A 576716-nucleotide genomic window follows, 5' to 3' on the forward strand; every position below is an offset into this window, starting at 1 on the left:
AAAACCTTACTTTTCGTCAACTGTGTCTTGCATCCAGGGTGCGAAATCACTGCAGATTGGTGGGGGGAAGGAGTAGAAAGACAGACAGACAGACACACAAATACGCACACAATATATATAATGTCATTAGATATATTGTATGTCAATTATTAAATAATCAAATTATATTATAAAATTTACAATATATTATATCGACTGTCTTTCATTCAAAATATAATTGCAAATTGAAGATTTTAATGTAGCCTACTACTGATGCTATGAACAATGATTTGCGTAAGGGAGGAGGGGCAAAAATTAAGAGACATTAAGAAGTCAATAGTTTCCTGTATAAAATTCATATTATATAAATGCTATTACGTGTTTTTTTAATATATTTATATACTTCGTGGTTGCTTACGAAAGGCGATGAGAAATGAAGAAGAAATAACAAGTCGGTCTAATTTCTGTGTTGTGGGGATTGCTGGTTTCAGTGTCCTAAGAAATGAGGCTCTTTGTTGTCCGTTTTTTCTTTTTCTATGTTTTCGATATTATTCGAGTCAAGTTTATTCGAATTACAAACTAATTGTGTATGTTTGTTGTTAAAACAAAAACTCTCCCCCCCGGAAGAATTTGGTGGGGGGAAATTTCAGGACAAGATTGTTGGTGGGGGAGAACTCCCCCCCCCCCGGTATTTCGCATCCTACTTGCATCCTTTTTTGTTGTTGTTATTCAATAAATATTCAATTCTTTCTCTATTTGACATTAAATACCTTGCCGGGGCATTTGTATTTATACAAATTTTGGCGAACTTCACTACACGTAAGCTAGATAATGAATACATGCTATTGTATATCTATTCTTATATTTTTATTACCTATTCATGTAATAATATAATATTAATTAATTTGCATATTCTAATTATTATTATTTTTTAAACGTATACAATTATGATATATATTTTAATTTAAACAAACATTATCATAATCATTATTATTTCTGATACACTTGATTTGGATCCCCTGAAATATATTTCTAGATACGTGCCTGCGAGAACTATATAGTCAGTGGTAAGATTTACCACAGATTATTGTACTTTCAATTTTCAGCACGGACGTCACCGCAAATTTTTATTGGGTTGCCAAGCCTTTGATAAACTTTGAAAAGATGATAATATTAAGTCCAATTCTTGGGGAGAGTTTTCCGCTCGATCCACCAGATGGGTGAATATCTTGCACAACCATTTTTTATTCTTTTTCACGTTTCATATAGTTACTGTACTGAAATAATAGTTATTATATTTTGTTATTAAATTTTACGCACATTACTCAAGAACTGAAAACCACATTTTTGTAGTTGTGTTCCTTTGGTTCTGATACCATGATTTATTACTATTAAAACTATTTTGTCGAAACAGTATAAATGTTAATCACTTTCGATTAAATCGAATAGTCAGAAGTAGCGGACGAGTTTTTTCACGAACATTGTCGGTACGCTGCCGTAACGAAATATTCACCATTTATTTCACCGTTGATTGAATGAAAATCGATTACTTTTAAATTTTAGAGCAGTTTGTGTGCTTTGCCTGTACATTACGTTTCAGAAATATACGCATGTGCCACATTGTAAGAAGGTCGGTATTGCTGCTACAACCATTTTTCGTCGTCTTCTTCTTTTAAGAGAACCAAACCCTACAAGGCTAACCTAACCACCCAGATTTTTACCATACCCCGAAAAAGCTACCAGCCAATGACAATGCTTAAAACAGTTGTAGCAACAGTCACTACCTTGTAAGAAATTGAAGAAGAGGAAAATAATTTATCCAAATTATTAAGTTGTGAGAAAGCCAACACACTTGGTTTTGAGATGCAACTCTTCGAGCCTGATAAGAAATACCATTTGAATAAATTGATTTATATATTATGGCTCTCATTTTTTCGCATGTAGAATATGACACCATAATCTGGTGTCTGTATTATACACTCGTTTCTTTCGATCTAAAGCAATTTTTTACTTGGTTGCTCTGCTCAAATAACCTAACTGATATTATTTTATACAACGGAATTCGGTTCACCATTCGAGTAGTTCAATTTTTAAAAATGTTCCTAACACTAAGTCGTATAAAACCCTTACAGGGTTGTTAGGGATCTTAATCTAGGGCTAGGCTATGCCACCCTAAAGCTACTCGCTTATGTGAGAGGTACTTTTATAGCATGAGGTAACACCCCTGAGAAATGAGGGTAACTTGTACAACATTCGCTTCAAAACACTTCCTTTGACTGGACTGGCAGGGTCGTGAGAGAAAAGGATGTTCGTTACCTCTGATTCTAGACGTGAAGATCGTCTCCGCCTCTTCTCCTGTGCAGGCACGCTCCCTGAAATTAAACTCGGATGGCTCACCACTCCTCGCTGTAACTCTTTTGCTTATCAATAGATAAACAGACTATGAGTCCGTACTTTAAGACAATCGTATTATATCTGACCTCGAAATCTTTTCACACGATCTATTTAAGCGAGATTCAAATTTCCGAACGTGCATGTTCTATCCTGCACCCAACCGTTCTCCGAGTTAATGCTGACTTTTTATTTTATTTCCTAGTATTTCCTGTTAAACTCCCGTGCTTGCTGATTCTCTCATCTTTGAAGGTCGGCGGCGTTATACGAAGTAAACAATTATTTGTTTTCACACAGATAAAATAGTTTCTATACTGTCCTACCCCCTTTCAATTTCTTTCGCCACTGGTCTCCTCGATGACGTAAGAGTAACGTTGTCCCACTTTAAACTGTAGGTTCAGTCCCGATTAGTCTATCTGTGCATAAAAGGGACCTAAAACAAAAACTCAAACTCAGTGTGACAGCAAACTATAACTTGAAAAGTTCAAAAACAAGACGCTGCAAATAGCTGTTGCGCATCTCGCACCACATTTCCCCACTCCATTCTCCGCAGCGACGTTTGTTCGCAGTGTTGAAACCTGGAGGGAGCGGAATGGTCTGAGGATTTTCAACGAAATTTGTATTCGCTTTTTCCTGGGTTGTGTTCTGCCTGTCGAGTACAGAAATTCAGCTCACCTTTCGCCAACGACTCTTTTCCTTGTTTAGAACTTGGCCTCCCCGATGGCGCAGTGGTAGCGTCGTCGCCTTGTAATGAAGGGGCTCCAGGTTCGATTCCCGGTGGAGGCACATAGTGGTTCGGATCCCACTATAACTGTAGGTCCAGTCCCGATTAGCCTTACTGTGCATAAAGTGGACTTAAAACAACAAATCAATCCAATCCTATTAAAACTTGAGAAACCATCCATTTAGATACTCCCGTGGCGGCGCTCGTGCACTCGACAACATTATACCTAAGTTTATGTAACTCCTTCTGATTTCGCAAATATGTTGCAACATTGTAAACAGTTTATCTGGCCTGTCCTCTAAGGGACTTTCCTGAGCAGATTGTGGATTTCGTTGGACCCGGCATGATTTGATTTTTGCATTTCAAAAATATGCAGCCACGAGTAAAGAGCAAGAACATTTCAATCCTTTAAAAAAGAACACAGGCAAGCGTGTTATCAGATTGCCTTCTCGTAGTGATTGTTGTACGATAAACAAAATAACCCCCACCCCATTCGGCTTTAAAAGAAACCAGGCCACTGCTCGATGTCGCATTCAGAAAATGAAGTCATTCGCCCAGAAGTTACTCTTCGTTATGAACCTTAACGCGCGTGCGCAATACTACAGTTTACGATCCGCGCACCGCACGCATTTTCAAAGACCGGATTAAATCAAATGAACCACTGATAAACTGATATGAGCCGGCACCGTCAATCCACACAGTAAAAATAGTTTGTTATATTTGTTTTAGCTTAATTTTGCTGAGTTGGCACCACTCGTTCTCTCAAGGCCATACCAGTACGTAGAAGAGTGATGGGGGAGTATGACGTAATAGGAAGTGCTCCGTATTAATGTATGGGTATATAAACCAAACATGTGCATGTGAATCATAATAATAATTTATTTTTGCTTCTTTACACTAGTTGACACTCACATAAACAATTAAAGAGTATTAATGTGTATTAGGAACAATATATTGAGCTACTTTGGCATTGATGCACCATATCAAAGATATGCATTGTGGTGTTTACGTCATCTGTAACTTGACGTGTCACTCCGATGACGTACGCAGTCTTCAAAGCAGTCGGAACTGTTTTAGAGACCACGTGAAATCATTGGAGAATGACTACAAATTGCTGATTGGGATTGGGCTCCTTATCATCTTCATCTTCATGCACTAGTTGGATACACTGTTTCAGCACGTCCTGGTAACTGTTCGATTTTGGTGATTCTTTGGCAGGGCTGGCAACACTCTGCTCCACGTTGGGAGCGTAGCTCACGTGCGGGGGAGACAAGAGCACGTTGGTGTCGCTGAAAGGAACGGCGATGACCATCATCTCGTTGTTGTGGTCGGACGGTAGGACGTCCTCGGACAGTCCCAGGCTCTCCTCCAAAGGCAACAAGATGGCGCTCGGTTCGGCGAGGGACGCTTGAAGCGTCGACCGGAAGTCGTCGGTTGCCGCCGACGAGTTGAGCATCGTGTCGGTGGGGCTGAGGAAAACCGTGCGTGGCGACTGAGGGAGGCTAACCATGGCGTTCTCGTCCGTCTGTCCTTCCGGCAGCTGGATGTAGATGACGTCGTCCTTTCTGTCCGACAGGGCGACGATGGACAGGAGCTGATGACGGCGGTCCGAAGGGTCTAAGGGACTCTTGGCCTTTGCCGTGACGTCACTTCCTGAGAAGAAAATGGCGTGGTGGGCATCTGTGGGCGTCCATGGTGTGGCTGGAGACTTCCCTTCCATCTTGGCGCCTGTTCGACCTCTCAGTTTGGTTCTGTAAGAAAATAGGGCAGTGCTGTGAATTCGCATTGGTGTGCAAGAATAATGGACATTTCCACTGTAACTTAAAATACGATTTTAACTGTATCACTGGACGTCATTCATTTTATATTAACGTTGTGCAAAATAGTTTGTGTTAATTCGACACAGTTAGTTGTGCCAAATGTATAAGTCACGAAAACAGAGGCAGTCCCTGATTGGATATTCCGGTTATGACGTTCTTATTCGGCCGTGAAATTGGTGGTCGGCTTTGCGTTCTTGAAATCCATGCAAGAAGGCGTTGCTCCTCGTGCTTGTAACGCTAAACAGTAACATTGAAGAGGGTTCTTTGTGACGTGCAAAATTAATGTTTCGATCATGACAATCGAAGGATATACATTCATGGTAGCTTCATATTTTGCAAATATGATTATATTGGAGCAGAGATGAGAGAAGTGAGGACAGCGCAAGATAAATTTGACATGGTGTTTACTTTTATTGACAGCTTATTCAAGACCGTTTAATATTATTATGTTGCGTGAATTTTCTCAGTAGCAATCATTCGTGATCTTCAAATATTATTACTAAATGCACTGAGTTTACTTAGAGAGAATATTACAGTCACGGGCGTCGCCAGACATTTTTCCAGGGGGAGTCGGGCAAATGATAAAAGTTGAATAGTAGATAAATAATAAGTATTATTACCACGGTTATAAATGTTACTATACAATAATAAATATTATACACTAACAAAAATAAATTTTATTCGAAATAATAATAATAATAATTATTATTATATAAATGGGTAGACTCGATTCACCAAACGAGTGAACACCAGCACAACTATTTTCCATTATTTCTTTTGCATTTTATGCAGTTAATATCTGAATGCATTTTGATATTAACCTTTGCACGTGTCGTTCAAGAAAAGGCTTTCAATGTTAGGGAGATTTTCTTTTTATAAAGTGTGTTGTGTGACCTCTCACCTACAACTGTAATTATTAGAATTTTGAAAACTGTGAAATGATTTGTTCTTTGGATGAAATGGTAGAATATAACCTTGATCCTGTATTTTTCACTCAATGTTTTCGTTCCAATGCATTTTTACTTTCATGATTCTGTTCGAATACTAACTAAATTAATTTTATTTCTGTTCTTAACAATAAGAATAACAAACTTTAGGCTTTCTTGTATCTTTAAATGAACGATGTCAATTCCCAGGGGGGATCCACCGACCCCACTCCCGACGACCATGATTACAGTGTATTCTTGCACGACGGTACAAACCAGTTTCTTTCTCTTCTCTTGTTTTTCTTGCATAGCCGAAAATAAATGTGTGTAATGCATATGAACGTCGGGAGGGGATATTCCATACTTGCTTTCTACCTATAATAATACAAATCAATTCAACTTCATATTAATATTGCATTCTAGTTTTACTTTTACTTTACAGACAGACATTATCCTTCGTTCTTTGTGTGTTTATCGATATATTCCTTACTAAAGTACTGGGTGTCCCAGAAGTCTTTCCCTGATTACAAACTTTATTCATATCCTCTATATGCAATGCAGAGATGTGAAAGTGGTGCCAAAATGTTGAAAAACTAACCAAGTTTATTTGTTGCACGTTTCAGTAATTTGGCTGTAGTGTAGCAGTGTCAGTGCCAAGGAATCCGGAATTAATGCTCTTGACATCGGGTGGCATCTTTCCATACAATGTTTCTTGGACTTGACAGGATTTGGGAATGAAGATAAACGCCATTTTTTAAATACCAACTTATTGATGGCAGATATTCTAGACGAAAGAATTCTGTACATTTGAAAGTTCCTCTGCACTGTTATTGGTGACCGGGTCTCGTGATACCAGAGGACATGCTGAGCGTTTTCCTGATTTGTGAACATTTCCGGTTTTCTGGGCACTGACACTGCTACACTGCAGCCCCGTTACTCAAACCTGGAACAAAAAAAAAACAAAAAAAAACTTGGTTAGTTTTGCAACATTTTGGCACCACTTTTTCACATCTCTACCTTGCAAATAGCGGATATGAATAAAGTTTGTAATCAGGGAAAGACTTATGGGACACCCGGTATATATTAAGTCACAGGTAATTGCTTATCTGTGTTGTCGTAACAAAAATTCTCCCCTCGGAAATGTTTATGGGGGGATTATTTTTAGGACACGATTCTTGGTAGGGGCATATAGCACTCTGATGGTCATGGTCCTTCACTCACCTCCACGCTGGGACCTCGATCGGGTTGTCGATGTGCCTGGGGTCGTTGTCAGCGTCGTATATCCCGGCGACATATGTGGAGGCGGCACTGGCCGACTGGAAGCTCTTGGCGTGCTCCGTCAACAGGTGGACACGGAACTCCTTCGCTAGGTTCGAGCTGAAGCGAGTCTCGTCGTCTGGGCAGAATTTGCATTCGTAGAGGAGCTTTCCCGGGTGCTTCTTGCTGCCCAGGACATGCTTCCTCAGGTTCTCCTGCAAAGAACAAAACGATGGAGGTTACTCGCTGACAAAGTACACCTCTAAAAAATATGCAACTGAAAGTGGTGGCAACAGGGCCCTTTGGTATTAAGGGGAGGAGGTACAGTTACGCACTAATTGTGCATTTATTTCAATATCGCCCGAATGGGCAATGCTACTAAAAAAAACCTGTTGCAAGTGGAAGCGTTTTTCTATGTTGATTATTAAGCTCGACACGATGTTTGAAAAAATATGATGAATAAGAATTTCCGGAATCCCATGCATTCCTTATGGGGAATCGACTTGAACATCAAGTTACGGCTAATCAAATGGAAGTTTCGACTTTTCCGCTGGCTAATGCATCTTCAAACATTCCTCTTCCCGTTGATATCATTTTCTATTCCATCTGAATTTTATATATTCCCAAGAGAACAAATCAAATAATACTCCCACAAGCCCATTGCATTTCTCCTTCCCTACTACTGCCATCCTGGCAGTGTCGCCAAACCTGATGTGCATAAAATAGCTACTTTTCACCTTAAATGGAGTTAAAACTGACTTTCAAGAAGCTAGATTTACGAAGTGCTTCCTAGAGTAATGTTACTTGTCAAAGGGGTCGGGCGCTGCTATTACCGTTAACTCTAAATTGATGACAATTAATTCTTAGTTTTCACCATCTAGATCCGGCGGCATCACCCATCTCATGGTCGTATGAAATCGAAAATAAAGGATTCCCTGATAACAATGTTATGCCAATTTCACGTCAACATGGCGCTATAAAAATGGTAGCTGAGGATATAAGAGGGGATGGGGCAACGCAGCCAATATAACAATATCATGTCAAGTGCAAAATGTATAATCATGGCATAAGTTGGTCTATGTGGGCCGGAACCAGTGATGGCATCATAGTGGCAGGCGCCCCAGTTCACAGCCAAACGTGTGCGCGAAAAAGCCAGATCTGGCTTCAAGAGAGCTAAGTTGGCAACACTGCCACGAGGGAAGAGCTTCGGAAGAGCCCCGTTGAGACTGTTCCGCATGCCCTTAAGGGGGAGAGGGACAATTTCCCTTAGGTCTTTCTCGCTGCGGCAGCTGTCGATCACTGTTGCCAACTTCGCTCTTTTCGAGTCAAATCTGGCTCTTTCGTGCACTCGTTTGGCTGTGAACTGTGGCACCCACCCCCTGCCCCACTATGATGCCACCACTGGCTCCGGTCCACAAAGACCAACTTTTGCCATGAGTGTACATTTTGCACGTGACGTGATATTGTTATATTGGCTGCGCCACTCGCCCCTCTTACTTCCCCAGCTACATTTTTTTTATAGCGTCGTGGCTAAGGTGAAGATGACAATATTGTTATCCTGCAATCCTTTACTTTAGATTTCATATGAGCATCAATGGATTATTAAGATGGGTGATATCGCCAAATCTAGGCGGTGAAAATTAAGAATATATTGTCGTCACTTTAAAAGCTAACGGTAATAGCAGCGCCCCCACCCCTCTGACACCTAAAATTACCCTAGGAGGCACTTTATGCATCCTTCTAGCTCCTTCAAAGTCACCTTTATATTAATGGTGAAATTTAGCTCTTTTATGCACATCAGGTTTGGCAACACTGCCAGGATGGCCGTATGACACAAGGAGAAATGCATTAGGCTTATGGGACCATTCTTTTATTCGTTCTCTCAGGAATATCAAACATCTAATGACGTAGAAAAGTACATGGACACGTTGAACTATGTCATAGTAGTAGGAAAAGTCGAAGCTCCAATTTGATTAGCCGTAACTTGAAGTTGAAGTTGATTCCCCATAAGGAATACATGGGATTCTGTAAATACTTATTAATCATATTTTTCAAACATCGTGTCTAGCTTACAAATCAACTTGAAAAGAAGTTTCCACTTGCAACATGGAGAGAAATTCATACTCTCTTGGATACTAATCCCGTTTTTAAATAGCAGTGCGCAATCCGATGATATTAAAATAAATGCACCACTGGTGCGTAATTGTCCCTCTTCCCCTTAATGCGGAATTGTCGTTGCTTAGCACAATTTTTGGTGTCTTGTTACACCATTTCCCACCCCAAAAAAAACTCCATTAGGTGTTGTGTTACACCAGTTTGGGTGCTACACTACTTTTGGTGGCAATTCAGTTGCACTACAAGTAGTAATAGTTTCAACTTCATAGGTGACAGTGTTTGGTAGTAACAGTTGGGGAGTTTTCAGACCAAAGCGACAAGCGACAAACATCACATGCCGCTTGTAAACTAAGTCTCAGAGTATTAAATCGGCTTGTGAGAACCAGATGGACGTAACTCCAATTTATGAAATTTACAGAAGAGAGAAAATAATGTATTCTTAGTAATATGTCTGACTCTTAAGGGCATGAGGAACAGTTTGTGTACAGTCAGACGCGAGGAACCGAAACTGTTTCTCCCCCAACGATTTTTCCCCGCGGTGTATTGGGAAAGAGAGGTCCGTGCTCTGGATGGCTGTAGGAGAAGGAGAAAACTTAGCATTACGCTTATGGGAGTATTATTTTAATTATTTTCTTGGGAATATCAAACTTCGGATGGCACAAAAAAACACATTAATGGAAAGAGAGCAGGTTAAAGATTTCATTGGCAGCGGAAAAGTCGAAACTTCCATTTCATTAACCGTAACTTGAAATTGAAGTTCTTGCGATTTTTCTCCACGAGGAATACATAAGTTTCTGAAAATTCTTATTTGTCAAATTTTTCAAACATCGAATCAAGCTTAAGGCGAAGGGGGACAATTAGAGACTCAGAGGTTTGTGGGAACACTGACCAAGGGAACGGATGAGGAGGCGTGGCTCAGCGAGAGCAGGCCTAGTCCACAGCTGCCTCCCTCGTCCACTTAGCGCCCAATACAATTTATGACTGTTGATGGGAGCGAGGGAGAACCAAACAAGTCCGCGGTCAACTTTCTTGCAATCTGAGAAGGAAGCCACCAGATGGGGCCAGAGAGAGAACTTGCCCTGAGATAACTGTTCATGAAATTTAAATTTTGAGTTTGTGCTGACATTTCTAGACTTTCGTTTTCGGTATCCAGAAAGTGCAGAAATCATTTACGGAAGTCTGAAACTGACTTTGACAATACACGCGACGGTATTTTCAATTATTATTTTTTTCTACAGATCTTTCGACGCGTAATATTATGCATCAGGGATACCATGAAGGAGAGCAGAGAAAGTGATCTCCGTATGTTTGTCTTTTATAATAAGACCTCGATTCTTTTATAATAATAATGGACTCAAATATGAACTTTTCAACAATAAAGTATTATGAATTCAATTACAATTTTATGATTTGTAAAATAATAATATTAATATACGTAATACATATTTTCTTAACGACTGAAAGTCAAGACATGGAATCTTACTCTGCCACTCCTCCCTCCGCAGAAAAATCCTTCGGGTGCCCTAGGTCGTCTGAGGAATGAAATGAATTAACTTTACTCCTATTTTTATGTGATAAATCAAATAATAATGTATTTATGGTTTTGGGTGTTGTTCAAACCCCATAGCCTACATTACAGTTTACCAAAGTCTCCAACGGGGAGACATTATCGAACAGTAAGTCTCCGTCTCGTCTCGATTTTACAAAGTTTGACTTGTCCTCGGTCCTGTCTCTATTTTCAAGAGTTTTCTCATTGGAATTTTGAATATTAAGATGTAACAAACTTGTACCAATCCCTTCGAGTTCTGAGATTTCGTGCGAATTTGGTTTAGGTTAATTTTTCAAAGGTCACACATTCTGATTAACCAACTATCCAACGAGACGAGAGTGTCGAACAGTAAGTCTCAGTGTTTTCAGTCTTTAGAGAAGCACGTCTCAACTTTGGTCTCGTCTTGGAAGTCAAGGAAAAGTTCCCCGTGCATGTAGCACCGTGCCGAGGAGGTACATTTAGTGGATGTGGGGGATAGGGCCCCACATATTCTCGATCTCGGCAGCTTTGGAGGTGATGTTATCAGCATCACGCTGCGACCGCCTTTACCTCCCACGGTTTCCTCCAGGTAACCACTGATTTGAGGCTGGGTGAAAACCGGATCCGTTTTTAAGTGAGGACAAGGCCGGAAAAATTCCGACCTTAATCGAACCCGGGTATCCCGCGTGGCAGTCAGATACCATACCGACTAGTCTTGAAAGTCAGGTATCGAATATCAAACAGCCATCTCAGTCTCGATCGACTAGTCGCCAAAACCTGCCCTTCAGTCAACCAGTAAACTATCGTTTTCTACCGAATTATAAGTTTCCTGTCCTTCTCCAACAGTGCTGATTTGAAAATCGCAATCTAAAAATGTGAGCTATAAAGAGCGTCCGAAAAGTAAAAAACAGCCAAATGCGAAGAATACACACACACACACACACACACACACACACACACACACACACACACACACACAGAGAGAGAGAGAGAGATGTGTGTGCGTGTATACAACCATTATATATATGCACGCAGGGTAGACCAAAAGTCGCAATACATAGGAAAATACCATTTTGTTTTTAAGTTTTTCTATTTATTTATTTTTTAAAGTGTTCTTTCTAATGCGTGTTCATCAAGAGTGGAAGAAACGTATTGCAAACCAATGGTAACCACGTAGAGGATATTATATGAATACATTGTTTCTTATCACAACATATTTATTTGTCCTATGTATTGCGACTTTTGGCCCACCCTGTATATATATATCAGCCACGTATCTAGAAATATGTTTCGGGGGGGTCCGAACGAAGTTTTTCAGGAATAATAATATTTAATAACAGTAATGTTTAAATTATTATATAAAATTAAATTAATACTAATTACAATATATAAATTAATATTATATTATTATTACACGATTAGGTAAAATGACTATAAGAATAGAGATATAACAGCGCATATTCATTACGTAGCTTATCTGTAGTTAAAATCGAAATAATTTACATAAAAACAAGTGACCTGGCAATGAAATTATGTCAAATAGATAAATAATTGAATATTTACCGAATAACAAAAATGATGTTACATGTAGTTGGAGAAAAGTGAGTTTCTGATATATATTTTTTGCATAAATTATTTTGAGTAGTAGTGCACATAAATCCTCTTTGTAGTGTCATTCAAAGCAGTATGATCCCAATATAATCCTGGCCTTCTAAAAAGTTCAGAGGAAATTAATAACCATCGACAAATGCTAATATTTTCATTACTTCATTTTAGTACTTGGTAAGGCTCTCAGGGCGTCCAGACCCCCCCCCCCCCTTCTAAATACGTTCTTCCTGTTCTTCCAAGCCATATGATCCCAATATAATCCTTGTCTTCCAATAAGTTCAGAGACAATTAGAAGCCCAATATTCACGAAGAAATTTTACAGTTAATTGTTGGATTGGAGATGGTGTGGCAGATTGGATTTTAACGAAGTCGAAGTTCCTGTCCACTGTGCGTTTGGTCCTGAAGTGGCAGCCGCTCACCCCCATCACCATGAAATATTTTGATGCAAACCTACAAAAATAACATGGATAATTTTTTTTAAGATTTTGCAATCATTTAGATTTTCTTCTTGTATAAATGTATAGGTTGTCTCTAAAGAGATGCAGAAGTCTGCAGTCTACTATATTTAGTAATTTTAGTTTCTTAGTAATTTTAGTTTTATAACAATTTCTGCGAAGCTAGTAAATGTTCCAATTTGGTCGGGACAGTTCACCATATTTGATCCCTCTTTTGACTTTTTTCGAACTGCAGTCTTCAGAAAATGCTCTCTTTTTGTGGTTAATTCACATTCAGACATGTTCTTCATTATTAGGATAATTCCATAGTTTTGGTGGATACATTCAAGGTACGAATACATACAAGGAAGGAATGACAAAGAATGATGTCAGCCTGTGTGTGAATGTTGCATACATCTCTTGCTCTCTCTCCCTCTTTTTTTAGGGCTGGTAACAGCTTTAGGTAAAAAAGTACTTCTACAGTCATTGATAAGACTTTAAAATTATATCAAATTGGACTAGTAAGAAATGGAGCTGTAGCTGCGAAGGTTGTTGTCATTGTCACCCTAGGCCCCTGGATCATAGAAATTAGACCGACCTGTTATTTCTCGTACATTTCTCACCTTCCTTCGTCGGGAATAAAACATAGCATTACAGGTTAATTTAATAGGAAACTAATGTCTTTAAAGTTTCTCATTTTTTGTACATCCACCTAGTTATTTTTAATTTGCAATCGATGTTGCAGATGTGAACAATAACACACACTGCTTTAATGAAGACTGTTCTTCTATTAGTCACATTTCTTGAATGCTATGTTCTCTTTTCATCGAATTCAACGGAAAAGAGTAGGTGCATAAAATTCCTACAATGTCTAAGTATGCCAGCTACGTCTAGGTAGGGGAGGGTGCAAATTTGGTGCAGGGATGCGAAAATCATTCTCGTCCTGGACACTGAAATCTCTAGCTACAACTCTGATAAGGAAATATTTCCTTTCGAGAGACCATTAATAGATTTACACCATTATAGAAGCATAACACAATAAATGTATGAAAATTTAATTATCATTTTAATAAAAAGCAATACAAAATTACTTTGGTACATTTATAAAGTAGCAAATTAATTCCTTTGACTGGTTCAAAATGTCAAGAAATTAGAAGATAGGTGAAATGTTTTTAATAAGTGAAACATTTCACCTATCTTCTAATTTCTTGACATTTTGAACCAGTCGTTAAAGGAATTAATTTGCTAGTTTATAAATGTACCAAAGTAATTTTGTTTATATATGTTTATAAATATAAATATATATAAATAAATGAATTAATTAATGATATTAATTATTTAATAATTGACATATATTTCATGACAGTCCTCCTCCGTAGTCGAGCGGGTTAAGGCGTTCCCTCGTCTTGAGATCGTTCGCTGCGGGACGGCGTAAGTTCGAATCCGGCTCTGGTCGGAATTTATTCGGCCTACGTATAGGGCCGGTGGCAACCCACCATCGTGAGGAAATTGGGAAGCTACGAGTGAGTGAGCGTAACCCGGTCGAGAAGACCTACAACAACGGCTGGGGGTTCGTCGGGCTGATCACCCGTCACCCCAATACTGGTCTGAGACCTCCACGCTATAAACAGGTGACGGAGGAACAGTGTGGGAGGGAGACCAGCAGTCGGTAGGTAAGCCAAGGCCCTTCAAGGTGCTGTAGAGCTGTGGGTTATGTTATATTTCATGACAATTTATATATATATATATATATATAACCAAGGTTTCGGACTTGGCCCGCCTCAAAAACATCCTGGTACTGGCCTGATCGCACTCCCTAAATTTCTTTACGCACCCCCTCAACACCCCTAGATGATAAATCCAGGCGCCCCCGCTGCCTTTGCCTCCTAGTTTTGGCACCCAATCGCCTCTTCTGTATATAACCATATACCCAGAACATTTTGAACGGCACATATTCTTGTTCTAGAAATCGAGATTTGTGCATATTGCATGATCTAGGGCTCACGAATATTAAACCACGAAGGTCTCCACAATAATATTTCCTTCGGAAAAAACATCAAAATGTTATATTATTTACTATTATTAACTAATATTTGTCACAACACAATTTACTGGGGCAAGGGAGGGGTCTATCGTTAGATGGTTGTAGGGAATCTGAGAAAATGCTCATGGGAGTATTGTTTTTATTATACTCTTGGGAATATCAAACTTCCAATGCCGCAGAGATGCATAATATAATAAATCAACTATCCTTTCACAATGTGAGTTGATTGAGTTTATTTCACTTCGCTGTTTTTCCACTTTTGGCTAATCGCGAAGATGTGAAGATACACTCACAAAGAACACCCATGCCCTCACCGGGATTCGAACCCGGGATGAACCCTGCACGACGTGCTAACCACTCCGCCACGGAGGCCGGCATATGAACTGATCACATTGAATATTTCCGTCATGTGATGTAAAGTGAAGTTTTTGCGTTTTTTTCTCCATAAGGAATGAAGGGGATTCTATAAACATTTATTCATCATGATTTTCAAACATAGTGTATTGCTAATGAACTAGAAATCGCTTACACTTGCAACATGGGGAGAAATTCACACTATATCATGTGGTATGGTTATATTTTATTAGCAGTACCCATTCCGACGATGTAGAAATAAATGTACACCTGGTACGAAACTGCCAAGTCTTCTAATATATCATGCAATTAATATGAACATCAAACCCAAATATGCACCAAGTGTTTTAAATCGAGTCAAATGAATTAATTCGTTGACAGCATGTGGATTTTCCTCAAGGAAAAAAATATGCAAAAATCCGCCGGCGAATCATCACCACTCATCTTCATCTTCGACATTAGTAAAAAGTGGCAAAAAAACCCAAAGGTAAATAGCAAAACTTTAAAAACCAAGCGGGACTCCAACCAAGTATAAAAAATTGAAGTACTGGCCTGGGTTTGTAAATAAAGATACAGAAGGTTCGAAACATGTAGGGGAATTCGTACCTGTAAGTCCCATGACGTTACCAACATCTTATACTAGCACGACGCCCTCTCTTTTTACTCTTGGAAACAAATGATTTTCAAATTACTGTATAAATGTTGACATTCCTACAGTAGCAACCAATGTCCCGGATGTTAGTTCCCCAACAAACTTTCACCCCGCTTACTTCTTGCCTTTGTCCTTGAAAATGTATCAGAAAGAGGTAACTTTTGTTACAGTGACAACAGTTAGAAAATAAAGTATCAGTGAATATATATATTCAGTGTTCGAAAAATCTTCTTCAGAGCTAGGCGCCAAGAAACCACCTACTAGCAATTGTGCATACTATAAGAAGCTGAGCCGGCCCCCGAGGCGGAGTGGTTAGCACATCGCGATACGAAGCAAGGGGTTACGGGTTCGAATTTCGGCCTAGGTGTGGATGTTTGTGTGTGTTCATTCATCAATTTCATCATATCACTTATCCCCATCTTCGCAAATTAGCTAAAAGTGGCACAAAAGGCGAAGTAAAATAAAGGAAGTCAATCAAAAATCGATCAATCTATAAGAAGCTGAACATCACCGTATTCAAAACATCGCTAAATCGTGTGAGAAAGCTGGAAATGGGGGGGGGACAAAGAGTAAGAAATTGTTACTGATTCTATGGAATGTTCACAACGTTGATAAAAAAATCATTTGCTAAATACGTTGATAAAAAATTGCTAACTTACGCTGTACTGCAATTTGAACTTGGAATCTTTAAAATTTCGTACATGCAAACTTAAAGAAAACGACAATACTACAGCAAAATATCACAGTCGCCAGGCTGAATTTTTTAGTCGCCATGGCGACCTGGCGACAGGGATTTTTCGAGCCCTGTATATATATATAAAATAACCCATGGCTTAACAGCCCTCGAAGGGCCTTGGCCCTCTCTCCCATACATATATACTATATACAGTATATTAATAATTACTTACAGATTAGGGGTTAATTAAGTAATAACATAAGAAAATTGGGTTTAATTTTGTAAACGCATTGGAAATTGAAACTGATTATCTTTTGTTACAGTCACAGAAGTTAGGAAACAAAAATACTGATATGTATCATCTATCAGTGTAAACGTTAGATTCTGGAGAATGCCTGGATAATTTGCCCATTCTTCGCAAATGAGGAGTTTATGAATAAGTGATGCAAGGAAACCGGATATTTTTCAGAAAAGGATTGATACACACACATACATACATACATACATAGAGAATGAACTTCGATGGAAAACATACCACTTACAAGTTTTCTGAAGTGCAATTTAGATCCACTTTATGCTCAGGTAGGCAAATCGGGACTAGACCTACAGCTTGAAATAGGATCGAAACCACTGTGTCATGTGCCTCCAGCAGGAATCGACCCTGGAGCCAGGTCACTGGCACTGTCACGCTTAGCCAGTCGATTGTTCCTCAAGGACTCATCGGTTATGACGCACAAGCGGCTACAATCAGTACTCCTTGAAAAGCATAATGTATGAAAAATACACGAAAAAATCTGACAAAATTTGTCTATTTGTGGATCACTGTATGAATCTGTTTGAAATAGTTCCCTTGTACGAAGAAAAAGTAAACATAGTATTCGATGGAATTCTGATCATTTCCAAAGCATTTCCATGATGGAAAGTAAATTCGGCAAAATACAGAGCATTCCCTGACATTCGCTATGAGACTCGGCGGAAAGCGGCCCGGCATCGGCGCTTGTCTTTCCCGGTGAATGGATCCGCGACAGTCGCTTATATTAAACCTCGTAAAAAAGTTTAGAGTAACAGGGTCAGTTCTGAATAAAAGTGGAAAGAAAAATGGGAAAATAAAGTATACAAAGACAATCCGCACACCATCCGTGAGTTAAAATATAGTATTGTACAAAAAATCGGGAGAATGACAGTAGACGAACTTGCACGTGTAAATGTCAATTTCCTTCGGAGATGCCAGGAATGTGTTCAGGCCCGTAGCCAGGAATTCTTTGCAGGGGGGGCAAAGTCAATCCTAGAGGGGGCAAATTTTTAATACCTTGCATCACATTGGCAAATATAGCAGGGTACACAAAGGCATTTGCCCCGTCCCCAAAAGAGATAAGTAACATAAAAGGGACGATATTTTGAAACTCAACGAATATAAAAAAAAACTTCGAGCAACATTAAATAGCAATATTTCGATATGACCTTTCCAGACTGCTAAAGAATATAAAGTTTAACATAAATAGGCTAATAGGGACTGTATCTACTTGATATTTACAGGTCGATAATGTTAATAGGCGATTACTATGTACCAACAGATTTGGGCCTATCTGCAGAACTGATTAAGGGAGCCATTTATAAATCATGCTTCATAATGATTCCCTCTAGTTTCCAGTATGAATGATTTTTACGCACAAGGGAATCTAACGACAATCCAACAACACTATTCTGTTGTGTTATGCAAGAAAAATCGAATTAATTAAATAATAATGGTTGCATATTATCTACACTTGATGAATTGTGTAAAAATTTGTAATATAGTTTTTTGTACTTGCTAAAACATGAAAACATGGGTCCCTTAGTCCACCACGGAATCTCTTTCCTTCAAAGGGGAGTCTCTTGCATAACTACAGAAAATGTTTGCCTACTGGTTACGTTAACAATTTGCAAAATTTTGTGTGAATTGTATTACATCATAGTTGAAATGCATGTTTTGACACATGACAAACAAATTGGAATCCCTTGATTGATCATTGAGTTCTTGGATTACAGTGTCATCATTAATATTTCATATTAAGTTTCATAGAAAGAAACTGTTTTAATAGGGCGCAAATAATTTTACAGGACGCCATGGCATAGATCGTTTGGCTCTCAGGGCCGACTCTCGCCGCCTCATAGCTATGGCTCTGAGCTTGGACTATAAGAACAAAAGGGAAGGCGAGCGAAGCAAGCAAGAAAATTTTACGAAATGTATTTCTTTTTGTATAAAATTTGAAATCGAGGGGGGGGGGGCAGTTGCCCCTCTGTCCCCCTTGCAAGTGCCCTTTGCCGTCTGGAAGAAAAATGCAAGAAACACGTATAAACTAATTCCATCATGAGTATCCAATTGTCCTGCTATTCTTATATTCTCCTAGTCTTGTTATTTTACTTCAATGTTTGCTTCCCCTAGAATGGATTTCCGTCCAAGGTAGGGGGGACATTGACCCCTGCCCCCTGTGCTTGCGGCACTGTTTATGAGTGTATCTTCATCAATTTCACGTCATCACTCATTGTTGCGATTAGCTACGTGGCAGAAAAGCAAAGGAAAGTAACAAAAATCAAATATCCACTCCCTCCTCTCTCTCCCTCCTCTCTCTACCACATGAATCACTATTATCAAAAGGTAGACTTGGAAAACAAAAAAAAATTAAGCAGTTCCAAGTTCATAGCAACACATCCAAGAAAAACTTCCGAACACATTAGGCGCTTTTAATATAAGCCTACTCAAAATGTCACAACTGTTCTAGATACTGAAAATTGCGAAATCATTTCCCGAAGTTTGAATCTGGAAGAGAATTTTCCCCCAATCCTGATACGACATTATACGGAATCCCACACACCCTAATAATGATTGATTGATTGATTGATTTGGTGTTTTAAGTCCACTTTATGCACAGTAAGGCTGGACCTACAGTTTAAAGTGGGATCCGAACCGCTATGTGCCTCCACCGGGTATCGAACCCGGGACACCTTGATTACAAGACGACAACGCTACCACTGTGCCATCGGGGAGGCCTATATACACCCTAATAAATCACAAAATCAATAAGTGTCTTTATGTTGCTAGAGTAACACATGATATAATTGTAAAGATTAGTGAGAATTCTAGGTAGGAATGTGTACGGCACTTTTCACAGGGGGGCAAGGCAGGCTCTCAGGGGGGGCAACTGCCCCCCCTGCTCCCCCTCTAGCTACGGGCCTGAATGTGTTGCAGCAGAGGGACATCATTTTCAACACCTTCTGTAGTCAAGGTTAGTACACAATATGAAAACTGTAATTTTAATAGCCGATTCTAGCGACTGTCGCTGACCCGTTCACCGGGAAAGACAAGCTCTGATGCCGGGCAGCTTTGCGCCGAGTCTCGTAGCGAATGTCAGGGAATACTCTGTAGTAGTATGCTTGCAAGTTGGAAATGTAAAGTATATATTTTTTTTCGTTTTAAACATACGTTCAGTGTGAAATTCACATTCAGTAAAAGCAAAATAAACATTCAATACACAAAAACCTGTCTATTTATCGTCCGAAGTCACAGAGCATCCCAAAATTATCCGGACAATTTGTTCATGGAAATTAAAAAAAAGCCCTGTGAACAAAATAACACAGTTTTATTTCCCACCCCAGCACTAATAAATCATCGTTCTTGAAGCAGAGATGTCCCATAGTTTAATATATATTGTGCGGAAACGAAAAATTGCAATGAGGAGAGGTACAAGTTACAGTAAAACAATAGTTAAACAATGGTAAACCAAATAAATATGGATATAATGTAAATATGTACTGTATTTGTTCGGTTACATATACATTGAGACAAATCCATGAAGAATTACATAATTATTATAATAACTCCATGCCTCTCCTGCATTCTGCCCGTAATTTTCCAGGCTTGTTCAAGTACGTTACTGCATATTACAAGAAACTGTATAATATGTTTCCTGATTTTCTACCTGAAATCTATTCCCTGTTGTCTGCTTTGTTTTTCTACCGTCTCTACTTTTCAGAGCTTCCACGGCCTTCTTGCCTGTCGCGAATCCCACCCTGCAAGCTTGTTTACTCTGGAGGACCCTTCAGAAATATTTTTCCTCTAAAACGAACATGTGTTTCTCGTTCGGTGACCAGTAGACAGACCTCTTCTCGCCCCTCCCCCTCTGCCCTCCGCGACGAGCCTCGAGGGGTGAAGCGTGTGCCGTGGGTAGCTAGCAGGCAGGCAGAAATTTAACATTACGCATATGGGAGAATTACTTTACTGGTACTCTTGGGAATATCAAACTTCCGATGGCGGAAAAAAACATATGATGGGGTAGAGGATCCATTGAAGATTATATTTTCAGAAGGAAAATACAAAACTCCCATTGGTTTAGCCGTAACTTGAATTTAAAGTTGCTCCTCCATAAGGAATACATGGGATTCTGTAAATACTAATTCCTCATTTTTTTCAAAGACCGCATAAGGCGTAATAATCAACTTAAGAAACCGCTTCCACTTGCCAAATGGGGAGAAATTCATACTCTTCATTTCTGGCGGAGATCTTTTTACTAGCATTGCTCATTCCGACGATATTGGAATAAATGCATGCCTGGTGCGTTATTGTCCCTCTTCGCCTTAATAATCAACTTTAAAGAACGCTTCCACTTGCAACATGGCCATGAGAACGAATTCATACTATCTTGTTCACGGTTTTTTCCTTTGTTCCAGTGCCAGGCACGTAGCCAGGGGGGGCTAAGGGGGCTGAAGCCACCCCCGAAATACTACAAATATCTAATTTAAATGTTATTTTTATTGTTAATAACAGAAATAAAGATATAACCACAGTAAAAACTGCATTACATAAAAAAAAGTTTAGTGTATAATAGAGGAACCAGGTTATAGTTTTATATTCTACCATTTAATCCAAAGAATTAATGTATGCTGCACAGCTTCCAAAACTTACAGTTTTCTTTGTGAGTGGTCACAGAATGAGTAAAATTTACCACTAACTGTTAATGACTTTTTTTGGCCGATTGTGTAAAAGTTAATAAGAAAATACAATAACTATGATTTTCAGGACACTAACTGTACAAAATATAAGAAAAATTATGGACAACAATTGTGTTAGATATTCACCGATACGGTAGATCGAGTATTATTGTAATAATAACAATAAATTTGGATTGAAATTGGTATATTTTTAATAACTTACAATAGTTATTATTGTAAAATAACAATAATTATTATTGTCATTATTATTTGTACTAATCGTCTTTCTTGGATTATTTCTTCCAGACGGCCAAGAGCATCTGCAGGGAGGCGCAGAGGGTCAATTGCCCCCTCGATATCAAACTTTATACAATTAAAAATACATTTCGTAAAATGTTCTTGCTCGCTTCGCTCGCAATGTCTGTTTTGTTCACAGCCTTGTCAAGTTCAGAGCCATAGCCATGGAGCGGCTGGAGTTGGTCGAACGATCTAAATTTAAAAAAACTGCAAAAGGAAATGCCATAGTGCTCCGAAAAAAAAATTGTGAAATTTTAAATCAATATTGTTTTCAGGTTGCAAAAATTTGTATCTAAAAATTTTCTTCCTCGCTTCGCTCGCATTTTTTTTTGTTTTCTCTAATGCATTGTGAATTACCAGAGTTTTGTCTTAAAAGCATCCACACAATTGTTTGGAGGAAAAGAAGCACGGCACATTTCAGAGACAATTTATTTATTCGTTATGGTCTCTATGTTGCTAAAAAAAAAGATTTAAAATTTTATGTAAAGTATTTTGTAATTCTGACATAGCAGCCGAAATGTATGAATGGAAGAATGATTATCTAGAATCTCAAAAATATTATAGATATGATATAACTAATTATGGCATTATACACATACATACATCCGGCGTTCTTGTTGGGACACCCTTTACATGTGGTGAGATAGTAAGTCGACCACTCAACGCAAGCTGCCATCGAGACGAGGAGAATGCAACTGTCAAAAATCCAATTTGTTTAAAATCAGAACCGTGCGTGCGACAGAGCATTCTGAAGAGATACGACACAGTTTACTTTCAAGATGGCTTCCTGTAACCGTAACACATTTCAGACGTTGAGAAAAAACCCTTTTCACCTTATTGTGGAAATAGATAACCTGCGTACTAAGCCGTAGGATGGAGAGGACCTGATAACATTCGACGTTCAGATATATGCGTCGTTACCTTGTATAATAAGCGCGTTAATCTTCACGATGCAGCCTCCTTTACTGCCAAAGATTGATAGAAGTCCGCGAGGAAAAAACTCCTCGCCTTTTAGCAAGCAAATGAATATTCAAGTTAAACACGGCATCGGTACGGTGTGACCGTTAAGGAGGAAAGATTATGAGAATATATATCCGCGCGGACGGATATCAAGAAAGAAAAGGGCCGCTTCTTGGAGGTTCGAAAGTTGAGCTTTATCACCTGAGAGACAGCGAGCACCTCCTCAGATTATGCGCTCCCAGCGTCGAGCACTTGGGTTTAATGCGGCAGTTGCGATGCCGCGACGCAACCGGGTTTATGCAAATTGTCCTCCAGGAGACGAAGTGTTCTGATTCCCCCCGCTGCCTTTATGCGACTTTTGAAGAATATGCCTCAAATGCTAACTGCCGTAAAGTACGTTGCGCGTAAGTGAAAGGCGAAGACGCTGTCGCCCTCTGAACGTTAGGGCTCCTGGATGGACCAAAGTAAATAAGAACTTGAACAACAGATGGCGCTGAGTCTCGTGATCGACTCATTGCTGGAAGAACCCGGAAGAAATATTCTAGGTGGGAAGAAACTATGGATAATTTGAACAATACTTTCGTTTTTTAAAAATAGAGACATAGTCACTCAAATGTGGTGAAAGACTACACACAAATACTCAGGGAACGCTACTGTATCCAATATAATGCGTTTAGAATACAATATAACAAAATGGAACAACAATAAGAATCTGGTAGTTCCTTGAACTACCCAGCGGAGCAAGTGCGTCGCTTGTCGTATTGGCCGTTTTCCCAATACCGTGTATCGTGTCGCATCACCCGCATTGTTCGTACATGCGCAGCAATGCTTGCTTATAGGCAGCTTTCAGACCGACGTGACAAGCCACACGGGGATTTCACACCGAAGCGCCAAGGACTCCAACAGTCCAAGCAAAATATTCACTGCGCGTGCGTGATCAACAGACCAAAGCGACACGTGCAGCTTTGATTCGAAAGAATGCAATGATTACTGGGAGTTCCCTTTGAAGTGAAACGTGTCGCTTCGGTCTGAAAGCTCCCTTAAACTACTCTCCTGTATATAATACAAATCTTGCAACTCAGTATTTGCATCAGCTGCCCGATTGCCATCCAGACCGTAAGGAATATGGAACGATCTTCTTTTGTTAGCTTTTGCTTACCGTGACATCACTCCGTATCCTCCTGGGCGAAGAGGTACACAAATTTCCACACTATCTTTCACGCCTCGCCCAGCCGTGACGCCATTTTACGTCCATACGTCATAAGCAGGCCGTGAGTTATGGGGGCCGCGCGCTATGGGTTTCTGACTGATGTTGACAGGCGGGATGCTGGGAGAGAAAGAGCCTCGCTGACCTTCGGCGGACGAACCCCAGAAGGTCTTCTAACAAGGCGCTCTCCTCCAGGTGGAGACACCTTCTGCACGACGTGTTGAATGCAGTGCATGGTGGAGTCCCTGTGTGATCCGCGCCGTCAAGCATGTATGCTCACGTATGAGCTGGTAGGGGGACCAATGGCAATGGCGTCTCCAGAAAGTTATTTTCTGGTGGGCTCTGCTTCAGGTATCATGGCTGCTGAACTTGTCTTTCTTTCTTTCCAGCTCTTTCTTTTCTCTGTTGCTCTATTTTCTTCATTATAGTTCTCTTGTCTCTCTTTCTTTTCCCTCTCTTACTCTACGCCATTTTTTCTATCCTCTCTCTTACTGGTTCTCTCGCTTCCCTATATCTTTCTTGCAACGTGCCACTACAACCGTAACTCCAGGGTATGGAGCCACGAATTTGGCAACACTCTGCTTCTTGCTCCGGCTAGACAGTTGGAAGCATCAGTTCTCACCCAAGGATCGGGATTAAGACGATCCCCAATCTACCAGGAAGGTAACCACCGCACAGCACAGCACATCACGTCAAATAAAATCAAATATATTATAATAACAATGTCCAAAAACTTTAATCAACGAACGCGCGCGTACTTACTTATATGTTGGGTCCTGCTTGTTCGTAGGCAGTGATAAGCAACTTATTTAACACGACAGAGTCCGCGCACCGCCTTCACCGTTAATAGCAAGACCTCAGGCGCGAGGCATAGCTTAACAGATTCTTTCTTACAATACTACAAACTCATGCCATGAAAATAATACAAGAAAAGCTGATAATGTATATGTCAAATTAATGCTAAATAGCGATAGTAAGCTTTGATTGTGGTTGGCAACAATTAAGAATGTCAACGTGCAACTTTTGACGTCGCCATATACACGTAGCGTCATTCCCCACTCCTAACATAAACAGCCAATAGGAAAACGATATTTTATTGAAAGCGAGGGAGAAATACTTTGCTATAATATTACAATATTAAACTAGGATTTATAACGAAGACTAAATACTTCAATCTTGTCTATTGTTGAGAAATATCGGTATTAGGTAGAAATGTTGTACTTAAACAACAACATTCGCGTGAAATATAGAAATAATCCTAGCCATCTTGGATTTGACATATAATGAAAATGTTGCATATATTATTTTGGATAATTATTAGCCTATAAAATATGAATTGATGTTGCAAAAATATGCGAATAGTATAAGATAAAACATAAATATATACATGAATTATGACAACAATTAAATATAAATAATTTATTCCAAGTTATTAACTTGAAAGTATACGAATAATATAAATTCAAATATATGACTGAAATTTTCCTAACATGGCGGTCGTTACATTCTTTTCTTTATTTCTTTCCTGTGCTACTCTTATTTTATTTTATACAGCTCTCTTACTTCCTCTCTTTCTCTCTTGCTTTCTTTCTTTCTTCATTTCTTCGGCATCTTCCTTCATCCTTACTCTATCTTCGTTTTCTCTCACACATTCTCTCTCCCCCTTCCTCCCCACCCTCTTTCCATCTAGGTCCTTCCCTTAATGTCCATCTCTTTCTATGTCCTTCCCTCTATGTTCATATTTTTCTAGGCCCTTCCTAGTACACCATGGACTGCATTTTGCAGAGTAAGAAGGTTTGTTTATATCACGCTGCCTGGTGACCGAACTCGCTTGTGTCTGAGGAAGCTTTAAGACCGAAGCGACACGCGACACGGGGGTCTCAAACCAAAGTAACAAGCGATACTGCGCATGCGCTACCAACACCGAGGCGACACGAAGCATGATATTGAGGCACACGGTTCCAGTCCGAGCGACAGATGCGGTAAATATAACAAAAATACAAATGCCAGAATGTGTTTCTTTAAAAATTATGTTTATGACATTAATGAACCTTTTGGTGTAATGCCCTACATGACTTTAATTCTCGTGGAAATTGCCACATTAAGGGTTACGAGGGGGATTCAAATTTCCGATCATTAAAGCCGTTGGGCGAGTTCAGTCCTGTCGTTAACCGTGCTTTTTGCATAAGGCTGACGTTACGTTATTTGGACTGATTTCCTGTCGAATCCCAAGTCAGCGGAGTTTTAAAGATCCGCTGAAGGTCGCCGGTGTAATATGCTTGTAAGAAGCTACTTCCAGCGCTTCAGCCGGACCCCTTGGCGAAGAGATTAGACTATCGAGCTGTGACGCCAGGGATCCCGGGTTCGAGTTACGCCTTTGGCGCCTTTGACGTGATATTTTCTCCCGTATTGATAAAAATCACAATAACAGGATTTAGTGGACTGTTCACCATGTTCATTAATATCCTCGAGACCACCGTACCAAAATTTGGTTTTAATATCTAGCAGTTTTTGCATTCATAGAAATGTTGCCAGGAAAAGAATAAGACATGAAGAACTCTGCATACTACTGACACCAGAGCCTCTAGCGGATTTCATCATGAAGCAGAACTCTCCCCCCTTGTTTCCGCTTTAACCAAGTAATTCAGAAGACGCATTACTTACCAAAAGGTTGCAGGTGAAAGGGCAGTAGGGGCACCGGTAGGGCTTAGCCCCCGTGTGCAGCCGTAGGTGACGCCGCAGCTGCGAAGACAAGCGGGCGGAGAACGAACAGTGGGGGCACTTATGCGACCTCTCCCCCAGGTGGATTTTGTTGTGCCTGGAAATAAGAAAAAAATATCAGTTTCGCGATTGACGCTAACACCTGATTCATTAATGATTTTCTATAAGTTTCTCAACCTCTTGAACCAAACTGGAAGAATATGGTAAAATGGTTTGGGAACGAATATCTCCATAAGTGACTGACGATACCACCTTTAAGCCCAAATCACAACTAGGAAGTGAGGTGGTTTGCAGTAGGGCTGCTTGAATTTTCATACTGAAACGTGTGTTGAGAAAAGAATATTGCTTAAGAAATTGTAAAAAAAAAATTGGGACGATGTCGCTTAAATATTGAGTGGTATACATATTTTTGGTAATTTTACATATTTTTTTTAAAACTTTGTATATTAATGTCAATAAGGGTTACTTAGATGAATGAACAAGAACAAGAACAATGTCCATGCCTTACCCGAACAGAGAACTAGGGATTTCAAAATCCAAATAACATTTTATCCGGATATCAGATAATTTTCTATCCGGAAATCCGATATTCTGATATCCGGATATATGGATTATCCGGATATTCGATATCCGAATTATCCGTTCCATACGAATTATATAGTGTTGGCCACGAGACGAGACTTTGGCCTGTCTCGTCTCGTGGAAATGCTGTCTCGTCTCGAAAATATTCGTTTGTCTGAAGACACATGGTCAATCTCGTCTCGTCTCGAATTTTTAAAAGCCTGTCCCGTCTCGTCCCGTGGGCAACACTAGAATTATACGGATTATCCGTTGCATCCGAAACGGATAATTTGAAATCCGGATGTTGTGGCCATACCTACAGACACAAATATGTTGACCATAGTCACACATTGCTGCTAATGATATGCATTTGATGCATGAATCCATCTAAGGGTATTTCTATCAGCTGTTGTTCTTGTCAGATGCACAAAAATGCATAAATTGAGAAAATCAGACATTCTCAATTGAAGGAAAGTAAAATTCCACGTTTGACTGTGTAAATTCATGATCTAAAAGTGCATCAGTATTGATTTGATTCATTTAGAGTTCTACATGCAGGAGTCGAACCTACAGCCCTTGACTTCGCAGAATAATTGAGTGCTACAGAGCAGTAAGAGGGTGTACCGTAAAATTACTGAAATTTCTTATTTGTTGTTTAAGCAAGATTTCTCTTCGGAGGGGCTGGAATTCTAAGGCCCGCTTTAGACGAAAATATTTTCCTTACCGTTTGTTTTTCTTAACATTTATGCCATGACAAAAATGCTACCGTGTAAAGTGAGAAATCTTATGGCATTTCAGATGCCATGGCATATTTCATGGCATTTCTCAAGGATTGGCTCGGTCCGAATCATTTTTCGTAGCGTAACCAATCAGAAGCGACCTCTAGGTCACGAGCGCAGTTGTAATGGCGGCCGCGTGAGATGTAAACAACGTATCACTTCACACTTTTAAACGACGATATCTATTCAACCTAGAGGAATATCGCTTCGTATTAAATGGTTTTAGGTAGAGAAGAATGGCACTGATTAAATACATACTTTACAACGTTTACTGTACACGTATGGAAGAATTTTTTAGATTTTTTCAATTGGAAACATCGTGCACTCGCCATATATGGTGTAACTCGATGTGCCTTTCGTGCTGTATGTATCATACAATGTAATCTCAACAGCTAACCGAAATGTTCCATGAGATGCTTTCGTTTAAAGTACTATCTGCTATAAGATTTTTGGAAGCATTTACGTAGCATTTATGCTAGCAAAAATGTTAAAGGAAATGCTTTCGTCTAAAGCCGGCTTAAAGGTGGATACTACATAGCTGTTCTAGACGGAGGGCGGTATACGAAATGAAGTATTTAGCAATTACCATTTTTAGTCTTCGACTTGAGAATTATTTTTTAAAAAAGATGGTAATTGGGGCCATTTTAAAGAAGTTTGAATTTACCACTTTGGTTTTTCCCAAGATCTTTACTTCTTTTCATTTCAAAATATTGATTTTCTCAAAATTTCGGGAGGAGCTATAGTCCCATCAACCCCCCTGCTGCGTACGACAGTGGTCAGAGCCATCATAAGTTATTGCCTTCATTATGAGCAAAAGTAAAATTAAAAATTGTGCTAACTTAAAGGTTACTATTTATCTTTATTCATCTCTGTAGATATAAACAAGATGCGACAGATTTCATTATACAGTTTGAAATTCCCAAACTATATATTGTAATATAAACTCATGATAAAACACTTATATTGCTGCAAAAACATTTCATTTGGTGATTATGATTTGAAAATAATGTCAGTGAGATGAGCTCCATTGTGGTACATAACAGATTCCATCGTGGAATCTTCTGAATTTCAGCTCTTATGAATTCCTTCAGCTCTTCGGTAGTGTGGGGTCGATTCACGTACACCTTTTGTTTTAAATATCCCCACAAGAAAAATCGTATGGAGATAAGTCTGGCGAGCGTCAAGGCCACGTGCAGTCACCATTACGTTGCAGTAGCTGAGTCATTGTTTTTGAAAAACAGCTCCACAGCATACGCGCGGTGCTCACTTGACCAGACCTCCATGTCTACTGAAGGCTTTGAGCTGCTTCACTAAATAACGAATGAAACAGCGCGGTATCTATCGGCAGACGTGAATGGCGCTAATTTCAAACTGTCTAATGAATTCTGCCGCACCTTGTATAATGTATACATTGGAGCACGTAAAAATTATACGACTTTTTGTAGTACTTCGATAAGTCTCAGTCATCCTACCAGGATATGACTTATATCTAGCAATTTGCTGTTTGATTTTAAAAGTTTGGTAGTTTCGTTCATACATTATATTACGTAGTTTCATATAAGTAGAGATCCTACCTAGTTTCAGTTTTCAACTTTTTTTTAAAGGAGTAAGCTTCAACTTGTAGCGTTTTTACAATATGTTGTCGTATGTTCAAATTCATTTATAATTATTAATTGTAATTTATTTAAACTAGGTGATGTCATTGATGACGAATCGGAAGTACAAGGAAGGTTTTAAGTTGATGGAGAAGAGGACATACTCCAAAAGATAGACAGGGACGCAGGGAAGTGGTAAGTTACAATGAACATTTCTTTGGTAGTCTATGCCGTGTTGTATCATACTTTGCGTGTGTCAGCATGTTTAAAGGTAGATAAATTCCTATGTTTGGGAGCGTTCTGAGAAACAGACAGTTTGTGTCCAGTTGCGGATGTTATGGAAGACAAAAAGTTTGTTTCAAAATTGTCTTGTCCTCAGTGATGTAAAAGGCTAGTGACTAGGGAGACTCCTTTGTCGAAAACTGGCGGTTTTTGTTCCTCGCATTGTCTGTGTCGTCATCTTTAGAATGTTACATAGTTGCTACAGCAATGATAGATAGATGATAGAATTCCAGTGCTTTGATCCATTGACGCACTCAGACGTGGGCTTACTGGGTCCGGCGATACCTAATTTTTTTACCAATTTACACTGTTCTACAATCGAATTTTTGCAAGAATAATAGTACTGAGTTCGAAAATCATATTAACTGTTCACGTTTAAATGTTATGTAAGGGTATATACATGTAGATGAAACCAGCAACAAATGTCTTGTGGTATACCCTATATATAGGCATATTTTTCTTCGCAATCTCGATAACACCGTAAAACGTTAATCATTTTGTTATAAGTGGATAAAATTACATGCTAATCAGATTTTTTTCATTTATACTAAGTCGCAAAGTAATACAAATGTAGCATTTTACGTAATTTTTCGTGTTCCTAATGAATTTTCACATTTTTTACATGTTCTGTGAATGACGCCATCCTAAAAAAAGTTAAATTCTATCAAAGTTCAATGTGTTTAATAACTTTCTGGCAATTTATTGTAGTATTTTACGAACACAGTAGTCACAATTTATATACGTTATTGAAGTTGGAGACCCACCGGAAAAAATTCTGGCTAAGCACCTGCTTAGGTCTGCAAATACATTTCGTTTGCAAACGAAATGCCTTTTTTCGATCATTAACTACACTTTTGTGATTACATGAACTGAACAGTTTCGTTGTTTAAAATTACCAGCGATTCCCGAATGACGCAGTGGTAATGTTGCCTTATAATCAAGAGTTCCCGGGTTCGATACCAGGTGGAGGCACATAGTGGTTCGGATCCCACTTTAGACTGTAGGTTCAGTCCCGATTAGCAAGCAAAAACTCAACCTAAAATTACCACAAGGCCTATATGGTCTTACTCCTGTTTCTTTTTAAGTTTGTAAACCTAGCTTTATTCTGGATTTTTATCAACATTTATTTCATTAATATTAATTGGTTTCTAAAATAAGCAAGAGTCAATAAAATAAATATTAATTTTCAGATTTTTAGCTCAGGTGTCTTTTATCCCAGATTACAATACAAAATGTTTGGTTAACACAATAGCATTTTAAAAATTATCAAAACCCACACGGTATTTTCCCCACCTGAGATTGGATTGAAATTTAAGCATTCCAGATACGAATCCACCACCGTGGCACCACTGTTGCTGCTCCAGTTCGAATTCCCCATCTCTAAACGAACCGAACAGAAATGTAGAAGGCCGAACCGATGGGGGGGAAAAAACAACAAGAAAACAGGTGCATGACGAAACAGCCGAGTTTATCTCGTGTGTCAAAATATGCAAAAACTGGTCGCATTAAACGGCTCTCCAGCCCGATCACACATCTTCGACTTGACGTGAAAGGAACGCCTCGCTCAAATATAACAAATTGTGCTTTCCCCGTAAGAAAAGAGGGGGCCCACACAGGGAACGTACGGGGAATTTTTATTTACGACATGGCCGCGGACTTTATATGATTCATGCCGGTTCAGGGAAACTCTTCTCAGCCCCGTAGAGTACTTGGTACTTGTAATTAACGATTAATAAGTAGATTACGAGAGGTTAATTACGGCGAGTGTTTCGCACTGACCTTTCGCTTGTTGCTACGGCAAAAATTTTCTTCCACACGATTATTTATATCATCCGAAAAGATCGTCATGGAACAATGATTATATGAACGTGTCAGATGAATTTCGCGTTCTTTTAACTTACTATAAACCGTGCTGCCATCTGGTGCTTAGTTTGAGTTAGTTCATGATCAAAATATTCAAAGCAAGGACTCCTGATCACAGACATCTAGTACCAGACTGGAAAAGTTGTGGATATGAAACCTCACATCTTCGAGCACAGCAAATATGGCGGTGACGTGAATCATAAGAAAATGGTCATATGCTCAGTATTGGCATGAGTGAAGCATATTAGTTACCTTCATATTAGCAACTACAATTAGTTACCTTCAACGAAGAACAAGTATAGTACATTATTGAATGTTTCGGCCGTACAATCATGAAATGGTTATTACTTGTCTAGTGTTGTCTTTTACTTGTCTACTTGTCTGATCGATAGGCACTAAAGCTCTCAAAATAGCCAAGCGGAAAAGGAACAGAAAATGACAAAAACTGAAGGACATCAACAGATTTTCATCATTAGGCACTCAAAACACAGTTACCTTGGAAATGGGCGCTTATGATTAAAATAGGCCACATCAGACAGTGAAAAAACTTAAACGGATTTTAAACTCAACAAACCTTTCCTGAGTGGGAAACAAAAATACATTTTAGGGTGCACTAAATACCAATACAGCACCACTGCTTCATCCTTCGTTCGCACACGACATATTTAATGAACGAAGGATTAGAGCTTTGCTATTTTCTTCGGAGGACCGATGTGATCGCGCATAACAGTAGAGAAGGGGAGAAAGCGAGAGGACGGAGCAAAGCAGTTCGCGCTGCTGCAAACAGCTATTAGCTGCAGCAGTGTTGACCCCTCTCACGCGTTCATTGATCGACCCCTCTAGAGTCACTACATGCGCAGAGCACTCGTTTTCGCTCGCTTCCTACACAGACTACTGGCACAGAGTACAGTTGGAAATTGTTCACAATTCAGAGCAACAGTTATCATTAGTGATATGGGGTGACATATATCATTGGGGAAGCAGCCCCAGAAAAATTAAGAAAATCAAGAATATTCAAGGCCATTCTACTTTCGTGACGATCTTTAATTAGTGGCTATTTGAACGCGAAAAGTAGTTTTTCTGTCTTTGCAAACTCATGTCATTTCTTGATAAAAATATCCTTTGCTTTCAATGTTTCTAAAAGATTCAAACGATCACGATCATGAATAAGTTATTCTTGTGTCAAAAATCAGGGCCTCCCCGATGGCGCAGTGGTTGCGTCGTTGCCTTGTAATCAAGTGGTCCCGGGTTCGATGCCCGGTGGAGGCACATACCGATTCGGACCCCACTTAAAACTGTAGGTCCAGTTCCGATTAGCCTTACTGTGCATAAAGTGGACTTAAAACACCAAATCAATCAATCAATTGTGTCAAAAAATCAGAGTTTTTGCGTCTCCTTTGCTCCAAAGCTCTTAACTACAATTTTAAAAAATGCCTCGTTGATCTGCCTCAACGCTAGAAATGGCATTGGTACAAAAAAAAATCCTGTATGTAGATATTTAACCGTACAGTTTGTGACACTATGGTAGCTACAGCAGCAGACCTTACTGATGGTACTGGGATTGCATTTCAGTCCCTGCTGATTGGGCTAAAGATATCGTGTATGGAAGCTAGCCTGTTATTGGATGGTTCAAGGTCACAGAGTCCCGTTTTCAATTCTTGCTTCCCCTGGGTTCGGAGTTTTAGCCGAGGGTTTTGTCAAATCGTCACAAGATGGTGCTAAGAGTTGCCATCTCAAAAACGAATCGGTTGGGAGGACTACAAGTTCAATCCTTTGAGATGGTACAAAATAATTATAGAAAAAAAAATAAGTAAAAATAAAGCAATTTGCAAACTGAAATACTGTGGGCCAGCACTGCTGGCCTTGATGTACTGGAATGCACCCGCATCGTTACCTCATATCTTCACAAAGAACCACCCACCTGATAAGCATGGCCTTCGTCTTGCCTGAGTAGGCGCACACGTCACACAAGTAGGGCCGCTCGTCGGAGTGGACTCTGCTGTGGGCCCTCAGCTCGCCCTGGGATCGGCAGGAGAAGACGCATCCAGGGAAGGGGCACTTCACCTCCTTCCCCACGTGGAGCTTCATGTGTTGACTCAGGCTGTACCTGCAAAAGACCATCACACACGTGTATCTCATTCTGGAACACCATGAGCAAAATGATACATATATGGTGTGAACAAAATGACCTACGGTGAAACAAGTTACACAGTACTGGAGGGGGTTAAAAATTGTCTGAAGAGCATACAGGGTGTCCAAAACGTCACACAACTGAGACAAAAAGCGATAGAAGCATGAAACACTGCGATATGAAATCTTACTGTGCCCTCAGTGCACGATGGAGGAATTACTAGCTGGGAGGATGATTTGCCCAGTTTGGAGCAAGATGGGCGGGGGGATGCTGTGGGTGGATTGATTTGATTGATTGATTAATTTCCTTTATTGTACTTCGCTTTTGGCTAATTTGCGAAGATGGGGATGAGTGATGATATGAAAATTGATGAATGAACATTCACAAACATCCATGCCCAGGCCGGGATTCGAACCCGGGACCCCTGGCGTCGTACGGCAATGTACTAAACACTCCGCCACGGGGTCCGGCTCTGTGGGTGGAGGATGCCTATGCAAATTATACTAGTGGGGGATGCCTTATCAGAATGTTCTTAATTGAGGGTAGCATCCCCTCATTTTGATCACTGAGGGGAAAACTCCTGCGAGAGTCCTTGAATAGAAATAAATTCCCCGATTGATTCATTTGGCTTATTAGAGTTCGCTTTCTGCCACTTTTTGGATAATCGCGAAGATAATGATGAATGGTGGCATGATGAACCCAGTACCCTTGACGTCCTAGTGCGCTGTGCTAACCACTCCACCACTGCGGTCAGCAAAGGATCCTCGAATTAGGCTCCTTTCCTCTGTATAGAGTTCGTAGATGGTGATATTGCTCGCTCACCTTTCAACAGACTAGAACTTCACTTTCAAAATGGGGGAAAAAAAAATCTGAGAGAAAATGTATTTCGCTAACGAATGTCCGAGAATAACGCATCACCGTCCCCCACAAAACCAAAGAAAAGCCCCTTCGCAAAGGTAATCAATCAAAACTTCCCAACTGACGAGTCCACTGCTACGGTGGCGCCGCTCTTTTGGCAGACGGATTGGCCTATAATTACAGGCGTAAGAGCGCCCTCTCCTCCCAGGGCTCCCTTTGAAGTTCCCCGTCAGTCCGATTGTCGATTGCGCCAGAGGAAGCGAGCGTCACGTACTCAGAGTTCATCAGGTTAAGCGAGGCTGTCCGTTTACCTAGGAAACCAACCTCAGGGGCAGAAATCGAGTTAAAGATGGGAAATGCCGCAAGATGGCGCTTGGGAACTGGAAACAGGTGTTGATGGGTGCTGGTGGGTACTGTTACCGATCTATCTCCAGAGGGACTTTATCTGGAGAGAAAAGTCGGAGGTTGGAAACACTTTTTGTACATAGAAAGTAGATCTGCGAACAGACACGCATCTAGAAATATATTTCGGTGAGGGGGGGGGGGTTCGAACCAAGAGTCTCAGAAATAATAATACAAATGTTTAATACGTTAATATAATTTATAGGTCTATTCATAATAATCAAGTGCATAGACAGGTGCTTTTGAGGAAGTCATGAAAAGTCAGAACGCCAATAGAAGAGGAAGAAAGATGAACACATTTGGATGAGCTGATGTGATTGATGAATGGAACACGACGTGTTGAGGATGAAAGCTATGAATGCAGGAAGTTGGAGACTGCAGGAACGAGCAAAATATCAAATAAGCAAACGAGAGAACCGTGGGCGATGCAATCAGCTGCTTCCCACGTAATTCTGCCCCTGCGTTGCCAAAATGTTCGGCGTTCTTCGACACATAAACGTCACCTTCATTCAGTGCAAAGTGTTTGTATCGCCAAGAAGGGGAAACCAATACACAGCGAAAGCAGATGTAACGTTGTTGATTTTTTGACAACCTAACAAGGATAGGAATGTATACACGTGAGGGCACAAGCCATGAGGAAGCGAAAGCAGAAACAAGTGACTGTATACTTTAGTTCACTATAGTTGGTAGGGGTCTTCTTGGTATGACTCTACGAAGTGAGGTTTCAACCAGGGCTCGAAATAGAAAATTTCACGAAACGGAAAACAGCATTTTTGTTCACCTAACTCTGCGGCGATAGGTGAATTTTAATAGAAAATTTTCAATGGTAACTTCTACCACCGCCGTAGTGTTAGGCAAGACACATAACGCCTTGCAAACAACCGAGCATTTCAGGATCTAGGTGTTCCATTTTTATTGCGGTGGCTGTACGTATCCTCAATACTCTGCCTTGGGCCCGTTTTAGACGCAAGCATTTTCCTTAACATTTATGCCATGACCAAAAAGCTACCATGTAAAGTGTTACGGCATTTCAGATACCATGGCATATTTCATGGCATTTCTCAATGATACAACCCGTCCTATTTTCGTAGCATAACCAATCAGAAGCAACCTCTATGTCACGAGTGCATATGTAATGGCGGCCGCGTGAGATGTAAACAACGTATCACTTCACACTTTTAAACGACGATAACTATTCAACCCAGAGGAATATCCCTTCGTATTAAATGGTTTTAGGTAGAGAAGAATGGCGCTGATTAAATACATACTTTACAACGTTTACTGTACACGTATGGAAGAATATTTTAGCTTTTTCAATTGTAAACACCGTGCACACAGCATTGAGATGGTGTAACTCGACGTGCCTTTCGTGCTATATGTATTGTACATTGTAATTGAAACAGCTAACCGAAATGTTCCATAAATATAAAAATGTATGTATGTGTGTAGGTGTGTGTGTGTGTGTGTGTATATGTTTGTTCCGGCATAACTCTCCAACGCCTGGAGCAATTTCAACCAAACTTGGTATACTTATCACTTGCAATCTGGAAATAATATTTTTGGGGTAGGACACCCCTGGCACCCCTAGGGGTGGGGTGGGAAGGGGTGACATGTAAAAATAATCCAAAACGACCGATATTAAATTCCGCACAAACAGACATCCGTGACTCTATGCAATCCCGCACAACGATAGTGTTTCTCGGGTTGTCTAACATTCAGGCTGATATGACTTTGTGTTGCGAAAATGACCGATATTAGTGTGGAATCCATATTTACGTGGTCGCAAGATGAATAGTGACACTCCCAATGCCGTTCAACTCCAAGACACCCCTGGTACCCCTAGGGGTGGGGGGTTGGAATGGGGTGACATGTAAAACGACCGATATTACTGTGGAATCCATAGTTCACGGGGTCGCTAAGATGAATAGTGACACTCCCAATACCGTTCAACTCCAAATTCATTTTGCACTATAGTTAGAATTTATTATTTTCCTGTCTAATGGAAGATTGGGATAAATAAATACCCGGGCAACGCCGGGTAATCAGCTAGTGTTCCATAAAATGCTTTCGTTTAAAGTACTATCTGTTATAAGATTTTTGGAAGCATTTACGTAGCATTTATGCTAGCAAAAATGTTAAAGAAAATGCTTTCGTCTAAAGCCTTTACGCTATCTACGAAACCTGAAACCCAGAGACTAAAATTAGAAGAAAAATCGATTAGAAATTGTGAATAAAATTCTTCATTTCAATAAGATGATGATGGTTATTCTGGAGATAGTAACTACGGAATTTGCAACCTGGCCGCCGTTGGCATGGCAACATGACCCGCTTGAAGACGCCGAGACAGAACACAATGGGTGTGTCTAACTACTTATACACTGTGTTTACGCGAGCCTAGTCTTCTCCCTTCCTCCATAGCCTAGGACCACGTGTCATAGTGAGATGGAGCAGATCTTGGACTCAATGTGCGCCACTGATACATACTTATGAAGAGGTGATGGTGTTCTGTAGCTCCCATAGCCCACTTTCAAATGGAGTTTCGTCACTGCGTTTGAAGATTCCTGTATACCCTCTAGAACACTGTCTCCCAACCACTGGGCCGCGGTCCGCTATCGGGTAGCGAGATATTCTGAGTTCGTTCAGCAATTTTCATTGACAAGTATTTTGTAGTGGAAATATTGAGACTAATTAGAATTTTATTTCGGTGTTCAAAAGACCAACGAAAATCGACAATTACCAACTAATTAATGATTGATTGATTAATTTGGTGTTTTAAGTCCACTTTATGCACAGAAAGGCTAATCGGGACTGGACCTACAGTTTAAATTGGATCCGAACCACTATGTGCCTCCACCGGGTATCGAACCCAGGAACCCTTGATTACAAGGCGACGACGCTACCACTGCGCCAGCGGGGAGGCACCAAATTAATTAATGATGTTGGCCTGAGGAAACTAGAACATTTCATTAGAGTCAGTGGTTGGCAACTAATTTGAACTTAATTATATATTTGTCAACAGGGTAGACATAATTCAACTGTGCTAAAAAAAAATAGAAAGGCATTTATAAGTATTGAAACTGTTACAGAAACAAAGGCTGTGGTCTCACAAAGGTTGGGAACCAATGTGGTTCTAGAAAATTATTTTGTGCGTGCGTCAAAAACATCCAGACCCTGACAGGACTCGAACCCGGACCAGCTGACCACAAAAGCCCAGAGCTCAACAGTTTACCTCTCTCTCCTTGCGCTTTTACAAGAGCTCACCTTCATTTGTTTTTAGGTCTGTTGATGAACGCCTCGGGGGGCTTTCCCTCTTGTGTGACTGTTTAAAGACCCTCCCCCCCCCCCCTCCACGACGGCGGAACTCTTAACTGACTGCCTCCCTTCTCTCCTTGATGGCTCCGCAATATTTATTCTAGCCCCTCATGAAATATGGCGCTCGTCATAATGAAGCTGAGTAAAAACACAAAGTAGTAATTACTATTTATCACTCGGAAAAACTATATCGAATCATGCCAATCTGGGGGAGGGCGGGAAATTTTCAACTTGGGGATTTATTGCGTGCTTTAGACTGAGATACTCGTAAATCTGTTGGTGCGAAGGCTCTGTGACGTGCTGCGAGGCGGGAGATGGGGGGGAGGGGTGGGGTGGGTGGGGAAAAAAAGGAAGAAGGGGATTAGAAAGATGAACAGTGGACGCTCAAAAGCCCTTCTGTCTCTCTCTCTCATTCTCTTTCTTCTGCGCCGACTTGCGCATGCGTCGCGTGAGGCTTGCTCGCTTTAGTTGAAGGCGCCGCAAGGAAGTGTTGCCAACCTTTTTTGCTGAAAAGTGCCCAAATTGAGCTGGTTCTTTATGCGAATGCCGATCGCTAGGTAGAATTTCCATACACTTTTTTTTTAAAAAAATATTTTAAGCCTCTTAGCGCCAAAACCTCTCCATATTTTCAAGTTTTCTCAAGTGATTTATTTTCTTTGCAATTTCCTGTTAGTGTTTTATTTCCAAGTGGTAGGTACGGTATGTAGTATATAAAGCATGAATCAATTAATTCGAAATAGCAATCTTTTTCTGCTCCACGGGTTACTATGTCAAAGGCTTAGTATAAGTCTAATTTTCAATTATTATTCGCTAATCATGAAATAATGAAGGTCATTGAAAATGGTCTTGGCCAGCAGTTATTTCAATATTTTCCCGAGCTCTACTTCTTGTATACAAACACAAGACCGAATGTGTCAGTTTGAATGTGTCAAGAGGGTCGGATCGTAATTGAGCTAAAAACATAAGAAGTTTCCAGTAAAATAATTAATAATAAAGTTTGAAGATAAAGCATATTTTGTAAATTTAATATCTGATTCATTAATTTTCGTTATTTATCGTCGCTTTTGTGCCACTTTTGGTAAATCGCGACGTTGAGGATGAGTGATGAAGAGACACTCACAAAGAACTACCATGCTCATGCCGTGATTCGAACCCGGGACCCCAGGCATCGTAGCGCGCTGTGGTAACCATTCCGACACGGAGGTCAGCTTAATATCTAATGTAAAGGAAATAAATCAGGTACAGTGAGTGATTTATTCACTCCCAACGAACACGCTCATCAAAATTCTCGCGACATGCCCTCATAAAATTATTCACAAAGCCGTAATTCACATTCCTCTAAAATTTTACCTATACCCCCCTATGTCGGACGTACCGTATAAACTCGAGAATCAGTGACCTTTTATTATCTGCACTTCAGTTTCTGAGAAACGGGAATTTGAAGGTCGAAAAGGGAATTTTTTGGCACACAAGAAGGAAATTTCCCTCTGGGTCAGGAACGAGCCATGCGATATTTCTGTAGTAAGGACCAAAATTCTATTCTGTTCTAAAAGCAGAAAACCGAACCAAATCGTAACCAGATGAGGGCAAATAGCAGGGTAATTATGTTCAGTTGGCACAACTGATATCTTGTGCGGGGGTTGAGAAAAACTTACCTAACCGCCAACCCGCACATGCGGACTCATCTCTATGATAGAGAGACGCTTGACCGCTTGATTTTCCCATGAAGGGAGAGTATCTTTATTGTGGAGACGTTTTGATTTGGGGTTTTAAGTCCACTTTATGCACAGTAAGGCTAATCGGAACTGGACCTACAGTTTACAGTGGGATCCGAACCACTATGTGCCTTCACCTGGTATCGAACCCGGGACCCCTTGATTACAAGGTGACGACGCTACCACTGTGTACACCCCGGTAGCTGCAGTCTTGCAGGTCCAACGAGGTTCCCGATTTAAACGGAAGCATTTCCTTAACATTTTTGCCAGCATAAATGCTATGTAAATGTTTCTAAAAACCTTATAGCAGATAGTATATAAACGAAAGCATTTAATGGAACATGTCGGTTAACTTTTGCTATTACAATGTATAATACATACAGCACGAAAGGCACGCCTAGTTACGCCATCTATGGTGAGTGCACGATGTCCGCAATTGAAACAACTAAAATATTCTTCCATGCGTGTACTTTATACGTTATAAATTATGTTTTTAAGCAGTGCCATTGCTTTGTAACTAAAACCTTTTTTATTGGAAAAGTTATTCCTCTCGGTTGAATAGTTATCGGCTTTTAAAAATGTGAAGTGATACATTGTTTACATCTCACTCGGCCGCCATTACAGCTGCACTCGTGACCAAAAGCTCGCTTCTGATTGGTTCTGTTGCGAGAAATGCTACGAAAATTGGACTAATTCTGTACTTTACGCGGTAACATTTTGATCATGGCATAAATGTTTAAAAAAAATGCGAAGGAAAATGATTTCGTGTAAAGCGGACCTAATCCTCTGTAGAACTGTGTTTCCCTGTGCTTTGTCCATATGCCGAGTGTCCCTTTACAGCCTCAGCTTTTAGGGCCTCCCCGGTGGCGCAGTGGTAGCGTCGTCGCCTTGTAATCAAGGGGTCCCGGGTTCGATACCCGGTGGAGGCACTTAGTGGTTGGGATCCCACTTTAAACTCTAGGTCCAGTCCCGATTAGCCTTACTGTTCATAAATTGGACTTAAAACTCCAAATCAATCGATCAACAGCCTCAGCTTTTAATCTAGGGAAGGACATTAAAGTCCTCAGAGAGACACGTTGATTTTAATTACGGCAAGGGCTGATACTCGCATAATGTGACGGGCACAAATAGCCTAAGTGCTGATGCTCCCACAATTTTCATTTTATTCATTTTTTGTGGAGATTCGCAGCGAGTTACGTCCACGACCATGAGGATGGCTGTGCAAGGGTAGACATATCTCTCCTGTATCAAAAAAGACGGAACAAACAATCTAAAAACACCGTCAATGTTGCAAGCTTCCAGAGTTGAACACCCATTTGCATGTAAAGAAAGGTTTGAGGGGAGGTCACTAACATCTCTCTTTCTTAAAAGTTCTCTCTGTTCGAAGACTCTGCCCCTATTATTATTATTATTTTTATTATCATCATCATCATTAGTAGTAGTAGCTCCCTCTGCAAGCTATGCGTGGAATTTGAACATATTACGCAACGTAGGGGCGTGATCGTGCGGATGGCAACACTGAAGCGAGAAACCTTAAAAGTTTCGAGTGTTGCCGGTAGGTGGATCCAGCGGCGCTTTCTGACGTAGAGGACGGATGCAAAGGAAGAAGGGAAGAGAAGTGACGAGTGGCGGACAAGAGTTGGCGCACAATCACCGCTGGACAGGGGTTTTGTAGACAAAAATCCTTTCCCATCATCCATTGCGCAGTGCAGAGAGGATCTCAAAAGGGGGCATATTAGTGCTCAAGGCTACGTCATCTGCCGCTGGCGTTTCAATACCGGCGAAATCCCGAATGATAAGAGTCCGTAAGCAGAGTCCAGGTCGCGATAAGGTTGTGGTGTGAGTGAGGGACTCTACGGTTGGCTGAGAGGAACCTTGTCGTAGTTCCAAGCGACAGATTCCCTTTCAATCTGTTGGTTTGCCGTCTCTCCAGCTGTTTTGAATTTGTAAGCATAGGAAAATATACAGGGTGACCAAAATGAAATTACACTATTTTAAAGGGAGAAGGTAAAGTGTCAAATGCATGCTGGGTATTCGTCCTTTCATTACATTTTTTTTAATATGTAATTTTTAAGAAACAAAGTGACAAATCTTAACCACCGTGGCGCAGTGGTTAGCACATCGCGCCACGACGCCATGAGTCCCGGGTTCCAATCCCGGCCTGTGTAAGTGTCTATTCATCAATTTCATCATATCATCACTCATCCCCATCTTCAAAAATTAGCCAAAAGTGGCACAAAAAGCGAAGTAAAATAAAGCAAATCAATCTTTACCGCAACTCAATACAATTTTAGATTTCCAATTTTATCAAATCCCGTATAGGCTATAACAATGTAAGTTCACTATACTGAAAAAAAAAAATATTCACCAAAAGCATAATTTCTTGACTTTTCTTGACCTGCCTGTTAATTTCTTGACTTGCTCTTGACATTCTTGATTTGAAGAAACCCTGTATTTTCTCTGTTTGAGGCAGATCAATAAATCAATAAAACTGTACTGTCTCCAAGGACAAAATCTCCATGCCATAGTTAAAACGCTGAGATTCAGCGCCATTCAGCGCACGTAGAGATAAACACAGGATAACATTACCCCACAATATACTGGCTGTGGGTTAAGGCGCCAGAGCGAATCTAGGACAATTGCGATGGCGGACAATTGCAACGAAGCCAAAATCACGGACAATTGCGATGATTTTGACGGTGAAGGTCATTTTATAAATTAATGGTAGGACAATTGCGACCATCAGGACCTAACCTAACCTAACCAAAGGCGCCACAGAACTAATAATGCTGTAGAAGGTTGGAACAACAATATAAATAAGTGGCTTGGAAGACCGCATCCAAAAATTCATGATGTTCTGGCCTGCCTCAAGAGCCAAGTAGAAGACACCAACACCAAGTGTATGCGGATGGAACTTAATCTAGAAGGTCAGAAAAGGAAGAAGCGTGACATTAAAATCGACGAGAGAGTTGTTAAGTGTATTCGCACATATGAGGAAAAGGGTCACTTCAAAAGGTATCTGTTGGTTCTAGCCAATGTTCAAAAACTTGATTGAACCAAATTCCCAGCCGAAAATATCCATATTTCACATAATTCTCTTGTAAGAGGTATTGTGCGGGGCGTTAAGTCACCCTTCAATTTGATACAAGGTTTAAAATGCCATCGCAATTGTCCACCCGCACTTTCTGTGTTCATCGTAATTGTCCGGCTACCGCCAGACCCTCGTTGGCCTACAGAATTGCACTGAGGTGAAGTTGACATTTGGATACCTACTCAGGTCGACCCTTACGCCCCATCAAACGAACTCGCCCGTCGTTACAAGCTTATAGCCTGTGGATATCATTTGACTACGAGAAACGAACTTGAAATAAAACTGCTTGGCACTTTCATGGTGTTTGCAAGATAAATTCTTTGGAAAGGATAAATGCCCGTTGCAATGTTCCAAAGTCTTAATGATAGCTCTAATGGCATGAATAAATAGTTCGCGATTGGTTGATGCATGGCCCCAATACGCCTTCGTCGAGGGGCGGTTCGACGGGACGGAGGGAGGATGGCAGGAAAAGAAATAGGTACATCATAAACTTGGAGGACTCCATCGACGGTCGCACCCACAACACAAATCTTTCCGATTCCGGGGGAACCTGTGAGAAGGTGGAGAGAACACACACACACACACACACACACACACACACACACACACAACTTGCAGGTTATGGCTGGGTTGGTTAGACCTTGACGTCATACCCAAAAGGGTCTTCCAACGGAAATACTATCTCTTCGGAGCTGTTGTGTGCTTTTCAAAAGTTTTGATAACAAATTCAATTGTACCAATAGTGTACAATGTTTACAAAATGCAGCTATATGATCAACAAAAGTGGTGGCAGCTTACACTGCAAAAGAATTCATTAATTTTACGGTCATGACAACGTGAAATCTATTGATGGCTCACAGTTAGTTCATACCACAGTACTTCACCACGCACAGAGAACCAAAAAGATGTCAACAGACACATGTTGACTCAAATAACACATTAACGTGCATAAACTACAAATAATGCACTTTTTGATGTGTCTAAATACACACAAAAATGCATGAAAGGGTACTTTTATCAGCCGTATGATGCACTAAAAATGCATCAGTTGGGAAGATCAGACAAGTTCATTTCAAAGATAACAAAATTTCATTTCCAATGCATCAAGTGTCACAGCTAAATGTGTAATTTTCTTATCCTTGAAATGATCTTGTCTGATCTTCCCAACTGATGCATTTAAGTACCCTTTTATGCATTTCTGTGTGTATTTAGACACATCAAAAAGTGCATTATTTGTAGTTTATGCACGTTAATGTGTTATTGGAGTCAACATATATGTGTCTATTGACATGTTTTTGATTCTCTGTGTAAAGAAGAGAATATTAAAAATACATTCCCACTTGTAAATTACAAATACTGTACATGATGACAAATAATGTAAACTATATTGTACAACTGTTGTAAAAAGTTCATTGTTATCGTGAGAGGTGCAGATTGGTACAAAAATGAAAATTATTTATGTAAAAGTACTAATGGGTTTACACTACTGTCACAGTACATGCAACAAATGAAAGGCGAAGAACGGTGAGGCGTTGCTTTCCCTGATCTTACGGTTTCGTTTCTGCAGTTAATATTGTTGAAGTACTGCAATGTTATACGGTGACATCACTGTCGGTGATTTCTCCGTAAAATCTAACAGTGTAGCCACCACAATTGGCGTAACTCAACGCTTATTCGACCTCTACTTGGTGTAACCTGACAGCCAAATGGTGTTAATAAGACAGCAGAGATGCTGAAAAACACCAGTTCCGAATTAACACCAAAAGACAACGCTTGGCGTTACTGTGCACCACTCTTTTCACAGTGGGTTGTCAGAGCTGTCGGTTTGTAACGAGGGCAAACTTTGTTTATCCAGAATTTTCTTACTCGCGGTGTATGGAATCGATTTTAGTGGGGTTTAAAGGTAAATTTAGAATCAAACTGACTATAAATTGTGCTTTTCTGAACAATTTAGGCGGTGTATCGGACAATTTGGGCTGTTTGAGAGGGTCTGGAGTGAGGATAAATCACTGAACGAAGATGTTTCCATCGAGGCATATTTCGGGTGGGTCTTCCTTATCGCACAACACTAGGGCAACCGTGCGTTCTGACGTCAGACGACGAATGCCTACTCAAAATTTATTATTTATGCTAAGAGAACTAAACCTAGCTAGCCTAATCTAACAACTTAGGTATTTAGCCTAACAATACAAACATTCTCCGATGACGTCAGAACGCAAGGTTGCTCTAGTGTTGTGCAAAATGGGAGACCCATTTCGGGTCGCGCTTTTTCTTTTTCTAGTCAACTTGTGAATGCGGGTTCATTTCTTGCTCTCTGAAGTTACGGTGCTCTGATTGTGAGAATACCTTATTTGCGCTGTACGTTACGTTAGGTTAGGTTAGGTTAGATTAGATTAGAAAGCAGCAAATTAGGAAATAAGTTATTCTCCCAATCAGAGCACCGTAACTTTCCAACAGCCAATCAGAGAGCAAGAAATGAACCCGCATTCACAAGTTGACTGGAAAAAAAATCGCTTTCGGGGCAGCGTACAAACCATTGGTTTATGCTGTGCGAAAACGCATGATAGCTTCCCTGACAATGTGGTGGTTGAACTAAATGGTCGCATATTTCATCACAAGTGAAGTCCAACCACTATTAGCCTATTTGTGCAAGAAATGCGCTTAAAACAGTCTTTGGAATGGGATGGGTTCTTAAGTGCCATATTTATATCAACGTGTTTAGTATTTTAACAATAAGAGACGTACTGATCCAATCGGAATTTGTTTGATTGCTACACTGCAGATTTCGGTAGCAGGGTTGCCAGGAGTTACAGTTCGATTTTATGTTGTGTGCCTGTTGAGAACACAAGAAGAGACTGGATAAACTGAAAACATGATTTGTTTTGCTACTTAGTGTGGCTTTTCTGCCACTTTGGCTATCGCGACGTTGAGAATGTGATGTTATGATGGAAATGATGAAGGGGCACATCCATGCCCAGGCCGGGATTTCAACCCTGGACCCCTGGAGTTGTAGAGAACATGAAATAAAGGGGACTATGAACCTAACAACGAGTAAAGATGTAGGATAAAGTAAATAAATTTAACAGTGACAGTCAATAGCGGCGACTGGATGTCAAAACTGGGGGAGGGTAAGGACCAGTCATAAATTCAGACGTTGGATCGGGGGGATCCTCCTGGAAAATAATTAAATTTTGCAACCATGTTTAATTTGACTTCCTTTCATTCACTTTAATTTAACTTAAATCGTATTGTTTGTGGTTTTTTTCGTAGTAATAAGCACTGATTTAGTCTTCTTTATAATTAAAAGTCAAAAAAATGAACGAATTTAAATTATCGCCCGTTTTGATAATTGCTAAATTAAGAAATAGGATGGATCAGGATATGCTTCAAGCTAGGACAGGGTGGCTACAAACAAGCAGAAATAAAATTCCCTGACTTTTCCAGGTTTTCCAGGACAACATTTACATTTTTCCCTGACAATTACAAACTTAACTAAATCGATGTTTTTGCAAATGAAAATAATAAACTCATACAGATCTAGGTATGGATTTGTTAAGTACCAATATTATCTTCTATGAAATTGACTTCATTTCTCTATTCTCTATGATTTGAATTCAAACTGCAAAACAGTGAATTTGGAAAATTATTACAATTCACAAGCTGGGGATGGATTACGGAATTTTGTCATACGCAGTAAGTTTAAAATAAAATACTTGATTATTTTTAAAGTTACGACTAAATGAGATAAGAGTGAGAAGTGATTGATTAAGAAATACAATTTGTAATTTATCAGTCTCCTTATACATTCTCGATATTTCCACTGAGGTTTAGAACCCTCTGCTTGCAAGAACCATGAGTGCGGACTCATTTTTCAATCCATAAAGTTACTTCTCTCTTCTCTGTAAAGCGAACAACTCAACTCTTGCATATAAGTGAAACAATTGAATCGAACAAAATAAAGTGTCATATTTCCTTACATTATCAATGAGATTTCTGCTTCAGTATAGTATATCCAAGTGAAGTACTGTGAAACTGACAACTTGCAGTTATACCATTAATGCTGACGAAAAGGGTATGTAGGTATTAGAAATTTAACGCAAGCAATTTATAGAATTGCACTGTATAGGTACCTGATTTAGCTAACCACACATTAAAACAGGAACACTCTAATAATAAAAACTTCTGAAAGTTCATATACGAGGGGCATAATGAAAAAAGGTCCAATGGTGCCTATACGCAGCACTAGTGGTCGGAGAGCGACACACACATGCAGGCAGGAAGAAGTGGCATGTAGCTGTAATCTAGTACAGTTGTAATGCAGCCGTTTTAGGACAGTTCTAGGTTAAATATTGCAGCCCTCATACAGTCTCCCACCGACTGCGATGTAGCCTACATTGCACGCTCAGAATTTGGCACACAGCCACCAGCAATCGTGTGAGGTGTGCAGACTGGACGTTGTGAGTGATAGTATGGTCAGACGATGGTGCAGACAATTCATGGAAGGCCAATCGAATGTGCACAACCCCATACAGCTGAGTACACACGGGCCCTCTTGCATCACTTCAGGTGAGAGATCTTGGACCACTCCCTGTACAGTCCTGGCCTTGAATGTACCGACTTTCATCTCTTTGTTTAACTGAAGAGGTTTCTGGCAGGGCAAGGATTTGACAGCTACACTGCGGTAGAGATAGTTCCAGTCTTTGCTGTCAGACACATATACCATGGGCATACAAAATTTAGTGCCATGCTACGAGAAATGACAGAACAACGGTGGTGATTATGTCGAAAATTAGGTTAGGACTCGCTGTTACTAATGCAATAAATTACAAATGATATTCTTCTTTTATTTATGCCTAATCGGTAGGGACCTTGATATTTTATTTTTTTTCAAATTGGTGAATTTTCTTATTTTTTATTTTTTACTATACGGTGTTATTTTTCCCAAAATTCATATTTTCATTTTAGCGCATTTTCTGGCAAATATTGGAAATTATACCTTCATGGTGTTTTTAAACTACTGTTTCAAATTGTAAGTCACATGGCTTACGCCTCTTCGTGAGAGTTTGATATCTTGAAAGTTATTTTGGGAAAGTTATTTTCCATACACCTTTTTTAATTTTAAGGTAACGTTTTTAGATAATGGAATTTCCCCGTATATACTGAAGGGTGCATAATGACCATAAGTGGCGACGCACCCAAAAAATTAAAATCATACAATCTCACGTGACAGATACAGATATAATATGGCACCAAAAATTGGCATTATCTTTTTTTGACTTGTTAGTGTTACGTTTCCCAAAATTCGCGTTTTTGTTTTAGAACATTTATCTGCCAAATATACGGAAACTTAATACTCCATTGTGCTTTTAAACTATTATTTTAAATTGTAGGTCACATGGTCTACGTATTTTCGTGACAGTTTGATATGTTGGAACAGATTTTTGAGAAAGTAAAAGTAAAGTGCTCCCCTGCACTTTTCCATGAATGTGTATAGGGGTGTGGAGTTAGGGCCCCTCACTTTCTTGATCACAGCTGAAGGTGGAGGTGATGTGATCAGCACCACACTCCTGGCTACCTTTATCCCTCAAAGTTTCCTCAAGGTACCAGCTTCGTATTGTGCTGGGTTGGTGCCGGAGCAGTTTGAATAGGTTCCCGGTTCTCCACCGCAGGGGATCGACCCAGAGTCTCTCGCATAGTAGTCAGACGCCCTAACGACTGAGCTCCATTATTACTCGCTCGACAAATGCCGATCGTGCGCACTTCGCTTGGTAATTCAAAACATATCTCGTGCGACAAATACGAAGATGTGGCTCCCGTGTGACGGTAGATACGCACTCGATCTCCTGTTAGAACCCTGCCACTTTGCTCTGTGATGCAAATGGTTTTGATAGAAGTTGAAAAAATCGTGGGAAATACATGATTTAATGTGGCTGTCGGAATTATTCCATGTACGTAAAACTCTATAGTTTACTCTTGAGTAAAATGTTGGAAAACTTGCATGTTCTATGTACACAAACATGGCCTAGAAAAGATAAGAATGTTGGATTTCATGGAATTTTTCGTTGTTTTAGGACATTTCTTTTTTAAAAAATCGCTAAAAACTCCAACAATTCGCATTTTATGCCAAATTTACATTATTTAGATATTTCGAACAGGCAAGAAATGTGTCCAGACATCACTGCACATTCCTAAACATAACTTCGCAGCAATTACCATTTTTCACGGTTTTGGCGTTTGCGAAAAATCAATGTCCCTACTAATTGGAAATTACTTTCTGGCCACCCCTCGTATAAATCAGTAGATGGAAAGTAAAAATTTAACAGGGCTGGCAGAGAAAAGTCAAATCTTGAAGAAAGTGATTTGCTTTAAGATTCGAGTAAATATGAAATTAAAATATTTACGTATTTATTATTAGTATTTTATTTCATAATATTGGACATTAACTTCACTCAGTGAGAGATTAATGACCATCTCTCACGAGTTTAAACAGACAGGACAAAGAGTGGCGTTCATTTCATTGCAATACTAGTGTTGCAGTAAATTTGAGGTTGGGAACATGCACTTGCCAATTTTTATAACGTTCACCAATGCAGATTTATGTTTCACTTTTTCGTGATAGTATTCAATATATATCCCGTTTGGTTGAATTCTTCTTGATATCTAAGAATAGTGCAATGTCATTGTAAACGTATGTTAACTTGTGCGAAACCAGTAATACGTCAGGATGATGAAAGAAAACCTTCGTAAGCACTGCTACATTAAATAAGGTGAAGTGAGCCAGAAGAGTAATAAAATTCCAGCAGCATATTTTCAGTCTAAAGCTCTTCTTGTTTATGCATGCGATTTTTGTTTGATGTTGCAGTCCATGCAATTTCTGTCGCATGTTGTAGTGAGATACTTTGTCGGGTGGCGATATTCGACAAAAATCGTATGTATCAATGGAACCTATCTGTTTCCATGTTCCTTCAGTTTGCCCAACAAAATGCCTTACTACGACGTCCGACAACTATCGGACGGCGCCATCCGCTCTTATCCCGTCCATCTGTTGACAAGTCCCCTTACTACTCCTATACGGACAAGAAAAAAATGATAATTCAATGCATTTTCCACGTAATATTTAGAGGCTTAACCTTTACTCCCCCAATAATACCATATGGTATCATCAGAGTAAGGTCGTACTGGCCCGATGACACCGTATGGTATCATGGTGCTGATTACGAAATGAATGTGCTTTTTGGACCTTCATACTCTTATGTTTGGGTGGAAACTGACACAGGTCTGGAGCAAGCCTGGGAAATTCATATTGATGACCAACCTCCCCCCTCTCCGCAACATATCCATGCCACAGAGTTTCACATTTTGGCTCATTATTAAACTTGTATGGCACCCAGGAACATGAAACATGTTTGAATCTCTTTGGAATTACATTCTTTGAAGAGAATACTAAGGTTTGCGCCTTCTCCCCAAAATAGCGGGAGAAGAGGGGACAAACTCCAGATCTTTATGTTTTTTTTTTCATTGAAATTTGGTGGTCGCGCCCCCAAACCCCCCTGCCTCGGTTCGGTGTTCTGAATTGTACACGGTTGCATGCTATGATGTTTTAGCTGCAAAACAAAACTTATCTGAAGTAGATTGCTCCCATAGTGGCTGAGTTATAACAATTTTCCTCCAAAAATGCAAATTACCTATTTTTCGTAAAAACAAACAAACACATTTTGGCTTACTATTCAACTTGTATGGCTCCCAAGAACATGAAACATCTTTCATTCTCTTGAGAAATGTCCATTCTTTGAAAAGAATACTAAAGTTTGCGCCTTCTTCCCAAATAGCGGGAGAAGAGGGGACAAACTCCACATTTATATGGTTTTTTCATTGAAATTCAGGGGTCGCGCCCCCCAACCCCCTTTCATCGGTTCGGCGTTCTGAATTGTACACGGTTTCATGCTCTGATGTTTTAGCTACAAAAAGAAACTTATGCGAAGTAGATTGCTCCCATAGTGCCAGAGTTATAACAATTTTCTGAGCAATATGCAAATTACCTATTTGTCGTAAAAAACAGAGTTTCACATTTTGGCGTATTATTCAACTTGTATGGCACCCAAGAACATGAAACATGTTTCATTCTCTTGAGAAATGTCCATTCTTTGAAAAGAACACTAAAGTTTGCGACTTCCCCCAAAATAGTGGGAGAAGAGGGGGCAAACTCCAGATTTTTATGTTTTTTTTCTTTGAAACTCGGTGGTCGCACTCCCAAACCCCCCCTTCCTCGGTTCAGCGCTCTGAGTTGTACACGGTTGCATGCTATTGTGTTTTAGCTGAAAAACAAAACTTATCCGAAGTAAATTGCTCCCATAGTACCCGAGTTATAACAATATTCCTCCAAAAAAACAAATTACCTATTTTTCGTAAAGAAAAAAAAATTCACATTTTGGCTTACTATTCAACTCGTATGGCACCCAAGAACATGAAACATGTTTCATTCTCTTGAGAAATGTACATTCTTTGAAAAGAATACTAAAATTCGCGCCTTCTCCCCAAAATAGTGGGAGAAGAGAGGGCAAACAGATTTTTATGTTTTTCCATTGAAATTCGGGGATCGTGTCCCCCAAACCCTCCTTCCTTGGTTTGGCGTTCTGAATTGTACACGGTTGCATGCGCTGATGTTTTAGCTGCAAAACAAAAGTTATCCGAAGTAGGTTGCTCTTATAGTGCTAGAGTTATAACAATTTTCCTCCAAATAGTGTTCGAATTTAAAATTCCCGCCGAGAAGCCCGGGCGAGAGAAATTTCTCTCTCTCTCTCTTTCTCTCTCTCCTCCTGCCATCACTGGTATCTGGCGCCGTGGTTGTGTTGCGAATAAAAGGGGCCTAAAAGTTGAAGCCGAAACTTACGAACGAGATTTCCTGTTCCCGTGCAGAGTTCCATAACGATATCTTTAAATAAATAAATAAAATATAAAAAAGTCAATGAAGACGAAATTCTCTGACTTTTTTTGACACCTCAAATTCCCTGACATTTCCCGGTTTTCCAGGTCTGTCGCCACCCTGTAGGAGAATTTATAAGCATCGAACTTGACCTGGTCTTGCTGACCCGTTGCAATTAGCAATGATCAGTTTCCTAATTTCTACCTCTTCTATATGACGGAAACAAATTATGGATTTTCAGATATTTAATTAATAAATAAATAATCCGAGCATACTTACACAAAAAGGATACACTTGCAAACACACATGTAATCAGAAACTTGCGCCACTTTACAAACCCTTCGCACATTAATCAAACTGGCACTTTTTACCACACACGCTTGTACAACTTCATGGTACTTCACTGTCCGGGGTTCGAACTCTACCATCACACGAGTCTTAACACTTTCTGGCGATGGACAGGGTCCAGTCGAAGGGATACAAGGCTCATGTGTCCTGGTCCCTGGCTGGGGAGGGAAGGAACGCAGCCCACACAGAAAGAAACATAGTTCCCATCTTTCCGAAGGAAGGTATATTCAACATGAAGCAATATACAGAATTGCTATAATGCTATAATATTATTTTGTTGATTTCCATATTTTTCTTCTTAAAATTATAGTTAATTATACCTAATTATACATAATTACATACCAGAAGCAAGAGGAAATTGAGAAACATTAGTATTGTTTTATTTGTAAGATAATTTGATGCCGCCCGTGACGTTTGTGCCCCCCCCCCTCCAACCCGAAAGAAGGCAACACTGGTAGGACGGTTTAGATTTTCTTAGTAGACAAGGCTTATGGTGGAACCACACGCAAAAGAACCTGCGCAGACCCCGCGACTCCTGTGCATCATACTCTCGTGTGGAAGGGAGGGGCAGAGTGAAGCATGCTTCCTTATGGCCCGAGTTGAACAAATGAAAAGGAAGGTTTGCGAAGGATTTTGACCGAAGTTCTTTTGTTTCTGGTCGCTCTATGGCATTAAGAGGACAAAGTGGTAAAATGTGGAGGCGCAACTGCCCCCACACCCCCTAATCGTCGCCACTGGTGGCACTGAACTCATGGAGACATTTTTCAAAATTGATCCGCTGCATCAGAGGTTCTCTCATCAATAAGAAATCATAAGGCGATCATGTAAGGTGGTGATCACACCAACTCCATTGTTCCTTCAAGGAACACGTTTCCTAGTACTAATTAATGGTTCCCGAGTCGTGTGCGGACAGTTCGGAATTTCGCCCGAAGATACTGTATTGGATTCGGTGTCCTCCGCAGGTTTTTCTTCGGGCATTCACACACGCACGTGCGACGGCTGTACATCAGGCGTCCTTCTCGCTGACACAACGGCTCGGTTAATTTGGCTTCTCCCCGTGTGGGACGACTGACTTACGAGATTTATTCTGTCCTCTGACGCGAGGAACGCGACGTGTCCGGCAGCCCATCTCCGTGGGTGACCGCGTCCCCAGCGAGCAATCGGGAAATATAAATTTCAAATGCGATTCTCCGGACGGGTTCTTCTGCACGCAGATTCCTGTTGGAGGAACACAGCAGCCGAAGATATTCAGCGCCGAGATTGCGTTGGGTGTTAGGAGGCCGGTTACTGTGCGCGGTGGCCTGTAGGCATGTACATTTGTTATTTCGCGTCGTGTTTTCGTACACATTTGGCTGATCGCGACGATACGCGCCCACAAACTTCAATGTTTAATATGTTATTACAAAATAAATACTTGTGTCATAGTATGACGTCATAATTTGTTTGACGCAAATTTGTAGTCTGTTCCAATGGTTATTGACTAACCTTAAGATTTTTTAGTTTTGGTTGCTAGGTGATGTGAATTAATGATTTTGATGGCTAATGTCTGTTACAACACGCACAGGTTCATTTCCGATACCCTTATCTACATTAATATCTGAACCTCGTACTACAGTTATTTGGATACTTTTTTCGCCCGAAAACACAGGTTTGCAATCTAAACAGCCATGACCCGGGGGTTCATGGTGACAAAATGCATCCTGTATCTTGCATCCTCCCGATAGAAGTCTAGCCAACCGAGGGACTGTCAATTGACACGTTAAGGGGAGTTAGAGTAGATTTAGCCAACCGAGGGACTGTCAATTGACACGGTCAAGGGAGGTAGATCTAGCCAACCGAGGTATCATTAATTCATGCGGCCAAGGGGGAGAGATCTAGCCAACACATTCGTACTGAGGGATCGTCAATTGACACGGTCAAGGGATGGAGGTAAATCTAGCCAACCGAGTGACTGTCAATTGACACGGTCAAGTGAGGTAGATATAGCCAACGTATTCGTACCGAGGGACTGTCAATTAACATGGTCAAGGGAGGGGGTAGATCTAGTCAACGTATTCGAACCAATGTACTGTCAATTGACACGGTCAAGAGGAGGTAGATCTAGCCAACCGAGGAACTGTCCATTGACACGGTCAAGGGAGGTAGATCTAGCCAACGTTTCCATACCGAGGGATCGTCAATTGACGCTGTTATGGCAGGGAGATCTAGCCAACGTATTCACACCAAGAAATCGTCAACTGAAGCTGTCAAGGAGATCCAAGTCGCACAGAAAGGCGCTGAAGCAATTACTGGAGAATCTGAAACACACACGCGATAACCTTTCTGTGCCTCATCCTTTCTTTCCACGGAAATTAGCTTTCCACCAATCACCAATCACAAGCTTCAATACATTGCCTCCATAACTCATGCGTTGCACTCCACATTTTTTTCCTCCTTCTTATTCGGCGGCACAAACTTAATTAAGTCCCCCCCTTGTCTTTCGCCATTCGTGCATTTTCGGGGAGGTGTCCCTGCGTCTCTCGGTTAATTTATGGACTTCTTGTCTCGCAGCCCACTACACCTTCTGCATGTGAGGCTTCCACGAACACACCGGCCTCCGTGCATTCGAAAGCTTCGATCTCGTATAGATTATACCCGTATGCGTTGATCTTGACGTATGCTTCTCCTCCTCCTCTTTGTCTCCGCTTGTCAAGAATCACGCCGACGTTTCCAATTCCGAAGTTACACCTGTTTCAAAACATGCTTATGTGTATTGCTTGTGTTATTTTGTGGATTTCTCTAATACAATATTATCTTGACGTCACAAAAGTATTGGGGGTTGTACGAACGATCTCGACTTCATTGTAACCAACAATGAACCTTAGATTGCATCACAAGTTGCAGCACACTTCATCGGCAAATGTAAAATTACACAACTGGAAATTACGTGGCAAAAGTTCTTAATGGCATACATTCAAGGACTCGAGTATCAACTTTATTGCATTGTTAAATTGATATATTCTTATATTACTCACTCACATTCGTAGACTCTGTTGCGATATCAAATTTGTGTGTTGCTCAATTAATATACTCATATATTATTGACTCACATTCCAAGAATGCCGGAATATCAACTTTTTGTGTGTTGCTAAATTGATATAGTCGTGTATTATTGACTCATATTCTAAGACTATTTGGTTACAAGGGGTTACCCTTTCCGAAGACACCCAAATATCAAGATCCCTTCCACGTAGTGCACCCTGGAATGCATTTTGCAGACTACCGAGGTTCGGGCGTCTGAGCTTACATCCAGTACAATCCTCTGTGAGGCTTGTGTTGTGTCGTCCATGATGCTTTTCATTGTCCCTTCATCCATCTCATCTCATCATCATTCATCCTCATCTTCGAGATTACAACAGATTTGAAGGTTTAATGGTTGGTTCCAGGATCGGCCAGGGAACTTAGGGAAATTTATAAGCCTCGGACTTGACCTAACTGCACCTGGTCTTGCTGACCCGTTGCACTTACCAATGATCAGTTTCCTAATTTCTACCTCTTCTACGTGACGGAGACAAGTTATGGATTTTTAGATATTTAATTAATAAAATATGACCTCAGTATACTTTCACAAAAAGGACACACTTGTAAATACACGTGCAATCAGAAACTTGCGCCTCTTTACAGGCCCTTCGCACCTTAATCAAACTGGCACTTTCTTGCCACCCACGCTTGTACCCATCGCGAGTCGAACTAATTTCGGGAACATGTGGCAGAAACTGGAGAACTAGGGAATGCCATGGTGATGCTGTTCCCACGGTGTTAGTCAAGACAGAGCCGGACGATTGCGCCAGGGGGACACGTGATCCACCAAAACCTACAGTTTTTGGAAATGTTTTTCAAGACAAGGACAGTATTCTTTAGGCACTTATATAGAGAGTGGCCGCCAAGATTTTTAGAGAGACAAATGTGTGAAGAAATGCTATACCGTTAGGTGGTACATAAGCATTTGCTGAACTTCGCCCAAGAATAAAGACCATTGGAATTAGAACTGAAATCGAAATACGTTACAGAAGTGCGTTAAGACTCGTGTGATAATAGAGTTGGAATCCCGGTACTATGAAGTGTACAAGTGCGGGTGGCAAGAAAGTGATTAAGGTGCGAAGGGCCTGTAAAGAAGCGCAAGTTTCTGATTACTAGGGGCCGGATTTATATGCACTAAAAATAGCCAAAAGATGCATGCAAATATGCACTAAAAAGGCGCAGGGCGCAGACAATTCCTACTATGTATATATATATTTTTTTTCTGAAACTTAGTTTCTGTATTTATCATGCAGTCTCTTTCGGCAACTTGCTCTTCTTATTGTATGCTTTTGGTGTCTCGTTTTCTTATTGTACGAACTTTGTGTTATAACATTTATGTGTATCATTGCCTATAGCACTGTATGATATGGGCTCGTATCTGGAATGAAATAAATATCGTATATCAGAAACTGAAAATGGCTGGAAATAAAGAAATGCCTTTAACTGACCCAAAACCAAAGAGACAGTCTGATCGAAACAGAGTCATAAAGCCTCGAACCACGATTCCTTGATGAAAAGGCGACAAAGCTATCCTTGAGGCATTATTATGCATGTGCTTTAAAAGCCTTTTGATTGTAAATCGAGAGCAGATGGTCAGCGCAAAGAGTGGACAGATGTGATAACATGATCAAAGCTGACAATCAATGCATTGTGTTGTTGCAAATGAAAAAAACAAACAAAGAAAATAGAAAACATTTGAAGGCGAGATTCTTCTAGGCATCGTTAATCATACATTTGGAACACGCAACTTTTTTATTATTACTGTTATTGTTATTCAGAAACTAGTTTGTTTGGAAGCAACTTTGTTTTTTTGCCCTTTAAATCAAACTTAATGTTTTCACTCAAAACGAACCGGGACAGCCTTTTTATTTGAAATTCTTGCCAATGAAGAAAAGTGAAGATCGTGCGCAAGAATGCATCCCCCTCACTTGCGAAACATCTCGGCGAGGTCCTCAAAGGTGACCATCCAGTTCGTCGGCTACTTCGCCTCCGCTAGGGTTTAAATCGTCAGATTGTGGTCATTCTTTGTCATACATATAGGCAGCACGAGGAAAAGACAAAAGGCAATCTGGCATGCTCTCCCTCTCAAACGCGGAGGCAAGAACCAGACGGGACATGCTTGAATGATAACTAATATCCCGTCGTACTAAGTTGACATACAGAGCGAGTCTTCGTCGGAAACACTATCGTCATAAGAAAAGCAAGATGGAGGAGCTTTCTGCATTTCGAACCATTCAACCACTGAACGTTGCGGTGGTTCTGCACGTGTGTACTGGATCCTTCGTGGAAGCCGAAATACTTTACTCGGCAGAAGTCTCGAGTTCTAACCCGGCAGCGTGGATTCACAGGGGTGGCCTAGGGACCATGGCCCCTCCCAACAGTTGTCTTTGACCATATTATTATGCCTAATATTATGGAAGACTCTAATGTTCTGTCTTTTATCACCAAAGACTCGAGAATATTTTTTAAAGCTAGATTTAGGTCCACTTCATGCTCATGATAGGCTAATCGGAAATGGACCTACAGTTTAAATTTGGATCCGAACCTCTTGCATATGCCTCAAAAGGAGATCACACAAGAGACCTCTTGAGAGAATAATTGTTATGATCCCTATTTTTGCAAAACATTTCTCTAATCTCTGAAAGTCAGCTTGGTTCTTCTTTACAACATGATATATTGTTTATATAAAACAGTGTAACTATAGGTTAGAATTGATTCCCGGTGTAACCTATCTGTCCAAAAATCAGACTTAAAAACATAGGTTTCAATTGATTCCCGGTGTAACCTATCTGTGCAGAAATCAGACTTAAAAACATAGGTTAGAATTGATTCCCGGTGTAACCTATCTGTGCAGAAATCAGACTTAAAAACATAGGTTAGAATTGATTCCCGGTGTAACCTATCTGTGCATAAATCAGACTTAAAAACATAGGTTTGAATTGATTCCCGGTGTAACCTATCTGTCCAAAAATCAGACTTAAAAACATAGGTTAGATTTGATTCCCGGTGTAACCTATCTGTGCAGAAATCAGACTTAAAAACATAGGTTAGAATTGATTCCCGGTGTAACCTATCTGTCCAAAAATCAGACTTAAAAACATAGGTTAGATTTGATTCCCGGTGTAACCTATCTGTGCAGAAATCAGACTTAAAAACATAGGTTAGAATTGATTCCCGGTGTAACCTATCTGTGCATAAATCAGACTTAAAAACATAGGTTTGAATTGATTCCCGGTGTAACCTATCTGTGCATAAATCAGACTTAAAAACATAGGTTTCAATTGATTCCAGGTGTAACCTGTCTGTGCATAAATCAGACTTAAAAACATAGGTTAGAATTGATTCCCGGTGTAACCTAACTGTGCAGAAATCAGACTTAAAAACATAGGTTAGAATTGATTCCTTGTGTAACCTATCTGTGCAGAAATCAGACTTAAAAACACAGGTTAGAATTGATTCCGATGTAATCTATCTGTGCATACATCAGACTCAAAAACATATGTTAGAATTGATTCTCGGTGAAACTCACCCCTCCTAAATGTAACGTCTGGTTCCTTCACTGGAACCCGGGACCTGTTCAAATCCCGGCCTGGCCAAAAGTGGCACATAAGCGATGCTAATTAAGAAAAATAAAATAAAATAAATCCAGTAAGCAGGATTTATTGAAGACGAGACTCGAGTGAGAGAGACAACTTCAGTAAGCGAAATTTACCGACAGAGACAAAAGTTGTTTTTGTCTTTTGGAATATAGTAAGATGCTGGAAATGGGTGAAAGCAGTTGGCCACCACTTTGAACAACTCTTATAACACAGGTTAGTAGGCGTTAGCCTATGCAATATAAATATAATTGTCTGTATGCTAAAGGTATGTGCGTAAAATGAAGCGGAACGTTACGGGGAGAAAATACCGGCATCTGCGCCATGCCTCGCCGTACTGCAGACATGCGCTAACTCGGCCCTGAGCCAACATGAACGCACTGTAGGAGGGAGGAATTTCTAGCGCTTAAATAACTTGTTACATCATAACTGTACTGTACAGGGTAATTCAAAACAATTTTACACAGTTATTATGACGTTACTATTTATGATAGAAAATCAGACAAAGCATCAATATAAAGATCAACTCTGGAAGTTTTACTCACATGACTCACATTATAAAGATTTAGCATGGAAACCACGTGTAACGCTGAAAAGATCCAAACGATAATCAAGTACTTGCTATGCACGAGACAGCAAGTTGTTGTCAACGGTTTCGAAGGCACTAACAATTCGCAGTTGTAACTTTGGGAAATCTTTCGGAAGGGTGAAACATATGCGTTACTACCGAAACGCATGCGGAAATGTCTTTGCACCATTGTGATGGCATCAGTTTTCGATAGCTCCAACACACAACACGCCTTCTACTGGTCACTAGCAATTTTGCGACACTGGCGATCCTGGTGGAGCATCGACTAAGCAGAATAACCCCGCTAAGTGGGAATAAAACTTCCACAGTTTTTCTTTATATTGATGCTTTGTCTGATTTTCTATCATAAATAGTAACCTCATAATAACTGTGTAAAGTTGCACCATTCATTTTGAATTACCCTGTATTTTAACCGGGGTGCAAATCTGTATGGCAAGCTGCAAAGGAAGCCGGGCGAGGTCACACAACAATGCTCGAAATTAAACAATTGTTTCTAGAAGAAACGAATAGCAACATTTAGAATGCCATCAATTGAAAGTCAAGAGACGGTTGAAATCATGAGAAGTACCATGGTAACAAAACTGTTAATAATAACGGTGATGATGATGATGATAATGTTGGCAGGCCCCAAAACAAGGATAGCCTAGGCGCCCAAATTTTATAAATCCTCCACTCTTTCAAAGTCTCGTCCCAGTGCTACAGTTGCTCTGGATAGAGTCATCGCGTTTCCTACCTGCCCCTGTGGATCAGAGTCGTCTACTTCTTATACTACCCTTCCAAAGTCTTTACCGGTAACCGAACCTGAGACTTCTTGCACCAAGGGTGGAAGCGTTAACCACCGGTCCACCTGGAAGGCTGCGAAGTCAACAATTTCACCTTTAACGGTGATGCGGTTTTCCTCGTTCCTACAGACGTCGGCAGAATACAAAGACGTCTGAAACTGCCATACGGTAAACCATTACGACTGTAGCACGCGCAAGTTGGTGGGAGGCATTCGGGCCTGGTGGTAATAGTGACTTCTGAGGGGTCCGCTACCGGGATAATCTTTCCTCCCGCCTGTTTTATATGAAGCGTCATATTTCACGGATAAAACCAAGTTTTCCCATTCTCGGCTAACCGAGCCAGTCGTTCCCATTGTCGCCTGACAGGGCCTTTGCAGGATTTAGTGGAGGCTCGCGGTCACGTGACTGATGGGACCGGGTCGGTTTATTCCCTGTGCGAGTGACCAGACGTCTGGTTGGAGCCCGCAGCACCTGTTCGCCCGGCCGCGCTGCGGCGACAACCTGCCGCTAAGAACATGATTTGTGTCAACCAGGACCCCCCCTCCCTCTTTTCGCACCCCCTCCCTGATACTTTCTGCAACCCTCCCGTAAGTAAAGATCTCTTGGGCATTGTCTCATAACTACATTTTACCCTCACCGCAGCATTTGCACAAGATTTTGTGCTGATTAATCGCGCTAGTCAAACGGAAGTGGAGAATGGAGAATTAATTTCTTGAGGGGAAGGGGTTGCGCAAAGCACATTTGAAAACATATAAGCGCATTTGTCTCAATAAAGGTGCAATATCCTTACTATATTCAAGTTTATTGGTTAGGTTCGGATGTTCACCAGAAGATGGCAGATCGGTTTGCACATCTCAAAGGTAAATAAGATAGACTGGAATCGTGCAGGGGAACTCTTTGGGAGCACCGTAGCCTATAGCGGCATGCCCAGGAATTTGGCAAGCTGCAGTGCTATACTGACTGCTCATGATCCCCCGTCTCCTCTCCCTCCGCACATTGCGACGAGCCGTGAAGGCACATGGGAAGATGTGGAGGTGATCAGCACCACGCTCCGGCCGCCTTAATCCCCCAGGTACCGATTGGAGACTAGATGCTGGAAACTTTCTAGCCTTAAATCATCCACCCCGGGAATAGAACCTGGGTTTCCCGCGTGGCAGCCAGATGACCTACAGATTAGACCACCACGATAACTTTGAAATTTCGCAGACCAGACTTGCTTCGGTACGGATGCATAGAAGGCAGACACAGAAATTCTGCCCCAGGTACCAAAGGTCTTCTTAATTTCTTAATTACTAAGCTCGTGGGAAGGTACATTAAGCGCAGGAGGAACCGTCTGTGTCCAGCCAGACTCGAGGTCCTTATACTGCTCCTTCCCACCAACCTTCAGCTGCGACGAGCAGTAGAAAGAGAGGTCTGCGCTGGATGGTTGTAGTACGAGGAGGAAACTTAGCATTACGCATATGGGAGTATTATTTTACTTGTTCTCTTGCGAAAACCACGCTTCCGATAGCGTAGAAATACACAAGAACAGAAAGAGGACACGTTGAAGATTTGATTTGTCGCGAGAAAAACTCGAATTTGCCGTATCTTGAAGTAGTTTCGTTTTTCTTCTCCATAAGGAATGCATGGGGATCTGAAAATTCTTATTTATCATATTTTTCAAACATCGTGTCCAGCTTAATAATCAACTTGAAAAATCGCTTCCACTTGCAACATGGGGAGAAATGTATACTCTCTTGTAGAATCGGGTTTCCTTTTAGTAGCAGTGCCCATTCCGACGATATTGACATAAATGAACACATTGTGCGAGACTGGCACTCTTCGCCTTAATGCTAGCGGTGCACATTTCTGATACACATTTGTCTTCTGTCTAAACATTGCCTTGGCTCATTTGCATTTAACTCGGCCCTATACGTATAATATCCTCCCCAAGTGTCAACAATTAACAACCAGAGGGGGAAATTCGGCCTCAACTACCTTTCAATTACACCCTCCTTACTGGATTTCACTACATAAAAGATGAAAAATGAATCGAAAAGGCTCGAAATCGGATCGAAATGAGTGGAATAATTGCAGAATGTTGTGCGTGACGTTCTTCCAGTCCAGAAGTAGTCTCTAACTCGGCTTCGTATTGGACACAGCTGTCTCACCCATGGCCACTTGCAGCACTTCGCCTTTCTGCCGCTTTGGGCTAATCGCGAAGGTGAGGATGAGTGATGATATGATGAAATTGATGAAGGGACATTCACAAAGAACACCCATGCCCAGGCCGGGATTCGAACCAGAACCACTCCGCCACGAGGGTCGGCAGTCTGCAATGTTATTTTAAGTGTTCGGAATATTCCTATTAAATGTAGTGATTTTACTTTCCTCAGATAAACTTCCCAATTGTTTATCATCCATGGAGAACGATGACAGTGTTTTAAAAAAACGTTATCAGCTTTTTGAAACTAGCGGGCCTCATACCCTGTGTGTGAGGAACTTTCTTGTGTTTTCTTACCGTTTTAATGTAATGTCTATGTCCTGTGCAGGCAGGGTTGTTAAAGGTCCAGGAATTTTAAATAAATTCAATTCCGGTCCAGGAGGGAAAATCAGCAAGCGTAATTGGGTTCTGGACCGTAAAGAACCTTTTTATCTGCAAAGTTTTTTTAAATTCGGTCCAGGAACCTTTTTTTTCGGATGAATTTAAATAGTGTCCAGGAACATTTTTTCCGGATGAATTTAATACGGTCCAGAAATATTTTTTCCGGCTAAATATAAATTCGGTCCAGAACCTTTTTTCAGGCTCAATTTATATACGGTCCAGGAACCTTTTTCAGGATCAATTCAAATACGGTCCAGGAACCTTTATCGATGAAACAATACGCAACTTGGACCGAATTTAAATTGTGCGAGAAAAAAGATTCCGGTCCTGCAGCGGAACCCAATAGAACCCATTAGAACTTAGATATGTTCCTGGACCCTTAACAACTTTGTGTGCAGGTCCCTTACTTTGAAGGGCACAAAATGGCCAAACATTTTAACTCATCCAAAATAGTCAACTATAGATGCTTTTCGCATGACATTGTTCTAAATGCATGACTCGGTTTATCCAATGAGAAACACTGTATCCTCCAGTCTGTCAACCTCGCATGTCACAGTTCTTGTAGGAATCGGGTCTCCATTTGTCCTGCGAATTTGAGCTCCCGCAATTGAAACTGTTTCTTCCCCTTCGGTAAAAACAACGAGAGGAGCCATAAGTCTAACAGATAACCTCCCTTTTTCTCGCGGTTGGAGGAAATCACCCAAGAAAAACCGTCTCGTCCCCAGACCCATAAAAGATAGCCGACGTTTGCTGCACCCATACATCCGAAGTGACTTATTAAAACGTCTCAGCCCGCATATATAAATTCCTAACGCTCTTGATTCACGATTTCTCTTGTTCTTCGTTATTTCCTGTCCTCGTATCTCCTTCTCTTTAACAGTTATTCTCACAAAAGGAAGAATCGCCAAACCACTCCTTGCATCACGCAAGGCCCTCATTGATTCGTCTTCTTTCGGGTCCGCGTTTTGATACGTGGCACTCTCCCATTCGTCAATTTTGGAGCCACAACTTTTTTCCGTATCCTTTGACGTATGCAACTTAATCAGCAGGCACGTATAGCGAGGGAATAATTTATAGAATTTTCGTGACCCTTCTTGTAAGATTGTCTTCAAAACAGGGCGCATTTTTGGAGATAAATTCGATCCGATGGGGGCGGTGATTTGTACCTGAGAGAGTTGACATAATTCTCTCTCTCTCTCTCTCTCGTGTATAATGCAAATCTTTGATAATCGCAGGTCATAAGAACGGTCCATAACATTATTGAAAATTGGCATGCAACGCATGGTTGACGTTTTCACAAAAGGGATTCGGCAACGTAGTGTGTTACGAAGTTATTCAAGCCTTTCATCGCTTGTAGCATGAAAACTTTTGTATGGTCACTACTTAAATACATGTCGTCTGGGTCTAAGGATAAAATTCTGGACTGCCAGTGTTGCGAACCAAGATTATATGCCACCAAGCTATAACTTTGTTCATAAAATCATCTCAGACTTGATACCTATTGGTATTGCTTCCATACTGACAGACTGAAAACAAGCAGTGCCTCCTACATTTAATTCGCAGTCACGAAGAGAAAAATTTCACTTGACAAAACTTGAAAACTAGGGGTAGGAGCTATTGCTATACGTCTACTTCGTTTCATGGAAATGTTTACTCATTTGTGGAGAAGCATTAGCAAGCAGAAATATTCAATAACAAATAGAATCTGAACATATAACAACAAATAGCATTGCCTTCCACAAAACTATTTAAAATGAGCAAAAGGATTTGAAAATTGACTAAATTTACCTCGGAAATGACGAAAAATGCGCAAACAAGTTTCATTATTTAACCAATTATTACATGGTACACATTTTTATATATTCCAGCAATCTTTCAACCTTTTATTTCGGAAAAGATACAAAATCATCAAGGGTTCCCCGATGGCGCAGTGGAAGCGTCGTCGCCTTGTAATCAAGGGGTCCCGGGTTCCATTCCCGGTGGAGGCACTTCGGATCCCACTTTAAACTTTAGGTCCAGTCCCGATTAGCCTTACTGTGCATAAAGTGGACTTAAAAGACCAAAACAATGAATCCAACAAAATCATCAAATGCCTTGATCCAATCATAACAACTGGTAATGGGCAGGTCGTCTAATATTAACTTTACCATTGCGTGCACAACACCCAATTGACACCATTGACACCATAAGGAGTGTTTAGATGCACAAACTGAGTATTGTTATTTTACACTACACTTTACAGTGGTAGTTACGCGCCCAGAAAGGCCTTTTACTGTGAAATCTATTTCCATGACCTACGGGTGTAAATTCTAACCCGCTCACCCATCAACGCGCGTCATCAGCTCATCATATTTTAGTACCAGTGCAGTAGCGCCAGTATGCGAATACCGTCCAACAGATTCCTCGGGGTGGTAGGCATTAAGCGTGTAATTTTCGCTCATTAGAGAGAGCTTCTTCTGCGTTTTTGTACCTGCGGTGATTTTGAAATTCAAATGTGGCAGGACGCCGTGAAACAAATTAAACGAAGACCGAAAAAAAAAGGTCCTCTTGTTATCAAACTGGTTCTTCGCTCGGGATGAGATGAAGGATCGGGGTCTTCAGCTGCGTTGTTCGTTTGGGGACAATCGCTGCACGTTTGGCTTAAGCTCAGCTCAACTACTCCATCTGTCTATGGTGTTCCGAGCGGTGGTGTGCGTACGGTCAAACCGGGTTTGAGTCTGGGGGATGGGGAGGGTGATGATTATACCTTGGAATTGTCAACCTTCATTTGGTCGATTGATTGAAACCAAAATTATAGGTGCGCCAGCGCATGGGCTACTTTCTCCGTCACTTCATACGGGGGCAAGCAGCTCATGGAAAACAAAATAGAGGACAGGGTGTCTTGGAAGAATTTCGTGAAGCTAGTTCCAGAGCACTTTTGCTCGTGACTGTACACCTACTGTTACATTTTAAAACAGGGTGCGAAATCGTTGAAAACTGGTGGGGGGAGAGAAAGTTCCTAATCTTCAAACCCCCCTCCTCCCAAAAACATATGGGTAAATTATGATTGTATGAAAAATGCGCTGTGAAAATTTCGCTCAAATGGAATGTTGCGAAATTTGCGCTCAGCTTCGCCCACCAACTATTTATTTCATTTCATTTCAGGTGTGACTTTTGTGTGGTGCACAATGAAGATTTTTGCAACAACTAAGGGCAAGCCTCGCGCGAGACGTGGTTCTTTGCTTGAAGAAAGAAGCGGAAAATTCAGGGTTCGTGTACATGAGATCACAGTTAAATTTTGAGCGAAAGAGAAGGAAAACTGCATACCAAAGCTGGATGCAAGAATCGAGAACACAGTAAAGAGGTACGAAGAAACAGGCAACATTAAATCTTGTCTCAGAGCGATATCATTCTTACAAAAGCTGCAGTAAATTCGATAAACCGATGATATGACAAAGCTTTTTAGCAAAGAAAATAATGACGAAGTCTTTATAAACAGATTTTAAACACGCCTAAATAGTTGGAAGATATTTCAATTATTTAGCCAGTCCACAGCCTGGAAAAAGTGTGATGGGAATCAAATATTAAATAAATATAATACATGAATATTTGATTTTTTTAGGGTGGGGGACGGTCATTAATGGTTCTTGGAAGTGTGAGCGGATATTTCGCTGAGGGGAACTTTCGATACACCGTAAATTATACTATATACATATTTGTAATGTTATTAAAAGTAAAAATAAATTACTCAATTAAAAATATATTATTATTATTATTATTAATTACAAAATGGAAATTAATTTGTTACTTTTATACATATCAGATATTGCAAAGCAGCTAACTAATTCCTTTAATAACCGGTTAAAGATGTTAAATTATGAAATAGTTGAAGTGGTTTTATTATGTGCAAGTCCTTGTTTAGTTTGTGCTTTATGTTAATATGAATCAATTAGATTTCATAGTTATAATTTTCTTGCATTCTTTTTTTACTTTTATTGTGCGTATTGATGTATATTTGTTAATGATCTCTTCAGAGAGAAAAAAGCATTGAACACTCACAACTACACTAATTTGTGTGCGTTTTCGATATAATTCTTAGTACAGTATATTGGAAATTAAAAGTAATTGGCTATCTTTTGTGTGTTCTAACAAAAACTCTCCCCCCGGAAATGTTTGGTGGGGGGGATTTTTCATGCAAAGATTGTTGGTTGGGGGAAATCCTCCCCAGGGTTTCGCACCCTGCGTCTAAAAGATATGCAAATGTGTTGCCACCAAAATTGGAGTAACCCAACACCTAATCAAGTGTTAAGGTACTCGCTATTTGGCATTTGGTGTATACATAGTGCTAACCAAACCCATATCCGCAATAACACCCGAAGGAGTGCCCTGTTGAAGTGTGGCAACTCAGTTTCTTTAGAGTGTACTGTATGTGTAAGATTTGTGTTTGTATTCTTGTAACTTACCGTCGCTTTTCTTCAGTTTTTTAGCTTATCGCGACGATGAGTTAAGTCGTGATTAGATAAACTTGATGAAGGGACAATCATAAAGAACGCCCAAGCCGGGACTCGAGCCCGGGAACTTCGGTAGAGACATGGGAAGTCAAGTAATTTCAGCGGCCAACGAGCCAGCTGGTATGTTGAAGATGAAAGACCGTATGGGGTAGACGGATGGACGAACAGGCACAGACGCTGCATAAATGTACATTTTCCAACTTTCCGAATAGATGCAGTGATGAATAATAATGAACTGATGACCAAATGACATTCCTCTGCACGCTAATACAGTATGTGACAATTGTTACAATAACCACGTGCAATAAATCTTAGAACCCCACAGAGGACTGTAATACAGTATCTCCAGACGCCAGAGCCCCGTTACGTTGCAAATAATTTAATTTCCATGATGTTCTACGCAGAAGAGAGACATTTCGAGTCCATCCATTCATACATGCGCCATGAAAGGTTGCGCGGGGTAGAGAAGGGAGCGGGAAGGGTAAAGTGAGAGGACATCCAAGAGAGGAACAGTGACCACAACATCGAACAACTTGAATTCAAGTGCCAATTCCAGAGGCTAGTTCAGGTTCAGTGTACTTGAGTTGCCAGGAATGTTTTATATACCTTCATAAGAAATATTTTGACTTTCATAGTTCGAGATTCAAATATTTTCTACCAGGAGCAATCGCCCCCCTTCTCCTCTCCCGAGATCATCACTGATGTAAGTGAAGACTTTGAAGTACCGAGCAAATGATCAGAAAAGGAACTCTCCCTACCCAAGGCAGCTCTGCAAGCAGTGGAAAAATGAGATGATATCTTCTTGTCGTGAATACACCATCTTCTTTGACTGTTGGCTAAACTCCCTGCCACAGCTGAGAGGAGCTGTTCCACCCTCCGACGTATCACAGGACTGGATCTACTGAACATTCATTTTGATATGATTCCAAGTGTTGACAATATAATACAGAGGTTTTCAAAGGACAAGAAGACGACATTAGACTTTCTTCTTTAGCCTGTGTGTGTGTGTTTTTCAATGAAGGCCCTCAAATTATATAATTAGCTTGCACATTTTCTTCTGAGAGACATAACATGTAATTGTGAATTCTTGCTTTATATTAATTAAGCACACCACTTCCATCTTGTTATTAACTGTGCTAAAAAAAATTAAAAGATATGTCCGACCTCAACCTTCCCATTCCGAAACTCGGCCCTGGATCCACCCCTGATTCCAATTGATTTATGAGGATGGTACCGAGACAAGACATGCTGCATATCCTGGTAGTCAGGATGAAGGATTTTTCGTATGGCGGATAAATAAATAAAACATCCGAACATCAGTGTTCCTGAACACTCTTTATAACCTAACTGATGATGAGATCCGTCAACATACCTGTAGCTCTGACGTGAAGCAGTGTCGAGTGAGTAACTCATGGTGGTGAGGAAAGCTCAATGGTTTTAAAGTATGTTAAGGGCCTACGAAGCGCATAGTTTCTCTTTGGTTGCCAAATCTAAATGTGGGTGTGTATGTAAATATTACTGCAAGACTCGCTATATTATTTGGAACAACTAAAGACGTTCCGGATCATAGATTAGAGGTGTATGGAATGACCTTTCTGAAGATACCAGAAAGTCAACGTCTGTTACACCCAGTAAACCCTGGACTACATTTTGTGGACCAAACAAAGAGACTCTGGCGTCTGCACTCACAACCTGTATAATCTTCTGTGAGACTTGAATTGTGTGCTATCCATGTATGTTTGTGATTGTCCTTTCATCAATTTAATATTATCACCATCCATCCTCATCTTTGCGATTAGCCGATTGTGGCAGAAAAGCCAAACGGAAATCAATCAATCTTAGATTAATGTGCATAAACATGGTTGGCAACAATGTGCCAAAAGGGAGGCAGTGCCCCCATAACATCAGGGTAAACATCGTGGTTGAAAGATAGGGGAAAGAGATTCCTATAGCTCGCACTGTGTCCAAGTGTGGTGTCATTATAGCATAGCAGTCACGGTTTTAATTTACTTATTTCGTTTTTCGACATAAGGTTACATTTTGAAATTCGGATTTACTAGGTTGGAGATACAAAAAAAAAAGAGACTTACTTGTCGTAAAAGCTCTTCCCACATGTGGCGCACAAGAAGGTCTTCTCCCGAGGTGTGTGTCGAAGCTTGTGTCGCTGCAAAGCCGCCTTTTTGCCGGTCGCGAAGCCACACTCGTTGCACCGGAACCTCCACAGTTCTAGATGGGAGCACTTTCTGTGCGTGGACAGGGAGGATAGCTTGGGGAAGCTCTTGTGGCAGATGTCGCAGACGTACGGCCGCTCTCCGGTGTGGATGCAGAGATGCGGCTTCAGGTTCGCCTTGCAGAGGTAGTTCTTGCACACGGGGCACTGGTACCTGGGTGCGAGGGTCATCACCTTCTCGACTCCGTCATCTGTGGTTGGGTCCGTGGCACGGGTCGATGACATCAGGACGGCGCCCCGGTGCAGAGCCTCGTGGAAGAGATACTCCACCTTGGAGTCAGTCTTGTAGGGACACTGCAAGCAGCAGTACTGGCCAGTGGACACGCTCGGGATGCAGGCGTTCTCTCGCACGTGCCTGGATAGCTCCTGAGGGAGTGAGAAGGCCATGCCGCAACGGGAGCACTTGTGGGAGAAGCCAGAGTGATGCTCTTGTAGATGCTGCTTCAGCTCCAACGCGTTCGCAAGTTTCTGTTCGCAGTGGAGGCAGGTCCTCTGCGTGGCCTCTCCTCGAGACATCTTGGCCGCGTACCTGTGCTCCTTGGTCCGCCTGTGCTTCATCGCATCTTTACCGGTCTCGAAACGCTTGAGGCACGTGCTGCAGTAGTACATGGTCTTCACGTCCATCCCCTTGTGGGCCATCTTCACGTGCCTCTGCAGCGACCGGCCTGAGAAGCAGAAGAAGGTGCACGCCGAGCAGGAGAACTTGATAGGATCGTCTGATTTCACGCCGTGACTCTTCTCCTTGTGTCTCCTGAGTTGGAAGTTGTACTGAAAGTCTACGGAACACACGTCGCAGCGTATCACCTTCCGCTTCCTGATGAGGACCGGTACTGATCTGTTGATCACGGAGACCACTTCCTGGTGCGCTCGGCTGCTCAGGTGCCTCTCCATGCTCCTGGTTCCGTCGCACTGGAACCTGCACAGAGAGCACCAGTAGACCCCCTGCACCAGGGAATCATTCTTGATGTGCTCCGCTGAAATCCAGTGACGCTTGAACGTGCCGGGTGTGTTGCAGTAGAACTTGCATATGCTGCACTGGAACGGCGACTGCCGCACCACCTGGTGGATGTTGGAGAGGATCAGCCTGGATGCTTCCGGATGGTACTTGGCCTTCCTGCAGTGGTAGTGCGAGACCAAATGCTTCCCGAAGAGATGCGAGTGCACCTTGGCGTTGCAGACGGCGCAACGAATGTGCATCTTTCTTCGTCGACGTTTAACTGGGCTCGGGTCGAATACATCCGAAACTTCCTGCTTCTTCTTCTTTTTCCAGAGGTCGCTTTCGAGAAACGCGGCAGTTCTCTTCACGATCCGTTTGCCACGTCTCACCGGCTCTTCCTCGTGAACCTCGGTGCACTGGTCTTGCTTCAGGGTTCTCTTGAAGTGGAATTCGGACAGGATGTGCTTCTCGTAAGATGATCTGCTAGTCAAGCGACGATTGCACTGTTTGCAGAAGTATTTAGACTCGTCAGTGAGCTTACGGAAGCTCCTGTCCTTCCCGGGGAGCCACTTTCCGCTCGTGTGCCCAGGAGGTGGCGCACCGTCGCCGCAGTCCTCGTCCCAGGAATCGCCGTGCTGGCTGGAGATATACTCGAGGTCCTCCAATCCCAAGTTGGCAATGGACGATGGCTTCCACTTTCCGCCAGTGTAACCCGGGTGGGGATGCTGACTACCACCCGCGTCGCAGTCCTCGTCGCAGTCGAGCCTCTCGGACAACCACTTGCCGCTCGTGTGGCTAGGAGGAGGAAAGTGCCCCATGTCGTCCTCAACAACAGGAGATCGCCAAGGCGGAGGCGACCGTAGTCCTGGCCTCCACTTCCCCCCGGTGTAACAACCGGGCGGTTTGTGAGGATCAGCTTCGGAATCGTCGGATTCAAACTCGCTGTCTATGGCGAGTTCCTTCTTGAAGGACATCCCCGTCGAAGCCTTGGAGAAGAGATCGCTCTGGTCGGGATGAAACTCGGACTCGGAAACCGACTTCCTCGCCAAAGCAGCGGACGCCCTGCGAGTCATTATCACGTGACTTTGCATCTTCGGCTTTGCGGAAGCGACCGTCGTCTTAGAGCTGCTCTGGAGTTCCAGCGACGAGAAGAAGTGGTCGGCTTGGAGATTTGCATCGGAGGACGTCGGGATTACGTCGCCGATCGGGAAAGAACCTTCCTCGGCGTCGATGAGCGAGCTGACGGGGAAGTAGGAGTTGGTGGCGTCGCTCTCCCTGTCCTCGTCGGTCTCCTGCTTCTCTGGCTTGGAGGGAGCCGAAACCGTCTTCTCCTTCTTGCATCCGGCTTTCTTGTGGCGGACGTAGTTGTCCAGGCCTGTGATCGTCATTCGACACTTGAGGCAGATGTGGTTGTCGTCATCGTCCGTTTCCATGGCCAACTGCAAAGAAAAAAAACAACAACATGAAACAACAGTCACACCAGTTGAACAAACACAGAATATTGTATTCTAAAGGATGTCCAAGAAGTCCCCTTACACGCATATATATATATATTGTAGAGATATGGAGACCATTAAACCGAGAAAACCTCGTCATGTTAATATTCACTCTTGTTTATTTCCTGAACTTGTCCGACCAGCGAGTGATCCCAAGAATGCGCTAACTTGTAACTTCCGTAAAACAAGGAACTAGAAAGGCAAACGCGTGGATCTAAACAGGATCTACCGCGTTTGAAAGGTTTAACAACCTTTCGACGCCGAGAATGATAAAAGCAAGCTCCTACCCGGAGCTCGCTCTCTTTTGATTTTGACACTCATCGACGCTACATGGATAACTAGTCCGATTACTTCACAACACGTTACACTGCGAACTACGACGATGGAACACGGAGTTACCGCTGCCTAGCATGCTAGAAGGCGCAAGGGATCGCTTGGCTTGGTGAACTAAGGATCGCTGGATAGAACCTTGGAACTGTCACGATTCGGTCTGCGAGAAGCATTAGGACAAGACATCACACACATCTACCAGGTATGAACAAGCGTGAATAACCTTTTACACCAACTTTCCATATCCCTACCCTCCTACGGAGCAGGTTTAGCCAACAGACATTATTAAGCTCTACCTAAATGTTTAAATGAAACTTCCCTGTGACCTCAGAGCCCAGGTAAAACGGGCTTACAACAATATATATATATATATATATATATATATATATATATATATATATATATATATATATATATATATCAGAGGCGTATATTCCAGGCTATCTAGGCTACCTGCGAAGCCCAGGCTAAGAAGAGAAGAAAAAATCGGTCGAAAAATGTGCATAAAATTGTTCATTTCAATAAGAAGATGATGTCATTTCAGTAGTTGGCACACTTATTTCTTACAAGTTGTTACAATAATTTGCGAGGGGCAGCCTTTTTCGGTCATCATTGGAAAGTGATGTTCTTGGCCCAGATGGGAATTTCTGTCATAAAAGCAACGCTTTTACCCTTTCCTCTAATAGTTTCGCTCCATTAGTGTTGCGAACTCTTTGTTACCAGCGTGGCATCTTCCCAGCAATGGGGAATTTTGGAGCGAAACTATTAGAGGAATGGGTAAAAGCGTTGCTTTTATGACAGAGAAATTCCCATCTGGGCCAAGAACATCACTTTCCAATGATGATCGAAAAAGGCTGCCCCTCGCAAATATTTGTCCATTCGAATACTATAATATGATGAGATAGCCCAAGTTTTGAACCCAGTATACGCTACTGATATATATACACACACATATATATATGACATATTTATTTATTATAACATATCTACTTATTCACATTATAACATACTTCCGAACTTTACGTTACGTTACAGTGCATCGTTTTCCCCGTGCGTTGTCGTTGGTGCATCCACACGTCATTAGCCGTCCTCCAGCACTGTAACTGTGTCAGCTCACTCCAGCCATGGAGAAACAACTGACATACGAATGCGAGCAGTTCCATGTAACCTTCAGAGCAGGGATGCCAAACACGGAAACGAAATTATTCCCAAGCATCGAATGCCAGGCAATTTTCAACACGGTCGCAACAGGATACATGCAAGCAGGGGTACGGGAACTTCTGGGACATAGTGTACAATGATAAACTATAAGAGTGCTAACACACTTAGAAACCCCCTTCTTCTGTATTTGGGAACGATATTAGCTATTTGCTTCAAATACTAGTACAATTCACACATTTAATAGCTGACTATGATACCGTTGCATCTGCAGTGTTTGATAGTACCTAGTGGAAGGTTTTATGCACAAGTGTGTCCTCCTACACAAACCTGTTATCGATATTATTTTTGGATGAAATTTAGTATTTTTGGGGTGCAAATTTATATCTACTGCCTCTATGTCGAAAATTCAAGCACTTAAGTGTTTAGCTATATGCACTAATAACGGAGTTGTCTTATAGTGCCATAATTTGCAATCACACTGCACACACTACACACACACACACGCACTATCGGTGAAAAATGTTTGAACCTGTTTGGGAGGGTTTGGACCTGTGAAATCTTCCCCTTACATACAGTAATAAGCAGTGGCCCTTCTCAAGAATTGAAAGTAAATATTTGGATTTTAAATTTCCTATAATTAATTTGTTGCGTGTTTATCTAAGAAAAATCTAACGTAGCCCGATGACTACTTTGTTGAATAACAATAAGATAATTATTACATTTGGAGACACTTGAAACGAAATTATCTTACCGCACTGCATTCGTGCATTCGACCCTAGCTCAAAGTTCGTCTTCCTGGAAGTTTATAATCTATCAGCTGAGGCAGGAACATTTACCAGCAGTGTTTGAAAGTAACTAGTTACAAGTAACAGTTACTTATTTTGAGGACATGTAACTGTAATTACTTATGAAAATAGGTAACTGTAACTGAGTTACTTATCTCCAATAGAAATAACGTTTCAACACCTACTTTTACAGTTACTTTACAACACTTAAATTTCTACGGGATTTAATTTATCGAAATTCCTGATAATTTAAAAAGGGAAGTAAAAATCTTTCCGGTTAGAATTTGCTTATTTACGATTATTCAGCATCTCTGGAAATTGTCAAAAAAGAATATATTTTGAAAGTGCTATTCGTTTCAGATGAAAATGAGAATCCAATTTCCTGAAATGACAGATGTGACAGATCTTTACTTTGGATGCAATAATAATAATAATAATAAACACCATTGATACTGACACGACAGTGATTAGTGAATTACAATACTCATGTGGCAAACCAACGAACGAGGACGACCCTAGCCATCACTTATTCATGTAATCGTCTCAGAGAGAACTGAAGGGGTAAGTTTAAAATGTTCTTTTCACCTTCATTGCTAACACACAATTATAGTCCACTACATTATTATTTTCTGGTTCAGAAACACTTGAAATTGTACAACAAATGTATTTCTCTCTGTCACATTCTTTCTGAGCAACAAATCTCCCGATTTGTGTAATTTGTTTGCAAGAAAATATCCAACAGAAAGTACATCTAACTCTGTTACTTTTTTAAGCGAGTAACTGTAACTCAGATACCTTTTCAAAAGTAACTTTCCAAACACTGGTTACCAGCAATAGCTCCTGAAATACTGGCTTCACTGCATAACATATAACTCTACAGCTATAGCAGAATTTGCTATTGAAAAATTGGTATTGAAGCTTGCTCATTGCAATGGAGTTGTGCAACACACATAACACATCGAAGAGAAACCAGCATTTCAGGATCTAAGTATACCATTTTCATTGCCGGTGACTACAATGTTATACGTTAACTTTGTGTAACTAGTTACATATGACAATGATGATGATATACATCGTGTTAACAAGTGCGACACCATATTGCGTAGATTAACGTATTACGTTAATCATGCCATTGTGATGAAGTTTGTAAAGCGCTCCGGTACTATTCATTTCACGACTAGACAACTGGAAGGTGAGTTTAGCCCCAAAATGACCAACTTGTTTTGGTTTTTTTAAACATTTTACGGCAGCGTTGGGAAAAATTTGAGAACGAGCTATGGGTATGTGGATAATCGCGACGATGAAGATGGACGGAACATGTTAAAGATGCTATCCCAGTTCCTGCATCAGAATGTCCGAGATTTGAGTTTATCCATGATTCTTTTTTTTTTTTCCACCTGATTGCACGAGTCTGTTCCCAGCTCTACTTGGAGCAGGTAGTTCCTTTCTGCGCCGCGCCGAGGCGCTGGCATTGTGGAAGGAGAGCCCCCAGGAAGGGGGGAGCACACACATTTCTCACGGTCGTAACACTGCGTAATGGCATCTCTGTAGTGGTACGCTACTGCGACCACCAGAAGGAGACACGATCGATCAAGGGCCCTTCGGAATGACAATCAAACATCACGGACGTCTACGCTCTTCTGGAGAGAAAGCGAGGCTGACCCGCAGAGTTTCAGCGAAAACGAAAACTCACTCCCGATTGTAAGCAGGGAAACACCTAGTTCCGCGACATCTAAAATGATCTCTATTGACGGAAAATCACACCTAGTCTGTCTAAATAGGTTGCCACCCATGTGTAGTCCCATCTCGCCTAATTGCTTATCAACACAATATAATTTGATTTGTAATCTGGCTGCCATTTTAGGCGAAACGGGATATTCCCTGTCGCCAAATCCCATTTCGCCTAAACTGGTTGAAAGGCAAATATTTCAAATGAGGAAAATTTAAGGGTCTCTCAACTCAACAGGAAGATACGTACTCTTGTTTTGTTGCGTTCATTCAAATAGAAAAAGGACTGGTCAGGTTAGGTTCGGTTAGAGGCTATGTTAGGGTAGGTTAGGTGTATATTTATACTTTGTGTACACATATCTATTCATTATAATCTCTTAATTGCACTGTAGAATACATTATAGAAAATACGACAAAAGAACTCTCCCGGCTTTTGGATTGTGTGACAATGCTTCTTTTTAGGAGCAACAAATGACTATTTGGCTCTTGTGACTTTTCGTAATTAACATAAGCACATGCTCCGAATTGTTTGGTATTTTCGTTGATCAACGTAAATTTGCCTCACTTGCAATATTTCCCTTCCAACTTGTTTAGCTGAAATGGGATTAGGCGAAACGGGATATCACATTTCACTTAAAATGGATTATTTATATATATATACACTCTATGTGATCAAAAGTATCCGGACACACCGCGAAACGTGGGTTTATCATAGAGGGCGACACAGTACTGCCATCTACCGCATGGAACACACAGTCAGCGAACTCAGTAGTCTGCAGACAGTGTGAGACAGCAGTATGAGATGGTTTGAGGAACTCACAGACTTTCAACGTGGTCAGTTGCTTGGGTGCCACTTGTGCAGGAAGTCTGTGTGTGAGATTTCCACCCTCCTAAACATCCCTCTGTCCACTGTTTCCAATGTTATAGTGAAGGGATGTGTACAACTCAAAAGCGTGCAGGCCAACCTCCCATGTTGACCTCCAGAGACCATCGAGTGTTGAGGAGGGTCGTACAGCATTATCGTCAATCATCCATCGCCACCATCACACAGGAATTCCGAACTGTATCAGGATCTACTCCAAGCACCATTACTGTTTGGCGCAAGGTGAGGCAACTTGGTTTCCATGGCGGAGCAGCTGCCCATAAGTCAAACATCACACAGACAAATGCCAAACGCCGCCTCGTGTGGTGCAAGGAGCATCGAAACTGGACCATAGAACAGTGGAAAACCGTTCTGTGGAGTGATGAATCACAGTACACAATGTGGCGATCCGATGGTAGGGTGTGGAAGTGGCGAATGCCTGGTGAACGACATCTACCAGCCTGTATAGCGTCGACAGTGAAATTCGTAGGTGGCGGAGTTACAGTGTGGTCATGTTTCTTCTGGAGGGGGCTTGACCCCCTTGTTGCTTTATATGGCAATGTCACGGCACAAACTTACGTTGACATTTTAACAGCTTTCATGCTGCCTACCGTCGAAGATCAGTTCGGGGATGACCATTGTGTGTTTCAACACGACCGAGCACCCGTCCATACTGCAGGGCTCGTGGGGGAGTGGTTTGACGACAACAACGTCCCACTAATGGACTGGCCTGCGCAGAGTCCTGATTTGAATCCCATAGAACATCTCTGGGATGTTTTGGAATACCGACTTCTTGCTAGACCACACCGATCCACATCAATACCTCTTCTCATTTTGGCGCTCTGCGAGGAATGGGCTGCCATTTCTCAGGAAACCTTCCGGCACCTGATTGAAAGTATGCCTGTGAGAGTGAACGCTGTCATCAAGGCTAAGGGTGGGCCAACACCGTATTGACTGCCAGTGTTCCCGATGGAGGGTTGCTCAAACTTGTACTTTATTTTCAGGTGAGTGTCCGGATACTTCTGATAACATAGAGTATATGTATGCATGTATATGTATGTATATAATTTGCTTCAACAGAGAGCAGACACGATCATTTCAAGGACTGATTGATTGATTTAGTTTATTTAACTTCGCTTTTCTGCCACTTTTGACTAATCGCCAAGATTAACTTAAATTGATGAAAGAATACCCATGCTCAGGCTGGGAATCGAACCTGGGACCCAGGTTCAAGGAAACCAAAATTACACGTTTAACTGTTTTTCCGTCAAAATACGCAATTAGTTGCCCGCAGATGTCTAAAAAAACAACTTAATAACAGCCACGATCCCATCACGAATATAGATTACTTGAAGGTGAATTAAGTGTAGAGAAGTGTTAATTCCACTGTAGAACACTTAATCAAAATAACTCCTCAGTCATTTATCGATCACTGAATGCATAAGGCATTAGGATTGTAATTTTTGTTGATAATTGCGAACTATATAATTACTATGGTCTGATATAATATACTATTCGCTTCCTTCGCGCTGGTGCTGCCATCTGGGGTCTTAAAAATACTACAGAAATGTCTGTAGTGCAACCTTCAGAGCAGAAGGAAGAAGCGACGTGATTTTCATCTACAAGGGATGATCGGAGGGGTTAACTTGACCCACTGTGGAATATGGAAAACATGCAAATTCTTTGTTTTTTTTCTTTTATTTGCATTTTTTTCTGCTCCGTGGAGCAACAGCCTTTTGAGGGCCATAGCCCGCCAAGGGCTGTGATGCTTCTTCAGCGCATTTAGCCCATCGACTATCACGATGCTGGGTCAACACAGCAATTTTGAGAGTTCCTACCGATGACAGAACCTGGGCACAAAAGGCAAGAGCGCTGACTATTCAGCTAAGTGGGAGCTATGTTTTACATCTCCAAATTTTCAATCTCGATTTCTCATTTACTTTCCCTCCCTCTTTCGCATTCTTCTATTTCTTTTGAACTTCCTTCCTTTGTTACCTTCCTTATCTCCGGAGTAGCTTTAAAACTTCTCCCTCTCTCACACTTTCTCTCTGTCTTTTCTCTCTCACTCACGCGCCAAAAGAAACCGGAATTTTGTAATAAAATATTGTGTATTTATTTTTAGATGTTACAAATTTAATCTCCTTCAAAGTAGGCCTACTATCCATTTGATGCAATGCACCGGTCTAAACGTGTTTTCCACTCTTCGAAGCAGCCCTTTAATTTTTCCTCCTCTTTCTAGATATTTCTTTACTTTTCTCTTATCCTCCTTTTTCCCTTTCTATGCTTATCTTTCTTTAAATTTCTTTTCCTTTTCCGTCTTTCTACATTTTCTTTTTCTTAACTTTTTCTCTTTCTACATTTTCCTTTCTTTCTATTACTTTTCTCTTTTTACATTTTCTTTTTCATTACTTTTTCTCTTTCTACATTTTCCTTTCTATCCATTACTTCTCTCTTTCTACATTTTCTTTTTCTTTACTTTTATCTTTCTACATTTTCCTTTCTATCCATTACTTTTCACTTTCTACATTTGATTTTTCTTTACTTTTATTTCTACATTTTCCTTTCTTTCCTGTATTTTTCTCTTTCTAAATTTTCTTTTTCTTTACTTTTTCTCTTTCTACATTTTCCTTTAATTCTGTTACTTTTCTCTTTCTCTTTCTAGATGTTTCTTTCCTTACTTTCTCTTTCTCCATTTTCCTTTCTTTACTTTTCTTTCCCTATCCATCTTTACTTTTCTCTTTCCATCTTTCTTTTTTTCCAGATATTTACATATCTACATTTTCCTTTCCTTCTTTACTGTTCTCTTTCTCTTTGTAGACGTTTCTTTCTTTACATTTGTCTTTGTCTTTTTTTTCTAGATTTTCTGTATTTCTTTACTTTTCTCTTTCTCCATTTTCGTTTCTTTACTTTTATCTTTCTCTTTTTAGACATTTCATCTCCCTTTATCTTTCTATATTTTCTCGCTTTACTTTTCCTATCTCCCTCCCGCTTTCACTATAGCTTTTTCTTCTGATTTTCATCCCTCCCCCTTGTCGTTTTTGATCTCTTCTCCGACCCAACTCATTTTAACCCTCCTTTCAACAATTTCCTAAAAGCAATGTGAAGCAAGGAAAGCAAGTAATACATAGAGTCACATACTCGTACATTCTTGAAGGTTTGCAACATAGAAGGCTTCTGCCTTCGATACGAAGGACATGCAGAGCATAATCCGTACATATAACATAAAAAATGGATCCGTTGCATGTATATGCGTGTGCGTCAGCATGTTCGTACTTGTAAAGGGGGGCGAGAGGTGTGACGTTGCGATGATATAGTGGGAGTTGTGTGTGTGTGTTGGAGAAAGAGGGGGGGGGGAAGAACGTAACGTAGCGGAGAAATAATGGTTGCCCCATTCGACTTGTTCAAGTGAGCGAAGAAGTATGGAGGGGTCCCTGCCGGACAGGCGAGCCACACTAATTCATCCACGCACGCTGTTTACGACGCCCGTCCGTCAAATTCAAACAAAACGTATGGGTTGCTTTCGCTGCCATTTGTATGGGTGAGCTGGTTTCGCTGCCTTGTGGTTTTTCGATCCTTGCTTCTCTCTCGGTGTCTTTACGTTCCTTCCCCTCCCTCTTTTTTTTTTTACTCAAGCTTCATATTTTAGCGTTTCGTCGACATAACAGTTGAACAGCAAGCGAGGCAGGCACTTGTTTTTCCCGTCTTGACGTAAATCAATCAGCGGCTCCATAGCAAGGTGTGGACGTAATGGGCTAGCTGGTGACCAAACGGCATCGCTCTCCTCCGAGGGGTCATCGCGCTGAAGGTCACCTGACCGAAGTCTCCGCTTTACAGAATTCGACGGAGAAGCCAGCTTGCAAAAAAGGACGGTTGCTAACATGCTACTTGCATTCTTTTTCAGAGGCGCTTCTTCCTTACCCAAGAGGACGTTGAACCTAATTTGTATACCAGGAAAAATATTTCTGTCTGGATTAAAAAAAAAAATGTCATTGTCTTTTCGCTTTCAACACGACATTATTGTCGTTACGCTTCGTGAGCAGTTTGGACTTGATTCACCCAGTCTTCATCATTTACTTGGCTCGGTAGTCAAACGTGTTATGTAGTCGACCTTTAATCTCGCCACCGGGTTCGAGTCCCGGATATCCACTTCAGTGTCCGCAAAGCGCGCTACGACGCCTAGGGTCCTGGGTTCGAATCCCAGATGGCCATGAGTATTCTTTGTGAGTGTCCCTTCATCAATTTCATCATATCATCACTCATTCTTATCCCCTCGATTAGTCAAAAGTGGCAGAAAAGCGACGTGAAATAACCTAATCCAATCAAACAAACAATACTTGTTCATAAATCACTTTTTAATAAGTTCCAGCCCACAATATATGTACAGTCCCAGGAAGTAAAAATTGGACACCTTTATCCTGAAATACTCACTTTCCTGCAGTGCCTAAGTCTACGGCGATGGCCGAACTTGCTATTGAAAAGTTGCTGTTCGCCTTGAAATCAAGAGATCATCCAGTTCGCTACCCAGTGGAGGCACATAGTGATTCGGTTCCCGCTTTAAACTCTACGTCTGGTCCCGATTAGCTTATCTGTGCATAAAGTGGATTTGAAAGAAGAAAACTTGCAATTCAAGTTCATTCATCGTTGTTAAACTAAACAGCACACATGATGCATTGCAGGGATATGTACCTTTTATGATCTAGGTGTCCCGATTTTTACTGTCTTTGACTGTACAACTGTAAACACATCATAAAGTGATTACTTTGATTTTAATTGTGAAACTTGTCGAGTCTAGTGAAACAGTGAAAGACACTTGCTATAATCTCGTTTCTGGGAGACAGTGTTCCCTGTCAGGCTATAAAGTGATTGATCATCCACCTTATTCTCCTGATCTCTCTCTATCAGGCTGTGATATGTTACATCATAAAGGCAAACAAAGTGTGGTGCTGATTACATCACCTTCGCTATGGTGAAGATTGAGAATGAGTCAACTTTATACACAGAAAGGTTAACTAGGACAGTTTAAAGTGGGATCGGTAGCACTATGTCTTCTCTTCAACCTGTACTTCATTTTGCATACTAACGAGGCACTGGTATCTGGAGTCACAGCCAGTATATTTGTTTGTGGAGGCTGGTGTTTGTCAAGATTTGTTTGTCATTGTCCATTCATCAAATTCATCTTATCACTTCTCTATCTTCGCGATTAGCCGAAAGTGGCATAAAAGCGGACCTCCTTGGCGGACTGGTTATCACAAGACGCTACGGTACCAGGGGTCGCGGGTTCGAATTCCGACCTCAGCATAGGTGTTCTATGTGAGTGTCCCTTCATCAATTTAATTTCATGACTCATTCTCACCTTTGCGATCAGCCAGAAGTGGTAGAATGGAAGTAAAATAAACCAAGTCAATCAATCAACCAATCAAATGAACCACTACTTGCCTCCACCGAGCATCGAAACCGGGACTCCTTCGTTACAAGACCACGACGTTAACTCTACGCCATCGATTTGGTCTATAGCTTGAGAATGAGAATGATTTTAGTCCACTTTATTCATAAAAAGGATAATTGGGAGTGGACCAGGCACGTATCTAGAAATATATTTCGGGGGGGGGGGGGTCCCAGCCAAGTGTCCCAGAAATAATAATAATAATGTTTACATTAAAACGATTAAATTATAATTAAATTAAATATTAATTAAAATACGTACATTTATTAATATTGCATTTTTATAATTATATGAATACTTAAAAGAGATGATATAAGACTATAAATACATTAACTAACTAACTAACTCTCTAGCCTTGTTAAACCCGAAGGTTCATGGCTGCAGCAACACAGGCCGTCCATCTGTCCCTATCTTGAGCAAGATCTATATACTCTTTTCCATCCCTACCAATTTCCTTTAGATCCATCTCAACGTTGTCCCTCCACTTTCGTCTTGGCCTTCCTACAGGTCTCTTACCATCAGGTTTCTCAACAAGAATCCTGTGAACTCCTCTTTCCTCTCCCATTCGTGCCACATGGCCTGCCCACCTAAGTCTTCTTGATTTAATTATTCTAATAATATCTGGACATGAATACAAATTATGTAGTTCTAAATTATGTAACCTTCTCCACTCACCTGTCTCCTCATCCCTTTTAGGTCCAAATATTTTCCTAAGGATCTTATTTTCAAATATTCTCAATTTATGTTCCTCTTTCAATGTAAGGGACCAAGTTTCACACCCATATAATAGTACAGGCGAAATTACTGTTTTGTATATTTTAACTTTAAGACTATAAATACAATAGTATATATTTCTCAACTAGTTTCGGTGTACTTAAGATCGCCAAATTTGTATAAAAAGAAGGAAATTAATATCAAATGGATAAAGAATTGAATATTTATTGAATAAAAAAAGGATGTTGCTGAATAATATTTTATGCATATTATCATATTCAGTAGCGTGCATCAATCTTCTTTGGTACTGCCCTTCAAAGCAGCATCATCCCAATATAATAATCCTTGCCTTCCAATTTCAGAGGAAGTAACTAACTATCAATTATAGTACAACAAATGCTAACAGGTACATTTTCATTATTTTATCTTAGTATTTGGTAATTCTTTCGGTAAGGGTCCGGACCCCCCTTGGACCCCCCCCCTCAATACATCCTTAGAATGGACCTATAGTTTAAAGTGGGATTCGAACCTCTAAGTGCCTCCACCGGGCATCCAACTCGGGACCTCCTGATTACAACACGACGACGTTAGCCTTGAGATTGTGTTGAGCCGAACAACCATGTCTGCCTTCATGGGCACAGTGTAATGAAAAATAGGGAAATTTTACCTTTTACCTGTAAGCAAACCACAATTAACAGAATGTAATTAGCAAACGTGTTTCTTCCTAAGACCAACTGCATTTCCTTACCAGATGAAGATGCCGAAGGAGCCTCTTATACACTCCTCGCACCTTCTCCAAAATGCGACTCGCGTGCAGCGTGTGTGGATTCGCACCGGGAAGGAGAGGACGTCAGGGGGAGGGGGGAGAGCCTTCAATGGTCTCGGTTGGTGGACCACATAACGATCACTCTTTACGTCGGCTGAGTCTTGTTTCTGGAAGTTTTATCGGGGGCCGAGGGCCGTAAATCTGCTACGTCGTTACGAAAGGTCATTGGTCCACGAGTGACACTTATTTGTCATTCGCGCTCTAGCATGAACAGGTTCTCAAAGTGGCCAAGACTATACATGGCTAAGGAGAAGGTGCATATGCGTTCGGCGGCGGACTTCTTTCTCGGCCAACACGCGGGAAAGAAAATTCAAGCGGATGGCCAGTTTTTGAAATGGACTCACCCCTGTCCTCCAATATCCGCCCTCGAGAGTTGACATTCAACCCCCCAAAACGTATCCCCGCGTATCAGTGTTCTGGGTGATTTCTGGATAGCTGCTTCAAACTTTCAAGAGCTAACGTGACACTCGCACACAGAGACTGCAGGCCTTCTAGAGCTAATCCAATTCTCGCCTTCAAGGAATTAGGTTTTCGAGAACTGATATCAAGGAGTGAGACTTTAGAGAGCTAATGCAATTCTCACATTCAAAGAGTGAGGTTTTCGAGAGCTAATATAATCCTCATCTTCAACAAACGTCGTTTTACAGAGCTAATATAATTTTCATCTTCAAGTAACGAGAATTTAAGAGTTAATGTAATTCTAATCTTTAAAGAATGAGGTTTTCAAGAGTTATTATAATTTTCATCTTCAAGGAATAAGGCATTAAAGAGCTAATGCAATTATCATCTTCAAGGAAATAAATTTTCTGAGCTATTATAATTCTCATCCTCAAGGGATGAGGTTTTTTGGAGCTAATATCATTTTCATCTTAAAGGGAAGAGATTTTCGAGAGCTAATACTAACCTAACCTGTATAATTCTTATCTTCTAGGAATGAGGTTTTCGAGAGCTATAATAATTTTCATCTTCTAGGAATGAGCATACAGAGAGCTAATGTAATTCTCATCTTTAAGAAAAGAGATTTTCTAGAGATAATATAATTCTCATCTACAAAGAATAAGGTTTTCTGGAGCTAATATAATTTTCATGTTCTAGGAATGAGGTTTTAGAGAGCTAATGTAATTCTCATTTTCAAGCAAATATATTTTAGAGAATTAGTATAATTCTCTTCAAAAAATGAGATTTTCGAAATTTTCTGGAGCTAATATAATTTTCATCTTCTAGGAAGGAGGCTTTAGAGAGCTAATGTAATTATCATCTTCAAGGAAAGAGATTTTCGAGAGCTAATATAATTACCACCTTCAAATAGAGGTTTTGGAAAGCTGCTGTAATTCTTATCTTCCGAGATTTTTTTGATTGTTGGGAATAATGTAACTCATATGTTCAACGACTAAATAGAGTATGCATACTCCTCTTTAAGGACTGAAGCTTTGAAGAGCTAATGACATTCTTATTTTGGACAACTCGAGAGCACTTCATTGCAGACTCTATGTTCCAGGCAGGACTGTTTCAAATCGTCCTATGCACTGCATGTGCAAAAGACAGTGGCGGCGTCAGACTTACTTCTGTGGGTAAACCCCACTGCGTATCCATCGAGGGGTAAGGGAGTACTTGGCCCCAGCTGGAAAACGAGTGGTAAAAAAATTAATCTCACTGATTATGCTTTCTGGAAGTGGAAAGTAAAATAAATGTTTTTCTCTCTTCAAATAATTCAAAATAAGGCATTGTCCTCCAAGGGCAGCCGCAGAGGGGACGGGGGCACTTCCCCCCCTGAGATATTTAGGAAGACTTCATATAATTCAAACGGTGAAATTGTAGCGTGAAAACACGGAAAAGGGTTAAAGACAGATTAAGTGACTATGCAAATAGTCCTAGTGGTGGAAATGCTTTATGAGAAATGTCTTATCTCGGGAAAAAAGCATTTTTCCATATTTCCTCTGCCCCCTGAGAAAATATCCTGCGAGCGGCCTTGTTGTCCTGCCTGCGAAAGTATTATTTCTCCCCCCCCCCCCTGGAAAGAAGTTTGGGTGCGCCCATGGGCGGGCCATATCTTCCAATGAAGTATATTTTGATACTGACATTGTTGTTAAGTGATTCAAACAAGCAATAGAAAGTTCAAGGAGTTACGCAAGCTTAAACGTTGCATTGATAATGTAATAAATTTTATGTTCGGTTACATTTCACATGGTGGAGGTAGTAATACTTAAAAATTACAGCCTAATTAACACTATAATGTGTTAATGAGAAATATGGAAAAACACTTTTGTCCTTCAGACCTTCATGGTCCAGGGGTTATTAAAAATAGAGATCCTGGGTTCGAATCATCAAAGATTTCCGATCATATTCGTCATTGTCCATACACACTCAATATTTATATCAGGAAATTTACCAATTATGGGCACCGCATTTGCATCTAAATACATATCTTCATATTATGATGTTCAAATCAATGTTATTTTGTACTACTATCTTCGCGAATTGTAATAAGCTTGAAAATGCAATTTTTGTTTTCCATTTATAAGCTTTTAGCTCATATTTTACCTATTTTTTGTTATTTTACGTAATTTTCATATTTTCACATATTTTCCGACATATATTCCATATTCATGCTATTATCACATTATCCCTCCTTGTGTTAAATACCAAAGGTTTTCCGTTTATCTGCATTATGCTCGTTTCGTATTCTATGTTTATTTTAAATTTTGACAGTTGACAATGCATAGATATAGATTTGACATGTGGAATGGATTTCACCGCGAAAGCTTGAGTTTGAATTCTCTATTGTTGACGCGAATGTTAGAGTAGCAGATCTGATATTCTAACATTCTTGTCAACAATAGACAATGCAAACTCAAGATTTCGCTGTGAAATCCATTGCATACAAATGTAATCCAATTACGACGTGCGATATTGAAAGCAGTTTCAGTCAACATATCTATTTAGGGACAGCAGGAGGAGATTCACGTTTCAGCACTTAAAAGAAAGTTTGTTGATCTGGTGCTTGGTTAACAGGAAATAAAGCACATTTTGAATCTAAATTTTGCGTTACAATTAATGTCATGTAAGCTTAATGCATTTTATTTGGCTATGTGAGCCTCTTACTAAAAGAAAATTGCTATTTTTGACAATCATGTGCATATTCAATTCCATTTTTGATTAAAAATACCTAAAAATGTACAAGGGAGAGGCAAACAAAAACTTTCATTTGTTTTTGTTTCTTATCCAATAGATTTCTGTTTGTAGTATGCACAAGTTTGCTTCATTTGAGTACAGACCTGTTGCTTTGAGTTAGTGCCTGAAGAATAAGTCTTTGGGGTCCACGTGCACTCATGAGTCACTGCGAAGGCCTTTCCATTCATCTGCCTGCGAACTGGGGCCATTGTCGAACTTCCTCATGCACATAGATATTGAATTTTCATTGTGTTGATGTTCAACAAACTTATCTTCCAATTACTGTATTTATCAGAGAGTTTCATATCATCCTGATTTAGTTTCCAGAAGCTAGTGCACTGAAGTCGATAGCAAAATATGGGAAGCCAGCAGGGACGGCGACAGGGGTGGGCACGGGTGGGCAAGCGCCCACCCAAAAATTCCTGTGCCCACCCGATTGCCCACCCAATCAAATTCAATAAGTACATATACTTGGGGATATATGAATGATTCAATATACATATAAGTGTATTCTGGTGTTCATAACATGTATATTTTACTTGTGAATATTATCTATGCTAGAAATGTTCACATATTACCAACCCATAAAAGGCCAATTTTGTCATTAGAAAGTGAAAGTAATTACTAGAGCTATTGAAACAAAAAAAACTGTGATCAAATGAACACTTCTATGATTAAAAGCAGCTAGTAGGCTTAGGAGGCTCAAAATGATGCAGGGTATGATCAAGATTAGAGAATTTAGGGTGAACATCAGGACTTCAGCTCCAGGCTTTCACTGGGAAAGACTGCTTTGAAAAGTACCACATAATTAAAAAATTAGGTACTTCGGATGTGGTAAAAATATAATAACAAACCACACCATGTAACTTGGCGAGAAGTTATAACTTAAACTGTGCAGAGGGGATTGGAGTGAGGTCTTGATGCTGTAAGCTCCAGGCCTCCACATACGTATTGTATATCCCGGCCTGGGTATGGTTAAAAAATCTCCAAAAAAACAAATCAAAACATCATCTTAGCGTTACTTCCTCCAGCAACACAATAAATTATTTCGATTTTTTTAATTATTATTATTAGAATAATTTAATCAAGAAGACTTAGATAGGCAGGCCATCTGACACGAATGGCACAGAAAAGAATAGTTTACAGAATTCTTGTTTGGGAAACCTGATCGTAAGAGACCAGTAGGAAGGCCAAGACGAGGATGGAGGGATAACGTTGAGATGGACCTAAAAGAAATCGGTAAGGATGAGAAAGATTGGATTAATCTTGCCCCGAATAGGAACAGATGGAAGGCTTGTGTTGCTGCATCCATAAACCTTCGGGTTTAAATATGCTACAGAGTATAATATAGTTTTAATTAGCTCTGCATTGAAATTCCAGAAGTGTCCCTTTTTATTTCATTACAATTTTTATATACCTCTCATCTTCAAATATTAATATAGTATGCGAAATATCAACTTTATATTCGTTCTACATATGCACCTATAATAAGGAATCACAATAATCACTACAATACCGAAGTGAATAAATATTAAGTATGGGAAAAGCTGTAATTATTCAATTGCTAATGAGTTGGCTTATCCTATTTAGAAATCCTCGTTCCACACATACATTTTGCCACATGAATCAGCCAAAAAAGTCAACAGAATCTGTAGATGCAGCTGAAGTAAAGAAAGTTATGTCACGAAGTATATAGAAGACGATTGTGTTAGTTTGTTTTTAAGCCCACTTTTATGCTCAGATAGGCTAATCGGGACCAAACCTACAGTTTAACGTGTAGTCCGAACAGTGTGCATTGTGCTTCCACCAGATGAGGGGGGAGTCGAACACAGGACCCCTCTCTATTATAACGAGAGCGTTATGCCATTGGGGAAAAAATATACAGAAATAACTCGCACCAAACGTGGCATTTTATCACCACAGAAGATGCGTCTATTTTAAGAGGGTGATTGCCTGAGACAAATATTTGTGAGTTTCGGAAAACAACGTCATTGTTCACGGAATTAGCTGCCTTGATCCACTAATGAAACGCTGTGCAATTAAAAGTACCACCTCAACTTTCTAAGAGGTATGAACTAATGAAACTCCATTTTTGGAAGAGTAAGTTGTGGTTGATTTGTTTTATTTTAAGTCATTTTTCTGATAATTTTGATAATGACGACGTTATAAGATTCAATGGTGATTAGATGAAAGTAACCAAGGGTCGAAAATAAACACATGCTGACACTGAAAATACAAACCCTCATAAATTATTAATTTGACAGTGGTTCCAGGCGCCAGGGACTCGTTGCCCAGAAAGAAAAAAGTTTCCAGGGTTAGCTGCACAGGATAGAGGTTGACATTCTAGTGTGTTCGAAATGGTCACACCATACAACCCAAGACATGTATGAAAAATAGATGAATTATTACTGGTACGGTGATCAACTTCGATGAATTCCTTGTGTACTAAACCATTTTGTTACCTCTAAAAATACGTTCATGTAACCATACGTGCATTGCTTCTCCCGCATTAGCAACATGACAGTTCCGAAAACAAATAGCAACTTAGCTAATCAATTCTGAACAGATTTTTCAATCTTACTTGTTTATTAATTATGAGTGATATTTTGTCAAAATAGCCTTTCATTAGCCTAGGAATACTTTCATGGACAATGAACAAAGAATTTGTTTTCCGTGTGTGTTTTAAATTATTCCTAATAAGACAGTCATTTTAATTCAAACATTCAGTGGCGGCGATTAGGAGGAGCGGGAAGTGGGGTTGCAGTACTCCCCGCCACATTTTGCACCCGCACTATGGCCTCCTTATGCCAAGCCTTTTCTACCAAGAAAACGTATATTGTCCTTGCCCCTCTAATGTTGGCACCCAATCGCCGCTACTGCAAACATTCAGATAGATTGTCAATTGTACAAACCTTGTAAGCTAAGAGAAGTGACCCCCAAGGAGTAAGAAAACTCTTTCAGTCAAAAACTCATATGATGAAAATACTATGCTCCGGAACATGCATTTAAATTACTTCACTATTGTCTACCATCGCACTTTCTCTCATTGTCGCCGAATACATAAAATCAAGTATGTGCCTTGTATTTGCAACACAAGCTTAAACCTAATTCACATTTATTTCACTGTATTAACATGCATGAAAGAATGTGATTAGAATGTATGGTTGCGCATGGGTAAACACTTCCTTAAAATGATTGTCTCCAGCAGAGACAAAGCGAAAGGAAATGGAACAAGATGCGAGAATAGATTAGAAAATAATAAAGAGGAAAACAAGAATGGGAAAGGGAAAAGACGTAAGGAAAATCGGGAGTGTAAGAGAGAGAGAGGGGGGGATACATACGTCTTACATACACATATATGGTCTTACATTTATACTGCCCACCCTAATCTATCAATAAGGAGCTTCTGCCCACCCGGTCGAAAATTTCTGGCGCCGCCCCTGGAAGCCAGGTTATTTGGAGTAAAACATAATTTCTTGCACAACTGTGTTGGGAAGACTAGCTAACTGCTGTACATTCATCTACCTTTCTGACATGAATGATATATACGTTCGTTATAGTATTCTCGATAGTTTATTTCGCTAAGGGGCCCCCAATATGTTGCTTGCAGGGGAGGGGGGGGGAACGGACAACTGCGCTGAGCCACTGGCTCTGAGGTTCACTCAGCCTCGAATAAATGGGTACCTGGGAGCAGGCACGTATATAGTAATATATTTCAGGGGCGTCCGAACCAAGTGTCTCAAATAAAATAATAATAACGTTTAAATTAAAATAATTATAATTATATTAAATTAATTCAAAAGGTATTAATTAAAATATTCGACATGAATAGGTTGAAAGACGGTATAAGAATAGAGATACAATAGCACGTATTCATTATCTAGCTTACGTATGGTTAAGGTGGGCGAAATTTAAAAAAAAACACTAGCCTGGCAAGGAAATTAATGCCAATAATAAAGAATTGAATATTTATTTAATATCACAAAAGGATGTTATACCCAGTTGTCGAAAAGTAAAGTTCCTGGTAATATTTTATGCACAGGATTATAAGTAATAATTACTGCCATTCAAAGTCGTATGATCCCAATATAACCCTTGCCTTCCAATAAGTTCAGTGGATTTAAATAGTCCTCGAATAAACGACAAGTGTGTTTTCATTATTTTATTTTATTATTTTTTAATTCATCATTTAATTTTCGTGCTTAACTAGTCTTTCGGGGACGGGGGGTTCGGACCCCTGGCTCTTGCCTGGGAGGTAAATGAGGCCAAAGCGTGGTGCTGACCACATGACCTCCACAAATGACCGAGATTGTGGATGTGTGGGATGTCATTCTCAAGAATTAGTAAAAACAAGTCACATATGGTTAAACTGCTATCAAAATATATTGATATCGACGCTACTGGTTGTTTAATTTATTTATTTATTTATTTTTTTTTTTTTGCAAAGTAACGAGTAGCACGTAGGAGTAGGTAGCTAAGCTGTAGCACATCTACTTTTAAAATTTAAGCGTTCTGATCATTGTATTTTATAGCATGTTCCTTCCCAATTACTCAAAAGTAATAAGGTTTATGATCTGTCTGCTGACACCATGAAGCAATAAAAAAAAGTGGCGTCGATTAAGGGGGCGAGGGGGGCAGTTGCCCCCCCCCCCCAGTTCTCGCCACTTTTACCCCGCACTATGCAAAATATTATCTACGAAGGGAAATGTACTGTCTTTGCCCCCCAGTTTTGGCACCTTGCCCCCCACCGCCCTTCGGTTTTGGGACCCAATCGCCGCCACTGAATAAAAATCATAAACATGTGCACAGATTCGTTGATCAATTTCAAATTTATTCACGCGACAATACTTTAACGACAGCGGGTATATTAAAATTGGAAGATTCATCGGAAAGCACAAAAACATTTCCTCCTGTCTTTTTCAGGATAGAAAAGGTGATCGTTGTGAAGGTAAGCTTTTAGTTCACGCTGTTCGCCCCGTTCTAAACAGCGTAGTTATGATATGTTTAAAAAAGTAAGCCTAAAATGCCTATCCCAACACCTACTCAAGGAACTGGTGCAGCATGTACTTTGTAACCGTTAAGCTTTCGACCGAATCTACTTGCTGATAGCTATCCAAGAACAGTTTCTTTTTACCAGATGCTCGTGAGCAGAGATGAGTCACCTACTGTCACCCGCTCGTGAAATATGTTTTGTTATTTTTGCTCAATTTTACACATCCGCACTTGCTTTTCGTTCTCTCGTTTCGTCTGCTGGCGAACACTCCGCCTCGATCGGAAGCATCTTGACAGGTGCTGCCTCCACGCGGCAAAGCTTCGGAGCACAAGTCGTAAATTCTAAATCTACTCTCGCACGGGGTGCCGGTGTAACGATTGCAACTCGCTACATTGGATGAACATTGGTTGCTAATAATAAATGAAAATTCGAAGGAATTTGGTGCGTACATGCTCATACGTTAGTGCAATGTCCTTACGTGCAAAAGTTCCTGCGAATAAACTTGTTCCATGCCTCACACGAGAATTTGTTTTTATGCTCTTCTGCTACGCACAGATACCACGTTCGAGGCTAAAACTGCTACGGTGGATGAAATGGTGAAGTCCATCTTGGCACACAAAAATGCGAAATTCTCTCGGTTATATCTGCGTACTGAGACGCTTCACAAACGTAAATTCTACGTCTGCGTGAGCTAGAATATGTAAAGTTTTGTGCAATTACTTACATTTTCTGTGAAAGGTCCTCGAACCTGAAGTTTTGCCACGGCACACTACGATCGACGTTTATCCGTCCATACACTGTATAGTTTCAAGACTCAAGATCCAAGTTCAATGGGCTGTGCTGGCACCTCCCACCTGTCATGACGTCAGATGAAAACCATGAGGTACTCGCCGTGGCGTTTTGTGCGAGTTCAGATTTTCCGAATAATCGTGACGAGAGGTTGACACGACGGAAGTAGGGGGTTTGTGATTGAAGCTTGACGAGTGTTTTTCCTGCGCTTAGCGGAGAGGATAGTCATTGATTGACAGTGTGTTGTGTTGTTGCAGGATAGTATTGTGGATTTGTTGTCCAGGATTCTCTGGGATCTGGGTTGGCAGGAGGTCGCGAGATGTGTCAGTCCGTGCTCTGTGCTGAGGGAGTAGTGTGTGGCCGGCTGCCTGCCGGTCGAGTGGGTGTGAAGGCTGTGTGACAAGATATCGTCGTTTTTGCCTTCTTTACTTGAATGAAAGCCTGGAAGCCATGCCACGCAGGAAACAGGATTGCCCGAAGCGAATGAAATGTAAGTACAGCCGTTTTCTTTCCACCTTGAGTTCTCTCCCGGTCGGGCCTGCGTTTCTCGACGATCGAGCGCCTTCAACTCGGCGTCTTGGAAGTTCAAGTCGGTTGCGCTGTGAGTGACAGCTGACACGTTGATAGACAGAGCCTTCGGGCCGGAGCTGTGTTGGTCTAGGAGCGTCCAAATGCAGAATCTAAGGGTGGGTAAGGTACGAGAGAGCAGGAAGCGGGTAAATAAAGTCATGTTTGAAACGAGCAATGAAACCGGGCCTTGCGATGCGGCGCGAAACTTCAGTTTTCGAAGTTCCCGTGTGTGACACGCTGCGTTTTCGGTGCTCAACATAGCAAAAGGTACTAAAATTACATAAAAATATGTCTTAGTCGTCCCAGATACGTTTTCGGCAAGTAAACTTGTGTTCAGACGCGGAAACAGTTATCGTCCCTTTTTTGTGAAAAGAGTGCAAGGGCAAACACTTGCCCTTGCACACGTCTTATTTACAGAAATAAGTATCCCCTTGCATGTAATTTCCAAATTCGTTTTCGTTATTTTTAACAGACACACATTCTCGAAGGCGTTGTCGCACCGTCATGCCTCTGAAAAGGCTTCTAAAAAGTGCCATCTGCAGCGTGTTTATGCATTTCTATCAATCATTCCTGCTAGAGCCTTGATGTCAATCACACGTCAACCTGTCATTGTGTTCTGTAGTGCAATCCATCTTTGGTTTTGATGCGGTCGTGCGAAAGGAGCTTTTGTTCGGGGCCTGCCGTGAAAAGGGGGTTAGGAAAGGGGGGCGATAAGAGGCAGAGGTAGGAAGCGAAGAAAAACAATAACAAGAACACACCGGTACAACTTGGCGGTAAGTTGTTCTTGTGTGCGTGCGTTATCGTTGCTGGAGGTTGTTTTTTTTGTGTAGCACGCGGTGTCTGCGTGTGGGCGAACTATTAGGCCTAAGCGTCTTTTCCGACCTCCCTGCAGTTGTCGGTCGCTCCGCAGGTTGTAGCCGAGAACAAGGCTACAGTCCCCGCTCGCGCACGTCGTCCCCGTGTTACGATCGATCAGTTCGTTCGCTTCTCGGCAGTCACAAGACGAAGACGGCGCTTTTGCCCACGTCTTCATGCGAGCAGAAAAATCTTAAGGAAACAGTGTAGCGTGATGTCGAAGGTTTAATATCTCAAGTTTCGATAAGAATTCGGACTTAAAAACATCGCCGCTCAGCAATTCGTCTGTGACAGTAGCGAGTTCACCTGTTTCACGGAAGGTAAGATTGTCGAATGTTGTTTTCAGATCGAGTTCATGATGTTTCAACCGTCTAATAGGAAAATTTGTAGCAGATCGCAAACGGGCTTAGAATACTGTGGGAAAACGTGAAGGACGTGTTTTTGTTTATATTTACACACAACAGAATGCACTGCCATTCATGTTGCTAATAGCATATTAGATGACACTGTACAAAGTTACTTTCGAAGTTTGCACACGTTGTTACCCCGAACAACTATCTTACCGCTGGCGCAAATATGACGAGTGTGACAAGTTCATAGTCTTTTACTCTTGCACACAAAACAACGTTCTTTCTCAGTGTTTAACTTGGGAGCTCAATCTCCTTACACGCACATCTCCCTCCCTCACTCACTGATTAATGACAGCTCATGTTTTGTTTACGTTTAGATTGAGATCTCACTATCAAATATGTCACTCAAACTTCGGTTGAAAGCGGGCCACTGCCGACGTCAGTTTGTGCATATTACTGTCGTGTCATGTCAATTGCGAATTACATCATCCGCCAATATGAATCTCTCCTTTCTTCACCCCCTGCGTTTTTTTCTGTAAATCTTGTCAGCATTTACATCATCGATATTATTTTTGAATCACACTTTGTAGGAGAAAGTTCTGGAAAAATATTTTTAGAAATATCATAGCCAGAGAGATCCTTAAGAATTTTGAATTCAGGCCTCGGTAACGTAGAAACTTCTAGTTGTCAGTCAAAATAAGAACACCTAATATAACGTGAATTTTGTGGAACAATCACATTGGATTGGATTTAGTAATGGATTGTCGTTGATTAATTCAAAGAAACGTACGTACGTAAGTGATCATAAGCTTGATGTATTTAATGCGACGTAAAACATTGCATTCGTATTCTAATTTCTACATCTCTGCCATTTCATATTCATAGTGTCACATGCATGATAATTGACTTCTTATTGTTCTACAATCGGCGATTAGAAGATGTGACTTCCGTTACTCGATAGTTCTTTCAATCAGAATCATGCCTCACATGCGGCTCGTCCATTGACAGACAGTGGGTGGTGCTAAGAACTAAATGATCCGGCCACTATTGGATATCATATTGTCCGGAAATACTATTATTATATACTGAACTTATATTTTCTTTTCCGGAACTACATCTGTATATGTTACAAGCACAGTGACATAATTCCTTCACACAAATTCATCTTGGAAGCGAGAAGTCATTATATTTTATCGTGGGCGTTTAATTTAAAGTGAATATTTTATCTACCAGTAAATATTACAAGTTCTTTACAGGATATATAACCAGATAATTGACTTTAAAAACCTGAAATTATCGGCAGAACAATACTGTTATCGATTTAATTGGCATCTTTTGTAGTTCACAAGGATTTCATTCACGAAGACTGAATGTACTCTATTTTAATTAACGACCCATTCTTCATTGCCAGTGAAATTATTTTGAATGGAATCTATGTGTGACGTTTTCTATATACAAGATTGATAACATGACTCTTGTATGAAGGTATAAATTCGATTTCATCACTTTTATTCATAATTTTGTTTTGATCTGTAAGTTATGTCAGGGAGTTTTTTGTTTTCTAATGGTTTCATTTATGTACCCACCTAAAATTGCAAGGCACTTATTTTTTCAAACTTCTGGTTTAAGAGCGTCATTGATATATCGAATTACAAAAATACAAGAGATTAAAATCAATATATTTTCACTGGTAATGAAGAAAGGTTCGTTACTGAAAATAGACTACATTTAGTTTTCGTAACAGAAGTTGTCACAAATTTTCCTTGAATAAACTAAATGACTTATGCCCAATTCACAAACTTCATTACCTTGCGTTTGGTACACACAGATGTTTGTTTATTTATATATGTTGCAAAAGGCACTTTGTAAAATTAAAAGTTATACATAAATGTAAGTGAAATGTTAGGATTTTCATTGATGCTAAAGCTTTGACGTTTTACATGAAACAAGCATTAGGAGTAATGTTTAAGCAAATATCATTCACTGTATGTTAAAAGAAAATAATCAATTCCACTTTACGTTTCTGCGTAGAAATAAGTGATTTACATGTTGACATAATGCAAAAATAATGAAGCAACATTTCCAAACAAAACCAGTGATGTGCATAAACATTTTTGTTAGGCTATTCGGTGTTATTGATATCCTCTAAAAATATTTGTACGTAAGCCGCGTTTCATAACCATAAAGTTGATTATGTTATGCTTATGCTGCAAAGTTACTGATAAGCATCTGGTGGTAGAACATAGTGAAATGATAGCAGAAGTATTGCACGTGAATTATTAATTCGTAAAAGGGATGTTTTGTATATTTATGAGAATCGTGGAAAAGACAAACATTATTATTATAACAATAAATCATACCAGAAGATTATACCGTGTCAAATTATATACTATAAGTTCTTGGAAGTATATTGTAGTTAGGTATCAAGCTGTCAAAGTTTCAAGTTTAGACATCTTTATATAACCGCAACTGTTAAAATTTTAAAATATTGTATGACTTTTCTTAAGAGATAACATTTTAGCCAACATGTTACCAAAGTTGTAATCGTTGCGTGAAGAAGTGCAAATGTATGATCATATGAATCGCACACATTGGCATTACACCAGAACGAAAAGCGACGTGAACATATGTCTCGCAATATGTGGGGTAGACTGTTAGTTTTTGTGTGTCATATTTCCTTTGCCACTCAAGGAAACACAGAAACCTCCTTTTATACACGAACACAGTAATATCACACTATATTCCTACTGTTTTGTTTTCTTCACTGAAATTACACCTCCGTTGCACATCCCGTGTTCTAACAGGATAACTGACGAAGGAGAAAAATTAACTCCAAAAGTAGAATTTAAAATTAAGAAAGCATTCCGCCATTTAATCCACAGAATAAATGGCTCCCTTGGAGAGTTTTCTGATATTTATTATTAGTTTATAATCATTTCTATTATTGAGACTGCTATATCACTAGTATTAGTAATGCATTTTACATCAACTACCTGACCCTCAAGAATTTTCTGACTATGTCAATGACTTATACTCATTTTAGATCGATTCGGGACAGACGAAATCAACATGTGCTTTTGTAATGTCGTTCTCTCGATGGAGAATTAATGTTTCAAACTAATACTAGCCAAATACAGAATAAATTGGCGCCCAATCCGAACTTCTACAGGACTCAAAACAGCTTGTGGAATCCTGTTTCCATCATTTCCACATTACCTCTACACTATCCCGAGAAGATAACTTTTTAAGCAATTCTTGTGAAAATTACTGCATTTTATCTTGAGCAGGAGATGCAGAGCACAACTCATTTGCCCATATGTCACTTAACCGCCATGCGTTATCTTCTATCCAGGCGCTTTGTATGTGTACACATAAGTCAGTGTGTGACTGACAGGCAGGTCGATGATTGATAATCGTTGACATAAGCATTTATGCAGTGTTTGTGAACGAATATTTTATTTCCCTGACAGTTGCTGTATCGCATTAACAGGAAAATGGATGTCAGAATTCCTGGAATATTATTTTTCAATACGTTTACGTGTAACCTAATTGCTTAGCAAATTCAGAGTAAGCTGCACAAATTGCTAGATCTTTCTTGCTCCTAGAGCAAGAAAACTTAAAAAGCTGCTGTATTTGAGTTACTTTACTGATCTCAACAAGGATGATGAAATTGATAAGTGAATACAAAGAGACGTTAAAAAAAGAAAACAGGATCCCTTGTTTAACAGCATATGTAGGACCGTTTCACCACAGACGTTAGGTTAGGCAAAAAAGAGATACTATAATTCTTCATCTATAGGGTTGAATTTACGTACTTTTATTATCAGATTTAATTTGCATGTAACGCAATGAAGTGTAACGATGCAATAATATTACATGTCACAAATTACATGTTGATTCTTCTGTTTCTGAAATCGGTGTACGTGTGTTGATGACAAGAGCAACAAACAAAACTGTTATTTCTTCTATCTTTCATGATTGTTCAGTAGCCAATGTTCATGCAAAATTTGTACTATTTACACCGAAACGCACTGCAGAATCTAGTTTCATGGTAGAACATGGGTGAAACATAATTATATGACTCCAAGAAAATAATATTTTGGATATATAGAATGTATCCCAATAAAATGTTTCTGATTTCAACCAACACAAGTTTGCTTCATGTGTGTATATTTTTCTTTCTCGCTTGACACTTTGATATTATATAGTAATTCTGTTTTCCGTGTAGGAACGATTTGTCAAGGTTATGAGAAGCGTTTAACTTTTAATGGCGATTCAATTATGATAATTTCATAAATCCGCTTGAAGGTGTTTGCTTGCCTTTATAACTTTGAATTTCACGTGAGCGACTCGTGCAGAAGTTTACGCTACATATAGCATTCATACTAATATACCGTAGCTAAATGTTCTATCAATCAATCAAGCCTTCTTGGGCTTATTATATGTGAAAACTTATATTTGTTTGGACTCTTATCTGTATTAAATAACTGCTCTTAATCTAGAAACAGGCAATTTTTAGTTTCTCATTTCTCGCAGATAATCCTCTCACAGTATGTTTGTACCCTGAAAGAAGAAAAAATGTTCATTTTTCCACAGTAGCGTGCCCAGAATTTTTGAAAGGAGGGATTACGTATATTTTTTTTAGTAGTTAGTCCTCATTTTGCCATTTGTACCTGATTTGACGTTCTTTATTTTAAGAATATACTGGACCACCAACCTCCCCCCTCCCCTTCTGATTGTACAAATATTTTACGACTTGCATGTGACTTGAAAGCAAACATTGTGAAGTCTTTATTTTTTCGAGTCTCAGTATTTACCTACGTGATAGACTTGAGCATGTTTGTCTCAAGTTATTTTGTTCTAATAGTTTCTTGTTATTTCTATTATCTTAGAGTTTGTGTCTCTAAACAGGATAAGGATCGCATCAACATTCATACATTTGTATGTTCTTGATGTATTCCAACTCCGAGTCTTATCATATTTTAATTCAACATCCTTTGGATTCCTGAAATTTCTTTCCTCCCCGAATTCCATTTGCTGTTTTTAGAATCTTTTCAGAAATATATATATATTTGTCCTTGTTTTGCCACTGCTGACACGTGAAGATATGCATTGGAGACCTTTCCAACAGTGAACGTTGACAATGTACTCTTCTTGCTTCTCTACTTAGATTCAAGATGAAACAACATTTACCTCTTCTGGTGTCTAAGGTGTATATCTACCAACATATTTTATTTCGGAGCAAGGAAACTGCTTTCATTTTGTGTCTAAATTCTGCACAGGAAATGCATACTTGTTTTGTTTCCGTTTTTTATGTTGTTAGAATGTGTGTCGCAATTTGTTTCCACTCGCTTGTTCCTGTTTTTCGTCGCCTAAGGAGTGTAATGTACTCCCCAGTTCTTGTTTCACCCACATCTCCTCTGTAGATTGTGAAGAAAATGGCAACACGGGAGATTTTATTCACACTCGTAAGCTGAAATAAGTACACATTCTCGTTTTACTTTATGGCCTACATGGAGTGGAAATAAACACTTATGCTTACTCCAATGCAACCTCTAAATTGAATTGCCAAACTGTACGAAGTGTGCCAAAATTGTTATAAACGTGTACCTAAGCTCGAATGTTTTCTGTAAGTGTACTTAATTGGCTTCCATCGGGTTATGCAAGTCTGGTACACTTTTTCAACACATTTAGTACACTTTCAGGGTAGATTTTGTACATATTATACAGTAGAAAGTGCACCAAAAGTTTGCCAAAATAGATTTTTTTTTACAGCGCACTTGTTGCCATATTTTCCTCGGCTTAAATCTGAAATACACACTTGATCGTATCTTTCTTTATCTGTGTATTGACTTTGAAAACATCCACACACCTGTTTTGATATACTTTTATTGTTATCTTTGCTCGAAATCTAACACGCACGTTCCTTCCAATTTTTATTTCAACTCTAAATTTGAAATATTTTGTCCCATTTTTTTTTTTTAGAATAAAAACCCTTGCTAGAGTTGTTCTGATTAGACTAAAGTACAGTATGGGCCTAAATAAAATGGCAATTTCTTTATTACAATTTTACTGTGCTTTTCTGCCACATTTACAGTAAATTGTGACGTCGAGGATGAATGGTTAGATGAAACTGATGAAGGATGAAGAGACACTTACAACGGAACACGCCCAGAACTCGAACTAGGCGAGGTAAAATTAAAATTTCATCGGATGAGCTCTGAAAAACATACTTTTCAAAAGCAAATTGTTTGCATTGCGAAAATTAAATGGGCTTCCTCTTTGGGAAATATACTCTTACCACCAGGGTGGATATGCAGGATGCTAGAAAAGCCGAATAACAATTAAGAGGCCATGAAAACTTTTGTCCTCGGAACGAAGTGATGATACTTTGATGTTCGGATCAACTTGTCGCAACTTCTGGTGTGCCTCTGGAGAGAAAGTTCCTTTGCGGCTTGTCCATAAAACCCAAGTTTCACCATAAAACCCTTCCAACTTATATTGAACCAGGCTGCCTTCATTATGCTCTCGATTCGAATGATGCTTTGTCGATCATCGAGGGAGGGTGAAGGGGGACGACGCTGTTAAAAAGGAAAGTAAAGACATGAGACAATTTCTAAAATAAAATAAGAAAAAAAAAAAAAGAAGAAAAGCGTGTAATAGACTCAAAAACGGTCTGCTCAAATTTCATAACTTGTGAGATACGGCGCTACATGAATTTCGCGTATCCTTTTTACGATCTAGGAATAGGCAGTAAACTTTGCTCGGACCGAAACGGGGTTTGGCGGGGTGGATGGGAGGCGGGGGGGCAGATTGAGGTTCTAGGAAGGATCAGAAAAAGGAAAATATGAACTTTCCGGACATGGTTAGTGTGGATTTTTAGTATGTTTTCATGGCCGTTGCTTCGTTTGTAGTGGTGTCTCGCTGTCATTCGTTGGTGCACTACAACCCAATCGTCGAAGGGTTTCTTTCCAGTCGAGATCTCAGCCGCGGAAATTATTGCCAGACCTTACTAGGTCCAATCCGAGAGCTCTTTCACACCTCAACTCTATTTACCTCGTCGCAACCGTTTTTCCGTGTTGCTTTACTTTTCTGCAGCTTTTGGCTATGGCGATGACGACGAACAATTATATCAGATGAAATTGATGAAGGGACACTCGCTAACAGCATAAATATATAATAATACATATATTTTATATCCACTTGTGGAACACTTTTGTGGAAACTACTTTTGAACAGTTCTTGCACACTTTCCGTGAGTTTCTGGTACACATAAGTGTACAAAAGTATTCCCAATAGCTATAAATGTATTCCAAAAATGCCCGTAACTCCAATCTGGAATCTTCAATGGCGAATATGTGAGTCGAACACTCTACGCCCTCGGACAGTCTTAGAAATACGTATCATTGCGATAACATAAAGTTTCTTGAAGATTCAACACATTTTGTTACGCTGTGGCGATTTTTGTGTAGTCCCTGGTGGTTTTTGGTGTGTGCCATAAAATGTTTCTTTTGTGATTATATTGTTTTGTCCTTATGAAAACTCGCAAGTAGAAAATTCCATATGAGATCACTACCAAAGCCCTGCAACAGGCAAGGTAAAAAATGCCCACAGCCAAACAAACACCTCTCAGTCTTACAATGGATGAAATTGTCTCTCTCTGTGATAAGTTTGTTGCAACTGTAAAGCAAAACAAAATTAAACAAGCACATAGAAATATTACGCTTTACTCAATATTACATCATCTTTATCATTATAAAATTATACAAGTATTCATATTTTATAAACTGTAAAAGATGATTTTTCCTCGTTCCAACTTAGAAAATGTCGTTGTTTTGCTACAGCGGAATTTGAAGAAAATACATTGACGTAATTGTGATTTTACATATCTAAAATTACGTTGGACGTCAGCCAATCCCCTCTCAGTATCAGTGACTAACCCCACCTGTGTATTATCACCGTTGGCTATGTGCAAGGATGGAGAGGAAGAAGCTTATTCGCTGCATAGTGTTGTACAATCAGTGGCGTAGCGCGATCATTATAAGTGAGATTCAAGTATAATATGCGAGACCCTTGGTGAAAAATCATGCCGCCAAAGAAGGTGGCCATGCCGACAAGAAAAATTGATAATTAAACAAACCTGTTTTTCAATATGCATTTACCACATGAATGTCTCTTCAAACAACTTGAAAGACCAAATTGGAATTAGACGCAAAGTCACACGGAATTTTTGTTTGTAGGTTAATAAATTCAATCTGTTTCTTAATCAAATTTGGCGTGTATGTGCACTACCCGTTGGATTTCTTAGGTTCTAAAAAGTTTCAGGAATGCATAGTCAACCTCTGGAAGAGGCTGTTACGTCACTCTATTTAATGTTCGTCTTTTGGAGTATTTTCGCCAAAATGTATAGCGAATTACTTTTCAAAAGATTTCATTTCAAATCTAGTACTATGAGAAAATATGGTGGACAAGATTAGTTTAAAGCAAGGAAATGCTTATTTATCCCGACACTGCCCTTGAAGTTAGAGCTGACAGGTTTTTGTATTGTAAACAAGCAGCTTATCAAAGTTTATCCTCGGAGTTTCAAGGTGCTAAATAGCTAAAGGGTAGCTGGGAATTGTAAGTGATCCTATTTATAGAACAGAAAGAAATATTTCAACCAGGGTGGAGATAAAGCGCTGCAGAGAGAAGATTTCGCTCGATCGCCAAGTAGTTTGCACGGACGACGCTAGATAGCGTACGGTATTGAGAGCTTCTTCGCTCGAGCGAATAACGCTCGAACAGGCAAAACGAGTGGTATACATTCGAAGCCCAGTAGGCTAGTGGACGTTTAACTGTAACTCGGACGAGGGAATGTGGTCCCATGCAATACTCTAGTGGAGATGAACAAGTACATCCCGAGAAACGAAGCCTGTGACACTTTACATATCATTTCGTTTCATACAAATATACAAAGAGAGTTTTAAAATCGAAATTAATTGAAAATTTCCTCCGAGTTTGCCCACCAGTGGCAGAAACAGTGTGCAAGAAGGTATTGGCGAAAATAAAATTGCATTGCCGTAATATATTCTTACTCGTTCATATTATTGTTTCTCATCTTTGTAGATCTAACGTAACAAAGGGGCGAAGCCTGTCAAGCTGCTTTTCACCGGGACTTGTGGTCAGCGCATCAAGTCCCGCCTCTCTCTGAACCTGAGTTGCACATTACACTTTTACATATTTTACACATGAGCCAAGGTCGTACCCAAGGTGTCGACTGAAGGGGCTGCAAGCCCTCTAAAGTGTATGAGAGATTAAAAAGGTAAATAAACATTATGTACAATCCATATGCGTCTTAAAAATGTACGAAATTCCCCTTGAACAATATTTTGCTGTGAATCAAGTCTATTTTATTAACATAACGGGTATCAGACCACCGAGAGAAATACCGGTCTTCACATACTTGTATTTACAAACCTTGCCTACAGTGGCGCCCCCCTTTGGCCTAGTATTCCATAAAAAAAAGGACCGTCAAAGGTAGGAAAAGATGGCGAAATGAGGGATGACTACCAGAAAAAGTGTACATAACCACGCCACTGTTTGCCTACATGAGTGGTGCTCAACCTTCGTAAGACCGCCGCCCGGGAAATGCGTTTTTTGTAAGTCAATGCCCCGATCTCAACAATTTAACTTGTAAATTGCTTTTTGATTTTTAAACTTTATATGTTAATTAATATGTACCCTTGAAATTTAATATTAGTAAATACATTATCGCATAATCATAGATAATATTAGTTCAATTACGTCTAGGTTTGTTGGCAACAACGACTGATTCTGCTGGCATATTTTACTTTTCTTTGGCGAATATCATTCAGTTAATTTGGTAAATGCTGAATTTCATTGCCGTGTTCCATTTCGGACACCGAAAAATTCCCATTAATTAAAACATTTCCACTTCGATATATTTGTTCATGAAAATTGCTTCGAGAATTTCTGTGCTGGGCTGCAAGTCGCTTCACTCTTCCTGCTCTACGTTAAGAAAAGCCCAACCATAAAAATTCTAATTTGGAGTCTGTACGGGCCACAGTCCCCTCTCAGAGGCTTTCATTTCTCACCAGCACTGAGGAGAAAGGATTTCCTTGTATCGCTGGTGAACCCCGAACGAAAGGCTGTATTTGCAGGTAGTTGCCAGCTTGGGCTGCAAGTTGCAAACTAATGCCCGACTGGCCAAAGAATAAACTTCAGGACGTTTCGCCTCCAGTTGTGGGAGTTTCAAGGGAGGAAAGCGGTGTTGCTACACGCCTGACTTTTGTCCACAACATCTTCTGTTGTCAACATACACCATTCGCTCGCATTCCAGGGAGAGGCAGGGAATCGGAGACGCAATCGCTTGCAACGGGGAGGCAACCATTAGGCTTCGCCATGCTTGACCTTGTTGGGGGTGCCACGACTCGAAACGAAAAATTTGGCGAGAATTTCCCCTCACCACGGCAACTGGACTAAGCCGATTGGTTCAGCGGTTCATGCGACCCTCCCTGGCTTTCGACGGAAAGGACAAAAATAGAATTTCGACATTTGTTCTTTCGCGGAACAGGCTTTAGGAAGAACCTCTGGCGGCCCGGTATAATTGACGCCAGGGCCCGGTACCGGGCCGTGTCCCGGCGGTTGAGAAACGCTGGCCTACATAGTTTGTTAACTGTACATGGAGTTGCATCACACACCCAGGAACTTCGGTCCACACTGCGCTAGTGTTGCAATCAGAGTACCTGTAAATTGCCCACAAATCTGGATACCGAAAGCCGGCTCTTCACCATTCAAATGTCCGGTCGGTCTTAATACACAGCTGGCATTCTCCAGTCACTGTCACAGGAAATCTTCGATCTCTTCCTGGCTCAATACTCTCCTGTGCTTCGTATCGCTTCGTTTCCCCTTTCGGGGGGAGGAAAAAGGTTGAAAAAAAAGAATGACTACGGCATTTGTGCTTTGGAGAACGACGGAAAGGGAAGAGGGGGGGGGGGGGTTGGGGGGAGAAAAGCCACTGGCCATCGTCCCAGCCACGTCTCTATATCCAGAAGAGATTCGGGTTCCTAATTTATGATGGCGTGATGAACAGACGTCATAAAGAACGGCGAGAGAGAGAGAGAGAAAGAGGGGACCCGTCTCTTGGCGTTTCTGAGTGGATGTGCCGTTATCGGCCTGCCTCATGATTTGTAGCCTTTGTCAGTCGTAGCCATCAGGAGCTGAGGTTGGAATTTTCTGGCGGAAAAAGGCTGAGGGGGTAGAGAGAGGGGCACACACAGGATCTGCAATATGTACACCAGGCAGAGCTTTTGCAGGAAATGGCCTGCTTATCAGTTCTTTTTGGTACGATTTATTAGAAGTCTCGTATCAGGGACTCTCACGCCTGCTGTACCAGCTGACCACTTCTCCCCCTGTCCTTCCTATTTTTTTTCCCCGCCGCTATTTTCTTTTCCCGACGCCGAAACTGCATACCTTCGCTTCCATCTTCCCACAACTGCTCTCCTTCTGCCCGGCCACTCCTCTGCATCAATCACCCTCTCTTCAAACGTCAGTTCTTCCACCTCTTCGCTTTGCTCCCGTCCATCCACCAGTCCTACTGTCTATACACATGCGAACCTCCCCCCCCCCCCCTCTCCCAGCGCTTCTAGCGCCGAAACTTTAACTGCCTCATTTGTCACGAATCTTCTCGAAAATGTTCCTTCTTCGCCGAAAAGGTTTTTGCATCCTGTTATTTTCCTCCTGCACCCATCCATCAGTGGATTGATTTACTCCTCGGCGGTCAGGTTCGAAAGTCTTGACTGCCAGTTGCACAATACCTGAAAACGTTTAGTTCGTAGTTGTATTCCTAATGTGATTTTGTTATACATTCTGGGTCTCGGCACCTTCCCAGACAGCAGTCACCACCAACCTGCTCCTCGCATTTGCAAGACATAGGTCCAAAAATGATCGGATCTGACTTTTCCTGGTTCCGAAAATATCAGGATTCGTATCCGGGAAGCTGGTAACCCGCATTGACGTGCCCAGGATTTTCGAAAATGCCGATGGGGCATGTATATTATTGTTAGTAGTCAGTCATCATTTTGCCATATTTTCCTGCCTTTCACGTTTTTTTTTTTAGGAATATTGTCCAAAGAGGGTGGTCTATTCGGTAGGGCGTCTGACTGCCACGCGGGAGCCCCAGGTTCGATACCCGGGGTGGTTGATCTAAGGTGGGAATTTTTCCGGCTCGCCCAGCCTCAAATCGGTGGGTACGTGTGGCAACCCTGAAGGGTAAAGGCGGCCGGAGCGTAGTGCTGATCACATCACCTCCAAAATGACCGAGGTCGAGAATGTGTGGGGCCTTACCCCCACATCCCCTAAATGTGCTTTCATGGCACGGTGCTGTGTGCACGGGGAACTTTACCTTTACCTTACCAACTCCCTCATTGGGCACGCCACTGCGGACCTGAATCCATTATAACCTGCGACCCAGATCTGCCATCCCTAAATTGAACTACAATCACCAATGCCAGATTGTACAGTCATGGACACTTCTGGGTTGTAATGATTCCATTGTAAGTCAGTGAGATCATTACAACTCAGAAGTGTCCGTGACTGTACTTTAGGTAGTTCTGCACCTGTGTACAGCTTGACAGTGACAGAACAGCAAAGTAAAATAAACTCAATCAATCTTTGGATTGTTGGAGAAATGAATCCTTCCTTTCTCCGCTAAAGATGCCCATGAGGTGAAGAACGTTCCATTGGACCTTTTGAGAAACTGTAAACTCCGACCTACTTAATGAAAACGACCTAAAAGTTGGTTTTATCGGAATCTTCTGACTGGCGGTACTTTGTGCTGTCGTGTCAATTATTCCTCCGAAGCTCTTTTGAGCCATAAACAAATACATGGCCTGATGCATTGTGCAAACCTGTCGGAATTGCCTCCACAAGAACATTCCGTCTACCTGCCTCGGCAAGCTTCAAGCGCGCGTTGAGTGTCATTAGGGGAAAAAAGGTTTCTCGGTGGTTTAGATCCATCGTAAAGAAAAGAAAAAAGTTGGGGGAGGTCGGTCTGTTACTAAACCTTCACAGTCATGGGAAGGAATACTTCTTGTATCACAGTCGTAACTTGGCAGGGGCAAAATTTTCAGGTTTGCTAAAATTTACAAATTAAGGATACTTTTGTTAACTCCTGAGACCTGAGGAGCAACGTAATAAGTAATAATAAATATTTGTGATTTCACAAATGTAGCGGATATTTTGCAAATATCCTGGACGCTATTTTATGGCACAAAAGTAAAGGTACCCCTGTGCGTGTTTACATATGCATCTGGAGTGAGATCCACCTATTCTTGATCTCGGCCATAATAGGGATGATATGATCAGCATCACCACGGCCGCATTAACCCCCCCCCCCCAAGGTTGCCCCCAGGTACCCATTTATACGGGGCTGAGTGGGCCTCAGAGCTCACAGAAACAGGGAAATGACTGGGAAAATTCCTGCTACACAGGTCTTCCGCATGGTAGCTATATGCTATACCAACTCAGATACCGCAGCTCAATGGTTAAACCCACATTCGATCCTGCCCTATCCCCCAAGTTAAGTCCCACGTTACGCCCATGACCGATATTAAGGCTCTATGATAGTGGCTCTCAACGTTCGCGAGCCCACGGCTCGGTAAATTATTTTTTTCAAAAAATTGATGCCCCGATTGCAACAATTTTACTCGTAAATGCCTTCCTATATTTCCACTTTATAAATGTATTAACATGTACACTTGAAATTAAATTTTAATAAATAAAGTATGGCATTATCATAAAGAGTAATAGTTTTAATAAGTCGAGGCTTGTTAACAAACATAAAATTAGATTGAAATTAGTTGTCAACCAATGGATGTAATGAAGTGTTGTGGTTTCCTCATTAAATTAATTTGGAAAGTGTTGTTTTCCATCTTGCATTTTGAACACCGAAAATTTCCGATTAATACTAATTGCGAAATCGATGGCTATATTATTGTACTTGTACATTATACATTTTATTTTAATGATATCAGTAAGAGAAAAGCGGTTTCAGGTAGGGTTGTTAAAGGTCCAGGAATTTTAAATAAATTTAATTCCGGTCCAGGAGAGAAAATCAGGAAGCGTAAATGGGTTCTGGACCGTAAAGAATATTTTTATCTGTAAAGTATTTCAATTCGGTCCCGGAATCTTTCTCCGGCTGAATATAAATACAGTCCAGGAACCTTTTGTTCCGGCTCAATTTAAATACGGTCCAGGAACCTTTTTCAGACAATTTAATTTGGTCCAGGAACATTTTTTCCTGCTCAATTTAAATTCGGTCCAGGAACCTTTTTCAATGAAACAATACGCAACTTGGACCGAATTTAAATTGTGCGAGAAAAATGTTCCGGTCCTGCAGCGGAACCCATAGTATTTATCGGTTCCTGGACCTTTATCAACCCTGGTTTCAGAAGAACCCATCGCGGCCCGGCAAAATTGAAGCCAAGTTCCGGCCCGGCGGTTCAGAAACACTCCCCTATGAGAGAAGTGTGCACACATCTGACCAGAAATAAGTGGTAGTTTTCTGTTGCTATCTTGTACAAGGTCTTTCATTACACTTGGAGATTTTCTGAGGAAACTTCAGTCATCTGAGTAACACAAAAACGTTCTCTAATTTTAGAGGTCCACGTTTTTGTTAACTTGTTTAGAATTTGCGCTGGTGCGTTAAGATAGTTTTAATTACATTTTGTATTGATTGGATATTATCAGTAATAGTTTCGAGAAAGTGCAAGCTTCTTTATTACAAAAGCACGGAAGTTTTTTTGTAACTGAGTCTTAAGGGGGAGTCCATTCCCCCGGTGGCCATTTTTGGAGTGAATATACAAAAATTTTCTGCAGCCTAAAATTTTATTCTAGTTAATTTTAGTCATTTTCTAAATTTGTGAACTTTTTCCATTACACATTTACTTGATCATCAGCACTCGATGCACTCTACTCTGTAGTGAGGCAAGTTAAGATTTGTTAAAATACTAATTATATTCCGTAATTGGAAACTTGTCCCTGTTGAGTGTGATTAAATAATAGAAAATAGAAACGAAATAACCCAAGCCCGCTATTGACTAAAGAGCATTGATTTTTATAAATTCATGCTTTTATTTGTGTTAATATGATACATTTCACATTTCCCCCCGCGATATATGAAAAGAGAACGAACAAAAGGGTTAAATAACCCACAGCAGTGTCCACAAGATGTCACTGAATTCTTTCCCTGAAATTTTTCAAATACCACTCTGCAAGACACAGGCAACAGTGATTGATGTACACCAAAAATTTCGCTGAATTCCCTAGGAGACATATGAAAGTTCAGACTGAAGAAACATTTCGAAGTATGTTTTCAAGTTGACCAATTCCTTAATTTCAGTTAGATATAAATTCATATTGGAACTTTTCGCAATGATGCATGTTATCATAAAGTGACATTGTAAGTTAGCCGTGAGTTCATGCATCTTGAGTTTTTACTTTCCAAGACACTCTAGCAACTCCAAATGCTGCACAATATTAATATTCCTTCTGTTAACCAAACGTTCTGTCAGTGATAAGTTTTATGTTTCAGTAAACAGATCTTGGAAACACTAATTTATTGATAACTTAGTAGATAACATGCAGGAGAATTTTTACTTATTTCTAACTATGAAATTTCTCTCTTATTCGTGCATTATTATTCAGAAAATTGTTAAATTTTAATAAATTAAGTTATTTTATGTTTTGCTAGTTGCGGGAAATGTAAACAATTTTAAATAGTTAACTCGGTTAATCATGAATATTACACACTACTGCCATCTAGTATTTATTTTGTGAAGTTTCCTTTTGCATTGCTTTCGAGACGATTTCATCTTATACTATTAGCAAACCAACTTACGTGATAATTCATCAGAATTAATGGACAAGAGAGAAAATTTTATTCATAATTACCAATTATTAAAAACGCTTAAATATATAAAGTTATGGATTCCATCGAGACGAGACGAGGGTACTGTCTTTGTCTCGTCTCGAATTGCAAATGCCTGCCTGCCTCGTCCTCGGTCTCGTCTCTAAATATACAGCACAGTGGGATCGATGAGTATTGCCGTTGCAAATTGTCCATCACCATGTTCGTGCACTTTATTTGACCCAATTAGAGCTTCAAGAATTAAAAGAAAACTCAAAACAAGCTGATGACAAATTCTGCAGAAGCATACATAAAAATCCATCGCTTAAAAACACACAGGATGTAAGAGAAAAATTAATGAAAATAGTCATGAACAATTTGCACGGTAATTGTCATGAATCTCACTGTACAAATAACATATGCAACGTGTTATGGCGTAAACTTTCCCATCGTATAGAGATCTTTAAAGTAAATAACTTTGTTTTTTGTTGGTTTGACGCCTCTTTTCGACGCTACGGATCCTCAAGAAGTGAGATATTATCATGAATATGCATGTAGCAAAGTAGCACAGCTTCGCAATTGCCAGAAATGCATTGGCATTGCAATAAGTTTCAGTCAAATATCTAACTTATTTGTACACAATGAGGTAGATATGTACTTGGTATGTCTGATGAGGTCAATTTTAGTTTTGCAATGCAACCAATCTAATAGTTCGACGTAAAATAACCAATCAAACTCACGTACGCAGAAGAAAGTTCGGCCTGTTAGTCTCGCTTCTCACAGCAGGCGTGATCCATTAACAGGATATGGTGGCTATATATTCCACGCCGTCGTGTTCTGTGTAAATGTTAAACTATAGCAATTATTTATTATATCATGTCATTACTCAGGACAAGGAACAAGTGCGTCGGCATGAAGGGAAAGCCAGTGACGATTGATAGATGGCGCTAGTGAAGGTGATCGCTGCATGTTTAACCCTGACATTTCAGCAAGTTTCACGCGCATATGCTATCGGAGTTATATCTAGTATTTTTCCCACTTTACGATTCAATGTCGTAGCCAGCAAGGATTCACTAGGCCTATCTGGAAATTTTGCCCAATTAAACTGATCTACAATGATTTTTTTACAGAAACTAATGTCTTCATAGATTTTGAGATGATAGTGTAGTATTTTTGACGCTTTTTATTAATGGAAATCTTATTGAAACCACACTCAACTGTGTCGTGTACCCTATACAGCGTACGGAAGAGAGGGGCTGGTGGGGTTACAGCTCCTCCCAAAATTTTGAGAAAAATCAAAATTTAAAAATGAAATCGGTGAAGAAATGCAAATCCCTGATAACCATTTTTGTGTTTGAACAACTCTTAAAATGAAAGTGAAAAATGGTAATTACGAAATGTTTAATTATGTAACCCCCCTACCTAGAACGCAGCTATGTGATATCCACTTTCATAATTCTAGCTTCCTTCAGAAAAATTCTGCGTCCCCTAGTGGCCCTAAGGACCTGACTTTTTACAATCGTAACAACAACAAATAGCCTTACTCCTTGTCCGAATTTGCTTATAAATGAATATAATGATGTCAAAACATATTCTCGGGCACATTTAGTCACAAAATGAAGCAAATGCAGTCATTTGCGTGTAATTGGATTGGATTGATTCGGTTTATTTTACTTCGCTCTTCTGGCACGTTTGGTTAATCGCGAAGATGATGATGAGTGATGAGATGATGGCCTTTATGAAGGGACACCCATAACCAGGCCAGGCTTTGAACCCGGTACCCCTGGTGTATAATATAATACTAATAGTAACAGATTGGTGGCAGGTTCTGTGCCTGAGCGCCTTAAGTGGTTGAGTTTCCCGGGTTCGAACCCCGTCCTGGATAAGGGTGTTCTTTGTGACCGTCCCTTCATCAATTTCTCATTCTCATCATCGCGATGTGCTAAGAGCCACGCTAAATATTGTTATTAGGATTTTTTTCATAGCGTCGGAACATATGGCTATTTTGCACCCTCCAAACTATGCTAGAGAAAATTATTTTATATAAAATGTACTGAAAGTTAGAGAACGGATGTAAGAAGCCCCCTGAGAAAGGTTAAAAGTTCAATAAATACATCAGCTCACTGTAAAGCATTAATATCTTCTACAGTTTCCAGTGTATGATTATATTATTCTTACGTGCCAAGTTACACGTGAGAAACATGAGGCAACTGTTTGTTGATTGTGGTAGACTATTCTATGCATTGAGTTCAAATATTTTTAAAAAGTCTAGCAGACATAGGTTTTACTTCACGTCTGTTATCAAGCGTCCTGCTCACGTCGAAGCATCTTACCAATGCACACCATTATTTGGTTGATGAGCACAAATGCAGTCTTTCCCACCCAAAAGTCAGCTGCGACGAACCACTCAATCATACCTTTCAGTACCTGACATTGATCAATCGGTTTTAATGTGATGTCGGATGTCACATCCATTATTTCATGGGTGACTTGTTACTTCCGGTAAGGTCTGAGTAAATAACAAATGTTTCTTTCCGGTTTCATTGTACACGGCGTACAACCTTTTATGCCTTGTTTACAGTCTGATGCAGAGTGGTAGTTCGAATTTCTGCCTAACGTGGCGCTAGTGAACGTTTTTCAGTAGCTGTATGATAAGAAACCCATGTAATGTGTGTACGATATGCCATTTGTCACGTGTTCCTTTTGAAATTGTGCATGGTTTCATTCTTGATAAACACTGAATAACATGAATTTTCGTTGTAGGTCTAGGTTGGTATATTTTAAAATGTTAATATCAAATTCTAAAGGTCTCTTCAAAAACTTCGTATATATGATACGAAATATGTCTGCTATCTTCATACAATCTTGCTGGTATTATATTAGAAATTACTAAAGAGAGATCAACTCGGATATTAAACTTCTTAACAAAATATAATTTTTAACTTACTAACTTACATCAGAGTGAACGAAAATATTTTTTATTCAATCGCTCATAGATTCAATCTTCTTCGAAACTTCACTATGTCTTACATCTTATTTTATTTGATATGTTTATTCGACTAATGTATTGATTTTATACTCCTTGTAAAGTTTTTCCATATTACAGCAGGTACAATAACTCAAAATTGAAAGTACATAAACCAATTTGTCATTGTTGCGGAACCTCTACCACCTCTTTTTTTCCGAGGGAGAAGCCCAATTAAATCCAATATTTTAAGAATATTGGTTTCTTGAAGCGTTTTCTTCCATTCGGCATCCCTGTGTAGTTTTCTCTAATTAATACAAGCATTCTCATTGTGTAAGCGCATTGTACACTACAGATACCACAGCCTTGTATTCCTAAAATAATATATTGCTGAAAGTGATGATACTGCTCCGAACCTATTTTCCTTCATAATTTTAATTTCAATTTTTTCATGCATCCGCGCCGATGTATTGTGGCAAATAAAAGCATAATTTTCATATGCTGACATTAAAATCTTTACTAATCACTACATTTAATCTGTGCTAGATACTAAGTCAGGTACAGGGAGGTTATTGCAGCATGCCACCGCTTCAGCATCGGCCGCTTGCCGGCCCAGTCATGCAACAGGTGCCGGCAAATTGCGTAACAGATAGCCCGTAACAGAAACCGCTTGTTTTGTAATGTTTCCACTTTTCACAATTACAGTTACAATTACAATTGAAATAAGCACGTACCTTGTCGCACGGATGCACGAAAAGGTGTCCTCCCAAATACAAATATTTCTGGCACCTTATTTCTGACGTCTAATCTTAGATTAGTCATCGCTACTTTATTCTCAGTTGTCGCGACAGCGCCTGCAGCTTATCGGGGGTTGGGTGAGTTGTCAGCCGCGAGATGGCGCTTCATACTGCGCGTGTCGGCAGTGATGCCAACCGTAGGGACATGTCCCTACGCATAGGGACTTTTCACTAAATTTCGCCCGCGTAGGAACGTAGGGACAGATTTTGCCAAATGAGGGAAAACGTAGGTACTTTTTTCAATCTTGGTAAATTACATTTTATGAATTAGTTTATCTGGATACTTTAGCGAGGAGGAGAAAAAAGAACTAACTAACAGATCTCCATCAGAATTTTGGAACATGTTATCGGTTACCAAAAACTTTCAAGGCAAGTTCCTTTTTGAAAACATTTCCACTCTCGCGAAAATAGTGCTAACATTGCCGCATTCTAACGCGGAAACGGAAAGAATATTTTCAATGTTAAGTGATACAAAAACAAAAAAGGGAAATAAAATGGGACCAAAATTGTTAAAGAATGCAGAAAATACAGCATCACCAACCAACATCTATCTCTTCACAGCAGCAGCATGTATGACTTCAAATAACATAATCAACAGTAAACGACTCAACGTTATTCATTAGGGGTGTGCTGGATTCTTTACTTTAAAAAGTCGTTAATTCTCGACGTTTTCTGCCTTGTAAGTTTCTGGAACTTATCGAAAGTTGTAAGTTTTTATTCTAGAAATGCAAAAACAATCACTTAAAGTGAAAATGACTTGTAAAATTCGAGATTTCCAGTGCTTCGGGAAATTTCGAACATTTCCCGTCCAGAAAATTTTCCGACTTGGTCGGGAAATTGCAAATTTTTCAGTCCCGAATGTCGGGATTTAAAAAAATTACCGTCCCGATCCCGTCCCGACCCAAAAAATTCTGTCCAGCACACCCCTATTATTCATTAAGGCAAGAATTTACAATACCGGACCCTTCTGTAATTTCTATGCTACGTCTTATACTCACGAAATAATTATTCGTGATTATTTATCTCAAGTTAACATGTTGGGGTGAGGGGGAAAAAATGTTCATTAACGTGTAGAAGTTGTAAAATAAGCTTTTCAATTCTCGCAATGATTCTCCGTATACAAGTAGCCATATTTGTTGATATGAACAAATTAAAATTAGTTACGCTGTCTACAGCGTTGCCACACTGTTGATTTCATACTTGGAGAGCATGGATCGTGTAAGAATGGCGGAAGAGAACAGTAAAAAAGTTGTTAATGTTGTACAGATTGTTAGGTGGAGTGTGCAGGAGGATGGCTGTGGGCTAATTAATAAACTTATGGATTTCAGTATATTGCCCAAAGAACGTGCTTACATGTGACAGCGACAATCACGATGTAGAAGAACTGATTTGATTACAGGTAAATTTGGCAACAGTACATCAATCATAAAATTGCAGGATACGAAAATGGCCTTCGATGATGAACGTTTGCCGTTAAAGTGCTACGAAAATAATATTTTTTATCGGTTCGTAATCACAATTACCGCAAAACCATTCTCGGTAAGTTTAGGTTAAGTTAGGTTAGGCAAACATAGTTAAAATTTGGGCTCGAAAAAAACATGCACGGGTAGCCCAACAAACCATTGACGGATAGCTCCACGAACCATTCAGGTACGGTTAGGTTAGGTTAGGATAGGCAAACATAGTTAAAATTTGGGGTCGTAGTAATATCAGGAATGTATATTTCGTTTTTTAAGTATTGGAAACACAAAATCTTCCGGTAAATAATAAGCAATCGTGCCGATCGCGGACCACTCAATGTCACTTATTTTGCAATTTCTACACGTGACCCCCCAAATTTTAACTTCAAATTCGTGATTAGGAGGCCTCAATTAGTGAGTATGCGAAATATTACAAAAAATCGGGGAGAGGTCCTGTATTGTAAATTCGCTCCTTCATTAATTGTGGAAGCACCGAGCAGAAAGATTTGGTAAGTAAATGTGTATATTTTATCTTCTGTTTGCATGCTCATGAGGTGTTTTTTTTTTTAGTCACTTTACTTGGCGTAGGGACATTTGGTCAGTTGTAGGGACATTTTGACTACGTCTGTAGGGACATTGCCGAAAAATGGTTAGCAACACTGTCGGCTACCAGACAGTGAGTCTACGCTCATTCATGTTCACTTCTGTTCGCGTTTATCAGTACGCGTTTTGTTTATACTGTGTTATTGAGTTGGTGTGCTAGTGCTTTATTGTGTGTTAATTGTTATTCATTCATTACTTATGTCGTTAAACAAATATAGTCTTGAACATAGAGTTTTTATGTACGATAATTACGTGAAAACGAATTCTTGCAGAAAAGTGGTCAGGGATTACGATAGACAGGATCTCTTGAACCTAAGAAACGTGTTGTATTGCTGTTGAAGGAAGTCATTTTCAACATCTCTTATAACACAGGAGGTTAGTGATCATCATTATTATTACTTTTAAATATCATTTTACGCTTTCGGTTTGCTTTATGCGCCGGGATGCTGTCTTCCCTTTCTGTCAACTGAGGATAAAGTAGCGATGTCTAATCTAAGATTAGATGTCAGAAATAAGGTGCCGGAAATATTTGTATTTGGGAGGACACCTTTTCCTGCATCCGTGCGACAAGGTACGTGCTTATTTCAATTGTAATTGTAACTGTAATTGTGAAAAGTGGAAACATTACAAAACAAGCGGTTTCTGTTACGGGCTATCTGTTACGCAATTTGCCGGCACCTGTTGCATGACTGGGCCGGCAAGCGGCCGATGCTGAAGCGGTGGCATGCTGCAATAACCTCCCTGTATTAGTTCACTAAGTATCCGTTATTTCCCTTGTACAATGCAGATTTTCGTCTGTTTGAGACCGCTTGTTAATGACAATAATTATCAGATTATATAACTAACTAAATAAAATAATTTATGGATTTTTTACATTATAAATATAATCTTTGTACCTTCTGATCTATTGTTCTGATGGTTGCTTGGGAATCATCACATAATAAATTGGACGACTCCTAATTGCAGAAACATCAGACGTCAAGTCAGTTCTATTTGCATAAAGTTCATATCTATTTTAATTTTGTTCTTCTCAAAACAGTTATTCGTAACTGTGAGTCTACCGTCATATTTAAATATCTTTGCTGTGTGGCTCCTTCCTTGGAATTTTTGAAATGGCGCTCCAACACGAAAGTATTTCACTCTTGTTGTGTTATCGATCTCATCCTACACTGCATGTAATAAAAAAATATGAATTATCTGTTTCGAAATTACGTACGAGTAAATTTTAGACATTTCATTCAGTTTTGTGTGACACGTTACGTACTTAAAACCTACCAATAAAAATCTTCAAGCAATTTCAGGTTCATGTCTTCCCCAATTTATATAACCCAAGCTTGATTTTCTATGGTTACATTATTATTAGTATTAAGTAATTAAGTATATGTTTAATTATTACTGTATTTTTGATACTGAAAAATTGATGTATGATTTTGTGAGTATGTCCGTTGTACGCTCAAAACTCACGTTTTCTTTGTGATCTTAAACCGATTTTGAACTATTCCGAAATTCTTTTCGTTCTAATGCTTCTTCAAACTGATACATTTAGTTTTTCGAGGTATATACTTTTTCTTGCATACGTTTTGAAATGAAGTTATTGTCGTTGCGAGAGAAATTTGCTACAGCGAATTAGCGCACTCCGCTTCAAAGACATTTACAGTTAGACTTCTGACCAGATGGTTGCGACAGAAATGGAAATTCAGGATGAAAGTGGAAGGTTAGGTTTCAGTAATGGGATGAAATGGGTTGCGGGTGAAGAATGGAATGCTACGCTTTACCTCAAGCAAGGCTGTATTTGTTCGAATCCATTATGCTTTAAGTAGTGTGCTACTTTCAGCAGTGTCATGTACAAAGAAAAAAACGCTTGATGACGGTCATATCCCCTCCCCTTCCTCTTTCTAGACGAACGTGTGTACAGTACGTCAGGTACAAACTAATTGGTCGGGTACATTAAAGTTGGTAATATAGAAGTTCCAACCACCTTTTAGAAATTCATGTTCGCAATAGACAGAATGATGAAACCACAAAATCCCTATTATCGACCTTTTCTCAGGAGTTCAATTACTTGCCACCAGATGACTCTACTTTTTGCTTGCGTCTTCTGTTCTTAACTTAATTAACCGGCTAAACAACCGTGTGCGAAGAGGGGGAGGAATAAAAACACATGCGGTAGAATCGCGATCGAAGATTCATCAATTTTTGTTCGAATCCGTAATCGAATTTAGTCGGCATGCGTCTCGAAAGCTCAGCGGTGCGTAAACAACCAACCGACCACCCAGCATGCTTTTCGGAAGGACCAGCACTTGTTGACGATTGCGTTTCTTGACCGGACTTGGCGGGCAGCTTCTGCACTTGCATGCCATGTAGGCGTACACCTATGCTATATCTTTATTTGTGGGTCCTGCAGAAGTTAGGTTCTGGTGTGCTATCAGTTTTTTTTTTTCTACGTTGCACTTCGCTATGATGCATTTCGACATAACGTTGTCCTTCGTTGTATCTTGCTGCCACTAACCAAAAGTAATAGTACAGTGGGATCCATAAGTATTACCGTGCAAATTGTCTACGTTCGTGCAATTTATTTGACGCAATAAGAGCTTCAAGAATTAAATGAAAACTCACAACAGGCTGTTGACAACTTCTGCACAGCATACATAAAAATCCATCGCTTAAGAAAACATAATGTAACGGGTTTGACCATTCGTCCTGGAGACCGAAGTCCCCAGTTCGAGGTGCCAAACAACTCTACCGCTAGTCCGTAGGTTCAGGGTTCCGCGGCCGCCCGATTGGACGGTCGTCGGTCCTTGGTTCGCGTCTCCGGTTAAGGAAACACGATTCCTACCACCAGCTAACGGTTTAAGTCCAGGTTCATGTCACCGGGTCGGTTATTTACACCTCCGGCGGTAAGCCACGTCGTGCATAAAGTGGTGCTGTTATTCATTTATAGCAATAATAATAATAATTGTTGTAATAATAGAAAACTATAAATCTTCTGGTCAATGGAGACAATCTTTACAGCTTCAAACTCAGGACTGAAACCAAAAATATCGACCATACGAGGATATACATCTATACATACATATAAATGAATCAAGAACACCTGTAGGATAACGAATATATATACGTGTATTCGGTAAAAATAAACACAACAATGATAATGTAACCATTACATGTCCCCTCACTCTCATTCTATCATGCACTCACACACACACACTGCAGGGGTGGACACAATATAGCATTACATGATAAAATATCTAACCGCCTCTTTGGTTTATTTCCTGTGTACCTTCGAATTTGAGATTTCTATTAGCCCCTTAGGCTTGCTTTCAATGTAAATACGCGCGGTTAGCGCTCTGTCACGTATGAGACGCGATTAGCTAGGCGTCATAGTTACCAAAAGTGAATAATAATTGACATTACACTTGTTGAGGCACTACTATGCAAAAATAATAAGCTTAGACTAAATGAGTGACAAGATGAAATAAACTTGATTACAAGTACACGAGTGCTGGTAATACAAACGACAGTAATATAAACTAGGATATATTCAAAATGATTAACTCAGCTATACTATTTAGTACCTAGTTTTTCTAATACCTATATATATCAAAGAGCACGGTAAAAGTCAAATAATTAATTATATAAATACTCGGCGCGAGAATAGGAAAACAATAACAAATAGTAGGTCTTTTACATTTATAGAATTTCGAAGGGTGAGCGAAATAGGTTCTTAATTTTTGAAGATTTATAGTACTTTCGATTTGATTGGCCAAAATAATTAATAATTGCAGGCAACATTGTTCGATTTCATCTCGCTTTGTGTTAAGACGAACCAGTGACGACGTAGGTGGACAAATGTTCACTCTCACACATAAAGAAATAACTGGAGGATACTATACCGACTCAATGGCGGCTTGGTCCTCGCTGATGTCAACGGTCCTCGTTGCGGCGTCCTGACGACACTCGTGGCTATGCCAGTCTGTCCTCCTGGCGGACGAAAACTGTCTCTTCGACTTAGACGTAACATTAATTTTTCTTCCCTTTTCCATCGCGGCGACGAAGATGGGCGGAAAAGCACCTCGCTTCCATCTGTCTGCTCGGGGCGTTGCATCCGATCATGGCTTCCATGGCCGTTCGGGGATACGCAGGGCGTCGGGTCGTCTAAGGGCGGACGTCGTTTCATCTCTCTCTTTTCTCTATCTCTTCTCCTTTTCTCGGCGGAACATCCGTCTCACTGTTGTACTGTCGTCTCCCACCTGGGTTGGCAATGCGAGTTGTCGCTGCGGCGTGGCTTTCATCTCAGACGCCGTTATGCAAGCGTCGTGGTGCGGTTCTCTTGACTTAAGGCGTCGTATAGTTAGGCAAGGGTCCTGGCTTCTTCTCTTGGCTTCATGGCAGCAGTAATCGGAAACCCGAAGGTCCCGTCCCTCTCGTAGTTTTCAACCGCCCATGGTTATTCAATGTCCCTCCTTACAAAAAGGGGAAAAAACACACATGGAGCACGTGAAACACGTAATTAACACGGTCTCAATTCCTGGCACTGTCACTGCGATCACACACTCACGACAATTAACACGACGCGGTCGAAAGGTTAAAACAAAGCAAAGTTCCGTATCTCGCGCAAAGTGACGCGGAGATGGTGTTCGGTCTGAATATGGCGCTAAACTGTTTCAGTCCTCTGGAGTCCAGGGGTATTTAAGGAAAACTTGAAACTTCAAAAATCAACCGCCTCGCAGTTCGTTAGCTTAGAAAAAATGCTGGACGGTGGTCTTTCTTCCAGGCTCGTTGTCCACTTGGGAGGTTTGGGGGTGAAGAAAAAAAAAACAGAGCAGCCCTCACACGTGTTGCGAAAGAACTCCCCCTCGGTCGGCAGCTCGGACGTTGTTCCATTCGTTGAACAAGTAAAAGTCACCCTTAGTGTCAAAAATTCCACAAGTCGCTATTGTTTTCCTACCCTCGCCGTCTAGAACCGAAAATCCAAGAAAAGCCAAAAAGCACAACTGGCTACAGAAAGTTGTTAAAGAGTATTTACGAAATTCTAAAATACACTCACATAAACTACAAAAAGGACTGGTGACAAAAGTAATTGTCACAATAAGATGTACCGGTAATAGAAAAATTAATGAAAATTGTCATGGACAATTTGCATGGTAATACTCATGGATGTCACTGTACGTTATTTATCCATTAGTATCTTAAGAGCTGTCATTATCTACGTATATCAGCATTCAAGACTTTGTGTGACAATGGTAAGCTGTCCCCTGAAATTGCATAGTTTTGGTTGCATATGTTAGATAGATTTCGTGCCTTTTGCTTTCTAAACAAATAATATTACGCTACTGTATACAGTAACATGTTCATTTCCTTAGAACCCAGAAAAATGGAATAGAGTGTAATGCACAAGTAAGTATTGCTCGACAAAGTGTCCATGACTATTTTCATTAATTTTTCTCTTGCCTAAACATAGTGATGGACAATTTGCTTGGTAATGAAGCTGTAAATAATAGTCATGAGATCTCCAACTTTCCCGTTGAAATCATTGCTTAATTTTTACAGCATGATTACAGCAATTTGAACACTATAATATAGCAGTAAATACGTCGTATCAACTTTTGATGGATTTTTTCTTTCAAATCATAATGCCAAGAAGTGAGACAGATAGGCCACACTATTAGCTAACTCCAGACAGTTCTCTGATATCTTCTTTTTTACTTCTAGTATTTGGCATTTTACAAACGATATTTATAAAATTATTTCGGAATGATAAAATTAGTCACAATATCACGATATAACAGGTTAGTTTGTCTTAGGCCTGCCTTAACGATGAAAATATCTATTTCATTGTAAAGTAGTGATGGTCAATTTTTGTTACAACTTAAATCACTTGAAAACTTATAGTAAAATATTCCCATTAGCGTCGCAGTGAATGCAATTAATATTTTTACCATTAAAGTTGTGTTCACAATTGCTGACATCTGTCCAGACTTTGTAGTACTCAGTGTTGGTGTGTTCCGGTTCATTCAACAAAACACCACAAAGCAAGAATCGAACAAGTCTGAAAACGTCTACCTTCAGTCCAACCAACAGATGGCTCTAGTTGCTGTGAATCGTTCAAAGACCCGCTCGAACGGATATTTACTGCAACTTCCAACTCGTAAAATGCGCGTCATAATGTACCTGTTATGGTCGACCTTTGCGAGTCAACTTCCAAACTTAATGTTTCAATTAGTGGGTCGTAACCATTTTGATTGTTCGGATCGTTCTCACTTGCTTGTTTTTGCCCTTGCACATCCTGGTTAACCAATGAAATACCAGTTTACAAAGCACGTGATAGCGTAACGTAGAGATTCTTTTAGGTTCTATCAAACGTTCCTATTTTCACAATCTGCGGGCAGCTATGTAAGAATTTGTGAGTTCCAAACAATAAGTAATTAAGTTGTTTATTAGTGCTGACTACTCAAATTCGTGTTCTTCGTTCAAAGTTGAATAACTGGATCTTGCTAACAATAACATTCATGTGTAACAAATGCTGAAATGGAAAGTGAATAATCCTGATTTCCACGAATTCAAAATGGCAAAGTCTTGTACAGCATTACATGAAGATACAGACCAAGTATTTCTTCAGTGCTAAAAATATGGAAGTGAATTAGAAGCATGTTAATTAAATTAAATAAATAATTAAAATGTAAGTAATGTTTACAGTTTCAATTTTCTTTAAGAAACAAAAATTCAGATTATATTTATAAGAACAAAATTAATTCAAGAAGAGATAACATTGAATGGAATTAAGAATGAACAAACACACTACATGTTCCTATCAGAAAACGGGAAAAGATATGAAGAGAAAGTTTTTAACTTACAATATGTATTCCGAAATTTTACTGAACTCGAACGTTGTTCATTAACTTTAGATTAGTTTTCGCACACATTGATTTTTATATATTTTTTTAAAATCTGAAACTGTTTTCTTCATATTTTGACACTCATTATTGTCGTTTATAGTCTCCGATTCAATATGTTGGAAAACCTAAGATGCATTTTAGTACATTTACGAAGCTGTACCTGTTAACGTGACGTACACATTGAGCTGCGTTCAACTTTTTTTTTTGGTTAAATTCCGAGTTCATTAAGTCATCAGCTACCTTTCCTTTGTAGTGCGCGGATCATGATTGATTTATACGCTACAATAATTAAAAGTAGACTAACCGTAGAATAATTCCTGCTCGTGGAACCGTTTTTCAAACGGAGATGGGAATCCGCGATTAAAAAAAAAGAGCGAAAAAATCATGAGGAGAGGAATGGGGGGGGGGGGGAGAATTAGAGCTATTGAACACGGCTTTGGGGGGAGAACCATAACCAGAGCCCAACTTCATCAATTGTGGTAAATATTCAACCGGCCAAAAATTGGCCACACGTTTGTCGGAACCCCCCACGTGATAAAGTGTCCGGCAATCGCTTTTTTTTTCCTCTCTCTCTCTACCCCCACTGTTCACAATTTTCGCTCAGTTTTAATTAACAGTGAATGAAGAGTTTCCTATCAGCGGTAAATAGGAGGAAATATCAGTATAAATACGATCAAGTCCTCATTAAAAATAGATGAAGAGTCAATTCCTGTAATTGTTGGTGCGCTGCACAAAAAGCTTAGCAATTGCCGAATCCTTGGCAGCCGTAAAACATTGCTTTTTATTTCCCGTCGAACGATGCGTTGGCATGTATTGAACTGTCGTGGTATCCCCTCCCCCCTCCCCAATTCCCTAACAGTCCTACGCGAGTGGGAAGAGTAGGGGATAAAAATTCCCGCAGGAGCGCTGTGGAAAGGGGGGAGCAAACGGTGCGTATTGTGTTTATTTAAACGTTTGAAATTACTGGACATCATTTCGCATACTCATCGACAAACCAACACCCCCCTTTTTTTTCGCTCTGCGTTCTCATAGTTTTATTGGAATGGTGCCAACTGCGCTGAAAAGTTACCATGTTTTCGGTGGATTTTTTCCCCATTCGTAAGAGAGACACGTGGGCGGTTTACATGTATTTAGCGAAATCAGAATTAGCTGATTGTACTCATTGATAGTATTTTGGGGAAGTAATGAATTCTCCTCTAAAACACGTGATCTTATCAATTTTTTAAAGAAATCATAAAGATCTGCTATTGTCATAATTTCCATTCCTTGAAAACCGAAAACGATTTTTTCCTTTGCGCCCTAATCTTCATATAAAATTCCTGTGTCGCACTTGCTGCATATTATCGAAGTGTCGCCGACCTCCGTCGTGAAGTGGTTACCGCAGCGTGCTACTACGCCAGGGGTCGAATCCCGGTCCTGGCATGTGTGTTCTTGTGAGTGTCCTTTCATATTCGTTGGCCCAACTGCCTTTCTCATAAAATGAGCAACAATGTAAAAGTTAAGAATATGAGAATAGCTGTTATTGCCCTTAAACGCTTTTTGTCTGCTTTAGACATAATAAATTTTATTTCTAAATGGCCGTTTTTTTTCTTTTTCTTTTTTCTTTCTTTCTTTCTTTTTTTTTTTTTTTTTTTTTGCGGCTACGTGAATCTACAAATTATAATAAAGGGATTGCAAGATTTTTGTGTTGGATTTTTGTGAACAGCTTTTACATCCTTAGCTTTGTATTTCGATGAGCATCTACAAATTTTTGAAAGTGGAATACGAAGCATTGCGTAGTGAACCTACACCAGGAAACGAAGCCTGGATTCTTTGGTCATAAGATGATAGCATTAGTAGCGTTTTCTGGAATAAAAGTACTTCTACGTTATTTTTATTAACAATGATTACAGGGAAAAAAAGATAAACTTGAAAATTCATTTCCTCAGGCGAAACTGTCAGAAACATGAGAAATATTTGATCTAGAATGGTGTCGCTTTGTCCATCAATTAATGTTACTGTCTTGTAACCAAGCCCCGGATTCGATTTCCGATGTCGACGTATTTAAGTGTGTAATAAATCTTGTCCCGATTAATGTTTTTTCCTCCACCTGGAAAAGGACCTGCTCACACATTTTGTTAACCGTTGCAATGTATTATTACCTGTACAATACTTAGTAATTACTATTGGGAGGAGCATATGCCCCCGTGCCCCTCCTTCTAAATCCACCAATGGGGCGGTGCACAAAGAAGTGCATTAGTACACCATTTGCAGAAACTTCTTGAATATTGTGTTCCACCACAATATCTGAAGCTCAAGCCTGGAGCCTCTGTCGCTAGTGTGCAATGTTTGTTCGAATTGAATTGAATTTTTGTTTTTAAGTCCACTTTATGCACAGTAAGGCTAATCGGGACTAGACCTACAGTTTAAACTGCGATCCGAATCACTGCGAAATGTGCCTCCACCGGGTATCGAACCCGGAACCCCTTACAAGGTGACGTTACCACCACGCCATCGGGGCGGGCCCCTAATGTGATTCAGGGGGAATCTTGTAGTTCGTATATTTTATATTGACGCTAGTATACAAGAGAAATGCAGCCACGTTATGCACAAGAACAGCAGTAAAAATGTATCGTCAGCCAACGGGAGAACCAATTTCGATAATGGCGATTTTTTATCCTACCGCGGTTGGCAACACTGCCGGCGTGCAAAGTTGAGCGGAGAGAATATGTTCGGTATTTCATAATTGTGATGATTGGTTGATCCACATTGAGCACCTCAAAGCGACGCGAGATTAGGCTTATTGGTCTGTGTCGAATGCATTCCTTTTGCAACACACAGTTGTTAATCATCTTTCGCGCTATACTGAAGTTGACGTTTTATTAATTTATGCCCGCAATTAACTATTCTGTGAGTGCGTTTTTAGCCCAATTTTCTCTCGCCCCTCTCTCTCTCTTGTGTATTTACAAATATCATTCCGTCCCATCCTCTGCGTAACAGGAAATAAAAAATCATTTCGTTTATGGCTACAATATGGTTTGGTACGTCATTTGCAACTGTTAAATGGCCTCTCTATTTTTTTTGCACCTTTTTTCGCAGCTTGAAGCAGGGGGGGGGTGGATGTAATTCGTGTTATTTGCATGAAAATTTGCCAATGTTGTATTACTTTTGTGTAATCGTTGCAATTCACGTGTATTAAAGCCAGCGGCCCTGTGTCTATATTTTATTTATTGCGTTTTTGATTGGTGGCCGCGTCTGTCTTACAGTTCATCTCTCTGCCTATCTTCATATCTGTGTTGTTCTCTCAGAGTTTAATGTTGAATTCGATTCATTTCGGTTTGGCACTGTTTTTCACGTTCATTTTCGTTGTGCATATCTTCCTCTTATATTTCCCTTTCTCTCCTTTTCTTTCATTTGCCCGTCCTCTCTCTCTCTCTCTCTCTCTCTCTCTCTCTCTCTCTCTCTCCCTATGTATCTATCTATCGTTTCTCTCTATCTCCATCTCTCGTGTATCAGGCACTTATCTAGAAGTACGTACATTTCTGAAGAGGTCCGAACCAAATATCTCACATGAAATAATAATAAAAAGTTTATAATTAATAGGCTAATAAGATTAATACATATTAAAAGTATTGTTTTAAAAATAGTTCAGTCAATGATAACTAATATGATGATATAAGAATAGAGATATATCAGAACGTATTCATTATCTAGCTTCTCTAGATCACTAAAATTTGAATAAAAACATTTGTCCTACAAAATACATTAATGCCGCAAAAACGTTTTAAACGGATTATTTATTGAGTACCAAAAAGGTTGTTGCGTTCAGCTGATGAACAGTAAAATCCTTGACAATTACTTTTATGCGTATTATTATTAGTAATGGTACCCATAACTTTTCACAGGCATGTCAATGCAAAGCTGTATATTCAATTGTCTTTGTGCAAATTCTGCGCAAATAAATCAACTTCGTATTGTTCAACAGTGAACAAGTAATTTGCGTATTTAATTTTGAACTTGGTAAGGCTTTTGGGTGGTCCGGGACCCACTGGAACCCTCTCGAAATATGTCCTTGTCTGCTTCAACCTATTTCCTTTCTCTTTGCTGTTGAACTGTTTCTTGTCCCTTTCTCTGTATACCCCCCATTTCCCTCATTGAAACCTACTCTGTCGCCTCCTCTTTTGTTTTATGTCCTTCTGTCTTTCTGTGATGTTTAAATTCACAGTATATCTCCTTTCTGATATTCAATTTTGTTGTCGACCAAGGCATGGGAGACTTTTCGTCTACTCGAAACAACTATCGGAGAATTCACTTCCTGCTGCTGTAATCAGTCGGACGTCCGTTCCTAGGGCCGAGGTGGCTGTGCTGGATTTATCTGTTCCTTCCTCCCTCGACTTCCTCAAATCTACTCCATTAGACCAGGGCAAGGCTGTTGATTGACTGCCTCAAATCGTAACAGTCCCCTTCTTCTTAAATTTCCTTTTTCAATTCTGTATTGACGCTTTGTATGTCTTAATCGTACTATACAGTATAGAGTATAGAGTACTGCGTCGGACCACTTTCGCTCGCTCAAACTCGTTCGAATCTCCCACGCTCGAACGTACCGCACTCGTAGTGGAATTATTGTCATCGTTCCGTATTTCAGAGCCTAATAAGCATCACTGTCAACCTAAAGTCCATACATGGAAGGAAACCACTCTATGCAATTACAATTCTAAAAAAATAATTTCGTATATTAGTATGTAAGACTCAAATACAGAACATATGAAAGTATGCAATATCTACAGACCGAAACGTAAAATGGATACACATGCTGAGTTTACTGACAAACCTGCCTAAGCAATTACAAATATCGTATCACAGTGCAACAAGTACGTGTACATCATTGTTCACTTACCGAAAAGGATAATCATCTGCGAAATAATAAAATGCAGTTATAGCATTCAATCGAACATCATTTCAATGTGAAAATAATCGTAGAAACATAAAATATAATCCTAAGCAGTTTCAGCCCATAATCATCTATTTCATTTCCACATATCTCGGTAAGATATACAAAAGTGCATTTTAACATGGAGATGATGATTATGTTCACTTATTTTTCAATTTCACTTCGTCTTTTACTTCAAGATCCATATTTGAGGGCCCACTACCGTAGACAAATTACGGAAATAGGTCTACTAATAGGGTTCGAGATTTCGAGTGTATTTCGCTCGTTCGGTCGTTTTTCGCTCGAGCGGAAGAACTATCAATTCTGTCTGCCATCTAGCGTTGGCCGTGCGAACTATTTGCCGCTCGAGCGAAAAACGCTCGTTGCAGCATTAGTACAATTTACAAGGTGTCTGGTCGACTAGATAGTGCACGCACTGCTAACTTGAACCACCGTTGTTCAATCATTTTGTCGCCGCGATCAACACAAGGAGAGGACATGGAAAATTTACTTTTGGACAAGACTTCCTGTAGCGGTAGTAAGGTATCCTGTAGGTGTTGATATGCCAACGTAGCTACTGGTGCGCACTAGCCAGTCATTTCGGTGAAAAAGCGCTTCATAGTTTCAATGTAGCGATGGTAGCGTAGAATTTCTGCCGCTGAAATTTTTGGTTCGATTACCTCTACTTATTTTCTTTTTCTCGAGCAATTATTTATTGTATTTTATTTAATAATTTATTGAAAAGAAAAACAGGGGAACCTCCTGAAGAAGCCCACCTCCACCCACATACTCATAGGTATGCGCTTATTGTCCTGGTGCCTATAAATAAACCAGGACGACACATCCTCAGAATTACGGTTGCCCCGTTTTTGTTTGCTGAGCGCTTTATTTGTATTTTATTTGATTATATTACTTTCCATTACATTTGCGTCTATTACATTACAAATTACATATTGTCGTCATTTTCATTCATTGTGTCCATTTTACGGGATTTTATGGTTAGGTTACAACTTGTTCCTATTAGTTTCTATTTTACAAGTAATTTGGCAGCTTTTGTTCTTGAATTTAACATTTTGTCCGTTTATCCAGAACAATGTTTTCAGATTTTTTTGTAAGTAAAGACAAACAAAATAAAATATAGAGTTTATCAAGAGAAAATGAAATATTGGAATAGTTAAATTAGAAAATGGAAAAACAATAAAGATTAGTAACTCTTCCACTAGGTTGTAAATTATAATTTCACTAATTACGAGGGCTGCTGGAAAAGTTTCTGCAATCAATATGAAAAAATACATGTGAAATTCTGGGAATGGCTTTATTGTTTTCCAGAGTATTCACCCTTAAGATCGATACACTTTTGCATAAGCTCAAACCAATTTTGAAAGCATTTTTTCCACACTGAAGCTGATACCTCAGAAACCGCTGTTCGGAATGCGTCAACAGCTGCTTCAGGCGACACAAATCGCTCACCACGCATCTTATTTTTCATCTGTGGGAACAAAAAGAAGTCATTAGGTGATCAATCAAGTGGGTACGGACAATGAGACATTAATTCGACATTTTTACTGGACAAAAAACAGTTTGGTGTGCTGAGTGGGAACTGGCGTTGTCGTGGTGAAGAATAATGCGACGATTTGGGTTTGTTTGACGCAATTCATTGATGACCTCTGGCAAACAAATTGTTGTATACCACTCAGCATTTACAGTCCTTCGATCTTCTAAAGCTATTGTTGCCACATGTCCGGTATAACCGAAGAAACAAGCAATCGTTTGCTTGGCAGCACTCCCCGAACGAACAACTTTTGTTGGTTTCGGCTCACTTTGAAACACCCAAACAGTGCATTGCTGTTTAGTTTCGGGTTCGTATGAATAGATCCAAGTTTTGTCCCCTGTAACGATGTAGTACACCAAATTTAACTTGCCTCGGTTGAATTTTTTGAGCATCTCTTTACACCAATTTATACGAGTCTGTTTTTGAGCTTCGGTCAAGTTATGTGGGATCCAGCGGCTTGAAAGTTTCCGTACGTTCAGATGACCATGCAAAATCGTATGTGTTGCTTTCATGTCAGTGTTCAAGGATGCCTCAATCTCACGGTATGTCACATGCCGATATCTCTCAATCATTTCACGCACATCATCAACATTACTGGCAACAACAGACGTGGATGGACGACCTTCACGAAATTCATCACTGAGAAATGTGCGACCACGCTGGAATTCGGAAAACCAATTGTACACAATCCTATTGGATGGTGCTTCATCTCCAAAAGCCAAATGAAGTCGCTCGATGCATTGTTTCGGTGTTAAACTACATTTGAAATCATAAAAAATCATTGCCCGAAAGTGTTCACGAGAAATTTCAATTTCTCACACGAAACTACTTCTTCAAACTGCTGTGAAAAATAAACGAATAGGCTTAAACAAACAATCAAAGATAATTTAATCATAAAAAAGGTCTATTCTTGCGATTTTTATAATAGCGGGACACTAGCGCCACTGTTGGTGGTAGTTTGCAGAAACTTTTCCAGCACTCTCGTATTTGTTTAATTTATTGAAGTGAAGATGAAATAAAATATTATTACTTTTTGTGGAAAATGCTCTTTTGGTTCTGGTTGGTACCTGTAGAGAATGTCGCGGTTAGGTAGTAAACGAACCTCGAACTTATTTCTTAGAAAATATGTACAGCATGTAATCGATGAATTGAAAAGTGACATCAACGTAATATTGTCGGAACTATATTGCTGATTAAATACGTATTCCTTAGTGCCCAACGGAGTTTATACCCGTCCGCTTGCCACCAGAGCAGAGTATACCAGCATGCCTTCCGGCCAAAGCTGATTCAGCAAGCAAATAGTCTTGCTTCGTGTTTTAATAAGTTGTATGCAGAGATCTTTACTCGATCAGCAGCTTTCCCTCCTTGTTTGCAAACAGGTGTCCGCCGGCCATCATTGTCTCTGGCTTGATGAACAGCCCATGATGTGGCCAAGGTCGAAAGATTAATAGCTATTTGCTCTCTGAGAATCCTTCGCGAGATTTAAAGGGTTTTTAACATTTGAGCAAGCAGAGGATGGCCTTGTCAGTCTCCTCCAGGATGTACGCGGGGAGAAACGAAACACATGCGCATCGCAGAAGCTCATGCAACCAATTAGTATTTTTTTTTTAATCTCTAGTACTTGGTATTACGTTGTGTCCCTTGTAGCCGCAGTACCTTGAATGGAATCGTCACTCGGCCTTCATGGATAGACATTATCGAGTTTTGTATGCATTTTTAACTTTCATTGTCTGCCGGTTGTCATTGAATCTGGTTTCTCGCAAGGGTTTTTCAAGAGAGCAAGAGCCGCCTCGGTGGCTGAAGCAGTTGGGTTATCTCACTCTCGCAACCGAAGATTCAGCCTTCCGCCGTGACGGAGTTGTTAGTGTAACGCGCCACGAGGGTACGCGGGATTTTACTTTGCTAGGGTACTGCACCTGGAGTCTATTTTGTGTGTGTGAGAGAAGGAGAAAGTCACAGTCTAGAAGGTCACATAACAGTGATATGCTATACTTCAGCAAAGCTATCTACCGGCCCCTATTCGCAGAGCAGAACGGTTATTTTGACAAACATCCTGTTTCCCTGATGTCTGCTTCGGGAAGGAGGGATTCTAATGTTGCCGCTTGGTGCACAAACAGGAGGCAGCGGTAGGACTATTGGCTATTTGACAGCAAGTTCCTTCTTAGTTAAACGCGGCAATGGCGGGTCACTGCCGTAAAGGCGGTCCCCGCTTCGGGATTTAACTTGTCGGGAGTCTAAATTGAAAAAAACAACAAAAAAACACGTTTTTCTTAAACGTTTGTGCATTAAATGCTGGGGAAGGTACACAGCGCATCGCCCCAGACGAGCTACCAAGCCAGAGATTTCTGGTTCGAAACCTGGGCAAGTCATGGACATATCTACGATAACTTCTAAGAGTCTACAAAAAAAGACATAAATAGGTGAGAAACAAATTATTGTGCAAATTGTTTCGGCGATTATGACAAAATCGGTTAGTATTACCAAATGATTTGGTCAGATTTTGTTAAGCTTGCCTGCATGGCGGATCATAGCGCGCTACGACGACAGGAGTCCCCGGGTTCGAATTCCGGCCTGAACATGAGTGTTCTTTGTGAGTGTCCATTCATCAATTTCATCCCATCATCACCTTCGCGATTAGCTAAAAGTGGCAGAAACATAAAGTAAAATAAACTAAATCAATCAGAATGTGTTAAAACTACCAAACAATAAAGAAACGTTTTTGGCTAATTCTGCGTTAATTTTCTACGCCAAATGGAGACAGAAACAAAAGTAGCTATTGCTGACGTTGCTTCAACATTATTGCGCCGTGCATCTCTCTTCTCGACAAACAATACTCATTGCTAATGAAACGAAGGACCACTCTCTCTGGAGTCTTTCTACCGGGCCTCATGGGAAAGCAGCGTATAGGGCATCCCGAACAGCACTTGATATAAATGACCCGCCAGCGGCCGGGACATAGTATAAATGGTAAGTGTGTTCTGGAAACTGGTTGCTCGACTAATTGAGACATTAGGCTCCTCTTTCTCCTCCCCCTTTCTTTTGTCAGGAGGACTGGAAGAATGTCGTGGGTCTGCTTCGATACAAGCTCATTATCTTATTATATGTGCTCTTTCTTTATGGACCAGGTGGATTCATTTTATACCGAATATGCATCGTTTAGTACCGACTTTGGAGACATCGACTGATGTGATCGGAACGGTTTTTGTTACATTGAGCTCTAAAATGTAGATACCTGTTTCAGCGGTGTGCCAGGATTTTCGAAAGGGCGGGTTACGTATACTTTTTTCTAGTACTCTGTCCTCATCTTGCCATCTTTTCCTGTCTTTGACATTATTTTTTTAGCAATATTTAGCCAAAGGGGGTTATGAGCCCCACCGATCCCCCCTTGGACACGCCACTGGCTTGTTTCAGCACTGACTTGGGGTGTCCTTTTTAGCAGGGTTGTTAAGCTCCAGGAACCCAAAAATTCTAAAGGGCTCTATTGGGTTCCGCTGCAGGACCGGAACATTTTTTCCCGCACAATTTAAATTCGGTCCAAGTTGCATATTGTTTCATTGAAAAAATTGTTCCCTGATCGAATATAAATTGATCAGGAAAAAAGGTTCCTGGACCGTATTTAAAGTCAGCTAGAAAAAAGGTTCCTGGACCGTATTAAATTGATTTGGTAAAAAGGTTCCTGTTTGGGTCACGGGGTGTCTACAGGTGTGATGATTTTTTTCTCGTTACTTTGGAACATAATATTACAATTCTATAATTATGTCTAGTTGCAATAATACCACAGCGTTGGTAGTCACATCTAAAGGCCGAATCACACGGAACTGAATTTCCAGTAGGAATGCCCTAGTGGGCGCTGGACTTGCTACCTGGCTGGAAATTATGGCTGCCAGGCTGGTTTTGACAAGACCGTGTTATAATTGCTACTGTCTTTCTCTGCTAGATTCTGTGGAACAGCCAATCAGAGCGAAAGGAAGATAATCTGTAAGTTTGGCAAAGAAAAAAGTTTTCGTCTGGTTTCCGAATGTTGATTGTTTTTCTTCGTTGCTCGATGAAAGAAAAATTGAGATGAGGTGCATTCATTTTTCGGAATTTATTCAAAGTGATGGAGATTGCAGACGGCAGATGTGATTAGTCGATAATGAAAATCCTTATTATTACCAATGTATTAAATATTTTACATATTTAGTTCAACAAAATATTTTTTTATGAATGAATCCTGCGAATCTCATGTATGAATATCGGAGTTCATTAAAAAGCTTGTGGAGTATACGTTGATTTTCTTCTCGAGCCAATTTCTATCCTATGTGTAATCAAGGGGTTCCCGGTGGAGGGACGTTGTGGTTCGGAACCCACTTTAAACTGTAGTTCCAGTCCCGTTTAGCCTTACTGTGCATAAATTGGACTTAACACACCAAATCTATCCCATGCTTTTCTTTTAAGTGGCTCGTCCATCCTTCTCGCTTGTCTGCTCTGCGCAATGCCTTGTGGGAACAAAAGTATACCGACAAGTACGATAACAAGTATCTTGTTAGGCGAAAACTATCAGATGAGCCCAAGTCCAACTGGAAAATCTATACTGAAAGCAACTACAACTTCGACTGAAATCGGGCATTTTCGAGTCACAAGGTACCGAACGTTCTTCGCGGAACGAAACAAATGAGCGTTGGGTCCACCACATGTTGCCAAACGTACCGTAAAGCGCGAGAGTCTTCTCGGGCAACGATATTGCCTGCACCAGAAATCAGCGGGGTGTTAATGGTACAACTGCACCCGTGGTCCTACACTAGGGAGTTTTACACGCAAACACTCTAGAAACACGCAAATAGACAACTGGCAAAAACAGAAGTACGCTTGGTAACGTTGCTTCGGAAGAGCGATGTGACCTCTTCAGCTTTTACTTCGCAACTGAGTTTGTCGGCACCCATCGAGCCACACACCCCGAAGACGATTGGGGGACAGAAATAGCCGTCAAGGTCAGACGCCAGTTGAAGTTGCGTTCAGTATAGCCTCGCATGATTCAGGCGTAATACTCCAGCATTTCGGATCTCCCCCCTCCCCCCTTCATGAAAAAAAAACTGGGTATGTGCCTGATAACGATGATACTCCATGCGTAGTGCCAGCATGAGGAACATTGCCCTGTCACCACACAGCAGTCTTCAAGTATCACTCGCCGAACCAACATCGGTGCTAAGGACTGTTAACAGTCAACTCCTTCGCCCTGTTTGTGTATTTAAAGCTTAGTCGCGTTTAGAAAGTTGCCCGTATTCATTAATCATCTTGAAGGGAACTGCCTTCGGGGGAAGGAGGACGTCCATTGTGTAACGGAAGACAAAAATGAAACTTTTTTTTTTTTGTGGAATTAAGCGAACCAACTCTTCAGCAACCATATTATCCTGCGGGGCATTTCACGCACAACTTCAGCTCAGTAAGCTTGCAGAAATCGAACATTTTCCCCCTCCCTATGGCTTCCAGTTCCTTGTATCTCACTCCCCCGGACCAACAGCCTTTCGTCACCTCCTTCCACTTTCCTAGCAGGTCGGATGGAAGTGACAGGACTGTGACGTCATGAGGAGCTGACAAACCAATCTCTTTTGTCGTGTTTTTAGAAAAGAGAGCTTTTCCGAGTCGATGCTTCACCCCTTTTTCCTAAACCCCCCTCCGACCCCCCCTGACGGCTACCACCCCCTCTTTCTGTTACCTCTTTTCGTATGGCCGTCAATGCGAGGACATGGTCTGCCACCTACAGTGACAAAGTCAGCCAGCGTTTCAGTGTGGCCAGGTACTTTTTGTTTGCAGTCTCCGTGGAAACAACAGAGGATAACTCTGCTGGTTTTGGGCGACGAGGTAGGGAAGGGGGGGGGGGTGACAGCGTAAGGACTCGAACCACCCACTCTCGCCCGCCCGCCTTCCAAAAAGTGTGATGGAAAGGAGTCTGCAAAAGCAAGTTAAACGTCCTGTTTGACGGGGGAAAGCTTTTGTTTCCGGCCTTCTCCAAGAGGGCTCTGGCTCTGTGAAAATTTTCCTGATTGCCTTTCACGTCAGAGAAGCATTTCTGTCATCTTCACGTACTCCCCCCCCCCCTCTCGGCGCTTTCAAATAAGTGAAGTGTTTGTATTGGCAGAATTTCTCTGGACTATATTGCAAGAGTGTTCAATTCGCCACTTCAAAAAGGTAGAAAATACTTTTAGAGGGTTGCAATGGATATGTCGTCTGTCAGGCATATGTGTGCGTGCGTTTGTATGTCAATTAATAAGCATGCAATGCAAACATTGAACTATTTACCGCCATAACTGCCACTTTGACCCGATGGACGGACGAAATACCACAAAATATGTCCAGTTTTCGTTTTTAAATAGGAAAACTTTTCACGTCAGAGCCCCGCACCGTGGCTGTGCGATAGGCGTCATGCTTTGGGCTCAGACTAATTGGGATTCGTCGTGCTGACCACACGTCACCCCGTAAGTGGTTGGATGATCTCCCACTTCGGCAGGTGGGAGTGACGCCGGCAGTTGGCAGGTAGGCCTTGGCCCTAAGGGGTCGTTGCGCTACGGTTTATTATTATTTAACATCAGACAAAATGAGTATCTACCTCATACGAGCAAAACAGTTACCTGAAGTCAAATATAAGTTGGCAATTTTTGAAGTAAGTACATTGGTATGAATCGCAGTAAAATGGTCCTTTGTATTTGTTAATTGCAACATGAATAATATTAAAACTAAATTTAATCAATGATCAAACACTGACAAGTGTCTTTTCATTGGACGACGAGTGATCAATGCATTGAGTCCCATCGCCGCTGTTCCTCTGGCTTTCTAGACCGGAGTCCTCTACTTCTCTTCAAGAAGCCCTCCCAATCGTGCTTACAATGCTGACCGACCTCAGAGGCGGTGTGGTGAGCACATCGCAACAAGACGCCAGATGTATCGGCGTCTTGTTAAATAACAAGAATCAAATCAAATATTGGTCTAGTACAGCAATGAGAAATTAAAAAGTACTTTCAAAGTTGAATATATTTTTCATGTTTAACAATAGATAATAATTATAGATTGCGGTTGTGTACACCACTCGCTAATACTTTAAAAGCTTTTCACAGTGAACCGTGAATCGCACCCGAGACTCCTTGATTATCGAAAGACATGTCATTTGTTTTTTCTGTTAGCAAATTACTCATTGGATTCAGTCCGGAAGTTGCTACGGGGTGTACCAAGCGACAACCTGGGGTAAGGGGTGTAAAGTGGTGGGGAAGATTTCGGTCAGTAGTAAAAAGGGAGGGAAAAAGAGCTATCGATACTCAGGGCGGAAGTCGAGGCAACGGCAGGCGTGACGTACTTCCGCCTGAGCAACTGAAAGTGGGGAGGAAAAAAAAAGATGGCGGACCCATTACCCAAGCGGGTATGTCGTGCTTCCATGTGAAAGAAATGGGAATTCGTCGCACATGTAAAAGACGAGCGCTGAATAGAAAAGCCCTCATTCACAAAATGGGGTAGAGCCACCCCCTCTCCCCCCGCAAGGAGCGCCGCCCCCTCCTCTCCCAGAAGTCAGCGCCGTTTAACTTTCCCCCGGCGCTGGAGCGCACCGCATCGCATCGCTTCGAGGTCGCGCCGCCATATTCATGACCGCGATTTGAATAAGTATATTCAACTTTTACGACGTTGGTAATTGCTTCTGACGGCGGTTCTGAGGATGTTTCATAGGAACTGTGATGAGCGATTCTCTCCCCCTAACCTCCCCTTCCATCCTCGCCCCCGCCATGTCGAGCATGGGACACAAGGTAAACAGTATCATTCTTCGCTGGGGCATCCATCTTGCTTTCTTTGAAATGGACTTCGAAACTAACATTCTCAGTGAAGTATTCTACCAAGAACGTATTAGAGGAAAGGTGGGTAATATGAAGTGAATTTATATTCGAGATCTTACGCGTAAACATAAAATAATTACCAAGGACTTACTTTTCATAGCAGGACCTAATATTTAGTATTCAATAAATAATTCAATTTTTTGAAAAAAATATTGACATTATTATCTTTGGTATCAGATGCTTTATACAAATTTTAGTAATCTAAAGTAGACATACAGTATGATGATGAATACGTCATGTTAAATCTCTATTCTTATATCATCGCCGATCTCCTTAGCGTAGTGCTCAGCACAGCGCGCTAGGACGTCAAAGGTCTCAAGTTGGAATACCGGCCTCGACCTGGGTGTTCCGTGTGAGTGTCCCTTCATTAATTTCATATCACCATTCATCCTCATCTTCGTGATTAGGCAAAAGTGACAGAAAAGTGACGTAAAATAAACCAAATGAATGAATCAATCTATATTGCATTCATTTAATAGCAACATTAATAATCAAATATTGGCCTATTTTATTATTATCACATGTAACAGACACACTTGATTCTAAATATTGTTACAGGTACGTGCCTGTATCCTACCGAAATTAATCATTAATCAATGTTGTGTCATAATGTTAGCAATACATGAGAATGACTCCCTTGTTTCTGCTTTCCACTATATTATTTCTACTCGTATATAAAGGGGGTTTCACAGGTCCCTAATGGCCACCATGACATATCTTTTTTTTCTCTTATTTTCTGTCCCTGTGCACGAGACTGAAAAATGTCCCTTTTTCGGACAAGTCATAACTACTGTCAATGACACGGGCATATCCCATCGTTCACTATAAAATTATATTGCGAATGAACAACGGGCTATAATCGCACCGCATCTCTTGTGCACGAGTTTTCTAACCACCTGTTTCAAATTCCAAACGCTAGATGTCTCGTTTTCTTCGTTGGTGAATTTTACTTGTTCTCGTGTCGAATTACGTTGCGCTTCTGTTTATAATCTTAAGAATAGTACTGAATAATTTCTACCGAAAGTATGGAGATTTTTACGAGGATTTCTCTTTGAATTTCACATTTAGTGACGATTTCAATCAAGAAGCTTTTTGGGTATTTTTCATTAATTATTTCTATATTATATACTGAAAATTCGTTTTCAGTAACTAATTTGTAATTTCTTACGTTAAAAAGAGGTTCCAGAAAAAATCATAAATGTGAAAAAAAATATCAAATGCAACATATAAAAGGACGTGTTATAGATTTCAGAAAAAAATGTTAAATAATAACACAATTATCAATATATTTTCTATGATTGTCTGAGAATCAGTGAAAATTCTCCGTCTCCTGGGAAAAACTCTGAATTTTCAGTCTCATTCGGAAAGGGAAAAAGGACGAAACAAGAAGATCTTTCTTAGTGAAGCGGACGTTATATTATCAGCGATCTTTGATGTACTTTTTCGCCCCATCTCTTAGCATCTTAAGATATGATTTTTCCAGTTCTCTTTCGCTAGTGATACGGTAAAAAACAAAGCAACTTTGGGCATTTGCGAATTGTTTGTTTGTATTTAATTTCGTTCTTTCAGAGAAAAGGAGCCTCCTGATTGTGCCTCTCTCGTTGTACCAATTCGCGTCCCCGCGGCTCAAGTGTTTTATTGGCAGCCTCCTTGAAATCGGCCGGGCCTTCGAGGGCATATCGACTCCGCGCTGCTCAGGGGCGAGCCGCTCGAGGGGGAAGAGGGGTGCAGGACGTTCTTTGCTTGCTTAAAAACAATTCATTATTCCCCCCTCCCACAACTCAGCGTACCCTGTTAAATGAAAAGGTCTCATACCTTATTATAAATCACAAGCAGACATTTTTTCCCCCTCTTTCTCTTTTCTCTTCAAATGCTTCCGGCTCTTGTCTGAATCATACACGTCGAGGAGGAAGCAGTGTTGCAATCTATCCGGTCTAAAAGTGCCGAAAGTGTAACATACATACCTATTTTTCTCACTTATGACAAGTATTGTTTGAATTGTTGTTTTAAATCCACTTTATGCACAGAAAGGCCAATCGGGACTGGACGTACAGTTTAAAGTGGGATCCGAAATGCCTCTACCGGGCATCAAACCCGGGACCCCTTGATTACAAGGCGACGACGCTACCACTGCGCTATCGGGGAGGCCTTAATTTATGACAGGTATTCGATAAGTTGTGTATGCTTATCCGCCTTGTACGCACTGGTAGCCGGCCCGTACGAGAATTATTTCGGGGGAAGAGGGGGGCTCATCTCTCATCAGCAGCCGTCATCTTAAAGGCGAGAAGGTGGGGGAGTAGAAGCTCTGAGGATGAATCCTGCTAATGAATTAAAATTAATTATCACTATACGCTATTTAAATGAGACATTTTTATGATTTCGGAGGGAGGCTTCAGCCCCCGGGCCCTCTCCCTGGCTACGTGTCTGACTACCGTAAAATTTACTGTTAAAACAGTCTGCTCTATTAATTTACAATAACAGGACGCAACCATTTTTTACATTTAAAATTGTATATTTTATCATTCATAGAGATATTATTATTTAGAAACGGTTATAACAGGTTTTCTACGGCGGTCTTAAACCGTAATGTCTGCAGTCAACGTATTGCCGTGTGGTTAAGATTAAGAATGTACAGTCGCCGGCAATAAAAATGGGACACCTAGATCCTTATCGCCGTAGAGTTAGGCAACACACACAACGCAATGCAGGGAAGCGGATATTTCAGGATCTAGGTGTCCTATTTTTATTTTTATTTTATTGCTATCATAAGAGGCACTTTAGAGCTTTTTCGAGTACTGTGACATTTACGATTATATATAATCATTAAAATACGCGTCGCGTTTCGTGCTTTTTTTAAAAAATAATTAAAAATGCCTTTTCTATTGTAATATTGGGGTGCCTACTAGTCAAGAAAAAGTCTAGAAATTATTCTTGTCAAGAATTTTTGCTTTTTTTTTTACAGTTGTTATATACCTGTACTGGGATTCGATAAAATTGAATATTTGAAAATCTAAAATTGTATTTAGTTGTGGTTAAGATTTATTAATTTCGTTTCTTAAGAATTACCTGCTTGTATTCATGAAGTTTTGTAAAAATATTAAAGTAATGTGGCCATTCCACATCCAGGATGAAGTCTGAAGCATTAGTAACTAAAGCAAGTCTAAATCTCTTGTTAAAATACAGCTTCAGTTTTCATCTTAACCGACCTTGTGGTAAGGGTTTTTCATTGAATAAAAATGTCTGTTTTCTTAGTTTGCAACTATACCAAAGTAAGGGCGATTAAATAAATGTTAAGAAAATGGAAACAAAGGTCAAGAAAAAGTCAAGAATTTTGGATTTGTTAGTTTGGTAGACACTGAATATGCCTCTTGCATATTAGTATACTACAATTCATGGCAATTTTTGTAGAAGTTAAATGGTTTCAACTAAGTTTCTCGAAACTTAGCGTATACCCTCTGAAAAGTTCGGGACTATAGCACTGTGGATAACCAATCTTGAATTCTGAAATTTTACACCCCCCACATGATAAAAACCAAGCGTCAGGCACTAAAGAACTAAGATGGAAACACTGCAAGTCTCTAAGGTCGTGTGATCTTTCGCTGCAGAAGGAAAGGGGGCTCCCCTCGCCCCTCCCAAATGGAAGAGATGCTATTGATCCATGTCAAGTAAATGTGGCGATGTTGTCTGTACACAAATTTATGAAGAGATTATTGACGTAACGTACTCGAGTTATTAAGTGCTCGCATTGTTTTCCCTGCCGCCGCTCTGTTGGAGACAAAAGACTATGAGCAAGGGTCGGGGGTGGGGGGAGGGGGGTGTTTATGCAAAGTGAATGTGGAAGGGATCGGGGGTGAATGGAACACGGGGTGAAGTTGTGTTTACAGTGCGCGATCATGTTCTTGAGCACCGAGATCTAGTAACGTCAATTTGGCTACATGGCGGGTGAAATAATCGTTTACAAAACGCATCTCCTTTTGAAGATTCACGCTCATAAGTTTTATCTGTTTTTTTAAGTGCCGATTCTTCATGTGCATTGTAGTAGCGTAGCATTTTCTAGTTTGGGCTCTGACAAGTTTCGCACTGGCCTGTGGACTGTGGGGAAAGTGTGGCTAAAAGTGCAGGAAAAGTGAGGGAAATTCATAAAGTTAATAAAAGAAACTTGGAAAGTTAGGACAAATAAAGTGTGATTGTACGGTCGACGGCAATAAAAATGAGACACCTTGATCCTTAAATACTAGCTTCGCTCTAAGGCGTTACGTGTGTTTCGTAACTCTACGGCGATAAGTGGATTTTGATATCAAATTTTCAATGGCAAATTCTACCACGGCTTTTTTCATTGCTTGTCGCTCCGGTATGAAAGGTCGCCTTTAATTCTGATGGTTCGTTTCCAAGTGACACTTATTACTTTATTTCGAAAGCTCCCTATAGCAACTGCCAAAGTGTATACCCTGTCCCAGCTAACTGTATAGCAGGGCTGCGCATAGTGGCAGAGGAGGAGGAGGGAAATCGAATGGTGAAAGCGCAATGTTGCCAACCGTACGGTCTTGACCGTACATATACGGAAATTTCATAGCATGTACGGTCCAGACCTTAGTCCGTACGTTAAATGTACAGCTTGTCAAAATTTGCACTTGCAGTTCTATCTCTAATATTTCCCTAAGAAATTCTTAAACCAAGCGTACGGACCAGGAGACAAAAAATACGGTCCGTTTTCCATGTGCGTACGGTATTATCGTTTTCAAAAGTTTGCAACGCTGACAATGTGAAGAAAAGAAAGCGGGTAACTCCTGTCGGCCATTACGCAATCCCGTTTCTCTCACTGTATTGGTGGAGCGGTCTCGCGTCATTACTTGCGCAGAGACTTGTTCTCGTTCGCCTGGTCTACAGTTAGCTGGTACGGGGTTTAGTTGTATTGACCGGAATTAGCATGATTTTCAGTAGCACCGTTTTTATTTTTACTTATTATTTTTTTCTTTTTTTCCCCCATCACTTGGAGGTAAATAAAGAAATAAGTGAAGCTGGTTCATTTCTCCCAGTGGAAAGCGCAAGCAGCTCATCTAATGTGGACATGCCTTGCAACTCTCGGGAACGGCCAGTGCCTCAAAGACGCACCGCCGTTCGGATGACTGGCAATGTCCAGCTCTACATAAAGAAGAAAACATTTGTCCCTGATCTGTTTGTTGCATGTCTGCGAGTGTAGACCCGGGATGTTGGAACACCTGTAGCGGTGTATATGAGCCCTGTGTTTACGTTCAGATTCCTGCACCTGCCTTAGAAGAGTGGAAGCTTATGAGTGGGTGGGGCATCGGAAGAGAGGGGAATTCTGGGTAAGAAATGACGCTCGACGTCTGCCATTTCACGTGCTATTTGCCGACAGCTGAGCAAAGAGAGAGACTCCAGTTCGTCCATTTCTGATGAAGATGGAATTCCTGAAAAAAGAAGAAAAATCTGGTCCGGCCACTCTGTCCTGTTCGTGTGTGGACACAGGATGTTCAGTGGCATTGTTTACCTTCTCAGCTTGTCCGTCAGGTGGCGACGAAACTGCTTGTTTTGGTTGTAATGTGCTTGAACTTTCAGAGCGGAAATGTTCCAGTGGATGCTCTCGCTGGAGGGTCTTCAGAGAAATGCACCTTTGATTATTCGAGTTTTGTTGATACGCTGTAGATTTAATGGCCCCTAATACATGCCTGGTTGAAAGATTAGGCCGTATTTATTCGTGTATAGGCCGCACTTCGTTAACCAAAATTGGACGAAAATTGGTGCCGTTTAGGTTGGAGAGAACCAAAAGTCATATTTATTTTTTAAGCAATTTATTCTCGATTATCACCCATACCTGAAGAACTACAGGCATAACCAATGTCTTTAATATACTGCTGGACAAAAAGAGCTGGACACTTTAATATTTGACATCTGAATTGCAATTACTTTTGAATTACGCTCTCACTTTGGTAGTTTTCTGTAAACGTTCGTTCTTGTTCTTATTTAACTTATTAATGTATGTACAACATCCTCAAAGTTTGTTTTCTGTTGAATATATTTACAATAATTTAGTTAGCCTTCGAATCAGAATTTATGCGTTATCACAAAAAATGCAAGTGTCCCGTTTTTTTGTCCAGCAGTGTAAATGTGTGTGTGTGTGTATCATATGATTGATTTGATTTACATTTTTACTTCGCTTTCCTGCCACTTTTGGCTAATCGCGAAGATTGGGACATGATGAAATTGATGTGAGGGCTGGGATTGGAACCTAGGACCCAACAAGTACAGTAACTAAAGAAATAATATTTACATACAACGTTTTCAAAACAAACAATTTGGAGTTGTTTTTTTTTAATTTTTTATAATTGTAAAGTAAAATTTCCTATAAGCTACGGAAAAGTTTTGTGAGGCTAATGCCCCGGGCTTTCCTTAACGACGTTCCTGCAGAAAAGAGACTCTAAATAAGAAAAATACATTCAAAATAATACCAATGCCGTTGGCTTGGTATTAAACAAACACCCTCTCTCCTAGTACGTACATACACGTTCATATACAATGCGCGTCTTCAGTTTTTTGTATATAGGCTTTTGTTCGATGGTTTACAATTGCTACCACCCTTTTGTCGTATAGGCTGATACGCAGGGCCAACGTGAGGGCGCCACAGTCAGCAATGAGAGAGTTCGGTCCCCAAGTGATTTTCAGCCAGGGAGATTTGAGCAGAACAAATTAATGCCTGATTTGTTTCTTTGGAAGCGGAAGAGGAAGAAGAAAAAAGGAACAGAATCTTGTCTTGGTCTTCCGTGTTGGCTTATTGATCGCTTGTTTTCAGCTGCGAAGACCGTGGAAGGAGGGAATTGGGAAGGGGGAAAGCGGTTTGTTTGAAAACGGTTCTTCCTTCGCCGGGGTCCGTGTTCCGTGGATTATATGCCATCATTAGCTGGGCCTCGGCTCACAAGAGGGCCTCGGAGACCATCGAAATGCAGATTCGGGGCTCCCTCATTGTCGAAGCCTCCGTACCTCTGGGACCGTTTTCCCGAGGTGGAGAAAGAGCGCTCGCGGGGTGGGGGAGGATAGAGGGGGCAGTTAGTTGCGAAAGTGATGCCAACCATTCGGTTCGAAAAGTTACCGTTCCACTTTGCGATCCATTACCGCGCGTGATGCTTCGGTAACAGCTAAGCGACATGCGGAAACTTTTATCCCCGGATGCAGTGGAATCTGCATCCGAAAGATGCAATCATGGAGAAACAGGTCACCCGTAATTTATTTTTGTAGTTCGGACTTAAGGTGATCCTATACCCTAAAATTTTTCCATGTCAAGCCTGTGAAAGCGTATGAGACAACCTTTGGTCACGTTTATCTCGAGATCCGGCCAACAGAACATTTTCAAATTTTACCCTACCGCTTTGAAAGGATATTTCTAAAGAACCAATTTTTGATATTTTCATTTACAGCATCATGGTCTCGAAAATTAGTTAAATAAGTTTACTTTTGAAATGCCGATCGTTTACACTTTTCGTGACAAGGCAATCCTGCAGCATGGAGTAAAGTTACGCATAAGATGCATATTTAGTCAATTTTTTTGCAAAATGCGACATAAAATTAAGCAGATCCTCCGAGGTATTTCAGAATATGCATTTCTCCTCATCTGGCAGATGGAAGGGCTTATTTATGCCAATTGTTACATCAATTTAACTTTATTAAAAAATATCAACAAAAATGTGCTTAGACTTCTATGGTTTCTCATGGAGAATTGAAGCACTCCTTATTTAAGTCAACAATTTCACTAATCAGAACATTATTTTGGATTTTTTTTAGTCCAATATATTATTCTTCATTCCATCTATGTGCGTTGTTTAATTCTGTTAAGGAACATGTTTCTTGAGAACTTAAATAAACAACAATTTTAAACACCCATTCATAGTTCCCATGTAAAATTATAGTTTTCGCCCATCACCGGACCGCGTGTATCTTTATCTAATGTCCGACCGCGGTATACGAGACTACCTCGAGAGGACGAGTCTACACTCGATAGGGGAGGTCAGTAAAAGAAATACGCGCGAAAAAACGCTGTAGGTTTCAGATCAGTATTTCGGTTGTGTGCGTTCTGTTGTTTTAATTGGCGTTTACAACTCAAAACTCCCCTCTTAATATGGCAACGTTACTGCGTGAGGAGCTTCATTTTTCGCCACCCGTTTCACTCCTATTTTACCACTGGACTCGTCCAGCCTGCGCATGCGCAGTTGCGTCAATGGTCAGCGAATAAGGCAGACAGACTATGGCCGTGTCCAGTGATTTATCAACGCACTCCCAAATTTTGAAGAACACCCCCCCAAGCAGAAAAGTGGATTTTTATATCAACAATAGAATGACAATATGTGCTGATGGTCATTTCCTGGGAACACCAACTCCTTTGACAAGGCTTCGGTCAGCTATAGGGAAGGGACACTGAGGTAGAGGGCAATATGACTTTTCGAAGGTTAGGGGGGTTTTATTTCTTAGCAATGGTCACGACTATCTATTTTCAATCTTTTTCCTGCATTTGACATATTTTTTCTTCCAAAATGTTATGTGAAGGGAAGCATTTATGAACAAATTGAATTAGGGCGAAAACTGTCCAAAGTATGCACTTGACATCCCCAAACTTACACCCCCAAAAAGTTTCCAACACCCTCCCAAGGGAAAATTCCTGGATAAACACCTCGCCGTGCCGAAAGGTGCAGTTTAGTCTGGAAGCGAATATCTTTCGAATTGCACTTCGTCTGCAGCGCCAAATACGATTAGTAGATGAAACTACTAACACATTGTCTTTCTCGCGTTATAAAACACTTGTTTTTCACCATAGAAATCATGTAGCATTTGAAAAAGTTCTTTTTCTTACATTTCCATCATTTCCACTCAATAGAGGAATTACACGTAACAACTGACCGACTTTCGACTTCCACGATTTCAAACAAGTGAATAACCATCACACGAGGGAAGCACCCAAGCCTGGTTTCTCGAGTCCTGCGCGCTAGACTCGAATGCTCGTTTCATTGGTGTTTTCGATTTACGCTAGGTGACGCCACTTCCGACAGTACTACAAGCCTGCTTTTTGGACCTTTCGGGTCCTTCAACGAAAAAGCACATAATCTCATTTTTTACAACTTTGTGAGTCATTGGATGATAACATTCTTAGGTTCGATTCTCTATGTAATTTCCAGCATTTCCCCAGAACAACTGGGAACTTTAGCTTGTGATGTGTGAAACATGTTAATATTTCTATTTGTTATTTTGTGTGAGAGAAGGCGGTGTTTTGTAATGTATTTTTCACTTTTGCAGTAAGAATAAATACAAGTAGGCCTACTAACTCGTGGTTTTTTTAACCAGAGGTTTATTCTTTTTTTTTGTGGGTGCCATTTGAAATCAAAGTATAAAGATTAGGTTACACCATTTGACAGAGGAAGTATTCTTATGAAAGAATTGATGAAGGTAGCTGGGGGAGGGGGGAGCCTCCATAGCACGTGCAGAATCCACCTGATCAAAGAGGTCGACCGTGAATGTGTCGACGCACTCTTCACAACTTGTTATGGTGCTCATTCTGCCCATTCTTTGGACTTGCTATGTGTTCCTGTCAGCCCCTTTCTACTTTGAATATTGTTAGAAAGGGGTAACAAAAAGCAGGGGGAAGCAGGAAATACGTCTGTGTCATGATAATACTGTGCATCGACCAAATATTGTTGTACTTCTTATATTTTTATTTGTTTTTGTTATGTGATTTCATCAAGTCCGTTCAACATCAATGAAACTATTATTTCTTTCTTTTCTTTTCATAAATGCTACAGAGAGAAAAAAGAGGAAGATCAAGTACACACAGGAGAAGTACTATGTAGAAATTTCAGTGAAAAATGCAGGCTCGGCCAGAACTCGACTGCCAGAGATCCAGGTTCGAGTCCTGGTCGAGTCTGCATTTTTCGCTGAAATTTCTACATAGAAAAACTTTTGTTTGAATCAACAAAAAATAGTTTCTGGTAACGAAACATTTGTTTAAATAGCCAACATACAAATGGTTGGTAAATAGAATCGAATTACTTTCGAAACCATGTACAGTCACCGGCCAAAAAAATGAGACACACACATCCTGAAATTCTTGCCTTCCTGCAATGCGTTATGCGTGTTGCCTAAATCTAGGACTACGAGACAAGTTCAATAGCAATTTTCCAATAGGAAATTCTGCTATCGCCTCATAGTTAGGCAACACACACAACGCATCGTAGGATCTAGGTGCTCCATATGCCGGTGACTGCACTTTTGTGTACGATTAGCAAATAACTTAACCAAACTTGTATTGTTATTTCACAAAATATTTATCATATACCCTTGTGTGTTGAATTAGTACAGAGACTTCGGGAGGGGTCTTGACTGAAACACTGGAGACCTGGTTTCGATTTCCGGAATGAATGGTCTCAGGTGGGAATTTTTCCGTTATGATCCAGTTACGTTTCTGCATATTCGGCTCTGTGTCTCATTCCAGTCACTCGTCACTGAAGCTGATCACATCCCCTCTGCTATGGTTGAAATTGAGCATGCCTTTTTACCACAACGTCCGTGAGGATTTTTCCCCATTCCCTTGAAAGGACCTTGTTATTACTACATCATCCTGCGTGTCTTATGGCGCTGCGCAATGCGCAGGAGAGTCCGTCCACCTTAATTTATAAATCACCAGGAGATGGCGTAACATTCAAGTATCCAGTTAAGACCACTTAAAAAGTTGTTTAAAAACAGTTTCTGTATTAAAGAAACTGAAGTCACAATCAAATAGAAAAACTCAGGAGTTAGGTGGGTAAAAAAACACGTTATTATTACTCATGGACAAAGGAACTCCTTCTGTATACATTAAGTTCTGTAGACAGTGTCAATGCATAACTGCATAAAGTGTTTTAATAGATTTTGTATTACAACTCTTACTCCTTATTGTCTCTCCAGGTACGTATCTAGAAATATTTTTCGGGGATAATAATAATAATAAAAAATAATTTAAATTAAATTAGTACTAATTAAATATATTAGTTAATCTTAAAATATAATTATTATAGAATAAGTAAAAATGAAGGTACAACAATAGAGATATCAAAGCAAGTATTCATTATCTAGCTTACGTCTAGTGAAGAGAAGATCGGCATAATTTGCATGAAAACAAGTGCCATAGCAAAAAAATTAATATCTGATAGATGAAGAATTGAATATTTATTTTATTGAATAACAAAAAAGGATGTTAGGTCCAGTTGGCAAAAAGTGAAGATCCTGATTATTATTTTATGCACATTATAAGTAATAGTGTCCATAAATCTTCTTTCTTCCTTCAAAGCTGTATGATCCCAATATATTCCTTGCCTTCCAATAAATTCTGCAAAAATAAATAACCCTCAATTGTACAAAAGAAATTGCTAAGCAAGTATATTTTGATTATATAATTTTGTACTTGGCAAGTCTTTCGGGGAGGGGCGTCCAGACACCCAGAACACCCCTCCCCCCTAAATACGACCTTGTTTGCATGCTAAGAGATCCGGGATTCGAGATTCGTACTCTGAATTTGTTCGGACATTATGGAAACACCCTCTCCCCTAAATACGTCCTTTTAAATGATATTCCAAGTTCATGAACTTCTTTTTGTGGAATGATTCTTCATGTAGATTGTGAAGCTGTGTAATTTGTTTTTATTTTATTTTAATGAAAGCCTATCTGCCATATCACTACACGACTACAGATGTCTGGGCAACAGCGAATGCGGTTCATGCGCAGAATCTGAATGTTTTAGTAAGAATTCTAAATAAGTTTAAATTTTCAGACGTTTAGATGGATGTGGTTCTATGAAGCGAGAAACGTTTCGGAAATAGTCGTTGCTAAGCGGAACCTGAGGGATATGAAAATAGGCCTTTTAAAACAATTGTTTTGCTTTGGTTGTATTAGAGGGCACAATGTATACTCCATGACAGACATGTCTCCCTAACACTGCAGGTAATAGTGACAACGGGGCCTCCCCGACGGCGCGGTAGCGTCGTTGCCTTGTAATCAAGGGGTCCCGTGTTCGATACCCGGTGGAGGCACATAGTGGTTCGGATTCCACTATAAACTGTCCAGGTTAGCCTTACTGTGCACAACGTGGACTTAAAACACCAAACCAATAGTGACAACAACGCTACCCAGAAAAAAACTAATGCTGGCTCGAAACCAGATACATGTCTCGTCGGCTTTCTTTCGAGCTATGTCAAAGATACCGAACTGGGCGTTCCAATGAGGACTTGAACCATACAAAGCCTCTTTCGCTTCAGCAAAGGAAAGTTTCAGGAGTTTCTCCGAGAAGGAAGTGTCAATCGTGAAACCTTCTTCCAAACAATAACGTTGTCGCAATGAGACACTGACGACAGTGTGGATGCAAGGCACACATCACATTGTAAGGCGCGTGTCGTGCGGGGGTATGTGGACGTGAGTGCATTTGCGAATGGTGCGTGTGCGCGTGTGGCTCGTGGTCATGCGTAGAGATCTTGGTTCAAATTGCTCTTTGAAGAATAATTTTATTATTATGGAGATTTCGACTAGTTAGTTTCGTTCTGTTCTTGTAACAAATGCGGGTAGTAATGGAAAAAGTGATGTTTCAATCGGTCTGGAAAACTCCCCCGCCCAGTTGTAAGCACGTACCTTTCAGCTAGTTCTCTTTTTCTAACCTTTATCCACCTTTTTCGATTATTTTTCTTGATTGATTGATTTGGTGTATTTTACGTCGCTTTTCTACCATTTTTGGGTAATCGCGAACATGACGATGTATGATGAAACTGATGAAGGGACACTCACAAAGAACACCCCATGCCCAGGTCGGGATTCGAACCCGGGATCCCTGGCGTCTTAGGGTGTTTTGCTAACCACTCCGTCGCCCCCTCCGAAATTTTGAGAAACTCAAAATTTTCAAATAAAAGCAGTGAAGAACTCGGGAAAAACCAGAGAGGAGATGCAAACTCTCCTTAAATAAACCCAGATTGCCATTTTTGAGAGGGGGAAGTTCTAAAAATACGACATATATTATTGTTATGCCACCCCCTAGAAGGCAGCTATGTACTAGCCACCTTTACAATTCCAGCCCCTCCCGAACCATAAATGCTGTAAATGCCAGTGGTTGCAGTTGTCGGCTATTTTCCATAAAATGATGTGACGTATAATATGATGATTAGAAGGCCAATATGAGATTTTGAATTATCAAAGTGGTCTACGATCGTCGTTGTCATCTGAACGTCTGGTGTTTATTGACAAGTCCTTTGAGCCTCGTGTACGAGGATAGCAAAGAGCCAAGTCTGCTGGAAGGTGAACGGACACTCTCGGACGAGAGTCTCTGGTGAATAGTGGAAGACAAGGCGAGGAGTCTGTGATCGATGGGTGAATAAAGGGTCGGAGACGCAGCCTTGCAACGGCCCAAATGAACTCCTTCCGCGAAGAAAATTAGGACCTTTCGGAACCGAACAAATGAATCGCTGCTGTAACGTGGGTGTTTGCTCGGCGCGATTGATGGAAAGGAAAACCACTGTCGGTCTTCTGTCATGTCGGCAGAGTTGAGGAAAAGGAAAGGTGCAGACAAAGGAGCCCTGATCACAGCTTCACCTGCAGACAAGTGCTGGACGGAATGGATGTTGGTCTTCTGGAAATTCCTAACCAACCACAGGTCATCCTGTGTCCTGTACAGCTCTGGGATTGCGGTAGCCAGTGATACCAAGAAGTGTTTATTAAAGATGAATTAACTCTAAGTCTTGTAAGTTTATTGTTGATTAACGTTCCATTGCCTGTTCCAAGAAAAGCACCAAAGTGAAAACATTCACCTGTCATCTACCAATGCCCCGTTCGTCATGAAGACGTCCTTGACCATATTTCTTCTTGGAGGCTCGAGGGAGAACACTTTCGTTGATATTAGCTCTCTAAAGATTGGAAACCTTTCCAGAACCCACTTCTACCCTGAAGATGAGAGTGACGTTAGCTCTGTAAAGCTTGTAAAAAATTCCAGAACCCACTTCTATCGTGAAGATGAGAATGACGTTTACTCCATAAAGTTTGGAAACCTTTCCAGAACCCACTTCTACCCTGAAGATGAGAATGACGTTAGCTCTGTAATGTTCGCTCCTTCCCTTATTTCATTATTTTATTACCGGGGTGTAAGTAAGAAAAGGTACTAACGAGAGGTTCAGTAACAAGGCTCAGACCATTCTATGTTCGGAGCGACGCCTCCGTCCTCCAGGTACATACCTGCGCTGTCTTCCTCGATGTTCACACACCAAAACCAAATCCAATACTGATCCCGAAATTCCCTTCCGATCTTCTCAGATCGGTTCGGTTGTTTCGCTATACAAATTCCAATACCTGTCGATTCATATCCGTCTGTCAGGCTGGTACCTTTCCACGGACGAGGCAAGTAATGGAATTTGTAAGGTCTGCATTCCAAACCGACGAGAACATCCTGTCTCCGTAATGTTTCGTTTCAAGTACACCTTCTAATATTTTACCTACAAGTCAACAGTAAAGCTTGTAAAAAATTCCAGAACTCACTTCTACCCTGAAGATGGGAGTGACGTTAGCTCTCCAAAGCTTGGAATTTTTTCCAGAACTTTCCTTACCCTGAGGACGAGAGTGACGTTATCTTTCGAATGCTTGGAAATCTTTCCAGAACTCACTTCTACCCTGATGATGAGAGTGACGTTGGCTCTGAAAAGCGTGGAAACTTTTCCAGAACTCACTTCTACCCTGATATTAAGAGTGACGTTAGCTCTGTAAAGCTTGTAAAAAATTCCAGAACTCACTTCTACCCTGAAGATGAGAGTGACGTTAGTTCTGTAAAGCTTTACCCTGAAGATGAGAGTGACGTTAGCTTTGTAAAACTTGTAAAAAAATCCAGAACTCACTTCTACCCGGAAGATGAGAGTGACGTTAGCTCTGTAAAGCTTGTAAAAAATTCCAGAACCCACTTCTACCCTGAAGATGAGAATGACGTTTACTCCATAAAGTTTGGAAACCTTTCCAGAACCCACTTCTACCCTGAAGATGAGAGTGACGTTAGCTCTGTAAAGCTTGTAAAAAATTCCAGAACTCACTTCTACCCTGAAGATGAGAGTGACGTTAGCTCTCCAAAGCTTGGAATCCTTTCCAGAACTTTCCTTACCCTTAGGATGAGAGTGACGTTATCTCTCGAATGCTTGGTAATTTTTCCAGAACTCACTTCTACCCTGATGATGAGAATGACGTTGGCTCTTGAAAGCTTGGAAACATTTCCAGAACTCACTTCTACCCTGAGGAAGAAAGGGGCGTTATCTTTCGAATACTTGGAAACTTTTCCAGAACTAACTTCTACCCTGAGGATGAGAGTGACGTTGGTATTGAAAGCTTGGAAACCTTTCCAGAACTCACTTCACTTCTACCCTGATGATGAGAGTCTCGTTATCTTTTGAATGCTTGAAATTTTTTTTAGAACTCACTTCTACCCTGAGGATGAGAAGCTTGGAAACGTTTCAAGAACTCAGTTCTACCCTGAGGATGACAGTGACGTAATCTCTCGAATGTTTGTAAATCTTTCGAGAACTCACTTCTACCCTAAAGATGAGAGTGACGTTGGCTCTCTAAATATTGGAAACCTTTCCAGAACTGACTTTTTACCAGAAGTTGACAGTGACTGTAACTCTTGAAAGCTTGGGCTTTTCCAAGATTTGCTGACAATTACCTGCAGTGTTTACTGTTCTGTTTTGTCACGCCATGACGGTATAGTCAAAGTGATCACTTCAATTTCACGTCTAAAAATTCTGCAACCTACAACTTCAGCCCTGGACTACTGAGACCGGAACCACAATAAGAGACATGCGTTTTCTTTTGGCCTAATTGGTACTTTTTAGCATGTAACAGGAAGCCACATTCGAAAGCACACGTGCGTTCGAGCACTTAAGGGTTGAACCGACCAATTAGAGTGCCTTTTCCACTTTCAGGATATTCGGGAATGCTTTATTCTTTACGGATATCGCATTGGATGGAAATTGCTTGGCGTCTGGCGCTGCTGGGCAGGGAAGCCCGAGCTGTCCCGGATGTCAACCGATCATGTCTTCGGGGCCATGAGGTGGGTGAGCGCTATGAATAGGACATCTGCAGCTGCAGCCTGGCTTCTTCCGCTAATTCACCGTCATCCTTCATTATACATTGCATCAATAATGAATCGCCGGCGACGTTGCCAAGAACGATGATCCGCCCGCCTGATGCGTGTCTGCGTGATCGTTGCCCGACGTGACGAAACAAGGTGATCGGGTGTCCCCTGGGGCTGTGGCTGTCCGGTGCCAGTAATTCTACGTCTTCTTTTTTAGTTGAAAAAAAATGTTTATAGATTTCTTCCGTTCTTTTTTTCCTTCACGGTTTCTTTTGTGTCTCGTTCTGTTTAGGCAGTCTGTTACAATGATAGGCGTAGCAACCTCCCCCCTCCTCACGGTCCCTGCGGTTTAGAGGCCCTGCAAGGTGTCTCGAAATATTATACAACCCTCCACAAGTGAACGGATAGTGTCGCATATATAGTAAATTCAACTAAAATTACATTGTACGTTTGCTTCGGTTTATTACGTACTGTTTAGCACACACAGATGTACAGTGGGATGAATAAGTATTAGCATATTGTCCATAACCTCTCTAGAGAATTAGCATATTCTCTAGAGAGAGAGAGAAGAGGAAGAGAGAGATGGAAGTTGAAAGGAGAAAAAAGAGAAAGAGAAGGAAAAAGAGAATAGAGAGAATGAAAGATAGAAGAAAATGAGAGAGATGAAAGAAAAGTGAGAGAAGGAAAACAGCGAGTGAAGGAAAGAGATAGAGAGACGAAAGAAGAGAAGAGAGAGAGATGAAAGAAAGAAGGAAGGAAAGAAAGGAGAAGAGAGAGAAGGAAGAAGAGACAGAGAGAGGGAGAGGCTTGACAACCTCTACACCTTAAAAGACGCTCAGGATGGAAGAGAAGAATTAATGAAAATGGCCTTGGACAAATACTTGCACTTCCCACTGCACTACGAGGACATTTCAGAGAAAAAAGCGGGTTCGACCAGGACTCGGTCCCGGGTAATACAAGAGCAAGATATCAGGTGAAACCAGAGATGGCTTTTTTGCTCTTTCGCTCCCAGCGGGATTCGAACCCTGGACTACTCAGACCAAAGACGAGAGTGCTATCTATTTGGCTGCGTGGGAGGCGTTTGGTTATGCATGTGTTCAGGCTAGGTCTTATTACAATATGACCAAAGGCACGGCCATGAAATTAGGCGGGTGGCAGAAGTTCGCGCTGTTGCCACGTTGGAGCACAACCCAGGTTTAAGAGAATGAAAGATCCTGTTGTAGAGTTGGTCTTTGTAATCATTTGATCAGACAGTATTTGCTGGAAAGCTCAGGGATGACACAAAAGAGCTCCGAAGAGATGGTCGGTCTGACTAGGCAACGCCACCTGGTGCCACACAGTGCGCGGGAACTAGCGACTTTTGTCCCGCTTTCGCCTTGCTTTTCCCCAGCGCAATTCTGCCCAGTCACCTATTTTCATGGCTGTGCGTTTAATAAACTGGTCTAATATTAAAATAATGGGGATTCCTGTTAGGCTACAGAAACGGAAAGTCCCCTGGCAGATTAATGAATCGAATAGTGACTGCTATCAAGAGTGAAATAGCCTAAAATGTATAGATATGTTGAACTAGTTATTTGCGTCGGATTTGTGCCACTTTTGGCTAATCGCGATACGTGAGGATAAGTGATGATATGAAATTGTTGAAGGGACACTCACAACAGGCCAGGATTCAAACCCGGCTCTCCTGGCGTCGTCGTGCACTTCACCACAGAGGTGGGCAACACCTTTACTGTTTAGCGCATCCAGTGCATCTCGTTTCCCAGCAGAAGCGACTTCCTACATGAAGCAACGCTCTTTAGCTAAAGTACACGTCTTCCAGTGGGTTATTAATCATTGTGCATAGCTGGTGCACATTACTTGGAGACGGCGGTTGACGAGCGGGCTTATTAAGAAGTTAAACGGTGCACATCCAAGAGGGGCACGCCCCCTCCCCCGCGGGCAACGGAGATTATGCAGGGTGTGCTTCGGTTCCTGTATTTACACTCGGCCCTGTCAAAAATACGATAACAACCATTAATTCAGTGTTGCTATCCTGCTTCCTCTTTTTTTCTTCTTTTCTTCTCTAAGGACGGGACAAGATGAGGATGTTCGGACTGCCGAGTCCAGGATCAGTCATTTGTTAAGCTGTCGGCTGGAGGCAGGAAGTTGCCGAGTGGAGGCGAGAGGACAGGTTGCCCTGGCTTTTGTGCTTCGTGGATTGGGTAGGTCGCTTCGTGTGTAGCAAGTAAGTCAACTCGCCAACAACTTAGGCTGTCTTGAAGTACGGTCTTATCGGAAGTGAAGTCACCTAGTGCGGTTCGAAAGCGCCAATCGAGAACGCAGTAAGCTTCGATGCACACTTGCTGGCTTGTTCATTTGTTTGAAATCAGACTCAAATGTCTGACAGGTGTTCGTTGTAATTCTTCTATTGTGTGGAAATGTAAGTTTGAAAACTTTTTAAAATGCTACATGATTTCTATGGTGAAAAATAAGTGTTTATAACGCGGGAAAACGATATGTCCTTAGTTCAGTGATTCTCAAAGTCCGCTCCGCGAAGTCATGGGGTTCCGTGAAAAATCCTTCGGTCACACCTTCATCCCGAAGCTCCGTCAACTTGGAGGGCAATAAGAACGAAAATTCAATTTCACAATATCAAAGTTTTGTGCAAGTTTCCTACAGTTTTGTAGGCCCCGTATAAAGTTTTGTAACGCCAAGGATCAAGAGAAATTCAAACTTCAAAAGTTGCAAAAAGTTCAAAAACTCTGGAGTGCAACACTGCCGTATATCTTCGAAAATGGGCTTAAAATAATGTACAGCGTCAACTTGGAGTGCAACTTTTGAAGTCTTGATCCTTGGCGTTTCAAAACTTTATACGGGGTCTACAAAACTGTAGGAAACTTGTACAAAACTTTGATATTGTGAAATTGAATTTTCGTTCTCGTTGCACTCCACGTTGACGGGGCTTCATCCCGAGTCCCTGCCGCAACTTAGCAGGCATAAGAGAGAACAACGCGACCTATTGTAACGGTGCGAAAGTCTGAGGTTGCCCCAGCATTTTTGAAATGCAATGATATCGCTTCTGAAATAATAAACTGCCCCGGCTCCCGTTCCGCGATTTTCCCTGTAGTGGGGTTACACCATTTGATTTCAATAGAAGCAGACAACAGAAGTTCTGTTGCCGAATATTTCCGTGTTTCGCTACGTCTCGTACATGCTCCAAGAAAAGATATGCATTTTTGGAGCATTACTTAGTATTCTGAACCTATGCGATCGACGCGGAGTGATTCCTTTTAAGAACTATTTGAAATAAGACTCGTCACAACTCACACGCGTCCGCTGACAGCAAAGTTCCACCTAACTTCGTATGTTTCGGATGTGAGACGGAAAAATAGCCTTGATCGGCCGTGCTCTGTTTTTTTTCCTTCCTCCTTTTCTGAAACACCGAAACACCTCGGCAACCTGCGTGAACATTTTGCCGCCATGGCAAAGGAAAGCGGGAGTGCAGTGTTTCCATCTTCGTCGCTCCAAACGTTACTGAATCTTCTTCTGCAAGTCTCGTCAAAACACATCGTACATTTTGTTTGTTTTTGAATTGGTTAATTTTACTTCGCTTTTCGGCCACTTTTGGGTAATCGCGAAGAAGAGAATGAGTGATGGTTCGATAAAGGGACACACTCACAAAGAATATCCATGCCCAGGCCGGGATTCGAACCCAGCACTATGCATCTACCATGCACACGCGGAACGGGGTGTTTATCCGGAATGTTTCATCTAGAGGGAGGGATTGTAGAGGGGGTGTGAACAAGATAATTGCACACGGAAACAATAATCGTGTTTTTTATGTTTTTTTAAGAGAAATTGCATTTTATGACCTTACATGTCCTCCATCGAAGATCGCAGGTTCGATTTGCCTCCTGGATATTACTTTGTGAGAGTCCCTTCATCAGCCTCGTCCAATCATCAGGCATCCTCGTCGCCGCGACTAGCCTAAAGAGGCAGATAAGAAAGATACGAAAGTTGAGGATGCGAGAAACTTCTCGAGCCGGATATACTGTTTCCCGCGCGAGCGAGTGTGTCTGCGGGCTGCGGCGTGAGTTGATTTCGGCGCTAGAGCGGGCATGCCGCCAGTTAGCGGTGACTGTAGGGAAAGGGGTGGGGGGGGGGGGCGCATTCCCAACTTTACGAGGTTTCACCAGGTTGCTTGACGGGTTGGGTCGGTCCATCGGAAGCGCGAAACGGAGTTCGAGAAGAACGAACTTTTGTCAAGTGTTGCAGGTTTGAGAGTCCTCGTTACTTCCCATTATTCCAAGGAGTGTAGAGATAGGAAGAAGAGCGTATTAACAACTTTGATGTATTGAGTGTGAGATGGTGATGAATACGGGTGCTGTTAGGAAGTTAGAAAAATACACCTGGCAGTGACAGTATCTGTAGGTGTAGGCGTCATTTGATGTTCGCCTGAATGGAATAAGCTACAATCACAAGTGCCTTCTGATGGTACAGTAAAACCTCGTTAATCCAGACTAATGAGGGGTTAAGTTGACCGGTTTAACGAAAGTCCAGATTAACTGAAATAACCTAAAAGAACAATAGAAAGTGCATTAAAACTCCGTTTATAGCAACAAAACACGTTTATTATAGTGTATTTAAAGGGCATAGGCCTACAGTACAGTAAAATGTAAAGCAATACGACAATGTAGTGCTCCTAGCCACATTTAAAACCTTGCATTCTTCATTTATTTTTTTTGGGCTGTCCGGATTAACGAGGTTTTACTGTATTCGCTCCAGGTGTTCATTTATTTTAGTATCTTCGAAATGGGCAGTGCTACTAAAAATAACCCCGACTATATAAGAGAGTAAGAATTTCTCGCCTTGTTTACTCAAATAGGTTATTAATCTAGACACGGTGTTTGAAAAATATGATACATGAGTATTTTCAGAACCCCATACGTTCCTTATTAACAAAAAAAATCTTCAACGTATCCTCTATCCGTTCATGTGTTTTTCTACGTCAGCTAAAGTTTGATATTCCCAATAATAATACTCCCATAAGTTTTCTCCCCCTCCTACAACCGTTCAGCTCACAGGCCTCCCGTGGGGAAAGTCGGGCGGGGGGGGGGGGGAGGGTCTTCAAAGGGAAGAGTTATGGACGTCCCATGTGTCGAACGAAGCATTGGACTATCGGATGCATGTGTGCTTGTCACGAAAGCTGCTCACATTTTTACTCCCATGTAAGCTATGCCTTTGTTCCCCACATAGAAGAGAAATTAAACGACTACGAAACCATTTTGAGACACGCTGTACTTACAAGTTCAATATGAGCCTGAAAGTACACTGAAAAGTCCTAATTTGCATTAGTTTTGCTTCCCTTGTATCCTCTTCTGGGTTTTCTTAGGACTTCCGACCGTGTGGCACATCTCACATGGCGACAATTAGAGTGACATTCCAAGCAGCCCGGCCGCCGAATATATTCGTTGGCGATTCCGCAGACATTTGGTGGTCTCCAACCGGACCAAAGCAAGTGATCGGCAAAAGACACCAAAGCGCGAGTACATCACAATATCCCTTTGTGACGTCCTGGAATCTTGTCCCCGAGATGGATGGACTTGCACGGCGATTCCAAGTCATGCGTCATCCATGATACATTCTTACAGCTTCCTGAAAGGCTGGAATGCTGCTTTTGAAAAAAAGAGTCCGCAGAGCTCTTGTCTTAGGACGTGATTTCGCCTTTCTGTTTCTTGCGGTGAAAGCCATTCTCTTTCCTCGGACGTTCCCCCCTCCCCTCCCCCTGCTTCCCCCCCCCCCCAAGCAAACGGTGCCCTGGTCTTGATTGACCTATTGCTGTAGCCGCTGTGATCTAAGACCAGCGGAAGACCTGCCTCTTGATCGATGTGGATTTCGACATAGGGGCAGCTTTCTTGGGAACGAAACCACTCTCACTTATCGCACAAGATTCCAGCAACCGTGTGTTCTGACGTCAGCGCGGAATGGTTTCATTTTAAGATAAATGCCTTCGTTGTTAGGTTAGTTCTCTTAGCATAAATAATACATTTGTAGTGTATTTATGCTAAGAGAACTAAACCTAACCTAACAACGAAGGCATTTATCTTAAAATGAAACCATTCCGCGCTGACGTCAGAACACGAAGGTTGCTAGAGTCTTGTGCGATAAGTGAGACCGTTGGGAACCGGACGAAGAAGGAAAAAGAGAGAGTGAGGACCTCTGGTGTTAAAAGAAGGAAGTTTGCTGGAGTGGTATGTTTTAACAATAGAAGTTGTTGCTAAACCTTGTGAATTAGTGCGTTGTTCGTGCTCTGAAACCGTTAAAAAAAATGGTGGGCATTAGAGAAACAAGAACAGTTGCGGAAACAACTTTAAAGGTGTGAGGCTTCACACATTTTCGATTACTCCACCCGCCTACAATGTGTTCAGGGGTCGATTTTTCTCGGGATGGGGAGTGTGTTAAGTATTCGAGGAATGTTCTCGTTCATTAAGTAGACTGATCAGCGATCCCGGGTTCGAATCCTGTGTCCTTTCATCAGTTACATCATATCATCACTCATCCTCATCTTCGTGATTAGACATTACTGGCAGAAAGACGAAGTAAAATAAACCAAATCAAATAAACAAGAGGAATTCGTGGGATTCGAACCCGTAACTCGCGTCATTCACGCTTTCTTCGCGATCCAAATCTTTGTATTAATTCTTGAGTTTCGTGTAGCAGTCTCTTAACATTGATTTTTGTTATTTAGCATCGTTTTTCTGCCACTTTTGTCTAAACGCGACGATGAGTGATGGCATGATTAAACTCATAAAGCGACGCTTACAAAGAACAGCTACCCATGTCGAGGCCGGATTCAAAGCCGGAACCCAAGCTTTGATTTCTTGTTTTAAGTCCACTTTATGCACAGATAGGCTAATCGGGACTGAACCTACAGTTTAAAGTAGGATCCGAACCTCTTGTGCCTCCACCTGGTATCGATTCATTTGGTTAAAAGGCGAAGTGAAATAAAGCAACTCCACCGGGTATCGAATCCGGGACCCGTTGATTACAAGGCTATGATGTTACCACAATGCCATCGGGGAAACCAGGAACCCCTGGTGTATTAGCATGTTGTCCTAACCACTACGCCACGGAGGTTGGCAGTTTCTTTTCGTGTCTTGCGGTCTCCTCGAATCCTCTCCTGTTGCAGGACGATGATTTAGGAACGGGACGCATATTTTTGCGTCTCCCGTGGAGCGATAGCGGTGACAGGACGACCTGACGTCCCGAGTGGGCAGATGGGAAGGAGATAACCCCTTCCCTTGGCCCGAGCAAAGGAGCCGCCTCGCTCCCCGGATCAAAGTGACCGTAAAGGAAAATGTTTATCCGCGTTTAGTACACGGTACGCGAGAAGCGGATCATGCATGCAATTTGTCATAGACAAGTGACGGGGAATCTTCAACATTATGTGGTCGAGTTGGATCTCCAGGCTGTCTTTTCAGTTTCGTTTCTCGAGCCCGTAGACGTCTGGAAACTGTCTTAGTTTGTTTTTGTTCTCCCGTGTAGAATGTCTCGTGGAGGACATGTATAGTTACCCAAGGCCCACTACTAAAAATTGTATTTTACGTTTGTGCGTTGTTTGTATTGTGTTCTTAATAAAATAACTTCCTATTTTCTTCAACTATACTGATCGCAGTCCCAACTGGCGGCTGACCTGCATAGCTCCATTGGTCCACCAATCGTCTTCGGGGGTGTGTGCCTCGATGAGTGTCAACAACCTCGGTTGCGAAGTAAAAGCTGTAGGGGTGACATCGCTCTCCCGTTACACCGTTGCCAAGCGTACGCCTGTTTTTGCCAGTTATTTTTATTGGCTTGTTTGTACAGTGAGTGTCTTGTGTACTAATTTTCCGTGTTTGTGTACTATTGTACAACTTTTATCCAGTAACGACGCTGATCAACGCTCTCTCTCCCGTTTTACAGTACGTTTGGCAACATGCTGTGTATCCGACGCTCATTTGTTTCGTCCCGCCAGCAACATTCGGGTGCCTTGTGACTCGGAAATGCCCGATGTCAGTCGAAGATAATTCAGCTGATCGCTTATTCGTTGTTTCCCAGCCGCCAGCTAGGAATGCGAGCAGTATAACGTCGAATAGTAGGATGTGCTAACCATTCTGCCACGGAGGTCGGCAAGAAATTATTGCGAATATCTCGACAACAGCAAAAGCAAACGTCACGAATATGCATGTGAATGCTGTAGAAGGAATTCTAAGCAGATGTAAGAATTGGGAATAACATAGCGGTTTTTGGAAAGGATATGAATTTTCAAAATCGGCTGGGCTCAAAGATATCGAACGTATCCCATATCCACATGCGAACACAAAGGTATGCTTTTCGAAAGATATACCATGGGAAAGTACAGACAGAACCTCCCCCGCCCCCTTTCGAAAAAATGCCCCTAGGAGGCTTGAAACGTACACATGACGTATCCGAAGACATTTCAAAAAGACGTTATGGAAAAAGGAGGGATGGGGGGGGGGGGGGCAGTTGCTCTGTCACGACACATCAAGGCAGTCCACACGCTTGTCGGATTTCGTCTCGTCGGTTACTTTCTTGTCCCCCTCCGTTCTCTCCTGTGCTATGGTCGTCGGCGATCTTGCGTGCTTCATTAAGCCGACAAGATCAATCGTGGGAAGGCCTTCCTTTTGTCTTGGCATCCTCGGTGCAGGACAAAGAGGCGAGGCAATTGCAGAGTTTGATGATCGGGGACGGAAGAAGGAACGGGGAACGAAGTGGTTGTTGGTCCTCAGACTACGTTTCGCATCCTACCCCTAGCTTTTTCCGTCGTTGCTGGTTCTTGGACCTTCGCGTTATGGCAGCCTACTGCAAATCAACAATCATAATCTTGAAACGCTTTCCAGAAAAGTTAACGGTTGTTACAAGCATGTAAACACAACTTTTGTTGTAACGTTTCGGGAGAACACACGTTCCCTTCATCAGACATTTTTTAGTTTGAATAATTTTACAGTCAGGCGCGTAGCGAGGGGTTGTCGGGCCGTTTACCCACTGAACCCCTCGAGAATTACGTCGATTTTTTTTAACCAACAGTTTTCAATGTTTTACGTAATGTAAAAGTGGTTCCAGCGTTAGGAAAGCACAAACAATGGAAATATTTGATCCCAAAGAATGGCCCACTTAAGTTGAAACCTGCAATTTCGGAATATTTTCGCAGCTTTTTGTTTTTTCTCCAGGGTGTACAGAGGGTCAAGGGTACTGGGTTGTCTAGGGGGCTGAAGCCTAGGGGAGCCATTCAAAGAAATTTACACTTGGCAGAGATAAGGGGAGAAGGAAAACATATAAGGTATTACTCGACCTTTTTTTGTTCTTTTGCTTGTAAGCTTATCTTCTGGTAACACGCTGCTGGAATTTTGCGTTTCTCGCAGTTGTAGTAATAACAGGTTTTTAAAAATGTTTTTCAGACACTAAGACATGACTGAAATACTCTTAGGTCTGTTAAACTTTTTTAACGAGTTTCTTAGTTTCCTTATTTCAAAATTTATATGATGAAAATATCACAAACCATGGCATAAGAACAAAATATCGAAAGACTCACATAAAATGGGTGTGCTTGGTAGTGCGGGCGAGGGTGGGTTAAACCACAAATGCTGTCTAGGAGCTGGTTACAGTTATAACAATAGCATGATACATTTAATAAAAGGAATCAGTTATACAGGGTTAGTCAAAATTATGTTAACACTCAATAGTCAAAATTATGTGAACACTCAAATGGCAGAAACAATGTATGAACAATGAACAATGAACTTGACAGACATCTATAAACATGGAATGTAGGCAATGATATGCTGCAAGTGCTACAGACTTGCGCACTCAACCTGTGCGCCATTACATTCAACATATAAAAACCACCGATTAACAGAAGCACGTAAAGCCCGTACACACATTTCACGGGGTATGGATAATACATATCTTCTTTGCTCCAGTGTCAATCGGTCGGCCATTATGTCACCTAAAAAGAGAAAGAGAAGAGATTGAAGACATTTCCAATGATCAGCTATGCACCACCTACAAATCTTCCAATACATTTCAATCATAACTGTATTTCTGACCTCTACGTATTTTGTCCATTGCGTGTTAACATAATTTTGACTAACCCTGTATAATGAACCTTGTTAGTAATGTTACATTGTTGGAACCCAGCAACTCTGTGAAACAAGCAATATTATTGTTATTTTAAATTAATATCTTATGAAGGTTTAGTTATGGATTCCAAATATTATAAGGCAATGCAAAATCCTTGATCTCTTCTGCGGGACTAAATTTCAAAGGTAGTGGCTTACCCCACTTGTGAAAAAGAAAACTCCACAGTCAGTATACATTTGGGTAAGGCACCGCCTTTGAAATTAAACAAAACAAAAAACAATAGAAATGTAGGTTAAAAAGTAAAAGTAAAGTGCTCCCCTGTGCTTTGCACCACGCCTTGAAGGAGTATAGGGGGTGTGGAGTTAGGGCCCCACACTTTCTTGATCTCGGCCGAAGGTGGGGGTGATGTGATCAGCACCACGCCCCTGGCAGAAATGTAGTTAGCTTATACAATATTGGTACCAATATTTAGTCTGTTTAATTACAATTCTAATATTAATACAATTATCATTAATATTCCCAACAACTCAAATTTACCTGAAATTTTAGTATATTTCATCAAATCTTTCTTTTCCCTTTTCGCTTAAAATTTGTTAGAAATTCCCATGCAAAGAGGGAAATTTCCGTTCATGAGGCAACACTGGTTACACTGAAAACAAAGTGTGTGTGCTGAAATAACTGCATAAAATGTGACATGCGTGGTGTACACACCACGTGCGCACGCGCAGAACACCTTGCGTTGTACCGCACATGCCCGTATTTGGCAACGTAGCAAGGATAGCGAACACAGCCTTGAGAAAGATCCCTCCCACGCAATCTGCAGCTACCGTATTTCCCAACATCGCGCCCGGCACAGGGGAAAACCTTACCATTGCAGTTTCCCACAGTCTCCAGACAACTAAGAGGACGTTTTCGAACGGCGGTAAGAACACATAGGCGTGCCCGCACCCATGACGGACAGCATCTCGTCCGGAGACCATCACAAAAGTCAAGTTGCGTCCGTCCTTACCTTATCTAACCGTCAGGGTAGAGCTCCTTGACTAATTGACTGGTCCAGGAGAGGTTGGTGGAGCAGCTTTCCACACTGGAAATCGTCAGTCACACCTTTATTCTCCCAAGTTTTTTTTAGTTTCTTTTCCCCCCCCTCCAACCACCAAAGTGTCCAAGCACTCACGTCATATACCTGTTCGGTATTTATCAATGTCAACGGCGTCGTTTCTTTACACCTGGAGTGGACTGGGAGTCAGGTTTCTTGTCTAATAGCTTCTTTCTGGGTGACTGGTCGGGAGAGAAGGAAAAAGAAAAAAAACTGGCCTTCCAGTTGCAAAATCTACCACTGCCTTGGACGTCTGAGTTGGTTAGTTACTTTCAGAAGAGTCGCGTATTTCTATCATCTGGTTAGACGATACGCATAGATGAGAACTTGAAGAGATAGACAAGTGTCATCAATGTCGTGACGTGATTTGAGCAAGAGTTGACTTGTATTGTGGCGGACAAAGTAGTCTGACATTTTTTTGGGCAAAGAAGGCATTCCCCCTACAAGGAAAAGATGCTCTAGTCCAATGAGAATTAAACAAAAACCATGGCGCAACAGCCTTCGTAGGGCCAGGACCTGCCAAGCGGCTTTTCATTGGGTGACGCGTGGTCAGCGCATCGAATCCCATCGCCACTGTTTTCTGTCTTTTATAACCGGAGCCCGTTACTTCTTCTTTTCAAGTAGCCTCGCAATTGTCCTCACGATGCTGGGTCAGCACCTAAATTTTGGGGGCTGTCGTCGGGAGTCGAACTCGGGACCACTCGCACCAAAGGCGGGCGCCTTTAATCATTTTGATACGCGAACTTCCCATTGAGAGATACTGATCATAAAATATTTATTGCATCTTATACTCGGTGTAAGAGATACTTATGTGCCGCGTCTAGTTCGCTGCCCTTTTTGACTGTACTCAGGCGTCTAGTTACAGTAAAACCTCGTTAATCCTGAAAGACAAAAGGAAAAAAAAGCAGAATGCAAGGTTATAAATGTGGCTAGAAGTCAACAAGAGAACTTCCCAAAGAAATGGCAGTCAACCACTGATGAAATTCTGTCTCCCGCAGACTTTGTACTGTACTGTATAGTGTATTTAGTCCTATGCCCTTTAAATACACTATAATGAACGTGTTTTGTTGCTATAAACGGAGTTTTAATGCACTTTCTACTGTTCTTTTAGGTTATTTCAGTTAATCCGGACTTTCGTTAAACTGGTCAACTTATCCCCCCATTAGTCCGGATTAACAAGGTTTTACTGTATTTACAAAGTGCAAAACTGTGTGGTCTACTTCGTTGATTTGGTGTCGTGTAGTGTATTTTGTGTCTGCACCGTTTGCAACGTTCTAGAGCGGTGTATGATCATGGGATAGGCGATAACCAATCAAAGGAACGTTGGAATCAACAGTCATATTCCTTTAAATTAGGCACACAGCGTACGTCTATTTGGTTGAACACGATTTCCTTGATCGAACCTGACACTACACGTGCAATACACCAAGTGTCAAAAAGTGTACTATGTAAGCCTCAAAAGTTCACGTAACCTATACTTCCTTCGCATATCTCCTGTAAGCTTACAAAGTGTATATACGTGTACATCACAAAATTGTATCCATACCGTAAAATCACCGACTGTGGGTGTTGTGAAAAATTTTGACGTCACTGTGCTATATAGACTGAGCTCACGTCGACACTAAAGAAAATAAAGATTGCGGGTTTGTTTTCAAAATTGTAGTAAAAAATTCAGCTGAGGTCACTTTTGATTGGTTGCAGTATCCTGCAGGTGGCAACATTGGCAACACTGCTGCGTCCTTTTCTTGCGCCTTTGGAAGTTTCAGGTGTATACCTGTGCAACTGCAGTCACTTCAACACCACCGCGCCTGCTTAATCCGGTATCACATTTCAAAGCGTCATCGTTTCCAGATATCTCTCTTTGTCAATCCGACACCATGACTGTCTCCTAGCCCCCCTCCCCCTCTCCCCCGGATGAAGGTCACCGCGAGTGGATTGCTCCGTGGTTTCCATTGTCTTAATGCGAGAACCTGGCGATGCGTAGAGGCAGGAGTAGAGGACCAGATGAAACAACACAACCCATAATTATTGAAGATTGAACTGCTGATGGAGATATGCTTCTTCCTCTGTTTTTTTGTTTTTTTAATCTTTTGCGGCTCCTGCCTTGCACTCATTCGTTGTCCTTTGTTCCGAATGGCCATGCTTTGCTGTAATTGCAGATTTTTGACGGGAGGCTGCGAGCGGTCAGCCAAGAAATGTTGTGTGTGATTGCCAGTTACATTAGCTTCATGAAGATACGCGAGCGTCGAAATCCTCTCATTAAGCACCGTGTCTTCATCGCGGGACGCTTGCTTCCGTTATTAAAACCGTGCTTCCTCCACAAACGAACATTGTCATCTGGACATCTGTTCGGCAAAATGATTGATGATTCCAACTGTAATGAAGGCTTTCTTTCTTTAAGCGTGGTCCAGCATTGAGATCCAAGAGCCTGACCATTGTCTCTGGGAATTCTTTGCATCTATTGACTTATGAATTGTGCTTGTATTTTGTTCACCAAACGAAACATTCTTGGTACTGAGAATTTATTATAAGGGATGGCGCAGTGGTAGCGTCGTTGCCTTGTAATCAAGGGGTCCTGGGTTCGATACCCAGTGGAGGCACAAGTGGTTCGGATCCCACTTTAAATTGTATGTCCAGTCCCGATTAACCTTACTGTGCGTAAAGTGGACTTAAAACACCAAATCAACCAACGAATTAAACATTTATAAACATTTCAAGGTGTATTTATCATACTTGTTTCAGTTTTGTTTATTAGTCAGTGGGTAGAGAGAGAGAGAGAGATGACGTCGTTTCTTCTCTCTCTCCAGAGAAAGAAATCTCGTTCCTTTTGTTCTTGTTTATTTGTTACTTAGCTAAGCCCCGCGACAGGTTAAGTTTGCAGCAACTTTTCACCCAAACGTGCGCGCAGAATATAGTTCCGCTGCAATACTGGCGATTTTCTCACTGTCTGTGATATGAACAGCTCGGCGTTAAGGCAAGACTGGCACAGGAGATGCTGAGCGCCGTTCTAGCGTGGATTAATACATAAAACCTGCTGCAAACTTAACCTGTCGCGGGGCTAGTGTAACATCCTGGCAAATACGTAAAAATGCATATCATAAAACTTTATGTAAAATCAAGGTGTTCAAGGTGTGTATCTAGAAAGGAATAGGACATGTAATTACATACAAATCCGGGCTCTACTCATGATCATAAAGTCGTGTATGCATTCAACACCCGAACGACCTGCTAGATGCGAAAGAACATCCTTGCCATTCAGATCACCTCATTGTCCGCCGGTGCAACTGCCCCCTTGGACTTCTCATTTATCAGTCCTTATATTTTCAGCACCGTCATCATCATCATTCACCGAAAAGTGTAACGGAAGGCGTCTATTAAGTCGTGTCTTGTACGCGCCCTTTGTGCACCCCGTACGAACCAGTGCACCACCACTTGCACCAGCCCCTTCGCCATCACTTCGGATGAATCGTCGCTTTTCTTGCCAATATGTCATCTTTTGAACTCCGCGCCGGTTGACACAAGCGCACTGTTCTTTTTTCGCTTCTCCTGGCGATGAAACCTTTCTTCTCCCCCCCACCCCGTGCCCTCTTGCTTCTTTAAGCCACTCTCAGCTACCCCAACCACTCTCCTGCACACTCCATTTCTGCATTCATCTCAACCTCTTCAAAGCGGCGCTTTTGCCCCTCAGCAGTGTTTCCAAAACATGGAAACATTTTCTTGCGAGGCAACGCCTGCGTAAGCAGTGACGTCAGGTTTTGCAATGCATTGGCTGGGCTGAACTGGGAGATTTGTTTTATAATTTTATGCAATGTCATAAGAACGGGTCTCCGTGGCGGAGTGGTTAGCACACCGCGCTACGACGCCAAGGGTCCAAAGTTCGATTGATTGATTGGATTGAATTTGAAATTGTGGGTGCGTCAACACTTAGGATATTTTGCACCCGTCATATTACCATAACTATAATAAAACACTTGTCTGGGGATTTCTTGGGTTAAACGGTGAGGCTGTAAAGGGGCACTCAGCACACATAGCCCAACAGAGGATTATACTGGCCGTAGGTTCAGACGTCAGAGCCTCGTTAGTCTGCAAAATGCAGTCCAGGGAGTACTACCTTGAAGTGAGGTTGGAAGGGTCACCCCATACACCCCCTCCCCCCAAGGTTCGAATCCCGGTCTAGGCATGGGTGTTCTTTGTGAGTGTCCTTCATCAATTTCATCATATCATAACTCATCCTCATCTTCGCGATTAGTCAAAAGTGGCAGAAAAGCGAAGTAAAATAAAACAAATAAATCAATAAGTTTAAGGATTTTATCTAAAATGCTATTTTTGCCCACTGACCGGAAAACATAGGCTTTTACGTTTAAAAAACATTTCAGGCCACTTCTCAGGGGAATAGTGGCTGTTTTTGCCTACTTTTCCCATTAGTGCCTATTTTTCAGGTAACTTATCTGTCAGTGCCTAGTCCGGAGAAATTAGAAATAACTTTTGATGTTTATCAATTTTAGTGCCTATATTGTTCCTTTTTTTACCTGCCTATCTTGAGAGTTTTAGTCACCTCTTCCTGATTATAATCTATGATTATCCTTCACCCTCCTAATAGCCATGTGACCTCGGATAGTGTAAATAATATAGCGCCCTGACAAGTATCTTATTGGAGATGCAACAAAATATTATTGATAAGGCTCAGTCGATAATTAAGTTCTAAGAATTTTCTAAGTGTATAATGGAATAACATTTTGTTTTCTTCAAGCGCGGTGATTTTAATTCTAAAATGAAATATAACATGCAAATTATTGGGTGGTCTCGTGCCCCAAAGGCTCATATAAGGTGGCGCCACTGTATGTAAGGTGATTTGCTTTATTTTACTTCGCATTTTGTGCCACTTTTGGCTCATTTGCGAAGATGGGGATGAGTGATGATATGATGAAATTGATAAATTGACACTCCCAGGCTAGCATTCGAACCCTGTGCATACTGTTGAATTAGAAATGCAACGCAGTTTTTGGGAAAGTGTAACCTGTGAATCAACATACATTGAATTTCTGTTTACGTTGCAAGTGCAAACATTTGGAATCAAGAAATATCTCCGGAACACCCTGGCTCCCAAACCTACGCAATATGGCGTCATAGTTGATTGAGTTTTTATTTTTAAGTCCACTTTATACACAGATAGGCTAATCGGGACTGGATCTACGGTTTAATGTTCCATCCCAACCACTATGTGCCTCCACCGGGTCTCGAACCCGGGACTCTTTCATTACAAGACGACGAAGTTACAACTATGCCATCGGGAAGGCCCAAAGCTTTTTTCTTTACGCAACCATCTTCTGTTGCCTATTTTCCAGAATGACTAGACTTCTTTCTAAACCTTACAAATTTTAACCCTGATTAAACCCCTCACGATGAGAGAACCGGCCAGACTTTTTGTTTGCAGATGGCGCCATAACTAGCATTGTTGCCAGATGCATGATTTTTACCCAGTTGAATGGGTTGTATTGTAATGATTTGGTTTATTTTAATTCGCTTTTCTGCCACTTTTGGCTAATTGCGAAAATGGAAATGAATGATGAAATTGATGAAGGGGCGCTCACAAAGAGCACCAATGCCTAGGTAGGGATTCGAATCCGGGACCCCTGGCTTCGTAGCGCGCTGTTCTAGCCATTCCTCCACGGAGGTCGGCTTCGTTATGTGGACATAGAACCATTTATTTCTTGACAACTGGAGACTGTTGAAAAAGTAATGTTATGCGCAAATATTCTGGTATTCTTTGGCATGGATGCGTCAACCCAGAGCGACCATTTGCTCATGTCTCGTTTAGGTATTTGGACCGACCACGGTTACCAAATAACAAGGGCTGGATCCCAGAGTCCAGATTGAAGATAACTCTAATCGAACCTCAGATGACACCCGAACTATTGAGAGGTGCAGCCACAATAAATTGAACCCGGTATCTATTGACAAGGGTATCGGAAAAGTTTTGTGTGGTGGAAAAATGTTACCAGGACCGTGTAAGGGCGTACACGCGCAGTACCCAAGGTGGCAACACTGTCCCTGCTTTCTGCTCCAAGTGATCTTGCTTGTCAGTCGTACGGCCGTCCGTCACCTCCCAGCGGCCCCCAAGTTCCACAAACGTTTTCCAGATTTATCGCTCTGATTTATGGATTGATATTGTGTTCTGTCACTTTGCAAGGGGCAACGCCGCTCACATTTGTCATGGAGCTATTTTGCCGCGCCACATTTCCTCACGGCCACGCAGAGAGCGTAAATTGCTTCTCCTATTTTTTCTCTGTCTCTCCCCTGCTAGGTTTTCGTCGACGCGACGTGCAAGTGCGTCACGACGCGTCGAGTTTTGTCACCGTCGCTCGGACCTCATAAACCTCCTCGCCTGCAAGATTTTTACAATCCTTTTGCCAAGAAGGACAAGGGGAAATTATGTTTTTGTCCTTGTTTCGGGGCCCCCATCGCATTGCAGCTGCCCACGCATGCCCCCCTCTTTCCCCCCAGAGCGCCTTTCCCACTCGGGGTTTCATCCCGTGACCCCACCGAGGCCAGATGGTCCCGCAGAAGAGGAACAGTAAATCTTAGCTTGATGGGTTTCAAACTTTTGACACAACCAGTTCATAAGCTGCAAGAAAGAGACTATAAATTGTGCCTTTATATAGACCGGGTTACCCAAGGGGTAATCCCGCATATTGTTGGAACTCTCTTGTTCGAGGAAATAGAAAAGGTTGGAGGTAGAGGAGACCGCGGCGTTGGAGAAGATGGTGTGGATTTCACCACGCTTCTTCGGTGCGCCTCACGATGCACTATACCCGGCATCAACCAAATGAGGCGTCAAGTCTGGAGTGCGCTGTTGCCACATATTGCAACGGCAAGGCGAGCGACCATGTGGCAACGCTCAGCATGTAGGGTTGCCAACTCCAAGACTCAACTCGCTTCCATGCTGGCTTGCGATGAATTTTTAGAAATAATTCCCCTGAAACGGAACCCCACGTATGACCAGGAAAGGCACGGAAAGTCAAGACATTTTTGTCAAACTATTCAAAAACATGGAAAAGTCGGCGAAAATATATTAAACATAGTTGTGTCAGATGGTTAGTCATTTTTTTACCACATTTCATATCTCATTTTTTAACTTTGTCTCTCCAAAGCAATCCCACTTTCCTGTGAAGTCCCATTTGCAGGTGGAGACTCTGGGCTGTAGCCCCCCCCCCTTCCCCAAGCGCTCCTTAATCCAGTAAACAAAATCAGTTAAAAAAGTTAAATAAGTGAAAGCACTCCCGAAGGATGTGAAAATTTATTTAAATACATGTAATAGAGTAAAGAAGTTTATTTGAAAATATCTACAAAAGTTAAGAAAATATCTAGAGATATCTAGAGAAGTTGAAAATTCAACAAATCCAACTTGAAAATATCTAGAATTGTAAAGAAATTTACTTGAAAATATGTAATAAAGCAATGAAACTTATTTGTTAAAAAAGTAATTTATTTGTAAATAATGTCTAGAGAAGTCAAGTAATTTATTTGAAAATATTTTGAAAAAGTAATGAAATTTATTTGAAAACGTACAAAATAAAGAGATTTATTTGAAACTGTATAGAAAAGTCAAGTAATTTATTTTCGCATAATTAGTAGACCCTTTTAAAGCCCAACGTACAGGATTAGAACCATGCAAGCCTTTCTTCGTTTGACGATGATGCTCCCCCAGCAGTATTTACTATGTAACAATGCAGCGAGGGGTCAGAGAACAAATACGTTGTGTCCGAACAAACCTTTCCACATGTTCGATTCCTTCCTCATGCTCGGGCCGTGTCCGTTCCTTCGTACACGCGAGATATACCCCCTCCCGCTCCTCTCTCTCTCCGTGTGTCAACCATCGGCTACACGACGTGAAGCGACGCTGCCAGGAATGGATCGACCGCCGAGCTCTTTCCAAAAGGCTTCTATGATGGACAAGGCCACGTCTCGTACTGTCGTGCATGTCACTTAGCTGCTCGTACCGGAATGGAGGCAGCTTTTTCTTTCGCCTTGCGTTTTCTGATCTGCTCGGTGGAATTTTTTCGCAATCCTCCATTATAGACTGTGCCGAGGATATTACTCTTTCAGTACTGTTAACCTAGGCGTATTTATACTGATCGTGGGCGGCTAACCCACTATTTGCTACATAGCTCTATTTGTCCACCAATCGTATTCGGGAGCCTACTGTCATTTTTCTGTATCATTTGGAAGTCCTAAGGTACCAAGTGGATTTGTGGATTATTCAGATACATGAAAAAGTAGTGAAGTAAAAAATAGCATCAACTACAAAATAAGAAGTTCTCGGGTAACAACTTTGTTATTTTATTTCTCTTTCTGCCACTTTAGGATAATGAGGCTGAGTGATGGTTAGACACAGCATTAGGTACGGGGGGAAGGCAAGGGGGTGCCACAAGCGCCCAGGCTAAGTGGGTGCTGAAGAAGAAAAAATTGGAAGGAGTGAAAATATTGACTCCTTATTAAATTTATTGTTGCCAGTTTCATAATAAATATCCTAAAAATGTTCTTGCTCGCTATACTACACACGGTGTGCTAGGGCAGACTGAAGGAAGGGGGCATCGACTGCTGGAAATGACATCTCCTGAAAACCTGTATTATTTTCACGGCTCACATTTTGGGATAATATTATATTACATTCGAAAAAGTTAGTGGAATTTTAATTGATATTGTACTACATTTCCATCCCCGTTTCTTAAGGATGCACGTTAATATCACGGCATCCTGTGAAAGTATTGATGCCAAATTAAATTAAATGAATACTATGCCTCGGTGAGAGTCAACAACCCCAGTTGCGAAGTACAGAAGCTGTAGGTGTTACATCGCTCTCCCGAAGCAACGGTGTCGAGCGTACGTCAGTTGTTTTTATTAGTTTGTTTGGATGTTTTGTGTACTAATTTTCCGTGATTAGTGTACCATTGTACCACTTTTATCTAGTACCGGCGCTGATTGACTCCCCCTCCCCCGTCTTACAGTACGTTTGGCTATATGCCGTGTATCCCACGCTTATTCGTTTCGTCCCGCCAGCAACTTTCGGTGCCTTGTGACACGAAAATGTCCAATGTAAGTCAAAGAGAATTCAACTCGTTGTTGTCCAGCCGCCAACTGGAAATGAGCGGTATAGAAGGGGCTCCCAACAGATTTTATTAATTTGCTTTATTTTACTTCACCTTTGGTGCCACTTTTTGCCAATTTACGAAGATGGGGATGAGTGATGATATGATGCAATTGATGAATGGAACCTCACGAACATCCAAGCCCACGCCGGGATTCGAACCCGAGACCCCTTGCTTCGTAGCGCGATGTGATAACCACTCGCCACAGGGGCCGGCCCCGCAAGAGATTTACCAAGACTAAAATTAAATAAACAAAATACTTGTTTTCTGTTGTATAATATGAAGTTGATTTATTTGTACAGAACTCGCAAAGATAAGGAGTAGATTGATACAACTTTACGTTGACGGTGCCTGCGAAAATTTATCCTGGTCTTGATTTGGTTTATTTTACTTCGCTTGTGCCATTTTTGGCTAATCGCGAAGATGAGGATGAGAGATGATATTGATGAGAAACACACATGCCAATGCCAGGATTCGAACCCGGAACCCCTGGCGTCGTAGCGCGTTGTGCAAACCACTACGCCATCGACAAAATGTTATGCCTTCCTCTACCACGCATAATAATAATAATGATCAGGGACTTTACTTCTCTTCAGCTGGATCTAACATCGTTTTTGGTATTCAATAAATAATTTTGAGATTAAATTATTTTGTAGGGCAGCTGTTTTCATACATTTTTTTGCGATCTTAACTATACATAACAAGCTTTTATATTTCTGTTCTTATATCATCTTTTTTTAATTTTCATTTTCAATTGTTCCGAAAGAATGGTTCCAGGACCAAATATAAATACTTTACAGATAAAAAAGATTCTTTACGGTCCGGAACCCATTTACGCTTGCTGATTTTCTCTCTTGGACCGGAATTGAATTTATTTAAAATTCCGGGACCTTTTACAACCCTGACTTAAATATTATTATTAATTGATATATTAATCTTCTTATTAACCTATTATTATAAGTAAGGTAAAGTACCCCGTGCACATTGCACCGTGCCATGGAATCACATAGGGGTTTGTAGAGAGACGGCCCCATACATTTTCGATCTCGGCATTATTATTATTATTATTATTATTATTATTTAGGTGACGTGGTCAGCACCCTGTTCCGGACACCTCTAGTACCCTGAGTAGCCATTTATTCGAGACTGGGTGAACCACAGAGCCGCTTTATGCTTGAACAAGGGCGGAAAATTTCCTCATCTTAGATCACCTACCCCTTTATCGTCGCGATTGACAAAAAGTGGCAGAATAGCGACGCTAGATAACAAAAATACAACCTCCCCCGTGTAAAAACCTTCCGTTCCTCAGAGTTTATTTACATTTATTTATAGCAACCTCGTATGTGTGTACAGTCAGGTGACCAGAACTCGCGCGGGCTGTTGCACGCTATAGGAGTGCACTCACCTAGTCCTTCGTATGCCTCTATATTATTATTTGCCGGATCTTTGAAAGATAACATATAAGTAGCGATGTTATCGTGTACTGGCCACAAGGACAGCTGATTTTTCTTTCTTTTTTTTAATGATATTCAGGAGGCACACGCCCTCCACGAACATAGCCTTCTCGCCAGGCGGAGGGTAGGTTGGATCAAGTGTCAAGCGAGTGTTATTAATGTGCCTTATCGAATGATACGGACGCGTTTTCCACATAGCTCTTGTCACGTCTTGAGTCATAAAATAAAATGTCGATTCGTCGCAGATTGCAGAAGTGGAAGAAGGGGGGGGGGGGAGCATGTAAAGCACCTGGCTGTGTGGCTGAACAGAGACGGGTTTTGAATTTATTGGCTCCGTCCTGCCTGGCAAAGGGTTAGATAAGCTGGAGCGGGCATGCGTCGTGCTAGGAAACATTTTGTGTTGTGTCGGCAGGGCTTATGGGAAATACTATTATGCAAGGATGGAGTTTGCTGAAATTTTGGGGGGAGCCCCCTCGTTCCCCTATTAATTTGAGTTTTCTGATGCTTTTCCTCGCCCGTTTTTTTTTTTCAAAATCCTTTCCGCCAAGCTCCGTGGCGTAGTGGTTGGTTACCACAGCGCGCTACGACGCCAGGGGGTCGCGGGTTCGAATCCCGATCCAGGCATGCGTATTCTTTGTGAGTGTCCCTTCATCAATTTCATCGTATTACTCATCTTCATCTTCGCGATTGGCTGAAACACAGAAAAGCGTAGTAAAAATAAGCAAATCGACAACAAAATCCGCTACCAATGCTTGCAGTGGCGGATCAAGAAAAGTTTCAATGGGGGGACCCAAGACACTGAAGTCGCTAAAAAAATATGCAAGGTGCGGCAATGAATCGGCCGATTTTGCAACACTGGATGTAGCTAGTTGTTGCGTCAGAGGTACACGTGACTGCCGCCATCTTGCAGCCCCTGCTTTACCATAGGTCTCCCTTATCGCACAACACTAGAGCAACTTTGTGTTCCGACGTCACCGGGGAATGTTTTTATGGTTAGGCTACATGCCTAAGTTGTTTGGTTAGGTTAGCTAGGTTTAGTTCTCTTAGCATAAATAATGCACTTGCAGTGTGTTTATGCTAATAGAACGAAACCTAACTGACCTAACCTAACAACAAGATTGCTCTAATGTTGTGGGATGAAGGAAACCCGCAACCATTTAGTTATAATTAGACCTCGGATTTTATGTTTTTAATCTATTTTATCCTTTACAGGTATGTAAGAAATAATAAGTTATGTCAGCGTTTCGATAAAAAAAAACACAAGTGATGAAGTTTTATAGTGCCTAAAAAACCTATTTATGGTTGTTAGAACCGATTTTAGGTTTATGTGCCTAAATGAAGCCTATTTTTAGGTTTTTATTTATTTTTAAAAGTTCTGCAGGATATGTATGTCGCACAGAGGCATTTGCTTTGTTTGGTCACGAAAACATTCAATGACGAACGTGTTTGAAACGTACTCTCTGTCGATTTCCCTTCCTCCAAGTCCATGGCGATTTTTCAAAGCTCTAAACAAAGCAAAATGTCTGGTGCCACTGTTACCTGTGCAATCCAAAGTGGTCTGATCTGTGTGGTCTTGCTCACTTTCGCATCACTTCGGTGCTTTGTGGCATTCACGCCTTGCAAACTAACATTTCAGCATTGGAGTTTGCACCACTGACTATGTTTTTGTTGAAATATTATTTTCAGCATACAGAATGATCCTCACAGACAAAATTGCGGATTTTGACTGTGGATAACACGAAAAAAGATTGTTGCCTAACTATACGGCGAAGAGTGGATTTTAATAACACATTTCCAATGGTAAGTTCTGCCATCGCCGCAGGGTTAGGCAACACACATAACACAGTATGCAACATAGTGAGTATTTCAGGATAGAGAGAGAGGCCATTTTCATATACCTAATCAGTATTTTTCAGGAATTTTGAATTATCTTAAGTGTTTTGAACCTACTTCAGGATTTTTCGAGCCTAACTTTAAATTTTTAGGACCTATTTTAGTATTTTTAGAACCTATTTTAGGATTTTTAGAACCTATTTTAGGATTTTTAGAACCTATTTTAGGAACCTAAAAACACCTTTTTTAGAACCTAAAAATCCGAGGTCTAGTTATAATGAAGTCGCGAAACTGAGCACAACTCGCATCGCTGTAAAAGCGTAGGTACAGGTATTACAAAACCAATAATAGGCAGGTGTCCGCGCAGCGTGAATTTCGGCAACATTTTAATATTCCTCATCATCTTCCCATGTTTTCTGTCCATCTGATCAAACATGGATTAAAAACTTGGAGCAAACTTGTTGTAAAGCTCGGGTGCAGGAATAGATGACTCAAATTCCTGTGGCCAGTCCAACGTGTTGTAACCTAACCAAAACACTGCGCGGAAAAGCAACTATTGTTTTTGCAATACGCTTTTACAGCGAATGCGAGCTGTGCCCCGTTTCACGACTTTAACGCGACAACAGGCTGTATCCAATGTTGCAAAATCGCCAGATTCATTGCCGCACCCTGTATATTTGAATTGCATCTTTTTTTAAAATGTAGTTTGTAGCATCTTTAACAAGTGGTAACTAGACTAAGTCCGGGGCTCGATACGCGGTCCAGGCACATAAGTTTCGGATTTCACTTTTAGCTGTATGTTCTGTCAAGTTTAGACAGTCTGACAGGCGTACAAGGTTGTTGTTTCTTTTAATAAGTATTTGTGCTTTTCTTCCACAAGCCTATTCTAAAAAGAAACAGGATTCCTAATCTCGTTTCGTCTTTCCCTTTTCCCAAAGGTGATATCTTTATCCTCAGCTCCATCAGAGGCGCTGTACTTACTTCGAAAAACTTTTGAGTCGAATGCTTTGTTGTTTTGAATATTCTTACGTTACGCGTGGATTCGGAACATAGATTGGAAGCCGTGAAGGGTCGTTCTTAGCGAGAGTTGAGGATTGAGCCCGGGTCTAGCCTCACCTCACCCGATTCAACGTACCCTCATCTTCTGCATTTCATTTTCGTTTTCCGTGCTTCAACCTCCCCTCCCCTCCTCTTCCCGTTCCTCCCCCCTCCCTTTCTCCTTTCCGCGTGGTTTCGGTTCGAACCTCTGAGAACGGAGCCTGGTCACCATCGAGTTCCGTATTCCGCCGGCAGAGATCGCTGGTGTTGCTGTCGAATGAAATGTATGTGCGAGGTTCGTTGCGTTGTGCCCCGTTACAGCGAGGCTTTGAAGTTACCCGAAACCAGTTTCTGAAACGAGGAGAAAGAAGAGAAAACTGGCATTTCCGAAGTCTTTCCGTCCGTCAGTTCGCATTTTAGTTCTCGTGTTGGCTGATTGATGTCATCTGAAGGGGAAGGGGGGGGGGGGTGAATGTAATTTTTTTTTCAACCTACTCGCCCACCGTGTTCATCGAAGGTTTATTGTTTGTTTTTAGACGGGGGTGAGGGGGGTGGGTCACATATATGCTTCCTCAGTTCACTCATGTAAGCATAGGTGTTCTTTATGAGTGTCCATTCATCAATTTCATCTTCACCACTTTTCATCTTCGCGATTAGCCAAAAGTGGCAGAAAAGCGAAGTAAAATAAAGCAAATCGCTCTAACAATCTATCGAAGTTCTATATCTGGGAAAGTATTAGAGTACAACGTTGAATTAAAATGTCACAGTGGCGGCGATTTGGGTGGACGGCGTGGGTGGTACTTTGTTATATTGTAATAATAAAATATGCTACAAAACGGTCGATATTTAAATTCGTTCATTATTATGACTTATAATTATAAAAAATACTGAATTAGTGATTATTTTTACGAAAAGGCCAGAAAAAGTTTAGAGTGAATGAAGGAAAGCCAAAGTAAACATGCTTGCCAAATTTCTTAGATATTGCCCGAATGCTCTGCCAGCTTATTGGAATTTTTAGAGAACTTTTCTATTTCCGGAGGGGATTGTCCCGGGCTACCCCCTGACTTCATCACTTCTTGTTGCTTTCCTATACCCTGTCCCGACTCTTTCCGAAGCAAGCGAACGAAAACAAGTCCAGCAATGAACACGTGAGAGGGAATGGGATAGCGTGGAGGGGGAAGCGTCTGCAGTTACCAGCCTTACCTACTGCTTCTTCTCTGCCGCTATGCGCGGCCTTGCTCCAGAGAAACCCGGGACTGAGTATAGAAATGTGCATTTGAAATGTGTTCAATCATTACGGCCCACCCTGTAGTTTCAACTCTTTAGTTACTGGATGTCGTCCTCTGCTCATAAGATGATAATCTTAAAAGAGCCATCGGGGAAAGGAAAAGAGGTTTTGGGATTCCAACCTGTTCCTCGCCTACCAACCGTCAATCCGGTCCAATAACGCTCAGGAAGAAGACCTGTCAATCCATCAAACCGAAAAACGTCACCGAATCAGGTTTCTCAGCGAGCGTCAAATTACATCGCGTCTTGGAGAAGAACGAAAAAGCACTCCCTTCCCTTAAAATTAATTCCATAGTTTTCCAAGACCGCTCGCATGCGGGGCCTTACATACGGAGCCTACCCATGTCATATTTCTTCCCCGTAACTACAGCAACGTCAGGTTCAACGTTGAGTTACGCCGACATTGGGAGGCATAAATACTCCTCAACTTTGATTGGCCGCCCAGTATGTCGCCGCGATTTACGAATCCCCTCCTCCGGAGGGAAGAAACGTAACGTATAGGTTTGGGAAGTTCGAAACAGAAATGGCGGAGCTAACAAAAAACAATATATCCTGTCAGTGATAAACATCATCGTAAATTAGGCGCGGATAGAAAGTTACCGGACATAATAGATGCTGGTTCCCTTATTAATCCAGATTTCAACCAACACTTAGGAGGGACTAAATAAATTCGTCTGTCGCTCCTTTAGAAAAAAGGCAGGTGCCTCATTGTGACTTCCAGTCACAAACGCAGCCGATTGCAAGAAAGATCCGGTCTCGCTAAAGACCCTTGTACTGCTTGTTGTGCCGAGGAGGAAAGGTGGGGAGGGGGGGTTATGGTGGGGGGACAAATTATTAACTGGGCGCAACGTAGCGTTGCGAAACAAGGATGTTATAAAGTGGTTAGGCTAATTTTATCAATGCATTGCCACCTTTAATTTATGTATGACTAATGTTTACCTATAAATCCCAATTGAATCGTTCTGTGCGGCGTTTTCCGTTTAAAGTCAGGAGCGGGTTGTCCTACGCCAGATCTCTAAGTGCTACTATTTCGGAGCAGTGTTGCAGCGCCTTATTTTTCTATATTTTATTTCACCAGCGCACCACATTTTTCACGACGAGTGGATCTTATTATAGCATTAGATGTGCACTGTGTACAATCGCATGTGGTGGTACTCCCTCAATACACAATTTCAGTAATAACTTTTGGGACAAAAGAAATAATAAGGAATATATATATATATATACATATACAGGGTGGTGCACGAAAAAGTAGCCCAGGTCAGCAGCATATGCTACTGACTAGGGCTACTTTTACGTGCGCCACCCAGTATATATACGTATACAGAGAGAGAGAGAGAGATAAAGAAGGAGGTGAAAATACGTAGAAAAGTTGAGTGGGAGAAAAAGAAAGGCAAATATAATTTTAGTAACGACTACCCTGAGCCGGTCAATATATCCCCCCGTCCACCTTTGCAGATAGAAGGCGCAGAGCTGTACCCCCTCAACCTCGAGACTGTATGCATCACATCCACAGCACAATTTAGACACAAGCTCGCGAGAAATGCATGTACAGTACACCCTTACCTTCTTGGTAACCCAATTGGAAATAGTCCAATGAGGCTTGATCCGGTGATCTGGATGGCCAGTTCATATAGCCGAATCTGGAAATGAGAGGCCTAGGAAAATGTTGTCGAAGGTTTTCTTATTGGCGCTAATCCTGTATGTCTAGAGGCATCGTCATGTCGCATACAACCAAGATAGATCGAAAGGACGAAACTTCCATTTCATTAGCCGTAACTTGCTTTTGAAGTTGTTTGTCCATAAGAAATACATGTGATTCTGTAAATACTTATTCATAATATATTTTACAGGTCGTATAGAATACAATAGAATTGAATTTATTTTGAAGTACGAGCCTTTACAGCTGTGCATACCACACAAGAATGAAAAAAATATAGTGCAATTTTCCTACACCCTTCCTCCTCTCAGTATTTCACTAAACTCTTACCTGAGTGATTCCTAAATTTTTCTCCGATTTATTTATTAATTTATTACGTTGCCCCCTTTCACACATATTCGCTATCCTCACTGAGCTTCTTTGCTCTCTTTGCCCAGACATAGTGTAGGAAAGTTCCCAGATTCCTTATTTGCGCCTCCCCCACTCTCGGTCTCTCCCTCCTAATAACGGTTGTCATTGTATTCTCGATGTTAGCTTCATTTATTTCCCTGATCTATTTTTGTCTTGCCTCCCCTGTTTATTTGCACTGGAGAAGAATGTGAAATTTCGTCTCGTCTTCACCGCCTAACGGGCATTCTACGCTCCCGTCCTAGTTTAACTTGTGCCCATCCCCGCAGTCTGAACCAGGCCAATCCTGACCTTTCTCTTGCCCCACACAAATCCACGTCGTCACTTCTTCCCCATTCTCGATCCGTATCCACTATTTTCACTGATGTTAACGATATTTTTGTCCCGCATAAACAAACAGATCGTATATAGGTTATTAATCAACTTCAAAAACTGCTTCCATTTGCAACATGGAGAGAAATTCATACTATCTTGTCTTATGCTTTATTTTCAGTAGCAGTGCCCATTCTGGCGATATTGGAACAAATGCATAACTGGTGCGATACTGTCAATCTTCGCCTTTACACTTATCGCCGTAGACTTATGCAACACACGTAACGCCTTGCAAGGAAGCGAGTATTTCAGGATCTAGCTATCCCATTTTTATTGCCGGTGACTGTACATTAAAAAAAAAAAGTCCTGGTTGACGCTGAAAACACCCACGCAGCAAGCTTACTTCTTCCATAAACAAATATTGCACAGCCGAGCACTGGGGAGGGGGTAGCGAAAGCATGTAGCAGGACGAGACGAGATCCGTTTCTTCTCTCGGTCTCGTTCTCGGCACGTCACGAGTCACTCGGCGCTTGTCATCCATGCAGAGTTAGTCTTCCGTCCCGAAACCTCCTTGACGTCGGAAGAATTTGGAAGAAAGGGACAGAAAGACAAGCAAGCACCCCTTCCCTACTTTTCGCTCTTCTCAAACTTCTCCAGCGAAAGTTTGAGGAACGAAATTTTTTCCCCCTTCCCTCTCTCTCTCTTTGGACAAGAAAGGGAGAGAGTACGACTGCGGCATCGACCCGAGAAAGTCATTGGTACGTTTTCCAAACGACTAGTCACTCAGACTCGGGAGTCCAGAAGCCAGCCCAAAAGGGGTCTAAAAGTCCCCGACACTTCTACTGCCTTGTGTGTCACGTAGACCCGGTCCCAATGCATCACTCAGTTGACACTCGGTTCCCCATATATCACCGTGTCCAGCCCCGGCGTGGGTTGTATTTGCATACAGCAACACAGCGGACTGTGTTTTTCTGCAAGATTTATTGCCGAGCTAATGTTGGGAAGAGAATTCCTTGCGCCCTCCCTTGAACGTCACCATACCTCCCCCCTTTCCCTCTCTCACACACCCCTCAGCGTTTTCCAAACAGTCTGTTTCTCTCTCTCTCTCCCTTTTTACGTCCGGTATTAATCCACCCTAGTGGCGAGAGTCCATTTAGAAGACAAACGCCCAATGAATAATAGCCATAGATACCGATAGCCTTCTTTGTGAAAGATTTCTTGCAGATGCGCGTTAAAAGTGGGACCCGATGCCGTTTTGGCGCGCAGAAGGGTCTTTAAAATGTCAGCCGTAATGGCAGATATCAATCACCCCTTTCAATCAGGGGGGAGGTGTCTGACTCATGAAGAGAGAGAGAGAGAGACGAAAGACAGAGCCAGAGAGAGAAAGAGAGAGAGGTGAGCCCGATAAAATGGAGCACAGGGTGTATTTGTCTGCGTGCATTTTTCGTTCGGTTGCCATGGAAGGAATGAGAGGGTATTTATTGTTCCGTGAGGGGCGCAAGAAGAATAGGAACGGGCGGAGGGAGATTTGAGGTAGGACGGTCGGAAAGACCGAATGCTCTTATTAAACTATTCATGGAGTAGAGCAGTACTTCGTTATTCTTACCTCTCCATGTTAGTCGCGACGATGACAAAGAAACAATGATGCCTTTAGACGAAAGCATTTTTCTTAATATTTATGCCATTGCCAAAATGCTACCGTGTAAAGTGAAAAATCTTATGGCATGTCAGATGCCATGGCATATTTCATGGCATTTCTCAAGGATAGGATCCGTCCTATTTCCGTAGCATTTTTCGTAGCATAACCAATCAGAAGCGACCTCTAGGTCACGAGTGCAGTTGTAATGGCGGCCGCGTGAGATGTAAACAACGTATCACTTCAGACTTTTAAACGACGATAACTATTCAACCCAGAGGAATATCCCTTCGTATTAAATGGTTTTAGGTAGAGAACAATGGCGCTGATTAAATACACACTTTACAACGTTTACTGTACACGTATGGAAGAATATTTTAGCTTTTTCAATTGTAAACACCGTGCACACAGCATTGATGGTGTAACTCGACGTGCCTTTCTTGCTGTATGTATTGTACATTGTAATTGAAACAGCTAACCGAAATGTTCCATAAAATGCTTTCGTGTAAAGTACTATCTGTTATATGATTTTTGGAAGCATTTACGTAGCATTTATACTAGGAAAAATGTTAAAGGAAATGCTTTCGTCTAAAGTCGGCTTTAGCCATTCGATCCCAAGAACCACTTGCTTCACAGCTCGCCCGCTACCCACTCCATTGATCAGGCAAGCGATCATTGTGATGTTGCCTCCTTTCTATTGGCTCAGTTGTTAAATGTGCAAACGATAGCATAGAATTCAGGTCCTGAGTTCGATTCCTTGTTTATCTACCACCACCACCGGGGTTGTGATCTGCGCTCGGAAGGGAGGTAAACTTATAGTCTTGCTTCCTAAAAGAAGATACTTTTTATTGGATGAACTTTGATTCGATTTTTGTTTTTAGCGTCGCTTTTCTTCCTCTTTCGTTAATCGCGACGATGAGGATGAGTGATGATATGATGAAATTGATGGATTCTTTCAAAGAACACCCATGCCCAGGCCGGGATTCGAACCCGAGGTTCCCAGCGTCGTAGCGCACGTGCTAACCACTCCGCCACTGAGGGTTGCTTATTGGCTGAACTGCCTCGATAACTAACCCCTTTAATACATGCATGCAAGTGTGTGCGAGAGAGAGAGAGAGAGAGAGAGAGAGAGAGAGAGAGAGAGAGACAGACAGAGAGACAGAGAGAGAGGCTGAGAACTCAGCTTTTAAGCATTTTTTTCTGCTACCTTTGTACCAGGTATCTTCTTAGTCATATTGGCAAGTAGAACGACCACAAACAAAAGAACCCTTCGGCCAAAAGACTTCGCGCATCTTCCCCTCCATCCGTTCAACTCGGTCCATATGCAATCATTCTTCACCCTATCCTTCTCCGCAAGCAATACAATTTCCTTGAAATTGGAAATAAGGGGAGGGTAATACGGTAAAAAATGGTCATTAGCAAACACTCTTGAAAAACAAACATTTCTAAATATCTCCGACGAGAGTTCAGCAGTGCACGCAAGTCACAAACACATAAGTTCACATTGCAGATATATCGGAGAGCTGTTGCGAAAGAGCTTCGTGGTTGAATAGCTACATGGAGGGTGTCAGGGTAGAGTGAGATAAGTTGTTTAGAAATAATCTGTTAGAATTGCTTTGCTTACGTAGAAAGCACTAGTTATCCTTTGCCAGTAACGCGTATATACAGGGTGTCCAACAACGTTTCGGTGCTGGTAGATATCATAAAAATATTATCTCGAAAGCGCTTAAAATCTAACCTAAATGTATGCAACCCAGCACAGGAAACTGTCGCTCTTTTTGAGGAAACGTTACTTGTTTTCATGATATCTTCCAGCACCCAACCGTTGTAGAGGTTGTTTTAGGACACCCCGTATATATGAATACAGGAAGTCCGCTGCTTCGCAAGTTTGGTGTTGTTTATTGATTGATTTGCTTTATTTTTCTTCGCTTTTTGTGGCACTTTTGGCTAATTTGCGAAGATGGGGATGAGTGATGATATGATGAAATTGATGAATGGACACTCGTAAACATCCATGCCCAGGCCGGGATTCGAACCCGGGATACCTGGCGTCGTATGTTGTTCATTGAGTGTATGCGCTTGATATACGCTGTTGCAATATCTGTTGTGTACTTTTCCTCGTTGCTGTGCTTGTTAATTCCTTTCTAATCTGTAATTGTCTTTCTTTACAGGTAAGTACAATCAAAGTAGCAGTTAGGTTCGTAATTATGGTAAGTACCAATTTCATCACACTGGAGTGAGGGGTTCAACATACTTGGATATTGTCAGTGCTCGACGTAAGGGGTGAATGCGGGGGAGATGGCATCCCCCCCAGCTAGCAAAATTTTCGCAAAGCATCCCCCCATCTGTCTCATTGTCACCATGTTAAACATAGGAGCATCAGCCTCCTCTCCCCTAGCTAACCCCAAAAGTCGATCACCCCACTATACCCTGTCCCAGGTAACTGTGGAGCAGGAACGCGCATAGCGGCAGAGGAGGAGGAGGGAAATCGAGTGGTGAAAGCGCAGCGTTGCCAACCAAACGGTCCTGACCGCGCATGTACGGACGTACGGTCCAGACCTTTGTCCGTACGCTAAATGCACGGCTTGTCAAAATTTGAACTTGCTGTTTTATCCCTAATATTTCCCTAAGAAATTCTTAAACCAAGCGTACGGACCTGGAGACAAAAATACGGCCCGTTTGCCATGTGCGTACGGTATTTTGGCTTTCAAAAGTTTGCAACGCTTGCAGATTGAAGCAGGAAATCGGGTAACTCCCGTCGCCCATTACGCAATCCCGTTTCTCTCACTGTTCATTGGTGGAGCCGTCTCGCGTCAGTACTTGCGCAGAGACTTGTTCACGTTCGCCTGGTCTACAGTTAGCTGGTACGGACTTTAGCTACCATTTTCTACTTCAGAAGCTGGATATTGTGTTGAAATGTTCTTTGGCCGACGCCAGCGAAACAGTTTTGGAAAATTCCTCTCATTTCGAAAAACAGGACAATTCTGAAAAATGGCATCTCCTTAAAAATTTCTTCTAGAGCATTTTTGCAAATCTTCGTGTGGTTTCCTTTCGCTGTTGTATAGATATTCCCAATATTTTCATGGCTGCGTAAGCCTACACTGTTGCGAATATCTAGACATCAGCGAAAGCAAATCACGCGAAGATGCACGTGCATGCTCTCTAGAAGAAATTCTAAGCACATAGCCTATAGATTTTCAAAAGGAGAAACTGCTTCGCTGATGTTGGACTGACACCAGTCCAGACACGTCAGTGCGTGGGAGAGACCCGTTGCCATTTTTTTTATGCTGCAGAAATTCTGAAAGAGCTTTCGAACAATCCGTAAATCACCGGACACGGAATGATTTCCGAGAAACACAAACGCTCGTTTTTTTTAAGTGTTGCCAACCTCCGCATAAATTTGTGTCCCCAATTTTAGGAAACGCCAATTAGTTAATGCCTCTCAAATCGATTCTCCCCTTACCGAGCGTTAGTAGGGAAGAGGCGAAACGGAGCTACTAGAAGAATGTCCCGAGGAGCAGGGCAAATGAATAAAAATGGTTGTAACACGTAACGCAAGGATTGTTGGCGAGATCTGGCAAACCGTCTGGCGTCTTTTTAGCTTCTTAATAATTGTTTTTGCAGCGCTTTGGGAGGTTTCCAGTGTGTTCCGACGCGGGAGGAGGCCATCTTTGCCTCTTTCTTTCGTCGTCTACAGTAATAACACGCATATTTGTCATCCTCTTCGGATGAATCTGAGTCTCTTGCAGCATCCCTTCCGCGCTACAGCTCGGTGACGTATCTGCAATTTATTGGGTTGCTGTGAATTCAACTAGAATACTGGAACGCTTACATGTACAAGTTAGGGAGTGGCGTTTACATCGCGTTACTTTACCCCGTTTGTTGCGTTGGTATCGCGTTACTGAGATTATACAGGGTGCCTATAAGGTTTGTTTCCTTGATTTCTCTTCATGTGAGACTCGGTTGGGGACGCGGTGAAGAAAGACGTCTTCATGTTTGGAGAACAGTTCAAGGTACAATGCAATTTTAGCTTTTAACAGTTCAACAGGGTGATATACTGATCGCAGTCCCAACTGGCGGCTGACCTGCATAACTCCATCGGTCCACCAATCGTCTTCGGGGGGCGTGTCTCGATGAGTGTCAACAACCCCAGTTGCGAAGTAAAAGCTGTAGGGGTAACATCGCTCTCCCGTTACAACCTTGCCAAGCGAATGTCTGCTTTTGTCAGTTGTTTTTATTGTGTTGTTTGTACAGTATTTGAGTGTTTTGTGTACTAATTTGCCGTGCTTTGTGTACTATTGTACAACTTTTACCCATTAACGGCGCTGATCAACTCTCTCTGCGTCCCCGTTTAACAGTACGTTTGGCAGCATGCTGGGTACCCGACGGTCATTTGTTTCGTCCCGCCAGCAACGTTCGGGTGCCTTGTGGCACGAAAATGCCCGATGTCAGTCGAAGAGAATTCAACTGATCGCTGATTCGTTGTTTCCTAGCCGCCAGCTGGAATTGCGACCAGTATAAGTGGAGACAATAGTTCGGGCGCCTTGGACACCAGAAGATTTGTTCAAGATTCAACATCTACAATTACGCGAAGCGAAAAGATCATTTAGTCAATACAAAACCCTGCTATGCACTAACGGAAGTGTGATATTTGAAAATTTGAAACACATGTAATGTCCTTACCGTGACGGGATCATGTATTGGAAAAGGAACAGGAATATGTAAAATATTATTTTTAACTACACAGGCACACACGCACACATCTAGTACAGTCACCGGCAATAAAAATGGGACACATAGATCCTAAAATGCCCACTTCCGTGCAAGGCGTTATGTGTGTTGCCTAACTCTACGGCGATAAGTGGATTTTAATAGCAAATTTTCAATGGCAACTTCTATACCACCACAGAAGAGTTAGGCAACACACATAACGCCTTGCACGGAAGTGGGCATTTCAGGATTCAGGTGTCCTGTTTTTTATTGCTGGTGACTGTACATACTTAATTTGCTTTTTGTACGTAACTTTCTGGACTTGTTTATGGAAATATTGTGCATGAAAATTTATTCAATTTAACATTGCACACTCAAGAAACAGAATACATCAGTATAATTTCCTTGGCCGATTTTATCAGTGGCCTCCTAATAGTCGATATATCCTTAGTGATCTGTTATCTATACTCCGTCCCAGCTAACTATAGAGCAGGCAAACGAAAAAATTGTCGCAATGCAAGTAGTGACGCGAGACGGTTCTACCAATGATCGCGTAAGAGGAACGGAATTGTAATTCAAATAAATAACTGAATAAGAAAATTGGCTTTATTTTTTTATGAGTGGGGGGAAAGCGACTGAAGGTACCAGCCTTCCCATCAGTGCCTGCTGCTTTGCTTTGGCCAATAGATTTCCCTCGCTTTTCTGACGCTATCTATGCGCGGCCTTGTTCCACAGTTAGCTGGGACAGGCTATACGTGGGAAATTTTATGCAGCGCATTAAACCGCCACTATACGAGGTGGATACCAAGCTGCCACCATCTTTAGTGGCAACTTGTTGACTTACTTCTAACATAATAACTGCTGATCAGTTTGTCCTCTTTGCAAGAAGGGTGTAATTGTTACAACAACGCAAGCATCGAAAAAAAGTATACCGGCTATAGTACTTTGTTGTTTTTCAACTGTAACGCATTGTTCATTTTTAAAAAAAACAACAGAAACCGGTGAATTATTTATGCAGTTTATTATAAATGAGTTCATCCTCCTTTCAAAAACAGATTCAGTTTTACGATTAGCAACAGATGAGCGAATCCCCTAATGAATGTTTACAAAACCAATTTTTAGCGTGAATGATCAAATAAAATACAAATACCTTTTTCCGCGTTGCATATCAGAGTTCTCGATGGGGGGGGAGAGGGGGGAGACCATTAATTATTGGATCCGGATGCCATGATTGAGTTTGGGAGTCTAAATCGCATTTTTTTTATTAAAAAGAGGAACTTTTATGCAAAAAAAATCATAATGCGCATTCCAGCAACTGCGCGTTATAGAATTAACACTAATCTGGACGATACTCTTTTTTTAAAAAAATAATTTGAACGTCTCTGATTGTTGTTAATTTTTTTTAAAGTAATAGGCGAATTTTTCCTCCTCTTTGTGGTGATATTGTTTGAAAAAAAAATAATAATAAAAAAAGGGCTGCGACTTGAGTTTGCAGTTCATTGGGCCCTGCACATCGAATGCAACCTCTGCCCTGTGGTGTTCCCAAAGGGTGCACACTCTTTCCAGATGAATAGCTCGATGCCTACAGGAGGATTCGGGTCTTTTTGTGAATTTCGCTTTTCAAATTACGTTATCATATCTGTTCGATTCCCTCTTTTTTTTTCAGTTATTGTTTTCGGCTTCCGAAAAGAGATGTGGAGGGGAGAACTAGTATTCTGACTTGATTTCCTGTCACCCACAGAAAATCGCACACAGAAATGCGCGCATCCAGGTACCTTTTCGTTAGGTTTTTATTTGTCGGCGTGGTGGGGAGGGGGTGGGGAAGCGCGTAGGAATCGCCCTGGGCTGGCTTCGACAGCAGTTCCTAGCATGGCCAATTTTTCGGTTAGATGCGGACAAAGTTCACACGTAAATAAAGGGCCAATCTTAATTGACCGTCAATAGGAAATTGCCCGAAAGATGAAGCCAGATGTTCCTAGCAGGGGATTTTATTGCTCGCCCGTGATTATTTGCTTTGTTCCAAAGTGGGATTAATTAAATGAGTGCAGGTAATACTTTGTGGTTATATTATGTAAACGATGCCCAGCAGCTTGTGGCGTTTGTCCCCGTAGCGACCTCTCTCGTGCTTTTGAGGTTTCTTTACTCTGTTAGATTGTGTAAATAAAGTAGAGAAAAATGGAAAGAGACGTGGAGATTCCTTTTAATGAAAACTTTAAATTCCGGCAAGAATCAGAGGACAGACTGTATACAGTCTGAGGTATCAATTGTTATAAAACGACCTCAGGGCTGCAACACTGGTCAAGTGGGCTTCAAATCGCCATTATGTGCTACCAGTGAAAAGAAGTGCTTTTCTGACGCCTAAAACGTACAGAAATTCTCAGACAAATGAACATTCAATATCTCTATGCAGGCTTACCACACCAGCAACTTTACGAATTCAGGATGCACGTGCATCACAATGATTCTTCTTCTTGACTTTACTTGTGAATATATGTAGATGCTAAATTGCAGCAAACTTGTCAAACCCTATATGATGAAGTCTACAATCTAGAAAACCCAACCAAATTAATATTTTCATTAGACAGTGGTTCCAGGAGGCTCATCCCACATTTTGATTTAACTTCAGTGGTTTCAAAGTAACACAAAGAAATGGTTGTAATGAACACCCATTTTAAGAACACAGAGGTTAAACTCAAAAACTATTGTGTGGACCTCCTGGGATCATTGTCTGTCGCTTTAGAACCAGTGTTTTTTATTCTGGTCCAGTCTAGATTACCCTATCTAGACATCAAGTGACCTTAAAACAAACTTAGATAAACTTTAAGAACTGAATTAAATCCGACCATTAAAGTGTTTAGAAGAGATTCTTCACTAGATGGCGTAGCTGCAGCAGAAGTTAATCTATGCCCCCACAGTACTCCCCAAATTGATCACCACCCCCTAAGACGACTCAAAAAGGTCCAATTTATGTACACTTTAGTTTTAAATTTACCATTATACTCTCTCCCTGCTGTGCAGATGGAAAATCATGGATAAACCCGTGATCTCTACATGAGGTTTATTAAGTAATACTTTCAATCTTTCAATATTCACAGAGTACTTTCTGAAAGAGACTTTTGATGATTGTGTATGCTGTCCTTCAAACGGTCGACCCATCTTGATTTCGTTCATGTGAATTCTTATTGGAGGCCGATTGGAGCCAGCAGATCGCAATCGCAAAGGTCATGTGTGAAAGGTGTTGCCAATCAAGGCAAGAACACGCACACACACACACACACATGCGTATAATCTCGCGCGCGCAACCGAGCCGAATGGTACCAGTTCCTCGCCCGTCCAGGACAGCCTCTGGGAAACGGCGACGTCGAATTTCCTGCTGAAGGATTAGCCGTTCGGCTGCTGAAAGAAAAGAGTGGGAAGAAAAAAAATGGGAGCAAGAACTCGTCCATCGCCTTCCTCGTCTTCACTCATTCTATCGCCTCCTCTTGTCACCTTTCGCAGCGAAACCGTCCGCAACAGACATGGGGAGGCCTTTCCTCTTGCCTGACTGACAAGCGTGTTTTCTTCGACGAGTTCCTAATGCCCGACACGTCTTAAGACCTCGACTTAACTGCCGTGGACGAAACTCTAAATATCACCTACTTATCTCCCCCCTGTATCCGATTTCCTCCCTTTTTTTAGACTCCTTTTTCTCTTTGGTCCACTAACGGACATCGCTTGGGTTTGGATCCATGCAAGTAGACTACAAAAAACCAAACCCTGAGGCGTAATAGGTCTTTGAGAACCAAAGCCTGCAAAGCTGTTTTGCTGGATGACTCGTAGTCATTGTGCCAAGTCCCATCGCCGCTGTTTTCTGGTTTTGTGCTGTTATCTTATTATTTTTTTCTGGCCTAAATGTTATTTGTGAGTGACCCTTCATCACTTATCACCAATCTTAGCCGATTTTTTATCATAGTGAGCTATAACGCTAGGGTACCGGGTTCGAATCGCGGCCTGGGTAATCTTTGTGAGTGTCCCTTCATCAGTTTCATCTAAGGTGACCAGATTTTGAAAAAACAATCCTGGACATTTTTCATATTTTCTTGAAGGAAAAACGGGACTGCAAAATATACACATTTTAATATAAAAACTGTTTCGTCATAAGTACATATGTTTGAAAACTAAATAAATAAATTCTGTGTAAATAACTTACATAGGTGATATGCACTGTGCTCCAACAAAGCAGCCCTTTACAATTACAACTGCATTCTTCTTTTCAAATAATATTTTGCAAAAGTTTACACAAGTTCATAGTAATAGTAGAGAAGGTACATTATTGCAATAATTTTATCCTGATAAGACCTTTTTCCGTTCATAAAAATATGGGACAGAGTAAAAAAAAAGGGGGGGGACAATTCCAGCTAATACAAGACGTCGAGTCACCTTAATTTCATCATATCATGACTCATACTTATCGTCGTGACAAGTGACATAATCGCGACGTAAAATATCCTAACTCAATCAATCATCACTCATAGTCAGAATTAGCCAAATTTGGGAGAAAAACTACGATAAATAACATATCAGTCTCTGTAATTTGCATGGATAATGTACCTAGTCTTACCATAAATACTGTCCCAAAGTTGTAAGTAAATAGACACAAAATGGTGAGAGATATTGTAATATCAGAATAACATGAGGTGCATGGATGCATTATGAACCAAAATCACAAATAATTATTCGAAATGGCCACCTTTAGCACTGACAAACTTCTGAAGTCTTCATGGCCGCGCATCAATGGAATTACGCAACACATCAAGTGGAAACTCTGCAGCTGCCTTCTGAAGAGACCGCTTTAAACTGTCAATATTGGGATGTCTCTTCTTGCAAGCCATCTCCTGAAGCTTGGACCACAATTTGTAGTCCAAAGGGTTTAAGTCTGGACTGGCAGAGGGCCAATCTGACGTGGATATGAAGTCAGGAACATTTGCCTCCAACCACTGCTGGGTGGTGCGTGCTTTGTGTGCTGGGGCTGAGTCCTGCTGGAAGCTCCAGTTCTGTCCATGGAAGATGGTGTCGGTAAGATTCTTGCATCGTTTCTCAAGCACTGTCTGCTGGTACACTTTGGCTGATGTTTTTACCCCTTTTTCACAGAAATGGAGCGTTCCCTCATAGCAAATGTTCCAGACTTCATTTCCACTTCAGATTGGCCTTCTGCAAGTCCGGACCTATACCCTTTGGACTACAAATTGTGGTCCAAGCTTCAGGAGATGGCTTGGAAGAAGATACATCCCAATATTGAAAGTTTAAAGAGGTCGATCTCTTCTGAAGGCAGTTGCTCATTTTCCAGTCGATGTGTTGCATAATTCAATTGATGCGCGGCCACGAAGACTTCAGAAGTGTGTCAGTGCTAAAGGTGGCCATTTCAAATAATTATTTGTGATTTTGGTTCATAATGCATCCATGCACCTCATGTTATTCTGATATTACAATATCTCTCACCATTTTGTGTCTATTTACTTACAACTTTGGGACAGTATTTATGGTAAGACTAGGTAATATAAAGGACTGATCATTCGAGTAAGACTGATACAATGTCGTCTCGTGAACGAGAAAGCTTCAATCTATAGTAGTGCTTGTTTCCCTTCTTCTGGAAATATAGTTCAGACGTCCACGTTTGTGCTTTTGCGTGTTTGTCTGTGCCTCACTTTTCGCACAAGTCTCTAGCAACCTTCCTGTTCTGACCTCATTGCTAGGCTAAATACCTTCGTTGCAAGGACATATTTAAGAGGGGTCCAGGGGGTCCGGACCCCCCAGAAAGATTTACGATGGTTATTTATTTCCTATGAATTTGGAAGGCGAGGATTAGTATATTGGGATGATACTGTTTTGAATGACAGTACCAAAGAAGATTTATGCACGCTACTACTTATTATAATATGCATAAAATATTAATCAGGAATATCCATTCGTAATTTTTCAATAAATATTCAATTCTTTATCTATTTGACATTAATTTCCTTCCTCTTATTACAGATTTGTCGATCTTAAGGACACGCAAACTAGATAATAAATATATGCTGTTATATTTATATTTTTATACTATCCTTTTAAGTATTCATGTAATAATAAAAATGAAATATTCTTAAATTTATATATTTTAATTAATATGTATTTTAATTATAATTTAATTGTTTTAATTTAAACATTATAATTATTATTTCTGGGACACTTGGTTCGCCCCCCCCCCCGAAATTTCTAGATACGTGCCTGCTTTGTTGTTAGGTTAGTTAGGCTTGTTAGGTTTTGTTCTCTTGTAATAAATAATATATTTGCAGTGTATTTATGCTAAGAGAACTAAACCTAAAGATTAACGCCCACTGAGACGCGGCAACAGGCGCGTTTCCTGCGTCTCAGTGGGCGATAACTTTTAATATCTTCTGGCACGGGAATTCCGCACTTCGGTTTCGCGCGTTTCCCTGCAGTGGGCGTTACACCATTTGATTTCAATACACAGACAACCAGGCACGTATCTAGAAATATGTTTCGGGGGGGTTCCGAACCAAGTGTCTCAGGAATAATAATAATAATGTTTAAATTAATACTAATTACAATACATAGATTAATAATATTATTATTATTATTACACGAATAGGTAAAAAGACTGTATAAGAATAGAGATATAACAGCGCATATTCATTACGTAGCTTACCTGTAGTTAAGATCGGAATAATTTACATAAAAACAAGTGCCCTGGCAATGAAATTAATGTCAAATAGATGAATAACTAAACTAAAAACAAAAATGATGTTAAATGTAGTTGGAGAAAAGTAAGTTTCTGATATTTTATGCACATTATTTTGAGTAATAGTGTACATAAATCATCTTTGTAATGTCATTCAAAGCCGTATGATCCCAATATAATCCTTTTCTTCCAATAAGTTCAGAGGAAATTATACAACAAAGGCTAAACGAGTATATTTGCATTATTTAATTTTAGTACTTGATAAATCATTCGGGGAAGGTGGGTCCTGACCCCCCTGGACCCCCCCCCCTAAATACGTCCTTGCAGACAACATAAGTTCTGTTGCCGCGTTTCCCCGCGTCTCGGCGAAACACACCTAACCTAATAACTACTAGGATTGGATTTGCATTGAATTGCTTTATTTTACTTCGCTTTTTTGCTACTTTTGGCTAATTTGCCAAGATGAGGATGATTGATGATATGATGAAATTGATCAATGGGGCACTCACAAATATCCATGCCAGGGCGGGATTCGAAACCCTGGACCACTGACATCGTAGCGCGATGTGCTAACCACTCCGCCACGGGGGCCGGTCCTAATAACAAGGGAACGGATTTTAAGTTGCAGCACCTTTCCAAAAATATAGCTATTTTCGTACCAATCCTTTGAGGTTTGTATTTTAGGACATGGAATCAAGTAAAATAAACACACTTTGTTGCACCTTTTCGTGAGATTAACACACTTACCCTGCCTTTGATGCTTCAGCACCATTTTCTTCCTTTTGTTCCAAGTTTTGTTAAAGGTCTTCCCCAATGGTGCAAAGGTAGCGTCGTCGCCTAACGCCTTGTAATCTATCATGTTTTGTTTAATAAATTTGACAGAAAAATAAATGATTTTCATTCTTCTTGAGCAGATACATAAAATCCTATAGTCTCATTTTGTACAGCAGAACGAGAGCTATAAAATTGTATAATATAATCATTGCAGACCCCAGTAAATGCCACGCTTACTTCCTAAGTACTGGTTCCTTCATGTTATTATTACTGATTATGTTATTTGCTACAGTATTGAATAGATAATGTTAATAACTGGTTTAGAATAAAGGCATTTAATCAGCACCTTATTTTTTGCACTTTTTTGAAAACATTTTCAGAACCTTTTTTTCCCGGTCCCAACCATAACTTTGCACCTTAAAGTCCCTTCCCTACTAACGAAGGCATTCCGCGCTGATGTCAGAAGCCGAGGTGCTAGACGCTTGTGCAATAAGTGTCCAGTCACTCCTCTCCTGCTACTCTTCTCGTTCGAGCCTTACCACCGACCTTTATGGGCTTGGGCGGTTCTGATCAAACTGGTTAAGATAGATCAAGGCGCTATGGGTGAGCGAATCATTACTTGGCTCCACAATCGCAAGAAGCCCCGAACATTCTTTTGAGGGTGTGCATCGAAGTCGTACAAACGCCAGGAACAGCAGCCAGAAGCAGTTATGTTGATGTGAAAGGCGTGATTTTTTTTTCTTTTCTACCTTGAGGTCGCAGGTTGGCCCCTTGAGGTCACGTCCGTGAATACCAGCCCAGGTGACGTCATCCCTTGACCTGGTCCCTCGGTGTGGTCTGCCGACAGGAGAAGGTTAGCCAATGGAGACCGAGAGATTGATGGGTGACCACTGTCCCACTCCGTTAGTACATCGGGTATCCGTCAGAGGGCGTGCCGCTTTGGAAGTCGCCGCGCGTACACGTTCAACTATGTAGATGCCATATGGAAAGATTTATTTGGTTTTTAGTCACCGCTTGATCCCCCCTTCCCTCCTTTTTCAACTTTTATCTTGTCACGTGAACAACTTCTTCAATTTTTTGTGACCCTCCGCACCTCAATGGTCCAATTAACATTTATGCTGGCAGAAATAATTGGACTTTTGGTTATGGGGTCATGGTTTCCTGTGCTCACCACAAGAGACATTTCAAATTCTAGGTATTATGAGGAAATTTATTGGCACCACGAATTAGACTGGGTTCTGCGTGAATTTTGCACATGCAAGTGAGAAACTGTGGAGAGAGGGTAACCAACTCTCCCGCATTTCCCGGAATCTCCCGTAGTAGAGCTATTTTTTTTTTATCCTCTCGGTTCCCGTATTGACGTTCTATTCCTCCCGTATATTTATTTCATTAACAACCAAGATCGCGGCATTTCAACTCATTCCGTGTGTTTGGGGAGCCATACAAAACTTCAAATCGACTGCAAGATCTTGCATGTTTAACCTTTGGCGGGCGAAAGTGACGTCATATCTTGAAGTATTTGATTGATGCTTTGGCAGTAGCAGTGGTCAAAACATGGATTAAGACTAAGAAACATGCACATTTGTAAATTTTTATTCTCTATTGTGATCTGTATATTATATGAAATGTTTTTATGATTGAATGAATTATTTTGCTTAATATTATAAATTCCATAAACATTTGCTGGAGAGATGCTGCGGCGCTAAAAATGCGCAAAAAATTGTCTCTAGTAAATCTCCCCTAAATTCATGGTCGAAAGTTAGTTACCCTAGCAGAGACCTGACTCTAAATAACTGAAATGAAATCATAAACATTGTAATATGCATTCATCGTTGACATTTTCTTAAGGATGCACTTTAATCTCTCCAATCGAATTTCATATTTTTTAAATTCTTTCTTGTTATTGTCGATGTTTCAAAAGAGAAACTGGCGCCACAACAGCACAATAGATAAAAGTTTGTATGGAATAACAAAAAAAAATAGTTTCTGGCAAACAAATATTAGTTTAAAAGGCGGCAAGCAAATCGTGATTCGCCAGTAACAAAATGCTTTTTAGAAATCGTGCACATTTGTTCAGAGTTACACAAGAATCTTGTCAAAATTACCAAATTTAGTTACGCTACCATTTTTTTTTGTTTACGGCTACCAAAAACTGAACGTCTTAGTCAAAGGCTAAGAATACAACGAAATATAATGCCAGTTACCACTGACAGTTGGAAACAGTGTTATACAAATTTGGAAACAGTGTTATACAAAAACTACAAAATAGATAGCTTTCTCGTCAAATATTAAATAAACAATGAATCATTGAAATAGCCACATTGTAGGACATGGTACTTTTATTGTTGTAACATTATTTCGAACTCTCTGTTGTATCGCTGTATTCTTAGCTCTTGAGAAGACTATGTGTAGAACAGGATCCATGAGTATTACCGTGCAAATTGTCCATGACTATTTTCATTAATTTTTTCTCTTACATCCTATGTGTTTTTAAGCGATGGATTTTTGTGTATGCTGCTGTAGAAGTTTTCAAGCTGGTTTTGAGTTTTCTTTCAATTGTTGAAGCTCTTATTGGGTCAAATATATTGCACGAACATGGTGATGGATAATTTGCACGGTATTACTTATGGATTCCACCGTACATTGAAGCGTCGAGTAATTAAAGAAGTTAGCTGCTGAAGAAACAGTTCCTATCAGAAATATTATTTGTGGTATGTTTCTTGCGTATAAAAATAAAATCTTCCGCAATCATCTACTTATCCTCTGCTAGTCTTCGGAGAAGTGGTTAGCGTAATGCGCTAGGGGTACAATATTTCAAATATTGAGAACTGCTTGAGTTGCTTCTCTCAACCATTGCTCAATTCATCCTCATCACCGCGATCTACATGGACATGAAGAATAACGATACACTAAGGACAAGACAAAAACAAGAACGAATTTCCAAATTTCGTGCTGGTTACTGGGTTAATTTGCGTAAACTTGAGCCTCACTAACTCCCTAACTCCATAGCCTTCTTAAACCCGAAGGTTTATGGCTGCAGCAACCCAACCCTTCCATCTATTCCTATCCTGGGCAAGATCAATCCAATCTTTACCATTCCTTACAGATTTCCTTTAAGTCCATCTCAACGTTATCCCTCCATCTTCGTCTTGGCCTTCGTACAGGTCTCTTACCAACAGGTTTCCAAACAACAATCGTGTTTCCTCTCCCATTCGCGCCACATAGCCTGCCCATCTAAGTCTTCTTGATTTAATTATTTTAATAATATCTGGACACGAATACATATTATACAGTTCTAAATTATTTAACCGTTTATACTCACCTGCCTCCTTATCCATTTTAGGCCCAAATATTGTTTCTAAGGATTGTATTTCAAATGCTCTTAATTTATGTTCCTCTTTTAATGTAATGGACCAAGTTTCACATCAATATAATATATTTTCTTAGATATTATTCATCGCAGAAGAATTAGCAACACTTCTTATTTCGGAAAGGAGGAAAAATGACAGAATGAGAGGAAGTGATGTTTCCGTGTCCGGTTTTTACTCCATCCTCACATTCCAGTTGTTTCGGCCGTTGCGTTTAGCTCCAGACCTGGAAGATTCCGGTTGTTTTTCTCCAGTCTTTCTCCGGAGCCGGACTCGTATTTGCCGGAGTAATTCACAGCGTCGTTCTCTCCCTCGCGTTGTATATGGACACTGGCGCTGACGTGATGAGCTGGACTCCAGTGTCACACTAGACGTCGGGGTGAGTGCGTATCCAGCGCAGGAAGAGAGAAATGCGAGGCAGAAACACACTCCGGGATTGGTGGCACTGCTAGTTTTCAGTTACAGCCAGTGTTGCTAATCCCAGTGCGTTTGCTACCAGATTCAGTGACGACTTCATTTTGCCTCTCTGTTCTCTGTGTATTGTATAGTACGAAAACGGAATCTTCTGTAGTTTCTCTGCAGGGCTGGTGTTATTTTCAGCTTCCAATGAGAGCAGAGCGCGGGGCTCGCCTGATTGGCTTCTCCGTCCACCTGGCGTGACGTGGAGGAAATACGCCCCTGTAAGAACGAGTGACGTCGCTTCCCGCCTTCATTTAGTGGTGACGCAGCATAACCGTGAAGGGCCAAAGATGGAAGGAAGGCCACACACCCGAAACTATAATCTATCTCGGGAATCTCTGGAGAAGGTGAACAAAAACAAGTATCTGCGCAAGTAGTGACTCGAGAGGGCTCGACCAATGATCGCATGAAAGGGAACGGGATTGCGTGGAGGGGAAATGCTTCTAGAACTATCAGCTTTTAGTACTGCTTCGCTCTGCCCACTCGCTTTCTTTTCCGTTCTCTGCCGTTATGCGCGGTCTTGCTCCACAGATTCCCGGGACAGAGTAGACACTGTCACTGGTACAGGTTCCTAATGTAACCTTATGATTGATTGTTGGTTAGTAAAATCTATTTCTATGAAGTAATTAGTGAAAGGACGTTGAAAGTATGTCTCGATAACAAGATTATAAGGTAACAAACATTTAAATAAAAATCGGAAGGTGAAAATGGGACGTAAATATTGTGCGTGTGTGAAGTGAAGCGAGGAATATTTTTTGGCGGGAAACTAGTAGCGTAGATTGCAGTTAGAGAAATCTGGCGCTATTGGTATCATGACGACTTGCTAGTTTCATTTTAAGAATCATTGTGAAAGAAGATCAAGCAATTCGACACGCGACTTGAAGGATTTTCTGTTTTCACTGTTGGGCTCAGTTCTTCTGTGTTTTGGCTTGCCTTATGACGTATAGGGTCAAGGAAGTTAATAGTAAGTTGTGTTTTATACAGCCTATATTGATACACTTGTAAGTTGAATTGCATCTTCTGCCAATATGCTGTATAAAGAAATAAATTGCCGGAGTACTAAGTGAGGTGAGGGTACAGCTCGACCAAATTGAGAGAAACCCTCTGACACTGTCTTCGAATTTTCAACCCTAAGTGAGCGGAGGAAGCGTGGGAAATGCAATCAGCTGCTTGCCTTGTGGTCCTGCCCTTGCGTTGCCAAGATGGTTTTGTTGCATCGTCGCCAATTTTATTCAGTGCGATGTATATGTATCATCGTTAAGGGGTAAAACCGTACACAGCGAAAGTACAGACGTAAAATTTAACATTAAGGAAGTTTTCTGACAACGCAGCCAGAGAGGGAAGTTAGGCAACACGGGGGCACTCGTGAGTTTGCCTAGGTCCAGGTTCGATTTCCACTGTTTCGAACCCGATTTTAAACTCACATCTATAGTACTGATTATCCTGTCTGAGCATAAAATGAATTTGAAACAAATTTCATTCACAAAGTCTAATGCAATTACCGAAAATTTACCCTTCGCGTTGGCAAAATGCACTACGTACGTAAGTGTCGTGTTGGATACACAACAGTAAGGAAGCTATTTCACATACAACAATGAACTGGTAGAAACCCACTCGCGTTCCCTCAACGCGATATTACAACTTCCTACTCGGCCTGGTGATTTTTTAGTCACTAGAGTTTGTACCACTGATTCCAATGGTACACAGTGCTGTTCTCCATAACTTGCCGGAGACTAGACCGGAATTTAGAGAAATAGCGCGAGACTTCCGGGCCTGAGGCAAGCCGCAGTAACTGTCACCCGGACGTACAAATAGCGACCCCCGTGTGTGAGGGAAATGAAATCCCAAAGCAGGAACCTTAGCTCTGGACACATGCCCCCCCTTTCCCCCCTCCTCTGACACTCGCCACTTTCCCCAAAATTTATTCCGACCAGAGTTCATCCCCCTTTCCTCTTTTAGCCATCACTGCCCCGGCGACACTTTATGAATCCAGCGCCTGACTGGACGACAACCAAGAAGTACAAACGTGAAGAGCCGGTTGCAGATATTGCAAGGAGCGTGTAACGGGCTGCTTTAGCTTGCTTTCTTCAACGTGTTATTTCGTCCCTCCCGGCAATGAATGTGTGTGTTCTGTTGTTTTTGTGGCGTGACGTTGGGGTTAAATCTACCACCATTTGACCATTCCCTTCTCGTCCCTCCTTTGTTCAGAAGGAAGCCGGTGGAAGGAGGTCGTTCCCATAAAAGAATCATCCGGTTGTTTCAGGAAGAAATATTTGTCATGTTTATAAAGTAGAGTAACATTCGTGTTAGATAATTGCATTTGTACGAGGATGTATCAAAATGCTTCCATGAACGGTTCAGAGATGGCGTTTCTGTTTTTCTAACTCGATGCGCAGTAGGACAAATACTTCTTAATTGAAGTGACATATGCGCTAAGTCCCCAAGATGTTGCCACATAACTTAAAGGTAGCAAATATTAAGGACTTATGGAATTGAGGTGAACAATTCTGGTATACTTTTCGGCAAAATAATACAGTATCGAAGATAATTCTATTATTTAAATTCTCTTGGCAATTATTTCTAATTTTACATAACGTTTTTATTTCTTGGGACAAATCGACGAAAACGATAAAGAAAGAGACGCAACCTTTCAAAATTAAGAGGGTTTTTAGGAAAATTATAATATACATCAGACTTGAATTGCATTTATTGGGAAATGGGTAGCGAAAATGCGCACACGTATTGAGAGCAAACATTTATGAACACAAAAATAACATCTCAGTATTTGTGGACTACATAATGTAACATAGATTGGGAGGGGTGGGACGCAAATGGTGCGTTGTATGTATATAATTTGGGGTACTTCAAAATAAAAAATAAAGTTTCCTTCATTGGCACGCAGTGAAGCGCTGCATTTCATTATATTTGATAAAAATCATAAGTATGTGTGTAGCGCTGTACGGCTTTTACGTATTTGAGGAATTCCCATAATTATACCTAACCGCGAGTTTTTTTTTTGTTTTTTTTTTTTTTTTTGAAGTCCACCTTTTGCACATATCGGGACTGGACCTACTGTGTAAAGTACGATCCGAAGCACTATGTGCCTTCATCAGGTATCGAACCCGAGTCTCCTTGTTTACAAGGCGAAGATATTACCACTACACCGTCGGGGAGGCCCAATTATTACTAACTTCTAAGAGTTCATGAACATCCCCGATGAAGTGAGTGGTAACGCGCTCGCTTCGCAATCAAGGATCCCAGGTTCGGTCTCCGGTGAAGGCAGATTGCACACTAGTTTATTTTTAGCTTTAGGTCCAGTCCTGATTAACCTATCTGTGCATAAAGTCTTTGACAAATAATGAGTATGCTTATAGAAGCAAGAATGTAGAAGCAGAAATTCTGCAGTTCTTAGCACTGGCTTTGGACCTTCATCTAGTAGAATAGTCAGTACTTTTAGTACGAGCGACATCACCCCTTCCCTTCCCAAACCTTTGCTGACCTGTACCCGACAAGAAAAGCTATTTGGCCGACACCAACCTAAACAGAACTATTGGACCACGAAGTTTGGTTTTCAAGCTTTTGATATTCCGTGCAATGCGTGCATGGATGTACCTATACACATGTATGTATCATGCATGCTAACGACAGCTTCAGTTGCCGATGGCAACTATGATGAGAAGGTCGGAATCGGCTACGAAAGGAGAAAAAAATTCGAAAGTGATCGATCAACAGCCGACGGTTCCTGTGACTAATTGACACATGACATATCCCAAGTTCTCTTTCCTGCGATTCTGTCACCTATCATTTCCCTCGCCAGCGATTGCTGAACGCGCTTTTTCTACCCCGTTCGTCACTTTTTTTCCAAAGTTTCTTTTTTTCTAAACTACTATTTTTTTTTCTCGCGGTTCGTGCTAAAGCAGTCATCGGCGATTTGAACCAGTGCTTTCTGGGAAGATTTTTTTTGGTTGATCATGCAACTTTTTTTTTCTGTTACGTAGGGAACGAAAAACAATGGCTATTTACATCAGCAATTCTCGAACTTTTCTCCTCTCTCTCTCTTTTGACTAATATATTAGAGACGTTCAACTGTCACACAGTAAAATGACGTCACACACTTTCAGAATCAATAGTTGATGCTGATGACAGTGAGAAGTGCCCCTCTGGAAATTTTACAAATAAAGAATATTTTGCATTAACCTCTCCAAGCTGTTACGTATCTCCACGCCTTTACTAGGAATTAATCCTTTGCTCCTAACGTCCTGAGCAAAAGGCTATTATAATTTCGTTGTCAGGTGGACATCTAAAAGTTCCTATATCCAACCTAATAATCGTATAAGAAGTAAGGTTAACATCTACAAGTTATTCTTTTCACTTGTCCTTCTGTTACTGGCTGTCTGTGACACGCTAGACAGTTGACAAAATAAAAAAAATAATAAACTCAAAATTCCAAAGATATTCAACTGTCAGGGCATTATAAAGTATATTTTTTAGAGTATCGTTACGGTCGGTTTAAAGTCCGCCGTCTTTAAATATGAGAGTTTCACCTCATAAGATCTAATTATACGGCAGCATGGTGACAAAATTACTGAATTGTCCACAGTCGTATAAACTACGCACCATATTATTAAATTTGTTATTAACAAATTGTAGCTTAGGCGTTACTCTGAAATCCCTTGAATAAACAAAAAAGAAGAAGTCGGCACAGATCAAATAATATGTCGTAATGCACAGAATCAGCACAGTGTACTTTGTTATCAGTCCTGTCAACTAAATTAACACCAGTGGAAATAGAGCCTCCTAGATGGCGTAGTGGTAACGTTATCGCTTTTCAATCAAGAGGTCTCGGCTTCGATACACATATTTATAGTGCATGCAACTGGAAAATGCAGACATTAAGCGTGAACAAACATTGAAATTTACAAAAACCGTTGTGTCCTGTCTTTTTTGTAAATAAACAGGCAAGCAGTTCTAACGATGGAACATTGCAAATTTTACAGTGTACATATGATTGCTGTGAAGTATGCAGAAGAAACAGTCCTCCCTCCCTCATCCCTCATTTTACAGTGTTCATGTCCCCAGAGGCTTGTCTCCCTCATGAATCCACCCCTCTCTCGCAGCGAAATCAAACAGATCCCGTGGAAAGGTGCGTCGAGAGAGAAACATAGTCTGGAGCAGATGGTCGGTGGGCATTCCAACCGGGCTCGATGACACTTGAGTGCTGCTGAGATTTGCAAGTCATTAGAAACGAGAAGGGGCCTCCTATTTTCTATCACGGCATGATTGATACGCCGTCATTCCTCTGTTATATTTCATCTATCTCGGGAGTATCGGGACCGGTGCGGGATGACGCTGCAGATTGGAGACGGCAGAGAGCGGGCCACGCGGGGGTTCAAAGGAAGGTTCCTATCGTGAGTGACATGAGCTAACAAGTGGCGCTTCAAGACGCTCCACAAAGACCCGGCCGAAAAAGATTTCAAGAACAAACTTCAAACAAAAGACTAGCGTGCTGCGTCACGAAGCAAATGTTGCAAACAACATGTTTTCCCCCCCTCTGTGGACCGGGACTCTTTTTTTGAGTGTGTATAAAGAGACCATTCCGGTGGAGATAGTTCTTGTATGCTCAAGAGGCTGGATAGCTTGGGTGCACGGAGCTACTCCAAATCGTGTAATATGAGTGTGTAGAAAGACATTGATCATAATCGTGTCGGTTGAGAACTCTCTTCAGAACAAACCGTCAAGAGTCTGTGCTGCAACGGGGCAGTCCGAAACCTTACAATGCCCTTGAAAGCACGCATGCGGAAACTTCATCCGATAGTATGAGGTTTCGTCAGCTCAGTGTCCATTTACCTAATTTCTGTTGTCGTGAATTTCGCTGTCTCTTCTTTACTTTATCGAGACAGGGTGTAAGGAGTGACCCGTTCCGAAGACACCCAACAGTCAACATCGCTACCACGTAGTACACTCCGGTAACGGCAATCTTCCAGGCTAACGAGGCTCTGGCGTCTGGATTCACATCCAGTAAATTCTCTGTACAGCTTTTGTTGTCCATATGTATTTGTAATTGTCTCTTCATCCACTTCATCTTATGAATTCATCTTCATCGTCGCGATTAGTCGAAAGTGGCAGAAATGCGACGTTAAATAAACTTAATCAATTAACCATCAACTCAATTCAAATTTGTCAAAATATATCATATTGTCCAGTGGCGTCGATTTCATACGATTTTGGGACAGTTGAGGGGTGCAAGATCAACATTATTTGTACATGATGGATCATGATACATGTCGGAAATACCTTAAGAATCTTCGAAAGAAGAGTGATTAGAAAAATATATGGACCAATAAAGAAAAACAAGAAGTGGAGAGTAAGTACGAGTGGAGAGGCAAAATAAATATTAGAAAATCAAGATGCGTATATATAGTCATAGAGAATAAGGTGACCAGTACTCGTGGAAGGAAATGCTACCAAAGATTTTACGGGAAATATTGTATTCGGTTGGGAAAAAGGGAAGATTCAAACAGAGATGGTTGGATGAGAGGGGAGGAAAGATTTGGAAAGGATGCGAAGCAGGAGAAGATAATAAAAAAGAAGAATGTAGGCGAATGACCGAGGAGACCGAAGTCTATGCAGTACAGTAGCGTAAGGTACTGTAAGGCAAGGTTAGGAACACACACACGCACAAAAGAGTTCCTGGGAACACAATGTTACGTATACAGTACTGAATAGTCTTTTCCAAAAGGGTCTCCCCGATGGCGTAGTGGTAACGTCGTCGCCTTGTAATCAAGGGGTCCCGGGTTCGATACCCGATGGAGGCACATAGGGGCTCGGATCCCACTTTAAACTGTAGGTCCATTCCCGATTAGCCTATACGATAAAGTGGACTTAAATCAATCAATCAATCTTTTTCATAAAGTGGGCTCTTGCCTTTCGTAAAACTGTGTAAGTCAAGGTGACCATTGCAATCGGAAGAGTTATCTTCTCTGACTGCGTAGTCGTTGCATTCTAATGAAGCGGTACTGGTTGGTTGATGTTGAGAATATGTGAGTCGTTTGGCTTCCGACTTGAAATTACAGGTTCAGTGTCAAACAGCCCGAAGCTGAGAGTGATAGAAATTGTCAGACGTTCAGTCGGTAAAGTTGACATCCTTCAATGTAACTCGTTGACGGAAAAGGTAATGCTTTTGCGGAGCTTTCATCCCATCTTCTCGGCATTGTATGTTACGTCGCGATGAACCTAACTGCAGAAATCCACGTCAAGCAGCCAAACACAGAGGCAAGCGCCATGACGGATCCATAAATTAACGAAAGGATTTCTCTTATGCAAGCAGCAGGGCTCTTTTAAGATCGGTCCTGTCATACATCATTGCTCTCGAACATCAGAAATGGCTGGTTAAAAGGAGGGGGGAGGAGACAAGAGAGGAGCTGCTCCACCTCCAACAAAAGAGAAAGTCCCCTCTGGCTAATTTTAAAGGTTATTAAAACTGTGACTGAGCGAATTCCGAAGAGGCACAAATCACCTCGCATGAGTGGCTCGGATGCGCCTTGGCGGGGCACCATGAGGACGCGCAGAATTGGATGGGTATTAACGTGTTGTATGGCGGGTAAATAAATTAAATATATGAAAATGAAGCTCAACAGGCGACCCTGTTGTGTGGTAGCAGTGTATCATGATTGAGACGTGGCTGTGTTGTTGAATCTTTGCCTCTTGTAGATCCTGTTCGTAACGGCTTCACACTTTTTCATGTTTCATTCTCTCTCTTTATTTCATATTTTACCGTCCTTCACTATTTGTTTTTTTTTTATTATTAACTTTATCATTACCAGAATTATGCATACCCCCACCCCCCTCCCCTGATAAATTATTATTGATTTGATGATACTCTGTAGAAAGGGTGCTGCACAGAAACGCCCTGGGTAGTGTTACGCATTCCCAGAACATTCCTTTGGTGTCTTGTTACACCTTTGGCCGTCAGACAACGCCGAATTTGTGTTGACTTGCATCAATTGTACCTATTAATGCACGGCTGGACCTTTGGGCGACACCATGGAAGCTATTTTCGAATTCTCTCCTTTCGAAAAACCGCTTTGATATTCCAGTGTGAAAAATTACATCAGCTTAGAATTCCTTGTAGAGTATTCACGTGAATCTTGTTTGCTTTCGATGTCTAGATATTCGCAATAGTTTCATAGGCTGACAGCTCAGAGAGAGAGAGAGAGTCAGTCAATCTTTCTTTTTTAGCATCCCTTCGCCTTGTAATCAAGGGGTCCCGGGTTCGATATCCGTTGGAGGCACATAGTGCTTCGGATCCCACTTTAAACTATAGGTCCAGTCCCGATTAGCCTTTCTGTGCACAAAGTGGACTTGAAACACAAACTCAATCAATCTTTCTTTCTATCTCTCTCCGTGAGACGTCAGTCTATAAAACTATTGCGAATATCTCGACAACAGTACTTCACTTGTTATCTTGTGTGTGTAAATGCGTCTGTGTGTGTTTTCTACACTGTTATATGTTTATTATTTGAATATAATATATGTAAACTTTCCTGTAATTGGAGATACTCTCTGTTGGAAGTAAACGAATAAATAAATAAATAAACAGGGAAAGCAAATCACACAAAAATACATATGAATGCTCTAGACTAGAACGAATTCTAAGCTGATGTAATTTTTCAGATTTTGGAGCCTCTTCTCTTTGAGCCAGCCTGTTGCAACTTCTCCAGTGCTGTAGGGATTCATTCGGTCTCGTAATCAAGAAAGTCAGGGGTTCGTGACCAAGCAAATATCATTGGGTTCGAGTTCCTAGTGGTTTCAGTCCCGATCTGTCCACGAAGTGGGCTCGGAAGAAACAAAAATCCCCAACTTCTTTACTTTCTAAAGATGAAAAATGATCGACGCAGAAAACAAATTAGAATCAAGTGCGCCTTTTTAGCGAGACATGGATATATGACAAGAGTTTATGGCAACCACATTTCTTGTCTCGGATAATTAACTAAAAAAAAAAAAAAAAGGAACCCTTTTGCGAGGGTACGAAGATGACATCTTTTTTTTTTCCTTTTGGAAAACAAGTGCCGGTATCCCGCGTAGGGACGAGACGGAGGTGGAGATACAAATGCGCCCAACATGGGGGGAGATGTGTAACGTCCATCTCTGCGCTTAATTCTTGAATGCGTCACAAGTCTTCCTGGTCCCCCGCCGTTGTACTTTTGTCCGGAGCGAGGCAAAGAAATGGATGGTTCTTAATTCAATTTCCAAGCGGACAACAACTTGTCGCGAGCTGTGTACCGAAGGCACCAAGTTGCTCGTTTACCTCCCAACCCTCAAGTGCGTCCACTTTGCTGTCCATTATCATCATATCTCGCTGCTCGGGAGACAAATGATGGTCGGTAGGCTACTTGGCTCATTTCAAATACTGGAAAAACCTTCACGTTGAGCACTTAAGCGAATAGGGATTCCTTGCGATCAGGGATTTAGGTAGGCTAATGTGTTTGTGGAGGGAATTGAAAATATAGAATAGATGTTATTTCAAGTATGAGCCTTTACAGCTGTGCATACCATTCAAGGATGAAAAATGTTAGTGCAATTTTCCTACACCCTTCCTCCTCCTACTTCCACATTCACACAGCTTGGGAGTTCACAAACACCGTCTTTCATTTCCATTCTTTCACTACACTTGCACTGTTACCTGAATGATTCCTAAATTTTCTCAGATTTATTTATTTATTTAGCAGCCCCCTTTCACAAATTTTTGCTATCATCACTGAGCTTCTTCGCTCTCTTTGCCCAGACATAGTGTAGGAAAGTTCCCAGATTCCTTATTTGCGCCTCTCCTTATTTCGGTCTCTCCTTCCTAATAACGGTTGTCATTCATTATATTATCTATGTTAGCTTCATTTATTTCCCTGATATATTTTTGTCTTGCCTCCCCTGTTTCTTTGCACTGGAGGAGTATGTGAAATTTCGTCTCGTCTTCACCGCATAGCGGGCATTCTACGCTCCCGTCCTCCCGTTTTAGTTTAGCTTGTGTCCATCCCCCCAGTCTGAACCAGGCCAATCCTGACCTTTCTTTTGCCCCACACAAATCCACTTAGTTCCTCCTTTCCCATTCTCGATCCGTATTCACTATTTTATATATATACATATAAGTTGTAAGGCTTATAAATTGCATATTGCTTTCTATCTTCTAACATATAAAAATTGATGTATGTGTGTTTGTTCCGCCATAACTCTCGAACGCCTGGAGCGATTGCAACCAAACTTGGTACACGTATCACTTGCAATCTCCAAAGAAATACTGTGGGGGTAAGACACCCCTGGCGCCCATAGGGGTGGGGTGGGAAGGGGCTGACATGTAAAAATAATCGAAAACGACCGATATTAGTGTGGAATCCATTTTTTCGGGGTCGCTAAGATGAATAGTGACACTCCCAATGCCGTTCAACTCCACAACATTCAAGACAGTTCTATTTAGATAAATATCGAAACTCCAAATGGATTTATAAGAACTTAATTTCAACATAAACTGAAAGACTTTCTCCGATTTCTTAAAGAAAATCTTGGTAAAGATCCATGGGGATTACCCTATAAGCTGGTGTCGGAAAAGATGAAATCACTGATAAGTCTAACAACCATAAAAGAAGGTTTCAGGCCCAGAGAAAATTAGAAATGAAATCATTAAGATATCCAAGAATAGCATAACATCAAGACTACAATTAATTTATAAGGACTAAGTTAGTGGTTTTCCAAATTGTCGGGAATTTACCTTGGATTAAGCATTCAAGGCCAGCCTGGAAAGGAACTTCTTGCAATGGAATGTACGAGTAAATTACTCCCCGACTGTTTTCAGCTGATACAGTTTCTTCTGAATGTCTTCAATTTTATTTTATTTTGTGTGTTTTATTCTTATTTGCCTGGGGATTGTTTTCTGAGATCTTCCTTTTTTATCACACTTTTTTGTGGAAGCTTCTTTTATCACTCACACTTCCTTGTTTTTAATATGAAGTTATCAATCACCTGGCCCAATTCTCTTTCTTTTCTTCTTTTACAACTCCTTTCAATATTGGCATGATGAATCAGTCATGGAAAGCAGACAATATCTGCATTCTTTTTCTCTTTTTGAATTTGACATTTATAAAACGTCCGGTAGATGTCTCCATCTCTGTTTTTCGCTACATCCATTCTTCACCTTGCTGGCGTGTCGTTGTTAAAGCTGGAAAAGCCGGAGGGAAGTGTGCGGTAATAGAGCCTGGTGTCAGCTGTCATTCCTTCAAGGCGGTGTCAACCGGATGAAGGTACAATTTCACCGGCCGAGGAACGGGCGGATATGAAACGTGGCCACCGGGAGCAACTGGCAGCGGCCATATTGATGACATAACGGAGAAATGTCCTGCCAGGAATTGACACTTTTCTTAGATGGCCCTCGATCCTCTGCTAATGGTCAAATTTCATTTGACCAATAAATCATGGTGGAGAAATGCGCACCAGGGTTTCATGGTGGTCGAGGGAAGGCAATGAAAGTCCGAATCTCTTTTAGGTTAGCATTGTTTCGAGTCCACCTTATGCTCAAGTAGGCTAATGGAAGTAAGTTTAGTGTCTCCACTGGAAATCGACTCGGTGACCCGTTGTTTACAAGACGATAGGATTAGTCACTATACATTTTATGCACAAAAGGGAATGAACTCGGGGTGCAGCAAAAATCTGACAGACATATTTTTTGCTGGATGACGACTGGTCAGCGCATCGAGTCCCATCCCCACTGGCGTATGGCTTCGGAACAGGAAACTGCTACAATACCTTTCTAATAGCTCAACTGGCCTCACAATGCTTTGTCAGCACTGGAATTTTCGGCTTCCGTCGGAGGTGAAACCCTACCAAAATCGAAATTAACAACCATTTGGTTACAGGGAAATCCGTAAGTACGATAGCGATGTTGAAACTTTTCCCAATAATATTAGTAACAATTCAATAGTTGAATGGTAACATTTTGGAGAGCTTTTCGGCGTCGTTTGGGTGGCCATTCTTGCCCCCTCTGAAATTCACCCAATATTAATTTTACTGGGGCGACGCTTCCACGTAGTACACCCAAATGTCAACCTCACTTCCACGTAGTACACCCAAATGTCAACCTCACTTCCACGTAGTACACCCTGGACTGCATTTTGCAGAGTAAGGAGGCTCTGGCGTCTGGACCCATGGCCAGTATAATCTTCTACGAGACTTGTGTTGGGGGTGGGGTGCCTTCCATGTATGTTTGTGATTGCCGCTTCATTTACTTCATCTCATCTTATCACGTATGATCCTCATCTTCGCAATTTAAAGTGGCAGAAAGGATAAATACAAATAAATCAATTCCATCAATCAATCATTTTACTTTCAACGATTAACATTCTTGCAAGCCTCTTTCTTGTGGATTGATTGACTCTTGCTTCGCTTTCCTGCAACTCATCGCGAAGATGGAGATGAAAAACGATAAGGTTAAACTAATGGGACAACCACAAACGCAAATTGTCAGGACGCAACACCAGCCGCACAGATGAGTGAGTCGAGATGCCAGAGCCTCGTTGGTCTGCAAGAATGCAATCGAGGGTGTAAGAGAGTTTCACACCCTCTTAGTCTCGAAACGTGTTGGAATGATTAAGTTTATTTTACTTCGCTTTTCTGTCACTTTTGGCTAAGTCGCGAAGATGAGTGGTGATGAGATGAGATGAATGAAAGAACAATCACAAATATGCATGGACCACACAACACGTGCCCCACAGAGGGTTTTTCAGGCGCCAGAGCTTCGTTACAAAGACGTATTAAGGGGGGGGTCCACCGGGTTCGGACCTCCCCGAAAGACTTACCAAGTACCCTATTTAAATAATGAAATATACTTTTTCAGCATTTGTTACATTATCGATGGTTATTCATTACAACCGAACTTATCGGAAGGTGAAAGATTGGGATCATACGGCTTTAAAGGACAGTTCCAAAGATTTATGCACACCATTACTTATGGCAATATGCATAAAATATTAATCAGGAACTTTAATTTTCTTCAATTGAATCTAACTCCTTTCTTTGTTATTTAATATAAATATTCAATTCTTTATCTATTTGACATTAATTTCCTTGCCAGGGCACTTGTTTTTATACAAATTTTGGCGTGCTTCACTATACGTAAGATAGACAATGAACGTACTGTTATACATCTATTCTTTTACCATAGCTTTACCTATTCATGTAATAATACAATATTAATTAATTTACATATTTAATTAATATTATTTTAATTCAATTATTATAACTTTATATTATTATTATTGAGCACTTGGTCGAACCCCCCTTCTAGATACTTGCCTGCTTCGTTAGTCTGCAAAATGCAGTCCAGGGTGTATTACGTGGATGTGAGGTTGATATTTGGGTGTGTGTCTAGAAAGGGCCACCCGTTACACCCCGAGACGTGTTAGAGATATAGCAACTACTGATGGAAATTTGCGGGCGTCAGTCTTTCTGTTATTTGCCCCTTTAGTAGTTAGAGTTGTCGTGGAGTTATCTTGTTGCGGTGACTATTTTCTGTGATTAGTCCCGACGGGTCCAAAACACAAGCAGTGGCAACACTGGCGCAATTTTTCCCCGCTTCCTGCCTCCTTTTGTACCAGTAGTTTCATCTCCTATTCTCTTCCGTGGACGAACTTTGCTTCGTTTTGCCTCCCCCGGCATCCATCCCATCGGAACCCCCTCCCTCCCCGGGGAACGATGGAAAGGCTATAAAGATGAGAAGGAAGGCGCGAAAGGAGAGAGGGGAAAGAAGGAGCAGCGCCATCCTGCGCCCTCGTCCAATAACATCCAAATGACGCAATTACCCGGCGAAGGCATCTCCAGAAGGTGGACCAAGGAGTAAAGTCGGGGAGGAGGGACGGATACAGTCGTCGGTTCGTGTGCTGCAGAGTATTACGTCCTCTATTTGATGGAGGGAGGGGGGCGGCAGGGAGCGAAAGTAATCTGATTCGATTTGGGACGTTGGCAGTTTTATTGACAAGTTTTGTAATAATTTATTTGCATCCAAGCTCGCTCTGCTCTGGGGGATGTGTTTATTAATGCCACACTGCAGAGGGTTCCCAATGGATTTTTTTTCGGTCTCACCGCCCAGAACTTCTACATTGCTTGTCCAAAGACTGCGCAACCATCCTAGAAACGATGGGCATGTGTTCCACACTATCCCTTGGACCACCGTGATATTGCTTTCCAGCCTGTGCACCCCCTTCCTTACCTTCTACACGCAGTCCCCAAAAGAAACCTCTCAAAATACCGTAGAACTGAAAAAAGAAAATTGCTATTGTGTTGCTGCTGTGACTAAGGTAAAAGATTCTTGATCTCGGCAATAATGCGGATGGTGTGATCAGAATCATTCGGCCACCTGGACTCATCAAGGTCTCATCCATTCTTGACCCCGTAGACTCTTATGAAAGGTCATTAAAGGAAAATCCTCACATGAGATAACCTTCCCGGGAATCGACCTAGGGTTCCTCGACTGAAGACTCAAACTTTTGTTTTCTTTGTTTCAACTTTGTTGAAATTATTTGACACTTACCGTGTTCAATTTTAAAACATTTTTTAAAATTAATCTTTTTTGAAAACAGAAAAATCCTCTTTTCCAAAAAAAAAACCTGTACAGTTTATTAAATTAGATTTTTATTTAGCATTGCTTTTCTTCCGCTTTTGGTGAATCTCGATGAGAACATTGATGAAAGAACACTTTCAAAGAAAACCCTTGCCCAGGCCAAGAATCGAACCTGGGATACCTGATATCGTAGCGGGCTGGGCTAACCACTCTGCCACGGATTTGGCATTTCTACATTGACAACACTAATCGTCACGTTTCGTGTTTTTGTTATTTAGCGTCGGTTCTCTGTTACTTTTGGCTAATCGCCTCGAATAAGGATCAATCATGGTACTTGAAATTAATGAAGAGACATTCACAAATAACACCCATGTTCAGCTCGGGATACGAACACGAAATTCTGTGGAAAATCCGTCCAATATTGACCACTTAGTAACGACCTTGCATGCATGTGAGAAGATACATATAACCACTTGCATGATACGTACAGTAAGAAGGAATATGTAACCTCGAAACAGAATTTACAACAATCATGAATATCTCCATGACACTTTTCTTTCACAATACATGCGTTGGCATGGTACTTGCAGGATTTCAACTTTCGATAAGAGATTGATAGTTCTAGGGAACGAACGAACGGAACACGCGATACCCAACCCCCTCTCGCGGGACACTCCTGAGAATGTGGGACGTCCCGTCTGCCGATACCACAAAGGTAGCAAAAGTTTTCTGAGTCAGCCATGACTGATCGCGAAGTATGCCAGCACCTGGGGAATCCATCACGGTGATTTCACCTGTCAATTAGAGCAAGAGCGGTCAACAAGACGTATGGCTTCCTTTGCGAGACAATTAATTATAACCGCACTTAATTACTATGCTCTGCGCGCGCCGTTTCATGCATACGAGTTTTCTCGCGTACGCTATAATTTACTGCATGGTTTCCCCTGTCGGGTCGGGGCGTTACTTCGGACCACATACGGGTTGCGCAATCTTGCCTCTTTCGCTTTGAAATTCCTGTAAATGGATTAACCTTTCTGGATTGAGTCTCATAATCTATTTTAATTGAGTCTCATAATCTGTTCTTGCACGGTTCTCGTCGGACACCATTTCCCCTCTTATTTAGCTTATATAGGAATCAAGGTAGGAGGGCTTCCTCTCTAACGCCTTCAAATCAGAGAGTCTCATCTTGGTTTCCTGGTAGAAGCTTCCAGTGGTTCATATCCCACTTTAAACTGTATGTGTAATCCCGAAGAAAATCAAGAACATACTGACATATCGCAGGTTCTCTAACAGATAGGGTAACATGGTAATACTCGTTGTCGCCTTATAATGGTACCTGTTGTCAATCCTGGTGTAGGCACAATTATTTAATTGTGTTGGCCACTTTAAACCGTGCGTCCATCTCTAATTTACTAATACTGAAAAAAATAAGCTATTCTAATCTTTAGCACAGCGCACTACGACGGGGTTCGAATCCAGGCTTGGCCATGAGGGTTCTGTGTAAGTATCCATACATCAATTTAATCATATTATTACTCATCCTCATCGTCGCGATTAGCCGAAAGTGCCAGAAAAGCGACTCTAAGGAACAAATATCAAATGAAATCAAAATTTTAGGACCCCACGGGGACTGAACCTGTAACCACTCGCATCAAAGCAAATAGCTCTAACCAAATGGCTGCCCGCTCCACAATATCGATAAATTAATTAGCCGACCTTCCTGTCTGAGTGGTTATCACAGCGCGCTTCGATGCCAGGGGTCCCGGGTTCGCATTCTGGCCTGAACATGGGTGTTCTTTGTGTCCCTTCATTAATTTCATCATATCATCACTCACCTTCATCGTCGCGATTCGCCAGAAGTGAGAGAAAAGCTAAACTGAACTCCGAACCTACGAAGGGACTTTCCATTGCGTGACTCGTGGTCACTGTTTCGAGTCCCACCGCCACTGCCACTGCTTTTTCGAAATGTAGCTACCACTCACTCATTATCACAAACGCAGGTCCAACTTTTCACTTGGAGCACTAAGCAAGTGCTTCAGACAACCCCCACATTCTCACAGAAAATTCTTTCTCTTTCAACCCCCTCCCCTCCATCTACTTCTCTAGCGACACCAAGCTCTCGCTCTCCCCAACCCCCGTGATCACTTTCGCATTAGTCTCACCCCCCCCCCCAACCCTTGCTCCTCCAACGGAGCATCCCTTTCGCCAACCCTCCCCCCTCCGTCCTTTTCGCCGGTCCCTCAGCCATCACGGGCTAGGAAAACGGCTCGGCTTACGTAGGTAATTATTTTCTAATTACCGCCTAATAACTAAAGACGTGTTGGCCTAACATTTGCATCAGAGTCGACTCGTATTACGGTGAATGAAACGTCACCGCTGCTATGGCAACAGTTGGGACTTTTCTTTCTCGGGTTCGGGAAGGGAGAGGGGAGGATGGAAGGGAAAGAAAGAAAGGGGGAAAAACGTGTTGGGGTAAGAGGGAGGTGGAGGATACCACTGTCTGGAGAGAGTGGACGAAAGATGACGTCTAAATGGAAAGAGAGGTCATAGCTGAAATAATGAATTAAAATTAGGGTTAATTTTTATATGAAGGGGTAACCAAATTACCTATGCTTGTTTAAATAATGACGCTTGGTGGAAGTGCTGCATTCGTAGGACGATTGAGGTGGTGGATGGATGTGCAATTCTTCCTCTAAGATGCCTGAAACTCTGCAATTACCAAAAAATAAATGGTGTCGGGCAAGAGAACCCGCAGGGAGGGGGGGAGTGCCTCCTGAGATATCTGGAAGAACTTCATATAATTCGAATGGTGGATCCCACTGTAAACTGTATGTCCAGTCCAAATTAGTCTTATTGTGCATAAAGTGGATTTAAAACACAAAATCAGTCAATCGAACGGTGAAATTGTAGCCTCAAAACATGAATGGGAGATGCCATGAAAGACAGCAGTGTAAGTGGTCCCTGTGTATCGGGAAAAGTACAGTAAGACAAAGAACAAAGTGGTAGATGTTTTTGGAAAGGAAGCAAGTCGAATCCAGTTTCTATTAAATAGTGGACTCAAGTCTGATCTTGACAACATCAATTATATGATTTGTAAAAAAGAATAATATATGCATTTTTATGACTGAAGGGCACGATGTAAAATCTTGCTCTGTCCCCCAGTGTTGGAAGTGAAAATTCCTAGCTGGGGGATGCTTTGCCCAGTTTGGGGAAAGGCGTGGATATGCTTGTATTTATCACCATGGAGAAAATGCAGTGGTTGTGGGAATGCCTATGCAAATTATTCTAGCCGGGGGATGATCTTGAGAATTTTCTTAATTGGGGGGATAGAATTTCCCCACGTGCCTTTCATTTTGAACACTGCTACCCTTGAGAAAAATCCTGTGGACGCCTTTGCTGTCAGGGGTTTATCCATAATTTTTCATCTGGAAGGGTAAGTTCTTATTAAGGGTCAATTTAGAGTCAAAATGAACATCATTTTCGCAGCTAAAAACAATCGCTCCCTCTTGACAATTACAACTAGAAAAGTCATCAGTTGACGTACGAGTATATGGCGGTTGCTCACGAATTTGAACGCCTTCTCTAAATCATGCATAGTGTTAGAGTGAGAAACGGATGTCATTTTGTTGTTGTTTTGTTTTGATTTCATCTAATTGATCTGTTACACACAGCACTATATATCCATTTCAAGGGTTCGAATGGTGTAAAAAATACATATTTGCACTAGAGAAGAGAGAAAATTAAAGGAATAAAACACTACAATCATTTGCTTCTTGAAGTACCAAAAGCGGAAACGAAGACAAAAAATGCATTTTCCCCAAATTTTTTTGCTTTACTGTGGAACGTGTTTGAAGTAATTGATAGAGTGTTTGCGGGAACTATTCAGACTAGGCTTTCGAGATATCCCCATGCGTAGTCTTAGGGGAGGATGAACGTCGCCCTGCATAACGGTGGACGGTTGGTCAAACCCTCCACGAATTAGACGCGGGGGACGTCGGGCGTGGATGATAATCTTGCCTTCTCCTCCCTGCGTACCACTTTCCATCTCTCGCAATCGGAACCACAGGACGGCAAATCCAATATGCAAAAATATCAGGATTTGGAATGGTACAAGAGGAAGGGAATTTCCCGGCTAATTGTTATTCAGTTTACCCCGCTTACAACTTTATCAACCGCGATAGGCGGCGCGTAAATGGAGTCGTTGATAATAAGACTGAAAAATCTCTTGGGGAGGTGATGCTGGCTGGACCAGTGTCGGTCTCTGCGGAGAGATAGCCTTCCGACGGCGCTTTTTCCTCTCTCTCTCCTCCCCTCCCCGACCCTCTTCCGCTGGCTGCTTATGGGGGAACCTGGCTGACTGATATAATTAACCGAACGTCCACCGGCGCTGGCCCGTGCATGGTGGAGGAACATCACAAGGGAGCTTAGAGATTCCGTCACCCGACCTGACCACTGTCTGCAGCGCTCAGTGTCACCTTCCACGCTCCGCGGTTCCTCTGGAGTGACGTTCGCCCTCCAGGACTTTTGGAGCGTCCGCTGGAAAGTGAGCTCTTGTGTCTCCAGCAAAATTCACACTCCGGGCCGCGCGAAAATATACAGAGAGGGAGAGAGGTGGAAAAGTAGGCGTACAGCAACCGGAGACTTGTACCTGATCGTGCAAGCAACGTCGTCGTACAAAAACGAACTGTGTTCTAGCAGGATTGTGCTTCGCCTCATTGTGCTTTAAATGCGGGTGTCAGCTCTCGACAGAAAAATTCATATTGCAGTGATAGAATTTATTTTTATGGTGGATTAAACTTTAAAACGTGCAGGGACACTTCTTAAAGAATGTTGCTTCTAGGATGTGCAGATAATGAATGCCCACACAGCTTGAACTTGTATACAATTGTATCCTCGTCTTCCTCAGTCTACTTTTCTTCTCCTCTTTCCTCCGTCTCATTATCTTCTTCTTCTTCCTCCTCCTCTTCCTCATCTTCCTCCCCCTCCTTTTTCCTCCTTCTTTTTCTCCTCCACTTCTTCATCCTCCTTCTTTTTCTCCTCCTTCTCTTCTTCTTCCTCCTCTTCTCCATCCTCCTCCTCTTCTTCCTCCTCTTCTTCCTCCTCCTCCTTCTCTTCTTCTTCCTCTTATTTTTCCTCCTTCTCTTCCTCCTCCTCCTCCTCTTCTTTGGATGAAAACCAAGCATCTCTAATTTGTAGGATTCCATATGAATGGTATATATAGCATCCCTGTAAGTTTTCACTAAGTACGAACTGTGTTGTATTGAAATTCTTGGTGTAATAGATGTGTACATTTATCTAAATCTTGAATCCAGTAACACAAACAGCGCCTGTATATCCAAATGCAACAAGGCAAGTTATGGATCAAAATCAGTATGTTCTCTATGTAAAGTCTGGAATCGGCTTCAAATAAGCCTAGAGATGGAGAGATATTTGGCCAAGCTTAAAAGTCAAGTTAGAATGATAATCTATGAATAATGACACACCGCTTTGTATACCTCACTGACTCCCTTCCTTAGGATATTGTTTACATAATCCTTTTCTCATTATGTTATTCCCTTTTTTTATAATTTATGTGCTGGTAATGCGTTATCATTATCTTAAATGTACGTAGAACAAGGTTATGTTTGGGTACAGGAAATGTTTGGTATTTGTTCTGTGTTTCGTTTTGGCCACATATAGTTATCGCGACGATGAGGATAAATAGTGATTAGATGAAACTGATGAAAGGACAATCACAAACATTTGGACAGGACACGGAACACGGAATAGACTGGTTGTGGATGTAGGCGAAAGAAGAGACTCGTTAGCCTACAAGAATGCAGTCCAGGGAGTACTTCACACAAAACCCAAAGTGTGTTAAATTTTACAAATATATTGACTATATTTGTAATGATGAACTTTTGGCTCATCAAAATACACATCAAAGAAACGTATCAAAGGGTACTATTTATCAACTGCTGTTCCGTGCGATGTACAAAATTCATCAGAGATTCATTAAAATCCATATCTTTATCTGTCTCGCTAATTTCCCTCCTCATTCCTTCTCTCTCTGTCTCTCTGTGTGGCTTCTTTCTCTTCCTTTCTCTCAATCTCTACCGCTTCTTGCTTCGTTCTTTTTTTTTCTATAAGACCTCATTCTTATGATGACACGTAAACATGATGTCAATATATCTAACTTAAGAATATATATTTTAGATTTTGACACCCCCTTGAAAATTTCCTGCTTGAAAATTTTCTACTGGCACTCATGTAAGAAAATACGCAAGAATGTGGCACACACACATGAACATATAAAGATGCCGGGACGGCATACCGTTGCGTACCCTAAAAAAGAGGAATGATCATGTGTATACTTCACAATAAATAATAATAATGATAATCGTTTGCTGATCATTGAGTCCGTACATGAAATGATCAGTCCTCTCAGCAGCGCTTGCCTTGCTTAGAACGTTGACCCACGAAACCTTCCCTCCTTATGAAGATGTGATCCCACACGGGCTACAGCACGAATTCCAACATGCTTAACAGCACGTATTGAAACGACAGGAGCGCTCCCCCATGTCACCTATATCGCAGGAGATATATTATTACGGCTTGGACCTGCAAAGCATGGCCACAGACCAACAATCACAGGCAGGCACCCAGTATGGGTGTAATGCACTCTCCCCACGCGAAGGTGTATCGGGCTAGCGCAATGATCCTGTTTATTGGTCATAATGTGCCAGTTATATGTTCACTGGTAAATTGGATAGGTTTATAGGCTCTTCGGCCAGCTCGGACCGTTCCGATAAAAGCGATGTTGCCCGATAAATCCCCCTTGCCTCACCTCCCCGATCTTTACGCCAATTTCCAAATCACTCTCTGAACAGTGGAAGAAAAGCATCGCGGCGAAATTGGAGATGATAATTATACTGTTAATAAGCCATCTTTGTCCTAGCCGGACAATGAACAAGATGGAGGTTATCAAATTTAACTGCACGTTCCGTATGCTAAGAGTGTCGTGTGGATTGTTCCACAATGAATGAGTGTGCCGTACCGTTGGAATTCCTGGAATAAATGACTCCACTTTTATCTTTTTACTCCCGACGATAAAATTTTATCCCGACAGGGTGATTGAGAAGTAGCGGACTTCGTCGCCTCCCATTAATTTTGTCCGAAGTCTAAGTTCACTTTATGCACAGATAGGCTAATCTGCACTGGGCCTACAGTTTTGATGCTTTATTTTACTTCGCTTTTATGCCACCTTACGCTAAACGTAAGGATGAAGACAATTACAAATACATATGGACAGGAACCAACACAAGCTACACAGAGGATTGTACCGACTGTGAATCCAGACAGCATAGCCTCGTTAGTCAGCAGTATGTAGTCCAGGATGTACTACGTATAAGAGAGGTTGACATTTTGCCCTGTAGTTTAAAATGGGATCCGAACCACTATATGCCTCCACTAGGTACTGAACCCGGAACCCCTTGATTACAAGGCGACAGCTTTACAATTACGCCATCGGGGAGACCTATTAATTTTGTGCATTTAAAATACATTAAAAACTAACTTTGAAGATGAAATAATTCATTGCCCAGAATTCCACTTGAAAGTACTCTTGGGGACAATCGCTAAATAAACTTGTTCTCTGGAAAAGGTCAGAAACTTTCAATAATTCCTGACTACCACGCAGGAGACCCGGGTTCGAATCCCGGGGTGGGTGATCTAAGGTCGGAATATGTCCGGCCTTCTCCCCGCATAAAGAGGCTCATGCAGCTCCAATCAATGGGTACCTGGGGACAACTCTGTGGGGTAACGACGACCGGATCGTGGTACTGATCACATCACCTCCATAATGGCCGAGATCGAGAATGTGTGAGGCCCTACCCCTAGAATGTGCCTTCATGGCACGGTGCTATATGCATGGAGAACTTTACCGTACTTTGCCACAGAGTGTTGTGTTATACTAAGTGTGTGTGAGTCTTTGTAATAGCAAGCTTCGTGTTACTTTGCACCACACTCTTTACATTGCATATGAATGTGTATACATTCATATGGACACATTGTCAGGGAGTAATCTTATGTGCTAGATTTGAAACGGTGTTCCCCTTACCAAGATTCCAAGTGATGGTGAGTCGATCAGCGAGATGCTACTTGCCGGCGACGAGGACTTTCTGCACGGGAAGCGTCGACGCCGTCACAGCGGCCGCAGTCCCTCGCGAGGGGGTGAGTGTAGTTCGGTGTTCGCGGTCTGCAGGGTCGCTGGGTGACGGTCTCAGCGGGGCGGTGGCCAGGTATCGGAAGACAGTCGGGCACCACCGGAGGGGCCCTTGTCACTCCTGCTCACCGATTACCTGTCGACTTCCGACATGCTATCCACGTCCATCTTCCGGGGCATCAAGCGAAATGCTACTGAACAAGGCCGTATTTAGGGGAGTCAGGGGGTCTGTGCCCTCCGAAAGGATTACCAATTACTAAAATTAAATAATGAAAATGGGTGCTATTGGTACAAAATCGATGGTTATTTATATCCACCGAAGTTAATGGGTGGCAAGGATTATATTTATATCGTGCGGCTTTAAAGGACAGTACATTGTTTTCTGCCTAATTGGCAGGTTTTTCACTGCAATCTCCAGCTTTCCCTATTCTCTGCCTTACGCTTAGTAATACCATATGACCCAGTTAATTTAATATCATCCATAAGCTAATACATATCTTTCTTCCACGGACTTTTCCTCCTTCAACCATTCTCTCCAAGGTATCCCTTAGCAGGCAGTTCCTTCTTAGACAGTGTCCTAACCAGTTTATTTTCCTCTTCTTGATGGTCTCCAGTATAGATCTTTTTTCACCAACTCTTTTCAGTACGGCTTCGTTTCTTACCTTGTCCGTCCATTTTACAATCTCCATTTTTCGTCGCCATGTCCACATTTCAAAAGCTTGGAGTCGTTTTTCTTCATTTCTTCTCAACGTCCAGGTTTCTGCACCATATAGTGCTACACTCCACACAAAACATTTCACTAATATCTTCCTTAGACCTATGTCCAAGGGTCCACAAAAAACATTTTTTTCTTCTATTGAAAGCTTCTTTTGCTATTGAGATTCTCATTTTCACTTCTTTGTTGCAGCTCATGTCACTGCTTATAGTGCATCCGAGGTACTTGAAGCTATCCACTTGCTGGATTCTTTCACTGTTTGCTCTCACATTAATATTCCTTGGTTTCCGTCCTATGACCATTGTCTTTGTCTTCTTTACATTAATTAATCTTCATCCCATGATCTTCATCTAACATACTATGTATGGTTTTTTCATCCTCAGCGAATAATGCCATGTCATCAGCAAATCTTATGCAGTTTATTCTTCTTCCTCCAAATTTGACACCTCCTGTGCCCTGAAAATAATTTTTCACTATATATTCTAAATAGATATTAAACAAAATAGGCGATAGGCAACATCCTTGTCGTACTCCTCTTCCAATTTCACAACCTTCTGTCATTTCGTCTCCTGTTCTCACTCATGTATAAGTTGCTTAGAAGTCTTCCTCTCTTTCCAATCTACACGAATTTTCTTCAGAATTTCTGAAAGTTTAACCCAATTCATTCTATCAAAGGCTTTCTCCAGGTCTACAAATACTACAAACACCTCCTTTCCTTTCTCTAAATAAATAAACCAAACTGTTCTTCCTCTAACTCGCCACTGACCTTCGAGTATAGGCGTCTGTTCAGAATTCTTAGAAGAATACTAAAGAAGATTTATGTACAATACTACTTAAGATTATATGCATAAAATATTAATCAAGAACTTTTCTTTTCGTCAACAGGATCTAACATTCTTTATTTGTTATTCGATAAATATTCAAAGTTTTATCTATTTAGCATTAATTACTTGACATTACTTTTACCCAATTTGCATGTAAACTAGATAACGAATACGCACTGTTATATCTCCATTCTACCATATTTTTACATATTCGTGTAATAATTACAATACATTAGTTGACATATTTTAATTAATTTAACATAATTTTAATGATTTTAATTTAAGCATTATAGTTATTATTTTTGATACACTTTGTTCGGACCCCTACCTCCAATCCAGAAATATATTTCTGGATACCTGCCTGGTACTGAGTAATGGATAAACATATCTCCGTCAAATATCCATTCCACCTCAGTTACCGTGCGTTTCACAGCAGGAGCTTTCAGACCGAAGCGACAAACTATACGGGTCCCTTCAGCCTATAATAAAGTATGCATCGCGCATGAGCGACCAACGGACCGAGGCGATACGTGCAGCTTGTCTAGTCCGTTACATTTTTTGACACTAGGTGTAGTGCACATGTATCCCAGCGTCAGGCTGGTGTATGAAATGACGATAAGCGGTGTTGAAGTTCAGAAGATTCAACAAATGCCTGTCTGCTGCTTTAAACGGTCATTTGATTAGTTAGCGCGAACCACGTGAACAAACACGGCTCCGGAACGTGGTGCAAACGGTGCAGACACCAAATACACTATACTTGACCCAAGGTGCGAAATCATTGAAAACTGGGGGGGGGGGGGGGGAGAGAAAGTGCTTAATCTTCAAACCATCCTACCCCACAAACATATGTGTAAATTATACGATAGATATATATTATATTATTACATAACATATATGTTATTTAAAGTAAAAATAAATTACTCAATTAAATATATTATTATTATTATTATTAATTACATAAAGGAAATTAATTTGTTACTATTATACATAGGTTATCAGATATTATAAAGCAGCTAACTAATTCCTTTACTGACTGGTTAAAGATGTTAATAAATTATGAAATAGTTGAAGTGGTTTTATTATTTTGTTCAGTTTGTGCTTTTCAATTAGATTTCATAGTTATTATTTTCTTGCATTCTTGTTTTATTTTTATTGTGCGTAAATTCAATACTCAGAACTACACTAATTTGTGTTATCGATATTATTCTTAGTAAAGTATATTTGAAATGAAAAGTAATTGCTTATCATTTGTTTGTTATAACAAAAACTCTCTCCCTCCCGGATTTTTTTGGTGGTGGGGATTTTTGAGGCCAAGATTGTTCGTGGGGGAAATCCCCCCCAGGATTTCGCACCCTGCTTGACACCAAATCAACGGAGTAGACGAGTTGGTGTTGCACCGTGTAACCAACTAGACGCGTGAGTGTATAGAGAGTCAAAAAGTGCAGCGAATTACACTGCGCTAATGAAACACTGCTTTAGCAAAGGAACGTCCGGAAAAGAAGAAACAGGGGTGTCTGCCTCCTATAAACCCCCTTGTGTTCAAGTACAATTGACTTCTGGAGTAGAGACTTTACGACTAGTCTGCGCAACCAACAATTGATGTTACGTGTTTGGGTCAAATGCCCCCTTTCTCGCTGTGGCGTCCCCCCCACGAGGATCTGGATCTTCACAAGGAACCCTGCTGGAGAGTGTTGACAGAAATTTGTTTAAAGTGCCTTCAAGGGGGACACATCGCCCTGCTTTGCTGCGTTTTTCTGCCGCAAGATTGACCCCTCGGAGCAGACCCTCCGACCTCGAGGATCCGCTCGGAATTTTTATTATGATGGCAGGGAGAGCCAGGGCTGCTCGCTCAAGAATGTAGTGTTGCCAACCTGCTGGATTTGGAAATAAGTTTGGTTCTTCGTGTAGGGTGAACGGATTTATATGTAGTAAAAATGTGAATACATATTTAGTTATTTTCACCAAAATATTTAGTTAAATGTGGACTAGAAATACCTTTTTAATAATACGAGCTACATAAAATAGAGTACGCTTACATTGACATTAATTGAAAGTAGAGTAATCAAGCCGGTTCAACGCCCGAAAATGGCGCTCGGTGGCGCTCGCAGTGTTGCTAACTCCTCACTTGAAAAAATCACCAAGGTTTGTTTTTGGGTCTAACCTAACCTCAAGCAAGGAGCTGGCAACACTGCTTGAGGCTTTTCTCGCAGTGTGGCCAACTCCTCACTTAAAAAATCACCAAGGTTTGTTTTTGGGTCTAACCTAACCTCAAACAAGGAGCTGGCAATACTGCTTGAGGCTTGTCTTGCAGTATTGCCAACATCTTACTCGAAAAGTCACCAAGGTTTTTGTTTTTGGGTCTAACCTAACCTAAGGCAAGGAGCTGGCAATACTGCTTGAGGTTTTACAGTGCATAAAGCAATTTGCCAACCTACTGGTTTGCCATAGCCTTTTACAAAAAAAAAAAAGAGAGAGGGAAAAGTTAAACAACCGATAGTGTTGCTAATATTTACCTAACCAACACCTACCTACAACTCTTTTTTCTTACTTGGCAAGAGCTATCTTGCTTGAGGCTTAACTAATTTATATACTGACGTAACATACACACACTGAGCAAGAAGAGTCGGCAACAAACATATACTGCCGTAAAAGAGAAAGAGGGATAGATAGATAGATAGCAACACAGTATGTGTGTGCGTGTATAATATGTAGCATTATTAACTAGAGTGCGTTGGCAACCCACCTACAACTAAAAAATAGAGATGCCAACGTTGCTGTAAGATAAAGAGAGAGACTAAGCTGGCAACAGTGGTGAGCGAATATGCATTATTTCCAAGTCCCGAGTGCCAATGTATATCGCGACTTTTGCAAACCTCTCTCGCGGGAACGATGTGCCACACACACGTACGTATTTTTTTTTTATTTTTTGTATTTTCATCTACTGAAGTGACTGAAGGGCAAGCTGAAAATCTGTAGTCAACTCAACCGGTTCTCTTATCATTTGAAATCTTTTTCGCATGCATCGACCACCTCGCACCTATCAATCAAGCTTCAAAAAGCTTATCACGCCCAGATATTTAAACATCCGGTTTAATTGTTACCGCTGCCGCTAGTTGATCGCACCCATCGTACCCAACCCATCCGGTTTGATTGTTACGCGACATCGCAGCAGTGATTTCCCACGGCAGCTGTTTTCTCCCCCCCACGATTGCTTTCAAGCATATTGTTTCGCTCTGTTGCTTTAGTATCCTGGGCTTGTTATACATCACTGTCACTTTATTTGTATCGGCAGTAATTTTCCAAGCAATTTCAATCACAGCCTATCTACAATTTTCATCGACTGTTGGGGGTGATTGAAAGGATAAGCTAAAAATCTGTGGTCAACTCAACTGTGTTGTGTGGAAACTTGGGCGAGTAACTATGGGAAACTATCAATTACACAACAGGAAACTGTCAATTGCCTGGGTGCGACTACAGGAAGTTGTCTATCAAGTTGGGCGTCAACGATATGTTTTCTAGGAAAGGGCGTTCACGCATAACTCGAACCAATCTTGAAAGTTTAGCTGCCGGCAGGTATAAGTTTCTATTTAGAAATCTCGCGCACATTAGTTGCAGTCGAGTATTGCTACTGGGCAGTCACATAAAAGTGTACGCTATACCAAGTGTAAATATCAAGTGTAATAGAAGCCGAATTAGTTTGGTCTGTCAGGTGAGTACCATATCAGCATAAGTTATACGCACACAAGTTGCTTGACTAGCTATAAAACTAAAATTTACGCGGTAAGGCTAATCGAAACTGGGCCTACAGCGGGATCCGAACCACCTCTGCTGGGTATCGAACTTTGAGTTTAAAATTATACAAGTGTACAGGGGAAACTCTATTTTTTGAATTTGTTGATACTCTGGATTGGATTTTGTTGTTTTTTAAATCTATTTTATGCACAGTAAGGCTAATCGGGACTGGACCTACAGTTTCAAGAACTACTTGTGCGGGTATCGAAGCCGAGATTACAAGGCTATTGCTGTGCTATCGCAGAGGCTAGTGGAAGTACTGTTTGATTTGATGTTTTAAGTCTATTTTATGCACAGTAAGGCTAATCGGGACTGGACCTACAGTTTCAAGAACCACTTGCGTGGGTATCGAACCCGAGATTACAAGGCTATTGCTGTGCTATCGCAGAGGCTAGTGGAAGTACTGTTTGATTTGATGTTTTAAGTCTATTTTATGCACAGTAAGGCTAATCGGGACTGGATCTTCAGTTTCAAAAACCACTTGTGTGGGTATCGAACCCTGGATTACAAGACTATCGCTGCGCCATCGCAGAGACTAGTGGAAGTACATAGTTATTCGAATCTTATTTATTTAGACCTTCAGTCTAAAAAATATCATGGTATTATTATTTCTGCAATTATTTGCAATCTAGGCCAGAGAGAGGAGAGGAGGAAAAAAAAATAATATTTTGTTTTTAATATCGAGCCTATATTTTAAATTTATACATGCGCGCATGCGCACAGGGGGTAAAATTTTTTTTTTGATCGGGTGGGTTGTAAGGTGAGTGAACATGTAGGAAAAATACTGGTATATTGATTGATTGATTGATTTAGTTTATTTTACTTCGCGTTTTGTACTTGTTGGCTAATTTGCGAAGATGAGTGATGAAATTGATGAAAATGGATATTCACAAACAACCATACCCGACCGGGATTCGAACGCGGAACTCTTGGCGTCGCAGCGCGATGTGCTAACCACTCGGCCACAGCGTCGGGCAAGTACTGGTATATACATAGACCAAAGTTACATGGTTCTAGGTCCCATAGGAGTCGAGAAAATCAATATCTTGGAAAACGTCTTAAGACAAATATCTTAATCTTTAAGAAAGTCGACTTCCGGTCTGTCAAGATGTTACTTCCGGTCTATCAAGAAAATTTTCTTAAGACAAAAATCTTAAGACGTTTTCCAAGATATTGATTTTCTCGGCTCCTAATTGAGCTAGGATGATGATTTTAAGTTTGTTGGATAGGATTTGACGAAAACTATTCGACTAGCAAATAAAATCGATTTTACCCCCTCAAGTTTCGAAAATATAGACAATTTTTTTATTTTTTTGAGAAACTTGATTTGCTGGCTTAGTTTTTACCCTATTTCGAAAATTTTAATGACATTTGATAAAAAATTGAATGTACTCTACAACCTATTGGAAACATAATGATTAGTGCTTACTTTTTTCGAGTTATTTTAAATTTAAATTTCAAGATGTAATTTCTAAGTTGTTTTGTAACTCGTAAACTATAGGTCGTAGAAAACCTATTCTTGTTTTATCTGCTATTGCCTGACAAATACTATAAACACAAATAATGTTTATTGTTTGATTTTAAAAAATGGAGATCGAAAATAACTTTGTTTTCCAAAAATAAAAAAAATGTGCGTATGGAAAAAAAATACGATTGTGTAATTTTTTTATGATGTATGTTTGCATGTAAAATTAAGTATACCTGAAAGTTTTAGAATTTCAAAATAGCTATATATATTTGCTATTATATCAGCCAAAACAATAGAATATATATAAACAAAAACATTTTCATAGTTTCACGCCTCTACTAGAATAGTCGAAAAATATACTAATGGGCAATAAAATCTGAAGAAAATTCGTGTCTAGCAAAAATAAGCTAAATAGAATTACATGTGCATACAATATTTATTGTGTTTTTTTCTATCTACAATCATATTTTTCTTATATATTTTTTTAATTTTTTTTTATAGAGTTGATTAAAGCATATATTTGAGGAAGGCAACACCACCCATATATAAATAAACATACCCCGAAAAAATGCGCTCCATGAAAAGTTGCCCTGTGTGCGAAAAAACTATATCAAGCGAACATTTTGCAAGACATTGTCGCACCTGCGTGCCAGGCAAGCATTTGGCTGCCACCGAACTGTGTTCCGGATGTAATAAACATATTACAATTGCGTATGCCAAAAAGCATAAGCTTATTTGTCTAAGCAAAAATACATCTGGGGCCCAGCCTTCGACCTCCACCAAGAGGAAGGCAGAAGCAGCCTCCATCAATGCACCACCCGCCAAACGCGTCAAGCCTGCGATAAAAGCAGACCGGTCTGCTTTCGGAGGAATATTAGAAGATTACGTCCGATTGTCGGATGACTCTTGCGATGTTCGTAGCTTTTTAGAGGAGAAGCGAGCAGAGATAGTTTCTATTCTTAGTAATGCACTGGCTGCGCACTCCTCCACTAAATTCTACGCATCGCTACGTTGCTGGTACAAGAAGCCTTCTGATGAAATTTACAGCTTCTGCCACAACACCAAGGCGAAGACGCTGCATCTGGCGAATGTCGACAACCTCGAGGATATTTACAACAAGTTTGTCGAGGAGCTGGTGGCAAAGCAAGAAGAACATCAAGCCAAGGGCTCGGGGGGTTCGCTGTGTGGTGAGCCTCACGAACTGCGCGTCAAACTTTGCAAGTTTGTGCCTCTCTCCGCCTCCAGCTACGTCCCCTTACCAGAAGCGATTGAGGATAAAAAAGCCGTCCTGAACATCCAAAATAAAGATAACAAGTGCTTCGTATGGTGTGTGCTTGCAGCGTTGCACCCTGTTCACTGGAAAAAACATCCACACCGAGTTAACCACTACCTACCCTATGAGCCAGAGCTGGAAGATACCATTGCTGGGATTGACTACCCGGTGGCGCTTTCGGACATTCGCAAGTTCGAGGCCCGTACACACAACCCTCGGTTGGCCATCAACGTTTATGGCCTCACCGGCAAAGATGTGGTGTACCCTATCCGGGTGAGCGATGTAGACGACGATGGTGTGCTGGAAATTCATCTTCTGCTCATCAAGGATGAAACTTGCCATCACTACACCCTTATTCGCTCGCTTTCTCGGCTTGTTTCGAGCCAAACAAGCAAACACGAACACCACAAAGAAGTTTGTCGCAGGTGTTTGTCAATGTTCGACGGACAAGATCAACGCAGTTACCAACATGTTCGAGGTCCCAACATCGCTGCCGAGAAGCTCGCTAACCACAAGCTCTACTGTAATGCCAACGAACCGGGGCTGGCAGACTTGCCCAAACCTGGCACCGTGGAGCGTTTCCACATGCACAGTGCCATGGTAGAGCACCCTGCTATCATCATCGCGGATTTCGAGGCCTTCCTCAAACCCCTGTCTACTTGCGATCCCGATCCCGAAGTTTCTTCCACTACCCCTTACCAACTCCACGAGGCATCCAGTTTCGCATACGTTGTAGTGCGACGAGACCAGCACATCGCCCCCGAGCCTTATGTGTACCGTGGTCCCGACGCAGCCAAACACTTCCTCGAGAGGATGGTTGTCGAGGCCATCGAAATAGGGAAGGTATTGTTGGCCCCCAAGTCTATGCTCTCGCTGTCCACCGACGATCAACGTAGACATGACGAGGCCATCGCTTGCCCTGTCTGCGTCAAGGAGTACACTACCAAAAACCATAAAGTCCGTCACCACGATCACTTTAACAGTAGGTACGTTGGTCCTTGGTGCAACGATTGCAACCGCTTGGCCCGGGACCCGCGCTTCATCCCTGTGTTTTTTCACAACGGCTCGGGGTACGACTTTCACCACCTGATCAAGCATCTTGGGTACGACGACATGCGAATCAACGTCCTGGCACAAAACGAGGAGCGTTACATCAGTGTGAGCAAGCGAGTGTCGATCCCAGAATCCGGCTCTACCGTCGAGCTTCGCTTCCTCGACTCCCTGAGGTTCCTCCCGGCCAGCCTCGATGCCCTTGCAGGGAAGCTTAGCGACGAGAAAATGCTCATCACCTCTGCGAATTTTCCCAACTTGGACGCCAGTCTCTTCAGGCGTAAGGGGGTCTACCCCTACGAATACGTCACCGACTCTACCAAGTTTGCGGAGACGTCGCTTCCTCCTCGAGCAAACTTCTATAGCAAACTGCGAGGCTCGGGCATCTCTGAGGATGACTATAACCATGCTCAGTCCATGTGGCGCGAGCTGGATTGCCAAAATCTCGGAGACTACCACGACGCCTACCTCAGACTTGATGTGACGCTCCTCGCCGACGTGTTCCAGACGTTCCGGGCGACTGCAATGAAGATCTACCACCTGGATCCCGCCTACTTCTATAGTCTCCCCGGACTGGCGTGGTCAGCCATGTTTCTGGTGACGAAAGTCGAGCTGGAGCTTCTTTCGGACGTGGACATGATGCTGTTTGTGGAACGTGCCGTGCGGGGTGGAATGGTCCAGGTGTCGCAGCGACACTCGCACGCCAACAATCACCACATGGCCACCGGTTACGACCCCTCACAACCGTCCAGCTACATCATGTACACGGATGTTAATAACCTCTACGGACACTCCATGATGCAGCCACTCCCTTTTAGAGGTTTCGAGTGGGCTGATCCCTCCAACTTCGATGTTGAAGGTTTTAACGATGAGGAATGCGGATTTTTTGCCGAGGTGGACCTTGAGTTCTCCGAGAAGCTGCAGGATTTGTTCTGCGATCTTCCCCCTGCACCCGAGTTCAAGTGTCCACCCAATTCCAACCAGAAGAAGCTCGTCATGGATTTCGAACCCAAGAAGAATTACGTCCTTTACTACCGGAATCTCCGGTGGTTGATGCAGCAAGGAGTCACAGTCCACGTAGTTCACCGCATCCTCAAGTTCGAGCATTCTTCATGGTTGCGTCCATATATCGAAGTCAACACTAAACACCGCATCGCAGCCACGTCCGAGCTTGATAAGGATTTCTTCAAGCTCATGAATAATGCGGTGTTTGGCAAGACCATGGAGAATGTGCGAAATCATGTAGATGTGAGGCTAATATCAAACAAAGCACAATGTCGCAGGCTCGTAGCAAACCCGTTATTCAAATCGAGGACTATTTATAATGAGCAGCTTGCTCTGGTGCATATGAGGAAGAACAAGGTGATGCTCAACAAGCCAATTTATGTTGGTGCCTCAGTATTAGACCTGAGCAAACTGCACATGTTTCAAATATATTATGGGATACTACGCCAGCACTATAACGACAATATCAACCTACTCTACACGGACACAGATAGTTTGATGTACCACGTTCACACAACCGACGCATACGGGGATATAGCCACAGTTCCAGCTCTTGAAGAGCTCTTCGACACCTCGGGCTATCCCCAGCCGAACCAGTACGACATCCTGGCTCGCAACAAAAAGGTGCCTGGCAAACTCAAAGATGAGAAGGACGGAGATGTGATTCTTGAGTTTGCAGGTCTTCGCGCCAAGGCCTATACCATCAAAGCCGAGGGTAGCGTTACCAAGAAGGCCAAGGGTGTCGGCAGACAGGTGGTTCGGCAGCATCTCACATTCGAGGACTTCGTGGATTGCCTCAAGACCAGGTCGTCGGTTCTAAGAGCAGAACAGCGCATCCAGAGCGTCGACCATGTGTTGACCACCAACAAAGTGAGGAAGATTGCCCTGGATCCCAACGACGACAAGAGGTGCGTTCTCCAATGTGGAATCCACACACTGCCGTGGGGGCACTATCGCTTAGCAGAAAGCAAAACCTGCAACATATGCCCATCTTCAACAGAAGATTCATAAAACAAAACAAAAAAAAGAAAACAAAAAAAAAAACAACACTGACTGTTATTACAAAAAACTTTGACCGTATTTTAAATAACCAGCATAATATGAATCTTTTTGGTTTCCGAAAACAAACCAACATGGAGACTGTACATCGCGCGACGACAGATCATGAATTTCTACCTTCCATGTTAACTAAACTCAACGGTCTACTGATTGTTCACCTTAACAGCATTTGGACGAAATTGGATGATGATGTGGGCAAGATGTTTTACGTCTTCAACAACAATTTACATTTTTACAAAATTCCGATCGATGGAAAACTTCAAATCACCGTGAATCCGGAAAACGTAGGCGAAATCAAAATATCTACCGGCAAGAATATTTTTCGAATCAAGCACGACAAGATGCTTTCTAACATTACGTACGATGTTTCTGCAGGAGATTGTTTATACGTTGAACTCCTAGGAGATTACGACAAACTTATTCCTCTCTTCGTAGAATTACGAATCGTCTATCCTATTATAAATAACCGTTAACCAAAATGCCTAACGATATTTTCGGCCACACCAAACGTGTAGACCACGCAGAAGAGATTCTCATGTTGGACGTCAGAATTAAAAAGTTGAGAAGCGATTTGATCGCTTTGCAGGAGACCTTAAACAAAAGTTTAGAGTCGGAGATTGCTACGCTCCAAACGCAATGTCTCGACCCCATTCTGAAAATCGATTCCGAACTGAAAACGCTCATAAAAAATTATGTCGACGTACCTTCTTACGACAACGTTCAAAATATACAGTTGAGCGTGGATAAGCTTCAAAATGATTTGGCCAAATTGCAGCAATTTCAATCGAAAAATGAAGATTTGGAAAAATTGAAACTCGAAATCGAAGAACGAACTTCGGCAATCGAAAAGAATTTCTCTGAACTTCAAACCGTCGTGAAGGATATTGATGTAGAACGCTTGCATGTCGTTGTTTCCAAATTACAAGAAGAATTCACCGGCACGTTGGAAGAAATTAAATCCAAGTTACAGACTTTGGAAGATACAATGACGAACCTACCATCGTCAGACGAACTGCAGGTCATCGGCAAAAGCGTCGCGAACATAAAAATTCAATTGGAGGCTTATCAAGATTTCGAACACATTCAAACCACCATCGCTACGCTTCAGGCGTCTCTGGAGTTGATCAACGAAGAAATTAAAAATATTCACGCTGAAGCAAGTGCGTTGACGAGCATACAAGACACGTTGAGCACGGTTCAGCAGAAGATCGAATATTTAGAAAATTTGAACGTCGAATCGAACCTTGCTCATTTTCATCACGTACTGGACAACATACAGGGTGACTTGGAATCGTTACGGACGAGCGCACCTTCGAGCGAAGATTTGGAAAAATTGAAAACGGCGGTGACGGCACTATCCGATTCGAGCGACATCAAAAGTTCGTTGAGCGATCTCGAGAGTAGGGTGGCCAATCTCCCCACCTCCAAAGAATTGCACGCTTTGAAAAGAAGCATATCACGTATGCTGAAACGACTGGAAACAGAAACGGCGAACGTGGAACAGATTCGAGACGAACTTACTTCGCTGGTGTCGACGCTGCCCACTTCGCAGAGCGTCGCCGACCTTCACACGCAGTTTACCGAGATGCGAAGCATCGTGAACGATCTTACCGAGAAAAGTTCGAAATTGAATCAAGTCGAGAACCTTCAGAGTATCGTCGTCAACATCAGAGATCAAGTTGGAGTGCTGGAATCCACGCAGGAATCGACGCTGGCCTCTTTCGGTGCCAAGTTACAAGAGCTCAACGAAAACTACAAGCAGTTGAACGTGGAAGTGAAAATCAAACCGTCATTTTCTACAGTAACGGATACCATCGTCGAACATTTGTTGCCCGTACAAAATACACTGGGACAGCTTCACAGCAACCTCGTTAGCGTCGATACTAAATTCGCTAAACTGCATTCTCTGCAAGCCATCGAAATCAACAGCGTACCCAATCAACAGAGAATCTCCACGTTCGTCGAAGGTAACAAACTGTACATGTTACATCCTTATCATCCGTACTACAAGTTTCTCCTCGATGGTACAATTCAGATAAACGAATTTTCGTACTGGTCTCACGGTAGAAAAGCTAGCGTTCCCACCATGACCTTGATATCGAATCGTGGTGTTCAGAAAGCAGGAAACATTCCTCTGGCACGTTGGAACGAAACGCGCAACATATATGAAATACACGAAGACGAAGATCTCACCGTTTTTGACGTGAGTGCCGGCGATAAGCTGATCATTCAAAACACTGGTGAGGTGCCACCCTCTTTGAATCCCATCACGCTCGTGCTTCTCTTCAAACGTAATCTCTAAAAATGTCTAGGCAAGCTATCGTCGAAGAATTGCATAAACCTGCACGCCGCAACTACCAACGTTTGGCAGTGGTAACCAAGAGCATCGATGACCTCTGGCAAAGTGACCTCGTGGAGATGAGTAGCGGCAATCTAAAAAATGTGCATAAATTGAACAAGGGTAACAAGTACCTCCTCACCGTCATAGACACGTTTTCGAAATTCGCATGGGCTCTACCTTTGAAAGCCAAAACAGGAACGTGCGTCACGGAAGCATTCAAGACAATTTTTCGCGAAAGCGACAGACGACCTCGGTTTTTGCAAACGGACAACGGTAAAGAATTTTACAATGCCGTATTCCAAAAGTTTATTCGGAAACACGGCATTCGACATTATTCAACCTTCAGTCACATCAAAGCCAGCATCGTGGAAAGATTTAATCGAACCTTGAAAACACACATGTGGAAACGATTCACGCTTCGAGGAAATTACAAATGGGTCGACATACTGCCGGAACTCGTCGACACCTATAATAATACAGTACACAGAACGATAGGCATGAAGCCAGCTGACGTTACGAAATCTGACGAGCAGCGTTTAATTTCTACAGTTTACTGTCCAAAGTACACTCCCACGACTACCAAGAATTCAAAATTCAAAATTGGAGACCAGGTGAGGATCAGCAAATTCAAACGCACCTTCGAGAAGGGGTTCACAAAAAATTGGAGCACGGAACTTTTTACGGTGGTTCGAGTTTTACCCGGAAACCGACACACGTATATAATAAAAGATAGTAGCGGCGAGATTTTGAAAGGAAGATTTTACGAAGAGGAACTCTCTAAAACAAAACATCCTAACACGTACCTTATCGAGAAAGTATTGCGTAGAAAAGGTGACAAACTGTTTGTCAAATGGCTGGGACTTCCGGAAAAGAGTTGGATCAACGCGAACGAAGTGATTCTATGAGTGCGTGGAATGTCGTGAAACGTCTACCTGATTCGGAAAGTCAAACGAAAAAAAAGAACGGCGAGTTGCTTCCCGACAGCATCCGTTGTCTAATCGTAGGCCCTTCAGGGTGTGGGAAAACAACACTGCTCGTGGACAATTTTCTCCTCGCACCGAATTGGTTAGATTGGAAGAACAGGCACCTCTACGTATTTTCGAAAAGTCTCGAACAAGCGAAATACCAGCAACTGATGAAACTGTACGATGGTCTGGATATTGCAACGTTCGCTTCGGAAATAAAACCACTCGACGATTGCCGTGAAAATTCAGTCGTTGTGTTCGACGATGTCATCCTGGAAAATCAAAATGAAATTCGCAACTTTTTCACGCAAGGTCGTCACAAAGGAATAGATTGCTTCTTCCTAGCTCAAACGTTTTCCAAAATTCCAAAACAGTTAGTACGCGACAACGCTAATTTCATATGTTTGTTTCGTCAAGATCACACCAACCTCAAGCACGCGTACGATGACTACGTAGGCGGAGACATGAACTACAATCAATTTTCGGAACGCTGCTGCTCCCACTGTTGGAACAGTGACGATTTCGGATTCGCGACGATCGACATGACGAGAAAACCCAACGACGGAAAATATAGAAACAAAATCAACGACTTTCTAAACGTTGCAACGTTGTGAGAAACGACGTGTATAAATAACGTTATGGCGAAACGAAAAATCGAAGACGAAAATCTCAAGTTGCGAAACTACCTCGCGAAACGCTTCAAAGGTTGGAAATCCGAGAATCGCGGATTCTACGAAGAGAAGAAACGTCAAGATCAACCTGTGATCGATGCCATCAGCGATCTAGGTAAAGAAATTAAAGGCGTCACAGAACAAAATAAAAATTTGATCAACGAACTCGTACCACTTGCAGCTAAAAGTTACACCGTACCCACGCCTATTTCGAGCATTCCTTCAACGCCGTTTGAACTGAAGGACGTACCGCCAGGACGTCGAGCCATAAGCAGCACGTCGTCGTCTTTGGATAAGATCGAGTTGGGACCTTTGGCACGAGACTACCTGAGTACGGGTAAGTTCGACAAGGATGAAGTGTTCGGATTGTATCCCACCATGGAAACCAATGAAGGCGGCGGTGTGGTATGGAAGATTGGGAAATCGAAGGTGACTTTTGAAGGCAACGACATTAAAGTCAATTTAGGCGATAAGAATAGCTGGAACAGGTATCCGGGTACGGTGGGACTGTGGGAACTCGTTGCCAAAAAGCAGCCGAAGGATTACACCGAAGAAGATTACCAGAGTTACAAGGAAATTCTGATCATGACGGACGCCTTGTACCAGAACAACGACGCTACGCAGAATAGGGTGAAATCGAGCAGCGGCGAAAAATACAGGAATCTCATCAAGCCGATATGGAACCAGGTGAAAACAGGCAGCGGCGTCAAACTCTACAACACCCTGCCCAAAGAGTTTGTGTGGGTGGACGACGTGCGCAAGCTCATAGACCGATTGTTGGTTATTGCAGGAGAGGAGAATGCAGGCAATCGTAATTTCTACAACGAGAAGGTTGGCATCGTGGACATGATCAGCACAAAACTTTCCAACTTCATCGTAAACGACGACAAGGGCATAGGGTACCTCATTAAAATCATCAACACGCTGCCTCCGAGATTCTGGAACGTGGCCGAAGGAAAGGGTCTCGTGAACGACATCATCAACAAGTTACCTTTCGAGATGCATTTACCTGGCTACCAGTACTGCGGACCAGGTACCAAACTCGAGAAAAGATTGGAGAGAGGAGACAAGGGTGTGAATCTGTTGGACGCCGCATGCAAAGATCACGACATCGCTTACAACACCACTCGCACCGATCTGGATGCACGTCACGAAGCAGACAGAAAGTTAGAGCACGCAGCTTTCGAAAGATTCGTTAGCAGAGACGCTTCGCTGGGAGAAAGAGTTGCAGCACTGGGCACCACCATCGCCATGAACACGAAACAAAAACTTGGATGGGGTGTGTAGAAATAAAAAAGTTTCTCAACCCGTGAAAAAAATTTCTTCGGTATATAAATAACACTACGTAAAAAAAAAAACTCCAATTGTGTTTGCCATTTATAAAATGAGTAAACAATCACTAGACGCCCAAGCATTAAAACAAATGCTAAATTCATCAGTCGAATATGTAAAAATTCAGGAATTAGAAGTGGACAAACCTTACACGATAACTTCCGGTTCAATTGTTTCTACCCAGTATGGCCCCAAGGCGCGTCTGTTGCTCAACGCACAATACAGTCTATTTTTACCAGATCGATACGCTGACATGTTATCCGACGAGAAGCTAGCTATTTTAATCGAGAACAAAACTCGAATCGTGTACAAGGGTACAAAAGAACTTCTTGGTAAAAAAACAAAGCACGTAATAGAATTTGTGTAACGACTCTGCGCGAAGTATATCCTTGAAAAAAAATTACACGGAACAAAAAAAAATCTCAGAACATTTATATATAAATAACATACCAAAAAAATTACACAAAAAAAATCTCAGAACATATATATAAATAACATACCGTGAAGATAACATATAGAGCATCAACATGAAGCCCAAGGGTGTTGTGTACCAGATACCATACTCCAATCTGAAAAATCTAGGTGCCCTCGATGGGTTACTCACCAAGAAACAACGCGAGAAGAAACGTTCTTGCTTGACGAAAGGACACGGAATGAAATTACTTCTCAGCACACCTCAATTGAGACGCTTGCAGCGTTCGCGGAAACAGCAAAAAATCGGAGGTTTCATATTCAGCATCCCGGCCATCCTGGCAGCATTGGGGGCCGTTGGAAGTTTGGCCGGCGGAAGCGCCGCCATCGCAAAAACCGTCATCGACTCGAAGAAGAACAAGGCGGAGTTGGAAGAACAAAAACGTCACAACCTGGCTATGGAGAAGAAAGGGAAAGGTATAACCAAAAAACAAAAAAGCAACCTCGATGCTTTAAAGAAATATAAAAAAAAGAAAAAGCCCTGTCCAACTTCGATATTGAATCTCTAATCGAACCGTTGGGAATAAAAAACTTCAGGGGTGTTTTCATGTCCGATTCTCTACCCTCTGCTGTGAAGAAAAAAGAGTATGCCGTGGTCAACCTGGACAGTTACAAAAATCCTGGTACACATTGGATATGCTACCTCAAAATTAACAATGACAAAGCATTTGTTTTCGATTCGTTCGGTGGCACACCGCCTGCCAGGTTGGTGAAGTATCTCAGTGTTGCCAACCTCTACTACAATGACAAACGCATCCAGGGTTTCACCGATGTTAACTGCGGCCACCTATGCCTTTCCGTTCTCGCATACATGTCTAAAATAAATAACCCGTCGGTGGAACATTTTCAGAAAGCATTGTGGAACCTGAAACACAATGGGCGTGTTCCATCTCACAAGCGAATCTTCGATCTTGAAACTCACGCTGCACGATGACATCGTCTATCCTAAATCCGTAGCTCTGCGTGCATTCTACAGCATGTACCTCATACCTAACGTCACGCAGCACAACAACAAAATTAGCGTCGGAAGCGAACACATCGTCGTCACGCCAGGTCAATACAATCTTTCCACTTTGCAAGCTCAGTTACCCAAAGGCACGTACCTTTCTCAAAATTCGGTCACGCACAGAGTGGAAATCCTATCCGCGACGGAGACCGTGGACCTGGGCACCATGGGAGAACTTTTAGGTTTCGAGAACGACACCAAACTCGAAGCTGGCATCAAGCACACGGCAACCAACATTCCTAAATTTCTGGCCATAGAGACTCTAAACGTTCACTGCAACGTGGCGGAAGGCATGATCACAAAATCCTCGGACAGATTGTTAGGAAGTCACAAGCAGACGGGAATCATAGCCACTTTCAAACCCAGTTCCGAGTTCATGGAACCGATCATCTACACACCCTCTTCGCCGATCTATTTTCCAGTATGTCGCAACCGCATAGACGACATAGAGTTGGTGGTGACGAACGAGAAAGACGAGGTGGTGGATTTCGCAGGTGCAACGACCACTGCCATCGTGGAGATCAACATATAATAAATAACACACATAGTGAAAATGGAACAAATCGAAAGTTACGAATTGCAATCTTTTCCTCCGAACCGTCGCACGTTCGCCAATCTCAACGAAGCAAACAGGGAGATCGAATACGACGTGGACGTAGGGGATGGGTTCGTTCATCCTCACAGAGCGGACCTCTACCTTCAATTCGACGTGGTGAAGAAAGAAAGCGAAGACGCATTTCCACCCAATGCAAATTTGATACTCGTGGACAACTTCGTGCCTCACCTATTCTCGCAGGTGGAGGTGAGGAAACACAACACCGTCATTGACAGAATCGACTATCCAGGCATCACGTCGACGGCAGTGGGAACATTGAAATTATCCAAAACAGACGCAGCATACTACCAGGCGGGAGGATTCGAAGCGGGGACCAAAATATCGACTAGAAGTCACACGGTGCTTTTTCCCATGCGTCTGCTGCCGGGATTCTTCTCGGACTACAAAGAGATCATGTGGAAGGGAGGATTGCGCGTCACGTTTCGAAGAGCGGCCAACGACAACGACGGACTGATGCGATACACCAACTTGAACGCCGACGGCACGCCGATAGCCAACACATTACCCGAAGCAGCCAAGTGCGTCATCCGGAGCATGGAGTTGAGAATGCCGATCGTGGAATACGAAACAAACTACGCCCTCAAGTACAAAGCGGAGATCTTGAAGAGTCCGCAGGTGCCGATTCGCTTTCACGGTTACCAGTGCGTGCAAAAGGTGGCGTCGGGAAGTCACATGGAATTCGACGTGACGACGCAGTTCAACAACATACAGTTCGACATGCCAGATTTCGTCGTGGTGCTTTTTCAGACCGGGCGCGATAACAACCAGGAAAAAGATTCCAGCAAGTTCGACGACTGCAAGATCAAGAACGTTTATCTGAAAAATGGACGCAACGAAGTGTTCCCGCGCGAGAATTACAACCTCGACATGACCAAAAACGATTACCTCAAACTTTACGAAGCTTACACCTCTTTCAAACGCGTGACCGAGGGAAGCATGGACATGTACTACACGCCCAGCGAATTCAAAACCCGCAGACCCATGTTCGTCATCAACACATCTAAGAGGAAGCAGGTGGTGGTCAACGATCGAACCAACATCAAGGTCGTCTGCGAGTTCAACAGTCCGTTGCCCGAGGACACCGTATGCAGTGTGATCCTGGTCGCCGAGAAGTCCTTCGTCCACGACGTGAAGAACGAGAGGGTCACAGAGCAGTTTTAACAAGTTTTTTAAGCTCTTTTCTTGCACAATAAGAAATTTTTGTACTAGCACAATCAGTTTCAATAGCACAATACAAAAATTTCACTAGTTCAAAATCAGTTACAATATTAATTTCATCAGTTATGAATTACAATATCATCAGTTTTTGCACTATAGCACAAGACAATCAGAATTTTTGCACAAAAATTTTGTTGTTGTTGTTTTTACATGAGAAAATTAACAATAAAATTTTTTTATCGTTTCAGATGCTGTCGAACATCAAAAACACATACACACACACTAGAAAAAATAAGCATGCAACTTTATTTGTAACACACACATACATTCTCCATCTTCATCAAAAAATATTATAATAAACATAATTATTATTATCTATATCTCACAAAATTCTATATCCAAAAATATTACAACATCAAATAACACTAGAGTCGTTAGTACACGTTGCATGCATTACGGAGGTCCTCTGTAGGGTTTCATGGAAGTTTGGGGGAAAAAAAAAAACACGTGAAACTCTACAGAGGTGCGGCTATCTAGAACCGCAGCCATTAGAACCTTTTTGGGTTGGGCACCACGCACCCTGGCGGGGTTAGGGGCCAGGCATCCTAAAAACAACAATTATTATTTGTTTGTTTGCGTCACAATACTGAAATAAAAAAAAAATACGTACGTGTGTGTGGCACATCGTTCCCGCGAGAGAGGTTTGCAAAAGTCGCGATATACATTGGCACTCGGGACTTGGAAATAATGCATATTCGCTCACCACTGTTGCCAGCTTAGTCTCTCTCTTTATCTTACAGCAACGTTGGCATCTCTATTTTTTAGTTGTAGGTGGGTTGCCAACGCACTCTAGTTAATAATGCTACATATTATACACGCACACACATACTGTGTTGCTATCTATCTATCTATCCCTCTTTCTCTTTTACGGCAGTATATGTTTGTTGCCGACTCTTCTTGCTCAGTGTGTGTATGTTACGTCAGTATATAAATTAGTTAAGCCTCAAGCAAGATAGCTCTTGCCAAGTAAGAAAAAAGAGTTGTAGGTAGGTGTTGGTTAGGTAAATATTAGCAACACTATCGGTTGTTTAACTTTTCCCTCTCTCTTTTTTTTTTTTGTAAAAGGCTATGGCAAACCAGTAGGTTGGCAAATTGCTTTATGCACTGTAAAACCTCAAGCAGTATTGCCAGCTCCTTGCCTTAGGTTAGGTTAGACCCAAAAACAAAAACCTTGGTGACTTTTCGAGTAAGATGTTGGCAATACTGCAAGACAAGCCTCAAGCAGTATTGCCAGCTCCTTGTTTGAGGTTAGGTTAGACCCAAAAACAAACCTTGGTGATTTTTTAAGTGAGGAGTTGGCCACACTGCGAGAAAAGCCTCAAGCAGTGTTGCCAGCTCCTTGCTTGAGGTTAGGTTAGACCCAAAAACAAACCTTGGTGATTTTTTCAAGTGAGGAGTTAGCAACACTGCGAGCGCCACCGAGCGCCATTTTCGGGCGTTGAACCGGCTTGATTACTCTACTATTGAAATTCAACACATATGTTTTTTTTCATTTTCTGTTTCCAAAAGAATGAATAACAACATTTTGTTGTAAGTGTCCGAACGTGAATTTCCTTCTGTTGTATTTATATTGACTAAAACTGCGGTCAATATCGCATGAAGGAATGGGAATGTATTTCAAATTTGTCAGTTATTCGCAAGAAAATCACCCAACTCTTTCGGTCACACGGTGACATGTATTGCTCGAATATGAGTATATTTTTAGAAATGTACTCAAGTATGGAAATAATATGTAAAAATTACTAACATTTGAGCCACAACGTAATACATGTCCAAATATGGAAAATTGAAACTGAATTTTTGGAGTTCACATCCCATGATGCGCAAAGATAATACAAAATATAACTGATTTCAGCTTCATACATAAATATGTATTTACATATAAATCCGTTTCCTGATCATTACATTTTTTTCTTATTACCGTTTTCTCCATGGTGTAATTCATTCTGCTTTATTATTTGATCCGTTGTTTAGCATTTTCTTCAGATCTGTGATTCTGTCCTTCACTGTAAAATATATATATATATATATATGGTTGACCGTAATCTCACTCCACAGGAGGTCTCCCCGATGGCGCATTGGTAGCGTCGTCGCCTTGTAATCAAGGGGTCCCGGGTTCCACACCCGGTGGAGGCACATAGGGGTTCGGATCCGACTTAAAACTGTAGGTCCAGTCCCAATTAGCCTTACTGTGCATAAAGTGAACTTAAAACACAAACTCAATCAGTCAATCATTCCACAGTATTTTCGCCTCAAATAGAGGAACTTGAGAACACTGAACCTAAGTTCTAAATTACAAATACTAGGGTTGTGTCGATACCGATGTCGGTATTTTGGTCTTTCACAGAGTCCGCCAAAATCCCTCGTGACATTTTCGCGGTGTCTAATTTTCCTGAAAATTATGCAATGAGGATGAGTAATGATGAAATTGCTGAAGGAACATCCATGTCCAGGCCGATATTCGAACTCGGGATCCTTTGCTTTGCAGCGCGCTGTGCTAACCACTCCGCCACCGAAGTACCATCCCGGTTTGAAAGTCAGAAAGCTGCGGCGACGGGACTCGATCCTCTGACCACGCCTCACAATGCAAAACCTTGCCCTTCAAAGAGGCCTGCTGCGCCACCGAGTTTGGTTTTCCTTTGAAGCATGTGTACAGTCAACGGCAAAGGTAATGTACGCAAATTGTCCATCGTTATTTTCATTACTTTTTTTTTATTTTATATCCTGAGTTGCTTTAAGGAATGAACCTATGTTGGTTCAAAGCAGGCATTGTTCTCTGCTAATTGACATCTTTATTTCAATTAATTGTCATCATACTGTGTAATTCAGACCGAATGAAAATGGTGGTGGACAATTCGCCTACTGTTTCTTTCGCCGTTGGGTGTACGTAGTTATTTCGCTCATGAATGAACCCTCAAGGGAGATGTACACCAACAGAAGCTAAATGCCCTGCAAGCCAGTCCGCATGGGAAAGTGGGATGGTTCTCTTCCCCCCCCCTTCCCCCCCTTTCGTACCTCATGCTTCAGCAAGTTCATCTACCAAACCTTGCACCTTTGTGCACACGATAAGTTGAAGGAACATGCTGTGGGATTGACACTCTTCACAAGGGGACACACTGAAAGCGGATCACCCTCCTGAAAAGGTTGTAAAAAGGGCCTTGAAATGGGGTTTGCGTCTTGTAAAATCCTCCCGCTTGGTTTATTCATCACAATGCGGGGTGGTCATCGGGCTCCAAGTGGCAATAATCATGCCGTGCTTTTCAGAGCGAAGACTGTGCTTCCATCTAGGCATATAAGTAATCTGGTTTGCGGTATTAGCTCATCGGGAACTATCAAAAGATTGTCTTCTCTTCTTTTCCGCTCGAGTGCCTTGTGAAAGCAATATTTTTTACCCCCTCCCCCTTTTACCTCCAATGGGTGCGATTGGAGGCCCTTTCCAATAGCGATCCTCATCTTGTACATGTTGCCCGAGAATGCAAGATCGTGCAGTAATCTCACCAGATGTCACTACTGAAGCAAGAGTCTTGGCATCTTGCTCTCCGATTTGCTGTGCTCTTTCCGGTTGCGGAGATCATGTCTGTAAGCAAAGTGTGAGATTCAATCTAAATTAGCCCCTGTGTACGCTTGTATTATCTGTATCGTTATTTATAAACAGGTTAATTGTGTTATTTAACGCACGTAAATTCGTGCTCTTCGTGTACTTTAGTTTTATTTTGCATTTTTTGTAACCAGCGTAGTGGTTAGTGGTCCCGGTTTCGAATCCCGGCATGAGTGTTCTTTGCGAGTTTCCCCTATATCAATTTCATCATATCATCACTCATCCTCATATTCGCGATGAGTAAAAAGTGGCAGAAGAACAAAGTAAAATACACGAAATCAATCAATCATTTTTGTAACTACACTAGAAGCGTATATTCCAGGCTATCTGCGAAGCTTGAAGCGTAGAGTGTAAAATACGGAAGAAAAATCGATTAGAAACTTTGAACAAATTTACCCATTTCGATAAGATAATACTGACGATTCTGAAGTTGGCAACCTGAATTCTTAGGAGTTGGCAACCTGAATTCTTAGAAGTTGGCAACCTGAATTCTTAGGAGTTGGCAACCTGAATTCTTAGGAGTTGGCAACCTGAATTCTTAGAAGTTGGCAACCTGAATTCTTAGGAGTTGGCAACCTGAATTCTTAGGAGTTGGCAACCTGAATTCTTAGGAGTTGGCAACCTGAATTCTTAGGAGTTGGCAACCTGAATTCTTAGGAGTTGGCAACCTGAATTCTTAGGAGTTGGCAACCTGAATTCTTAGGAGTTGGCAACCTGAATTCTTAGGAGTTGGCAACCTGAATTCTTAGGAGTTGGCAACCTGAATTCTTAGGAGTTGGCAACCTGAATTCTTAGGAGTTGGCAACCTGAATTCTTAGAAGTTGGCAACCTGAATTCTTAGGAGTTGGCAACCTGAATTCTTAGGAGTTGGCAACCTGAATTCTTAGGAGTTGGCAACCTGAATTCTTAGGAGTTGGCAACCTGAATTCTTAGGAGTTGGCAACCTGAATTCTTAGGAGTTGGCAACCTGAATTCTTAGGAGTTGGCAACCTGAATTCTTAGAAGTTGGCAACCTGAATTCTTAGGAGTTGGCAACCTGAATTCTTAGAAGTTGGCAACCTGGCTGCCGTTGGGATGGCAACGTGGATTCCTTGAAGGAGTAAACAGCGAGCCTAGTCTCCTGTCGTCCTCGATAGCTTAGGACCACATGCCATAGTGAGATAGCCAGGGTTTGGACTAAGAATACGCCACTGACTCTTAAGAAAATATGCAACTGAGTTGCCACCAAAAGTGGTGTAACACCCTAATTGGTGCAACGCAACACCTAATCGGGGTGTAAGGGGTGACAAGCTCTTTCCACGTAGTCCACGCGCTATTTGCAGACTAACAAGGCTCTGGCGTCCTCTGTGGGGGTCATGTTTTGTCCTGCCCACCTGCCCCCTGTCATCAATTTCATCTTATCACCATTCAACCTCATCTTGGTGAGTGCCAAAAAAGCGAAGTAAAATAGACCATATAAACCAATCAATCAACATCTAATTGACAGCAAATGGTGTAACAAGACACCAAATACGGTGCTAAACGGTGCCAATTCCTCTTTCACACCAAAAGGAGAGTTCTGGTGCCACCACTTTTGGTGAAAAATCATTTACATTTTTTTCAGAGTGTATTGTATTGGAAGGGAGGTTAACTTTCACACCGAAACGAGAACAAGGCAAGTATATGAAGCTCCACATGCCCGATAACTTGTGACACGAGTAAGGTGGTCTCTTGGGGAGAAGACCTTATTTCTGTAAGTTTCAGTGCTGTTACTGAGCGTTACCGGATTGATCGATTGATTTGGTATATTTTACGTCGCTTTTCTTCCACTTTTGGATAATCACGAAGATGAGGATGAATGGTGATAGGATGAAATGTATGAGAAATAAAGTGGAACCCCTGAAGGAAAAGCCCTCTTCCATCCACAGGGTATGTGCTTATGCTCTGGAGCCTTTCAATATTAGCCAGAGCGTCAGTTGAGTAAATTTATCGGTTCCTACGTTTTGTATTAACTCTATTTATTTATCATTATATAGTACAGGGTAATTCAAAATGAATGGTTCAACTTTACACAGTTATTATGACGTTACTATTTATGATAGGAAATCAGTCAAGGCCTCAATATAAAGAAGAACTCTGGAAATTTTACTCACATGACTCACATTATAAAGATTCAGCATGGGAACTACGTGTAACGCTAAAAAGGTCCAAACAATAATCAAGTACTTGCTATGCACGAGACAGCAAGTCGTTGTCAACGGTTTCTAAGGCGCTAACAATTCGCAGTTGTAACTTTGGCAAATCTTTCGGAAGGGTGAAACATATGCATTACTACCGAAACGCATGCGGAAATGTCTTTGCACCATTGTGATTGAATCAGTTTTCGATAGCTCCAACACACAATACGCCTTCTACTCGTCGTTAGCCATTTTGCAACACTGGCGATCCTGGTGGAGCATCGGCTAAGCAGAATAAGCCCGCTAAGTGGGAATAAAACTTCCCGAGTTTTTCTTTATATTGATACCTTGCCTGATTTTCTAGCATTAATAGTAACGTCATAATAACTGTGTAAAGTTTGCAGCTTTCTTTTTTAATTACCCTGTATAGTATAACATAGTACATACATATGTAGCAAGTTATTCTGCTGACGAGATCTGTTCTCGTATCCAGAACAGATTTACGATTTGTGTAATGGTGTTAATATGTCTTGATTAAAGGTTTTAAGTGGTGTATTGAGAGATTGGGATTCGTAATAATATAATACCAGGGAGTGATTGTAACATTTATTTATTTATCTACGAATAGAGTGAGTTATTCGTATAATACAGTGACAATTTCATGGAGTCTAATTATCCTGGAAATTATGCAAGATTCGAAGTTTCCATTGATTTTACGAGTATTAAGTTCGTTTGTTTGATCGATTTGGTTTATTTTACTTGGCTTTTCTGCCACTTTTGGCTAATCGCGAAGATGAGGATGAGAGATGATGGTACGATTATTTCTTTATTGAATTTGAAATTGTTGGTGCGTCAGCCAGTGTTGTTAAACGTCCAAGAATTTTAATTAAATTCAATTCCGGTCCAGGAGAGAAAATCAGCAAGCGTAAGTGGGTTTTGGACCGTAAAGAACCTTTTTATCTGTAAAGTATTTCAATTCGGTCCAGGAACCTTTTTTCAGACTGAATTTAAATACGGTCCAGGAACCTTTTTTCCGGCTGAATTTAAATACGGTCCAAGAACCTTTTCCGGCTGAATTTAAATACGGTCCAAGAACCTTTTTTCCGGCTGAATTTAAATACGGTCCAAGAACCTTTTTTCCGGCTGAATTTAAATACGGTCCAAGAACCTTTTCCGGCTGAATTTAAATACGGTCCAAGAACCTTTTTTCCGGCTGAATTTAAATACGGTCCAAGAACCTTTTCCGGCTGAATTTAAATACGGTCCAAGAACCTTTTTTCCGGCTGAATTTAAATACGGTCCAAGAACCTTTTCCGGCTGAATTTAAATACAGTCCATGAACCTTTTTTCCAGCTGAATTTAAATACGGTCCAAGAACCTTTTTTCCAGCTGAGTTTAAATTCGTTCTAGTAACCTTTTTCCAATGAAACAATACGCAACTTGGACCGAATTTAAATTGTGGGGAAAAAAGGTTCCGGTCCTGCAGCAGAACCCGATAGAATTTACGAGTTCCTGGACCTTTAACAACCCTGGCGTCAGCACTTAGGCTATTTGGAACCCGTCATATTATGCGGGGTCCAGCCCTTTACCATAACTAAAATATAACTTAATAACACAACTGTAATGTCGGAGGACTAAAATATTATTTCTTCGGTTAAAAGCTGAGGCTGCAAAGGGCCACTCAGCACACACGAAGACAGGGCAACACACAAACAGTACTACAGAGGATTATACTAGCCGTAGTTCCGGACGCCAGAGCCTCGTCAGTCTGCAAAATGATATGATGATATTCATGAAGAGAGACTCACGAAAAAACACCAATGTCCAGGCCGGGCTTCGAACCCGGGACCTATGAGTATTGTGTGAAAAAGCGTATTATGTGTGTTTTAATACTCTCATGTACATTTTCAATACTTTAAAGTAAAACTGTTGTAAATTGATGCTTTTTGGAGTGGACTACTCACACACTAATATTAATTAATATTTTCAAGAACTTTTAATTGTGACAATTTTTCAAGTAACGGTATCGGTAGGAATCGGTGAGAGTATCGGCTTCGGTATCGGCTCAACCGATAGCGGGTACCTGATATTTGTTTTAGTAAATTTTTCTCCACGAAAATACTTTTTTTTTGGTAGGTCGACATTGATAAACTTGGTTCGGCTCCGAGAAGAACGACACCTAGAGGGATTTCTTCGCAGCCGTGAGGGAAATTTTCCAAGAAGGGTGGAGGGGAGAGGGGGAAAAAAATCACAAGTGCAGTTGGGCGATGAGCTTCATCAAGTGGAAGACGTCTGGAAACTGGCTCCATCCATCCTCGCGAGCGCCTCTGCCGGGGCCAGGTCCCCCCCCCTCCCCTCCCCGAACAGCCTTCAGTCTTAAAAGCATGCACGATATATGGCGGCACATAATGTCACGAGAACAGATGTATAGAATAAATATCCCAGCCATGATTCCGTAGTCGTATAAATCAGAAAGAGGTAGGCCTGGCTTTCTTCTTGTCTCGCAGAGGCGGGGAGGCCGAGGGGGGGCAAGCACAGGTGTCCTCCCATCTCACAAAGATGGAAAAGCCATCTCGGTTGTCAAAAACTTGTAAAATATTGGCAGCGTTCGTTTTCTGCCATTTTTCCCCCAGTATGTTGCTACAATACGTAGAGCGACTGATGAATTGCTGGGGGTTGAGATTTATGTTGAGGCGGTCTGCACAAGTAAATTGTGCTCTCTGCTGCTAACTCTCTTCTTTTTTCTCCCCCCCTCCCTTTTCCCTCTTCCCCGCTTCCTCTTTTACTTTGCTCTCCCATTGAAACCTTGCCTTTTTGTTCGTTGCTGTACCGATGGCAGTGCGTTACGTTGGTGTAGCCGAAGTTTATTCCTCTCTAGACCAACGGACTAAGGATGGTGCAGAAATGTGCAAAGCGAAGTGCGATTTTCTTGTCTGGGTACTAATTGTACACCCCTGGGGACGCTAATCGTAAAGACCGGAACAGACCTGCATGGCGGAGTGGGTTCGAATCCCGGCCTGGTCATGGGGAGCCCAAAACTTGCGCCTTAGACGAGCTATGGTGGTCCAGCCGGTTCTAATCTCGGGGGGAAACGTTTTTCGACAATGTCCTTGCATAGAGCGACTCTGGGAATCACGCAGCCTCTTAATCAGTAGGTACCTGGGGACCTCTGACGACTGCTTGAAACTACAGGAAGATGTAGACAGAGTGATTTCTTTGTGTAAAAATAACAAGTTGGATCTTAACCCAACAAAATGCAGCGTAGTCACTTACGCAAAACGCAAAGCTCCTAGTGCGTTTCCATACCGTAGTAGAAATGTACAAATCACGCGCAAAAATGAAATTAAAGACCTCGGAGTGACCTTCAACACCAAGCTCAAATTTAATACGCTGAAACTGTTACTAACGAAGCTTTCAGAAACTTAGGTTTTATAACCCGGTGAAGCCACGACTTCCCGAAAATAGAACCAGTGAAAATACTTTACTATTCCCTCGTACGGTCAAAACTAGAATATGCGTCAGTAATCGGGAATCCCACTCAAATAGACTTAATTCATAAACTAGAACGTATTCAGTTCAAGTTTCTTAGATATCTCAAATTCAAAGCCTGTGGAGAATATCCAACATTCGATTCGTACGATAATCTAGTCTCAGAGACCAACTTCAGCAAACTAGCACTCCGGCGACAAGTAAATGACCTGCTCTTTCTGTATAAAGTAATTAACGGTATAATAGATGATTCCAACTTATTATCAGCCGTATCGTTTAATGTTCCCAGTTCCAAAACACGTCCCAAGCGTGCAACTCTTTCAACACAATTTCATGTGTAAATAACACAATTGATATTTTTGCAATGAGTACAATTTTAAAAATACTATTACTGGAACACTGAATTTATTGTAGTAATATTATCTAATTAGGGCACTATAATTGGGCTCAGCCTGTTGAGCTCTATCAATAAATAAATAAATAAATAACGTGCAGAGGGTGTTAGAGTCGACGAGAAAGCAAAAATAGACTCCCCTTAATCAACACACTCTTCTAACATACAAATTATTGCCAGTTACATGTGAGCCCGTGCGCGCGTTTTGTTGTGTGTCCGTACGTAGATATAACTTAGACTTATATTCCCGTATGCATTTCTTTTCTTTGTAATTTTCTTTTGCGGAGTGGTCATCACAGCGCGCTACGACGCCAGAGGTCCCGGGTTCGAATCGCGGACTGGGCATGGGTGTTCTTTGTGCGTGTCCCTTCATCAATTTCATCATATCGTCACTCATCTTCATCTTCGCGATTAGTCAAAAGTTGCAGAAAAGCGAAGTAAAATAAACCCAATCAATCAATATTTTTATTTTTTTTATTTTTATTTGCTTTATTTTACATCCTTTTTCTGCCTGCCACTTTTGGCTAGTTTGCGAAGATGGGGATGAGTGATGACATGATGAAATTGATGAATGGACACTCACAAAGATCCAAGCCCAGGCCGGGATTCGAACCCGGGACCCCTAGCGTCGTAGCGCGATGTGCTAATCACTTCTTTCTGTAATGGCTTAAATGCCGTTTGTTAATTTTCATATACTAAAAGTTCGATGTAAACTTGGTTAAGTGGGGAAAAAAATCATTCATAACCTTTACTTTGCCATGAGAAACGTAATAGATAAATAAATAAATATAGCACTTTAAGAAACATGCGTTTGCTATCTTAGCTCAGTTCAATTGTGTAAGAATTATGTAAAATTATTGAAATATAGGTTATACAGGATGAAAATTAGGAAGTATCCTCATACACTATTAATCAATAATTAAACCATGATATTTTCCAGTCGTCAACTGGCAACCCTGCGTGGGTATATACTTTTCCACGCTGAGTATCTACTCGCCGTAAGCGCCCTCCGACCTCTGACAGGAAGACAGATGGCGGGTCATATGTTTTTCTCGTGAAGCAGCGTTTGCAGCGGCCCCTGACGGGACGAACACCAACCGGCTGAGGGTGGAAAGGGGTTTTGCTAAGCACTTTCTCATTTGCTATTTACTTATCGCTAACCACCACCTCAACCTCCCCCTCCCCCCTGATTAATTGTTCTCCCCGTTTCCACAGCTTTTCCCTAAAATAGGAAAGAAAGAAAAACAACCGTCTTTTTACCTTTCTCCACTTGAAGGAGTGGTTCTTGTTATCAAAATCGTCTTTTCTTTGTTCCTCTCTCTCTTTCTTTTATCGTTTGTTTCACGTAATCGCCTTTTCTTCTCGTTCACCCGCTCACCGTTACGTGCCGCTACAACGATGACGCCTTGATGTCCCGCAACCTGTTATACACTCCTGAACGTACAGATTGCCAACACTCAAGGATATACAAGGTGGTTATCGAACTTTTCCTAGTATAGCCGATCTCCGTTATTTGATTGTTGTTTTAAACTCCACTATATGCACATAAAGGCTAATAGGGACTTGACCTACAGTTTAAAGTGGGACCCGAACCACTGTACCATGTGCCTCCTCCGGGTATCGAACGCGGTAGCCGGGTAGCACAGCGTTCCTGTTTGTAATTCGGATATGCGAATATCCGGATAGTATGGATATCCAGATAATCCGAATATTTGGATAATTCGGATATCTGATAATACTAGTTTGATGAAGGATTTGTAGAAAATCCGTACAGTGTAGTACGAACATGAATAAAATAATGTTTGGATAGCCCTAAGACGGACAAACGATATATCTGTCTGGGTAATGCATACATCGGATATCCTGATATTTTGGATAATTCGAGTAATCCAAATATTCGGATAATCACTGGTGGGGTGTAAGGGGTTTAAGATCTCACACCACTACTACTAATAATAATATTAAATAATATTAAAATGACAGATAAGCGAAGTAAAATAAATCAATCGATCAAAGCACTAGTTGATGGGTGGCTATGCAGTAGGGATGACCCGAAGAAACCCAATTGTCAACCTCCCCTCCACGAAGTACATCCTGCACTTCATTTGGCAGACTAGCAAGACTCTTGCATCTGGACTCACAGACAGTATAATCCTCTGTGTGGCTCGTGTTGTCTCGTTCCTGTATGTGTTTTAAGCCATTCATTATCATCGCGATTAGCCCAAGGTGGCAGAGAGGAGAAGTAAAATAAACTAAAACAATCCCAATCAATCAACCCTTTGATTTTCCAAAGCAACTTGCCAAGCGTCTTTTTATTGGGTTCGGCGTTGTCAGTCCCATGGCCGCTGTTTTCTCTCTCTCTCGAGACAGAAATCGTTACTTTCAATTATCTCTCCAATTGTCCTCAGAATTCTGGGTCAACAATGACATTTTGAAGCTTCCACTGGCGAGAGCGTTAACCGCTCGGCTACGTGTACGGTTAACAAACCAATTTTATTAGGTATTCACATTATATTCTTGAATTATTTGTTGGTGATTTTTGTTCTAGATATTTGTGTAACTACTATGCTTCATCTGTACCTAACTGATCTTTTATTTTCTTTATTTTTCAGGTGAGTAAGACCTAACTGAAATTCCACTCTGCTTATATTGTAGTAAGTACAGCTTCCAATGTAATACACTTTATCCATAGTTGGCTGTTCAGTGCATGAATGATGTGTCCCTAATGCAAAGATATATCCTAAAATAAGGAAAGTCATGAGGATTAACCTTTCATCTGTAATTCTCTTTTTGTTGTGTTTGCCCGATGGACGGACTAACACAAATTAAAATACAAAACAAAAAAGTAATATGGTGGTTAGGTCCCTCTAACAGAGAAGGAAAACTTTGTATTTAAATCAATATCCGGTTGAGGGACATTCCACAGTTGTTGAGATCCCACTTTAAACTGTAAGCTAAGCACCATCCCGATTATCCCGTCTGAGTATAAAGTGAACTAAACACAAACTTCTTAGTTTGCTCATGTCTCAGTTTCCTTGGCGGGATACTTAAAAGGTGTCTTAGGTTTGAGTCAGGCAGCGTCTTGCTCACGCATTCATCATCATCGTTACGATTAAACCAAAGGTGGAGAAAAGTGACGTAAAATATCCAATCCCAGTTTGACCCCCCATTCCGACCATTTTCCAATTCGGTTGCAAGTATAGTGAACCTGGAAATTGAGTGGAAACACAATCGATTGTTATGAAGGCTTGCGAGTGTGCTTTTCATTCGAGTTCTCGACAAGACACCAGAATTCAACCCCACGTAGTGCACCCTGTAAACTGCAGTCTTGCAGGCTAACGAGGCTCCGTGAGGTCGTGTTGTCCTGTGATTGTCCTGACCCTCAGTGGATATTTTATCGTCGGAGACAGTACAGTTTTAGTTGTTGGTATGGAGTCTTTGACAATATTTGTTGTAGAAATTGAGTGAGGAAATTTTAAACAGACATATTTCATTTGCTTATCCTTAATGTTTTTTTTAGTTAACCCCGCGCTTCCTTCTTCAATTGGCAGCCTCTTCCTTCACCTGACTCACAGTACGTTGCTCCACTTTTACTGTTTCCATATCTCTTCCTACACGAACATACTAGCATGATTCCGGGAACTTTTTGATACCTTACACTATTTATGAACGGTTCTGAGTGCATCCCTTCCAAATTCTTCAGCGTGGCTGAAGATCCACATTATGGCACAAATTGCCTACACTATATAGCGAAAAGTCACCGGACACCCGGTGCTGTTCATTCCCAAGACACCAGCCAGGTAACTAATACGACGTCAGACCTTCCTTCGCTATTAGTACAGCATTTACTCTTCGGGGCAGGCTTTCCACTAAGTTCTGGTATGTTGCTGGTGGGTTTTTCTCTCCATTCGTCCTGGTTTCCGATCGAGTGGGTCTGACACGCAACTGCCACTCCAGTTCATCCCAAAGATGTTCTATGGGGTTCAAGTCGGGGTTTTGAGCGGGCCAGCTAAGCACATTCACCTGATTGTCCTCAAACAACGATGCAATGAATCCTGCTTTATGGGTAGAAGCATTATCGTGCCACAGTGTGGGCAGCATGCTGTTGACTAAAATGTCCTCATAAACACCACTGTTCATGTTGCCATTGACCAAAACTAATGGCCCGAGCCCAAACCAGGAAAACAGCCCCAGACCATGACGCTACCGCCACGTTCACTTTGGTGTCCGGTGACTTTCGGCTATGTAGTGTATGTACTGACGTGTCCATAATTAAAACAACAGCATCAACAATTCGAGTCTCGTGGATTGCATTGGTCATTGTCGGTTGGTCAATCTCTACGTACGAGACGGCGGAGCATGGTCGCTGCTGGTGCAGAACAAGGCACGAGAAATCGTTCCAAGTAGGGGACATCATCCCGCATGTAATAATTTCGACGGCTAATTTCTAATCTCTAATCCCCATATTGTCACCTCTCGCAGTTATAAAAACGACACCCTACGCGATTAGAGATCACTGGAAAAAAATCATAAAAGTTCCGCCATAACCGAATAATCCTATCGCGCTCCATAAAAATCAGAAAAACAGCATGTAATTGACGCATTTCACCCTCCTCCCTTTATAGGAATATATATATTTTTACGATAGAGGGGGGAGGCTACCGTAACGTCATTTTGTTAAAAGCCGCGAGTCAAACAGAAACATTCCCCCACTTGCGTGATGCCCCATGCGACAATATGTCACTGATAGCAAGAGCCTTATCTGGAGATACTCAACCCTGTCCGGCCCACAATGCACCGCTCAATGGTCGTAAAATATCGACACCGATATGGAAGCTAATATTCTTGAACAATCTCGATTCGAACCCCCCACGCCACGGTCACCTAAACCCACCAAATACAGATCTCATCGTGTCACTATTATTTTTTTGGCATGTTCTTTGTCCATGGCGATTGTCGATTTTTAAATTGTTGTGTGTTCAGTGCGAGCAGTGTGGATACAAGTGTACAGCCAAAGTGTTGGAGTACAGTTTGTAGTCCTAACGCGCTCTCCCTCAAATTGTTCTAGTATCCATTAGTTAAGCCTAATTGTGACCCTAGTAAGGGGCAGATTAAGGCTAGATGATGTCGTAGACACTGGGGATGCTGCCAGGATGAGGCAAGTCCGAAATTGGGACAGAATTTTCTAAAATCGAGACTATTATTTTAGAGTCCCCTATAGGATCATGTTTCTTATTTCGAAACCTGATGGTAAGAGACCTGTAGAAAGGTTAAGACGAAGATGTAGGGATAAAGGAAATCGGTAAGGATGGAAAAGATTGGATTGGTATTGCTCAGGATATGAACAGATGGAAGGCTTGTGTTGCTGCAGCCATAAACCTTCGGGTTTAAGAAGGATAGAGAGTTAGTTTTTTAGTTAGTTAGCTACAGGGTCATGTTTTTCACCCCCATTCTTGCATGCGGTCATGTGTTTTGCCACCTTTCTTGCATTGCTTCATTAGATGCTCTAGGAATACGTTAATTAATATATAACTACACATCTCATATGATCGTAGAGGAAAGGATGAGTGTATGTCAATTAACAAATTCCAGAAAAATGTTCTAATTAGCGAAAACATTACATTCACTGTAATAAATATACGGGATTTTAAGCATATTTATTTATGTTATGCATATATGCGTTATATTATCTTTCTTGACATCATGAAATAAAATAGACTCACTCTACATTGAAAGATTTTCAAGTAGATGTATAAATAAATATCTAATTGCTTTCATCTGGTAAAAAGGAACACTTACTCCATCTACCACATGAGGATAAACATATTACAATAGTCAAATGAAAACCTTACAAGTCCAAAAAAATTGTAGGGGAGACTGTATACAACTCAAATTTACATGAGGTGTCAACACTGTTATTTACAAAATGACCTCAAGGCTGCAACACTTCTTGTCCTCTGTCAGCCTAAAACTTACAGAAATGAAAATTCAATATCTCTGTGCATGCCTACCACACCAGCAAGTTTACTAATGGAGAAGAAAGTTCGACAATGGTCTCAGTTCGCAGGCAGATGCGTGAAAAGGCTTTCGCAGTGGCTCATAAAATAACTGCACGTGGAGCCTAAAGACTTATTCTTCTTAAGGTGTACAGGCACGAACTCAAACTTGAAAATATATGTAGATCAGCAATAAATAGGTCTGTGCTAAAATGCAGCAAACTTGTCCAACCCTACATATAGAAATCTACTACTAGATGAGAAACAAAAACAAATGAAGTTTTTCGTTTCACTCTCCTTTTTACTTTAGAATACATCGGAGCCTTTTTTTCAATATCAAAGCGCATTTCGACAGAATTGAAATACATATGCACCTTATGCGAGTCTGTATCCCATGTCCTTAATGTGTAGAGACATAAATTTGTTTGTGTAAATATGTTTTTTTAAAGTTTGCATCAATAAATTGTAGAGCGAGAAGGAAATAAGCTTCGTCATTCACGAAACAAGACGAGACTGTGATCGTGTAAGTTGCAGGCATATTATAAACATTTTTAAGTATTGACTTCAGTTTGCATTGTTGTTATAAATCCACTTTAGGGACAAATAGACTAATTGGGACTACAGTTTTAAAGTAGGATCCGAACCATTGCGCAATGTACCTCCACCGGGTTTGAGCTCTAAAAGGGTTGCGTGTATGTATAGTAAGCCTACATATCTCGGGTTCTGATTAGGGCGCACACAATGGTTCGCAAGTGTACAACCCCATCTCTTCCCATTACAGCCGTTTCAGCCACGCTTGTTGCACTCTCTTCGGGCCAATGCAATCTCTTGCGTCTTCGCGGAAGAATGTCTCCAACATGACGTTGCGCCAGCTCATCCATCCCTACGAGAGGAGAGCTGTTAATCTAAGGCCGCGCAGTCATTTCGCCGGGCTTTATTCCTTAATGAACAGGAGGTGCTACTCTGCATACCCCATTGCAATCCAATTTCACGGAGGCTGTGGTGCGTTCTCAAGGACTATAGACGCTGCGTATGTTTCCTCGGGGGTTTTTGCGCCTCACATATCGCGCCTTGCACTCACTTCCTGTTCATTCCAGACTCGCACCAATTCGTTTTCTTGTCACCAAATTCTCACCTTAGTTTGCCGTGCCGCCGACTCCCGAATTCTCCCCAGTTCCTTTGTTACGAATTAGGTGCGACCTTAAGGACAAAAGATCCTAGTGTTTTAATTGACTGAACATTCCGAAATACTTCCCAGTAACCTCTACTGCACCAAGCTTCTCGGCATTGTGTGCGATTGTTAACTACTTGAAATAGAGATCAATCTATGATTATACAACAGATCACTTGGGTGAAATTCTGATGGCAATTGAATGACCACTTACTGAAACCAAACATGAGATAATCATGTTGCGAATGTTATGCTGATGATATGATGTGTTATCAATTTGATTTTGTGTTTATGTTTTAAGTCCACTTTATGTACTGGTGGCCTGAACGTACGATTTAAAGTGTGAACCGAACAACTGTCTCCAGGGCCTCCCCGATGGCATAGTGGTAACGTAGTCGTCTTGTAATAAGGGGCTCCCGGGTTCTATACCCGGTGGAGGCACATAGTGGTTCTGATCCAATCCCGATTAGCTTATCTGTGCATAAAGTGCACTTAAAACAAGAAATAAATCGAACAAATGTCTCCACTAGGTATCTAACCCAGGACCCCTCTATTACAAGGCGAAGGCGTTGTTACTACTACGCAATCGGGGAGGTCCAAGAGATGTTAACAAAAAATATCGGAATTCATCTACAAAATCTATCCAAAGTAAAGTTCATCGAAGTTCCTAGGCCAACACACACTTCAACAGCCTTGCTGGAAACACTACTGAAGCGCCTCCATTGGTGTGACTTGAAACTAGCTGTCGCATTCAAATGAATTCCGTCGATTATTGGAAAAACGTTCACCCCGGAGCCTCATCTTGAAGCCAAATGTCTGTATGTGCTAGATCAGGCGAATAAGGCGGCTACAGCACGAGTGCTTTACCGCCATGGGAGACAGTGGGATTGGCATAAGCCTGCCTCACTCTGCATCCTCCTCTCCCACCCGGCGCACACCACTCGAACTGTTTACACATCTTCTCTTGCACAAACACACCAGCGCCATTCCGGGAACTTTTTGGTAACACCATCTGTAGACGATTCTAACAACGGCCCCTGCAACTTCTTCAGCGTGGCTAAAGGTCGATGATTAACACTTTATGGCTCGAGAAACAGGCCGATAATTATCTTCAATTACATCCAAGCTTCTGGAATAAATCATAAGAACTTCCTTTATGAAAGTAACGTAACCTTGCTCAAGTGATTTACGACAATGGACTGAAACGTACATCATTGTTGTAAAGTAGATGAGGTACTTGCCTCGATTACCTGCTGTGTTATTCTTTTCAACATACGCTTTCAAGTCTTGAGTAGTTTTTATAAGGAAAAGTTACAAAAATGCAACTTCTTGTTGTCGCCAATGTAACGAGGGCATATACCATTCACCTTGTTGGTTCAAGGACACTAACTACGACACTTGTCGTTTTGAATAGTTGATTGTTGCTCTTGACTTGATCTTCTCTTATTTTGAACGGTCACTGCTTGAAATTGACTTCATATTTTTATCTTATACCTACATAAATGTGTTGTTCGTAATAAGTTTTAATGTGTAAAATAGTGTTTCGTTTAGTCGGAGGGGACTGATTGAAATAAGTGTATATCAATAAACAAGCAAATCAATTGGCATATGCGCTCTATCCTGTCTTATTGTACACAGCACAAAAGAACGAAGTCATTAAACAGACACACTTGGCTTCTGAGAAATTCTCTTGGTTCTTCCATTGACAACTGTGCAGGAATCTTGCGCGTAGGAATATAGTGCATGTGCTACTTTATACTGTATTATGAGTAGTACAGCTACATCTAATATATTCATGGGCAAAACAACCCCAGAACTGACACACAGGAAATGAACTATTTTTTATTTCACGTGGTTCTGTTTACATTACTTTCGTTCTTTCAGTGGACGGAGAAAATATCATTGCTTATATTGTCAGTTGATATGTCAGGAATTTCCACGCCTTAAAAAACACATTTGGATATGCTTTTGTAACCAAATATTTGGTAGCATTTACTAAATTTGTTAATTTTGACCAAATTCTTTGGTAACTCGAAACAAATTACTTGTACTAGTTACTTGTAACACAGCTACAAGTAACAGTTACTTCTATAGGAATTCTAACTGTAACTAGCTACTTTTAAAAGTAAGTAGCTGTAACAGTTAATTCTTTTCATTTTTAATAAATGATTATTAATTCTAATAATATAAATATATGAAGACTTATATGTATTATGTTCCAGAAACATAACTAAGGCATATGAAAGTCTTTATATTTATTTTTTTACAATTATTGATCGTTGGTTTACGTACTTTTACAGTTACTTTCGGACCAATTAACTGTAGTTACCTTTAAAAAGTAACTTTGCAAACACTGACAAATATGCATCATTACTTAAGGAATTTGTTTCTTGCGAACCGACATTTGTTGGTCGCCCATTTAAAGAACTCTTTGGTTGCCAGAAGCAATTTTTTGTTATTTCAAACATTTTTTTTTCTTTGTGTACAAGTCAATATTAGAGATATACATAGTTGTAGTAATATCGTTAGAGTACTTGAATCATGCAGGACATTTGCCATATACTATATATTCTTTGTTGCACTTATAAACAATGGGCCAGTGTTAGACAATCACGCCAGGATGGGAACACATTGATCGCATAGTACACGTCCGTGGATAATGCGTCTTGTCTTGCAGGAAGGGGGGCGGGGGAGTTGATTCTTCTTCAGAGCCTCGGGAGGAGATCCGTCTAATGGGGGCCTAAAATGGGTCATAATGACTGACGCGTGACAACGGAGACGAGAAGAAGCCACTTAGTGGTCGCATGATTGTGACGTGAGCCTTTTTATGTTTCCCTGCGCTTCGGTTGCACGAGGAGATTACGCAGGTGAAGGTGGCTGAGTAGCAGCTGATTTCAAAACTGCCGAAAACTGCCAGTTCGATGCTTGTTTTTGTTACGGATTTGCATTCGAATTCGAATCCCGAATATGAATTTTGAATTCGAATCCCGAATACGAATCCCGAATTCGAATCCCGAGTACGAATCCTGAATTCGAATCCCCAGTACGAATCCTGAATTCGAATACCAAGTACGAATCCTGAATTCGAATCCCGAATACGAATCCTGAGTTCGAATCCCGAATACGAATCCCGAGTTCGAATCCTGAGTTTGAATCCCGAGTTCGAATCCCGAGTTCGAATCCAGAGTTCGAATCCAGAGTTCGAATCCAGAGTTCGAATCCAGAGTTCGAATCCCGAATACGAATCCCGAGTTCGAATCCCGAATACGAATCCCGAGTTCGAATCCCGAATACGAATCCCGAGTTCGAATCCCGAATACGAATCCCGAATACGAATCCCGAGTTCGAATCCCGAATACGAATCCCGAGTTCGAGTCCAGAATACGAATCCCGAATTCGAATCCCGAATACGAATCCCGAACACGATCCCGAGTTCGAATCCCGAATACGAATCCCGAATACGAATCCCGAATACGAATTCTGAATTAGAATCTCGAATCCCGAATCTTCAAAGATTCGGTTACGTCAATCTGCAAGTTCCACTTCATCCTTCCGGCTCATAACTTGAGGACGACCCATCCTTGTACCTCCAAATTTGGATACGGGAAGCAATCCTAACCCCCCCCCCCCCCCTGATTACACAGTTTGATCTGTCAATTGTCGCCATTGTCGCGAAAGCATTTTCTGCTACCATAGTAGAAACCCGCACCAAATGCTCTTTCCTGGTGGTTAACAACTTGTGCTGCAAGTCGATTCACCCTTACGAAAACGATACCTTTAGAGATTGGCTTTCGAATTCGAATTACACATTCGGATAATTCAGATATTTGAATCTTAAAAGATTTGGTTCCTCCCATCCCCAGTTTTTGTCCCAGTTGGGTACCTCTGAAGTTCTTCCATTGCTGTATCCTTCCTGTACCCCCTGCCCCCGTGGAAATTTTCACTGTTCATTTCAAGTTACAGGAAAATGAAAACTTTGTTATATTTTATAGTAATAACGGAAATAGAGTTCAGTTAGTATTCGAAAAAAATAATCACAGTAAAAGTTGCGTTACTTCTAAAAGATGTAGTGTAAAATGCACATAAAAATTCATAAAAGGCTAATTTTATCAGTTGCTGTTCCGTATAATGTATGAATTGTGATCAGAAACGATAATTTAAAAAAAAAAGAAGAAAAAATTACACGTTTCTGTCAACCGATTCACCAAAAGTGATGGGTCCATGCATTTTAAGTTCTGTGTTAACGGACATAATCTTTGGTGTAATCCTCAAAGTTAAAACGAGCGGAGTTAACTGAATTTGGGATACGTCGATGTCTCTCATCCTTCGAGGAAACAAACCTATTATACACTAACTCTCTGTATAAGCGAGTAATTTTCCTCGAATGCCTTGCTTACATGTGAATCCGAGGCCTAACTGTTGTCACTGTGCATAGTTCACTTCCTCCGTCGCTTGTGCCCTTTGTGCTTTCCAGTTTCTGATTCACCCTCGTACATTACATATGAATTTTCTGCAATGAATCTGCGGGCGTAAGTTTGTCACAGTAGATCATTCACTTCCTCCGTCGTTGGTGCCGTTATTCAGTTTTAGTTTTTGACTCACCCTCGTACATTATATATGAATTTTATGCAATGAATCTGAAGCGTAGGTGTTGTGACCGTAGATCGTTCACTTCCTTCGTCGTTGGTGCCGTTCTTCTGTTCTAGTTTTTTACTCGCCCTCGTACATTACATATGATTTTTTTTTAAATGAATCTGAAGCGTTGGTGTTGTAACCGTAGATCGTTTACTTCATTCGTCGTTTGTGCCGTTCTTCCGTTCTAGTTTTTGACGCACCATCGTACATTACTTATGAATTGTCTGCTCTGAATATGCTGAGTACGTCTTGTCACCGTAGGTCGTTCACTTCCTCCGTCGTTTGTACCGTTCCAGTTTTTGATTCACCCTCGTACATTGTGTATGAATTTTCTGCAAAGAGTCTGCGACGTAAGTGTTGGCACAATAGATCGTCCGTCGTTTGTGACTTTCTTCAGTTCCAGTTTTTGACGCACCCTCGTACATCGCACAAGTTAGTCGCTGCGGCAGATCTGGAAGAAAGTGGACCGTAGCCAAACTGATCGAGCTAGGTTGACAGAAATCCGTCTTTTTCAAGGAAAAAAAAAAGATGGAGTTTCGGATTTTTTTTAACCCTTTCCTTTCTTTCCGACTCCTTTTCTTTTTCTTCTTTCGCTTTACCTCGTGGTCTTTGAGTGGCGTTGATGGAGGAAGGCCTTGAAAGTGGTGGGGGACGGCGTTTCTCACATCCTTAACTGTCCCAGCCTTCATCTTCACAAGTCAGAAAGGGGGGCTGCGGAGAATCGAAGCCTTCCTTCGCTCTCGTTTTCTTGTGACGTGTATCCTGACACGGCTGACAACCCGTCAATGTCGAAATATTCGCTGAGTTAAGAGTTTTCCGCCTGAGGACTCTGTCATCGGTAGGAATTGAAAACTTGGTTCATCTTATAGGTGGAACGTTGGAACTTTTCAAACAACTTGTCTACAGATCCTGAATATTTTGTGTCATTTGGGATTTTTCCTTTTTTTTCTCTTTCCTTCCGCTCGCTTGCGTCGGTTCGGAAACAAAATCTTTTTTCATGCACACACGTCGTCAAAGTCTTCTTCTTTGTTATTTCCCGCGGAGACTTTCAGACTTGATGCCCGATCAGCCTGGATGTGACGGGGACACCTGCCAACTCCGCGTCTCGATTGACGTCCGCCTGTGCACAGGTATTCTGTTACACGCTGTCTCCGAAGAAAGTTCGGAAAATACTTAACACATGTCTTGCTGCCTTATATTTAGAAGGGCGCGCAACCGGTTACGCGTTGGCCATCTTGTAAGAGACTGCGTTGTGCTTCTTCTGATCGACCTTCTTATTTGTGCTCCTGTGCCATTCATAGTGCGTAACGGTTAACTTGGCCTAAAATTCCCCGAAATTCCCGATTTTTTATAGTAAAGTAAGTCACACCCCAGCTGGGAGCCAATTGACCTAAAAAAACACAGGACATGTGGGATCCGGGGTGTAAGGGGTGACCTTCCACGTAGTACACCCTGGACTGCATTTTGCAGACGAACGAGGCTCTGGCGACCTACACTATGGCCAGTAAGTAGGGGTACCAGGCAGATTGAACGTCAGAAAATTTCCCTTTTTCAAGAAAATGTCCCTCCTCCGATTGGTCGAGCCAGGTCACGTGACCAGTCAGTGTTGCCAACTCACCCATAAAAATTTCTCCATACAATATTTTACGAGTTAAACTAACCTACAACTAGTGAGATGGCAACACTTATTCGCTCAAGCATAATCTATTACGAACTAAACTAACCTCACCACCCACCCACACATAGCTTTTATTTGTCCCTCCTCTGATTGGTCGAGCCAGGTCACGTGACTCAGTCAGTGTTGCCAACTCACTAATTGTTGGTTAGGTTAACCTGTGAAAATCACAATAGAGAAATGTTCATGGTGTGAGTTGGCAACACTGACTCACGTGACCTGGCTCGACTAATCAGAGGAGGGACATTTTCTTGAAAAAGGGACATTTTCTGACGTTCAATCGGCCTGGTACCCCTACTCCAGTATAATTTTGTGTGTTTTCCTGTTTCTTTGTCCTTGTGTATGCTGAGTGCCCCTTTGTAGCCTGAGCTTTTAACGAAAGTCAGAATATTTTAATATTTTAGTAACACGACATTGCAATTATGCTATTTTAGTTATGCTAAGGGGCTGGACCCCGTATAATGTGACGGGTGCAATATATGCTGTCGCACCCAAAATATTAAAATTCAAAAACATTTGGGATCCGAACGACATGCCATGCATGACCCACGTGTTTTTATTTTTCCCATAAGGATAACATACAGTACCTAGAATGTAGACATCCTCGCCGAACCTGCTCTATGAACTTCAAAAGGTGTGATCACTTGAATGTTTAAAATAATAATAATAATAAATTTAAAAAATACAAGGTCAAATGTATGCAGACGTCATGTGGGGTGTTTTTAGGTCTACTGGCACCAAACTTGCTAAAATTCTCACATTTTGGGAATTTTGAACCAGCTACTAACGGGTGGAGTTGTCTCGGCAGATCCTTGGTTTGAATCTATTCTTTCAGTCCCCCATAGGATAGTTCCGAGATGGATTCGGTACGTGGTTTCTTTGTTGGACTTTAAATCCGCTTTTTGCACAGAGATTAAGACAGTTTAAAGTGAGACCTGAACCACTGTGTCCCTCCAACGGGTATAGAACCAGGGACCACTTGATTACAAGGCGACGTCGCTACCAATACGCCATCGGGGAGGTCCGTAGACGTATCGAGAATCTCGCTGCCACAATTGGCTAATCTCGACGATGGATGTCCGAAGGTACAGTCACCGGCATTAAAAATGGGACACTTACATCCTGAAATACCCGCTTCCCTGCGATGCGCTATGTGTGTTGCCTAACTCTTCGGCGACAAGTAGGATTTAATAGCAATTTTTGAATGGCAATTTCTGTCACTGGCTTTGAGTTAGGCAACGTACATAGCACATCGCATGGAAGCGGGTATTTCAGGATGTAAGTGTCCCATTTTTTCAGGGTTGTTAAAGGTCCAGGAACTTTATATAAATTCGATTCCGGTCCAGGAGAGAAAATCAGCAAGCGTAAATGGGTTCTGGACCGTAAAGAACCTTTTTATCTGTAAAGTATTTCAATTCGGTCCAGGAACCTTTTTTCCCGATCAATTTAAATACGGTCCAGGAACCTTTTTTCCGGATGAATTTAAATTCGGTCCAGGAACCTTCCTTCTTTCCTGAATGAATTTCAACTCGGTTCAGGAACTTTTTTACGGACGAATTTAAATTCGGTGCAGGAACCTTTTTTCCTCGCATCAATTTAAATACGGTCCAGGAACCTTTTTTCTGAATAAATTTTAATTCGGTCCAGGAATTTTTTTTACAGAATGAATTTTAATTCGGTGCAGGAACCTTTTTTCCTCGCATCAATTTAAATACGGTCCAGGAACCTTTTTTCTGAATAAATTTTAATTCGGTCCAGGAATTTTTTTTTACAGAATGAATTTTAATTCGGTCCAGGAACCTTTTTTCTGAATGAATTTTAATTCGGTCCAGGAACTTTTTTTTTAAGAATGAATTTTAATTCGGTCCGGGAACTTTTTCAGAATGAATTTTAATTCGGTACAGGAACCTTTTTTCCTCGCATCAATTTAAATACGGTCCAGGAACCTTTTTTCAATGTAACAATACTCAACTTTAACTGAATTTAAATTGTGCGAGAAAAAAGGTTCCGGTCCTGCAGCGGAACCCATTAGAATATATGTGTTCCTGGACCTTTAACAACCCTGCATTTTTTATTGCTGTTGACTGTACAATCACAAAGTCATTTGGAGGACACAAAACATACCCACACAGAGGATTACACTGGCTGTGGGGGTCCAGGACCAGAGCCTCGTTAGCCTGCAAAAATGCAGCCCACGGTATACTTCATTAAAGAGAGCTTGACATTTGAGTGCCTTCAAAAAGATCACACATACATCCCGGTCTTGTTCGAGACTTCAGTATTAACGAAAGAAAGAGTGACTGTGACGTGATCAGCACCACGTTCCGGCCACTTTACCCGCCTCTCCTCCCCACCCGTTGTCGGAGGCTTTCATGGTATTATGTATCATAGATATGGGAAAATGTTACTGTCCATATGCATACGGTGGTATTACGTTTCCTTAGCTTCAAGAAAGCATTTCCGAAAAAATTGGGAAAATTAAGTGCACACCTTACCATTTCAGCGCATTTCAAATGTATTTTCAGGGTTCAAGGATATTTTGTGGGGGATAGGACATCTGAAGCCCCTCTGGAAATGCGCCACGGGGCACAGGTTCGAGTCCTGTTCTGACCCCTTTCTTGTCGTCCCATTCAACCGATTATCATTAATCATAATGTTATCGAAGGTGTGGTTTCAGTTCGGGAAGTGAGGTAGTTGGAACACAATCGTAATTTTAAGTCTCACGATCTGCGCGTTTTGTTATTGACGGGCGCAATTAAACCAAGGGATGACGCAGTCAATCAGAAGATGAGGAGAATGCGTCAATGTAGTATTTACAATGCTTCGAAGTGCTTTCCGTTCGGATGACATCCGCGATCAACAAGTTGGCGACGCACACGGGACTGTTGCCTATTTCCCCGTCGCCCACGTGGTTCGATCCGGTCCCCTGCATTGCAATGAGGATCTCCCCCCTCTCTCCTCCCCCCTTCCCCCACGCGTATGTGTGCATGTGATCGCTGTCAGGCAGAGCGAAATGGATGTGTAAACTTGCGTGGGCGGTCGCGAAACGCTCGGACTTCCGGCGACTGACGTCACTCAAGGAGTTGTTTCCAGGTAAGGGAAAAGAGAGAGAGAGAGAGAGAGATAGAGAGAGAGAGAGAGAGAGAGAGAGAGAGAGAGGAAAAACCGACTGGTGGAAGACAATACCTGATCTGCCTCGGGCCTTCAAAGAGCGACATCATTTCCCCGTCTGACGCGTAAGTCAGACGACACGCAATTGTTTCTCGCTGCGTCCGACTCTCTCGTTGTCATGGAGACGACAGACATCCTTAACCGCGCTGGACCAGCCGGTGAGACGAGTGAGTGTCCTCAGTACCATCAGAGGCCAAGACAATAGTATGCAAATAGTTCAGAGCTACTTTTGCCCCCCCCCCCCCTTTCCGGAGCAGAGGTTGTCCTTTTATTTAAATTCGTGAACCTCACCCCTTTGGAAAAGAGAATCTGGTGACAGACAATTTGCCTATTCGTAATTATGTGGATCTCCTTTATCGCTCAATGAGCTAACAAACTTGCGTTCTGATGTCGGACGTGGAATGCCTTCGTTGTTAAGTTTGGTTCTCTTACACAAATACACTGCAAATGTATTATTTATGCGAAGATAACTAAGCAAATGTATTATTTATGCGAAGATAACTAAACCTAACAACTTAGGCGTTTAGCCTAACAATGTAAGCATTGCGCGTGACGTCATAACGCAAGGTTGACCGCTCGTTGTGCGATAAGGGGTACCCTAATACGTATGAGCTATCAGAAATAACTGGAACATCTTTTGCCTGGATATTTTGCAGACTAACGAGGCTCAGGCGTTTGGACATACAGCCAGTTAATCCTCTGTCGGGCTCGTGTTGTGTCGTCCCTCTATGTTTGTGATTGTCCCTTCATTCATCTCATCTCATCTTCGCGATTAGCCAAAATTGAGAGAAATACTAACTAATATAAATCAAATCAATTAATCAATCTGCAGTCAGCAGTATTTGCATTTTTTTATTTAGCGTCCCTTTTCTTCCACTTTGGCTAATCGTGTCGATAAGGATGAGTGATTAAATGTAATTCACGAAAGGACACTACACAAAACACCCATGCATATATGTAGCACACTTTACATCTTTCTTTTTACACTCACTGTGTTGACAAAAATTTATAATACACCAGGTAATCTGCCGGCTTGGTGGTCAAGCGCGTCTTTCGATCGCGCCACCAAAAGCTCCTCGGTTCCAATCCCGGCTTGGGCGTACTTTGCGAGTGTCCCTTTATCTACTTCATGTATCGTAGCAAGTAGCAAGTGTTCTGGGATTTAGATCCAGGTACCCAGTTCTGAGATCCGGATTCAGGTATCCGGTTCTGAGATACGAATCCGGGTACCCGGTTCTGGGATCCAGATCCGGATACCTGTTATGGGATGCGGATCCGGTACCCGGTTCTGAAATCCAGATCTGGGTACCCGTTCTGGAATCCGAATCTGGGTACCCGGTTCTAGAATCCGAATCCGGTACCCACTTCTGAGATCCGGATCCGGACTTCCGGCGACTCCCGCCACTCAAGTTGTTGTTTCCAGGTAAGGAAATAGAGAGAGATACCCGGTTATCACCGGATCTGGACATTCTCGGAACCCGTAATGGGTATATGGAGTGTTCGCCATTAAGGTACTAATAATAATTTTAAAAAACTGCTCCTTTGGAGCGTAGAGTTGCGAAAATCAATATCATGCAGTTCCACATTTGTGGAACTTTTTATAATATAAGTACATGCAGATCTGAGGTGTCATGAAAATGAGCCGATACCATGTCTTTCCTGTACTGGCGGAGATACGCCGTGAGGTTTTGGGAAAGCATCTTCCTTCCACCTCGTGACAACGTCGAAGGAGATCGGAGATGATGCTAAAACCAAGAGAGAGAGAGGGAGAGAGATGGTACTGTTTGATTCGTCACCATCTCATCTGGCACATCTTTGTTTTAAGTGACAGGTTGAGTGACGTAGTCATTGTTCCAGGCAGGGCCACGGTCTGTGCCGTTGGAATTTTAATTCACCTCTCGCATTTCATCTAACGTCGACAGGGGAGGAGATGAGATAGACCGAGACAGAGAAGAGAGAGAGAGAGAGAGAGAGAGGGAAAAAATGGGGAGGAACACCGCCACCCAACACCAAGATGAGGACGTTCACAGCCAAAACTGTAGCTCAGTGAAAAACCACATCAATGTCGACATTGGGGAACGCAGATTACCCGGAAAGGAGAGGTTGCCTTCATCTTCTTCATCATCATCCTCATCGACATAGCTGCGCGAAGACTAATTCACCGCTCCCCCACCTCTTTTTTTGCGGAGACAATAAAACGCGGAAAATTTCTCTTTCGGTAATTTTTCCTTATGTTTAGAAAACGTGCCCCGACGCGGGGAATTTTGATGTATTAAATTCCTTTTCTCCCGGAATTGTCGAGAGGTGACATAACCGCCATCTAGTGAGTTCCGTGATTATTTCCGTCGCAGGGGAGGGGGGAGGATAAAAGGGGAAAAGGGTGTGAGAAGAGCAGTTGGAATTTTGGACGTGAATATTTCAGGAAGAAAGAAAAGGGTAGCGGATGAAACGCAAATGAAGAAAAGGGCAAGAATCACACATCAGTATGCGATCTTTTCTTTCTCGATTGTTTGTAACGCACCAATCAAAACGGATCAGCCGCAATTATAATAATTTTTATGCCTGCAATCCCTCTACTAACCCCTGCCGTTTGTGACTGGTATGCAACCCATACCTTCACAGCTGTAATGCTGGGCCATCCAACTCGTAATGAAGTCACCATTTTCTGTCCGTAATCGCTATACTCTGTCTCGGTTATCACGCTGCTGCGAAGGCTGGTAACTGCAGTCGCTTTCCCCCTCCACGCAATCCCATTCCGTCTCACGTGTTCATTGGTGGAGCAGTCTCGCGTCACTACATGCGCAGACTTGTTTTCGTTCGTTTGTCCAGAGATATCCGGAACAGAGTATAGTCTCATTTTACGGGGACAATATACAATGACTGGCAGTAAAAACTGGTACAACTATATCCTGAAATACTCGCTTTCCCGCGTGGCGTTATGAGTGTTGCCTAACTCTCAGGCATCGGTGAACACCAGCAAGTCTTCAAGAGAGACTTTTGGTATCGCCGTAGAGTTAGACAACACACATAACTCTATACACGGAATATAGGTGTCTCATATTTATTGCCTGTGACTGTGCATTCTCACTGCTATTTTTTATCTCGCGTAACAAATAAGTGCGCCTTTATCAATTTTCAAATTTCTTTGTAGGTTACATTTTTCGAGATTAAACAACCAAACTCAATGGAAGGTTAAGTGATCACTTGCGTTATAATTTGGCAAGAAGCACATTTAAATATACTGAGTCTTTTAGGAGGAATCATAGACACCAGACCAATATTTTCGTCACCACGTTAACTGCCGGAAATCTAGAGATTTTTAGTTCCAAGTTTTTGAGGAACTTAAACACCTTTGACAGCCAATCTCGTATTGCATTTTTGCGTTATCGATCAGTCGGACGAAAAACTGTATTTCCGTTGCGCGCTTCCTATGCTGGCCTCTCAGATGGTATATACTGCTGACGGCGTCACCTTGTAATGAAGGTGTCCCGGGTTCGATACCCGGTGTAGACACATAGTGGTTCGGATCCCACTTTAAACTGTAGGTCCGGTCTCGATTAGCCTTTCTCTGTAATGGACTTAAAAATAAAATAAAATCAAGCTTTGCATGTTGTAAATTGAGAGATATAATGAGATTAAATGTTTATAATGACTAGGGAGAAAACGTGGAGTACTGATTCAAAATCACCTGTGAACAAAATTGATTTCATAATGTACAATATTCAAACTTATTGAATGCGGTTCATGTGGTACAGATGGGAGATCCATCTATTCACTATGAATACTTTTTAAAAGCATATTCTATAAAAACGTTTTGTCTTAGACTTGAACGAAGCTCCCTCGGTTATGGTGGAGGACAAAGAAAGTAAATTATAGCCTGGGCAAAATGTGATCGCGGAGAATGATGAAGTAATTCCTCGTATAGGAGTGCCCGTGGCTGTCAGAGTGACAACAGTGGACCTCCATCACTGTATGCAAAACCGAATCGAATGCACCTGCCTAGTTAATATTCATGCGAGGGAGTTGCTGGATCCCGCAACGCACAAATTCGTGCACCTTTTTCAGTCTATCCCGGATGTCGTTTGGATTTAATGTTTCGTTATGTCCAGTTTTAACCCCCTTAACATCTATTTATCCTAGAGGGTTTAGTGTTCGACTTACTGTCTCGATTCTCACGGTTCTGGGTTCGAGTCCAGGCCAGGACATGTCCTTTTTGCGTGTTTGCTTCTTCGTCGATACTGAAAAGGAGGCGCCAGTGTCTCTGACTGATATAATTTCACATCCAGAAGTTCTAATATGTATGCTGGAACCTCTTCTGTAAAGAAAGAAAAACATGCTAACAGTCCCAGGTTTATATGTGGACTACTTAGAGTCTCCCCGATGGCGTAGTGATAGCGTCGGCGCCTTGTATTTAAGAGGTCCCTAGGTTCAATACTCGGTGGTTCGAATCCCACTTTAAACTGTAGGTCCAGTCCCCATTAAGGGTAAAGACGGCTGGATCGTGCTGCTGATCACATCACCTCCAAAATGGCAGAGATCGAGAACGTGAGGAGCCCTACCCCCACATCCCGCACGGTGCTATATGCACGGGGAGCTTTACCTTTATGTAACAGTCCCGATTAGCCTATCTGTGCATAAAATGGACTTATAACAAAACTCTAACTCTTATATAGGCTACATGAAACATTTATTTTCATGCAAGAAATAAAGTCGAGACACTCACCCACATTACCTTCAACATTCCCAAGTGTAGTCAACTACCTGTCAAAATTACCATTTTTCACATTCATCAAGTTATAGATAATTTGCTGCTAAATTATTAATTTCTTAAATAAGAAAATATGAAAATACTATTGTTGGAAAGTTCACTAAATTGAATTTAATATTTTCCTGTAGTATTTTATATAGTATTGTGCAAGTGTACTATATAATAAAAATCTTAATTTTTAAAAATAAAGTACTAAGGAAATTTTAAAATATGCAACTTCCTTTGCGAAGAAGTTCAGTTTTATTTGTTTGCTGTTCTTTACAAAAAAACAAAACGATAAATGTTAGTAACATTTTTCAAATTCTGCACCCCAATTTCTAAAAAGATCGTCCACCTTTGCTTGTGTAAAAATTGCATTAATTTCTGGCAGCCTGGTGAACCCATGCCTGGCCGCGCCAATATCTACAATGGTAGGCAAATTTCTGACGAATTTGCACGTTTCGTAAAGGAGGGAAATTTTGTTGTCAAAATTATTCCCGTTTTCCCCCTCTCTTTTATGTCGATAGAGCTTAAAATTCCCTTTCCATCGATGCAAAGAAATCCCTCTCCTCAACGGCTCATTCCTGCACACACTCCGCTATAAAATTCTTTTTGCATCGCTGCCCTACAATAAGTCGTCCTGGCAAGATTTCAAACCCGAGACAGGATAGTCTTGGGAAGATTACAAGAAAAAGAGGGATTTGGCAGGGGAAAAATGACGTTCTTGTGCACCGCTTTGGGTACATCGGAAAGCTAACTTTCTTTTTAACACCTTTCATTAGACATGAAATTTTCTTCAGCTTCCTTGTTTCGCCGCCACAGGATGTTTGTCGCCACCGGTTACAATTAATTCTCGCATGTGCCACACACACACACACATTTATATATATTCACCTTTCGCACCAGATGCCCTTCGTTTCTCATTAAGACAGCCAGGAAAAGGGGGGAGGGGGGTAACGTTCGAAGGTCTTTGTCAAAACAAATCACCTACTGGTTTTTTGACAGTCGGCAAAGGAGGTACACAATAGCACCGGTTAAGTCGAAAAGGTCTTGTCATTTGCTCTTGGGATAAAAAAAATGCTTCTACGATCTGCATCAAGGTTGGTGACTCGTGGAAATTCCACCGAGTGTGTAGTCCATTTATTACGGTTTACAGAAGGTCTTTTGAATGCTTCAAGTACCGTCCTCATACCAGCAAATGTACGGGCATTCATCATGTCACCGCAAATCCCTAGAGCACCATTGAACGAGGAGGTTCTTCAAGAGTTGACAAGGCCCTGCGAGCGATCTGTAACCATAAACGTGTTGGTAAATGAAAGACTTACTCGAAGTACAAGTTTTCAGTTCTTAAGCTTTCCCTTGTTTTTCCCCTTCCTAATGCTCTTCTTCATATTTCGATCTGTTAGCTGTTTTTGCACTCCTGTGTTACTTTCATTATGTCTTCCTATGTACGTGTCCAGCTTTGTATCCATGTTTTTCTTTCTACCCGTGTCATTTTCTTGAGGTTTTACGTGCGCCTCAACCTCCCCACCACTCCCCAAAACCCACCCTGACGACGCTATTTATTTCGCAAATCCCCAGTATTAAGGCTCGGCTGGACCTTTGGCATGCAAATGGGCGATTTTTTCCAAATTTTCCTTTCCATTTGAAAAACTTCTTGGATATTTCAAAATATGAAACATTACATCAGCTTAGAATTCCTTCTAGAGCATTGACGTGAATTTTCATGTAGTTTCCTTTCATTGTTGTCTAGATATTATCAATAGTTTAATATACTTATGTAATCACAAAACTATTGATAATATCTAGACAACAATGAAAGGAAACTACATGAAAATCCACGTCAATGCTCTAGAAGGAATTCTAAGCTGATGTAATGTTTCATATTTTGAAATAACCAAGAAGTTTTTCGAATCGAGGGGAAATTTGAAAAAAATCGCCCATTTGCATGCGAATGGTCCAGCCGAGCCTTAACCAAACAATTCACTCTTAAGATTTGGCGAATGGCATGGTTACGATTGGGGGAATGGCGTGGTTAAGGTTGGGGGAATGGCGTGGTTAATATTGGGAGAAGGGTGTGTTTAAGATGCAATGGAATATCATGGTTAAGATTGGAGAATTGAGTGTTTAAGATTTTGGAGTGTGGTTAGGATTGAGGAAATGGCGCGTTAAATATTGAGGGAAATGGCGTGGTTAAGATTGGGGAAAAGGCGCGTCTAGATGGAGGGAATGTCGCGGTTAAGATAGAGGGAAATGGGTGTGGTTAAAATGGGGAGAATGACGCATTTAAATTTGGCGAATGGCGCGTTTAAGATTGTGGGGAATGCCGTGGTTAAGATTGGGGGAGGCACGCGTCCAGATTCAGGGAATGGAGCAGTTAAGACTGAGTGGAATGTCGTGATTAATATTGGAGTGATGACATGGTTTAAGATAGAGATAAGGGCCTGAGAACGCTCCTATCCACAAACACACCATGCTCCCCGAAGCATGCGTTGATCCCCAGTCTTAACCACGCCATACCCCCAATCTTATCCACACTGTGCACTGTTCCCAAAAAAAGCATTTTTTTCTATTCCTCGACTGTAATTGGGGTACCTCGCCTATTTTCTAATTCACGAGCTGACGTACAGCACCCATTTTCAATTTTTGTGTCGCTGACCCGCCCTATTTTTGAAAGTAGAACAGTGTCCGTGGATTTCTTACATCCGATCCATGTTTTCGGAGCACGTTCCATCCCATACGTTTAATCCTCGTAACTTCCCATTTTGAGGATGTAATTATTGAACATTTGGTGTGCTTTTGAAACAGGCGAAGGGAGGGAGGGAGAGGGCGCTGCTATCAACAAGACTTGCCTCCTCTTTCTCCCTCCCTGTGTGTTTGTACACACACGCGCGCTCACACACACATACGTAAAGAGGAAGATAGCGAGTTCCCAGGGTCGCGGGACGTGCGGACCGAAGATAGGTTGCGGAGAATGGCTTCAGTTGTCTGCCGATGCCTTCTAGTGGACAAGATAAACCACACTTTACGATCCAGGAGGGACGTTGCGCTTGTCCCTCGCAGTGTGATCCTGTTGTTATGAATCGCTTCCCAGCGCCTCCAAATCTGTCGATAGTCGCTCCGCGGAGAAGGGCCAGAAGGGGGTTGGGAGGAGAGATCTCGCTTGGACAGCGTCCTTGGGGGTGGACAGTGAGTCTGCGAATCTCCCACTTCAAGGGGGCCTCCATCGATGACAGTGCTGACGTCGGAATCGAACCATAAGTGTGCGTTGTGGAAATTTGATGGTAGGGAGAGTTGGAGTAGAATTCATGTTTTTGTGGAGGAGGGAAGGTTTTGTAATGTATTCCAGAGGGAGAGAGGGGGGAGGTTGTGTAGTGTTATTCTCTGCTCGGATCCATGCCGACTGGGTCTATAACATGGATTGAACTTTATGTTATTGGATGTGAGTGGAACGGGTCGGTGATAGTTCTTGATAGGAAGCTTCTCTATCAGGCCAGGGGAAGTACAAATTGGCGTCGTGGAAGTTGGAGATTTGCTGGTTTTGACGGCCTTTTTCGGCTTGCGGATTGGGTTTTTATATGCATCGTGAAGTTGGAAGTTCTAACAGTGGTGGAATAAAGTTTCGGAGGTGGGGGTAACTGTCCAGGATTTATTTCATGGATGAAATGTCTAGGTATGAACTGGGGACTTCGTGATTCATAATTCTGCATCATGGTTATTCAACAAACTCATGTCATGTCAGTGATCAGGTAATAATGGACAAAATAGAGAAAAAAAATGGAACAGAACCCTTGTTTTATTGTAAAAGTATTGCTTTAGCTGCCTTAGTTCCACCGCGCTCCGTTTATGTGCATGTGCTGATACAAGACGCCCACATGACGTAGATAGTAAAACTCCTCCCACTTGTATGTTTTCAAGTCTCTGCACAGGCGCGGAAGTACAGTTCATGTCTGCGCATCGACACTCATTGACCATCTACGTAAAAAAATTTGATTGAGCAAGGTTATTTTTTGTAAATTCTTGAAATCTGTGAGAAAATTGTTGTTTTTTTCATGCAGCTTTCTATTTCTTTCTCGATAAAAATAAAAATTAAAACTAAACTGAGATAAACTTGCCTCAGGGCATTTATAAATAGGCTATACATACATTTAATGGGATTTGGATTAATATAAGTTGCAATTTTTCACGTCTACTGAGACAAAAATTCGAATGGAGAAAACATCTTCTTGTACCTTTTTTCATGTTTGTCAATTTTTACGCATAATTCCCAGAGCCAGTAATTCACGCATAATTCCCGGAGCCAATAAATCACGTACAATTCCCGGAATTCAAGGAATTCCAAGTGAGTAGCCACCTTGGTATTGTGCAGCAAATTATAGCTACATAACGTAGTTCATTTTTCATATCAACAAGTTACTTTTGCTAACAACACAAGTATAGCAATAATTTGTGGATAATTTTGAAAATGATGTAAAGAAATGAAAATGTAGATAGAAAATTAATGTTTAGCTGTTACATTAAAATTTCTTATGGTTCTTGTGAAATTTTGTTTTTAACGATTGTATCCGATCATTATTTTTCGTTAATTTTGTAGCATTTTTCGAGCCTAATTTAAGATTTTTAGAACCTATTTTAGGATTTTTAGAACCTATTTTAGGATTTTTGGAGCCTATTTTAGGATTTTTGGAACCTATTTTAGGATTTTTGGAACCTATTTTAGGATTTTTGGAACCTATTTTAGGATTTTTGGAACCTATTTTAGGATTTTTGCAGCCTATTTTAGGATTTTTAGAACCTATTTTAGGATTTTTAGAACCTATTTTAGGATTTTTGCAGCCTATTTTAGGATTTTTAGAACCTATTTTAGGATTTTTGCAGCCTATTTTAGGATTTTTAGAACCTATTTTAAGATTTTTAGAACCTATTTTAGGATTTTTAGAACCTATTTTAGGATTTTTAGAACCTATTTTAGGATTTTTGCAGCCTATTTTAGGATTTTTAGAACCTATTTTAAGATTTTTAGAACCTATTTTAGGATTTTTGCAGGCTATTTTAGGATTTTTAGAACCTATTTTAGGATTTTTGCAGGCTATTTTAGGATTTTTAGAACCTATTTTAGGATTTTTGCAGCCTATTTTAGGAACCTAAAAGCACATTTTTTAGAACCTAAAAATCCGACGTCTAGTTATAAGTAAGTAATGCTCGACCTGAAACAAAGAAATGCAAATTCTTTTCTGCAAAACCGACTTGTTTCAAGGAATTTCAAAAAACCTTAAAAGAAAAATAGCCTGGCCTAAATCACTCTACTTCTATTAGCTTTTATCACTAATGCTTGCGTCAGTTTTGACTTGTGATCCTTGCCGAGTAAAAACATGTCGTTTCTCGCATTACGTCTCCTGGGGCAAGCACCTGCCGTTGCCCCTTTTTTGCTCCCCTAATTGTCCACGTTCTCACAGATTGCGCTTTCAATCAGACGTGACAACGGACGATACGTTCTTGGCGAGAGGCAGGTGTGAACTGGCTTCTCTTTGTGGTCGAGCGACTCTTGTCTTGACCTTCATGCAACATCACGCTTGCGGGAGTCGATCGGATTGACAAGATTTCAACCTTTTGTTAGTCTTTTTCCATTGGCACACGCGGTGGTGTGCCCAAGAAGGGGTTGATGGTGTTATTTGCCTCACGCTTATTGCCAAGCATGCCTAAAAAAAGTCACTTCCAGAGAGAAATGACAAAATATAAGTGGGGAATGAACATAAAACGTTAGGAAAATTCTGGGTATGGCGTGGTTAAGATTGGGGGGATGATGTGTCGAAATTGATGGAATGACTCGGTTAAGATTGAAGGGGAATTGCGTGGTCAAGATTGGGGGAATGGCGTGGTTAAGATTGGGGGAATGGCGTGGCTAAGATTGAGAGAATTTCGTGGTTAAGACTGGGGGATCTCATCACAATTCATCTTCATCTCGCGAAAAGTTGCAGAAAAGAGACCTAAGATAATCAATCAAAACTATCGGAAGAATGGCATGGTTAATATTGGAGGAATGGCATGGTTAAGATTGGGGGAATGGCATGGTTAAGATTGGGGGAATGGCGTGATTGAGATTGGGAGAATGTGGTGGTTGAAGGACATTGCAGAGTGAAGATTGAGGCTAGAGAGAAGTGTGTGTATATATATATATATATATATATATATATATATATATATATCGTTTTATATTAGTAATTAATTAGTTGTTGTCATCAATTTTGGTCCTCTCTGTTGTTGGGACTCAGAATAGTTGAGTGAAATCTATTTAAAACTCTGCTTCTATTTCCTATCTTTGTCCATTGCCATTTTCCCAGTTGAGTTCATACCTGATGTCACTCTCTCTAGCTTTTCAATGTCTTACTACAGTGAAGCCAGGAAAGAGTGGCTATAAAACTGCTACCCTCCTTCCAGGGAACTCATAAACGTTTCATTTTTATCCCTTTTTCATTCCCCGCAGAAACGCTTCATGCCCTCCCCCTTCCCCTCCTTCCAAGCAATTTCGGACAGACGGAAAGATGTCACCGAGCGGTCACGTGACATGAGCGCAGAGGCAGCATCGCGGCTGGCATTCAAGATGACAGCCGGCTGTCACTCACGTGACATACTGCTTTAATTAGCATCGATCAAGGCTGCGGCAACCTCACGAAAACAAAAGAGCGGCGCCGGGAACCAGGTCGATGGAAGTGATACCAGGTGCAAGCCTTTGCGACCAGGCCCGGTGGAAATTGTGTGATCGCTGTCCCAAGCCTTGGGAACGTCCCAAAAGGTGATATTTTTATTAACTTCCCCTTACCAACATGGGCGTTGCCAGACATTTTTGCAGGGGGGTGGGGTCGGGCAAGTGATACTAGTTGAATAGTAGATAAATAATAAGTATTATTACCACGGTTACAAATGTTATTATACAAACTAACAAAAATAAAGTTTATTCGAAATAATAATAATATAATATAAATGGGGAGACTCGATCCACCAAATGAGTGAATACTAGTACAACTATATTATTTCTTTTGCATTTATTGCGGTTAGCATCTGAATGCATTTTGATATTAACCTTTGCCTGTCTCATTCAAGAAAAGGCTTTAAATGGTAGGGGGATTTTTTATATAAAGTTTGTTGTGTGACCTCTCACCTACAACTGTAATTATTAGAATTTTGAAAACTGTGGAACCTTGTTCCTGTATTTTTCACCCAATGTTTTCTATCCAATGCATTTTTACTTTGATTATTCTGTTAGAATACTAACTAAATGAACTTTATTTCTGTTCTTAACAATAAGAATAACGAACTTTCGGCTTTCTTGTATCTTTAAATGAACGATGTCAATTTCCAGGGGGGGTCCACCGACACGTTCGACCCCCCCTTCCAACGCCCATGCTTGCCATTGAACCCGTTGCCCAATATTAACTTTGAAGAAAATAGATCAATTTTTTCTCAAACATTGCGTAGCTGCACTACAGGGGAGAGAGTAACTGACTTTGTATCCATAAACAGATTACGTTGCAGCCTTTTTTATTTCGTTTATTTTACTTCGATTTCTGCCACTTTTGGCTAATCGCGACCATGACGATGAGTCATTAATAGAGTAAAGGGACGCTCACAAAGAACAACTTTGCCCAGGCCGGGATTCGAACCTGTGACATCGTAGCGCGCCAAAGAGGTCTGCGTTGTAGCCTTTATTAAGAAGAAAAAAGAAAAGGAAATGTTCAGAATTACAAGAACGAATTTTAGTAACTTTACGGTAATGAGACCGTAAAATTTACTAATGGTTCACCGTATGTTTGTTCTACAGTATTCTCACTGTAAATAAAAGAAACTTTAAAAACACTGATTCCAACTTCTATTTTAGAAACCCGAACATGACGACAAATAATTTTAAAATTTACTTTAGAACTTTTTTAAACCGTTTATTGTTTACGTGAAGGTTCAGATTCATACTAAAACTTGATACTAAATAGAAGTTATTTCAGTAACAATGAGTTTACACTACTGCCACTGGAGGGCTCCACATGCAAACAAATGAAATGGGAAGAATGTTGAGGCGTTGCTTTCCCTTTCCTTATGGTATTGTTTACTGTTTTTGCAGTTAGTGTTTCTTTTTACAGTGGAACTGTAATTTTAGAGTGACATCACTGGAGCCCTATCTGCCGCTGATTTCACAGAAAAATTACGGTCAATTTATTACAGTGTGGTGACTAATACTTTTTGTTTGTCAACCATTTTACACTATTAAAAGCATATTAGTTTTCGGGGGGAAAAACCCTGAGGAGCAGCTAGAAATGAATATGTTTACGTCCCAATCCTAAGTGAAATTTATATTTAAATTGTAAACTGAGAAATTAGATAAAAAATCCGGTTCTCGTTAGTGAACTTGGCATAGTCATGCTCATTTCGAAAAATTCTCAAAAACTATACACAATACTCATAAACTCTTGGTAAGCACATACTAAAATATATTGATAGTCATACATTACTTTGAGACGGTAATTATTAATAATTTACCCATTTAACTTCTGAACATTTTAAATTCTTTAGATTGATCCACTTTTGGTGAGAATTGTCCTCTACTGGGTTGTGGAAGAGAAGTGAAAGTGGAAGAAAAGCGAAGTAAAATAAACCAAATCGATCAGTCAAACATGAACGTACTCAGAAACCCAAATGAAATTAATAACGGAACTTGTTGAGCCTCCCCGTTGGCGCGGTGGTAACGTCGTCGCCTTGTAATCAAGGGGTCCCGGGTTCGATACCTGGTGGAGGCACATTGCACAGTGTTTCGTGTCCCACTTTAAACTGTAGGTCCAGCCCCGATTAGCCTATCTCTTCATACATCAATTCAAACAGAACCTGTTAAGTCAGTGGCATGTTCAGACGTGCATTTCGTATTTTTCTTATTTTACGACGCTTCTCCGCTTCTAATCGCGACAATGAGTGATGGTTAGGTAAATTTGGTGGACAGTCATGCCCAGGCCGGGATTCGAACCGGGGAACTTCGAGCCCGCATGTTGAGACATGTGCACTGCGGTAATGATGCGCTGATTATCAATCCACCGAGGCGGCAACACTGCCCACTGCATGCAAATTACAGTTGAACCTTGTAGGGGTTATTAAGAGGCGGCAGAGGGAGGGAGGGATTCCCACCCCTCCGTATTCTTCGTCACCATCGACTCTGCGACGGAGATAAAGGCTTGGTAATTAAGCTTCATCAAGAAAGCGTCCATTTCCTTCAAATCTCCCGACTGTGAGACGTTGACGAGATCCTCCATCAGCCGGCAGGTCCGTCGTTATCACGGTCGCCGACACCGGGGAGGGGAAAAATATTGTTACTGTTCTAGCTTGATGAGGGGTGGGACGTTTCAGCGGGCCAGATTTGTTCATTGAGATAACTCGAATTGGTATAAATCCAGGCGGTGCCGGGGAAGGGGGGCAATTAGGAAGGAGGAGATGCCTGAAGACTCAGATATCTTCGTTCTTTGGTTGCAGATGCCTGGAGAAGGTTGCAACATGTTTGAAGTCAGGATGAGAATGTCTGATGCTGTGATCCAGTGCCCAAAGTACCACAACAGCTGGTCCTAGATTATCTTTTCGTACAGTCATGTCCATATAGAGAGAATTAATGGGTGGGCTTGTACCTTCAGCACCCCAAAGAGATGAAAATTTTAATAACAATTAATTATTATACTTGTAAAACGGTTGCTAATTATTATTATCATTAAACAGTTTACAATTAGTACTATATTAAGTGAGGTCACCCTAAATCCCTGCGCGAGAAATGCCAACAGTGACCCTCTGTTGCCGCGTTTACCTACGAAGGAACTTGCTGTCAAACAGCCAATTACTGCTGTTCCCCTGTTGGGGCAACAAGCGGCAACCTTTGAAACCCTCCTCCCCGAAGTAACCAGCTAGGAAAGAGGATGTTGTCAGTATAACCGTTCTCCGCTGGGAATGGATGCCGGTTCGCATGGCGGCACTACTATAGTGAACCCCACGTAGTGCATCCCAGTAACTGCAATGTTACAGGCCAACGAGGCTCTGGCGTCTGAAACTTTCAGCCAGGATAATCCTCTGTAGGAATTGTGTTGCGTCGTCCTTATGGTTTCATGACTGTCTCTTCATTCATCTCGTATCATTCTAATGAATGATGGGATCGAACCTGCCACTCCCAATGGGTGAAGTAGCTAATCATCATTCATCCTCATTAATGATGAGAGTACTTGTCATAACGACAAGTTAAATGCTTGGCAGCAAAAGGCACAACTGAAATAAAATATCTTAACAACTAGAAATGACAAATAGTTACTCGTTGGATTTTAGAACCTTGAACCCGAATCATACATGGTAAGATTTAGGATAAATACCTGTCTAGACTTAAAAGAATGATGATGAAGTTAATATCGAAGAGTAAAATGAAACTATCCTTTCTCCAGGCTTCTTAGCTAGTTCCGCTCAGTCAGGGTGACAAATCTCCTTCCCTACTCTCCAAGACCTGTTCCCTGTTTTGAACCAAATCGAAAAGTGAGTCCTCTGCCAGTCTGTCCGCTCCTCTAAACCCCCGCCAGAGGAGACTTTCTATACACTGATACGTGAGTTTTTACCTTCCTATTATTGTAAACAGCTTACTACTTGTTTATCTGTTGTAAACCTTGTAGTCTCAATATATCAGGAAGTGCAAGTCTGCTTAACACTCGACTGTGCATAATTCAAATACCTGAGACGAGTGGACAGCTAGAGTAAACAAGTTAATGAACCTTGGTGAATTGAAGCTTCTAGAGAAAGTTAAAATAAAAATAAAGAATAATCCTATGGATTGATACGATCTCATCGTATCACCATTCGTTCCCATCGCGGCGATTAATCAAATGTGGCAGAAAGGCGACATAATTCAATCAATCAATCAATGCAACTCCGACAGGTCTGTCTGCATAACGTCAAGTAACTCTATTCCTTAATTAAACATTTTATAATTTTTATTTATTAGTTAAAATCTGTCAAATATTATTATAACAATACTATTTGATTGAATTTAATAGGGTATATTCTAGGTGACGAAACTTTTTATTAATGACATACTCAAAGGTGGTGGGGGCATGGTCCACATCTTAAATCCACACTTGGGTACGGATTTTTCTGGGGGAGAGACTTAACATCAGGGAACGGATTTATATGTATAGCTATTTATGTATAAAGCTGAAATCAGTTATATCTTATATTATCTGAGAGCAACATGGCATGTAGCCTCGAAAAAGACAGTTTTTATTTTTCATATTTGTAGCATTAAGTTTTGGCTCATATTTGAGTTATTTTTACATATTATTTCCATATTTCAGAACATTTCTTAATACATAGCTGCTCCATATTAGCGCAATAACTACATGTCCCCGTGTAACCGAAAGAGTTGGATGAATTTCTTGCAAATAACTGACAAATTTTAAATACTTCTTGCGATATTGAACGTAGTTTTAGTCCATATAAATCCATATTAAGAGAAAACAGAAGACACTTACAACAAAATTTTGGTATTCATTGTTTTGGAATCACACATTTGTGTTGTTTAACAATTAATGTCAACGTAAGCGTACTGTATTTTATGTAGCTCGTGTGATGTCTTATATTATTAAGAAGGTAAAGTTTGACAATTTTAAGTCCATATTGAACTCCATATTTTGATGAAAATACTACATGCAAATCGGTTGCCTACTTATCATCAAGAAAGTCTTTCTCAGATAGAAGGAAAAAATACTTAAGTTCTAATGGAATGATCAATTGCCCTATACCTGGTGTTGGTCAAGCGCCAATTGTGTTACCCTACTCCAACTCGTCGTGTTATCCTCCACTTTTTTAATGCGCTTCTCTTCAACAAGAATGAGGATTCAAGTGAGGAAAGAAATCGAGCACCTTGACACAAGCTCTGCGTTTTGTCCCCGGTTTAGTCGCGTGCGTAGGCAACCTGCGAACATGGTTTTTTGTCGTACCCCCCTGCGACTGAAGTTGGTGACAGATCTCCCTGGCACACCGACTCCCCATGTTCTGATTCTCTCCCCACGCCCTCGCGACGTGTAGCCCTTGTCGTCCTCTCCAAGTGACGGGGATCTTGGGGCCAAGGGCACAAACAAACCGCGGACTCCGGAGGACGAGGTCCGGGCGATCCATCTTGGTCCTCCCGTCACCGCGCCCTGCCGACATGAACATCGAGAGGTTGTACACGGAAGAGACGGGGGGATGGAGTGTAACGTGATACCCAGCGATCAGCGTCCGGTCCTGTTGACATCGAAGAACATCATTGGATCTTCCATTATCTCTCCATCGGCAGATGAGCACTGAACTGTTGCCAGATTGCAGCGCAACCTTTTGTTCTGTACTTGCACTATTTTCCATCCACTGCAAGATTGAAGTTAAAGGCAGGAGAAACAGTTTGTGTCCAGCCAGACGCGAGAGCCTTAAAATGCTCCTCCCCCACGGCGAACTTGGGTAAGAGGTATGTGCGCTGGATCGTCCTAGGAGGAGAAAACTTATCATTACGCTTATGGGAGTATTATTTTATTTGTTCTCGTGGGAAAATCATACTTCCAATAGCGTAGAAAAAAATATGAACGGAAAGAGAATTTCATTTCCGGTTGGAAAAGTCGAAATGTCAATTTGATTAGACATAACTTGAAGTTTTTTTTTTCCATAAGGAATGTATGTGATCCTGTAAATACTTATTCATCATATTTTTAACAGATCGTAATCAACTTAAAAGAAAAACCGCTTCCAACATAGGGAGAAATTTATGCTCTCTATTGCCTCTGTCGTTTTTAAAGTAACAGTTCACATTTCGACGTGATTGAACAAAAATTCCACCAGGTGCGAAACTGTCCCTCGCAACCTTAATGTAAACAAAACGAAGTAACTTTTGACTTATTTCCATATGTGTTAATTCTGAGCCTCAATGATGGCGTAGTAGCAACGTCGTCGCCTTTTAATCAAGAAGTCCTCGGTTCGATACCCGGTGGAGGCACACAGTGCTTCGGATTCCACTTCAAACTGTAGGTCCAATCCTCATTAGCCTTTCTGTGCATTAAGTGGACTTAGAAACTCATGGTAATGTGTTAGTTTTGGTTTTGTCGGAATGGTCGTAGTTGTACACCTACCTCACAATGCAATGCACCACACAGTGCTCGAAGTGGGGGACAAGAGAGGGGATGCATACCCCAGCTAGGACAACTTGCGTAAGCGTCTCTCCACCGGCTGCAACGTCTCCATGTTGATCCATCCACCCACCTATCCCGAAAATCGAGCAAGTATTCCCCAGCTAGGAATTTCCGCTTCCAACACTAGAACCACAACTTCACACACACGTTGTATTACTTTAATGAGAGGAACAAGATGAATGCGATTTATTTGAGTGTGAGAACCCACTCTCTCTTATCATTTTACTCCTTATTGGTATGTCATTTTTAACAGTGCAGGAGAGACCTGTTCGATATATGTAGATTTTTCAACTAACCACGCTCATGAACAGGTGTATATAGGTGAGATAACGAACCACCAAGCACTGATAAGTGCGATAGACGGCAGAGGAAGCAAATGATAAGTACGATAGACGGCAGAGGAAGCAAATGATAAGTACAACTTCTACATCCCACATTTTCTGGAACCTTCAATCATCTTTTGGAGGTTCTGTGTGGAGAAGAGGCAGAGTGAGGCCACTCTAGATTCTGAGGATGTCGTTTCAGATTCTGACGCTGAAATCACGCCACCGGCAGAACACCCAGAACTGATCTTGAATGAAACATCAAAGAGCCTTCGTCAGAAGGAGCGATTTTCGCTAGAAACGATACTCAGTGTGTGTGAAGTGGCTTCAAGAATACTGTTATTTAAAGCAAGGAACGGAGATTTCCCTCCACTGCATGTTCTTTTACTCACACCTAAGTTTGTGCTATCTTCAGCTTTCATATATTTAAATGGCATCCATTTGTATTTGAATGTACATTTTGCGAGGTGTAATTCAAGTGACATGTTACCAAGATTTTTCCAAGTTCGTCAGAAATCAAGAAATTCACACTGTGTTGTTTATATAGTTCTATGAACACACCGCCGATTTTGTTTTCACTATATGCCCGTTGTTCTCATACTTTGATTTTACGAAATTGTATTTTTTTTAAATATTATTTTTTTGGTTGAATGCTGTAGAACAGTTAAAGAAATACATATTATTCGTATTCTCTTTATTGAGATAAGCACCACTCTTCTGTTGCACATGGGGCCTCCCCGATGGCGCAGTGGTAGCGTCGCAGTCTTGTAATCAAGGGGTCCCGGGTTAAAACTCCAACTCAATCAATCAATGAATTCTGTTGCACGTACGAAGCGTGTATAGATGAAATGATCGACAGGGACAGGCACAATGGACAACAAACATAGTAACGGATGGGCACGATCGACCTCAAACGAAGTAGCTGATAAACACGATTGACAGCAAATACAGTAACTGATAAGCACGATTGGCAGCAGATACAGTAACTGATAAGCACGATTGGCAGCAGATACGGTAACTGATAAGCACGATTGGCAGCAGATACAGTAACTGATAAGCACGATTGGCAGCAGATACGGTAACTGATAAGCACGATTTGCAGCAGATACGGTAACTGATAAGCACGATTGACAGCAGATACAGTAACTGATAAGCACGATTGACAGCAGATACGGTAACTGATAAGCACGATTGACAGCAGATACGGTAACTGATAAGCACGATTGACAGCAGATACAGTAACTGATAAGCACGATTGACAGCAGATACAGTAACTGATAAGCACGATTGACAGCAGATACAGTAACTGATAAGCAAGATTGGCAGCAGATACAGTAACTGATAATCACGATTGACAGCAGATACAGTAACTGATAAGCACGATTGACAGCAGATACAGTAACTGATAAGCACGATTGACAGCAGATACGGTAACTGATAAGCACGATTGACAGCAGATACAGTAACTGATAAGCACGATTGACAGCAGATACAGTAACTGATAAGCACGATTGACAGCAGATACGGTAACTGATAAGCACGATTGACACCAGATACAGTAACTGATAAGCACGATTGGCAGCAGATACAGTAACTGATAATCACGATTGGCAGCAGATACAGTAACTGATAAGCACTATTGGCAGCAGATACAGTAACTGATAAGCACTATTGACAGCAGATACGGTAACTGATAAGCACGATTGACAGCAGATACAGCAACTGATAAGCACGATTGACAGAAGAGGCAATAATGATGAGCACGCTCTACAGCAGTGCAAGTAAGGAAGATGCACGATTGACAGCAGAAAAAGTATCTGATAAGCACGATTAACAGCAGATGGAATATCTGATATGCACGATAGACAGCAGAGGCAGAAATTGATAAGCATGATAGACAACAGAGGAAGTAACTAATATGCTTGATCCAAATCACAGGAAGTTATTGGTAAGCACAACAGAGAGTGGAGGAAGTAAATTATATACTTGATCGAAAGTAGAGGAATTAACAGATACGCATCACGGTTCATAGACTATGGAATGATGGATAAGCAAGTCCAGTGGCAGCGGACGAAGTAACGGATAAGCACGATCCGCAGCAGATAAAGTAGAGAACCGAACTAAATGGAATTCTCTACCGGTACATGTAGACCTAACGTTTACGAACTAGCCACTCTGACACCCTTCCCTGCGCATATTGACCAGCCGTTGCACACATTTTGATTAAAGTATGACGGTCGTGAGATTTTCCCATCGTGAGAAAGGTAATTTGCGGGAGTCCTGCATCTTGGAAGACAGGCATTGGATGGAACCGAGGGTTGACTATGCGGACTGACATATCGCACTAGAAATTGCGATATAATTAGGAGATTTGAATGCATGAGAGAGAGCAGGAGGAATGGGATTCTCACGAGCGCAGCAAGAGCTTGTCCCGCTTGTGACCATCAAGGATATATGACTGGTTCCTGTCCGAGCGCCTCCCGTGGCGAATCGTATGTTGCCTACTTGCGGGCAAAATCAAAATGGATCGGCGGTAATGGGTTTTTCATCAGCACTCGCAAGAAGTCTTGGAAGACGTTGTTACAATCTCAGTTACCGAGATTACTTTCTCGACAGTTCTGTTCTGACATTACCCTGAAATTTGCTTAGTTGAATGGACACCGAATACATGCAAATCCAAGCATGAATTGTACTTATTTATAAGAAAAGTGGTCAAGATAAATCGCTTTGCAGCATGCCATTAAAGCACATAGGAAGTGGAGGAAGGGATACATTCTCGATCACGGACATAGTGGAGGTGTTAGTTGCCAGCTGCCCTTCCCCAGTGTCCCCCTTCACTAAGGGATGAGAGTGTGGACGAGCTAGTCGTTTTGTATGAAGTTTAGCCGCGGTAGCTCAGTCGTTAGGGCGTCTGTGGAGGAAACTCTGCGGGGCAAAGGCGGCCAGGGGCGTGGTTCTGATCACATCACCCCACCTTCGGCCGTGGGGCCCTAACTCCACACTCCCCTATACGCTTTCATGAATTTTAAAATTTATTTGAAATAAACCCAACCAATGATCACATTAAAACAGACTTTTAAATATTATTTTTTCAGTTCGTAATATGGACAAAAATTTCCGCTGTGTATATAAAGTATATTTCTTAAGAATTTGGAGGTCCTCATTGAATTGATCAGCACCAGAATGTCCAAAGATCTATGTTGCGTGCTGGTTTAAACCCAGTATTTTCATGCCTGAAATTTTGGGTTATATATTATACCTGTAAGTAGGATCCAGGACTTTATGTCCTATAAAACTGTAAAATATGTATGCAATTATGTCATAATAATTGAAAAATATGTCACAAAAAATTAATAATATGTCCTAAAAAATTAAAAAAATATGTCAGGAAAATGCAGAAATATTCCCAGTACTGCCAAAAATATGCACAACAGTTCTTTCGAATTTCTCATTATGTGGGAAGTCAGTATCTTCCATTGAAGATCGAGTAGGGTGGGGTATTAAATGAAGTCAGAATTCCTTTAACTGAAGAATGTATTAGGAAAATACTGAAAATATCGTAAGGTTCACTCTGCAATTATCCTAAATTTCATTTATTATTATGCCAGATTTACACTTTGTGGGAAATTAAAGCATAATTGGCAGCTCGCTGCAGCTCTGGTAAATCCAGGCAATGAATACACAAACACAACAGCCTACAAAATTTTTGTCAGAACATGTTACACTCAATATTATTTCTGTTCCACAATGCGCATATCTTGGGGCAGCAATAAATACACAAACAACATTTTATGGGGATTTTAAGTGTGTAGAATTTTGAAATCAATTGTCGGCGGGATAAAAGATAAGGGGGTATTATTGTTCTGTACTGGTTGGTAAGAAAAGACGGCATCTGATTTTAATTTCTTCGTCTGTAATTCCCTTATCCTGCCATCGATAATATAAACTATCCATTGAGCTAAAGTTATGAAGAATGAATTATAAAATAACCAATTATATTATATGCAAGACAATAACGAAATTATACAGAAATATGTCTTATTACGAGAAAATCGTAGAAATATGTTGTAAAAACGCGAAATTGGTACAATATGTCAAAATATGCATTATCAAGTTCGTCTATTTCGGCTGATTTTCATCAGTTAAGTAAAGATCTCACCCCATTATTCGATCCGATGCCAAATAAAAAAATATGTTATAAGATAAAGTCCCGGGCCATAATTATAAGATTTAGAATTGCAACATCTGTGAAACGCCAGAGTAAAAAAAGAAGAGTTTGTCAATGTATAAGTCCACTTTATGCAGAGATAAGCTAATCGGGACAGTTTAAAAATTGAGCCTGACCCACTATGATTCTCTACCGGGGATCGAATCCGGCACCCCTTGACTCAGGCGACAACCTTACCACTACGCCATCGGAGAGGCCCAGTAATATTAAAAGTTACGCCAGAAAAAAAACCTCCATTATCTCGTTACACAGTTTTTTGATCAGGTGGACAATATTCCCTGAAAGTTCAACCCAGTTCCTCTACTGTGGATTGTGTTGCGATGCTTACTATATAAAACACGAGCGGTGGTATCAGGTGTTAAAAACTGGCACTTGCCCAAGGACCATCAGGTTAGTAATAAGATGTGTTGACATGTGTTACGTGATATTGTCAGTGTAAGGGTAGAAGTTGCTGTGAAATCCTGGTTAGATATCGCAGCGTGTTTAGAAGGGAACTGAAGCTGTAATATTTTGAACCATGAACCTCTTTGTGAAATTGCTAGGATTTTAAGGGAAAGAGTGCATTTATTGCAATATCGTCGGAATTGGAATTGCTACTGAAATAAAACCCTCGGCTGAACAAGAGAGTATGAAGTTCTCCCCATGTTGCAAGTGGAAGCGTTTTTTTTTTTTTAAAAAAAAATTGATTCTAGAGTATTCACGAGAATCTTCGTGTTGTTTATGTTCGGTGTTGTCAAGATATTCGTAAAAGTTTAATAGGCTTACGTACATGAGCTTTGCTTTAAATGTTTGTGAGGAGGGGTCAGGCCTTGGATAAAAGTTTAATGTAGAAATGTTAATAATAATAATGGTTGGTATACAATAACAATTATTATAAACTGATATAAATTAACAGGTTTTATATGAAATGTATTATTATTATTATAATTATTAGTACATATCAGGGAAGGATCCACCAGAGGAATATCTACCCAACCGTTTTTTCTTCCATGCAGTCAGTGCAAGTTATTCTATTTTGTTACTTACCTTTACACACAAAAGTCAGGGAAAAGTTTAGTCATAAAGTTTATTTTATGTGAGATCTCACAAAAAGTCTAATTTTTGGAAATTTGAAAACTGGGAAAGTAGTTAAATTGTAGAACATTAAAATATAACGTGGTTCCTGTTTTTTAAGCTATTTTTTTTACTTTGGCTGTTCTAACTAATTGAACGTATTTCTGTTATTAAAAATAAAAGTACGAGCAAGCTTTTATGTTTTTTTTAAAACTTGATATGAACAATGCCAATTTCTAGCGAGTGGATATTGACGGACCGGTACGATATCCCCTCCCAACGTCCATGCTTACGTAGCCACAAAACTATTGATTAACCATCATATATATATATATAATTAAATCTACTTAAAATGATGTATTTAGAAACCTTGTTTCTACAGGGATTTGGCTTATAATTCTTGTCCATCAGTGTTGCAAACTTCTGAGGTATTTAGAGTGCAAGAACGGGGAATGAAAAATCGCCTGTACCGACAGGCGATAGCAAGAAATTGATGCCACAGTGTCGAGTCGACGGAGAGAACATAGCCGAGCGTCATGTTTATTAGTGGTCGAGATGGAAGAAGGGGAATAAGGAGCCTTATTTCCAGGTTCTCATGAGAAGCCAGCCATCTTTTGTAATGGCACACAGCGGCAACTCGACCGTGACGGAGGCCGCACCTGTCAATCAACCGGATTCCATCACGTGAGCCGACGTGTTTCTAAAACAACGGGAGAGGAGGAAGGAACCAGCACAGGGGGCGAGGGGGGAGGGGGAGAGGAGTGGAGAAAAAACACGAAAAGAATGGCAAGGATAATTTGAGCGAAAACTACAGAATGCAGAGACAAGAGTCTCTAAAAACCCTACGATTCTCTCTTTCCGATTCCTGTTGCAGTTGCCCGGGTCTGTTTCGTGCGGTTTTCTTTGGCTCCGCAAGTGTTGCCAACCTTCGTATCAAAGTCCACCTTTTCCTGGGCTTTTCTAGGTGTGCTTTCCTCAGGCATGTATCCAGCAAATATTTCACTCACGTGCAAGTTTATAATGAATAGGTCGCCGACCTCCGTGGCGGAGTGGCTAGCGCGACGCGCCACGATGCCAGGGTCTCGGGTTCGAATCCCGTGCTGGGCATGGCTGTTCTTTGTGAGTGATTGATTGATTCAGTTGGTGTTTTAAGTCCTCTTTGTGCACAGTGAGGCTAATCGGGACTGGACCTACAGTTTAAAGTGGGATCCAAACCACTATGTGCCTCCACCTGTCCTCTTCATCAATTTCATCATATAATCACTCATCCTTATCGGCGCGATTAGCCAAAAGTGGCAGAAAAGTGTGGCAAATAACATAAATAAGAAACCAATAATTAATAGGTTAATAAGATTAATATGTCTATTAATAACAATAGCCTCCCTGATGGCGTAGTGGTTACGTCGTCGCCTTGTAACCAAGAGGTCCAGGGTTCGACGCATAGTGGTTCTGATTCCACTTAAGTGCCTCCCCGAAGGCGCAGTGGTAGCGTTGTCGCCTTGTAAGCAAGGAGTCCCGGGTTCGATTCCAGGTGGAGGCATATAGTGGTTCGGATCCCACTTTAAACTGTAGGTCCAGTCCCGATTAGCCTTACTGTGCATAAAGTGGACTTAAAACACAAACTCAATCAATCAATTAATGATTCCACTTAAAACTGTAAGCCCAGCCCCGATTAGCCTATTTGTACATAAAACGGACTTAAGAACTTAAACCGTTAATAATAATAATATTAAATGATAGCAGTGAATAATTAAATGGAGATATATATATGTTGTAAGAGCATATATGATTATCTAGTTTGTTTTGTTAATATTACTAAAGTTTGTGTGCAAATAGCTGTCATACGAAAAGAAATATTGACAAAGCATTTTTTTAAATAATAATTTATTGAATTAGAAAAAGGTTGTTAGGTCCAGATGATGCAAATCAAAATATCTGATATTATTTTTATGCGTATTATTATTAGTAGTGCTTTGCATAAATATTCTCAGGTACTACCAATGCAAAAAAGTATAGTTACAATCTAATGTGAAATGTATTTATGTAAATTCTGACAAAACCGAATCATCTTTATAATATACATCATAAACCAGTATATTCCTAATTTAATTTTGGACTTGGTAAGTCTTGAGTGTGAGGTCCGGACTCCCTGGACATCTAAATACATCCTTGGTTTTCCCCTTTTCCCCCTCGGTATCTCATCTACTACGTCATCAATGAGGAATTCTCTCAGCTCCGTGGAGCGAAAAGCAACCCACTTTGCCGCGGAGGATGTGTTTGGGCTAGTAATTTAAAATCGTAGACACGGAAGTCTAAATGTCACTGTTAATTGTCAAATGATGCAGAAATTGTCAGTTGTGTCTGTACTTCTTGAAATTATAATTCTGTTCCATTGTGAATACATATTTTAATTGGGAATTTGTTTTTTTTACATGCTGTTATTAATTCCTAACTAAATAATTTCTTTTCTTTTCTTGTAGGTAAGTACTTAGATTGGTGGCGATTCGGTCAGTTGGGTGAGTAAGTACAGATTTCATAAACTGAGTGGTTCTATCTTCTCCGTTTCTGTGTGCATATGTGATGTACAGCCACGGGCATTTCTAGGTTGTCGTGAATGCATAGACTTTCAATGGAATCGTTACAACCCAGCAGTGTCCGTGGCTGTACTACATGCACAATGTGATATAAGGGCATCCCCTATGGCGTTGTGTTTGCGTCGTAGACTTGTAATCAAGGGGTCCCGGGTAGTAATCAAGGGGTCCCGGGTTCGATACCCGGTGGAAGCCCATATTGGTTCTGGTCCCACTTTAAACTGTAGGTCCTATCTCGATTTACCTATCTGTGCATAAGGTGACCACAACTCAAACTAAGCAAGTGGAATACAGTCAGGCACAGAGAGAAGCCGAAAGGGTAAGGGAAGGATGACCGAGGGTCGGTGATTGAATGAATGATGACGTAAGAAATGAAGAAATGGACCTTCTTTATGTCAGAAAAGATAAACAGTGTCTCGTGGTCACTAGTGAAAGCCATTCCATGCGACGAAAAACTTTTTGCAACTCTCCTTTTCACGAGATAACAAAAAAGATCACAGTTTCAGTGGTGAAGTTTGTGGGTTGGCAACCCCAATGTCATCCTTCCGCGAGGGGAGAAAAAAAAGCGGGGCAGGGAAAAAGCCACTTCCACGAAATTTGATCGACTGAAGCCTGCGATAATCTGACTCCAGACGTGACACGTGTCTTTGTGACAAAGGAAGGCGAAAAAAAGAACCAGAATTCTTTTCGCCAAAAGAAAGGGGAGAAAAATGTTTAGATGAAGAGAGAGAGAGAGAGAGAGGGAATGGAAGATATTCAACCGTCTCTCTTACTCGCACTTCGCCTTGTATCCGCAGGTGGCGGGGGAATCCAGTGTGACGTTTGCTTGAAGAGTTAACCCCTTCCGGACAACCTTGAATGTGTCAGTTACTCTGCGTAGTTAGAGGAACAAAACGTATGAAGATCGGAATACCTTGACGTCACCGATTTGTACCGCAAGATCAACCGTGACTCGGTTACGACGCCAGAAGGGGGGCAAGCGTGGCACATGCCTCCCCGATGGACCAGCTCCTCTTCAACAAACATGAAAAAAAAAAACTGCATAAATAAAGGATATGTAAAATGGACTTTAGGCGAAGAGTGACAGTTTTGCACTAGGCGTGCATTTATTTCAATATAGTCGGAATGTGCACTGTTACCAAAAAAACTGATTACACGCCCTCCCCCCATTCCTTTGGTCATCGCGAAGTCCCTGTTTGCCGCCAGTGATTTGTTTTTTCTTTTGGAGCCAAGTAGAAGTAGGGTTGTTAAAGGTCCAGGAATTTAAAATAAATTCAATTCCGGTCCAGGAGAGAAAATCAGCAAGCGAAAATGGGTTCTGGACCGTAAAGAACCTTTTTTTCTGTAAAGTATTTCAATTCGGTCCATGAATCTTTTTTTCAGGATGAATTTAAATACGGTCCAGGAACCTTTTTTCCAGATTGAATTTCAATTCGGTCCAGGAACCTTTTTCCGGAATAATTTAAATTCGGTCCAGCAACATTTATTCCCGCATCAATTTAAAGACGGTCTAAGTTCCATATTGAAATTAAACAATACGCAACTTGGACCGAATTTAAATTATGCGAGAGAAAAGTTCCGGTCCTGCAGCGGAACCCAATAGAACCCATTAGAACCCTTCAACAACTCTGAGTAAAAGACATTGCGTATAGGAAAATCCAGTCCCTTGACTACCTGCGCTAAAGAACAAACCCAACCATAGATGAAATATCTGCTTCCCCAAGTGTAGAGCTGTAAATGGTGCACACATTGAATTACACTAAACACAATGAAACTTTGAACGGTATACTTCCATAAAATACCGAGTAACATACATGTATGATTCAGAATGTAATAAAATAACTTGAAATCAAAACCCCGGAGTTCTTTTTCGGACACCCTGTATATATGAAAGATAAAGCTATCGCGTTGGAGAGGTAAGGCCCACACAATCACACGTCAAGTCATTTAGGCAGGTCAGGTGATCAACACCACTCTCCGGTCGCCTTTAACGTCTCCGGTTCTAACCACTGGGTGAACCCCAGAGCTGCCCATACAGAGACATCGCTGGAAATCAACCACCCTGAGAATCGAACCCACGTCTCCACCGTGGCAGTCAGACGCCCTCCCGAATAAATCACTCTGGATTTCTATTTTTTCATAACTTGTATAACCTTTTGTAACTTTGATAACTTTTTCGTTATAACTTATTTCCGGGTATTCCACACTTTGATTCCGGCTATTGGCACCAGCAGTGGCGTGCTCAAAGGGTTAGTGGTGCGTGGCGTTGAGCCTCACAAAACCAGACCAAGAGGTTTGGCAAAACTACGAGCAGAGTGGTCAGATCAGGAATGCTGGGTTTAGGTTACCTTCGTATGTTGTCCAGAACGACCCAGCTTGCTCCACTGAGTAAAGTTACCGAAGCGCTCACAGGATTCACATTATGAGGCATTTTGAAATACTTCTTTTGCAAGATTTATCTGTTACTCCCATCCCCGATGATTGCAGATTTGATCCAGCGCGGGCGGCGCAAGAGGAATCCTGACGGAAACCCCGGGAGATGGCGTTGTTTGCACGTTGTTACATTTTCTCCCCCTTTTTTCCTTGGTAAGGTTCATCCGGCCGAGGGAACGTAAAAAGGAGATACCATCTGGGCCCTCTACGTGTTATGCGCTCTCTTTAGCGATGATGAGTGCAATTCGTGTGCAGATCATTGCAAGCGGAGAACTGTTTTCGAAAACCCAGACGCAGGGTTACCAGCAACCGAAACCGAATTGTTGGCAATATTTGTTTTTTTCATGCTTGCTTGTTTTACGTTACCGATGGTGAATCGGTGAAACGTGTATCAACCCAGGATTCGAAACTAGGACTCCTGACTCCTCCACGCAACGCTAACCACTCCACTAATGGCACTGGCTCGAATTGTCTGTAAACTTCAGTTTGAAAAGTTTGCTTCTGCTCAGATTGGCAATCAGGCCCGAAAATATACAGGGTGAGTCACGAGTCCCTGACCACCCCTTATAAAATGAAAGGGAGTGTAGATTGCAGCAATAGGTCATGGTAGTAATATGTTAGGCCTAGGGGGAAACTTTTGGTGCATGTCATGACAACGTCCGCCATCTTGGATCCAACTTCATTTCTTTAAATAGGAAGTGGGCATGTGGGGTATGGTTTCGGGCTAGAATTTCACCAGGAATTCAGTGGTGAAGTCAGAGTTATGAACATTTTAATGATAAGGAAGTTATGGGCATATGAAAGAGATAATTACGTATCATTTGTAGGTGCATAAGATGGGTGAAGTTCGATAAAAGTAGATAGGACCACTTCGTAAAACATATGTTTTGTTTAGCCTTAGTTGTACTAAAGGTATTGATGACAATCGTTCATCTGTGGTAACACCAGTGAGGAGGCTATACCTTGACCATAATATGGTATGGAGCTCTGTTGCTTTAACATTAATTTATTATTATTTTTTTTGTCATTATTATTTTTACAGTGAAGTTGAGTTAACATTTTGGCCATGAAGAATAAGTTAAGGGGATGATGTACAGTTTCGCGTGAGCTACACACTTATATTTACATTCAGTCAAAATGCACCCATATTAGGACAAAGAGATCAGTGAGATCTAGATTATGACAGTAAACAAAATTGGTGTTAAAGCCACACACAGTGGTCCCAGAAAGTTCACACCACATTTTTGGTTAAGGATAAACCTTGACTAAAAATGTAGTGTTATCCTTGGACATTTTAAGACCAGTGTTTTTCAGTGTGGATTTTTCCTCACGTTGCACTTGTAAGCGGTGGTATTAATCTAGATAAAGCTTATTACAAATATCATTAATAAATATGTTATGACTCCCGCGTATTTCTCACAGCGAATGATTGGGTATTTTTGTTTCTTTAAATCACATTTCTGCCACTTTTAGCCAATAGTTTGCAGAGACGAAAAACGTCCCTTCATCAATTTCATCATACAATCATCACTCATCCAAAAGTGGCAGAAAAGCGACTCTAAATAAAAAAAATAATCAAGAAGTACTTATCCCCAAACGCGATCAAAGTACAGTGAAATCGCCCTATCTCCCGGCGCTGACCCACCTTTCTGGCAATGACCCTCTGTTGCCGCGTTTATCTAGGAAGGAACTTGCAGTTAAACTGCCAATTAGACATACCGCTGCCCCCTCTTTTGGTAACAAGCGGCAGCCTTTCAAACACTCATCTCCGAAGCACCCAGCAGGGAAACAAGATAACAGTTCTGCGCTGTGTTCTTAGCGTCATTCTACTCTAGGAGCACTGACCAGGAAATCACAACTCTTGCAAGACTTAATTTTTGTGTTTTAGGACCTGGCAATATTGACCTTGAGAGCTCAAAATACTTATATAACCCATTGAAAACTCCAAAAAACATGATCTACATATCGGTTTTATCCCGTAAGATTGGTACCGCCTGGCAACACTGCGGAAGTTGATTTGATAGAAGGAGGCCGCATGGAAAAGGATCGAACATCCTTCTTTGGCTTCCGTTTCCCCCCTTCCCCCTTCCGTTCGGCCCAAAAGAGCCGCCCAAAAACACGTGTATAAAATTTGCATGAGAATCCTCGCCGGGTCCCGCACACATCATCCCATACTTTGCGAATCACGAGAGTGTTAATAGGACGACCGCTGGGTGGCGCTGGCGTTTGATTCCCTCCGTAAAAAATGCACGCGGGGAGGCGTGGACAAACATCTTAAAATTTTGGCGTCAGTGTTGCCAACGCTTTCTGTTCTCTGTGTAAATAATGCCGTTTTTTATATATTTACAGTGCTGAGCAAAGCAGAGAGAACCGAAAACATGACTTAAATACAGAGATGTACAGGCAGCAGCAATAGACACTTATATCCTGACATAATCGCTTCCCTGCATGCTTGGCGTTGTGTGTGTTGCATAACTCCACGACGACGGCAGAACTTGTTACTGAATTATTTTTATGCTCAATTGAGCACACAGTCTTCAGTATTTTGCGAACCTATTTTGAGGCACATACCCAGTGCCACCCTACAGTGTTAGAAGCTACAGTAAACTTTGCAATAGTCTAATATTGTACTGTTATAATTGAACAGTCTGTCTGTCAATTTACAAAAACCCTTTTTTAAATTTAAATTTGAATATTTACAATGCGAGACCCTCATGCGTTCTTTAAATTTGAAATCTCAATGTGAATCTTCAGCAAAATATATTTAAATAATAATAAGAAATTACTGACGAAAATTATATGTAATAATAATCGACTGCTGGAATTTTCTTTAACCAAAGTGGTAGTAATAGTACATTTTTAAAGATGTTCTTCAGGCGCTAAGACATAACTGAAATATCGTTAAATAAGGTAAACTGTTTTAAAAATCAGAAATTCAGACTACGAATCTTTAAATATAACCTATACATAGCCCGCTACCAGTGGCGGCGATTAGGAGGGGGGCGAGGGGGCAGTTGCCCTTCACTTTTTGCCACTTTTGCCCTCACACTATGCTAAACCTTATCTTACAGGGTAAAGTAAACTTTCCTTGCCTCCCCCCTCCAGTTTTGGCACATTGCCCTCCTAGCTTTGGAACCCAATCGCCGCCACTGTCCGCTACGATCACATATATAAAATGTCGGTTCTTGGTAGAGCGGGGGAAAATGCGTCCGCATGTATGCTACGCCTCTGATTTGACGCATTGATTCAAATTATAACTTGTAGCCAGATAGAAGCAATGTTTTAATTTTATTGCTAAAACAAAATAGCCTTTTCCATCTATTTTTTTTCGCCCACCCCTTGCAACATCACTGATAATCATTATACATTGCAGTTGCGTGCGATATATGAGCCATCGGTAGTGCATTGTTTAGGTTAACCATCTTTAATGCTTTAGAAGCAGTGATGGTAAATTTTATACAGTACTTCAATGACAGCGGAAACTGACGTCAATTCTTCAGTCAACATTTTACAGTGTAGTTTCACCTGTAGTTTTGTCCGCACCCGGTGGAGGTGGGCAACCTCGTTGGCTCTTACGGAGTGGGGAGGCGTTTAAGTACGTGGATATAACAGCCAGTCAGATGTATATATTCTTGAAATGTGGTCCGCGTTCTTATGACTGATTTGTTTTTATTGCTTCGCTTTTGTGCCATTTTCGACTAATCGCGAAGATGAGGATGAAAGGCTATAAATGAAAAGGAACAATCACAAGACAAGACCTACAGAGGATTATACTGGCTGTGAGTCTAGACGCCAGAGCCTCGTTAGCCTGCAAAATGCAGTCCAGAGTGTCCTATGTGGAGGTAAGGTTGACATTTGTGTGTCTTCGGAAAGGGTAACCCGTTACGTTACACCCTAAGTAGTCAATACTAAGTTACTAAGTAACCCGTAATTATAGTTCTTCTTGCGGGCCCTCGTGGCGGAGTGGTTTGCACATCGTGCTACGACGCCAGGGGTCCCGGGTTCGAATCCTGGCCTGGGCATGGATATTTGTGTGTATCCATTCATCAATTTCATCATGTCATCACTCACCCATCTTCGCAAATTAGCCTAAAGTGGCACAAAATCGAAGTAAAGTCAATCAATCAATCTAGTTTTTCTTAGTTTTTTCTTTTAGTCCACTCAGTGGCGGAGATAGGGGGCGGTTGCTTCGCTTTTTACCACTTTTGCCCCCGCACTATGCTAAACGTTATGTACCGAGGGCAAGTAAATAGAACTCAATCGCCGCCACTGAGTCAACTTATGCATAGATAGGCTACTCGGGACTTGACCTACAGCTTAAAGTGGGATCTGAACCACTTCCCGGTCACTCCTTACAACCCCTACGTTTTTTTATCTTATTGGACTCCGAGAATAACGCCAGTTCTACTACAAGTGCACTATATGCCTTTTATGCTCCCTAATTTGTTGCTAGGGGCAATAAATTCATGATTTTATGTCCATCGACACACAGAGTTCACTCCCACTGGAATTCTCTCATTTGGTGTTTTCATTCATTGGCAACATTGATCACCAACTCTGTTTCCTCCAAGGCGGCCGGATTGTCAAAGACTTTCCGCAGGGATGGAGACGATCCCTCCTTCCTCCTAAGGAACCGTTCGTCCTCCGCTGCAACCCTATCCTTCCTTATTTATGACGCCGGTTTTCAAGGCGCATACATTTTCAATGATAAGGCAGCAGCGGCCATCTTGAGTCAGTGCCACAAGAGTCCAACCTGAAAGATAGATAGCGGACAGCGCAGCGAAGACAGGAAGCGAAGATCTTTCTCAACCTCCTTCCCTAAATGCAATTTCGTCTTCTCCGGACCGAAGTGTTGCTTCTGAAGGAAGACCTCTCCTCTCTTGGCGGTTATAACAGATTGATGATTGCAGATTCGGACTCTTGGACTTTGAGGGGATTGCGGCTTCAGCCTTGTCGGTCGACAAGGAGGAGCTTTCGGTTTGAAGCTTCTGTCATGTCTCCCTGTGCAGGTCCATGTTTTGTTCTTCTTCTGGGTAATAAGCCTGTAAATTCTTTACAGGCACGTGTGTCAGTCGGTGCTATAGTCTTCTGCATATTTCAGTCAGCTTTCACCTGTGAAGTGAGTTTTCAAACGATCATTGGTTGAAAGGATGGTTTCTTTTACCCAACAAAGGTTTCTTCCCGCCGAGTCACGTGGACGCTGTTGCCGATACATTCGTGTCGCCTCAGAAGCGCCCTCTACCTTGCAAGAATTCTGCTCACGCTCCATTCTCTATTTGCTCCTGAACATTATCCACCGAAAATCTCACTCAGAACTTGAAATGCATCAGATCAAGGTTGAACGTGTAATTTTGGTCTGATCTAAAATGATGCATTAGTGCATCACAAGGAACGGAAACTGATAAAAGTACCCATTCATGCATGTCTGTGTATTTTGATGCACTAAAAGTGCATCATTAGCAGTTTATGTACTTTAGAGTCAACGTACTTGTGTTCATTGACATAGTTTGGGTTCTGTGGGTACAAGCACTACAAACACTAATTACACAGCAAACGCAGGTACAAACTAACCTTCCATGTCACACATGCATTCTATTTTGAGCCACACAGCAGCAGTAAGGGAGAAACAGCCATAACATAGAGACCATTGACCTTTTCAACAGGGGTGCGGCAAGGTTTGGCAACGGCGGTGGCCGGTTCGTCGACGTGGTTGATTTTCGTTGACACAGCCTACTGGCGGCCTTTTGCCCTAAGATCTCTCTAGTTCTGTGGGTGCCTTTACCTTTGACAGTCGCTTCTTGCTACATATAATGACTGGCTGGATGAGATATAGAGCCGATTATGCTAGGATATTGATGAATAATTTTTTGTTTCATATCATAGGTGTACGAAAAGTGAGGCCAAGCTTCTTTGGAAAGAAGCAAGTAATATAATTTCAGTGACATCTAGTGACCACCATAATTAGTGTGAAACAATACCAGTGTATCAGGTGGCAAGGCTGTAACAAGCCACCAAGTATGGTGCTGTACAACACCATAAGGTGTGTTTTTTGCAGGCAAGCTCGGCTGGACCTTAGCCGATGCCAGCGAAGCCGTTTTCGAAAGTTCCTCTCCTTTTAAAAAGCCGCTACGATATTCCAAAATCTGAAAAAATACTTCTGCTCTGCTTTTCTAGAGCACGGACGTGAATCTTCCTGTGGTTTGCTTTTGCTACTAGATATCTGCCATGGAAAATCGGCTTACATAGCCACGAAACTATTGCGTATATGTAGACAGCAGCGAGAGAAGATCAAACGACGATTCACGTGAATGCTCTCATCTAAAGCCCGACCCGCCAAGGAATTAACTTCAGGAAACCAAGCCTTTTCGGCCCCAGTTGTGGAAGTTTCAAGGTGGGGAAAGCGGTGTTGCTACACGCCTGATTTTTGTCCAGTCGTACACGACCCCTTTTCGTGTCAACGTGCACCCATCGCTTGCGTTTCAGGGAGAGGCAGGGAATCGAAGACCCATTCGCTTCGCCGTTCTTGGCCTTGTTTGAAGGTGCCACCTGTTTCGATAACGACTGGAAACGAAAAATTTGGCAACGCAGAATACCACGAGAATTTCCCCCCACCACAGCAACTGGACAAAGCCCATTGGTTCAGCGGTTCCTGTGACCCTCCCTGGTTTTGGACGAAAAGGCAAAAATAGAATTTTGAAGTTTGTTCTTTCGCCGAACAGGGTTTAGAAGTAATTTTAAGCTGGCGTCTAGCTGACCTTTAAATTTTTAAGACCACGTTCAGTGGCCGTATCCGAGAGGTGCAAGACCGTACTTGTAGGGAGCATCCTCCGAGTATGGTCTTGCAGTGCGGTCTTGAAGTCGTGAACTGGAAGTGAGTCTTTCGAATTACACTTCGACTGCAGCGCCAAATACGATCAGTAGATAAAACTGAGGACACGTTGTTTCCCCCGTGTTTTAAACACTTGGAAATCACATAACATTATCAAATGTTCTTACACATGCATTTCCACACATTAGAAGAACCTTAACCAACTACGTGCTGGCCCATAACGTATATTTAACCTGTATTGCTGGCTTTCTACCTCCGTGATTTTAAACAAATGAACAACGAATGCGGAAATCACGCGACCTAGTCAGCAACGATCTGTGCTGCGAGCTGTGCACTTGTGTACTTCTGTACTGGCGCTTTCCGAACTGTACGATATAGGTGACGTCACTCCGTCAAGAGCATGCTTCAAGTCTGTACTTTGTAGCTTTCGGACAGAGCCTGAGTTTCTTTACCGGCATTGCTCGTGCCGGGAATCGAACCCAGGACCCCAGTCAGGTGTGGATCGCTGAATCAGCAGGTGAATCGGATACAGAGAGAGAGTGAACATCCAGAGAACCCGTAAACAACCAACTCGTCTACAAAACAATTGCGGAACGCGTCCCACTTTCATCAGTTCTTATTACTCCTTGCCTTGTTGCCACAATAGGAACACGGGCGCCATCAGTTACAGCAGAATCTCACGGCTGTCATAAACTTCATCAGATAAGCGGACAGGTAAGATGAGACGGTTGTTAGGCTGAAGAAAAACGCCATCAATCGTAGAATTCTCAAGACACCAATCAGCTCATCAATCAGACCGCCATGATTCCACGTCATCAGAGTGGCTGATTCTTTCAAACAAACCGTCACCCGACATGGGAGCGTGACAGGAGGATGTCTTGGAGACGGGGGAAAAATCTCTGGGAACTCAAGAGATCAGGGATGCTGCACGAATTAATCACCCGCGTCGAGGCAATGCAAGAAGGCATCGTTCCAAGTGACGGGGGTAGCTACCAATAATGCCATTCCGTGAAACCGATTTAAGTTTTGAAAATCGTTCAGTTTTCAAAACATTTTTTTTCGGTTTCGGCTTTCACACAGGAGAAATTTTACGGTTTCGGTTTTCCAAACAGCGTTTTTAGGTTTCGGTTTCCACGCAGAATAAATTTTCCGGTTTCTGTTTTCACATACGTTTTACGGTTTCGATTTTCCAAACCACGTTTTTAGGTGTTGGTTTTCACGCAGAAGTTTTTCAAAGAGACGTTTTACGGTTATATAATTTAGTACAATTCATAGGTCTATTCACAGTATGTAAATCAATTAATATTGTATTGGTGTTACTACAGAATAAGTAAAAAGACGGTATATGAATAAAGATATGTATTCGTTATCTACCTTACGTGTAGTTATGATTGTGAAAATTTGTATAGAAACAACTGTCCTGGCAAGGAAAAGAATGTCAAAAAGATAAAGAATTGAATATTTATTGAAACACAAAAAAGGATGTTAGATCCAGTTGACGAGAAGTAAAGTTTCTTCTTGTCATTCAAAGTTGCATGAGCCAAATCTGATTCTTGCCTTCCACTAAGTTCAGCGGAAATAAATAAGCCTCTATTAAATTGATTCATTGATTTGGTGTTTTAAGTCCACTTTATGCACAGTATGGCTAATCGCGACTGGACCTACAGTTTTTAAAGTAGGATCCGAACCACTATGTGCCTCCACCGGAAATCGAACTCGAGACCCCTTGATTACAAGGCGACGACGCTACCACTGCGCCATCGGGGAGGCCAAGCCTCTATGAAACAACAAGTATATTTTCATTATTTAATTTTAGTACCTGGTAAGTCTTTCGCGGCGGTCCGAACAGCGCTCTAAATACGTCCTTGACCCTAACGTACTGATTGGATGACGTTGGTCCTCAACGAAGCTATAGGACGCGATCAAGTGCTCGTCAGTCGCTGTTCTGTTTGCAGTTGTCGAAACTAAGTCTTTCGTTGAGGGAAGCTTCTTTCGTTCGAACCACACCTTTCCGTAAGCATCGTGGGGTTATCAGATTTGCCAGAAGTTCTTCCTGTTTATTCGAGCTTCACGCTTATTATTTTCGGTTCAAGAGGTCCACGATCCAACTAGCAGAGTGAGTAACTAGAGAGTAACTACCCATGCGTCACCGTCTCGGTGCAGAAAGAACTTGGAACACAGCAGGGCAGAAAATTGTCGCCAAGCTGGAGGTGACAGATAGGTTTAACCTGTCTCTTTGGGGAGGATGAGTGATTGACACATTCCGAGAAAAGGATGATGTGATAGAGGTCGCTCCCCGCTCTTTTTTTCTGCTTTCTTTCTGTCTTTGGGCGTTCGTCTCATTTCTTCGCTTCCGAGAGAGCAAGTTGCGAGGATAATTGGAGCGAGGGAGACCCATCCCGCTTGTCAAAGTGTGACAAATTGCTGACGGCAAAATATCCGAGTCTTTGTCACCAAAACGTCTTGGCTGCGGTGTTCCGAGGTGTCCCGAGGCTGGTCTTGAAAGAAAAGAGGAGAAGACGACAAGAGAGGGAGAGTTTAGTTAGAGAAAAGCAGCAGGATCTGTAGCAGTCAGATTTTCCTTGCATGCAAGGTTTCTTCGCGCTCCTTGGTAGTGTCTCCAGCACTCGTCGTCCTGACAGGGACACTCCCGTAGCACTTGCTTTATGTACTAAGTTGCTTCTCCCCAAGACTACAACAGAGGACTTCTCCGGGAAGGGGGAGGGAAGGTGATGTCGGTTGGTGGTGGTTTAGAAGTCCGAGAACGTTTCCCGACATCCCCCCCAACCCGCTGTCACCGTGGAGCAGCTGAGCGGAGGTAGGCTCCTCTTCCCTTCCTCCCCCCCCTCTCTCTCTCCTGTAGGAAGACTGAAATCCTTAAGATTTATTTCATCTCGCGACACTTTTCGGGAAAGTTGTTATTGATAACCTTCTCGGACCGAACTTCGGCCCCGAGTTGGAAACAATCACCCAGCCAGGATTATTATATGGCCAGTCACATACATCTTGCTGTTTATGGTCAGGCCCATAATTTTGCTTCGCCCAAAGACTAATATTGAAGACTTTTCTGGATACTTTTATTTTATTCTTTCCATCCTCTACCCCCCTCTCCAAAAGAAGAACGAAAAAGTAAAAAAAAAGAGACTCGCATTTCTCCGTCAAGTCTTCCGCCATTGAACCCTCACCCTCCTAAAACTTTCGAACAAACTTTTCTTTTTTTCTTTTTTAATTGGTTACTCCTTCAAGCCAGTCTCAATTTTACCTGACTCCTGCCCCGGAAGGAATATTTATTGAGCGAATACTATTGATACAGAGCGTGGTTATTTATCGCTCAACTTACAATACAGTCCGATCCTGCTTATTTTCCCCGTGGAAGGATTCTGGGAAAATGGTAAGAGGAAGGAATTAAGAATTCGAACGTCCCTTCAGTCTTTGACGTAGCTTTAGCTATTTTGGATCAGCGACATGTATCGCTAATCAGATTTCAGGTAAAGAGCTGCACGGTTTCGCATAATAATATACTAAGTGCATGCTTAGGAGAGCCGGTTCTTGTAAGCATACGGAATTCAAGCGAGAGATGATACTACGAAGGGAGTGAAAAGTTTTGAGCCTCACAGTGTTTGAGCTACAGTTTCCCATTATGATTTCTCTACATAATCACCCCCCAGATCAATGCACTTACGCATTCTGTGCTGCAATTTGTTTACAGTCATCTGATAGAATGATTTGTCCTGAGTCTCACACCACTGAATGACCGCCTTCGTTCGTGTGGAAGTGACGTCCTCGAAGTGAAAAAATGAAAGAGGCGCTGGGTTGGTTCAGATTAGGGGGACGGAAACAACTAAGAAAGAGAAACGAAGCAGGGGAACCGACATGTCCTTTGTGCGATGGGGAGGAGACGGACAAGCATATCCTACTGAACTGCCCTTCTACACGTGACCTAAGGGATGAAAAACTTAACAGGGAGGGAGGTGATAGAAGTGTTAGACTACAGAATAAAGATAAAGGAAGCGGGGCAGCAAGTGGGGAAATACCTGGGAGAAGTAAGAGAACGGCGGGGGAAAGCTATTAGAGATGGCAACGGAATGAGTGATCATGCTCCAGCCGAGCCATCTTTATAGTGTAAGTGTGTGTAAAGTAAAGAGTTTTTTGGTGAGAGTGCAGGAAAAGAGAAGTGGGTGGAGGAAGAAGGAAGAAAGACTGGAAGAAGAACTGTCGAGGGAGGGGAAGAATGTGTATATAGGGGACAAAGTAAGAGACAGCTTAAAAGAAAACTAAATGTAACAAAATATTGTAGAAAAATCAAAACTATGTAGTGCATACAGCCTATGGCTCGCACAAAAAGAAAATAAATCTAAATCTGAATCTGAATTCTTCATAGCAGGGAAAAGAGGAAAATCTGACGGGGGCAGATCCGGGGAATAAGGTGGATGGGGAAGTGCGGTGAAGCCACACTCGACCAAAGCAGCCTGTGCCGACAAAGGCACCGAATCACGACCCTGTCCGCCACACTCATCTCTGACACTTCATTCATTTTCAACCTGACAAAAAATAGAAGAAAACATGAGAATATCATAAAAGTTGGCACAAAGTGTCCTAAAACTCAAAACTTACACCCACCAAAATTTTAACTACCTAGCATCATCACTCCTTCCACGTGAGGCTCAAAACTTTCACTCTCTCCTCGTAACACAAATATTCGTGATTTAAAACAAACATGCAGCTTGTGCAGATGTAACGAACGCTACGTGGTGCACATTTCCTTGCAAACAACAAATAATATTCGCCGCAAACATGGCGGCTGTGCGAATTCTGACGTCACACCTATATTGTAAGTAATTTGCAGATTGAAGTTTCTGTGTTTGGGTGATGTCTTTCGTAGCTGGGTATCATATACTCCTACAAGTATTTTTCAAAGATAACCTTATTCACTCCCTTTTTTTAGGAGGGTGGGGGGTAGTTGTACTAATTGCACATTGTCATCACCATTGGTATTATTAGTAACACAGGAAAAGAGAGAGAGGAGAAGATATATCTCCCTCTCGCTTTCTACTGTCTCTGCCTCTTTCTTCCTCATATCCTCTCTCTCCTCTTCTTCGTCTTCCCTCTTTCACTATCTCTCCCTCCTTTCTCTATTCATAATTTTATCTCATCTTCTCCTTTTTCTCAATCTCTCCCTCCTTTCTCTCGTCTCTATTTCCTCTCTTTATTTCATCTTCTCCTCTTTCACTATCTCGCCTTGCCGACCTCTGTGGAGGACTGGTTAGAACAGCGTGCTACTATACCAGGGAGGTATGTGGTGGCAACAATGCAATGAAAAGCGCGTGATCTTCTCACACCACAAGAGTTTAAATAAATCAACAATGGCTTTCAAAATATAAGAGAAACGAACGGCTTTTGCCAGAAACATGAAACAACAAATAGATATAAGGAATTTAACTCAGAAATTATTAACTTAGGCTTCACTAACTTGATTAAAATGAAACTTACAACAATCTTTAGAATATTTAAAAGCAAATGAAACGATTAATGTTGAAACTATGTAAATTGCTTAAATTTGCCGCTATTCATACTTGTAGATATGTGTATAATTTTGATTATAAAGGCGGCCATATTAGAAAATTGGTTGAAGGCATTAATATATTTATGAATATATATATATATATATATATGAATCATCAACTGTATAATACTAATAATAATAATAATATAAAATATAATAATAATAATATAAAACCACGAAGTAATGGCAAACTCGGGGTCATTACACGCTACTATACCAGGGGTCCCAGGTTCGACTTCCGGCCTAGGGATGTGTGTTCTAGGTCAGTGCCCCTTCATCAATATCATCATATCACTCATCCTAATCTTTGCGATTGGCCAAAAGTGGAAGAAAAACGATGTAAAATAACCTCTATTTCTTCACCATATCCACTATTTCCCTCTTTAATGGGGGAGAATATGCCTCACTTGTCCCCCATGAAAAAATCCCGCAGCCAAAAATTCATCAGAAGATCAATATTTACTTTTATACACAAACTCATGTAGCAGAACTTGAAGTCCCAAAAAGATTTCGCGAACTGATCACAATCCCGAATTGCTTGGTCGTTAGCCGAGAAGAAAAGCACATTTAGAAAAAAATTTAAAAAAATCCCTTGGGCCCCTCACGTACCTCCGTGCATAACATCGTGGCGTTCCTCAAGTCCAAAATTTCCCCGACCATACTGTCACCGTTGACGTCCCGCAGTTATGAAGTTCTCTCTTCATCTTTTTGTTCGTCGCCGAGGCTTGTTGGGCGGTGCGAAGGGAGGGGAGGGGGGAAGGGTCTCCGCCCGCCGGAATTAGTACACAGTGTCGCTAAATTAACAGTCACCTGTCACAGGTTTTGCCCCGCTTGGCAGGTCGTGAGAGCACGGCTGACGTGTCCCCCTTCGCCGTCTTCCCCCCTCCCCCCCTTGGGCGAAGGAGCAACCTGGCTCCTCTCGCAGAGGTACGCCGAGATGCACCGGAGGCTGTGTGGACCACATCCCCTTCCCTCTCGTACGCTGATGCTTGCTTCCATTGTCCTACTTCGCAAACAAGGGACGCGCCATCCTTCTTCAAGCTTTAATTTCAGTTCCAGTTAACTAATCTGTACATAAACTGGACCTAAAACGTCTGATTTTTGTCTATATTTCTAGCATCAAACGGTACAGTCACTGGCAGAAGTGGGATACCTAGATTCTGAAATATTCACTGCAACGCGTGTTGCCTAAGTCTAAGGGCGGTGGCAGAAGTTGCCATTGGAATTTTGCTATTGAAATCCACTTATCGGCGGAGGGTAGTTGTGGTATTATTTTGTCCATGAATACATTGGTCGCAACTGTACAGCTCATTATATCAGGTGGCCTCCCCGATGGCGCAGTGGTAGCGTCGTCCCCTTGTAATCTAGGGGTCCCGGGTTCGATACCCGGTGGAGGCACATAGTGGTTCGGATTCCACTTTAAACCGTAGGTCCAGTCCTAATTAGCCTTACTGTGCATAAAGTGGACTTAAAACGCCAAATCAATCAATCAGGTCCTACAACTTCAATATAGCAATTACGTTGAGTGATATGGCTCATTAGCAATCAAGAATTGTTTGCCACTCATAATTCCCACAAAGTTAGCGAACTTCAAAGAATTATAAGCGAAATTGTCTATTGCCTTATAGTACGTAAATATCATAGTCCATGCTCCTGCATTTACATCACGTGTATAAGGATCATAGTTCCGCAGTCGCGAAATATAGCGACAGACACATTGAATTAGGCGCCAAACGAAAAATTACAATCGCGTTTTGTGACCATTCTGCTACAGCTAATAAAATGAAACCATGAAGCTATTTATTGTGTCCACGTGGATGCAAATGTTGCTTTGGGCATACGTTCATCACACCACCATCGTTATTTTGACTATTTATATATTGTGAAGTGTCGCCTTTATCAGGTCTGTCTTCTAGTTGTTCTTCTGCAGAGTTAACGATTGGCGTGTTGGTAGTTCTCAGTTCTTTTCCTCCTGCCTCTGTCGCTTGGAGTGTGACATCTGCGTTGTTGATTTTCGCACTGGAGCTAGGCGGGTGTAATTTAGTGAGTTTTTAGGAATTACTACAAGGGAATCTTGAAAATTTATTAAGAGGAGTTGCTATTGGTGTTAGTACGGGGGATGCGGATGTGAAAAATTATGGTTTTGTAGAGAAATTCCAAATCTGATTATGCCTGCGAACAGAAAGGTTGTGATTTGAAGATTATATGCTCTGTGCATAAAGATCGACAAAGCGCGGCATCTACTGGTATATTTTAGCAGTTGTGAAGAACTAGCAATTTGACGAGCGGCTGGACTTAGCACCTTGGGAAATACATGTTAACAGCATCAAACCTGGCCTGCCTAATCTATCCACGTATGCATACAGTAGCTTAAATAAACAAAATATAATTTGCTAAAGCTATTTACATACTTATTTATGCTATTATATGCCTACGTGGATAGGTTAGGAAGGCCGGGTTTGGTGCTGTTAGCATGTAATTTCCAAGGTGCTAATGTTCCTAGCCGCTCTTGCAATTTGTTCTATCAACGTTACTATGACAAGTCGATGCTCAAATTGAAGAAATGCGTACTTAGTAATAAGCAGAACGTTTTGAGGAATAGAATTCTGAGGGATATTACTAATATACTCATTTATTACATGTTATCTTGGTCAAGGTTGAGTAGTACTTGTGTTAGACTCAATATGTTGTGGAGTGATAGCAAAGGCAGTCGGTACTGTATCGTGTCCATTGGAAACTAGGTGATGTGCTTACAGCGTTAAATATACTCCCGCTCTGCGCAGGCGCTGGGAGTCTGCCGCGCAAGTATCTGCGCAGGTGACATTGCGGTAGACTCCACCCACTTGCTGCTGACGCTCTGCGCAGAAGGCTACTGCGCATTCTTCTCTGCAGCAAAATGCCATAGAGGCAAGGTTTTAAGCCCGCTGAGCAAGTTTCCGAGTAAATCCACGGGTGTCATGAAGCTGAGCGAACTCTATCCGAGCAAACAAAGAAGGGACGTTGCAGAATGCGGCGCATATCAGCGGCGTTGCCGTGCACAACACTGCGGAACTGGCATGGCCGGGGATATCCTTGATAATGAAAGTTTTTTAATGACATATTCTCCCGGGGCCTCCCCTTTCTCTTGGAATAAAATCCCTTGTTTTCCCGCCGCCTCCCATTATGTGTATTCCAGGGTGCGGGCGGCGATAATTGAAGTCCGCTTTCTCCAAGCGCTGGAGTTAAAAAATTGCCAGATAAACGTCCGGAAGACTGGAAATAAATTTCCCCCTCTCCTGCCCGTTTTATCCCGGTGCGCCGAGATGGACTTGAGGCTGCTACGTGTGCGGGAAGGGGGGTGGAAGGAAGAATATATACAAGGAAGGGGAGCGGTGTGTGATGCGGAAGGTTAGACTGTGTTTTTGAGAGACTGTCACGGTGTGGGCGGGAACCAACGGGATAAATGGGATATTGGTCCTGGATGCCAGGTGCTTCTCTGTGAACCGCGGCTAATCCTTTCCCCCTAGTCTCCAGTCTCCTGAAGGAACTTGATCAGCACATCCACAATTGCAAGTGTATTGGACACGCTGCCGATCTTGTTACCACTGAGGGGAAATCAATGAATGTTGCTTTAGTCTTCCTGGATGATTTCTGTTGAAATCACTCTGCTCTGTCATTTTTTTTTTTTTTGCTATCCAAGTGCGCTGTCAGTAAAGTCGACGATGGCTATCAATTGGTAACTGATTGGCTGGATATATCGTGTATGTGTGTGCGATAAGGGAGAGGAGTACTGGGCATGCTTCACAACCCACTAGCCTAAATTAGGTTCCATCCATCATGTAGACGCGCTAGAAAGAAATTATTCATTGCAGTGATGCGATGCAAGGTTTTCTTGAATAAGATATACCGTAAGGTATTTATTCTGTATTTCCTTGTTGATATTTACAGGGTGATTCAAAAGTCGCCATGCATAGCATAAAAAGCAGATTTGTGGTTACACAACACATTCAGTATAACCCCCGTTGTTGTGAATGCACATATGAATATTAGTTGCCTAAAACTAAGTGTTCGCCAATGTCATTGTGTCACTTTACCTGAAAGAAAATAACACCTTGTATATCCTTGTATATCCAAAATGCTATTGATTTGAGAGCTGCTGCTACGTGCACATGACTGACTTTTTTAGTTTACAGTGGGATCCGACATACCGTGTGCCTGTACGGGAAATCAAACCAAGTACCCATTCATACAATGTGAGAGCGTTACCACTTCGCCATCGGGGAGATAATTGCATTTCAAGCTTTCGAACTCTTGGCAATTACCGTCCACTCTTCGAGAACGCAAGACCACGAGAACTACAAGTCTGCACTCTTCTGGATTATTAGTTTGATATAAGCTCAGAAATCCTGAGACTGTACAGAAGTCTAGGTCTCGGGTTCGATGACGGATACAGCCCAGCGTGCGCTTCTGTCGCGATCGGGATTTGGCCAACGTTTTGACTGAGAATATTCCAATCTTCATCTGTTTAAGATATAACGTAATCGTCATTGGCTGCAAGATTCCCTTGGCTGTAAGGTTCCCTTCGCTCTAAGGTTCTCTTGCCTCCAAGGTTCCCTTGACTGCAAGTTTCCCTTGGCTCTAAGGTTCTCTTAGCTGTAAGGTTCCCTTAGCTCTAAGGTTCCCTTAGCTCGAAGATACTCTTGGCTCCAAGGTTCCCTTGGCTGTAAGGTTCCCTTAGCTCTAAGGCTCCCTTCGCTGTAAGGTTCCCTTGGCTGTAAGGTTCCCTTCGCTCTAAGGTTCCCTTGGCTGTAAGGTTCCCTTAGTTCTAAGGTTCCCTTAGCTGCAAGGTTCTCTTGGCTCCAAGGTTCCCTTGGCTGTAAGGTTCCCTTAGCTCTAAGGTTCTCTTGACTGTAAGGTTTCCTTGACTGTAAGGTTCCCTTAGCTCTAAGGTTCCCTTGGCTCTAAGGTTCCCTTGACTGTAAGGTTCCCTTGGCTCCAATGTTCCCTTCGCTCTAAGGTTCTCTTGACTGTAAGGTTTCCTTGGCTGTAAGGTTCCCTTAGCTCTAAGGTTCTCTTGACTGTAAGGTTTCCTTGGCTGTAAGGTTCCCTTAGCTCTAAGGTTCCCTTAGCTCCAAGGTTCCCTTGGCTGTAAGGTTCCCTTAGCTCTAAGGTTCCCTTGGCTGTAAGGTTCCCTTAGCTCTAAGGTTCCCTTAGCTCCAAGGTACTCTTGGCTCCAAGGTTCCCTTGGCTGTAAGGTTCCCTTAGCTCTAAGGCTCCCTTCGCTCTAAGGTTCCCTTCGCTCTAAGGTTCCCTTGGTTGTAAGGTTCCCTTCGCTCTAAGGTTCCCTTGGTTGTAAGGTTCCCTTCGCTCTAAGGTTCCCTTGGCTGTAAGGTTCACTTAGTTCTAAGGTTCCCTTAGCTGCAAGGTTCTCTTGGCTCTAAGGTTCTCTTGACTGTAAGGTTTCCTTGACTGTAAGGTTCCCTTAGCTCTAAGGTTCCCTTGGCTCTAAGGTTCCCTTGACTGTAAGGTTCCATTGGTTCCCACAATGCAGTGCTGATGAAATGGAGAGGACCGTAGTTATCTTGTCTTCTTGAGATTGGACCCGCTTCGATCAGCACCTCTCTCCCAGTCCTTGTTGGGAGGAAATGGTCGCAGAGGATCAGCTGGGAAGGCCGGATAAAAATGCACAGTAGGGGTGGGGGGTTCCTAGAGAACAACGTTGCTACAGCGAGCGGATCAAATCCGTCAGGAGACGCTGCCACGAGGTCGGTCGCAAGGAGGTGGAGGAGGGAAGTGGACCAGAGAGGGAGAGAGAGAGAGAGAGCGGTGGGACGGAATATTTAGCGAGAAGTGTTTTGCTCGGGTATTGATTAGTTGCGGACTCGAGTCAGTCAGCCCTTCTCCCGGCGAGAGACAATGAGGTGTTTGAATGCAGTGACAGTAGGAGACGACATGATCGGAAGGAGCTCCGAGGGGGGCGGAGGGGGGACGGGTGAGGGGAAGCTCTGCCTGGGCGCTGCGCGGTCCAAGACCTTTTCTCTCTCCCCCGTCTTTCTCTGTTCTTCTTCCGCCAATCTGCTGCAGTGCCACTGTGTTGGATATCGCCTCTGATGCTCTGCGGTCTTCGAGACAAATGAAGCGAGGCAACCGACCGCCTTCCCCTGGGATGCGTTTTCGAACTGGTCTTTCATGCAAGACACACGAAGGGCAGCATCCTTCCACCTCGTTGCAGAGAGAAAAATATAAATAATCTCAGGCTTGCAATGATTTCCTCACCACTGCTGCACTGCTGCTCATATTTACTTGAAAAAATAGCGTGAAATTATGCAACCCAATTCGACACACACGATTTCACGGTATAGTATCATTTCAGGATACTTAAAATTTTATCTGTGACTGGAAAATGTTGTTTTTAGAAAATTCTGTAGATTATATATTCCATTAGAAGCTTGCATACTCCTTTCAGCTTTCTATCCTTAACTTCCAACGGCTATAAAACAGGATGTCTACCGATTGCAGGAAATTTATTATTCAGAGTAATTATTGGAGATTCAGATGCGTTAGTATCCATGCCGTTTGTAGCCATATCTGAACCATCGAGTACGGTGCATAAATGATACCTGGATCATATTCATATTTCTGACTGCATAAAAATCAGTCAAAAAAGAAGAAGAAGAAAAAGAACAGTTCCAAAAGTTCATTTTCCATAGTTTGCGAAACTTAATGTTTTATCGGTAGTCTACTTCTTCTCCTCTTCAAAGGTAAATAAATAAAAATTACGAGAACTGTTCACAAAGACCAGTTCTTTTACAAGTCACAGTGAGTATACAAGCCTGAGCAAAATATTACGAGAACCGTCCGACGAGACCAGTTCGTTTCAGAGTCACAGCGAGCATACAAACCTAAGCACAAAATTACGAGAAGCGTTCACAGAGATCAGTTCGTTTCAGTCACAGCGAGTTATAGGTCTAAGCAAAAATTTCGAGAAGCGTTCGCAGAGACCAGTTCATTTACAAGTCACAGCAAGTATATGAGCATGGCACTCGGGTGACAGTTCTGTCAAAACCAAGATAAACATATTAAAAATCAGTTAATTGTTATTGGCCTGCCTGCATCCCATACTTATTTCCACTTTACTCTCCCACGCATAGGCGAAGAGGCATTTGTTAATAAAGGAAATACACCACATTTCTGACGTAGGGAGGGCGTCATACTTGAAACCCGATGGCGGCCAGACACACGGACATCCCGCCAATTGCCTCCGCAATAATCACTCCATTGTTACCTGGTGGAAATCTGAGAAGCTTTTAACGTCTGTAATGAAACGGGGGGACATGAAGAAGGACCCAGCGAACAAAACCAACTGAGGTGGCAGCTCTTAAACTCTGCTGACTTTTAGGTCAGGCTGATGGATGGAGCAAGTGTTGCCAATTATACGAACGAGAAAATCTCCAAGAATGCCAGGTGGTCGAACCAGTTTCTTGTGAGAGCATCTGGGCAATTGAGAAATAGACCACAAGGTAGCATCCGTGGTCTTCGATGAAAGTACCATCTCAGTATTCAGTAGGAGTGACTGGGGGAAACCATAGTACTCCAGTAAGAAGGACTGGAATTTGAATACCGTGGAAATTGAAGTCGGATTGAAACATTGTCATTGTTTTATTCAGTTTTTGCGCATTCCCAATTAAACAAGAACACAATTAAGATGTATAACATGGAATATGAATGATGTAATATACACTATAAATATGATATTCTAATATGCAATTTACAATTTAATAACAATAGTGAAAGGAGGAATTTAATCACAGAATTATAGAGATATTGTAAACACAAAGGTAATACAGTCAAAATGAAAGTGGGGGACGTAATATTACAAGCAAATTGCATGTAAAAATTCGAAATTGTGTTGAATAACTTACACATTCTCCTCATCGGCTCCATATCTGCCACCTTTGTTTTTTCTATAGGGGAATTTTCCAGAGATCATTTCCGGATCTTAACATACTTACCATTAATATTGCCTCCTCTCTTCGAGGGACGAAACATTACTCTCTTAATCATTTTTCATGACCTATTAATAATTATTATTCAATCGACAGGGTAGCCCAGCTATAAAAGTGCTTCTTGAACATTGGGTGTCTGTAATTGATGAAAATTTTTAATATGTATCAATTAAATAATGTGAAAACTTTGTCACCATGTTCTATTACCATCTAACTTTCAAGCTTTGTGTTAAAAATGTTCGGTGACCCAGAATGCGACTGTTGAATGCCAGTTAATATATATTTCTAATGAAACTCCAGTTTAACTTTTAAAATAATAATTTATCAATAGGGCGTATTTGAATTTACCCTGTAATGGCGCAGTGTTACAGCGTTTCTTTGTTATATTGGTCAGTTAATTTTTACCTTTTCACTAGTTTCCACCCCTGCAAATGTAAAACTATTCTGATATGAATTCTTGTGGTAAGATCGATTACCCAATAATCGCATGCTACTTCATGTACAGAATAGTTTACCCAGGTAGCAACACTGCATGTGAATTGCTGTTGTGCAGCTTTTAGTTGATGGAGAAGACGTGACAGTGTAGCCAATCATGCCTCATTTATTCCTCTCTTTCGTTGTTTTTTTAAGGTGGGGGGGGGTAAAAAATGGAAAAGCTACAACGGACACAAGACGCCATTGATTGGGAAAATGGGTTTGGTTAGGTGGAGAGGACGTCTTGTGTAACCTGACACTGAATAAGTGATGCTTGACAAAACGGAAGGCGATGTTGATGAAGTAAACACGGTGGATGCTGATTTTTAATTCTTTTCACCGTCTCTAAATGACCTCCCCTTCGCAGGGGAAAGTTTATTTGGAATAACCAAAAATTAGTTTCTGGTAACGAAATGTTTGTTTAATATGAGACACATTTGATCAGTCAAAATTACCAATTTTAGTGAAGGTTACGAAATTTTTGTTTATGGGTATTGAAGAGCTTAACAAACGTTTTTTCTTAATTCCAAAAAAACAGATTTTTCCTCTGTTTAAATTCCCAGGAGAGTTGAGTATTGAAGTACACAGGTTACAATGAAAGTATAGTACAAAACAACATTTTGCGCTATTGGAAGTCACTGTTTTTACTGGGAACCATTTGGCATTTCGCTATATACTTCTATTCACACTGTGTACTGTTTACTATAAAAATATAGAAAAGAAAGTGTTAAGGTACTGAAAATGTTTGTCCGCCAACCGTGGCGGAGTGGTTAGCACATCGCGCTATGACGCCAGATGTCCCGGGTTCGAATCCTGGCCTGGGCATGGATATTTGTGCGTGTCCATTCATCAATTTCATCCTATCTTCACTCGTCCCCCATCTTCGCAAATTAGCCAAAGGTGGCAAAAAAAAAACAAATCAATCAATTTTCTGCGACGAAAGATTCCGGTACTTGATTTGGTGTTTTAAGTCCACTTTATGCACAGTAAGGCTAATCGGGACTGGACCTACAGTTTAAAGTTGGATCAGAACCACTTGTGCCTCCGCCGGATATCGAACCCGGGAACCCTTGATTACAAGGCGACGACTCTACCACTGCGCCATCGGGGAGGCCCTAGATTCCGGTATTCTTCAAGTTGGATTTGTGTAGTTATTTTGTTGGTTTGTTATTGTGTTCATTATAAAAACTATTTAAAATATTGTTATATGATCGTTCATCCATATCATTACATACACACACAATTTCTTTCATTAAAATAAAATTATTTTGGTGTTATTCTCGCCTATAAAAAGGTGCCGGTAAGGAGTAACGTTGCAAACCTCCAGAATAAAAGTACTAGTTATAATTACAGGAAAGAAAGTACTTAATCACAGATTTACATGTGCTAAACCTGCAACTCACCAATATTGATTGATTCGTGAATATGAGAATGAATTGTGATAGGATGAAATTGATGATAGAACAAGCTCAAACACATATGGACAACACAAAACGCAAGCCCCACATATGATTATTCTGGCTGAGAGTCCAAACGCCACAGGCTCGTTAGTCTGCTAGATGCAGTCCGGGTGTACCACGCAGAAAGTAGGTTGACATTTGGGTGCCTTAAGAAGGGTCACTCCTGACATTCCAAGTAACCGATATCAAGTGACCTGTAATTCGAGGTTTTTTTTTTGTAGTCTACTTTATGCACAGATAGGCTAACCGGGATTGGACGGACCTACAGTATAAAGTAGGATCAGAATCTTGATTACAATGTTACCAGTACACAGGTTCGTACCCAGGATTTTTTTTAGGAAGGGGCCAGATCCGAAAATGTGTTTATAATAGAGAGAGAGAGAGAGAAAAAGATATTACAAAATAGTTCAAATAGTTCTGTTTTCCGCAAATTAACAAAGTTTTCAAATTTCCTTTAGTTTTCTTACCAGCTCCATTGAAAAGTTATGATAATTCTATGTTTAGAAAATAATATATTTCTAAATTAAATTTTGCATGTTAGCAATTATTATTACCACAAAGAACATGCCTAAATGTGAATTAACAAAACAAAACAAAAAATCATTTTCGCGTCACGAATGTAGTTCGAAGGAAGTCGGGACAGGGATTAAAAGTAATGGGACTGTCCTTACTAAGTCGGTGAATCGGACGTCTGGTAACCTTGCATCAACGATTACAAAACTGAAATAACCAAATACTGCAGACTTCTGTTAGCCTTTCTCTCCTCACAACGAACACATTCGTTTTTTTGCAAAAACAAGATTTAAATTTTTAAAAGTTTAAAAAATGGTTGAGGTTATTTTCGCAGGTTTTTATAGGTTCATATGTAAATATTTAATGGTTCGAGATTGGGCATGGCCCCCATGGTCCCTCCCCTGGATACAGGCCTGCCAGTACACATCGGGAAGGTCGCAATAGACATAGAGTGAGAGACATATACACTACTCCCTACTTTCCAATACAGTGATTCGGAATTGCCATGTAAATGTGACAAGGAACGAGGTAATTTCATCTAATCATTACTCACATCATCGTCACGCATGTATGAAAGTAACACAAAAACGACGTAAAAAATATGTTTAAACCGTAGCCGTCACTGCTATATTATTACATAAGAACATGACGAAATATTCAATGTTGGATACACTGAAATCTCATCTCGGGCAGCGAACATAGACAATTGCAGTTTTGACCTCAATCCAGCCTCCCCCTTCCGCTATTTTCCTTCGCCCCATCCCGGCAATGGTCTCCAGCAGGCCCAAACAGTTCATCATCCACAAACGGAACACTGCGACCATCTATCCTCGATGAAGGACCACCTCCCGAAAACTCCGGCAGTTTTCTTTCGCTTTTAATTTCGTCGACTTGGAACGGCGACAGCAATAATTATATTTCCAACGGCAGGGACCAAGGCGAGGAGGATTTTGTCATTGCTGCAAAGAGATTGGTCTTCCTCCGGCCGGCATCCAGATTGGTCCATCAGTCATTTCTTATTTTTGGCGCCGGTTTTTCCCTCCTTCCCGTTCCCCCAAGTAATAAGTTTTAATGATGAGATGTGTACATTTCGGATGCAAACGTTCTTGCAGCCAAGAAGGGGGAGGTCATTGTAACGGATGTCTCATGGCTTGTCCCTACGACAAACTGATTGTCTTCTGTTTTCCCATTTTTGCTCCCTCTTTTCCGGATAGGGAACTTAACGCCAAAAGAAGACATTTTTCCGTGCGTTTTTTTTCCTTCGTCGGACAGGAAATGCCGTGCTGAAAATTTACTGCAAACTTCGTGAAATGTTAAAAAAAAATCGTTAAATTTAGGAACTAGCAAGTGAATTATTTTCGGCTCGTACTGCCATAAAATATTTTTTGTTCCGTGTGCGTCAGAAATAGCGATTACAAGGAAAATTTACAGTAACTGTTAGTTATTGAAATTGTTTTTGTTCCGGTATATATATCGAACTTTTGAGTTAGTGATCCCTGTTCGGCCGCCATATTCTAAACCATGGTGCAGGAACAGTACCTTTAAAGTAAACGTGTTGCGGTCACGGATATGAATATTTGTTTCACTTTGTTACTTATTTATACACTTTATTTCATAATAATACTTTTGTTATAGAGATTAAGTGTTGATTTAGTATTTTCAGGACTTATTTGAGATCCCAATTTTTCTTAAGTAGCGAGAAAAGAAAGATGAACCTTAGAGAAGCATTCGACATTTCCAATATCATAACACCCGCCTCACGTCATATTACAAAAATCCATACATCTTATGTATATGAAATTGTCGTGCTGAGTAAATATCTATAGTTACAATTTCTATAGTACAGCAATAGTAATTTTAAACTGCACAGAAACAATAATCGGAGTAGTAAAAAAGTACAGTAATAATGATAAACATTGGTTGTCACCAATTATGGTGGCTGCTTCACTGTTAGAAGGTACCATAAATTTTACAATAGTCTACCGTTAAAATTTACCTGTGTGTCTGTTCATGTACAAAAATAGTTCTTTTATTTAAATTCGAATGTTTTATAATGCATAAATATTGATAATAATTATAGATTATAGTTGTGTTCAACATAAATATACTAGGACGCCAGGGGTTCTCGGTTCCAATCCCGGCCTGGGCATGGATGTCTTGTGAGTGTCCATTCATCAATGTCATCACTCATCCCCATCTTCGCAAATTAGCCAAAAGTGGCAGAAAAGCGATGTAAAATAAACTAAATCAATCAATCAACAGAAATATGCTGCTTGATTTGATTGATTGATTTAGTTTATTAATTTAATTTATTTTACTTCGCTTTTCTTCCACTTTTGGCAATCGCGAAGATGAAGATGAATGATGATAAGATGGATGAAGGGACAACCGCAGACATGTCGTCCTGTGAAAACCAGAGGAACATAACTCCAAAAATGCGGTGTTCAGTTTTGTTCAGAGTCACGTATTTCCATTTTACTGACTATTTTAAGATTCACGCATGTTTCTAAAAATACATTATTTCGATAGTATCGGGACGATACAACACGTGCCCCTAAGAGGATTGTACTGGCCGCGAATCCAGACCCCAGAGCCTCGCTAGTCTGCAAAATGTCCAGGGCTTGCTACGTGGAAGGGAAATTGACATTCGTGTGTCTTTAGAAAGAGTCTCCCCTTAAACCCCTTTTAAAAACTGAGTACTTGAAATTACATTTATTGAAATGACTATGTAACGGTCGTCAGTACTCTTAAGAACGGTAATGGCCAGTTTGGATGATAGCGGAAATTGACGGTTTTAGACCGTCAATACCCCAGGCAACTTATTACAGTGTCTTTTGATGGCAAGTTCTAGTGTGTCTATTTGTGTCTAGATTTTGTTAAACTAATTTGGTAATCTACTCTCCTTTTAGTGTATGTAAATATGGTGTGACGGGAAACAAATATGCGTTTGGAATAATCCAGCACTTAAGTTTTGAAGCAATTAGTTGCTTTCTTTCCCGCCAGGCAGCAGCTCTGCAGCAAAGAGCGGGAACAGTTAGCGCTCAGCGCTCGCCGGGAGGTTCCGTCCTCGCTGAGTGCTTTTTGAGGAGGTTAAAAAAGCGACAAGCGAAGCCTTGCTGCACGCCTCGCGTTAATTGAACCATAAAATACAGCCTAATTTATGTGCTTCCATACTTCCGAGCGGCCCCTACGTTTCATATTGTGATTAATTATTGCAAATATCTCTCGGGTAAGTTGAAATAAACAAACGCTAAAGCATGGCCGGCGAGCGGGGAGCATGTGCCCCCGCGTACATGTTTTATATGCCCGTAGAGTCACCAGCAGAAGTGGTGGTTGTTCGGAAACTGTGCACGGCGTTTCCTGTCGGGAATTTGAATTGCATGTATGTAAAGGTGATAGTTTCCTCTTTCCGCTAGTTTTGGCGCTGATACGATGCATGTCGAGGAAGTCTAGTACCCAGCCCCCCCCCCCCCCCCCAAATAGAGACATTAATGAATGAACCTTTTTCTGGATTCCATCTCGAAATTACGATATTTTTTTTCTGCCCACTTGGAGGAAGTGGACTATTACCAGTATGTATTCGAAAATCTTCCAGTGGGTGTGTTGGGGGGGAGCGGGGGTAATTCCATTAATTACTTGAAGCATAGGGATACTATGCATAGTCATAGTACTAAAAAGTACCAAAAATTAGAAGCCATAGGGGCGGAATTCCCCTTCACTCCCTCCAAATACCACAGTGGTGTTTTCTTAGTGTTGCTCGTGAGTTTGATTTTGAATGTGGCACGTCCTTGTGTATCTAGGGCCACTGGATATCAAAGAGCCGACCACCGTGGCGCAGTGGTTAGCACAGTCCCGGGTTGGAATCCATGCCCGCGAATGGTGTTCTTTGTAACTTTTTCGTCACTCGTCCTGATCGTCGCGATTAGCCGAACGTGGCTGAAACTCCATGCAAAAGTACATCAAATTGTATACCTGGTTCTTGGCAAGGGCTAAAATACACAATTTTTGCTGCTGTATTGTAAGAAAGCGGGAGAGAAATGAATCACGGAAATTGCCGAAGAATGCCGATGCGCTCCTATCAAAGTCGAGAACACCCTATATAACCACAGCCGTGCAATTTCTTTTCGAGTAAATTTTCTGGCCCAGGTGGCCATTTGCTTTGCATGCAAATCTCCACTTGGAAGGTCCTTGCATGGGCTTCCTTGTCAGGCGCTTCCCTCGGCCGACAGAGCATCCGGAATGGCGGCTCCTCGACATGGAAGAACCCCGTCCACTTACACCACATTACAAGCAGAGGAACGTGACGTACTTTGGAGTCCATTCCAAAAACAAACGGTCGTGCAGGATGAAGGGAGCTTCTCCTGCACTTGTGGACCTGTTCGTTGTTGTCGCGGACCGGTGACGTGACATACTGAAAGTTACAGGACGGGGGACAACGACCCCGGGCACAAATAGGCTGTTGCTGATTCCTTGGGTAAACAACCATAATTCCGATGGTGTCACTGCTGAGGACCCTCAGATCGCCCTCCATGCAGAAACGTCTTGTCAGTCCTTGGCTCTTGAAGCGTGGATGTTTGCATTCTGATCCATAACATGTAAAGGGGCATACTTCAAGTCGGTGGTCCTGTTCGAGTGTTCGTGTAATGGTATTAGCGAAATCTTCCCGTGCACCTTCTCAGCCATCTTCTTCTGCTTCGCCATATCAATGTGTAGTTTACAGAGGGACCCAAGCAAGGAATGAACTCGTGAACTTGCCCAGTGTGAGAACGCAAACTGTCCTAACACAACAGCCCTTTTAGGGCCAGAGCGTACCAAGCGACTTTTGGTTGGGTGATGCGTCGTCAGCGCATAGAGTCCCATCGCCGCTGCTTTCTGGTTTTCCAGACCGGACTTCGCACCAAGTAGTACCCCAAATGTCCTCGCAACAAATTTTGGAACTTCCACCTGGAATTGAACACGGGACCGCTCGCACGAAAGATGAGAGCGCTAACCAGGAGCTCAAACATTAACGAGAGTATAAGTACTACAAGTACCCCGTAAAATATGGATTTACGGGGGGATGGACACGCCCAGCGAAGAGAAACAAGCAATCCTGCGTGTTGTAGATCCACCAACGCATTTGAAACCCTGGTGTGGTAGCAGTGGCGCTAGTGTCGCTAGTTCAAGTTATGGGAAAACCTGTACACACACAAAACTAAATGCATCATATCGATTGATGCGCTAAAATGCATGGATTGATGCACCAAAGAGTGTTTTATGGCTTCTTCAAAGAGTCAGATTCACATTTGATGCATTTGGGTGCATTTTTGTATGTCGTGAGAGAAACACCAATGTGTATCATTTGATTCAAGTGAGAATTTCTTTCAGTCGAGATGCACTTCAATGTATCAGTTGATGCTCCTTGATGCACCTTCCTGCATCTTTTTGGATGATGCACTTAAACGTTTGGTCTGAGCTACAGAGTTTATGTAGCTCAGACGAAACGTTTTAAGTGCATCATCAAAAAGGATGCATTCTGGTGCATCAAAACGCATCAAGGTGCATCAAAACGGATCAACTGATGCATTGAAGTGTATCTCGACTGAAAGAAATCCTGACTTGAATAAAATGATGATGCACTTTGGTGTTTCTCTCACGACGTACAAAAATGCACCCAAATGCATCCATCAAATGTGAATCTGATTCTTTGAAGAAGCCATAAAACACACTTTAGTGCATCAATCTATGCATTATGGTGCATCAATCGATATGATGCATTTAGTTCTCTGAGTGTAGTTCGCATGTTTTCGGAGGTTTCAGAAAGCTTGGCGCTACTATGGTAAATTAAGTCCCAAGATCCCAACAGCACTAACTTCTGTATAACAACCGAAGTGACACAAACAATACCCATTCCGGTATTCAAGTCGGTGACAAAACCGAGAGTCGACCACTGAACGTGCTCGCCCACCATGATGATTAGCTGAAACTGATTTAGGAGCGCTAATGTCCAGGTGGTGACTATTTCAGCGGAGAGTTCATGACTCGACCACTGAATGCGCTCGACGCCGAGGCTACTTAATGCGTTTGGCGAGTGTGCGCTGCGCAGTTGCATACATGTGCTGAGTGTTTCCATACATGCGTTGCGTGGTTGCATACATGCAGGGTGAAGAAGCCTGTTTTTTTAGAAGGACTCTCAGCGTCGAAAGGAAGCCCCGTAAAGGAAAATGTTGTCAAGCAACACATCGCGTGTCCTCTACGCGATGTGAGAGTTCGTTGACGTAGTGGGGAGACATCGTGTAGAGGGAACATAAGAACACACTGCCACGACATCTCTTGGAGACACCCTCTGCTTAGTTGAGACAGGATCCGCCGTGAGCTCTGTCGCTGATGAGCAGGCCAAGAGGATTTGCTCCGAGATGGATTAAAATTCGCCAGATTTGAAGCGGCAGAGGAATTTCGGGGGGGACGGAGTGGACCAGATTTGCTCGGGAGCCGAAGAACATCCCCTGTCCACCGGAGTATATAAGGCTGCAGTGTCCTTAGCGCGGCTGATCCAATCTGCGGCCATCCCCCCTTCCCCTTCACCTCTGGGTTGACGTGCAGGTGACGTTCCTTACCCGGCATTGATCTGTCCATGTCGACCGGAGGGGAGGTCCAGGGGAGGGGGATAAGAGAGGTTAAGGGGAGGGGGTGAGGAGCTCTGTGATGGGCCTGTCAGTCCCGGGAGACGTTTAGCAGTGGTGCCAACAGGCAGAGCTTTTATCTGAATGGGGTGAGTCTTCTTACAGCTATGATTTTTCCTCCCCAGATTCTGCACGTCCGATGTACAGTCACCGCCAATACAAATGGGACACTTATATCCTCAAATACTCAGTTTCCTGTGAGTCGTTATGTGTGGCATACGGCTGTGGCACAAGTTGCTATTTGCTCTAGAAATCCACTTTTCGCCGTAGGGTTAGGCAACACACAACGCAAGCATTTCAGGATCCAATTGTTTCAATTTTATTGCTGGTCAATGTACATGTGGATGTGTACTTTTACACCCTTGCCTTAAATACACAGATCCCTTTATTCCTTTTCAAACCTATTTTTCCCCCGATAACGTAACGGTTAAGGGCCAAGGGCAAGAACCTTTCAGGAAGGGGGCGGGGGTTTCAGGGGATCCTGACCCTCCCCGAAACATTTGCAATGTAGTAAATGTAAATAATTTGTCTACCGCTTTTTGTGAATCAGTTTGTATAGACAGTCGTCTACGAAAAAAATGCATAATTAATTGTAATTAATAACAAAAATTGTTAATGCATCTATGACTTAAAAGACAACGCGAAGATAAACAAAAATCTATATTACATAACATTTTTCATGAAATAATAATTCCCACTTTAAACTGTAGATCCAGTCCCAATTAGCCTTACTGTGGATAAAGTGGACTTAAAACACTAACTCAATCAATCAATCAATCAATGAAATAATAATTGGAGACTTTTTCTTATTCTATTAATGTTGTTGTTTTCTGGAAGAACAGCTAATTTTTGTACTAATTGCAGTGGTCTCAATTAGAAACAAGCTGAATAATGGATCATGCTGTTATTTAAATATTTTTGCACAATATGTTTATTTACTAGTATTATTATAGTTATTTTTAAATCTATTCTTTAAAACATGTATTGCTCTATTTTATACTTATAATTTTTAATTAATATTAATTATTATTATTATTATTATTATTATTATTATTATTACATGTTTGATACGTGATACCATTAGTAATAATTATGCCCTAGCGCCGCGTTGTTACACATAGATTCAAGGTCAAATTCTGCATGACGAAACCAAGTGTAATAATTGACATGTAAGCAAAATCAACACAGGGAAAGTGCTCGGCTGTTCCTGACAATTTGCGCAAGAGAGTTGACAAAACTACTTTTTCTCCTCGAATGTGACTGCACTGGCTATCGAACTTGAGATATTTTGATTACAAGGCGACGGTGTGATATCAACATTCACCGAAGATGTCCCCTGCCGATCCGACAACGAGAAACACAGCCGATTAAAAGCCTACTATTTCGAGCTTTTCGATGCGAGAATCCGTCCGCTTTTCACACAGGGATGGCAACACCGACCGAGCGAGCTGCCAACGAATATTGTCGACGTAGGTGCCGAATACAGCCGACCGTTTTCTTGGGAAGTCGAAGGGATGCGATAACACTGGTCACTTGCTAAGGTCACAGCGTGGGCCACGACGAATGAGTAAATTCAAAAAAGCCTAAGATTGCAATGAGATTTGTCTCTTTTCGTTTTGTGCCGACCTACGTGGTGTAGAGGCTAGAGTATTGTCAGTGTTTTGATTCACTCATGAGACCTGATCTGCTTCATAGCCAGTTGCGATTTCGCAGGCATGACTCACTTAAGCAGGAGGACATATCATTGGTTCAAGCTTCATTTTAAACTTGAGTATTAAAAGTTTAAAACTTTTTTTTTAAACCAGTGTCATCTCGTTATGGCAAAATATTAATAAAAATGATGCAATATCTCAAATAAACCAAGTCATCTTACTGCCACGGTGGAGATCGGGTTTTGATACGTGAGAATTCTCCTATCGATGACCATGATAAGTGGCTCTGGGACTTGTTCAGCCTCATATCAATGGAGGGAGGGGGATGGGTTAAGCAACTGGAGCATTATGGCTGAGATCGAGAATTTGTGGATCCCCACCTCCACACCTCTTCAATTCTTGGCATCGTGCAATACACAAAGAATAGCTTGACTTTTTTATACACGGTTGAAATAGAAAAGACACGAATCGTAACCAACGGTTTCGAGTTCGAATTCCAGCCTGAAATTTGAGCTCTGTATGCCTGTTCATCAATGTCATCTAATTATTATTTATCTGGGCTTCCCCGGTGGTGTAGTGGTAACTCTGTTGCCTTGTAATCACGAGGTCTTGGGTTCAATACCCATCTGAGGCACATAGCAGTTCGGATCCCACTCAAACTGTAGGTCCAGTCTCAATTAGCCTATCTGTGCTTAAAGTGGACTTAACTCTAGCATACCCTAAGGGGCCTGTCAAGCCCACCACCTCAATTTTTTCGATTTTTCAACTGTGACAATCTTTATAAAAAATGGGAAATAATTACATTGTTCCCAACATTTCTATATTGCTTTTGTTCATAAAAACAAATATACTAATGTAAATAGGAGTCAAATGCAGTTAGTGGGCCTTTCAGGCGCCATCTTTCAATGGGTGTTATTCGAGACACTCATGCCAGTGACAGTGTACAATTGTCTGGTAATGATGGTAATTTTTGTAATTATTATAATTAATGAACAACTGAACCTCCATAAACAAAAAGCATTAATGAAAAATTATTATTCTTTTTGTGAGTTTTAGTGAATGGTAAACAACGTGTGCGACACTCGTGCAATAAGGTGGTTATATTTTATTATTAATGATAATTTTTGTTATTGTTACAATTAATAAATAACTGCACATATATAAACAACAAAGAAAGCAGCGATTAAATAACAAAATGATTTTATTAATTTTAGTAATAAAGAAAAGTGTCGGCCCTTGAGCCCCCCTCCAGGTAAGTAAGTTTCTCGGGTAAACTAGGGTTAAAACAAAACTATCTAATTTTTTTCCATTGTCACAATGACCCTAAAGATGTTCAAATTGAACGTGAAATAAGTATCATATAAACTGTTTGTTCACATAAATAAATATTACGGTAATGCTCCGTAAGACCATTGAAACCAAGAAACCTCCTCTCCACAACATACCACTTTGGGCACCGCATCCTGGCTTCTGGCGTTTCTTTATTTGTCCACGGCATGCCTCTGCTACGTCAGTCACGTGACAAGTGCCTCCTCACTTCCGCTTTCGGCTCGCACCTGGGAAAACGACTCCCAGAATTCTAATGGCTCTTTCCAGAGGCACACGCTCTCCTGCGGCGGCGATACGTCAACCGGCACTGCGACGAACCAGCTTGCTCGGTGTCATAAGAGGGGGAGAAGAAAATACACCGGGGAGAAAATCGGTATCCACCGTCCGCAATACAGGTACGCGTGGCGGGAAGCGTGCCTTCCAGGATACGAATTTCTTTTAATGTGATGTTCTTTTTTTATTATTATTTCACCTTACTTTCCTGCCTCTTTGGCTAATCGCGGCGATGAGTTCATTTGACTGAAACGAAATAAAGCTTACGATTGATGTAACACATAATAGTTGCGAGATATAGGCTAAGACAGATATGAAAATGTCAGAGCTCAGTAATTGTGCCGACTGGGTGGCCGAACGTTTAAAGAGTGCTGAATTCACGATCTCTACACCAAAAGCCGTGTCGGAGTGATTACTACAGCGCGCTACAACGTCAGAGGTCTCGGGTTCGAATAACGGCCTCGGCATGAGTGTGTCACTCATCCCTATCTTCGCAAATTAGCCAAAAGTGGCACAAAAAGCGAAGTACAATAAAGCAAATCAATCAACATTGTGAGTGTCGCCTCATCAATTTTATCATACCAATACTCATCCTCATCGTCGCGGTAAGCTAAAAGTGGCGGAAAAGCGACGTCAAATAATAATAATAATAATCAAATCAATATTGTTTTATTTTTCTTAACACGATTAGCAATACTGTACTGAGCAATGAATGTAATAATATTAATATTCCATTTTTCACATACTGTAGGCGACCTCTGTGGCGCAGTTGCTAGCACAGAAGGCTACGAAGCCAACGGTCCCGGGTTCGAATCCAGGTTAAGACATGGATGTTTGTGTTTGTCCTAAAATATGAGAAAAAAACAAGAATTGAGTAAAACTGATATACGTGGAAACAGAAAGAGAATAACGGGAAAACAACCTGTTAGCACACGGTGCTACGTTGCCTGGGGTCCCTGGTTCGAAATCCGGCCTGGGTGCGAGTGTCCCCTCATCAGCTTCATCATATCATCAATCATCCTCATCTGGCAGAAAAGCAAGGTAAAATAAACAGAATCAATCAATGAATCTTCCTGTTTTCTCTACTCTATTTATACAGAATCCGAAGTTTTTTTGTAAAAGAAAAGTGGAATTATCAGGACTGTACTGTATAGTCAAGTCCCTAAGGTCATTGGCCAGACAGACGTTCTAGCACCTAAGTAATGAACGGCAAAGTAAGGCGAAATTAATTTAAATACCTGTGTAAATAATATGTAACCAGACGCACGCGCGTGAGGCTTTCTTTTTAATGCGTTATTTGCTCGTGTACTCGACGAAACTTGATGTTTCGCTTTGTGTTTTGATGCAGCCGACTGCTTCTGTCGTCCTCGGATGAGGGCCACGCGAGACAACCCATTATCCGTTCCTAAGCGACGTCGTAAAATGTATATAAAACTCGGCGTGCAACGTGGTCGGACCGTTGCTCTTCGCTACCCAGGAATCGCTCTTCATTCTCTGAATTAGACAGCCGAGGAAAACCGCTGATCGGAAGTCAATTTATCCGGATTGAATGGTACCTGCATGGTAGATATACAGGGCGATTCAGTGAAAAGATGCAAAAAGGGAAACTGGAGATATGCGATGCCCCAATGAAGAATTTAAGAACCTAGAGTCGAAGAAGCCAGTGTAACATGATATGGATTGAAATACTTCGAGCTCTTGCATGTACAGTCATATCATTGACGTTCGTAGAATTAGTCACGTCACAACAGTTGTTCAAATTTCCGGCGAGCTACCAGCAGCATAGGAGCTTCTGCCCACCCTTTAAAGTATCCCTGTCGTGTTACGAAGAACAAGGAGCGACAGTCCCGGCAACTAATTCCATGTCCTTGTCCACTTGGGTTTTATAAACAAGATATATGAGAGATTCCCTAGACGAAAGATGCAGTAGGTTTAGGTCGGGTGACTTCGCAAGCCACGGAATAAAGCCTTACCATTTAACCTAGCGAGCAGGAAAGGTAACATCCAGATGCTTGCGGACGTGTTTCCTATCTCGAATTGTTCACTGAGCATCTCCTATTTTGTTTCCTTTTAGTACGCTTTTTACTGAATCACCCTGTATGTGGTAGTCTCTGTAAAGCGTAAAGAGCTACAAATACAGTGCTCACAGGTCCAAACCCTGGTGAAGGAATTGGTGTGCCATTGTGCTTGTCCTATCATTCGTCTTCCTCGTCGCGATCAACACAGGAGGTTAAAAAAAAAGACATAAATGACCGAATTGGAAATTCTATTAAAAGTTGTTAACAGATATCTTTATTGTAACAGGGTAACTTATATATCATGTCTATCTTGTTGAAACGAATTCTCTCAGGAGTAGATAGATATGCGTATTAGGTACGGAAGGGTACGTTATGTTACCTAGTTATCTCTTACCTGACTAACCTCAATCACAGTGTTGCAAACCCGAAATGTTTGCAACCAGATGAGATTCAGCGCACAATGTTCTCCGAAGTATGCAAGGGATCGACAGTGTTGCAATCTCTTGCCAGCGTGAGGCTTTCTTTGCGACGGAGAAAGGAAGAAAGAAAAGCGAGAAACGTATCTCATGTTGCAGGCCCATTTTCGTACTGCATTCGAAAAGCAGTTTCTGCGTCAGTTGTGGAAATGAGCGCTTCCACTCACTCCCTCATCAATTCTCCCCCCGTCTTCTCCTTCCCCGACGGCCAGGTTGTCCATCACCCGCCCCTCCCAGGTGGCGGGAGACCTTGGGGTTCCCACCAAGTTATCCTCCATTAAACCCGCTCTTATGATTTATGCCGGCCGGAATGACAATGCCGCGGACGGCAACTAAATGGAGGTCTTGACAATTTATGGTCAATCACCGACAGGAACAAGGTGACGTGGCAGAGGGGAGGCGGGCAGGCGTTGGGAGTTGCGCCAGAGATGAGAAGTGGTGCCAACTCTGCGCGGAAGTCTCCGCCTCTGGTTCCTCTCCGTCGATTCTTCTTGCTTCTTCACCGCAGTAAGTCAGGGGCGGGTGTCAGGACAATCTGTCGTGGGCGAGCCTCAAGAAATAAGGAAAGTCACTCTGCCAGGCCGCTCTCTTTAATTATCATATAAGTAATCTGAAAGTATATAACTTTCCTGTTCCTTAGGCATGATTATATACTTTTACATCTTTATAATCATATATACCCATGCATGTACATAATCATGTAATCGCGGAGTTATATTTCAATTTTATATTAAGCATGTATCAGAGAGTCGTGTATTAATTATACGTTTATGTGTCAATTAACATTACTTGTGCAACACAATGCCCCCCATAGTGAGAAATTGTAAATAAATAAATACATTCTCAAACCTCCGTGGCGAAGTGGTGAGCGTAATGATACAAGGTTAGAGGCCCTAGGTTCGAACCTTGAATGTAGAAGCGTGTTTGTCACATCATCTATTTAATTTATTCTCGTCGTTGCGATAAATTCAACGGCAGCCAAACCAAAGCAGTCAAATGTCAACCTCTCATCCATGTAGTACACCCTGGACTGCAGCTTGCAGACTAACGAGGCTCTGGCGTCTGAACTCTCAGCCAGTATACTGCTCTGTGAGATTTGTGTTCTGTGCTGTCCATGTGCGTTTGCGATTTTGTCCTTTCATCAATTTCATCTTATGACCATTCATTTTTATCTTTGCGATTAGCAAAAAGTGGCAGAAAAGTTAAGTAAAATAAAACAAAATCAATCAACAAAGCAATGGCGGATTAACCAATTTTCACAGGGTGGCAGCCAAAGGTGCTCAACCAAAGTGCAATAATGCTTTTCATATCTCAGTTTATGAATGGCCATCAGTAAACCCATATCTTATGCATTCTTACCTGATATATTCAGCATCCTCATGATATTACGTCCACATCCAGCTTTTCTGTATCATTTACACTATTTATTGAAAATTCTGAATGTTCATTTTTATTACATGAATAAGCCAACTTCAAATGTATTAATGAATCGGCAGGTTTTGTCTTCTGGAAACATTTCCATGTCTTAGTTGGCAACCTTTGCTCTTAACTTCTAATATTATCACCGACCGTTTCTTAGTGATGATTTAGTGGATATTTGAATTTCAGGGCTGGAATTACTGACTATATATATATAAATGTATGTGTGTGTGTGTGTGTGTGTGTGTGTGTGTGTGTGTGTGTGTCTTAACGGCGAGCGCAAAGCATAAAGGGAAGGGGGTGTTGGGGAGGGGGAGTCTGATGAACGCCATTTGAAAGGGGCGGAACCATCGGAGAAATATCTCCAGCCATTCATCGTCCTCTAGCCTTATTCGACTGACACCAATGTTTCTTCTATCTTGGCTCCTTCATGCTTTTTTTGCCTTAATGGTAAGTAATTATTACTAACAATGGATCTTCGCTGTACTTCATAATAGCCACTTAATTGCTTTATCCTTCTTAGCGGATGGGAGCAACAGAGGAAAAAGCAAATGACGAATTGGTGTAATGCGGGTGTATCATAGTGTAGGATCCAGCCGTTCTCCTTCGTCCATAATGTTAATGCATTTTATATTTGTATTTATTTTCGGGTCCTATGTGCTTACCAAGGTGGCATCTTTCCGTAAAACACATTGCCTTCTGATATCATCCAAATTCTCATTGCTACGGCGACCTATCTATAACTCGTACTCTTTCTTAATCGGATTTCTTCGGAATCTTTCGTTAACTCTCGTGCTTTTCCGGGGGCTGTCGGTCTCAAGGTGTTGCCGATGTTGCATTCTGCCTTATTGTTGATGCTTTTTGGTGCATCACAGGAGCAGCAGCTGTGTGTATTTTGATGCATCATAGGCAGTTTATGTACTTGATGTATTATGGAGTCAACATATTGTGTCAATTGACACATTTTTTGCTTTTGTGTGCACTTCGTCGCATTTAACTACTCTGGTTTGTGGTTTCTATAAGATTGAGCAATTCACTGTGTCATTAAAATTAGGATATAAAATATTTTAGTTGCTAGCTTGCTACTTGTTTGTATTCATTCGACGTTTCTCAAATCCATTTCGTTTTAAAAATTAGAATGTGAGTAGGAATGTGCAGTAAATATGCTTTTTGGAATTTACACATTTTTACCACACTTTTATGTGCACATAAAACTTTGGGCTGGAGTTATGAAAGAAAAAAAAACTCTGAATCTTTTCAATATTGTAAAATGCGAAGTGTAATCATGTGTTTGGTTCACGCCCTCCTTGCGAGTAAGCATATTTACAAGACATATCATATTGTCAAAATTGACCAACATGCAAAGAAAAGGGGAAGTTACAGTAACATTTCCGTAAGGAAGTTTCTCTTTCCCCCCGCTAGTGGCGCTGCTGATCAATGCTCGTAAAAATTCGGCTGGCATCGGCATGAACCGTATGGAATTGTAGAGCTTACGTGCTGAAATGTATCGGAAAGAATTAGGCATCGCGGAGCAGTATCAGTTTCTTCGGCCACCTCTACACATACAGTACAGTCGATGAGTAATCTCGCATTAGAGCTTCAGGAGTGGGAAAAAACCGAGGGTTGTGTGGGCCTACCAAAATTCATTATCGAAAACAATCCAACATTTGGCGTCGGACGAGACATCCCTCAAAATGATTGGTTCGTGAGCAGCTGGGTGAAAAAATAAAAGAGGGGTGGGAAACAATGAGTAAGTGAAAAGAGGGGGGAGGAGAAGTGACGGCTAGGTCTGCCCTATATCATCCTTTCCACCCTTTCGCCCCACCCACCCTATATATTATATATGTAAGCCCGTATATAAAGACCCACAGCCTGCTCCTCCATCCCATCTACGGCACCGAAGCCGGAAAAATATTTCTGGGGAAAAAGAATGCATAATTCGGTCATAAAATATGGCGGGACTGGAGAATTGAACGCCATCATTCAAAGCGTCCCGTCTGATTTATTGGGCAATAAAGTATTATAATTAAACGGGACCCGTGGATCCGGTGATGTCATTCCCGACCATAAATCTCCGTGGGGGGACCCCAAAGGTGAAGGACATTGAGCAAGTTGCGAGTTCCACAAAGCAGCTGCTGACCAGCCTTTTCTGTAACGAGAGATGGCGCTGACGTCGACGCGGAGGACATTTTGTGGTGTAATGCACTGAAAAAGAACGGAACGGATGGAATTTGAAGGAAAGCGAGTCGTTCCCCGAGAAGACGTACGACTGGCAGGTGTTCGAGCAAGGATTTGACGGATGTGGAAGTGTCAAGACCGGAAGAATTACGAGCCTGCATCAGTAGCGCCAGCGGTGGGTGAAAGAGGAAACTGCTCCTCTGGGAACGTTGCAACCGCCTCCCCTCCCACTTTCACCTACCTTAACAAGAACTACTAAATTTTTCCGTTTTCATTAACGACGTGAATTGTTCGTTGTGATCTAGATCGGGAACCAGAAGTATATAATATCCAGTTAAAATTAGGGTATGCACAAAATATGTTGAAAATATTGCTGAACAATGTTACGGTTCCATGGTATGCCGGACGCGTCTTTAGTTGACAAACAGATGGCAGCACCACAAAGAGAATCTAATATCATGCAGAAAGCAATCAGTCAGCACAAAATCTTACCAAATTGCCAACAAGAAATATGCAGGAATGCTAGACACAAAACTTGTTTTGCAAATACTGTCTATAGATTGGAGTTTTCATGCTTTTACAGCTTACAACCTTTTTCCCGCGAGTATATAAACAATCTTTGTTATATATAATTCTCCGTCCATACCGTGCCTACTCCAAGAAATGATTTAGTCAGGTAGTAATCGAGGAAAGATCTTTATATTTCCAACGCATTAGGGCTTCATTCGTAATACAGAGAGCAATAAATGCACCATCTTCTTCTATCACATTGAAGGAGCCTGACATAACCCCAGATACGTCCTATTCAGATGTTACCTTACAGTAAGACTGCATACAAAACTGAGTACCCTTACAAAATATCACACTTTAGAAGGATATTCTATTGCTGTTCTTACTACTTACAGCTTCCTGTATGTGTTTAGGTACACTCTCTCCCACAGTGTTTGTGCATGTGCTAGCTGTTTATATTGAGAGCAAATATTACTGCAGAATCGATGGTTTTGCTAACCTAGCAACAATAAATGGACAGAACATACAGTTTGGCCACAGTTGCGTGCAGAAGAGACCTTTCTTCTCAATTGCAGCAATTTCCTGTATCCCCCTCCTCCCCCGCGCGCCATCTTGTAGGGTTTTCTCATGCAGAAATGACTCCGCCCCATTCATGTAACTTTCTCCATGCTTTGCGGAACCTCATTACACCTGCGGAGAAACCACCACTTGCTGTTTCTTTATCACTTGGGGGCGGATTTAGTTCTGCGCAGTTTTTCATCCTCCACTGTTAAACGTTGCCTTTGATGTAAATTTGTTCGATACCGCTGAAGTTGTCCATTGTTCAGTGGAAATTTATTTACTGGTTTGAGCGTTAGATCAGTGATAGGCATTGGAAGTTCAAGCAAGTATTCTGTAATCACCTTACTAAGTGACTATTCCTATCGTGGTTTTGTTATTCCCTCGGTTTAGTGTCTTGCTTTATTGCATGTCGTAGCTCCTGCGTGGGGGCCTCTTTTGGAGCTTTGTCCGCACCCGACTGGGCTGTGCAATATTAATACAGGGTGGCCCAAAAAAAGGTAACGGTTCGACATTTCGGTTACCTTTTTTGGGCCACCCTGTATATAGAAGCTATAGTCAGCTTGATTGGCCCTTGAGCAAGGAGGGGGAGTTTATTTCATTCACGTCGCAGCAGGTATATGGAGCCAGTATTGAAGAAAAGGTGTTAAAAATCAAGAGCGCCCAAGGGCTGGAGGATGTAAGTCTGTATTTAGGAGGGTGTAAGGATTTGAGTTTTTGTTTTGAATCCACTTTAAGCACAGATAGGCTAATCGGGACTGGACCTACAGTTTAAAGTGTGTAAGGGTGAATTTAGAGGGAAAATGACAATAAATTGGGCTTATGTGAAAACTTTTAGAGGGTTCTGAGGAAACTTTGATGGGGGCAGTGATTTATCGAAAAAAATTTCTCAACACTCCCTAAAATTTTTCACGAAGGCCCAATTTATGGTCATTCTGGCTCTAATTTTATACTTACACCTCCCAAGATGGAAAATTCTGGATAAACCCCTGTGGGGGTGTTCGGGGTGTAGGGATAAGTCGCTCTGAGCGACTCCAAGTGCCCGAGCTCTCAATAATAAGCATGGTACCTAGAGGAACTCGTAAAAAATCGTGTCGAGACTTGGTGTCTCGGTACATAGTATTCGTAGTCCCAAATGGAAACAAGTTCAGCTATTGATGAAAATCACTATGTTCTTGGACGTGTAAAGTGTGGAATCAGTTCCTAATAAGCTGCGAAGAGACAAGTTAGTATGTTAACATATAACTCATAACGATGGGTGTGACCCTTCTGAAGACACTCACAAGTCATCTTCCACGTAGTACACCGTTTTGCAGACTAACGAGGCTCTGGCTTGAATTTGAGGTTCGGTTTTAAGTGAACTTTATATGCACATAATCTAATCTATACTGGACCTACAGTTTAAAGTAGGATCAGAACCACTTGTGCCTCTGTGCTTGTGGTCTAACGAGGCTCCGGCGTCTTAGCTGACAGCCAGTATACTCCTTTGTGGGACTAGTGTTCCGTCCTGCCATGTGTGTGTCATCCATTTTATCTTATCACCACTCAACCCCCATCTTCAAGAGCCAAAAGTGGCAGAAAATGAACTTACGTCAAATCAAAGCCAGTAAAGCCATCAAGTAAGTAACCAATCCGCTCAAGCTGCATGAACCTTGCTACGTGAGCACAACCCGCTCCTGTCCCACTTGCTCAAACATTCTGTTCCGTTTCCTTCCGCCCCTGCCCTGTTGTCCAGTCGCTCGCGGCGCATGTTGATCGTCTTCTGTCCTCTCGTCTTGTGCTGCACCTTGGCGGTGGACACAGCAACTAATCTCCTCCTGTCGCAACGACTGGCTATCGATCGATCAATTTTCTGTCTCTTTTGACACGAGGCCTCGCTCGCTTCTCTCTCTCTTTTTCTTTCTCTTCGTCTTCGGCAGCCGCAGTGAGCAGTGTGATCCTGGTAGGAAGTACTCGCGAATGCTTCCGTGTGGCAACCTGGTTACTGGGCGAGTGCGGAAGATGAAATTTGCAGCATAATATTGTAGCTCTCACACGGACACCAAACGATATTTCTGCATTCTGTTATTTTTCGTCACTTGTGCTCATTAGCAGATAAAAATGAATGCCGATTTGATGGGATGAAGGGAACAAATACCAAAAAATCTCCATGGCTGAAACAGGATTCGAACCTACACTCGGTCTAGGGAATCTGTGGAGGAGAGCCGTGCATAACTGTTGAGAAGGGGAGAAAGCGAGTGTGCGGAACAAGGTAGTGCAAACTGGTAGCTGCAGCCACGCTTTCCTCTCCATTCCCCCCTCTACTACTTGCTCCACTCGCTTTCCCCTCTTCTCTACCGTTATACGCAGCCTTGTTCCACAAACTATTGAGACAGACTGTAGTTTGATTAATTGATTGAATTATCTCATTATATTAAACAGCCGGACTCCCTGGCGCACCGCGCTACGACGCTATAGGTCCCCGGTTCGAATCCCGACATGGGTATTCATTATGTGTCCCTTTATCATATCATCACTCATCTTCATCTTCTCAATTAACCGAAAGGGGCACTTTTGTCTAATCGTGACGATGGAGATGAATGATGATATGGTGAGATGGGTGAAGGGACAATCACAAACACACATGGACAAGTTGTGCGTCTACGCGTAAACAACGATAGTCTACATTCTACATGTAGACTATTTTACATATGTAGATAACGTAATCTATGTAAACAACATGGCGAAAGGTGATGACTTAACAAAGGACGCTGTGGAAGTAAAACAAAATTATACTGCGCATTGTATGCTGATGTGTAACAAGATCTTGTATACTTTTCTTTACAATTGCGAACAATTTCTTACCGAGGAAGGAAAGCTATGTAGGAAATATTGTAGTGTTTTATGGAAACAAGATTACTTTTGCTCCGCTGACGTAGAAACTTTGTTGTAAATAGGATTCTTGCCATATCAGTTCGTTGAAAATGTCACTTTTCTTTCATGAAAGCCTTGACAATTAATTTAAATGTATTTTTGATTGTCTACGTAGTCAATGTAAATTACAACCCAATGTAATCTACGTGTAGACAACGCATGTAGATGTAAACTTATACGGTAGTATACAGCACATCACTGTGGACAGCACAAGACAATTACTACAAGGGGTTGTCCAGATGCAGGTTCAGACGCCAGAGCATCGTTAGTGTGCATAATGCAGTACAGGGTGTATGGAAGAGCGATTGACATTTGGGTGCCTTCCGACAGACTGTGTAGTAGGTGGTTGTTGTTGGTGCGAATAACCTCTAAGCGTATTTCTGTCTCGATTCTGTTGTGGATAGACTCAGGGACACGGAAGTAGCGTTTTTCTTTGCAAGAATAATTTTTCACCAGCGCAAGAAGTCCGTTCGCATGTGCAATCACGGAAAAAGAGACAAAGTCAGGCGTTTCTGCATCAATCCGGCGCGCGTCCTAAAAACATGTTTCGTCGGAGACACACATCTGCGACCGTGGAATGTCACCCGAAGCATGTTAACACTCTCACAATCACCGGGAAGGAGCTTCCGGTGCACCGACAGGGATCAACCAATCAAGCGCCGACTTGGAGACGCAACGCGGGGACATAGATCACGGACGTTGAAAAGAAACTGCCAAATAAAATCCAAGATTAGACCACGAAGAATGGTCTCTGCCAGAGGCCACAATACGAATTTAAACCCCGCTAGGATGGGGAAAGGCGTAGGAAAACAGCCCTGTGATTGACTCCTCCACGCTCTCTGCATCCAAAGAGGCAGCGAGTGCTCAATGCTCTGGTACGCGGTATGGAAGGCTTCTGGCTGTCGCGCGTTGGCAACTTTCAATGATGGCCAATCTTGTTGAGTGGCGTGCCGTCGAGAAGGCTCCTCTAGGGAGGAAATAGCCTGAATGATGAAAACTCAAATAAGGCAAGTTCTGCTGGTCCTTACCCAGAGTTGGATAAGTTACTAATGAAACATAGCGTGTTATTTTGTCAATCTATATCACATCCGTTCATTGTAGTGGAAGTTTTCTCATCCTAAAGGCCGAATTACACGGAACTGGATTTCCAGTGGGAATGCCCTAGTTGGTGCTGGACTGGCCGTGTTACCTGGCTAGAAATGATAGCTGCCAGGCTGACTGCTAGGTTGGTTTCGATGACTAGATCGTGTTTTCATGGATCTCCGTGGATGAAGAAGAGTGGTGATTAGATGAAAATTTCGACAGTCTTGTCCACATCAACCTTGTCTCTTCGACGCAGCCACATTGATCACAGATTATTCAAAGGCACTGATATTTTGATCAATGAGCACACAGCGTCAAGTAAATGATCTCTCTGCTCAACGAGCGAAAATCTTACTCAGCGAGCATTGCTCATATACTCGACACGCCCCAGGTTAACATATAGGGTGAAAAACAGAGGTGGTGCAACAATGCACCGTGTTTCAAAATGATTTCAACTTGTTATATTTTATTCATAAATGGTCAAAATAAGATGCAATTTCACCAACATGGAATGTAACTGCCCAAATTTAAGTGCTAATGGTTATCGCGAAATTAACTCTCAAATGCTCAATGTGGGCACCCTTCGATGCTCTGCACTCGCCAATACGGTCATTGTTAGCTGCACGCCCATTCCATCTATATGATGTGACGATTTCTCCTTAAGGAACTCCCTTACATAAGGAACTCCCATCGAACTGATAGATAAAGTCTGGACCGTCATGTGTCAGCTGTGGCATAAGCCACGTGGTCAGCAAGTTCACGAATGTCTCGCCAGTTACGGCAGCCATTTTTCAAGTGGTCATCCTGAGACCTGGCGGTCTCCCTTATCGCACAACGCTTCTGCAACCTTGTGTTCTGACGTCAGACGAGGAATGCCTTCGTTGTTAGGTTAGGTTTCGTTCTATTAGCATAAACACACTGCAAGTGTATTATTTATGCTAAGAGAACTAAACTTAGGCATGTAGCCTAAGAATAAAACATGTCTCTAGTGACGTCATAAGGGAGACCCGACACCACCTGGTGGAAGAATTTAAAACTACTGGGACCGTTAAAAAGATGTGTTCAAATGTATTTCATGGCATATTTGATCGGTGATTATGTAGTATTGCCGATGGAACGTCTTCTTATCGTTCAAATCATTTTGAAGCACCTTGGAAATTGGATGCGTGCAGGTTAACGAGACTCTAAATGAACCTACAGCATGTTTTTTGCCCTTTCTCGAAGGATGGAAACCTCGTTGAAGGTTTATAATAATGTGTCAGATTTTGAAGAAATCACAGACTTGGCCACACTGTCAGAATTATAGGAATCACGGTATGTCCAAAAGATATATAAAAGGGTAGAGGGGGGGGGGGGAGCGCCGGGGAAACTTGTTGAGGCAAAGGGAAAACACGCATGCTTTATGTAAATTGTCGTTTTTCGGGCTACCAATGTAGATGGAAATCGCAAATTTATTGCAAGAAAATAACATACGCCGAGCGAGTTCGGTAGCGACAGCCGTGACATGCGTTGCATGAGACCGCCAAACCTTCCACAGGGCAGGAGGTGGGCGGGGGAACCTCGGAAGGATCTATCCAGAGCTTTACGCACGGTTTCTTCGATTCTTGGAACGGACAGCTAAGAGTCTTGTCTCTGTGGTACGTAACGTGTTGCCCAACGAGGTTTCCCCGGTTCGGATCTCGGGTAAGTATTGAGTGCTCGTGTTTCATCCATTGCGCCAATGTACAGCTCGTTCATTAATAAATCTGAAGAGATAGGAAGCGGTACGAAGCACTCAGTGGCGTACCAGCGTAATTGGTGGGTAGTATAGGTCACCATTGTGGGCGCCAGAAATTTTTGCGGGGGCGTAAGGCAATTAATAAATCTTTAATAGTAATTATTATTATTAGCTATGCTTGTGATTGATTGACTGATTATTTTTTTTTGTGCGTCGGCATGTATGACCACTCTGCACCCTTCAATGTATACGGGGGAAAAAACCCTTATCTATACTATGTCCAAACTCTCTGGAGCAAGGCCGCGCATAGCGGAAAAGAAGAGGGAAATCGAGTGGGCAGAACGAAGCTGTGCACGCTGCTGGGAAGGCTGGATACTGCAATCGCTTCCCCCTCCACACAATCCCGTTCCTCTCAGGTGTTCATTGCTGGAAGTGTCTCGCGTCACTACTTGCGCAGAGACTTGTTTTCGTCCGCCTGCTCCAGAGATAGATAGCTGAGACAGAGTGTAAAAGTATAACCCTTACCTTAAAATTTTAAAAAGTTGCGTAAAAAGCTCGTTGAGAAAGGTTAAAAATTCAAGTTTTAAAGGACTAACACAACGCATTTTAAAACTACCTCAGAAATAGTATAAAAGGCCTGCTCTTCTAAAAAAATAGCTAAAAGCATAGGTGACAATCGTTGGGAAGGTTAGAACCCTGTCTGAAGTAATTAAAATCAGTACATTCGAACAGAATTTAACTATTACAAACTAATAAAAACAAAAATTAATCCAAAATGTTAATATTATTATTATTTAATAATAATATTATTATTAACATCTTGGCAAGATTTTTCTACTCGATCCACCAAATGAGTGAATTGTTTTTCGTCATTTTTTTACATTTCACACGGTGAATGTAGCAAAATACATAGTTATTCATTTTCCTTGTTAACATTCACAATCTATTTTATTAACATTGTTAATTTTTTTGGAATATTGAAAACTGTAAACCATTATATTACATAGCTGCGCTTTATTGGGTATACACAAGAAAATATTTCGTGTTACGTTTCCAGAACGTAATGCAAACGGTGCAGACACCAAATACACTATTTGACACCAAAAGAACGAAGTAGATGAGTCAGTGTTGCACCGTGTAACCAACTAGACGCGCAGAGATTCAAAAATTGCAGCGACTTAGACAAGGCTATTGTTATCACTATGGCTCGGAAGTTGAGGAGAAATCCTTTTCTTTTCCTAGTGTCCGAAGACGAGGCCTAACATAATATATGTTCAATTTGGGTCATTGTAGGCCAGAACAAGGTGGGTTTGATTTGTCCTTTTTTGCCTTTTTTGGCATTTTTTTTGGCTTATTGGTCCGTTTTTAGCCTTTTTTTTTAGGTCTTAACGACTTTTTTTGCAACTTCACCTAATTTCCATTACGTTTTTACTGCCCATTGTGAATTCGAATCATCATCAGGCGCCTGTTAAACATCCTTTCTGTAGTAAATAAATAAAAAAGAAAGAAATATATTTGAACCATCCCTGAAACGAGAGAAAAACATTCTTGACTGAAAGAAGATGCATTGCATTGATATAGTTTTTTCGCACTATGTGTCCATACCACCAGAATTTTGTAATATTTTTATTCATTAAATATGTAATTAAAACTTGTCCATTTTTTTGATATTTTTAGGTCATTTTATAGGTCTTTTTTTTTGGCAATTTATAGGTCTTCGACTTTCGAGCACCAGTTATTAGCAACACATATTTTGCTTCAAACAAAATTTGACCCAACTATTTCTTTCCGAAGCACAATATTATGTCCGCAGATTCTCCATTTTCATTGATTGTTTAGTTATATATATCACTGGAATTTGTAGTTATATTTGTACCGTGTGAAACAGTTCTTAATGTCTTCTTAATGTATAGATAAATTAAACACAACTGTGTACTGTATTCTTTAAACACATTGGATATGATAAACTTGATCACTAGAACCATCTAGCGGTAAAGACTGGAAGTGTAATCTCGAGGACAATTTTACACAACAGGATGTCCAGAAGCATACGTTCCGAGGAAGCATTTAATCGAAGTGTAATGTTTCGTCGAAGTACACATCTCCGGGGGCTAAAGACAGAAAGGACGACAGTTTCTGTGGAAGATAAAAGAAAAATGAGTGGCAGACATGGAAAAATAAGGAAGGAAGGGAGGTTTTGCCGTGAGGATACTGTTTTTGGAAGGGCAAAACGTCGTCGGAGAATCTCCCAGGGGCAGAAGTTGTTAAGAGTGGCGCCATGCATGCAAATGTCTTTCTCAGCCCCTCCCGGCAGTGGCCTCCATTGACCACACGGACTACATTTCGCTCTTAAGGGGCCAGAAGTGTGGAGAAGTGAACCAAATTGATAGTTGCATTGTCTCGTTGTACATTTGCTCCAACCACAGACTGGAAAGTTTCTTCGGGACTTTTAGGTTTAATGTTCTGTTTGACATGTTCCCATAGTCATTACCACTGCCAATAAGGTTCTCTTGTTCAGTTTCCAAGAGACGTCACTCATCTACCTTAGGTCATCACGAATGTAATAATGCGTGAACAAAGTAGGGACAAACACAAGTAAACATGTGCATGTATCTTTTGTGTAAGCAAGGAGTTTAATCGTGGAATTGATTTCGTGATGCATTCTCCCACAAGAGTACACTTAAGGAACATGATGGACGTTTTTGAATGTGCCGGTTCTGCTTTCCTCATGTAGACTTTTAATTTCCCAACTGTTGTGCATCCCTGTTGGGAGATGAAGAGTGTTTTATCAAATGTTTTCAGCTTTTTGTGTCCATTGTCTGTGAGGAAGTATTTATTTTATTCTTACTTTTTAATGTGTTGTGTTTGTCTTGTGCAGGCGCCTTTAACCTTACACTCTTAACTTTTCTCCAAGGGCTTTTTATACCCGTGTTTGAACATTTTAAGTAAGAATTTTAGATAAAGGGATATTTCCCCGTATACATTGAAGGGTACAAGATGCCCATAAGTGCTGACACATTCACCACCCTTAAATCAAACAATCAATGGGACCAACTCCATTCCTCCCCCCCCCCCCAAGACATGTCGGATAAAAAAAAAGTTTATGCCAAACATACACACAGAGCCCGGAATGCATCAAACCAAAATTGATGCATTTCTTGTACGTCAATTGAAGTTGTTAAACGCGTAATTTTGGTTTCCTTGAGATGATCGTGTCTAATTTTCTCAACTGATGCATTTTGAGTAAGTGTATCACATGGAACATCTTATGAAAGTACCCTTTGATGAATTTCTGTATGTATTTTGATGGACCAAAAATGCATCATTACCAGCTTCGAAAGTTTTCCATGACTCCTTGTATCCCTTTTTTCCTTTTCCATTATATTGAATGGACAGTGGCGGGCCGAAGAGCAGTTTGTAGAGATCATACCCTCTCCCCTTTGGTCCAGTATTCCTAAAAGAAGAACGTGAAAGGCAAGAAAAGATGGCAAAATGAGGACTGACTACAAAAAAAAAAAAGTATGCATAATCTTCCCCTTTCGAAAATCCAATGCACGTCACTGGGAATGGAGTTTGTTTGGGTTGGTTTATTCCGATGCCTATTTATGTCATCAGGTTAATCGTGACGACAGAGTTAAAAGGAAAGAAAGGGGTAAGGATACTGAAAGCGCCCGTGGTCTTCATTAAAGGTAACGTCCCAACATTTGCCTGTAGTAACCGAGGAAAACCACGGACAGAACTGAATCGTGCTGCTATTGGTAAGCCTGGAATAATCATCTCTGTTGACGTTTTGTTCGTTGTGCAAAAACAAGCAATTGAAGGTGGTGATGGACATTTTGACTCTACAATGTTTGTGCGCTTCGCAGCCAACTCGGCACCATTCTAAAGTAAGTTGAGCGTGCTCTGATTGCCCTTCTTTCCTTCCGGCCTGCTCACCCGTGTGTTATTGTTCGTTTGTAGATGGCAGCAGCATCGACAGATCTGGAAGTGACATGGAGGAAGCTCGTGTTGTGACTGACGTGACACACACACAGCAGGGCTGTCCGTCACAGGGTTGGCTCAATTGTCGCTCCCTTCTCCTGCTATGATGTCTTTCAACAGAAATCAATTAGCTACCAACCCCTGTACGCGTGGACCACATTACTTCTTTGTTTTTTCTTTAGGGTCTCACGATGATGTAGTGGCAACGCTGTCAGGTTGTAATCAAGGGGTCCCAGGTATGATATCCAGTGGAAACACATTGCCCAGTTTAAGCTGTAGGTCCAGTCCCGATCAGCTTATCTGAGCATGAAGGGGACTTAAAACAAACCGTTGTAACTTGTTTTAGAAACTCAATATGTGTCAGAGTATACAGGGCATTCACAAATTAGTTATACAAATATTCAAGTTTCATTTACAGGTATTTCAAATCTTTAATATGGCTTACACCTCTTGAACGACAGATATCTAATCTAACCTGCCTGTAAACGAGTTTGTCCCAAATCACACAAAACATATCACCGTATATGGTTCCAACTTCTTCTGTTATCCAAAATTGCAGCTCGTTCAGACTCTAAGGAAAAGGCACATATAGAAATCCAAAGGCTTGAGATCAGGATATCGCTGCGGCCAAACTATCGTTCCAGCATTCTGGCCATGTGTTTATAGGAGTGTTACATTACACGCTTGTGATCCACTGCTACTCCAGCGGGAGTATAGTGAACTTGACATCACCTCAACAGCTGCTGGTTCAATAGCTATGGTAGCATACTTTTGTACGTAATTTGTGAATGTAACAATCACCGAAGACATGCAAAGACATCATTTTCGACGTTACCGACGCCAACGCTACAAACTCAGTTCAAAGGTGGCAGCACTCTGTAGTAACGCAAACTTACTTAATTACATTAAGCATTGTCACAAACGGTACATTCTTAATTCTTGAAGCTAACGCGCTGTAAAGTATTTTTTAGCAGAAAATAACTTTATGACCACGCTCAGGCCCTTACCCAGGATTTTTTGAGGGGGGGGGGGGCAGACCCGTAGACAAATTTTCATAAATTTTCTCTCATATTATGCACTATATATATATATGGGGGGAGTGCATGGGAGAGGGTAGTTAGAGAAATTTGCTCATTTTGCTACGTAAAGTTGAAGAACAGCATTTTCTAACCTATATTTATGCAACCATGTGACAAATATTTGCAGTTGACCCTGACATTTGTTTCTGTCAGAGAGCGAAAAGGAAAATTGTATGATGCGGGTAGACTACCATTTATGCATAAAACAAACAATTCAAATAGCCTACGAAAAGCAACATATGTGTGTGAGGTTGATAGATGAGGGTTCACACCCATCTTGCAAGTCCCTGACTTTTCCAGTTTACATAACTGTGTAATGATTTAATATGCTAAAAAATAAGAGTTACGCTTCAACTTTGTAAGTTAATAAAATGAATCACGTTTGTTGAACATTTTTGAAAATAAATGAAAGAACCATTGTATAAGCAATATTACCCAAAATGGAAGATTATTGGGAATATAAAACGAATCGTGTTTTCGGTTACAAATTCTGTCAAGCAAAAATCATTTAATTCCCCTGACTTTCCAGGTTTTGGAATCTTTTTTTTTTTTAAAAAAAAAAAATCATCTGTTTCCAATGACCTCAGTCCTGCCCTGTTTTCCTGACTCCTCCAGTTGTCCAGGACTTTGGAGTCGGTGCAAACCCTGTAAATAAATTATCTGAAGGGAACGGCTAAGTGACTTCACCCTGGCAGTGTGTCTGCTGGCATAATATTGTTTCTATGGTGTATTTTCACTTTTAAAATCTTATTCGACAGTAAAAATAAATGCCAGTGGCAACCAAGAAGCTATTAAATGGGGTTACATACATGTGGGATAGAAAATTCCATTTTCAACGGCTCGTAGGATCGAATTTTTTTGGCCTTGATGTCCTCTGCACACTGTGAAAGTTGTCTGTTGTACGGTCACATCACTGTGTATTTATGTTCAAGACGATTACAAGTAGAAAAGAAGAAAAGTTGCTGTAAAACAAATTCCGATCAACGGAATTTCGTAAATTATAATGTATTTAATTTCTTGAGTGTTTTGAACAAATAACAATATGTGTTAAAAGTACTTCAGGCAATTTTTCGCCCCAAGAAGCTAGCAACGATTCTGTTGTGAAGTGGATTTTCTTATTTACATAATATCAATTTACCCTAAGCCATTGAGTGGCAGAATGGGCATCAGTTGCAGAAAAACCCTGATGTTGGAGAAAGAAAACAAAGTTTTTTATCCTTCTGCTCAGTGGTGGCGAAAAGGGATCACAGACCTTGCAGTGCGGGTGGAGAGCCCCTTATATGGTTGGTTTTGTATTGCAGTCATTGAGGAACCTTTCTTCCATAATGCAAAGAGTATAGAAAATTCCCCTCTATTCTAATTATGTGAAACATTAGTGACACTGAAATAGAAGAAACCATTCAACAATCAAGGGGTTCCTATTTGTCGAGTGTCAAACAACTGTTTTTGACTCATAAAAAGTCCCGATAATTTTAATAATGTACACAGTATTCTACAGAAAGTCCTACATAACCAGAACAATGTCTGTAGTGGTACAAGAGTCTTTCTTCCCTTATGGCGAGTAGTGTCCGAGCTGAGACGAAAAAGTCGGGACATGGATTAAAAGGAATGGACTGTCCCGACTAAATCGGAGCGTCCGATAGCCTTGCATCAATGGTTATAGAACTAAAATAGCCCAATATTGCAGACTGCAGACTTCTAGAGCCTGCCTCTGTCCAGAAACAACCTATTCATTTGCGCAAGGACAAAATCGAAATTCATCCAAATTTTGAAAAACTGTAAACGTAATTTTTGTACGTTTTTATGCGTTCAAATTAAAAATGTTCATGGCTCGAGGGGGGGGGTGGGGGCGCCTGTTTGGAGGAAGTTTCTAAATTCCTTCCCACTGGAAATTTTGCAAATAGCGTACGTATGTGGTGATTTATTGTATTAAGAAACCTCTAATATCCATGTTACGTCAATTTATTTGTCGCCAAATGTTTTCATACCTAAGCTGAAAAAGGTCATTTAACACGCAACTTTTGAGGCAAAGGCGATAATTTTATGGTTTATTCTAAAATTGTTTCAGGTTCGAATTCTGGCTTGGGCATATAGGTGTCACTAGTGTCGTCAAATCATCATCGAGAGACGCCAAAATAGGCAGGAAAGAAATTATGAAAGTACGTAAAATGTATAATTCAAACTAACAGAGGAGGTATTAATTTTCAGTGGAAAGTAATGTTTGAAGCATTTCACATGTAATTACCTACAATAATTTTGTCGTTTACTAATATAGTTTTCTTTCTTTTTATAGGTAAGTACCAATGGACGATGCTTCGCGCTGATAGCATATTACCTCATTGTCAACAACGGTATGTACTCTTTGAGATATATAGGAGCATGCACTCGCCTAGTGGGAATACTGCCAAAGGTGACTTTCTTCACGTTTGTCCCCTCTCTGTGAATCCCAAGTAAGTATCACGTGAAGTGCAAGAAGTGTTATGCGTGCCTGAATGTTTACTCGACCGTTACCTGAACCAATCGTATGTTGGGTGTGTATGCTCCTCGTGGTATACCTACTTGACACAGGTCAATGCCTTTGTTTTGCTCTGATATAAGGGTAAATCTGTTTCAAAGCAATTTCTGCAAATGTTCTTAATCAGGGTGGTTTTTGGAAGGAGTGGAGTGTTACGCGCCGTCTGGTTGCAAATATTCGTTCCTGGAGACGATGGAATACAAAGTAATCTTCAGAATACCTTTTTTTGAAACATTCTCCCATGTTGTTTTCTAGGATCGAATGTACTCTCACCGGCAATAAAAATGGAACACCTAGATCCTAAAATACTCGCTTCCTTCCAAGGCGTTATGTGTGTTGCCTAACTCGCCATTGCAGGGAAGCCAATATTTCAGGATCTAGGTGTCCCATTTTTATTGCCGGGGACTGTACTTAAAGTTGTATAATACGGTAAAGAGGTAAGCTTACCTCCTGCACGACGTTGATTCGTGCCACAATGGCATATGGAGATGTGATCAGCACCATGCTTCGGCGGTCTTTACCCCCCGGGCACCCATTTATTAGAGTCTAGGTGAACTCCAGAGCCGATTCATGCAGGGACAAGGTTGGTTAGATCATCCACCCCGGTTGGTTCTCCCGCGTGGCAGTCAGGAACCCTACTGACTAGACAACCGCGGCTGAAGTTGTGTAAACAATGTTTATAATCACTTATGAACATTAAAGTTCCCATTGACCCAACAGAATTCCATACCATGTGGCTCTCCAAATTTTATAATTCAAAGCTCCGTTTTTCAGTTTCTCTAATACGTGATGCAATTGATTTAAAATTTCTGCTCCTTCCAATCTTTCTTTTCCAGCGTACAAAATCAGCAAACGATTCGTACTTCAATTTGTGAAAGTTCTTATAATTTGCAGGGTGAGCAAATTCGATTTTCTGAAAACTGGCCTGGGTATAGGTGCTCTCTGTACAGGGTGTCTACAAAGTCGAGAAAAAGAAAAGAAATCAACAAGTAGGTCAAGAAGTAAAAAAAAAAAAATCAAGAAATTATACTTGAGGTCAAGGATTTTTGCTATCACAATGACTGATTTAGTTTATTTTACTTCACTTTTCTACCCCTTTGGCTAATCGCGAAGATGAGGATGAATGGTTGTAAGATAAGATGAATGAAGGAACAATCACAAACATATAGGGGCGACAACACTAGTCCAGACGCCAGAGCCTCGCTAGTCCACCAAATGCAGTACAGGGTGCATGTAAAGAAGTCTACCTCTCTTGTTAAATACAGCTTCAGTTTTCATCTTAACTGCCCTTTTGGTAGGGTTTTTCATTAAATATTTTTTTTTTATTTTCTTAATTGCTAATTTCCATCTTTACGTAAGCATGGATCGAATATATAAAGGTTAAGAAAAACGAAAGAAAAAAGTTCAAGAAAAAGTCAATAATTTTTAATTTCTTATTTTAGTAGACACCCTTCATCAAGTTCATGTAATCACAATTCATCCACCTCCTTGCGGTTAGCCAAAGTAGCAAAAAAATGCGACATGAAAATTCTAATCAAGACGTGCAGAACTAATATTGAGAATGCAAAACAGTTCTTGTTCACTTCCGATTTGCTATAGAGATTTTTAAAAGTCATAAGTTTGCTCCCTTGGGGAATATTTAGAGAAATTTATGGTACGTGCGTCACGGATGTTACACTGCCCATTTGCATTTTGCCTCCTGACTGACCGGAAGGCTTCAGAAGCCTTGCCGTGCTCGCGAGTCAACCAGCTCGTCCGGTACATCTTTTAAGCATCTTTCTTTCTCCTTCATCTTGACTGCGGATGCACAATGAATAGGAACACGCTGAACGTGGACATTACACCTCACCATTTAGCACGCCTGAGCGCCCTCGTCACATTGTTGCCGAAAAAAACCCTGCTAACAATGGCTATGATCTCTTCTCGCGTACTGGGCAGATGCGGTTACGCAAGGTTGCCCCCCGGGCATTGTATCCGCACCTCCTGTTCTCCAAAAAGCTCGCTTTCAAAGGAGATATAGTGCGCAGGTGACTGAGTGAGAAATAATAATGTCAAGTGAGCCAACGGGCACGTATGAACCTGCATGACCTGGTACTTGGCGCTTGTACGTGTGTGACGAGACCTGTCCAGCTGGAGGGACGTCATCTTCGGTCCATTTCGTTTCGTCCAAGACTGGTTTGTTGGCTTTTGAAAGTTCTGCAAGCCATTGTTGAACCTTTCGGCTGCCATCTTTTCTCAATTCATCATTATTTTTGGAGGAAGTGACTTTTAGTTGCACAGTTTACTTGTCCGTTGTGTCGTGTTACTCGGCGCCCCGTGTTACGGTTACTGGAAAAATAAACCTGGTTGCTTCTAGGCATTCCAAAAGTAGTCACCACAAATGAGGTATTACTGCAGCACAGTGTCGGCGGTTGAGCGCCAAACCTGGGGGCGGTACAAGGGAAGTTTACCTTATATAGGTAGCCGGGGACAAAAAGTGACCAATCCCCCCCATCGCCGCCACTGCTGCAGCAATTTGGACAGGGGAAAACCGTCTCTTCATATTTCCTGATGGTTGAATGTCAATTGTTTGGTGCAGGGCGCCGCCAAGGATGTGCCACAGCCCACGCTACCACATACTATCTCTCTACCCTACTTAAACCCGAAGGTTTATGGCTGCAGCAACACAAGCCTTCCATCTGCCCCTATCCTGGCTAAGATCAATCCAATCTTTTCCATCCTTCCCGATTTCCTTTAGGCTCATCTCAACGTTATCTTCGTCCTGGCCTTCCTACAGTTCTCTTACCATCAGGCTTCCCAACAAGAATCCAGTAAACTCTTCTTTCTTCTCCTATTCGTGCCACATGGCCTGCCAATCTAAGTCGTCTTGATTTAATTATTCTAATATCAAAACGCAATAGGCAATAATGAAATGAAGTATATAGAGAATTATGAATATTAGATCTTAGAAGATTCGAACCCGGGATCTCTGTCTTCGGGACACGCTCTACTAACCCGTGCATCATGAAGAACTGAACCTAAAATTTAGCAATTTTGCAACGCAACAATGGAATTTGTATAATTTGTTTTTACTCCGATATTTAATTTTGTATTATTGTTTGAGTGATGTAATAACAGAACAGCGTATACCAAGTACATTTGTATTTTGAGGATGTGAACACCCATATCTTCGACAGACATTCAGTGTCCCACCCATACCACAAGGTACATTATTTGAAAGAAAGAAAAATGAAAAAAACAATCTAAATTTACTTTACTACGATATTTTTTTTGGACGTGCCAAGCTGATATCTACCGGATTTGTTAATAAGTAAGACCTACACTTTATTCATTCATTTATTTATTTATTTATCCATTGCTCTTTAATTTTGCCTTAGAATACGCTGTTAGGAAGGTAAAAGAAACTAACGAAGGACTAAAATTAAACGGTGTGACTCAACTGTTAGCATATGCAGATGATGTAGACTTATTAGGGGATGATATAAATACAATTAAGAATAATGCTAAAATATTTTTCAAAGCAGCTAAAGAGATAGGTTTGGAAGTTAGCAAAGATAAAACTAAATATATGCTTACAGTCCGAAACCAAGTGTTAGGTAATAAACAAAATCTAATTATTCATAACAACTCGTTTGAACCAGTTTCCAAATTCAAGTACTTAGGAGTAATATTAACAAATGAAAATTATATTAAAGAGGAAATAAAAAGTAGGCTTAATTCAGGAAATGAATGTTACTTTTCTCTTCATAAGCTTTTGTCTTCTCGTTTAATATCTAAGAAATTAAAATTTAAAATATACAAAACAGTAATTTTGCCTGTATTATTATATAGATGCGAAACCTGGTCCCTTACATTGAAAGAGGAACATAAATCGAGAGTTTCATAATTTGTATTCATGTCCAGATATTATTAGAATGATTAAATCAAGAATACTTAGGTGGGCAGGCCATGTGGCACTAATGGGAGAGAAAAGAAGAGTTCACAGGATTCTTGTTGGGAAACCTGGTGGTATGAGACCAGTAGCAAGACGAAGATGGAAGGATAATGTTGAGATAGATCTAAAGGAAATCGGTAGGGATGCAAAAGAGTATATAGATCTTTCTCAGGATAGGGACAGATGGAAGGCCTATGTTGCTGCAGCCATGAACCTTCGGGTTTAAGAAGGCTAGAGAGTTAGTTAGTTAGTTAGTCTATACTTTATTTATAGTAATTGCATCAGTGGCAGTTGAGAACCTGTGCCGCGTGGTTGCATACACATTTCGGATAAAAACCCGTTTTTACGAGGGCTCATAGTCTAAACTAGACAAACAAAGAACCGTTATTAAGTAAAGTTATATGTTGTCTCTTGTCTATGTTGTATATTTCGAGACAGCAACGGGGCATACATCCTCATACATGAAACGGAGGTCTTTCGTTTTGCTCCATGCCTTTTAAAGTATATCTAAGTTTTCTGGGCGCAGTTAACAATGGCAATTAGTCAAGTCTGCTCGCTTCAATACTTGTGGAAGAGCTGTGTATCGCGTTTTTATCCTCCTTAAGCGACCGAGAAAGAATTGTCGCCAGATGGGGCAGATGTCGACGAAATTCCTTCGCGATCTGGGAACTACTTGAAACCCTCCTTTTTCCTTTTAGATGAAAAACGCTCTTAGTCAAAGACTTGGAGTGTAACAGTTATTCAGAAACGTGAAACGTACTGCTTAGACAAAAGACAATGAACACTAGAGTTCCCAGATATTTCAGAGGAAACTACTCGAGAATTATATTTCAAAATCGGCACAATGTTATATGTATAATGTACCGTACAATATATAGAGCGAACAATGTGCTTCTTATATTTTGAAATTTTTAAGAAGATTCAGAACGATGATTTATCTTAACCCAAGCTTACTCGGGCCATACAAGAAACTTACCTCCCTGATCGGGACGGAGAGGGAGGGGGGGGGGGCTCAGGCTTTTTTTATCACTAAAATTCAAGAAAGCACAGCATTAGTAAAAAATATGAAACAATTATTGTATATCATCTAATCCTTTTTTGTTTATTGATGTGCGGTTATATAGTAATTATAATAATTACAAAAATACCATAATTATCAAGAACCAACAAATTGTACACTGTCACTTGCGTGAGTGTCAAGTCGGAAAACACTTACCAGGCTTGGGGGGATTGGGGCGGTGATGAGTTCACCATGTGAATATAATTTTGTCTCCTATGCACGTTAACATTGTGATTTTATGAACAAAATTAGTACAGAAATATTAGGAACACCCTTGGGAATAATGTAATTTGTCATTTTTTAAATAGAAATGTTCGCAATTGGAAAATTTACTACATTTTACTATAAACCTTTTCGAGCAGGCCTCATCTCCAGGAAGCTATCAACTCGGGGCAAACCCCGGCACCTAACGACCTGTTGGGTGAGATGAGTCAAGGCAAGGATACTATAAACCTTTTCCTGCTCCCCCCAAAATAGGCAATAGTTAGGCTGGATAGTACGATGAACTAACCGATCACTAACTAGCTTAATATAATGCGGGTTTGCTCTACATTTTAATTTGAATCAATACAAATCTATTGACAAAGTTTGCTGAAGATTTAAATAATATATAGGTATATCTTTCAGCATAGGTAAAACATTATTCTGTTCTACAGAGGTAGTTGATATTTTTTTTTAGTAACCGTATATTCTTATTACCTGAATGGCTTTAAAGTTTAGAAACGTTTTCGTTGCAACACAGCGCAGTCAGCTGTTGACGCGACACTCCTACGCTATCTGTTGGTGAGAAATGTAAAGTTTTGTAGTTTACATATTGAGGTATGAAGGAAGCTATTTTGGTGAGGGAAGGTTTGAAACCCACAATCCTCCCCTTCTCATAGTTTTCGTTTATAAACGCTACTTGCACTGTGAATTTTGCCACACAACACTAATATCGCCCACGCACCGAAGGAAAAGAAACCGACACCACATTACGGTAGCCACACTGGCCGTGAACTGAGATATACAAGGATGTTGATTTCAACCGTCAATATCCCTCCACTTGACTTTCAATTGTTAGCATTCAAAATGTTCAGATTAGTTTCTTCGAGGTACAAACAATTGTTTATATTTTAGCACTGTTTCATGACCCCCTGAAAATAGGGTTATGAGTACTAAGTTATTTAATCGCTAGAATTGCTTTTTTCTACCTTCTTTCATAAAATAAGCTAGTTGTTGTTTTATTTTGCCATTATAACATTGAGAAATTTTAATCGTCAATGGTTTTTGTCATTTCTACCCCTTCAGGGCCATTTTTGTGCGGTCTCTAGGCTATAGTCTAGGATAGCCTAGTGGCAAATCCCTCCCTGGATAAATTAAACATATATACTGGGATATAAAACGCCGTCAAATCCAAGCTGCACCTAATTTTTCATTAATAAGTAATTGTAATATATAATGTTATTATATATTAATTCAAGGGTGGCGGTAGCACAGTTGGGAGGTATCTGGCTCCAATGCGGAAGTCCCGGATTCGAATCCCAGGGCAGGTGATCTGGACCAGGACATTTTCGCCATTTCCCTGCTTCTGCGCGGCTCTGAGGCCCACCCAGCCTCGTATCAATGGGTATGTGGGGGTAAAGGCGGCCGGCAGTGATGCTGACCACATCAAGATCAAGAATATGTGGAGCTCTATACCTCCACATCACCCCATATGCCTTCGTGGCATGTGTGCACACGCACAGGGGCACCTTTACCTTCTACCTTTACCTAAATTTTCCTATCCAGTATCCGAAGACAATGGGCGCCTTAGGTTTGAAGAAATACGATATCTCCAAGTTGCTATAATTGTGGCTATCCGCTCGGTATAGGCATTTTCCCTCCTGAGATGTCGCTGAGCATATTTTTAGTAGGGAACCAGGTACCGTTCAATAATCCCGAATACTACCCCCACCAAAAACTACCTTCGTTGTGCTTCTTTTCTCCCCACGCCAGTCATCTTAGCTTCGCTTGTCACGAATCTTTAACGTCTGATGCAGAAATGGACTTAGAACCGAGAGGACGAGGAAAAAAAAACTAGGAAATTGTCTCAAGCAGTGAGTCGTCTGTCAATTTCAAGGCATTTAAATCCCGATGTCTTCGGTACAAGCTACACCCCCTCTCCCCCCTTTCTCTGGTTGACTCTAAAGAGGTGTATAAAGATGGAGAAGGGAGGAGAGACGCCGGAAGAGAATATCGAAGAGCAAGAAAGGGGGGGAAAAAAGAGCTTTGAGAAGAATTCGTCCAAAGATGCATGAAATGAAACTGACAGCTGTCCAATTCGGGCATCATTTTTCAGAGTGAGCAAAGGATCATGGGAAGGAGGGAGAGAAAATGGTAGAAGAGTTGCGTATATGTATCTGTTGGAGGGGGGGGGGGGTTCCAACACCTGGATTCTCCGAGTACAAAAGATGGGTGGGGAGGGGTGGGGACGCGTTTCCTTTGATCCGTATGTAACTTGCGGAGGAACGTAAACCAAGTTCCCTTTAGGACTTTGGAGGAAAATGGTGAAAGGGGACCAAGAAAGAATCCTTTTTGCAGAAGTGTTAAGAGGAAGGAAGGGGAAAGAATGGCGCGTTATAAAAGACAGACGCCTAATGAAGTGACAGCCTGTCAATCGAACAGCCCCGGCTGTCCTCCCAAACTTCAAACTTTTTATTATTATTATTCGCCTGTAACCAGGTCAGAACGCCTCGGCAAGGATTCACGTGCACGTGTGATATCGTAAGGATGTGATCGCACGGCGCATCATGCGTGCAATCGTCGAATTGTGACTGGGTCGAGGGTTCTGAACTTGTGACGTCAAGGTAGCAACGATCTCTTTCGTCTGTGTATACTGCAGGTATGTCAGAAGCTAGATGTAAATATGAAATTTTGCAGTTATTGGGTAACAGTATGGTATAGTGAAAACACATTTCTTCAAATTTACAGGAGACACTACTTACGGAACTGAGTTTCTGTAGACTTTCGGAAGCTCGTGGAAGTGTTTTCTCCCTTCGTTCAACTTATTCGGCCGGTAAATCATGTATTTTTCGACATTAATGTATCTCCGATGCACGATAGCTCTTGCCGCCATTACCGTCGACTACGTGAATCAAATGTTCCGTGCTTTCGATTATGTAACCCCCTGTTAGTGTAGCAACCACGCGGTAGTTTTACAAGATGACGTGTGAGAGGTTTGTTTTTTTCAAATTTAATTTTCTGTTTGCCTAACGTAACTGAAACTGACCTAACCTTCCGTGAATGGTTTGTGGATCAATTTTCGCTTAAAAACCTTCTGTGAATAGTTTGTGCGGCATTTTTTGGTTAATAAGTTTGGAAACACTGCATATCAGCTGACGATAGACAACGTGAGTCAAGATTTGCCCGCGAATTAGCAACGAACAATAAATACTTCTAATGTTAAAAATTACGCTTTTTTCAGCGAAAAAAGCAAAATCTCACGTTCAAAAATGTTCCGCTATGCATAACAGGTAAGTACAAATGTAAATAATTTGGAAATAAACGAGTGAAATTTGTTTTCACTATACCATACTGTTACCAGTTATTGTAGTGTCTTCTGGTGAGGGACTAATTGTGAGCAGATTTGTGCAATTACGCGTCATGGCAACACCGTGACAAAATAGCTCGACTGCGTTTCAAGCACTTGATAGCAATCGGAGTGTTCCATTATCGTCGAGAACATTCGAGCAGACAGCATATATGTAGTTTCAATATGGTCCTGCAACTAGAATTTAAATTCCTACATTTTGACACAAAGTTAAAAAAAGACACATGTGTGGGAAGTTTCATAATCTGTTCGTGGAGAATAAAGTTGTTCTCAAGGAGATTGGTTCCTCTGATAAATACTTCTGGCACTCTTCAACTTCAGTGCATATAGGACTAACATCAAAGGTTGATCAGAAGGGACGAGAAAAAGTATGTAAGTAATACCAAGATTATAATAATTTAGTACCTTTGGACAACTGGAGATCACATTTCATTTATTGTTTGTGATGTACCATTTATGTGATCCATATTTTAATAATAACAATAGTTGTATTAGAACGATTTTTCAGGTTGGGGTTAAATTGACCTCCTTGAGGTGTCCTCTTTTTCGGTCAAAATTTTATGGTCACGTGTTAATTTTGTGGCCCTTGCGTGAAACAGATAAAAGGAGTATCAATGTGTGTTCGTGTTACTGATCAAACCTGGAGAGTTCTGTCCATGGGGAACTGCCAGTGAAACCAAGATATGGGCATTTTTATACCTTTTCTACTGGCTTTGCACTGCATTGTTGAACTTGAGCGAGAACAGATGCATAGCAGCATGTCCGTCTGCAACAATCACGCTAACCGCCTCATGCTCCTCGCAACAAAGGAAAAAATGATTTTTGATTGAGGTTTGTCGGCCTCCAGAGTAGATTGGCCTTGTACGACAAAGGAATGGAAGCAGCATTCTTGAATGGTCGGTCGCATCTCTAAAATATGCTTCCTTCTCAGCAATTACGGGGACCTCTCACCCTAAAATCTGGGGCCATCAAGACAAATATAACTGCTTATTAGACCATCTATAGGAAAGGCTCGGTAGATCCTCAATGAAGATACGAGAATCGGCAGTGCAGCACGTCTCCCGGTTGAACATGGTCATTCGGACGCCGTTACTTACGTCAAAACTGCCCATAATTCTAGTCTGAAAGGTGGACGAATTTGATGGATGGGAGATTGAGTTGGGATGGGTTACCGCCAGTTCCAGTCATTAGTTGTCTGTCTTTTTTTTTTTTTTTTGTTCTTCCTTCTTTCTTCTTCGTTTTCCCTTCCAGGATGATCGCCGAGGGAATTAAACTCCTGCCTTCGCGGTCGAGTCTTGAGTCATTCAGGTCATTATGCGCCGAGACAATTTTGTACCGGGGTTATTCAAGGAGAAAATGGAAGATATGATCTCATTGAGCAAGATTGTTTCGTTGCCCCGTCTTGCGCTCATTGAAACGGGATGGGATTTCCTTTTGCTACCACACTCGAGAATGTCTTCCTTTGTTCTCTTGGTAATATTGCAATTTCGATGGCTTTTTAGTCAGTAATTTCTTTTTTATCATTTTACTTGTTAGTTAAAAACTTATTACTTGCAGCGTTGGTGATGAAAAATGGACAGGCTTGTTTGAATTCAAAGCAACGAATCAAAGGCGTGATGATTGATATGATCAGTACTTGGTGACGTCACTATGGGTAGGTTACAGCGCAAGCAGTCCAATTTTCTACCCGATACTCCTTTGCACTGGTTAAGAAATCTTTTGTTTCGTTTACATGATATATTATATAATTCGTTTCGTGTATTGATGTTTTGTCCTCCTCCATGGCCGTGCGGTCTAAGGCACCTTGCTTTGGACGGCGGCTGCGGGACGGCATGGGTTCAGTCTCCGTGAATTTTCGGTCTGTGTATAGGGCCGGTGGCAACCCACCATCGTGAGGAAATTGGGGAGCTTCGAATGAGTAAGCGTAATCCGGTCGCGTAGACCTCAACGCCTGGGAATACGTCGGGCTGACTCCACGACTATTCCAATACTGGTTGAAGATCTCCACGCTTAGAGGTGACGAAGGAAAGCGTGGGAGGGAGACCGGCAGTCGGTAGATAAGCCAATGCCCTTCATGGGCTGTAGCACACAGGATTATCATTATTATTATTATTGACGTTTTAATTCACTATTTATGTAATCGTGGACTGAAATATCTGTAGGTGTCGTTTTGTCTTGAGTTTTCTCACACATATATTTCATCCAAAAATACATAGCAGCATTTTGTTCGAGCTTCGAAAAACACATCGGAAGTTATTTTATTAACAAAAAATCTGTTTTGATTGTTTATTTATTTTACTTCGCATTTCTGCCACTTTGGCTAATCACGCAGTTGAGTTACAATGGTGATAAGGTGAAATTGATGAACGGACAATCATACAAGTACAAGTAGACATGGCCAAGGAGTTTCCTTCGCTGGAACAGGACAACTCTGCCTTGCCCACTATCACGCTTCCTCGCTCCTTGGAGCCTCCGTGAGATACTAGGTCGAAAGGTTGCTGAGGTGGGTGGGTGGACCTTGACCCTCGGCGGCCACATACCAGGGGACTAAGTTATGCGGGTCGCCATATGAGGTCAGCGAATACGGTCATTAGTAACCGCCACCTGGGGATTTGTAATTGAAACTTGACACCGGGTGATGCCCTGTCTATGTTGTCGGGCGGATCTGAAGATCGTGAAGCAGGATTTTTTTGCTTTAGCGAAATCTTTTATCTTTTGTTCACTTCTCAAAATTCCATAAAACACATCTTTCAATCAGAATACACGAACACCATAATCTCTAAACAACAACAACAATAATATTCTAGCAATCAAAAACATTGGGGTTAGTCAACAACCATTTGGTAAGTGGTCATACGTCATAATTAAATTGACGTATAAGAAAAGTATTATGTTTTAATACCAACAGTTCAAATGTCCCACAAATCATTTTTGCAGAGACATAAGAGGATCTGTCGATTCTTCTCAGTGCCAAGGAGCACCACGGTGCACCAGAGCTGCACCCAGGTACATTACGGTGCATGTGAAGTTCTTAAATTTCTTTATTTAACGGTAATTTGTTACATGTCTATTCGTACAAAACCTAACTAACTCGGTAGCCTTCTTAAACCCGAAGGTTCATGGCTGCAGCAACACAGGCCTTCCATCTGTCCCTATCCTGAGCAACATCTATATACTCTTTTCCACCCCTACCAATTTCCTTTAGGTTCGTCTTCGTCTTCCTACTGGTCTCTTACCATCAGGTTTCCCAACAAGAAACTTGTCAACTCTTCTTTCCACCCATTCGTGCCACATGGCCTGCCCACCAAAGTATTCTTGATTTAATCATTCTAATAACATCTGGACATGAATGCAATTTGTGTTGCGTACAAAACCTAACGCAGTACAATGTTGCATAGCAACAAGATAATAATTATTTTATTGGGAGACATTTGAGTAGCTTCATTGATTTGCTTTATTTTACTTCGCTTTTCTGCCACCTTTGGCTAATCGCGAAGATGAGGATGCGTGATGGTATGATGAAGGAACACTCACAAAGAAACAACCATGCTCAGACCAGGACCTCTTTCGTAGTAGCGCGCTGTGCTTACATCGGAGGTTGGCGACACCGTAATGTGTAGCTTAACGTATATACTGCTATTATGTAATTGTGATGCAGTTTGTAATGCGCCTTTGATACTATTTACAATAGTATAGCGTGCCCAGGAGTTTCGAAACGTATACGTTTTTTCTAGTCGGTCCTTATTTTCGCGATCTTTTCCTGACTTTGATGTTCTTTTCTTTAGGAATACAGGGCCAAAGGAGGAATAGAAAAACTAAAACTATTTTTTTCAGGAGCCAGCTTTTTTCTTTTTTGGGGGGGAGGGGGCAAATATGGTCTAAGATAGCCATTAATTCAAATAAGATAAACTTACACATTTCAAAATTGTATGTAATATGTGTAATATATCTTAGTATGATCTTAAAACATTTAATTTATTAATTAATACAAAATTGGTTTAAAATTAATTAATCCTCAAGAGGCTCAACCTTTTTATGACCTAATATATGGCCGACTGTGCCATATTGCCGCAAATTTTAAAATTCGGATACAGAAAACACGTTTAAAAAATACATATTATACTCGTCATTTTAAGAAAAAGATAATTAAATTTCCATAAGCGAACTCGAAATATTAAAATATATATATATAATCCTTTGCGCAACAGCCCTTGGCTTACCTACCGACACCTCTAAGCGTGTAGATCTGCAACCTGTATTGGAATAGTCGGGGGGTCAGCCCCCTGTATTTTTCTACCGCTGATTATGACCCCCACACCTTTTGGGCACGCCACTGATTTTACTATTGCACTACTGGTTCTTAAGAAGCATGGGGACGCTCGAAAGCACCAAAACCTCAACCCAAGTGAAGAGCGGTTCCCGCGACAGCTCCAGATTTACTTCGTCGCAGGTGTGTCTAATAAAGAAGGCAACAGGTAAATACGCCGACGGCTGACTCCTTTTTAATATCGGCTGTCTTCTATTTGGGGCCGCTGCGAAACTCAGATTTGTATTTTTAGGACGCCTTCTTGATCGCTGGCGTTGACGTCGCCCCGTGCATGAGCTATGGGAGGACATTCCGAGGGCGACTTCACTCTCTAGACGTCTTCCGTTTGTCGCCAAGTGTCTCGCCGCTTCAAATAAATCTGAGGGAAGAATTTATGGCCGCGCACGGAATAGAATGCAAATAGATCCAGCAATCCCGTTGCCAGATAGCGACACGATGGAGATTAGCGTAGCAGCTGAGACTACTTTTTGGTTGCACAATCCCTCCATTGTCCGGTCGGCTCTGACGCGATGGAAGACAGGAAGACGCATGGGAACCGATGAAGCCGCAGAAGAAAATACCCGAGACGCGACCATATTACCAAACGAGACCAATCAAAGCAGATTCTTGTTAATTTCCTTATTTTTACGTTTCTCTGGGTTTTTGATGAGGATAAGGTTGAGGAAGCGACTCTTGACAGAGGAACACGCAGGCCCAGACCGGGAGTCGAACCTGGAACCTTCCGTTGTTAGATCGTGAACCGACAACTCAACGCCCACCCAGGACGACCGTCTAGTCCCGTTTCGCCTAATTACTTTATCAGCACAATATAATGTGATTTGTGACCTGGCCGTCATTTTAGGCGAAACGGGATAGGATCCCATTTCGCCTAAACTTGTTGAAAGGAATGTTTAAAATGATGGAAATTTAACGGTCTCTCGACAGAGATATACGTGCATTGTTTTGTTATGTTAATTTATTCTTGATGTCACAAACCTTTTACAACGATGGATCCAGCTAATTGAAAAAGAACAGGTTAGGTTAGGCTATGTTCGGTTACATTAGGTGTATATTTATACTTTTTGCATATATATGTTTTATCTAATATAAAATACAACAAACGCCCTCGGCTGCTGGATCGTATGGCAATGCTCCCTAACCCAAAAGTATTCAAACAAATCCGCTTTTTTCTGTGCCTGCAGTATATTTCACTTGATTGTTATTTCGTTGCCAGAAATTACTTTCTTGAGCTATTTGCATCTAGAAACAGAATCGAGTGATTGTAACTCACCAGAAAACTTGTCTCAACTTATTGTGCCACATGTATAATTATTAAGTTGTTGTACACAAACACTATCATCTTCTGAGGTTTGCTATTTTATTTGTACTCCTTGGTGATACTTGAATTTTACATCCTATGTGCTTACAAGGTAGATTTGTATTCGTGGAGAGGATATCATCTGCCTATAGTTGACAGTCGTGTTTCAATTGTAGAATCTGACATCGCGAAAACAAAGTAGATGATTATGATGATGGACAATTTGAGTATATGCGTCTTTCAACGTGAGCATTAGGAGCACGTAGGTTTCAGAAATGCACACACACACATACATACACACCTACCTGAGTCGCAGAAGATATCTGATATGATAACTGTGGTAACACGGATAATAGTTAAGAAATAGTCAATACAATATTCAATACAACCAATGATAATAACATAAGCACAGCAAATAGAATTCCGAGTTACGACGCCAGGGGTCCCGGGTTCGAATCTCGGCCTAGGCATGTGTGTCCCTTATCAATTTCATCATATCATCATCACCCATCATCATCTTCGCGATTAGAAGAACTGGCAGAAAAGAGAACTAAAATAAACCAAATCAATCAATCAAAGCAAATAGAATTAACATCAACTTATATTCTTGTTACTTCCAACTTCATGTCAAAACCAAAGAACATTCCGCATCATCCATTTTTTTAAGGTTGCCACGGGCAGGTTAGTTGGTAACCAGTCGTTCCGAAAAATGCGTCATATTATTGAAGTCTTTATGGTTGCTGGCATTGTCGTTACAATTGGGATGTGATGAACAAACTCGCACAGAAAAATGGGCTTCTTTGAATTAACAAAAGAAATTTGGTTAAGCTTTACGATAACCGTAAACTGAAAATTTTAATAAGCTTTTATTAAATTTTTGGTAACTAAGCAAATGTGCACGATTACTGAAAGAATTTGGTTCTAGCGAACACTCATTTGTTTGTTGCTTAATTTAAACAAATATTTGATTACGAAAAACTTTTTTTGGTTATACCAAACAAACTGCGTGTGCATAGTGTGGCTCTTGTAGGTAGGGAAGGGTTCGTAGACAAACAACAGGTGCCAGCCGAATTGTATACAAATGGACGCGATCAAGTTGTTCCACTTCCATGGATGAGCGTTTTCGCTTTTTCTCCGCCAACCAGAATTAATCGTATTGCCTCCGCGTCCGGTTTTTCAACGTGAAAGTAACGCCATACGACGGTTGCCATTGGCATCTCCAAGGGCTTATCGTGTGTCTTTTCCTCGTTATAAATCGCAGCCTTCCGTCGATGGCCTCGGATTTGGAAGAACAAGAACAAAAGAGAGGTGATGAAAGATGAAGAGATGTTCCGTCCACCTTGTTCGCCTTCCATCATCCCTTCAGCAGCCTTTACTCTTCGACACCTTCCTCCAGCGTGTCCTCAACGCGTGCTGTGACTGGACGTTCCAGAAAAGAACCAGGATCCATCAACCTGGAGGGAGAAAAACAAGTACGTATGAGGAACATCCTCTCCGGAGACAATGTCCCTCCATCACGTGATATATCGTCACTATTCAAAGTCGCCTGGTGTTCGGAGGCGGATTTGTTCCCGGCATAAGCGGTCCTCGGGGTCCGTCGTCTCTTCTCGGAGGAAGACGGTCTTCTTCGGCGAACGGCGTTTCGTCACCTTCAGGTCGGATTAGGTCCGAGGGTCATCGTCGTTGCGGACCTCTTTAATCGCTGACTCTTTGGGGGAGCCCTCTACAGGAGGCCAACAGCTTCATTTCAGTGTGGAAGCCAGTTGGAGTGTCCGTGGTTCTTCCTAGACAATGTCTTCGCAATGCAATGTAAAGATCCGTTCGCAAAGGAACTGTTCTCAACAGACAAGTTTCTTCCATAGATTTTAATACACATCTTCGCAATGAAGTCGTTCGCTAAGGAACTCTTCTCAACGGACCAGTTTCTTCTGTAGATTTTAATACACATCTTCGCAGTGGTAAGAGCCGTTCGCAAAGGAACTGTTCTCAACGGACCAGTTTCTTCTGTAGATTTTAAGACACAACTCCGCAATGGAAAGAGTTGTTCGCAAAGGAGTTGTTCTCAACCTACCAGTTTCTGCAGTAGATATTAAGACATTTTCACAATAGAAAGACCCGTTCGCTAAGGAACTGTTCTTAACGGACCAGTTCATTATGTGGATTGACAGCAATTCCCCCAAAAAGAATGACCTTGGCATGACGATAACTAGAGCACGAAAAATCCGTATCTTAAAAAGGGATGAAATATGCAGTAAAATATAAATATTCAGTAAAATAAATACACCACAATTGTATTATTGTCTTATTATTTTTGCTACTACAGTATATTTGAATTTACAGTGCTCCAAGCTGAGTACATAAATAGTTCAGCAAAAGGAAAACTGTTTGGTATGCAATGAACAACTTCAACCTTTATTTCATCGAACATCCTTTTCGCTCGAAGATTTATCCATATTTTTGCGATGCCAGATGGGAGTGAGGGCGTTCTCCTCTCAGCAAATAATATAAAAGTAGATAAATAAATGCATTTTAACTCAAATACCCATTTTTGTGTGACATTTAAATGTTATTTCTACTCCCAAAATATTTCTGCAACTCTGCTCAATACTTTCTGGCGTTTTAGGATATGTCCTAACAATGTGTTCATGTGAGTAGAGAAGGTAGTAAATTTATCAACAAATTGCCCATTTATTGGTTCCTTGCGGAAAAATTTAAAGTATCAGAGAATTTGGCTTTGGTTGTTTAAGAAACACATTCATCAAATTAAACTTTGGTTAAAAAACCCCTTTGTGCTCTTAAATACGTACAATGAAAAAGTAGCTAGTGGAGCAAATTTACGTAAGATCCAAGAAGCAAAATGGTAATTGTTTTATTCTTACCAAAACGATCAGGAAAGTTACGCAGTACGGTCAAACCAGCATGCAGATTGAGACTTGAAGCGGAACAACTACACCACTGCCCTCTTCCGGGAACTTTGTTAACCTGATGAGACAATATACCTTTCCTAGCGGAAGCTCTAAACCCCGTGATGCAGCACTTAGCTTTCAAAGTGGCTATGATTTATCGCGCGGTGCATGTTGCACTCGCTTGGCGTACGCACCTGTAGTTTAATAGACATTGTCTGCCCACCAACGGCTTAACAGTTTTACAAGTGCAAACTAGGTGCTTCGAAAAACAAGCGGCAGCATAGGTTTTTATAGGCTGTCAAGCTATTATTATATCGTTGTTCAATTGCTTCGACAGAGGGCAGCACATTACGGAGGTGTCTTAAAGTCTTTCTTTTTAATCCGCTCGTACCGGCGAGGAGTGCAAAACGAAGTTATAAACACCCCTTTTTTCCTCTTGCTTCAACCCCATCCCTCGAAACCGAGAAGAAAATCCCGGTTCGCTATAGTCTTGTTTCGACCGTTTAAGTGGTTGATTTGATTTCGGTTGTACAGAGATATAATGGCACTTACTCCCCACATATGGGCAAATAAATGTTCTTTTTAGTGCCACTTTCCGCTTTATGGCATCAATAACTCCGGGAGTTTAACACCACTCACAAGTGAGGCAGGTTCCGGGGTTAATGGTCCCAAGAAATCGGACATTTTGACTCCTCTATAAAATGGGGCAAGTTAACTCTATCGAGTTGGCTCACCAACTCCCATTCTTTCCCGCGTTCCCCCCCCTTTTTCTCCCCCTCCCACCTTTCTCCAGCTTTTTCTTTCTCTTGCAGGACAGAAACCGACCGAATGAAGGTGTCGCTGCATCTGGCATTTCACAGACATGGGAAGTGCCGATGAAAAGTGATTCATCCCCTCCCAACACCCCTTATTTTATCGTTAAATTTAAATTTACACCCCCTTAAAAACGTCTTGACACCCACGAGGGCTCATTTGGCTTGTCGTGGTCTGGTGACGTAATCAGGGCACGAGGTGAAGTTATCCACGTACGCCGGAATGGAAAGTTCAAGTGTAGTATAGTGTTGCACTCTGGCAACTGCAAATAGATCAAAACGGAACGTTACGAATCGTTCGATAATGAGTTTGAGTCTTAGGCTGTGTCCGAAAGCTGCAAGACCATACTTGAAGCGAGCATACTTCGAGAGCAGCAGTACGGTCTTGAAGCCTGGAAGCGGAAAGCTTTCGAACTGCACTTCGACTGCAGCGCCAGCACAAGTGAGGAATGCAACAAAAGTTGCTTCGAAACTAAAATTATCAAACATCGACTGTATGTGCCACTCTTGTTTTCCGTGAACAACACACACATGACTCGGCGTGCAGTTTATAGAACACAGCACGTTATTAATTATAGAAATATGAAAGAAATTTGCTCTTTCAAATTAATTTTCACACATTCCGCAATATGTTTTACGATCGCGGAAAAAGAAATTGTTTTCTCACTTTTAAACACTTCTCACTATAGAAGAAAGAAACCACGCATATATGAATAAAACCAATAAATAAAATTACATAGTATTTTAAAAACTTGTTTACTTACATTTCCACACAATGGAAGAACTACAACTACCAGCTGATTGACTTCAGACGTCCATTTTTTTAACAAATGAAAAGCAAGCACAGATCGCAAGTGTGCACCGCTCGTGTGCTGCGTCCTCTGGTCTTGTACACTCGTTTGCTTGGCGCTTTCGAACTGCACTAGGTGACGTCACTTCCGTCAAGACTGTACTTCAAGTATGTACTTTGTACCTTTTGGACACAGCCTTAAGTCCAATTTATTCACATATAGGCTAATCGGGGCTGGACCTACAGTTTAAAGTGTGATCCGAACCACTATGTGTCTCCACCGGGTATTGAACCCGAGATACCTTGATTGCCGACGTTACCATCGGGGAGACGCAGAGCGTGTACAGAAATGTTAATTTCTATATAAGTTGTCTCTTTGTCATATGTAGTGAACTTCTTTACAGTTTCTCATTCTTATTAGGTATGTATTTTTGATGTATCAATTATTTCTCATGAATTCCGTGTTTTTACGTGTGCTCATTCCAACATTGTCATTTTGCTATGTTGCTCACCAGAGGTCGCGCGTTGGAATCCCTGTCTGGGGATGGGTGTTCTTTGTGAATGTCCTTTCATCATATCATCACTCATCCTCATCATCGCGATTTTCAAAAGTGGCAGAAAAGCAATCTTAAACAAACCAAACCAATCAATCAAACCATACTATTGCTTGCTAAGTTCACACACGCATTTTATTTCTCAATTACGTCATTCGAACAACTAGTAAAGTCGTTACCGCTGCCTGAACACCAGTCCTTGTGTATATTTGTGTTCACAGGCATAGCTTCCTTTGTGGATGTCTCTTCATTCATTCTTCATCGTCGCGATTAGCCAACAGACCGAGAAGAAGCGTAAAGTATACTCTGTCGAAGTCTCTGCGCAAGTAGTGGCACGAGACGGCACGACCAACGGACAACTGCGTGGAGGGAGAAAAGGGATTTCAGTTCCCAGCCCTTGCAGCAGCGTGAACTGCTTTGCTATGCCCACTCGCTTTCTCCCCTTCTCTACCATCATTCGTGGCCTTGCTGCAGAGATTCCCGGTTTAGAGTATTAGAAAAAAATGCTAAATAATCGCTGAAGAAAGACGTAAAAAATCATACTGAAAAATAATGTGCTCCTGGCAACACTGCATGGCTCATCTTTTTTTCCCCCCTTTCCCGAGTTTGAAAAGTGAAGCCGGATGATCGATGTAGATACAGTGAATGAGTCGACAATTTGTAGATGGATTTCTGTTTGACTGACAAAGGGAAACCAATCACCAGTTGCTCGTCCCTTCTTTTCTCCTCGCGTTCTTCTCATGCAGGCACGACCTTGAAACCAAAAGTGGTCCTTCTTTTTAAAAAAATACCTACTCCCTCCTCCTTACCAGCTCCCTTCCGTACTCTCCCGACGCGAACCAATTACGAGGGCGGGTTTCGCCCCTTCGAGAGAGTATCTGATGCCTGGATCATGCAAGTATGGCTGATTGACTCGTCATCCGTGCAACGTCTCACTTAGGCGATGATCGCTTGCCTGCTAAGGTCTGAGGTGAACATCGCCTCGTGGTAGGGGGTCAGCTCCCCCCCTGGCAGGGTGAAGTGTCAGCCGCGTGAATCGGAAGATAAGGGATATTGAATGCTCGTACCTGGGAGAGAAGTTCCCTCAGGAAGGCTGGGACGACGAGGGATATCTTGATCAGAATTAATAACCTCGTTGCTGATTTACACCCAGCGCCAGGGGAACTCCAGAATGCTTGATGATGTCTTTGCTTTTTGTGCGTTGGAGCAAGTGCGTCAACTTATAGGTTATTTGCAACTGTCAAGTAGTGAGTCTGCTGAGACAGAGTTGCAATGAAGATGCTAGACGTGGACAGGTACTAGGAGAGGAGAAGAGGAGGATAGACAATCAGAAGAGGCTGAAAAGGGACATGCTGATGAAGAGAGATACTAAGAAGAGGAGATCAGATAATCAGAATAGGGTGAATGAGAAAATGGTAATGAAGAGGTAGTGAGAAGAGAAGAGAAAATCAGAAAATGCTGAATGGGGAAATGAACATGAAGGAGGTGGTAAGAAGAGGAGAACAGACAATTAGAAGAGAATGAATGGGGAAATGATGATGAAGAGAGGTAGTAAGAAGAGAACAGAACGGACAATCAGAAGAGAGTGAAGGGAGAGCTAGCGAGGAAGAGAGAGGATACTTGGTTAGGAGAAATAGATAATTGGAAGAGGCAAAATGGGCAATATGATGAGAGGAGGCACTATAAGAGAGGAATACAATTACAAGAGAACACCGCCATATCTCCATATTTGCAGAGACTAGGGGAAGAGGACTAGTAAATTAAATACAAGGACTGAAAGGGGGGCTCCGCGGTGGCGTGGTGGTAACGTAATCACCGTATAATCAAGAGGTCTGCTGGTTCGAGTCCCCTTTGTAAGCACATTGTGGTTCGGATCCCACTTTAAACTGTAAGGACAGTCCAGATTTGCCTACATGGCTTGAAAAAACTTTGACATTGAAACAAAACTTCTGTCAACAGTCAAATTCTCCAAAGAGAGAGGGGGTAGAGAAGGAAAAGATTTGCAGATATGGATAGACATTTTTCAACACGACACTCGCCGCAGCGTGGCGCTCAACCTATTTTTTACCTTTTGGAACTTCTGTTTGGTGAAGATTATCTCGCTGGAATATGCTTTGGAAAGCGGTAGAAATGCAATGCCAAAGGTGATTTAGAATAGCTCTCTAGCATTGAGATGAAGATAAGAACGGGGGACTTTCGCATGTCAACATCTCAAAGGCGTTGAGGCAGTGGGGGGGGGGGCGGTCCCCTTCGTTCAGCAAGAACTGATTGGCTGTGTGGCGAAGGTATAAAGTGGATTGTTGCCGCGAAAAAGTCGAACAATTTTTCACGACGACGTTTCAATTGAATTATACCGCGGAAAGCATGTAGACCGCTTCTACCCCCTGCTGACATGTGCCTTTTCCCCTCTGCTCCCTTCTTCAGTGAACTTCGTTGGAAATTGAGTGTTTTTTCTTATTTTCCCCCGCACCCATGCCAATCCGAAATAGAGGAGACAGTTCATCGATGACAAAGCAGTAATTGGAATAACGTCTTCCAGCTTGGAAGATGGATGGCGCCGATTTCGTCTCATTCTCGCCTTTCCTCACGTTCAAAGATTAAAAATTCCCTTACGCACAGACGCAAGAGATAGGCTGTATGATGTATGCGTGCGCATATGGTATACGCAATCACCGACACACACACATACACATCAACAGTGAGGTGGTACAAAAGTCTCTCTCTCTCTCTCTCTCTCTCTCACACACACACACACACACACACACACACACACACACACACACACACACACAACCGATCACCCTGACGGAGTGGTTAGCACAACACACTATGACGTCAAGGATCCAGGGTTCGAATCCCGGCCTGGACATGTTTGTTCTTTGAGAGAGTGTCCCTTCATCAATTTCATCATATCGTATTAATCCATAAGATTGTATTTTATTTATACCTTCTCTGGAAGCTTCATATTGACCAGGGCATTCACTTGTTTTCACCAGTCGTCTACCCTCGGTGGTATTTCAATATTGCACAGTTAAGCGTTAAGCAAACTTCCTGATGTGCTGAGGATACAGGAGTTTCATCAGGAAAAGAGGTAGTCAGCTGTTTACAATAAACAGGTAGAAAACTCACAATTCGGCATGGAGGAAGAGCTCCATGGCCTGGGTTTTTGAGGGTAGACAGGCTTGGAGAGGACTGACTTTTGATTTGGATTTGAGAGAGAGAGGAGGTCGACAGAGAGAGGGCTTGAGAGGAGAGGTCAGAGTGTCGCTGGTCAACAAGCAACGAAGTCCAAAGAGAGTTTAGATTTATTCTACGTCATTCTGAATTCGTCATTATCATTCTTCAGATAGACAGGTATTTATCCAACCAACATGCATGATTCAGGTTTGAAGGTTTATAAAACCGTATGAGTGAGCATTGTCTTTCGCAGCCAAGCATTTAGACTTGTCATCTTAATGACAAGCTACATCACCCATTGATTTATTGTGGGAGTGGTAAGTTCTGATCCCTTCATTGTGTGGAATGATGCGATATCATCACTCATCTTTGCAATTACCCAAAAGTGGCAGAAAAGCGAAGTAAAATAAACTAAATCAAATAATCAATCGAGTGGCGTTGACTCACCAGGAGCAAAATTTGGAAATCAGCAGAAACTGTGCCACCAAATATACCAAAATTGCCATGTCCAGAAGAGGCGACCTCATTGTGGGTTTCGGATTTCAGAAATTAGTGTACAATGGAGATCTCCATGCTCGCCCACGAGGCAACAGTGATAATGCAGGAAAAGCGGGTACGAGTCCGCATCCAAATGGACGGCAGACCTTTCTTGTGATCCTGTCGTATCTTTCACTACTTAAGACAACCTGCCTTTAATCTCGGGGGATTCCGCCGACACTCGTGAGTGGCAGACTTCATGGTCGGAGGTAAATAAGCGTCCACCCGCTCCTGCAAGTCATCCCATTAGCCGAAGCACCGGCTGGGGGGTACCTCTTTGTCTGGGAACCCCGGATCGCTTTCTGCTCCTTCCCGGGAGGAGAGAGAGATTATGTACATCTCGAGACTCGCAGACAACTGGAGGATGTGCTCCAGAGAGGGATGCAGTGTTGCAGGACGCGTCTCCGTAACTGTATGTGGATGAGGTTCGCAAGAAAAAAGTTTTGTCAGATTTCAAGACCACTTCGTACCAGGTGGGCATTTATTTCAGTATCGATGGAATGGGCACTGCTACTAAAAAGAAACACGACAATACAATTGACTGTGAATTTCTCCCCACGTTGCAAGTGAAACCGATTTTTCAAGTCGATTTTTAAACTGGACACGGTGTTTGAAAATATGATAATTTTCAGATTCCCATGCATTCCTTATGGAGAAAAAACGCAACATTTTCCTACGACAAATTAAATCTTCAACGTGTCCTCTTTCGATTCATTTGTTTTTCTACGCCCTCGGCAGTATGGTATTCACAAGAGAACAAGAAAAATAATATTCCCATAAGCGTAATGCTAAATGTTCTCCTCCTCCAACCACCCAGCGCACAGACCCTCTTTCTCCAGCTCGATGCGGGGAAAAGTCGGTGGGGAGGGAGGGGCAGTTTGGCGTCCTGCCTGGACATGGAAACTGTTATTCGTGCCCTTAAGTCCACTTTATGCACAGATATGCTAATCGGGACTTCTTCAGTTTAATGCGGGGGTGATTGACAGATTATATTTTACTTCGCTTACGAAACAAGTGATGTTATGAAGAAATTATTGAAGGGACACTCACAATGAAAACCTATATCCAGGCCGACATTCGAATCCGGGATCCCTTACGTTGTAGCGCGCTGTGCTAACCACTGCACCACGGAGGTCGGCATCCAAAAAACATTGGATCCCCTCTACACTAAATATAGTTTTGTAAATGCAGGAACGATCCAAATAAAGTACCTCAAATCGACGACCTACTGTCATTATAACTTAAAGCCGTAAAAGTGAACTGTTGTTAAATTACTAAAATAGAAGTGAAGAAACCCAAATAGTTCAACTTTTATTAGTTAACCTTACAGAATAAGAGACCTGCCGTATTTTGCGAAATTATCCTGGTATCAAAACTTCCGTTGAGCCCACGATAACTTTGTAGGTCCTGGCAACGCTGCCGGAGCGCCGCGAGTCGGGCGGACACTTCACTGAGCTGTGACTGACGGGGATTTCAACTGCGGTATAGGAAGGGAACGGCGTAAAAGCCCAGAACGAAGAAACGCCTCGTCACGACCTCAAGATCCGCCACTTCTAGCCTTTCTTTTTTTTCTCGCATTCAAAAAGTCCGTCAGAAATCATCACAGGGGGACGGGCGACAAACAAAATTCCTCAATAAGAATTCGGGGCCCGGGACGGGGGGGGGGGGGGTAAAGGATGTTCAAATCGCTGCAAGAACTATATCTACAGGGTTATCCGTAACGTAAAGTTTTTCTCCCCCCCCCCCGATAGCCTCATGGTTAAAGTTGGCAGCTTGTAAGAAACATTGGCTCTTGGTAAATCCTTGAGTAGAACCCACTGCCACTCAACGAACTGTCACAAATTTTAGGATATTGTTGCCAATTGTATGGCCCGCGACGCAAAACCGGCCCACGAATAATTTAATACGCCCATACCTCATGTTTCGCGAAACCTTATGTCTTCCAACGATGTTACGTCGAAATGCAAAATTCTGAGAAACTCTTATCGCTGTATCATTTGGTAGAAACTGACTAAATTTGGAAAGTATTCGGAATTATGAATTTGGAACTTCCGGTCAAGATTAGTATATTTGAGTAAAAAACATAATTACACAAGTTCAAACTAATTTATCATCCAATTTATTATTCAAAGTTTACAACAAGATCTGTCAGCTTGTTTCTTACAGATAAAAGTTTACTGTTGCGTGTAACATAGTACATTTTTTAAAAAAATAGATGGCACTTTATAAGCGAAGTAAAATGTACAGGGTGAGCATAAAGTCTTTCCTTGATTTCAAGCTTTTATTGCTAAAGAACTATGCTAGATACAGATATGCGGTATGTTGGAAATGGTAGCTTAACTCATAATGTGTTGTTATCAGTACACTTCGACATGTGCTCCCTTTTCTAGCCCTTAGAACGTCTAGGCGATACTCAATTTCTCACCATGTCTTTTCCAACATCTCTTCCGTCTCCGTCTCTATAGCATCCCGTATTCGTGTCTGAAAAGTTTGCATATCAGGAACTGGTGAATTAAACACTGTGTCATTAACGTAACCCCATAAAAAAAAAGTCAAGAGGGGTTTTGTCCGGCGAACGCGGTGGCCATGATATGAGACCGTCTCGAGCGATCCATCTGTCTGGAAAGTGCAAGAACTGGCGAACAGGTAACTCCCAGTGGGGCGGTGCACCATCTTGTTGAAACACTACCCATGGTTGAAATTCCTGTAACTGAGGCGCAACGTTAAGTTTCAACATGTCCAGGTAAACTGTTGACGTAATGGTAATGAAAGAGAACTGTCCAATAATTTTGTTGTGCATTAAGCCACACGAAACATTCACTTTCGGGCTGTCCCTTATGTGCTGTAACACGACATGTCGGTTCTCCGACCCCCATATCCGGACATTATGTCTGTTTACTTTCCTCGATATGTGAAACGTCGCTTCATCTGAAAATTACGCTACCTGAAACACAAGAGAAGAAGAAAAACAAGAGAATGAAATTTAAAAAAAAAAACTTGATGTATTGCACTACTTATTGCCATAGGTTTTATTTGCCTATCTACCGTGGAAGTTGAGTTATAAATATTCATATTCAGGGAAAGACTTTATGCTCACCCTGTAGATTTGTGTAAACTTGTGGTTGATCATGAGATATGCTACGTTCGTACGCAAACGCATGCATACACAATATGCACACATACCGACATGGGATTTGTACATTTTACATATAAAACGGATTTTTTGAATGAAGAATATTAGTTCTTGTGAACAAGTATTTGCTTGCCGACTATTTGGTTACGAGAAACTTGTGTATTTTGCACACTCAAATACTCTGTGATCAAAGAATTCGTAATATTTGAAAGGAAATATTATATGGGTTTCTGAAAGAACTGAAAACATCATAAATTTCATTAAATCACAAAGATGAGGTGGTTTGGGTAAATAAATATAACGACTGAAAAAACGATTATGCTCTGTCCCGGGAACCCCTGGAGCGAGTGAACGAAAGCAAGTCTCTGTGACTCGAGAGGGCTCTGCGAATGAGCAAGTGCGAGGGAACGGGATTGCGTGGAAGAGGGAAAGCGACTGCAGGTACCAGCCTTTGCAGCAGCGTGTACAGCTTCGCTCCTCCCACTCGTTTCCTCCCCTTCTGTATCGTTATGCGCCACCTTGCTCCAGAGATAGTAAAAGCAATTTATAAATGGAAACCACACGAGTCTTAGGCATGCCAAAGAAACGATGGGATGATGAAAGAATTAAAGATTTGAAGGACATGAAAGTAAAAAGAAAAATTGAGGAATATTGTTGGTAAGGCCAAAGCATTTACTCAAGAAGATGAAGAAGTATGTAGGATATTTGTTTAACTTTTGATGACAAGAAACTTCTTAGTCATCCACAGTTGGCCCTTTTGGGGCTCCCCCCCCCCCCACCTTGTGTGAATCAGAGCACTCTTAAAATATATTTCCATGGGTTTTCTCTATTTCAATTCCCATGGCGATATCGTGCATCTCGAAGTTGGATACACTGATCCGAGAATAATAACCCTCCCCTCCATTGCATTACTTTGGACCGACATCAACCCTACAAATACCCGCGAAATAAGACCTGGGCGATTCAGCTGCCATTCATACTCAGACATCACAATGAAGCCTGTCTGTCTGTCAGCGGTGAGCCTCCTCCCACTTGCACCAACCCGAAGCTTTTGTTCTTGACTCATCATCTTACTCGGGGTGGCAGTCTGATCCACCGCAACACTTAACTCTGCTATGTACCTTCCCATGTGATCTTTTGCCCCTTTCCACATTCACTGTAGTTCTGCTTTTCCCCCCATATCCCCCCTCTTCCTCAATTGTTGGTACGGGATTTCCACATGCTTTACCCCATCACAAGATAAGTTATGAAGTTTATCTGGCCAGATCTTCTCCAAAGCAGTAGCTAAATCATGGTCTCCCTCCTCCCATCACCAATGCCTTCTCCTTTCCTATACAGAGCGATCCATTGTGGTGTAGACCGCCGCGTCGCTGTTTGAACTATCGGCAAGCGAGACGCTCGCGGCCGTATGTTGGCACGATATCCGTGAATCCAGCGCAAGTTTCCGTAACTAGTTTAAAAAGTTATTTTTTTTACTTTTCAATTTATGAAAGAAGGTGTTGAAACTGGCCGCGTTTATCCACGCATTTGTGACACCTCTTGACGAAAGTTACCCATAACTCGCTGCAGTTCCCGTTGATTAATGTTGGTAATATATTGCAGATGTTACCTCTCGGTTCTTCCAGGGTGTGTGGATTTGACTTGTGTACATCATTTTTAAATCTACTTGAATTTTGAATAAAAACTTATTTTCAGTCACTTATAGTGTAGAAAATATCAAGAATTAATAGGCTATAAAGATAATAAGGTTAGATCCCGACTTCGGAAAATGATTTCCCTACTTTTATTACTACCGAACAACCAAGAAATTCCAAATGATCTTATTTAATAGAGGTGCCTTGTGACATGGGACACGAAAATTCCCGATGTCCGCCGAAGAGAATTCAACTGATCGCTGATTCGTTGCTTCCCAGCCGCCAACTGGATATGTGAGCAGTATAGTATGTCAAAACAAATGCAGTCCACGGTGTGCTACGTCGACGAGAGGTTAACATTTGGTTGTTTTTGTCCACTGAGAGGAACATTTATGTGAACTGTACAGGCATAGCCAATGGTGTAACAATACACCAAAGGTAGTGCTGATTTCACCCCACCAACAATCTTGCCCTCAAAAATTCCCCCACCCAAAAAAAATATGGGGGGGTTTATAACAACAAAAGATAATCAATTAGTTTTTACTTGAAATACACTTTACTAAGGATAATATCGAAAGCACACACAGAGTAGTGTGGTTGTGAGTGTTGACTTTCTCTCTCTCTCTCTCTGTGATCATTAAGAGATCTACACCAACAATATATGCGCAATGGAAGCGAAACGAGAATCCATTACAAATATTAGTATGAAATTCAATTCAGTTATGGTAATAGGAAACAAAAACTTTAAAAAACGCTATTTTTTTAATTTATTGACCTCTATAGGGTGGTCACAAAGTGCGCGTACCCCCCTTTATTTTCGACACTACGATGGTAATAGTTGGATAACTTGATACTGTGTCATTGATTAACCGCCTCTGGGACTTCTTAGAGGGCCTTCAGAACGTTATTGAGGGAAACGTCACCGCCCGGAAAAAGGTGTTCTCCCTGTATAACCAGTTTTAAAGGAATTATAAATATCTCATATGTATAAAAGTATCAAATTAATTCCTTTATATGTATTAAATAATAATGTATTTTTAAGTATTTAATAATTTTACTTTTATATTTAATAATCACTCATCCCCATCCTCGCAAATTAACCAAAAGTGGCACAAAAAGCGAAGTAAAATAAAGCAGCTGAATCAATCAATCACGCCTCACGTTGCCATGGCAGAAGCTCACGGTCCTCCCCTTTACATAAGGTGCAGTGACCATAAGGTCTTGTCGCGTCGGTATCTGACGGTGCGAAAGAAGAAGCAAGGCAAACAGAGCACTAATGAAAAGATCATTTGGGAAGGGGTCCGCGGCATCAGCTTCTGGCGACGTCAAAGACTGCATCACGTGATCAGGGAGGGGCGTTGGTATGCGAGAGAGCGGCGCTGATTATCACCTAGCGGGATGATGAGCTCAGGAAGAAATCTTATTTCGCCATCGCCCGGTATCGTGCTAATCGAGGCAGTCAGCACTTCGCTGGGTCCTAGATGACCATCGGCTAATGAAGTTTGGTCGGTGGCTTCGGCCTTCTGTCCGTCCCTCCTCCCCCCCCCCCCTTGGGGATGCGGATTGGTGGGGGGCGTCCAGTCGAACTTCTTTCTCCTCCGGTGCGCCCACCCTTGCCGGAAATTAAGAGACCGCTTCGGAAAGGGGGGAGGGCGGGCCGTGAGCCACATGAAAATGGCCTTGCTGGGCCCCGAGCAGGCCATGTCCATCAACGGCCTGCTGGAAGAGGCTTGCAGAAGCGGTCGGATGCGTCGGCTGGAGACATTTGCCATTTCTGGATAGCTTCGTTTGTGTAGCAATTTTTCTGCCACTCTTGGTTATTTGTAACGATGACATGAGTGATAATATTTGATTTGATTTGATTTAGTTTATTTTACTTCGCCTTTTGTGTCTCTTGGCTAATTTGCGAAGATGGGGATGAGTGATGAAATGATGAAATTGATGAATGGACATTCACAAACAACCAAGCCCGACCGGGAATCGAACCCGGGACCCTTGGCGTCGCAGCGCGATGTGCTAACCACTCGGCCACAGGGTCGGGCGAGTGATAATATGAAATTGATGAAGCGAAACTCAAAAGAACACCCATACCCAGGCCTGGACTCGAACCCGGCACCCCTAACGTTGTAGCACGCTATGCTATGCTAACCACTCCTCCACGGAGATCGACTAAGTTTCATCCAAATTTCACATCAATACCTAGAAACATAGGCTCTGTCCGAAAGGTACAAAGTACAGACTTGAAGCATGGTCTTGACGGAGTGACGTCACCTAGTACAGTTCGGAAGCCCCAAGAACAGAAGCACGCAAGTGCACAGCTCGCAGTGCAGACGGTTGGTGACTAGGTCACGTGGTTTCCGCACGCGTTGTTCATTTGTTTAAAATCACGGAGTTGTTGGTTACAGTTCTTCTAATGTGTGGAAATGTATGTGTACGAACATTTGAAAATGCTATCTGACTTCTATGGTGAAAAATAAGTGTTTAAAACGCGAGGAAAACAACGAGTACTCAGTTTTATCTACTGATCGTATTTGGCGCTGCAGTCGAAGCGCAATTCGAAAGACTTTCACTTCCAATCCACGACTTGAAGTCCGCACTCCAAGACCATACTCGGAGGATGCTCGCTTCAAGTACGGTCTTGCACCTTTCGGACACGGCCATAATGTTGCCTAACATCTATCCTCCTTGAGGAATTTTGGGAGACCATAGAGTTACTCCCCCCCCCCCCCCGAAAGATGATTTTAGTTCTCATACATCTCATCGTTATTTATACTAGGACCGCCCCTATCCACAGCGCAGAACGGTTATTTTGATAAAGATTATGTTTTCTTGCTGGCTGCTTCGGGGAGAAGGGATTTTAAGGTTGTCGCTTTTTCTTATTTCCCAAATAACGAAATTCTTGTGGAATTTTGGGGGGACTAGAAATTACCCCCCCCCCCACACAGATTTTAATTTTCGGATGTGTTGTTTCTTGGTCTCGATAAGTAGTCGAGGCAACTTTCTTGTCCAAAATGATGTTGCTTTGTAACTCGTAAACCCTTTATTTTTTTTGTTTTGTTGTTTTTCAGGGCTTGTAAAGGGCAAATAATCAGAGTGGTCACGCACAAATTGCACTTTAATGTCTATTTATCGAGATGTCACGAGTTCGATTCTCTAGACTACACTGTAAAAAGTCGACTGGAGAAATATGGGTGTAAGACCGTTAATTTCCGATGCCATACAACTATAGTAAAATAATGACAGTAGCCGTTTTAAAAATAAAGTATTAACGGCCATTATAGAGTTGACGTAATTAATACAGTTTGATGATTCTGTTTTTATATAGAAATATGTTTATGAAACAGGCAACTTCAATTGCTAATAATTATCTACCTTCAAGCATGATAAGATATTCAAATTTAAATAACAAACGGTCGCGTCCTGTTTTTGTAAATTTTACCGTACCTTCAGTGTACAGTCACCGTCAATAAAAATGGGACACCTATATCTTGAAATACTCGCTTTGCTGTAAGGCTTTATTGTGTGTTGCCAAACTTTAAGGGGGTGGTAGAAGTTGCAAATTGAAAGTTTGCTATTACAATCCACTTATCTCCGTAGATTTAGTCAACATACATAACGCCTTGCATGGAAGCGAGTATTTCAGGATATAGGTGTCCCATTTTTTTTTTGCGGGTGACTGTACATACATATCGAACCTGAACTTTACCTTGACCCTTTTCGTTATTTTTCCAACCCCAAGATTTTTCTTTGAAATTCCTTCGTTTCTTTCCGCGTAAGAACTGCTCGCAGTAAAACTTTAAAAAAGAAAAACACCCCGCTCCATGGGCGTCCGTAAGAGGGGACAAGGGGGGCTGTGCCCCCCCTGGAAAATGAAGTCAAAATTTTTATATTTTTCACATATAATTTCATTTCAGTCACAATAATATGTGTTAATTATTGCATAAATTCAAATTTAAGCAATGTTTTTTGAGGGAACAACACTATTATTGGGGAAAGTGTGCCTTGTTTGACCCCCTGGAAAAATACCCTCCTTGCCCCTCGCTGGAAAAAATCCTGCGGACGTCCATGCCCCGCTCTACGTGCATAAAACTTGAAGGGGAAAGAAATTCGAGAGAATAAGCATTGACAAATCGTTCGGGTTGCGCGGGTGACGGCGGGGTAAGCTTAATGATGTAGTCAAATAGGACAGCTCGTCAATTAATTTCGCAGGTTCAAAACTCTCCACACTTGACTGTATGATAATTGTTCCGTGGGCCTAACCAACCAGCCCAATGTCGACGCGACCGGGGAAAGGGGGTGCGAGGGGGGAGTGTATGTAGTACGCGTAGAATGGAAAGGGGAAGAAAAAAAGCGCTAACATGACGGGAGACAGCCGAGGAATCACGTGGCTGTGTGAGAGGGGAACGTGTGTGTGTGTGTGTGCTGGAGATGGGGAGGGGGACCGCGGAGGGGTGTTCTCTGTGAAAGAGGGAAGATCGTCAGTTAGATTCCGTGGTGCGAGAGAGAGAGAGCGCTGACGTATGTGTGAGAGCGTGTGTGTGTTGCGGCGAGCGTGGAAGTAGCCGCCGCGATCGGAAGCCCCCACTTCGCCCCGGTTTTGGTTTCGCTTCTTCGCCGCCAGATGACTCTGGCGTTCAAGAATACGGTTCAGGTAGGTTTGCTCCAACTCGAGAGCTTTTTTTTAAAACTTTCTTCTCGTTCTTTTTTCCTAGTTTTCGTTCAGTAAAAAGAGCATGTATTTGTTCTGTGAATAAGGAGTTTACGTCGCGGAAGAACAATCCGTACACGAAATCTTACGAGCGATTCGCCGATGGCGTAGTGATAATATTATCGAGAGTCCAAGTTTGATCCATGGTGGAGTCACAATAATATGGACATATGGCTGTACTTAAAAATTAACTTTAAGAAATCTTATGATCACGGAACGGATTTGTTACCAAAAAAGTGTTACATATGTAAATATATATTTATTTACTTTAATCAAAATATGAAATGAAACGTGGACTATTTTACTATTGTGAAAAACTGTTATTTTCGTAAAAACAAGCCGCTCACCTAGTTACGTGAAATGCAATTGGATTATGTGACATTAATTGCCCGCATAATGCAAATACAAATTGTATTATATATTGTGTTACCAACACGATGGAATATCAAATTTTCTTTTTAAGTTCTGAAACGTTTAAATTGACTGAAACCACGTTCGATATTGAAGTGCATTTAAAACATAGTAGAATGACAGATATTGTCTATGGTCAAAATTTAAAATGAACGGAATACAGGTGAAAGGAAAATCATTGGTATTCGACAAAAAAGGGGGATATATTATAGTAATGGCATGAATATGTTGGAAAATGTTTGAAACATGGAAATCGTGTGTAAGAGTAGCTAATATTTAATAACATGGAAAATTAAAATAGCATTTCTGAGCTTGGAAAAAATAATACAAAATAACGTTGATTTTAGCATATGAGAATATTTACATATAAATATCCCTTTACTGCCTATGGTACTATATTGATAGCACAGAAACAGAACCTAAAATTAGTCTAGAAGTCTTATTAATAGAATCTACGAACAGTCACAGGAACTGCATTTTGTGTTGTTCTCCCACGTGGTCTAATGGTTAGCGCTGTCACCTTTAGTGCTAACGTTCCCTGGACTCCCAGGTTCGATCTCCCATTAGAGTCCTCAAATTTTCGGCGGTGACCCATCATCGTGAGAACAAATACAGAGGTACTTGAAATTAATCACCGCGGACTTTGGTCTCCGAAGCGAGAAAAGAGCGGCGATGGGACTCGATGCGATGACCACGCGCCACCCAATGTAAGGTCGCTTGACAGGTCTTGTCTCTCAATGACTGTTTTGTAACGGGGTTTAGTTTTAGTACCTTTGTTACTTCACTTCTCTTTTCTGCCACTTTTGTTTAATCGCGACGATGAGGAGATGTGAAGATATGATGAAATTGTTGAAGGGACAGAGCACCCATGCCCTGGCCGGGATTCGAACCCGGGAACGTCGTTGGCGAGATTGAAAGTCGGACACCGAGCCAAATGTTTTTGAGTTTGACGCTTCGTCGCGACGCTACAAACCCTCGAACAACTAGATTTTATCCTAAATGTGTGCAACCAAGCTTCACAGACCAGGACTTTCCAATTACGAGAAAGAAAATACGCTATATGATTCATCCATAAATAATCAAGCGAATTTTCACTTGCTATGTCTGAGTAAGTTGTACAGTAAAGTAATTTTGTTTCTTCTACACTCTGTTCATGGAGTCTCTGGAGCAAACGAACGAAGACAAGTCCTCCGCGCAAGAAAGACTTAAGAATGCTCGATCAATGAATGCGTGACAGGGAAAGTGAGTGCATGGAGGGGAAAACCCGACTGCAGGTCCCAGTCGTTTGCAGAAGAGCTGCTTTGTTCTGACCAGTCAGTTTCTCCCCTTCTCTACCCCTATGCGCTGCCTTGCTCCGCAGATTCCCGAGGCAGTGTGTACGTTGTGGAGGAAGGGATAAGACTATTCCCGCGTACACGCTGTGCGCAAAGTGTTTACACATATCCACATTGTTCGTTCTCGGTGTCTTCAAGGAAGCCATGTTGCCATACCAACGACAGACAGGGTTGCAAACTTCTAAGAAATCAGGTTGCCAACTCAGAATCACCACCTTATCGAAATGAACTATTTTATTTTCAATTTCGAATCTATTTTTCCTGTATATTATAGTATTTTGGTGGCAGGCTTTGTGGAGACTAGCAGATACGCTCTTGAGGCCGAGAGTCTTGGACACAAAATCTCAGAAATTCTCGATTGTACAGAGGTCTGTCTCGATCTCGTCTCGATTTTTGAAATGCCATCTCGATACAATTCTACCGAGGCACTCTACCCAGTCGGTTATCTCGCCAAGTGAATTATCGCCACGTTATTTCGTCTTGCCGCGAGTCTTGCGTACCGCCACCTTCGCACAGGAGCATCGTGAATAACCTTTCCTCCTTTTATATATAGCGGCGGATTTTAACGTGCCAGAAGTAAGGGCGGGGGGGAGGGTTGTTGTTTCTAACCGCTCGAGGGCGCAGGAGTAGCGGACGGAGATGCTTATTACAGTCGTTGTTATCGCGATCTAATTCCGGACGCTTAATGGGTCCCATAATTTGAACAAAGTGTCCGATTCTGTAAGGAAGCTCGATCAATAACGGCTTTATTCTAATCTCCGCGCCCCCCGCCTGTGTCCACGCGGAAGGAGAAGGGAGGGGGGGAACGGCTCAGGATCCTGCGAAACAAAGGAGGAAGCGAGGGGGAGAATTTTGGCGAGTTTTCTGCACGATGATGACCGGTCGCACGTTTTGCATGGTGTCAGCGATTCTCCTGCTGGAGTCGGAGGAAGCTTCGAATAGTGCAGGTGTGGAATTCCAGCGTTGTGCTAGATAATTCTTAAGCGGAAATCACGGAACGTAATTATTAGAGCTGAAAGAAGTTTCAGGTTTTGAATAATGCGCATGCGCGCAAGCTTTGTCTTGTGTCTGTCTCAGTTGTGAGTTTTTCGAAAATGTCTCTGGCTCTGACTACTTAGGTTGTTAAAGGTCCAGGAATTTTAAATGAATCCAATTTCGGTCCAGGAGAGAAAATAAGCACGCGTAAATGGGGCCTGGACCGTAAAGAACCTTTTTATCTGCAATTTCAATTCGGTCCAGGAACCTTTTCTTCGGATCAATTTAAATACGGTCCAGGAACGTTCATTGAAGCAATACGCAACTTGGACCGAATTTAAATTGTGGGAGAAAAAAGGTTCCGGTCCTATTGCGGAATTCAGTAGAACCCATTAGAATTTACGGTCCCTGGACCTTTAACAACACTGACTTAGGGAGCTTTCAAACTAAAGGACAAAAGTGTTTCACACCGAAGTGACAACGCGACACGGACGCCTCCAGTCCGTAAAAGAACATTCAGTGCGCAAGCACAATTAAGAAGACTGCCCAGTCCAAGCGACGCGTGCAGTTTTATCGCGCCATTTCAGTACGAAATGCTGCATTTATTCCTGAAGATTGTTTTCGAAGTGACACACGTCGCTTATCGCTTCGGTCTGAAAGCTTCCACAACCTGATATTCCAAATTCTGCAAGACAGCACAATAAGAAAACAACGATTACAATTCAAGGTGATGAAGATACACTCAATTGAATTCGAAGAAGATGGAATGAGAAAAACAGTAGCACAAACACTAAATATATAGTAGCGCCAAGCTGAAACCTCTGAAAATATGCGAACTACAGCCCTTCTTGTAGCGACACTGCTCCTATGCCAGCGTTTCAAATGCTGCGGTAGATGCATACAAAGATCGTAGGATGCCAATAAAAAACCCTGTAGCAAACCTAGAAGGAAGTGGTGTGTTTTGAACACGTAGAGAATACTACACAGCACTAACTTCACTATCGAAATAGGATACGAAGTCAAATAATATGGATCAGTTAGCGAACATGAGCGTTGGAGAACGAGATGTACTCTTTCAAAGTCAAAACAGACACATAAAGGAAAAAGGAGATACCTCGCTTAGTAGCACCAATTCATTCGAAAAGTTCCCTGTAATAATAGAGTTCATTCATTTTTTTCCCAGATGTTCCTTAATTCCTTTTCTCTTCCTTTTTCCCCTGCTTCTCTCTCTTAGATTCTTTCTCTTCTCCCTCTTTCTCTTTCTTGCTTTCTCCCTGTATGTCTCTCTCTCTCCTTTTCCCTGTTTCTCTCTCTCTCTCTCTCTCTCCTATGTCTTTCTTCCTATTTTCTCTCTCTCTCAAATCGGAACGAAACTGCCGACCTCCGTGGCGGAGTGGTTAGCATGGCCGAAGAGGGGGTTATGACCCCCTGAACCCCCCTCTTTGGGCACGCCATTGATCGGAAGGATACTGGTTCGATTCCAGGTAAGGGAAGCAGATCGACCCACCAAATGACCCTTTCGGATCTCACCCCCTGCAAAACGACCAATTCCTCCCTCCATAGCGCGGCTTTCTCGAACGGTACACGGAAAACAAAAGGCCATCGTCACAGGGGCGTTGGGAATGAATGATGTGGGCCGTCAGTCGCGACAAGCAGGTATAAAAAAAAAAGAGAGAGAGAGAAATTCATTGTCGTCATCATCTCTTGTTTCCAGCGATTCCCCACTCGTCAAACATCTCCCACCGACAGAGCTGTCAGCAAATGATGTCGCCTGCCAGTCATCCATTTGTCACAGGAGGCCGCAGAGGACGTTTTTCAATTGCGTGTTGTGTTATTGTTACATACGTGGAGCAGGGATGGAAACAAATGAAGCAGTGTATTGATTTTTTTTTCTACCGGAATCTTTTGACATCAACAATGCGTCAGGCGTCATCTAAATCATCGTAGTTGTCTTTATTTAGTCATAGGAAAAATGAAAGGTTGTCTCCCGATGTGTTTTTGTAACAGACACGCTGCTTTAATTCGCTAACAATGATAAAAACTGTGGAAGCGAAGTCGAATTGCTATTGGCTATTAGTTGAACATTACAAACATTTACACGTGAGAGAAAGAGAGAGGGAGGAGGGAGATAGAAAAAGAGGAAAAGGAGAGAGAGAGAGAGGGAGGAACAGAAAGAAAGAGAAAAAGAGAGACAGAAAAATAAATGACAGAGAGAGAGGGGGACAAAGAGAAAATGAGAAAAGGAAAGAGAAAGAAACGGACGAAATAGAGAAAAACAGGGGAAAATGTGAGAGAGAACAAGAGAGACAGAAAGAAGGAGAAAGTGAAAGGTGGAAAGAGAGAGAGAGACACACACATGAGAAAAGAAGGACGGGAGAAAAGTAAGAACATTTGAATAAATTCACTACAACTACAGGTTGGAAAACATTGGTAAAATCAAGAATTTGACCCAGAAAATGGCTTTTCCTCTCGTAAAGGAGAAAACCTCTCTTGTTCTCAGCTTCGTCTTTCTTTACAATCACATAATAATAACTAAATTGCGTTAATAACCTGGTACCTATCGTTTCGCAGCGCATCACGCTAACTACCAAAACACAAAGGCCGGCTGCATAGTAAATATGAAAACATACGCTACGACATTAGTTTTTGCCAACATATATATGGCAGTAATGGAAGTGAAAATTAGAGTGGGATCCGAACCACTACGAGCCTCCACCTAGTTCAAACCCAGATTCCTTTTTTTTTACTACAAGGCGGCAAGGGAAAGGCAGAGAAAGAAAGAGGGAGAGAGAGAAAGAAGGAAACGGAGAAAACACAAAGAAAGAGACAGAGAGAGAGAGAAGGAAACAGACAGAAAGAGGAAGAAAAGAAGGATGTGGGAACAGAGTGAAATAGAGAGAGAAACAGGACTAGAGAGGGCGAAGCGAGAAAGGAACAGACAGACAGAAAGAAAAAAAAGGGGAGAGAAAAACAGGGAAAAGAGGAAGATAGGGAGAAGGGAGAAACAGACAGAAAGAAAAATAGAGAGAGGGGGAGAAACAGACAGAATGAAAGAGAGAAAGAGACAGAAAGAAAGAGAGAAAGACAGAATGAAGGAGAAACAGACAAAGAAAGAGAGAGAAAGACAGAATGAAAGAGAGAAACAGACAGAAAGAAAGAGAGAGAAAGACAGAATGAAAGAAAGAGAGAGGGAAACAGACAGAATGAAAGAGAGAGAGAGCAAGAAAGAGAGGAAGGCACCGGGATAAAGATAGAGAAAAAAAGAGGTGAAGAAAAAAGAAAATACAGAGAAACAGACAGAAAGAAAGAGACGGTGAAAGAATATAGAAAGAGGGGAAGAAAGAGAAACAGACAAAGAAAGACAGAAAGCGAGAGAGATAAACAGAGGGAAAGTGGTTTAAGCTTCACAATAAAGGGGTCTCGGGTTCGATTCCGTTAAGGGTAAATTTTAGTGGATCAGGTTCGAAGCCGTAGGTCGCCTAGATAGCGAGAGGGTAAATTGCCTAGGTGGACGATATCTTCTTTACTGGAAACTGCACGAAGATATTCGAGTTGGCTTTCGATATTTCCCAATACTCTCGTTCCCCGTTTCTAGGGTCGAGGCTTTTGCAACTTGCCTCACGTCGTGCCATGTTTCAATGTTGTCGTGAGAATGACGTCACCGCGTATAATCTGTTGATTGAAAGGGGACATGTCCTGTTGACACAAGTGACTGGATTTTGCAGACCGGTTGACATTCTCCGCTGGGGAGACGGTCTACCAAATGCGGTCGGCGGTTAATGTTTCAGTGTTTGCCGAAGCTCCCCTTGCTAAATGTATCCTGTATTGCTTTCGGTTTTAGTTTTTTTTTGTTTGTTTTATTTTGTTATATAACCGTAGAGGGTTATATGAAACTTTTGCAGTGATTACGAACCGATTTGAAATGATTCTACATCGAATTGTTTTCTGTTGCGGCATTTTTTCCATTATGTCCCTTGGTTCCATGTCACGTACGAGGGGAGAGTGAAAAGTTTTGAGCCTGACATGGAAGGGGTGATGCTAGATAGTTAAAGTTTTGGAGGGTGTAAGGTGTGAGATTTAGAACACACTGTGCGAACTTTTATGAAATTCACATGTTTTCTTCGATTTTTTTGTCAGGTTGGAAAGGAATGAAGTGTCAGAGATGAGAGTGGGCGACAGGGCCGTGATTCGGTACCTCTGTCGGAAAGACCTCACTGCACAGGTCGAGTGTGGCTTCACCGCACTTCCCCATCCACCTTATTCCCCCACCCTGCCCCGTCAGATTTCCATCATTTCCCTGCTATGAAGAATTCACTTCGAGGACGTCACCTCCACACGAACGAAGGCGGTCATTCAGTGGTGCGAGACTCAGGACAAATCATTCTACCAGATGACTGCAAACAAACTGCGGCACAGAATGGATAAGTGAATTGATCGGGGGGGGGTGATTATAGAGATGATGTGATTATGTAGAGAAATCATAATGGGAAACTGTAGCTCACACACCCCTTCCCTGCGAGGCTCAAAACTTTTCGCTCTCCCCTCGTACATATCAAAGTAGAAATAGTTTTATTCTTCAGTGTTGCCAAAACCAATGAGCAGAATTTCCCTTCTGTAGGTACAAAATTTCCCCTTTGTAAAAATTTCCCTTCATCTCGGAAAGATTGAAATCATTGTCACAATACTTCTATTTCCCTTATCCTCACAGAAAACATCAATTTTCAGAGATAGCTCACTAGGATTGATCGAGGGTTTTAAGATAACGAGAGAAAAACATACAATTAAGATTATTATTATCAAATTGTACACTTTGCCTCTTCAACAACTGTTTATTACTTATTCTAAAGGCAAAGGTAAAGTTCCTCGTGTATATTGCACCGTGCCATCAAGGGGGGGTAGGGCCCCACATATTCTCAATATCGTTCCAGCTGTCCCAGGTATCTATTTGTTTGAGGCTGGTTGAATCCCAGAGCTACTTTACGCGAGGACAAGGCTGGAAAAATTCCGACCTTAGATCATCCACCCCGGGAATCAAACCCGGTTCTCCTGCGTGGCAGTCAAACACCTTACCTATTAGACCACCGCTGCTTCAGTACTTATACTAACTTAAATACCCTGTGCTTGGCTATACAGCTTGACTAATATGTGAAAAACCCCGGCAAAGTCAGGAACTAAAGTAGACAGTCATTTTATTTTCTCTCGGTTGGCTAATGTGTTCAAGAACGCCGCCACATTCTGGCAATGCAGGGGTAGGATTACATGGCAAGCAGCTGATTACATCACCCACATTCCCTCTGCGCAGTTACGGTTGAAAATTCGACGACTTTGTCAGAGGGTCAAACTATACCTGAACTTTACGTTACTACCCAACTTGTCGGGGGCAAGAGGAGGCACTTACCCCCAGAATTTTCGGATTTACAAAAATTTACAAGTTCAGGGTACTTTTGTTAACCCTCTGAGACCTGAGAAGCAAGTGAATTTTGTAAATGAAACAGCATATAATCTTGGATGTAATTTTTATGGGACGGAAAACTTTTCGATTCTGTCCCCCCCTCTCCAAAATTGAGCCCCAAGTTCGATTCTGCTCCCTCAAATGCTAGGCCACAAGTTACGCACATCATCCCAATATCATGAATTGGGAGAGTGTACCACAATCTTGACCAGACAGCGATCTTCTTCCGTAGCGTCTGGTCACAATTTCACGTTTTCTTCTTCTCTTGAGCTTCTCGCAAGCCATTGGTTGTAGAGCGGAGATCAGCGAGCTTGCTCGATTGGCATACAAATGGTGCTAATTTTCAGACAAGTTACTTTCTCGGAGGTAAATAAAAAGTGGAAAAATTGCATGATTGGCACACTGAGTCCCCCTGTATCGTCAGGTCCACTGACATTTTATTGCCAGTGAGGCAATTTAAAAGAAGCCGTCCTGGGTACATAAAAATTAGCGCACGGATGTTTTAAAACAGACATTACCGAGAAAACCAGTCCATGCTCTTTGAGGAGAACTGTGTACGCAAGAAGGGGAGGCATGTATAATACAAGTGGTCACCTTTTGGAAAACGGCCGTTGTAAATGACGTACGATCATTTTGGAGGAAGGGGGAGAAAATGAAGATTGTTTTACAAAGATCGGAGCGTCTCTCTTGCAAACGAGCTTCTCGTCCAAGTCGTGAGTGGCGCCACCGTCGCACTATGCTATTTCGTTTCGAGACAACAACCTCTTTATTGTCCAAAATGAGGCCTATTGAGCCATTAAGATTGTTAGGTATGGAATTTCCACCTGCCCTGTCCCAAAACCTTCTCTTCGGAGGGATCTCGTTTAATGAGAGCTTTGTGCTTTCTACGTTGCGGTCTGTTTTCGTAGTCTTATTTTCATGCGGTTCTTCTTCGTGACTTTTCCCCCCCAGCCGTGCATGAGGTGGATGAGGCATGATAATATTCAGTGACGATGCTTGCTGTCGCCGGTTGAATAATAACACACGTTTCAGTTGCTTAATTGTTAATGTACAATTAACGCTCAATGATGATTAACATTACCTGTTCAGTCAGTCCATAGGCGTCTTCAAGGAAAACAAAGTTTCATCTCCCTCTCAAATTTTTCACAGAAACCGAAAGGAAGGAGGATGCTAGGAAAATTTTCGCAGAGCATCACCCCCCCCCCCCCCAGCTAGCTCCAGCTGGACCAAATACCTATTGTTGGTAATGCACCTATTCTCTAGCCCAGGTGTCTGTGAAACAAGGCCGCGCATAACGGTAGGTAGAGGGAGAAAGCGAGTGGGCGGAGCGAAACAGTGCGCGCTGGTGCAAACCGCTGGTAGCTGCAGTCGCGTTGCCCCCTACATGTCACAACTTTCCCTGTAAGGCGTTCATTGCTTGAGCTCTCTCGAGTTACTATAGAGCGACCAGAAACAAAAGAACCTTCGGCCAAGAGCCTTCGCGCATCTTCCCCTACATAAGTACGATGCACAGGACACGCTGTTCTGCGCATGCTCTTTTGCCCGTGGTCCTATACTTGCGCAGAGGACTCATTTTCGTTCGCTTCTTCCATAGATTTCTTCCATGTAGGTGCTGTTTTAATGGGAATTAACCAAGGTATAACAATGAGAATACGAGGCGTAAGTGCTGGTCCTGTTGTTTTCTTCTGGTATATTTTCTTTGCAGGAGAACATTTTTAGCATGGTTGTGACTATACACAATACACATACACACAGTGGCGAACACTCCATATGGACTGCCGACCTCGGTGGCGGAGTGGTTAGCACAGCGCTCCACGAGGCCAGGACTTCCGACTTCGAATGCGGACCTGGGCATGCGTTTTCTTTGTGAGTGTCTCCTCATGAATTTCATCATATCATCACTCATCCTTTCCTTAGGGCCTTCCCGATGGCGCAGTAGTGGCATCGTCGCCTTTTAATCATGGGGTCCTGGGTTCGATACCCGGTGGAGGCACATTGCACAATGGTTTGGATCCCACTTTAAACTGTAGGTCTAGTCCCGATAGGCCAATCTGTCCCAACTTAAACAAACAAACAACTCATCTTCGCGGTTAGCCAAAAGTGGCTGAAAAACGAATAAAAAAATAAAATCAATCAATCAAATCAGTGTTATCAGAAAATCAGGCATTATCCTACTGAACTGATGGATAGAAATCAGCAAGGAGATCATGAGGGTGTAGAGAAATGCAATCTCTGATCGGGATATCTAACATTAGCCTTCTGAATCGAACAGTGAGGAAAAACCAAGCGTTATCCTACTGAACCGGAGGCTCACTGATTTGCAACTCTTTCGCGAATGCAGCGGAGATGTCACCACAACCTCCCTCCCCCGTCCACCCCTCTCTGGTGCCAAGGGTCGTTGCAGCAGGAAGGATTGAAATGAGCGAGGGGGCGGCATCGGACTTTATGCGCCGACATGACGCGGAATATATTCGAATCAAAGACAATGGCCTATAAATCAGCATAAAAGAGACTCGGAATGGGACAAGCCAAAGACGATATTGCTCCGTTCCCTCGGCCAATTAACTAAATTACCCCCCGGCAACCGCGACACGGAATAGGGAACGGAGGAACGTGGACCTGGAAATAACGAGGGAATAGGACAGTCCCCGCATGTCAAAGTGAAGCCTCTCCCTCTTTTTACAAGGCGACGGAGAAAGGGAACACGGGATAATCTTCGGGAGGAGTTAAGGTTGTTGCTGCGTAGGGAATCTTGAAGTCCACGTGCGTTGTGTACGCGTTCGCTTGTAGTTTTACATAGTCTGCGTAGAGAAAGTGATGATGACGTAGACACATACAGGGTGATGCACTTAAATTTTGTTCGAATTTCAAAATTTTGCAAACTTTGTTACAACTGTAGCACAAGCTAATCGGGACTAGACCTGCACACACACAAAAAGAAACTTTTCAATTCTATTTGATGCATCAGAAACGTATCTAAAGTTTGTTTTTGACCTTCAAGAATCAGGTTTATACAATTTGATGCATTTTTATATTGTTTCTGTAGGTAACGCCAAAGTGCATCATATGATAGAAGTGAGTATATATTTTTTATGTTGATATGTACTTTAATGCAGCCTCCCCGATGGCGCAGTGGTAGGTAGCTTCGTCGCCTTGTAATGAAGGGGTCCCGGGTTCGATTCCCGGTGGAGGCACACAGTGGTTCGGATCCCACCTTATACTGTAGTTCCAGTCCCGATTAGCCTTACTGTGCATAAAGTGGACTTAATACACCAAATAAATCAATCAATCAATCATGTACTTTTAATACATCATTTGATGTACTTAAATATTTGGCATGAACTACAGACTTAATGTATTTGTGTTTTGTTTTTTAATATTCAAATGTCAACTTCCCTTCCAAGAAGTACACCTGGACTGCATTTTGCAACGCTAGCGAGGCTCTGGCGTCTGGATTGTTGAATTGTTAAATCCACTTTATGCACAGTAAGGCTAATTGGGACTGGGTCTACAGTTTAAAGTGGGATCCGAACCACTATGTGCCTTCACCGAGTATCGAACCATATGTTTGTGATTGTCCCTTCATCCATGTAATCTTATTACCATTCATTATCTTCGCGATTAGCCAAAAAAAAAAGGGGCTGGAAAGCGAAGTTGAATTTGAATTTAAAGTTTTGTGTGCGTCAGTACTTAAAGGTTATATGGCACCCGTCACGTTACACCATAACTAAAATAACTGTAATGTCGTTAACTAAAATATTAAAACATTCTGATTTTGGTTAAAAGCTGAGGCTGTAAAGAGGCACTCGGCACACATAAGGACAAAACACAGTCGCCAGAGCCTCGTCAGTCTGCAAAATGCAGTCCAGGGTGTACTACGTGGAAGGGTCACACACCCCGCAAAACGAAGTTAAATACATCAAATTAATCAATCAATGATGCAATAACTTTTCTGTATATCGTAAAGAGATGATAATTATGTATAAGAAGAAAGGAAGGGTAATCATTGAAAATCAGGAAGAGGAAATTTAGTAATATAAAATATATCATTATTCCCAGACAGTTAGCAATCAGCCCAGCCAGGAAATATTAATGGAATGCTTGTCAGTTATTGCCGAATTGGATTTACTGAGGAGGAGAAGCAGGAAGTGGACAAGTAGGAAGGATGACACCTGAATAACTGGGGATTGTTATGTGGAAAGAGGGGAGAATAAATAGTTGGGGGAAAAGAGTGAAGGGGGATTCAATCGTGAGTCGTTGGTGAAGCAGAAATTGGGGATTATCTCTGCAGTTCCGAGGAGATTCACGTCTATCGCTGAGACGGGTAACAATCCTTACTTTCATATCCAAATATGTGCCGGGTCCAACCACGACGATGTAAGACGCATTTGAGTGTGTGAGTCTTTTAAAGTTCTTTTAAGATTGTGCTTTCACCTCTCGCAGCTGAAGCTATGGAGGCTTACCATTATCTATTATTAGTGTGTAAATAGGATCGAGCTTACGCACCGCAGGAAATCGATCCCCGTACCAAGAGTATGTCACCCAAGGAGGTCAGATAATCTCTACAGTTCACAGATAACTGAAGGTACGATACGATATCAGCGATTGGTTCGTGTCCAAGAAATGAGCACCCGCTGGCAACACTGCGTTAGATCTTCTCGTGGTATGTCGCCTGTCCTGCCATATTTCGACTTGTCTGTCTGCTCGTAGCTTCCTTCCCCGTCCCCTCCGCGTTCGAAATTCGACAATCGGATGTTTCGTCATGTTTCAGCGGCGGCCGTGATCCACTCTACCTGCACGCACGTTCGGCCACCATAAATTTGGGTGATGTATGCGAGGGGCCCCGCTTGCCAAAGAACGTGGCATTCCATCAGAGGCCAGACAACGACGCTCTCTTCCTACATTGCCACATGTCTCCCGAGGACAACTGGCTGCTTGTCTCTTAGCTCCCCTCCTCCCGGTCGCTGTCCGTCTCGTGTGTTTTCAACTTTGATCCCGGTCTCCATGAAGTTCGTTTATCGGCAGTTAGGATTTCTTACGTTTAAACACCTGATTGTTTTAGTGTTTTCACGACATACATTACCTACATCCACAGGCGCAACCACGAATTTTTTATCTGGGGGAGGGGGGGGGGGGCAAGTACCAAAATAAACGTACCAACAAGAATGATAATAATAACAATAATATTGGCCGTCAATTTTACATTAGCTAATAATGGAAAACAAGCACACAAACTGGGCCTCTCCGATGGCGCAGTCGTAACGTCGTTACCTTGTAATCAAGGGGTCCCGGGTTCGATACCTGGTGGAGGCACATAGTGGTTCGGATCCCACTTTAAACTGTAGGTCCAGTCCCGATTAACCTTACTGTGCATAAAGTGGACTTGTTAAAACACCAAATCAACAAGCACACAAACTGTATTTTTGAATGGCATGTATACGTACATATAACATGTATAATTTTCATGTACAACATATGTTTTACACATAGGCTATGCAACATGGAACGACATAAAGTAAGAAAATTCATATGCAACATGCTAACATTAAATTGTGCACGTATTCAAAGTTTATTCAACACATATATACAACACATATTATTTAAATACATTACATTACAGAAACATAATTATATTGCGAGCGAAGCGGGAAAGACATTTTTTAGATCCAATTTTTGCAATTGAAAACAATATTGATTTCATAGGGCACAAATAATTTCACTGGACACCATGGCATTCTTTCTTTTACAACTTTTTTCATTTATATCGCTCGGCATCCATTTCCGACTCCCGCCGCCCCCTAGCTACGGCTCTGAACTTGACCAGATCGATAAAAGCAAGCCAAATTTTTTTACGAAATGTATTTTTATTTGCATAAAATTTGAAATCGAATTGGGCAGTTCTCCTCTCTGCCCCACCCTTCGCAGGTGCCTTTGGCCGTCAATGTTTGCCCCCCCCCCTCCTAGAATTGACTCCCGTGGAAGGATGGGTGGCACAATCCCCCTGTGAAAGACCTCCCCGATGGCGCAGTGGTAGCGTCGTCGCCTTGTAATCAAGGTCCCGAGTTCGATACCTGGTGGATGCACATAGTAGTTCGGATCCCACCTTAAACTGTAGGTCCAGTCCCAATTAGCCTTACTGTGCATAAAGTGGACTTAGAACACAAACTCAATCAACCGACCTCTGTTGCGTAGTGCTTAGCACAGAGCGCTACGACGGCAGAGGGGAATCCCGACCTGGGAATGGGTGTGCTTTATGAGTTATCCCTTCATCAATTTCATCATATCATCACCAATCCTCATCGTCGCTATTAGCCAAAAGTGGCAGAAAAGCAACGCTAAATAACAAAATCCAAATCAAATACCTTCTAGAAAGATTTCGCATGTGTATTTGCAACATGCCACAAGCATTGCGGCGTGGTAGCCTCGAACATTCTCGATAGCGGTCATACTGGAAGGGACGTGATCAGCACCGTGTTCCGCCTTCCTTTACCTTCAGGGTATCGGGTTCGAGTCCTGGACGAGCCTGCATGTTTCGTTTATTGTTGTTGTTACCCCTTCACAGTTCTTCCTTCGACTTAATACAGTAAAACCTCGTTAATCCGGACTATTGGGGTGGAGGATAAGTTGACCGGTTTAACGAAAGTCCAGATTAATTGAAATAACCTAAAAGAACAGTAGAAAGTGCATTAAAGCTCTGTTTATAGCAACAAAACACGTTTATTATGGTGTATTTAAAGGGCATAATCGTACAGTACAGTAAAGTGTAAAGCAATACGACAATGCAGTGCTTCTAGCCACATTTAAAAACCTTGCATTCGCTTTTTTTTGTGTTTTGCCTGTCCGGATTAAGCGAAGTCTGGCTTATCGGGGACCGGATTAACGAGGTTGTACTGTATGTCCTGTTTCAGTTGTTAACTTTACTTGCCCCCTCCTTAAATCGTCCCATTTGTCGTGAGACCATCCGACCTATTTGGCACACAACTCCTCACTTTCCAAAAAGAGCCGAAAGCTTTTACCTTTCCTTTTGATGCTGTCCTGTTGGTCGCCCTCCGAAAGTCCTGCCCATAATTCATTGGCTTCACTTTTGTGGAGGCTTGCGAGAACGCTGATGGAAGCGCGGGAATAATATATTACCAATCAAGATCGTTTCGATTTTCAAGAATGAAGCACCCCCTTCCCAGCCAATGATCTCCCAGGTGAGACACTGCAACTAATTATATTGATTTATATCCCATTGTGTTCGTTGAGGTCACGGGTTTGGACGCGCGGGCGAGGAACCCCCCCCCCCCCATTTTCTTCTCTTTCTCACTCAACTGGGGAACGAGATTCTAAAGAATCGCCACAAGACGCCGGCTGAGACTTCCGAAACAGGAACAAGCAGTGTTGTCAACTCCATGCAAGATTTTTATCTCATCAACTAATGAACAAGGTTGGCATTTCTTTTTTAAAGAAACATATAAAACTTTTTTTTTTGTTTTAAACAGTGTTTTAATCAAAATTTTAAAACAAAAAATTATAAACCAATATACTAAATAAAGCGATTGCAAGAGACCTATTTTTAAAGAATAAGGATTAATAAGGAATCTGTTAATCACCCAAGGAAGGATTGACTGTATTTCTAGTAACAAAGTAAACAACTAAAGTGGAGCCGCTGTACTAACCGGTGTCCAATCACAGCGCAGAACGGTTATTTTGACAAAATCTTGTTTTCCTACTGGTAGGGGTAATTTTAACGTTGTCGGCTCTTGCTAAAGCACTAGGCCTAATTGGTTGTTTGACCGCGAGTTCCTTCACAGGTAAACGCGGCCACACAGGGTCACTGCCATAAAGACTTTAAGTAAACTAACACCGCTGATCAAAGCCCAGGCACTTTACAAGCTGTTGAGGGAGAATGAGGCAAAGATACTTTTAAATGCAAAGGAAAATAATATTCTCATGGTTAAGTGCGTCCCCAAACACTTCTGAACTTTGCTTTATTCATTTTCCGTCATCTGAAAACAGTGAGATTGTTTCCGTTACATCTGTTCTGCATTTGGAGCTTGGGAGCGAATCACAACGCCCTAAACGTCCAATCAAGAAGTGAGACAATGACGTCACCTCAACCTCAACCTGTCGCTAGCGTTCTTGCTTACGCTTTAGGCTGTTGGTAGGCTGGCTAGCTAGATTTGCGCAGTCAGCGCTATATGTTTCGAAAGAAGATAAAGAGTTGGATATTTATATCCCATCTAAGTTTTTGTGTTGGAAAATACAGTATCGCTCCCTGCAACTGGGTGCGGGGTACCAACTCTCCCTTCTCAGTCTTACAAGCGAGATTGGACGCTTAACGGAAATTTCCAGAAGCTCGTTACACGCGCACACGCACCGATATCGCAATGCATATCCTGCATTGAGTGTTTGAGGAAGCTCTATGGACATGTTCGATCTTTCAACGGGAACGCCATTGCGAATGAACACCCTCTCCTCATTTGCTTACAGATCGTTCCGCTCCGCAGTCGTTATGGTCTTAGAATCGCAAGCGCTAAGCTGCTAGCTTCGCTTAGCAGGGTTTCCAACCGTCGGCCTCAATTATGACTTGATCACCTCTTCAGAGAAGAGGGATGGCAACTGTTTCGCCGATGTATCTCGGAGAAGGTTAACCTTATTTGCAGCCGTGTCGAGTATACAAGCTCCAGGGTTGTATTTGGCTGACTATTGCTTTTGTAGGGTTCACGCGAGTCGTAAATATAGGCGACAGTATTGCCATCTAACGCTGTAAAGTGTAATTATAGTTTTACCAACATGTCTGTAGTTCTGCCCTAGAATTAATGGCACTAGTATCGAATGTGTAACCCTCTGCGACGAGGAGAGCTCAGTGTTTTTTTGCGCTGTGGAGACATGGTACTGAAGTGTTGCAAAATACATTATTATTATTTCGACATAAACACATATCCTGGACGAATAGTTATAAACCCAACGTGAAAATCGGAACTGAGTAGGTTGGGCATCTGAAATTTGATTCTGTTAATAATTTTACATTTTTATTTAGTTTGATGCTTTTAGTAATTTTAACGTTTTTGCTAAGTATATTTCCCCCCCCCATACCATACATGTACAGTCACCGGCAATAAAAATGGTACTCCTAGATCTTGACATACTCGCTTCCTGCAAGGTGTTATGTGTGTTGCCTAAGTTGCCATTGAAAATTTGCAATTAAAATCCACTTATCGCCGTAGAGTTAGGCAACACACACAACACCTGGCAGGGAAGCGAGAATTTCAGGATCTAGGAGTCCCATTTTTATTGCCGGTGACCGTACTCGGAGGGAAATTTAGAGTGAATGCGATGAGAAAATTCAGTAAATCGATCGTGATCTGGATTAAAAGTACCATTCCAGCAGCTGCCTGAAAGATCTGATGAAACTGAAAACATGTCCAGCTTAACGATAGGGTACAGTTGCTTTCGTAAAGTTCCGGACTGTTCCGCAAGGTACGCGAGTCACACCGTCCAGAGTTTCCAATCAGCGCACGTGGCGGGATATAACCAGATACTTTGCGGAAATAACCTGACCATACCATGCCAGTCAGCACAATGAGACGGAAAAACAAAGCTGTTTAATGACGAAAGAAGCTGATTTCATTCGGTTCTGCCTCGAACAAACTCTTAGACTTTCCTCTCACCCTCCTTCCCACCCAGAAAGCATTTCAACTGTTGAACTCGAATCCATTCAACCGACCTCGCCCGGGGAGCAAATGCGTTAACAATGTCAATTTTGATTCGGCGACGTCAGTCAAAATCAAAACTTCATTAAGGGCTGAAAGGAGCCCTGGGAATGTCGTCCATTGTCTCCCCGATGAATGTGATAAATTAGAATAAATAGAAGAGTCCTCCACGTTTGATTACACATTGTTTTGGGGCCTGTGATTTCATTTGCCGATACGTTTTCGTCCTCTTTCTATCTTTTCGCTACTCTCTGGGACGACGGGAAGAAAAGAAGAGATGAGGAAGCAAGTCAACAGGTTTTCAACTTTTGCGGAGAAGGTAACTTTCGGGAGGTTTTGTGAAACTAAAGAGAGCAGTGTTTCCAGACCGAGGGAAATTCAGTGTTGCCAACGTGGTGGAATTTCCCTCGCTTCAGGGGATAATGTTGCTGTCAGGAGGGATTTTTTCGCTGCACAGGGAAATTCGGTAGATTGCGGAAACACTCGTCAACTCGCGATTTTTACGTTCAGTCTGGGGGGTGAGGGCAGAAAGTCAATAAGAGCATTCAAGTATCAATTCTCCTTTCGCTAGTAAACCCAGCAAGGGTAGATGAGAATGCATCTACCAGGTCATAGGCACTCTGAAGAGAGCAAGACATTTTCCGCCCTCATTTCAAAACTCATCAAAGTTTCTGTTTTATTATTTCAAAATTGATAAAGAGAGAGTTGTGCCCGAACAATTCGTTTGCCTAGTAAATAATGGCAGTGAGGTCATGCTTCCAAAATAATTAAGGAACATTTTCAGAAAACCCTTTAAAAAGTATCTGATAAAAACCAAAATTATATCGTAGAAGACAAGACAAGTATTTTGTATTTTTTGTATTTGTATTTATTTACATTTTCCTTGTGCGAGCTGTACGCTGTACGCACTACATTAATTTTACATTACACACACTTCTCTTCCCTCAAAGTCATGTATTAATATTGTACCTTCTTTACGTTAGTATACAAATAACTCTTAGCCGTTGATCAGATACAAAAGAAAAAATTAAACATAATTAGTATATTTTAACAATCGAAATATTGCACATGCAAATAAAGTTGTGTGTCCGGTTCATTCGGCCTCCTGTCTGGAGACTTACTTGAATTTGAATTTCTTTGTTGAATAATGTGAAAAACAAAACAGAACAGAACAAATATACATTGCACACTGCTAGACCCACAGTACACGAATTACACGCTTGGTTCACTTTGTGCGGTTTCTTCGTTCTTATCGCTGTCATTTTCTCTGAATTTCTTCTGCTTCTAAGAACTTTCTTTGCAAATATTCTAGAATAAATTGTTCCATTTAGTAAGCAGAATAAGCATTGTGATCCATACCTCAGTACTTGTCTTGTCCGTTAGCGGACAAGACAAGTACTGAGGTATGGATCACAATGCTTATTCTGCTTACTAAATGGAACAATTTATTCTAGAATATTTGCAAAGAAAGTTCTTAGAAGCAGAAGAAATTCAGAGAAAATGTTCATAAGAACATGTTTTAACGGTTGAAAGTAGCGTAGCTTTACCAATTATTGCGAATTGGGTGAATTGGAGTGAAAAAAATCTGCTATCTGCCTTTGCAATTTGTTTTCCAAGTGTGGCTGTTGATAGAAAAATTTCTGAGCGACACGAATAAAAATAGTGGTGGAAATGAATAATTGACGAGGCGTGATACAACAAAGGGGTTTCGAGGAAAGGGGGCGGAAGCTGTAACGTAAAGAGACCATTAAATGACAAAAGATAGCGCAGTGTCTTCGGATGTTGATGGGCGCTCTTTCACACGTCAATCAAAGTGGTTGTCAGCGTCGTCTCCTTTTAATTTTTTCCGTAGCAAAGTAACACGTGACGGAAACAGTCTTTCACGCCAATTAGATTCCGCTCGAGGCGCGGACGTTGGTTGGTTATCTGGTCGACGCTTTCGCGTCAACTCCCCCTCCCCCCAAGGTCTCTCATCCAACGTTTTTCCCTATTCTTTTGTTTTTCCGCTCTTCTGTGTGCACCCTTCTTAGCAATGCCTATTGTTTTATTTGTCCTCGCAGTCAGTTTTTCTTATAATGGAAAACTGAGGTCGTGAAGGGGTCCCTGATAAAATGCCGTGGGCACTTTAAAAGCCCAGCGTTTTGCTCGCGATTTTTGCCTTTCATTAGCGAACTTGTCTTGAAAATTGCAGCGAGTTTTCACGCTGTTTCACCGTAAAAGTTTGTGTTTTGGGTATTAACCGACTTCTCAGACGAAACTTTTGAAAGATTTTATTATTTCTTTCCTACACAGCTAGTCCGTTGTACCTGCTTCTCCTCTTGATAAATTTGAATTAATGAGGCGTCCAAATGCACTTTAACGCCATCTAGCGTTCTTCTATTGAAGCGGAACAGCAGCGGTGCGTTCTTTCCTAATTAAAATTAACCCCTCCCGAAACGTAATTACAAGGTTGGCACGCTTGGTTTGATTCTTTTGTGAACAGGAAATGAAGAAAACCACCACCACTGTGAGCCTCGCTCTGAATGTTCTTTTTTCTTTTTTCTTCCAGGGGAAGGAGAAGGCTCGCCGGATAGCCCCAAACTTGGTGACGACGCTTTGACTGCTGCTGAAGGTGACACGGAAGCGAACGAAGAGCCCTCTACGCCACTGGTTGATGGTGATCAGGGAAGTGACATAGCCTGCAATAGCAACAACGACGCTACCGCCAATTGCAACAACAATATCGACTGCAGCCCGACGACCAACGGCATTGCGTTGACTCCCACTCCAGTTGTGCTTCCAGAATCTCTACCTGCAAGGTGAGCATATGCTATGTACCACAAGCAAATAATCACTGGCGTACACACGGACAGGGGGAGCTGATGGCTAAAGCCCTCCAGAAGTATTGAGAAAATTAAAATTTTAAAATTAAACCAGCGATAAATTCGAAAACCCGCATTAAAATAACCAATATTACCACTTTTCTCTTTGAACAACAAAAGTTTAAAATGGCAATTGCTAGGGCTGAGCCGATATCACTTTCAACCGATTCCACTCGAATTATAGGCATTAATTTAACAAGAGTTTTTCTTTAAAGCATTTGAGAATTACATCAGAATACTAAATTACATGTTATCACAAAATTCAGTTTTTAACTCAAAACTGGTGCAGATTGAAAGTACACTTCGAATTTTGCATAATATTCATGATAATTAAACTCGGCGAGTGTGTCGCACGGTAATTTTGAGTAATCCGCGAGTTAGTGAAATACAAAAATTCCGGAAAAGTATCCACAGGTATCGATAAATAAATTGCAACCGATACTTTCCGATACCGATACATCGGCATCGTTATCTTAGTAATTACGAAATATTTTATAGTGTGTGACACCTACACCCAAGAACTAAGCAATGTAATATCCACCTTTGCCGTCCATTGTTTTGACTTATTGTAGGTGAAATAAAAGCCATTGGATACACTACAACACCAAACGTGGCAACACCGGTTTAATTGTATAAACTTACACATAAAAAGAATCACAAACGTCAGAACATATTCATGTATTCTTTTAGTACATGTCCATCCATCTATATAACAAAATTATGTCGTCATGGTAACGACATAGAATATAATCCTCGTTACACTTTCCTCGTCACACTCTGAACCTGTGACGCCTTTACAATTCTAGCCCCCCCCCCCCTGAAAAATCCTGCGTACACTAGTGCTAATAATGGAAAGGTTCCTAGACTAGAGGTCTAGGTCAGAATCCTGATTGTTTCATTTTGTTGGTTCATCTATGTCAACAATTCAATATTCCTAATCGTCGCGATTAATCTACGCAGGTTGAAAAGTGACGTAATAATAACCGAAAACAGAATAGGGTGCCGTGCGTCTCGTGAACGCATGCAGTGCATGCTGCGCATGCGTCAATTGTGGGAAACAGGACAGCTCGCTCTGCGACGACATTCATGAGCATTTCTACATTCTAATTTCTTCATATACGAGAAGTATTTATTTTGCACAAGAGCGCTGAAACGAAAATGTTTGGGAACCCCTGATGTAGATAATAGAATTTTAACTACAAGAGATGATTAAAGATGGCAGTCTCAGTTAACAATATATATTACAGGACAAATCCCTAAAATTTATGTATCCAAGCTACTGCTATGTAAAGATATTGAAATCTATACCTAGGACGGAAGATTTTCCCACTCTTGTGTTCAGATTGGAAATTTTTAACTGGTAGTTGTTCCGCAATTCATATTTCTTACTGTAGCATTCGAGTGGGAAAATTTAAATTTGCAACTTTTTCATTAGCACTCCAATTAGATATACGGTATTTGCTCTCGTAGGAATTTTTTTACCTTAATGTTTCCGTAGCCTGTAAATATTTAATTGGTATTAGGTTTCCTCAGTGGAAGTTTTTTACTTCAGTGTTCCAATTGGAATTTTTTATTGGCACCTTCCTCCTCAATGTAATTCTTATTTTCGTGTTTCAAATGGATTTTTTTAGAAAAACACTAAAAATGCTGACCAAGGCAATCTGTATTAAATCAGAAACAAGTGACTTATCAGCGTCTTCAGACTAGAACCAAGCTAAAACGAAATAAAGATCAAACAGGAAGATAATACACCCTCTACAGGCGCTAGACACAAAAATAACTTAAGGTGTCAGTCCTCATCTAAGATGTTTTCTCTCCAGGAATTTGTATGTGGGACGTCTCTTGCCAGGTGATTGACGGCTAGTTATGACTGACAAGTGATTGACAGGTCCCTAGGGAGTGTCTGGAACCATCTGCTTATCATTTCCCTCACATCTGGATGTAGCCTGATTACAACATACGTAGCTTAACAGTCTTACCATTGGAAATATTTAAGATTGATTGATTTGATTGAAACAAGGCTTAATAGTCTTGCCATTGGAAATATTTAAGATTGATTGATTTGATTGAAACAAGGCTTAATAGTCTTGCCATTGGAAATATTTAAGATTGATTGATTTGATTGAAACAAGGCTTAATAGTCTTGCCATTGGAAATATTTAAGATTGATTGATTTGATTGAAACAAGGCTTAATAGTCTTGCCATTGGAAATATTTAAGATTGATTGATTTGATTGAAACAAGGCTTAATAATCTTGCCATTGGAAATATTTAAGATTGATTGATTTGATTGAAACAAGGCTTAATAGTCTTGCCATTGGAAATATTTAAGGTTGATTGATTTGATTGAAACAAGGCTTAATAGTCTTGCCATTGGAAATATTTAAGATTGATTGATTTGATTGAAACAAGGCTTAATAGTCTTACCATTGGAAATATTTAAGATTGATTGATTTGATTGAAACAAGGCTTAATAGTCTTGCCATTGGAAATATTTAAGATTGATTGATTTGATTGAAACAAGGCTTAATAATCTTGCCATTGGAAATATTTAAGATTGATTGATTTGATTGAAACAAGGCTTAATAGTCTTGCCATTGGAAATATTTAAGGTTGATTGATTTGATTGAAACAAGGCTTAATAGTCTTGCCATTGGAAATATTTAAGATTGATTGATTTGATTGAAACAAGGCTTAATAGTCTTACCATTGGAAATATTTAAGATTGATTGATTTGATTGAAACAAGGCTTAATAGTCTTACCATTGGAAATATTTAAGATTGATTGATTTGATTGAAACAAGGCTTAATAGTCTTGCCATTGGAAATATTTAAGATTGGTTGATTTGCTATATTTTACTTCGCTTTTAGTGCCACTTTTTTGGCTATTTTGCGAAGATTGGGATGAGTGATGATAGGATGAAATTGATGAATGGACACACACAAACATCCATGCCCATGCCGGGATTCGAACTCGGAACCCCTGGCGTCATAGCGCGATGTGCTAACCACTCCGCCGCGGCGTCCACCCGTGTTCCAATTGGTAATATTTAATTAGTAACTTTCTTCTTAATGGAAATTTCTTACTTAGCGTTCCATTTGGAATTTTAGTTCGTACCTTCCTCCCCAATGGAATTTTGTCACATATTTAATTATGGATATAACAAGGTGTCCCATTTTATTGCCGGTGACTGTACATTTTCTTTGGACTGCAACTGTACGTACAATTGGAAATCATACTTATCCTACCATCAGCTTGTATTCGAATTCCTACTTTTTAAAGAACAGAATCCTTTAGCTAAGCAGATCTTGATAAACGAGTCAAAGAGGAAGACGTAATATTGTTTTACGAACCATTAGTCACGTCTTTTGTTTGCAAAAGAGGCCGGGAGAGGGCAGGAGAGTCGCGGCACCCATGTTCACGTAATCGTGCGGTCGCTGTTCGCAGACCATAAAGATAGGGGGAAGCACCTTGGACAGATAAGACGAGAGACAGCGGTCAGCCGCCATAAAATGCAAAAATCGCATCCGAAAATGGTCGTTAGTGCCTTTGTTTGCCGCGGCGAGCGGCGCTGACAGCCAAATGCTATACAAGGACAATCATTGTCGACTGGGCATGCGCAGTAGCTCCTTCCGGTAACGTTTAATGCGGTTGAAGGACCCCATAAACATCAAAGAAACGTGAAAAAGAGCTTGTGTAAAAGACGTGCATGCCTTCTGGTGGACTTCTTACGTGAGGGAGGGGGAGAAGGGGGGAAAATGGTGGTTAGGGTAAAAGTGTGGATGTTGAGCCGTGATGGCATTTTTACAATGGCCTCTTCTTCTATGGCAATGGCTGCCTCCGAATACCCCTGGCACAGACTAAGGAGTGATTTTTTTTACCTCGCTTGCCTTCATTTGTGTTACAAGAACTGAAAATTGTCTTAACAGTTGCATTTATAATGCATTTTTCATACTAGCGACATCTATTATCAAGTCTTGAAACTTCATAGATACAAGCAGGCAGAGTTGGGCAGGTTACTAACAGGCAGGCACAATGTTAGCCTAATTGTCGTAACTGCATGTTCATTTTTCACACAAACTATTAGGAATATTAACATGAAATTTTATCATTATAATTTGGGAAGCTACTTGAAAAGAGGAAGTAGCGGACTCCGGTCACGAAAGCTAAGAAAACAGCGGCGATGGGATTCGATGCTTTGACCACGCGTCACCCAATGAAAAGCCGCTCTGGCTCTTCGAGGTCTATTGCGCCATGGAGCTTTTTTAAATAGTTTTTAGTCTCTGAGTATTCGTTTTAACTTCCGATCCACTGGAAGGTAAATCGTTAAAAAGAACGTCTAATATTTACTATTATTATCACTTTATAAATTCCATAGAGTTTCTCCATGAATCAGTTTGCATTTCTATCAGTGGGTGCGGTTTCGATTGCTACTGCAATCTTCTTGTTATTTATAAAAGTAAATAAACAAAGAAACATTGTAAGTTGAAGAAGGTTTCATTACGAATCGAGGCTCAAGAGAGGGGTAAGTGAAGGAGCTCTGTGCGATTTATAAAGTGAAAAACATCTGCTTTGTTACATGATTAGTGCTAATTGTTGAATTTATGTTTTAAGTCCATTTTGTGCACAGTAAGGCTAATTGAGACTGGACCTACAGTTTAAAGTGGGATCCGAACCACTATGTGCCTCCACCGGGTATCGAACCCGGGACCCCTTGATTACAAGGCGACGACGCTACAACTGCGTCGTCGGGGAGTCACGATTACTGCTAATTATGGTAAACAGTATTACATTGATTGATAGATTGATTTGGTGTTTAAAGTCCACTTTATGCACAGTAAGGCTAATCGGGACTGGACCTACAGTTTCTAAAGTGGGATCCGAACCACTATATGCCTCCACCGGGTCTCGAACCCGGGACCCCTTGATTACAAGGCGACGACGCTACAACTGCGCCATCGGGGAGGCCTAAACAGTATTACATTTGAGAGAGAGAGAGAGAGAGATCTGAAATGGAACGACATTTCTTACCTTTTCTTAACACGAATCTTTGAGGGAACATTATGTGGTGCCCCCGTGCGCACGCCTATGGTTAATACGTATTTTAATAAATGGAACGCGTTAAAGGTACCTTTATTTTGCTTGTTTATGTAAGTATCACATCTGTTTGCCCTAAGTACATGTTTTACACGTTGATAGAGATTCCTTGTATCGTATACGGATGGCTTTTGAGTTAGTGGCGTGCGTTTGGGGGGAGGGTTATACCTCTATTTTACCAAACTTTCCTTCAAAGAAATGGTGGAATGTGAGAAAACTTGTGAAATATAAGTCTGACGTCTGTAAGCTTTGACTCGAGATGAACAGGTTACAAAGACAGTGCCAAAAGTGATACTTCTTTGCATTTCACAGGCCGTGCAACCCCCTCCCCCGCGCGCCCATTCTCAACCCTGTTCGGAAGGAGCGAGCTGATCACAAAACAGAATCCATTGCATAAGAGAGACGCTGTAAACATCGTAGCCCCATTGAAAATAACTCGAAACACGTGTGAGAAACTGCTTACTTGCTGTGACTCCAAAAAACAAAAAAAACTCCAACCCTCTTCGTTTTCACCCTTCCTTCCATCAAAGAAGGGTGAGAGATGTTTTAACTTCAACTTGTATGAGAATGGAGCGAGGGGTGCGCATGCGTTGTGCATAGTATGATATTTAGCTCTTCCTCTGGGCTATTATCATAAATCAGCACAAACATTTCTTTTGGATGTGGAAGAAAAAATAAAAATTGGGAGAGGGGGGGGATAGCTGCAGACGCAGAGGCAAGGCACCTCTTATACGATCAATTTAACGCGAAACATTCTCAATATTTCAGTAGACTGACGTCAGATGTCAGCTCGATCGGCGCTAGACAATGGCAGACTTGGAAAAAGTTATTCTGTGTTAGGATAAACAGCATGCAGAAACGGGAGATTCATTCGCGGCCCTTGGTTCCTCTCTGTGAAATATGGGCTACAATTGCGAAGCTGCTGCGTAGACTGTCCCCCCTTTTCTGGAAAGCTTCCATCATTCCTGGGCGAGTGTACTTCAGCACCCATAGATGGCACTCGCAACGATTGAAGAATGTTTTTTTGTTTTTTACTCCCTTGGGAATTTACGCAGTGGAAACTATTTGGTTAAATTCGAAGGGAAATGAGCATTTTTTTTTTTCGCACAGTCTTGATGTACAAATATCACAGAAAATTAAAAGTATTGCAGTAATATAACCCTGTAATATCGTGTATTTCTTCTACAAGTTACAATAGAAAGTGCAAGATTTAAGGATTAATTTAAGTCATGTCTGTTAACCAAAATTCTAGTATAATATAGGTCCTCCTGTATTTATATTATTATTATAACCTGGGAGCGGATTTATATGTAAATACATATTAATGTATGAAGCTGAAATCAGTTATATTTTGTATTATCTTTTCGCATCATGGCACGTGGACTTGAAAAATGCAGTTTTTATTTTCCATATTTTACATATATTAGGTTTTGACTCATATTTTACATATTTTTGCATAGGCCTATTATTTCCATATTTCAGAAAATTTATCCATATATATTCCATATTCGAGCAATTACCAAATGTTCTCGTGTGACCGAAAGAGCTGGGTGAACTTCTTGCGAATAACTGAGAAATTTTAAATACCCTCCCATTACTACTTGCGATATTGAACGTAGTTTTAATCAATGTAAATACATTTTAAGAGTCAACAGAAGGAAATTCACGTTAGAATACTTACAACAAAATGTTGTTATTCATTGTTTTGGAAACAGAAAATGAGAACACATATTGCGTTGTTTTGCAATTAATGACAATGCAAGCAAGCATACTGTATGTTGTTCGTGTAGTGGCTTCTATTTTTAGAAAGGTTTCTCTTTTTAAATTTTAAGTCTATATTTAACTCCATTTAGCACATTTTTACTACATATAAATCCGTTCGTTCCCTGATTATAACAAATAAATAATAACACAAGGAGCCATTTATTTTATTTTACTCATGCATATACTTAAATAAATTTTCTTGTAAGCAGTGACTTCTTCCTAGCTCGACTACGCAATGGGACGCAACAGTTTTTTCAAATTTAAATGTGAATACTTCATAATGCATAAATATAATTAATGTAATCTGCAGTTGCGTGTAGCATAAGTATATTTTTAAAACTGAACCATTATAAATTTACCGTAAAATTTACACTACCGTTAAAAATTTAACAGCCTGCCTGTTAATTTATAAAAACGGTGCACAGTTTTTTATTTCAATTTGAATGCTTTATCATGCATGAAGATAAATAATGATTATAAATTGTACTTGCTTACTCCTTAAATACGTATATTGATTAAAAAATTAATCATTGAAATTAGATTAATTAGGGAAACTATGTAATGACTGTTACTACATTAAAAACGGTCACAATAATATTTTAACGGCAATTAAATGGCAGAGAAAATTAACGGTCGTAGACAGTAATTTCTCCAGCCAACTTTTTACAGTGCAGCTTCCGCTTTCATCAAACTATGCAGATTTTATTCGTAAGAAGTATATGGGCCTATATATTAATATTAGTTAACTGGTAAGGTGTTATCTCCGTGGCTTAAGCTGATCTTCGTGGCGGGGTGGTTAGCACATCGCACTACAGAACCCAAAACGTGTCAATTGACACATATATATTTTGATTTTAATAACACGTTAACGTGCATAAACTGCAAATGATGCACCTTTTAGTGTGCCAAAATACACATAGGAATGTATTAAAGGGTATTTTTATGAGATGAAGTTCCGTGTGATGCACTAAAATGCATGAATTTGGAAGTCAGACAAGGTCATTTCGAAGATAACAAACTTTCACTTTTAATGCATCAATTGAAACAGCTAAATGTGTTATTTCGTTAATTCTAATATCAGGATGGATTAATCATATTTTATAAATACAAGATAATTTGGTTGGTAAAATATTCAACTCTAAGTGAGTCATTTTTCGAACTGCAGGTATAAAATATATATATTATGTAAGGTGATGTAGTCCTATATAAAATTATACTTATCATTAATTAATTATACAAATTAACACACTGTCTTACCATAAACCTATGACTCTTGCTTCGTAGCGCCACTGAGGTCTGTCTATTTTTGGAGTGTATTGTTTATTGTAGGATGATTCAGATGAATTTTTCTTCCATATTTATTTTGTATGACATGGCAAAGGTAAAACGCAATTTTAGAAAGCAAAAAGTATCGTTACTTTTTCCAATTAACTCTGTATTTGTTGGATTGGCAGAAAAAATAAATTTGTTTTAATGAGCAAAACACGTTAATTATGTGTAACCGCAAACAAACAAAAATAGTAGCCTTTACTAAATTTTTCTGGTACCTCTAAGCAAATGTTCACGATTTCTTAAAAGCATTTGATACTGTGAACAATCATGTGTTTGTCGACTATTTAAAGTAGAAAACAATTTTTTGGTTGTTCCAAACTTTTTTCTGTATGTGTATGTGTTGACGGTTGTGAAGAGTTGAAAACACAGGAGGAACTGTGAATGTCTTTCGTATTGGTTGTTGGTGTGTGCTACTTACGTTGTTAATCCGCACGTGAGTCTATTGATTAATTCGCTTCCTTCGTTTCAGGGATCCCGCTAGCCCCCGCTGTCCGTCAAGGGAATCCAGGGACTCGCTGCCTCGCTGCCCTTCGAGGGACTCGCTGGGATCGGAGTGTGGGCGGGGCGGCCTCGCGAGAGCCACGCCCTCCGCCACGCTCGGCAGCCCCGTGGCCCCTCCCCCGGCCTACCTGCGGCCGCTCGCATCGCCACTGCTGGCCCTTTCACGTGGCTCGGCATCTCCCCTGGTGACCCCTTCCTCCCCGCTCGCCTTTGTCCCCGCCACGGAGGCCGTCCTGGATTTCAGCACCAAGAAGAAGCCCGAGGAGGACATGGGTGTTCTGAATCTCAGCAAGCCAGCGACGCCGGTGCCCCAGCACTCGGGACATGCCGGCGAGAGCCCCCTCGACCTGTCCGTGCCGAGGAAGAGGTTCCTGGAGGAGACGTCGCAGTCCCCCTTGGCCCGGAAGACCCCCAGGGTGGACCCTGCCTTCAAGCCCCTGTCGCCCTGGGGCACCGCGGGTCACTTCCCGTACTTCACCCCGCCGAACCTGTCCCCCAAGAGCAGCTCGGGCGGTTCCGGGGAACTTCCGGTGTGGAACGGTAAGCTCAAGATGGACAAGAGTCCCGGAGGGAGCCACTACGCCCCGACCCCTCCGAGCGACGCCAGCAAGGCGCTGGAGAAGATGAGCGAGCTGAGTAAGTTGGGAGGAGAGGCAAGTGACGTCTTCAGGTCGTCCCTGGCCGGACGGCACAGCGCCTGGCAGAGCCACTGGTTAAACAAGGGAGCGGAGCAAGCCAAAGATGTTCTGAAGTGCGTGTGGTGCAAGCAGAGTTTCCCCAGCCTGGCGGCGATGACGGCGCACATGAAGGAAGCGAAGCACTGCGGCGTGAACGTCCCACCCCCGACTACCTCCACGACGCCCACCCCAACGTCGCAACCCCCGACCCCCGCTACCTCGAAGCCGACCCCCGCGGATCTCAACCTGCTCATCAAAGAGACGATGCCGCTACCCAGGAAACTGGTTCGAGGCCAGGACGTGTGGCTGGGTAAAGGCGCCGAGCAGACTAGGCAGATCCTGAAGTGCATGTGGTGCGGACAGAGCTTCAGGAGCTTGGCGGAGATGACGTCGCACATGCAGCAGACGCAGCACTACACGAACATCATCTCTCAGGAGCAGATCATCTCGTGGAAGTCGGCGGACGACAAGGCCAGCAACCAGAGCCACGTGAGCGCCGTCCTCACGTGCAAGGTGTGCGACCAGGCGTTCAGCTCGCTCAAGGAGCTCAGCAACCACATGGTGAAGAACTCGCACTACAAGGAGCACATCATGAGGTCGATCACGGAGAGCGGCGGCAGGAGGAGGCAGACCAGGGAGAAGCGGAAGAAGTCCCTTCCCGTCCGGAAACTTCTGGAGCTCGAGAGGGCTCAGAACGAACTCAAGAACGGGGAGGGGAAGGGAAGGGAGAGCACCGGCAGGATAACCTGCGAGAAGTGCGGGGAGAAGATAGAGACCCCGATCTTCGTCGAACACATCCGTCAGTGCTTGGGCAACCAAAGAAACCTGCTGAAGAGCGCTTTGCTCTCCAGCGGGGTGGAAAATTCCGAAGGAGGAAGGAACGAGGATCTCGGGGAATTGGTCCCCCGGCCGGCGGCGTCCAACGAAACGGGAAAGGAGGCTCGACCGGAGGCTGCGTCGGACAGCGAGAGCTCTCCGTCAGTCCTGAACGCCATCGAGAAGTTGATCGAGAAGAGTTTCGACTCTCGCGCGAGGCAGACCTTCGGGGGTGCCCCGATGGGGTCGAGTATATTGAAAAGACTGGGGATCGACGAGAGCGTGGACTACACCAAGCCACTCGTGGACCCGCAGACCATGAGCCTCCTCAGGAGCTACCACTACAGGAGAGAGAGAAGCGGGAGCGAGTCCAGTTCGGTTTCGGACAGGGGGAGGGGAGACGTCCTCACGCCGGAGAGGAAGCCGGAGCCGGCGGAGCTGAAGCCGCTGCCCCCCGACGGCCCGCGGGCGACGCCGGAGAAGAGGGACTCCCCGGTGAAGGTGAAGGAGGAAGAGCCAGAGGTGGAAGAACCGGAAGGAGAGTGCGAGAGAAGGACTCCGGTGAAGGAAGAGGTTGCGGACGAAGAAGAAGACGAGAGGGCGAGTTTCCACAGCAACGGACGACCCGCGGACGGTCTGTCCGAGGCCCCCGCGACGGACGACGAGGACGCTTGTCGAGACGACGACCACGACGTTCCCGTCGCGACGCCCACCGCGGACGCCGCTCCCGGAAGCGTCGACGCCCCCAGTCCTCTCCACCAGCCGCCCTCGGCCGGTGACGCCGGGGGCGGGGGTAGCGTCGGTGCGGCGTCCGGCGCCCCCAGCCCCTGTCACAGCACCGGCAGCGACAGATCGGCGACGCCGAGGAGCGAAAAGAAAAGCGAATCTCCGGCGAAAGGAGAGGGGTCGAGCAGCCTGAACGCGCTGTCCTCCATGTTCGACAACCTCTCGGGCGCCGCGGCGGAGGGCAGCAGCCACCCGCTGGCGGCGCTGCAGAAACTGTGCGACAAGACTGAAACCCACGCGAGCAGGCCGGGGACGTCGGCCACCAACTACCCGGCCAATCAGGGGACCCCGGGGGCCATCCTGGCGTTCAGCTGGGCCTGCAACGACGCTGTGATGACAGACTCCATTATGAAGTGCGCATTTTGTGATACGCCGTTCATCTCCAAGGGAGCGTACCGCCACCACCTTTCCAAGATGCATTTCGTGAAGGACGGCGCCATTCCAGACCCCCTCACGCTCAAAGCTCAGCCGGGATCGAAAAGTGCAACCAGCAAAAGTCCTCAGCAGCAAGGGAACTTTGAGGAAAGTCCCCATTCAAAATTTCTCAAGTATACCGAACTGGCCAAACAGTTATCCAGTAAATATGTATAGAGAGAATGGTGCGTGTGTACATAGGCCAGTGTGTGCGTGTGCGATGTACGTGAGGACATTTTTTGACAAAAAAAAATAGTTTCCCCCATTTGTGCGTGTAAACCCATTCCAAAAAACCCCATATTTCTAAAGATTCTTCCTTGTCCAGTGTTAGATTCCCAGATGTGCGCAGGGCATAGCCGTTTAGTTGTTTTGGTCTGTGCATCGCTACGATGTGATTATACCATATCTTATACTATTTAAATAAATAAGAGATACGAACAAGTCAAGCCAACGAGTGCTAAAGAACAAACAAAAGCAAAACGATTCATTATGAGTCATTTCCATTATCTTTGTTAAAATGTATAGTCTATGTGGTAAAATTGTCATGGAACCAAGTTCACAATGCGAGTTCGACTTTTGTTTTAAAGAAAATATTTGTTATATATATATACTATATATATATAAATACTATATATACGAAGGAACAATGAATTGATGACATCACGGACAAATTGCTCACGTGGAAAGTAGTGCGTGTGTGATCGACAATGTATACAAGTATACGCCAGCGTGAATGACGTCAGAATGTGTGTGTTGATATGTGTGTGTGCGTAGTTTTAATCCCCCGGTGATTCCAAATAGCGCGCATGTGCTGAATGCAGAAAAAACGTTTTAAGAAATGTGCTTTCTTCATCTTCTTCTTTCTCTCTTTTCATAGTGGTTACGACAGCGGGGTCGGAAAGACCACCGCGAAACATACAATGTAATGAAAGGTATACATAACATTATAATGGCTGTGCAATTTGCCATAAAGTATCATAACAAGACAAAGAAACAATCAAATGATCAAACAGAATAAAAAAAAAATCAAATCCATCGTGTTTGCCTCATAAGCGATTCAGGACAATCTGGTATAAGAAAAAAAAACGAATTTAAAGTTAACAATAGGTATGAAAAAAAAGTGAAAATTAGAATGTTATTGTGTAGTCAATTTCATTGTTTCTCTCCATGAATAATAAAAAAAGAAGTATTGTAAACTGCCTGAACTTCCATGAAAACAAAACTTATCAAACTTAAGTGTTGAAAAAATTTACTTAACATGACATGATGTGACAACAACTTTTACAAACAACAGCAAGATATACATATAAAAAATATATCTATACAAAATAAGTTAAAATTTTTATTGACTTCCCAGTTTTTTGTAAATCTAGCCTGTAAGTGTGTTTTCTCCCAGCTGTATACTAGTATTTTGCTCAATAATTGTCACTCCATTCTGGTTGCTTTGTTACCAAGTCAGTAACTGCTGTGCAGAAGTTGGTGTTTACTATTGAAGCCATATATAATTGTGATTAATGATTCTTTTCGTTACATCTGTGTTTTTATTCTGGTACAAGGTATATTTGTTTAGTGTCATTGGGTAATTTCTCTGTTCGTTGTTTGTTTTAAATTTACACCACCAAGTGAAAGTTATGTGCATTGTGGCACAAGAAAAAAATCTATAATAAGCAATATTTGCATGGTTGGAATCTTCATGAGGATGACATGGACGTCCACAATTTATTCTGCGCACTTGATGGTACTATGTTTACATTTGCAAACATATGAAACAAATTGTGCATTCATGCAAAAATGACTAAGAAAAACCCAAAATTCATGTATTAGTAGCTCAAGCTGTAATCAGCCAAAGCCTTTATGTAAAAGTCTTTTTTACTTTTCCAAGATTTCTTCCTGCTGGATTTTAATGTGTGTGGATTGCATGTAGTCAAAACTAGAATTAAACTGACATACCTTCTAATAGCATCCCTATAAGCTTAGATGGGATTTGAGGGCTGCAACTGCCCACCTAATTTTATGAAAATAACATAAATGTCCTACCAAAAATACTGTATTTGTACTAAGTGATGACAATTAACTACGTATTTCATTTCCACCATAAAAATGTATATGTACATAACGTCCATAACCTTCAATATCTTTTAAAAATGAGCAGCTCGTATGTTTTAAAAAACATAAATACCCCGTCCCCCTAAAAGTGCTCAAATCTCATCTATGCCAGTAAGTATCGGTATGTTCTTGAAATGTCAAGAGGAAAAAACAGAAAAAATGACATCTCAGTTAATTCTAGTTCTGACCACTGAAACCAAATTTTCAAAAATGAAATCACAGAGGAACAAAGAGTTATACCTACAAAAAGATATATATATATATATATATATATATATATATATATATATATATATATATATATATAATATTTGTTGGTCAGCGCTGCTTAGAACAGTTTTTGAAACAAAACCTATCGAAAGGCGGTTAATTATATGACAATTGCGCTAAACAACTATATACTTACATCATACGAGTAGATTCCCAAGAAAATTCTGAGTGTGAAATGAATTGGTTTAATTCAAAATCAAGCTCCTCCAACCTCGATTGTTTCATTTATTTTATTTTCTTTCTCTTTCCTGCCACTTGTGGCTAATCACGAAGATGAGGATGAATGATGATAAATTGAAACTGATGAAAGATAATTCACAAACACACATGGACAGCACGCAACACAAATCCGACAGTGGATTATACTGGTTTTAAGTCCAGTCACCAGAGCCCCGTTAGCTTGCAACATTGCAGTTACCGGGGGTGTAGAAGTGAGGTTGACTTTTGGGTCCTCTCTCAATTGGTCACCCCTTACAACCCCCAACCTCGATAATATGATGTAGTCTTTTACAGCATACTCGCCTGTATTTTGCTCATGTTATCTCTCTCTGCCTCTTCAGATTTGTTGCTAACAATATGATGAATGATGATTGGATGTGAGAACCAATTTTGAAAAATGCCTTATCCTGAATTCGATCTAAGAATCCCTGGATTTGCACCACGTTATGATAGCCACTACAGCACAAAGGTTCGGAGAAGTGTAAAATATAGCTTAATATTTAGTTAGTCTTTAGGTAAACATCTATTTCATTCTTTTACTCATTGGTCTAGATTTTCTACAATCTCCCATGGCCGAACGCGTGAAATTGTTGACTTTCGATATCGACAACGGAAGTACACGGGTTCAAATCCCGGTGTGTTCTTTGTGCTTCATCATATCGTCACTCCGTCCCGATTAGTGAAAAGTGGGGAAGAGTGAAGTAAAATGAAATAAATCAGTCAATCAATTATTTAACATAGCTTTTCCGCCACTTTTGACGAACCGCGACAATGAGGATGAGTGATGATATGAAGAAATTGATGAAGAGAGACTCGCAAGGAACACCCAGACCGGGATTCGAATTCGCGATCCCTGGCGTGGTATCGCGCTGTGCTAACCACTCCTCCACGGGTATCGGCAATATTCTTTGCAGTTACTTAGGTTTCGATTGTCACACAATTTAATCATTATTATTATTATTATTTAGCCCTTGATTACAATATCCTTTCCCTTTATATTACGGCAATTTTTGCCAATTTTGGCTAATCACAATGATGAGGATAAATAATGATTAGGTGATACTGATGAATGGACTCTTGTAAAGAAACACCAATGCTCAGGGACGTGAACTCGGAACCCTTCCAAGAAGCTACCGGCACTGTGAGACACGAAGATTAGTTGATTGTTCTTATTGTCGATTTGGTTTACTTTATTTCGAAATCCTAACCCTCTTGGTCAATTGTATGAGTGATGGCATGGTGAAATTGATGGAATGGCACTCGCAAAGAACACCCATGCTCACAGAGGTGCCCATCCGACCAAGAACAATGGTGCGTCCCACCAAATTATATCATAATCCCCAAACAGCATTTAATTGATGATATGCAGCGAACAACATCCTCCACAATTCATTGCGCCGTGTTTCGGGGCAAACAGATCAGATCCTGCGTTCAAAACATGCCGGGTAAGCATTGCGCGTATGGTGTTTGTTGAAATGATTCAAGGTGTGATTATCGTGATCTTATGAGGAATGCGTATTTTTTTACGGTTTCCGAAGCTCTACAGAAACCGTGAAAATTGTGTAAAGTCACAGATGAAAAGTGGTGAAATGAGCATTTTCTCGCTCTAAGAAGGCTTCGTATGTTTTCCTTAACACTCGAATTCGCTTGCCCTATTTCTTCCCAGAATACACTACGTGATGACAGCAAGTTGAAGATCATCGATTGTGGCAGTGTGTGTACTACTATCCCCATAAATCCTTCTTTTCATTTGTCGTACAATATATCCTCTAATGGATCAAATATGGTAGCAAAAGTGACTTGGAATTAGCTGAAGTATTTTAATTACTAAGGATCGCATTTTAAATGGAAGTCCTTTTTTATTTTTCAACACGGATCATGGAATAAATAACAACAGTGTTGATAATTATCTTCCACCAACAAGATTGCATGGTTTTTTACTTCCCTTATTTTTCCTTTTTCTGGTCCCTTTACCGGTCACGAAAGCCTGAAAAACAGCGGCGATGGGATCCGATGCGCTGACCACGCATCACCCAATGAAAAGATTCTCTGTCGGGCCCTGGTCCTTCAAGGGCTGTTGCGCCACGGAGAGTTCTGGTACATTTATTGACTAGTTTTTCAGCCTACATTCCTTCACCCCCCTTTTTTAGAAAACATCTTCCTTGGTTCCTCTATTGACAAGATATCAAATATTTTGTACGGCTGTTTATCCGTGAACAAAACATTCAACAATTGTCTATTTGGTGCAGCTTAGAGGAAAGAAAGAACAAGCACCTTGAACAAAACATTCAACAATTGTCTATTTGGTGCAGCTTAGAGGAAAGAAAGAACAAGCACCTTGAACAAAACATTCAACAATTGTCTATTTGGTGCAGCTTAGAGGAAAGAAAGAACAAGCACCTTGAACAAAACATTCAACAATTGTCTATTTGGTGCAGCTTAGAGGAAAGAAAGAACAAGCACCTTGAACAAAACATTCAACAATTGTCTATTTGGTGCAGCTTAGAGGAAAGAGAGAACAAGCACCTTGAACAAAACATTCAACAATTGTCTATTTGGTATAGTTTAGAGGAAAGAAAGAACAAGCACCTTGAACAAAACATTCAACAATTGTCTATTTGGTGCAGCTTAGAGGAAAGAAAGAACAAGCACCTTGAACAAAACATTCAACAATTGTCTATTTGGTGCAGCTTAGAGGAAAGAAAGAACAAGCACCTTGAACAAAACATTCAACAATTGTCTATTTGGTGCAGCTTAGAGGAAAGAAAGAACAAGCACCTTGAACAAAACATTCAACAATTGTCTATTTGGTGCAGCTTAGAGAAAGGAAAGAACAAGCACCTTGAACAAAACATTCAACAATTGTCTATTTGGTTCAGCTTAGAGGAAAGAAAGAACAAGCACCTTGAACAAAACATTCAACAATTGTCTATTTGGTGCAGCTTAGAGGAAAGAAAGAACAAGCACCTTGAACAAAACATTCAACAATTGTCTATTTGGTGCAGTTTAGAGGAAAGAAAGAACAAGCACCTTGAACAAAACATTCAACAATTGTCTATTTGGTGCAGCTTAGAGGAAAGAAAGATCAAGCACCTTGAACAAAACATTCAACAATTGTCTATTTGGTGCAGCTTAGAGGAAAGAGAGAACAAGCACCTTGAACAAAACATGCAACAATTGTCTATTTGGTGCAGCTTAGAGGAAAGAAAGAATAAGCGCCGCCTTCTACCTTACCTTCCCCCCATGAGTGTTGGGAGTACGTTGCAGCGATTGTTGCAACAATGAGATCTGGGCTTACACAGCAACAAACGCATTGTAAGTGGGACGCCTGTTGGGTTGAAAGTGTACTTATCTGCTAGATTTAGACTTTTATTGTGACGTTTTTTGAGAATAGCTTTAACTTAACTATGTGACTGTGACGACAGTATTGAGTGTCAGTGAAATGGCGCAGCCAGGTACAAGTGGCAGCAAGTTATGGAATGCGGTAAGCTGTTGCAATGAAGATTTAATCGAAACGGATGGTAAGATTATTCGCTCTACTTTACCTTCAAAAAAGAAAATGAATAATGACTATAGTTTATTTTTGTACTTCACTAAAAATATTATTTTAAGTGAAAGCACAATATATTTCATACATATATAAAAAGGGATACATTAATACGAAATTTAATGTATTCCCTTTTTATATATGAATGGTATATAGTATTGCGCTTTCATTTAAAATAGCATTTTTAGTGGAGTGCAAAATAACTATAGTCCTTTTCCCCCTTTTTTTGGCAATAATTTTCCCTTTTTTGTCCTATTTAGAGGAAAATTTTCCCTTTAAAATACGGTCTCTAATTACAATTGTGTATGGAAATGCATGACTTTTAAGAAGTGGGTCTACCTCTCTAAGAAGTCTATGATGTTGAGAAAATTCCCAGATCTACTTTGTGCTTCGTCACATCTTCTTGATGTCCCCTGAGAGCCAAACTACAGGTGGATTTTATGATTTTTCCAGGCACTATATGTTATACATGTATGCATTCAATAGCGTGAATTCAGCACATTTCGTGTTTTTTCATTGTTTTTTTTTTTTACTTAAACCTTTACAATCATTAATTTTCCCTTTACACCATGCAAACCTATCGGCAAAGAACCAGCATGAATAACATAACCAAAATATCTCTCTATTTTCTGTCAGTCGGGTTTTAGTGCTAGCGTAATAATAATCTGAGGTGAAAGCTCTATTAGTCACGTAGTATTTCGGAAAAGGTGTTTCTGGTTTACTTGGTTTGGATGATAAAATTGAAGCTTAAATATCATCTACTAGATCTCATTCTGTACTTACAAACAAATATCTGTATTCACAAAGTCAAAATTTTCACTTCTTTCACCTCTTGTAACGACCATATGACTTGAACTATTCAAAAAAACATTTCCTTCTGATCTGGTAATTCACTACTTTTCTAGTGATTACCATTTTTTTCTGTTTGCAGTTGTAGGGGCATACATAATATGTTGGGTTGAAAATATATTTGTATAATATCGTATCATTTTGGAAAACATGATAGAAGATCTACGTCATGAGTCTAGTCTCATGATTGATTTGATTTATTCTACTTCGCTTTTGTGCCACTTTTGGCTAATTGCGAAGATGGGGATGAGTGATGATATGATGAAATTGATGGACACTTACAAACATCCATGCCCAGGTCGGTATTCGAACCCGAGACCCCTGGCGTCGTAGCGCGACACCAGGGGTCCCGGCAAAGAGTCTTGTTTTATTCGCTACGTTTGAAGAAAGAGTCTGTCAACGTAATTGGGAGATCGAACCTGATCTTTGTCAATGGATTTCTTCTCGTATGAAACATATAGCCTAAAGCTGGCACTGGCCAGAAACTTCCTGTACAGCGTTCTCCAAAAGTCTTAGGACAGAGGAACTTTTATATAATATTTTGTCATTTTCGATGTAATACTGAATTACTTTATATTTTTCAATACATTCGGCAAAAATTTTATTTTATTCCTCTCGTTCATTTCGCACACATCTATTGTGCATGTGGCAACCCTGAAATTGAACCTGAAGACTACGCAACCCACCAACGCCCTGTGTAAGTTGGGTTGCCTAGTATCAATTGTCGCTGTCCTAAGATTTTTGGTGAACGCTGTACAAGGCATGGGGAAGTCCACTCTATATTTGCGATCTTCCGTTGAAATTCATTTTGGTCTTCAAGCCGTATATTAATTACATCACGTATTATCGTTGAGCAAAGTGATATTGAAAGCACATACTTCACATTGAAATTTAAAAGTACTAACAACTTATTACAAAGTACATTGATGTGTATTTTCTATTTACAGTGACGTCTTGTAAACCTTGATAGTTCGAATATAATGGACTCAATTTGAACCTTATTTTCTTAAACAAACTTGGTGAAGAGTAAATATATCTGCGTTTTCCAGGAATGAATTCAAGAACCATGTCGTATGTTTTGTTCAGTTAACAGACTACCTCATTTGCAGCTGATACTTGATTGATTATACACAATAATGTTCCAATCTGACCATTCCCTTACAGGTGGTGAATGTCAATTCACCACATTGGGCATTTGCTTGAGAATCTATTATATGCGAAGGTACCTCGAAAAGTAAAATTACAAAAAAAAAAAAGAAATGATTGGAGTGTTTATCCTTCTTGTTGGTGATCCCCCCCCCCTTCCCCAATTGCAAGTTACGTTTATGTTTCTTTATGAATTAACATTATTGAAACAGAAAATAAAATAATTTAATTCGGCTGATATTAAATGTCCATTAGTCTTCCACATCACTCGAGACCGTGAGATAGAATATTATTTCGCTTTGTGGTTAAAATTCCTTACAAAAGCCACACACGAAGAATGGTTAATTAATATTTATGTGAAATTTAGCAGTTTAACGTCTTTTGTAGCTTTATTTCAATTTTTCTCGAAAGAGGGCACTTCCATCCTCTTTACATTGTAACCATTATTGAGTAGATTAGGCCAATGAAAGCTTAGTGTAAGGGCTGAAACGCTGTCAGCGTTAACAATTTATGCTAGAAATTGTGTAGTGATTGTTATTTAAAAGAACAGAAAACCTAGTCTGTAAAACCTTCATGCATTCTCTCATAGGTAGTACCCGTTCATATCACTATTTTCCTCGAGTAAAGAAGAGAAATGCAAATTATACTTTAGTATAAATACCGGTGTTTGTCATTGTAATGTATATTAAATTAGACTGCCCCTTCACCCTCAGCCTCTCCACTCATTTGTCTGGCGCCGTCATTGGTCCTGGCCAGAAAGTTTTATCGGTGGGAGGGATCAGGCCAATGATGAAACTTGAACAGTAGAAATAATCATAATAATAATGATTACCGTAGTTATTATTTTTATTATTCAATAATAACTGTTATAATCGAATAAAAATTAACCACATTTATTATTAAAGGAAGTGTACCAAATGTGGACCCGTCCTTATAGCGGGTCCCCTGCATTTCTGCTCTGGATGGTGCTGTAGTCTGGTGGAAATACATGGAGTTGGTAGTTTACGTTATTGTCGTATGCAGTGTTTCCTCCCATGCTGATTACTCCGTCTATTCTTTTCCAGTCAGCTCGTGAGTGATTTTGTGCAAGTCGAAAATTTTATTACTCCCACGTTCAATTGCAGTAATTCGGTCAATTGAGATGAAAATGTGTCAAATCTTCTACATGCTTTATCCTCGCTATATAACTAACTATCTTTGTATGCATTTGGTAAGTAATGGATGGGAATACGTGACAAATAATTGAGGACTGAAAGTGGTAAACGTTGTAAGTGCCAAAAGCGAAAGTGTTTGGAAATCGCATCGTTCCGCACATCAGCCCGTAAGAACGTGCACACTAGTGACCTCTTTACACGCCCTTTGAACTACTTAGAGGGCTACCAGCCACATTTCACGTTTACCACATTATAAAGCATGGCACATTTCACAGTCTAACGTGGAAAACGGCGTTTGAATTATTGTGGCACTTACAGCGTTTACCAATTTTAGTCTTCAATTATCATGAAAAAATAACCCTTAGTGATCTTAAAGTGGGTCCCTCGTGTTGTTGTGCAACAAGCACAAAATGCGTTTTCACCCACATTCTAATCATGGAATTTTGGTACAGGTTCCAAGATAATAGATATGACGAGAACAGGGAAGAAACTATGAACGTGGAATCAAGATTAACATAGCCACATAGATTCTACACGAAAGAAGAAAACATTTTAACATTTCAGAAAACGTTTTATTTTATTCACAGACTTTCATGTATTGAAGACTAAAATTAGTAAACGCTGTAAGTGCCACAATAATTCAAACACCGTTTTCCACGTTAAACTATGAAATGTGCCATGCTTTATAATGTGGTAAACGTGAAATGTGGCTGGTAGCCCTCTAAGTAGTTCAAAGGGCATAAATAGGTCACTAGTGTGCACGTTCTTACGGGCTGATGTGCGGAACGATGCGATTTCCAAACACTTTCGCTTTTGGCACATACAACGTTTGCCACTTTTAGTCCTATATTGTCTTTCAGCTTATATAACTATGATTTATGCTGTTGCTGCTTTTAATTGTACTAAATACAAGGGCACTTCAGGAACGTTTTCTTCCAATGTTCAAAATTGCGTCTCTTCGAAATAATAAGATTTCCACAATGAAGCCATTTCTTTCTCGCTACGGGAGGAGACATACTAAATAAGTACATAACGTACTCTTTCAAGCTTTAGTGCCATTTATTAAGGCTTCATGGTTTCCTTGATATGCGGGAAAAACAGAAGAGGTAGGGGGCATATTTGGTACACTTCCTCTATTGTTTGATAAATGGGGAGGGAGATTTTGCTACTCGATTCACCAGATGAGTGTCTATCCATTACGTTCTTACGTATCATGCAACAGAGCTTTATACAGAATTTTCCTTCTGTGTGGGTGTAAGTTCATAATTAGGGTGTATAAGTATAAATTTAGAACCAAAGTGACTATAAATTGAGCCCTTGTGAAAATTTTTTAGGGGGTGTTTAGGAAATTTTGGAAGTGTGTGGATAAAATCACTGCCATGCAGTTTGTGCACTAAAATCGACAGTATTGTATTTTGTTATTATATTAACTTTTACATACCTCTTTCAAGAAAAGGTTTTTAAAGTTCGGGGTCACCTCTCACATAAGACTATAATTTTAAAATACTTAGAAATGTGGAACCATTTATTATTTGTATTAAAGGGTAGAACATGAATTGTAACGTACTTCCTGCATCTTGCACTCATTTTTTTCAATCGAACGCAGTTTTGTTTTACAAATTCTGAAATAATTCTTGAAGCTTTCCTGGCGGCGAATACTCAAGAAGTTTTCTCGGGATATGAACCAGGTGATTTCCCGATACGCTTCCGAGCTTTCTAGACCCCGCCAGCTCTTCCCTCCGAGTCAGTGTTGCCAACGTAGCTCTTTTACACAGAGAAAAATGTTTGTTTGGATTAACCAAAAAAATGGTAGTGGTGAACAAATCGTTTGTTTAAATAGGCATCAACCAAACAATTGTTCACCATTACCAAAAGATTTGGTCAAGTTCTATTTGTTTGTCGTAAACATTATTTTGGTAAATCTAACAAAATGTAGCCCATTTGTTTAGGAAAACCAAATAATTTAGTCAAAATTACCAAACGATTTGTTAAATAATTTATTCATAATTACTTATGTTGCAATGTGGCTAATTTGAGCTAGGGTGCTCAAAATACACACTCAGAATAGAGAGTTAACATGAAAACCCCGGTTTCCTAGCATGTTTGTTTTTCTGCTACACACTTACCTTCTACTTATATACTCCAGAATCAAAAGGTTGCTCATGGGAGATTCAATTTTATTCAATGCAGTACATTTTCTTCTTTAATTTGTAGCTTTGATGTTCATATATCTTTCGAAGAATGTTAAAGCACAATTTTTTACTATGATTATAATCAAACGTACCATTATTTGTTGTACAAAAAATTATGTTTCTTGTACAAATTTTGACAGAACCACCTAGCGGCCGGTGTAGGAAACTCAGTATAAAGGAAGTATATTCTGAGCTTTTTTTCAGAATATTAGGTTACACAGCAACATAAGACTTGCTTCGAGTAATTATCTATATACATGAGTTTCAATTTTCGACAAAATATTTTTATACTACACTCGACGAAACTAGACAGTCGTTATTTCAAATTCGAAAGCACGCTCACGCACATAGTGTAAATTTAACCAAACGTTTTGTTTCTCTTTACTTACATATGTATCATTTTGTTTACGAGTGCCATATTTTGTCGGACCAAATTTTCTGGTATTCTTAAACAAAATTATTTAGTAATTACAAGCAACATTTGGTTATCGGAAACAAAAAGCATAACCAAACAGCTCAACCAAACTTTTTTGGTAATTCCAAACAAACCAGTTTTTTCTGTGTAGGGCCAGATCTAGCACTCGTTTTACTGTGCCCGGCCTCATGCCCCACTATGATGCCATCACTGGCTCCGGCCCACATAGACCAACTTTTGCTATGAGTAATAATTTTGCACGTGACGTCATATTGTTATATTGGCTGCGTCGCCCCACCCCATTTCCCTTCCCAGCTACTTTTTTTTATATAGCGCCGTGGAGATGACACATTACTTTTATCCGGGAATCTTTTATTTTCGTTTACATACGACCATCGGTGGATTATTGAGATGGATGATGCCGCCGGAAAATTTAGAATAAATTGTAATTTCTTTAAAGTTAACAGTAATAGCAGCGCCCCCACCACTTTGACACCTAAAATTAGAACTACCCTAGGAGGCACTTTATCCAGCCTTCGTAAATCCAACTCCTTGAAAGTCAGTTTTAATTCAATTTAAGGTAAAATTTAGCTCTTTTATGCGCATCACGTTTGGCAACACTGCCAAACAGCGAGGCAAGGAGAAATGCATTGCGCTTATGGGAGTATTATTTGATTTGTTCTCTTGGGAATATCAAACTTCCGATGACATAGAAAAAGATATCAACGGAAAGAGGGCAGTTTGATGAAGCTTTTTGACCTGCGGAAAAGTCGAAACTTCTATTTGATTAGCTGCAACTTGAAGTTGAAGTTGTTGAGTTTTTTTCTCTCCATGAGGAATACATGCGATTCTGAAAATTCTCACTTATCATATTTTTCAAGTATCGTGTCTAGCGTAATCGACATATAAAACGCTTCCACTTGCAACATGGGGAGAAATTCATACTCTTGCATACGCCCAGATTTCTTTTTAGTAGCAGTGTGCATTCCAACGATATTGAAATAAATGCACACATGTAACTCCTCACCTTCAGGCATCTCCAAAACCAAATACACATAACCTCACCCTGACTTATCTCTGCACTTCAATCCCTGAAGATGAGAGTGACGTTAGCTCTCGTTAGCTTGGAAGCGAAAATCACCTGGTTGATATCTCGAGAGAACCTCTTCATGACTTTCTAATTCTGTTCGAATTCTAACGAAATGAACTTTATTTCTGTTATTAACAACAATGCAACTGGAAATGAACGACGCCAATTTCCATGGAACGGAAATGTGTGATCCGCCCCCCTCCCGACGACGCCCATGGCACACATGTTGTTGGCTGACATGTGGGATTCCAGCAACTCTTGTATGACCCAGACTGTAAGGAGAAGGTGACAAATGTCTATCCGTGACGCAATTCACGGGGCAGACGGAAAAGGACAACGATAGCATGCACTTTCCCTTCCCGAATGGGCGTTCCGCGGCTTTTTTCTGCGGTTTCATTTGTCAGGCGCCATTTTGGAATACGACCGGCCATGTGACAAGCGCCGGCCATAGCGTGTGCCGAGCATAAAGAACTAATAACACCCTGTCCAACCTTTGCATGATTTACCGGCCGGTCGAGGAGATAACATTGTCCAGATGGTGCCCGATGTCTCGTGTGGAAACAGTTGAAGGAAAACTTGTGAGCAAGGACTCGAAAGATAATCTTACAACTCCTCTTATAGCTTCTGGTGTAGGAAGAACTGATCAAGATGTTGAACTTGTTGTTATATCCCGCACAAGTTTTTGAAAATCATTTGAGACATTCGCATTTGATCACACACAAGTAGTGTTGCCCACGAGACGATTCGAGACGAGACTTTGGTCTGTCTCGTCTCGTCTCGTAGAAATGCTGTCTCGTCTCGAAAATATTCGTTTGTCCCGTCTCGTGTCTCGTCTCGTTTTGTCTCGTCTCGTCTCGTGAAAGTAATGCAAGATATTATGCCAAAACAAGTTATAACTGCGAGACATCACAAATATTATTCTCGAAAATTGGTTAAACCTGTAATCACTTTGCTCACTGTAGCTATAGTGAGAATAAATATGATTCCTTAATCATAAGAACATGAGTATATCAAATAAAGTTTGTTGATTATCAATAGCTAGATAATGTATAGAATCTGCCTTGCTTTTCTAGCTCCCATCCAGTCTTTATCCATCGTACACGCAGGGAGCTTTCAGACAGAAGGAACACGCGACAAGCCACACGGGGGTTTACACAGAAGTGACAACCGACAGAATCCCCTTCCGATTGGTCTATGATAAAAGTATTCACCGCACGGGCAGTACCAACAGATCGAGGCGATTCTACGCTCGATATTAAGAAAACGACCCAATTTGAGGGACACACAAGCGACAAGAGACACGTGGTGCTTCGGTTCGGAAGATTACGTTTACTGAGGGTTCGTATCCAAGCGAAACATGTTGATTGTCGCTTCTCTCCTTTGACTTGTTCAATGTGACAAGCGACACGGAAGTATCACACTGAAGCAACGAATGACAGGGACACTTCAGTTTATAAGCAAGCATTCATCGCGCATGCGCGGATAACAACCCTTGCGACTATACTGTCTATACCAGTGGTTTCCAACTTCAAAAGGTCCGAGGGCCAAAATTATATCCAGCAGTTGATTGGCGGGCCGCATTTGGGGGGTGGGGGGGGGGGCGGATTACAAAAATTGTAAGTACTGAACTGAAAATGTAGTACTTACTTTCGCATGAACTAAATTTCTAAAATGAGGCATTAAAAACAATGGAATCACAAATCAAAATTGTACAATTACAAGTTATTTCACAAAAACCCAATACTTATGGATGAATTGAAAGAAATGAAAAACACACCATACAAATAAGAATCCTTCATAGTAAGTGTTCAATGTGAAAATTGAGGCCGATCTGCTTCTTTTATTAAAGTTGGAATGTCCACTTGAATTTCTGTATTTGAAAGTCTCAGAAGGTGAAGCAGTGAAGAATCTACCAATCGACTTCTGTAGCGGGTCTTGATGAACTTCATTGAAGAAAAAAATACTTTCACACGCGTATGTACTGCCGAACATCGATGTAATTCTTTGCCCAAAACTACGAAGGTTTGGGAAGCGTTCCTTTGAAAGGTATTTGAAAAACTCTGGCCCCTTTTCTTGCCTAGTTTGAAGAAACACATCGCCTTGCAAATCACACAATTCAAGTTGGAGAGAAGCTTGTTGTTCTTCGATGTTAACGCCAAGAGGATTGCTAATAGCTGGATCCTGCTTTTAAGTTCTTCAAAATCTTTAAATCTGGAGTCAAACTCATCCAGTGTTTCTTCATCATCTGCTAGGCGCCGACAGCTTGAAAATGGACCAGGTTATTCCTCTCCAAAGTAACGTTGAAAATCTTCAGTTTATTACGAAACCAATTTATCTTTCCCATTAAATCTGACACCAGCTGGTTTCTTCCCTGCAGTTTCAAGTTCAGTTTGTTCAGATAACCTGTGATATCTGTTAGAAACGCCAGTTGTTTAAGGAAGTCCATACTCTGAAACTGTTCCTTCAGTAAAAATAGAACGTATTTTAATAAAAATACATAAAATTAATGTATTTTGCAAACTGGCTTCGCGGGCCGCAAAAAAAGGCATCGCGGGCCGCCAGTTGGAAACCCCTGTTCTATACGGTATCCAGAAAACGGCCTAAGCAGAACAACAAGCAAGCGACAAGCGAGACGTGCAGCTCCGGTTCGAATAGTTTGCTGTGAGGAAGATTTCTTCACACCAAAGTTACAGGCGACAAGCGACACGAGTCGCTTGGAAGCGAACTTTCAGTAGTCAATGCAACCTTTCGAACAGAAGACACACGAAACGTTGTACGTGTCTCTTGTAGCCTCGGTCCGTTGTTCACGGATGCGGGGTGAATGTTTTACTTCAGACTGAAGAGGATTGTATCGCTTGTCGCTTGGGTATGAATTATACGTGTCGCTTGTTGCTTCGGTGTGAAATTTCCACAAGATAACTTTCAGGTTGAAGCGACAGGCGACAAGCGACACAGGGTTTTCACACCAAAGCAACAAGCGACACGCTCCTTTAGGAAGATTTCATACCGGATCGACAAGCGACACGCGACACATGTTGCTTTAGAACGAGCCAATCAACAGCAACGTTTCACAGCGTAGGAGCATGGCAGGCAGCACAAACCTGCGTTCGATTGGTGAAATCTCCCTTAGTCTATAAGCAAGCTTTCACTGTGAATTCACTACCAACAGACGGAGGCGACAGAATGCAAGCTATTAAAAAACGGCCCAGTCCGAACGACACGCAAGCGACAAAGCAACACGTGCCGCTTGCCGGTCTAGTCGCTTCCGTTCATTTCCAAGCGACACTTGTTGCTGTCGCATGTCGCTTATTACTCCTATGACTTCAGGCAATTTTATGTTCGTTACGTCAAAGCAGAGTATCTAATTGCACTAGCTTTTTACTAGGTTTTTAGAGCCGCGGTGGTGTAGTCGTTAGGGCGTCTGACTGCCAGGCGGGAGACCCGAGTTCGATTCCCGGAGTGGGTGAATAAAGGTCGGAATTATTCCGCATTGTCCTCGCATAAAGCAGCTCCGGGGCTCAACAGCTTCATATCAATTGGTGCATGGGGGCAATCCTGGAGGGCAAAAGCGGCCGGAGTGTGATGCTGATCACTTCGCCTCCAAAATGACCTTTCCCCCACATCCCGTAAATGTGCCTGTGTTATATGCACTTGGAACTTTACCTTTACCTAGGTTTTTAGTGCGAAATCTTTGAATTTGCAACCAGCACTCGAGGCTGCTGTGGATTTTGAGAAGAGGGTCGCAAATGAAAGGAGGGTCTGTTTGGGCGAGAAATTTTATGACGATTGTCGCCAGTATGGCTGGAACAGAGCCGTAGTAAACAATGGCAGTGACTACCTACGGATCGTTTTGCGCAAGGATGAATGGAAGAGAGCTCTTATGTAGCAGATAGTTGCCAGATTTAAGGTATTCTGAGGAAATTTCAGTAGGAAGATACAGGGACACGAGGGTAAAGTGTGGGCAAATTCGTTACGGACAACGTGTGACGAATTAGGATTTTTCGAGGGGAAATCTTACAGATTCCTGTAATAGAAGCTGTTTTGGGTTTCCAAAGAAAATGCTTTATTCCGAATAAATAAATATTTGCAATTGATTAGTTATTTTGTTTATATTTTTTCGAGACTTTCGAGACGAGACGAGACTTTTCAGGAGCCGTCTCGTCCCGTCTCGTGTCTCGTCTCGAAAACGAGACGAGACAGGTGGCCAGTCTCGTCCCGTCTCGAATTTTAAAAAGCCTGTCCCGTCTCGTGGGCAACACTACACACAAGGGGCCACCTGGTGTTCACAAGAAATTTGTAGGTAGATTAGATGGACGTTGAGTTTCAACATGGCAATAGAAATTTGGTCAAGTTTACTGTGTTCATAGTTCCATGGCCAGGGGGGATTAAGGTGGGTGCTCTTGATGCTGCAGCATTAGGCCCATTCCTGAAATAGGCCCAGATGAAAACAGACGAGAATTTTCCGAAAGCTGAACAGTTTTCTTTTGCGATATTAACCTGAAAATAAATCTTAGAATGAAATTTGGAGCCCCAATTTCGGACGCCTAGACACAGCGTTACTTATTATACAGTTACTATTATTCTTTTCGCTGTGACGTGACTATAACGTCGTTGTGTTTATTGTTCACCGAAGATTTCAAGCATCAGGCCCATTTTCGTCTTAATCCGTCCCTATCGATGGCTCCTTTTGTGAATGAGTTTGGGCATAGTGTGAGTTCTGTTGGGAGATGACGACAGTGTTTTATCAAATGTTTTCAGCTTTTTGCGAAGAGAGCCGGTCTCTTCCACTGTCCGTGAGGAAGTTTTTAGACAATTCTTACTTTTCATGTGTTGCGTTTGTGTGTGCAGGTCCCTTTACAGCCTTGCACTTGTAGCTTTTCTCAAGGGCTTTTTACACCATTTGTTTTAACATTTTCGGTAATAATTTTAGATAATGGGATATTTCGCCGCATACACTAAAGGCTGCAAAATGGCCGACGCACCCAACAATTTTAAATCAATCAATCATAAGATTTAATGAACTAGGTTCGCAAGGCATTAGTTTACTTAATGACTGGTAACATACAGTAAAACCTCGTTAATCCGGACCCCCATAAGCCGAACTTCGCTTAATCCGGACAGGCAAAAGAAAAAAAAACAGAATGCAAGGTTTTTTAATGTGGCTAGAAGTCAACAAGAGAACTTCCCAAAGAAAAGGCAGTCAACCACTGATGAAATTCTGTTTCCCGCAGACTTTGTACTGTACTGTATAGTGTATTTAGGCCTATGCCCTTTAAATACACCATAATAAACGCGTTTTCTTGCTATAAACGGAGTTTTAATGCACTTTCTACTGTTCTTTTAGGTTATTTCAGTTAATCCGGACTTTCGTTAAACCGGTCAATTTATCCCCCCATTAGTCCGGATTAACGAGGTTTTACTGCATATGCAAATTTGCATACCCAAAGAAAGTCTATCTCCAAAGATAAATTCACAAATACGCCAACTGAGTGGACGTACCCATCCCCAAGCAAAGAGCTTAATTCGCAAAGTAAGTTTCGTTAAACGTTTAGTGGAGACCATGTTTATATTTAAAATGGATGAAAATTGTCATTCATGGTAGAATACTGATGATACACCAATTTTTAAAGTTAAGTAAATGAATCGCGTATTTTAATGATTGCCTTTAAACATGCTATTGTATTTCTTCTTGTTGATATTGCTTACCAGTTTCTGTACTGCTAATAACTTTAATAATATTAATAATACCTAATAACTACACTAATAATGAACAACTTGAAAAATCCTTTTTGTAAAAAAGCGAAAAAATGAAAAGAAAAGGTAACAATTCTTTCCTTTGAAACTAAAATATTATTGAGACTTTCGCAGAAAATGTTCTGCTAAAATTAATTGCACACATTTCTAGTAGACTACTTCGACTAATATTAATCGTTCGACTATTTCGGCTAATACTAGTCGTTCCACTACTCGACTAATATTAGTCGTTCGACTATTTCGGCTAATATTAGTCGTTCCACTACTCGACTAATATTAGTCGTTCGACTAATATTAGTCGACTAATTTTATCAGTCGACTAATTTTCATTAGTCGATGTTTTTTCGATAGTTTTAATAATCGACTAATCGATTAATATTAGTCGACTAATGCCCATCACAAATTTCTACAAAAATAATATTGTAGTCATGGCGCTAAAACACTGACGTTAATAGTGTATTCATACCCCCTCCACTATTCAACGTTATGTTCCCTCACCACGCTAAGCTGAGTAATGGCCAAATTACACAAATATAAACGAAACGAAAGTAGAAGATATGTACAGTCATGGACACTTCTGGGTTGTAACGATTCCATTGAAAGTTAATGGAATTGTTATAACCCAGAAGTGTCTGTGACTACGTATTTTAACAATAGATATACGGTAATGAGTAAGACCAACAAGAGGGTATACGGCATATACCGCCGTATGCCCTGTATTACAGCCCTGATGATAACTGTTTTCATGATCATTATATTCACGACGCGAGAATATTGTACAGTAAAACCTCGTTAATCCGCACTAATGGGGGGATAAGTTGACCGGTTTAACGAAAGTCCGGATTAACTGAAATAACCTAAAAGAACAGTAGGAAGTGCATTAAAACTCCGTTTATAGCAACAAAACACATTTACGTATTATGGTGTATTTAAAGGGCATAGGCCTAAATACACTATACAGTAGGCCTACAGTACAATGTCTGCGGGAAACAGAATTTCATCAGTGGTTGATCGCCTTTTGTTTGGGCAGTTGTCTTGTTGACTTCTAGCCACATTTAAAACCTTGCATTCTTTTTTTTTCTTTTGCCTGTCCGGAATAAGCGAAGTCCAGCTTATCTGGGCCTGGATTAACGAGGTTTTACTGTATTTGTAATTTTACTTAGCTTTCGCCTTTCTGCCCCTTTTGGCTATTCGCAACGATGGGAAATGGATGAAGGAACACTCACAAAGAGCACCCATGTCAAGGCCGGATTTCCAAACCGGAACCCCTGGCGTCGTAGCACGCTGTGCTAACCACTCTGCCATGGAGATCGACACGACGTGAATCGATATGGTCAACAGTTCCCGCCCCTTTTTCCCACAGGAAATGTAATTGTAAAAAAAGAACACATTTTACGTCAGTCGATGAAGAAAATAAATTTCCATCCAGCAGAAAAATGACAGAAAGAAAAAAATTGAGCAAAAATCCAGAAACCAGAGTTGAAAAGTTTCAAATTTCAAACATTTGAAATTTTTTGTGACAACTAACAAGTCACAACACACGTTTGTAATTATCCTATAACTTTTAAAAGAATTTCCCTTCATTGGGGAGGGGAGTGTAAGGATGGACCTTTTCAGAATGCACTCCAGTGTACTTTTCCACGTATAGTATACCCTGGACTGCATCTTGCAGGCTAACGAGGCTGTGGCGTCTGTACTCACTTTAATCAATTCCATATTATCACCATTCATAGGACGCCATTTAGCCAAAAGTAGCAGAAAAGCGACTCTAAATAACAAAAATCAGAATGAAATAGGAAAATGATTTTGCACAGCTCCAACCATGGCCGACGCCAGAAAGTGTCGTGGGGGATGTCATGCCGTTGATGAAACTTAAATAGAAATAATAATAATACAATAATTATTATCAACTAATACAAGAAAACCTATTTTATTCAAAATTTACTATTAATATTATTATTACTACTACTACTGCGTTATATCCATCAGATGAGTGAATATACAATACAACTGTTTTCATTACTTTTTAAAATTTCGTACAGTTTTTTTTCACACAACATTCAAGAAAAAGCTCTAAAAATTAATGGAAATTTTACTCATAAATTTACGTTGTAAAACCTCACATAAAAATATTTTTGGGAACTTTTAAAACTGTAGGACTAATTCATTCATTGGATTAAATGCTCGAATATGAAATCATAACCTGGATCCCATATATTACACCCATCTTTTTCGATCTAACTAATTTTTTGCTTTGGTTATCCTTTGCGAATACTAACTGAACTTTAGTCCTGTTATTGACTATAAAAATTACAAGCTTCGTGCTTTTTGTAACTTAAACGGACGATGCCAATTTCCAAGGAGGGGCGAAGGACTGGTTTCAACTGACTGACTGACCCAACTAGGTTTCAACCAACATCTTCAATGCAGGCCAAGGGTTATCTGATCCAATAGGAATAAGTTCTCTCTAGCATTCGCAATACATAAATGTCCGACAAGGTTCGAGTTGTGTTAGAAATATTTGGTTGCAATACGCATGCGTTGTTTTATCCTAAATTGACCTGTTTTTGTTTGTTAGTCACGCATTCCCATCCCCTCCAAACCTTGCCTGCATCCTAGCTGCAAATGTGATTGCATATTGTGCCGCTAGATGGGAGTAACAAGCAAATGATGTTTCGTCTGCTCCGTGTAATCGTGATTTAGTGTCATTTACGCTGTTACAGTCATAAAGAATTGTGAGTAAAAAGATACAAAGAGGAGAGGGGGAGAGGAGGGGTGGCGAAAGTATATTAACGGCTGCGAACATCATATGATATCGTCAGCATGACAAACAACGTTTGTGTTTTGTCAGTGCTTTTTAATGTTTTGTTTTCCCGCATTCGAGATGGCGGTAGCTCTGCGTTAACGTTATTAACGATTGGAAGGTGTTACGTTGTATGCTGCGATGTTACATTGCTTCGTCATTCCGTGTTAACATTGTTTTCGAATTATGTTCATGGTTTATTGTATTCACATTTCTCTCGTGGTGCATATTTGCTTGGAATTGACGCACTTTTCAATATAGATAGTGCCGCATTATTTCTGTACCAGATGTTTGCCGGAAACTGAATATGAATATTATTTCTTTAAGGACACCAAAGTAGTTATGAAAATAGTAAAATTCTAGTCCAAGATACCCGAATTTCTGTGGTTACATCGGAACAAGGAGTGTAGGGGGCACTACCTTTAAGAATAAACTTCATATCTAAACCTCTACACATAGAAGAAATAGGTTTTTAAAGCCAATATGCATGGTTGTCCGAAAAGGCGGGGAAATAAAATTTCATATTCAATACATGTATTTCATTCTACTGACAGAACATAGATGGCATAATTAAATTAACCTGCATCAAAATTGATAAAGTTCATTGCAAAGAAAACCGCGATAATTATAGATTCATGCATTTTTGTAGGAAGGAAAAATATCTTTCCGTGGAGGTAAAAATGTGCATACTCCCTTGTAGGAAAATAAAGCAACTGTGAGTAGCAGGATTAAAAAATGTTCCAAAAAGTACATTAAATTATTCATTATTGCAATTCTTGATTTGTATATAATTCATTGTATTACAGTCTATAACTATTTTTGCAGCCACTGCTAATGATGATTATGTGCTCTTAATAGTGTTAATAATTGTAAATTATCTGCATATTTATTGCTTTGCATAATTTTAATAGGTATTAAGAGGTTTAACTCAATATTTGTGGTCAGATTTTGTACTTTCATCTGAAAGCAAAGAGACAAAATTGAGAACAATTAAAGACTACTAATATGTGTCACACAGCTGTAAAATAATGAATATTGTTTCCGAAAATGCATTCGTAGTAGCTCTTAAATCTCAGTAACTTTATACTAAGTCCCTTCTGACAGAAACGTTTGTGTATGTCTGAGGGAGTGTATTTTGTACATCTGCACAAATTGTTGACAAGAGTGACGTCTAGTTATAACGATGAGGACAATAAGAATTCATTTTTATGTAAATTGGACATCCTTTTGTTTTTCGTCATTCAAGAACCTCTCCCACCTACCTCATTGTACGTACTGCGTTTCATCAAGACTTCAGATCCATCTGGCGAAGAGGGAATGAATTAAAAGTTGTTTTCTACCGCACGTAGTACGTTAACTGCCTCGTACACACAGAGCTATAGGCGTGTGCAGGCTATTTGAGGGTGCCTCAAAGGGTGTTTCAGTTGCCTATCTGGACAATGTTAGCCTAATTGTCTTAACGTCATGTTTCTCTTTCACAGAAACTGCTAGATAAAATTTTGACAGTCTGAATATTCGTTAGGACAGGTTTTCCTATCATTGTGACGATATTTATATTATTTAAACAAAGAAATTAAAGACCTGAAAATCAATATGTGACAATAATAAATAATTCGAGGTAATCTCAACTGAATCCCTCTCATTAAATCAATTTGCACCTTACTTCATAACATATGAAGACTACAGGGGAAAAAGGAGGCAAGCCAGTTTTTCATAATTGTACAGAATAGCAAATTTAAAGTTTGAAACCAAATTATCTTTATTCTTATTGATGTATGTTCTTTATTACATGTATTATGAAGCAAGCGTATATTTCTTTGTATGAAAATGAAATATGAAAGAAATTGATTCAAGAAGACTATAAAAGTTATGACAAAAACTTTCTTCATGTAGCAGCTTACATCATTATGAAGTGGTGCACAAATTCACTTGTTCAGGTTTAGGCAGTGCTGTCTTTATTGTTTCGGTCCCTTAGGTCCATGTAGCAGGTTTGTGTAGTAAACCTGAGCCTCTCTTGTGCAGAGCACTTTCAATTCCTGAAGATCTTTGGACTCTTCGTCTGATATTTGTAGAAATCCCTCATAAGCTCTAGCAGGGTGTAGAAATTCGTTAGATTCCAGATGAGGTGCAAGGCTTCTGTTTTTTTTCTTCCCGCGCACGATTGTGGAAATCCATGCTGCATTGTGGTCAGCGCCGAATTACGACGAAAATGGGCCTGATGCTTGAAATCTTCGGTGAACAATAAACACAACGACGTTATAGTTACGTCACAGCGCAAAGAATAAAAAATAGTAACTGTATAATAAGTAACGCTGTGTCTAGGCGTCCGAAATTGGGGTTACAAATTTCATTCAGGTTAATATAGCAAAAGAAAACTGTTCAGCTTTCGAAAAATTCTCGTGTGTTTTCATCTGGGCCTATTTCAGGAATGGGCCTAATGCTGCAGCATCAATGGCACCCACCTTAATCAGTCACTGACTGTAGTGTTCCCAATGCATGATCAGACGGGGATTGTCGTCTCCTTCAACTTTCATTATTGGTCTGGTTGGAATGGGGCATTTCCTGATGTAATAGTTTTCATGGAATCCACTCCAGTCTCTGATCATCCCATCATCCATTTCTACAACTATGAAGGGTTCTGGTTTATCTCGTGCACTTTGGAACACTACAACCCAGTCCTTAGGAACTTCAGTTACAGTTTTTGTTTTCATTAATCCCATATCTTTGTCTCATTCCACGTATGAATGTGACAATAATTGACTGCTGACGTTTCTTCTGGTGAATAACATAGTGTAAATATCGGAGAACAGTGTAACTTTTATTTTGGCCTCCTGCAGAGTCACAGAAGATATGTAAATGCTGAACGTCTGAGCTTAGAATGTTTGTAATGAACTCATTCAAAAACGATGTTACCTCATTTGGCCCTTTTCTGCCAATAGTTTCAGGATAAACGTATAGAAAATTGCCTTGTTGTCAGACAATTGGTGGATGTTGAAAGAAAAAAAAACACTTAATTGTCGTTTGTGGTAAACGATGTTGGTAGTAATGTTTGGACAAAGGAGGATTTTTAGAAAATTCATGGATTCTTGCCTGTCTTTTGCGCTCGTAGGAAGTTTCTGCTTTCCTAATGCTGATGCTGAGTTTCCATATCTTTGATTCACTTCTCTCAGTCATGCTTCAACCCTTCGTCTGCAGAAACTAATTGGGCAGTGAGTGATTTCTTATGTGTAGAAAATTCATCACAGGTACTCCATGAATCGCTTCTTGGGTAACCTAAGGAAATGTTAAACTTAGTATTAAAGATGGTACGATATGTTTCATATGACACCATGTTGTGATGATTCTTTTCTGCGTGCATATTAAACGTTTTAGAAATGTTTAGCTCTTCTGGTAAATATATCTTCTCTGTTCTCTTTCTACTGTAACGGCTTTCACGGCCTTTAAATGATATGTGATCCATAACAAGCTTTTCAGTTTCTGAGGACAATTTATTGTGCCTATTACTATGCTTGACTCGCATGTCGTTACCTATTTCTTTGGATATTTCCAAGTCTTTTTTTTTAGAAATGCCGTGGAGTGAACGGAAAGCTTTTTGACATACTTGTATTTCTTTTACACTTGCATTAATCTCACCTAGAAGTCTTACCTTGTACATAAAACTTTTATCTCGTAGTTTTGCATCTTCTTTATCTTTTCTTGGTCTCCTTTGTTTGATATCACGATGTAATTAAACCACTCAAATGTAAACTTTGTTTCTCCCAACACTGCAAATTATAAAAGTCACTGATAAGTATATTTCTCTGTTCCACAAAACAATCATATCCCTAACAAAACAAAACACAGGATGCACAATTTAAATCCGACAGTGTTGCCACATGCAGCGCGATTACGACAGTGGTGAAGTAAATGACTTGCCTTATTTTTCCCCTGTATTCAACTGACTTACCTCCTTCTTCCCCTTTAGGCGAAATCTTCAAGATTAAATTTCTCAGTGACTAACCTCCCTCTTGCTCTGACATTGAATCCACATAAACTACATCATTCAACCTACATGAATCTGCTGTTAACTCATTTTCGACCATTTACTGACTTGCCTCCTTTTTCCTCTGTAGTCTTCATATGTTTTGGAGAAGTATCTTAGAACTTTGATTATTCCGTAACACAAGTTGGAAATCAAGGGTACAAAATAACTTACTTAGTTAAGAAAAAATAACAGTTGAAATAGCGTTAGGACCTGCAACATTGCAGAAGTAAATGTTTGGAGAACTTACAGATTGTGGACAAATCCAAATTAAAAGACGAATGGCTGTAGTCAGCAAATAATGTTAATTTCAAGCTTAATGCCCAGCGGTTAGATATCTATTGTGCTGAGGATGATAGATGAGGAATGCAGTACTCTTTTCATCACTACTAAGTTATTTCAGCTGCAAAGTAAACACATTTTATTATTTAAAGAAAACAAGAGTAGTGTGTAATAAATATAAACCCTAATAATTTATTATTGTTTTATGTGGTCACAATATAGCGTATTTTCAAGTTTTATCATGGCGCGCCATCTCTTGGACGTAAAGTATTTAGATGACAAATTCTCTTCAGATATTTTCATATGATTGATTTGTTTAGTGTGAAGATTAAGGGAGTGTATATTTGTCTCCCTCCCCCCCAAATATAATCAGTGCACACCTTTGAAAACGTTGTATCCCATGCTACTGTACATTCAGCAGCGTCAAGTTCAAAAAAATTTTGGAGGGCAAGATTGACAACAGTAAATTAATATTTATGAGACTTGCTTCTCTTGAGGAACTGGGGAGATAGATGAAAGTTCGTTCTCCTCTAAAGTCAACGCCCATGGTTATATGGTCATTATGAATCATTAAATATTATTAAGAATATTAGATCATTCGTGGACTTCATCGTATCCGAGTAGTGACGAAAATTTTGAGATTTCCAATTCCGAAGTCTTCAAAACGATACTACAAAACTTCTTCTCCTCCACATTTGAAGATGATATCGTCCAAAATGTGCTCGTCGATCTCCGTGGCGGAGTGGTTAGCACACCGCGCTATGATGCCCGGGATCCCGGGTTCGATTCCCGGCTTTGTGAGTGTCCTCTTAATTAATTTCATCATATCACCACTCATCCTCATCTTCGCGATTACAAAACAGTGGCAGAAAACTGAAGTAAAATAAACCAAATTAATCCAAAATTTCCTCGGGGGTGATGTTCTGGGCATAGACGTAACTTGGGACTTAACTTTTGGGAGCAGAATCGAACTTGGGTCTTAATCTTTGGTTTTCCATATCATAAAAATAAGGACTATTTTGCCAGATAACTGGTATATTTGCGAAATCTAAAAATCACTTTATTTCTTTTCCCCTGAGGTCTCAGGAGGTTAACAAAAGTACTCTTGTAAACTTTATTAAACCTGAATTTTTGGGAAAGAGGCAAGTGTCCCCCTTGCTCCAGTCAAATTACGCCTACGGTTTTGAATACAATTTCGAGTTCAGTGTAGCAAATATCCTGTTTCCACAAAATGTAAAATAATAAGAAGTTGTTGCTTGGCGTTCTTTCACCCCCCCCCCCCCCCCACACAGACTTTTAACGCGCATACGTGCACGCACACAAGCATATGTCTTCACACGTCGTCAGGATTGTGATCCACGGAAGAATTATCGAGCACCAACAACGTGCAGCGCCTGACGAGAGATTGATGCTCCAGGCAGCTGCAACGACAGACATATTGCCCGACAGATGGCAGTGAGAGACTTACTGTACTTTCTGCTCCCATTTCTTGGCTCCGTCTGGGCAAGAATAAGTCAATATACTCTGTCTTTAGCTCACAAACGAAACTTGCTTTCTATGTGTTTATTAGAAGCAGAAAGGGGTCCGTGGTCACATAACCCGCCCTCGATTTCGCAAGGATTTTTTTTTATTAAGAATATGTGTTGCTAAGTGTAAAGAAAGAAATTCTGAAGCACCGGAAGAAGTATTTAGTACTGTACAGCCGTTTATAATTGAGATCTAGCCGTTTGAAGTTGCGAGGTGGAAGTCTACTTCCGGCCATGTTAGTTTCGTAGCACCCATACCGATCGATGTATGTGAAAGTCGGTTTTTCAGGGCTGTACCCCAAGAAATGTCATGAAAATTGCTGTCAAAATTTCCCGCCGATTCCGGGCTCCGGCCCTGGGGTAATTAACCTACGTCTGCTACCGCTATCGCGGCCCCGCCTTTCTCTATAGAGTCCTTTTGGAAGGCATGTTAGAAACTGCCCGGAGCAACCTGCCCAACACTATTTTCCGCACTGAAACGTTAGAAACGTACCAAAAAATTAAGCCTCATAAGGTAACTTACCTCTTTATCCCAAGGCCAGGCACTTGCGGGTCGAAGTTAAAGTTGAAAGTCGTAAGTCGTATGTTCAAAGTCTTTGTTGTCGTTTTCAACAGAATACTACCCTTCCCTTACGTTGCATCATATAAGAAGTCGCAAATTATCCTATCCCACAAGTCATTCAGAAAATACAACCGTCCTCTTTACTTGCCAAAAAAAAATGTGCACGTTGTTCCAGAAGATAACGTATTTACACACGCTGAGGATAACGTTCAACAATATGTTGAATGATATTTCTCATCTCGTCTCGCGGCTGTTTCCGCTCATACATCACAATAACGTAACGCAAATTATCCCGTTCCACAAGTCAATCATAAGAAGAAGAGAATGTGTAGACGTGCCCCTGTGATTCTGGAAGCCCTGGAAACCCGTATGAACGTTACGTAGGTAAGGAATGTAAATATATATATAAAAAAATGTAAGTTTCGTAGCACGTAGATCTCCAAAAATTACTTTCAGAGCTCCAGAATTTTGTTCTTCACACGAATTGTGCTTCAAACTGGATCTCTCAATGCCTGTTCTTTACATAAGTACCATATCTTTCGTTTTAGATTGCCTATCAACGCAATGATTTGAAACAATTTTTTATGTTTAAAAGTAGTTAGGTTCCAGTTACTTGGTTCAAAAGGTCACCGAGTTACAGTTACTTGGTTCAAAAAGTCACCTAGCGACAGTTACTTGGTTCAAAAGGTCATCGAGTTCCAGTTACTTGGTTCAAAAGATCACCAAGTAACAGTTACTTGGTTCAAAAGGTCACCGAGTTCCAGTTACGTGGTTCAAAAGGTCACTGAGTTACAGTTACTTTGTTCAAAATGTCACAAAGTAACAGTTACTTGGTTCAAAAGGTCAACGTGTTCCAGTTACTTGGTTCAAAAGGTCACCGAGTTCCAGTTACTTGGTTCAAAAAGTCACCGAGTGACAGTTACTTGATTCAAAAGGTCACCGAGTGACAGTTACTTGGTTCAAAAAGTCACCGAGTGACAGTTACTTGATTCAAAAGGTCACCAAGTTCCAGTTACTTGGTTCAAAAAGTCACCGAGTGACAGTTACTTGATTCAAAAGGTCACTGATTTACAGTTACTTGGTTCAAAAAGTCACCGAGTGACAGTTACTTTATTCAAAAGGTCACCGAGTGACAGTTACTTGGTTCAAAAAGTCACCGAGTGACAGTTACTTGGTTCAAAAGGTCACTGAGTTACAGTTACTTGGTTCAAAAGCTCACTGAGTTCCAGTTACTTGGTTCAAAAGGTCACCGAGTGACAGTTACTTGGTTCAAAATGTCATCGAGTTCCAGTTACTTGGTTCAAAAGATCACCGAGTGACAGTTACTTGGTCCAAAATGTCGCCAAGTAGCAGTTACTTGGTTCAAAAGGTCAACGAGTTCCAGGTACTTGGTTCAAAAGGTCAAGGAGTGACAGTTACTTGGTTCAAAAGGTCATCGAGTTCCAGTTACTTGGTTCAAAAAGTCACCGAGCGACAGTTACTTGGTTCAAATGGTAACCGAGTGACAGTTACTTGGTTCAAAATGTCGCCAAGTAGCAGTTACTTGGTTCAAGAGGTCACCGAGTGATAGTTACTTGGTTCAAAAGATCACCGAGTGACAGTTACTTGGTTCAAAAGATCACCGAGTGACAGTTACTTGGTCCAAAATGTCGCCAAGTAGCAGTTACTTGTTTCAAAAGGTCACCGAGTGATAGTTACTTGGTTCAAAAGATCACCGAGTGACAGTTACTTGGTCCAAAATGTCGCCAAGTAGCAGTTACTTGGTTCAAAAGGTCAACGAGTTCCAGGTACTTGGTTCAAAAGGTCAAGGAGTGACAGTTACTTGGTTCAAAAGGTCATCGAGTTCCAGTTACTTGGTTCAAAAAGTCACCGAGCGACAGTTACTTGGTTCAAGAGGTCACCGAGTGATAGTTACTTGGTTCAAAATGTCGCCAAGTAGCAGTTACTTGGTTCAAGAGGTCACCGAGTGATAGTTACTTGGTTCAAAAGATCACCGAGTGACAGTTACTTGGTTCAAAAGATCACCGAGTGACAGTTACTTGGTCCAAAATGTCGCCAAGTAGCAGTTACTTGTTTCAAAAGGTCACCGAGTGATAGTTACTTGGTTCAAAAGATCACCGAGTGACAGTTACTTGGTCCAAAATGTCGCCAAGTAGCAGTTACTTGGTTCAAAAGGTCACTGAGTGACGGTTACTTGGTTCAAAAAATCACCGAGTGACAGTTACTTGGTTCAAATTGTCGCCAAGTAGCAGTTACTTGGTTCAAGAGGTCACCGAGTGATAGTTACTTGGTTCAAAAGATCACCGAGTGACAGTTACTTGGTTCAAAAGGTCATCGAGTTCCAGTTACTTGGTTCAAAAGGTCAGCAAGTAACAGTTACTTGGTTCAAAAGGTCAGCAAGTAACAGTTACTTGGTTCAAAATTTCACCGAGTTACAGTTACTTGTTTCAAAAAGTCACCGAGTAACAGTTACTTGGTTCAAAAGGTCAGCAAGTTACAGTTACTTGGTTCAAAATTCACCGAGTTCCAGTTACTTGCAGTTCAAAATGTAACAGAGTTCAGGAAGTAACCTAGTTACTCATTGTGAAGAGTAACTCAGTTCCAGTTTTACATTTACTTTCCGCTGGAATTTTGTTTGTGGTACGTATTAGAGGTCTTCATACATTTTAAATGATTACAAACAATAATAATGGAATAATTCATTATATTTTATTCTCTCTCTTTACATGCACATTCCCTTAAACACTTTCTCTCATTAAACGAGAAAGTTCATTCACTTATAATTCAACATTTTTTTTAAATTAGAAAAGTAATATTACATTTAAGGGTTAAAGGTTATTCCGTTCCAAGGTCTAGAAGATCCACTCCCTGGACAATTCCTTTCTATCTCGACTCCCATACTCCAGGTGAATGAAGGAATCCACCCGACACTATTCGCGTACAATTACAAGTAGCAGATTGGAAAAGAGCGTGGACATTCTAAACTCAGCCTAGCTTCCTTGCATCAGGCAATTCCAGGTGTCCTTTCACCTTAGCATCCAGAGAAGGCACAAAGTTATAAACATATTTGCCCAATTTATTCATTCCTCCACGTTAGAAAATTTCAAATTAACAATTTAAGCGTTGTAAAGTAAAGGTTGATAACGTTACTTTTATTGCAAAAAGTAACCACTTTGTAACTAGTTACTTCCTAATATCGCCTTTTACTAATTTCATGTTTTCACCGTGGCAGAAATGGAAAATAAAGTAAAACCAATCACTCTTTGAGAATTGATTACTTCTTTTTGCTATCATATACGCGACCCTCGGCCACATACCATTTGTCGCATAATGAGACTTGTGCAAACTCCACTGCCCACATGACTTTGCGCAGTATCTCTGTATACACCGGATATGAAAATAGATTTTAACGGCTGCAATATGAGAACAAGCGTAGGAAGAATTCGCTCTCATACTCTTGATCATGTATATTGCAAGAATGAACAGACGCAGAAGGCGCCCAGGGGGGAAGCAACCCCCCCTTTTTTAAAAAAAGATATGTAAACGCATTTCTCTTAATTTCGACTGCGGTCGACTACGAAAGGGTCCAGAACGTTGCAGGACCTTTAGTGGACATGAAGAACGGAAGCAATACGTAGACATAATTGGAGGCAAACGAAACGGTAACGAGCCAACAAGAAGCGTGGGGGAGGGGAGAAATGGAGGGGTGGGATATGAGCCTGCGTCTCATCCCAAGTTAATATCCTTACAACAGGTTTTCCCCTAAGGCTGGCCATTTTGCAAAATATGCCGTGTTATCTTGTTAAGTGCCCAACTACGGCACTTGGTTCGTCGTGCGTCTGTTGTTTCTGCAAGCTTTAACATTACTTTCCCTCCCCCCCCTTTTTCAAATGAGTTTCTCTCACTGTTGGTCTACTTAGCATGGTGAAAACTGCAATGGCGCTGTTCTCTACGTTGCCCCTCCTCCCTTTCCACGTCGTCGATCCGTGTTGTTATTAATAATTTTTGCTGCCTGAAGATGGCGTTGGTGATGCTCTCCTGCAGGTTGCGGGACTCGGCGGGTGGCCGACTTGAAACACGCAACCGGCATCAATCAAACGTTCCGTCCAAGAACTCTTGTTTGCGTTTTGGATTCTATCCTATGTTTGAGCCGTTGCTTCGCGCGGACAAAGATAAGTTACAGTTTTATCACTGTATATGGCACAGGCAAGAACGATGATTTTGCCCACCTCCGTGGTGGAGTGGTTAGCACAGCGCGCTATGACGCCAGGGGTCGCGTGTTCGAATCCCGGCCTGGTCATGGGTGTTCTTTATGAGTGTTCCTTGATCAGTGTCACCATGACTCATTTTCGCCAAAGTGGCAGAAAAGCGAAGTAAAATAAACGAAATCAATTGGATGACGACTGCAGAAACAAACTATTCTTCGTTTACTGCAAGGACAAAGTTATTGTAAACATAACACGTCACTCGTGAGAAACAGTTCCTTTCCAGTGTGTTATTTTTCTCACGAATATATCCTTACAGCTTAGGGGCGGGCGCCGCCCTCGGTAGGTCGCTAAACCTGGGTGTCCTCCATTAGTAGTACTGATTTGTTTCGAAAACAGTTGTTACAAAACCATATATTTCACTAACTCAACATGGAATAAAAGTTTCGAAAAAGGACGGTAGATGGCAGCACAAGATAAAGGAATATAAATGAATTGCTGGATGATTAGTATCAATTTAGTGAAAGTAGAGGTATGATAAAAAGATGTATAAAAGATAAAACAATGCGTAAAAGACAGATAGTATGATGAAAAGAAAAACAGACGTGGTTTTCATCAGTCAACAAGTTAAAGTGTATAACCAATTGTTAGGTACGCACATACATAAAAACGCATAAAAAAATTCAATGAAGCAAAAAAATTAAGGACGAATCTAGCTTGGTACTACTCATTATACTATATTTATTGTCTTCATTGCTACCTTCTTCCAAGGAGGATATTTTAGAATTTACTGCTGCATAACGCAATACCTACAATGCCAAATCACGTAGTGATTTCACACAAGTCTGTGAAACTTCGTGTTATTGTAATTACAGTACGCATACTGTAAAATGAAAATTGAAGATGTATATTTTAAATAATTCGAAACGGGTTACTGCCGTAAACACAGCTCTAATAAGTTCATCTGGGCGTTACCCCCACACTCCCTATACGCCTTCATGGCGTGGTGCTAAGCACAGGGGAGCACTTTACCTTTTTTGCGATTGACGAGATCGCAACATATCCTTCAGGCTTGAAGAACTGAATCTTACTTTGCCTTTTGTGAAGGAGTTATACCCTTCTTCCTCCCCTCAAGTTCAGAAATCGCTAAAGGGTTCTGATCTTATTCACCCTTCCCTCAATTTCATTCTCGCATTTATCTGCTACACTTTACCACGTTCTCTTGCCTCTCCTCCCCTTCCACTCCTTTCAACCTTCTGAACTTTGTCTTCCGAATCCTCAACTTTGCTTGTGCAAATTTTGAGACCATCAAAATATTGTTTCAAGGAACCGGAAAACTTAAGTTACAATCCTTCCCCCAGTCTCCCTTAAAAACTCTTCATCCACCGTGCAGTCCGAAGGAAAAGAGACATTAAGTATTTCTCCGAGTTGAACAAAGTTCAAAGCTGGAGTTAAGTTTATCTTCCGCTCAATATCTTTGGTGAATTATCACGTACTTGGATTAGACCAATAGGATGAAATCATCTCGAAAGTAATTCAAAGTTTCGTGCAGGAAATAATAGATGGCAGCATTGGCTTATTTTAATTACGGAAAGAGTATTAACAATTGCTGGGAAAGAAGTGCATAATTATTTTGTTATTTATCTTTCAGTAATGGATGGTAGTCTACAAATGTTCCTGTAATAACAGTATTCTCTTTTTGATGATTAATTAGAGAATGTGCGAAAAATTCCGCATGTAGACATGTTATACATATTAAATAAAAGGTTCTACACGTGGTGGAAAAGGCACTTCCAACAAGAAATTTCAAGAAAATTCACTATCACTGGTGATGGTCATATTTGTAACAATAGATCTTGTGATGGATGGACTTTTTTTTTTAACTAAAACGGTTGTCTCAAACTTGTTTAGATCTCGTTTACACTATTTACATTGCTGAACACATCGTATGTTTGAGGATTGATAAGTTAGAGACTGATAAGTTACACCACCCTGAGAACGAACAACAATGCAACATGAAACAAGCATCACTGATCAGCAACAAAGACAAATTAGGCACATCAGTTTTCTTATCACCATTGACGTTTACGAAAGTCCAAGTCGAATTTGGCTGCTTTTGATGTTTAAACAAGATACATTTCTTATTATAGTTGGCTACAAAGATAAATATTAAGCACTTTTATCCTATCTCAATACTTTGTGGCACCTAAACTACTATTTTCTAATACATTCGCACCAGATATGCAGTTCTCACGAAGAAACTGCCTGAATGCTTGATGACTATCATATTATATATAAAAGTCGTTGTGGTTGTTCAAAGCGATCATTTATGCTAAGATCATTTACTGCAATGTACTTATTGAAATTTTTCATCCAAATTCAAAATCTAACACCATCAATTCACAGAAATTTTCATAAAACTGACCAGAATTCAATGCTCCATTGCTGTCCGATATGTTTACTTCTGGTGGTTACAGTTATTTTCCAACATTAAAGTGTTACATCTATGTTCAGGTGGCATTTTCTCATTAGCAGATATTGTATCGTGATTGAAGTGTCGTAAAATAGCATGTACTTGGCCGAAATGACAGAAATCAATTGTTGAATGAACATGATTGAATAGTATTTGACGATGGGCAAGTGAAATTGAAGACTAAAATTGGTAAACGTTGTAAGTGCCACAATAATTCAAACACCGTTTTCCACGTTAAACTGTGAAATGTGCCATGCTTTATAATGTGGTAAACGTGAAATGTGGCTGGTAGCACTCTATAGTTCAAAGGACGTTTAAAGAGGCACTAGTGTGAACGTTCTTAAGGGCTGATGTGCTGAACGATGCGATTTCCCAACACTTTTGCTTTTGGCACTTACAACGTTTACCACTTTTAGTCCTCAATTAGCGAATTGAAGTTCAACGATTTTTGTTTATTAGAAACTCAACAGGAAACTTAATTTCTTACCTTAAATTTTCCATGGGGAAGGGATTACTCCAGAGTTGGGTGATTTGATGGATTGATTAGTTTGGAGACTTCTTACAAGTCATTTTTAATGATCTTAACTCTTCATCGGTTTCTATTTTTATTTAAATTTTTGCAACATGAATTAAATGCCTTGTGGGATTAAGATGTTTTCTTGCAATACTTTTGCAGTCAATCAACACTTCTATTTACAGAGCATTATTCTACTTTACACCATAAATTCAGTTCTACTGAAAACACTTTTGAATTTTCAGTGGGTAACAGTTTCATACATCGGAGACACACTTCTTCATTTTTACAGAAGAAACTACTTACGGAAATGAGTTTCTCTAAGGTTTCCAACGTTAGTCGAGGTATTTTCTTTTATCGTGGTATCTATTTGACCGGGAAATCATGTCAGTGTTTCCAATACCTTTTTTTAACTATGCTTGCCTAACCTTACCAAACCTAACCTATAACCTAACCTTATCGAAAATGGTTCGTGGGGCTATCCGTCAGCTACCCGTGCATAATGTACAATTTGCACACGTGACGAACACGATAGTAGGTATTTTTCGGTGAAAAAGGTTGGAAACAATGATATTCGAAAACGAAAGAAGCGATATCATTCGCAAAGTAAGCGATATCGCACCGTTACGTGCGTTCAGTAGCACTTAGAAAAATGCGTTATTTTAGTAGAAAAAGTGTTTGTTTTCGTGTAAAAAGCATAATGGCACCTTGATCTATGTTCCGCAATACACAATTGGTAAGTACGAACCATGCGATACACAAAATATCCGATTTTAATGTCTCCGATCTATGAAACTGTTACCTTTTCAGTGAATTACTGCAAACAGGTAGAATGGTACACTTTATTAGAATAGAATAGAATAGAATTTATTTCCAGTATGAGCCTTTACAGCTATACATACCATACAGGTGTACACAGTTGGGTTTCATTTATATTTACTTTAAATAGATACAATATTGTCCTTTCTAATATCAACCAGTATTCTACAATATGTTGCAATATACCAGTAGATTCGAATGAAAATGATTTTACTCGACATGTGCTGCCATCTCTCGTGAATTGGTGAAGCTTAAAATTTGCACACTGAGTAGTAAATCATTACGCATAGCCAAGACAACTTCCTCTGTAATGATGTTTCTTAAAAAGGCAGGTGCTTCTCCCTCCCTCTTTCTCTTTTATATCTGTGTTAAATTATCCAACTTATTGCTCTCGATACGCACAAAAATCAGCTGGGTTGTCTCGTATCTTCATCATTTCTCTCTCTCTCTCCTCACTCCTCCCCTCTGGCGTCACTTTTCCAAATGAGGGTCACCTTGCTTCTGTTGCAAGTTCACGGAGCCATGAAAAAAATGCTAATTCCTTCTCAAACGAACTCAACCACCGGCAGCATAACAAGACATTGTCTTTGTCGCGTCAGGATACGCTTGACTGATTCACGTTATTCTTCCTTTATATGGCTTTCGTCCCGAGAAAAATGTAGCAATAAAACGCATCGCAATTGTAGACAACTGCTGTTAATGCTTCCCTTCTTACATGATTGCCAACCCGTGGCGTGGACTGCCGAAAGAGGGCAGTGCGATCGGCTGCGTTCACCTGCGACTGATGGTAAAACAGGAAACATTGTACAGCTTTCTTTTTGTTCTTCTTTCCTGGGGCTTTATATGCATGATCATGAGGCGATGAAGGCTCTTGACATTGTCTTTAAGATCAATCAACTCGTTTTGAATTCTTTGAATTGCTCGAGGAGGAAATCATAATAAATTCCACCACATTTTATTTCTTGTGTTATTTAAGTTTGAGGTTGAACGTCTAGGAAGTCTAACGCTTATAATTTATCATGCAATACTTTGAGTTTTTAATCGAAGTATTGAATTTTATAATGCTTCATTTTTCGTTAGGTTAGAAATTTTTGGAATGCCGATATTTTGAACATGTACCCACTAACAATCGTATATTTTGCCTCAACTTGAAGGATATATCGAAATTAATATCGATATTTCGAAATATCGATAATGGTTAGGTTAGGTTAGGAAACGTGGTTATACTAAACATTTACATTTCGGCATTTAATATTTTCCTTTGTGCACAGAAGTCGTGTCTTGGTATTTGGAAGACATATTTTAAATTTCGTGATCCATACGAACGAAGAGTACAGCCAACGCCAAATATATAAAGTATGAAAATTGTCCATCACGTTCGATAATTCTGTTTTCCAAAACATGGGTGCTCAAGACTTGAAACAAAATGGACAAGTAAGCAGCCTACAATGGAAGTATTCATTTCCTTAAACACACTTCGAATGAAGAAGAAAAATAATGAAATTAATGATGGCCAATTTGCCTACTGTTGACTTTGAGGCTCATTGTATCATTATATTAACCAAAGCAACATCAGGCCGCACGGACTGCCTTTCTACATTTATACTATGTTTTGGAATTGTAATGTTCAAAATGACGGAACACAATTTAAGTTTGCTTTTCTCGCATTAAGTAACTAGTAAGTATAATCTCTTCCGAGTGTGAATATTTCTAAAGCCTGCACTCATTCTAATAATGAATTGGCGTGCCCAAAGGGAGGTGGTGGGGCCATAACCCCCCTCCCTCTTTTGACCCAGTATTCTTGAAAAATAAGGCAGGAAAATATGGTAAAATGAGAATTGACTACCAAGAAAAGTACGTACCTCTTTTGAAAATCATGGGCACGCCACTGTCTGTAGGAATCACTTATTAATCTCTGCCGATGCCCGGCGGAGTGGTTAGCACAGCACGCTAGGACGCCAGTGGTAGCGGGTTCGAATCCTGTCATGGGTGTGTGTTATCCTCCAGCAATGTCATATCATCACTCATCCTCATCATCACGATTAGCCAAGTGGCACAAAAGCGTTGCTGAATAACAAAAGTCAAGCAAACCAAAGGTGTTTACACTCGAATCTTCATTCACCCTCTCTCTCTCCGTCAACTTCCCACTCCTCACATCGAAGGTGACCTTGCCTATCCGTCAAACAAGTTTTGAGAATTACCTTCACAGGATGGGAAAAAAGAAGAGGGGGTTGCATTGTGGTGGGGGAAGGGAATGGAGGGGTACACAACATGCACACTGTATCATTCAAATTCCTTTCCAAACTGTGGGCTATATACGAAAATTATATCGGGACGAAAATGACGCCTTCCAGATTATAACAATATTCCAGGCTGGGAACACGTCCTCGGGCGTTGCCTGTGGTCAGCGTGACTTGATGGCTTTCCAAGAAAATTGCGCCTGCTTTATTATATCATAAATATGTCAAAAACTGAAGGAAAACGTCGACACGAAGGCCATTTGGTCGGTCTTTCTTTACCTTTTTTTTTGTGGGCTCATTTGGTTTTGTTTCCGTTCGGTTTTGATCGACTGACGTCACCTTATGGAACAAGTTGTTGAGTGATGATTGGCTTGCTTGGGTATCAGTGTTGATAGCTCGGGGGCATTTCTACACCGGTCCCTCAGCGGTTCCAACGGACTGCAAGCGTCGTATAGAAAGTAGTCACAGACACAAAGCCAGACAATTAATTCTTTCATTTGTTGATCGGCACTAACATCACTAGTTTACTGCGAACTATGACTATTTATTTGTTCGTTTTATTCGTCATACAAGACAACAACGGTTTTATTCGTCATGTTGGTTGGTTGATTGATTTTGTGTTTTATGTCCACTTTATGCACAGTACGGCTAATCGGGACTGGACCTACAGTTTAAAGTAGAATCCGAAGCACTATGTGCCTCCACCGGGTATCGTCATGTAAAACAGCAACAGTTTTATTCGTCATATAAAACAGCAACAGTTTTATTCGTCATATAAAACAGCAACAGTTTTATTCGTCATATAAAACAGTAACAGTTTTATTCGTCATATAAAACAGCAACAGTTTTATTCATGTAAAACAGCAACAATTTTATTCGTCATGTAAAACAGCAACAGTTTTATTCGTCATATAAAACAGCAACAGTTTTATTCGTCATATAAAACGGCAACAGTAACCAACTCATTCTGCCCGGATTCGATACCCGGTGGAGGCACATAGTGGTTCGGATCCCACTTCAAACTGTAGGTCCAGTCCCAATTATCCTTACTGTGCATTAGGTGGACTTAAAACACCAATCCAATCCGATCCAACTCATTCTGTATAAACGTGGCATATTCTAAGCCAAACCGAACAAGGAATACTTCGTTGGTTGCATGGAGAAATAAAGAACGAGTAGAAAAAGGGGACTTGGGATATCTTGTCTCTTTATGATGTTCGTAAATTATTTGATTTATTTAATACAATGACATCTGTATGAAGTGCGTATAATATGTTTGTTTCATTAGTAATAAAATGGTAGGGTGTGTGCTATATCCGAATAACTTCTTTGTAATCGATGATTTCAATTATATACTTAAGAGTGTCAATAGATGGCAGCAGTATTAGGTTTCTTGAACGCTTATAAATTTGTCTTTTTTAGTACATTGTGATGATAACTGGAATATGTTTTATTTTATGTTTTAAATTTCCTTTAATGTTTTAGGTGCATTCGGTACGTTGAACAAGTTGAAGTCCTTTCACATCTTCTATTTTCTTATTTCCTTTATCAAGGAAAGTGTTGTTTGTAATGATCTTCAATTAATCCAAACGTTAACGAACAAAACGACATTTATTTAACTTATAACTTCATGTTATAAAAACTACATGAAAGACATTCACCCAAGACAAAAGACAATCTCTCTCCAACCAGACTTGTTCACAGTATATCTTCTAAAATCTTTTATCTTTTTCTTAACGTCTATCAATGTTGAAAAGTAAAGTTAAATAAACACGTAAAGAGATATATGTATTGAATTATTTACATATGAACTTGAGTGCTATGTTGCCACGTTAACGCTTTCTGGACTTAGAAATGTTTTAGGGTGGTCAGGTGACTTTTGAAGAAGTGGATCTTTTGATTTGATACCCCTCCGCCTCGTAGCTGAACGAACAAGAGAATGGAACGTCCATACCTTACCTAGGGTGTGAATATGGAGCCTATAGCATCGTGGTTACGAAGCCGTAGGTACGTGCCATAAGCCATAGAAGGGGTGTGAAACTAGGTTGAAAAACCACGAGGGCCATTATTGCGCCAACCCTTTACAGCTTACCAAACTGTGGCCGTATTTAAAATATAGCCATCAATTGTAATTTTGTCTTATTTAACTAGTAACCATGGCAGCAGACAAGAAAAATGTGATATCTTTTTACGAAATTTGACCACAAATAGATCTTCAATGTTACAATAGTTGATTAATTTAATTAATTTAATAATAGTTAATAATGCTTCGCTGGTCTTCTCACCGAGGCATTATTTTACCACACATACATTTTTCTGCCTCCCTGATGGTGTAGTTACGCTGTCGCCTTGTAATCAAGAGGCCCCGGATGCGATACCTGGTGGTTCGGATCATACTTTAAACTGTAGTTCCAGTCCAGATTAGCCTATTTGTGCATAAAATGAATTTAAGCTTTGACTCGATGGGCTACGTACCTGTACATACAACCTTTGTCAAAAAAGTTCCAGGACTGAACTTGTAAAAAATAATTTATTCAACTCAGGAACTAATGGACCTAAGTTTTGTCAAAATAGTCCCCTTGGCTATCTATACACAGCTGCCACCGTTTATGGAGGCCATGGAAGCAAGCAGGGAAAGCTTCATCTAGGATGATTCTCAACACATCTGTCACAAAACCGTTTGGATTGCTACCAATATCTTCATGAAGCTTCCCTTTCAGCGGTGTTTGCACACGGGGAGACAGAAAATAATCACACGGTAACTGGTCGGGTAAATATGGGGGATGTGGTAGAGCAGACATACGATGCTTGGCCAGATATTCCTGGACTGATAAATCAGTATGTGGCCTTGCATTGTCTTGCAATAGGAACCACTGCCCAGATGCCCACAAATCGGGACGGCGCCGCAGAATTGCTTGACGGAAATGTTTCAGGACGTCAATATAAAGGTTTTTGTTTATCGTTTGTCCTTCAGGCAGATATTCATGGTGCACCAAACCTTTAGCATGAAAAAATGGGATCAACATTGTCTTTGGATCATCTTGCACTGAATCTCTGCCCTTCCGAAACCTTTTGTGTCATTCAAAGATACAGCTTCTCGATAATGCCTTGTCACCAAAGGCTTGCTGTATCATATTCCATGTTTCACTAGGGGTTCCCCAGCTTAACACAAAACTTAATGTTAACTCTCTGCTCGGAATGCACGTCCATCACGACACTTGTGTATCTTCCAACTCAATGCGCCAACAAGCCAAACAGTGGGCTTGCCAAGCACAGCCCTGCCACCTAGTGTGTTTACATGGAAACACCTCCAAGGCCATTTCTATTCAGAACACATATCAGGTGACTGAATAACACCCTTTTCTTGTGTTTCAATATCACAGGTAAAGAATAAAGAAATCAGTCCTGGAACTTTTCTGACAAAGGATGTATTTAGTTGCATTAGCTTATGAGAATTTCGCGGGTGGGGAATATTGAGAACGTACTCAAATGTCAGTCTACCTTCCACGTAGTAGTCCCTTAAAATACTCTTGCAGTTTTGTGTTGCATTGTGTCTGTCCTTCTGTGTCACGTCGGGCACTTCACATCCTCGGCTTTTTTTCAATGTCACAGTGATTTCAGTTATTTGATGTGTTTTCATTTGTTCTTAATTCCGAGTAATAATTGTTCTAGTCGAAATATTTTTAAAAATCAGTCATTTAAAGCAAAGGCATTCAAGCAATGTCTCATTTCACGGGCCTTCCGGATAGCGTAGTGGCTTACACCGTCACATTGTAATCATGGAGTCCCAGGTTCGATTCCTGTTGGAGATAGATGGCGCTGTGGCTTGTAGCTTACATTAGACTATAGGCCCAGGCCCGATTAGCGTACATGAGCATAAAATAGAGTTAAAGATTACAAAATTCACTTCACCACAGTCTCGAGTGTGTAAAAGTGTTTCTCCTTTTCATCGCAAGATGGCATAAATGTTCTTTCATGCAGTAATGCACATTTCTTGCCGCATTGCTTCACTGCTTCATTTATTCCTGCTCCTTTTCCCGATTCGTCCAGCACGCGACCACAGGAAAGACGATTACACAGGACGTCCTGTCCAATTGAGAAAGAAGCAACCCAGAGATACATGCCTGTGATCCGTGCTGCATATTCCGCAGGATAAATTACGACTTTGAAGAACAGCCCGGCAGGTGGCGTCACGCGAGTGCTGAAACGTCTGGGCATCAGAGCTTCAAGTCTGACAGGAGACTGAAACCTTTCCCTCTCGGAGAGATTGTAGAATTTCTTTTCCGGGAGGGGAGAAGTAAAACATTAGCACGTATTCCCTCTACTACACCATCATTGTTAACGTTTGCAACGTCATGACGTCAAACCATTATTGACTTACCTTAGATTATTTAACTTGAAATCTTATTGACTTCACTAAGACCTAACACAGATCTCTTGCCAAGGGTTAAGAAGAAAACTTTTGAAGAAAGGAAATTATGGTGTAATAATTCATTAGAATGTGTTGGTGAAAGCTATCGACCTTATGTTGGTCACACTAGGAAAAAATCTTTGCTTTATAATTGTAAAGGATCAAGAAATGCAATTGTTTTAATAAATAGACTAAGAAGCGGTTATGCAAGAACATATCATAATTTATTTAAAATACACATTTTAAAATCTCCAAATTGTGACTGTGGTAATTTAAGGGGTGATAATACTCATGTTATTATTTTCGAACGTCATATTCACGCAGAGAAGCGACATACTTCACATAAGACATTATGATCAAATAATGTGCATTTTCCCATAAATTTGACTTCATTGTTGTACGTAGCAGATATTCGAATTGGATATATTATACTTGCATTTTTGAAACAAGCTGATATGAAATTGATTTTTTTTTTTTTAAAATAATGGATGAGTGAATGTAGTTATATAAGAGCAAGATATATGAGACTGTATGTGAGCTTTATGTGCAAAATTTATATGAAAAGTGAATTTTTATGTATTTAAAATGTATGCTGGGCGTAAACGCCCAATAAAATCTTTTGATGGTGCTAGGACAACAATCTGAAAACGATTATTACTTGCATGTTAACATGGAAATTACGATTCCTTGTGCTTTGTTATATATGTTGATGGATAATAATGTGAAAGTAAAGTATGTAGATCAAAGTGGACGAAATAGACGAAATAGAGTTCGAGCATTATTCAACACGTCACAAGAAGCTAATAACTTTGTGAAAAATAAAGTGTTATTAGACAAGTTAGGAGTAAATGCCAGAATTCCTAAATCTTTAGTGGAGAAGGAAGGCCTTGTGTTTGGAATACCCACAGAATTTGAAATGCAGTATTTGGAAAGCAGTATAGAAAGCCCAGTGCTAGTGACTAAGATGGAAAGAATGAAGAAGAAAATATGGCGGAATGATGGGTCATTTAAGCTTGAACCTACTCAAGTCTTATGTGTAACTTTTAAGGGGACAGTTTTACCACAATACATAGCAGTTGAAAAACAAATAGTTGAGGTAGTGCCACGTGTGAAACCAGTGTTGCAATGTAATAGATGTTTCAGATTTGCTCACACAGGTCAACAGTGCAAGGGTAAAAAATTGTGTTATAAATGTGGCCAAGATTATCACGAAGGAAACTGCGAAATGAGTGAAACATGTATAAATTGCAAAGGAGATCATAACGCTTGCAACAAAATGTGCTCAAAATATCAGGATGAAAAGCAAATTCAAATTATTATGGCCGAGAAAAACATCTCATACTATGAAGCAAAAGGTATTGTGACGGGAAATAATTCAAAAAATATATCATGTGAACAAAAAATTAAATTATTTAGGGATCAATTTCAACATGAAACTGTTCGAAGAAGCGGATTGGAATTCCCTCCCATCAAAAACAGTTATGTGAATGAGAAGAATGCACCAACAAGTGATAGTTGCAAGGAGGGCAGAGAGAGTTATTGTGCGAGTTTTGTAACTCAAATGGCGGAACAAAAGAAAATATCAAAAGAGAATAGTGGGCAAAACATGAGAGTACAATACAGCAAAGTTGTTACATCACCTCCAAAGAAGATTATGAAAACGGCTACAAGACGTATTGTACAACTCCCACGGGAAAACAAAAAGGATGTGAATGTGGATTCTTCATCCTCATCAGACACAGAAAAAGAACAAATAAAATACAAATATCCAGTATATTTGAGAGAATCTCCTTATAGTAAGCAAGAACAAGATATGGACAATATAAATTGCAGAAGATATTCGGATCGTAAATCAGTTTCTTGTAGACAAAAGGAAATATATCAGTCATTGTTGGACCTTTTACCAGACATGATTGAATCAGTTCGTGATTTAAATGATTCCAGGAAGAAACAGAAGATTTTAATTTCAATGCAACAAATTATAGGAAAGATAATTGCAATATTATCAGAAAGTTAAACTTGTAGAAGAGGATCAATAGGTATGTCTTTTATAGTGCAATGGAATATAAATTCATTTACAGCTAGAAGATTAGAAGTATTACAAATTATAGATGAGCATCATCCAGGTATATTGAGTTTGTCCGAATTTCGTGGTAGACAGCATCAATATTATCAAATACCTCATTACGAGTTAATATCTAATTTACATACTAAAGATACAAGAGGTGTAGGTTTATATATACATGAAAGTATAAAATTTAAGAGAGTAACATTACCAGAATCATTAGGGTTGATAAAATTATTTAATGTAGAATTAATAGCAGTGAAAATTAAGATGAACACATTAGAGTGTACAATAGTTTCAATTTATATTCCATCGAGTTATAAATCTCAACATATTAAAGTAACACACTTTAATGAATTATTATATTATGTCCACGACAATGTCATTATCACAGGTGATATGAATGCTCATCATGAAGCATGGGGTTGTAATTATAGAGATGCATTAGGATGTAGTATTTTGGACTGGATTAGTGATCGATCATTACATTTCATGAACGATGGGTCAGCTACTCATTATCCATGGAATGGTAAATCACCAACAGCCATAGATTTAACTATTGTGTCAAATAATATAATAAATAAATTGTTTTGGGAAGTAGATTTTGTGAATAGGGGTAGTGATCATTTGTCAATTTTCATTACACTGTTAAATGATGCACACTCAGTACCTAAAATATATTCATTACCAATTAGAAGGTGGCAGGTTAAAAACATCGATTGGGAATTATATTCTATAATTTTGGACTCTTATATCTCAATGGAAGATATTAAACAGGAACAAAACATAACGTGTCAACGTTATTTACAATTAATAACATATGCAATGGATATTGTAGCTAAACGGAAGAAAATTAATAATAAAAACAACTTTCCTACTATAAGTTGGTGGAATGATGAGTGTCAAGATGCAAAAGAAGAAAGAATAAGATTGTCTGAAATATTTGCTGAACAACCTTTGCCAAATAATTGGATAAATTTAAAACAAGTAATTGCTAAAGCAAAACGTATCTTTAATAAAGCAAAAAGGCAAGCATGGGAAGAATTCTGTGAATCATTATCACCATCTGTTAAAACAAACACAATTTTGAAAAAAAATAAATTTTCTTAAAAAAGGGCATAAAATTAGAGTTTCACCTATAACAACAATTTGGCAAGAACATTTTGAAAAAAAGTTTACACCTAGTTATGTAAGAAATAAAATACCCGAGATTATAAATAATATAAGTTCCAGTGATGAAATTTATTCAAAAATAACATTGCAAGAATTAAGAGAAACTCTAAGTAATATAAAATCAACTGCTCCAGGATACGACGGAATAACGTATGAAATGATAGGACATCAATCGGACAATGCATTAAAAGTACTTGTAAATATTTATAATAATATTCTGAGAAGTGGAAATGTGCCACAAAACTGGAAAACACATCTGATATTACCTATACTTAAATCAACTAAAGATCCGAAGGAAGCTGAATCATATCGACCTATTACGTTGGCTCCTACAATTGAGAAGATATTTGAAAGATTATTATTAAAAAGATTAGAGTGGTATTTTGAGAAAGAACAATATTTTTATCCCTATCAGTTCGGTTTTAGGCTAAACAAGGGTTGTATTGATGCATTATCAACATTAACATTGCATGTTCAAAATGCAATGTATAAGAAACAATATACATTTGCTCACTTTATAGATATACAAGGTGCATATGATAGCGTTGATCCTCATATATTAATTGATATGTTAAATCAGACAAATACTCCGAAAATAACTATGAAGATAATATGGAACTTGATGATAAATAGGAAAATATTATTTTGGTTTCAGGACACACTTAGTGGGCCCCGTACCACTTCACAAGGATTACCTCAGGGAAGTCCACTGAGTCCATTATTATTTAATATAGAGAGGAATATTTCAATTTCATAATTCTACAATAAAAATAATTCAGTATGCAGACGACTTGTGTATATTAGGATCATTTTGTAATCCATATGAAGGTATTCAGAAAATAGAAAATAATTTTTATAAAGTGAAATGTTGGCTGGAGAGAATGAACTTTATCATATCACAGAACAAGTCAGCAGCTGTATGTTTTAATAACAAAAGTGAACATAAATATCCAAATACGTTGACACAAATTGCTGGTATTCCATTTCAAAATAAAATAAAATATTTAGGAATTAATTTTGATAGAAAATTAATGTGGATGGATCATATAAGGTATTTACAAGCTAAAGGTGAAAAAATTTTCAACATGCTTAAAATTTTAGGAAATACTAATTGGGGTGCTCACCCAAGAATATTGGTTTTATTTTACAAAAACTTTTTTAGGCCTAAGCTAGAATACGGATGCAGCATATATGGAAATGCTACAGAAAGAATTCTATCTAAGATAGATAGTTTAGAAAGAAAAGTCTTGAGGAGATCATTGGGTCTCATGAATTCAGCTCCCAATGTAGGAGTTTATTTAGAATCCATAGAAAAACCTTTTAAGTATAGATGCAAATGGATTACAAATAAATTCGTTTTCAAGTGCTGGGAAACACAAGAACATCCAGTAAATAAACTTATGCAAGACCAATGGATTTTATATCAAGAAAACAAAATAAAGGGACAATATTCAACTTTCCTACAATGTAAAATAGAATTTCAAGATTTATTTTCTACAATAATAACGCATAGCAAACATCCAATTTATGAAATTTCATATGATCAAATACCAGTAAGGAATGTTTCATTAACAAATTATGAAAATATTCAATTATATTTACAAAATTGGGAGAATTATAGATTCATATACACAGATGCATCAAAAAATAAAGAAGAAGTAGGATGTGCTTTTATTGACTCTTCAAATGGAAATATTAAAAAGTTTAGACTACCTGGAGAGTGTTCTATTTTCTCGGCAGAAGCATATGGAATATATCGTGCATTGATGTACATTAATAATATTCCAGATAAAAGGATATTAATATTAACAGATGCTAAAAGTGTTTTGTACAGTTTGCAATCTTCATATAAAAAGTTATATAAGGCATCAGCATTGGTACTTTACATAATAAGATTGTATGGTAAGTTAACTACAGAGGGAAGGACAATTCATTTTGCATATATACCAGCACATTCAGGGTTTCATTATAATGAACTGGCAGATAAAAATGCTAAAGAAGCAAGAATTATGGATCACAGAACGAATATATTATTATCATATACAGATATGTTACCAAGAGTTAAAAATAAAATTCAACAAGATTGGGAGATATGGGTCAAACAAAAATTTACATATATGGGTCATTCATATAAAAATGTACTAAATTTAAACAATAAGACTCCGTGGTTTTATACATTTAATATACCCAGAAAGTTTTTAGTTTTAATACTAAGATTGAGATCAGGTCACACACGTTTAAATCACCATTTATATAAAATTAATTTAGTAAATTCACCTATGTGCAAGTGAAATCTAGATCAGGAAGATGCTCATCATGTTATATTTCAATGTCCACTTTATACCACTCAAAGGGAGATGTTATTCAAGAATCTAATAAAGAAAGGCATACCTCTTCCAACTTCTTTATCCTGTTTAATATCGTCACCAGATGTAACAATTGTATTTATCATTTGTAGATTTTTTCATGATATTAATATAGACATATGAAAATTGTAAATATTCAAAATGTGTAACTTGATATAGTCACCAGATATAACAATTGTATTTATTATCAATTTTAAATTTGTATGATAATGATGTAGATAAATTATGTATAAGAAAACTGTATATATTCAAAATTTGTAATTTGTGTAACAGTGTCATGCATGACATATTTTTAGGACACTTGGTGTAGAGCTGGTATAACAGCTAAAACCAATAAAGTATGAATGAATGAATGTGCTTTGTAAAAGAAAGGGCTGTTACAGATAAAATGAAGCTTAGTGTTATGAAAAGTGATTCATGTAAGAAGTTATTATTGTTATGGTAAGATTAGTGCTGAAGGAATGCAGATATTGTGTTTCGACTTTCTTCAAACTTTGAGTTGAATTAAGGACTTGGCCAAAATGACGTTTCTTAACATGAAGCCCTTCTTGTGTATGACTGTTGTCTCGTTTTAAAATTGTGTACTGTTTTGCTACCAGAACATGACAACTAAAATTCATTCTCCATAGTGTTAATCAATTTTGCGCTCATTTGCTTCTGAATCGTAACTTTTAAAGCTTTCTTATTTATCCATGAGCATGTTGTGACTTATTTTATGGTAATATTTAGACAATTTTTTACCGATTTGTGTGTTGTGAATTAAATTTTATGAGGAGGATTGGTAGACTTGTAAATTATGTATTTTTTTCTAATTAAACGATGTTTGCTTTTGTTAATAAGTTGAACGTTGAATTGAGACAGTTGAAACGTTCCTTTCTGAAAAGAACCTTATGATTTTATAAAACACAAGAATTTATTCAGATGAGAAACCACAGCATTCACTAGATGGCACTCGATGTATGGGAAATCCTTCGTTGTTCACTGTTAACAAAATCGAATCCAAGTTTTGTCGAATTTAAATAAGCATATTTCACTTCTTGCCGATCAAAATACTTATGTGAATAATACAAACTTTTTGTGCTGAATTATAACTTTTCAGAATTCAACTAAAGCAAGTTTTTACAACAGAAAATCATAATTCATACCTTTTAATTTTTCTTCAACTACACCAAAAACCAAGAGCCAAGCCGAACAGCACTGTAATCTCTAGAGCATCGAGTTCTAAAGATAGACATATAAAGGTTAGTCACTATTCTCTGACATCATCAGAAATAGTTTAAAATATTGAAGAAACACAACAATAATTGCCAAGTTACAGAGATTACAAAATAGCAATAAATATTTGTCCGACTGGAATGGACGTGTCACAGTTAAAAGGACCAAGAATGTATCAATTGAGATCAGACAAGACCATTTCAAAGAAACTGTGTCAATTGATGCAAGAAAATGCATCAATCTTGATTTGATGCATTTTGAGTTCAGTGTGTACCACTAAGGCCATTTCAGGAATTTTTTACCACTTGTTTGTGGACTGGCACTTTCGATAATAGAGTTGCATGGTCATTACATTTGAGGAATTCAGTTGTGTAGCAGATTTTCGAAAGCGTTGAACAATGATGAACATTTAGAGGAATTTGTGTGTTGTGGATCAGAATTTTTCTGACCATGATGAACATTTAGAAAAATTGGTGTGTAGTAGGGCAGAATTTTCGAAGCAGGATTTGAAAAATGATTAACATTTAGCGCAATTCGTGTGTTGTGGATTTGAATTTTCGCGCCAGGCTTTTAAGCAATGATAGATTTATAATGAAATTAGTGTCTCGCGCTTCAGAATTTTCGAAAAAGGGTCTGAACTGTGAATCAACATTTAGATTTTATTTTATTTTTATTTAGTGTCGCATTTCTGCCACTTTTGGCTAATCGCGATAATGACGAAATTGATGAAGCGATACTTACAAAGAACACACATGCTGGGATTCGAACACGGGACTATTGGCGCGTATCACGCAGTGATAACTACCACACGGTTGAAGGTATGATAAAGTTCCCCGTGCACTTTTGCGCGTCACCTTGGAGTTGATATGATCAGCACCACACTCCGGTTGCCGTTACCTCCCAGGTACAAATTTACTTGAGGCTGGATGAGCCTCAGAGCCGCTTTATGCGGGGCAAGGCCGGAAAATTCCGACCTTATATCATCCATCCGGTGAATCGAATCCGGATCTCTCGCGTAGCGCTCAGACACCATACCAATTAGACCACCACGGACGGCTCCACCTCAGAGGTAGGCTGATCAAAATTTAGAGGAATTATTGTGTTGTAAATGACAATTTTTGGAGTTCGAGCAATGATGAACATTTAGAGCAATTCGTGAGTGTGTTGTGCATCGGAATTTTTGGAGTTCGAGCAATGATGAACATTTAGAGCAATTCGTGAGTGTGTTGTGGATCGAAATTTTTGGAGTTCGAGCAATGATGAACATTTAGAGTAATTGCTGCGTGTGTTGTGGACCGGCATTTCTGAGGAGCTTTGCAGAGCCTTTGCAGGCACCCATGCAGCCCTCTTTCTCGGCAGTTCCTCTTGCTCCATTAGACGAGAGGACCGGAGTCCCATTAGACTCTCTCCCGGGGTCGCTGGAGGCGGACTCTGTTGGCTGTAAATTCCTCACAGATCAGACACCGCGAACCGCGGATCACAAATCTCCCGCGAAGCAGTTTACGTGGAGATCCCGTGAAGTGTCCCAGTCGTCCATCTTGAGCTTGTCTTGTCCCCGCCATTCTTGGGAGGAACTTAGAGAACCACCGCTACATATCTTAACCCCCACTCTTGCTCCGGTCCAAGTCCAATGCAGCGTTGCAAACTTCTTGGGGAAGATTCCACCTTGGCTGGATGTGCCAAGTGGAGTGTGTGCGGGTGTGGAGGGTCACGGCCAACAAAATGTGAAACACAGTGTATTATAAGTTTCCTTTGGAACATTTACTTAGCAAACAGACCCCGCGTCGAATAACATGGGTACCTGGGGGAAACCATGGGGTAAAGGCGTTCAGGGGCGTGATGCTGATCACATCACCCTCACTCACGACCGGATCAAGAAAGTGTGGGGCGTTACCCCCATATCCCCTATACGCCTTCATGGCGTGGTGTTATGCAGAGGGGAGCACTTTACCTTTTACCTTTACTTAGCAAACAGACAGCAATTAAGACTTATGCTGGAAATATATTCTACAGGGTGGCCCGAAAAAAGTAACCGAAAGCGTATCCTTCTTTTTTAGTCACCCTGTACATGAAATTGGCTATCTAACGTGGCTTACTTGTGCCGCAAGATTAAGCGCGATGGGAAGATGAGCGATGAAGAGAGAGGGAGGGACGAAAAAGGTACGAAGTATCCGTGGCTCTTGTTAGAAGTACCATACCAGCATTCACTTCGAGTCACTGAAACATTTCATGTATGGTGGCTGGCCGTCACATCCCAACCAGCAACATCCAAAATACCTTCATCTATCCTCTTACTCCTTCAGTAGGGTCTCTTCTATAATGTAGTAGGACTGTCGTCGCCTTGTAATCAAGGGTCCCGGGTTCGATACTCGGTGGAGGCACATAGTGGTTCGGAAACTCAACGTATTTTGTTCAGTACTTACGGGCCTCATCCAAAACCTTCATAAGGAGACAGATATTTTTATTACTTTTATGTGTCTGAAGTTTATTTTCATTTAGAATATTTTGTACCACAGAGAAGGTATAACACCACTGAGTACTTCGTTGCGTTTGAGGTCCAGGGGCGTATATTCTAGGCTAGCTAGGCTTTCTGCAAAGCCCGATATCGAGACTTAAATATAAAAATCGACTAGAAAATGTACATAAAATTGTTCATTTCAATAATATGATAGCGATTCTGGGGTTGGACACTTGATTTCTGATAAGTTTGCAACCTGGCTACCGTTAGCATGGCTTCCTTGCAGATGCCTCACCACTTATGAACTCGTTTACACGGACCTAGTCTTCTCGTTCTCCTTTCCTCCATAGCCTATAGGACCACGTGTTATAGTGAGATGGTCCAGATCTTCGACTCAGCTCACGCCACTGTTGATGTCCCAAACGTATTCTTCAATTTCAAATTGAAATTCTTCATTCTCAATCCATTTATACGTTGACTGGGACTATCGCCTCGTGACACATGTAAAAAGTAACAATCTGTGATAGAGCGTCTAATTTTCTCGCCGTTCAAGTTTCGGGAGGCGCTTGCCTCTGCCCACTCTGTGTCGCAGTCACTGTTGGAAATCACAATTTACTTGGGAGTCAACTAAAACAAAAACCCATTCAAACCGAGAATTGCTTGATTGATGTGGTTTATTTTACTTCGATTTTCTGCTCCCTCTGGCTAATCGCGAAGATGAGGATGAGTGATGATATTATGAGTCATGAAGGGACGCTCACAAAGAACATCCATGTCCAGGCCGGGATTCGAACACGGGATCCCTGCCGACGTAGTGCGCTGTATTAACCACTACGCTAGGAGGTTGGTAATTCCAACCGTACAATAGCCATTTATTTATTTATTCTCTTATATTATCCTGCTGAAGAACAGCTACAGAGCCTTGGTACAGCGTTAAAGTCTGCGCGTTCATTATATCCCCAGCGGTTAACAAAGGGAGCGGTACTCTTTGTTAAAAGAAACACCCAAGCTGGCGGTTTTCTTTTGAAGTAGAAGCAACAAACTGGAGTAGGAAAGCAATGTTGCCAAATTAAAGAGATAAAGAGGAAAAGCAGAAGGAAATTGTAAGGAAAAAAGAAAAAGAAAGAGAAACAAAATTAAAGAACATGGAAAGAGAAAATAAATACAGATAAAGATTAAAAAGGAAGTGTTTAAGGGTATTATCGAAGGGGGGAGGGGAGAAATATCCAACTCTTACATATTAGGCCTTAATTGACACCGGGGTTCTGGGGGGGATTCTGAATTAAACGTGGGGGGGGGGCAGTATCCAACTCTAGGTCTTACATTATGGCTGGTATTTTAGTTAGAGGGGGATTGAACATTAAATTTAGGGGGTATCCAATTCTTGTGTATTACTATTGTGTTAGACTGTTGCGGAAATTCTGGTGTGGAGACTGAGAATTAATTTTTTTGGAGGAAGCAATGCTGTCTAAAACTAGCATGGAAATTTTGGTGTATTGTATTAAATTTAAAGGAGGAAATAGGAAGCTCTTGATAAAGTGTTAAACCTTAGATTGTCGAGAGATTTCTGTAGTGGAGAGTGAGTTCGAAAATTAAATTTTGGAGACTGTATTTAGCGATATTGTATGTAGTACACGTTTTCGACCCCAAACGTGCCAAAAGAGAAGCTGGAAAAGACAAAATATCTCGGGATCTTAAAGAAGTATTGACACCCCATTAAATTAATATTCTTGAAAGCCTGCAAAGAAATGGGTGTAAACATTTTCTTGCTTGCTTCACTCGCAACCATGTGTTGCGAGAATGCGTGTTTGGCGCTTTACTGAGGTGAATGTGAAGTTTCACACTATAGCTGCATTACAAGACACAAGCGATATTCTCGATATTCATTAATAACATCACTTCTTAAAATATAATGCTTAGTGTTGGTATACTGCTTAATGTAAAGCAGGTGCATCATTTGGGACAAAAATAAATCGAATCCGTATTTCTAACTTGTCACAGGAAAATTTTAAATTTGCACTGAAGATAAAATCCAAGTAATTATTGTTATGGATTATGGTTTGTTACTAAAATAATTATATTTACCCGAGGAAAACGGGGGGTGAGGGTGAGTTCTTTGAAAGAGGAACCCTGTTATATTATCGCTTTGAGGTTAAGAATTTCTAGCTAGGGTTCTGTAATGTCTCGTGAAACAAATTGAATCTGCCATACGGCTGGAGCATATTATTTGGTTTGCCAAGGTTGAATTATTCTATCTTTATATTAAGTTGTGTAACAATTTGTGTTAAATACTCAAATTGAGTTTTATAAACCCACTCAAAAATACTATTTGTATGCATATTTACATATTTTAATTTACTACATTTAACCAATCAATGTGCTAGATTTAAGTTTTTTCGAAAATCGAACAATCAAAAAATATGGACAATGTAACATGGTATTTCATTCAAATAGACATCAACTATTACACATTCATCCAAACTATTTTCGGGGGTTTATGAACGATTTTAGGGGTGATGTTGAGTGATGGGCACCCCTGTTTAGGGAATAAGGGCAGATCAAGTATAGTGTTCTGTAAAGCTAAGAAAAAAGTTACTTTCGGTAGACACACTGTCGTAATTAAATATTTTGTGGGGATTACGATATGGTTTGAGGGCGCGAATGATGTTTTGGGGGGGGCACATGATATAATCTGGGGGGACGCATGACATGATTTTTGGGGGAAATGCGCCATTGGCTTTGAGGGGGGTGGGCACCTCTGCTCTCCATGAAGGAAATAATATCCTGCAGTTTTGTCTTCATACTTAGGATTTTCACTAGCAGCCGTGAGTGATAACTTGCATTATGCAAAGTCTAAGGAAAAAACTAAAAGCACAACACTATAACAAAGCAACAAAACAGCACCATAACACAACTAGTTTAAAAGAATCAACCCCGCACGTGTTTATGGAGCAAAAATAACGAGAGGCGCCTTGAAACTACAAGAAATGTAAAGCAAATGTGGCAACAACGTCTGAGTGCACGCGCTTATCGGGAGCGGCTTGGCTATTGTTTGCTATTGTTGTCAGTGTTAAGTTTTATAAAAGGGTTGCCGATGGGACATAATAAACGCGCGGACTTTACGAACAGTCACCCGCAATAAAAATGCGACAACTATATCCTGAAGTACACGCTTCCCTGCAAGACGACATGTGTGTTGCCTAACTCTACGGCGGTTGTAGAAATTGCCATTGAAAATTTGCTATTAAAATACACTTATCGCCTTACAGTTAGGCAACACACACAACGCCTTGCAGGGAAGCATGCACTTCAGGATCTAGTTGTCGCATTTTCATTACCCGTGACTGTACATGCAAGAATATCATTGTTACAAATTTATAATACAAATTGGATAAGGAGGTAATACCTAAAACTGTACAAGAGCAATACAAAATACATAAAAAGTACATCAAAATATACATAATAGAACGTGGTAATTAGCAGCAGGTTACTTCGCCTCCAAATTTGCCAACACTGGCAAAACTGGAGGCAACCACTCACAGCTGGCAACACTGATTTTCCCTCTCCGTAGTGCTACGTTCCGCCCTAAGCTTGGAAGGAAGTTGTTTTTCTATCCGCCGACTGCGGCGTTAAAATCGTTTTCTATGGCGATGGAAGTTTTCACCGGGGAATTGACGTAGTAAATTATTACGATGACGTCAGCAGTGATAACGACTAAACTGAAGTCAATGATGGTGATTTAACGCCACCATCTCTCTTCCTCCTCTTCTTTTTATAAACGTACCTGCTATTCTGATACTTCGGTGCCATTTTATCCAGATAGATGTCACCCATAACATCGGGTAAGATACCAGCTGAAAAGTTACAGCGTTGAGTTTTGCAACGTACCAACTTTGTTTCCACTGAAACATCTTTTTGTGATTTATTATATATTTGTTCTTATGATCGCGTTTCAGTATGTTGCAGACATAACAAGTCTAACAAGACTCTATCTCTTAATAACTTTACTCTTAAACATTCACTAGTTGAGCTATTAGACGTATCGAGAAGACGGCAGCACTTGAGCAACCTGACGTCACGGGACGGGAGAATGCTTTTAATTTTAGGCTAAACGCTAGGTTAGGTTAGCTAGGTTTAGTTATCTTAGCATAGTGAAATTTTTTCAGTATATTTATGCTAATAGAACCTGGGATGGCTGGCATTCCTCAACTGACGTCAGAACGCAAGGTTGATCAAGTGGTGTGCGATAAGGGAGACCCTGGAGAAGAGCATCGCTACCGACAAACTGCCACGTCTGCAGGTTGCTTCGTCAGCGAATCTGGCTAGCCAGCCTACCAACAGCCTAAAGTGTAAGCAAGAACGCTAGCAATAGGTGAAATAATGAAATGACGTCATCGGCTGGCTTGTTGATTGGAGGTTTCGGGAGTTATCACTCGCTTCCAAGCTGCAAATGCAGAATAGATGTTAGGAAAATTATTACACTGTACCGATCTAGCTTGTGAGCCTACCAACAGGAAAATAAACAATAAAAATCAATGAAAGTTGTTCACCTGTAGAGAAGACATACTAGTCTCAAGACGTATGTAAAATTACTTTTCAAACTAAGTGTGCAAGCTAGTTATGGACATAAAGTACAGTTCATCAGAACGAGATGGATCTAAAACTAGATTCATTTAAAGTTTAGCACATGGCACAGTGGTTCGGAGTCCACATTAAACTGTAGGTCCAGTCCCAATTAGCCTTACTGTGCATAAAGTGGACTTAAAAACACCAAGTTGTAAAAATGAGGACTGACTACTAAAAACAGTGCACACCATTGAGGGAAACCGAAAAATAGATTAATACGTGTCACTTTGTTGTCAAAAGCGTGTGATGCAACTCTGCTAAACTAAATGTTGTGGTTTTCCCCTCTACTTTTCCCGTCGAAAGTTCATACTTGCTTACAGTGAAAAACTACCGTGTATGACGGGCTATGTGTTAACGCCAATCCCCCCCACTTTTCAAGCTTACACTTTCCTCGGAAGATGCGTCTTGTCTGTTCGTTGGGTGTGACAAATCTTGCCATGAGCGTTTGTTTGTGTGGACTGTGTAGTTCGAATCCTGTGTTTTCGGATTGCGAGCGGTCTGTCATCGGGCCACCGGGTTCCCAGCATTTGTTTACGGATGTCATATAACTCCTGCTCTGCTTGACGGGCCGTTGTACACATTTGGAAATCGTCTTGGCGTGCACTCCGCCCCCTCCCCTCCCGTCCTGTCGGTGGGAGATGAGATAGGAGGTGGAGAGAAACGCATGAAAGATGCTTAATTCGAGTTTTCAAAGTTATTCAGGGTAGACAAGATAGGCACCGTCTCCCTTAGCACCAGGTGTGAATTCTTGTCCCGTTCTTTGTATTTGAATCAGTCAGGTATCCCCGATGGCGTAGTGTTTGCGTTGTAATCAAGGTGTCCCAGGTTCGATACCCGTCAGAGACACATATTGATTCGATTACCAGCTTATACCTTAGGTCCAGTCACGATTAGTATTTCCGAAGGCACCCAAATGCAACCTCTCTCCCACGTAGTACACCTGGACTGCTATTTGCAGAGTAACGAGGCTCTGGCGTCTGAACTCCGGAATCTGTGTTTGTGATTGCCGTTTCATCCAACACCACTCATCATCTTCGCAAATAGCCAGACGTGGCAGAAAAGCGAAGTAAAATAAACTAAATCAATCAATCAAATCCATCGACACTAGCGCCACTATTTTAAGATCAGAGCTCTGCTTAACATCAGTAATGAAAGGAAATATTTTACGCTCACTTTACTGCACTAAATCCTTAAGAAAAACTCTCCAAAATACTTATCTGACTACATTTGTTTTGGCAAAACATTAGTCGATTTACACAGCACAAAACGCCTGAAAAACCCAACGTACCAAACTTGTACTAACAACCCTTCATTCCTTGTTACAACAATTAGAAAACTAGTCAGTGGCCCCATATGAATAGATCCTTTTAGTTGCAAATTTTGGTTCACTTTAAGAAGATAAACTTCTACCAGAGAAAAGAATCTAATTTTAGTAATTATTGCTGCTATTCATGCATTCGCTTTGAATACTTTGTTGGTATTAACGTCACTTTCACTGTTACATAACGCAGCATGCCCTACAGTTTTATTATAAAACCTTTGTTCATATCTGTTGTAGAAAACAGCGCTAAAATGTTTAACAGAATTTGCTATAAATTCGAAAAGATGGATGCTAATGTTAATCTTCACATAGTGCCATTCAGCAGTGCCATCTGTGGTCTTTCCAGTATGCTGTCGGGGAGAAGGCGCTCAAATATCATCCTCACTTCCATGTATTACAACCCGCTAACTGCAATGTTGCAGGCCAACGAGGCTCTGGCGTCTGAACCTACAGCCAGTATAATTCCCTGTAAAGCTGTGTGTTGTCCTGTGTTTTGTTATTGCATGTGCTGATGACCCTTACCAGCCTCAGCTCAGCTCTGCATTTGCCGGGCTGTACTATATGGAAGTGAAGTTGACATTTGGGTGGCTCCTTTCAATCTATCAACCACTATGCTGTAAAAGGTTTATTTATGTATATATAGGAAAGAGACTAGTGACGCCACTCATCCTCGGTGGTCGGAGTGAACCTACCATTCGAAGTGTACTATGGCTCAACTATGTATTGGCTATTTCTGAGTTCCTCTGAAGGTGGTTGCTTCTTTCTAACACTTTGGTTATACTCAAGATTTTGGGGCAAAATCGTATAAGTTCTACAATGCTAACAGTGGAGGAACTGGTAGTCCTTGTTAAGATGACACTGGAGCCTCTTGTTCCAGTGATGAATCACTCGACAGGCTTCATCTCAAGGACCACCCCTCTCCCCGCCGCCGGTGCACCCAAGAACTCCCGCCTGCCTTTCATGCTACGGATGCTAGCGACTTGGACACTGTCACATAACTCACTCAATGTGTCAGCTTGTATGTATTACCACCCGGCAGCAGCGACATCCACCGGGCTCCTTGTTTCCTCCGCCCTGCCTTTCTTACATATTGTGTAAGTTTTGGAGAGACGTGCTCTCTCATGTTCTCTGACGTAGGAGTGTATTACGCTACCTCAGGAAGAGAGGCCTGACACGTTACACGACTTCTCCCCCTCGACTCCGGTCCTCGTGGAAAACTTCAACTTGGAAACAGAGCAAAAGAAGGAGACTGAGTTCTTGGAGAATGGGGATGCTCCACATGGTTGTCCTGGATAAGTTAAAGAGGTCATCTTCTATTTCATGTCCTTAAAATATTCTTCCTTATTTCTGTACTCTCCTAGGTTCAAGAGCAGTGTACAGAGTGTGGCTCAAAGTATACCAGTATGGATACCCTAGTTGACCCTAGACTGGCTACCCATTTGCTAGTTTTCGCCTCACACGATACTTGTTACTGTAAAGATGGACGAGCAATTTGAAGAATGTTGTAGGAGAATTACTGCTTTCTGCTTTTATTAAAAATTAGAAAAAAAGTTAAGTGTGGACTAGAGAGTGGCTCGATAGAAATTGTTATCAATGCTTTTTAATTAGCTCGGGTATGCATCTTCATACATGAGATTCGCAGGATTCATTCACAAAACTTAAAAAAGGTCAAACATTTAATTTAATACACTTGTAATAATAAGGATTTTCATTTTCGGCTAATTATATTTGTTACGTACTCATCTCATCGCTTTGAATAAGTGCCTAAACATTAATGAAATGAACACGAATGCACTGCACGCCATCTCTTTTTCCTTTTTTTATCGAGAAACTAACAAAAACAGCCAACACTCGGAAACCACAGACAAAAACTCGCCTTTGCAAACTCACAGATTGTCTTCAAATGGCCAAACTTTGCTCTGATTGGCTGTTCCACAGAATCCAGTCGATGAAAGCCAATAGCAATTAGCCCTATTCCTCCAAACCAGTCAAACAGCCAGCCAGGCAGCTATCACATCCAGCAGGTAGCCAGTTCAGCGCCAACTAACTAGATTTCCAGTTCCGTGTGATTGGGACTTTACACTCAGGCTTGGTGTAATAGATCTATCTGCAGACCTTCGTGGCAGAGTGGTTATGACGCCAGGGGACCCGGGTTCAAATCCCCACCTGGGCATGGGTGTTCTTTGTGAGTGTCTATCAGTATTATCATATCATCACTTATCCACAAAGCAGAAAAGCAAAGTAAAATAAACCAACTCAATCATTCTTATCGAACTGGTTTGTATGCACCATCATTGGTGCCTTGTTCCACAGCACGCTATGAAGCCAGGGGGGGTCTCGAATTCGATTCCAGGCCTGGATATTGGTGTTCTTTGTAATTGTTCCTTCAGTTTCATCATACAACTCATCCTTATCTTCGTCATTAGCCAAAAGTGGAAGAAAAGAGAAGCAAACTAAACTAAATTAATCAATTCTATCGAACTGATGTCATTCGCCACCATGTTTGGTGCCTTCTGCATCATAATTTCAGGCCCAGGGGGTTTTAGGGGGGATACGAGGAGCTTCAAAATGGCATTTCACTGTGGAAAAATATTACTTTGAAAAGTGCTTCAATATGATTTTTTTTAAAATATAATTTTAAAATGTGGTAAGAACACAAACCCCAGAAACTCTTTTATAGCAAAAAATTTGGTCAAAATTACCAAATTTAGTGACGTCTTATCAAATAACGTGTGTAAGGTTACCAAAACGCTTAACCAAAGTGTTTTATTGATCAAAGAATTGATTGGATTGTGTATTAGTGGCCGATGTAAGTTGTACTAAATTTTATAACTGCAATTGTAAGTGGGAGGGGGCTCACGTCCTGACCCACACGCAGGTACGTATTTAGGATCTGCACACCCCTAGGCTGAACCTGTGGTGCGGGCCCTACTGGGGGGATTTTTTTAAAAATAATGTTTCAATTGAAAACAATATTTTATTTTTTAAAAATAACATATTGTAATTTTAAGTAAACATGTTAGGCAAATGCAAGATAAAAGAAAGGAATGTAACAAACAAGCAATTTTTACTTATATTTAATTCAAATACAGTACTTTCCCAAACAATCAAACTTAAAATGAAAGTGTCAAATAATCTTAGTGGCTAATTGGTTTGCACCTACACTTCATACTAATGAAGCTACGTATAATATCTTCATAACTTAGTTGTCTTAAAATATCATTTTCAATGCTGAGCAAAGTCAAAACGTTGAGCCTCTCTTCTAACATGGAGGTTCGAAGCCTGTTTTTGATCAACTTCAATTTTAAAAATGACCTTTCTCCACTGCTGTTTGTGACCATATGTGACAGGTACATTCTTAGAGCGACCTCGATATTAGGAAAACAATGTTTCACGTTTTCTTCTAGGAGGAGTTTAATCATCCACCTCTCCTGACTAATGACTTTTTCATTTTCCTCATCATCTTTTTGAAACTCGTGGTAAAAAGCCTTGAACTGAATCAGTTCATTTCCCGATTGATCGTCTAAGTCATTGTTATATGTTTCTACTAAGTTTTGAGCTGCTGCGATTACTTCTTCATTAGTAAGTGTATCCAACTTGTACCCAAAACGGGTATCAACTAGTTTGTATGCCTCAAGCCTCTGCCGCAATGAAGATTCAAATTGATCTATGACAGGAAGGAAACTCTGGCTTCGAAATTTTTCTGATGGGGTCAGCACAACTTCTGGTGCTTGGACACAGTCAAGAGGTGCCAAACGCACGATTATTTTGCGCTTGCGCTGTGCTTCACTTTCACTCTCATACTCAGTGCAATCAGCTAACTCAGCAGTTTCACCTTAAAGCTATCCCGTTTTGTTCCTATGAAGCTTGTTAGCGATGTCAGTGCTGAGGCAGCCGTGTTCAAATCCAATCTAAGGTTCTGCCGAGTTTTACTAGTTTTGTTCACTTGTCCCAAAATATCATCCCAAAATGCTGTGTAGAGCCCCGTTTCCATCTTTGACATTTTGTTATGCAAACTTAGAGCAGTAACACGTGATTGTCTTGAATCTTCCTTGCCCTCTGAAATTTCAAAAAGTGCATTTTTTATTTCTTTATAGCCTCGCAAGAGGGCTTTTGTAGCATCTTCTCGGCATGACCAACGTGTTGTTGTTGTCCTTTCTGGCACGAGAAATAGGTTTGTCAGTTTCTGCTTTTTTCAAGCAATCGCTCAGTACTTTATATCTGCTAGTTGAAGCCGTAAAGTCCGTCCCCACGTACATACATCAGAGCCTGCATAGATTGTCCAACACGGTGGTTCGGATTTGATTCTGTTCTGATTGGCCTCTCTGAGCTCTGAGCACAAAGTGGGCATATAAGAATTGTATTTGGGCATTTTCCAGTGTCCAGGCAACTCGACGAATAGCGAACTGCATAAAGGCTAGGCCGTGTCTTCCTTGGGAGACATTCTGGTTATTTGACTCGCCGTTTTCGCTTGCAAAAAAGAGGGGGGGAGAGAAAGTGACGTTCGTTTTCGTTATGGCTTCCATCACCCGCATTGTCCTCCATCTTGTGTTTCGTGATCGGGAACGACTTAAAATGTAAAAATTATCCGTGACGCTACCAAGGTTTTCAAGAAATGTCAGAAAGCACAAAAGAAGCCCCTTTCTTCTCTTCTCCACGTCACAGATGCCAAATAATGGTGGGCGACCACTTGTCATCGTCAGGCGGGAGGATATCTGTTGGCATGGTGTCCTAGCCTGCCGCTGCGAAGAACAATGGTCGGCCATGTTGATCGTCATTTTATTGTGCATCGTTTCCCGTTAGATCGCTCTTTGATTCTTCATAGTCTGTCAAATAAGAAAGACTCACTTTTTTCTTCTTGTCCAGCGAATGTTGGAGGTGTTTCTTTTTGTTAAGACGTTTTCTTTTCCCTCTGTTGTTCGCGTGGAATTTTCTCTACAGGGTTTCGATCCAGGGAGGGAAAAATGATGCTCCAAGTCTAATTGCGACATCTGGGAAGCTGCGCACAATGATCCTCAATTGTTTCTTTTTCTTTGCTGTGAGCTGTAAAAGTTTCTTCCACTTCGTAGAGTTTTGAGTGTTCATGGAAATGAAGACTCTTTTATCACAATGAGAATTATTGTATTAAGAATAAGTTAGTTCATAGCTATTTGTTCATGCTAGAATGAATCTGTCCTCACCTAGTTCGCAACGCGACATTTAAAATGTTAAATTTAAAAGCAATACTTTTCTCTTGTAAAGATGTCGATTGTACGCGTATTATGACGCGATAACGATTGATTATTGACTAATCTGTTGGTATCAGGAATATCAACTCGGGACAAGCCCTGGCATCTATCGACCTGTTGGGTGAGAATGAGTCAAGGCAAGAACATTAAAAGCCTTTTCCTGCTTCCCCTCAAATAGCCAATTGTTAGGCCGATCTCTAACTACACGCTGGTACAATCGAGTTCCACAGAGAATAATCTTCGAGCATGACTGCTAGGGCCTTCCCCATGGCGCAGTGGTAGCGTCATTGCCTTGTAATCAAGGGGTCCCGGGTTCGATACCCGGTGGAGGCACAAGTGGTTCGGATCCCACTTTAAACTGTAGGTCCAGTCCCGATTAGCCTTACTGTGCATAAAGTGGACTTAAAACACCAACTCAACTCAACTCAACTCGAGCATGACTGGTTTTATCTGGAGTCTAAATGCAAGTTTTTAGAGCTGGTTTCATGGTTGGGCTGTAATCGCGAGTTTCCAAAATTATCCCCCAACCCCTCCCCGCCGCTGCTGCTTCTTCGACGGCCGAGGCGTTCATACATCAGATCTGCACAATGATATTGTATTCCTACCCATTCCAGATAATATTAAAGACGGTAACATACAGTGTCATTTATGTTTAGGTTTATTTTTCACGTTTTTCAAGCTTTGCAAGGCCAAACCCATTCGCGAACTTACATTTTTACTTAATTTGTATCGTTCCTCTGACACTTTTGGATGGTGGCTAGAAGTTTATGAAGGGACATTCAGAAAGGAACAACCAATCCAGAACTTGAGCCAGAAACCTCTAATAAGGACCAGTCAACGTACTCGTTTATGGAGCCGGTAGATGTCGTTCATAAGAATAGACTATTGATTCTATGTTTCTTGTTTTAGGACGAATATTTATAACAGTACGTTCATCACAACAATGAGATAATTTTTCGTAATTATGAAATAATAGAAATAATAATTATACCTTCTCCGAAATTTGCAGATCGATATGTTAATCTCTAGACCACGGAGATCAATTTAGCTTTTACTTACTTAAAAAAGTATCAAATTAAACCGATTCTAGCCCCTGTGGCTATACTCTGTCCCAGGAGACTGTGGAGAAGGCGAACGAAAACAAATCCTCAGCACAAGCAGTGACTCGAGATGGCTCGACCAATACGGAAGGGGATTACATGGAGTGGACTGCGCAATTGTATCAATGCGCACTGCTCTTCACCCACTCGCTTTCTCCCCTTCTCTTCCGTTATGCGCAGCGTTGTTCCACAGACCCCTGGAACATAGTATAGTACTCGATGGTGAGAATCCGCTCCTCCTGGGTCCGTCACTGCTTATGTTTTCATACACAATGCCACTTCATAACTCTTAGAGGTAGTTCTTGCGCGTAGCATACTAGAGTCGTTTTCACGTTCAGAAGACACAATGGGCTCTTATGGGCAATGCTTTTCTTATGGGAAATACGAGCGCGCTGTTGTCAAATTTCTGGATTTACAAATTTAGCTTAAGTAAAATCGGTACCTGCAGTTTTGCAGGAAATTTTGTAGAGAATACGATGGTGAACACAAAAAACTGGTAACTTGCTTACATAATTTTAGATAAATTAAAAACGCAAATTTTCTGTGAAAACACAATTTTTACATTGTTTTCATTCCTAACGTTGAAACATGCCGTAAAATTGAAGCTTTCATTATGAAAAAAATTGACACTGTTTTTTAATTGTCATAGGTGACCGTGGTACTCAGAATTTATCAATACTTTAAAGCATATTTACATTAAAAAATATTCAAATAAAGTATGTGGAGATTTTTTATATTCGTGCAGTAGAAAATGTCGTCGCTGGCCATTTTTTGTTCTGTAATTCCAAGTAAAAACTTCCAGCGACAAAGTTGTGGAGAAAATAATGAAATTATTTTTTATAACCGCTCAAAGGTTCCCAGAAATATTACTTCCATGCATTTGGAGTTTCTTTTTAACCCGAACCGCGCGCGAAGTAAGGGGACGTTGTCTGGCCATCTTGAGCTGACTCACCGCAGCATTCCGGCTAATCACCACCAAGTTTTCAAGTTATTTTATTTCCATTCAGTAAAAATATGAACTTCATGATGTTTGTTATAATAGAATTGAAATTACTTAAATTTAATAATTGACAATTATTTCCAATGCTGCTGTTGTGATCAACATTAGTGCTGTCGCAAATACACGTGGTTTTCGTTTACATTACTGTCGACATTAATACTGAAATGAAGATCACCTTTCAGTTTCCAACGTACACATAAATTCATAGACACCATATTAAAGGCTTTCCAACACGTGACAAAATATGGGGCTTTTTTCAAGATAGAAATATGACATGCCTTGCTTGAGTCATTCACGTCTTATCAGTTCACGTGGGCCATAACTCATTTGTTTGTTTGGGTTGCAACTTAATCTAACCCATGTGCCAGGTTCACCTTACTTGAGTGAGAGATCTGCTTTGGTATGTTTAGACTTTTTCCCTCTCTCGAAAAAGTGTTTTCAGCTGTGTGATCGCTCAGTGATTTTTACTTTTTTAAGTGATTTCTGAAGTGTCATATTCGTGCATTACACTCGCGTGTGTAGTGATCGCAATGGATCATAGTAAAAAGGGTAACTGTAACGTTCACAGTATAATATTAATATTAATAATTACATATAATTATCATTATATATACAAAATACGTAACACCTTCATTGTGAAGGAAGGTCATCATTTCCCGGCGACATGAGCTAGCGCTGTATTGGCAACACTGTGCGGTTTCTCCATAAGCGCCGTTGTGTCTTCTGAACGTGAAAACGACTCTAGTAAAGGAATTATAACATGAATGTAGACAATATCTAGTCTGTACACAGAGTAAACATGCATCGTCTCTCAGAGCAATGACACTCGTGCACAAGATCTCTGTGAGCAAACGTATATTTACAATACGTGGAAGAAGAGATCATGCGTCAGTTGCATGATCTCATTGTAAATATGACTCCTAGATTTCTCCAACCCCTTCCTTCTTTGTAAAGCCGCAATAAATAACTGCCGAGGGACAAAGTCACACACGTTACGCGCACTACTCTCGGAATGCTCTTGATATACTACCTTATGACCTTCGTGTCTTATTCAAGTGTAACTCATACCTTCTAGCCACATCAACACACTTTGTTGATATTGCGTGGGTGTAGTCACACAGTTTATTGGGGTGTCAAGTTGCAATATCAGTAATACACGTCGTACGGTAGAACATTGTTATTTTCAGTTCGTGGTACGTTGATTCATCCTGAATGAGATTGGGTGGTCTTTTTCCACAGGGGGTCGGTTATTGCTCCTAAGAACAAAAGATGATTGCACGCATATACATACTTACATACACATAACAAATCTCCGTAATAAGGAAGTAATGTCAAGTACGATTTGTTTCTGTAAATATGCTATCACCTTAATATGGATTATATCGAGACAAGTTTTAACTCGTTCTCGGTCATGTCTCGATTTCAGATCCCTTGTCTCGAAATATAGCACAAGCAGCATTTGCTGCATGTCAGTTCATACTTTCTCTCTCCCCTTCTCTATTACATTATTTTATTGCTCTCTCACCCCTATTTTCTATCTTTCTCTTTCTTCTCTCTATCTCTCTCCCTCCGTGCGGGTTTGTGTGTGTGCCTGGAGAGAGGTAAGAAAATGGAAGAGAAATGAAGGGGAGAGAGAGAAAAGAAGAGAGCGAAAGGGAGAAGAGAGAGGGAGAGAGAGAGAGAGAGAGAGAGAGAGAGAGATTCGGGGGAAATAAAGATATTATATATATATATTGAGAGATCAGGGAGAAAGAAATAAATAGTGAGAGAGATAGAAAGAGAGAGGGAGAGAGAGAGAGAGAGAGAGAGGGCGTGGGGAGAGAGACCGCCTCTTCGATGGCGTAATGGTAACGTCATCGCTTTGTAATCAAGGGATTCCGGATTCGATACCGGTGTAGGCACATTGCACAGTGGTTTGGATCCCACTTTAAACTGTAGGTCCAGTCTCGATTAGACTATATGTGCATAAAAGGGACTTAAACAAAAGCAACAATTCAGTGAGAGTACTCTCAGAGAAATAGAGAGAGAGAGAGAGAGAGAGAGAGAGAGAGAGGAGGAAATTGAGAGAGGGGCACTCTCGGAGAGAGGGAGAAATAGGTGGAGAGAGAAATAAAGGAGAAAAGAGAGAGGGGAGAGTTGCAAAGTGAATAGAGGTCATTAACGTAAATGACGTTTCTTGAGAAAGAATTTGGATGACACCGCTTTTCTACGTCACGAACTTTTGAGAAGCGAAAGTTTATCCATCATATAATAATGCAACCACATCGCACAGATTCACGGTTGGAACTTTTACATTAGCTTTGCAATTAAACCAAATATATGACGCATCCAAGCTCTACAGTAAAGCAGTTTTGGTTTATATGAATATAAAATATATAAATAATCATGAAATCTAATTCACGGATCTCGCCTCGATTTTACAAAGATATGTTGCGTTCTTATCTAAAGTCTCCAGGGCCCAAATCAAACTCTTCCTGGCCTCGGTATTTACATGGCATTCTCCGTCCTATGTACAGTTAGTTATACGTTACTCAAAAAGTTGATTTCGTTTGCATTTTCTTTTTATTTACCGTCGCTTTTCTGCCACTTCTCGCTTCGCGGCTGTGAGAATGACTGATTGATTGATTTGGTTTATTTTACATTGCATTTCTAACGCATTTGGAGTTGAGGATGATGACGATATGATGAAATTGAATGTCACACAATGAACAGCTATGCACAGGTCGGGATTTGAATCCAGTACCCCTGGTGTCGTAGTGCGCTGTGCTAACTACATTACACGGAGGTCGAGCCGAAATTGTTTCCGTAACTGAAACGACAATACCTAATAGGGAACTTTTTTCTAAAAGGTTACTATCGTTACTTATAGTTACTTGGTGTCCCCTTACCCAATATAAAACTGACCAGCTTATTCGCCAGAATGAATTAGGTAATTTTACGTCGTTTTTCTGCCACTTTTGGCTAATCGCGGCGATTAAAATGAATGATAATGTGAAGAAAATGATGAAGGGACACTCACAAAGAACATCCAATGCCCAGCAGGGGTGCCCATCCCCCCCAAGGCCCATGACGTACTCCCCCCAAAAGGTAGAACACCCCCCCCTGTTTATGCCTAATTAATTAGTAAAATTATTTTTGTCAGACAAAATTTGCGGATAAATATAATACCACAGGTGCAACCACAAATTTTTGTCTTGGGGGGGGGGCAAGTACCAGGATAAACGTACCAATATTAATAATAATAATAACATTAATAATGGCTTTATTATTATTATTATTAATACTACCACCAGCAGTAGTAGTAATATCAATGATGTTATTATCCTCATAAATTACGCAAAAAAGCGATAGAAGTCTGTGCTAAAACATTTGTTTGGAACAAACTATTTGAACTATTTTTCAACACAGTCAATTTCACATTAGCTAATAATGGAAAGCAAGGACACAAACTGTGTTTTCGAATGGAAAAAATGAATGATGAATGCATTCCGAAGATACATGTGCAACTTTCATTTAGCCTACAACATATGTTTTACACATATTCAACATGGAGCGACATAAAATAAGAAAATACATATGGCAACAAGCTAACACTAGATTGTGTACGTGTCCAAAGCTTATTCAATACAAATATACAACACACATTATTTAAATACATGACATTACAGAAAACAAGTAGATTGCGAGCGAAGCGAGCAAGAACATTTTTAGATCCAATTTTTGCAATTGAAAACAATATTGATTTAATAGGGTGCAAATAATTTCACTGGACGCCATGACATTCTCTATTTTACAACTTTTTTTAGATCATTCGGCGCCCATGGTCGACTCCAGCGGCCCCTAGCTACAGCTCTGAACTTGACGAAAACGAGAAAAGCAGATAATGCGAGCGAAGGAAGCAAGAAAATATTACAAAATGTATTTTTATTTGCATAAAATTTGAAATCGAAGGGGTAATTGCTCCTCTGTGCCTCCCCTTGCAGGTGCCCTTGGCCGTCAATGTTTGTCCCCACTTGCCCCCTAGAATTGACTTCCGTCGAAGGGGGGGGGAATGACCCCCGTCTCCGCCTGTGGTTGCGTCACTGTATAATACAGACATATTTTAGCAATATACGTTTCCTTTAGATGCTTTAGGCTCACTGCCATTGTTAGTGTCAAATCTTATTCTGCACAGTTTGACTACTCGACTAACCTTGTATTAATGCGAATACCACGCCCCCTCCCCCTCCATCCAAACCGATTTGTTTCATTTCAACACTATGGCCGCGATCACCCACAGGTAGGTAGAAAAACTATAGATAATAACCAAAACTAAAAATCCATAACAAGTCAATCAAACGATACGATCCCCCCTCCATTTTTGTGTGAAGATACGTAGAATTGGTATAAAATTTTGTCCCCCCCCCAAAAAAAAAATCCCCATGACGCCGGAATGCGAACCCGAAACCTCTGGCATCGTAGCGCGCTGTGTTAACCACTTCTACACGGTGGTCGGCCATTCGCCAGGACGAAACAAGAATTAAGATTCGGACGTCTATTCTTAGTTTGTAACACCGGATTCGTGTCTAGAACAAGCCAATAGAACTAAACATTATGACTACAACAATGGAAGAAAAACGAAAGTAATCTGTGGCGGCGCTTTCGTCAACACCACAAACTCCAGCCTCCCCCCTCCCCTTCATCAGAACCGCAAACTTCCTCTTCACCCTCCCCCCAACAATCCCTGTGCAACCTTCAGGCGTTTTACGACCCCCTCCCCCTATTCCCCCTGCCATAAACACATCAAACTTTTAAAAAACACTCGGTCTCATATCCGAAATCAAACAGTGAATTGCTTTGTCTATCTGCAAGTAGATATTTCCCCCCCTTCCTTTTTTTTATTTCTCTGATGAATCCGAGCATAATCCTTTATGGCCCATCAGTCTCCCGCATGCAACATCAAAGTACGCCGTGCACTTCACGGATGGTAATTTGCAGCGTTGCCAGGCTGCGAGTAAACTTCGTGCGTTTCTAGACCAGGGTTGCCAGCGTTGCTGGGAATGTTGGTTTCACAGTAGATTTAGGCCTGGTTTAGACGCGAGCATTTCCTTTAACATTTTCGCTAGCAGAAATACAATGTAAATGCTTCCTAAAATCCTATAACATTATTTATAAGCAGACAATACTTTTACTTTACACGGAAGCTTTTACGTTACGGTCAACATTTCGTAGAGTGCATAGAGTGCATAGAACATTAGCAGTGGCGGCGATTGGTTCCCAAAACGGCGGGGCAAGGTGCCAAAACTGAAGGGGGGGCAAAGACAGTACATTTCCCTTCGTAGATAAGATTTAGCACAGTGCGGGGGCAAAAGTAGCGAAAACTGGAGGGCAACTGTCCCCCTCGCCCCCCTGATCGCCGCCACCAAACATTAGATACAGTAAACCCTCGTTAACACAAACTCACTTAAGACGAACACTCGGTTAACATGAACAAAATGTTGGTCCCGGCAGGGATGTATTATATCTTATAGAAAGTCGGTTAAAGCGAATTTCGGTTACCACGAATTACGAACGGTTTTTTAGTCCGTTGCGTCATTAGATCTCATTTAACACGAACGTTTTTCATATTTTTTTCTGTTGTTTCTCTGTCTTTCCACTGCTAGGTATGTAATAAATCGCTGAGCAATCTCTATCATCTTGCCAGCAATCAACTTATACAGTACTGTAACCAACATATTCAGATCAACAATGTGTTCAGATGTGTTTTTCTATTCTTTAAAACGTAGCCAGTACGAGTTTGATCCGAATTGACCGCTAGTTTTACGGAAGCGATGAGTACAGTTGGCCATGAAGTTACCAGGCATTTGCGTTCCCGTCTGCGACAGCGCAATATACAGAAATGTTTCACCAGAAAATGATATGAGTACTTTTTTTTATAAAAGTTAATTACTGTAGTACTGTTTTCTATGATGACATACATAATACATATTGTAAATGGTTAATTTGTAGAAATAACTGTATTGCAACAATAAAATTTGAGTCCCCGGTTAGCACGATTTTTTTTAACATGAACTCTTGATTTTTCGGTTCCTTGGGATTCGTGTTAACGAGGGTTTACTGTAATACGAGAGGAAGAGATGTAATATAAAAAGGGAATTTGTTATTTATTCAATGAGATATCGTGCAAACATACTGCAACTCTACACATTTATTTGGTAACGTAAGTAATCGCCAGTCTCACCTATATGTTGAGATATTTCTTTCCACGAACCAGTGCTCGGCGTTTACAATCCAAACAACTAATGTAGTTTTCCATATGGGTTCTGTACGAGCTTGTAACGACCGCCGTGTTACGCAAATTTCAGTCATATATTCGAATATATCTTATTCGTATGCATTCAAGTTAATAACTTGCATTAAATTATTTATACTTAATCGTTTTCATAATTCATGTAGGCCTATGTATTTATCTTATGTTATTATATTATACGTGTATTTTTGCAACATCCAATTCAGATCTTATAGACAAATAATTATCCCAAATAGTATATGCAACATTTTCATAATTTTTCAAATCCAAGGTGGCTAGGATTATTTCTATCTTTCACGCAGAAATTGTTGTTTTAGCACATGCTCATAGATTTCTTCCTAATATCGATTTTGTTCAACAATGGACAAGATTGAAGTAATTTAGTCTTAGATAAAAATTCGTAAACTAAATCTTTATTTAATCATATTATGCGCAAGGGCAAATATTAATTACTTTATAAAATCAGTTTCGGTATTTTTTTCCATGTTTAATATTGTAACATGCGTTTCCTCTTTTCCCCCAACCATTTATTCTCCTCTCCTTCCACATAACAATCCCCAGTTATTCAGGTGTCATCCATCTCACTCGAACATCTCCTTGTTATGCTCCTAGGTGACCTAAATCCAATTCGGCAATAACTGACATAAGCATTCCATTAATATTTCCTGGCTGGGCTGATTGCTAACTGTCTGGGAATAATGACATCTTTTATATTACTAAATTTCCTCTTCCTGATTTTCAATGATTATCCTTCCTTTCTTTTTATACATAATTATCATCTCTTTACGCATGAAAGCACAGCAATTCCCCCTCGCTTTCAATAATATAGCGTCATCTTATTGACTGTTTATTTTAGAAGTGTTGAATGATGCTACGTGTGAATGGCAACGTTAAAACTTCCACGTTTGCATTGTCAATTGTTGCCAACCATAACCTAAGCTTACTGTCGCTAATTTGCATTGATCTGACACATAAATTATCAGTTTTTCTTGTGTTATTTTTTGATATGAGTTGGTAGCATTGTTAAGAAAGAATCTGTTAAGCTGTGGCTCGCGCCTGAGGTAGCAGTTGAGGTCTTGGTATTAACGGTGAAGGCGGTGCGCGGATTCTGTCACTTATCACTGCCTACGAGCGATCAGGACCCAACATATTATAATTTTAATTTGTGCGAATAAGTATTCACGCGCACGATCCGTGATTAAAGTTTTTGGACATTTTAATTATAAAATACTAGCTGATTAGCCGGCGTTGCCAGGATATTTATTTATCCCAATCTTCTATGAGACAAGAATATAATGAATTCTAACTATAGTGTAAAATGTAAGTACTTTAATTAACAAGTATTTAAGAGTATAAGTACAGTATACAAATTATAAACTAAAATCTTTTACAAATTCACTATAATATTAATTTAACTGAACACTTGATTATAAACAACATTTTTAGTATCACCTCCAGGAGGAAGAATAAATAAATTGAACGGCATTGGGAGTGTCACTATTCATCTTAGCGACCCCGAAAGCTATGGGTTCCACACTAATATCGGTCGTCTTCGATTATTTTTACATGTCACCCTCTTCTAACCCCCATCCCTAGGGGTGCCAGGGGTTACACCACAGTATTTCTTTCCAGATTGTAAGTGATATGTATACCAAGTTTGGTTGTAATTGCTCCAGGCGTTCGAGAGTTATTGGTTTGACTTGGTGTTTTAAGTCCACTTTATGCACAGTAAGGCTAATCGGGACTGGACCTACAGTTTAAAGTGGGATCCGAACCACTTGTGCCTCCACCTGGTATCGAACCCGGGACCCCTTGATTAAAAGGCAATGACGCTACCACTGCACCATGGGGGAGCCCCGCGTTCGAGTATTATGCCGGAACATACATCCATTTTTACATATATAGTATATAGATATGAATTTTATTTGATGCGATTTGTTGCAATTCGGTGGTTACCTTCCTGGACGATTGGGGATCGTCTTCATCCTGATCCCGGTCAGAACTCGTGCTTCCAACTGACTAGCCGGAGCAAGGAGCAGGGTGTTGCCTACGCTATACACCACTTATTTCAACAGCGCCATTGATTTGTACCTGAAACAGTTTCGTAGGAAACGTTATTTCCTCTCGGTTGAATAGTTCTCGGCTTTATAAAAATTGATTGATTGATTGACTTGCTTTATTTTACTTCACTTTTTGTGCCACTTTTGGCTAATTTGAGAAGATGGGGATGAGTGATGATATGATGAAATTGATGAATGGACACTCACAAACATCCATGCCCAGGCCAGGATTCGAACCCGGGACCCCTGGCGTCGTAGCGCGATGTGCTAACCACTCCGCCACGGGGCTGGCCTTTCAAAAATTAAAACGATAGATTGTTTACATCGTACTCGGCCCCCATTACATCTGCATTTGTCGTAAATCTCGCTTCTGATTGCTTATGCTACGCCTGATGCTAAGGAAATTAGGACCCATTCTCTCTCTGTGAAATATGCCATGAAATATGCCATGGAGCCATGGTGCCATGGAGCGGTACGACGTCAGGAGCTCCGGGTTCTAACCCCCAATCCCGAACTGGGCATTGGTTTTTGTGAGAGTGCCTTCATCAATTTCATCATATCATTCATCCTCATCTTCGAGATTAGCCAAAAGTGGCAGAAGTAAAGTAAAATGAAGCAAATGAACCAATCACTGCTGAGACCGTATTGAACCTCTGAGAATTGTACTCGTAAGGAAATTCGAAATTGGAGGAGTGGATAGAATGGTTGAGGTTTTTTTGTATTTGCAATTTTGTTATTTATGGTCGCTTTTCTGCCACTTTTGACTAATTGCGACGACAAGAATGAGTGATAATTAGTTGAAGGGACACTCACAAAGAACATTCCTTGTCCTGGTAGGGATTCGAACCCTGGAACTTTGATGGCGAGACTAAAAGTGATGAGTTTTCGTAGCCATTGTGTTACATAAAATAGGAAACAGGCAATGATTTCGTGAAGCAGTGACAATGCCTGTGGAAATATAAGCCTATTTCTTCATGCCATTATATTGTAATCAACAATTAAAAGGTACAAAGGGAAAACAGTCCAAGTAATAATAACAATTGAATTTATTTCTCAAGATCTTTATTTTTCTTCCAGAACCCCCCCTCCCCTCCCCGTTTTCCTCTTCACCCGCAGACTGAGACTGATTTACAATAATTCCAGACGTCACGCGTGTCATAAAAGTGAACCCTGTATGATTTTTTATCTCCTATTCTTTGCCGCAAGGTCCACGTCGAACGCGGTGGCTGTTGTAAAAATGGAGGAGCGACATCACGCGAACATCTTTCTGTCATTATGTGAACAAAAGAAACGATCGACAGGCGCCTTCTGTACGGTGATACCATATTTGGAACCGGAAGGGTGGGGGGATGCAGTGTAATGTGTCTAGGTTGTGACGTAAGTGCAGGTCGCCTCTTTAAGAATTAATTACCGGTGGCGGAAAAGTTCGGGCCACACATAAATAATGCTCAATGGTAGCTTTGTTTCCATGTTACAAGAACACTAAAGCAGCAGTTTTATTTACGTAGAACACACTATGAACGTAATATTTTAACCCTGTACCAGGACCTTCTTCAGACTCTGAAGGAGTAAATAAAAGTGTCTTAGTCAGCAGCTGTAGTGTTTTTATAAACAAAGCAATCCACAAACAGTTTCTATAGTTTGAAAATGCGTGAAAAATAAGTTGTAAGGTAAAGTGTGTCACGTTCCCGGATTAAACTCGGTTGATATACTTACAATTATTCCATTTCGGAGTACAAGCCTACTACGAAGTCTCTTCAGACGTGGGAATAACTTAGGGTGTTTTTATGTAAAATATATTTTCAACTGATCTTAATATCACGCACTGGCACTGGAAAATAAACTTTTTGTTAGAAATAAAACTGTACCTATTAATCTTGAAATTATTGTTCGAGTAAACAAATTAAAATATTCATTTTAAACCTAACTTAGTTGCGCCGTCAAAATCAATAAATCACATTACCTAGCAACTAACACTCAAATGTCTTAAGGTTTGTCAATAACCATTGTAAGAGACTAGAACTTTGAGTCAAACAAATTATGGCGTCATAGAATAACACAAGTATTTATTTTTATATCAACACATTAAACACTGAATTTTATAAATTATGTGGGGGCGTAACAAGTTTAACCTGTTAGAAGTTACCGTAAAATTTACAACATCTTACCGTTAAAATGTACAGCCTGCCTGCTAATTTACAAACAAAAAAACTGGTGGCAATAGTTTTTTTTAAAAATTTAAGTTTGAATAGTTTATCATGCAAACATATAGCGTGTACCGTAAATATGTTTAAAAAAATGATTTAAATTAATTATGTAGAAGATGTATGAGGGAAAAAATGGACATTTTATGGTAGTTGGATGACAGCGGAAATTGACGATCATGAACCGTAAATTCTTCCGTCAATTTTTTACAGTGTATAATGTATATAAACCATCGTAAGGTTCCCATATATAGATACAATTTCAGCTATAACTTTCAGGTCAGGCTAGATCAGATAGCTAGTTACATATTTTTAATATTTTACCGTATTTCAAATATTTTTAAAAAATGTGCCCCTTTACGCAGGCCTGTATGTAGGCCTGTGGTAGCCCTTACACATGTTACGCTTTGTGTATTTTCTGACTATTGTATTACTGTTGTTAATTGTGTTATTAATGAATTCACAGTAATGGAATTTACGTTGAAGAAAATGCTTTATGAACAATAGAAAGAATTATTATTTTCTTTAAAATTCAGCAATTTTCAACAAAATCGGACTATTAGCCAGTGAGACATTCATTTACCTATAGTTTTTCAATTTAATTCCAATAAAGTTAGAAACAATACTTCCTTATTGGACACAAAGAGATAATCATATCAATCTGAACCGAAGTCATTTTTGTGAAAAGCCTTTGTTGTGCCGATAGTGGTGTTGTCTAGATACCAAGCAGTGGCGTGCCCAATATTTTCGAAAAGCGGGAGTTATGTATACTTTTATTAGTAGTCAGTCCTCATTTGGCATCTTTTCTTGCATTTGATGTTCTTCTTTACGGAATAGTGGACCAAAGGGAGGGGGGTTATGAGCCCCCACCCACTGGGCACACCAATGATCCCAGGGCATCCGAGATGGAAAGGGAACCTATTTCCAGTTTCCTGAAGCTTGTGTAAATATCCAAAGTCTGCAATGAAACAATCTATTGTTGAGTCAGTAACCAAGACAACAGATCTAAAAACTAAGATTGAGCGATACAGAAGATGTAAAGTTTATGGAAAATGTTATTTTAAAGAAGAACGTTGCAGTTGCATTGTTATTTGCTAATGCTGTACTGAATATCACCATAGTGACACTGTGTCATAGTAACAAGGCTTCAATAAACCTTGGGCATAAGGTAAGACATTACGATTTCATTTTCTTCTTCGTCCTGGGAAGGTTCATTGTAGGAGAGCCTCATAACCCTACCGCGCAAGGTGATTGGGCAGATTATTGTGACGTAGTAATCTGAACTCGGAAAGAAACTTCACACACTTAAGTAACCACAATTTCTTCGTGTCAATATTCTTCCGATAAGACCCTCCGATATAAAAATATAGAAAATCGCAGAGCCCTAACCAAAGCACATGCATTAAAAGATGTTCACGCGGGATTAAAAAACAAAAACAACAAAAAAAACAAAACAACAGAAGACAGAAGTGTTCCCAAATAAGGTGCTAATTCATGTTTCGGCTACCGTGAGCATCTAACAAAGAGGTAAGAAACATTTAGCACATTTTATTGCTGGCGTCATAAACGCTCCACTGGAACAGAGGACTCCATTGTGTTTCGCGCGCACCTGCTCTCACGTCGCTGGGAGCGCGGACGTCGAAGAACTCAACTGTGCCAAGAGTCGACACTCCACGTCACGCTCAAGTGAACAGTCTTGATGCTATGGGTAATCAAAAGGTAATGCCTCCTTCGTTACTACAAGTTTAATAATGGACAGATCAAAGTAAAACTTACATGGATTGTGGCCTGAAGTCACCGTACACGAAACTAATGCTTACAACATATTTGGCGGTTTAGTAACGGTCCGTTCCAGGATTCGGCCAGGGAAGCTAGGGGAATTTATGAGTAATGAGCTCGACCTAACATTACCTGGTCTTGTTTACCCGTTGCATTTACCAATGATCAGATACTTAATTTCTTAATCTTGCAGATAAGGGAAACAAATATAGATTTTTAACATATTTAATTAATGAACAACTAAACCTAGCATACTTACACGAAAAGGATACACTTGTCATAAAAAAGATACACTTGTCACATATAAACCAAAACGTATCTCCAATTGACACTTATCGCCACACACGACTGTATACTCATAGCACAATAGTGCCTCGGGTTCGAACTCTTATGCACACACTCTACCGTGTAAGTTACTGGCGCACTCTCTATTTCAACTCTCGTCAACATCTTGGCGGGTACTCTGTATTTCAAGTCTCGTCACACACTTTGCGGGTACTCTGAATTTCAAGTCTTGTCACACACTGTCCTTTCTTCCAAACTATTTTCCAACAACTGTAGCTTTTGGTGGATCACGTGTCCCCCTGGCCCAATGAGATTGTCCGGCGTTGTTTTGACCAAACCGTGAGAACAGCATCTTCTGGTCATTCTCTGGATCCTACAGTTTCTGCCACATGTTACCTAAATTAGCTCAGCGACGATGGACCGTGTCCAGTCGAAGGGATACAGGGCTCATTTGTCACTTCTCGCATTCCTTCGTCCTGGTCCCTCCCTGGCTGGGGAGGGAGGAAACGTAGCCCACACAGAAAGAAACATAGTTCTCAACTTTTCGAAGGAAAGTATTTTCAATATGCAGCAACATAGAATTGCTATATGCTTGACGACCAGAGGCGTCGCCTGAAGGGGGTTCACGGAGCACACGAACTTCCAACCGAAATCTGAAAATTTGCTTTCTTTTCTGCACAATAAAACACTACATTTCAATATACTTATTTTACAAAGCAGTTTTTTCGTTAATTCCCCTGTGTCCCAAAACACTGTTCTCATCACCGCATGTGTTGATCTGTTTTTGAGACGTGGGTAACCACTGTGGCTTCAATCCTTGGATTGAACCTTGCTCTCCGGATCGTATTGGATGCCCACGTCTCGTCTCCAGTTGAGGAATGCCTGTTCTTCAGACTAAAATGCATCCAGGAGATCCTGACACACCCCCATCAGCCACTTCCGATTGTCAAGTGATAAAGAATCCACTTCGCACAAACTTTGCGGTACCCCATGTCAGAAATTATCATCTGTGTAGAACCATATGACACGTTCAAGACATCGGCAACATCCTGACCTGTGATTGCCTTGTCGACTCAACGCATGAGCACGTTGACTCTTCTCAGCAGCGACCGATGTTGACGAACAACAACTTAGCCTTATCTGCTATTTCGGTTTCTCCTCCTTGAAATTTCTTCAGCCTATGCCACACTAAGTCCACTACAGCAGCATCCCCATAAGCCTTCTGCAGCCGAACATTTGTATTTATTTGTATTTCCTTGTGCGAGCAGTGAGCTGTAGGCACTACATATTGACATACCATATTCCGGACGTAAATTAGCCCCCCATTCGGATGTCCGGGAGGGGGATGCCTGGGAAGGACACGTTATGACAAAGGACACTGATGGGGAAAAGAGAAGCTAACAGAAGGTAAGATTAAGGATTGAAACGTGGAATGTCAGAACCCTGTTACAGTCGGGAAAGCTAGAAAACTTAAAGGCTGAAATGAGAAGAAACAAAGTAGATGTTATGGGAATATCAGAAATGAGGTGGGAACAAAATGGTGAAATAGTGAGTGATGAGTTCAAGATGTTTTATTCTGGAGGTGATCAACAAGGAAACCGTGGTGTGGGAATAGTGCTAGGACCACGTGTGAAACATAAAGTTATAGCAGTGCGTTATGTGGATGACAGGATTATAATGGTGAAACTTCAAGGAAAGAAGAAAGACTTAGTGTTAATTCAAGTGTATATGCCACATAGTGGGTTGTCAGAAGAAGAAGTGGAGGAAAACTATGAGAAGATAGAAAATTTGATTAAAAAAAGAGAGAAAGGGATCGTGCATTATCGTAATGGGTGATTGGAATGCTGTAATAGGAGAAAGGCAGGATGGAAGTACAGTAGGAAGATATGGATTACGTGAGAGAAATGAGAGAGGGGAAAGCCTGGTAAATTTCTGTAAAAGAAACTCCCTAATTGATGGAAACACACTGTTCCAGCAACATAAGAGAAGGAGATACACCTGGATATGTCCAAGAGATTGCAAAAGATATCAGATAGATTACATACTGGTACAAGAAATATTTCGAAATTGTTTGAAAAATGCGAAGACATTGCCAGGAGCTGACATTAATTCAGACCACATCTTGCTAATAGGAGAAATCAATCTTACATTGAAGAAGATAACACAAAACCAGGTGAGCAAGAAACCCCACTTAGAGAAGCTAAGGGTAGAAGAAGAAAGACAAAAATTTGCAGAACATTTCCAAGGAAACTATACTGAGTTTAAAGCTAGTTGTAACAACAAGGATGAGATGTGGGATGGAATAAAAAGCTGCTTACAGAAGGCAGTGGATGAAACAACAGGCTACAGGTAAAGGAAAAGTGCAAAGAAACCATGGATTACTGAAAGTATGCTGGAAATAATGGAGGAACGGAGAGAATGGAAGAATGTAAATACAGAAGAGGGAAGACATAATTACAGGATACTGAATAACCAGCTAAGAAGAGAAACTGACAGGGCAAAAGAACAATGGATGAAACAAAAATGTGAAGAAATTGAAGAACTGGAAAAAAGAGGAAGGTATGACTTGATGTATCGTGAAGTAAACTGCTTGGGCTTCCAAAAGAAGAAATGGAAAACAATGTGGATGATAGAAGACGAGGAAGGATGTGAAATCACAGACAAAAAAGGAATATCGAATGTGTGGGGAAAGTACGTTGAAGAGCTCTACCAGAAAGAGAATCGCCCAGACAGTCTGAATGTAGAAAATGAAGACGACGTGCCTGATGATGAGAAAGGATACTATATCCTGAATGAAGAATTTGAGCAAGCACTCAAAGAAATGAGGAATGGGAAAGCAACGGGCTTTTAGTGATTGATTACCCGGCGTTGCCCTGGGGTTTAATGAATTCTAACTATAGCGTAAAATGTAATTTTATTTACAGGTATTTAAAAGTATAAGTACAGTATACAAATTATAAAGTAATATCTTTTACAAATTCACTATAATATAAATTTAACAATTTATGAAAAACATTCTTAGTTCCACCTCCAAAAGTAAGAATAAATAAATTGAACGGTATTTGGAGTGTCACTATTCATCTTAGCGACCCCGAAAACTATGGATACCACACTAATGTAGGTCGTTTTACATGTCAACCCCTTCCAATCCCCACCCCTAGGGGTGCTAGGGGTGTCTTGGAGTTGAACGGCATTTGGAGAGTCACTATTCATTTTAGCGATCCCGAAAACTATGGATTCCACACTAATATCGGTCGTTTTCGATTATTTTTATATGTCACCCCCTCCCCCTCCCCACCCCTAGGGGTGCCAGGGGTGTCTTACCCCCACAGTATTTCTTTCCAGATTGTAAGTGATACGTGTTTCAAGTTTGGTTGAAATCTCTCCAGGCGTTCGAGAGTTATGCCGGAACAAACATACACAGATACACACATATATCCATTTTTATATATTAGATTGTAATTTTTGCTCGCGCCGATGGTTAATTGAAGTATTCCGGCAGCTGGAGCCTAATTAAGCAAAATAAATATTTTGACTGAAGACAAGCTCTGCGGTGTAAGTAGGTTGAGCCTTCCTGAAGACAACCAAATGCCAAACTCCCTTCCACACCTTGCAGGGTTGCACCAGAATTTTCAAAACCACAATCCTGCCTACCCGTACAGCACAAATCTCCAATGGATATCCATTGGATATCCACAATGTCCAGATCAGATCCATGGATATTATGGATATCCATTAGATATCCATTAGATATCCAGTTAGGGACATCTATTTCTGGATATCCTATGGATGTCCATGCGATATACAAAACTGGATGTTTGAAACTCATCCAATTCTGGATATCCAATATAGAGGTAGATCTTATTTAAAACTGGATATCTTAAAACTCATCCAATTCTGTATATGCAATACAGGGCCCTATATGATAGTGAGTACAAAAATGTCAAAATAAAGCATAATGTCCAGATAACGTCCCACTTGATGTACAAAACATGCCCAAAAGTGATCCGGAAATGTCCATAACATATCCATTTCTGGATATCGCGAATATGGACAAATCGATTTCCAGGACAATGGATATTCAGAATTAGATGTTCCTAACTATTGGATGTTGCTGGATATCTAGAGGATATCCAGAACTTCCGACATGAATTTTGTAGTTGAATAGATAGTAGGGCTTTCTACATGAAGTATGAAATGTGCAACGGTCAAGCACAGATCAGAAACGACGACACCACGAAACCTGTCCTTCAGAAGATAACATTGTAGGAACTTTGGTCTCTGTAGCGAGCGGGATAGTCTTCTCCTTGCGAGTCTGTGTTTCTCTCATCAAGGGACTGTCACCCGGGCGTGATTTGTGGTACCTTTGCCCTCCCGTTGATCTGACGTCACCGCCCTATTACCATTGCTAAGTGGGTCGCATGTCCACGCATCAAGTCGTGGCAGCATCGGCTGATGTGATTTCCGACTTCCCGCCATTGTCGATTATTACACGCTCGTCAAAGCCTTCGCATGCCCCGGAGCTGAATATGCTGCCAAGAATGGATTCAGTCGCAGGTGGAAGTTGCGCTTAGAGGGCACTGCATGCACGTTCACACGCTAGTTGTCAACCTCTCCTCTCAGTCTGTTGTCGAGGAGAGTCGTGCCCGAGTCTTTTTGGAATCTTCGAGGTCACTCATGTTGCTCGTGGATTTTGGTCGTTGCCTATCCGGAATAGTTGAGAGATAATTCAACGTGAAGATTCCCTCGAAAGCTTCAGATACATTCCCTCACAAATAAAAACATCAGAAAGAACATTTTTCCGAAGCATTGCTTCGACAACAGCATGTTGTTACGCACCAATATCCAATATGGTGTACTCATTTCAAGATGGCGGCGGTCGTCTGCCTTAAATGATGTAATATAACAATTAATCCTACCAAGTCTCACGTTTTTATAAAAAAGCCAATTATTCGGAACTACGTGGGACTTTACAAAGATCGTCACTACAGGCCCGTAGCCAGAATTTTATTTCGGGAGGGGCTCATCCATAGGCACCGATTTCTTCCGATATTTGGAGGAGTCCAAAGCGAAGCATAGCATAAATAAAGATAATTTTCCAGTTTGCGGCGCGGGGGGGGGGGGGGTGAGTTTTCTTCAGTAGTAAGGGCACACTTGAGAAAACCCTTTCAAAATTGTTATTACAATTAAGTAGCTCTGAAAACACAAACATATACATGTGTGTCAGGATACATCAAACTTTAGAGCTTTACAAAAATTAACTATATTTTGATTATGTAGATTTTGATTGAGAATTTTTCTTGTTCTGTTTAAAATACTTATTCCAACTACTCTTTTCTTGAGTTTAATATAAGGAAGACATTTTCAGGCTGAGAACATTTAAATAGTCCAGAAGCCGTTCTGTTTCCCTCTTTCTTCGTAAGTTCAAGAGCAGAGAGAACAAATCCATATTACTGTATTGTCCTTAAAATTGGTGAGACATTGGCATCTTATTGGGCAAAGAGGTTTTATATTAGATGGAGGGCCAAAATAATATACTATACGTTTCTTCTAAATTCATTGTGTACTCGAAACAAGATATACAGACGTAGAGTAAACGCACAGGCATGCTGGACATGCATGTCCCCCACCCTCGTTTCGGCGCCCCTGAGTAGCCGCCATTTAAAGGCGAAAAAGTGGGGGATAGAAGGCCTGAAGATGACTTTCTCAGTATATTACAACTTATTATACAAGTTGTTTAATCCTGCTAAGGAAGCAAAAATTAATTACCACCATACACTATTTAAATTAGATATTTGCAGGATTTGGGGGCGGGGCTTCAGCCCGCTGAGCCATCATCCCCCTGGCTGCGTGCCTGTTAGGAAACTAGAAGACACTATCATCCATTTGGAGACACATTTTATGGCGTATCTTATATAACTTACATCGTTTCAAAACTTATAAATAAGGCTACAACTTTTATCCCAAACCAGTAATTATGCACTCCTATACTGATCGCAGGCCCAACTGACGGCTGACCTATTTTTTGCTACATAGCTCCTCCACCTGTCCACCAATCGTCTTCGGGGGTGTGTGCCTCGATGAGTGTCAGTTGCGAAGTAACAGCGGTAGGTGTAACATCGCTCTCCCGTTACAACATTGTTAAGACGTACGTCTCTTTTTGTCACTTGTTTATATTACCTTGTTCAGTGGCGGCGAGTGGGTTCTAAAACTTGGGGGCAAGGTGTCAAAACTAAGGGGTTAAGCGGGCGGGGTAAAGGACAATTAAGGGTATGCGGGACAGTCTCCGCCCGCCCTCCGAGTCAGTATTGCCAACTTAGCTCTCTTGGAGCCAGATCTGGGTCTTTCGTGCACTCGTTTGGCTGTGAACTGGGGCGCCTGACCCCTTGCCCCTTAGTGCCCCATCACTGGTTCCGGCCCACATAGACAAACTTTTGCCATGATTATACATTTTGCACTTGACGTAATAGTGTTATATTGGCTGCGTCGCCCCATCCCCTCTTATATCCCCGGCTACTTTTTTTTTTTTTATTGCGCCGTGTTGACTTGAAATTGGCATAATATTGTTATCAGGAATCCTTTATTTTCGAATTCGTACGACCATGAGATAGGTGATGCCGCCGGATCTAGATGGTGAAAACTAAGAATAAATTGTCATCAATTTAGAGTTAACTGTAATAGCAGCGCCCCACCCCTTTGACAAATAACATTACAGTATTATTTGATTTGTTCTCTTGGGAATATCAAACTTCCGATGGAATTGAAAATGATACCAACTTAAAGAGAGCGGTTTGAAAATGTGTTTGACAAGCGGAAATGTCGAAACTCCCATTTCATTAGCCGTAACTTGATATTGAAGTTGATTCCACATAAGGTATACATGGGATTCCGAAAATTCTTTATTTCATATTTTTCAAATATCGTGTCCAGCTTAATAACCATCATAAAAGAACGCTTCCACTTGCAACATGGAGAGAAATACATATTCTTGGTACAACCAGGTTTTTTTTAGTAGCAGTGTCCATTCGGTAATATTGAAATAAATGCACAATTGGTGCGTAACTGTAGCTCCTCCCCTTAATTTCCCTTTGTAGATAAGGTTTAGCATACATCGAAGGCCAAAGTTGCGAAAAGTGTGGGGGGCAACTGCCCCCACGCCCTACCCCCGTAATCGCCGCCACTGACCTTGTTTGTATAGTGTTTGGGTGTTTTGTGCACTATTTTCCGTGCACTGATCAACTCTCTTTCTCCCCCTCCCCCCGTTTTACAATACGTTTGGCAACATGCTGTGTATCCCACGCTCATTTGTTTCTCCCCGCCAGGAACTTTCGGTGCCTTGTGACTCGAAAATGCCCGATGTCAGTCGAAGAGAATTTAACTGATCGCTGATTCGTTGCTTCCCAGCCGCAAGTTGGAAATGCGAGCGGTATAGTCTGTTATAGTAGTGATCTAACAACCGAGAAAAATGCAGCTTTTACAGAACAATGATGATCAACATATGGAAATTATGAAACTCATTTTCAAACGGTTAATATTTAACTTGAAGCTTGCTCTCTCTAGAACACATTAATTGTTTTGGAATTAATTGCAGAAAACATGCACGTCACTATTACAAGACATAAAATCCTTCGGATTGTAATCGGATGTATTAAAATGTGGAAAGTGAATTGCACAATGTGCGCGTGAAATTTCATTCTTTCCGGAACAAGAAAAATAGCTTAACATATGTTTGTACTGTCATCTTTCGGCCTTTACTAGAAATACATTTTCAAAACTGAAAAGGACATAATTAAAATCTCAGAAAATTAAAGAACAAAGGCTTGTTGTGTTAAACCATGCAGCACCGTGACTCCGAGATGTCAAGTCACATACGTTCGAGGCAGAGAGCACGACACTTCTTTTCCCAGAAGAAAGGGGAGGGGCTGAGGGGGCTTCTACTCCAAAATTCATCTTGAGTACGCTTCCGTGGATGGAACAAGGTGGCTCACTCGTTCGAACATAATCCGCATAAGGCATAAAAACGCTCCTTCTGCCTGTATGAAACACAATTTTGTGGGACGTTAAGTTGTGTCTGCAGATGAAGACGTTTACAAACGTTTACTTAACCAACCGGACATTTTAGTTTGCTCCCTACGCTGAAAAATTAAGCAGAAACAAGGAACAATTCTACTACATGCATTTTCCGCCCAAGAAAGTAAATTGTTCCGAGAAGCTTGAAGAAACCGAATCAAATTACGCTTCTTAAATTTCATATGGCAGCTGTAATGAGTTTCTCTTTATTCTTTGTTTCCTGTGACAAGGTAATCTTCTGCAAGGGTTTCGGAGAGCACTGTTAGGTCAAGCTCTCTTTCGTGTATAGTGTATTTTGGGAACGAGAAGATTTCTCGCGGGTTAACGAGGGCAGGGGTTTGTCCAGAGTTTCTCCATCTGGGTATGTATGTTCGTGATTAGGGAGTAAATGTAAATTTAGATCCAAAGTGACCCCAAATTAGGCCTTGGTGAAAAAATAGGGGGTTGGTGAAGAAATTTGGGGGGGGGGGAGGGTTGTGGATAAATTAATGAATGAGGCCTTGGCAGCGTCTCAATCTTAGAATCTATTTGTTCTCTCGTTTTGGTCAGTTTCTTTTCCTTGTTATTTCTTTTATTCTTTACTGTTTTTCTCTGTGTGGACCTTCTTTCATTTCTAATTTTTTATTCCGTCTGTTTACCCTCTCTTTCTAAGTCACACTCTCTAAATTTAATTTTCTTCATTTTTATTCAATTTCTTTCTCTTTGTCTTTCACTAATCTTCCTCTTATTCTTCATCGCTACTTTGTTTTATTTCCTTCTCTATCGCTGCTGTGTTTCTTCCTCTCGTCTATCTCTACTTTTTTCTTTCTTTCTCCATCGCTACTTTGTTTCTTCATCTCTCTTTCTTAACAGTTTCTTTGTTTACTTCTCTCTTCTTCTATCGCTTCTTTGTTTCTCATCTCTCTTTCTTAATAGTTTCTTTCCTTCGCATCTCTCTGTCTTAATAGTTTATTTGTTTCTTTCTATCTTTTAATATCGCTTCTTTGTTTCTCTTCTCTCTTTCTTAATGGCTTCTTTGTTTTTTCTCTCCTCTTCTATCGCTATTTGTCTCCTCATCTATTATCCTCTATAACTTCTTTGTTTCTTCCTCTCTCTATCTCTTTGTTTCTTCTCTATCTCTTTGTTTCTTCACCTTTCTCTTCCCTTCTTTGTTTCTTCCTATCTTACTCTATCTTCATTGCTTCTTTGATTTTTCCTCTTCTCCATCGCTACTTCTTTCTTTCTTTCTCCATCGCTACTTTGTTTCTTCATCTCTCTTTCTTACTAGTTTCGTTGTTTATTTCTCTCTTCTTCTATCGCTACGCTACTTTGTTTCTCATTTCTGTTAATAGTTTCTAGTGTTGCCCACGAGACGAGACGAGACGAGACTTTGGTCTGTCCCGTCCCGTCTCGTAAATATGCTGTCTCGTCTCGTGTCTCGTCTCGAAAATATTCGTTTGTCCCGTCTGGTGTCCCGTCTCGAAGGGTTCTGTCTCGTCTCGTCTCGTCCCGTCTCGTTTTGTCCCGTCTCGTCTCGTAAAAGTGATCCGGGATATCATGCCAACAAAAGTCAAAAGTAGCAGAAACATGAAATATTTTTCCGGAAAGTGGGATAAAGCTCCAAATATTTTACCCATTGCGTGGTGAGAATAAATAAGGTTCGTTAATCATGAGGACATTAATATTAAAAATGCAGTTTGTTGGTTACTGATTTCTAGGTATCTTATGAAATCTACTTTGTGGTTTTTCTCGCTTCATACAACTGTCTATCCATCGTACATTTATACCAAGTTTGTTAGAACCTGTCCCGTTTCCCGCGCTAGCGATCGCTCGACAGTTTTGGTGCCAATGAGAAACGAGAAAAAAGTCGTCTGCTGGGCAGCGAGGAGCGAATGGAAGCCAGAAGAGAGGAGCTTACGTAGACGTTGTTGCCACGTTGCGTATTTTAATTTGCTGCCTGGCTTTGGCTTTCCCCAGCACGGAGTTCAGGCGGTCTTCAGCAGCAACACCGCTTGGTTTATGCTAGAAAAGCCAGCGATCAGCTACCGCGGGAAGCCGGACAGGTTGTAACAAACACGGTATAAGTGAGTGCTCTTTTTCATTACTGCTATACCTTTTGGAAGTCTTGAAATGTTTTCCAATAGACCTTCTTTCTTTCTGAATGTCGAACTTCCGTGCACTATGAAAATGTACATTTTTTTCTTTAAATTCTAAGCTTGGCGCTGGGGAGCAACAAAAAAGTTTTTAAATGTGTAGTACGAACACAAAAGACTATTTAAAATTTCAATACTTAGTATATTACAAATAGAAAGCATTTATTGTTCTTAATATTGTTAAACATCTTCTATGACATAAGTTTCAAAAAGTGTTTCTTTGTGATATTGTGCTGTTTCTTATGCCCAGCTTATGACGCACATACTTCTTTGTTTTCCCTTTAGCCTCTAAGTCCGGTACCACCACCGCTTGATCTAATTTATCCTTCGGCAGGCACGCATCTAGAAATATATATCGGGGGAGGGTGTCTGAGCCAAGTGTTTCAGAAAAAATGATAATAATAACATTAACGACAACAATTAAGCAAATGTTTAAATTAATCATTAATATAATTCATAGGTCTAGTCACTTGAATATGTAAATTAATCAATTCTATTATTGTTATTGCATGACATGTTACAAAGATGGTAGAAGAATAGTAATATAACAGCACGAATATTAGCTAATATCTAGCTTACGTGTAGTTAAGATCGTCAAAATCTGTAAAAACAGCTGTCCTGGCAAGAAAATTAATGTCAAAAAAGGTGATGAATTGAATATTTGCTGAATAACAAAAAAAGATGTTACATCCAGTTCCTGATTAATATTTTATGCTCATTATTATAAGTAGTAGCGTACATAAAACTTCATTGATACTGTCATTCAAAGCAGTATGATCCAAATAGAATCCTTGTTTTCTAGTAAGTTCGGCAGGAATATGTAACCCTCGATTATGCTAAACAAATATATTTTTTGTTTAGCTAGAGCAAGGCCCCAGGAGGATGCAAGAAGCCTTTCCTGCAAAAGTGTATGTTTTACGAAGCGAAGAAACGTGACAAAACCACCACGTATGGAAGGCAAACCTGCATTAAGTTTATATCGCACGTTTACAGAGCCGTGCCTCCTGAAGTTATAAAAATCCCAACTTCAATGATTCTTTAGATGCACCCAAAGTGCATCATTATCAGATTATGCATATAACGTGTTATTGGAATCAACATATTTGTGTAAATTGGGTGCCTCCCCGATGGAGTAGTAATAACGTCGAGGTCTTGTAATGAAGGGTCCTCGCGTCGATACTCAATGGAGGCACAAAGTAGATCGGATCGCACTTTAAACTGTAGGTCGGTTCGCGATTTAGCCTATTTGCGAATCAAGTGGACTTAAAAAAAAACTAAAAAAAAACAATATCAAGCTTAAGAATATTGGAATAAACTAATTCACTCGCAGGTAAGTCAAATTTCACATATCCTTCTTAATCCTCGTTCATAGACTTCCTGCAATACTCTTGTGTTGCATCCCACCAGGTGCGAAAAATGTGAAGTTATTATATCCCCGTACTGCGTTATTTCTTTTCATAACAGTAAGGCTAAATTCTCGTTTTATCTGAACTTTTAAAAAATGTGCAAAATACGTCTCTATCTTTAAACAACCACTCTTTCCCATGTATGTGTAAAGTAATCCCACTCTGTCTCAGAAAACCTCTTCCTAAGATCAAATGAAGGAACCAACTCTCAAGTCTCAACAATTATAAATTTATGCTTAAATTTCCTATCATTTATACAACCAGTAGCACATATCACGTCCTTTGGTGCAACACTGTGAACAGCTAATGTTACTTCCCTCGTCCTAATAAATTTACTTCCAACCAGTGACGGCGCCAGGGAGATGTGACTGGGGAGCGGGGGACGGAAGGCTGGCAACAAAATATTGTAAGGGGGAAGTCACATTAAAACGCCAGAAAACACTATACATATATAATAATACTTATAATAATAATAATTATTATTATTATAATTATTATTATATTCATGTATGGTGTTTTGTGTGTGTCTTTTATTTAGAGTGGACGTTTACTGCCTAAATTTACTTCTTGATTACGAGTTTATCTCCACATGATTCATTTTAATAAAGACATTAATTCTTTTTTATTGGTAACTTGCGTTGTCTCTAGTGGCCTATTTCAGTAATGAAAGACATTCATAATTTTATAATTCATCGTCTTTCTTGAGATGAAACTACTGATATAAATATTTAAGTTATAAGATAATAATATAAATGATGAAAATAATGCCTCGAAGAGTTTAATTTTCTTGCAAAATAAACGTGACGTTGGAAGAAATGAATCTTCTTAAGTATTAGAAACAATGTGAGGCACTTAGTGAAGTGCAATTCTCCTGTAGGAAAACTCTGCTCTATGTGCTTTGGAGAACACATTGCGCACCTTTGGTACGTCCAGGACTTGACATTTCTTCTCAATGGCAAGAACAGCCAAATGAGGCAGTTTGCATCCAGCATCCTGTTTCGAGCAAACCTTTTCAAAGATTTTAAGGATAACCATCTTCGTAACGCTGAAGAGTTTTGGGCAAAATTTGTGTTTCACCTTTCCGGGAAATGTTATCACGGGATAAAAAATCAGACAAAGGTTACAGTTATCTCATAATTCAAGAAATATTCTGACCCTGGCATTACTTACTCTTACTCTACCACTCCAACGTATGTCTGTGCTACCCAATTACAGGCACCTATGGAGTTCGTGGGAAGAAGTTCTTCGATTTTGATATGTACGAGAAAGAGTGAACCTGCATCTAATGATTGAAGAGTGGCAAATGCTAATAAGCGTTCTTTTACCTGCCCGCTATATGTTTTGAATCGAATTTTAAGTGTAATTTTCATTTTAAGGTTCACGTTCAATACATTTCCAAATAATATCCCCTCATTAGCTTCAAGAGTATCGAAGAAATCCCCTTTGTTAAGGTTTCAGACTCATCATCTCGAAATTCAAGTCCCTGAATAGTAAGAAACCGCGATGAATCCACAACAACTGACATGTAGTGTCGGTTTTTCTCCGATCACCTTTTGTCCTGGGTTCGATACCCAGTGGAGGCACTTTAAACTATAAGTCCAGTCCCGATTAGCCTTACTGTGCATAAAGTGGACTTCAAACGCCAAATCAACCAACCAACCAAATCTTGAATCAACTTTGAATGTCTTTTAATAATTAGCGTTGTCACTAACGACCACGATTAGAATAATTTGCCCGTACTACAGATGATGTCTTGTGGTCCTGAAAATATTCGTGATGTTTTAAAACCATCCACATTCAACACCTTTTCCCAGTTCTTAAGACTGGTTAAAACTTAGGTTAATCTCGGCTATTACAGGACATAAATGAATGAGAAATCACCTATGCCCAGGTCGGCGCTCGAATCTTTGACGAAGCAAATTAGTATTTGTTAATCAAGTTGGTATTATAAGCAGCAAAGTGATATCATGCAGAATACACCACTTTGAAAAGGTGAAAATCGTCATACTCTTATAAATGAACTCTCTTATTATTCGATATTTAATTAACTTCAGTTGGGGGGCCCGGGTGGGGGGGGCGAAGTGTCTGACATGGGGCGTCCCCCTGCCCCTCTGGCGTCGTCACTGCTTCCAACCCTCTAATAACTTGGCTGCTGATAGCCTCACCTTCGAAATGGAAGCTTGTGTGTCGGCGAATAATAAAAATAACTTGTGTTCACTGTCCCTCTTTCATTCAAAGTCATTCAAAGTCTGCCGTTTTCCTTTTCAGCTTTTCCTGCAAAACTTCCTGTCAGCAAGCAAACCAAATTACAGAATTTTTATTGCCCCTCCCTTGCATCAACTTTCATTCCTACTTTAGGCCTGGATTTATGGCACGTACCCGCTACTGCAGGTCAACCTCGCCCTATGTTTGGTGTTTGCCCCCTGAAGCAACGGTGTCCATTGTTCAAAGCGAAACCTTTGTCAGTGGGGAAAGGCGAAAAATAGTATCGGAATACACCCTGGTCGTAAACAAGCTCCCGCCACCCTGACATTGCTGTCAGCTTCCCTCTGAAGTTCGATAAAACTACTTTGTGAAATGTGTTTAATAACGAGTGAAAATGTATTTTGCTCATAAACTTGAAGGCTAAATTTACAGAATAAAAAGAACAGCTACAACATTCCTTCATCTGATTTACAGAAAGGCTAATCGGGACTGGACCCACAGTTTAAAGTGGGGTTCAAATCACAATGTGCCTTCACCGGGTATCGAACCCGGAACCCCTTGATTACAAGGCGACGATGCTACCACTGTACCATCGGCGAGTCCCCTCATAGAACAAAGTTTCCTTCTACGACGATTATACAGAACTTAGTGCACTTCCTTCATTTGAAATCTATTCTATATCAGCCTCAGTATTTCGTTATTACAATCCAAGGAATAGTATTCTCCTTAAATAAGAAATAAAGAAATAAAAAAAACATTGGAAATAGTCTTCAAACTGACGTAAAAAAATCGAATCAACCACCTGCAGAATGCCTGAGGGAAACAACAAGAATTTTCTCAACAAAGACATATCCGAAATTTCCATAACATTCTAATAATTTCGCAACCCGTGCAAATAATCATGTGGTAAAATCTTGTCGTGGTTCCCTGTAAACACTAAAATCACCAAATTACTTCTTTCCATATTTCCCGTATTTTCTCCTCCTCTTTAGCTCTCAGCTGTTCGGAGTGGGATAATGCAAGATTATTTGTCCCTAATTATCTCCTTCTCTTGGTCTTGCTTATATCTTGGGACTCCTTAATAACTTTCCCAACAACTCCTTATGAATTTGTACTGCCATGTTTCCTACAATGCTTTTCCTACTTCCTAATAACAATCACTTCTGTACACCCTTTGATGTTAAAATTAAATAATAAAAATAAACCATATCAGTCGGTCCGTTTATCTTTCCAACCTATAGAGCTGAGACTATTTTTACAAGATAAACCTCGGACGCAGACATTCCACGATCTTTTGGCCCCTCCTTCCACCTTCTCTACCTGCCTTTTTACTTGATGTTATTCAGAATTGTATTAGTATCTGGAGTACTATCGTAACATAAAGTTATTAACCTGGAATATTTTTTTTAAAAAAATGGGGAGTAACGCTGTGTTTCAAACAAGTATTTGCAACTGATTAAAAATTTTGCTTTTATTTTTTCGAGACATTCGAGACGAGACGAGACTTTTCAAAAGCCGTCCCGTCCCGTCTCGTGTCTCGTCTCGAAAACGAGACGAGAAAGGCATTCCGTCTCGTCCCGTCTCGAATTTCAAAAGCCTTGTCCCGTCTCGTGTCTCGTCTCGTTTTCGAGACGAGACACGAGACGAGACGGGACATGTCCCGTCCCGTGAGCAACACTAATAGTTTCTCATCTCTCTCTTAGTAGATTCTTTCTTTCTCATCTCTCTTTCTTAATAGTTTCTTTCTTTCTCATCTCTCTTTCTTAATAGCTTCTTTGTTTCTCATCTCTCTTTCTTAATAGCTTCTTTGTTTCTTTCTCTCTTCTTCTATCGCTATTTGTCTCCTCATCTATTATCCTCTATAACTTCTTTGCTTCTTCCTCTCTCTATCTCTACCTTTTTGTTTCTTCCCTCATTCTCCAAAGCTACTTTGTTTGTTCTCTCATTCTCCATAGCTTCTTTGATTCTTCTCTCATTCTCCATAGTTTCTTTGTTTCTTCTCTCATTCTCGATAGCTTTTTTGTTTCTTCTTTCATTCTCCACAGCTTTTTTGTTTCTTCTCTCATTCTCCATAGCTTATTTGTCTTTTCTCTCATTCTCCATAGCTTCTTTGTATCTTCCTATACCATTCTCTAACGCTTCTATGTTTTTTCCCTTCTATCGCTATCTTCCCCCTCATTCACTTTGGCTCTTTTCACATTAGTTCTCTCTCTCTAAAACACCTAATTCTTCTGATGATGTGTAAAAGTGACGTCAATATATTGCACCCACGGACATAAGTTCTCGATACTGTGACCACTCGTGGACAAATCTCGTAATGTGACCATCAATGCATCCATCCCTTTTCCATTCATGATATGGCAACATTGCCTTCGGTTATGGAGTGAAACACAAGGCATGTTCCGGTATAGTCATATTTCCTTCCCCCCTCCCTCGCCTTCTCCATCCTTCTCCTTGTCTTGTCGGACGAGCCCAAACGACGAACGAATTTTATTTCCATAAATCTCCATCAGATGGCATCGGTGCCGCACCTGTAACGCATGTTAACTGAGCCAACTCCACAATCAAGATTTATAATGGATCCTTAATGAAAGCTATCCCAAAAACTGATAAATTTAGTCGAAACTTTCCCCCCCCCCCCGCCACCCACCGTTCTTCTTGAACCTTTCGTGCCTTTATTGCTTTGTTAAATATTAACAGAAAGCGTTCTGCTTCGAGACGAAAACTAACAGGTTGAGCGGATGTTGTAACATTGTGGCGCTCAAATGGTTGGACGAGCGTTTAACAAACGGGCGGTTTAAAATACAGGGTGTTCATAATGTACCGACACTCTTCACGTGAAAATAAGTTGAGAGCGTCCAAATTCAGTTTGTGAAATCGCTGTGTCACTTATCACAAGAGCGACTACAAAACGCTATGACAACATTTTTGGTTTGGAGACGATACGTCATTTTCCTACAGAAAGTGATTGAACACGATTGTCAGTGCCTTAATCTTTTGCCACCGTAGGACATTGATTAATTGATTTGATTATGCACAGTAAGGCTAATCGGAACTGTACCTACAGTTTAAAGTGGGATCCAAACCACTATGTGCCTCCACCCGGTATCGAACCCGCAGGACATTGAAAACTATTCCACACATAAAGATCAACAGTCGGTGTGCATATGTTTGCAACTTTAGTGCGAATGCAGGACACAGTGCATGAAGGAATTAAAGCTGTGAACTTTGATATATTCACGGACACATGTAGTGTACTGCATAAAAAGTTTGGTATTTTCTTTTCTGATTGATTGATTGAATTGCTTTATTTTACTTCGCTTTTTCTGCCACTTTTGCGAAGATGGAGATGAGTGATGATATGATGAAATTGATGAATGGACACTTACGAACATCCAAGTCCAGGCCGGGATTCGAACCGGGGACCCCTGGTGTCGTAGCGAGATGTGCTAACCACTCCGCCACGGTAGCCAGTTTTTCTGACATGCACGGTGTATTTTGATTGATTGATTGATTGATTTTGTTTATTTTCTTCCCTTTTCTGACACTTTTGCGTAATCGCGATAATGAGGATGAGTGATGATATGACGATATTGATGAAGGGACACGCGCAAAGAACAACCATGCCTTGTCCGGAATTCGATCCCAGGACCCTTAGCGCCGTAGCACGCAGTGCTAACACAGAGAAAACTAAATGCATCATATGAATGAATGAAGCAGAGCGCGTTTGATGGCCTCTGCGAAGAATCAGATTCATATATGATGCATTTTTGTGCATTTTTAATATCGTAAAAATAACATCAAAATGCATCATATGATGCATGTGAGTATTTTCTTCAGTCGAGATGGGCTTTAATGCATCTTTCTCGATACATTTGGTCTGAGTTCCGTAAAGTCTCTTCCGAAAATCGGGCATCCGTGTCCAGAATCGAAAATCGGATACCTGGGTATGGAACCTAAAAATCGTGGGTTACCCGTAAGCAAGACTCGGATATCCGGATCTGGAACCTAAAAGACGAATACCCGTATCCAGAAATTGAAAGCGGATACCCTGAACCGAAATTGGATAATAGGATATGGAACCTACAAATCAGATACCCACAGTCAGAACTGAAAATCGGATACCTGGAACTACAAAATGGAACTTAAGAATGGGATACCCGGATTCAGAACCGAGAATCGGATACGCGTAACCAGATATCGAATAGTCGGATCTTGTACCCTAAAACGGAATACCCGAATCGAGAACCGAAAAACAGGATACTCGGGTCTTGAATCTAAAAAATGGGTTACACGGATCGAAAACCGAAAATCGGATAGGAACCAAAGATCGGATAGCCAGATTCGGAACGGAAGATTGGGTTATCCGGATCCGAAATCTGAAAATCGAGAGGTGGAAATTCCAAGATTCGAATTACGCCATGCTTACCAGAAATGCACAGTGTGACACAAGGCGCAGAGTAACTAACGGCGATCTCTGCACCGATTATCAGCAGATTTGAGGAAGAGACATTGCCAACGGGACAGTCTCCGGAACGAGCAGAAGTCTCCAAAACTTTAGTCTCCCCTCCCCCCCCCCGCCCTCCCGGGCTTTTTTCTCTCTCTCCTTGCCATTCGCTCAACGTATTTCTTCTCGCTCGCCAGGCAGAGTATGTGCGCCTCCGTTCGTTTCGCCTGTTCCGGGGAAGTTTTGTCATTCTCCAGTGACACGAGTGGCCTTTATAGCTCTGCTGTATTGACAAAAGTGTCGCATGTTCGGTCGTTTCCACAGCTGCTTGGATGATGCAAGCCGGAGGACGCCCAATCTGAGTTTTGTTCATTTTCCCCTCCTCCCCCTGTAGCAATTTCACGAAGAGGAGTTTCCGGAAGAAAGAAAGAAGGATAAAAAAAGCTGCCATTTATTTTGAGAAATGTCCGCTTCTAATAATGACAATTTCATTTTCGAAAAGTCAAGAATCGAGTCAAAAGCGTCCCCTCGATTTTTTTTCTCTCCCATCCGCGCTTTCCCCGTTCTAACCACCTTGTGTTTCCCTCTCTTACAACTTCCTCCGATGCCCTGAAAACCTTTTTAGCCATCTCTCTCTCTCTCTCTCTCTCTCTCTCTCTTCTCTACTTCTCTTTCCATTCGACGTTTGGCGCTTGCTGTCTCGGGTTGAATATGGACTGCCAATAACTCACGTCCGAGTGTTGGAAATGGCTGCCCCCTTCGCGGGGCCCTGTGATTGAAGAGTTTTTTGCATGCTGCCAGCAGCGACGAAAGATTTGTTTCCAAAAGTTTGGCCAACGTGGAAATTTATGACTTCCATAAGGTGATAGTGATACGTGACCATTACGAAGGTTTTTCGAGGTAGAGAGGGGAAACGCTAGATGGCAAGGCAAACGGGTCGGAGATTTTGAAGGGGATAAATTTGGGGTGCCTTCTCCTTTGGTATATTTCTGTCAGTTAGGTTATTACAATCCATCACCCTCCGCAATAACCGTGAGGGATGGGAGAGATCCGGGAGCCCCAATATGACCCGCCCACACCACAGCCTCACACACACAGTCGGAAGGGGATGAAGAACAAGCTTCTGGGGAAGGGGGTTGTGCGATAGTTAAGAAAGTTTCTGTGGAGTTTTTGGTAAATAGGCCGTCCGTCTCTCCTATCCGTCAGCGGCGCCTTGTCAAAACATGGCTCACCGGATAAAGGACCTTGAGAAAAGGCGTCCGTGGTCTCTTGTGGGGACAGTGTCAGCTGTTTTCCTGCAGTTCCTCGGCTTCTATCACTCATTCACTCCGACGATTCCAGACTTCGTCGCCGACAACAAGCCCTGTACCTCAAGAACTTCCCAAGGACACTGAAGACCAGTGATTCATCCACACCCTAACAATTTCCTCAAAGGCCCAATTTATGGTCACATTGATTCTAAATTTATTACTACATCCTCTAAATATGATCCAAAAATGTAAAATTCTGGACAAATCTCTGATACGACACCTAAATTTCAGGAAACCCAGCCTTTTCGCCTCCACTTGAAGTTTCAAGGTGGGCAAAGCGGTTGCATCACGCCTGATTTTTGTCAAGTCGTACATGAGACCCTTTGCTGTCAACATACACCCTTCGCTCGCATTCCATCGGAATCGGAGGCCCATTCGCTTGCTACGCGGCGGCAACCATTAGGCCTCGCCCTGCCTGCCCTTGTTGGGGGTGCCACCTGTTTCGAAAACAATTCCAAACGAAAAATTTGGCAACGCAGAAGGCAGAATACAACGAGAATTTACCCTCTCCAAGGCAACTGGACAAAGCCTATTGGTTCAGCGGTTCATGTGACCCTTCCTGGCTTTCGACGGAAAGGACAAAAATATAAATTTGAAGTTTATTCTTTCCGTGCTTGTTGACACATGTTTTTTCAATCTACATCCACATCTAAAATTATATCATGCAGAACTTTATCCGAAATTTTCAATCGAGGGTGTAGATATAATTTTATAGGGGTGTAATAGTAAATTTAGCGCTGAAATAAGCATAGCCTATATCAGCCCTTATGAAAATATTTAGTGTCGGGAAATTTTTGCCTCATGTCGCAGGCTTCCGTATCCGAGTGGCTATGACATCAGGGGTCCCGGGTTCGAATCCCGGTCTGGGTGTTCTTCGTGCGTAACTTCATCAATTTCATCATATCATCATTCATCCTTATCTTTCTCATCTTCGTGATTAACTAAAAGTGTCAGAAATGCGAAGTAAAATAAACCAAATCAATCAACCAATTAAGTTAGGGGGTGTTGGGTGTATGAACAGAAAGACTAATCGGGACTGGGCCTATAGATTAACTTGGGATGCGAACTGCTTTGCAATATGCTTTCTCCGGGGATCGAAAAACAACGGCGCTACTATTACACCATCTGGGAATTCAATTAACTCTCAGTGTAAGGCAGGGGTTCCCCAACTTTTTCCTTTCACGGCGCCTTTAGAGTTTCAAGACATTTCTGCGGCGCCCAAGTCAGAATATAGGCCCATCTAACGCTTGCAATGCTCAGTTAGTGATGTTAGGTTGCTTGCCTGAAGTTAAAAAACAAACACATATTTCAAATTCAGAAACATTTTGTGTGTAAAAAGTACTAAATAAGTACATATTTGTAACAATCATATCATTTCACTGAAAATATTGGAACATTTCGCGGGGCTCCTGTAAGCGTAATTCATATTAACTCTGTTTCTTTGTTTTTGATTGTCATTATTTAGCGTCGCTTTTCTGCCACTTTTGGCTAATCGTGATGATGAGGATGAGTGATGATATGATGAAATTGATGAAGGGACACTTACAAAGAACAAAAATGCCTAGGCAGGGATCCTTGATGTGTCAATATGCTTGTCCCATTGTTTATTATTCATTTACATGATAACGATAAACAGAGAAGTAGAAAAATGAAGTAACCACAATAGAAAGCTTCTGGGTTGAGAGTTCGACTCACGATCTCGCTTCTCAAGGTTCTGGGTTTGATTCCCAGTGTATCTTCATCGCCGCAATGAACCTAAAAGTTAAACAGTTTTGCAGTTACTAAAGTATAACGAAATGCAAGCTGAATCTGTTCTTGACTCAGCAACGCAGTCCAAATTGAGCGCAAGAAGACAATTGGAGAGTTTCATCATCCAGATGACGGAGAGAAACTCCTGGAAGATATGCAGCCTAGCGCGTCCGCTGCAGAATCTTCCCCGGTTGCAGATACTTCAGGGACAGTCCAAGATTACGATATTCTTGGGCGTGCCCGTGTCAAGCGAGGCATGATACGAGGTCGTTGTCTCCAAAACTACCTTCGCAGAGTCTGCTTCTGAAGTTCCCGAAGGTCTCAAGAATCCAAGTAGTTAAACTTTCGGACCTTCCCTTCCAGCGCGCTCTCTCAGTCAACATCTGCTGGCAAACTACGGAAAACCCAAGTTCGAAATATGAATACCTCAAAGGAGTTTGTTTGAGGCGAGGACATTAATGGGGGGAGAAGGAGCCCCCAAGATGTAATGGAGACGGGGGGAGATGTCCTAGTGGGGACTCCTGGAAGTGACGTCTTCCCCATCAGAGCTTCTCTACGTTAGTGACATCTCTGGACAAGAGACAGAAACACAATTAAGGAGGTCGCACACCCTCCTCCTCCCCCCCCCCCCGCGCAAGAAGATGTAAGCGACACCACCAGAAGTATCTCTCAAACAGTTGAAAGTCGAGGCGTTCTTCTTCATCCCTTTAAAACCCTTCGTCCGAGTGAACCACTTCTCTTCTTAGTGGTGGTTTCAAAGATTCCACCCCCTTCGTGCGTTCTCCCCCATCAAAGAACATGTCTGGTTTTGTTAATCAGATGTAAGGCTTCTTGGCTTCTTGTGTGCTGATTTTACAAGGGGGTGTTCTGTCGTTTTGTCTCAAGACCTTGGTAACTCAGAGTGACGATGACAATTCAGGGACTTGGGAAGAATGGTCTGTCTGGTAAGGGGCCCCTCCACACTCAGAGAACTAAATGCATCATATCGATTGATGCATCAGAATGCATCGATTGATGCACTAAAGTGTGTTTTATGGCTTCTTCAAAGAATCAGATTCACATTTGATGCATTTTTGTATGTCGTGAAAGAAACATCAAAATGCATCATTTGATTTAAATAAGGATTCCCTTCAGTCGAGATGCACTTTAATGCATCAGTTGATGCGTTTTGATGCACCAGAATGCACCTTTTTTGATGATGCACTTAAACGTTTCGTCTGAGCTACATAACTCTGTGGCTTAGACCAAATGTTTAAGTGCATCATCCAAAAAGATGCATTCTAGTGCATCAAGGAACATCAGTTGGTGTATTGAAGTGCATCTCGACTGAAAGGAATTCGCACTTGAATCAAATGATGCATTTTGGTGTTTCTTTCACGACATACAAACATGCACCCAAGTGCATCAAATGTGAATCTGATTCTTTGAAGAAGCCATAAAACACAATTTAGTGCATCAATCGATGCATTCTGGTGTATCAATCGATATGATGCATTTAGATTTCTGTGTGCAGCTGCTAAGAGTCACTATACTGATCGCATTTCCAGTTGGCGGCTAGGAAACAACGAACCAGAGATCAGTTGAATCCTCTTCCACTGACATCGGGCATTTTCGTGTAACAAGGCACCGAAAGTTCCTCACGGGACGAAACAAATGAGCGTCGTATACACAGCATGTTGCCAAACGTACTGTAAAACGGAAGACAGAGATATAGTTGATCAGTGTCGTTACTGGATAAAGGTTGTTCAATAGTACACCAAGCACGGAACATTAGTAGCTACACAAAACACCGAAGCACTTTACAAACAAACTAATATAAACAAGTGAGAAACAGACGAAATCTTGGCAACGTTGTAACGGGAGAGCGATGTTACATCTACAGCTTTTACTTTTTAACTGAGGTTGTTGACACTTATTGAGGCACCCCCCACGAAAACGATTGGTGGACAGATGAAGCTATGTAGCAAAAAGTAGGCCAATCGCCAGTTGGGGTCGCTATCAGTATAAAACTAATTGCTGAGAGGTCTAACGCCTGCCCTCCTAACCTAACCACATATACATTTTATTAGAACTAAGCGGAATTGTAGGTTAAAAATTGTTAGGTTAGGAGGGCCTCTTAGCATTTAGTTTTAGCGACTGTTAGCAGAAGGATGTGACCTGCACCAGACCCTGACAAGAATTCCCCCCCTCCTCATGCCTCCAGTGTACTCACTACACGTTTCAGTTTTAGGAATTGAACAAGCGTTCCTTACTCTTCTATACGTATTGCGTACAGCAGTGAATGCAGCGTAATCCTCCATTGCAAGTAGGGGTGGTAACGAGACCACACCCTTCTAGACTCGTCGAGATAATACCCAAAAATGAGGCAGACCTTTGTAAAATCGAGACGAGGCTTGCTGAGGTCTCGTTCGTTCCGTTCTCCGGGGCGGAGTGGTTAGCACAGCGCACTAGGACGCCAGGCTTCGAATATCGGTCTGGCCATGGGTGTTCTTGGTGAGTGTCCCTTCATGAATTTCATCATGTTACTCAACTGCAGAAGTTGTCCGCAGTAGCCAGTGGCGGCGATTATGGGAGCGTGGGGGCAGTTGCCTCCTACTTTTTGCCACTTTTACTCCTGCACTATGCTAAACCTTATATACCAAGGGAAAGTAAACTGTCCTTGCCCCCCCCCCCTTCTCAGTTTTGGCACCTTGCACCTCTGCCGCCACTGGTCAGCTTCATATATGGCTTTTGTTTCGATCCTTGATGCCCTTATTGCTTGAAACAAAGAAAATAGACATGGTGATGTTCAATTTGCTTGGTAATACTTATACATAGAGGCACATATTTTTGGTAAATAAAAAAGCAAAATTTCGGTACAAAAACTGAGTCAATTTCGGGTTCAAAAGCGGTAAATAATATAAAATATCGGTGTTATAGCGGTGAAAAAATTGATGAAAAGTGGTATATAAAAAGACATATTGGTTTTAAAATTGTGAATATAATCCTAAATTTGATTTAAAAACTACACTTATTCCACAGAATTAACATTTCACTTCTAGTAGCACATTTATGTAGTAATCAGAGTATTAAGTTTATTTCTGTGTAAAGGAGTCCATTTTCGCTTCTCCAATATTAACAGCAGAATTAATCAATTTTCCGGGAATTGCATAACTCTCAGGATAATTCAGACCTCAGAAGGTGTCGCGTCGGTGAATAAACCATGAATTTCGTATTTAAGAGTTAATTTCGCTTTTTGCAGTTCATTTCGCATTATTTCGTGACAAAATATGGTCACAAAATGCATCTCACACCTTTCAAAAACATAAAAAATTAACACTACAATGTGTTTTTTCAAATTTCGTTTTTTCGTCAAAAACGAAATATGCATGCCCCTACTTATACATCCTACTGAACGATGCGGTTGCATACATTCAGGATGATATACCGTTCTTTGAGGTTTTCATAACGTCGGAACAAGGCCTCAAAGAGCAAAATTTTGTCTACATGGTTGGTCAGGTTGTGCGCTAATATGTTGCTTATATACACGGCCAAGTCTTATGTACTCTCGTCTCGATATTGTCCCTAATTGCAACGAGTGGGAGCGACAGGCGCATCCAAAGCAGAAGTGTATTTGGGCCTAAACTCCCTCTCACCTCTTGGGCCTAGAGGAATTCCCGAAATCTCGCTTCTTACATGTCTGTGTATGTATTCTAAGAGCTAATCCCTTTGCATTGCACCGTGACATGAAGGCAAATTAGGTCAATCTCGGCCAGTAGTACAAGTGATGTGATCAGCACCACGCATAACGTGTTTCAAAATAATTACTCACTTTATATTCATATCCACCGCGTAAACTCATGGTTAGCGCTCTTGCCTTTGGGGTGAGTGATCCTGGGTTTGATTCCAAGTGGGAGCTCCAGTTTCGCTGTTGGCCAGCGTCGTAGGGACAGTTGTGGAGAATTAGTGGCGTACTAAGGTCTCAGAAAACATCGGCGACGAGTTTACGTTCTTACTTTATATCCTACTTATACAACAATATAGCATGATATCAGAATGTAATCCATCTTTGTGAGGTTGACAACGCTCGTCTACTCATTTGACTCTTCCTTTCTTTGATGATGTGTTGACTGTGACTGTCTAAGACAAAGTTTTCAATGTATCCTTCCCTTTCTAACGTGTTGTGTCTGGTCTTGTGCACGTCGTTTTACAAACTTGCACTCCTAACCTTTCTCAAAGGTAGGGATTTTAGAAAAGAGGATTTTTGCTCGTATACTTCGAAGTGTGCAAAATGACCATATGTACTGAAGCATTCAAAAATTTTAAGTCATTCATTCATTTATATATAGTTGAAATATTGGATTACAACGAAAGATCATGCTTCAATTGTTGGTTGAGGTATCGTGTTATTAAACCACCCATGGCGTTCCTCGTACCGTCTCTCTCTAGTAGAAGTAATTTTATCTCGGCTTCGTATTGGGCACAGTCGTCTCAGCCATGGCCACTTGATGTAAGAGCTGGCTGGACCCTGCAATGTGCCGTGTATGTAATGAAGCTTTAAGTGGCCGGCTTATTCTTCTTGAATGTGACGACTTTGCTTTCCTCAGGCAGACTTTTAATGTTCAAAACTCTTTATCGCCCATGTTGGGAGATGACGTCAATGTTTTAACAAATGTTTTTAACTTTTTGAGAAGAGCTGGTCTCTTCCAGTGTGTGAGGAAGTTTTTAGTGTATTCTTACCTTCTTAATGTGTAGTGCTTGCCTTGTGCAGATCCCTTTACAAAAGTGCACTTTTGAATATTCCCACTAGGATTCTTACAACCCTTTTTTAATAGTCAGGTAAGAATTTTAGATAAGGTGTTAACGCACAATCCACTGTAGCTCGGGAATGGTAAGGACTAGGGAAATGAAATTTTGTAGGTAGAAGCATTGGTCCTTTGGAAATGTCACTTAATGTATGATCCATGTGCTTCACTGCACTGCAGCCAGCTTTGTTTCCATGACACGAATGCACGTTCGTTTAACTCTTGAGGTTGGTCCTTACACCACTTTCACACACACGCAATGGGCTCGTTGTCATATCCAAACTGTTTCCCACGCAGAGAGCCTTCAGTCGTCCAAACAGATAGAAATCCGATGGCGCTAGGTCAGGACTGTATGCGGGTTGTGGCACCACTGTCCGTCCCAGATGGCCAATCTTCTGAACTGTCATGGTTGCAGCATGCGGTCGTGCGTTATCGTGATGCAACTTGATGTCCGTTGCGCGTACCTCTGGCCTCTTTGTTTGTAAGCTACGCGGTTGGTTAGGTGGTTAAGGACCAATTCCCGAGCTACAGTGGATTGTGCATTACTTTTTGACCGACCTTTTGTACATTGAAGGGTGCAAAATTGCCAGTTGAGCCGACGCACTCCAAAAAAATTAATTCATTAATTCATCCTCAGGCAAACTTTTAATATTCCCAGGTGTTTATTATTCATTTTGGGAGTTGATGGCAATGTTTCAACAGATTGTTTTCAGGTTTTTGAGAAGAGAGGACCTGTTAGACTGTTTCTGAGGAAGTTTTAGTCTTTCCATACCTGTTTAATGGGTTGTGTATGTCGTATATAGGTTGTTTTATAACCATGGACATTTACCCTTTTTCAAGGGACTTTTTAGAAAAGAGAATTTTTAACCGTATATTTTGAAGGGCGCAAAATGGTCATATATGCCAACGCGACCAAAAATTTTAATTCATTCAAATGTTTGGTCAGCAGACCCCCTCCCCTCTTCACGTCATAAAAAGATCCCTGTGCCAATAATGTAACCTTATCATCGTAAGCAAGTTCATCCTTGTTGACTGTTCTAAAAATCTAAATTTTTGTTGCTTTGTCTGTGATATTTTGGAATGTCATGACCCCCTCCCCCCCAAATGGTAAACACCTTTCCTCTGTACTCGTGACACAGGTGACGATAAAGCTTTGAGAAGACATTCACATACCGAGGCAACGTATGCAGTTATTATACATCACTTTTACCGTGAAGTGTGGCGATATATTGTACACACCGTAAAAGTCTGCTCAGTGTGAATGGGTCATACATAATGAAATAGCGCGTGGGACAGGATTCCTTCATCTTGTAAATGGACGCGGGGTGAGAGGTCGGCTGACAGCTATCCCCGAATGACGTAGAAGTTACGATATTCACCAGAGAGGAAGGAATGTATTGTAAAAGGCGGATTTAGGAGTGAGGAGAATTCTTTTGCGGTGACAACGTGAGATATTGACCGTCGCCTCTTCTTCCTGCTGACCATCCGGCTGACCCTCAAGGTTTCACCGACGAGAAAGTCAGCTCCATTCTTCCTGACTGCTTCGACGTTTGTGGTAATTTAGCAACTTAACCTCCTGTGACAAACTGGTCGCATGACTTGAATGTGTATGTCTTGGCCGTTGGTGGGAAGGCAGTGCCTGTCCGAATTAATCATGTGTGGCTATTTCGTCTAAGCCTAGCTGAAGATCTTCTGGAAGCTCTTCTGTGAGGTGCTGCCGTTTATATCTTCATATGCTCACTAAGTCGACATAGTGCCATTACAAAAACATAATCTAGATTCATGCGTGAGTGAAAAAATAAGTAAGGTACACCGACGAGCAATACAGGGTGTTCAGAAAGAACTTCAGGTTCTGCACTGGAGATAGGAACTTGCATTCTTAAGTGAAAGTCATGGAAAAGAGCACTTTAGAGTTTAGTAGATTTCACTGTGGACGTCGAAGATAAGCTATTGTTTACCTCTCCCCACATTTGTTTGAGTTTTTTGAAGTCCACTTTAGGCACAGAAAGGCTAATCGGGACTGATCCTACAGTTTAAAGTGGGATCCCAACCACTTATGTGCCTCTACAAATGAATGGCGTTAGGAAATATTCATTTTAAAAGCAAGTAAGGGGAACTAATACGCAAACTATAAAGGTTTGCCTACTAAGAATACTACCAACTTAATCCAAAGAGAAAAAAGTATTTGTCTGAGTTTAAAAGCACAACTCGGAAAGCGCACACAGATGCAAAACCATTCGACACCCAGGAAAGGTCATTGACGAAATTTTGCCTGGACATTCCCCGCCCCTTTCCATTTTCCCAAAAGTGTTTGCAGACTGTGGCAACAACCCCCAAATCGCGAAAAACAAGAAAGGAATATGTCCTTGCAAAAAGTTCTACATTAGAATACTTGCATGAGACCACTTTCGATCTCTCATCATGAGTCTCCCACCTTCAAGTGTAACAATATAATATCATTTTAATCTGACAATAATCATAGACACATTTAAGTAAAATGTCAGATTTGGTAGTTTCAGCCCACAATCATCTGTCTCATTTTCATGTATCACTGTGGTAAGATAGACTGAACTACATTTTAATAGGGAGATTATGGCCATACTCACTTAAGTTTCAATTTGACTTCGCCTTTCACTTCACGATCCATATTTGAGGCCCACTAAGACAGACAAATGACGGTTATACGTGTGCGCTACGACTGTATACCGCTCGTTTTGTCTGTTCGAGCGTTATTCTCTCGAGCGAAGGACGTCTCAGTTCCGAACGCTATCTAGCGCCGCCCATGGGAACTATTTGGCGCTCGAGCGAAATCATCTCTGCAGCACTCTAATCCGAATTGTAAGAGAAAGGTTAGGAAATAACACCATTATATTAGGTATAAAACCTAGTGCGTATTCATTATTTTCTCTTCATATATTAATGAATTTACTTCTGACAAAAGTATTTGGGTGTGCACACAGAGAACTAAATGCATCATATCGATTGATGCACCAGAATGCATCGATTGATGCACTAAAGTGTGTTTTGTAGCCTTTTCAAAGAATGAGTTTCACATTTGATGCATTTCGGTGCATTTTTGTATGCCGTGAAAGATACACAAAAGTGCATCATTTGATTCAAGTGAGGATTTCTTTCAGTCGAGATGCACTTTAATGCATCAATTGATGCACCTTCCTGCATCTTTTTGGATGATGCACTTAAACGTTTGGTCTGAGCTACAGACTTTATGTAGCCCAGACGAAACCTTTAAGTGAATCATCAAAGAGATGCATTCTGTTGCATCAAAGCGCATCAACTGATGCATTGAAGTGCATCTCAACTTAAAGCAATCCTCACTTGAATCAAATGATGCGCTTTGGTGTTTCTTTCACTACATACAAAAATGCACCGAAATGCATCAAATGTGAATCTCATTCTTTGAAGAAGCAACAAAACACACTTTAGTTCATCAATCGATGCATTATGGTGCATCAATCGATATGATGCATTTAGTTCTCTGTGTGTGGTGATATCAAAAGTAAGAGCCTATAAGGTCCCATACTGAATTCTAAACTTAGGTTTGTGAGTTGGTTGGACTATGTCTTTCATTTCCAGGGGAGGTCCGCTAGTTAGCATTGCGGCCAGGGTCTCGGACAGAGAAACAGGAGCACGTTATGAAAGAGAGAGGACCAAGGAGGGAGAGATTTTTAAAAACTAATTACAAAGTCTCCTTGGTCGTAACGGGGCATCTGCAGTCGAGAAACATCGGATATCAGAACGGTCCGCTCGTGATTTACAGCCGAGGCAGAAACGTTAGGAACCAGAAGGAGAGACACCCTTGCCTGCATCTTTCAGAACGTCTTTCTCACCCGTCGACAATCCATCACCGGCAGCACTTTTGAACCTCGCATCTCTCGCTTTCACAGTGACAGCCTTAATGTCCCAGCCATGTAAAAAGGCTCCTTCCAGCGTGCATGTGTGTGCGTGCACGGCTGACATTTTCGCCGACGTAAATCAATTTTCAATTATACATTTAGGACCATATTATGCTGCCGTCAGTTTTATAAATCAGTAATGGGCGCCATAAATTGTCCTTCCCCCGTTGCGGAAAGTGCATACAAAGTACATAGAGTGAGCAAAGAGGCTCTTTCCATAAATTTTACCCCAACTTTCCTTTGCAAAAGGTGCGTGAGTGTGCCTACAAGAGAGAGAGAGAGAGAGGGTTGGTCCGGGGAGGAAGGGGGATGAAAGGATGGATTGAAAGAAAGGCCACGGTGGTGGGGTGGTAAAGACCATCCTGGGAGAGTAGAGGCGGGGTAAAAAAAAAAAGAATGACGTATTGCGAGAGAGTGGTCCTCTTCTCCTTTCCCTGACATTGTCCGAAAGATTTATCTCTAATCATGACCGATTCAGTGCGTCGGGATCGGGATCATCATAACTTGACTGATTTATGTTCGATTATTCACCGGGTGCGAAAGGGGGGGAAAGAGCGGTGATGCATTTTGTCAGAGCGTCCCTACACCTGGCTTCTCTGGGAGTCCTCTCTGCGTCGGTACTTGCAAGCAGGGCCGGTCCTAAGTGGGTGCGGGGCCTGGAACATACAAGCAAAATTTTCAAAAGTCTAACAAAATCACATTTTTCTTTATTAGTTTGATGTAGGGCTGTCCTATATAATCACAGTTCTAATATTATTACAATTAAGGCGAAGAATGACAGTTTCGCACAGTTGTGCACTTTTTTCAATATCGTCAGAATGGGCACTGCTACCAAAAAGAGACTCGACTATAGAATAGGGTATGGATTTCTCTCCGTGTTAGAAGTGAAAGCGATATTTCAAGTTGATTATTAAGCTGGACGCAATGCTTGAAAAATATAATAAATTACGAATTTTCAGTTTCCCTTGCATTCCTCATGAAGAACAAAAACGCAACAACTTCAACTTCAAGTTACGGCTAAATGAGAGTTTCGACTTTTTCCGATGACAAATCAAATCTTCAATGTGTCCTCTTTCCATTTATTTGTTTTTCTATGCCATCTAAAGTATGATATTCCCAAGAGAACAACTAAAATAAAACTCCCATAAGCGTAATGGTAAGTTTTCTCTCCCTCCTACAACCATCTAGAGCACAGACCTCTGTTTCTCCAGCTCACCGCAAGGAAAGATCGGAGCAGTTTACGGTCCTCGAGTCTGGCTGCACACAAACTGTTCCTCCTGCCCTTAATTTATATATTTCTAAAAGCAATGAGCAGAGCATGTTGAAAGTTAAAACCAAGAATTATTGGAGGCCAATAAAAGTTACCAAATGAGTTTTTCTTTTCATTCCTGATGTGTCGCTGGTGAAAAGATCATTATATTGAATTACAAAACTGGGTGTAATCAATATCAAACTACTATTTTACTTATAAAAGTGGCAATTTTTAATAATAACCTATTACATTCTCTGCCGTAATTCTCTTTTGTTTAGTGTTCACTGAATTTTGACACTTAAGTGAATTTATATTGTTTCATGTTGTTTTCTCTTCCTTCTCCCCCTCCCCTCTCCATTCTCTCTCTCCTCTCTCACTCTCTCTGCCTCTTCACTTCTATTTCTCTCCTCTCTCGATTTTCCTTCCCTTCTCCCTCCTCTTTTTCACACGATTTTATTCTTTTCAGTTATATTAGGATATTTTAAAATATGTCAAAACAGCCAATGAAGTTAGGAAAAATCAGATTACTTACTCAACTGTGAGCTTACTTACTCAACTATAAACTCGTAATTACAATTATTTTAACTGTTGCGGGCCCCCCTGAAGCGCGGGCCCCCAGGCGAATGTCCGAGTTTCCCCTCCCTATAGGGTCGGCCGGCTTTGCTTGCAAGGATATGAATTGATTAAAATTTAAAAGAGAAAACAAATAAAACTGCAAGGCTGAAGGCGATATGACCTCTGTTTTGGTTGAACCAAAAACGTTTGTGTGAGAGTCATAGGCGTCACTACAAATTCTATATATTAATAATATATACTATTCTATTAAACTAATAATAACTAGCATTTTTCTACTGTCAATTTAATATTCTTACCACTCTACCACTGAGTGATCACTTAGTCAATAGTTTTTCTTTATGGGATGTAAGGTGTAACTAACCATTTCAGCAAGTACACACCCAGTAGAGCACGAGGGAGGGAGGGAGGGAGAGAGAGAGAGAGAGAGAGAGAGAGAGAGAGAGAGAGAGAGAGAGAGAGAGGCGTGCCCCTCTCTTTTCCTTTCCCCTCCCTTTCTTCCTCTCCTGTGAGAGGGGGAACAGAGAGAGAGAGAGAGACAATGAAAGAGAAGAGATCTCTCTTTGTTGGTCTCTTGCCTTTCAATCTTCTCTCTCTTTGAGAGAGAGAGAGAGAGAGAAAGGAAGATAGAACAAACTGTCTCTCTCTCGCTCTCTCTCCAATCTCCATTTGTTTCCTCTCGTTCTTCTCTCATGCGCGTGTGTGTGTGAGAGAGAGAGAGAGAGAGAGTGGGAGAGAGAGAGAAAGAGAGAGAGAGTGAGAGAGAGAGAGAGCAGTGAAAAAGAGAGAGAGAGAGAGAGAGAGAGAGACTCTTCCTATATTTTATCTCTCTGTTTCTCTCTCGTTTCAACTCCCTCCTCTCTCCCTTCTCTCCTCTTCCATCCGTTTCTATCTCCTCTCTCTCTCCCTCTTTTTACCCTCTCCTGTCTCTTTACTCTCTCTCTCTCTCTCTCTGCCACCTTTCTTTAACCTAATCTGTCTTTTTTATGTGCTATTTATATTCACACTTTGTCTATACATTAATATTGTAAAACTTCATTATATGATTAAATTTTATGTTACGTTTTCCCACATTGGAAGTTCCTGAAAAATATATGTATTCAACATCCCAGAGTATTACGTGTAGATTTTGGATAAGACAATAAGAAATTCATTAGATATTTTATTTCCAGCTGTCCGTCCAAAGATAAAGATAAGCATAAGGACTGCACAAGTCGTGATCAAGTGACAAAGAGAGGCCCAAGGAGGAGATCAAAGACCGACTCAGGGATTCAAAAGAACTCAAGGTAAAGTGTTACATGAAAGTTGTTCTTTTATCATAACATCAGTTATCAGTATTGCCACATACAACTGTTGATGGCCACAGGCAGAGAGTATACCGTGCATACAAGTCACAATGCCACAGTCGTTTTCCTGGTGAAATTCTAGCCCATTTTGATATGTTGCACGACCCCCTTCCCATTTAAATTTCTGATGTTGACTTCAAGATGGCGGACATCAAGATGGCTGCCGACCATGCGGGTGACGTCAATGTGGTTCCCCCTTGGCCAGGCAACGATTGGTCATCGCCATTTTCACGTTCCATGCCGCAGTGGCCTTGTACTGGGGGTGTTAAGTGACTTATTGAGCCACCCTGTATATTATGCAAAGTATTAAAACATGCTTTTAAAGCCGGATTTAGGTAAATTATTTAAGGAACTTAAAGACTGATTTATGTAGGCAGAGCAAGTCGAAGAAGAAGTGGGCTGGTCACCAGGCCCGTAGCCAGGCAGGGGCCGGGGGGGGGGGGGTTCAGCCCCAGCTGACAGGGTCACCAGCCCCCTTTATAATAGGTAAAACTATTTTGTATTCTAATTTGTTTAAGGTGAAGAGTGGAAATGTAGACAGAATATATTATTTTGTTCATAACTTCGTTCGTTCATCTTGTTTATGAGCAGAAGTCCAAGCAGCGGCAAGTGTTTAGAAGATTCTCCAGACTTTAGAGACTTCTTTCATGAGGAGCCTTCTTTATCTGTACCTTCCCTGCCCCTGTTACAGACTCTCGTTTGACAGAAATCTGTGACTTTGATGTCATTATCCACATTCCTTCCGCATCTGCGTCAAATGTCAACAGATCCCAAGTTTTGGGAAAGAAGGGGAATTTTATTGCTTCGGCCGGGGGTGGAATGTACGTTAGGCACTATGATTGAAGGGAATAGTGTACATTTTAACATGTATGATATAAATATCTGTATCATCAAAAATAGTATGGAGTGTGTAGCAGTCATTAGCACTTCAAGATATGTTTTAGAAGATATTCTAAATTTTATATTTTAAATTGACTTAATAACCCCCGACACACGTAATTTACCTTCATTTAATACTATTAAACTTTTGAAAAATGGACTTGGTTTACAAAGCCCCCCCTTGATAAATCGTGAGCCCCCCCCCCCCTGGAGGTCAGTTCTAGCTACGGGCCTGCTGGTCACTCATCAGTTCTACTGCTGGAAACAGCGTTAGCGAGAAAAAACTGCTTGTTCCGTTCTGTTTCTGCGCCGCGCTTGCCAGAGACAGTGTTGCTACATGAAGACATTTTTCTCTTGGAGAAGGGTCATCCAGATCCAATTTTCGTTGAACAGGAAAATTTTATGAAAAATATCGAAATTGCTGGAAAATTTGATGTTGTCGGTCTTCTGCTTTTGTTTTACCTGCACGCGTGTATTGGTATTTTATATATATTGTATTTAATTAAGAATAAATAAGAATTATGCAATTTTCACATGAACTAAACATCGAGCATCAGATATGCTAATTTTAAATCAACCTTCCTCACCCTCATGACCCAACCTCGCTATCACAACTTCTCCTCGACATCACATGCTCTCAAACTCACCCTCCCGACACCCTAACAAGTCTTCCAGAGGGAAAGGGCGAGGACTACCCTCTACCAGGAAAAATACATGTAAAACTTTATACTCAATCTGTCGGTTAGAGTATTGCATTCGTATCGGTTCAGCCTTAATTGTCGATTTCGGTCCATCTGCAGGTTTCAGTGTTAATATTTTACAGATTCCAAGGCAACTTAATGATATGTCAATTTCGATATCCATGTCATAAGTTGGCTTGTCACACTTCAAGTAAACTGTCGCGAGTACGATGCATAGGACACGTCATTGAGTGCAGGTCCTTTTGCCTGTGATTCTACTATATCATAGAAACACATTTTTCTCTCCTTCTCTACTCTCTCCTATTTCTTCGTCTATGATCTCTCTCCTCTCACTCATCTTCTCTCTCTTATTCTCTACTCTCACTTCTATTTCCTTATCCAAACTCTCCCCTCACTTCCTCATCTCCCTTCTCTCCCCCTCAACTAAGTTTATCATCCATCTATGTTTCGTCTCTCCTCTCTTCTCCTTGTCCACTTTCTGTTTCCTTTCGCTTCTCAATCTATGCTCTCTTCCCTCTCGATTCTCTCTCTCTCCCGCTCTCTCTAATCACAATTCTCTCTCCATCCCCTGTCAACCTTCCTCTCTTTCCCTCTTCCATCGCCTCTCCGTCCTCTTCCTTTCCAGGGTTCGATACCCGGTAGAGGCACATGACACAGTGGTTCGGATCCCACTTTAAACCGTAGGTCCAGTCCCGATTAGGCTTACTGTGCATAAAGTGGACTTAAAACATCAACTCAAACCAGCTCTTCCTTTCCTTTTCTTTCTTTTGTCTTTCTCCTTCCCTCTCCCCATAATCTCTCTCTCTCTTTCCTTCCATTTTCGCTCCCTTGTTTCAACCTCCTCTCCTCTCACACTCTTCCTGCATTCACTCTCCTTTCTCTCTTTTCTGTTCCTACATGTTCACCTCTATCCCCAATCCTTTATTTCCCTTCTCTCTTATCTTCTCTTCAATCTCTTTACTTCTCTCGTTTCCCCATTCTCTTTATTCTCTCACCAGTACCTTTCTCTTTCCTCTTCCTTCTTTCTTCTATCTCTATCTTCTAACATCATCTCACTCCTGTATCTCCTCTCTTCACTTCTCTCTCCATCCCTCCTCTTTTTCTCTCCCTCCCTTTCTGCTGTCTTTCTCTCTTCTTTCTGTCTTTCTAACTCCCTCCATCTTCTATCTATTTTCTCTCCACCTCCTCTCCTTCCTCTATCACTACTCTTCTATCCTCTCTCCTATCTCTGCATTATCTTTCTTCATCCCCTTTGTCTCCCTTCACTTCTCTCACCATTCTCTACCCTCTGCCTTTTCATTCTATCCTCATTCCTCTCTCCGCTCTGTCATCTCGCTTCTCCCTCTCTTTCCCTCTCCTGGAGAGAGCATTTTTGTTATTTTCATCAATAGTAGTAATCTCTATAATACATTTTGCTTTGCTATGCTCAGAGGATCAACAGCAGTGTGCCCGTCCGTTCTAGTGGCCTTCCCGATGCCGCTGTAGTAACGTCATTGCCATGTAATGAAGGGGTTCCGGGTTCGATACCCGGTGGAAGCGCATGGCACACTTGCTCGGATCCCACTTTAAACAGTAGGCCCAGTCCCGATTAGCCTTTCTGTGCATAAAGTTGACTTAAGACAACATTTAAAAACATTCAATTCAACCAGTCTCTCCTCCTCTTTTTATCTCATCTCTACACCTCATCCTTTGTTGTCTCTCACCTTTCTCATCTCTTGCAATCAATTTCTCCCTTCCCAATCTTCTATCTGCACACTCTCTCTTCAACCTTCTCCCTCTACTCTCCCCCTCTCCTCTCGAATCTGTCTGAATCTCTTTCTAATCTATTTTCCTCTTCTCTCTCCATGCTCTCTCCTTCTCATCTTTCTATTCTTCTTCCTCTCCTCTCTATTCTAATCATCTCCATCCCTCTCTCACCTACCTCTCTTTTGTCATCTGTTTTTCTAACCCTGTTTTCTCCCCTTTCTTCTCTCTCTCTCTCTCCACTCTCTCTATCTTATCTTCATCCTCTTCATTTCCTCTCTACTTTCTCCCTCCCTTCTCACTCTGCTCACCATTCTCTTCTCTATCACTCTCTTCGTTTTTCTCTCCTGTCTTCTCTCATCCCTCTTTCGCTCTCAATCTTCATCTTGTTCGTATTGTCTCCTCGATTCCTCTTTCTCTATTCTCCCTATAACATCTGTCTCCTCTCACCCCCATTCTCTCCCTTTTCTCCTCTCCATCTTTACTCTCCATCCCCTCTGTCCGTTCACTTCTCTCATTTCCTCGTTACTCTCTTGTCTCTCCCCATCCTATCTCTCCATTCTCGTACCCTCTCTTGTCCTTCACCGCCTCTCTTATACCCTCATTCCATTCTGCTCTTTCTGCCTCCTTTCTCCCTTTTCTCCCTTTCTCTCAACTCCCTTCCTCGCTTCTCGACTTCCCTCTCTTCTCTCTAGTCTTTCATGTCTTTCTCTCTCCTCTGTTCGCTCCTTTCCATCGTTTTCTCTGTCATTCCTCTCTTCTATCACCTCTCGTCTCCTTTCATCTTCTCTTTTCCTTCTCCCTCTCCCGTCTCTCTTTCCTCTCTTGTTTCTATCCACTTCTCTCAAATCTCTTCCTCTGGTCTCTCTTCTCTTTCATTCTCTCTGTATCCGTTTATTCCCTCTCACCTCTCTCTCCATTTTACCCCCTCTTCCCTATCACTCCCCATCTCTCTTTCTTTCACCTATTCACTCATTATACCTTTTCTGTCTTCTCTCTCTTCCCTCCAGTCTCTCTATTGTCTTCTTTCTTCTCTGTTCTCTCTCCATCTCTGTCTTCTTCACTCATCTCTCTCTTCCCTCCCTCTATTCCCTAATCTCCATCCTCTCCCTTTTTTCTATATCTCCTCTCTACATTCTATATCTCCATTCTGACTTTCCTCTCTTCTCTCACACTCTCACTCTGACTTCTCTCTTCCTCTCTTCTCTCCACTCTCTTCCCTTCTCTCCCACACTTCTACTCTCTGCCTTCTATTTCGTTTGTTTATTGTAATTGGAATAAAGATTTGGATGCTTATTAATTAAATAGTATGAATTTCTGTTACCACTTCTTGCCTGTCAAATATCTGTGAAATTAAGCGATGAATGGAAAAATGGTTTCTACAAAAGTTGTTTACTTTTATAACAGGAATACAAATATTAGACAAAAAAGTTAGGATTACATTTTAAAGAATTCAAAATGGCTGCCTACTAAAACCTACATAATGGCATTATCTTTCCCCTTAGAGTCAATTACTTTTATTTGAAATATTTCTTTCAAAAACGCTCCGTTTGTAATATATTTCAACGTAAATGCTCCATTCTGTACATATTTGTGTATCGGGGTGTAGGGGTGACCCTTCCAAGTAGTACACCCAAATGTCAAAGTCACTTCCACGTTCACTCCACGGACTGCATTTTGCAGTTTAACGAGGCTCTGGCGTCTGGACTCACGGCCAGTATAATTTTCTGTGGGGCTTGTGCTTTTTGCTGTCCTTGTGTGTTGGTGATTGTCCTTTCATCCATTTCATTTTATCATCATTCTTCCTAGTATTCCCGATTGGACAAAGGTGACGGAAAAGTGAAGAAAAATAAAGCAAATCAATCAAATGAAGACCCCCTGCCCATCTAGTTAACATACCCCTTCCATTCTCTCCAATAATATTATCAGAATTTTGCAATGTTACATGTGGTCGGCCATTTAAATATATTCTGCACATCAAACTCTACCAGCACACTGACGAATCCCCTGACGAAATTCATTTGTTACTAAGTGTGGCAATCTAAGTCCTTTACCAACAGGTTAAAAATGTCAATAAATTGCAATACAGTTGAGATTGCTTTACTATGTTTGAGTTTTCGTTTAATTTTTGCTTTTATTAATATAAATAAATTATATTTCATACTGATGTTTGTCTTGCATTGTTATTTCACTCTTATTGCGCATATTTTCTTATTGGTGTAGATCTGTTGATGGTCTCTTGTTACAGAGGAAGCAACATTCACAAACACACAGAGACAGACATCATCCATCCTTCGTTCTCTCTATGTGTTTTTTAAGTATATTTTAAGTTAACACTAATTATTATCTTCGTTCTGATAACAAAAACATCCTCCCCCGGAAATTTTTGGTGGGGGATTATTTAGGACAAGATTGTTGGAGGGGGAAAATTCCTTCTGTCCCTCCAGGATTTCGCACCCTGATGCACATCGTCAGAACGTTCGTCAGTCGAACTCGACAGAAAACGGCACAGAGTAGAAGTTCGGCAGAAGCCTGATGCAATGTGGCCGTACGGAAACAAAAGACAGTGGTGAGGGGCATGGTGGGAAAAACGTTTGCAGGATGGTGGCAAAAAGGGAAAGGGGAGGGGGAAGAACCGTAAGGTGAAAGTCCTTGCGAGCAACGATAAACAATAGGTGCCTCGGACGAGATTTATCGTCGGTTTTATAAAATCTCCGGTAGAGCTCGGAGTGACGGAGTTATCTGCTGCTTCCCCTTCCATCTGGAACGACAACGACTGAGAGTCCTCCAGGCATATATCAAGTTCTTGCCACCGGCCCCATCGCACTCTTCTCCGCCGTGAAGGCGAATAATTCAACAATACACGCACGGAATAAAGATCAAATCCCTCAAGAAACGGAAAAAAGCGGTGGTCGTTCTTTCGCGGAGAGACGCACTGCAGAGCTACGTCGCTTGTGCGTTCACCGTGGAGGACGCCAAGAGTACCTGGACGGAGGTGGATGGATTTGAAGAATCAAGTCAAAACTGCCCTCTCGCAAGTTGAAAATGGAGGCAAGACAGAGATTGGCATGGGAATTTATTCCCGATTCAGGTTTTCCCAAATCAGGAACTATGGAAATTCCAATGAAAACAGTACCATTTCAAGAAATGGTCTTTACCATTTCGATATTACCAGGAATTCTTAACTCAGGAACTATGGAAATTCCAATGAAAACAGTACCATTTCAGGAACTGCTATTTACCATTTCGATATTTATCAGGAATTCCCAACTCAGCAACTATGGAAATTCCAATGAAAACCGTACCATTTCGATATTTACCAGGAATTCCCAACTCAGCAACTATGGAAATTCCAATGAAATCAGTACCATTTTGATATTTACCAGGAATTCCCAAATCTGGAACTATGAAAATTCCAATGAAAAGAGTACCATTTCGATATTTACCAGGAATTCCCAACTCAGGAACTATGGAAATTCCAATGAAAGCAGTACCATTTCGATATTTACCAGGAATTCCTAACTCAGGAACTATGGAAATTCCAATGAAAACAGTGCTATTTCAGGAACTGGTCTACACCAGTTGGATATTTCAGTGAAATATCTTGCTATCTCAGGAAATGCTACTAATTGACTCGGAGGAGGATGAATTGGCGTTTGAATTAGTTCACATTACACACACCTGTGTAACTGCTAACCTCTAACCTACAAGCAAGAGATTTCCAATGTACTCAAAATATATTAGAGGAAAGAGAAACTTCCATCAAAGCACAGTACTTTTTCTGCAAATGGATGATATGTACGTGCTATGTCAGGAAACGAGAAAGGAAATCTCAAATACCGGTCCTTACCTATCGCCCTTCCCTCCCAAGGCAGCCGTTCCTGAGTTGGGACCATTTCACTTCGAACATTCCAAGTGAAAATATCTGTTCCTGAATTGGAAACGTCCGTGATAGTTCCTGAATTTGGACGTCCTGAGTTGGGACCAGTGATGTGCGTCTACTACGCGTAAACAACGATAGTCTACATTCTACACGTAGACTATTTTATACACTTAGATTACGTAATCTATGTAAACAACATGGCGAAAGCTGATAACTTAGCAAAGGGCGCGGTGGAAGTGAAACAAAATTATACTGCGTATCAGTTGCTGATGTGTGAGGAGAACTTTTCATACCCTTTCTTCCAAATTCGAACAATTTCTCACCAGGAAGAAACCTAATATAGGAAATATTCTAGTGTTTTATGGGGAAATGACTAATTTTGCCTCACGACTGCCATCTGTTGTTTCTTTTGCATACTATTTATCTTCTTTCATAGTTGATAATAGAAGAGAAGAGAAATTTTGGTGTAAATAGGATTCTTTTAATTTCGTTAGGAACCAATATAGTTGAAAATGTCACTTTCCTTTCATGAAAGCCTTGAAAATTAATTTTAACGCACTTTAGATTGTCTACGTAGTCTATGTAAACTACAACCCAATGTAATCTACGCGTAGATTACGTATAGACAACGCATGTAGACGTAAACTTATAGTCTATGGCACATCACTGGTTGGGACATAACCGACGTGGATGGAGGCATAGGTCATGTCCGAATCGGGAGCCGTGCTCCTGGCACAGAGGAATATTTTCCTCTCGTATCCCAAAAATTCACTTTCGGAACTTAAAATCCCCTCTTTCACAATCAACAAAAACAGAAAGACTTAATGAAGGTTTATCGCAAGATTTAGATCAAGGAGGGTATACAAACGATTTTAGGGGATGTAAAGCTAATTTAGCACCGAATTAGGACATTTGTGAATAATTTTATGGGGGGGTGTCACAAATAATTTGACTGGATTTGTTAGGAGGTTTACGACAATGTTACAAGCTCCTCTTTGTAAAATACGTTACACAAGAACTGTGTCAGTATTTGTGTGAAAGATCAGGTATGATAACGGTTTATTTACTTCTGGAAGGAACTCTAATGCCTGGACTGGACAACACCATATGACACGTTCTGCGTTTGAATCTCGAAGATGTCTTGTACGCTTGAATATTTGGTTAGTGTGGTGGATTTGAAGTAAAATTACAGGACCGTCGTATGCCCAATACAGTCCATATCATGTACGGGAATCAGATATTCTTGTGTTTGCTGGATTGACCTAGGACAGAGCCAATAGTGACATCAACACATATTGCGGTAAGCAGGAATTTGATGGTAATATTACATACTCCCGTCTGGAAAGTCAGATGGTTGGTTGATTTGGTTTATTTTACCTCGCCTTTCTGCCATTTTTGACTAATCGCGAAGATGATGAAACTGATGAAGGGACCCTCACAAAGAACACCCGTGTCCAGTTCGAGATTCGAACCCGGGACCCTTGGCCTTGTAGCGCACTGTGTTAACCATTCCGCCACGGAGGTCGGCTGAAAATCAGATGGCAGCAACTATGATACTTGATGCAAACGATGCTCACTCCCTCCCTAATAGTATTGTCTCCTTAAAAATCATTACTTCACTCTTAAGTTATCATATTCCTGCAACGTCCTTGAAATAATTAAATATATTACTATGGCTAGAATGAAAATATGTGTCTGAAATATGTAATTTTTTTTTATTGACTTTCATTATCCCTTGTCCTTTCCCCTTCCGGATGTCCATCATGGCCACCCCTGAGACTCCCTTGGACTCACTGCCCATCGACTCTACTTTGGTTCTGAAATAGAAAATCACCCAAAAGAAAAACTTTCTCACAGATCTCGGCGGGTTCTTTGAGATCACTGGCACCTCCTCCCCGGCATTTGTTCTTCGTAACAAACGCGAGCCGGGGAAAGGGGGCACAGCGAGGCCCTCCTTCCACGCCGATCCTCTTTTGTCCCTCCGGAGTGTTCTAGTTCGTCCGGTAGATGTCAGCGCTGGATGTTCAATGGGAGTGACGGATTCGCCATTTGCTCTTTGTTCAACAAAATGGCAGTATATTACAGGTTGACAGACATAAATCAAAGTTTCCAATGGTTTTGAGTTCGTTTCCTGTATACGAAGGCAAAATGGATGGTCTTCCCCTTTTTTTCTCTCTCTCTACCTTGTCCTTTCACGACCGGTGTTGACACGAAATGGCCTGAATACCTGCGACGACAAATGGCGACTCCGCGTCAGGAGGGGTCACTTGGGAATGAGAGAGTGGCGAAGACACAGGACGGTCTCCATAGCCAACCGCAAGAATAAAAAGCTCTGGTGTTCAGTGCGTGTACGCTGTTGTGTATGGGGAACAGCAAAAAGGGGGGCTGCGCAACCATTAACACTACAGTTGCCCCCCATCGAAACGATCTCCTTTCGCTTACCTACGGATGAAAGATGAAGAGGTAACAAGTTTATTGTACGAAAGGAAGATCCGAAATTGCAGAGTTATTTCAGCCGACAAAGAAACGATGGGTTTGAAGATAAATAGACCTTGGGCTGGCTAAGACCAAAAGGAATTTGGAGAAAAAATGCTGACAGATTCTGTGTATGGATGGTCGAGAAGAGGTTATGATTTAATAAGAACGTAATATGATAGCAGGCTGGATGGTCCAAAAAGGTCCTCATGCCTCCCATGCCATTCAGAATTTTTACCAACCGGTTCTCTCACGTTATTGGCCCAAATTTTCAACACTGAAGTGGGGATGGTGTCGAAACGAGACGAAACATGTGTCAGAAGGCCTATCTCGTTCTCTGTCCCATCTCGAATTTTAAACATCGCATGAAGTTTCACAGCGTAAAATATGTCATTAAAGAACAACCTATATGAAGTCTCGTTTCGACGCTAAGAACCCTCGAAAAACTTAATTTTATCCTGAATATATGCAACCGCACTGCATGGTACATATTTTTCTTATGGTCACTTTTCTGCCACTTTTGTCTAATCGCAAAGATTAAGTATACCTACAGGCACGATAAACAAAGTAGCTACATCCATAAACTGTTCAGTATTCATAAACAATGTTAAATCATCCCAGTGGTACGTCGGAATAAGCCATATAATAAAACAATTGTGTTTATGTGCAATTTTCAAATACCACATATTCTTACCTTATGATTTAGAACATTTAGAAATTTAAGCAAAGACTCGAACCCGCATCTCTGTTTTACCAGTCAAGCTACAGAGCAGCCTTGATCTCGCCTGATTTTCTCCTTTGCTGTTTTACCTGCGTGAACTTGTCAATGTCAACGGGATCTGTTGCCTTTGAGACACTGTTGACGTCGACCAGAGTACAGATGTAAATACATTACCTGTTTGGCACACACAGGTGTACTTCGTAGACATTTAAGCGAGAAAAAAAGGCTCGGAAGCTCAGTTAGAGCAACGGCACGATATGCTAGGTTCAAATCCTACGTACTTTCTGTTTAGAAAGACTCGAACGAACCCAGATTCTCGGGCAGAATGCCCTGTCTCGTCTCCATTTTACGAAGTCTGTTCCTTTCGTGGTCTTGTCTAGATAAGTCTGGGAGGGTTACGAGCTACTGACGCGAGTACAGAAGAGGTTACGCGTTACTGACACGGGTACCGAAGAGGTTACGGCGTTACTGACACGGGTACAGAAGAGGCTACGGCGTTGTTCACGCGAGTATAGAAGAGGTTACGGCGTTGCTGATGCAAATATAGAAGAGGTTACGGCGTTGTTGACGCTAGTATAGAAGAGGTCACGGCGTTGCTGACGCTAGTATAGAAGAGGTTACGGCGTTGCTGACGCGAGTATAGAAGAAGTCACGGCGTTGTTGACGCTAGTATAGAAGAGGTTACGGCGTTGCTGACACGGCACGGGTACAGAAGAATCTACGGCGTTGCTGACGCGAGTATAGAAGAAGTCACGGCGTTGCTGACGCTAGTATAGAAGAAGTCACGGCGTTGCTGACGCTAGTATAGAAGAGGTTACGGCGTTGCTGACACGGCACGGGTACAGAAGAATCTACGGCGTTGCTGACGCGAGTATAGAAGAAGTCACGGCGTTGCTGACGCTAGTATAGAAGAGGTTACGGCGTTGCTGACACGGCACGGGTACAGAAGAATCTACGGCGTTGCTGACGCGAGTATAGAAGAAGTCACGGCGTTGTTGACGCTAGTATAGAAGAGGTTACGGCGTTGCTGACGCGAGTACAGAAGAGGTTACGCGTTACTGACACGGGTACAGGAGAGGCTACGGCGTTACTGACACGGGTACAGAAGAGGCTACGGCGTTGTTCACGCGAGTATAGAAGAGGTTACGGCGTTGCTGATGCAAATATAGAAGAGGTTACGGCGTTGTTGACGCTAGTATAGAAGAGGTCACGGCATTGCTGACGCTAGTATAGAAGAGGTTACGGCGTTGCTGACACGGCACGGGTACAGAAGAATCTACGGCGTTGCTGACGCGAGTATAGAAGAAGTCACGGCGTTGTTGACGCTAGTATAGAAGAGGTTACGGCGTTGCTGACACGGCACGGGTACTGAAGAATCTACGGCGTTGCTGACGCGAGTATAGAAGAAGTCACGGCGTTGCTGACGCTAGTATAGAAGAGGTTACGGCGTTGCTGACACGGCACGGGTACTGAAGAATCTACGGCGTTGCTGACGCGAGTATAGAAGAAGTCACGGCGTTGCTGACGCTAGTATAGAAGAGGTTACGGCGTTGCTGACACGGCACGGGTACAGAAGAATCTACGGCGTTGCTGACGCGAGTATAGAAGAAGTCACAGCGTTGCTGACGCTAGTATAGAAGAGGTTACGGCGTTGCTGACACGGCACGGGTACTGAAGAATCTACGGCGTTGCTGACGCGAGTATAGAAGAAGTCACGGCGTTGTTGACGCTAGTATAGAAGAGGTTACGGCGTTGCTGACACGGCACGGGTACAGAAGAATCTACGGCGTTGCTGACGCGAGTATAGAAGAAGTCACGGCGTTGCTGACGCTAGTATAGAAGAGGTTACGGCGTTGCTGACACGGCACGGGTACAGAAGAATCTACGGCGTTGCTGACGCGAGTATAGAAGAAGTCACGGCGTTGTTGACGCTAGTATAGAAGAGGTTACGGCGTTGCTGACGCGAGTACAGAAGAGGTTACGCGTTACTGACACGGGTACAGAAGAGTCTACGGCGTTGCTGAAGCGAGTACAGAAGAGGTTACGCGTTACTGACACGGGTACAGAAGAGGCTACGGCGTTGTTGATGCGGGTACAGAAGAGGTTACGGCGTTGCTGACACGGCACGGGTACAGAAGAATCTACGGCGTTGCTGACGCGAGTATAGAAGAAGTCACGGCGTTGCTGACGCTAGTATAGAAGAGGTTACGGCGTTGCTGACACGGCACGGGTACAGAAGAATCTACGGCGTTGCTCACGCGAGTATAAAAGAGGTTATGGCGTTGCTGATGCTAGTATAGAAGATGCCACGGCTTTGCTGACGCTAGTATAGAAGAGGTTATGCGTTACTGACACGGGTACAGAAGAGTCTACGGCGTTGCTGAAGCGAGTACAGAAGAGGTTACGCGTTACTGACACGGGTACAGAAGAGGCTACGGCGTTGTTGATGCGGGTACAGAAGAGGTTACGCGTTACTGACACGGGTACAGAAGAGGCTACGGCGTTGCTGATGCGGGCACAGAAGAGGTTACGGCGTTACTGACACTTGCACAGAAGAGGCTACGGCGTTACTGACACGGGTACAGAAGAGGCTACGGCGTTGCTGATGCGGGTACAGAAGAGGTGACGGCGTTACTGACACGGGTACAGAAGAGGCTACGGCGTTACTGACACGGGTACAGAAGAGGCTACGGCGTTACTGACACGGGTACAGAAGATGCTACGGCGTTGCTGATGCGGGTACAGAAGAGGTTACGCGTTACTGACACGGGTACAGAAGAGGCTACGGCGTTACTGACGCGAGTATAGAAGAGGTTACGTGTTACTGACGCGTTACAGATTAACACCTTACTCGATGTTAGCACAGCGCGCTAGTTTTTCTGGGTTCGAATCACGGTCTAGGCATGTGTGTTCTTTGTGACAGTTCCCTCACCAGTTTTAATCACTCATCCTCATCATCTCGATTAGCCAAAGATGGCAGAAAGCGACGCTAAATAACAAAAATCGAATATTTACTTCTCAACTCTGGCCTCGGTATCAGCTTTTTCTCAAGTGATCCGAAGGGTACAGTAACGTCTCACCAGGCAGTGACGTGCTGGCTGATAACTAAGGAACTATTATCGTAAAGAGTCTTAATTGCATACTCTTACGACGTCAAGGGGTCTAATTGCGCTTTCCTAGTTCAGCATTATTCTAATGAGGGGGTGCAGAGCGTGCGTATTTCTTGCGAGATTTATTCGTCCTTCCTCATTCCAGTTTGGGAGAAAAATTTGAAAAAGCTGCAGAGGAAGTCCAACGGACTTTAAAAGACTTCTTCATGCTCGTTTGTCTGTCCATCCTTCCTGTGGTCCATATTTCACCAACCGGAGGGGTGGGGGAAAAGCGACCATGCAAAAGGCTCCCTTCCCCAACCAAATTTTCTTTTCTCTTTGTAGAAATATATATAGCCGACGTGCCACGAAGCCAGCACGGCTACTCAGCTGCCCTGGTAATACGGACGCACACATGAATGCGGTGTGCGTTTCAGCCCCGTCTTTTCCAGAAGATAAACTGCGACAACACGTGATGAATCATGCTTTCAGCACTATTTGCGTTCGTCTCCGGCCCGAATAATAGCCCTGGAAGGGGATGGGGGGGACTTGCAAGACCCTTTCTGGAAAATCTGCGCCGATGTAGAAACTGCCGGCCGGGTAAATTATCTCGGGAATTCTTGGCTTTGGCCAATGTCTGCCGCCATGCACCAGCTCAGGCATCCTATCCACCAAAAGGCAATGTGTTCCGGGTTCGATTCCCGCCAGGGACATGCTTTCAGACTTTTGTAAGGTGAAGGTAAAGTTCCCCGTGCATATAGCACCGTGCCATCTCGATCTCGGCAATTTTGGAGGTGATGTGATAAGCACCACACTCCGGCCACCTTCCCCCCTCCATGGTTGCCCTCAGGTACCCATCGTAACATATTGCCATTCAGGACTCAGAACGGAAATAGCCAAAGAATTAGGAGTAAGACATTCCTGTCAGTGCAAATGTTCGAACGCTCTCGAGCAAACGTAAATGAAACATGAAGGGTCATTGCATGGGGAAGGATAATAAAAGCATGAAGAGAGGGAGACAGAGGGGGGCTTTTGTTTGAGAGGCGAGAGGAGGAACATCCTGGAGGCGAACCTACTACCATTTGCGTTCTGAGTCGAGACAGGGGTAAGACCATTTATCCTAATTCAAGCAGTGCCGAACTCAGTCTTGAAGGTGATAAAATGAATATTGATTGTGTTCAGTGATTTATGTAAAATTAGGTACCTCTGGCACATCCTAACGAGGGGCAGCTAGATAAGTGAGTATAGACGTATCTGAGGTTCGATCCCAGTTCATGGGAGAACAATATGTGGTGGAGGCGCCGGGCGCCTCAAATCATTAAGCCATTGATTTGAGGCTTGGTGAGTCCCAGAGCCGCTTTATGTGGAATTAAGGACGGGAAAATTCCGGCCTCAGATGACGCACCATGCAAATCGAACCCTAGTCTCCCGCGTGACAGTCAGAAAGCGAATTAACACGTGCTGAGAGAAGCAGGGAATTTCCCAAAGTATTCTATGTAGGGGGATACAAAATCCTTAGAAACTGGCGGTGATGGAGGGGGAGGAAAGTTCTCTCTCTCTCTCTCTCTCTCTCTCGGCCGCTCTGAATCCTTGGCGTGCGACAGAAAAATTGTCTTCGATAATTCCTCTCGTTTGGAAAAACCGCTATGATATTCCAAATTGTAACAAATCGCCTGGCCCATGCCATTGTTACCACCGCACGGGACGCACAGACTACATACTTACATTCTTGACATTACTACTTACAGTTGAGCTGCATTTTCCTTAGAGTTCCTGTGCAGAGAAGTATGAAACTAAACACTGTTGATTAAACATAACTACCCTTAGAATACTTTCCCAGATTTATAACTAGAGGTGAGCATTTTTTTTTGTCACGGGTGTGACAGATAAAACAATTCCTCTTTATTTAATAATAACTTTATTTTAATTTCTGTGACTCAGCTGTTAGCATATGCATATGATGTAGACTTACTGAGTTTTAATGTAGTACAATTAAGAATAATGCTAAAATATTTTTCAAACCATCTAAAGAGATAGGTTTGGAAGTTAGCAAAGAGAAAACTAAATATATGCTCACAGGCCGAAACTAAGTGTTAGGTTCTAATTATTGATATCAACTCGCTTGAACCAGTTTCCAAATTCAAGTACTTAGGAGTAATAGTAACAACTTAAAATGATATTAAAGAGGAAATAAAAAGCAAGCTTAATTCAGGAAATGCATGTTACGTTTATCTTCATAAATGTTTGTCTTCTCGTTCAATATGTAAGAAAATAAAAGTTAAAATATACAAAACATTACTTTTGTCTGTATTATTATATGGATACAAAACTTGGTCTCTTACATTGAAAGAGGAACATAAATTGAGAGTATTTGAAAATAAGATCCTTAGGAAAATATTTGGGCCTAAAAGGGATGAAGAGACATGTGAGTGGAGAAGCTTACATAATTTAGAACTACATAATTTGTATTCCTGTCCAGATACTATTAGAATAATTAAATGAAGAAAACTTAGGTGGGCAGGCCATGTGGCACTAATGGAAGAGAAAAGAAGAGTTTACAGGATTCTTGTTGGGAAACCTGATGGTAAGAGACCAGTAGGTAGACCAAGACGAAGATGGAGGGATAATGTTGAGATGGACCTAAGGGAAATCGGTAGGGATGGAAAAGAGTATATAGATCTTGCTCGGGATAGGGAAAGATGGAAGGCCTGTGTTGCTGCAGCCATGAACCTTCGGGTTCAAGAAGGCTAGAGAGTTAGTTAGTTACTTATTTTCTGTGAATTGTCAAATTAATCAAGACAAAGAGAGGAAGTTATTGACCTTTGAATATTCTAGTGGGCTTGAAGGGGAGTCACTGGTGGGACACAATACAAAACAAAAGTAAATCAAATGAAGGGTTTGGGGAAAAAACAAGAATTGTCCATTTTTTTCGATTTTGAGGTTTACAGCTCATTCTGTTGGTTGGAACTGGTACTAAAACAACTGTACAAAAACCACTGGAATGAAATTAGAAATGTGCGTGTAAGAGGCGATCGAATATTTGAGGTACTGGGAGAGAACATAGGAAAGATTAGGATTAAAATGTCGTTCTCTCCAAAAACTGGTTTTGTGACATTCCTTGTTCTTTCCCCTTACATAAACAAACAATATGTAATATACCTTCTACTATTAACTAAATTAGCTATGTACAATACTTGAATTTCTATCCAAATGACAATTTTAGATTCTTGGCTCACAAGATAGAATAAAAGTAACAGCATTGCATTTAATTTTAGAATTCGAGATTCAGGACACTTTGTCATGGAATGTCCCATCTCTGTTTACAATTTCTTCTTGGCCATTCTAGTGAATCTTCCCAAGTTATACTTTCGCTTCTGTCTAGATATGTCACAGTCTCGTGCCACCATAGGCCTATTTTCTATCACAAAATTAAATGTTTGTCCAGAATTTTCCATCTCGGAGGTCTACATTCGTATTTAGGAAGTGTAAGGGTAAATTAATGCCAAAATGGCAAAAGAAAATGAAGGTTTGTGAAAAATCTTAGGGGGACATCGAGATATTTTTAGAGGCAAGTGTGTTAGGGGTGACTGGATAAATCACTTTAGATAATAGCGAAAGAAAACAATTCGAAGATATACTTGCTCTAGAAGGAATCCTAAGCGGTTGTAATTCTTCAGAATTTGAAATACCATAGTTTTTCGAACACGTCTTTGCTGGCTTTAACCAAAAGGTTCAACAATACTTTACGCATAGGCGTGCGCACTGGGGGCAAGGTGACGTCCGAAGATTTTTTCCAGCGAGGGGGAAACAATATATTTTTATCAGGCGGTTAAACGAGGCATATTACCCCGTAATAATGTTGCCCTCTCAAAAAACGCCACTTGAGTTTGAAATTATCACGTTCCTACATCCCTATTATAATAATGGATGTAAATTACTGTGACTGAAATCAACTCATACATCTCAAATAATAGGTACTTTTATGTCAACATTAATTTTCCAGAAGGGGAGGGGGTTGGCGACCATCCTTGCACTTCCTTCTGGACGGCCATGCCGCTATATAATTTTGTAGAAAATTAAGTATTTAAGAATAGTATATTAAGGATAGAAAATGAAGTATTTTCAAGCCGATGGAAGTTTCTCTAGCAAATTTCTTGTTATTAACACACACATTCTTTATTCGTCAGTTATGCTGCCTCTATGTTGCTGCATTCAATATACACATTATATATATATATATATATATATATATATATATATATATATATATATACACACCCACAAACACATACATGTATAACATAATTTGCCCACGCTACGAAGTCAGTGTTTCTACCTCGTAAGGCAAGGACGTTTCACTGTGTTTGTATCACATCATCCATTTCATCAGTTTTTCATTCATCCATATTGTCGTACTTACCCGTAGAGACACAAAAGCGATGTAAAATAACTAAAATAGAAATAAATTTCCGGGTGGGATAAAATAGAAGCATCTAAAAATAGTAATGTAGTAATAGTAATAAAATAATAATGTCCTAGCACAATGAAGTATCGTTTGGCATAATTTCACAGTTCAAACAGCACTTTTCATGGCTGAGTGGAGTTCCCTACATGTTCAAGTAAGATGAGCAGGAAACGTGTTTTTGAGCAGGCCGTTGGAGGTGCCATAGAAATAGTTCATTATGGAATTCTCCCGAGAAATCAATAGGTTTGGCAACACTGACGTTGGCCGCGCTGAAGGCTGCTTCCCCCTGTCCTTTTCCCAACCTGCCAGCGCGATGAGGTTCTGCGCAGGTTTCTTTCCTTGTGGTTCCAATATACAACACTACCCTGGAAAAATTAGGCACCGTCGACGTTTTTCAGGGTCTCAAAGGTAGCAGATCCCGTTGCGTTAGCATTAACAGAGGCAATCCCACACAGATGAAACAGCGATAGCTCAGTTGATAGAGCAATGGTACGGTATTCCAGTTCTGATCGAGTCTGCATTTCACACTGATATTTCTGCAAAGTTGCCTGATTTCCCCCCCTTCCCTCCCGAAGCAAGACACGTTGAAATACCAATTCAAGAATGTAAAACGTTGAAGATAAGCAGTGTTATGCTGAAGGCCATTTCAATGTTGTACGAGTACAACTCGAGAATGGTAACGGGTTAAGATTTCACCAGGGGTGGTCGTCACAGTAGTGTTTTTCAGTGTTCAGTTCACTTTGTGCACAAATAAATTTATCGGGACTGGACTTACAGTTCAAAGTGGGATTCGAATCATTAAGTGCCTCCACCCGGAACGGAACTCAGGGCCCTTTGATGACAAGGCGACGACGCTATCACTACCCATCGGGAAGGGTTTTTGCAAGGGAACTACTGGGTCTCCCCGATTGCGCAGTGGTAGCGTCGCTGACTTGTAATCACGGTGTCCTGGGTTCGATACTCGGTGGAGGCACATAGTGGTTTGGATCCCACTTTAAACTGTAGGTCCAGTCCCGATTAGCCTATTTGTGCATAAAGTGGACTGAAAACACCAAATCAAACAAAACCAAATCAAGGAAAATACTATTTAAGTTACATGATACTTCTAACTTATTGATCTTGCTGTATCCCAGCATGCTCTTGGAGGGGCTGAAGAAAAAACAAGGAAAATAAACAGTGAGAACAGCTGATCGTCCCCGTTTCCAAAGCCACTATTGAGTGATTGATTAATGGAACTGATGAAGGGACACTCACAAAGAACATCCACCCCCGGGCCGGGATTCGAACACGGGACCCCTGGCATAGTAGCACGACGTGCTAACCACTCCGCCACGGAGGCCGGCTCGAACCCACGACCTTCGTGATACATACAAGAAATATATTTCCTTTGTAAAGCATACTCACAAGAAAAATGGAGAGTAAATTTGCAGACAGAATGAATCTACTTCATATGTTATTTTTCTAATCAATAGCGAAACGACATAGGGGAGGGGAAGTAGGTGGAATTTTCAAGTGTTGAAGTTCCTTAGTTGAAGGTCCCGCGTCCATTATACGTAGAGGGGTGGCTGGGTGAAGAAAGCAGCCCCGAAATTCTGCAAGCATGAAGCTCATTTTTGTGTCTCTAAGGAGACCTTTTCCTGAGATGATTTAAACGAACCCGTAATGGGGCAATAAATACGGCCGTTTCAATACAGGGCTATCCCCGCTGACGTGGCAATACATTACGCAGCTGAAATATGGGTGGCGGGAATAATTTCATAAATTGTGCTCTATCAAGAGAGATCGCGAGGATGGATGGATGCCCATATTGGACCGGAGGAGTGGACCGGGGGGGGGAAGAATCAGGGTCCAGCGAGAGAGAGAGAGATGAAAGGGGGAGAAAGTAGGGGAAGAAGGAATCTTTCAGTTTCATCGATTGACGCCAGGTGTCAGGATTGCAGCGGTGGCCCTTATAAGGACCGCACTTCCTTGCGTGGAGATAACACCAAAATTTCCAAAACCCGAGGACATTATCGACAAAATTAATAGTTGATCTTCTTTCCTTCCGCTGTTTTAGCTACCTCCAGCAGTCAATGAAAAGCAAAGACCGACATGAAGGGTTTTCTATACGTTTACCTCACCGCGCTCTCTCTCTTTTTCCTGCAGTTACCGAGAGAGGGGGTTGGAAAAAAGGACAGCCAGAAGCATTAATAGCACATTCTCAAAATTTAAATGATTTGTGCCCCCTTACTGGAAAGTGCAATTTACAGATAACCGCCATGATTTACGTCTGAAAGCTTGATAAACTCATATTCCCTGCTTGAGTGAGTAATATCTGCATAAAACCTTGAATAGGATTACAAATGTTCATAAATTTCATCTGCAATAATTCAGTCAAGGCCGGGACACGATCATTGTTGGAGGAGGAGGTCCACGGCTGAAGGAGGGAGGGAGACGCAATGCTTTATGATGGCAGATAGATACGTGGCTTGATCTATGAGGCCGCTTGTGTCAGCCTACTCAGGCGAAAGCTCCTCCTCGATTTCTGCCCCCACCCGCTTCCCCACCACCCTCGCTCGCAAAACTCTACCAAAAACTCCCTTCTCGACTTTTCTCCCCCCCCTTCTTCCCCTTTTGCAATAGAGGAATTGAGTTCGAAGCAAGCAACCGCCGTGGGATGAGGAGGAGAAATTTTCGGAGAGGAATTGCTGAAAATGATCGTAACACTTTCCCAGAACAAAAGTGGAGGGGGGGGGGGTGTGACCGAAGGTTATCCCAATAGGTAACAGACGTATTGTTACGTCAGGGTGCGAAATCCTAGGAGGGACAGGGGGGATTCCCCTTACCACCAACAACAATCTTGACCTCAAAAATCCCCCCAAAAAATTCCCGGGGGGAGTTATTGTTGTAAGAACAAAATATAAACAATCCGTTTTGACGTCTTATGTACTTTACTAAGGATAATACGTATAGAGAACACGCACAAAATTGTGTGATTATGAGTGCAGAATGTTTTCTCTCTCTCTCTCTCCTTTTCAAGAGATAATTCACAGATCTAATTTACACAATAACAATATGCGCACAAGAAGAACAAAAGAAGAATGCAAGTCAAATAATAATTATAAATGCTAATGTTATTATATTAATAGAGAGCAAAAAAAAGCTTATACATAATAAAACAATTTCGTAATTTATTGACATATTTAACCATTTTGTATAGGAATTAGTTTCCTATTTTACAAACAGTATGGCAATAAAATTAATACATTGTCATAATAACATTTGAAAATGGTTAGGCTAAGTTCAGAGTTCCACATTTGTGCAATAGTTATAATAATTTTGGTCTTATGATTACTCAAAATTTATTCATATAATGCAATTAAGTGTCTGAAATTACTATTTAAAACTAATTTTTATTAAATATGATGTTTTAAAAAGTCAATATGTATATCATGACAAAATTATTAAATTGTGCAATATTTTGAATCCATATTCACAACAGTTATTTTTGACTGATAATATGAAAAACAAATATCTTCAATCATATGTGTTCTTTCAGACAAGTAAGATAAGATACATTCAAATTTATAATTATTTTTATTAAAATTGTGTACATTTGCATAGACATCAAGGTTTATATACAAAGGTCAACTCTTTAAAATTGTTCAATGTATAATATGATGTCATTCTTGGTATGTGCTATCAACATTCAAAAAATGGTAATTGTAATCACTAGATAAGTATATTCTTATATATATTTCTTAATATCTGTAACAGAGCAAATATGTACATTTATTTCACAAACATTCAAGCTGTTAAGCACTTATTTACAAAAATATAAAACAAAAACAATTGAAGATAACACATGCTAAAAAAATCTTTCTTGAACTAGTTGCTCTGATATTAGTTGTCTGTGACTTTGAATGGAATCTCATGATGGAACAAAGATAAGTACAAATGTAGCAATATGGGATGGAAATATATTTGTACAATTATTGTTGCTTTTAAAGCATTAGACTTTGCAATTTAATGATAAATGGGATGCTTAAGCTATATCGAAGTCTTTTCTGGATCTTGAAAGAACTTTGATTATGGTATAATCTTTCAAAAGAGTGGAAAGTTGTGGAATGGCACTCATCTGTATAAAATATGTCATGTTGAATTTGAAGCAGTTAATAGATAAAAAAGTAAAGTGCTCCCCTGTGCATAGCACCACGCCATGAAGGCGTATAGGGGGTGTGGGGTAACGCCCCACACTTTCTTGATCCGGTCATGAGTGGGGGTGATGTGATCAGCATCACGCCCCTGACCGCCTTTACCCCCAGGGTTTCCCCCAGGTACCCATGTTATTCGACGCTGGGTGGGCGCCGGGGCCGCTTCCAACCTTAGAAAAGTTCCCGGATTTGAACCGGCCGGGGATCGAACCCGGGACCTTGAGCATGGTAGTCAGACGCGTTACCGACTGAGCCACCGCGGCCACGCAGTTAATAGATATCTGCTTTTATCTCCATTAACAAGCAAGCTTACAAATGCTACAATACCTCAAATGGATGCTTTGAGGAAAATTACATAAAGTGACACACATATATTCTACATTTGGATGTGATTTCGCCAGATGCTGAGTTTTGAAAACTGAAGATCAGGATTGTAGAAAACCTGGATGAAGAATGTGACATATTGAGTATACTCAGATTTAGAACTGATGCATGCTTATATATAAGAAGAAGACAGGGTAAGCTTTTGTAGAAATTGTAGTACGTATTTGTAGAAATTAAGATCTGTGTGAAACTGGCAACATTGGTCATGTTTCCGCCTTGTTGCTCTGTCTTCTGTTGATGACATTTGCAAGCGTCGTCTATTTCGTTTGTTATTTCTTGTAGAAAAATCGCGTAGGCAATTTCTGTTTTATTCTAAGCAGATAGGTTAAGGAATATGTTTTCATGTTTCTCTTATTATTTATTGTTGTAATGAAATTATTACACATGGTTCTTGTCTAACGGTTAGCTAGACCCTAAAGGAAGTGCATTGACGTCCCATTGCCAACAAATTGTTTAATCGCTGCACGCTTTCAAGGGTGCCAATAATTGGTATTGCTAATGTGCATGATGCCCATTTACTTGGCACAAGGGCCAATAACTCGCAATTTGGAAGAAATAGGCCTAGAATAATTTTTCATGTTTTTAACACTACAATGGTGCTATTGTTGTGACTTTGATAGCTTTATCCAGTAATTGCATTCAGACTGACAACTATTGGTACAGACTTTCGGAGCACTTAGGCCTATTTGAACTATTGATCTTCGTTGTCTTCATTAGGCGTATTCCAATTTGAATTGTTTTATAACTACAATATAGGCTTAGCTACTACGTAACCTACAATAACTGTGAATGTTAGAGGCTTAGCACATTGTAAATATGGAGTGCCAATAACTGGGCACAAATGTGACAATAACTGGTCAGTGTATGCCAACAACTAGACATTATCAGGTTCTGAATAAAAAAAAAATAATTAAAAAAACTGCTTTCTGTTTTTACTGTGTCTCAATCGATTTCACTTCAGAACAGGTGCAAAAGTTTATAAAATACCGAAACCCAAAAAATGTACTAATACAATATGTGTAATTCATTTCTTTCCAACTAGTTCCTCTTAAAGTGCCAATAACTGTTATGCTTACCCTACGCTACTGAAAGAGGGAATAATTGAGAAATATTTTCTTTATTTCAATTACATTTATATGTGATAATGGTCTTGATAACGTAAGCATAATTAGATGATGTTGCAAATTTTGTTTTTCTGTTTTTTAACAATATATTTTGCATAAAATTACTTATAAATATAAATGTTGTCCCTTAGTTAAATGTAAGTTGGTATTTCCTTTTCATCAGATAACCGTAGCTACCTACTGTGCTAAAACATTAATTTGAATTCTGACAGGTAGATATGTATTATGATGTACCAATCAGGACTTCAGACAGCCGAGGGCATTTACGAAGTTGATTAGTGAGATGGATTAACTGAATTGGTTGACCCCACTGACTGTCTTGTACTTATTTCAGTTTTGGTAATAGGTCTCAATATTGAGTAATTAATTGATTTTTATATTTAATAACATAATAATTATATATATATATATATATATATATACATATTAACATCTTCCTCCCCCACCATTCCTCAATGATTTCGCACCCCGGGGTACGTGATAGCAAGTCACGGCCCAGGGACATCCCACGAGGACACGGCTACCAACGCAGAAGACCCTTCTTTTGTTTCTCCTGATTTACTCACGTCTCCGCATTAAATCTTCACACTTCTTTCTCACCTGTAGCCCCTCCTACTGTAGATCCGCATGTCTTTTGTTTTCACCTGTTTACTCTGCGCGTCTTTGACCCCGGCTCATCCATCTTGAGCTCCTTGGCCTATAATTAAGTCCCAAGTAATTCGGATTTTATGATAGGTTTATGGCCCTGCGATATGTATCGGGGAAAAAAGACAGAGAAATGTTGCATTGGGATCCATACAACTCTCATGTGCGGATGTGAATGGCTGGTCAGCCGCCATAGTGGCCTAAACGACTATCATTGCCGTTCGCTTTCTGTACAAAAATTAAATCGTGCTCTCGAGCTTATCTTTGTCGTTAAATCAGCTACGTGAGCTTTCTGCACTGGGAAGTCACGGACGAGTGTAATTGCAATGTCCAGGATCTCAGTCCATTATTTGACGTCACTTGTTTCTGTTCATTGGCTAACCACGATGGTAGGAATTACAGCCATCCTCGGCGATGTCTATAGATTTCCATCACTGTTCTATACTCCGTCCCTGGAATCCGTAGAGCAAGGGCGCAGATAACGGAAGAGAAAAGGAGAAAGCGAGTTTGCGGAAGGAAGTAAAATAGCTTGAAGCTGCACTCACTCCCTCTCTCACGAGTTCATTGGCTCGCTCCACATATTCCCGGGACAGAGTATACAATCCAGAAGGCATGAGCCCAGTGATCCAGGTACTGGTGTCCCAGGTTTGACCCCCTCTAGGGTAATGCACTTTTTGATGGTCCAAGAGGATCTTAGGTCCATTCCAATATCAGAAGTGAGTTGCAGCATGATGCTGCTGACACTGCTTATCGATGACGAAATACGATATGTTCATTCTTATGGTAGGCGACTGAGCAATATGTTACTTCACTGGCCATATACTCTTATATACTTTTAGTTAATTGCTACTGATATATGGGGCTTATGTGTAGCCAAAGGATGCTCTCGCCTTTGTTGCACGCCGTCCCGGGTTCGATTCCCGGTAGGAGGCCAAACATTTGGTCCAAATTTGGACAATGTGGGAGCTGCTTGAAAGAAAGAAGTAGCGGGCTTCGATCTCCAAAACAAAGAAGACAGCGGCGATGGGACTCGTTGCGCTGACCACGCGTCACCCAATGAAACAGCCGCTCTGGCAGGTCGTGACTCTTAGAGGGCTGTTGCGCCATGGAGTTTAAACCAATAGCACAATAGATTAATAAATAAGAAAAGTGAACCCCCGAAAGTAGCCCAGCCTCCATCCGCATACATTCAAGGGTATGCGATTGTTGTCCTGGTACCTGAAATTTACACCAGGACGTCATATCCGTTGAATTTCTGTTCCCCGTCTTACTTTCCTCTTTATTTCTTTATTTTTCAAATGAGCATTACATGTTCATCGTTGTTCTGAGATCCAGATCAACGATGTTGATTGTACAAATAATACAAACAATACAATTGATATAATTAATACAATACAACTAGACTTTCAGCATTTTTCATTGATGATGAAACATACTGGAACAGGTATTTATATTTTTTTCCCCTTTTTTATATATATTTTTTATGTTAATTGGTAGTTTAGTGTGGAAACTAGTGAGGGCAAGATAGTTAGTTTGGTTGTTTAGTAGCAGTAATTAGAGTAAAGTAATATATAGTATACTTTAAATATATATGCATGGTTATGAGTGATAATAGGTCAATAACTGTGAAATACCGTAACACCATTTCATATTAGCACATATAACATTAATTAATAACAAAAATAATTAATTTAAATGTACAGGTTGGCGGAAAAGTCAATTTACCCGAAAGGCACATTGATATTAGTATTAAGATAGTGTATGTGCTTCTTGTGCTAAGTAATATTTTTTTAGGTATACGGTTGGTAACATTGTCGTGTGACACTGGAAAAAGTGCACTCGATATTCTTTTGTCGACAGTTGAGTCTCTGGCTTGTTGTAGCGTGGTTGTTTGTTGTTAGATGACACATTTGAAGAGTGGAAGCCGAGATACCGTTGATTGGCCTGTGCGTTCTTGTGATTTGACGCCATGCGATTTTGCTTTGTGTGGAATTGTTAAGGATATGGTATACTCATCATCACCGGCAGATTTGGAATCACTGAAACACTCAATTATCAATGCGTTTCATGTCATCAACAATGATACAAGTTTACTGCATCGTTTTTGCAATTCTGTTGTTGATCGTTGCCCCACAATGTATTGCAAACAATGGAGGACACTTTGAACAAAACCACTGAAACTGTAATTTTGTGTATCTACTTGTATTTTGTATGTATACTTGAATTTTGCGTATGAACTTGAATTTGTGTATGGGTAAACTGACTTCTGCGCCACCTGGTATATGTATTCAACATGCTTGGAATAAAGAAGGATTATGTTTCTATGTTAGTGAGTGAAGATATGAAGACTATTATCATGCGGGAAAACCAGCACGGTATAGTCGTGTACTGATAATTCTCCAGTATTGACTTGAAAGGAGTTTAATTTACTATTGATATGATATTTTGAGTATTGCTTTGTTGGCTCGATGGTTTAGCGAGTTAAACAGTCGGTTTTCGATCTCTCCACCCAAGTTCCCGATTCGAGTCCCGGCCTGGGTGTGGGTGTTTTTGTGCCCTTTTCATCAATTTCATCTAATCACTCACCGTCGCGATTAACCAATGTGGAAGAAAAGCGACGTAAAATAACAAAATACAAAACAAGCATGAGAGAGGCATTTCCGCTTTCATAGTGGCTAATGGCTAATAATCTGGCAGTCCCAGGTACGAATCCAGGAGGGGAGCAGGACAATGGTTCGGACCCACTTTAAACTATTTGGTCCCTTCCTACGCGTAAACTTCTGAAAAAACGCTATATGACACTCAAGACAAATTTCCCTAGATTGTTTATTACGAGCCTAGAGAAAATCTGGCACTTTAGATTGTGGGACTAAGATTTCAGATTATCCAATAAAAATAATAAAGCTTTCTCTTTATGTTACGATTTTTCTCACCGACGCGAATTTATTTGCTGTTTCATCTGTTCTGTTTATTTCGTACACTGTGAAAAATGTGGTGTAACATTCAGATTTGGTATAGGCCTAATTATATACGTATTGTTGCTTGCATTATAGAATTATTACTCTTATAGATTACGGTTGTTCGTTCTTTTGGTCAAGTTTCTGGAAAACACACGCTCCCTTGATCAGACAATTATTTTCTGTTTTATCAGCGTTATAGTTATAACTAGACCTCGGATTTTTAGGTTCTAAAAAGTATGCTTTTAGGTTTCTAAAATAGGCTCTAAAAATCCTAAAATAGGTTCGAAAAGCCCTAAAATAGGTCCTAAAAATCTTAAGTTAGGCTCGAAAAATCCTAACATAGGTTCAAACAAAATTAAAATAGTTCAAAATTCCTGAAAAATACTGATTAGGTATAGTCACCGGCAATGAAAATGGGACACCAATATCCTGAAATACGCACTATCTTGCATAACGTTATGTGTGTTGCCTAACCCTACGGCAATGGCAGAACTTAACATTGGAAATTTGCTATTAAAATCCACTCATCGCCGTATAGTTAGGCAACAATATTTTTTTCATGCAATCCACAGTCAAACTCCGCAATTTTGTCTCTGAGGATCATCTTACGTGCTGAAAATAATCTTTCAACAAAAACATAGTCACTGGTGCAAACTTCAATGCTGAAATGTGAGTTTGCAAGGCGTGAATGCCACAAAGCACCAAAGTGACGCGAAAGTGAGCAAGACCTCACATATCAGACCACTTTGGGTTGTACAGGTGACAGTGTCACCAGACATTTTGCTTTGTTTAGAGCTTTGAAAAATCGCCATGGACTTGGAGGAAGGGAAATCGGCAGAGAGTACGTTTCAAACACATTCGTCATTGAATGTTTTCGTGACCAAACAAAGCAAATGCCTCTGTGTGACATAAAAATCCTGTAAAACCTTTAAAAATATAAAAAAAACTAAAAAAGGACTTGATTTAGGCGCAAAAACCTAAAATAGGTCCTAATAAGCAAAATAGGTTTTTAGGCACTATAAAACTTCATCAGTTGCTGCATTTTTTAACGAAATGCTGACATAAGTTATTATTTTTTACATATCTGTAAAGGAAAAAATAGGTTAAAAACCTAGAATCCGAGGTATAGTTGTAACAATGGGACAGATTTAACAAAAACAAAATATACAATGAATATTGTCAATAATTTTACATTGTTGGAACTGAACTGTAAACAATACTTTTTGTTTTACTAAGATCTTGTCATATTTCACACTTACGGATCGAAAATATCATCAGATAATTCAAAGTCTCTTCTTCAAAGTTCCTTGATCTCTTCTGTTGGATTAAATTTTAAAGGCTGTGGCGTTGCTTACCCCGCATTGTATTGCCATTCTCCAATAGTGTTCTCCAATGAACGTAATTTACCACATATTTAAATTTAATCTTCTTCTTGTATCTTGTATTGGTACATCAAAAATTATGTTTATGCACTTGTAACAACCATATAGTCAATCTGCACCATCTTTGATGTCTTGTTACACCATTGGCTGTCAAACAGCACCAGTCCTTTAACATGCTATTAATGTTGTGTTACACAGTGCTCGAAGAACAAAAGAACGTCGAAAATGCTATCACGCCAGTTAAGACAATTATCAAAAAGTACCCCCCACCAGTTAGGACAATTTGCATAGTCATCCCCCACCAACTGCATGTTGATTCGCCAAACTCCGTGGCATAGTGGTTAGCACAGTTCGCTACTACGCCAGGGATCTAGGGTACGAATTCCGGCTTTGGTATGTGAGCGAGTGTCTGTGAGTGTCCCTTCTTCAATTTCAGCGCCTCATCATCACTCATCCTCCTGATTAACCAAAAGTGGCGGAAAAGCGAAGTAAAATAAACCAAATCAATCAACCCATGTTGATCCATATACGTTTCCCCCCTTCTATTCTCTAGACCAATCATCGCGCCAGTTCTACTTCGAGCACTTGTATTACTATAAGCTATTACCCCAATTGCGGTGGCACCACTTTTGATAGCATTTGTCACATTTCTTAGAGTGTACAGTTTGTTGGTGCCAACTGTGGCATATTTTTTAGTGTGCGTATGTTATGCAGTTTGCATCAAAGGAAATACTTGTTATTCCCGACTTCCTTCAGCAAATATTGATACCATTTTACATGGGCATAACTTGGCGAAGGCAAGGGGGCCTTCGCCCCCCCCGAATTTCCAGGTTTATTAAAATTTACATGGTACGGGTATTTTAGAAACCTTCTGGAACATGACGTTCCTGCTCTGTTCCCCGCCATAGGCGAAACTTGGGGGTGCAAGGAGGCACTAGCCCCAAAAGTTTCAAGTTTATTAAAATTTACTACTTTTGTTAACTTCCTGGAACCTGAGGAGCAAAGTAATGACAAATTTTTATGATTTCGCAAATGTCACAGTTATTTATCAAATAGTCCTGGATGCTATTTTTACGGGATAGAGAACTTTTTGATTCTGGTCTCCCCAAAGTTAAGCCCCAAGTTGGATTCTGTCCCCCCCCCTTAAAGTTAGGTCTCCGTGATTTAGGCCCCTAGTTACAATGCTGCCAAAACGAGAACATCCATTGTTATCCCTCCGGAAGTATCGAGTTGTGACCAAGGACGCCGATACCAACGTGGCCGCAGCCTAAATTCATTGCAGCTCTGGTAAAGAAAGACACGGAAGCAACCCTCGTTTTGAGGAGTACAAAACGGCTATTTATTACCGAAATTGGAAAACGACCGATTTATCGGCATTTGCGGTTAGGCTCGCTCGCATATTATCCAGCCCCCCCCCCCCCGCAACAGTCAATTTGCCTGCGATGCGATGCGAGGCGATGGGGTACCTGTTGGCGATGTGGGTTAACCCCCGCTGTGGAATGGCGGCTGTTATAATATTTTCCGCCAGAATCGAGATTAATATGCGGCAAGCACCGAGCACGACTTTCCAGTAACCGGAAACCAGCCACCGGAGCCATGTGTTGGCGATTAGCACATTTTTTAGAATCCGCCCCTCCTTTTTTTACGTTTTGGTAGCGCAGGAATTAACCAAGTTTTCAAAGAAGGCCCCCTCCAGCGGAAATTTAATATTCCAGCCCCATCTATCATAATGCACGCTGGAGGCAGGTAGCACGCCGCTGGAGTATCCAGTAATACCTTCTGGAAATGGCCAAGATCCTCAAACTCCACCGACACCACTTTGGTAGGTTCGCAGAAGTCAGGAGCGAGTCTTGAGAGAACCTGTGATTTAGACGGTTGCTGGTTTCCTGCGTCCGTTTTTGTCGTCTCTCTCTCTCTCTCTGATCGTGGAGACCATGTTACATATCTCCCTCGGTGGGTGTGGGGAGGAAAGAGGGGGTTGGGGGGGGGCAATAGCCTCCCAGGTCCCTACCTGGATCCGTCGTGGCGAGCTTTCACGGCCACTGAAATAAATGTCACATCATCCAAGTTTCCAGAAAAGCGGTGAGTGAAATGTGTTTCCCCCTAAAAGCAGATATACATCATTTCAAATGACCCAATGAATCTTGGGTGTCCACAATGATCAAATTTAATCCTTGGAAGCAAAGCCATTTGTTACAGCTCCTGGAGCGAGAGAGAAGAAGGATCTGGAGCCTCCAGAAAAGGCAGTGTTGCAACTCGGCTGACGTCCGTCGTGGTCAGCATTGACGCCCAAAGATTGGCAACGACTTGAAAGTACTCTTCTTGAGTTCTATTACAGAATACCACTCCCTGTTCTAAATTTGAAGGAAACTCGGTGATGCATATACGAGGCATGTTCTGATTATCGCGCCGCTTATGTGTTGTCTCAAACTGGGCGCACCCAGGTGCCGTACGTATTTTTAAGGAGTTGCAACAGCTTGAAAGAAATACAGGGTAATTCAAAATGAATGGTGCAACTTTACACAGTTATTATGACGTTACTATTTATGATAGAAAATCAGACAAGGCATGAATATACAGAAAAACTCTGGAAGTTTCATTCCCACTCAGCGGGCTTATTCTGCTTAGCCGATGCTCCACCAGGATCGCCAGTGTCGCAAAATGGCTAATAACCAGTAGAAGGCGTATTGTGTGTTAGAGCTATCGAGAACTGATGCAATCACAATGCTGCAAAGACATTTCCGCATGCGTTTCGGTAGATTTGCCAAAGTTGCAACTGTGAATTGTTAGTGCCTTCGAAACCGTTGACAACGACTTGCTGTCTCGTGCATAGCAAGTACTTGATCATCGTTTGGACCTTTTGCCCGTTACACGTGGTTCCCATGTTGAATCTTTATAATGTGAGTCATGTGAGTATAACATCAAGAGTTCTTCTTTACATTGATGCCTTGTCTGATTTTCTATCATAAATAGTAACGTCATAATAACTGTGTAAAGTTGCACCATTCATTTTGAATTACTCTATATTTTGAATACTAAAACGGAAAGAAGTTTTTTCTTTGGGAACTTTAAGATTGAAAGGGTACACCAGGATTCTATTTTTTCAAGGTACTGGGGCTTTCCAAGTGCAAAGTGCACTGGTAACAGATGTTTATGCAAAATTTCCCATTGGAGGGGGCGTAAGTGCAAATTTAGGGGAGTGCAACTTTCGAACCGAAATTACCATAAATTGGACCATTGCGAGACATTTTAGGGGTGTTGACATTTTTTGGGGTGTCGGAAGTGTGAGCAAATTCACTGACTTGTACGTGTGGGTAATCCTGTAGGCTAGAGATGGTACACTGGCGAAATTTAAAAAAGGGTTTCCCTCATCTTAGTTAGATTGGAAGGTAGTTGGAAACACTTCATTACTACTGCATTGGATAAGAAAGTGGGGGGGGGAGGCAGTTGCAGACAAGGCCATCACTACCTTATGCGCACGTAAACATGTTTGCGGAAAGCTTTCTGTTGGAGTCCTGTCAGGCATGATCTGGGCAGTTTTTGGAAAATTTTTGTGTTCCTTACACCCCCCCCCCTCTGTGTATGTGTGTGTGTGTGTGTGCCCGCGCGCACGCCGACACCAGTTTCTTTTTAAGTTTGGCGTATTTTTATTGCATCGACTAATTGCTGTTATGGCTGGGAATGAACCAGGTTAGCAATGGGCAAATGAAAGAGTATAAAAAATACCAAAATTCCTGGCATGAGTATGAGTAGTTAGTAGTAGTAAAGGTTAGGTAAAGTTCCTCGTGCGTATAGCAACGTGCCATGAAGGCACATTTAAGGGATGTGGTTGTAGGGCACCACATATTCTCTAGCTCGTCCATTTTGGGTTTGATACGATCAGCACCACGCTCCAGCCGCCTTTTTTTCGCCAGGGTTGTAGTAGAAATGAGAAAATAGAAATGTTTTGCATTCTGCCTATGTGACAGTATTCTTTGGATATTGTCCCTGAAATATCTGTTAACATCCTAACCCGCAGTTTTTTCAGGATAAACTAGTTGAAGGCCACGAGTGGTTCCTGAGAAGTAATGAACATATCACAAAATGCGCACTAGTTTAGCTCACATTTCTTGGGGGGAGGGGGGAGAATGATTAGAGGCCAGCATAGTCTGCATTTTACCTACCCACTGCCCGCTTGCCCGTGAGGACAGGTATACCTGCTAGCCTGCCCACGGCAACGAGTCGACATGCGTCTTTACCCGGGTTCTTCGTCTTCCAGGCGCTCTGCGCTTACAAGGTAACTGGGCATTCAACAAGACCCGGGCGCCTGCAAAACCTGCTGGAAGGAAACAGCCCTCCGGCAGCGTGTCGCTCCAGGTGTTTCATCACCACGTGGACAGCTTCAGCCAGTGTTGCCTACTTACGTAGCTCGTAAATCCTACGAGGTCCTAGGAGGAGCTCTCTCCTCCAAGGAGAATTTATATACTTAGCGATTTCAGTTCAGCGTAAGCAGTTTTTATCTTATTGCCAGGAAATGCACGCAGTATTACAGCTTCATTTATTTAAATGAATGATCGAGCAAACAAAAATCTCCTCACTGAAAACTAATTGCTTTTCATTGCATGGTGCCTTAACCAGGCACGCAGTGGCGCAACCAGAGGGGGTAGGGTGCATTGCTCACAAGCTTGGACGGAAATTAAGTCTAGCGGAAGGGTCAGGGTGGGGGTCAAACATTAAAGTACAAGAAAAAACAGACTAGCAGAATTTAAGAGTAGCAGGGCTAAAGGGTACTCAAGATGGAATTAATTTTCATATTTTTCTTGCATTTTCGTTCCAGACGGCCAAGGGCACCTGCAGAGGGGGAATGGAGGGGTAATTGCAACCCCTTGATTTCAAATTTTATGAAAGTAGAAATATATTATAAAATATTATCCAGTCTCATCAAGTTCAATGCCGTAGAAAAGGGGTAGCGGGAGTCGGCCCTGAGCGCCGAACGATCTAAGTGAGAAAAGTTTTAAAACAGAGAATGCTATGGCGGCCCGTGATATTATTTGCTATTAATGTTGGTTTGTTACGAGTTGGATGAATTGATTATGTAATACGTCGCTCCATGTGAAAAGAAAATATTGTAGATGGAAATTTTACATGCCATATGTCTGTACATTCGGAATGCATTTATCATGCACTTTCTTTCTTTCAAAAACAGTTTGTGTGCTTGTTTTCCATTATTAGCTAATGTGAAATTGACGTGTTGAAAAAAAATAATTTCTAATCCTCTGTTTCAACACAAATGCGCGTGAGAACCGACTTCTACCCCCTTTTTGCGTGATTTATGAGGATTATAATGCCTTTCATGCTACTTTATTACTATTATTGTGATTGTTCTTGTTGGCACGTTTATCCAAGTACTTGGCCCTACCCCCCAAACGAGGGTAACGGCAATGGCCCTGGCTGGCTACGGCCCTGGTGTTCGCAGTAGAACAGTGTGTTGTTCGACTCGCGACCTCAGCGTCGAACGTGACATGTTTCAGTCCTGTCCTATATCACTATATATACGTATATTGGTTGTTTACGACATATACTTATGGATCCTGTGCCACGGAAAACCTTTTTCAATGTGTGTGTGTGTGGGGGGGGGGTAGCAACATTCGTAAATCTCATTTCATTGGTGATATGGCTTACGAAGCTTCGAGTTCCCTTTTTTAAGTAGTGAAAATCTATTGCAGTTGGCAACACTGCAGAACGGTGTGGGCCAGGTGCAGTTTCTACTCGAAGCAACTACGTCATGCAGAGGGAGGGGTCTGCAGTTGATGGAAAGAACGAACTGAGACCTACTAGGTATCGTAAGACTGCGGGTACCCGGCGGGTCTACAATGCCTGCCAGGAACGATCTGTGCAGGTGGGCATACAAGCTGCTCAAGCGAGGGTGTTGCGCAGGTTGCATGGCATTTCAGGAGCGATGTCTCGCGAACGGGTCTGCTCCAGGTCTTGTGCAGGCCTTTAAGAATGATATACAAATTTATTCTACGAATGCTTACGTCATTGTGACAATGAAGTATATTTTGCAGACTAACGAGGATCTGGCGTCTAGACACAAGGCCAGTATAATGGTCTGTGAAGTTTGGGCTGTGTCCTACGTTTGTGATTGCCTTTCACAAATTTCGTCTTAACACACCTTTCATCCTTATCTATGTGATTACTCAAAAGTGGAAGAAAAGCGAAGTAAAATAAATAAATCAATTGGTCATTGTGTCCCTGCGTTTTTCAATATTTCTTCCTGGACGAAAATTAATATTTCACCGATGTAATGCATCAATATAGTCATGTCAATTATTATTTTCCGTCATCATAATGTGCTCAATCATTCCTTAAAGCATAGACTTTAACTCTGTTGTCCTTAGTGTAAACGATCTTAACTGTGTGGAAGTTTTTATGTAGGCAAAAAATGGTTAAGAGTAAATCCCAATTGATTGTTAGGAACTTAAAATATTATAACTCTGACGTAACGCATTCATTCATTCATTGTTTTCTGCCTAATTGGCAGGTTTTTCACTGCAATCTCCAGCTTTCCCTGTTCTCTGCCTTACGCTTCGTAATAGCATACGACCCAGTTAATTTAATATCATCCATAAGCTGATATCTCTTTCTTCCACGGACTTTTCTTCCTTCAACCATTCCCTCCAAGGCATCTCTTAGCAGGCAGTTTCTTCTTAGACAGTGCCCTAACTAGTTTCTTTTCCTCTTCTTGATGGTCTCCAGTATAGATCTTTTTTCACCAACTCTTTTCAGTAAGGCTTCGTTTCTTACTTTGTCCGTCCATTTTACACGCTCCATTTTTCGCCATGTCCACATTTCAAAAGCTTCGAGTCGTTTCTCTTCATTTCTTCTCAACGTCCAGGTTTCTGCACCATATTGTGCTACACTCCACACAAAACATTTCACTAATCTCTTCCTTAGACCTATGTCCATGGGTCCACAAAAAACATTTTTTCTTCTATTGAAAGCTTCTTTTGCTATTGCGATTCTCATTTTCACTTCTTGGTTGCAGCTCATGTCACTGCTTATAGTGCATCCGAGGTACTTGAAGCTATCCACTTGCTGGATTCTTTCACTGTTTGCTCTCACATTAATATTCCTTGGTTTCCGTCCTATAACCATTGCCTTTGTCTTCTTTACATTAATCTTCATCCCATACTGCTCACAGCTGCTGTTTAACTCTTCTAACATACTATTTATGGTTATTTCATCCTCAGCGAATAATGCCATGTCATCAGCAAATCTTATGCAGTTTATTCTTCTTCCTCCTAATTTGACACCTCCTGTGCCCTGGAAACAAGTTTTCACTATATCTTCTAAATAAATATTAAACAAAGTAGGCGATAGGCAGCATCCTTGTCGTACTCCTCTTCCAATTTCACAGCCTTCTGTCATTTCGTCTCCTGTTCTCACTTTAACTCGTTGATTCATGTATAAGTTGCTTAGAAGTCTTATCTCTTTCCAATCTACACCAATTTTCTTCAGAATTTCTAAAAGTTTAACCCAATTCACTCTATCAAAGGCTTTCTCCAGGTCTACAAATACTACAAACACCTCCTTTCCTTTCTCTAAATATCTTTCCCCAATGGTCCTCAGTAAACCAATTGCATCCCTTGTACCTCTTCCTTTCCTGAAACCAAACTGTTCTTCCTCTAACTCGCCACTGACCTTCGAGTATAGGCGTCTGTTCAGAATTCTTAGAAGAATTTTTGCCGAGTGAGATATCAAACTGATTGTCCTGTACTCAGAACATTTTCTGGCATTGCTTTTCTTCTGCAGAGGTACTAAAACAGTCTTCGTGAAATCTTGTGGCCAATCCCCTTTCTCATAGATTTCATTGCATAAGTGCAGTATTTCTCTTTTTCCATCTCCCAGGCATTTGATAAGTTCAACAGGAATTTCATCAGTGTCCGTTGCTTTCCCATTCCTCATTTCTTTGAGTGCTTGCTCAAATTCTTCATTCAGGATATAGTATCCTTTCTCATCGTCAGGCACGTCGTCTTCATTTTCTACATTCAGATTGTCTGGGCGATTCTCTTTCTGGTAGAGCTCTTCAACGTACTTTCCCCACACATTCGATATTCCTTTTCTGTCTGTGATTTCACATCCTTCCTCGTCTTCTATCATCCACATTGTTTTCCATTTCTTCTTTTGGAAGCCCAAGCAGTTTACTTCACGATACATCAAGTCATACCTTCCTCTTTTTTCCAGTTCTTCAATTTCTTCACATTTTTGTTTCATCCATTGTTCTTTTGCCCTGTCAGTTTATCTTCTTAGCTGGTTATTCAGTATCTTGTAATTATGTCTTCCCTCTTCTGTATTTACATTCTTCCATTTTCTCCGTTCCTCCATTTTTTCCAGCATACTTTCAGTAATCCATGGTTTCTTTTCACTTTTCCTTTCCCTGTAGCCTATTGTTTCATCCACTGCCTTCTGTAAGCAGCTTTTTATTCCATCCCACATCTCATCCTTATTGTTACAACTAGCTTTAAACTTATTATAGTTTCCTTGGAAATGTTCTGCAAATTTTTGTCTTTCGTCTTCTTCCCTTAGCTTCTCTAAGTGGGGTTTCTTGCTCACCTGGTTTTGGGTTATCTTCTTCAATGTAAGATTGATTTCTCCTATTAGCAAGATGTGGTCTGAATTAATGTCAGCTCCTGGCAATGTCTTCGCATTTTTCAAACAATTTCGAAATCTTTCTTGTACCAGTATGTAATCTATCTGGTATCTTTTACAATCTCTTGGACATATCCAGGTGTATCTCCTTCTCTTATGTTGTTGGAACAGTGTGTTTCCAACAATTAGGGAGTTTCTTTTACAGAAATTTACCAGGCTTTCCCCTCTCTCATTTCTCTCGCCTAATCCATATCTTCCTACTGTACTTCCATCCTGCATTTCTCCTATTACAGCATTCCAATCACCCATTACGATAATGCACGAACCCTTTCTCTCTTTTCCCATCAATTCCTCTATCTTCTCATAGTTTTCCTCCACTTCTTCTTCTGACAACCCACTATGTGGCATATACACTTGAATTAACACTAAGTCTTTCTTCTTTCCTTGAAGTTTCACCATTATAATCCTGTCATCCACATAACGCACTGCTATAACTTTATGTTTCACACGTGGCCCTAGCACTATTCCCACACCACGGTTTCCTTGTTGATCACCTCCAGAATAAAACATCTTGAACTCATCACTCACTATTTCACCATTTTGTTCCCACCTCACTTCTGATATTCCCATAACATCTACTTTGTTTCTTCTCATTTCTGCCTTGAAGTTTTCTAGCTTTCCCGACTGTAACAGGGTTCTGACATTCCACGTTCCAATCCTTAATCTTACCTTCTGTTTGCTTCTCTTTTCCCCATCAGTGTCCTTTGTCATAACGTGTCCTTCCCAGACATCCCCCTCCCGGACATCCGAATGGGGGGCTAGTTTACGTCCGGAATATTTTGCCTTGGTAACGCATATTAACTGTAATTAGTTCGCTGTCAAGGAACGATTTCTCCTAACTAAAAAGGATTCCGGCCTCCGTGGTAGAGTGGATAACACAGCTTGCTTAAACACCGCCTTGGAATTGTGTTCGTTCGGTGTTCATTGTGACTGTCCCTTCATCAATTTCATCATTTCATCGCTCATCCTCATCGTCGCGTTTAGCCAAAAGTGGCAGAAAAGGAAAGTAAAATAATCCGAATCAAACATAAATAAGAATCTGAAGGGAAAAATATTCCATTACCAAAAATAAAATATATAAATATACAGTAATTACTTTCTTGACACTGCAGTTTTTTGGCAGTGTGTAGCAGTCTTAGGGTCGTATGTTCGAATTAGCTGACCTCAAAATATACGAAGAGTGAACGATTAATGGAAATGGGGATGCACATTTCTATTACTTTAGTAAGCGTTCAGTCGTAAATCATGTGGACACAGTGTGATTTTCGTGCAAGGAAGGGTTTTTGGGACATCAACTAGGTCGACGTTTACTTATAAGTCTAAAGCCCGGATTTTTATGTAATATCAACCCCTAAAATATGTACATAAATATGTAATAAAAATGTCTGAAATATGTAAAAAATATGTAAATTCATAATGAAATATGTACTATAAATATTTATTCCAAACGTTACTTCCTATTTTTGTTACATTTTTTCCTCACAAAGGGATATGTTTATTTCAAAAAGACTTACAAAAATTGAAGTTACAATATTACAATGCTTACATTAAGTATTTTTTATGTTCTTATAGAGCAAAAATATTAACCACAATTTGAATATATTCAATATTTAATATACAATGTCACCAGGTACCATTCAAAATGTTCAGTAGTAAATTTTCGTTGCCCAAATTTTTCACTCAAAAAGCACTTACAAAAATTCAGGTTACCTTTGATCTTGGGGCAGGCACTGTATTTAATTATTTAACTTACAATATGTTACCAGGTACATTTCCAAATGTTCAGAAGTAAATGTTTGTCGCCGATCAGATAATATGTTCTTGTACGCAGAGAAACTTCTCTCCACGTCACAAGAAGTAACCGGAGCGTACTTCAGGAGGTGAATGTGGTCGGGAGAAATATCATTGGGAGGGTTAACTGTTTCACCATTGAGAATGCGTATCACTGTAAATAAGCTGACGTAACCTGGGTTTCTTTCAGTCACTGCGTCAAATTTTCTTCGAGCTTTCTCTCCCACATCTCCTCCAACAGCAGACAGTTTCTTTCTTGCATCCTCATATATATCCATGGCTTCCAGGAGAGAAAGCCCAACAGTTTCAAGTTTTTTTATGCTTGTATCAATCCAACCAAAATTGCTGTTTATATATGCCATATCGCAAGCAAGTTTGGTGTCCTTGAAGAGATTTTGAGCAGTGCGTACCGATACAGCTGAGTCCGCCGAAAATGAGTCAAGCACAGATTTCACTTCTTCAAAATGTTCGTTGTAAAACTTACTTGCCCGGATCCAAGTGCCCATCTAGTAAGAATAGGTTCCGGAGGAAGTGGTACACCTGGCAATTGTTCCTTGTAAACTTGCACACGTTGTGGTGCCTTCAGAAACACCTTTTTCGTGGAAGAAATAAGTTGGTTGACTTCCGGGAAATTGCCTCTCACCTCCTCAGCAATGCGTTGGAGAGCATGTGCCAAGCAAGTAAAGTGGATCAAGTTAGGATAAAACACTTTAAGTGCCGTAGCAGCTTTTAACATGTATGACGCACTGTCTGTGAACATGAGAAGAACTCTCTCTTCTTGTACGCCATCCGGATACAACAATTTAAGACTGTCATTCACAAATCGTGCTATGGTGGAATGATTAGTACGCTCTAGAAATTTGCATGCAATGAGATGTGGTGTAGATGGAGAATCAGCAATTAGCGTTCCAACAATGAAAGTACTTACATACCGTCCCAAAGCATCAGTTGTTTCGTCGATGGAAATCCACACATAGGAACTGCCTACTTCTGCCCTAATTGATTCTAAAGTTTCTTTGTAGGAATGTGGAAGATATCGCTTTCGAAGGGTTGACTCGTCAGGAAGTTTACGGCCACAATATTTTTCCAGAAAATCCCGGAACTTCGGTACTTGAATTTTATACCAAGGGATGTTTGCTGCAATCATTGCTTCGCACATTTCCTTGTAAAACACACTGAATGAAGAATCCTCTTGCATCTGGGTTAGTAAAACTTGCTTCTTTTCACTCCGTACTTGTTTGTTTTTCACAAAGTGCGAACATGTTGATCTAATTGAGATTTCATAGTGCCCCCAACTTTTTTATCGCACACTCGACAAAAAATAACTTTACCATCCGTAGTAAATGCATCATCGACTGCTATCGAAGATCGCAACTTTTGAGATAACGAGGAGGTAGGCGGAGTCATTCCAGCTTTCTACAGCTAAAACACTGTTTAAATACTGAGGCAAGCTCTTCTTAAAACTCCAATGGTTAAAATGAAAAGGCGACGAAATATATATACGAAATTATACGGTTGAGTTAACAATACTTCATTCAAGATTTGTCGCCGCCGGCTGCAAAAATCAAAACCATCACAACAATGTACGGATGAAAGGTAAGTGCCTCTCAGCGTTGTACTTGCCGCCTTCCACTGTTGGTTCTCTTCTTTCGCTGTGTGTTGCTTGCCGCTCCATGTTACAAACTGGAAACTGAAACACTGTCGAATCTTGATGTAATTTTTACGATGCGGCGAATCAACGAACTGCTATGTACGTACAACGAAGGCAAATCGCACTTTTAAGTTACTATATTTTTTTAGACCTGGAAATGAGGAGGGGAAGTGAGAAGATACTTTTTTAACTAGTAAGCCAAAAGTTCATTGGATTTTCCTCTTAAGGACTGTTTTATGTAAAAAATATTTCATATCTTAGGAATATGTAACATTTAGTAAAATATGTAAAAATATGTAATATAAAACTTCACTGTGACATCTCTACTGACGTAATTCGTCAATATATTTTAATTCCACGCTTGTACATATAAAGGAAAAAATATGTAATTACATAGAAATCCGGGCTTTACTTATAACATTACCAGGGTATGAATTTCTCTCAACAAGTGCAACAAATGTTTATGGTCATGGAAATTATTTACACAATTTGTTTGAGTAACGTAGTTTTCTACCTCTTGAAATTAATGGTAACTGGAGATGAAAAGACACACGTGGTAGATTGTAACGTGCTTTGAAGACAGAGGTCTTAAGTTCGAACCATGATTAAGGCATGTTTACCCCATCACATCCATGTTATCAATTGGTCAATCATTCTCATCGCCACGGATTAACCAAGAGGCAAAAATGCAACGTGATATATCCTAAATAGAAAAAAAATACAGAAAGGGGCAAGGAAATGCACATATCTTGCAGAGTCAAGGTTGTGTGTTGCAAGACGGAAATGTGTAACTATTATCGCAAGAGCACGTTCAATTATGTTAGGGCAGAACCATATATCACACAATACAGGTGAAATTGTTGTATTTTGACGTGAACTGTTAATCTGCATAAACTCTTAAAATACTCTAATATCAGTTTTTTTTTGTTCCACTTATTATTTCAATTTTGAGGGTCTTCATGACCGAGTGCTTTGCATACTGCTCTATGAAACCGGAGACTCTATATTCGATTGATTGATTTGCTCTATTTTACTTCGCTTCTTGTGCCACTTTTGGCTAAGTTGCAAGTATGGGGGAGGCCTCCCCGATGGCGCAGTGGTAGTAGCATCGTCGCCTTGTGAACAAGGGTTCCCGGGTTCGATAGCCGGTGGAGGCACATACTGGTTCGGAGCCCACTTTAAACTGTAGGTCCAGTCCCGATTAGCCTTACTGTGCATAAAGTGGACTTCAAACACAAACTCAATCAATCAAACTCAATCAAATATGGGGATTAGTGACGATATGATGAAATTGATGAATGGACACTCACAAATCCATGCCCAGGCCAGGATTAGAATGCGGGACGCCTAGCGTCGTAGCGTGATGTGATAACCACTCTGACACTGGGGCCGGAATCTTTTTTTCGAAGCGTGGGTAATATTTAAGAGCTTATTGTGTTCGTTCATTTTTTCTTGTCACTCCAACATTCGTCCTTATCGTTGAAAGTAAACAAGAGGGATATAATATGGTAGTAAAAATAGCAAAGTTACCACATATGCCTGTCACGTGCCGAAAGAAACTACCTTCTTTGCTCGTTTTCTTTTTATATTTGTTTTAGAGCTAATGACAAAAGAGAGAAATGAAACTAAAAAATGAACAACCTATTTTCGTTCATGAAGAAAATAAATCGCCAGCTCAGAACCAGATTTCCTGAAAGCTCAAAATGGACAACAAATATTTCTTCCGAGGCTGAATGACCACACGAAAGAAACGCTGTGGTAATTCCTTGATGACTCATGGTTAACATTGCTCTTCTGTGTGGTGTCCACGACTGACAACTGTGCACCTCTTCCTTATCTTGCATCGAGTTTCGGCATTGACGCTGGAGTGTTTCCAATTCAATATCGGTTTTTGTTTGTTGCTTCCAATCTAGCTGAGAGGAGGGAGACCTTTCTTTAAAGTTCGCCAGTGTACCATTGTTAGCAAGAGCGCTCTCAGGGAGGGGCAGGGGGGACACTTGCACCCCCTTGAGATTTCTGCAAAGAGTTAATCAAATTCGAATCGTGAAATTGTAGATATATTTTATAACAAAAAATATTGTTTTCTGTGACTTACAGGAAATAAGTTACAGTAAGTATTATTATTATTATTTTGAAGTAGGGTTACATTTAAGCTTACAGTCTATTTTGCACTTATTATCTAACTATAAAAAACAGCTTCTTATCCTACATGGTTGAATTAATATGTTAAATATCCAGTTATGCAAATTCTATATAAATACACAGAATATGGAAATTACAAATGTGTGTAATTAACAAAAACCGAACTAGTAGCAGTAGTAATAATAATAATAACCACAAAAATAATAGCCAAAATAATAATAATAATAATAATAATAATAGTCGAATGAAGGGAGATCAGGCTAGGAATAATTCCAAGGTTGAGTGATTGAGGTCCATTGCAGGAGAATAAAGTCTCTGTGAACCTCTAGGGTGGATGAGGACCCTGGCAGGAGATTAACATCTCTCTAAACCTCATATGTGAGTGCGATTGAGGATTGGAACGATATATATCTATATTAGTAAGATTAGAGATGAAAGAATGATTTTTCTCCTTTCCTCAAGTGACGAAAGACTCAAAATTTTCGGTATTGTGTTACTCGGACTGAAGTTCGATTATATACTGTCTAGTTTAAATGGCAGATATCTGAGATTTTTTTTTTGCACTTTCTCGATTATTTTTTATCTCTCTCTTAATTATCGATAATGATATCTCTCTTCCGCTAACTGCACACACAGGCATATAGCAATTTGAAATCGAATCCCGTTTAATTGTATGCGGCTCATGTTGTTAACTGGGGACAACTGTCACAAACTGTTAAGCGAATCCAACTAAAACACGCCGTGTGTCAAATACGGCCTAACTCTAAGGATATATATAACAACTTGCTTCGGAACCAACTGCTGGCTCCTCGGGAAACGAAAACTGAAAAGTCGTGGGCGAAGGACATTTTTCTGATCACTAATGAAACAGCGTAACCCTTTTGGGGCACGCATTTTGACAGCCGGATTGCACTCAAACACAGCTGTCCCCGTCGAGAGATCTGGAAGTTTCTTTTGATTGTTGTTGGCCCCCCTTCCCCGGTCATCACCGCTTGTCCGACATTCTTGAAAGAGCCCTCCAACTGTTAAGGAGAGAAGGGAGACACCCAGACTCATATCTGAAGTTGTTATGTCTTCATTTCGTAAGGTGCTTTCGTGCTGATCTGAACTAGGGTGTCCTGGTTGAGGGAAAAAAAAAGAACTTGGACGATGACCCATAAAAACTGGGAAATGGAAGAAAGAAAATAAGAAGGCAATGCAGTGAATGGGGGAGGAAATAAAGGTAGGGAATATCTGCGAAACGACAAGTCTGCCAGCAATCAGCAATATGAAAAGTCCAAAAGGAAGAAGAAATGGTCGTGATACCAAAGTAGCATTTGGAAAAAGCTAAAGTTCCTGCAAGTTGAGGGAATCAAATAAAAAAGAAAAGGCCTTCGGATATGGCTTGGGGGATCTTGTTTAGAGATGTTGATGGCACCGAACGGTTGATTCCGAGATGAGATTGGGGCGTCTCTTGTTCAACAGGTCAAGTTTTTACAATAACCTCACAGAGCAACAAAAAGCAGTTTGCGGTTCACTCGATGAAGCAATTTCGAAATTATTTATTTTCCTGAAGATGTCTTTCTCCCCCCGTCTATACAACAACCTTGTCTCATATCGGGTACACACAGAATCCGAAAGGTGTCAACTGACACAAATATGTTCACTGTGCATGCATTCTTATGCATTTCTGTGCCGGCCCCCGTGGCGGAGTGGTTAGCGCATCGCGCTACTACGCCAGGGGTTTCGGGTTCGAATCCCGGGCTGGGTATGGATGTTTGTGAGTGTACATTAATTTCATCATATCGTCACTCATCCCCATCTTTGCAAATTAGCCAAAAGTGGCCCAAAAGCGAAGTTTCATAAAGCAAATCAATCAATCATGCATTGCTGTGTATTTTAATGCATCGAAAGGGTACGTTTATCAGTTGCTGTTCCGTATGACCTACAAAATTTCACCAGTTGAGAAGATTATACACAATAATTTCTAACAAACCAAAATTACATTATTGAATGTGTCAATCAGGACCGAACCCGGGATTTTTTAATTTTATTTTATTATTATTACTGTGGGGCAGATCCGAAAATCTGGAACAAAAATAAGATTCGAAATACTGCTGGAGTATTAGATGTGTACTAACTGCCTACGTTAGTGCTTGATGGCGAAGAGAAATATCGTGTATTTGAAGTGTGGATAAAATTTCATGATTGGAAAAGTTTTCGATGGCTGGGCATGTATTTTTATCTATTCTGATGAAGAAATCTACCACGTTGTCTGCTCTATGTATATTGCTTTCATAGAATATGGACCAAATACAGGAACTGCTTTCAAGAATGGGCAACACAAACGTTGTAAAGTAGGTTTTGAGGAGAGGTACGTGGGTAATATCCAAGAGTTTTGATGACTTTAATTCTGTTATTTGCCGTCGCTTGTCTGCCACGTTTTGGGTAATCGCGAAAATAAGGATGAATGATGATCAAATGATATTTACAAGAGAACACTCGCAAAGAAATACCCATGCCAGGACTTGAATGTGTGAGATATCATGAGTCTAGCACCATACAAACACGATCGGTCACTTAGGCGACTCTGCCACCTGGTGATAAAATGTGACACTATGTTCAAAATCACCAAGCATTTTGAACAAAGTAGATCGGTCCAGAGTGTGGAAAGAGCTAGAAGACCCACAGCCCATCAACATCGAAGAAAACCGACGAATTGCTGAAGGTTCATTCGATTTAAATCTGGTTCCAACTGGATGAAGGTCTTCGAGTTCTTAACCTTTTACGAGTTTTAACTCATACTTCTTGGAGTGCTGATAGGACGGTACTGCTCCACCTGTACCGTTTACTCATCAGGTCAAAGCTCGACTACGGATGTGTTGTGTACTCATCTGCCCGCCCATCTAGGCTTCGCACCCTAGACACTGTTCACCATGCTGGTATTCGTGTGTGCTCTCGTGCTTTCCGCACCAGTCCTATCGCCAGTTTGTATGTAGATGTATCTGAGTCGTCACTGTCTGACTGGTAGTGAACTACTTCCTCCATCTTCGCTCGATGCCCTCACATTCATCTCATCATACCGCCTCAGACGAGAGTAGGCTGGCAAGGTATCGGCTCCACCCTACTGCCACTAGACCATTTGGTGTTCGTGCAGACGAGATCCTGTCAGCACTTGGTGTTGACAGTGATCTTTCTGGCGTCTCTCCAATCATTCCGCCTCTCCCGACCTGGGAGTTTCCTGCACCTTCCATCGATTTCTCTCTGACTGCCCTTCCAAAGACAGAAACACCAATGGTTGTATACCAGCAACGGTTTTTAGAACTTCGTGCGAAGCACCCTAATTTTAACGTGTTTGATACGGATGGGTCCAAGACAGTCGAATCAGTTGGTTGCGCCTTCGTCCTAGACTCTCGAAGTTCCAGTTACTCGCTACATCCTTCCTGTTCCATCTATACGGCAGAGTTGTACGCCATTCTAAAGGCACTGGACTTTGCAGACGTCAGTGGGCTGAAGAAAGTCCTTGTCTGTTGTGATTCGACCAGCGTGTTGCAGTCTCTGGATTCGCCGTATTCCCGGCATCCGGTAGCGCAACGCATATTCAGACGGCTTGTGTCCTTATCTGCCAGTGCCGATGTACACTTCTGTTGGGTCCCTAGCCACGTGGGCATTCAGGGGAACGAAGCAGCTGATGCTGCCGCCAAGTCTTCTGATGCAGATGGCGACGTTCTCGTCCACCTTTTGCCAGCTAGCGACCTGCAGAATGTGTTCCGTTGTCGCCTTCTTGACACTTGGCAGGCCGAGTGGGATACGTTCCTCGTCCCGTCCCTCTCGGCGAGAAGAAGTTATTCTTACCCGCATGCGTCTAGGACACAGCCGTCTAACGCATGGTCACTTGCTGCAAGGGCTGGACCCTCCGTTGTGTAGTGTTTGTAATGTTGTTTTAAGCATTCAACACATTCTCGTTGAATGTGTCGATCTTGCTTACCTCCGGCAGACTTTCAACCTTTCCGGCTGTTTGTCATCCCTCTTGGGTGATGACAGCAGTATTTTCTCAAATGTTTTAGTTTTTTGCGAAGAGCTAGACTCTTCCACCGTCTGTAAGGAGGCTTTTAGTTTGTTTCTTCTGACTTTTTAATGTGTTGTGTTTGTCTCGTGCATGTCTTTTTACAACCTTGCACTTTTAGTTTTTTTCCCAAGGGGCTATTTACACCCCTTTTTAAGATTTCAGTCAGAATTTTAGATAAGGGGATATTTCCCCGTATACATAGAAGAGTGCAAAATGGCCTTAAGTGCCGACGCACCCAAAAATTTTAAATCAATCAATCAATCAACTGGATGATGCACCACCACATTACGGCATCGTTGTGCGCAATTGGTTGGAGGAATATTTTACTCAGCAGCGGATTGGTCTTCTCAATCGCCAGATCTCACTTCTCTCTACTTTTCCCCCGTAGAATGTAGCTTATCCAGATAAACCAAGGGTGAAGGCAGTATTTGAAGAAGTGTGTAAAACTAACGACAAATTTGCAACGGTGTGCGAAGAAATAAAGGAAGAATAAATGACGTCAGTGGTTAGGTTTGGACAGGAGCAGGTTCGAGCACTCAGCCAAAGACCATCAGATTAATGCACTGGTTGTCATTTGCTCAGACTGTCGCAATCGGCTTGACAGTGATTCAGCTTCGTCCTTCAGGGAACTGGTCGCGACGACCCTCATACTTGTCGCAAATGAAGAGTCTATCGCCAAAATAGTCTCCGTGAAAAATCTCCCTGGCACTTCTCACCAGAGGCTGAACCTTCCATTACCTTCTTGCAGTCATGCCACAATAAACAGCGCCGTTGACCCGGATTTATGCACTACGGTTCTTGGTATTAATTTCGTCCGCTACAGACTTTTAAAGCTATTCGTGCTTGCAATAGCAGTTTAAAACACACTGGAAACTTAGCCAGAACGCAGACTGTATATTTTCTGTTCCTGCTGCTCTAGACTAAACGTAAAAATTGTACCTTGTAACATCCTTTGTAATTGGAACTATTGGTTCTGTTAAGGATCTTTCGCTAAATAAATTTGAATAAAGAGGAAACTAATATAAGCAATAAGCAGAGCAAAGCCCAAATTGACAGAAATGTCGTATGTGGCGCTGCCGTCGTATAATTGTCTGTAGGACTTATAATATCTTTGAAGATAGAAAGCTGTTTGTAGTAATTGATAGTGTTTTGTTTTCAGCGTGGAGTTTGTTATAACTGTTCAGTGGCATTTCAGATCAAGGAATTCGGGCGACTTTTTCGGAGGCCAAATATCAACCACTGTAACATGTTAGAGTGGGATACATAAATATTGCCAAGCAGATTGTCCATCACCATGTTTATTGTCTTTATTTTACCCAACAGAGATTCAAGAATTGAAACAAAATACCAAACAAGCTGCTGTACTTGATATGTAAAACTCCAGTCCTTAAAAACACTAAAGATGGAAGAAGAATCCATAGAAATACTCATGGACAATTTGCAGAATAAATAATTCATGATTATATTGTGTTTGAGTATAATCTGCGTGTGTTTGCTTACACAACAAATACTACCACAAATTATTATAAATAGACAAAATAGGTATAATGCGCGATACTTACTTTATACTTTTGAGCTCTACAACAGATGGCAGTTAAAGCAGTTTACTCCCCATATCTTGATAAACTGATGTCTCAATATTTCAATTTTAATTCAAGGAAAAATAATTATGTAATTAAATAGAGGATATTGTATAAAACTTCTTAATTGTATTGTAACACCAGAAGTAGTGACATTCATTACACTTATTGCAGTTTCCTTACTTACGTTTAATGAAATTGAAGAGATATAATTTCTTTAAATCCTTGTAATAGAAGCGATATCTGCATCCTTAATAGTCGTACACTTGAATTTTTATTTACTTTATGAAATATGAAATACAGTGTAAGGTGCTTTGAAATTTGCGTACCATTTTCTTCATCCACTCATAATATCAGTGGTATTCAAGGAGGCGACCAAGTTTCACAGGGGAGGCGCGAGAACTTCGATTTTTTTTTTCTGAAAGTTTAAAATGTGCTAATAAAAATATACATTGATATAGCTATATGTATATCAATTTCTTCGGTATTATTGCCGGACCCTGTGGTTGAGTGGTTAGCACATCGCGCTGCGACGCCAGGGGTCCCTGGTTCGTATCCCGCTCCGGCATGGTTCTTTGTGAATGTCCATTCATAAATTTCATCATTTCATCACTCATCCCCATCTTCGCAAATTAGCCAAGAGGCACAAAACGCGAAGTAAAATAATATAAATCAATCAATCAATCAATCTTCTGTATTATTGCAACTCACGTTGCTTGTCTATAGGTAATTTTAAGGCTGTTTCTTCACGTTCAGTCCTCCTCCGTAGTCTTGAGATCGTTCGCTGCGGGACGGCGTAGGTTCGAATCCGGCTCTGGTCGGAATTTATTCGGCCTACGTATAGGGCCGGTGGCAACCCACCATCGTGAGGAAATTGGGGAGCTCCGAGTGAGTGAGCGTAATCCGGTCGAGAAGACCTACTATAACGGCTGGGGATACGTCGGGCTGACCCCCCGACTATTCCAATACTGGTTGAAGATCTCCACGCTTAGAGGTGACGAAGGAAAGCGTGGGAGGGAGATCGGCAGTCGGTAGGTATGCCTAGGCCCTTCATGGGCTGTTGCGCAACGGATTATTATTATTATTTTTCACGTTCTATATGATACGATACGATACGATACGATACGATACGATGCGATGCGATGCGATGTGCTACACTCCTGTGTTTTTTAACTGAGACAGATACTGCAGGCTACCGTACCTTTCAGAAGAAAATCATGCCAATGTTGAAAATTTAATTGCTAGTTACATTGTACAGATATTGGCATACATTTCTGATATTTTCCACACACTGAATGTTCTAAATGTATCTCCACAGGGTGCAAGGGAAACTTGCACCTATTAGACAATGTGTTACCTTTGAAACGGAAGTTGCTGTTTTATAAGAGGAACATTAAAGATGAAGGCCTTCGTGATTGCTTAAACATAGATCATGTTATCAGAAGAAACAGGACTACAATTCAATGAGGAAACCCCATCATTACTGCATGTCTGTTTTCAACATATCCAGCTTTGTGTCTTAAGGGAAGTGTAAATTGTCTATCTGCATAATGTTAGCATAATTATCGTAACTTCAAGTTCCTTTTTGTATTGAATTGTTCTTTTAAGTCCACTTTATGCACATATAGGCTAATATGGACTGATCCATAAGTGGGATCCGAACCAAGTGCCTCCAGCGGGTATCGAACCCGGGACCCCTTGATTACAAGTCGACGACATCGGCAGGTCACAAGTTCCTTGTTTCACATAATCATAAACTATCAAGTACTTCTATGTGAAGATGAAATATTAACATTATACTCGTTATTACATATTACTCGTTATACTGTACTTGTACTTTAGCACAGGTTTTTCTATCATTGACGATATTTTTTTATTTAAATATTGATTGTTAAGCAATTTAAAATCAATAAAGAACAAAATAACCAACTCTAACAAATGTAATATAAAGTTATATCTATACAGGTAATATAATCTAAAACAGAGCACCATCGTAAAATTAATCATAACGTAGTAAATACTCAAATCCATGCAGCAAAATTCA

The 576716-nt window shown here is 41.1% G+C and overlaps 2 protein-coding genes across 2 annotated transcripts; one reads left to right on the top strand and one right to left on the bottom strand.

The window, feature by feature from the left end:
• Positions 1-3997: 3997 nt before the first annotated feature.
• LOC145990271 (uncharacterized) lies at positions 3998-93108 on the bottom strand. Its single transcript, XM_083125990.1, has 6 exons — positions 93023-93108; positions 69713-72228; positions 33663-33848; positions 26605-26758; positions 7062-7312; positions 3998-4845 (listed from the first exon to the last, which is right to left on the bottom strand). Exons 2-6 carry the CDS (start codon positions 72220-72222, stop codon positions 4185-4187), a joined length of 3762 nt encoding a protein of 1253 aa, XP_082982116.1. The 5' UTR covers positions 72223-72228; positions 93023-93108; the 3' UTR covers positions 3998-4184.
• Positions 93109-93213: 105 nt separating this feature from the next.
• Positions 93214-416659, top strand: tio (zinc finger domain-containing protein tiptop). The gene is made up of 3 exons (XM_083131022.1): positions 93214-93577; positions 403470-403719; positions 412446-416659. The coding sequence occupies exons 1-3, from the start codon at positions 93538-93540 to the stop codon at positions 415345-415347; spliced, it is 3192 nt and encodes a 1063-aa protein (XP_082987148.1). The 5' UTR covers positions 93214-93537; the 3' UTR covers positions 415348-416659.
• The last annotated feature ends 160057 nt before the right edge of the window (positions 416660-576716 follow it).

This window comes from Lepisma saccharinum, chromosome 1 (assembly GCF_977018435.1).
Source record: "Lepisma saccharinum chromosome 1, izLepSacc3.1, whole genome shotgun sequence".
Classification (NCBI taxonomy): Eukaryota; Metazoa; Arthropoda; class Insecta; order Zygentoma; family Lepismatidae; genus Lepisma; species Lepisma saccharinum.

Bases quoted from the DNA above. Each gene is read 5' to 3' on its own strand.
- LOC145990271 (XM_083125990.1), bottom strand. From the start codon at position 72,222: ATGGAAACGGACGATGACGACAACCACATCTGCCTCAAGTGTCGAATG. The intron at 26,759-33,662 runs GTGGGTGGTTCT...TCTTATTTCCAG, and splicing joins ACGAAGGCCATGCTTATCAG to GCACAACAAAATCCACCTGG. The intron at 4,846-7,061 runs GTGAGTGAAGGA...ATTTTCTTACAG, and splicing joins ATCGAGGTCCCAGCGTGGAG to AACCAAACTGAGAGGTCGAA.
- tio (XM_083131022.1), top strand. From the start codon at position 93,538: ATGCCACGCAGGAAACAGGATTGCCCGAAGCGAATGAAAT. The intron at 93,578-403,469 runs GTAAGTACAGCC...TTTTTCTTCCAG, and splicing joins TTGCCCGAAGCGAATGAAAT to GGGAAGGAGAAGGCTCGCCG. The intron at 403,720-412,445 runs GTGAGCATATGC...CCTTCGTTTCAG, and splicing joins CCAGAATCTCTACCTGCAAG to GGATCCCGCTAGCCCCCGCT.